This window comes from Triturus cristatus, chromosome 2_2 (assembly GCF_964204655.1).
Source record: "Triturus cristatus chromosome 2_2, aTriCri1.1, whole genome shotgun sequence".
NCBI classification, from domain to species: Eukaryota; Metazoa; Chordata; class Amphibia; order Caudata; family Salamandridae; genus Triturus; species Triturus cristatus.
The window spans coordinates 1,189,532,248-1,190,108,963 of record NC_140582.1 but is presented as its reverse complement, the minus strand read 5'-3'; the positions used below and the strand labels follow the sequence as shown (position 1 = coordinate 1,190,108,963).

Here is a 576,716-nt window from a genome sequence, read left to right as displayed (position 1 = left end):
AGTACAGGCGGCTACAGACTCTCCTTTCGTAGCCTCTCTCTTTGTTGCGGCCTTTAGCTCGACGTTCTTCGGGGCATTCAGAATAAGGTGAGTTTGTGGCTAGGTCCAAGTCTGATGAGTCTGGGGATGCTATAGGCAGACAGGACATACGGATATTAGGTGACACCTTAAGAATATTGGTGAAAAGATCAAAAACTGACCAAGCAGGGCGGGGGAAGATTCTCTTGCCACAACCCCTGTGGACACGAGGTACTGCCCTGTGGGTCTGGTTGCCGAATACTTAGCCCTACACCCCAACACGATACATTCGCCCACCGGTTGAAAATGGAGTAAAAGGGTAGCAGCATGTAGAACAGATGTCTTGAGAGATTAGATGATAATACAGTGTTAGTAGGATGCATAGTGTTAGTAGGAATGCAAAAGTTTGTTATTTGATTAGTGTTAGTAGGAATGCTAAAGTTTGTTATTTGATTTTGTGTTATGTGATTGCACGAGGTGTACAGTGGTTGCTAATTAAAAGGTGTTGGCAACTTCGTATTTCTTTATTTCACCAGGAGTCAAGGTGTGGGTGTGTGGCCATTCAGGCAGCGCTAGGGTGGCGCAATGGGCAGAAGCCAGGAGGTGGACGCACAACTTCTCCATCACCCAGATAGTTTGGTTGGGGTTCCCGGGCATGCGATGGCACAGTTTGCTCAGGAAGCTGCAAGAGAGACTAACAGGTGGTACGCCACCTCCGGACATTTTGGTCATTCACCTTGGGGGGCAATGACTTGTCATGCATGAGCAGAAGGGCGCTTCTACAGGCAATGAAGGCCTCTTTGGGTGAGATCAGTAACCGCATGGGTCACTGTGAGTTATGGTGGTTAGAGATCACTCCGAGGAGGGTCTGGCATGGGGCCAGGTCGGGGGATACCATTGAACTATCACGCAGAAGGGTAAACAGCGCCATGCGCAAGTTCACGGACCAGAAGGGTTTTAGCTTCACCAGACATTGGCTTTTACATGCTAACGCCACAGGGTATTTGGAGGATGACGGGGTCCACCTGTTCCAGGTAGGCATGGAACGGTTCTTGATGGACCTGGGCGAAGCCTTTGAGACAGCAGGTTGTAAGTGAGCTTGTTGCCTGCCTTGGTGGGGTGGCTCAGGATGTGACGGATGCCACATCTGGAGCTGTGGCGAGGTTACAGGGCGATCCCAAGGCTGAATGGTAAATAGGGGTACCTCTTCAGAAGCAAAATAGGGATGCATATGCCAAACAACCCCAGCAGTCTTTACAGCAGGGAGGAAAACGATGGCGCCCCGCTAGTTCTTTTGGCAGTTGTAAGCCTGTGCAACCAGGGGCTTGCCTGGACACGCCCGCCCCTAAAAAGGCATGAGTATAAAGATGGACTGGTCGTCCATGGTATATAAGGGGGATAATCCTAAGAAAAAGTGAGCACCGATTGGGTTGGCCACGGTGCAGTTGGCATCAGGCGGGCAGGGCAGCTTAGGTTAGCCACCGCTGCCTGCCCTTGGATCGCCCATGAGTTAACCCACCGCGTTGGCATAATTTTGTATGAAATAAACCTGCAGCAATATGTTTTCCCACAAACAAGTCTCATGTGGTTAATGTGGTTATTTATTGCTGTGCATGCTATATCTCTATATGGGGGGGGGGGAGGGGGAGTTGCCTATATTGGCACTATAAAAAACGTACCTTTTGTCCCGAATTTTTGTCCTGAATTTTGGCCTTCTATCTGAATTTTTGTCCTGAATGTTGACCCTTTGTCCTGAATTTTTTCACTCACCATCCTGAATTTGCACCCATGCCAGTTGGTCACCCTAATTAACAAAGGTAGGGAATGCAAAATTTCACCGCTCTTAACAGTCATAGTGATGCCCATTCACATATACACAGTAAGGATTATCACCTGCCCTCCTGCCTGCAGGCGTCCTTTCCTGTACCGTGGTCATGTTTCCGAAGTACTGTGTGTGACTGATAAAAGCTCGCGAGATTCGGCAATCGCGCTAGATCTGGCAGCCATCTTGCGCGTGGTATGGGCAAGCAGTATGGCGTACCTACCGTGCCCTGGCTCAAATCGGTGCGCTTGGCTTTGAGTCCCGTTCCCCGGAGAAGGCCTGCATCCCTCTCCCATCTAGAAGTTTCCTACTTACCTGCCTCTCGGTTCCCTGGAGCTACCCTCGTCAACTCCCTGAGCATCATTCCGGCCTCTTGTACTCGCTCCGCTTTCCAGGACATCATCCCGGTCTCCTGGATTCATGGCATCTTCGGAGAGTTGTTCTCCAGCACCACCCGAATGACAACCCAACAAAGAACAGGTCAGTGCACTGAATCTTGGTTCCAACAGTCACAAACAACGTTTGTAATACAACAATATTTTCTTTGTTTTACAATATGGGCAACTAGTGAGACTAGAAACTTTCGTTTTTCCCGCTAACTCTAAGTTCAGGAAATTGAACCTGCATGCAGCAAACAAACATTGGTAAAGAGATATTGGAAATCTCCTGTACTAAAAGTCGAACTTCTCAAGTGATAGGAATTTTTCTTACAGTAAAAACGTCATTGTCAACGGGTGAGTGCATCTTAAGGAGGGACAGGGAGTTATTGACTTATGCACATAAAATAAATTGATGGTAGCTACTTTGTACTAATTGGGCATCTGTCCTCTTTAGAGAAAGCCAATCAGAGAGAGAGATTGGGACTCTGGTATGCATCACGTTGCCATGCTGTGAAAACGAGGGTTTGTGCTCGGACGGATTGTTAGTATCATCTTCTCTCCTGAAGATCCTGGACTTTAGATGAGTGGAATCTTGACCGGCAGTAATAATAATAAGGCAGTTGCAGCATTACCTAATCGGGAGTGAGGAACAATTGGTTTACCTATAAAGGATGGACTCAGTGATTTTAAGTAATATGGAAGTCAGGTGCAAAGTTACAGATATATGGGCTGGATTGATTTACCAGCAAAGAGTATAATAAACAAGGTTACATTAGGAGGGTGATAGATATGGACAATTATTGGTTTGTCCTTTAAGACAGCAACCCACTCCTCTGATATTAGCATTATCTAAGCCTGATGGCACAGCGGAAGTATCACAAACAGGTATTAACCCCTTAACTGCTGGGTACAAAATATAGAGTGTAGAAACAGGAGATATTTGCTCATTTCCCGAAATTGGGAATACTCATACTAGCATGAGAATTATCTGTCATTTTTCTAAATGACTTATTTTTTACTCATTGTCTTTCATTTGGAAGGCAGAAATGCATCGAAAGTCAATAGGTAATAACAGTTGCTTTACAAATCTGAATTACCCTAAGTCTCTGTAGTGTGAATAATGAGGGAGGCGAGACAGAGATGTGGTAAACTCTCAGCCGTTTATTGATTATATCCACAGTTACGGCCCACGAGGAGCAGCGGGAGACACAACCGCCGGCTCGCGTCCTCGCGCTCTTTCTGGTCCCCCGAACCGCCCCCTGACGTCACAGCCATCCTCGACACCGGATTGGCCAGTGACGTCAGGCGGCGTCCAGATGGAAATAGGACTACGGGGTTTGTCCTGGCAGACTAGTACGTTACTTCACGTACAACATCTCCCTTTCTTAACAAAATAGAGAACTATACATAACAATCATCTCATAACAAAATCTTCGAACCTTTTCGGCGCCCTGATATGCCTGGTAGGCCTGCGGGGAGTGACATACAGGTTGGCCCCCCCGCCGCGGTTGCCCGTACCACCTTGGCTTGCACTCATCACATTATGACTGTCATTCCTCACTGACATGGGGCTGCAGTCACTATGGCCTTCGACATCCCCTAGGCCGTGGCACGTACTCACACCATCCTCAGTGGTCCCGCCATTGTCTTCTTGAACCTGCCACTCGTACATGCTATCATCGCTCTCGGTCTCATGCACCTGGCTGCCTCTCATGATGATTTCCGCTTGACCTGCCTTGAGCCTGACAATGTCGTCCTTGCTACGCCATCCCCCTCCTTCCAAACAGACAGCTCCCTTAGTCACTCCTTGCACACGTGCAGGGGTCTGGAAAACAGACTCTCCCTTCAACACTTTGGTTGGTTTCTTCACCAACACCCAATCCCCCTGCGCCACCTCTTTAACTTTGGCTCTATTCACCCTATCAGCATACCGCTTGTTGCTTTCCTGTTTAGCCACAATTCTGTCTTTGACCCTCAACCTCTCATCGGTCACATCTTCAGGTTCCTCCCTCATGTCATACCACCTATCAAGTTTGGGGGTAAGCTCACTCATACACCTTCTCCCTCTCATCAGGTAGAACGGAGTGTGGCCCGTGACTGCATTGGGCGTGTTGTGAAATGTGTGTACCTTGTCCGCCAGAAATGCTTTTACATCCAAGTTGGAGGCAATAGCCTGTTGCACACCCTCCTTCAGGAACCTATTCATTCGCTCGACCTGCCCATTGCTCTTAGGGCTGTAGAGCGGGGTCTTCTCCTGCTTGATTCCCAATCTGGACAGGAAGTCCTTCATCTGCCTGGAAACCAGTTGTGTGCCGTTGTCGGACATCAAAATCTTCGGCTGACCTTCACTAGCAAAGACCCTCTTCAGCTCCTTGATCACCCGTTCAGTGGTAACCTCCCTGACGAACTTGTAGTGGATCCATTTGGAAAAGTAATCCGTGAGGACAATGAGGTGTCTGCAGTCGTCAGGCAGCAGGGTAAACGGGCCCGCGAAGTCAATAGCGACCTTGATCCATGGGCCGGCAGGAATGTCCACCAGCTGCAGCGTACTTTTCGCCGTCTTCCAGTGCTTGTCGGCCCTCAGGCATGGTCCGCACCGGTCGATAAAACTGCCGACATCGCCGCACATCCCTGGCCACCAGTAGTATTGTTTGAGAAGGTTCCTTGTGGCAGTAGCACCCGGCTGGCCCTTGTGAGCTAACCTGATTAGTTTCTCTCTCAACCCTTCCGGCGGCACAAACAGCTCATGCCTTTTCACGAAGCCGCCCTCGATGGATAGTTCAGGGCTAACCTGCTGGAAACTCCTGAGCGCGCCGTTCAAGTTCCGGATCGGGGGCCACCGAGCCATTATATGATCCATCACCCTACGCATGGTCACGTCGTTCTCTTGGGCTGCCATCCACTCTTCCTCCGAAATGGTTCCGTCGCAAATGGCTGTAGCGTCCACCAGCGCCACTACGCACTCCGTGTCATCCATGGATCCGTCCCCTTCGCCGTTGACCGGCAAGCGCGACAAGCAATCGGCCCTGCAATTGAGGCCGCCCTTGATGTGTCTGATGACGAAATGATACTCCTGCAGCCTGGACATCAGCCGCAGAAGCCTCGAGCTGGCCTTCCCGTTGCCGCGGCCTTCGCCGTCCATCATGTAGATTAAGGGCTTGTGGTCGGTGACCAGTTCGAACTCCATGCCCCACAGATAGTTTCTCAGTTTCTCCACGGCCCATACGCATGCGAGCGTCTCCCTCTCGATGGTGCTGTAATGCTTCTCAGCGTCACTCAGTGACCGGGAAATGAAAGCGACCGTGTTCTCCGTCTTCCCGTGGAACTGGCAAAACACCGCACCGATACCCTTGGCGCTTGCGTCGACTGTGATCACATTCCGGAATGCCCTGTTGTACGGCTGTAGCACAGGAGCCGCCACGATGGCCTGCTTAACGGCATCAAAAGCAGCTTGCTGGGCATGCGCCCATGTGAATTTTTCGTTCTTCCTCAGAAGCTTCCTTAGGGGCTCCACCGGTCGCATATCCCTGCATGAATTTGGAGTAGTATTCGCTGAGCCCCAGGAACGATCGTAGGGCGTCTTTGTCTCCGGGACACGGGGCCTCACGTATGGCCTTCACCAAATCATCTTTAGGCGCAATGCCCTCCGCAGTCAGCACGTGCCCCAAGTAGTCGATCCTGCCCTCCATGAACTTGCACTTGTCTTTGGAGACTGTCATCCCTTTGTCTCGCAGTACCCCCAGCACTTCTCCCAGCAGCTCCAGGTGCTCCACTTCACCCGCCATGTGGACTAGAATGTCATCCTGGAAGGCTTCAACGCCCTTCATATCGCCGAAGAGCAGATCCATCAACCTTTGGAAGACACCGGAAGTTGAGGCGAGGCTGAACGGAAGACGGATGTACCTGTATGCTCCGAACGGGGTAACAAAGGTGGTAAGTGCCTTGGACTCCTCCGTGAGGCATACCTGGTGGTATGCGGACTTCAAGTCTATCAAGGTGAAAAACCGCGACCCAGATGTAGAAGACAGGATCTCCTGGATGTTGGGCAGAGGGTGGCAGTTCACCAGAATGTTCCTGTTCAAAGATCGCAGGTACACACACAGCCGAATGTCCCCTGTCCTCTTCTTCTTGGACACCACGATTGCGGACACCCACTCTGATGCGCCTGCTTCCTCTATCACTCCCTCTGACTTCAGCCTATCTAGAACAGCCTTTAGCTCCCCCCTGACAGAGAGGGGAACTGATCTGACCTTGTGTTTTACTGGCACTGCATCCTCCTTCAATCTAATGGCGTGCACGAATCCTCTCACACACCCAACTTTGTTTTCAAAAACAGACTCAAATTTGCCGATGACCTCAGCCAACCCCTCAGGCAAGTCATCCGGCTGCACGTAGCCGACCCAATCATCCCTCAAAACTATGGGGTCGTCCGCCCCCGGGACTAGCATCACACCCAGCTTGGCCAGATCCTTCCACCCCACCAGGCTCCTCCCTTTCTCAGCCACATAGATCTTTGTTCTCACTGTTCGCCCCCTGAAGGTGAGAGAGTCCCAGAAGTACCCCATCATCTCTATGTCTTGCTCCCCAAAAGCCTTCGGATTCACATCCGTCTCATGCAATTTCACACCTTGCCACTTCAACTCATACGTGGTGTCAGAAATCAGGGTAATGGGGGAACCCGAATCGGCCGTAAATGGCAGCTCAACTGTACCAATCAGGACAGAGCCAATAGGCCCCTTCACTCTACCATCTTCAGCATCAATGGACAATACAATGTCCGCATCTGTATCAGCATCGCAGTCGCTCACCGAGCTCACTTTCATGCCCCCACCAGGTCTCCTGGCTTTGCATACTGCCGCGAAGTGGCCCACTTTCCTGCACTTAGAACAACTTTTGGACAGAGCCGGGCATGCCTTGTTATCCGCCAGGTGGTCCCTCGACCCACATCTAAAACAAGCGAGTGGCTTCCTGCCCCCCCCTTTCTCGCTCGCCACCCTGTACGGGGCTTTAGATGCACCTCTATGTTTGTCCTGCACCAAGAACACATTAGAAGCCTGACTCGTGCTCGCAAGTTCTTTCGTGGACACCATGGAACGTTCAACGGCCTTCGCAATGGCCACGACATCCTTCAGCGACGGGTTCCTGCAAGAAAGTAACCGTTCCTGCACCTTCTTGGAATGGCAGTAGAATACCACCTGGTCTCTGAGGTAAGTATCAGTCATCTCCGCGAATTCACAGTCTTGTGCCAAAACTCGTAGACAGGCAATATACTCCTCGATAGTCTCACCCTCCTCCTGCTTCCGCAAAGCGAATTTATGGCGCCCCACCATGATATTGCCCTCCTCAGAGTATTGCAGTTCGAGCCGCTTAACCGCCTCCTGGTACACGTCCAGAGGGACAAGGGCCCCCGGAGGATCCGCATAGACGGGCAAGCTGTCAAAAACCTCCTGGCCTGCTTTCCCCAACAGTCCGAATAGAAGCGACTTCTTGCGTGCAGCGCTATACCCCTCGCCATCAATGGAGACGATGTAATTCTCAAATGCGCGCAGCCACCCCTTCCACTTCATACACGGCTTACCAGGGGAGTCCAGAAAGAGGGGCGGCACACATATGTTGATGGCAGACGATCAGGCACACGGGGAGCAGCGGCGCAGATCCTGGACAGTCCCCACCAAGCACGGAAGGACACCCCAGTCGCAGGGCGGTAGGAGCCAGATGCAGCAGCAAGCAACGCAGCCTCAGGAGATGGGAGCGTCGAGGACCAGCAGGGACAGCGCTCCCCCCACAGCAGCTCACCAGTGCGGCTCACGCGGTCGTCGGGACAGAACAGCACACCAATGCAGCAGGCAGCACCAATCAGCATATCACGTTCCACCAGCAGGGCTCCGCGTGCAGTAGGCAAGGCAGGCAGAAGTAACCACAGTAGGGAATCCGGAGCACAGGAACCAGCAAGGAGGGATCAGCGTGTCTTCCCAGCATACCGGGGCATCAGGCAGTAATGGGATCACTCGCGGGCCGTAACGACGTTTTTCACCCTCGTCGCCATTTGTAGTGTGAATAATGAGGGAGGCGAGACAGAGATGTGGTAAACTCTCAGCCGTTTATTGATTATATCCACAGTTACGGCCCACGAGGAGCAGCGGGAGACACAACCGCCGGCTCGCGTCCTCGCGCTCTTTCTGGTCCCCCGAACCGCCCCCTGACGTCACAGCCATCCTCGACACCGGATTGGCCAGTGACGTCAGGCGGCATCCAGATGGAAATAGGACTACGGGGTTTGTCCTGGCAGACTAGTACGTTACTTCACGTACAACAGTCTCCCGATAAAAATGGTACCTCACTTGTGTGGGTAGGCATAGTGCCCACAACAGGAAATGGCTCAAAACGCAACGTGAACACACCACATTTTCACAATGATAAAATTACTCTGTTTTTGCAAAGTGCCTAGCTGTAGTTTTTGAACCCTAGCTCTGCCGGCACCTAGGGAAACCTAGCAAACGTATACATTTTTGAAAACTAGACACCCAGTGGAATCCAGGGTGGGGTGGCTTGACTGGTTCCCACCAGGTTCTGTTACCCAGAATCCCTTGCAAACCTAAAAATTGTCAAAATAAACACATTTTCCTCACATTTCTGTGGTGGAATGGTCTGGAATCTGCATGGATCCACAAATTTCCACCCACACCGCGTTCCCCAAAGTCTTCCGAGAAAAATGGTATCTCACTTGTGTGGGTAGGCCAAGTGCCCGCGACAGGAAATGGCGCAAAACGCAACGTGGACACACCCAAATTTCACAATGATAAATTACCCTCTTTTTGCAAAGTGCCTAGCTGTAGTTTTCGAACCTTAGCTCTGCCAGCACCTAGGGAAACGTATCAAACCTATACATTTTTGAAAACTAGACACCTAGGGGAATCCAGGTTGGGGTGACTTGACTGCTTCCCACCAGGTTCTGTTACCCAGAATCCCTTGCAAACCTAAACAATGGTCAAAAAAACAGATTTTCCTCACATTTCTGTGATGGAAAGTTCTGGAATCTACATGGATCCACAAATTTCCACCCACCCCGCGTTTCCCAAAGTCTTCTGAGAAAAATGGTACCTCACTTGTGTGGGTAGGCCTAGTGCCCACGACAGGAACGGCACAAAACGCAACATGGACACACCCCAATTTCACAGTGAAAAATTACCCATTTATTTTGCAAATGCCTAGCTGTACTTTTTGAATCCTAGCTCTGCCGACACCTAGGGAAACCTAGCAAACCTATACATTTTTTAAAACTAAACACAGAGGGGAATCCAGGATGGGGTGAATTGGCTGGCCCCCACCAGGTTCTGTTACCCAGAATCACTTGCAAACCTAAAAAATTGTCAAGAAAAACACATTTTCCTCATATTTCTGTGGTGAAGAGTACTGGAATCTGCGTGGATCCACAAATTTCCACCCACCCCGCGTTCCCCAAAGTCTTCCGAGAAAAATGGTACCTCACTTGTGTGGGTAGGCCTAGTGCCCGCGACAGGAAATGACGCAAAACGCAACGTGGACACACCCCAATTTCACAGTGAAAAATGACCCTTTTTGGCAAAGTGCCTAGCTGTAGTTTTTGAACCCTAGCTCTGCCGGCACCTAGGGATGCCTAGCAAAACTAGACACCCAGGTGAATCCAGGATGGGGTGACTTGACTGCCTCTCACCAGGTTCTGTTACCCAGAATCCCTTGCAAACCTAAAAAATTGTCCAAAAAAACACATTTTCCTCACATTTCTGTGGTGGAAAATTTTGGAGTCTGCATGGATCCAAAAAATTCTACCCACACCGCGAATCTCAAAGTCTTCGGAGAGAAATGGTGCCTCACTTGTGTGGGAGGCCCAAGTACCCGCAACAGGAAACGGCCCAAAACGCAACGTGGATACACCACATTTTCGCATTGAAAACTGTCCCTTTTTGTATCGCCTACACAGCACGCCTGCGCTGCATAGGAAAGAGACCATTAGAAATCGCTCCAGGTTTGCAGGCAAAAACGTGCACGTGTTGCATTGCTTTAAATGGAAACGCGTGCACGTTTGGCGATTTCCTTGCGGGAGCGAGTGGCGCCAGGTGTTAGTAATTATCGCGTTTGCCCACGCAAGGGAAACGCTGCCTGCTCTCGGCGGCACTCCCCCCCACCCCCTACTTGCGCGAGGCGCGCGCACGGTTGTTTTGTGTTTGTAAAACGATTAATACGATCGCTCATGTTTCTTCTTTTTAGGCTGTTTAGCATTATACTGTGTGTTTGAGCTAGAACTAGTATTATCAGCATGGCGCTGCTTTCATGTTTCACCATCTCGCCTTTGATTATCAGCAAGGCGCTCCACAGCTGGTCATCGATACAGCAAGGACTGTGAAGTCTCGAGAGCGGGCTTCCCGGTTCGAGCCCATTCCCAATACCTCCTGATTCACTCCATGGATTCCCTGCACCACAGCTTCCGTCATGGGGTTCTGTGTCCGCAACCCCGGCATCTTCACCCCTTGCCCATTGTCATCCACGTACGGGTCAGCCCCCTCCCTGCTGTGCAATGGTTTTATGAATATTTGATCAGGAAAATAAATAAAAAAATCACAAGGCACCCGGTCTACGGTGCTTCTACATATTCATACATGGTGTCATAAAGAGGTGGGCGCGGTGCCTTTGCAGAAAAACGTGACTCCAAGTCAGGCTGTTTAACATCCTCCAAAAGGGCTTCTGACCTAGACAGAATAGAAGGACTCCCTTTTGACAAGATTGCAGAGCTAATTTTTAAGTGGGGAGGCGAAGTTTGCTGGCGCACCGCACGGATCTCCCGTGGATCATTTCTGTGGGGCAAAAACCTTGTTTTTCCTCATGTTGCCCCCTTGCCACCCGTACCTCTCCATTGCTTACTGATGCCTTCCCTCCTGCCATGCTTGTAGTTGCCCTGTCTCAAAGCTTGTTTGTTCACCGTTTCTGGAAATGCTGCTCACACACAAAGGACCAGTTCTCTTCGCCACCCCCACACTCCTCGAGTCTTTGTAACATGATACATTGGGCTCCTCTGGTGTCTAGGAAATATCCATATTGGGCAGCCGCATTCTCTAACCCTCGCCTGGCTTATCGAGTAACTATTTTAAACCTTTTATTGGGGCTGAAAGGAAAAATACATTAAGGAAAGCCACAGTCCAGTTGCCACTAGAGTGATATAGAGAATGTAATAGAGAGCAACTTTAGCGTGCATTAATCATGGAGTTCAATGGCAAACCGCAACTTCCGCAAGCAAAAGTTGGCCCAATAATTACCGCAATAGCAGACATTGGTGACAATCCAATTGTGCACAGAGAATGCATACAGTGAAATCTGCAACAGCCATGAACAGAGAAGCGTTTATTTTTCTTCATGGCGAAAGTACTTTTATAACTAGTGTAATCATTTAGCCCTGTTTAGTTCTTCATATCATGCTACTTTATGTGCTGCAAGACACACAGGAGACAGAAAATACTTTGCAGCTGATCTATTTATATGTATGGTGCCGAACTAACGCTAGGCTTGCAGCCTTGAGATAGATTCTGCGCGCTCTTGTAGCAGTCTTAAATGGCCACAGAGTGGAGAGGTGTCCTGCTCGTAAACAACGTTAGTATCTATGTCAAACAAAATGCCTTGGTAAAAGGTGGTGAGGAGCCAATAGTATTACATTTTAGCCAAGAACGATGGTGTAACTTCGTTTCTGTACTATCCTCACCAGTGGTTTATACACCATTTATTCCATATCAGTTGTTCCTATTTTCTCACTCTGACATTCCTCTTATCGGCTAGTGTGTCACTGTCCTCTCCCTCCCTGCAGAAAATGCGCCCCCAATGCTCACCCTTTTCTGTAGCTCCTCGTTATTATGTGCCCCTCTCTCAGTCCAGTAAGCTCGGTCTCCCTTCTACTTTTGTCAGTGTTTTTTCTTCTTGGCTCACTTCGGAGTATCTTCCATTTTCACGACCAGTTTGTGGTCTCTTTTTGAGTTGGAATTGCCCTTCTCACTTTCTAACTTCTCTTTTTTTACAGGAATAAATAGGGGACTGGAAGTAACAGAATGTCAGGAAATAAACAGACTACATCCTCATTGTTGAGAAAATGTTAATGAATTCCTAAATTCGAATTTTCCAAAGTCTTCTTTTTAATTAATGTATGGTCTCTCCTGTCTGGTAATATTTCAGAATATTTTTGACTCTGCACAATTATGCATCGCTTCAAAATATTAATAATAAATTAAAAGGAAGCATTGCTGGCGAGTGAAGCCCAAGCCATCTTTGTTAGCTGCGACTTCGAGTTGCAGAGGCAGAACCCCCGTTAATAATATTACGTTATCGCTCATTGTCAGTCTGTTCACTAACATACCTTTATGATGAATGGAAATGACTCACAGTGAAGATATGACATATCACACGGATCACCATAAAAAAAGTTGGTTGTTTCCGGCAGCCATGTTAAACATTTTTCCATAGGACCATATTATATCTATGGCCCTCTACCATCTTTTTGCCTGTTCCTCTCTCTGGGTCTGCCTTCTGTGTTATCCCTGTCCTGTCCCTCTGGCCATATATGTCCCTGTTTTTCTCCCAGCCCCTTCCTGCCTGTGCATTTATCTCTGTGGCACCCTCTACTTCTGCCTGTCTGTCCCACTTTGGCTTAGAGCGTATTTCTCTTTTTAACCCTGTGGTTCAGTGGACCTCTTTCCTTCAACCGTTCTTGGACCCTCTACCTTCTTTGTTCCTTTATCTGACTTTGTGACGCAGTCTGTCTCTTTCCTTTGATGTTGATTTTGTGGCCTCCCTCCCACTGTCTGTAACGCTTTTTGCTCTCGTTTGTCTCCCTTTCTTGATTTCCACACCACCTTGTTTGTCTTGCTTTATGCCCCCTGTATTTCTATCCTTAGGTCTGCCTTTGCTCCCCTGACCCTCTCTATGTGTCCCTCTGTTTGCACCCACTCTGTATACTCGCAGAACTTATGCCTTTTTCTCCTCTAGCACCCACCCAACATGAAGGAAATACAAATCCCAGAATCCTAGCCCCTTGAAGAAGCAGTGCACCCTGAAGCAACTTCACACTCTGGAGTAGGAGCTACCTCGGAGAACCCCCAGCAGCCAACAAAACTGGAGCACCCTTGGCAACTGGTGCACTTACCACCCTGGAGCTCCCACGGGCACGTATTTAAAGCTATCTTTTCAGTGAGCAAGAGTTCAGACTGTATTTGTAGAACTGCAGATCAGAGCCAACTTCACTCACTTCGAGAGCCAGGATTCAGCTGTTAAGACACATTCTTACCGATTTATTAGCTGATGTGTACAAAGTTAAACCAAAAAACCTGGACACTTTGTGGCTCCCTCGCTTAAATTGTGTTATCAAGCAAATTATTTATTTCACTAAAAAATCTTTTTTTTCTTCATTATTGCATATAAAAGTACTTTCAGATATGTAAATTCAGACTACCAGTTGTACAAAAATAAGAATTTAAGTACTTCTTAATGTACTTATTAGTGTCAAAGCTTCCATGTTAAAGAACAGTGTAGCACCAATTATAATGTGCTGCATGGCTAAACACTTATAAGGTCCCAAAGGCGAGACATATTGGCTATGCCAATGCTCGTTTTACAAAGTGCCTAGCTGTAGATTTTGAACCCTATCTCTGCCGGCACCTAGGGAAACCTAGCAAACCTATACATTTTTTAAAACTAGACACCCAGGGGAATCCAGGATGGGGTGACTTGACTGCCTCTAACCAGGTTCTGTTATACTCCAAATAGCTGAATCCCATAAAAGTAATGCAGGGTACACTGTTGTAAACAAGATGCTCCATAGTCTGTGAAAGGGAAAGTAAAGAAAGAGTGAACCTCTAACTTGGGAGGATCGTGGTGAGCGATCACGCAAAGCTGTCCAAAAATCTGCTCACCTGATAAAGGGAATATGTGTCAGAGATCGGCAGGCTAGCCGTTAGCGAAACGGTGGCTCCACACGTTAAGAGAGCGAAATAAAAGAGGGGCTTTAAATAGATAGCAGGTGACGGCATCGGCAAATAGCATCAAGGATCAGGTAGACAAAAAATACTATAAATAAATGTCAGGTGATTGCATTGGTGAATGGTTTCGAGGCTCAGGTACAAGTCTCCTCCTGCAACGCGAGCGGAGGATAGAAGTCACAAGAGTAACGGGATGAGAATAAATGCAGCATAGTGCTCAGCCAGTTCAAATTAGCTTAAATGCCGTCTTATGGCTTGCTTAAAATGAAAGACAAGACGGCAAAAGTGAAAGCAGGGGTGCGCACGCACGCGGCAAACACACGAGTGATGCGTGCGCAGCAGTGCCAAAAGTGAAAGTATTCACGCTCCAGATGGCGCCTCGGGTGCTGAAACCTGGCAGCTGTGCACGTTCACGCTCACGTGAATGCAAGCTTTAGGCCAGCAAAAGCCGGTTGGTAGCACTTCGAAAAGCCACTTACTAAATGTCTCGCCTGAGACAGTGCATGCGCTGGCTCAGGCGAGGCCTAAAAATGGTACCTCACTGCGTGGATCCACAAAATTCCACCCACCCTGCGTCCCCCAAAGTCGTCCGAGAAAAATGGTCCCTCACTTGTGTGGGAGGCCCAAGTACCCGCGACAGAAAACGTCCCAAAACGCAACGTGGGCACACCACATTTTCGCAGTGAAAACTGACCCTTTTTTTGCAAAGTGCCTAGCTGTAGATTTTGAACCCCAGCTTTGCTGGCACCTAGGGAAGCCTAGCAAACCTATACATTTTTGAAAACTAGACACCCAGGGGAACCTAGGATGGGGTAGCTTGGCTGGCTCTCACCAGGTTCTGTTACCCAGAATCCCTTGCAAACCTAAATATTGTCAAAAATACCACATTTTCCTCCCATTTCTGTGGTGGAAAGTTATGGAATCTGCGTGGATCCACAAAATTCCACCCATCCTGCGTTCCCCAAAGTCTTCAGAGAGAAATGGTACCTCACTTGTGTGGGAGGCCCAAGTACCCGCAACAGGAAACAGCCCAAAACGCAACGTGGATACACCACATTTCCGCATTGAAAACTGTCCCTTTTTGTCTCGCCTACACAGCGCGCCCGCGCTGCTTAGGAAAGAGACCTTTAGAAATCGCTCCAAAATGGTACCTCACTTGTGTGGGAGGCCCAAGTACCCGCGATAGTCTAGGGCCCAAAACGTATTGAGGCGACATCAAAATTGCCTATCACAAAACTAGGGAAACCTATCAAACCCACATATTTCTGAAAACTAGACACCCAGGGGGTTCCATGGAGGAGTTATGGCTTGCGTGGATCCCCCAACGTTTCTTACCCAGAATCCCCTGCAAACCTCAAATTTAGCTGAAAAAATCACTTTGTCCACACATTTTTGTGTGGGAAACTTGTGGCATCACCGGGCTGACATGAATTTCCTACCACCCAGTGTTCCCCAAGGTCTCCCTATAAAAATGGTGCCTCACTTGTGTGGGAGGCCCAAGTACTCGCGACAGGAAACGGCCCAAAACATTTTGTGATAGGCAATTTTGATGTTGCCTCAATAAGTTTTGGGCCCTAGCCTGTCGCGGGTACCCTGGCGAATCCCCTGCATTGTGATGCAGGGGATTCTGGGTAAGAAAACGTTGGGGGATCCACGCAAGCCGTACCTCCTTGGAACCCCCCAGGTGCCTAGTTTTCAGAAATATGTGGATTTGGTAGGTTTCCTTAGCTGGCTGCCGAGCATGGGGCCAAAAACCGAGGTGACCCACCTTACAAAACCAGGTTGTTTTGTGATAGGCAATTTTGATGTCGCTTCAATACGTTATGGGCCCTAGTCTGTCGCTGGTACTTGGGCCTCCCACAAGAGTGAGGCACCATTTTTATAGGGAGACCTGGGGGAAAGCTAGGTGGTAAGAAATTTTTCAGGCCAGTAATCCCACAAAGAGGTTTTTTTCAACTAAATGTGAGGCTAGCAGAGCATGTTGGGTATAAAGAAAAAGCAGTGTACGTCCCCCTTTGTCCACTACTCAAAAATGGGAAGGTTTGCCTTGGTGACGACTAAGCTAGGGCAGAAAGTCCCTGCTACCCATTTTGACAAAAAAAAATATTACAAAAGGCCATGAAACCGCCACAATTATATATCTAACACTAATTTGATAAAGCTAATCCACCACTTACACTGGTTGGTTTTAGCACCTCCATAAACTCTGGCTTCAAAGCACAAATACTTATCAAAGTATAAAAATATTGAAGCCAAGCCTTCTGAAGGTGAGCCATAAAGCCACGTCACGGCGCCAACTGCTTTATGGTCCATTCACACGCCATTCACACACCACACACAAGACTTGCATACCGCCAGCCGCGGGCCCAAATAACCAAATCACTTCCACTCACACAAATATACCGCCGCCATGCAAGGGCCCATCACATTCATATGCCACAAGACATAATGAGTTTGACTACATTTTACCAACTGTCAAGTCTCCCCCTCCTTCTTCCTGAAAGTTACGGAACGCATGCCGAGTGAGCTTTAGTACTGGCTTCCAAGACAGCCACATGAGGCTCAGGAAGACATGTCTTTCATGCGCCTTTGACGCACTCACAATGATAAATCCAACCCCTTCCAGTTAGTGGATGCAAGTTGGGGGGGTGTCCGAGTATCCTTATAGGCCATATCTCAAACTGAGCAAGCATATCTACCTTTGAAACTAAGGCAAACATGCTGGAATTTTTCAAAAGATAACATCATAAACTATGAAGAACGGATGAATGTGAAACACGGGTAGTCCGTGATAACGTAGAATATGTCCAATCCACCGTTATGTGCAGTGACTGTAATGCACTTATACAGCAAACTGACCATCTGCTAAGTTCTAACGGAGAATGAACATGACAAGCAGCATTGACCCATGAGTGCAACAGTAAATTCAGTGTGAGTGTGGCAGGAATGGATTTGAATCTATAGGTCAGGATGTGTATCTATACTACCTTTACTATCTGCCTTCTACCTTTGCAATATTCCTCGGAAAGCTCAGCAACCGTAAGCTGTTCTAACCCGTTTGTGTGTCTGTCCTCAGAGTCCTGACTAATCCTGTCCAATTGCAAAGAGACCCTAAACTAATGCCTTCCATCTCCAGCTACTTGAAGCTTGAGTGAACGTTGCTGCACGTGCTAACAATGCTCTCACAATGCTCTATCCAACTCCTTTCAGTTTGTGGATGCAAGTTGGGGGGTGCCAGAGAATGCCGCAAAAACATTTCTCGAGCTGAGCAAGCATATCTACCTTTGACACTAAGGGAAACATGCTGCCAATTTTCAAAAGCTTCCTAAAGAGAACAACATAAACCATGAAGAACGGTTGAATGTGAAACATGGGAACTCCATGACAACGTGGCATATGTTCTGTCCACCAGTATATGCAGCATGGGGACTATAATGCACTTGTCAATTGGCGAACAGAACAACTACCACGTTCTGAAAGCAGATAAAGGTGTTGAGAAGTCCATGAAGTAGAGGAAGAAATATTCTGCAGCTGCTTGCGTAGTGAAGAAGTGGCCCACAGACAGTAGGTATCCATTCACACCAATTGAAAGGTTTCCCTATTTGCAGCTCCACCTCAGTCAATTTCTCAATATTTTACTTTAGTGTGATACAACATAAAGCAAGTAGGAAAACAGAAGGCAGTCTCACTTGGGCACTGAGGACAGTAAATACGAGTCTCCTGCCCCTTTCCCTGCATCGAGCACACTTTACAACAACAACATGGTCGCTCCTTTTTGGGTGTTGCAGGAATTTTATCAGCAAAGTATCGCTCCTGCAGCCTTGCCACGTCCTCCAGAACACATGAACTGGAGGCTGCTGCTTCTTTAGCAGTGAGACTTTCAATCACGGACAACTGAAAGTCAAGGAAAGACATGAGTCTTCCTGTGGTGGTCTCACGATAAACAACATACGCATTGCATGTTGCCATCTGGATCAGGTGCGTAAACCGTTTCTTATACCAAGTGCGAGTTTTACGACTCGCATTCTATGGCAGAAGAACCTAGTCGTTCTTGTCCACTCCGCCCATGTACTTGTTGTAATCAAGTATACAAGTGGGCTTGTGGACTTCGGCCATCTGACCCCAAACCGTGACAGGGAAAGTGCTTGCAGCATGAATCGTAGTGAGCACGTACACGTCACGCCTATCTGAAAACTTGACTGCGAGCAGTTCGTTGGAACGCAACGCAGTGCTCTGGGATTTCTGGAGCTTCTTGCAAATAAGCTCCTTTGGGAATCCTTTGCGGCTACAACGAATTGTACTGCAAGCCACGGTGCCAGCTTTGTAGAGCTCACTGAACAGCTCTACTCCTGTATAGAAATTGTCCACCTAAAGGTTATAACCTTTGTGAAGAAGTGGCTGGACAAGCTCCCATACAATCTTTCCTGTGACCTCCAGCGTGGGAGGGCAACCTACAGGGTTAAGAGTTGTGTCCTTCCCTGTATACACTCTCAAGCTGTACACATAGCCAGTCAAGCTCTCTAACAGCATGTACAGCTTGATGCCATAGCGAGCGCGTTTGCTCGGAATGTACTGCCTAAACAGCAGCCGCCCTTTATACAAGATCAAGGACTCATCAATGGCTATATTCTTTCCTGGAGTATAAACCTCTGGAAACCTGGCATACAAATGTTCCACAACATGTCGAATTTTGAACAACCTGTCATGGTCTGGATGGTCCCGGGGCAATGCAGCAGAATTGTCATTGATATGCAGCAGGCGCTGCAATAGCAAAAAACGATCTCTGCTCATGTGTGATGCCAAGATGGGGGTTAACCATGCGTGCGAGTAGACCAGTAGAATAGCAAGGTTGGTTTATGCACTACCCCATTCGGCACACAAATTTTTTGTTTGCTGCACAATTTCGTAAAGGAAGTCAACATTCAAAAAGAGATGGAAGTAGTCAATTGGCAAAAAATTTGCCGTATTGACTTTTCATCCCGCGTCACCAGTGAAAGGCGGAATTTGGGGCTGAACTAAATTGGGAGGCTGCCAAGATAGCACTCCGTCTGAGCTTGCGGCCGCACGTGCCTGCACCCTGGGTTGCTCTAACCTGTTACTGGTGTCCTGCTGCACAGACTGTGCTGGCAAAGGGACAGCACGACTGACATCGTCTCCTTCAGAATCGCTGGACGATGAGTCACCGGATGGAACTGCGCCGACTGAAAAATCACTCCCAGATTCGGCTCCATTGTCCTCTCCCTCAGATGTTGTCTCAGTATCTGCTGTCTCAGTCTCTGATCCTGCCTCAGAGCTGGACTCCAGAACCAGATTAAGGGCCTGGGCAGCATTCATCCAGCGATAGGCCATCTCTGCTAGTGCCTCAAACTATCCTTTTAAAACACTATCCTACGTAGAAGGCAGATAGGTTGTTGGTTTTAAAGTGTAGGTGCGTGTGTGCGTGAATGAAGTGTTTAACAGTCAATAATGACGAAGTGACTTTACCTGTGCGAAATCCGTACGCTCGCCAAAAAGACTAAGAAAGAGAGAAAAAAGACACAGTATTAATTTACTTCGCCACATACTCATCATCGCAGCCTTTTAGCGCTGGTGGAGGGGAACAACCTTTACAACGCAACTTTTACAACGCACTACCATTACAATGAAATTGTTACAACGCAAGTGGATTTACAACGCATGCCATTACAACGCAAGTCTTTACATCGACTTGCGCTAGATGGCGTGCTAACATTACAAATAGTGTAGTTTACTATCCCAACACCTTCCCTACTGTTAAGTGGACTGGAGTTGGAATAGTAAATTACACTTTTCTAATGTTAGCACGCCATCTAGCGCAAGTCGATGGAAAGACTTGCGTTGTAATGGCAAGCGTTGTAAATCCACTTACGTTGTAACAGTTTCGTTGTAACAGCATGCGTTGTAACAGCACGCGTTGTAACGTCATACATCCGCTGGTGGATGCCAGTGCGGCCATTATTTTGGCCGTCAAGATGCCTACGGGTGAACGTGTGCATATATGTATATGTCAAGGTCGATGGAAGAATAAATGGGTATATAAGTGTCTAAATGGATGATTTGTTTTTGAAAAATTGATTATATAACTGACTGATTAAGTGTATCTTAGTGAATACATGGCTTAGTGAGTAATGTTTAAATATGTAAATATCTGTATCAGTCTCTCACTTTGTGTATAAGTGGCTGCATGGGTTGGTGAGTAGCTACATGAGTGTCTATATAGATTATTGGTTGGTTTTTTGAGTATCAGTATGAGTGTCTGAGTGTCTGTATGGTTCGGTGGGGGGTATTACGTAGTGCATAGGTGCATGAATGAGTGACTCACTGTTTGTATGTGTTGAAGACAGAATGTGTGCAGGACTGTATGAGTGGATGAGTCTGTGCATGGGTGTATTAGTGAGTGAATGACTGTCTCAATAGTGTCTTTATGAGTAACTACATATGTTTTAAACTAGTATATGTAACTATTAGTGTATATAAGTGAGTATATGTGAGAGTGAGAGATTGAAAGAGTTCCTGTATGAATAAGTATGTGTTTCTATAAATGATTGTTTAAAAGACTAAGTATGTGTAAGTTTCTGTGGAAGTAAGTGTGGTGGTGTGTATATAACTGTATATGCAAGTAAATGGATGTTTGGTTCTTTATTAGCATGAGTGACTATGTGTGTGAGTAACTCTATGGATGAGTGGCGTTGTGTAACAGGATGTATAGGTGTATGAGTACATATGATGAGTGAGTACATGTATGGGTGACTGTATAGGACTGTTGGTGAATGAGTGGATGTGTATGTGGATCTTAGAATTACTGAATAGGTTGTTGTAACTGGTATTGGTATGTCCATTGTTTTGAAAATTTTAGTCTCTATTTTTGAATGTGTGTATCAAAGGTTATATTAGGGGGAGAGGAGGTCTGCCACTCTATCACAAGGATGATGTAATCAGTGATGTCATCAGTGATGTCACTGACCATGTCATGAGTGATGTAATATGTGACGTCATCAGCAGTGCATTGCGGGCGCGCGAGTTATAGTTAGCTGAACTAACTATAACGGGGGAATTTCAATGGTTTTGTCCGAGTGAAAAGTCCAGCTAACTATAACGCCCCTGAAACCTATGGTTTTTTCAGTGAATTTCTAAGGTTTTTTTAAAAGCTAATTCCTAACTATGACGTGCCTGAAACCTATGGTTTTTTCAGTGAATTTCAAAGGTTTTTTAAATGCTAATTTCTAACTATGCCTACAGAGATAGGACATGTGAAGAAAAAAGAAAAAACACACAGAAAGAAAAAAAAGAAATGCAGAAAGAAGCAACAGAAGTCCTCAAAGACGAAGAAAAGTGCAGGAAGAAGGATAACGTGCAGAAAGAACAAACAGAAGAGCAGAAAGAAGCCTTGTTGCAAAATCATCCTGTACCCTCAACTTTTTCAGACAGATAGTGGTGGTAACTGAGTCTGACTAACCAGTCCTAGAGCCAGTGCTATGTTAAAAGACACTCAGAATACAGTGAAAACACCTACATACACTAGGGAACACTATGTGTTGGGGTCCCTCTGTGATTAGCATGACCTCCTCTGTAAGCCCCTAGTATATAATAGCGCAGGGGATTGAAACTACCTCTTAAAACGCGCCACAGGGGCTGTTTGCACACGTCACTTCAGGCCCTGTCCCCTCCCTTCCCCACTGTGTAAACACGGCCTGTGGCCGTTTTTAGTTGGGAGATTAAGTTAATTTGAATCCTGAGGGTCCCTAGGGTCCAACTTGCCCACTAAGTACCTCCAGTAAGCGCCACAGAGCTGTGTTGCAGAGAGGTGTAAAAAGTGGCACGGCTTGGACCACCTCTCTGCAACGCAGCTCAGTGGCGCTTACTGGAAGCACCTGGTGGGCTAATTAGCCCCCAGGGACCCTCAGGATTGAAGGGGAATTATTTCCCCAACTTAAAATGCACCATAGGGCGTGTTTGCACACGTCACCTCAGGCCCCATCCCCTCCCTTCACTACTGTGTAAACGTGCCCTGTGGCCGTTCTAAGTTGAGAGATTAAGTCCCCTTGAATCCTGAGGGTCCCTAAGGGCAAAATAGCCCACTAGGTACGTCCAGTAAGTGCCATTGCAGAGAGGTGTAAAAAGGGGCATGGCCTGCAACACCTCTCTGCAATGCAGAGCAGTGGCGCTTATTGGAAGCACCTGGTGGGCTAGTTGGCCCCCAGGGTCCCTCAGGATTGAAAGGGAATTAGTTCCCCAACTTAAAACGCACCACAGGGCGTGTTTGCACACGTCACCTCAGGCCCCGTCCCCTCCCTTCACCACTGTGTAAACGTGCCCTGTGGCCGTTCTAAGTTGAGAGATTAAGTCCCCTTGAATCCTAAGGGTCCCTAGGGTCAAACTAGCCCACTAGGTACCTCCAGTAAGCGCCACAGAGCTGCGTTGCATAGAGGTGTAAAAAGGGGCGTGGCCTAAGAACACCTGTCTGCAACGCAGCTCTCTGGCGCATACTGGAGATACCTGTTGGGCTAGTTGGCCCTCAGGGACCCTCAGTATTGAAGGGGAATTAATTCCCCAACTTACAACTGGCCAGGGGGCGCGTTTGTGGAGTGCTGCAAGAAGGGGGCGTGGCCTCCGGCGCGATGCCGGTCTTTTATTTATTTTATTTTTTTAAGAAGGAGGGCTGTGTGGCCCCCCTTCTTTTTCTAAATTAATTGGCACTGGGGACCCCATCGCCCAGGACCTGCACCCTAATTTTTTTTTGATGAAAAAAAAAATGTGGCCCTCCCAAGGCCCCGGGTATCCCAACCCCTGGGTCATGGCATTTTTTTTTATTATTCTTTTAGGAGGGGGGCTGTGTTGCCCCCCTCCTCAGTCCACTTATGGCCCCTGGGACCCCATCCCCTGGGGCCGGCCTTTGTTTTTTATTATTTAAAAAAAATATATAATTAATGGAAAAACCTAGGACATGCTGGACAAACCGTATGTACCTATCACCATGACGATTTGCGTGATATTCTTTAAAAGGCGACTATGCATACAATGAATCCACGTGGAATGTATTTACACCGCTTGTGAAGCTCTGACGTGTCGAACGCCCAACCGTGCCTAATCCCGGCGCCCCCACCGGTGGGTACTCTCCAAGTAGACACCCTTAGCGTTTATTTATACAAACATGTGTAGCTATTGATGGGCACATTTAATACACACGAACACCAAGCCATTCAAAGGGGATTGGACAAAAATTCGACCAAACTATGCAAATCCCCCCTCACAGTTAATAAAACACACATCCACCGCCGGATGTGTAATACTTTTTATTTCACTCTCTGGAAAGGAGACGAACCTCACTTGAGAGTCACAGCGTGCTCCTGGCTAAGCCCAATGCTGTGTTACACCCACCAGTGCCCGCCGAGTGCCACACACCTCTGTGTTGTATTCCACCAACTAGTGCGTATCCTATGACACTCTCTAGCCCATGTGCACTGTAACACCACCCCGTGAATATGTCATGCCACACTTGCCTTCGCACGGGTTATATTGCCCCATCTAACGTGCCTTCCTCGATGCCTATGTTATAACGCACAGCGCTATGCCATACATATTACAATCTGGGATCCATATCTGTGTCACAGTACATATGCAACGTTACACTCCCCAGCACATATTTTATATTACAACTTTAGAGACTAGTTAGGTTACACAACACTGCCCTGTGCATATTACACTCCAAGGCGCATATCACATAGCACGCTCTAGTGCCTCTGCTATCTCGCGCTCTCCAATGAATCTGTCATTGCGCACAATGTATTGCATATTATATTTCATGCCCCGGTACATCTTATATCACACTTTTTGGTGCATAATTCATACCATATACTATATCTAGTTTTCATTTTCAATCGTGCTCTCAGGACTATGTTCTATATAACACTGCGTCCACCTACCCTTTTCACGGGCATTACATTTTGCGATGGGGGGTGGATGGTCAGGGGGTGTTTCTGCTAAGTGAGCCCGGAGTCACAGTCACAAACGTCCTCTTCTTCCTGAATAAAAGTGAGATTATGCTGCATACTTGTTCATATTTTAAGAAGTTCGCACAGACACACATTTTAAAAACAATAAAGTTCCTAATGCCCACCTTCTCTGAACAGTTAGCTTGCTGCCCCATCCACCTCCTCTCTATCCTCTGCTGTCTGAATCCATGGACTAGCCTCCTCCCTCCTGCCATGCATGGTTTGATGTGCTGCTACTGCCCTCCATTTAGCATGATGTACCAGTCCACTCCTCCTGCCCTCCATTGCCCAATTCTATGGTCCATCATTGACCTCCTGCTTAGCCTCTGTGCTTAGCTTGCCGCCCCTATTCTCCTTCCCCCTGCCCTCGGATGTATTTGTGCATGCCCCTGCTCCATCCTTTTTGCCCACCATGTTCCATGGACCTGCCACTCCTATCTACTCTGAGTGTTCTGTTGAGCTGCCACTCCCCTCCCACCTGCCTAGCATTGTCAGATGACTGTAACCTGTCCCTGCCACCTCCACCCTGCCTGTCCACATGCCATTCCCCTATGCCCTTCCTCCTGTCCTCCATGGTCCATTTTACTGCCACACCCTTCTGCCCTCCCTGGTCTGTTGAGCTGCAACTGCTCCTCCTGCCTGCCCCGAGCGGTCTGTTGTGAGGCCCCTTCCCCTGAACTCTCTTGTCTGTGCCCAGGTCCTGACCCTCCCTTCTATCCTCCATGGTCCTTTGTGCATGCCCCTGCACCCTCCTTCTTGCCCATCATAGCCATTGTGCTGCCACTAACCCTCCCGCTTGCCATGCATGGTCTTTTGTGCTGCCATGGCCCCTCCCTCCTTCCCTGTGTGGTCAGCTAGCTGCCCCTGACTCCCTCCCACCTTCCCTCAATGGTCTGTGTGTATGCCATCACAGTCTCAGTGTTGCTCTTCATGGTGTGTCTTGCTTCTAGTGCCCATCCTGCCTGACCTCCATGGCTATCTTGCTGCTCCTGCCCTGCCCCCTTGCCCCCAGCCCTCTGTTTCCATGTGCAGACCCCTATTCCCTCCCTCCTGGCTTGTCTGTTCCATTGTAATGCCCCTGATCCGTCCCTCCTGCCCTTTATGGTCTGTTATGCTGCAGCTTTCTCTCCTGTCTGTCCATTATGGTCAGCTAGCTACCATTGCCTCTTTCCCCTCTGTTCTCTGTTGTCCATGTGCATGGTACTGTCCCCTCCCTATTGCTTTCTATACATTTGGGCGCTTTTGTCTCTGGTGGCCATCTTGGGAGATTTATTTGTTATGAAGTTTCCTAATTTCCTCATTTACTGCAGTCTCCTCAGTAGGAAATACTTTCAGTTTTTTACTTTGGTTCCATCAAGAAGGCATTCAGATGTGTCACACATTTGCCGTAAATTCTGAATGTTAGCACTCTAGTTGCTCATTAGATCACTGTAGTAAAGCTACTGCTCACCAGGGAAGTCTGCTGCTGGTATTCAAAGTGCATGTTTCACTCTGCATGTCAGAATTTCTTTATGAAACAGAAGAGGATTTGAGAAGTCAAAATGTGCCCTAATTTTTCTTTCTGCAGCACTAATCATAATTTCTATGGCAAAATGAACCCCCTCATTGTGCTCCTTTGTAAATTAAATGTTTTAAGTGTTACCACTTTATTCCAATCAAGATGGTTTCAGATGTGCCATACTTTTGTCATAAGTAAGACTGTTAGGGGCATATCAACAAGGGCTTTATCTCTGCTTTTTTGGCTTTAAAAGCCAAAAAAGGAGAGATAAAACTAGCGCCCTATCAACAACAGGGTGCTAACATGCAAATTTGAATGTTAGCACCCTTTTACTCTATGCTTCCCCTTGCATCTCTAATGAGATGCAAAGGGGGCGTTCCAGAGTAAAATAATAGGAGAAATGTCGCTAAGCGACATTTCTCCTATTATCAAGAATGTCGCTAACCCTGTTAGAGACAAAAAAAGCAGCGCTAACCGCGGTTAACGCTGCTTTTTTACATCTGGTATTTTTCTGACTTAGCCATGATATTCTATGGAAGGAGGATATCATGGCTAAGTTTGTCTGTCCCTATCAACAAGGTAACATGAGATTATCGCTGGGTTTCCAGCGATAATCTCACGTTAGCCTGTTAGCGTGAGGATTTTTATCGCTATTGAGATAAGCGTTGCTAATAGCACGCTATCTCAGCGATAAAAATTCACGCTAGCCGGCGATAATTATCCTAGCGCTAAGTGCGCTTAGAGATAATTATCGCCGGTTGTTGTTGATATGTCCCTTAGCGCTCTAGTTGTTCGTTAGAACACTCTGGGACATTCTGTCATTGGGCTATACTTGGGCTACGTCTGGGTGATATTTGTGCTACATTTGGGCTCGTTTGTCTCTGGTGGCCATTTTGGGAGACTTATTTGTTATGAAGTTTCCTAATTTCCTCATTTACTACAGTCTCCTCAGTAGGAAATACTTTCAGTTTTTTACTTTGATTCCATCAAGAAGGCATTCAGATGTGTCACACATTTGCCATAAATTCAGAATGTTAGCACTCTAGTTGCTTATTAGATCACTGTAGTAAAGCTACTGCTCACCAGGGAAGTCTGCTGCTGGTATTGAAAGTGCATGTTTCAGTCTTTCATGTCAGAATTTTTTAATGAAATAGAAGGGGATTTGAGAAGTCACTCAAAATGCGCCCTAATTTTTCTTTCCGCAGCACTAATCATACGTTCTATGGCAAAATTAACCCCCTCATTTTGTTCTTTTTTAAATTAAATGTTTTAAGAGTTACCACTTTATTCCAATCAAGATGGCTTCAGGTGTGCAATACGTTTGTCATAAGTAGGACTGTTAGCGCTCTAGCTGTTCTTTAGAACACTCTGGGAAGCTGCAGTAGAACACAAAGGAATCAACTGAAAGTCTCTGCCCTTGTTGGATGTACATGTTTTACTGAGAATGTCAGACTTCATTCTCACATGACTGAGAAAGATAATGTGAATTTACAGAAAATACGCTCTCAGTTTAGCTTATAGATCACCTTCCAAACCTCTGTGGGAAAAGCATGAGAAAATAGTTTTCTCTCAAACATGATTCATGATATCACAGCAGAAGGCTTTTTCACATGGTAAAATCACCTTAGAACACACCACAATTCCTAAAATGAGTATGGTACCATCAACAAATGATTTATCATGTAACTAAAGTTTTAAAACCTTCTATTAACTGCAATGCTTTTTAATGAGGTGCTATCATGTATATTGGTGCCAAGATGGCTGCCAACACTTCTTGGATGAAGTACTGACAGTCTATCAGATCTCACGATGAGATGTGTGGTTAGGCTACGCCCAGATATAGCTATCTTTTTAACTCTAATTTTCTCAGGAACTACTGAACGGATTTACACCATTTAAGCAAAAGGCATAAGTCTGAACTGAGGACTACCTCTTTGCCAAATTTGGTGTAATTCCGTTCAGCAGTTCGGGCTGTAGCTGCGTCAACAGGTCCTATGGGAAAACGCGTTTTGGGACCCCCCTTTTTTCTCAACCTCCGCTTGACGAACCACCGTGAATTTTCAGGATAGGAGCGGACCGGAGGTGGCCAAAAGTTTGGAATATTTCGCGAAGATTCGTCAATGTTGCCGATTTCCTATGGAAAATAGGTCCTAACTATAACTACCTACTGGCAGTTGCCAGTAGGTAATATATATATATATATATATATATATATATATATATATATATACACTTAAAAAACCATAAGTTTCACACATGTTATAGTTAGGTGGATATTTCACTTGTAAAAAAAACAATGAAATTCCCCCGTTATAGTTAGTTCAGATAACTATTACTCGCGCGCCCGCAATCCTCTGCTCATGACGTCACATATTACATCACTCATGACATGGTCAGTGGCATCACTCATGACATCACTGATGACATCATCCTTGTGATAGAGTGGCGGTCGTGCGAGTTATAGTTATCTGAACTAACTATAATGGGGGAATTTCATTGGTTTTTTACGAGTGAAATATCCACCTAACTATAACATGTGTGAAACCTATGGTTTTTTAAGTGAATTTGCAAGGTTTTTTAAATGCTAATTCCTAACTATAACGTGTGTGAAACCTATGGTTTTTTCAGTGAATTTGTACGGTTTTTTAAATGCTAATTTATTTATGTATTATTATTTTTTGTATATATTTATTTTACAATAAACTACGTATTTTTGGTTTTGCGCACGGTGCGCGCACCCCCGCGATTTAAAAAAAAAAAAAAAAAAAAAATTTCTGCCTTTGGGGTCCTTTTAGGGACCCCCTGACAAAGACTAGGGGGTCAGGAACTCTCTACCCTGCCCCCTATTCACGTTCGCCACCTTCCTTTTTCACTCTCGCACTGAAAACAAACAAACTGGCGGCTGACACTTCCTGATTTCGACCGATTCGAACGTTGACTAACATGTAACCACCAATCAGAATTACGCTCGCGCACGTTAGGGTGCTCGCACGGTGCGCGCACGGTGCGCGCTTATAGATATTTATATGCTTTTAAATGCTATTTTCTGAGGAACTGCTGAACAGATTGACACCAGACCTGCAAAAGGCACTTCCCTGACCTGAGCACATCTCTGCCAAATTTCAAGTAATTCTGTTCAGCGGTTCGGGCTGTACCTTCGACTAAAGATCCTATGGAAAAATGCATGGGGAAAACGCGTTTTGGGACCCCCCTTTTTTCTCGGTCCCCGCTTGACGAATCACCCCGACACTTTCAGGGTAGGAGCTGAACGGAGCGCCCCATTAATTTTGAAAATTTCGCGAGGATTCGTCAACCGGCGCCAAAGTTATTCAAAATAGAATTTTCAGATTTCCTATGGAAACTCGGTCCTAACTATAACTATCTACTGGCGACCGCCAGTAGATAATATATATATATATATATATTACCTACTGGCGGTCGCCAGTAGGTAGTTATAGTTAGGACCCCTTTTCCATAGGAAATCCGCAACATTCTATTTTGAATAACTTTGGCGCCGGTCGATGAATCCTCGCGAATTTCTCAAAATAGGTGGGGCGCTACGCTCCACTCCTACCCTGAAAGTCTCGGGGGGATTCGTCAAGCGGGGGCTGAGATAAAAGGGGGGTCCCAAAACGCGTTTTTCCCATGCATTTTTCCATAGGACCTTTAGAACGAGCTACAGCCCGAACGGCTGAACAGAATTACTAGAAATTTGGCAGAGAGGTAGTCCCTAGGTCAAGGAAGTGCCTTTTGTAGGTTTGGTGTAAATCTGTTCAGTAGATTCTGAGAAAATAGCCTTTAAATCAATATATATATCTGAGCCCGCTTACGGTACGCTTACCGTACGCTTACCGTAAGCGTACGGCGGCGTGCGCGAGCGCGATTCTGATTGGCTCTTAGATCTTAGTAAACATTCGAATCGGCCGAAAGCAGGAAGCGGCGTCCGCCATTTTGTCTCTCGCACTGAGTGTTATTTATCAAACATGATGGCCAAAAACATGTTACGGGGCTGTTTTGACAACTCCCTCCCACATAGTCATGTTGAGGGAGTCCCCAAACATCCCCCAAGAGCAAAAACGGTTTTATTTTTTTTTCGGCAATTTCGCCGAGTACGCTTACCGTACGCTTACCGTAAGCGTACGGTAAAAAAATAAAAATAAAAAAACACTATCCACACTTACCCCACCCCCTGTGCTTTTGGTGGCCGCAGGCCACCAAATGTGCAGTGCTTATGAATTTCGGAAAAAAAACGTAATTTTGGCAACATGAAATTATAAAATCGAAATAAAAAAAACACTATCCACATTGACCCCACCCCCTGTGCTTTTGGTGGCCGAAGGGCACCAAATGTACAGGGCTTATTAAAGTTGATAAAAACCGTGCACGGAACGAACTGCGTTAAGTGGGCGCGCACGCCTCGAATGGCGTAAAGTAACTTAGCATTTAAAAAACCGTACAAATTCACTGAAAAAACCATAGGTTTCACACACGTTATAGTTAGGAATTAGCATTTAAAAAACCTTGCAAATTCACTGAAAAAACCATAGGTTTCACACATGTTATAGTTAGCGGAAATTTTACTGATAAAAAACCTGTGAAATTGCCCCGTTATAGTTAGTGCTGGCAACTATAACTCACGCGACCGCAATCTTCTGCTGATGACATATGTGTCTTTATGAAAAAAAAATATTTGTAATATATGTATAGCTAAAAATGTATGGAAGAAGACATGGGCAAATAAGTGTCTAAATACAGTATTAGCATCAGCAGAGGATTGCGGTCGCGTGAGTTATAGTTGCCAGCACTAACTATAACGGGGCAATTTCACAGGTTTTTTATCAGTAAAATTTCCGCTAACTATAACATGTGTGAAACCTATGGTTTTTTCAGTGAATATATATATATATATATATCCATCTGAATCATGACGAGAAAAGGCGCCCTTCCAGGTGGGCCAGGGCTTCCTAGCGACGTCACCGCTTAACTATTCCAAATGAAAATCAAGCCCTCCAGTCGAGAAAGCAGGTATCAAACGTTGTTTTAATTAATGACCAGCGTCAAAGAGTACATGTATATATATCACTCCAGCTCCAGGGCCGGCATTAGCGCTGGTGGCACCCTGTGCGACAATGTCTGCTGGTGCCCCACCAATGACCACCTCTGCCACGGATTCCCTCACTAGCACTATTTAACAGTGCCCCTGAAGTCTCAATAACCACTGTCTCTCAGATTCATTTAGTTTTATAGCAACACTCATACCAGTGTACGGTGCCCCACCAATGAGCACCTCTGCCTGCCATGGATTCCCTCACTAGCACCATTTAACAGTGCCCCTCAAGTCTCAATAACCACTGTCTCTCAGATTCATTTAGTTTTATAGCAACACTCACACTAGTGTACGGTGTCAGAGCACTTTACACCACACACACACACATTGCACAGAGACTATCTTACATCAGTTAATAGGAAATGCTACATCAGACAGGACAAGGTGTAGTATAGGAGTAACATGTCATCTATACTGGCAGGCAATATAGTTTGAGTCCTTATTCTGGGAAAGCACAAATCCAGAATTTAAAACGTACCATCATAGTTAGGGGTTCTCTTTCATAATAAGAATAATTTTCTACCCAAATGAACCCTTTTCACAAGATTAGGCCACTGAGCAGAAGGACCGACCCCCTGCCAATATCGCCGCCATTTAAAAAAAAAAAAAGATTCAAAATGTTTTTTTTTTATTTCTGGGATGGGCGATCGTGCCCCCCAGGGATAGCCAGGTATTTAATTTATTAAATATGCTCCCGGGTGGGGGGGGGCCTACCCATTACCATGAGAGCCGACCCCCCCCCAAAGACATCCCTGGTGTCTAGTGGGGTTACCTGGCCGTGGATCGCAGCAGGAAACCCTTTCAGGAAGGCCTGGTTTGAAAGGGGAGACTCCCCTTTCAAACCAGTGTCTGTTCAAAGGAATGCACCTGTGTCTGTTCAAAGGAATGCACATACAGATTGGCTAGACTTGGAGCAAAAAATTGGGGAGCATTTTTGCTCCAAGTCTAGCCAATCCCTTCCTTGATTCCATCAGATTATGGAAGCGCTACATCGATGACATCTTTGTAGTTTGGCGTGGGGATTTGTCATCAATCTCTCCCTTTCTACACTGGCTGAACACCAGAAATGATTTTTTGAGGTTTACAGTGGAAGCACACAAAGAAAGATTGGCTTTTTTAGATCTATCCATCTTTAGCACTCCAACTGGATTAGAAAGTGAACTTTACAAAAAACCTATGTCTCGCAATTCCCTTCTTCGATATGATAGTCAACACCCGAAATCGCTCAGAGACAATCTCCCTTACGGACAATTTCTGCGTGTAAGACGCAACTGCTCCACATCCGATAAGTATCAGATACATGCAAAAAATCTTACAGAACAACTGATTGAGAAGAAATATCCGAAATCCTTGATTAAAAAAGCTTTCAAACGGGCCTCCAATAACAACAGAGAGGCACTAATTGAACCTCCTTATGCAAAACCACCGTTAGATCGGTTAACTTTTGTCCACACCTTCAGCACTCTGACCAACGGGATTCAGAAATGTGTGAAGAAACACTGGCGTCTCCTCAACTCATGCAAAGAAAAGATACAGCCACCCCTATTTTCTCTTAAGAGAGGAAGCAACTTCAGAGACAAATTGGTCCACACAAGACCTCAAGAAGAGAGACCACGTCCAATCGGCACTCTGTGGGACTTACCAGCGGTCCTGGGACACCACCCATGCGGTACATGCTCAGTATGCCCACAAACTAAACACTCTAAATCTTTAGACATAGGTACAAAAACACCGTGGGAACAAAGGATCTTCACTAATTGCAATAGTGAGAACTTAATTTACTTGATTGAGTGCCCTTGCAAACTCCGATATGTGGGTATGACCACTCGGAAAGTCAGACTACGCATGCTAGAGCACAAGAGCACCTTCAGGTGCAAATAAACTAACACGAGGCTTACACGCCACTTTGAAGAGGCCAATCATCAAGCAAGTGATTTTTGGTGGACTGTTCTAGAAAAACCTTGTATCCCATCTCATGTCAGTGATATATCTCGCTTCTTGTTTCTTAAAGAACAACGATGGGTTTTCAGAATTCACAGCGATCTAGAAGGTTTAAATGATGACATTCCTTGGGTTTCTCTGTGAGACATAACTGGGCTCTATAGTGTATGAGCCCTCTTTATTTTGTCTCTATCTCCATATAGATTGGTTAATCAACACACATAGCACATTGCCATACATCTCGATGGAGCTTCCCACCTGTACAAAAGTAGCTTTCGCGATGTCTAGCACACACCCTTGCGCGCTTTAGTCATTATGATCCACCAAGTAGCTGCAAGTACTTCATCTAGGGACGTCTGGTTACACACATGTAACATGTACACATAACGGCGATGTTGTCACTGTTGATCCCTGTGCTTATAATATATATATATTAATAATATATATATATTTTCTTTGCTTTTAATCTGGCATGCCTATTAGCTTTGTCATTGGCTCGTTTCATACGAACGAGATCAATAAAGTTAACGTTTTCTACTTGTGGAACTACAATTCCCTGGTGCGCTGATGTCATCCTGTAGTTTTTAGCGCAACCGGACGAGGATTGGAGGCTCCGAAAGCAGTAACAACGACACTGATTGGCCACCGGCCGCCCAATGATAATGCGATTTCACGCATCTCGATGGCTTTTTAACATCGAAGATCCGGTTCAATAGCTACCTCCCATACGGCTCAGATCCACTCCGAGGTACCGACGGAGAGGTAGGGTAACGGACCTTTCTTTTGTATCTAAATCGCTGCGTGTTCCGTTTTAACGCCAGGTTATTATTGGACTGGCTTGACTTCTTTCTATTTGTAAACCGCATATCGTATGTCACAACTATTAACTTGACAGCTGCACTGCTAGAGCGAGTGCGGTTTCAAAAAGTTTAATTACATACTTTCTGACATATGTTCGACGCTGCGCTAGTTGGTCTGTCATATCTGCTTGCTTGGGAATGCTACAACAGAGTTTTTAACAGAGCGTGCAACAGGACTAAGAAACACGGTCCTGTTTTTCTTGTTTTTGTCAAAAAGAGAGCTCACCACCGCTGTGTTTTAATAGTCTCTCTACTTCCCCCCATATTCTCTATAGGGCGGGGCCTCCTTTAAACCTGAGTCAGTACCGGGTGAGGTGAGGCTTACTTCTCGTGCTAACCAGGTAAGCACTTTGAAATAATGCTATGGGCCTGGCCTAAGACTTACTATTTCACCCTGAGAGAGTATGTTTAATGTTCAACCTTACACTGTGTTCTCTTTGGTTTTTTGTGTTTGCACAGATATATTCATATATACTGAGTGCTCGAAGAAGTTATACACCACAAAAGGTTGTATTATATACACTTATTGTTCTTTTTTACACTTCATTGTTGCAGTAGCAAATAATAGATTATAAGGTCCTGACGAAAGCCATTTGACCATGGGGTCAAGCAGGCTGAAACATGTTGACCATATTGTCATACAGCCTATTTGTTGAAAGCTGTTTCTGCACCATTTTTAACTAAGGATTAGTAGGAATATTCTGTATTAAACTACCTTCTTCCTCTAAATCCTTTTTTAACATTTTCACTTTTTTGCACTGCACTGTTTATATATCATTTTTCGGTATATACCTGCACATCCTGACTAAGCCAGTGACTTCGCTGTCTTCTTTTCTTCCCCCTTCCCGGGCTATATCCAGGTGCTCTGGTTGACACCGATACCACACATAATACTCCTGGTTGGAGTGGTTTATCGTGGTGGGAATGTTGGATATCCAGATGATGATACCTACCAATCACTGGTTATTGATGGAAATCCTTTACAACCAACTAGCACTCTAAGGTTTCTCTCTCACGCTTTACATTCATCTTTTTGTTGACCTTCTTCAACACATAGACCTACAGACCCTTTTTGTATTATTGATTACTGAATAGGGGATTGAGTCTGTTTAGGTCTTTAAACATTCCCTTGGACCCTTCCTTATTTGTGTTCTAAATATTTTATCAGCAAAAACCAAAGGAAATGATGGACGGAGTGTTGAACATTGCAAGCACTCACCCCCAGTCAACTGATCTGGGTTTAATCCATCAGCGTTCTTTAGCCCACTCTGCCACCCCAGTTAAGACATGGCCATATGCAAATCAGTCTGACCCTGTGCCTCATGGGAACAGTCCAGCCCGAACTGCCAAGCCATGTCTTCCCTGGACCGGAAACAAGCTTCCTAGGACCGGTTTCTGGCATTTCAGCCGTCTTCAGCCAGGCTTGCTTGAATCCAGTGGCAAAGTGAGCAAGGGACTCACGTCTGAGCATACCCTGCCAACTTATGGCAAACAAAGCAAAAACCAAAGGAAATAATGGACGGAGTGTTGAACATTGCAAGCACTCACCCCCAGTCAACTGATCTGGGTTTAATCCATCACCGTTCTTTAGCCCACTCTGCCACTCCAGTTCAGACATGGCCATATGCAAATCAGTCTGACCCTGTGCCTCATGGGAACAGTCCAGCCCAAACTGCCAAGCCATGTCTTCCCTGGACCGGAAACAAGCTTCCTAAGACCGGTTTCTGGCATTTCAGCCGCCTTCAGCCAGGCTTGCTTGAATCCAGTGGCAAAGTGAGCAAGGGACTCACGTCTGAGCATACCCTGCCAACTTATGGCGAACAAAGCAAAAACCAAAGGAAATGATGGACGGAGTGTTGAACATTGCAAGCACTCACCCCCAGTCAACTGACCTGGGTTTAATCCATCACCGTTCTTTAGCCCACTCTGCCACCCCAGTTCAGACATGGCCATATGCAAATCAGTCTGACCCTGTGCCTCATGGGAACAGTCCAGCCCGAACTGCCAAGCCATGTCTTCCCTGGACCGGAAACAAGCTTCCTAGGACCGGTTTCTGGCATTTCAGCCGACTTCAGCCAGGCTTGCTTGAATCCAGTGGCAAAGTGAGCAAGGGACTCACGTCTGAGCATACCCTGCCAACTTATGGCGAACAAAGCAAAAACCAAAGGAAATGATGGACGGAGTGTTGAACATTGCAAGCACTCACCCCCAGTCAACTGATCTGGGTTTAATCCATCACCGTTCTTTAGCCCACTCTGCCACCCCAGTTCAGACATGGCCATATGCAAATCAGTCTGACCCTGTGCCTCATGGGAACAGTCCAGCCCGAACTGCCAAGCCATGTCTTCCCTGGACCGGAAACAAGCTTCCTAGGACCGGTTTCTGGCATTTCAGCCGTCTTCAGCAAGGCTTGCTTGAATCCAGTGGCAAAGTGAGCAAGGGACTCACGTCTGAGCATACCCTGCCAACTTATGGCGAACAAAGCAAACACCAAAGGAAATGATGGACGGAGTGTTGAACATTGCAAGCACTCACCCCCAGTCAACTGATCTGGGTTTAATCCATCACCGTTCTTTAGCCCACTTTGCCACCCCAGTTCAGACATGGCCATATGCAAATCAGTCTGACCCTGTGCCTCATGGGAACAGTCCAGCCCAAACTGCCAAGCCATGTCTTCCCTGGACCGGAAACAAGCTTCCTAGGACCGGTTTCTGGCATTTCAGCCGTCTTCAGCCAGGCTTGCTTGAATCCAGTGGCAAAGTGAGCAAGGACTCACGTCTGAGCATACCCTGCCAACTTATGGCGAACAAAGCAAAAACCAAAGGAAATGATGGACGGAGTGTTGAACATTGCAAGCACTCACCCCCAGTCAACTGATCTGGGTTTAATCCATCACCGTTCTTAAGCCCACTCTGCCACCCCAGTTCAGACATGGCCATATGCAAATCAGTCTGACCCTGTACCTCATGGGAACAGTCCAGTCCGAACTGCCAAGCCATGTCTTCCCTGAACCGAAAACAAGCTTCCTAGGACCGGTTTCTGGCATTTCAGCCGTCTTCAGCCAGGCTTGCTTGAATCCAGTGGCAAAGTGAGCAAGGGACTCACGTCTGAGCATACCCTGCCAACTTATTGCGAACAAAGCAAAAACCAAAGGAAATGATGGACGGAGTGTTGAACATTGCAAGCACTCACCCCCAGTCAACTGATCTCGGTTTCATCCATCACCGTTTTTTAGCCCACTCTACCACCCCAGTTCAGACATGGCCATATGCAAATCAGTCTGACCCTGTGCCTCATGGGAACAGTCCAGCCCGAACTGCCAAGCCATGTCTTCCCTGGACCGGAAACAAGCTTCCTAGGACCGGGTTCTGGCATTTCAGCCGTCTTCAGCCAGGCTTGCTTGAATCCAGTGGCAAAGTGAGCAAGGCACTCACGTCTGAGCATACCCTGCCAACTTATGGCGAACAAAGCAAAAACCAAAGGAAATGATGGACGGAGTGTTGAACATTGCAAGCACTCACCCCCAGTCAACTGATCTGGGTTTAATCCATCACCGTTCTTTAGCCCACTCTGCCACCCCAGTTCAGACATGGCCATATGCAAATCAGTCTGACCCTGTGCCTCATGGGAACAGTCCAGCCCGAACTGCCAAGCCATATCTTCCCTGGACCGGAAACAAGCTTCCTAGGACCGGTTTCTGGCATTTCAGCCGTCTTCAGCCAGGCTTGCTTGAATCCAGTGGCAAAGTGAGTAAATATTGTATCATCAGTCCTCTTACATAGGGTTTACCCACCACCCACAAAGTTTGGGATGAGAGAACTGAGTGCTCATTCATTTTTAAGTTAACTTAGAGACAATGTGTAAAGTATTTATGCAGCAAACAAACAGCAATAAAGTGAAAACACAACACAAGAAAAATCCCACACCAATTTGAAAAAAATAGAGTAAACTTAAATAAATTGTTGACACCAAAACAACAAAAATCCAATCAGTAGCACCAGAGAAATGCAATTTCAGACACGTAAGGAAAGTATTTTGCCCAAAAGCACAAAGTGACACTCTCCATTATCTGGTTGTGCAAGACCGAGTGAAAGTCACAAGTTCAAGCTGACCACAGTGGAGCACGGGCTCAATACAACGACCAAGTTAGTTCCACTGAAAAAGTTACCTTCTAAAGACTAGAGCAAAGAGTTCCGTTCACGGTGGGGAAGGCTTGCAGGAGCAGGAAGAACATCACAGATGGTCATCGCTGCAGTGCAGGTGAATAGCACCAAAAAAAGTGTTAAGAGGCAACCATGATTTACTAATCGCAGTAGACCTGGACCTGGACCTGGGTATGATTTGAAACAGGCCACACAGTTCAGAAAAAGAAACCAAGTTTGACCCGATTGGAAGTTTTAACTTCGGTCTAAGGGCCGAATTACAATCCTGGTGGATTGGTTTCTCCATCATGATGGTGATGGATATCCCATCCCCCGAAATATAAATCCCAATATATTCTACGGGATTTGTATTTCCTTGTACGGGATATCTGTCACCGTTGTGATGGAGTAACTCATCCACCAAGATCGTAATCAGGCCCTATGTCGCTGAAATGGAAATCAGAAATCCTCGGAGGTGCAAGGCTGCAGTCTGTGGCCGTGGAGGGCTTCAGGTCATCAGTTGCTGAACTAGGTCTGGATGAAGCCATTGACTTTTGTGGGGGAAGTTCAAAGTGAGAAATATTTGGATTTCACTCCCAAGGAAGGTCTCTCGCAGTCGGAAAAGTTTGAAAACTGTGTCCAGTGAAGATTTCTACATTCCTACTCAGTCACTTCTTTTTTGTTGCCCAAATGTTTCCAGCCTGGCAAGGCTACAGGCTGTAGCCGTATAGGGTGCCATGAGGCTAAACACCTTCATGAGGTTCTACTGAATTAGATTTGCTGCTTTGGAAATGGTCCAAAATTGAGCACCCTGAATCTTCAGCACAGTGGCTAAAAAGTCAGAGGTTTCTTAAGATGTTTGGACACTATGACACAACCCAGGGTTCCAGGACCTCAAGAGTAGCACTTGGGAGATCAAACTCATTCCAGTAGGAGCCAGCAGCAGGTTCCAGGGCAGGTCTAGCTGGCATTGGCCAGCTGTATAGTTGCAGGAAAGGCCTATTGTAGTTTGTCGTGTCTGTAGTTTGAACATTTGGTCACCCTTATGACCCTTGTAGTTCACTTCGTTTGTCCAGAGTGCAAAAGAGGGGAGCAAGTCTAATCTTCTAGGCTCTTCTCAAGTCTCAGACAGCAGGTTAATTCCTCTACTGCTTTTTTGTGGGTCCCGTAGTGTCCTCTGGAGGGTACTGTGGATGCCACATGTATGCCTGGCACTAGCCTGTGGGCGGGGGTGACTCTTGGCTTCTCCCTAACTAATGGGGTAAAAGTTCCCAGGGGTTACCCTATTCACTTTTACAACACTTCCTGTGTGCCACAATCTCACAGTACCTCTTTCTGCCTAAAACCAAGATGGCACAGCCTTTCTTCCCCTGTGCAGAGCTTGTGTGGCCACCACAGAGGTGTGGCTAGGGAAATGAGAAACACTTCCTCTATGGTCACTCTAAACCAGCTCCAGGGGAGCTTCTCCCCCACTGGGTTTGGTGCCTGCCTGACTAGGAGAACAAAGGAATTAACTAACATTTGTTTGACAGAGCAGACCTCTTAGAAATTAATAGAGTTTCTGGGCACAGCCTAGATGGTCATCCAGCCAGAGAAACAGAAACACCTTTCCATACCTAAGCATTGTCCTGCTCGGAGGACAGTTTGTGCACCTCATCAAGGGGGCTATTCCGCAGCCAGATGATAGATCATGCTCACACAACTGGACCTCCAGAGGCGTTAGGCAGGGAAAAGGTAACATTTATAAAAGTACCTTTTCCTCAATAGTTATTAAAATTTTGATCTCACCATAAAATTGGGTTTTAAATAACTATTAAAATGTTTAAATTTTTGTAATTTTTATGTATTGAAATTAATAAATGTAATACTGTAAACAAATGTTCTCCTGTGGAAGAGCCAGCCTTGCTACGGTGAAAATATCTTGTTTGGTCTTTTTCACTGTAAGGACATGTTTAACATTACATTTCTATAGGTCTTATTTTTATGTGCCATGCATCCTGTCATATTGGCGATAATGACTACTAACGGGTAACTTATAAATATTTAAAAGGAATGTTTTGACCTTTCAAAAGGGGTTATTTTGATAGATTGGATTTACAGTTTAAAACTGCACAAGCCAGACAGTCATGCTTCTACTGTCACTGTAGTGGGTGGCTCAACCCTTGGAACACTTTATACCTTAATCTAGTGGCCTACAGGCAAGGTAAATATACCAATTGGGAGCATGCCAGCCTCATCAAGTTGAAAAGGGGATCACAGACACTTTACCACTAGTTAGCAGGAGAAAAAAAGCCAGAGTTCTACCACCAGCAAAAACAGTCAAGGCAAAAATATGGGGGTACACCACGCAAAACTCTCTCTCTCTCTCTCTCTCTATCTATCTATCTATATATATGAAATATATATATATATATATTTTTTTTTTTAAACAAGGGACGCCGCACTCTGGAACGATTTCAAGTTGTTTTGATTTATTAACAGAGCCCAGTCTGTCACACCGCCGCGTTTCGGCCGGGATGGCCTTTCACATGGCAGGTGGCACTACTTTCAGCAACTGTTTTATATCATTTCCTGTCCATTATACATTCCCACTGACTTCCGGGATTTGTAGCTTTTAACAATATTTCAAATCAGATCACCTCGTAACAGATACATTTTGTAAACAGTAAACACATTGTTATTGCTGTTAACAGATACCGGTATCTATTATTGTAAATAGATAAAATTATGTTGTACATAATTCCAAAAAGTTTTGGTGTGAAATAATAATCAGTATATCTTTTCACAAGTCGTTCTATTGGTATTCATGTATAGTACATAGTAAGCCAAACTTTATGTATACGTAAACATGTGGGCCTATTTGGATTATATAAGGGTATAGTACCCAAGAATTGCCAAGTCTGTTATATTCTATTTTTGATTGAGCGGATAGTACCATAGAGTTAGCAACAAATGTTCCAAATGGCAGATTGTGACAGTTTCTGGCAAGTCATTAGTATTGATTGTTTCGTGATTTTCAGTTTTTGACCAGAAAATATTCCAATTTTACCAAACAGCCTATGAGCTCGTTATATTTCTGTAGATGAACGTACAGTTCTTCATCGACGTTCATCCCTTTCGGAGTCTAATGATGTATTTAGATTCCAATTGCCTGAGTCTTTTTTCCGATCACCCATCCTTTCATTGCTCTCTACTGTGTCGATGCCAAAAAAGGACATGTTTCACCAGTTTACTTCTTGGCATGTAAGTAGATGTTTTGCGGTTGCATAGGTTTGATCTTTGTTTTTCACTGCCCTGATATGTTCGAGGATACGTTTTTTCAACATACAGATGGTACTACCTATATACATCATACCACAGTCACATTGAATGACATAGACTACATATGATGAGGATGTCTGTTCTTGTCATTTCTTTCACTTAACTTGATACTTTTATTAAGATCTCTCTCTCTGTATCCTCGTTGTTTTAATCTGCTTGCACTTTTGCGAATTACTTTTTCTGCATCCTCTTTTTTCAAAGAATGAATTCACCAAAAGGAATGTTGCTTAGTAGCGGTTTTGGGTGAAAACTTTCTGCATGAAGGATACTGTTTGTAGTGGTCTTTTTCCTGTAAAGTGTTGTTTGAATTTGTCCATTTTCAATATACACCGTGATATCCAGAAAGTTTATTTTATGACGACTCGTGGTACAAGTGAAAGAGAGTCCAATATCGTTGTCATTTAGTGTTATGAAATATTCCATTAACTCATCTTTGTTCCCATTCCAGATTAGGAACAAGTCAGCTATGTACCGCGACCAAAGTATAATTTTCTCAAGGGCCTTGTTGTTGTGAGGGCCCCAAGCAATTTCCTTCTCCCACCAGCCCATAGTGAGATTTGCATAATTGGGGGAGAAGGAAACGCCCATGGCACAACCGCATAGTTGGTGATATATTTCATGATTGAAGAAAAAAATGTTATTGTTTAGATACATTTGAATCATTGTAAGCAACATTGCCGAATGTTCACATTCTTTTATATTTCTTTGTTTCAGAAAATATGCACAAGCGTTGAGTCCAATTGAATGTTCAATAGATGTGTATAATGAGACCACGTCAATAGCTATCATAAGATATGATGGATTCCATGCCGTATTAGAGAGCACCCGAAGAAAATCTCCTGTGTCCTGAATGTATGAGGTTACATTTTTCACGATAGGCGCAAAGTAATGATCAATGTATGAAGAGATGTTTTCGTATAATGAATCGCATGATGACAAGATTGGTCTTCCAGGAGGATTTATCAATGTTTTGTGAACTTTCGGCAGAAAATAAATCATTGGAATTGTTGGATTTTCCTTTAAGAGGTATTTGTATTCCTCGATATCAATTAAATTGTGTTTATGCCACTCATCCAGATGGCTTTTGATGTCTTCAATCATTTTGTGTATTGGATTATTGGACAATTTTGTGTATTTGTCTTGATCATTTAGTTGGCGGTATGCCTCCTTTTTGTAATCACGTGTGTTTTGAATCACAATATTACAGTCCTTGTCTGCAGGCTTAATGATTATACTAGATTTTTTTGCCAGCATTTGAAGGGCCTGATTTTCACTTGGTGATGTATTTTTTCTTGTTTTATTGTTCCGTAATTTTTCCATTTTATCAATTTCAGTCATTATTGCTTCAGAGAAAGAATCAATTTTATTGCCTGGTGATAACTGTGGGCAATATTTGGATTTATTCTTCAGCCCACTGTGTTTATGTAATTTGGTGTCAATCTCACAATTTTGGAGTACTTCAATCTCTGTAGCTTCATTCTCCTCAAAATCATTTGCTAGATCATAAAGGGTTTTGAGATATGGTATTTCTTCTATTGTTAATGGTGAATCACTGTATATAGCTCCATTATTTATGTTATGGAAGCTTTCAAATTGATTATTGGCCACTTGTTTGTTAGCATGTAGCTTGGTTAGTTTGAGTTTGAGTTTAACAATATTTCAAAACAGATCACCTTGTGAGAGATTCATTTTGTAAAAAGTAAACACATTGTTATTGCTGTTAACAGATACCGGTATCTATTATAGTAAATAGATAAAATTATGGTGTACACAATTCCAAAAGGTTTTGGTGTGAAATAATAATCAGTATATCTTTTCACAAGTCGAGGTGATCTGTTTTGAAATATTGTTAAAAACTACAAATCCCAGAAGTCAATGGGAATGTATAATGGACAGGAAATTATATAAAACAGTTGCTGAAAGTAGTGCCACCTACCGTGAGAAAGGCCATCCCAGCCGAAATGCGTCGGTGTGACAGACTGGGCTCTGTTAATAAATCATAACAACTTGAAATTGTTACAGAGTGCGGCGTCCCTTGTTCAAAAATTGATGTCTGGCTGTTGGTTTGGCCCAACGCCTGCACCTGCTGCTGAGCGATCCGGCTTTCAAACCACATTGCGAGAAAACTGAATTCAGCCGGAAGCGCCAGATTGAGGACAAGCCGAAAGAAACACCGAAACCCACTGGGTCGAGCGCTGAAGGACGGGGCAGAGAGCACCACCTGCACAGGAGTCTCGCCACCGGGTGAGTGTCCAAGCAATGTGCGATTGATATTCGGTACTATTAACTTCAATCGAAGCGACTTGAAGGTTTGAGTATACGGGAGACCGGCATTGCGCGAAGAGCGTAAGCGTTCTACCGGTCTTCACCACCGAAGGGGGAACTTTACCTAATTTATTGTTCTTAACAAATTGGAGCCCACATATAAAAACACAGATTCTTTGAAAATATATAGTCTACTTACCAGCTACCGGAAACCAAAGTAAACATCGAAGGGCAACGATGGAAGAGCGAAAAGTCAAACGCGCACAGAAAGTTGCAACAATGTTTCACCTAGGGAGTCAGGAGGCAGCGACGGAACAATCAAGTACGAACAAACAAAGTGAATCAAATGTTACATTGAAACAACTATTCATTCAAGTGGAAAAACAATATAGAATAGAAATAAGCAAAAGTTGGGAGGCACTAGCATTACAAAAGTATCTGGATGTTAACAGGGTGCCGCGTGGACTAAGAATTTTCACGATGCCTACACATCCTGACACCAGAACAGATATGTTGGAAGAGTGGGGTGCCAACAACATGATGTGTAGTCAAAATATGATGCGGATTTTAATCAAATACGCAGAAATAAATCTTGAAGAGATACATGCACTAATTAAAGAATTGGAGGAAAAAAATTCTCAAAATGAGAAGGAAGAAACAGATAAATTACGAAAAGAAATGTATGACCGCTTAGAGAAATACGAGGACGAAATCCAACAGCGCAAACAAAGAACATTTTCACGGGATGAGGCAGATTATAAACAAGGCCGCATTCTAACATTTGCGAGGAGGTTTGATGCGCTCAAAGTTAATTATGCTAAGAAACCTTTGCAGCAAACTGGGGAAACAGGAAGTGAATCAGATATTAGTGGAAGCGAGAATGAAGCAATATCAAATAAAAGCACACCAAGCAATATCACTTTTTTAGAAGAGATGCGCCTTGTCAACCTGGATCAAAATCTATCACGAAACCAGGGACAGGGCAGAGGCAGAGGGGTTGGAAGAGGCAATACAAAGTCTTCAGAAGCCTCAGGAAAACAAGACGATCCAAACGCAAAAAGGCAATATCCACTCAGGAATCGCGCAAAGAAGAACTGAATGGCGATAACTTGATAATAAATCTATCTGATTATACACCAACAAAAATGGAATGCCAAATACTAAATAAAGGCCTGTCCTTTTGTCCACAAAAACATTTCAACTACACTGACACAAAAATTGATATGTATACGTTTGCGCGCAAACTCAAACTAACCAAGGTACATGCTAACAAACAAGTGGCCAATAATCAATTTGAAAGCTTCCAAGACATAAATAATGGATCTATATACAGTGATTCACCATTAACAATAGAAGAAATTCCATATCTCAAAACCCTTTATGATCTAGCAAATAATTTGAGGAGGATACAGCTGCGGAGATTGAAGTACTCCAAAATTGTGAGATTGACACCAAATTACAAAAACACAGTGGGCTGAAGGATAAATCCAAATATTGCCCACAGTTATCACCAGGCAATAAAATTGATTCTTTCTCCGAGGCGATAATGAGTGAAATTGATAAAATGGAACAGTTACTTAACAATAAAACAAGAGAAAATACATCAACAAATGCTGGCAAAAAATTCTAGTATAATCATTAAGCCTGCAGACAAGGGTGGTAATATCGTGATTCAAAACACATGTGATTACAAAAAGGAGGCATACTGCCAACTAAATGATCAAGACAAATACACACAATTGTCCAATAATCCAATACACAAAATGATTGAAGACGCCAAAAGCCATCTGGATGAGTGGCATAAACACAATTTAATCGATATAGAGGAATACAAAATACCTCTTAAAGAAAAATCCAACAATTCCAACGATTTATTTTCTGCCAAAAGTTCACAAAACATTGATAAATCATCCTGGAAGACCAATCGTGTCATCATGCGATTCATTATACGAAAACATCTCTTCATACATTGATCATTACCTTGCGCCTATGGTGAAAAATTGAACCTCATACATTCAGGACACAGGAGATTTTCTTCGGGTGCTCTCTAATACGGCATGGAATCCATCATATCTTATGATAACTATTGACGTGGTCTCATTATACACATCTATTGAACATTCAGTTGGACTCAACGCTTGCGCATATTTTCTGAAACAAAGAAATATAATAGAATGAGAACATTCGGCCATGTTGCTTACAATGATTCAAATGTATCTAAACAATAACATTTTTTTCTTCAATCATGAATTATATCACCAACTATGCAGTTGTTCCATGGGCGTTTCCTTCTCCCCCAATTATGCAAATCTCACTATGGGCTGGTGGGAGAAGGAAATTGCTTGGGGCCCTCACAACAACAAGGCCCTTGAGAAAATTATACTTTGGTCGCGGTACATAGACGACATGTTCCTAATCTGGAATGGGAACAAAGATGAGTTCATGGAATATTTCAAAACACTAAATGACAACAATATTGGACTCTCTTTCACTTGTACCACGAGTCGTCATAAAATAAACTTTCTGGATATCACGGTGTATATTGAAAATGGACAAATTCGAACAACACTTTACAGGAAAAAGACCGCTACAAACAGTATCCTTCATGCAGAAAGTTTTCACCCAAAACCACTACTAAACAGTGAATTCATTCGAATGCGAAGGAATTGTTCGAAAAATGAGGATGCAGAAAAAGAAATTCGCAAAAGTGCAAGCAGATTAAAACAACAAGGATACAGAGAAAGAGATCTTAACACTGGAACAACCAATGACCACTAATGAAAATAACAAACCGGAAGCTCCTAGACTAATTTTGACATTTAGTAAAGAAGCTCACAAAATAAGACAGAGCGTCCAGAAATATTGGCCATTGCTTCAAAAAGATCAAGATTTGGCAAAAATCATTCGCCCAAATCCGAAAATAACTTGCAGAAAGGCACCCTCCATCAAAGATGCGATAGTTCAGAGCCATTTCCAATCAAAAGGGAAAGAAAAAAACTGGCTAGAGAAACAGCAAGATGGCTTTAAAAGATGCAACAGTTGCAAAGCCTGCAAGATCGGGGCAAACAAGAAAAATATGAGAGACCCCGAAGGGAGGGTTATTACCATTAATCAAAGGATAACCTGTACAACTACATATGTAGTCTATGTCATTCAATGTGACTGTGGTATGATGTATATAGGTAGTACCATTTGTATGTTGAAAAAACATATCCTCAAACATATCAGGGCAGTGAAAAACAAAGATCAAACCTATGCAACCGCAAAACATCTACTTACATGCCAAGAAGGAAACTGGCGAAACGTCCTTTTTTGGCATCGACACAGTAGAGAGCAAGGAAAGGATGGGTGATCAGAAAATAAGACTCAGGCTATTGGAATATAAATACATCATTAGACTCCGAACCAAGAATCCGAAAGGGATGAACGTCGATGAAGAACTGTACGTTCATCTATAGAAATATAACGAGCCCATAGGCTGTTTGGTAAAATTGGAATATTTTCTGGTCAAAAACTGAAAATCACGAAACAATCAATACTAATGACTTGTCACAATCTGCCATTTGGAACATTTGTTGTTAACTCTATGGTACAATCAAAAATGGAATATAACAGACTTGGCAATTCTTGGGTACTATACCCTTATATAATCCAAATAGGCCCACATGTTTACGTATACATAAAGATTGGCTTACTATGTACTGTACATGAATACAAATAGAACGACTTGTGAGAAGATATACTGATTATTATTACACACCAAAACTTTTTACAACATCATTTTATCTATTTACTATAATAGATGTCGGTATCTGTTAACAGCAATAACAATGTGTTTACTGTTTACAAAATGAATCTGTCACGAGGTGATCTGTTTTGAAATATTGTTAAAAACTACAAATCCCAGAAGTCAATGGGAATGTATAATGGACAGGAAATGATATTAAACAGTTGCTGAAAGTAGTGCCACCTACCGTGAGAAAGGCCAACCCGGCCGAAACGCGTCGGTGTGACAGACTGGGCTCTGTAAATAAATCATAACAACTTGAAATCGTTCCAGAGTGCGGCGTCCCTTGTTCAAAAATTGATGTCTGGCCGTTGGTTTGGCCCAACGCCTGCACCCGCTGCTGAGCAATCTGGCTTTCAAACCACATTGCGAGAAAAAATATATATATATATTTTGTATATATTTATATATATATACATATATATATATATTACCTACTGGCGGTCGCCAGTAGGTAGTTATAGTTAGGACCTATTATCCTTAGGAAATCCGCAACATTCTATTTAGAATAACTTTGGCACCAGTTGACGAATCTTCACAAAATTTAAAAAACTTGTGGCCCGCTCCAGTCCGCTCCTATCCTGAAGTCTTGGGGTGAGTCATCAAGCGGGGACCGAGAAAAAAGGGGGCTCCCAAAACGTGTTTTCCCCATGCAATTTTCCATAGGGACCTTTAGTCGCAGCTACAGCCCGAAACTGCTGAACGGAATTACACCAAATTTGGCAGAAAGGTAGACCTAGGTTCAGAGTCGTGCCTTATACTTAAATGGTGTAAATCCGTTCCTTAGTTCCTGAGAAAATCAAAAGTACAATCACATGTATATCTGGGCGGAGCCTAACCACACATCTCATCGTGAGATCTGATTGGCTGTCAGCACTTCATCCAAGAAGTGTTGGCAGCCATCTTGGGACCAATCTACATGATAGCACCTCATTAAAAAGCATTGCAGTTAATAGAAGGTTTTAAGACTTTAGTTACATTATAAATCATTTGTTGATGGTACCATACTCATTTTAGGAATTGTGGTATGTTCGAAGGTGATTTTACCATGTGAAAAAGCCTTCTGCAAGGATATCATGAATGATGTTTGAGAGAAAACTATTTCCTCATGCTTTTCCCACAGAGGTTTGGAATCTGATCTATAAACTAAACTGAGAGCATATTTTCTGTAAATTCAAATTATCTTTCCCAGTCATGTGAGAATGAAGTCTGACATTGACAGTGAATGGTAGAAAGTAGTAGAGAGTAGTAGAGTGAGTAGTAGAGAGTGAATGGTAGAGAGTAGTAGAGTGAGTAGTAGAGAGTGGATGGTAGAGAGTAGTAGAGTGAGTAGTAGAGAGTAGTAGAGAGTAGTAGAGTAGTAGAGAGTAGTAGAGTAGTAGAGAGTGAATAGTAGAGAGTGAGTAGTAGAGAGTGAGTAGTAGAGAGAGTAGTAGAAAGTAGCAGAGTAGTAGAGAGTGAGTAGTAGAGAGTAGTAGAAAGCGAGTAGTAGAGAGTGAGTAGTGGAGCGTGAGTAGTAGAGAGTAGTAGAGAGTGAGTAGTAGAGAGTGAGTAGTAGAGAAAGAGTAGTAGAGAGTGAGTAGTAGAGAGTAGTAGAGTGAGTAGTAGAGCGGGAGTAGTAGAGAGAGAGTAGAAGAGAGTGAGTAGTACAGTAGTAGAGAGTAAGTGGTAGAGAGTAGTAGAGAGTAGTAGAGTGAGTAGTAGAGAGTAGTAGAGAGTGAGTAGTAGAGAGTAGTAGTAGAGAGTAGTAGAGAGTCAGTAGTAGAGAGTCAGTAGTAGAGACTAGTAGTGAGTGAGTAGTAGTGAGTGAGTAGTTTAATTTACAAGGAACACAATGAGGGGGTTCCTTTTGCCATAGAAATTATGATTACTGCTGAAAAAAGAAAATAAGGGCACATTTTGAGTGACTTCTTAAATCCTCTTCTATTTCATTAAAAAATTCTGACATGCAGATTGAAACATGCACTTTCAATACCAGCAGCAGACTTCCCTGGCGAGCAGTAGCTTTACTACAGTGATCTAATAAGCAACTAGAGTGCTAACATTCCGAATTTATGGCAAATGTGTGACACATCTGAATGCCTTCTTGATGGAATCAATGTAAAAAACTGAAAGTATTTCCTACTGAGGAGACTGTAGTAAATGAGGAAATTAGGAAACTGGATAGCAAATAAGTCTCCCAAGATGGCCACCAGAGACAAAAGACCCCAAATGTAGCACAAATATCACCCAGATGTAGCCCAAGTATAGCCCAATGACAGAATGTCCCAGAGTGTTCTAAAGAACAACTAGAGCGCTAACAGTCTTACTTATGACAAAAGTATGGCACACCTGAAGCCATCTTGATTGGAATTAAGTGGTAACACTTAAAACATTTAATTTGCAAAGGTACAAAATGAGGGGGTTCATTTTGCCATAGAAATTATGATCATTGCTGCAGAAAGAAAAATTGGGCACATTTTGACTTCTCAAATCCTCTTCTATTTCATTAACAAATTCTGACATGCAGACTGAAACATGCACTTTGAATACCAGCAGCACACTTCCCTGGTGAGCAGTAGCTTTACTACAGTGATCTAATGAGCAACTAGAGTGCTACCATTCAGAATTTATGGCAAATGTGTGACACATCTGAATATCTTCTTGTTGGAACCAAAGTAAACAAGCATTGAAAATGCAATAGGTCTCACCCTTGTTTAAGTTAAAGCAATTCTGTTTGTAATTAGATGGCTTTTTAGCTTTTCTTGTATAAGTGTTTTTCAAACTTTCATGTACATAACATGCATATGTATGCATATATGTATATGTATATGTATGCATGTATTTATATTTGTATTTATATAGATATGCAGATTATATATATGTTTATCTATGTATGTATATATATATATATATATATTCACTGAAAAAAAACATAGGTTTCAGGCACATTTTAGTTCGGAATTAGCATTTAAAAAAGCTTAGAAATTCACTTAAGAAACCATAGGTTTCAGGGGCGTTATAGTTAGCTGGACTTTTCACTCGTACAAAACCATTGAAATTCCCCTGTTATAGTTAGTTCAGCTAACTATAACTTGCGCGCCCGCAATGCACTGCTGATGACGTCACATATTACATCACTACATCACTCATGACTAGTTAGCCCCAGGGGCCCTCAGGATTGAAGGGAATTATTTCCCCAACTTAGAACGCGCCATAGGGCGTGTTTGCACACGTCACCTTAGGCCCCGTCCCCTCCCTTCCCCACTGTGTAAACACGCCCTGTGGCCGTTTTAAGTTGGGAGATTAAGTCCCCTTTAATCCTGAGGGTCCCTAGGGGCAAAATAGCCCACTAGGTACGTCCAGTAAGCACCATTGCAGAGAGGTGTAAAAAGGGGCACGGCCTGCACCGCCTCTCTGCAACGCAGAGCAGTGGCCCTTACTGGAAGCACCTGGTGGGCTAGTTGGCCCCCAGGGTCCCTCAGGATTGAAAGGGAATTATTTACCCAACTTAAAACACGCCAGAGGGCGCGTTTGCACACGTCACCACAGGCCCCGTCCCCTCCCTTCACCACTGTGTAAACGCACCCTGTGGCCGTTCTAAGTTGAGAGATTAAGTCCCCTTGAATCCTAAGGGTCCCTAGGGTCAAACTAGACCACTAGGTACCTCCAGTAAGCGCCACAGAGCTGCCTTGCATAGAGGTGTAAAAAGGGGCGTGGCCTGCACCACCTCTCTGCAACGCAGAGCAGTGGCCCTTACTGGAAGCACCTGGTGGGCTAGTTGACCCTCAGGGACCCTCAGTATTGAAGGGGAATTAATTCCCCAACTTACAACTGGCCAGGGGGCTCGTTTGCAAAGTGCTGCAAGGAGGGGGCGTGGCCTCCGGCCCGATGCCGGTCTTTTATTTATTTTATTTTTTTAAGAAGGAGGGCTGTGTGGCCCCCCTTCTTTTTCTAATTTGTTGGCCCTGGGGACCCCATCCCCCAGGGCCTGCACCCTAATTTGTTTTGTTGAAAAAAATACATTTGGAAGGGGGCTGCGTGGCCCCCCTCCCAAGGCCTTAATCGGCCCTGGGGAGCCCAACCCCCGGGTCATGGCCTTTTTTTTTTTTTTGATTCTTTAGGAGGGGGTCTGCGATGCCCCCCTCCTTAGGCCACTTATGGCCCCGGGGACCCCATCCCACGGGGCGGCCTTTGCTTTTTATTATTTTTAAAAAATATATATTTATAGAAACACCTAGGAGCAGATTTACAAGCCACTTGCGTCACTTTTGCACCGTTGTTGCATCACTTTTGTGACGCAGCGTAAAAGTTGCGGCCCATTTACAACGTGACGCATCTAGGGAGATGCGTCACGTTGTAAAGCCCTGCGCCACATTAAACCTGCGTCAGGTTTAATGTATGCAGGGTGGGGGTTCCGTCGCAGGAAGCCCCGTAAAAGTGACTCAGTGAAATCTACAAGATTTCACTGAGTCACTTTTACGTCCATGCTGCGTCAAAACCCTGCGCCTGCTTGAAGCAGGTGTAAGGAGTGACGCAGCATGTTAGGCATAGGGCACCCCTGGGCATTGCTGGAGTTGCATCGTGCTTGCGACACGACTCCAGCAATGCGTGACTTTTCCGTCAACAGATGCGTCAGAATTTCTGACGCATCTGTCAATCCTTGCACCATGGTGCGCCGTATTGTAAATACGGCGCATCCATGGTGATGCAAGGATTTGGAATGTTGGCGCAGGGAAAGTGACGCATCTGTAGAGATGAGGCACTTTCTTGTAAATCTGCCCCCTAGAACATGCTGGACAAACCGTACGCACCTATCATCATGACGATTTGCGTGATATTCATTAAAAGGCGACTATGCATACAATGAATCCACGTGGAATGTATTTACACCGCTAGTGAAGTTCTGATGTGTCTCACGCCCTACCGTGCCTAATCCCGTTGCCCCCGCCGGTGGGTACTCTCCAAGTAGACACCCTTGTTGTTTATTTATACAAACATGGGTAGCTATTGATGGGCACATTTAATACACACGCACACCAAGCCATTCAAAGGGGATTCGACAAAAATTCGACCAAACTATGCAAGAAACCCCCCTCACGGTTAATAAAACACACATCCACCGCCGGATGTGTAATACTTTTAATTTTATTCTCTGGAAAGGAGACAACCCTCACTGGAGAGTCACAGCGTGCTCCTGCCTGAGCCCAATGCTGTGTTACACCCATCAGTGCCAGCCGAGTTCCACGCACCTCTGTGTTGTATTCCACCAGCTAGTGCGTATGCTATGACACTCTCTAGCCCATGTGCACTGTAACACCACCCCGTGAATATGTCATGCCAGACTTGCCTTCGCACGGGTTATATTGCCCCATCTAACGTGCCTTCTTTGATGCCTATGTTATAACGCACAGCGCTATGCCATACATATTACAATCTGGGATCCATATCTTTGTCACGGTGCATATGCAACGTTACACTCCCCAGCACATATTTTATATTACAACTTTAGAGAATAGTTAGGTTACACAACACTGCCCTGTGCATATTACACTCCAAGGCGCATATAGCATAGCACGCGCTAGTGCCTGTGCTATCTCGCGCTCTCCAATGAATCTGTCATTGCGCACAATGTATTGCATATTATATTTCACGCCCGGTTCATCTTATATCACACTTTTTGGTGCATGGTTTATACCATATACTATATCTAGTTTTAATTTTCAATCGTGCTCTCAGGACTATATTCTATATAACACTGCGTCCACCTACCCTTTTCACGGGCATTACATTTTGCGATGGCGGGTGGAGGGTCAGGGGGTGTTTCTGCCAAGTGAGCCCGGAGTCACAGTCACAAACGTCCTCTTCTTCCTGAATAAAAGTGAGATTATGCTGCATACTTGTTCATATTTTAAGTAGTTCGCACAGACACACATTTTAAAAACAATATAGTTCCTAATACCTACCTTCTCTGAACAGTTAGCTTGCTGCCCCATCAACCGCCTCCCTATCCTCTGTTGTCTGAATCCATGGACTAGCCTCCTCCCTCCTGCCATGCATGGTCTGATGTGCTGCCACTGCCCTCCATTTAGCATGATGTACCAGTCCACTCCTCCTGCCCTCCATTGCCCAATTCTATGGCCCATCATTGACCTCATGCTTAGCCTCTGTGCTTAGCTTGCTGCCCATATTCTCTTTCCCCCTGCCCTCCAATGTCTTTGTGCATGCCCCTGCTCCATCCTTTTTGCCCACCATGTTCCATGGCCCTGCCACTCCTATCTTCTCTGGGTGTTCTGTTGAGCTGCCACTCCCCTCCAACCTACCTAGCATTGTCAGATGACTGTAACCTGTCCCTGCCACCTTCACCCTGCCTGTCCACATGCCATGCCCCTATCCCCTTCCTCCTGTCCTCCATGGTCCATTTTACTGCCACACCCTTCTGCCCTCCCTGGTCTGTTGTGCTGCAACTGCTCCTCCTGTCTGCCCCACGCGGTCTGTTGTGAGGCCCCTTTCCCTGAACTCTCTTGTCTGTGCCCAGGTCCTGACCCTCCCTTCTCTCTTTCATGGTCCTTTGTGCATGCCCCTGCACCCTCCTTCTTGCCCATCATAGCCATTGTGCTGCCACTAGCCCTCCCGCTTGCCATGCATGGTCTTCTGTGCTGCCATGGCCCCTCCCATCTTCCCTGTGTGGTCAGCTAGCAGCCCCTGACCCCTCCCACCTTCCCTCCATGGTCTGTGTGTATGCCATCATAGTCTCACTGTTGCTCTCCATGGTGTGTCTTGTTTCTAGTGCCCATCCTGCCTGACCTCCATGGTTATCTTGCTGATCCTGCCCTGCCCCCTTACCCCCAGCCCTCTGTTTCCATGTGCAGACCCCTATTCCCTCCCTCCTGGCTTGTCTGTTCCATTGTAATGCCCCTGATCCGTCCCGCCTGCCCTTTATGGTCTGTTATGCTGCAGCTTTCTCTCCTGTCTGTGCATTATGGTCAGCTAGCTACCATTGCCTCTTTCCCCTCTGTTCTCTGTTGTCCATGTGCATGGTCCTGTCCCCTCCCTATTGCTTTCTATGGATTGTTGTGCTGCACTCCCGTCCCGCATGCCCTGTGTGGTGTATTGTGCTGCTGCAAACCCTGATGCCTGCCCTGTAGGGTCAGTTTGGTGCACCTCTCCATGTCCCTCCTGTCCTCTGTTATCCGAGTCCATGTTCCTACCCCAATTCCTCCTGCCTACCATGATCCAATGTACCATACTTGCGAACATTTTGAACTTGGTAAGAGGGAGATTTTGAAAAAAAAACTGGGGTATTGATTTTCCCCTTTGAGTTACATTGAAAAAGAGGAGATTGTAGACAGGAGACAGATCAAATAAAGCCCATTTGAGCTTAAAAATATTGGACGTTTCCTGGCTGAAACGGGTCTGTTGGCATGTATGGTTGTACTACCACTGCGTCTTCCTTCTGCCCACAATGGTCTATTATATTGCCACAGCCTCTCTTGCCAGCCCTGTATTGTTGGTTTGTTGCCCCTGCCCCCCTTTCCACTGCCCTCTATAGTCTGTTGTGCTGCCACTGCCCTTCCTGCCTGCCCAGTGTGGTCAAATTGTTGCCTCTGCACTTTCCTACCTCCCTTCAATTTTCAGAGTCCGTGCCCCTGGCCTCTGCCACTCAACAGTATCCCAATGAACAACTAGATTGCTAACATTCTATATTTATTACAAAAGTGTGGAACGCCTGACGTTATCTTGATGTAATCAAAACTGTAATACCTAGAGCATTTCCTTTAGAAATTACATATATGAGAGGGTCTTATTTGCATCAAAATTATGGTTAGTGCTCTAAAAAACTAAAATGACGACATATTTTCTGAGTTTTCAAATAGCGACAAAGAACTTTTAAATTATTTGTAATCTTTTTGCTTTTTTATCCAGTTGACCACTTGATTAAATGTTGCACTTAGGGGAGAGGATGTGGTGTTACTTCCAGAGCTGCAGACTTTGTAACTGGGGAACCAGGTTGGAGTTTCTGCTTCAGCTCAACATTTTGGGATTCTGGTCAAATCACTTAATCTCCCCATGTCTACAACCAAAATGAATTTGATCTTGTGTGATGTAACCAATGCTCATGTAAAGCACTCCAATACCTGACAAGTCTGCACTATATAACACTGCAAATACACAAAAAAAAGTGTTTTGCACACTTCTGTCATTGGGCTACATGTGGGCTACATCTGGGTGATATTTGTGCTGCATTTGGGCTCTTTTGTCTCTGGTGGCCATCTTAGGAGATTTATTTGTTATGAAGTTTCCTAATTTCCTCATTTATTGCAGTCTCCTCAGTAGGATATGCTTTCAGTTTTTTACTTTGATTCCATCAAGAAGGTATTCAGATATGTCACACATTTGCCATAAATTCTGAATGTTAGCACTCTAGTTGCTCATTAGATCACTGTTGTAAAGCTACTGCTCACCAGGGAAGTCTGCTGCTGGTATTGAAAGAGCATGTTTCAGTCTGCATGTCAGAATTTTTTAATGAAATAGAAGAGGATTTGAGAAGTCACTCAAAATGTGCCCTCATTTTTCTTTCTGCAGCACTAATCATACTTTCTATGGCAAAATGAACCCTCTCATTTTGTTCCTTTTTAAATTAAATGTTTTAAGAGTTACCACTTTATTGCAATCAAGATGGCTTCAGGTGTGCAATACTTTTGTCATAAGTAGGACTATTAGCGCTCTAGTTGTTCTTTAGAACACTCCGGGAAGCTGCAGTAGAACACAAAGGAATCAACTGACAGTCTCTGCCCTTGTTGGATGTACATGTTATACTGAGAATGTCAGACTTCATTCTTACATGACTGAGAAAGATAATGTGAATTTACAGAAAATATGCTCTCAGTTTAGCTTATAGATCACCTTCCAAACCTCTGTGGGAAAAGCATGAGAAAATAGTTTTCTCTCAAACATGATTCATGATATCACAGCAGAAGGCTTTTTCACATGGTAAATCACCTTAGAACACACCACAATTCCTAAAATGAGTATGGTACCATCAACAAATGATTTATAATCTAACTAAAGCCTTAAAACCTTCTATTAACTGCAATGCTTTTTAATGAGGTGCTGTCATGTATATTGGTCCCAAGATGGCTGCCAACACTTCTTGTATGAAGTACTGACAGCCAATCAGATCTCACGATGAGATGTGTGGTTAGGCTCCGCCCAGATATATCTATCTTTTTGACTCTAATTTTCTCAGGAACTACTGAACGGATTTACACCATTTAAGCAAAAGGCACGAGTCTGAACTGAGGACTGCCTCTTTGCCAAATTTGGTGTAATTCCGTTCAGCAGTTCGGGCTGTAGCTGCGTCAACAGGTCCTATGGGAAAATGCATGGGGAAAACGCGTTTTGGGACCCCCCTTTTTTCTCGGCCTCCGCTTGACGAATCACCGTGAAATTTTCAGGATAGGAGCGGACCGGAGCTCGCCAAAAGTTTGGAAAATTTCACGAAGATTCGTCAATCGGCGCCAACGTTATTCCAAATAGAATGTTGCGGATTTCCTATGTTAAATAGGTCCTAACTATAACTACCTACTGGCGGCTGCCAGTAGGTACAACACATACATATATATCAATGCAAATACATATATATGCATATATATGTGCATATGTGTGCGTGTAGAGAGAGGTAGAGAGAGGTAGAGAGGTAGAGGTGTAGAGGTAGAGTGGTAGAGAGGTAGAGAGTAGTAGAGAGAGAGGTAGAGAGTAGAGAGTGAGTAATAGAGAGTGAGTAGTAGAGAGTAGCAGAGAGTGAGTAGTAGAGAGTAGTAGTGAGTAGTAGAGAGTGAGTATTAGAGAGTGAGTAGTAGAGTGAGTAGTAGAGAGTAGTAGATAGTGAGTAGTAGAGAGAGAGTAGTAGAGAGTAGTAGAGTGAGTAGTAGAGAGTAGTAGAGAGAGAGTAGTAGAGAGCGAGTAGTAGAGAGTGAGTAGTAGAGAGTGAATAGTAGAGAGTGAATAGTAGAGAGTGAGTAGTAGAGAGAAAGTAGTAGAGAGAGAGTAGTAGAGTGAGTAGTAGAGTGAGTAGTAGAGCAGTAGAGTGAGTGGTTGAGAGTAGTTCCTTTTTTCTACCAGCGCAAGCCACCGTAGCTGGTAGAGCAAAAGGTGGGCTTTTGTTACTTTTATCTTTGAATATACAGGGACCTATAAATAGGATTCCTACAGATTCAATTAATTGTATGGCAATTGAAATCTGTTCTACCACTCAACCTAAGATACTTTTGGTGAACTTTTATAACTCTGGGGAAATTGATCATAGGTACCAACATCTGATCAATCTGAATTCCTTTTTAGAAAAATATAGGGTTTCGCAAACTACCTCGTTTTATGTTTTACTCATGGGCGATTTTATTATTCATCCATGTCACCAAAATTGCTGTATTGATGATGGTTTTGGCCATAACTTTGCCTCATCACCCCATTTTGAACATACTGGGGAGGGGGAGGCCCTAGAGTCTCTCCTGGCCGATGCTGATCTTTTTGAACCCGCTTTTGCAAATAAGCTTGATCGGTGCTCGACATTTAAATCTAATATTAACGACACTATTATAGATTATATTTTTTTGTCTCTGGGGCTATTGGACAAAGTAGTTTTTTACAATGCTAGGGAATCGTCCTTTAGCGATCATAACCCTGTCATTTTGGAACTTGATATAAGCTGCAGCCTACTACCTAGTGGCAAGAGTCAGACTGCACCTTGTACCATCCATATCCACCTGTGACCAAGGGAGACGACTTAGGTGGCCTAAGGTGATTCCGAACATTTTTTTTTATGAACTTTGCATGAAATGCGAGGGGTATTTTTTAACCTGTGACAACCCCCAGAGCACAAAAGTTGAAATCCTTAGAGCTTTTGAGGGTATTTGTAAACAAATTGCCAGTGACCTCACAGTTAAGCATACCCCGAGAGTGGTATATGGCCCAAAGTGGTTTGATAGTAACTGCTCATTTGCCCATCGCCTCTTAAACGATGCCCTGAAAATCAAACCTCGAGATAGAGTCTTGATTGCGGATCTGCGTAAACAGTACAAGATGGCAATCTACAAGCGGAAATCTGAGATCAAGACCGAGGTGTGGCATGCGTTGCTATCAGTAGATGTAATCAGGGATAGTTCAAAATTTTGGGGAATCATTAATACCCCTTTTTTTTCGGTTTGGAAAATGAGACTCAGGATTGTCATATCACTGAGGCCCAATGGTTGTCTCACTTTGAGGCAATATATGCCTCACCTGAGAACCTGGACCTCATTCCTAGCTTTTCATTTGTTCAACCTCGAGTCCCACTTGTGTTCTGTGAAGAAGAAGTGGAGAAAGCTATAAAAGAAACCATTAGTGATAAGGCTCCTGCCCTGATTCAGTTCCGGCTGATCTATTCAAAAGTAAACCTAAATTTTGGTCGAAAATCCTGGCTAATGTTTTTAATGTCTCTGGCTCCCCTGGGTTCCCTGCATCATGGTCCTGTTCAACCATTATTCCAATCTTTAAGAAAGGACAGAGAGGGGACCCGCGGTGCTACAGACCTATATCCTTGATCGATTCTTCTGTGAAGATTTTAGGCAAAGTAATTTTAATGAAAATCTCAGATTGGGTTGCCGAGATGAATGTTATCTCTGATTTACAATATGGATTTAGAAAACATAGAAGGACCATTGATCAATGCCTTAATTTGTCATTATTAATCAGCAAATACACTGTGGCTAAGGAAGGCTGTATAAGGTTTGCATTTATGGACTTATCCTCAGCTTTTGAGCTGGTTAATAGGTCTAAGCTGTGGACCATTTTGTTAGAAAAAGGTCTTGATCCCTCCCTGGTGTACTTCCTGGCCGATCTTCATCATGATCTTTCTGCCTCGGTCAGAATTTCACGGGATGGTAAATGTACAAGTTCCTTTAGATCTGCTCGTGGTGTTCGGCAAGGGTGTGTCTTGGCACCTGTTCTTTTTACCCTATACATTAACGATATAGACAAATCCCTTTTAACAGCAACTTTGGGCATCCCGCGTGTAGGAGACTGTTCTATCCCGGTTCTCCTATACGTGGATGACGCAGTCCTTATAGCTCGCACAGCGGTTTCTCTACAGCGGCTTCTGGATGCTTTTGGGGCTTACATGCAATCGCTGGACCTAGTTGTGAATAATAGCAAGTCCCATATTCTGTCAATCGGTGGTAAAACAAGAAAACCCCACCTCTTTTATTGTAATGGTCAAGAAGTGACTTCGGTCTCCTCCTTTACCTATTTAGGGGTAGTCTTCGATGAGAAGTTTTCCTGGATCCCGCAGCAGAAAATTAAAAAGAATTCTATCACACGTTCTGCTATAGGACTAATGGGGTTTGTTAAACGCTTGGGGGCAAGACCAATTAAGAGCATATTGAAAATATATAGCGCTAAGTGTGTCGCGATCGCGACCTACGGCTCCTCTATATGGGGTTTCAAGGAACAACCAGGCATCCAAATAGCCGAAAATAAATTTCTACGTAGTCTTCTATCAGTACCACAATCAACGCCAGTCTTTTCCATACATCAGGAACTTGGGATTGGTTACATTTCAGACACCTTGAGCCTAGCTCCGTTGCTCTGCTGGCTCAAAGTGTGGTTAAATCCTGAATTGACTTTGAACCACAAAATCCTAAGCGACTGTGCACGGTTGGACAATTCCAACAAAATCAAGTGGTTGACCTATGTTAAAAATGGGCTAATTAAATTGGGGCGGCCAAAGCTATTTGAATCCCCTGAAAAGATACGGAAGGAGGATGTCCTTTGGGTAAAAAATAATTTTAAGAACTTGCTGTCTGCTGAACGGGAGGAACTAGAGTTGCAGAAACCCCTTGTAAGGGCTCATTTTTTAACAAAAACAAATATTTGTATTGAACCCTATTTGATAATAGTCAATATCCCATACCATCGTTGGCTTTTAACTAGGTTTCGCTTTAACTTAGTTCCACTTTTACTAGGTGATTTTCAGGAGTGGTGTAATCCAGAGTTTTCAACCCCCTGTAAGTGTGACAATTTTTCTACCCAGAATTCCCTTCATTTCATGTTGTTTTTCCCCTTTTATTCCATTATGCGGAATAAGTATTTAATTCCAATTCTGAAAGGGAAGAGTTTTATGCAGGCTAGACCAGCATTACTTTACCTGCAGTTATTAAGCTCACCATGGGATATTTTTAACATTGCCAGTTTTCTGGTCGCAGCTATGCGTTCCAAAAAGGTGAGAAACAGACTCCCGATATCTGACTGTCTAGATTTTTAAATGATATAATGTAAACATAGCCGTGCGCTCTTGTAAGCTTGGTATATTGCATGTAGCACTTCTTTGGATGTACTTCTGTTTGAAGTATTACCCTTAGCATATCCTATGACTGTATTGATTGATATGTTTGCACTTTATTCCGTAGGCGTCTTTTGCACTATGCATTATGCACTTTATGTTTCTCGTGAAAGGTAAATGTGTATACTTGCTTTTAGAACGTATTTATATTTTGCACTTTTATATATGCCCAGAAAATGTACTGTTTTTATTTTTGAAATCCTGTTTTAACCCGAATAGTAATTCACCATGAGTTGGTAGATGATATCCTGTATTTCTAATTTTTAATTGTAATATATGATTGATCGAATTGTTCACTTTTATGACATTAATTTGTCGAATAAAGTATTTGATTGATTGATTGATTGAGAGTAGTAGAGAGTAGTAGCAGAGCTGCTCTAGCTGACTGATTGACACTGACTGACACTGCCTGACACTGATTGACTGAAACTGACTGACTGACAATGACTGACACTGATTGACTGACACTGACTGACTGACACTGACTGACTGACACTGACTGACACTGATTGACTGACACTGACTGACTGACTGACACTGACTGACTACTCTCTGCTACTATACTACTCACTCTCTACTACTCTCTACTACTCTCGCTCTACTACTCTCTCTACTACTCTCTACTACTCACTCTCTACTACTCTACTTCTCTCTACTACTCTACTACTCACTCTCTACTACTCACTCTCTACTACTCTCTCTTTCCTACTCTTTACTACTCACTCTCTACTACTCACTACTCTACAACTGTCTACTACTCACTCTCTACTACTCTCTACTACTCACTCTGTACTAGCGAGTGAGTAGTAGAGAGTGAGTAGTAGAGAGCAGTAGAGTAGTAGAGAGTGAGTAGTAGACAGAGTAGTAGAGAGTGAGTAGTAGAGTAGTAGATAGTGAGTGGTAGAGAGTAGTAGAGTGAGTTGTACTCTCTACTACTCACTCTCTACTACTCTCTACTGCTCACTCTCCACTACTCATTCTCTACTACTCGCTCTCAACTACTCTCTACTACTCACTCTACTACTCACTCTCTACTACTCTACTACTCTCTCTAACTCTCTCTACTTCTCACTCTCTACTACTTTCTCTACTACTCACTCTCTACTACTCTCTACTACTCACTCTCTACTACACACTCTCTACTACTTGCTCTCTACTACTCGCTCTCTACTACTCTCTAGTACTCACTCTACTACTCACAACTGCTCCACTACTCTCTACTACTCACTCTCTACTACTCACTCTCTACTACTCTCTATTACTCTCTCTACTACTCACTCTCTACTACTCACTCACTAATACTCTCTCTCTACTACTCACTCTCTACTACTCTCTACTACTCTCTACTACTCACTCTCTACTACTCTCTACTACTTACTCTCTACTACTCTCTACTACTCACTCTCTACTACTCTCTCTCTACTACTCTCTACTACTCACTGAGTAGTACTATTTCTCTACTACTCACTCTCTACTTCTCTCCCTCTACTGACCTGGTTCTCTGCCTCTAGAGCGGCTCTGCTGACCTGGTTCTATGGCTCTAAAGCAGCTCTGCTGACCTGGTTCTCTGGGTCTAGAGCAGCTCTGCTAACCTGGTTCTCTGGCTCTAAAGCAGCTCTGCTGACCTGGTTCTCTCCCTCTAAAGCAGCTCTGCTGACCTGGTTTCTCTGGCTCTAGAGCAGCTCTGCTGACCTGGTTCTCTGGATCTAAAGCAGCTCTGATGACCTGGTTCTCTGGCTCTAAAGCAGCTCTGCTGACCTGGTTCTCCGCCTCTAGAGCAGCTCTGCTGACCTGGTTTTCTGGCTCTAAAGCAGCTCTGCTGACCTGGTACTCTGCCTCTAGAGCAGCTCTGCTGACCTGGTTCTATGGCTCTAAAGCAGCTCTGCTGACCTGGTTCTCTGGGTCTAGAGCAGCTCTGCTAACCTGGTTCTCTGGCTCTAAAGCAGCTCTGCTGACCTATTTCTCTCCCTCTAAAGCAGCTCTGCTGACCTGGTTTCTCTGGCTCTAGAGCAGCTCTGCTGACCTGGTTCTCTGGATCTAAAGCAGCTCTGATGACCTGGTTCTCTGGCTCTAAAGCAGCTCTGCTGACCTGGTTCTCCGCCTCTAGAGCAGCTCTGCTGACCTGGTTCTCTGGCTCTAAAGCAGCTCTGCTGACCTGGTTCTCTGCCTCTAGAGCAGCTCTGCTGACCTGGTTCTATGGCTCTAAAGCAGCTCTGCTGACCTGGTTCTCTGACTCTAGAGCAACTCTGCTGACCTGGTTCTCTTGCTCTAAAGCAGCTCTGCTGACCTGGGTCTCTGGCTCTAGAGCAGCTCTGCTGACATGGGTCTCTGGTTCTAGAGCAGCTCTGCTGACCTGCTTCTTAGGCTCTAGAGCAGCTCTGCTGACCTGGTTCTCTGGCTCTACAACGGCTCTGTTGACCTGGTTTCTCTGGCTCTACAGCAGCTCTGCTGACCTGTTTCTCTGCACTCACGATGCACGCACCTGACTTCGCGAAAATATATTTAAAAATAATATAAATTTATTATAAGTACAAATATATTATTTTTATGAACATCTTAGATAATCTCTTGCCCTAATGTGTATATTAAAGACACATACATATTATTTTGGAACATAATTTTTTTTTGCGGGCGTCGCGCACCCAGCACGCCCCAGCATGTATATGACATCATGCAGGAGCCACAACTGCACAAGCATCTCATACCGTAATGCGCATGTGTTGTGAATGCGTGGGAGCAGGAGTCGTGGACTGCTCGCATACCTATCGCGCACATCACGTAATATTAAATGTATATGATGCAACTGAAAAACACGCAGCCGTCGCACACCGTACGCGGATCCTTCACGACTTTTCTAAAATGGCGGCTAGAATGTGCGCACCCACCGTGATGTGTACGCTTTGAGTGCGCGACTCCGAAAAAAAAATTGGAATTATTTTTTTTAAAGAAAATAATAGAAATATTTTAAAATAAAAAATGAAAACAAGAAAATGAATCAATATTTCAGGTTTTTTTTTTGCAATTTTCAGAAAAATATATAATGTTATTTAAAGAATAAAATATTTATAAATAAACAGTTAAAAAACTGTAGAAAATCAGTACACAAAAATAGGTATAACTACTATCACACCTAAAAATTTGCATTTAAAAAACCTTTGAAATTCACTGAAAAAAGCATAGGTTTCAGAGATGTTATAGTTAGAAATTAGCGTTTAAAAAAGCTTTGAAATTCACTGAAAAAACCATAGATTTCAGAGACGTTATAGTTAGAAATTAGCATTTAAAAAACCTTAGAAATTCACAGAAAAAACAATAGGTTTCAGGGATGTTATAGTGAGCTGGCCATTTCACTCGTACAAAACCATGGAAATTCCTCCATTATAGTTAGTTCTGCTAACTATAACTCGCGCGCCCGCAATGCACTGCTGATGATGTCACATATTGCATGATTCATGACATGGTCAGTGACATCGCTGATGACATCACTGATAACATCTCAAATGACATCACTGATGACATCATCCATGTGACAATCTGATACACCTCATCATACACTAGTATAACCTTTCATCACTCACTGTAAAATACAGAGTACCATATTTGAAACCATTGACACACCAATACCAGTTACTACATACCCACTCACTGATTCCTAAGTCTACACACACAACTACCCATTCAACAACAGAATCATTTATACATGCAGTCACTAATTAATAGAACACTATCAAATACACGTATACACATATATAGACATTGACACATCAGCAGTCATCTTAGTCGGTTATTCAGTCATCCTACTCACTCATGAAAAAAATTAATCACACTTACATTTACTCACTTACACAATTATCCAACAACACCTCATTTATTCAAACACATAGTAACTCATAGTTAATATGTTAAAAAATCACCATTACAATTATACACTCATTCATATAGTTACTCTCACAATCACTGACTCTTACACATACTTATTTATATACACCAACTCTCACATACAATGCCTTTTATTTTTTTACTTTGTTGAAGATGTACAACTAAAACATATATTCGCTCACCAACACACAAATAAATACACTCAGTCACCCAAACAACTGTTTCCACATGCACTCTTAAACCTATACACCTAGTCAATCAACCATTCACACATCTATGCATAGTTACACACATCCCATCCAACCACGCACAAACTCAGTGTACCATACAAATGCTCACCCAACTAATCAATAACTAATATACACACTCATGTAGTTATGTGACCAACTAATACAGCATGTTATACAACAACAGAGACAGTGCTGCACACATTCACATAGTTTAGTTACTAATCCATGTATTAAGTAAGACACTTTTAAATTACTCACTTAAACAGACAGTCAGACAGCTACTAAATCCTCCATCCAGACAGTTATATATCCACTCAATCTTCAATACAGATTGAGATATATATAATACATATTTACATTTCAAACTAAACCACATTCACTGGATGATGTCATCAGTGATGTCATCAGTGATATCACTGACCATGTCATGAATGATGCAATATGTGACATCATCAGCAGTGCATTGCGGGCGCGCGAGTTATAGTTAGCAGAACTAACTATAACAGAGGAATTTCTATGGTTTTGTACGAGTGAAATGGCCAGCTAACTATAACACCCCTGAAACCTATGGTTTTTTCTGTGAAAAAATAAAAATAAAAAAAATAAAAAATACAAAAATAAATATATATATATATATATATATATATATATATATATTTATTTTTGTATTTTTTATTTTTATTTTTTCACAGAAAAAACCATAGGTTTCAGGGGTGTTATATATATATATACCCCTAAAGTCAGCTCTTTCAATGCATTGGCCCAAAATAAGGAACAATATTTAGTTTTCAATCCCCTCAGTTGTCAAGTATAATACATAATTCATATAAAATCTGTGCCATTATACTCATGAAAGTGTTTTGGAGGGTACACAGGACTAGGAGCCACATGACATCTGTTTATCAAATTTCCTATTTAAAAGTGCTGATCAGATAACTCATCATACTGTCACACTAAAACCTTTAAGTCAACAGTGTTTCTGTTTTCAGACTCAAGCAATATATACAGCATTGTATTAATTAAATGTATTAATTAAATTATTATTATTAATTATTAATAATAACATTTATAGAGTGCAAACTGTAACCATGCTGGTATCCTAGCAGTGATATCATAAGAGATAAGCACACCTGCTGCCAGACCTTCAAACAAAGCACTATCGTGGACAGTTACTTAGGAAAGAGCCAGATCTCTAAGGGCTTTCTAAACTTCAGCTGATCTGTAAATGATCTAAGAGAAGAAGGTATAGTGTTCCACAGCTGGGCAGCCCAAACTGTGAAAGAAGGACCCCCCTGTTGTTTCTTGTGAAATTTATTCACACAAACCAGATTTTCTGACATTGAACGGAGGAGTCTTCCCGGAGTATAGGCGTTAATCCTTTGTTGCAGCAGCACCTGACCTTTGCCATATATAGCCTCATGCACAATGTAAATGGCTTTGAACGTAATCCTCTGCCTGATTGGCAGCCAGTGCGATTCTCTCAAAGCACTCGATGCCGAGAATCTGCAAGATTTATTAGAGCAAGTTTAGCCGCCGGCACGTGAACTCCGTGCAGTCTGTTAATCAAATACTCCAGAGCTCCCAGTAATAGAGCGTTACAGTATTCCAATTTACTAAGTCTAAGACTATGTACGATGAGTGATGTGGCTTGGACAGGTAGCAAGGTGAGCACTTTCCTAAGACCCGTAGCAGTGGAAAGCAAGTGCCAGCAACTTTCAAAACATAGTTCTGTAGGGATAACTTGTCATCACAAATGACCACAAGAGTACAGATGGCACAAGTCAGACTAATTTCCTCTTCTGTAGGGAGAAGCCAAAGGTTTGTGGGAGATTCCATAAGATGTTTTGTAGCTGAACAGCACAAGAATTCAATGTTGTCCCCATTTAATTTAAGGGAGTTCAAGTTAATCCAGTTAACAGAGTCTACCATACACTTCTGAAAGGTCTCTAGTCATCATGTTGACAGCCCTCAGTAGACAGGGTCAGCTGGGAGTTGTCTGCATAGTTGACCAGAAACATTGAATAACGCAGTACTGAGCGCTGAGCCCTGAGGAACTCCCTGACCCAAGCTTTTAAATTCTGAGTGATAAGGGGGCAGTTCTACTGCCTGACACCTGCCAGTCAGGCAGAATTCCAACCACTTCTGCACTATACCATTCACTCCAATTGTGGCTAGTCTGGTTAGTAGGATTTTATGTTTGACCGTGTCAAAGGCTGCCAATAAATCAAGCATAACCAAGACTGTTGGCTGACCATTATCTAACAACAGCTCTGCCTGGCCACCACCTCCCCGACCCAGGAGAACAGGGTTCGAGACCTCTCTTTACCCGCTCTCTGTGCCGGAGTGCCTTGTAGCGTTATTCCTTTCCCTTGGTCTTGGCATTGGTAATCCTAGCATTTACTTCTGCTATCGCTGTGCCTCTCTCTGCCTCCGCATTTTTACAAATTTTTCCTAATTTTGCCCCAGTGGTGCCCTCTGCTTCTATACTGTTTTTCCCTCTGTCCTCTTGTCGTCGGCGCCCGCTAAGCCTCGCCCACCTCCCGTTCGCCGCTCTCCTGCCTTCCCGCCCCCTCGCCTCCCCTCTCCCCTACTTAATGGAGGCTGTTGCGCCGAAGGCCCCGCCGCTGGCCCCCGCGAGAGCCACGACACCCGATGATGCTACGATGCCTCCTTCCTCCTCAGACTCAACACCGGCCGATCATCAAACTGCTTCCAGACCACCCCGAAGCTCATCCACGGACCCGTCTCCTGCCGAAGCTGCAGTTTCACAAGCCACCGAACACCTGTACATCCTGCCCTACCCGCCAGGGCAGGACGCAACCATCTCAGATGCATACTACTCAACACCCGCTCCGTCCACAAGCACGCCATTGAACTCTGGGACCTACACAACTCAGCCTCCCCGGACGTCGCCTTCCTAACGGAGACCTGGATTAATTCCTCCTCGACACGCGACATTACCATAGCCATCCCGGACGGCTACAAAGTCGAAGGGACCGCACCAACAGACCAGGAGGAGGAATCACCATCGTCTACAGAAATACCCTCAGAATCTCGACCAGCACAGAAGACACCTCCAGCACCGCCGAACACCTGCACTTCCAGATCCACATCCACCCCAACACCACCCTCAGAGGAACCCTAGTTACAGACCCCCCCGGACCCCAGCCACAGTTCTGCAACTCCATCTCCGACATCGTCAGCATGCACGCCCCTTCCACAGACTACATCCTCCTTGGAGACCTGAATTTGCACCTTGAGAACGCCGACAACAGCAACTCTATCGCCCTGCTCGAAAACCTCACCAACCTCGGACTCAAACAGCTTGTCACGACTCCCACCCACTCCTCCGGACACACGCTCGACCCCATCTTCTGCGCCAGCAACAACGTCACCTTCAGCCACACCACCGAACTCCACTGGACCGGCCACCGCTGCGTCCACTTCACCTTCAAGAAACCCGCTGCCTATCAACACCCGCAACAGATCACCCACCACAGCTGGAACAAGGTCACCGAAGACCAGCTCATCACCACCCTCACCCAAAAGCCACCAGCTAACCCCACCGACACAGCCGCCCGCAACCTCAGGCAATGGATCAATGACTGCGCCAACACTCTCGCCCCGATCAAAAAACCAGACGCACCGACAGAAAGGCCAGCTGGTTCACCACCGACCTCCAGGAATCCAATCGGACTTGCCGAAGATTCGAGAAAAAGTGGCGCCACGATCAGACACCGGACAACCACCCAGCCCTCAAGAACGCCAGCTGCAAGCACCACCAACTCATTCGAGCCACCAAAAGGACCTCCTTCAAGGAACGCATCGACAACAACGCACACAATAGCAAAGAACTCTTCAACATCATGAAGGAACTCTCCAACCTCAGCTCCAACGACATCCGGCCGTCACAAGACCTATGCGACTCCCTAGCCACCTTCTTTCACTGCGAGATCGCAGACATCCATAACAGCTTCAACACCCAGACCCTCCCGAAAGCCGTCGACACCGCAGACTCACCACCCCCCAGCTTAACCAACCTCCTGGTCTCCTGGACCGACATGAACGACAACGATACCATCAAAACCATGAACACAATCCACTCCAGCTCACCATCCGACCCCTGCCCTCATCACATCTTCAACAAAGCAAACCGCATCATCGCACCCCAACTCCGGAAGATCTTCAACAGCTCCTTCGAGACCGCCACCTTCCCGGAAAGCTGAAAGCACACCAAGTTCAACACACTACTCAAGAAACCCACAGCAGACCCAAAGGACCTCAAGAACTTCCGGCCCATCTCCCTGCTCCCGTTCCCGGCGAAAGTCATCGGGAAGATCGTCAACAGGCAACTGACCCACTTCCTCCAGGAGAACAACATCCTGGACCCGTCCCAATCTGGATTCCGCAGCAATCACAGCACCAAAAGTGCCCTCATCGCTGCAACCGATGACATCAGGACTCTGCTGGACAACGGCAAAACCGCAGCCCTCATCCTCCTGGACCTCTCGGCCACCTTCGACACTGTCTGCCACCACACCCTACACACACGTCTCCACAACGCAGGAATCCGTGACAAAGCCCTGGACTGGATCACCTCCTTCCTCACCGACAGAACCCAGAGGGTCCACATCCCCCATTCCGTTCCGAAGCCACCAAGGTCACCTGCGGTGTGTCCCAAGGATCATCCCTCAGCCCCACCCTCTTCAATGTTGTTGGACTTGGCCCTTCTGGCAGGTTCACCCCTGAAACTTTTTGCTTTTTAACTGTGATTTTTGGTTTCTGCGCACTTTACCACTGTGTCCCAGGGTAAAGTGCGTGCGTGTAGTGAGGTTGGCCTGCCCTCCCATAGGAATGCATGGAGGAATGTATGTGTCCCTGGTAGTTCCTGATGCGTGGGGAGTGCAGGTGCGAGTTTGGTATGTACGGACTCCTGTGATAAAATGCTGCGCGATGATGTGTGCGGCGTGCATGTATCTAGTGTGGAAGTGCCACTTCTAGAAGTGGGCACTTCTGTGTGCAGTGTGAAATGAGTGCCTTGTCTGGTGATTGGCTGGCTGAGGTCAGGTGACGGGCTAGGGAATCCCCAGAGTCAGGAGGAGTCACCCAGTGGTGAATAGGGAGATCAGCAGCTAGATGGGTGGGAGGAGTACACCTGGGTCCTGATTAGGGCTGGGCTTTCACCACACAATGCTGGCTCCGCCCCCTGCGGTGCGACTGATGACCCTGGCCTGTGCTGTGAATAGGGAGAGGGGCTGAGCAAAACAAAGTGCTCAGGAACCAGTTGTATCTGGTTCGCCCCTTCCCTGCACCTTTGAGAACAAAGAATTTGGTGTATAAAAAGGGGCTTCGCCCCTTACAAAATGTTCTTGCTCTGACTCGAATCTACCAGGGGCGTGCTGCTGCTGGGGCCCAGGGGAAGGCTTGCCTCCCTGGGCCCTGCCCAGCCCCTGGATGCCTGGTGGACTTTTGGGACCATTCGCTGTTCTCTTTTTGGATCCTGACAGAGGGGGGCTTGCTGCTGGTGGGGGCCCAGGAGGGACCGCCATGGGGGCTACCTCCCTGCTGGAGGACCTTGTGTGCTGGCCCCTGGGCCCTACCTTGCCCCCTGGACGCCTTCAGGACCTTTTTGGACCTTTTTGCTGGTCCTCAACATAGCGCCTGGAGAGCGCTTTATTCTAATTTCCCCCAGAAGAGAGGAGCTGGGGCTGTGCAGCGTCACGCTGCTGAGAGCAGGAGAGAGGGAATCCCCAGCGTGGGGATTCCCCCATGATGCGTGCTTTTGCGGGTGCCCACCCCGCTTATTTCGCTATTTCGACGGCGGGTGCCCACCCTGCATTCTGGTGAGCTCGCGGGTGCCCACCACGCTCTATATTTTAATTTTGGAGGGAGCCTACCCCTCAATGCCCCCGAGAGCCGAGATCTCTGCTGCCGTCCGCGGCCCGCCTGGTTGTGGGCGGGGCCGCGGGACGGAAGCGGAAGTGCCGCCATTTCTGGGAGAGGAAGTCCCGGAGCCTCGCAGGCTCCATCTGCAGAGTCCCGGTCCCGAGAGGGGGGACCGGGTAAAGCGTGGTGTGACGAGTCGGACTCCTTCACGGAGGGCGGGAGCCCACCCCGCCTCCGCGAGCCGAGGAAGTGAAGTCCCGGGTGAAGACTGCAGCACGGGGCTCCCAGGAGTGAGGGAAGCCCCGCGCCGCGAGAGGAGTCCAGCCCAGCCTCCGCCCCTGCCGGTGAGTAACGAGGGCAGGGGGCGAAGGGGGGGGACCGAGGCACCAGTGCCGGTGCTTCCTGCCAGAGCGGCCCCCACATGGCAGTGGGCCGCTCCAACGATTGGGGCAGTGTTGCTTTTAGAGCGCGAGTGCGCTCCAACCGGGGGCATAATTGTTATAGAGCCCTGAGGCTCCAACGAGAGGGCCAGTGTTGGCAGTGGCGCCGCCGTAGCGGGCCACTGTAGTTCTTGGGGACATGATGTGTGTAGAGCCCAGAGATGGCTCCCACGTTTGGCGCAGATTGATTTTAGGAGCTCCGTGTGGCTCCACAGTACTGGGGGACATGTCCTTCTGAGCCCAGGTGGCTCCAACGTCTGTGACATCATTTCAAGGGCCATTGAGAGCCCATGCCTCATTTGCCTTCCCAGCTGCGCAGCACTTAGTGCCAGCTGAAGCATTTAGGCCCTGTCCTTGTCCCCAGCTGCCCAGCAAGTAGTGGGCAGCTGCTACGTTTAGGTTCTGGTGCGACCTGGACTCTAATGTGATTTTGGTGCTAAGAAATGTACAGTGTAGTATGTTTTGCGCACCCTGTGTTCATGCTTTTGGTGCTAGGAAATGTACTGTATATAGCATGTTTTGCGCACCCTGTGTCTTATACCTCTAAATGTGGTCTCTTCTGCCTAGGAGGTTGTTTTACCTTTTTAGGTTGATGGTAGGGAGAATGTACTTCCCTGTGTTATGTACGCCCCTAGAGTAGCTATACTTAGGTGGTTAGGTCTAATGCTAGACGGATGAGAAATTGCATAATGTGTTTATGCCCCTGTGATGGATGCAGGATAGGTTTTATACCTGATGCTAGTGTGATGACGCTGAGGTCATTATTGCGCCAGTAGTTACTGGTTGTGTTCTACAGTGCTAATTTGTGTTATGTTCTACATGTACACTTGGTGATTTGTGCTAATTCTGACAGTGGCCCATGTGGCCCTGTCCCGTGTAAATAGTCCCTTGTAAAATTCTGCCCAGTGCCAGTTGGCACAGTGTAAATTGTGTGAATATTATCTAATGTGTTTTGGTATAATACAAAGGCTATTTTTATATAATACCTTGTGTGGAGTTTCCTTTGTGGTGGGCCTTGGGTGTTGTTGCTGGGCGCGCGCGCAAACGTTTACACATTGCCTCCGGGATAAGCCTGACTGCTCGTGCCAAGCTACCAAGGGGGTGAGCAGGGGTTATCTTTGGCGTGTAACTCCCCAGCCCTGACTAGAGTGGTGGTTTCTGCCTGGCTTTGGCGCAAGCCCTAGCCAACCAGAAATCGCCATTTCTAACAAATGTCTACATGGCACCGCTCACCAACATCGTCCGCTTGCACAACCTCAACATCGTCTCCTGTGCCAACGACACCCAGTTGATCCTCTCACTCACCAAAGATCCCGCCACCGCCAAAACCAACCTCCACGAAGGAATGAAGGCCGTCCCCGACTGGATGAAGAAAAGTCGCCTGAAATTAAACTCAACAAGACAGAGGTCCTCATCCTCAGATCCATCCCCTCGCGCTGGGACGACTCTTAGTGGCCAGCCACTCTGGGAGACGCACCCACACCCACCAACCCCGCACGCAATCTGGAGTTCATCCTGGACTCATCGCTCTCAATGACCCGGCAAGTCAACGCCGTCTCCTCCTCCTGCTTCAACACCCGCAAGATCTACAGATGGATCCCCACCAGAACCAGAAGGACGGTCACCCAGGCCCTCGTCAGCAGCAGACTGGACTACGGCAACGCCCTCTATGTAGGAACCACGGCCAAACTCTGAAAAGGCTACAATGTATACAGAACGCCTCCGCACGCCTCATCCTCTACATCCCCTGCCACACCCACATCACAGCCCACCTGAAAGACCTGCACTGGCTCCCAGTCAACAAAAGGATCACCTTCAAGCTCCTCACCCACGCGCACATAGCACTCCACAATGCCAGACCAGCATACCTCAAAAAAGTCTCATCTTCTACACCCCAAACTGCCAGCTTCGCTACACCGACCTTGCCCTCGCCACCAACCCACGCATCTAGAGGATGACCATCGGCAGCTGATTCTTTTCCTACCTCGCCGCCAAAACATGGAACAACCTCCTCACCCATCTGCGACAGACCCAAGACCTGCACACCTTCAGGAGACGTCTCAAGACCTGGCTGTTCGAGCAGTAGCTGTACCCCCACCCCAGCACGTTGAGACCCTCACGGGTGATTAGTGCGCTCTACAAATAATTGATTGATTGATTGATTGATTGATTGATTATCGACACTCATCCGCAGCTCAATCATGGCAACGAGTAAGGCTGATACAGTGCGATGACCTGGCCTAAACCCAAATTGTTCGTCTTCTAGGAGAAAGTGATTCTCCAGGTATTGGGACAGCTTCCCACTCACACATCGCTCCTGTACCTTCCCTGGAAATGGAAGAAGAGATTTTGGCCTATACTTACTCAATACCATAAGGTCGGCTGCAGGCTTTTTTTAATAAATGGGTAACAATTGCCTTTTTCCACAAGCATGGTACAACACCACTTTCCAGTGATTGGTTGAAGAGTAGTAGGGAGTGGGGGGCTCGAGTTTATCTTCCTTCTCTTTCCACACCCTCAGGGGGAGGGAATCAAGTGGGGAACCTGATGAAATTGAACCCAAAAAAGAGCAGAAACCTTCTGTGATAGGTTCAAAAGTGTTCCAACTACTGTGCTGAACCTTTATAGGGTCTATCCAAATCTTCTTCTCCCTAATTGATACTATCTCGCCCGAAGAATTCGGGGTAGCCTGGTCGGGAGTTGACATGGGGGGAACTTAAAATTTCATCAAGGATTTTACTGATCTTCTTGTCAAAGAAATCAGAGATTATTACAGAGCTCTTGGGAGGGAATGGTTTCCTGTTTACCGCTATACGGGTTTGATAGATCCCTTAGGATATCAAAGACCCTCTTTGGATCATTTGTAGCATTAAGCATTGAGCAAGATGTAACAGGACGTCAGACATACGCCACAGCACAATCAACATATTAGCCAACAAAAACACAATACAGATCACATTGAAATCCTAGCAGGATGCAAAGTACCTGCAGAATATCCACATCATTCTTATCATACAGTTAGCCTACGTACACTACCTATTAACTTAATTCCACAGCTTCAACAAAAATGCCAGCTAACAAAACTTTTTCTGCAAAACGAATAGGTTGTTTGCATAATTCAGCTAGTCTCATATTTGTTGTAGATTGGATAATCCATAGATTCAGAGATAGATCATTTGGGTCAGTGTCAATGATCGAGGTCCACTGTGACACATGATCTGAGATCATATGCTTCTAGACCCTGGCAGATCTTGCATCCTGCGGGCAGAGGCTATGCTTCTTTTCTACATGAATGCCAGTGAACCCAGAATAAGCTGCTTTCTATTGAGGTGAGTGATGTTTTCTAAAGTATGTAACTGTGAGATTGTTATGAGTAGTGTTTCGGCTCAGGTCCCCGTCTGAATTTGTCTTCAGTTTCATCTGGTTGTACTCAAGTCCAAGATCTGGATAATGACTGTGATCTAGTAAAGACTTGTTGGACCTGGCCCTCTTCGCAGTGTCATCCCCCAGACCTTTTGCCTTCACTGTTGTTTTCTGAACCTGTTTTTCTTGGCTTTTGGGACTCTGTGCCCTTTGCCACTGCTACCAGTGCGGAAATGCTTTTGCACTCTCCTTTAAAAATTGTAAAATTGGTTTATACCCAATGGCATATTTAATTTACTTGTAAGTCTCTAGTAAGGTGCTACTACATGGATCCAGGGTATGTAAACTAAATGCTATTAGTGGGCTTGCAGCGTTTACTGCGCCACTTAAGTAAGTAGCCTTTTTAAACAAGTCCCAGGTCGGTGATTGCCGCCTTTGTGTACCATTTAAAACTGTCATTTTGACCCGGCAAAATAAACCTTTTGTCAGGCCCAAACCTTCCTTTCTGACACATATTGGGTACCCGTAGGGTAGACTCTGTACAGCCCAGAGGTCAGGGTGCAATGTATTTAAAAAGCAAGACATGTACATTTAAGTTTTGAAGTGAATGTCCATAAGAAATATGTTTGAATTAATTATGAAAGAAATGTAATTCACACACCATAAGCATATAAACCAAGTGGTCATTGTTTTTACCGCCTAGAATAAATAGCGGCAAAACAGACAACCAGGTACCCTTTCTTGTTTGTACTATTTAATATTCGTCCATACCTGGTTGGCTGAGGACGAGAACCCCCCCCCCCCCCCCTTCTGTATATGTAAGACTTTAAGAAAGTTGGCATTTTCTTGCCTTAAACATTGGGTGCCTGCAGCCTGTTTCTGGTCACATGACTGGATGTAGTTGGCAGTTGGACTTTATATGTTCCTCCTAGACAGCCACACAGAATGGGACCTTAGATGTGACTGGATGTGCCATCACTGGCAGAATGGGAGGGAGGGGCTTGGCTCAGTCTCACTTACATTTGAATAGGTTGTGTCCTGTCTCCACACAAAGGACTGCATATCTCATGTAGTTAGTCTGGAGTCAGAGCAGAGAAGGCAGGGAATCTGTGCACTTCAAAGGCATGCCTCTAGATCTTGCCCCCACTTCAAAGGCACAACTGTGAATAAAATAACGACCTCAGACACCACCACATCAGTACACTTCTGATCCTCTGGACACACTGCAAAGAAGAAGGACTGCTGTACTGCTGAAGGACAGCCACTCTGCTGGACTGCTGCTCTGAAGGACTTGCTACACCTGCTGATGTCATGCCTGGGTGAGAAGGACTGGACCTCCATCTCTTGAACTCATAACCCAGAATGACTCCAAGAACTAGTTGGCTAGCCTCCTGATCTGAAGTCTCAGGGACATAGACACCTAGACTCTGCCATCTGTAAATCTACCCTGCCATGTAGTACCACCCCAGGCCTTGACCCTTGGAAGTGGGCCTAAGGTGCTTGCCAGTGGAAATAATGCATCTCCTCTGCTGGTCGACCCATCCCTGAATAAAAGTGATGCATCTCCTCAGCTGAGAAGTGCATTTCTGATCAGAACCGATGCATTACTGCTGGCCCGTGCCATTGACCAGTTTCAAAGACCCGCATTGCCCACTGCAGCCCTTGGAACTAACTCATTGGCCCACCGGTATGGCGCGTCCACAGCCCATGTCCTCTCATCTCTCATCGGTGCCAGCCTCGACGCCGGACCCTGCATCAAAGTCTTGCAGCTCCTTCAGAACTGATGCATCGCCAGTTGCCCGCCACACCCCTGAAGCGGGACTTCTCATCCCAAGCCTCGTTGACGGAATCCTCTACGACGACCCAACAGGACCTCTCACCGCAGCCTCACTGCATCTCTGACCCGATACATCTCTCAGGCAGTGCGGAGCATCTTCAACACAGATCCACGCAACGCTCTACAACCAGGATTTAAGGTACTCTGTTTAGCAGGCCTAACAGGGTCCCAGTAGCCATCCGTGCTCCATCTGGGTTGCTTGAAATTGTGACTCTGTCCAGGTCCAGCGCGACCAGATATCTACAATTGTCACTTTTTGCTTTTTGGCTATATTTTCCCTATAAACTTTAAAATTCAATATCTCCAGTTCTACTAATTGGATTTTTGTTGTTTTGATCTTGTTTTATTTATTAACAATTACTATAATGGTCTAAATCTGTGGTGGGTCCCTTTTGTGGTGTGTTTTAACTGTTTTACTGTTTCTAGTGTTGCAGAAATACTTTACACATTGCCTCTGAGTAAAGCTTCACTGCTCTGTGCCTAGCTACCAAGAGGGTGAGCACAGGTTTTTTGCGGTTTGCTTATGCCTTTTCCACTAACAAGGATTGTGGTTGCTGCTTGACCAGGGCTTACACCCCAGTCAACCAACAACCCAATTTCTTACAGTGCCCCAGTGTCACCCTGGGTACCCAACAAATTTAAAAACATTGGGGGCTGAGAAGGGAGACCCATGACCCCTGGTGAAAATGGGAGCTACATTCACTGGCTTGCTCCTGCATGGCTGTGAGCAGCTTTTGTTTCTGTTCCAACAGGGTGGGAGCAATCCTGTGTTCCCTGCCCATAATAATACAAGCATTGGGTCCCAGTGGATGTGGTCCCAGAGCCATTATGTGGCTTGAAGAGGGTGGCACAGGCATGCCTCCTCCCCATATTTAAAAAGTATATATTCGTGCTGACCCCCTAGACCGGGCCCACAGGTTTTGGCTCCAGGAAAGCCCTATCGGGTCAGGTTATTTCTACCCTGCCCCCGATATTTGTTTGTACAACATGAGGTCTGAGTCCACAAGTCATAAAATGGCTGCCAAAAGTCTTTGTAGATGTTGATGGCAACCAGTCAGAGCTTATCTTTTGATTTGATTGCCTCGTGGTAATTCAGCGTCCTGAAATATCTATACATTTTTAACCTTAATTTCTCAAGACTACTAAATGGCATTCAAGGACCTGCCCTGAAATTGATCTGCTCCTTACAGGAAGAACACAAAATGTCAGTATGCCACCCTGCATGTCAGAAGCCAAGAATCCAGTCAGTGGAGTACCCCAAGAATATTCTCTCAGCCCAGCCCAGCGTGGTTTAACATTTACATGACCCCACTGGCCGACTTCATCAGATCACATGGCATCAACATACTTTCCTACGCAGACAACACCCAGCTGATACTCTCCTGGTGGACAAGATCCCGATGACAAAAACAGCTTTGCCACCTGCATGAGCACAATGGTCACCTGGATGAGATCCAACTGCCTTAAGCTCAACTCAGACAACACTGAAGTAGTGGTGTTCAGAAGGAAAATGTCTGCTTGAGATTCCACCTAGTGGTCGGCAGACCTTGACTCCGCACCAATCCCCACTGCCCACACCAGAAACTTAGGTATCATCTTACACAACAAGCTCAACATGACAGCCCAGGTAAATGTGGTGAACTCCACCTTTTTCTGTGTGATAAGGATGGTGTGAAAGAATTTCAAGTGGCTACCAGGAATAATAGAAAAAACAGTCAAATGGCCCTGATAACCAACAGACTTGACTACAGCGTCGCACTCTAGGCAGGAGTTACTAAACTACTCCTGAAAAGCTTCAAACCATCCAAAACACTGCAGCAAGACTAATACCCAGCCTGACTCGTCACAGCCACAATACCTGATGCCTCAAGGAACTTCCCTGGCTTCCCACACACAAACCCACCCAGTTCAAACTCCTCACACACATTCAAAGCACAAAGGTCAAAGGCCCGCCTACCTCAACAGCCACATTCACTTCCACCAACATACAAGGCACCTCCGCTCAGCCAGACTCTCACTAGTGCATGTACCCCACTTACAGAAAACAGCACCAGAAGTCGAGGCTTCTCATACATTTCCCACAAAGCATGGAATGACCTCACACATAACATCAGAATCTGCTTGTTGTTTCTTGAGTTCTGCAAAAAGCTGAAGACATGGGACCTGAGAGACAGCCTCCTACAAAACTGCAAAATGCCTAGATAACCTCACAGGAATTAGCACGCTATACAAATTAATATAACATAACAAAACATAACAATGCATAACAAATGCTTTCTTGATGAATATCTATCTTTCTGCCAAACATTCATGCATTTCCGTTCAGCTGTTTTGACTGTGGAGCTTAGGAAAACATGTTTCAGGAATCCCTGAAAAAATGGAGGAGGAAGGCAAAAAATCGGAGGAAAGACCACCCTAAGGCTGACGGGTTTAGCATGTGTCCCCATCAGCTGAAAGGGGGAGAACTGCCCAACCCCTTGGGAGTTCTCATCATTTAGGCAGAAGAACCTGGAGAGACCATCAGCACTGGCTTGGTAGGACACAGGACGGTGTTTCACCATAAAGTCCATTCCCTGTAGGGACATGGGCCGTCCCAACAGTTTGGGATTTTCACCCCTCATTTTCATGAGCCATCTGAGGTATCTGTGGTCTGTCCGAACCTGGAAGTGAGTCCCAAACAGGTATGGCCTCAGCTTCTTCAGTGCCCAGACCACAGCAAAGGCCTCCCTCTCAATCATACTCCATCTCCTGTGGAAGTAACCTCCTGATAATGAAGGCTACCGTTGGTATAGGCCCTTCTCATTTAACTGTGATAACACTGCCCCATGTCATGCTCTGAAGTGTCACTTTGCACTATAAACTCTTTAGAGAAGTCAGGACTCTTGCGTACAGGTGTTGTACACATGGCTTCCTTAAATGTATCAAAGGGGTTCTGGCTGGCGGCTCTCCAGACCACGTGTCTCGGCTGCTTCTTTGAAGTCAGCTTCGTTAAGGGGGCAACAATGGTGACATCTCTGTTAACAAACCCCCTATAGTATCCTGTGAGGCCCAGGAAGGCCCTCAATTCAGTTTGCGTTTTAGGGGGTTGCCTGGCCAAGACAGTCTCAATCTTGGCATGGAGTGGTTGCGCTTTGCCCTCGCTCATCATGTGGCCCAGATAAACCACGGACCCTGCCCCATCTGGCATTTACTGGCCTCGATAGTCAGGTCCGCCTGCTGGACTGAAGCACCTCCTGGAGGTGGTACATGGGTTCCTCCCAGCGGGAGCTGTAGACAGCTATGTCGTCAAGGTAGGCGGCACGGAATGAATCCTTCCCAGCAAAAACAACCCTGTTGGCCAACCTCAGAAACGTATTTTGAATAGACAATCAATCAATCAATCATGGAACTTATAGAGCGCGCTACTCACCCGTGAGGGTCTCAAGGCGCTAGGGGAAGGGGTGCTGCTACTGCTCGAAGAGCCAGGTCTTGAGGTGCTTCCTGAAGCTGTGGTGGTCCTGGGTCAGTCGAAGGTGAGTGGGGAGGGAGTTCCAGGTCTTTTCTGCGAGGTAGGAGAAGGATCTTCCTCCTGTGGTGGCTCTGCAGATCCGTGGGACGATGGCGAGGGCGAGGTTGGTGGACCGTAGCTGGGGGGTGGGGGTGTAGAACTAGAGTCGGTTGTTGAGGTATTCAGGGCCCATGTTGTGGAGGGCTTTGTGTGCGTGGGTGAGCAGTCTGAACGTGACCCTTTTGCTGACAGGGAGCCAGTGGAGGTTTCTCAGGTGCGTAGAGATGCGGTTGCAGTGGGGAATGTTGAGGATGAGTTGTGCGGAGGCGTTTTGTATGCGCTGGAGACGGTTCTGGAGTTTGGCGGTTGTTCCAGCGTAGAGGGCGTTCCTGTAGTGTAGTCGGCTGGTGACGAGGGCCTGGGTGACTGTTTTTCTGGTTTCGGTGGGGATCCAGCGGAAGATCTTCCGGAGCATGCAAAGGGTGTTGAAGCATGAGGATGAGACGGCATTGACTTGTTTGGTCATTGTGAGCGAGGAGTCTAGGATGAAGCCCAGGTTGCGTGCGTGGTCCGTGGGTGTCAGTGCGGTGCCCAGCGCCGGGGGCCACCAGGAGTTGTCCCAAGCCGAGGGGGATGGTCTGAGGATGAGGACCTCCGTCTTGTCTGAGTTGAGTTTGAGACGGCTGTGCTTCATCCAGTCTGCTACCTCTTTCATTCCTTCCTGAAAGTTTGGTTTGGCGGTGGCTGGGTCCTTGGTGAGGGAGAGAATCAGCTGGGTGTCGTCGGCGTAGGAGATGATGTTGATGTTGTGTTTCTGTGCGATGGTGGTGAGGGGGCTCATGTAGATATTGAAGAGAGTAGGGCTGAGCGAGGATCCTTGGGGTACGCCACAGATGATTTTGGTTGCCAATGAGCGGAAGGGGGGAAGGCGGACTCTCTGGGTTCTGCCAGTGAGGAATGAGGAGATCCATTCCAGGGCCTTCCCCTGGATGCCAGTGTTGTTGAGGCGGTGTACTAGAGTGCGGTGGCATACGGTGACAAAGGCAGCAGGGAGGTCCAGGAGGATGAGGGCGACTGTTTCCCCGTTGTCCATCAGGGTTCTGATGTTGTCTGTGGCTAGTATGAGGGCCGTCTCGGTGCTGTGGTTTGCCCGGAATCCGGACTGGGAGGGGTCGAGTGAGTTGTTGTCCTCGAGGAAGGTGGTCAGCTGTTTGTTGGCGGTCTTCTCGATGACTTTCGCCGGGAAGGGGAGGAGTGAGATGGGCCGGAAGTTCTTAAGGTCCCTGGGGTCTGCGTTGGGTTTTTTCAGGAGGGCGTTGATCTCGGCGTGCTTCCAGCTCTCAGGGAAGGTAGCTGATGCGAAGGAGCTGTTGATGATGTTACGTAGGTGGGGTGCGATGATGGTGTCGGCCTTGTTGAAGATGTGGTGGGGGCATGGGTCGGAGGGGGAGCCCGAGTGGATGGTGTTCATGGCGTGGATGGTGTCTTCGGTGCTGATGGGTGTCCAGGAGTTGATGGTTATGGTGGGGGTCGCTGGGCTGGTGTCCGGAGGTGCAAGTTGGGGTCCGAAGCTGTCGTGTATGTCTGCGATCTTGCGGTGGAAGAAGGTTGCGAGGGAGTTGCAGAGGTCTTGCGTAGGGGTGATGACGTTGTTGCTGGCGTTGGGGATGGAGAACTCTTTGACAATGCTGAAGAGTTCCTTGCTGTTGTGGGTGTTGTTGTCGAGTCGTTCCTTGAGTGATGTCCTCTTGGTGTTCCGGATCTGCTGATGATATTTGCGGGTGGCGGTTTTGAGGGCAGTCATGTTTTCCGTTGTCCGTTCTTTGCACCACGTCTTTTCGAGATTACGGCAGGATTTCTTTGCGGCTTTGAGGGCGTCTGTGAGCCATGAAGGTTTTCTGGTGGAGGTCTTGTTGTTGGTGTTTTTTAGTGGGGCGAGGTCGTCGGTGCAGTTGGTGATTCAGTATGTGAGGTTGAGTGCTGCGATGAGCGACAAGGGCACCCAAACTATTTGGAAGGGACCTTGGGTGTGAGTATTTGTTTAGAAACAGTGATCCCTCACAACATAGATTTTCTTTTGCTTTTAACACAATTAGGAAACACCAATAAAGGCCCTGCTCACACTGGGCACGTCGCAGCAGTCACCATCTGGAATTTCGGCGTAGCTCCTACCAGAACAGCAGGCAGACGAGCAGTGGAGGGGCCACATGGTCAGTGTGAGGAGGGTCTGCCACCTCAACTAAATTGTGCAATATCCTTAGTCAACATCCTTGGAGTCAAACATCGCTCTGTAAAAGAGAAGGATGTTTCCAACAACACGCACAACAACAAAAAATTAATACTGGGCCAACATCCAAGGAAACATGGCCGGTATCAGGAAGTAACCCCAAACTGGTGAAGCTTGTGCTTGTTTTAGAATGCACAGGTGCGCCACACTAAAAGCGCCTGACAACTCCTTTTGGAAGATACAGTTACAAATAAATTTTGCTAGTTGCATAATGTGGCGCAAGAAACTTTGGACATTTCCCTGTGAACAAGAATGTGTGCCAGCATGCCAGACAATGAGCGTGCAAGTGGTACATTAAAACAGCAAATGAAACCACCAGGAATCAGTGAAAAAAACACAACAGATGTGACAGCAGAAACTTGTTCAGTCGTATATGTGAATTATTCACACAGGTGAGCCACGGGCAGTCTAATGCATGAGATAAACTAATAAAGAAGAAACATAGGGGCATATCAACAAGGGCTTTATCTCTGCTTTTTTGGCTTTAAAAGCCAAAAAAGCAGAGATAAAACTAGCACCCTATCAACAACAGGGTGCTAACATGCAAATTGGCATGTTAGCACCCTTTTACTCTACGCTAAGCGACATTTCTCCTATTATCAAGAATATTGCTAACCCTATTAGAGACAAAAAAAGCAGTGGTAACCTCGGTTAACGCTGCTTTTTTACGTCTGATATTTTTCTGACTTAGCCATGATATCCTATGGAAGGAGGATATCATGGCTAAGTTTGTCTGTCCCTATCAACAATCTAACGTGAGATTATCGCTGGGTTTCCAGCGATAATCTCACATTAGCCATTTAGCGTGAGGATTTTTATCGCTATTGAGATAAGCGTTGCTAATAGCACGCTATCTCAGCGATAAAAATCCACGCTAGCCGGCGATAATTATCCTAGCGCTAAGTGCGCTTAGCGATAATTATCGCCGGTTGTTGTTGATATGCCCCTTAGTTAGTCCCGAGTGCATGAATGTATTTGAAAATGCTGTGTGGGCACCAGTTGCACGTTTCTGGTCTGGTTGCATGCGTTAATTTTGCTCAGTCACTTTTTGTTTATTACCAGCCCCATGAGCAGAGTGCTGCAGTGCAGCCCCCCTGCCCACACCTCCAGGATGGTGGCTGTGTACAGGGAGGGGGCGGGCCCGGCAGCAGCAGCCCAGTAATTTGTTTACATGCTCTTCAGCAATAGGGGACGCTACAGCTGGAAGCCAACGCAACCGCAGGGGAGCCAAAGCGTCATTGAACAACGCTCGCACGAGGCCCTGTGCAAAACATGGACTTGTGCTAACTTTTGTACAGCCCCTGGACACATCTGAGCTGGGGGAGGGTTGTGTGTACAAAGTCATGACACTTACAGTCCTTCTTGTAGGTAACCACGTTTGTGTTCTGGAACTTGTCGTTTTGTTTTTTTCATTATTGTTCTGGCTCACCAAGACCGAGCAATGCAAAGTGTTAGGACTCTAGCCCCACTTTGCACACGGTTGCTTGATGCACATGCACACATTCTGCGCAACACTGCCCTGGCCTAACCCTTTAATATTGTGGGCGTAAAAAGCTGTCGCAAATTTCACCAATAGTGAGAGGCCGACTTCTTCTGGGGACCTTTGATCGGGGTGCTGGGGAAAATGTAAAAAAATGGGACCAAAGGTATATTTTGCAGGGCAATTTTTAAATGAATTCACTAAACAGCTATAGGGTTTAGAAGCCATTCTGAAAAGGCACTCTTGAATATATTACAACACCTTCACTGTGTAACAACTAACCCTGAGCTTCCTCCATCTAAACGTTGCAACAAACTGTTATAAATAGGGAATTTTCCAGTCCCAATTCTCTGCATATTGGCCAAAAGTTTTAAGGTTTATATTAAATTCAAATAACTTGGGTAGTTAGTGTGACATGGCCTCAAATAGTTTTTCAAATATATAGCAACTATCTTTACTTACACCTTTTACCTCCTTTCATTTTTTCATCCTCTCCCTTCTAAGTAGAGTCATTTATTATATATATTTTGAATTATGAGTAAGATTCTATTTGTAGTGGGCAGGAAGGAAAAATCAAAAAGTTCCGTAGGTCTCATATTTTCAGGTGGTAGACAGTAGAGATATCGTTCTGATCAGACAGATCTCACAAGCTCAGATATTACGGCTTCAATCAGATTCAGGTCTAGCTCTCCCATGCTGCTGCACCACTCTGCTTCCTCCCCATTTTTTTGAGCGCTTTCTCCTGCTTTTCTCTTGTTTTTACTGCTTTCTCCTTCCTTTCCCCGTTTTTCTAAGAGCTTTCTCCTGCTCTTGTCTCGTTTTTTTTCTGCTTTCTCCTTCCTCTTCCCTTTTTTCTGTTAGCTTTCTCTTGCTTTTTGTATAATTTTCCAAGGCGTTCTCCTTGTTTTTTGCTTTATTTTCTGCTCCTGTCTGCTGCCCGTTTTCCCACCTAGCCCCACCCATTACGTCCAAGCTCCCTGCTTCCTCCCAGGACCTACTTAGTGGAGGCTGCACCACAACCCCATTGAGCAGGCCCCAGGCCCAGCTCTCCCATGCTACACCACTCTGCTTCATCCCCATTTTTATTTGTCGCCTAGGCAGCGCATGCGCTGTCTAGACATTTATAACTTTCTCTTCCCTTCTTTATCTTGTTCTCACACACTATTTCTCCTACTCGAGCTACAGGCCATTCGCCACTTCACACACAAACTACCTATCCCCTCAGTCATACTTTCTATCTATTTTATACAGCTCTCACCCATATACCTTTACCATACCAGATCATTCAACTATACAAATACACCACACAGCACACAATTCCACAACTAACAATTCCAATTCAAACCCCATAATTCCACTACAAACAACATATGTCCACTCCACTACAAACAAAAAAACAAAAGTAAAAAACAATATCATTTACAATGCCAATAGCTCCAACTTTCACAAATGCGAGACCGATTGCATTGTTCTAACAGTACAGTATTTTACTGTTTGAAGTGTTGCACAAATACTTTACATAAAGCCTCTAAAGTTAAGCCTGACTGCTCTTTGTCAAGCTACCAGAGGCTGAGCACAGCCTAAATTAGAGTTAGCCTGCCTCTTACCCTGACTAGGTCTGTGATTACTGCTTGACCTGGACTCATAACCCAGTCAGCCAACAACCCAATTTCTAAGAGAATGCTTGAATTCATCTCAGACACTGGTAATTACTCGAGACTGCATCCTAGCCCATCTTTATTTTGCACACCATCCAACCTCAGCTTGTACCCAACCATATGCAAAACAGTCTTGACTCTGTTCCAATGGGAATAGTCCATCCTGAACTGCTAGGCCAGGTCCTCTCTGAACTAGAACACAAGAAACCTAGGACTGGTTTTGCCCTGATTATTATTAAGGATTACAATGTGAGGATACATTAGATTATAGTTCTTGATAAATTATTTTGATTACTTTTTTACACAGCCAATAGGTCTGCTTTATATATACATATTGATATGCTGACCCTCCCAATGCATTTTCTATTTTGATGTTCTGAACCTTTAGAAAAGCCAGTAGATCTGCCGTTACATTGTTTCTTTTAAATAAAAAACGCTGAAATTTACTAAAAACAAAGGTAAAGTGATGTTATAGTTAGATCTGTTAATAATATCTTACTATTTTTTTTTAACTCAGAAATTTACTGAAACAACAAAGGTCTTTATAGTTTGGTGAAAATGTCAGTTAACTTTTTGTAACTCTTCAACCACTAGAATTCGCCATTTATAGTCAATCAGGGGGTTTATAAAGCTCGCTACTCACCCGTGAGGGTCCCAAGGCGCTGTTATACTCAAGTAACTATATCTTTACACTCCTGCCATACACTCATATTACAACTCTCATGACATGTTTTGTGACATCATTGATAACATCACTGGTGACATCTGAAATGACATCATTAATTTTTTTTTTTGAGTTTTATATGCGCACACTAGACCAGAAGATATCAGGTATCAGAGCGCTTTACATGAGCACCAGTTTCGTTACAGATGTACATATTCATTTTTGTTAGGCACGGGGAGATTAAGGTGCCGATTCCGATCCTGGAGAAACCGGGTACGAACCGTCGGACGGAGCATTTTCTCCGTCCGACGCGTACCCGGTCAAAAAACATTACAATATTGCAAGTACGATTCGTATGGAAAAACTATTTCCGTACGAATCGTACAAAACACCGACCGACGAAAATATCCATGCAAATGTGATCCGTTAAAGCGCCGACGTGACGTCGGGACGCATTCAGGCTGCGTTTCACGAACCAGGAAGTACGATCCGCACCGACGTCACCCCGCACGGATTATATTTTCTGACTGCCAAAAACTGCCGGGAAATCAGGACGACGCGCACAAGGAGCACCTGTACGTGACGGACAGCCATGGACCCGAACCTACGTGTCATCCCAGCCCTCATAGCAGTCCACCTGCTCTACAGGAACCAACGCAGATGCCGCAGAAGGTCAGAACAACACCCAGGGGCAAAGGGGGGGCAGGGCCAGGACACACGACCCCCACCCAAGTTACAAATCATACATGCCCTGGACATACCTGACCTTCAGGGCCTGATCACTTCAAGGGGGTGGGGGCGTGTCCAGCAATGCATGCGTCCGCCACAACGGAAGTGGGTGATGACGCGAACCAGCAACACAACAAGTCCGGTACGTACCGTACCCACGCCTCAAGAGCGTGGGTACGAGTCGTACAACGCCCACCCCTACGTCACCCCAACAATGGTGGTACGGCCCGTACCCACGTTCTAAAGGCCTGGGTACGGTGCGTACCCCCACCCGTGTATGTACGGCGCGTACCAACACCCCACCCGTGTATGTACGGTGCGTACCAAAAACCCCACCCGTGTATGAATGGAGCGTACCAACACCCCACCAGTGTATGTACGGCGCGTACCCCCACCCCCGTATGTACGGCGCGTCGTATCAAGACACACAGGCACTGCCCACCGTGAGTATGCACAAGCAAAATTGGGTCACACTGTAACGTGGACACATGTAGCACAGTTTACGCTAATACAGATGAGGCCAGGGTACAATGCCACAGAGCCCAACCTATGCCGAAGACACTGAGAATGTCCACATTGTTGGATGACACACATGATACCTAGGAAAAGGTGCCCCAGGGCACGGTAGTGGCCACACACCTCCATGGTCCTGGATGGATATGACTGCAACTGAAGCAACCGTCCCAGCACTATGCAATACTCCCACTCATGCACATCATGTCAGAGGGCACAACATTGGACATGCATGCTGTAAGGCAGTACACTTCTAAGACACACTCCTCTGTCGGGACTCAGCATCAGTGCCAACTGACATGGACCCCACAATGACTGACCTGGCCAGGGCACAGGCAAGGTCCCAAACCCACTTACACACCACCCCCACACATGATGCTGCAAGCATTGGGCACTTGGATTAACTGCCAGCCTAGATTACCTTGTGCAAGAGTGACTACCCACAGACCCAGGAACACATGGCAAGGAGGGGAAGGGAGGAAGAACAGCAGGTATTTACTTTGGGGAACTGGTTATGCACTGCACATTTAAACCCTGGCAGTGTATCCATGCAACTGCGCACTTCCAAAAGCTGGGGACACACGACAAACACACATGTACCTACCCCCTTCCTGCTGCTGCCTCTCCTGTAAGCGCCTATCCAAGTCGGGGAAGACCACCGCCAGCACACGCTTATGGATGTGGGTCAGATGCCGGCGCCCACGGTTCTTGTTGCTCACAGGTGAGTCCCCCAGCAGGACCCATGCAATCCTCCTCGTCCAGCACCGGATATCCTGCCAGCGTTTCCTCACCTTGGCTAGGCGCTGCTTCCGACCCTCCGTCTTCCGCACGGCACTGACGGCTCGCCTCCATATCTCCCCTTTGGCATGGACGCCTACATGTGAGGATGCAAAAGTGAGAATACTTTAATACACCTGAGCAATGACACAGAGACACACATATTAATAATTAGTCTGGTTTGAACAGGCCATGGTATGCAGAAAACTCATTGCACCTTTGTCATAGGGACATTATCCTCTGGGGAAGGCAAAATGCACTACGTGGCAGTGAAAGTACACAGGTGGCATGAGGGGTGCCACACAATTAATGATCCTGGATCACACTGTGCATCACAAGCTACACCAGGAATATGTACAGCACCTCAAAGCAGTCACATGCCCCAGCCCACTGACGCAACCTCAGCAGAGTACACAGACACACACAGGTACAGGACAATCACCTGCCATTGCCAACTGCGGGTACAAACCTCACTCTGCCCATGTGCCACTAGACTGGGGGTTGGCACAGGTGTGGGGCTGGCTCAGCACGGCAGTCACACAGCACTGCTCCCTGCACACATCACATGGCCAGAGTATATCCATCCCTCATGCAGCTGGTGTGCAACACTCCCCATATGCACTCACCCACATGACAGGGGACTTACACACACACACCAATGTCCAGGGGACGTACACATCATTTGGACACTCACAGCACAGGTACAGTAAACAAACACACATCTATGGGTACTGTCACCTATCACACTGGGGGGACCACAGAATCACATCAGGACTGTAGCAACAACATTCCCAGGAGGAGTAGCCAGGCAGAATGTGGCATGCACCATGCATTGTTTTTCACAGTAAGCACTATGCAAGTGAGGAGTGCACACAGGAACTACAGCATGCGCTGCATGGGAGACATGAGGCATTCTCCATCCTGGGACCCACTCCCAACAACATTGCATGTCTGTCACACAGGGACACGATGCCAGAAGTCACAGTCACAAAAAAGGGGCACAGTCTAAGCTAGTCGAGTCAGCCCTCACCTGCTCCCCTGGTCGACCAGACAGCATGGTGTACTGTGGGAGGATCACATCCAGCAGGGCAATGTTCTCCTCCTGTGTGAATGGCTGGGCCCTCTCCACAGACCTGGACATGGTGCCAGAGGAATCACGAGCAGCAGCAGTGTTGTGGAATGAAAGGATGTGCAGGCAAGTGCACTCTCATGGGACCTGGCTGCCTTATATCTGCCTTGCTGGACATTAACAGGAGTACTGAGAGATTGGTCAGTCACATTAGCATCCTACGTTTCCTCCGATCCCTTTAACCCCTTGAGTGCCCATGACGAGATGGTCTCGTCATGGGCCGCGGTTGCGCTGTGCCCATGACGAGACTATCTCGTCATGAGCCCCGCCCGCTAATGAAACGCCCGGCACAGGGCGTGGAAAAGGCGGGGCAGTCAAGGGGTTAAACCTACCCCAGTGAGGGGCTTTGCATGGTTTCAAAATTGAGCATGATGTAAAGTCAACAACCACTTTGCAACAAAGTATATTGTTTCCAACCGACTTCTGCTGCCCACCTGATGCAAAAATTCAAACTGTAAACTCGGTCTCCATGACAACCAGCATGCATTTAGGCCATTATACTTTTCCCTCATGTGTCCCCTATGTTATTTCAACATTTTCACACAGGTACGGTGCGTTCCACGGCCCTAGGGCACCCCACATGCAGTAATACGGACCGTACATACGTGTGTACGGTCGTATTACTATGGCGTACGCATACGCCAGCACACCCATAGTAATACGGGCCGTACACACGTGTGTAGGGTCCCTATCACTATGGGTGTGCTGGCGTATGCGTACGCCATAGTAATACGGACCGTACACGCGTATATACGGTCCGTATTACTATGGCGTACGCATACGCCAGCACACCCATAGCAATACGGGCCGTACACGCGTGTGTAGGGTCCCTATCACTATGGGTGAGCTGGCGTATGCGTACGCCATAGTAATACGGACCGGAAATGCGTTTGTACGGTCCGTATTACTATGGCGTATGCATACGCCAGCACACACATAGCAATACGGGCTGTACACACGTGTGTAGGGTCTCTATCACTAAGGGTGTGCTGGCGTATGCGTACGCCATAGTGATACGGACTGTACAAACGCGTGTATGGCCCGTATTGCTATGGGTGTGCTGGCGTATGCATACGCCATAGTAATACGGACCGTACAAACGCGTGTACGGTCCGTATTACTATGGCGTACGCATACGCCAGCACACCCTTAGTGATAGGGACCCTACACACGCATGTACGGCCCATACGCCATATTAATACGGACCGTACAAACGTGTGTACGGCCCGTATTGCTATGGGTGTGCTGGCGTATGCATACGCCATAGTAATCCGGACCGTACAAACATGTGTACGGTCCGTATTACTATGGCGTACGCATATGCCAGCACACCCATAGGGATAGGGACCCTACACACGCCCTCAGAGCGTATGTACGGTGCGTTTCACACCTGACAGTGGTGACATGCGGCACACAGACAGGAATAGAGCTGTCATACTTGGCTGTTGGAAGGCGGACCCCGAGGAGTCGGCGAGACCACCAAGGGGGGCCCTCACACTGTACGAAGTAGCCGAGCGCTGCCGAGAAGTCTCCTGAGAGATCCTTCTCCTATCACGTACTAGCACAGTAACACCACCACTCAGGACTCAAGGAGGTTGTCTTACGACAAGCAATTCTTTATCAGCAATAAAAAGGTTACGAGGTCAAGATTTACACGAAGGGATCGAGGGATCCACCACAAGTCTCAGTGTCTCTTTGGAAGGGTAGGGGTAGCGGGACAGTCTTTGGCAGGAGTGCGGTACGAGGGTACCTGGGGCCCAGTTCTTATCCTCAAGCTGGAGGACCTCCGGATCTCGGAGGGGTCGAGCCGCGACGGCGTCAGCAGGGCTCCGGCGTACAGTTCGTGGAGAGCCGCGATCCAATCAGCAGGGCTCTCAAGATGGTTTCTGCTCAGCTCGAGCCGCGACGTCGTCAGCAGGGCTCCGAGGGAGGTTTCAGCGAGGTTGGACCGCGACAGCGTCAGCAGGGCTCCGATGTTCCAGGTGGTTTAAAGTGTTCACAAGAAGGAGCCGCGACGCAGTCAGCAGGGCTCGTGATGGTTCCGACAAGAGTTCTTCTCCGTAGGGTCAGCCGCGATTCAATCAGCAGGGCTCTCGACTCCGGGATACAACTGCCGATCTGTGGCGGGGTCGCCCCAGATATAGGTCTGGAGCCCTTTGATGTCCGGACCCAGGCGCCCGGGGGGGGCGGAGAGGCCGGGTGGAGGTGGCCAGTTGCCCAGCAGGAGAGGCGCCAGGCCCAAGGGAGTTGCAGGGCGATCACTCCTCGAGAGGGGAGGACAGTTGGGGGTCCCATCGATACTGTCCTCCGCCGGGGGCGATGAATGGTTCCTGCGGCACCCCCTGGCCAGTTCGTGGTGCCTCGATGTCGGGGCTTCGCTGGGGTCGAGGCCGGGTTGAGCGGGGTCGCACTGGCTGGTGCACAGAGTCACGTGGATGCCAACAAGATGGCGGAGCCACGAGGGGTATGCGACTTCGTGCAGCTCTGGATGAAGGGCCTCGGTGCAGTTCAGAAGGGTGGCCCGTGAAGGCCGGGGCGGGGAACGGGCACAATCCACGGGGTTAAGGACCACGCCACGAGGCCGGGTCCAACAGGCGTCCCCCCCAGCCGAAGGCATGGAGAGTCACCCATCTCCTTGGGGATTCTCCTCGTCAAGGCGGAAGAAGCGGGACAGGCCGTCGGCGTTGGCGTGGTCATTGCCGGGCCGGTGTTCGACGTCAAAGTCCATCCCCTGTAGCGAGATGGACCACCGCAGCAGCTTGGGGTTCTCGCCCCGCATTTGCATTAACCACCGCAGGGGCCGGTAGTCGGTCTGGACCCGGAAGTGGGTACCAAAGAGGTAGGGCCGGAGCTTCTTGAGGGCCCACACTACAGCGAAGGCCTCACGCTCAATGGTGCTCCATCGTTGCCCTCGGGGCAGCAGCCGTCGGCTGATGAAGGCCACTGGTCGGTCGAGCCCCTTTTCATCGGCTTGGGACAGGACGGCCCCGATCCCATACTCGGAGGCGTCCGTCTGCACCACGAACTCCTTATTGTAGTCAGGGGCCTGCAGCACCGGGGCAGTACACATTGCTGTCTTTAGGGTGTCGAAGGCTGCTTGGCAGCGGGGTGTCCAGTGCACCTTCTTGGGCTGCTTTTTGGACGTTAGCTCTGTGAGGGGGCCAACAATGCTCCCATAGTCCCGGATAAACCGCCGGTAGTATCCGGTGAGACTCAGGAAGGCCCGGACAGCGGTCTGGGTAGTGGGGGGTTCCCAGGCCTGGATGGCATCTATTTTCGGTTGGAGAGGGGCCACCTGCCCGCTCCCCACTTGATGGCCCAGGTAGGTCACGGATCCGTGGCCGATCTGGCATTTGCTGGGCTTGATTGTGAGCCCGGCCCGCTGGAGGGCGGCCAGGACGGCTTTAATGTGAAGGAGGTGCTCTGCCCAGTGGTTGCTGTACACGGCAATGTCATCTAGGTAGGCCGCGCTGAAGGCCTCAAGCCCGGCCAAATCCTTGTTCACCAGTCTTTGGAAGGTGGCCGGGGCGTTCTTCATTCCGAAGGGCATCACCCGAAAGTGGTAATGCCCATCCGGGGTCAAAAAGGCGGATCTTTCTTGGGCGCCGGGGGTGAGCTGGATTTGCCAGTACCCGGCGGTGAGGTCCAGCGTGCTCAAGTAGCGAGCGGCCCCTAGGCGGTCGATGAGTTCGTCGGCCCGGGGTATAGGGTGGGCGTCTGTCTTGGTCACTGCATTCAGGGCTCGGTAGTCCACGCAGAATCGCAACTCTGGGGGGTGGCCGGGAGCTGCGGCCTTGGGCACCAGGACGACAGGGCTGGCCCACGGGCTGTCGGAGGGTTCGATGACCCCCAGGGCCAGCATCTTCGTTACTTCGGCCTGGATGCAGGCCCGCACTCGGTCGAGTACCCGGTAGGCTCTGTGTCACACGGGGGGTTCTCCCCGGTGTCGACGTCGTGGACGCACCAGTGGGTCACCCCCGGGGTGAGGGAGAAGAGGGCTGCGTAGTCCCGCAGCAGTTGCTGGCAGTCGTTGCGCTGTTCCGGAGTCAGGGAAGAGGCGAGTTGGACACCTTCGATTGATCCATCATGGACGTTGGACTGCAAGAGGTCGGGCAGGGGCTCGGAGTCGTCCTCGCCCCCCTCGTCGGTCGGCAGCAGCAGGCTCAGCTCGGTCCGGGCAAAGTGGGGTTTTAGCCTGTTAGCATGTAGGACCCGGAGGGGGTTCCGGGGGGACTCCAGGTCGACCAGGTAGGTGACGGGACTTTTCTTCTCCACTACCTTGAAGGGCCCGGTCCACTTGTCCTGGAGGGCGCCGGGTTCAACCGGGGCCATGACCCATACTTTCTGACCTGGCTCGAATTCTATGGTAGAGGAGTTCCGATCGTACCACCTCTTCATGTCCTCCTGGCTGGCCTCGAGGTTGGCTTCGGCCATGGCTCGGAACTTGCGGGTCTGGTTTCGGAGGGTCAGGAGGTATCGGTAGACGTCAGGAGGGGCGCCTTGGGGCTTCATCTCCCAGCCCTCCTTGACCAGGCTGAGAGGTCCGCGGACCGGGTGTCCATACAATAGTTCAAACGGGCTGAACCCCAGGGACTTCTGCGGGACCTCCCGATAGGCAAACAGGAGGCACGGCAGCAGGACATCCCATCTCCGCCTGAGGGGCTCTTCCAGGCCCTGGATCATTCCCTTTAATGTTCTGTTGAACCGCTCAACCAGTCCGTTCCCCTGAGGGTGATAGGGGGTCGTGAACTTGTATGTGACCCCGCACTGCTGCCACAGGGACCGCATGTATCTGGAAATAAAGTTTGTGCCGCGGTCGCTCACCACTTCGCGGGGAAATCCCACTCGGGAGAAGATCCCCATTAAGGCCCGGCCTACCACGGGGGCCGTTATAGTTCTTAGCGGGACCGCCTCCGGGTACCGGGTGGCGTGGTCCACGAGGACCAGGATGAAGCGGTGGCCCAGGGCGGTCTGGGGGTCCAGGGGCCCCACAATATCGATTCCGACCCGTTCGAACGGGGTGCTGACGGCTGGAAAGGGCTGGAGGGGGGCCTTGACCCGACCCCCCGTCTTCCCGCTGGCTTGGCAGGTCTGGCAGGACCGGCAGTGGTTGTCCACGTCTCTACGCATCCGGGGCCAGTAGAAGTGGGTCACCAGACGGCTGTACGTTTTGTCTTGCCCCAAGTGTCCGGCGAGGGGCACATCATGTGCCAGGTTGATCAGGAACTCCCGGAAGCGGAGGGGGACCACCAACACTCGGCTGGCCCCGAGTTCTGCCACTTGTTGCTCACTGTATAGCAGGCCCTCGGCCCAGTAGACCCAGTGGGTGCCGGTCTGGTCCCCGTTGGTTTGGGCGGACGCATGTTGGCGGACCCCTTCGAGAGTGGGGCAGGACTGCTGCTCTTGTTGGAACTGCTCCCGGGTGGGGCCCCCTTCGTGTCGCCATTGTGTCAGCTCTGGTAGGGCGCACGGGGAAGCCATCTCTTCGGGGGAGGATTCACTAAGTCCAGGGTCAGTGTCCGCCTCCTCCTCGCTGCTGGCGGGAGGGGGTGTGAGCCCCTCGGGCTGGGCGGCCCCGGGGGCCGAGGAAGAGCGGGGGGCCCGGGCGGTCATGGACCGGGTGATGGCGCAGGCCCAGTCAGCCAGTCCCAGCATTCGGAGGTGCTCTCGTCGCTCTACTTGAGCCCAGGGGGAACTCTCCAAGTCGTTCCCCAGGAGGCAGTCGACAGGGGCGTCGTCGCGTACCGTCACCTTCAGCAGGCCCGTCACCCCTCCCCACTCGAAGGGGACCAGGGCCATCTGGCAGAGGCTTTCACTGTTGTCGGCCGTCCGGACGGGGCACAGCACATTCGGTAGAATCTGTTCAGGGGTCACCAGGTGGCAGCGGACAGCGGTGACACTGGCGCCGGTGTCACGAAGGGCTTCAGCCCGTTGTCCATTGACCGTGACCTGCTGCCGGTACTTCTGGGTGTTGCTTGGGATGGGGGTGCAGGGTACCATTTCTTGGCTACCCAGGCAGACCAGGGACATGGCTGCCGGCTCCCACTCAGTGGTCCCTCGGTCGAGGGTCTCCTCTTCCTCTTCTCCTTCTCCCAGGGCGGCGGCCGCCAGCTGTCGGGGCGGGGGCCCGCCGGCCCCGTTTCTTCGGTTCAGGGGGCAGACCGGATCGCTGGCATAGTGTCCGGTTTGTTGGCAGCCGTAGCACGTTACTGGTGGCCGTGGTCCGGGTCTGGCCGGGGGCGCCCCCCTTCGGGCTAGGCTCGGGGAGAGTTGTTGCTGCGGTGGCCCTCGAGGGGGGCTCCTGGGGGCCCCGGCGGGAGGGTCTCGGTTCCTGTTCGGCCCTCCCCCCCCACCGCGCTGGCGGGGGGGTCCGGTGGGGTTCCTCTAGTACTCCCCCATTGCGTTCCGGGGGACCCGGGAGTTGACCCATCGATCGGCCTCGACGGCGAGTTTTCGCGGGTCGGTCATTTTGCTGTCGAGGAGGTGCTGTCTCAGTTCCACGAAGCAATTGTTGGAGAGATGTTCCCACACAATGAGGTCGACCAGCTGTCCGTAGGTGGTTACTTTGCTCCCTTTAATCCACCCTTCTAGGGCCCGACTGAAAAAGTCCACATATTCCACCCATGTGGTACCCGGGATTTTCTTGCAGTCTCTGAACCGCTGGCGGTACATTTCCGCGGTTAGCCCGTAGCGGGTGAGCAGGGCCTCCTTCATGTGATCGTAGGAGGTCATCACCTCCTCCGGCAGCTGGAGCAGCGTGTCTCGACCCTCACTCAGGAACCGCCCCCACAGGCCCGCGCCCCAGTCTTTTCGGGGCACCCGATGAGAGGTCATGGCCACCTCGTAGGCCTTGAACCATTGTTGGATGTCGTCATTCTTGTAATACTCCTTGACGACCTCTTTCGGGATATGTACCTTGGTCTCGGAAGGCGGTAGAGTGTCTCTAGTATTGGGGGTGTTGGTCCCTCCGTTCTTGGCCTTGATCTCGAGCTCCTTGAGACTGCGCTCGTGCTCAAGGGTCAGTTTCTTTTCCTCCAACTCCCGGTGTCGTCTCTTCTCCTCTATCTCCTCTTGAAGCCGTAGCTGCTCTAGGGCCAGTTTCTTTTCTGCCAGCTGGAGTTCGCCGTCCAGCCGCAGTCGTGCAAGCTCTAGCTCGTGGTTCCGGACCTTCTCCCGCTCTCGTATTTCTTCTTCGGAGAGGCCGGTTTCTAGGCTCTTTCTTCCTCCGGTTGCCGGAGTCAGTGCGGTTGATGTGGTCTCAGTCAGGGGCAAGGGACCTTCTTCCTGGGAGGGGCCTGCCCCAGCCTCCAGCCATGACCTCAGAGCTTTCTGCATCTCCTCTTTGGTACCTAGGCCGGTGGTTGCAATGCCTTTGTCTTTGCAGAACTGTTTTAACTCTTTGTGCGGACATTCCTCCAGCCGTTCGGGCTGGAACTCCATTGTCGCGTTGTTTTCCTGGCTGCTCATGATGCTGTTCGTTTGGATGGGTAGCTAGTGGGTACTGGCTGGTACGTACTGCGTTCGGCTTGGATCCCGTCGCTGGCCACCAAATGTTGGAAGGCGGACCCCGAGGAGTCGGCGAGACCACCAAGGGGGGCCCTCACACTGTACGAAGTAGCCGAGCGCTGCCGAGAAGTCTCCTGAGAGATCCTTCTCCTATCACGTACTAGCACAGTAACACCACCACACAGGACTCAAGGAGGTTGTCTTACGACAAGCAATTCTTTATCAGCAATAAAAAGGTTACGAGGCCAAGATTTACACGAAGGGATCGAGGGATCCACCACAAGTCTCAGTGTCTCTTTGGAAGGGTAGGGGTAGCGGGACAGTCTTTGGCAGGAGTGCGGTACGAGGGTACCTGGGGCCCAGTTCTTATCCTCAAGCTGGAGGACCTCCGGATCTCGGAGGGGTCGAGCCGCGACGGCGTCAGCAGGGCTCCGGCGTACAGTTCGTGGAGAGCCGCGATCCAATCAGCAGGGCTCTCAAGATGGTTTCTGCTCAGCTCGAGCCGTGACGTCGTCAGCAGGGCTCCGAGGGAGGTTTCAGCGAGGTTGGGCCGCGACAGCGTCAGCAGGGCTCCGATGTTCCAGGTGGTTCAAAGTGTTCACAAGAAGGAGCCGCGACGCAGTCAGCAGGGCTCGTGATGGTTCCGACAAGAGTTCTTCTCCGTAGGGTCAGCCGCGATTCAATCAGCAGGGCTCTCGACTCCGGGATACAACTGCCGATCTGTGGCGGGGTCGCCCCAGATATAGGTCTGGAGCCCTTTGATGTCCGGACCCAGGCGCCCGGGGGGGCGGAGAGGCCGGGTGGAGGTGGCCAGACGCCCAGCAGGAGAGGCGCCAGGCCCAAGGGAGTTGCAGGGCGATCACACCTCGAGAGGGGAGGACAGTTGGGGGTCCCATCGATACTGTCCTCCGCCGGGGGCGATGAATGGTTCCTGCGGCACCCCCTGGCCAGTTCGTGGTGCCTCGATGTCGGGGCTTCGCTGGGGTCGAGGCCGGGTTGAGCGGGGTCGCACTGGCTGGTGCACAGAGTCACGTGGATGCCAACAAGATGGCGGAGCCACGAGGGGTATGCGACTTCGTGCAGCTCTGGATGAAGGGCCTCGGTGCAGTTCAGAAGGGTGGCCCGTGAAGGCCGGGGCGGGGAACGGGCACAATCCACGGGGTTAAGGACCACGCCACGAGGCCGGGTCCAACATTGGCCAAGGCTGGACATCAAGGCATTGTCTGTGCAGTACTATGTGTGTCGGGCACAGGTGTGTCAGGCCGTGATGTGGCACATTACTCCTGAGGTGTGAAGCAAATATAAGTATGATGAGCTGTGTACACATGTCATGTGTGATGGTGCACTATGTGCCACACATCCCCTTCACTCCATTGACATGGGTGCATGTAGTACAGACTTGTTGAGCCATGCGTCACTGGCATGGCACAGTCACCGACACCCGCAACTGTCCCCTGATGCCAGGTACACAGAAAATTACCCCTGAGATGTGAATGCCCGCGTTGCACGCTGTAACTATGTCATGTGTGTGTCATGTGTTCCCATAGGTTTGCTGTAGGTGTTTGGTCAAATGCATCTGCAGTTGCTGCAACCAACATGTGTCTGTGTGTAGATGGGCATGGCACACTGTTACGCACACCAGCCCACATGTGTAATCCGACGTAAGGTGTGTATGTATGCATGGACGCGGAGTTTCATAACAAGGACATATCTGCATACTCTCAATGTACGTGTGATCAGTCTTGACATGTACTCCCTCATGGCAAGGTGTGTGGTCTGTCCTCTTTCTATGACATGTGACCTGTGCTTCTAGTGTTCCGCAACCTGTCTGTACAATAAACATCCTTCTTCTGCACATATGTGGATGTCTGTAACTCCTGTAATGCGTCTGCCTGTTCACTTACACTGGCCCACAGCTAGTTTCATGGCATGGCATATTGAGGTTGAGAATCAACTTCTGTAGCTGGCTCTTGGTAGGAGTGTCCCCTGCCTGACATACGTGTCCAGGGCTCATTGCACAGACCTGACTCTGTATGTAGCATATGTGTATTGCCTGTTGAACATGTGCTCAGTACATTGACATTGGTGGTGTACTGTACTCACTCTTCGTTGTCCCTTCAAATTCACTGCAGGGCTCCGCCTCTCCCTCGACCAATTCCGGACTTGGCTGACCTGAGGGAACATGACTGTATACGCCGCTACCGCTTCCCCCAACGTTTGATTGAGGACTTGACGACACGGCTGGCACCACACCTCCAACCGCTACACAGGTATCCTGGTGCACTGACACCCAAGATGAAGGTGATGGCAGCCCTACATTTCTTTGCCACGGGTACCTTTCAACATACCATTGCTCACGTTGGTGGCATGTCCCAAACCATGTTCAGCCGTGTGCTGCATGATTTTTTAGAGGTAATGTTGGTTCACCTAGATGAGTTCATTAAATTCCCAACTCCTGAGCAGTTGACAGGTGTCAAGCGTGAGTTCTATGCCCTGGGAGGGATGCCCCATGTCATTGGGTCCATAGATGGAACACATGTGGCTTTGGTACCACCACAGGCACAGGAGGTAGCGTATAGGAACCACAAGCATTACCACTCCATTAATGCCCTTGTGGTGTGTCTTGCCAACATGGTGATTTCCCATGTCTGTGCTCGTTTTCCAGGATCAGCACACGATGCCTACATCATGAGGCGTAGCAGGGTGCCTGAAATAATGCTGCCGCTGCGCAACGAACGGGCATGTCTTGTTGGTGGGTATACTCTGTCAGTCCTGTATTTAGCGTCATCTTCCTGTCTCACTGCTTCTCCTGACCCACTTTTGTCCATGATGTTTCCATGTAGGGGACGCTGGCTATCCCAACATGCCATGGCTGATCACGCCTCTCCGCAACCCCAGCACGGCTGCCCAGCACCGCTACAACAATGCCCATGGGCGGACCAGGTGAGTGATAGAGAGGATGTTTGGCCTCCTGAAGAGCCGATTTCGTTGCCGCCACAAGACCGGTGGCGCACTCCCATATGCACCGGTGAAGGTCTGCAAGATCTTCCTCGTGTGCTGCATGCTGCATAACATGGTAGTGGAGAAAGCTGTGCCACTCATCTTGGATCCGGATGAGCAGGACCATCCACCCGTGGAGGATGAAGGGCTTGGTCACGAGGCAAGTGATGTGGAGGAGGAGGAGGCAGAAGAGGACATCCGGAGTCGGCTCATACGCAACTTCTTTGCTTAGTGGTGAGTTCCAGTGTCTGAGTGTGTATGCATTGGGCCGTGTGTGGTATGTGTTGCAATGTGTGTGTCCATCTACATGTCTGCCAGGTGAGTCAGAGGTGTGTTTGGATGTGTCACTCGAGTGATGGTGCAATAGATGAATGTTTTTCCAGAGTCATCCTTGTCACCTAGCATGTTGACAACCTTATACGTGTCGAGTACATGCACATGCATGCGGATGTGCTTCTAATGGCTGACTTCTGGTGTGTCTCTCCTCCACAGGTACTTGCGCATGCTGTCTGCTGGTGGCATTGTTGTGCTCCTGCTATTCCTCATGAACACGGCAACATGTGCTGAATCAGCGTTACATGCACGGACACGTTTGGAAATCGCCTTAGAGTAAGGGATGCAGCATGGCTTTTTGGGTGTGGTATTTGTTTTGATTCTGTGTGCACTGCTCCTGTTCATGTTTGGATACTTAGCATACATGTAGATTCACCATGGGGCACATGACATGGAGCTGAATTCACCTGAATTGATGGTCAGACTTGCTGACAGTCATCTGTAATGGGATTGTGGATTGTGATGGAGCCATCAATGTGTCTAACACTGCCCTCGAAAACATACGGGTTGCACTGGGTTGACATGGTGTGTGAATTCCCCATTGGAGGCTCAATGGTGTATGGCAGCCTCTCCGTGAGCAGCAGGGGGTGTTTAGCTGTAACCCGTCACTTGTGTGCCAGTTCTATGGATTTCCAGCATATGTGGTGCAAAGGGGGGTGCCAATGTCGGTCCCACATGTTCATCCACATGACCTGTGTATGTGTTGACAGAGTTGCATTAGCATTCCGACACACATGACTAATAAAGGTGTCCCTCTGCCTCCAAGGTGCCTCATCTCTGTCAATGGTGGTCTGTTGCCACTGTGCATGCGGCATGTCTGGCATAGTTATCAGAGATGGTGCATATGGGTCTATGTGTAGAGTAGCAAGATGCCAGCTGTTTGTCAGGGATTAGAATCTGTATTGTGCATGATGTCCATGGCTGTATAGGTATTGTGGCATGTCAGTCTCCATGACGGCCACTGTGCTGCATGTGCATCCATTGTGTGTGTGTGTGGCATGTTGAACTAGACATTCCTTCCTTGACATACACCTTTTGCATAGTTCCTTCCTGAGATCCTTGTCTTTGTGTGCAACTTGGGGCATTGTTTTCTTGACATGGTGCATGCTGCTGCAGGGCCTGCAGCAAGGGCACCCAGTGTCAACAGAAACGAGCTGGTGTTCATCATGGATTGCTTGCTGACATGTGCTATGCTGATCAGCGGCATCTGTGCCTCATGCTGCAGCAGACTCTGCATTAAGCACAAGATCCCAGTTCCATCCACCTCAAGGCAAGAGAGACCATCCCCCAGGTCAACTACGACATCCATGTGTAATCCTACCCTGCACTCTACGGACATGTGCGTTACAACTCCCATGATACTTGTCCACATACAGGGTGCATCTGCACAGCTCTGCTTCTACATCGGGCGACCAGGCCACATCAACGTCCAACAGCGATGGGGGGAATGGATCACTGGCAGCTGCAGGATGACCTTCTCAATCCACGCACACACTCAGGATGCAGCCCACAACCACAACACAACCTTGTGGCACTGTGATCCAAGACCCCATTGTGCCATCTCCAGGCATCCAACCTTGTCCGGCCCACCATTCTCCACATCCACCTGACTCAAGCATGCAGGCCATGGTTCTGCCACCTGTCTACACATACCTGGGAGTAGCACCCCAGGACACTCCACATGATCCCTGACCTCTGTGCATGACTGTTGCTCTTCTAAATAGGTCTCTGGGCACAGTTGTGCGGGCACCCCCTCAGCTGGTTGGGCCTATCACGGGTGAGTATGGTGCTCCATGTCTGTATTGGATGCTACATTGTGACCCATGTGTGTCCTGTGCCAGACTCAGACCCCAGGGTATGCATGGTTGGAGTTACTTCAAAACTCAGGCATGGTTTGACTTTACAACACACACATGTAGTGGAATAATGCAAAATGACGGCATCATCTTGTGATTGTGAAGATATTTATTTGTGGTGGGGTACGTGTTTGGGGGGATGACAAGAGGTGCTTGGCGGGAGTGTAGAATCCAAAGTTCACTGGGGGAGTTGGTATCCTTGCCAATGGAAGTCATCAGAGTCTTTGCCACAGTCTTTGTCAACATTGGTCAGACAGTGACCAGCAAGTCCATGTGGTAGAGAATGTCATTTGCTGTAGTGCTGCTGTTGGGCCAGAGGGCCAGGTGCCAGGCCAGGTGACCTGGGAGAAGGTGATGTTCCGCTTACTCTCACGGTCTTTTGCGTGGACGACCCACCTTCCTGCGGGGACCCTCAGATGCAGGCCGTGACGATGCTTGGGATGCTCCGTCGGATGAATCCTCCTCCTGATCCCTCCCTGTGGGTGGTGATGTTCTTTGCCTGGTGGCACAGGGAGGGTTGCCCATGTTGTCGGCAATCCGACGGAGTACACGGGTCATTTCCGTTTGCACCGCCACGAGCTCAGCCTGTCTTGCCTCCATCCGTCCTTGGTGTCGCTGTTGACAGGCATGTTGCTCGGCCTGCAGGGTCTTGATCTCCTCGAGGGTCCCCTTGATGTCGGTGAGGGTGGACGCAATCTGGACCGTGCCACTGGTGTCACGCCGGTATGAGTCGAGGATGTTGCTGACGTGTGACATTCCGGTTCCTGAGCCAACTGGTCAGGTTCGCACCTCCGCCATCCTCCACTCCCACCACCCCTGCCCACTTGCCCCTGGATTGCCGTTGTGGGCACATCGGGTCTCCGGGACCCCTGAGGGATGGCATTTGCGGTGTCGCCTGCCTCCTCCTGGGTGCCCGGAGAACATGGCCCTCCTGGACAGACTGGCTGTGTTGTTGTGTGCGGGCAGGGCTCCTGGGTGTCTCCTGGGATGTGGCAGGAATGGGGGTGGTGGTTGGCACAGTTGTACCTGACGCAGGTGCTGCAGGTGGTTGGACACCAGAGGGGCCAGGTTGGTCTGGGTCGTCCACGGAGTGGTGAGAGTCGTCGCTGCCGGTGGGGTCCTCTTCACGCAGAGCCTGGTCCTGTGAGTCTTCCCCCCCAGTGTTGGGGGGAGAGCGACGACGTTGACCTGTGTGTGAGAGAGACAATGTTAATTGTGTTACATGCGACATCCATGTTTCATTCATTTTAGATTTGGCACAGTTCCTCTGGGTGGTTGGATATGGCTTGCATTCCTCTCGCAGTGCACTTGTGCATGGGTATGTCCCTTGGCCACAGCTTTCGACACTTTACCTATGTGTGACACAATCTTAGTTGATGCATCTTTTTGGAACGCAGTCAGCAGTGTAGTGAGCGGGCGTAGCAAGCCATGCAGAGCCGCCTTACGTGTTGCACTGTACTTTGCCATGCTATTTGAGAATGCAGGTTGGTAACTTGAGCATTTGTGACAGGGTTCTAACAAACACAGTGGGTAGGTTTACTGTGTGTAAGCAGGTTTGTGCCTGCAGCACGGATGTACTTGTGCACAGATTGACACATGGCCCAGTGTTTGTCACAGGAAAAAGGGGGGGTTAAGGCACTGGCAAACCTTGTCTACATGCAAACAGTCCACCTGCTGACGAGCGGACATGGCCACACCACCCAAGGGTGATTTGGTCTCCCTCTGTCTCCCTTTCTCCCTCCCTCTGTCAGCCTCCTCCCTCTGTCCGTCTCCCTCTGTCTCCCTTTCTCCCTCCTTCTGTCAGCCTCCTCCCTCTGTCCGTCTCCCTCTGTCACCCTCCTCCCTCTGTCTGTCTCCCTCTGTCTCCCTTTCTCCCTCCCTCTGTCAGCCTCCTCGCTCCCTCTGTGTGTCACCCTCTGTCACCTCAGCCCAGCTTCCTGGGCACACACAGTTTGCAGGTCTTTCAAAGTCCAATGGCTTGTTCATGTGGGTTGGTTTCTTATCTCCGGGCACCCATTGGGCAGAGTGTCTGAGTCTGCGCTGCTGCTGTGGCGGTGTGTGCTGACACTCTTCCAGAGTGATGCGTCTTGATTAGCTGCTGTTATGTGCAAATTGTGCCTTCATACCCATGTCATCCTGCTATGCGGCCACCATTTGCAGGCAACACAGTACTGTGTGGGGACACACTGTTTGTATGGCTGTGCCCTAGGCCATATGGGCTGAGGGCATTGTTGTGTGCTTCAGAGTTGCTACGTGTTAGTTTTGGGACCCACCCTCCCGTTATCGGGGACATCCTGTCTTGTGTTGGTGTTTTGTGTGGCTTGTGACTTGGCATGGCCTTGCCTGGTGCATGGGGCATGGAGGCGCTAGTGGCATGTGTGTGTTTTTGGAGTGTGGTTGTGTCCGGTGCTGGCTTTTGGGGGGTTGCGTGCATGATTGTGATTTTGGTTGTGGATGGCGTTCCCCCCATGTGAGGTGAGTTGTTTGTGTACTCACCAGGCTCTCAGACTCCTTGTACTCTGTCTACTCCCACCGGCGGCAGCGTGGCCATCACCTTCTCCTCCCAGGGATGGTACTGTGCCAGTCTGCGGGGCGGCCCTCCTCCAGTGATGTTCCCCTGGTTGTGATCGTCCGTCATTTTGCGGCGGACCGTCCTCCGCAGATCGTACCACCTGGCTTGGCACTCATGCCTGGTCCTTCTGGTGGCCCCAACAGCATTCACAGCATCGACAATCCTCTGCCACATGGCTGTTTTTTCGGATATGCTGGTCCGTCTGACCAATGTTCCAAAGAGCTGTGGCTCGACTCTGATGATTTCGTCGACAAGGACCTCCAGCTCGTCCTTTGTGAACTTTGGATTCTTGTTAGTGGGCATGGTGTGGGGTGTGGGTGTGGATGGTTGTGGGGGTTTGGGTGTGGATGGTTGTGGGTGTGTGAGTGTGATTGTGAAGGTGTGTGTGTGAATGTGATGAGGGGGTGTTTGTGATGGTTGTTGTGTGAAGGAGTGCAAGTGTAAGGTGTATTGATGGCTGTAGTATGGTGCAGTGCGTTGTCTCTGTGGTCTGGCAGTAGTGGATCTGTTACAAAGGATCATGGTTTGTGTGTGTTGTGCCTTTTTATTGGTCCATTTGTGGGTGTGGCTGTGTTTGAACTTTGGGTGGGTGTGTTATAAGGAGTGGTTGTGTTTTGGGCCTCTGTTTAGCTGTTTGGCAGTTGCAGGTCAGTGTATGGGGTGTATTTGTGCTTGTTGGACATGTTTTGTGGTGTTGTGTGAATCGAATTGACTCTACTTGTGTTGTTTGGGGTTGTCCTGGTTCAGTATGTGTGTTTTTGGCATCTGTACGGTACGTACATGCACTGGTGGGGTGTTGGTACGCGCCGTACATACACTGGTGGGGTGTTGGTTCACGCCGTACATACACGGGTGGGGGTTCGGCACGTACATGCACTGGTGGGGTGTTGGTACGCGCCGTACATGCACTGGTGGGGTGTTGGTACGCGCCGTACATACACTGGTGGGGTGTTGGTTCGCGCCGTACATACACGGGTGGGGTGTTGATACGCGCCGTACATACACGGGTGGGGGTTCGGCACGTACATGCACTGGTGGGGTGTTGGTTCGCGCCGTACATACACGGGTGGGGTGTTGGTACGCGGCGTACATACACGGGTGGGGGTTCGGCGCGTACATGCACTGGTGGGGTGTTGGTACATGCCGTACATACACTGGTGGGGTGTTGGTTCACGCCGTACATACATGGGTGGGGTTCGGCGCGTACATGCACTGGTGGGGTGTTGGTACGCGCCGTACATACACGGGTGGGGGTTCGGCGCGTACATGCACTGGTGGGGTGTTGGTACGCGCCATTCAGACACGGGTGGGGGTACGCTCCATACATACACGGGTGGGGGTTCGGCGCGTACATCCGCGGCGGGGGGGGGGCGTTTGGCGCGTACATACGGGGGCGGGGGGGGGTGTTTGGCGCGTATGCGGGCACATGTCTCGATGGTTGCTATGGGAGTTCGGTCCGTACGGTGTATTTTCCATACGGTTGTAAAATTGGAAGGACGAGGCGGATCGTACTTGCGCTGTCGGACTTCATTTTTCCGATTCGTAGGGTAAATCGTCCAAGGATGTGTCGGACACATTTTCCGACCCGAGGACTTGTAGGGAAATTTTCCCAATGCGACTTTTTCCCATACAAATCGTACTTGGCAGTTTGTACGCTACTTGTACGATTCGTACGGTAAAAATACCGGATACGATTCGTATGGGGAAATTTTTTCCAGGATCGGAATCGGCCCCTAAGTGATTTGCCCAGAATAACAGGATGTTGAGCGTCATCGCCAAGACTCTAACCCGGTTCCCCAGCTTCGAGGTTGACCGCTCTAGCCGTAAGGCTACATCCTCTCCCCACTTTGCATTGCGGGGTGCATATACTATAGTTACTTCAGTTAGCTATAGCTGGTGAACTTCAGTAGTATTTCTAGTTCAAATGTTATATTTTAACTCTTATTTTTACCTCACTGTGATGTCACATTAACCTTTTGTTTTATATACATATTTATATGTATATAAATTCACGGAAAAAAACAAAGATTACAGGGAAATTATAGTTAGGAAATATAATTTACAAAATTTAGGAAATGCACTGCAAAAAACAAAGGGGCAGATTTATGTTTCCTGGCGCATCCCTGCAAATCAGCAAGGATGTGCCAGGAATGATGCGTCACGCAAGTTTACCCTTGCGCCACACATGATGCGCCGCATTTACAATGCGGCGCATCATGGCGCAGGAATAAACAGATGCGTGACGCATCCGATGGCGTAAGGTTGGCGCAGTGCTTCAGTTGCGTCGCAAGCGCGATGCAACTCCAGCACTGTTCCAACCTACCCTATCCCTAACATGGTGCGTCAAGCCTTACGCCTGCTTCAAGCAGGCGCAGGGTTTTGGCGCATTAGCGTTGGGAAAGTGACTCAGTCAAATCTTATAGATTTGACTGAGTCACTTTTCAGGGGCGTTCCTGCGACGGAACACCCCCCCCTCTGTCGACACGCCCACGTGAAACCTGATGCAGGTTTTACGTGGCGCAGGGCTTTACATCGTGACGCATCTCCATAGATGCGTCATGATGTAAATATGGCGCAACGTGGCACAGGGTTTACACCGCCGCTGCGTCACAAAAATGACGCAACGGCGGCGTAAAAGTGGCGCATCTCCAATATAGATCTGCCCCAGTTTAGAGGGATGTTATTGCTAGATTCAGAATTTACACACAAAAAAACAGAAATTCAGCTGTTGTAGTTAGAGTTATTTCTAGAAACTATAACTCGTGCTCTAAGATATCTTTAGATCGCGCCCTCGCCATGCACAGTTTCATCATTAAAATGTTTAGAGCAAATATTGCACTGATATTATAAATTGTCATAGAAGATGCCATGAGTAATTTGATATATGGGATAATTAGCTGTGCATGGCAAGTGTGCGACTATAGTTACCTTAGGGCATGTATTTTTAGCAAAATTGAAAGAACATGTTTTTGGCCCCCGGCAGGGTCCCTGTGGGACACCACCACAAGGTCTAGGGGGTCAGGTATTCCTAACCTGCCCCATTTTGTTTAGTGTAGCATTTTCATTGGGACTCTGGCAGAGTCCTGAGTCCCAAAATGGCTACCAGCAGTTCCTGGGTGGTGTTGCCAGCCAATCAGATCTGAGCATGAGATCTGTCAGATCTACGGAGGATTTGTGTCCCCAGATATCTATATTTTTTTTATTTATTTACTCCAAAACTAATGAACAGATTTACACCAATATCACAAAAAGGGTTCTTTCTGAGCCAAGACCTATCTTTCTGACAAATTTGGTGTAATTCCGTCTAGCGGTTTGGACTGTAGTTGTGTCTAAAATCGCTATGGGAAATCGCATGGGGAAAATGCATTTTCGGAACCCCTCCCCTTTTTCTCAGTCCCAGCATGACGAATCGTCCCAAAACTTTCCAGGCTGCAGCTGAAGTGACTAGTACACTAGTTTTGAAATTTTAATGTGGATTTTGTCAACTGCGACAAAGATATTGGGAAAACAAAATATACTTGGCCAATGGAAAGTAGGTCCTAACTATAACTACCTATTGGTGACTGCCAGTAGGTGATACATACATATATCTGTATATTCAGCAGTTATAGTTATACTTATGTTAAGAAACTATACCCCGTGGCCTAAAATTAGTTAACAGCATGAGTTATAGTTTTTTAAGTATAACTATAATGCCACTCTGAAAAAAGGCCTCCTCCCATCGTGGTGTGAATCCCTGATAGTCCCAATTTTTAAAAAAGGCGACCGTGAAAATTGCAAGTGTTATCGCCCAATATCACTCCTGGATTCTACTATTAAAATTCTAGGAAGGGTAATCTTAGATAGGTTACATATATGGGCTAATGAAGCTAATATTTTAAGTGACCTGCAGTATGGTTTTAGGAAAGGTCTTGGTACTATTGAACAGTGTTTGAATTTGCATATTTTAATTGAAAAATATACCAAAGTGAAAGAGGGACGAATGTTTTTAACTTTTGTGGATCTTACCTCAGCATTCGACTCAGTAACACACTGCAAACTTTGGTTAGTAATGGACAAACTGGGTGTGGATAAGCAGATTATTGACTTCCTGAGAGATCTATATGCAGGAGCATCGGCCCGAGTAAGATATGGGAAAAATGGTGAATGCACTAGATCCTTTGCAATCAGAAGGGGTGTGAGACAGGGCTGTGTCCTGGCGCCGTTTCTTTTTACACTTTATATTAACAACGTGGAAAAGACACTGATAACAGAGTGTAGGGATGTACCAATGGTAGGAAATAGATCAATCCCGATTCTGTTATATGCAGATGACGCGGTACTGATGGCTAGAACACCGCAGGCCATGCAAAGAGTAGTTACTTCCTTTTCTGATTTTATGAATCAGCTTGATTTAAGCATAAACTGTTCTAAGACATTCACCATGCACTGTGGGTCGGGTGCACAGAGGAGGAAAAAAGCAATTTACATTGGAACTACCCCAGTAGAGGACACTCTAACATTTCCCTATCTAGGGGTCTTAATTGATAGCTCTGGGCTATGGAACAATACAATTAAGACAAGGAAACTGTTGTACTGTAAATCTATCATGGCTTTAAAAAATTTTAGCCGGAAAATAGGGAGGAAACCAATTAAGGAAATATTGACTGTCTACAAAGCAACTTGTGTAGCTATCGTCACTTATGGGGCAGGCCTATGGGGATATGCAAACGTCAGCATATTACAAGTTGTCGAAAACAATTTTATGAAATATCTCCTAGGCGTCCCACAGAGTGTTTCAACATATGCTAGCCATATAGAACTAGGGGAACCATACTTAGAAGATACAATAAAAACTGCACCAGTACTATTATGGCATAGAATATGGACCGCAGATGAATCTGGTTTAAACCGAAAGATTATGGAAAATGCAATGGGCCTAGAGAAGTGTGGGAAAATTAGATGGCTGAATTACATTAATAATTTTCTTATGCTATTAGGGCTAGGGGATTATTATACTGACCCGCCCTATCTTTGTAATATTTCTAGGAAATGTCTAAAAGATAGATGAATGACCTATTTGCAAGAGAGCAGAGCTAGAATAGAGTTTAAGAAATCTACGGTAGTAGCTCACGAGCAAATTGTAATTTGCAATAGTTTACAGCCATATTTAAAGTTACAAACGAGTGATTATGAAAGATTTTTATTGACACGTTTTAGATTTAATCTACTATTCAGATCACTCAGCTTTCCAGCTATGAATAATTGGTCAAAAATTATGAGCAAATGTCCCTGCGATGATTTATCAGTACAATCAGATATGCATATACTTTTCTTCTGTAAATTTTATACCAGACCAAGACAAATGTTTGTTGTTCCTTTGCTAAAAATGATGGAAATTAATCGGTGTCGCCCTGCTTTTTTAGCTGTACAGAAACTTGATAATATTTTAACTGTCGTATTTATTTCCTCATTCCTTAAAAATGTTTTTAAATTACGGAAAACAATTGAGATCTGAGCTTACTCGGTTTTTATTATATGTGGCACTATAAGTGTGATTTTTTTTATATATGTGTAATTTTGTCTTTGTACTTTTATGGTTATTTTGTACTAATAACCGAATAAAGATTAACTTGACTTGACTTGACTTGAAGTATAACTATAAGTCTAAATATAACTGCTCAATCTCTATAGTTTTGTGTCGGTAAAACATGATCCTAACTATAACGTAACCTTTGTTTTTTCAGTGAACTTCTATGGTTTGTTTGACGTAAAGTGTGAGATACCAAGACTGATTGCACTGTCCCCCCACTTTTCTGCCCCCAATTGTTAATAGATACTGCTAACCAGGCCCAGGGCCAGTGCTCTGTGAAAACATATTTAGTAATTAGCTGTAATACAATTGGTACTGACAACCTACCTGTGAGCCCCTAATATATGGTATGGCAGGACGGTTTAGAGGCCCAGCAGATTTATTGTGCTTAAGTGTGCACTACTGTGTTGCCTGCTGTCATTTTAAAGGTCACCCTTGCTTTGCAAGCTGCTTTTACTTTGAAATTATATGCAAATTTGACTTTGGAATTAAAGGTACTTCCAAAGTATTAAACTAACTTATTTTTACATATATGTCACCCCTGTGGTCTATCCTAGGTGCCCCCAGGGAAGAGTACATTTTAAAAAAGGTTTTATATGCCTTGGTGAAGAAAAAACTACAAATGTTATTTGTCCCCATTGTAGCATTTTAGCTCCATAGGCTAACACAGGAATACTTTAATAGAGTATAACTATTGACAGGAGCAAACTAAAATAATATTTTAAAGCCTTAAAAGATTAGTAATGCTAAATCCAACAACTTGCCACTTCAATTAATACATAAAAGAAGTTATAGAACTTTCTTTTCTGCATGCCAAATTCCAGCCTTTTACCAGACTCTCCTGATTAGCCAGCCTTTGACAGGCTGCGTCAATGTGCAATGATGAGGTGGGTAGTGGCCTGCATAGAGACAAAGTACATCTGGTGGGGGAAGAACTGCAGTTGCAGAGCAAACAGCAGGATGAGGGTGGAGTAGCCAAACTGGTCTTCAAAGAGAGAATGACAGTTAGGTCAGGACACAGGCTACCCCCACTTCCTGCTCTGCCAGCCAGATGGGAGCCCCAGTAGTTAGATTTGCCAAGGGCCTGGAAGGGGAGTGTTTGGCAAATTTAGCCACGCCAGTAGGTTGGCTTTTGCCAGATCTTAACCTCCAGGGGAATTTCTCAATTTTTCATTTTAAGGTACAGTGGTTTCTGGGACAAGAATATGCCACACTTTGGAGGAAGCTGTCATACTTGTCAGTGGCACCCTGTACCCCATTGGTCAGTGGTACCCCCCTGCTTGTCACCCAGCAACACTGGATAAATATGGGAGAGCTGCAGAGCAACTCAGATCCCTGCCTGAAACTACAAGAAGAAGAAGGACTGCCCTGCTGGAACCCTCGCCTGCACTTATAGTGCTGCACTCTGAATGACTACTCCTGCTGCACACCAAAAAGCTACAACCCTAAATACTTTGCCTTTGCTTTACCAAGTGAAAGAGTGGACTCCCTGAAAGCAACAGGTTAACAGAGATCCACCTGCACCATCTCCAGCAAGAAGAACCCAGCCAACCACCTTCACCTGGAGTGTGAAGGTTTTAACCAGGTGCATTGTCAGAAGGTTTGTCCCAAAATCCCAAGGAGCAACTAAGATTCTGTAATCTTGGATTTTTGTTGTGAACACTTTAAACCCCCCAAGGAACTTCACATAGCACATCCATAAGTTTTGGAGAACATTTGAGAACTTTTGTGACAAAGATCTATTAGTGGTCCAACACGTCGATGAGAGTCAAGCCGCCAACATCAAGCTGCAACCCAGAGCACAAGACTTCCAGGATTTCACTGGGGACTCGCGCACAACCAAGTCATCGTGTTGATCCTAATCCTGACGACGTGCCCCGCTCAACGACGAGAGAAAAAGCTCCAGGAGAATGACTGCATACGAAGGTAAAAACTAGACCAGGCCTTACAGCTCAATGTTTCCGACCCACTCTCCATCGCAGTTGGCCTCAAACTTTGACTCTGTTCCAGTCAGGCGCGACCAGCTATCCCAAGTTGGAGCATTTCATTTTTAGGCACTAGAAAGTATTTCATCTTTAATAATTCTTATGTCCGATTCCCTACATTGGATTTTTGTCATTTTTGTGTCATTTTGATCATAAAAATATTTTCCCTTGGTGTTGGATTTTTATTGTGCGTTTTGTCTTACTTATTTAATATTTTGGTATTTTTAACTGCTTTACACACCTGTCTCCTAAGTTAAGCCTGCCTGCTCAAAACCATTTACTTAGGGGGTCATTAGGATGGCGGAAGGACCGCCATCTTCCGCCATCGGCCAGTGATTTTCCCCTCGCCACATCACGATGGCAGAGGGAATCGTGCTCGGACCGTGGCTGACGCAAAGACCGTCCACCACAGGACCGTGTGGTGCTTGCCACTTAGTGAAGCGAAATGAAAAACATGGCTTTTTCACTTCACAGCGGGTGCTGCTGTCAGCAGCACCCGCCGCAACGGTAAAAAGCAAAATGTGACTGCCATGGTGGCAGTCACATCCTGTTCCGGTATGCAGGACCATCGCATGCATGGCAGACGGTCCCGGTTTACACCATCCTATTGACCCCCTAAGTGTGGAGCAAGGCAAAAAATTATTGAGACCTTGACTGGGCCTTATATTGTGATTGTGAACTTATTTTATAGTGTCAAATACCTACATACTGCTACTAACTGGATTGTTGAGAGGTCTTCGGGAGGCCATGCCCCCTTTCTCCACCACTCTGCAAATGTGCCTCCTGGCACTCTAATGGTTGGGGAATGAAGTCCACTTGGATGTTGATGGTCTTGAGGCCAAGAACCCATCCTGTTACCTCCAGTAATTCCCACACAGCAGGATTGCTGAGAGATGATTGGAGGCCCACACCTCTTTTTCACCACCACTCTGCAAACGCAACTACCAGTTCAAAAATAATAGAAATTCACTTAAAGAAACAAAGGTTACAGGGACATTATATTTGAAAATACATTTAAAAAAACCTCAGAAATTCACTTTAAAATACCAAGGTTAGAGGGGCGTTATACTTAGTAAATCAAACTTTTTAAAAACTTAGAAATTCACAGAAAAATACACTGGTTACAGAGATATCATGAGTGATGTAATTTGTAAGGTCATAAGCAGTGCATTGCAGGAGGTAAATTATAGTTAGCTCAGGTAACTATAACTGCTGAATTTCTATAGTTTTGTACAAGTGAAATCTGAGCCTAAGTATAATGTCCCTGTTACCTTTGGTTTTAGTTATAGTTAGGACCATGTTTTCATGGAAAAAGTGTTTTTTGACATGCCTATATCTTTGGTCGTTTGACGAATCTACACAAAATGTTCAAAAACAAAGGGGGAGATTTACAAACATTTTGCGCTGGGTTAGCATCCTAAAAGTGACTCTAATCAGCACAAAATGATTTTTTGCTATTTACTTCCTGGCCCAAAACTTGTTTTGCCCTGGAAAGCACCCTCCAAGTAGCACAAAGCGGCGCGAAGCACTGTTTTGTGTTACTTTGCGTCATAGGGGTGTTATATGGGTGGTACATGGGCGTTCCAATGCAAAAACCCATGCCTCTTGATGCAAACCCATATTTACAAAGATTTGTAAACATGGTTTGTGCCAAAAGTTAACGCCCCTTCAAAGGACGCGCTAACAGGAGAAATGCTTTCATTTGTCTGTACTTTTCCGACTTTGCATGCGTGCGGCACTGTGCAGCACATATGCAAAGTGGGAAAAGCTTTGCATCATGCCTAGCATTGTATTTTGTTTAGGAAGGGTACTCTTCCTGTACAAATCCTATGCTACACTCATGCACACACTCTAGTGCTACGGCACTAAGGTGTGTGCAAGGTGCACAGCAGCTAAAATCAGTGCCAGCGCATGGGGAAGGGGAGGAGAGAGCCATATCGATGAAGATATGGTGCTCTCCTGCTCCCCATTGTCACGCAGCCTCGCTGGGGGCTACACTGCATTGCGGAAATGTTTGGAAAATCTCCCCCAAAGTGTCATAGTGAGTCTTGTGCATAGTAAAGTTCCATCAAGCAGGGGCCGAGAAAAAGGGGGGATGAATAAAAAAAGATTTCCCATGTTCATTCCCATAGGAGTTTGAACATGGGTACAGTCCAAACCGTTGGATGGAATTACACCGAATTTGGAAGAAAGGTAGATTTTGGTTTCGCAAATCACACGTTCAGTAGTTGTTTAGAAATTTAAGGAAAAGCAAATAAATATATCTGGGCTGAGTCTACGCACAGATCTCATGGTGAAGTCTCCTTGGCTGCTGAGGTTTGTTAGGGGCCAAGAACCCCTATTGTTGTCACAAGTATAGGGGACTCCTCATACCTCCTCGTATGTCCTGCCCCCTTTTACAACCACTCTGCAAATGCACCTCCTGGTGGACTACTGGTTGGGGGATGAATTCCCTTGACTGCTGAGGGTCGTTGGGGACCAATAGCCCCGATTGTTGCAACAAGTAAGTCACCCAAAGTGGAATTGCTCAGACCCCGTCGGAGGCACCAGGGCCTTTCTCAACCACTCTGCTAATGTGCCTCCTGGTGCACTACTGGTTGGGGGATGAAGTGCCATTGGTTGCTGAGGGTCATTGGGGGCTAAGAACTCCTATTGTTGCCACAATTCCCCCAAAGTGGAATTGTCCAGACCTCATCGGAGGCCCCGCCCCCTTTCTTAATGATTTTGCAAAGAACCCCCTGATGCACTACTGGTTTTGGGATGAAGTCCCCTTGGCTACTGAGGGTCTTTGGGGGCCAGGGTCCCTATTGTTGCCACAAGTACATCCCCCAAAGGGGATTATTCAGACCTCGTTGGAGGCCCCCGCCCTTTCTCAAATGCTAATGCACCTCCTGGTGCACTACTGGTTGGGGGATGAAGTCGCCTTGGCAGCTGAGGGTCGTTGGGGGCTAAGAACCCATATTGTTGTCACAAGTCCCCCGAAGTGAAATTGTCCAGACCTCATCGGAGGCCCTGCCCCCTTTCTCAATGATTTTGCAAACGACCCTCCTGGCGCACTACTAGTTTGGGAATGAAGCTCCCTCAGCAGCTGAGGGTCGTTGTGGGCTAGCAACCCCTACTGTAGTCTAGTCACAAGTAAGTCCCCCACAGCGGGATTGCTCAGGCCTCATCAGAGGTCCCGTCCCCTTTCTCAACCACTCTGCAAACGCACCTCCTGGTGCACAACTGGTTAGGGGATGAAGTCCCCTTGGCTGCTGAGCGATGTTGGGGGCCAAGAACCCCTATTGTTGCCACAAGTAAGTTACCCATAGCAGGATTCATCATACCTCATTGGAGGACCCACCCCCTTTCTCAACCACTCTGCAAATGTCCCTCCTGGTGCACTACTGGTCTAGGAGTGAAGTCCCCTTGGCTGCTGAGGGTCATTGGGGCGAAGAACCCCTATTGTTGCCTCAAGTAAATTCCCCACAGTGGAATTGCTCAGAAGTAAGGGTGGGCGTAGTTCGCGAAGTAGCACTTCACGAAGCTACGCAAAGTGAAGTTCGCACTACGCGAGCTACGCGTAGCACTTCGCGAACTGCGAAGTAACATGTTCGCACTGTGCAAGATGTTGTTTTCAATGATTGCACAGTGCGGACAAGCAACCGGCACTGTGCAATCATTGAAAATGGCATCTTGCACAGTGCGAGCTGTAGTTTTCTGCTGCTCGAGTAGATTTTTCCTCGAGCTGCAGCTTTCTCAACGCGAACTGGTAGTTTCTCATCGCGAGCGGTCGCGAGCATACGCGACCCCTCGCAATGAGAAACCTGACCTTCTCGCGTTGGGAATCTCGCCAGGAGGTTTATTTTCCATGCTCGCGATCGCGAACAAGGAAAAAGTCTCGCCAGGATGTCATTTTGCTTGCTCGCGGTCGCCAACTTGACGTTGAGGACCGCGAGCAAGCAAAAAATGACCGCAGCACTACGCAACACTACGCTACGCGTGTTCGCACTGTGCTACGTGCAGTTCGCGTAGTGCGAAGTAGCGCGAACTTCGCAAACTACGCGAGCGTAGCGTAGTGCTTCGCCCAGGCCTACTCAGAAGGCATCATAGGCACCACCCCCTTTCTCACCCACTCTGCAAATGCACCTCCTGGTGCACTACTGGTTGGGGGATGAAGTCCCTTGGCTAATGAGGGTCATTGTGCGCCAAGAACCCCTATTGTTGTCACAAGCAAATTCCCCACAGCGGATTTGCTCAGACCTCATCGGAGGCCCCGCCCCTTTCTCAACCACTCTGCAAATGCACCTCCTCGTTCACTGATGGTTGGCTGCTGAGGGTCGTTGGGGGCCAAGAACCCCTATTGTTGTCACAAGTAAATCTGCAACAGCAGGATTGCTCAGATCTCGTCGGAGGCCATGTTCCCTTTCTCAACCACTCTACAAAAGAGCCTTTTGGCAATCTACTGGTTGTTGGATGAAGTCCCCTAGGCTGCTGAGAGTCATTAGGGGCCACTAGACCCTATTGTTGCCACAAGTAAGTCACCCAAAGTGGAATTGCTCAGATCTCGTTGGAGGCCCTGTGCCCTTTCTCAACCACTCTGCTAATGCGGCTCCTGGTGCACTACTGGTTAGGAGATTAAGTCTCCTTGTCTGTTGAGGGATGTTGGGGGTCAAGAACCCATATTTTTGCCACAAATAAGTTCCACACAGCAGGATTGCTCAATCCCCGTTACAGGCGCCACACCCTTTCTCAACAATTCTGCAAATGAGCCACCTGGTGCACTACTGGTTGGGGGATGTAGTCCCCTTGGATTTGATGGTCATTGGGGGCAAATAACCCCTATTGTTGCCACAAGTAATTACCCCATAGCAGGAATGGTCATACCTCATCATAGATCCTGCCCTCAGTTTCAACCGCTCTGCAAATGCATCTCCTGATGCACTACTGATTGGGGGCTGACGTCCCCTTGACTGCTTAGGGTCATTGGGAGCCAAGATCCCCTATTGATGCCAAAAGTAAGACCCCCACAACGAGATTGCTCACACCTTCTTGGAGGCCCTGCCCCCTTTCTCAGCCCCTCTGCAAATGCACCTCCTGGTACACTACTGGTTAGGGAGTAAAGTCAACTTGGCAGGGCCAAGAACTCCTATTGTTGCCACAAGTAAGTCCCCCACAGTGGTATTGCTCAGACTTCAAAGGCTCGCCCCCTTTCTCAACCACTCTGCAAATGTACCTCCTGGTGCACTACTGGTTGTGGGATGAAGTCCCCTTGGCTAATGAAGGTCATTGGGGCCAAGAACTCTGATTGTTACCACAAGTAAGTGCCCCGCAGTGGGATTGCTCAGACCTTGTTGGAGGCCCCACTCCTTTCTCAACCACTCTGCAAATGCACCTCTTGGTGCATTACTGGTTGGGAGATGAAATCCCCTTCGCTGCTGAGGGTCACTGAGGGCAAAGAACCCCTATTGTTGCCAAAAGTAAGACCCCCACAGCGAGATTGCTCACACCTTGTTGGAGGCCCTGCCCCCTTTCTCAACCCCTCTGCAAATGTGCCTCCTGGTACACTACTGGTTAGGGAGTAAAGTCAACTTGGCAGGGCCAAGAACTCCTATTATTGCCACAAGTCCCCCACAGCGGAAATGCTCATACCTAGTTGGAGGTCCTTCCCCCTTTCTCAATAGGTCTACAAATGCACCTCCTGGTGCACTACTGTGTGGGGGATGAAGTCCTGTTGGCTGCTGAGGGTTGTTGGGGACCAAGATCCCCTATTGTTGCCACAAGAAAGTCCCCCACAGTGGGATTGCTCACACCTCATTGGAGGCCCTGCCCTGTTTCTCCGCCACTCCGCAAATGCTCCTCCTGGTACACTACTAGTTCAGTGATGAAGTCACCTTGGCCGGGCCCAGAACCTCTATTGTTCTCACAAGTAAGTCCCCCACAGTGGTATTGCTCAGATCTCGTTGGAGGCCCTGTGCCCTTTCTCAACCACTCTGCTAATGCGGCTCCTGGTGCACTACTGGTTAGGAGATTAAATCTCCTTGTCTGTTGAGGGATGTTGGGGGTCAAGAACCCCTATTGTTGCCACAAATAAGTTCCCCACAGCAGGATTGCTCAATCTCCGTTAGAGGCGCCACACCCTTTCTCAACTATTCTGCAAATGAGCCACCTGGTGCACTACTGGTTGGGGGATGTAGTCCCCTTGGATTCTGATGGTCATTGGGGCAAATAACCCCTATTGTTGCCACAAGTAAGTACCCCATAGCAGGAATGGTCATACCTCATCATAGATCCTGCCCTCAGTTTCAACCGCTCTGAAAATGCATCTCCTGTTGCACTACTGATTGGGGGCTGACGTCCCCTTGACTGCTTAGGGTCATTGGGAGCCAAGATCCCCTATTGTTGCCAAAAGTAAGACCCTCACAACGAGATTGCTCACACCTTGTTGGAGGCCCTGCCCCCTTTCTCAGCCCCTCTGCAAATGCACCTCCTGGTACACTACTGGTTAGGGAGTAAAATCAACTTGGCAGGGCCAAGAACTCCTATTGTTGCCACAAGTAAGTCCCCCACAGTGGTATTGCTCAGACCTCAAAGGCTCGCCCCCTTTCTCAACCACTCTGCAAATGTACCTCCTGGTGCACTACTGGTTGTGGGATGTAGTCTCTGTGGCTAATGAGGGTCATTGGGGGCCAAGAACTCTGATTGTTACCACAAGTAAGTGCCCCGCAGTGGGATTGCTCAGACCTTGTTGGAGGCCCCGCTCCTTTCTCAACCACTCTGCAAATGCACCTCTTGGTGCATTACTGGTTGGGAGATGAAATCCCCTTCGCTGCTGAGGGTCACTGGGGGCAAAGAACCCCTATTGTTGCCAAAAGTAAGACCCCCACAGCGAGATTGCTCACACCTTGTTGGAGGCCCTGCCCCCTTTCTCAACCCCTCTGCAAATGCGCCTCCTGGTACACTACTGGTTAGGGAGTAAAGACAACTTGGCAGGGCCAAGAACTCCTATTGTTGCCACAAGTCCCCCACAGCGGAAATGCTCATACCTAGTTGGAGGTCCTTCCCCCTTTCTCAACCGGTCTACAAATGCACCTCCTGGTGCACTACTGTGTGGGGGATGAAGTCCTGTTGGCTGCTGAGGGTTGTTGGGGACCAAGATCCCCTATTGTTGCCACAAGAAAGTCCCCCACAGTGGGATTGCTCAGACCTCATTGGAGGCCCTGCCCTGTTTCTCCGCCACTACGCAAATGCTCCTCCTGGTACACTACTAGTTCAGTGATGAAGTCACCTTGGCCGGGCCCAGAACCTCTATTGTTGTCACAAGTAAGTCCCCCACAGTGGTATTGCTCAGACCTCCCACCCGCTTTCTCAACCATTCTGCAAATGCACCTTCCTGTGCACTGTTGATTGGGGATAAAGTCCCCTTGGCTAATGAGGGTCGTTGGGGGCCAAGAACCCCTATTGTTGCCACAAATAAATTCCCCACAGAGGGATTGTTCGTACCTCATCGGAGGCCCCGCCCCTTTCTCAACCACTCAGAAAATGCACCTTCTGGTGCACTACTGGTTGGGCGATGAAGTCCCCTTGGCTGCTGAAGGTCTTTGGGGGCCAAGAACCTCTATTGTTGCCACAAGTAAGTCCTCCACGGAGGGATAGCTCAGACTTCGTTGGAGGCTCTGCCCTCTTTCTCAACCACTCTGCAAACACACCTCCTTGTACACTGATGGTTGGGGGATGAGTTCCCCTGGGCTGCTGAGTGTTGTTGGGGTCCAAGAACACCTATTGTTGTCACAAGTAAATCCTCCACAGCGTGATTGCTCAGATCTCGTCGGAGTCCCTGTCCCCTTTCTCAACCACTCTGCAAATGTGCCTCCCGGTGCACTACTGGTTGGGGCATAAAGTCCTATTGGCTGCTGAGGGTTGTTGGGGGCCAAGAACTCATATTGTTGCAACAAGTAAGTATTGCTCAGACCTCATCGGAGGCTCTGCCCCCTTTCTCAACCACCCTGCAAATGCGCCTCCTGGTTCGCTGATGGTGAGAGGATGAGATCCTCTTGGCTGCTAAGATTCGTTGGGGCCAAGAAAAAAAACAAAGGTTATATGGACGTTATAGTTAGGAAATAGAATTTTAAAAACCTTAGAAATTCACTGAAAAAAACAAAGGTTACAGAGACATTATAGTTAGGCTCAGAATTCACTCATACAAAACCAGTGAAATTCAGCAGTTATAATTACATGAGCAATATAAGTTACGACCCAGCAATGCACTGCCTATGACCTCACATATTACATCACTCATTACATGGTAAGTGACATCACTGATAACACCATCCACACAACCACTCTTATACCCACTCCACACCCCCATACAGCCTCTCATGCACCCACTCACACATCCACACAACCACTCAAATAACCTTTCACAGACGAATACAAGTACCTACACAACTACTCACTTATCCATTGAGCCACTCACACACCCACTCACTCATGCATAGAGCTTATCATACAACCATTCACTCACCCATACAGCGACTCACACAGCCACACACTCACCTATACAGCTACTAACACATCCAGTTATTCACCTATACAGACACTCACACACCCACTCACCCATTCAGATTCTCAACTGAGCCACTCACTCACCCATACAATCCCTCACACACTCACACAACCACTTACATACCCATTCACTCATCCATACAACCACTCACACAGCCTCTCACTCACACATACAACCAATCCCACAGGCACTCACTCTTTCATACAGCCATTCACAAAGTAACTCACTTAACCAAACACTCACTCAAAGAGCCACTCACTCAACCATACAGCCACTTACACACCCAGCCACTTACTCATACAACCATTCAGACACCCACTCACTCACCCATACAGTCACTGACACATCCATACATACAGCCACTCATACAGGCACTCACTCACCAACCCATACAACTACTGACACACCCACCCACTCTCCAGTACAGCAACTAACACAGCCACTAAGTCACCCACACAGCTACTCTGGCACCCACTTATACACCCATACAGCCACTCTTACACTTGTTCAGTCACTAAGACACCCACTCACACATGGATACACACAGTCACACAGCAACTCTCATACACTTATGTTAAAAAAGGAATCAGTCATTAGTAGTACACAAAGTATACTAATTGTATCTTTGTGGTACCTTAGTATATACGTTTAACAGACAAAAACCTTTAGCAAACACTCACAATCACTGGATGATGTCATCAGTGATGTCATTTAAGATGTCATGTCATCTGTGGCATCATCAATGATTTCACTGATTATGTCACGAGTGATGTAATATGTTAGGTCATAAGCAGTGCATTGCGGGGGTGTAAGTTATAGTTAGATCAAGTAACTATAACTGCCAAATTTCTATGGTTTTCTATGAGTGAAATGTGAGCCTAAATATAATGTCCCTGTAACCTTTTAGTTTTTCAGTGAATTTCCAGTTTTAAAAAAAGGTATTTCCTAACTAATATGTACCTGTAACCTTTGTTTTGTTCTTTGATTATATATATGTATGTATATATATTACCTACTGGCGGTTGCCAGTAGGTAGTTATAGTTAGGACCCCTTTTCCATAGGAAATCCGCAACATTCTATTTTGAATAACTTTGGCGCCGGTCGACGAATCCTCGCGAATTTTTCAAAATAGGTGGGGCGCTATGCTCCGCTCCTACCCTGAAAGGCTCGGGGGGATTCGTCAAGCGGTGGCTGAGATAAAAGGGGGGTCCCAAAACGCGTTTTTCCCATGCATTTTTCCATAGGACCTTTAGACAGGGCTACAGCCCGAACGGCTGAACAAATTTACTTGAAATTTGGCAGAGAGGTAGTCCTCAGGTCAAGGAAGTGCCTTATGTAGGTTTGGTGTAAATCTGTTCGGTAGAATCTGAGAAAATAGCCTTTAAATCAATATATATATCTGAGCCAGCTTACGGTGCGCTTACGGTACGCTTACCGTACGCGTACGGTGGCGTGCGCGAGCGCGATTCTGATTGGCTCTTAGATCTTAGTAAACATTCGAATCGGCCGAAACCAGGAAGCGGCGTCCGCCATTTTGTCTCTCGCACTGAGAGTGATTTTTAAAATATGAAGCCCAAAAACATGTAAAGGGGCTGTTTTGACAACTCCCACCCACATAGCCATCTTGAGGGAGTCCCCAAAGATCCCCCAAGAGCAAAAACGGAATTTTTATTTTTTCGGTAATTTCGCCGATTACGCTTACCGTACGCGTACGGTAAAAAAATTGAAATAAAAAAAACACTATCCACACTCACCCCACCCCCTGTGCTTTTGGTGGTCGAAGGCCACCAAATTTACAGGGCATATTACAGGTGTGAAAAACTAAATATTGTAAACATGGAATTATAAACTAGAACTAAAAAAAACACTATCCACACTCACCCCACCCCCTGTGCTTTTGGTGGGCGAAGGCCACCAAATGTACAGGGCTTATCACAGGTGTTAAAAACCGTGCACGGAACGAACTGCGTTAAGTGGGCGCGCACGCCACGAATGGCGTAAAGTAACTTAGCATTTAAAAAACCGTACAAATTCACTGAAAAAACCATAGGGTTCACACACGTTATAGTTAGGAATTAGCATTTAAAAAACCTTGCAAATTCACTGAAAAAACCATAGGTTTCACACGTGTTATAGTTAGCGGAAATTTTACTGATAAAAAACCAGTGAAATTGCCCCGTTATAGTTAGTGCTGGCAACTATAACTCACGCGACCGCAATCTTCTGCTGATGACATATGTGTCTTTATGAAAAAAAAATATTTGTAATATATGTATAGCTAAAAATGTATGGAAGAAGACATGGGCAAATAAGTGTCTAAATACAGTATTAGCATCAGCAGAGGATTGCGGTCGCGTGAGTTATAGTTGCCAGCACTAACTATAACGGGGCAATTTCACTGGTTTTTTTTCAGTAAAATTTCCGCTAACTATAACATGTGTGAAACCTATGGTTTTTTCAGTGAATTTTATATAGATAGATAGATAGATAGATAGATAGATAGATAGATAGATAGATAGATAGATAGATAGATAGATAGATAGATAGATAGATAGATGTGTGTAACGCTATTAGTTATTAATAATGTACTAATGCAGGGTTACTCATAGTACGGCCCGCGGGCCGCCAGCGGCCCGCAAGCCTTCCTCGGCGGCCCGCGGACCTTGCAGACATCCTACATGTGTTTTAAAAAAAAATTAAATAGTGTAAACACTGCCAGTTGCAGCAGCCCGGACTCTGAGACTCTGCTCTATGGGGGCCGGGGGATTCCAGTTATTGTCAAAGTGGAGATGCAGGGGCCTAAGAGGGGAAATACAACAAAGCTTTATTAACATGTAAATGGTCTTTTAAAGACCTGTGAAGTACTTAGGTGCGGCTGTGTGTGAGTGCTGGGAAGCTGTCTCAGGGCGGCTGTGTGTGCGCGCTGGGAAGCTGTCTCAGCCCAGGCTGAGGGCTGACACACACACGGGTGAGATGACAGAGGGTGACGGAGAGAGGGAGAGGGAGACAGAGGGAGGGGAGGGAGACAGAGGGAGGAAGAGAGACAGTGAGAGAGACAGGGAGAGATAGAGGGAGACAGAGAGAGAGAAACCTAGGGAGGGAGACAGAGGGAGGGAGACGGAGGGAGATGGAGAGGGAGGGGGAGGGAGAGGGAGGGAGAGAGAGGGAGGGAGACGGAGGGAGACAGGGAGGGAGGGAGATGGAGGGAGACAAAGGGAGACAGAGGGAGAGGGAGACAGATGGAGGGAGACAGAGGGAGACAGGGAGGGAGGGAGATGGAGGGAGACAGATGGAGGGAGACAGAGGGAGACAGGGAGGGAGGGAGACGGAGGGAGACAGATGGAGGGAGACAGAGGGAGACAGGGAGGTAGAGAGACAGGGAGGGAGACGGAGGGAGGGAGACGGAGGGAGGGAGACCGAGGCAGGGAGCCGTACGGAGGGAGAGGGAGACAGAGGGAGAGAGACAGAGGGAGAGGGAGGGAGACAGAGGGAGAGAGACAGAGGGAGGGAGGTAGACAGAGGGAGAGAGACAGAGGGAGAGGGTGGGAGGGAGAGGGAGGGAGACGGAGGGAGAGGGGGACATAGGGAGAGAGACAGAGGAAGACGGAGGGAGGGAGAGGGAGGGAGATGGAGGGAGACAGAGGGAGGAAGACGGAGGGAGGGAGAGAGAGGGAGGGAGATGGAGGGAGACAGAGGGAGGGAGACGGAGGGAGGGAGGGAGAGGGAGGGAGAGAGAGGGAGGGAGGGAGATGGAGGGAGACAGGGAGGGAGGGAGACGGAGGGAGACAAAGGGAGAGGGAGGGAGACGGAGGGAGACAGGGAGGGAGGGAGGGAGACAGAGGGAGACAGAGGGAGGGAGGGAGGGAGACAGAGGGAGACAGGGAGGGAGATGGAGGGAGGGAGGGAGACGGAGGGAGGGAGATGTACGGAGGAAGACGTACGGAGGGAGAGGGAGGGAGAGGGAGACTGAGGGAGTGAATCAGATGGAGGGAGACGTACGGAGGGAGACGTACGGAGGGAGAGGGAGACAGAGGGAGGGAGACAGAGGGAGAGAGACAGAGGAAGAGAGACAGAGGGAGACGGAGGGAGGGAGATGGAGGGAGGGAGATGGAGGGAGGGAGAGGGAAGGAGGGAGAGGGAGGGAGACAGAGGGAGGGAGACGGAGGGAGGGAGAGGGAGACAGAGGGAGAGAGGCAGAGGGAGAGAGACAGAGGGAAAGGGAGGGAGACGGAGGGAGGGCGAAGGAGGGAGATGGAGGGAGGGAGAGGGAGGGATGGAGAGGGAGCGAGAGGGAGGGAGGGAGACGGAGGGAGGGAGATGGAAGGAGGGAGACGGAGAGAGACGAAGGGAGAGAGACAGAGGGAGAGGGAGGGAGACAGGCAGGGAGACGGAGGGAGGGGGACATACAGAGGGAGAGAGAGGGAGACAGAGGGAGAGAGAGGGAGAGGGAGGGAGACAGAGGGAGAGAGACAGAGGGAGGGAGACAGAGGGAGACAGAGAGGGAGACAGAGAGGGAGACAGAGAGGGAGACAGAGGGAGGGCAAATGAGGAAGGGTGACAGAGGGAGGAGGGCGACAGAGGGAAGAGGGCGACGAAGGGAAGGTGACGGAGGGAGGGAGACAGGGGGAGAGACAGGGGGAGAGAGACAGGGGAGAGAGACAGGGGGAGGGAGGGAGAGGGAGGGAGAGAAAGGGAGGGGGAGAGGGAGAGAGAGAGAGAGAGAGAGAGAGAGAGAGAGAGAGATGTGTGTATGCCGGGTCTGGTGGCTCAGTGGACGAAGGCGTCTGCTGCAGGGACCTGTGTTCAACCTCACGGTCACAATTTTCTTTTGCTTTAGCTCCGCCCCTTCCCCTCTGACCCCACCCCCACCAGTGCGGCCCTCGGCCACAAACCACACTGTAAATTTGGCCCCCGAGAGAAAGTTTGTGAGTACCAATGTACTAATGTATTTCAGTTTTAATTTACTCTTTTGATTCTTGAACATTTCTTCATTGACCTTATGGTTCTCCCCCACCCAGGACTCCAGAGGGGAGGCAATGCTCCCTCTGTCTTGTCTTGGGATCTCAGAGTCACATCTCCCAAACTTACAAGCAACATGATGCGTTTCTGTAACAAATCCCGAATACGGTGTGTACTGCGTTGAGATAACCTGGCGGGAGTGAACAGGTGTGCAGCCCTGCTGATAACTGAGAATTGAGTGATGATGGACAGTGGCTTAATTTGTCTCGTTGAATGTTCATGGCCTTAGAGCTCCCCCTGCTGTTGAAAAGTGGATGTCTGTTTGACTCTCAAACCTCCTTGCTTACAAGTTCTTAGATCACACTATCTCTCCCAACCCCTAACAGTATCCCTCTTCAGGTCAAATAACCCACTCATTTGCAATCAGCAGAAATTGCTTGGAAACCTTAAAGTGCCTGTAAATTGTAGGGTCACTGCACGATCTTTCCTCTCCCCACCATTATGAAACAATTTCGGCAAGAGACTTTTGTGAGCAGGAGTCCAAAGGAGAGATACAGGGCGAGAGTTGAGGTGCAAAAGGGAATTAACTAATTAAAAAAAAAAAGTAAATGTGTCTTCATATAATGTCTAGCTGGCCGATATCACACCTTGCAGGTGGAAATCTTCTTTTAATGTTGATGCATTCTTTAATTTTTGTATCTATATTAAAAACATGAAATCAAAATGTATAGAACAGTTTTGGCCCTTTCCTTCCCCCTGCAAATTCGGCTTTTCTGAAAAGTAATGTAGAAATGATAGCTGAAACTCATGTGCTAAGAGAAGAGTCATGCAGCATCCTGTCTCAGCAGCTAGATTGCCCATGAAATTAACAAGTGGGGCACAAAAACCATCAGAATTGGCATGCCAGGAGGCTACACTCCTCTAAAGTAGCACGCCATAGAATAGTGCAATAGGAATGACGCTAAAGTCGTTATCCTGGGGCAGCCTGCACTTCTTTTACTGTGTTGGGTCATAAATTACCACACCGCCAATTTAGCGCCTTCCAGTGGCGGCTCTACAGATTGCCCACCTGCGACGTACCCGGGATCACCTCGCCTTCAGGAAACAGCTCAAGACCTGGCTGTTCGAGCAGTAGCAGACCCCTCTCCCCAAGCGCCTTGAGACCCGTCCGGGTGAGTAGTGCGCGATATAAATGCCTGATTGATTGATTGATTGATTGATTGATTGATTGATTGATTGATTGATTGCCACACCCATTAGTATATGTACCACAGATTAACCCTCCATTGGTTCTATGCAGCGACTACCTGCCTATGAGTTCCTATGCCACAAAGAGCTGTCTGTTGGATCCTATGAAGAGAACACCTGCCTATGAGTTCCTATGCCACAAACAGCTGTATATTGGTTCCTATGAAGAGAATACCTGCCTATGATTTCCTAAGTCACATAGAGCTGTCTGATGGTTCCTATGAAGAGAACACCTGCCTATGAGTTCCTATGCCACAAACAGCTGTATATTGGTTCCTATGAAGAGAACACCTGCCTATGAGTTCCTATGTCACATAGAGCTGTCTGTTGGTTCCTATGAAGAGAACGCCTGCCTATGAGTTCCTAAGTCACATATAGCTGTCTGTTGGTTCCTATGAAGAGAACACCTGGCTATGAGTTCCTATGCCACAAACAGCTGTATATTGGTTCCTATGAAGAGAACACCTGCCTATGAGTTCCTATGTCACATAGAGCTGTCTGTTGGTTCCTATGAAGAGAACGCCTGCCTATGAGTTCCTAAGTCACATAGAGCTGTCTGTTGGTTCCTATGAAGAGAACACCTGGCTATGATTTCCTATGCCACAAACAGCTATATATTCGTTCCTATGCAGCGAATACCTGCCTATGAGTTCCTATGCCACAAAGAGCTGTCTGTTGGATCCTATGAAGAGAACACCTGCCTATGAGTTCCTATGCCACAAACAGCTGTATATTGGTTCCTATGAAGAGAATACCTGCCTATGATTTCCTATGCCACAAACAGTTGTATATTGGTTCCTATACAGCGGTGTGAGAAGTTGGCCTGGCATATGCTGGTCACTAGTTAAAGTGGCCACCTTGCACCAGTCCATTTCGGCTCTTATGGTGGATAGGTTTAAGACAACCTTTTAAAGAAAGCTATCCTAGTGGTAGCTGTGGGGAGCAGCCTTCAGGCTAAGTCTCTGAGGAATATAAAGCAGCTTGTTTTACCTTATAATCTCTTGAATTACCATATGAAAAGACACCACACAGGTATATATATAAAATATATATGTATTTATTTCTAGACACACTCTACTAATCTCTTTATGAGATTAGAAGTCAGGAACATATGCACAAATCAATGTTTCACAACAAATTAAGCGCTTATATGGCTAGGGCCCTAGGGGCGTACCAGACCATATATTAAAAAAAATGATGTATAAGAAGAACGACTTGAGAAGGGAGAAGGCCTAAGGTCTTCAGAAGTGCTGGGGCCTCACTAATCCACCCAAGGCAGGTAAGTAGAGGACCCACGGGAGACGCATGCAGTGTGAGAACACAGCTGCGGATCCCAATAGACTTTAATGGAGCAAGTCGCGGTTGGAATTTTAAAGTTTTAGGATACTTCAGGAGAGTCTACAAGCAAGCCACTTACAGAGTAAGTAGTTCTAGAGCCAACACACACTGGAGCACCGGAGTGCATGAGTTACCTCACCCAGGGAAGCTGGGTGCATAGGTGTCTTTTGGTGTTGGGTTGCGGCGGCGTTTTCAATGGGAGCCAAAGAAGACTTGCTGCTTGTGAAGACAGAAGAAGTGTCCGGTGGAATCCAAGGATGGATTCTGAAGAAAGAAGACCTGAAAGCAGAGGAGACAGTGTTCAAAGTCACTTGCCAGTGACCTGGGCTCAGGAAGATGGATGCCCACAGTCGTCTGGAGATTTCAGGTGATCACGGGTGTCTTGACTCTTCAGCCACGAGGTCGACGACAACCAGGAGCTGGATTCAGAGTGTTCCACAAAGTCTGCAGCTTACTGAGGTGTGTCAGCAACTGGATTGGAGCCAACAAGTCTTGGCAACAGCAAGTCTTGTGGAAAGTGAAGAAAGTCAGCGGTGCAGACCAGCAAGGTCTGAGGGACTCACCCAGCAAGGGTAAGTCAGGGCAGGTCTGGAGCAACGAGGGGAGCCCTTTGGTTTGATAGAAAAGTCTTCAGAGGACCCATAAGCCAATGGGCAAGGATCGTGAAGACGCCTCAGGAGGATTCACTTCACAGGAGCCCACTGTCACTTGGGACAAGGTAGGCCTCCGATCTTCGTGGAAATCCTGCTGGGGGCTTGGACCACACGTGGTCCAATGCACAAGTTTGTAGAATGTCGTGAAGGGATTGCACTCAAAAATAGTGCACGGTACCCGGGTATTGCTGTTCCTCGTCACTAGTGGGGTCCACTTGCCTCAGCTCTGGTGGGGACTCACGATGGCCATCAAGAAGTCAGGAAATCCACTTCCAGAGCTGCAGGGACTTCGGACTCCGGCGGGAGCGGGAAAGTTTGCGACCGTTCATTCAAAGTTTTGGTGCCTGCCAAGCGGAGGAGTCACTCCTTGACTCCAAGGGAGATTCTTCAGTCTTCCAAAGGTAGTGGAACATCGAAGGTCCAGGATTCTTCTTCAGAGCAACGTCCAGGGATATCTAGTTTGCAATGGCAAGGGTTCCCTATCTTATACTAAAAGAAAGGGAGGGACTAGCTCTATGACCACTCCTATGGGAGGGTCAGGGGAGTGGGTGGTTACACCCACTTCCCTTTGTCCAGTTTCACGCCAGGGCAGGGGCAGGTAGCCCCTGAACCGGTTTGAGCTAGCATATGCACAGAGGAGCCTACTGCTCCCTCAGTGCAGGACTTCAAAGCACTCTAGGAGTGCACCCACCCGGCCCCAATACACTAAATCCTGTCTGGAAGGTGGTAACACCTCCCTGTGACAGGATGCCTATTGTTGGGCCTCCTCCACTGTGAGTTTCGGTCAGCAGCAGGAGGGCAGCCCAGTGTCTGTGCTGGTGGCATCCATTTTGTGATGCCAGGGCTCTTTCAGGATTCTACCGTGTTTCCACAGTAGGTACATGCCTACCCCTGTAGAAGGGTGGGATCATACTCCCACACCAGTTATTGTGTGAGGGTATGATTCCAAAGCGTTTGACACCAAACACGCCATGTTTTGATGCAGTCATCCCAGAGTTAGCATTTACCGCGAGGTTATAATGCACTTAAGAGTATATGGTTTAACCGCATCCACAAACAGCCACAGAGAATAGACTCTGAGGGCTGCAGAGGGGCCCTGCTCAGGCAGAGGCACCCCCTCACATGGAAACCCTGCACTCAGGATTGAAAAGGCCTGCCTTAGGGGTGACTGATAGGTTTATATGTGTGTGTAAGGTGAGATATAGGGAACCTATACCTCAGTGAGGAGTGCTAACACTACCTCACCCAGGCTGCAGTAGCAGGCCTGTGGTGTCAGATTTAGTCTGCTTCCCAGGGGTGGCATAATACATGCTTCAGCCCCTGGTAGGCCTGTGAAGTACCTATGCCCTTGGTACCTAAGGTACCATATACTAGGGGCTCATAGGGTACTGCAGTATCCAATCACTAGTGCATCTAATATGCACTCCAAGTTGTTTAGAGAGAACAGAGAGGCTGGGGCCCTGATTAGCAGGGACCCAGCCAGACTATAGCCAGAAACCAGTGTAAACATCAGAAAAAAGTGGGGGCAACATAAGTGGCAGATCCTACTCTCCTACAAGCGGATACCAATCAATCGGTTCAGACACCGCAAGTACCTGTCCATATGTTTTTCTGGCAGAATGTACCTCCACTTTTGCCCCTCTCTTTCTAACGCCAACTCCGCGTCTCCAAACTTTCCAGACCTATGCTCAAACTCACTCTTCGTTTCTTATTAAAAGTGACCTGTAGATTCTGATGGGCCAGGTAACAGAAATTACCAGGCGCTTCGTAATTATACATTTTATGTGCTTCTTACTGAGATTTCAGGTGCTTGAAGCAGCAGAAATCTGCTTTCAACTTACCTCTCTTTTACACTGACTTTCCCTCTAGCTGTCACAGTAGCTCACTCTGCCTGTCTGTCTGTCATTCTCTGTTGATCAATCACTCACTCAGTCTCTCTGACGCTACCTCTGCCTCTCAAGCTGGCTCTTTAGTTTCTTCACTCTCTCGCTCCCGCCATTTCTCTGACAAGATCACACCAGGGTCACTGCAATGACGTGATTTTGCGGGTGCAGCGGATTTTTACATAAATTATAGATTTGCTCCATTTGCCACTTAATCCATCATCTGCTGCATAATCTGCGGGTTTTAACAACAAAGGTTTTTCTTCCTCAAATGGATCAAAAGTTACTAAAAACTTGGTGACACGTGTTCATGCAATGGAATTCCCTTGCAAAGACTCGTTGTTTTTTAGCTGTCTTTTGGTGTTACATTGGTATTAATAAAGAGAACTACATTTCCAGGCAGTGTTACTAGTTTAAACATGGCAAAATATTGAAGTAATACTATTACAAAATGTGCTGATTTCACTGCATATTTGTCATTTTTGCCACATAATTTAGTCAAACCGTGCCGCATAATTTGGTCCTCTTCAGCCACATAGTTTATCACCCCTTTCTCGCTTAGCACCCAGGTAGGACTTCATGTAGCGCCAGGACACCTTCGGGAAACAGTTTGCGCTTTAGAAATGTCAATAACATTAACATTAACATAATTCCAATGGCCATGGCTTATACCCACACACACCTACTCACACCTTCACAAGTTCTCTCTCTCTCACTTACAAGTGATGAGAAATACATGCTGCAGCAGTGAGTGAGGGCATGTATGAATGTGACTTTACAGCAGAGTGCACGGTACAGTCACACAACACACCAGCTAGCACAGACACTGAAACGTCAGAGACCAGTAGTGCAGGCAATTTGTTGAAAGCTGGTCTGGTGCACTGCAGAATAATTCAGTGGGGCAGAACCTCCCCTGTAGATTGAAATACCAAATGCTATGTGCGCTGAGATCGCCATATTAATGAAGGGTCCGATTCTCAAAGTTGTTTGGCCGTGAATGGAATTTAGGTGAATTCGAAACTGATGTGAGGCGAGATATGTCACCTGTGGACATGATCCACCCAGTAAACACTCTCATTTATTCTGGTAAAAACCAGAGAAATATGGCCTGCATGGCAAAGAATGGGTACAGCGCTGTTTTATTCGCTAGAATGCACACTGCAACAACACTGCAGGTTTATTTCTAGGGCTGGTGCTAGGCAAGACCTTTTGATTTTACTAAGATTATATAAATACATATAGCTACAAATAGGGTCTTTTGCCAGCCCTCTCCACTCATTGGTCTGTTGTTCCTTCCCCCACTACAGCATGGGGCAAAGGGCCAACCCACTTCAGCCATTGGCTAACTTCAGTGGGAGTAAGACCAGTCTGCGGTGCGCAGCCAATTACAAAGCAGTTAGCCCATCACTAGGTGCACTTTTGGAGACCGGAAACTATTTTTCATTTTAGCCAATGTTTTTTTTCCCTTCCTTTAAATTGGCAAGAGCCCGGTAACTCTCCATTTACAAGCTGGCGCTAAAAAATTATCGCCGCTTTTGCGGCCGTTTTCGCCCGAAAAGCGGCGATAATTTTATCGCCTAATTAGCAAGGCCACGCTAACGCGTGAAAGCTTGCTTTAGCGTGGGGATTCCTAACACCCAGCTTTGCATCTCTAATGAGATGCAAAGTGGGCGTTCCTGACCTAACATGACAGGAGAAATAGCGACATTTCTCCTATCATCAAGCCCCACGCTATGAAGAATAGCATCAGGAAAAATAGCGATAACCCCGTTTATCGCTACTTTCCTTACGCCTGCTTCAAGACTGACTTAGCCATGATATCCTATGTAAGGTGGATATCATGGCTAAGTTTGTGGGGCCCTATCAGCAAGCTAACGCCACACTCCATGAGATTATCGCTGGGTTTCCAGCGATAATCTCACGTTAGGCAGTTAGCGCTAGGATTTTTATCGCTAAGGAGATAAGCGTTGCTAATAGCACGCTATCTCAGTGATAAAAATCCACGCTAGCCGGCGATAATTAGCCTCATGCTAAGAGCGCTGAGCGACAATTATCGCCGGTTGTTGCTGATATACCCCACAGTTTTCCAAAAACTATGACAATGCAAGCATTGGTGAAGTTAAAATGGTGGCAGCTAATGTCACTCCTGTTAGCGCTGCCATGTTTTTTCAATCTTTGTCACATTTTGTTACTATGGCCCTGAATTACTCATTTTCAGACCCATTCAGAGGCGCACTGGAAAGAGCTGGAGTGACACCCAGTGGCGGAAGCCTACAGTCCACAGTGATTTGGCGCATATTAGGATCCAACCACAAGCGTCTGCCCTCGGGCTGTGGGCTGTTCAGCTCATGTTATTGACATTTTACTATATGGATTATTTGCACAGGCTCAGCTAATTCTTCTTAAATACAGCCTCCCCGGTCTAATCAGCACCGTTCCTCCTCGGTGCCTCCTCTCGGTAACTGCCCTGCGCCTGCCTGGAAAGAAAGGTCTGAGAAAGAAGCCCACCAGCTCCACGCGCAACATGGCAAGACAAGGTAAACTTATACATTCACCGTGTCTTTTCTGCTTTTTGCTTCTTTGTCATGAACCCTTGCAAACTAAAGTTCACTTTGTGTTGTAGACTGCTTCATGTTCCACGAAAGCCAACCAAAACATTGCCTATTAAACATCGGGTTCCATCGTTTTACTGATCAATTCCCCCTTCCTAAACCTCATAAAACAAGTTTACAAGAATTGTCGAAATCTGACATTTTTACTCTTTCTGATCTGCAAGGACATTTGTGCAAAAGTCAGCATTCGAATTTGGAAATCTTTTTAGGAAAAATATTTGTTTTGTAGTGGGAGATATTAAGTGCGCTCACGACGTGCAGGTCGCTGACACCCACAAATCAGACCACAACCAGTGCATAAAATGGAAAACTAGAAGTGCAGGCACTCAGTCGCAGAGTGCCTGCTTGTTTCTGAGAAGTGCCGGTACTCACCAATTACAAATAATACGCTACTCCTGAGAAGAACAGGTACTCTCTCTCCCTCTCAAAATTAACAAGTGCCGTACTCAGTACCGGGAAGGCCCGGCCCACTTCAAGTACTGACCACAACCTATACGTCCACTCAGAGGCGCAACTAGAGCCAAATTTCGGGGGAGTGGGGCTGGCTGAGCAAAAATTTCGGGGGGGGGGGGCTGAACTTTAAGCAATAGGCAGAGTGTTGCTCCAGGGGCTCTTAGAAGGGGTGAAACAACAGCGAGGCCTCATTAACATGCAAATGGTCTTTTAAAGACCTGTGAAGTGCTCGGGCGCGGCTGCTTTTTTGCCCGGGAAGGTGTCTCATCCCGGGCTGCCACACACGACGGGGGGGGGGGGGGGGCTGAAGCCCTTTGAGTCCAATGGGTGTTGCGCGCCTGCGTCCACTCCACATATTCAGGGTCAACCCCGAGCGAGAGTCAGACTCCAGAGGTGTGGTCAAACCAGACGGAGCTATTTCATCAAATGAAAGATCAAAGCACGGCAGAGCAGTTACACACTCACGAGATATGAAGGCATTCCACACAACTGCACAGCATGTGGCCATTTTCAAAGGTTGCAGCATAGAGACATACAGGAGTGATTCAGTGGTGGCTAAACAGCTGGAGATTCAGGACCCACATTCTCCATTTCACATGCTCCTCGGGGCTGCCAAGTTTTGCGTTTATATATGTGTGACATTTTCATACTTTTAGTGCTGGGACTTATGGGTGACATTTCAGGACCTCATGTGTGCCACATTATAGCCAGCAGAACAAAGCAGTAGTAATCACAAAAATATCTGAAATGACCCGTTCTGCGGATTGTAAAGTCAAATCCTCACATCTCTGCAGGTAGCGCTAAAACCGGAGCATAATCCGTCATTGGTATTTCCTTCAGCGCTCCGCCTGCTCAAGTTTTGGAAGCAGATTATTTTTCTGTTTAGAAAACATCTGAAAACGAGGCTCTTCTCTCTGTAGACTGCGCCTGTAGTGCTTCTCTGGTTTCCGTTGGGATTGCTACCTTTTTGGCCAAGCCTTTGGATTTACGGCGCTTTATATATTTGTTTTCATTTCATCAGTCGCGGCTGCTGCCCATTCTACGTGGGCAGCATTGCGGAAAAGAAATAATATATATATATATACACACACACACTTACCTTATGCTCCCGCGCCTTGCTGCACTGCAGTTCCTGTGAGCACAGCTCACCACGTAATCCCAGCACTTCTCTCATTCTATTACTCCCAACATGAGAGAAGCGCTGGGGTTGGGCAGAGCGGGCCGGTTTCATGCTCCAGCAAGGACTGGGAGCCTGTGCTCTTGAGCCCTGCAGATATCTCCAATGAATAGCCTGGAGATATCCGAATGTGCATGTTGGTTTGGCCAGCCGTGGACTGCTGGCCAAACCGACATGGGCATTTAGTGTCAATATCGACAACACACCCCGCACACAAATACAGCAATACCATAATAAAGAACACACAAGACACATTGTTTGTTGGAGAAAACATTGCTGCAGGTTTATTGTGCATGAGAAATATGCCAACATGGTGGATCAATTTATGGGCGATCCAAGGGCAGGCTTCCCCTATGCTGCCCTGCCCACCCGAAGAGCCAAATTGCACCGTGGCCCTAACCAATCAGTGCTCCATTTTGGGGGGTTACCCTTTACAACCTGAGGGCTGCCAGTCATCCCATATACTCACGCCACTTGAGGGGGCGAAGCGTATCCAGGCAAGTCTCCTGTTGCTCGCAGGACTAGCGAGGCGTTGTCGTTCCTCCAGGGTCCTGCCGTAAGAACTACCTGGGGCTATTTGGCATTTGCACCCTTGTTGTGCTCCTGAAGAGGGTACCCCTATTTACCATTCAGCCTCTGGATCGTCCGGTAAATTCGCCACAGCTCTGGGTTTGGCCCCCCGTCACACCCAAGGCCCCCTACCAAAGCAGGCATTCCTACTTACACCCAGCTGATTCTAGGGCGTCGCCCAGGTCCAACAAAGACAGGTCCATGCCCGCACTTGACAAATGGACCCTATCCCCATTGACACCTCCTGTGGTCTTGGCATGCAAGGATCCATGTCTCATGAAGCCAAAAAACACCTCTCAATTAACAAGGTATTGATTGTGGCCAACATCATATCCTTATCTTTGCCAGCTGGCCTCCTCCTGTCTAGGAGTACCACGCCGACCCAAATTCTTACCCAAACGGGGATCCAAAACTACTGCTCATCATAACCCTTGAATGTCTGATTTGATCCAATGAGCACTGCGTGCAATGTGCTTACGTTTAGTGTTTACTCAGCCTTTACCTCTGTGCTTCAAATAACCCAAAAAAGAGGGGTTTGAAATGATAACTGTGTAAAGCACCAGCAGATGAAATTAAAATGACTCCTTACTCCGCCTTATTGGAGTTGCAGCACACACTTCATTAGAACTGCAAACTTATGCAGCCCCTTACTAAAGACCCACTCAATCTGCGGGTTTGTGACACTGTACCCTGCTGCCAGTGCATAGCCATTGTAATGCCTATGGCATCTGCCTTTCCATGGTTCCTGAACATGACAAATGTTCTTAATAAATTGCAGTCTTTAGTGTCTTCCCCGTTGTTCCCCCAACTTTGGGACAGCAGCACACTAGTTAGATGACAGCTTCCACAACCTGCCCAGCTACCAAGGCAGGTAAGTTCTTTGTGCACCTGTTGCATTCACTGCACCCTTTAAAGAATCACCACTTACGCAGCCTGCCAGGCTTGATTAGCTGCGGGATCCTGTTATACATCCTCACACTTTACAGGGTGCACATCTTATATGGACCGAAGTAAGACCTATTGAAAACCCTCTCTATTGCTGCTTCCTGCCATTGGACCCATCTGCCCATATGTGGGCACCTGAAAACGCCTATCGCATTGCAGGTCCACTGCCCTACCCTCTAATTCACTATGGAGAGGGGAGGGGGAGCCCTGCACCCCCAGTATTCTGCGTATTCCATGCCATATTAGATGCGGGCCCCTCACCGTTTGACTGCGAATTGGGTGCTGTGACGCCATGCTGATGCCCTACCCTAGCATCAGTTGTCCAATTACAAACTTCTGCTAAAGTATACTAGAAGCCAGCAAATGGGTGGGACAGGAGGAGAACTGAATGTCCATTTCCCTGCCCTTTCTCGGATAAATGGAGCCGATCTTTACTACCCAGTAGCCTTGTTGTGCTCTACACCAGCGCTTCCCCTATTTTTGGAACCACAGCACCTTGGTTAGAAGACAACTTCCAAAACCCGCCTAGCTGTAGGTAAGTAATTGACGCCTGCAGCTCGGTGCAGAGGGATTCTTAGCCAAGCATACCCAGTCTGTGTTTTCAGCATTTTTTCTTTATAGAGGCTCTAGAACGTATGAAGTGTGTCTTTATGTCATGGTGAGTCATTCCCAATCGGGATTGGTACCAACATATAACTCTCCCCCTGTGCTTGCGAGTGTGCCCTGTCCTTTCACAGATCACACTACTTGCTAACCAGCTGTGACCCTTGTTGTTAACCAGCACAAGCCTAGTTCACTTGGTTTATCCCAGATTGGATACCCTCCACCGGAATCAAAGCCGCAATTAGGCTTACCTTCTGGTTACTTTTGTCATTAATGTGCGAACATTTTTACTCAGCCTAGCCAAACAGTCTTGCTTATTATCATTCCCCACAATATCGGGATCTAAGATTCCCAGTTTCAAGTTTTGCGCAGCCGGCCTATTGTGGGTCTGCTGTAACCCGTCTGCCTCCCGGCCAGTAACCAGATTACTTAATACAGCTCCCTTAATGCTCTTGCTTGTTACTAAAAACACCTACCAACAACATGATGCACTGCAGCTTGGAGTAGGGGATATTCACGGCCAAACGCAGCGAAGTCTGTGTTTTCAGTATGGTACTTTCTAGGGGATTCAGTTTGTATAAAGTGTGTCCCTGTCATTCCAAGGCAGACCCAATGGTCCGGTCTACCCTGGTAATTATCCCACTTTGACGTGTGCCTTCTCCACTATCAGATGAGTTTAAAATAGCCACGTGTCCCTCCTTTCGTACTGGAATTTATGCCTGTCCCGTTGAATCTGTGGTGTTTAGCCTCAAATCTTACCAAGCTGCTAAACTGCTTCCAATGTGAGCGGATGCGGACATTAATGATTGCGGCTTGAAATGTGTACGCCGGAGAGCACAAGACACCGGCAGTGTGCAAAATGAGAATGGCTCTCTCGGCCAGTAAGACCCACAGACCCATCACACCCACAGAGACACCTTTGAGGTATGCCAACATGCACCGAAATCTGCCTCCCCTGCTCCCAAACTGGGAACGTTCCGCATGGAAGTAACAACCTCTCATGCCTCTGAAACTCACAATGAGATCAGCTGGCTGCAGCTATGACTAAATTGTATTACAATTGTTTGGCCAGGCTTGTTGAAAGCAACTTTATTCCATTGTTCAGGGCCTGGATGAGTTTAAGGTGGGGGGGGGGGGGGGGGGAGCTAATATGAGCTTTGAAAACAGACTTATTGGTTTAATCTAATTTTCTGGGACATAAACTGCAGAAAATGCCCCTTCTCCTAGCTGGTTCTAGCCAATTGACGCACACACTTATGTGGCATTGCCTAAAGAAACCTCCAGATTTTTAAAGCATGAAGCCATATTAACTTAGTAACGCTGTTTAATATCGCTTGATGATGCTGTAACTTGATATTAACATAAGGGTCTGCAACCAGTCCTACCACAAATCCTAATCCTGCTTCCCATCAGCAAACCTCCCGTCTCTCTAGGGCGGACCGAATTCACTAGGGTTATCTTGCCCTATACGGCACGACTGACACCTTGGATGTTTGCCCCGTCAAGCGACATTGCAAAATCCATTCGAAGAGGCGCCCTTCAATGTGTCCCCTGACACCCGCTGATAGAAAGGTTTTTTTGTCCTCTGGAGCTGCTGCTCTAGGGCACTGGGCTTGTAAATGAGCCCCTCAGAGATCTTGGGTGCTACAAGGAAGCACAAGGGCCTGAACTTGCAGGGAGCCCCTCTTTCTTGTATTGCAACCAGGCAGCTTTTTTGTCAAACATCCTGTGATTCTGGGCAAATCACTTAACCACTGCGTGCCTAAAAATGAATGTGTCCTTCTGTAACGCAACTGGTGCGCATGTAAAGCGCTCTGATACCTTCAGGCCAAGTTCGTGCTATATACAACTGCAAAAGGAAATCATCTCTCTGGAGAAAGGATTGCAGACCAGAAACCCATCTTGAACTTCTCGTGCCCTATATTTATCTGTCTCTGATTCCAAGTTAATGATAAAAGAAAGGCTATTAGCATTAGTCCAGGAAAGGCTCAGGTCAGCGAGGAGCTTTACCATGGGCACAGCCCCGGCTCTAGGGCAGTGCGACCGGTGCCACCACACCGGGCACTGACTTGGGGTGGGAGCGCAATGTTTGCAAGTATATTAGCGTTTTAAAAGCAACTGCTGCTGCATTCCTGGCCTCCAGCAATTTTCAGGCATCAATAATAATGTTCTTCCTGGAGAGAGATGGAGTTTTGTCTAGTGGAAGTTTTGACTCATCCTAAGGCAGCGCAGATGGTTAATATGCCTGCTGCAAAGAACGTGTACCATGCAGATCACAAAGTGCATATAATGTAAATAGTCAGTGGGTTACTGTTTTTATCAGAGAGATCCTCTTGTTACTTGCAGTTTTTAAGTAAAAATCCTGATATAGAACAGTGAGCTATTAACTGTCATCAAAGAGCTGCATGCAAACTGCAAGGTATATATTAGAGCTAAATATTTGTTTGCCCAGTATTTTATTATCCTATTCTTGGAAAAAGGGTTCATTTGGGTAGAAATCAATTCATATTGTTTAAAAAGAAGCCTTAACAATGGTGTTTTGTTTTAAATTCTGAATTTGTGCTTTGCCTGGCCATGCACTCTTAAACTATACTGCCTACTAGTATGTATGAGATGTGACTCCTACACCTTTAAGTCCTCTGTCTAATGTAACATTTCCTATACACTGATTTACACACATATGATTGTCTCTGTGCAATGTGTGTCTGATGTAAAGTGGTCTGACACCTTACACTGGTATAAAACTAAATGAATCTGAGAGAGAGTGGTTATGGAGAGTCGAGGGGCACTATTTAAGGGTGGTAGTGAGGTACACATACCGCTAACCGACATTTCTCCAATTATCAAGGGAATCGCTAACAGGCATAGCGATAAGAAAAGTAGCGCTAACAACAGTTAACGCTACTTTCCTTACAACTGCTTTCGCCCTGACTTATTCAAAAACAACAGTTGATGGACAGAATGCAGAACAATGTCATACATTCACCCCAGTACCGAGATCTGGGCCTAAATCCATCGTTTTTTTACTCACCATGCCATTCCAGTTTGAACCCAGCCATATGCAAATCAGTCTTGACCCTGTGCCTCATGGGAACAGTCCAGCCCGAACTGCCAAGCCAGGTCCTCCCTGGACTGGAAACAAGCATCCTAGGACCGGTTTCAGGGTTTCACCCCTCTTCAGCCAAGATAGCTTGTTTCCAGTGGCATGGAGAGCACGGGACTCACGTCTGAGCATACCCGTACCACTCGGGGTGACAAATTAAAAAACAACAGTTGATGGACAGAATGCAGAACAATGTCATACATTCACCCCAGTACAGAGATCTGGGCCTAAATCCATTGTTTTTTTACTCACCATGCCATTCCAGTTTGAACCCAGCCATATGCAAATCAGTCTTCGCCCTGATTTAGCCATTATATCCAATGTAAGGTGGATATAATGGCTAAGTATGCCCTGCCTTATCAGCAAGCTAACGCCAAAATGTGTGAGATTATCGCTGGATTTCCAGTGATAATCTCACTTTTGGGTGTTAGCGCGAGGAATTTATCGCTTTTGAGATAAGCGTTGCTGATAGCACGCTATCTCAGCGATAAAATTCCACGATAGCCGGCGATAATTATCCTAGCGCCAAGTGCTCTTAGAGATAATTATCGCCGGCCCTTGCTGATATGCCCATTAATCGGAAGCTTCTTTCTCCATGATGCTTCAAAGCTTCCTGAGGCATCTGTGGATGATGTAACCATCTGAATGCGGGCGCTTGGATTTGAGCTGGCCCCTAACAACTGGCTGAGGCAGGCAAGTAACTTACCCTCCCTCCATTCCTCCAAGATTGCTTGCTCTTGTTGGCAAATAGGAGTTTGGTCCAGCAAACCCTGTGTTTTCCAGAGCCCACGTGTTGACAGGTTACCTATAGAGTTGGAAAAAGCAAAACAAGCATTGGTAAATGCATTGGGTTTCGCCTATGTGATTAATAATGAGCTGTTTTTTGTTGTAAGTTGTAGCTTGCTCAGTAGTTGTACAATATAAGTTACCGAAAGTATGATAAAGTGTTATGAAATGTTTATGTACAAAAAGGCAATATATTGTGCTTTTGCTAGTGGTATAGTGCGGGTAAGTAATAGTAACATTTAAAAAAATAAAATAAAAGAGGGAAATAAAATTAATTGATGTAAAAGCAATATTATGTGTTTAGAGGAGTTAGTTAAATATAGCTATATGTGGTGTTTAGAGGAATTCTGACAACTTTTGACCCCGGTGCCACTGCACCTGCAACACCATTGAAATCATGGCCCTAGTGCCTACTAGGTAACTGCACTTGTGGTTGCCTGTTTAAGTATAAAAAATAGTAATATTGGGTATTTAGTGGGGTGCCCGGAGCTTTTGGTCCCGGTGCCACTGCACCTGCTGCACAATTGAAATCATGAACGTAGTGCTTGTTAGATAACTGCACTTGTGAATGCCTGTTTAGTAGTAAAATATAACATTTAGGTGTTTAGTGGGGTGCCTAGAGCTTTTGGTCGTGGTGTCACTGCATCTGCTGCACTATTGAAATCTTGACCCTGTTTGTTGCAAGGTGACTGCACTTGTGACTGCCTGTTTAGTTTTTAATTGTAGCAATAATCTGAGATTAGTGGGGTTCTTAGAACTTTCGGCCCCTGTGTCACTGCACCTGCTGCACCACTCAAATCATGACCCTGTTGTCTACAGTGTAACTGCGATCGCGGCTGCCTGTTTAGTAGTAAAATATAGCATAGCTCTTGTATATTAACTTTATTGTTAACATGAAATGTTTATTACAAAAATGTTGAGTTTGATCATAATGAACAAATAGATTAGGTTGAAAAATCAATCCAATAATGCCTCCAAAATGCAAAGAAAGTAACTGAGGCAAGAATAGGAAAGGCTACACATATTCTAAACCTAAACCATCTGCTTTACAGAAGTAAGTAATACAAAGCAAGCATTCCAGCATACTGTTAGAAGCTGTGTGCCTTTTAGGGAAGAGCTCTTATCTTGACAGGGAATGGGGTTTAAACAGTGTGAACAGCTTTAGTAGAAGTATTGTAAATGCATGCAGCAGGGGGGAGTTTAAAAAAAATTCCAAACAAAAGCGAATGAACACAGTAATTCAGCAACGGGAACTGATAAAAGCTCCCTATTAAGATATATTAAATACAAGAGATTTCACAAGCACAGCGCAAGCGCTGTGCAGAGGATACCGAAAAAACATCAAGGATCAGGGAGTGGATTTCAAAAGATGTCTCTTTGGAGCAAGCAGCACAACATACGGACTGTCTGCTGGTAAAATATGCATAACTGGCCTTCTGCCAGTGTTCTCCAGAATAAGACCTCCAGAGGGACAGCTGGGAAAGACAGTAGGAGACATGCTTGTTGGTGGAAGAAGGTAACCTCAAACAAAAACAACCACATGTGACAGCTGATACAACATGGTGGCTGCAGTAGGGGGACAAGGAACAGGGACGACTGTGAATAGGTCTTGGGATAGTGGGTGACAGATAAGTAGAGGCCTCTTTGTTACTCCAGCATCTGAACAATGTTTATTATGCATAGCTAGGGGCCATAAGTTTTTTACTCTTTTGTGTTGCATTTGTTAATATATTGTGTTTTGTGTGATTTGTATTATTTTATATATTAGTCCAACTGGCTATTAGCATTATTAATTTGATTTAGTATTAGTAATTCACATTAATCACCTTCAGATAAGGCTTTTATTTGATTCCCATGTGGAACAACAAATATGTTTATATATTTATAGAAGTTATTAAAAACTGTTTTGTGCTCATAACACTAGTTGGATGTTCAAATCTTTAAGTCTATATATTATGTTGTACTAAATCTAGACTTCAATCTAAGCCAGGCCCTCTAGATAGAGCTTGACTGCTCACTCATGCCTATCGCAAGAGCCATGGAGGCGTAGGAGGCTTGCCTTCTACTATAGACTATGTACCACAGCAGCTGGCAAGTTGGAAGCACAGAAACCTCTAGTTGTCCCTGTGAATGCATGGGAGGGGGAATAAGTCTGACCTAAGCAGCTAGCAATGTGGAATCTGGGCATTGAGAATAGTTCACTGTAGCAAACGTTGCGTTATCCTTACATACACATAGGGGCTTATTTTTGAGAAGCTTGCGCTGCAGGAGCATCACTTTTTTTGGCTCTCCGGCAGTGTCAGCCTCCCAATCATATCTATGAAGCAACGCAAAGCCGCTCTGTGTGACTTTGCATGGCCTCATAGATATGGAATAAGACAAAGCAGAGCAAGTCGCTGCCTTGTCTTACTCTGCGTTAAGGAGGAATTCCATGGGCATTGCGAAGGGATTTCCCACGCATCACCCATGGATTTTGACGCTGCCCCAAATATACTTAGGGGCATATGTATCAACCGATTTTGTATTCGCAAACGCCGCGAATCGCAAAAAAACAGCATTTGCGAATACAAAATCGCAAAAGGAGATGTATGAGGCATTTCAGCCTCGCAATCTTAAGGAATCGCTAAATTTGCGATTTCTTAAGTTTGCGTAAGCATGTAAGAAATCGCAAATTGCGATTTCTTAAATGCAATGTAACACGCACCCAAGTTGTGCGATTTCACCTTAAGAAATCGCAAATTACCACCAACTTCCAGTTGGTGGTAAATTGCGATTTCTTTGAAATATGCACTTTTTTGCATATTTCAAAGTGCCATGTGGTGCACATACATGCCCTTAGGGCATGTATGTGCGCCATATGTGCACAGATGCTGATTTCAGGGGTGCATCAGGGTGTCATCATGACACCCTTGCACCTTTGAAATTATTCTCAATTTGCGATTAGCAAATAGCGAATCGCAAATTGAGAAGGACTTCCCATTCATTGCTATGGGCCTCCTGGCCCATAGGAATGAATGGGAAGGTATTCCTTAATTGCGATTTCGCAATTTGCTAATCGCAATTAAGGAATTTTAAGTAATCGCAAAAGTTTTGCAATTTTTTAAATACATCCCGTTTTGCAATTCTCAAATAGCGATTCTCAAAAAATCGCTATTTGAGAATCGCAAATGGAGATGATGATACATATGCCCCTTAATCATGTAAACCTTTGGCAGCACCAAAACCTTATGCCTCCCCAGAGCAGGCGTAACCAGGAGAAATATTCTTATTTCTCCTAGTGTTTTCCTCTTTCCATGTGTGCTGCATTCTGCAGCACACATGGAAAGAGGAAAACGCCTCTCAGGATTATTTTTATGCCGGACTGTGCCCCTTCCTGCACAAAAACAATCCGGTCTGCAATGGAGCCACGCTTGCACCATGGGGCAAGGGTGCCTATGTTGGCTCTAGGCAGCAAATTGTGTGCCAGCGCATGGGGAAAGGACAGCAATGCACCGTATTTCATAAATATGGTGCATTCCAGCTCTTTCACATTGGCGTAGGGCAACGCAGCAAGAAGACTTGTGGGGCTGCCCTACGCCAATGAGGCCCCTACTGTGGGAGCATCAGAATAGACTACAATCTTTACAGGACTGTAAAAAAGGCTTGTGCACACATTGTAAACACAACTCGTGTGCTGAGAAGATGAATGGTATGAAATGAAAAGGTGCATATAGAATACTTGGAAATGATGTTCTCCCATCAGATTGCACTTACCTTATAATCCCAAGGAAGCAATCTGTGCTTCCACACTTCCCTGAACCCACAGCCAGCCATACAGCACACAATATATGGATTACAAGGAGACCGGGGGAGGGGAATTGGATTACAAAAAAAACATACACTGGAAATTGTCACTGTGCCTTGCTTATTTTGTGGTGGAGTCAAGAGATCTGCGTAGTCATCCTGGATCTTTTACATCTATGGGAACAACTGGCTAGGTTGATAACAGTTTCTTGGTTCTGCATCTAGTGTTCTCCAGTATTTGGGGTGTCTTTCATAGATTCACATGCCTGAATCATTCCCCGTCGTCAGAGTGGGAGTCCCACGGTACATAAAAAAGCAATAATTATGCATATAACAACCAAAAAACCCTGGTAACCTGAACCAGGAAGTAAAGTAGCCTAAGCTACAAGGGAAAAAACTTCCACAGCTATGACTATCACTGTCATTATATCCAGTCCAAACTGCAGCCAATCAGGCGACAGCACCCACCAGAATGTTCTCCTCAGAGGCTCAGGCTGTCAGATTTTCTACCGCACGTCGTGTGAAGGGAGTCTCCCTGAGCTCTGCTCAGTACTTCAAGTTTTTCTGCTATTTCTACAACTTCTAGGATGTCAACTACAAAGAGATCCCTCTTCAGACCTTGTGAGTCCTGCGGAAAGCTTCGGCTTTTTTCTGAAGACCCTCACAAAAAATGCATCTATTGCCTCTATCCTGATCATGAGGTGAAGGAGTGCAAGATTTGCCGGACTTTCCCTCAGAAAACCCTAAGGGATAGGGAAGGACGCCTTCTTCTGTGGCTACAGAAGCTCAAGGATAAAGATGCTCCTTTGTCAGAGATAGAAAGTGCCTCTGGATCCTCTATCTCTTCCAGAAAAAGGGTGGCTGAAGAAGAGTTTTCTTCTACTGGGGCGAAGGTGTTGAGCAGAGCCCAGTCTGTTAAGGGCTCGGGTCAGTCTTCGTCTTCATCTAAGAAGACGTCTCCACCTTCAGGATCCAAGCCCTCTACGCCCCCGAAGAAATCAGGAAAAACTCTGCCAGCGAAAAGTTTTCCTGACAGGAATTTACCTCAAGTGACGGCAGTGGCGTCGACGATTATTATCGTCGACGCGGTTTCAACGTCGACGATTACATTCTCGTCGCCGAGACCTGAAATGATAATGTCATCAGCTTCATCGCCGTCGACGCTGGTCTCGGTGAGTGTTAAACCCATCTCGTCGACGAAGGAGGTGTCATCGCTCGTCTCCGTTCCGCAAGAAAGTTGCTCCGTCTACGAAGACTTCCTCGTCGACGACTACTCCGTCGACGAAGATTGTGGTACCGTCGACAGTTGCCCCGTCGACGAAGAGTGGCTCGTCAACTAAGATTCATGCGTCGACGAAGACGCCCTCGTCGACGAAGACGCCCTCGTCGACGAAGATTGCCTCGTCGTCGACGCCCTCGTCGACGAAGATTGCCTCGTCATCGGCGCCCTCGTCGACGAAGATTGCCTCGTCGTCGACGGCTACCATCTCGTCGACGAAAACAGCCTCGTCGTCGAAAATGGCTTCTACGTCAGGATTACCACCGTTGTCGGTTCCGTCGACGCGATTGTCACCACCTCCTTTATCTACCTGCATGGATATGCAGGTATGTGCTGCGACTCCGTCGTCTGCCGTGTCTGATCAAAGGGCAACAGCGCCTACGCTTCTTCAGCGCCGAGGATCGTCTTTAGGAGCTATTTCCCCTCTAAAATTGCCGGCGCAACTTTTACAATCGGAGGATAACGACTCCAAAGAAGATGAGAGGTTTCGGACTGCAAGGAGTCCATCGGAGCTTCTCATCAAATATCAAGATGATGAAGATGATGATGACCAGTACGAAGATCCTAATATGGAACCACAGCCGACACCTCCTGCACCAGTGCCGTCTGGTCAAATGCCATTGGAACTGCTTGATATTCTGCAGTATATGTTGCAGGATTACTATAGACATTTCCCTCCTTCGGAAACGGCGGAATCTCTTCCATCGACACCCAGGCCAAGAGTGCAGTTGTCGTCTTTACAGTCTCCAAGACCACCTTCTCCGTTGACATCTCGTCAATCGCAGGTTACAGATGATGAAAGGGAGGAAGGAGAGGTAGATGATCAATCTATCATGTCGGAGTGGGATAATTATCAGGTACAAACTCCTTCTCCAAGTGCTCCGGCTCCGGTGGACTCTCCCCTGGTGGACATTGGGAATTTCCATTCACTTATGGAAAGAGCGACCAAGAGATTCCTGATCCCCATGGAAGCAAAGGAGGATGACTGCTTCCTGTATGATTTTAAGGACCAACCAAGGAAGCAGGTTCGGGCGATCCCAATCATTGATTCTATTTGGAAGGAGGGATTGAGACTGATGGCTACCCCAAATTCTCTTCCAGCAGTGTTACCACGGCTGGACAAGAAATATAAAGCCCCAAGTAACTCGCCAGCATGCCTAACTGGTCAACCTAAGGCGGACTCTATTATAGCACAAGCGGCTCAGAGACGGGCTAGAAATCCATCAACGCCCATATCAGCTCCACCTGATAGAGATGGTAGAAGATTGGACGCAATAGGAAAGAAGGTTTCCACGATGGCAGCAACCACAGTTCGAGCTGCAAACTCCCTGGCGATTTTAAGGAGATACGACCACCAGATGTGGTCCGACATCTCTCCTTTCCTCGACATGTTATCGGAGCCTTCAAAATCTGAGGCCATAAAGATCTTGTAGGAAGGAGAGTATGCTTCAGTGGATGTGACATCAACTGGGTTTAGGCAGTTGGCAGGAGCTGCAGTGCTGAGGAGGCAGGGTTGGCTGAAGTCAACATCTTTTCGCCAGGAGGTGCAGTCAAAAATCATAGACATGCCATTTGATGGTGAGTCCTTGTTCGGTGCACATGTGGATGAAGCACTACAGGCGATTAAGAAGGATACGGAGACGGCAAGGTCCCTGGGTAGTTTGCAATTTCGAAAGTCTACCTTCCGTGGAGCCAGAGGACGTGGATCCTTCTCTAGCAGGGGAGGTTATAATCAGCAGCGTTTCTTCCAGACCTCCCAATCTGGCCAAAGATTTCAGAATTATCGCCAGCAATATTACGGACCGCGAAATCAACCATATTTGCAGTCTCGTAGGAAACAGTCCTTTCGTGGACGAGAGTCCGGTAAGAAGCAATGAGTTCTGCCACCTGCCACCATCTCTACCGTTACCGCATACAAAGATTGGAGGTCAAATATCCCACTTCTATTCAAATTGGTCCAAGATTACCACAGACAAGTGGGTATTAGACATAGTATCCAGAGGCCATGCTCTGGAATTCACAAAAATTCTGCCAAATTCTCCTCCCAAGGGCCTACCCCCTGCTCATCTCAAGGAGCTTTTTTCCCAAATAAATTTGATGATTCAAAAAGGAGCAATCGAAAAAGTCCCTCTCCTACAGAAGGGAACGGGCTTTTATTCAAGGTTTTTCCTCATCCGGAAAAAGTCAGGAGAGTGGCGTCCAATTCTCGACCTTCGCGCTCTCAACAAATTTTTAAAGAAAATGTCTTTCCGGATGTTAACGCTCCAAGAAATTCTGCAGTTACTTTCGATGGGAGATTACATGGCCACCCTCGACCTGCAGGACGCTTATTTTCATGTACCAATCCTACCCAGGCACAGAAAATTTCTACGGTTCAGAGTGGCTGGCAGGGATTTTCAATTCAGAGTCCTCCCATTTGGACTCCGTTCTGCACCCAGAGTCTTCTCAAAGGTCATAGCGCCAGTGACTGCGCATCTCCGTCTGCAAGGAGTTCAAATATTCCCGTACCTGGACGACTGCCTTATCAAGGCGAGTTCCGCCAAGGTAGCATCCGAGCATGTTCAAAAATGCCTCTTACTCTTCCAGTCCCTGGGTCTGTCAACAAATCTGGAGAAATCACATCTAGCTCCTTCGCAAAGAAGAACGTTCCTAGGAGCGACATTGGACACGGATCTGTCCAAAGCCTTTGTGTCAAAAGAAAGGCAAATCAAGATATGCAACCTTGCGCGCTCACTACTATCAAAAGAGTGCGTTTCAGTCTGTGTGTACAAATCCTTCATAGGGATGATTTCGTCCTGCATTCATCTCATTCCCAACTGTCGGTACAGAATGAGACCGTTGCAAGAGGAGCTCAATCTGCAATGGCTTTAGACCACAGGGTCATTCGAGGATATCATTTACATCACCTCACGAATGCGGGAAGCCTTTCAATGGTGGGGTCAGATGATCCACTTGAAAGAGGGTTGTCCATTTCTGGTCGAAATGCCGGATTTCACAGTCACCACAGATGCATCCCTTGAGGGTTGGGGAGCGCACCTACAAGGAATGACAGTCAATGGCAGGTGGACTCTAGAACAAGGAAAGTGGCATATCAACCTGCTAGAACTGCGAGCCATATTCTTGGCTCTAAAATCCTTCCAAACCATCATCCGAGGAGCATGCATACTTGTAAGAACAGACAATACAACAAGTATGCATTACTTGAACAAACAAGGCGGGACAGGTCAGCCCTCCTATCTCAGCAAGCGCAAGAGATTTGGGATTGGGCGATTCGCCACAGGATCAACCTCAAAGCCATTCACGTCCCAGGAATCATGAATGTTTTGGCGGATTCCCTCAGCAGAACCACAACGTTGAATCACGAATGGGAGTTTCACCAACCATTCCTAGACGGAGTATTTCACGAATTGGGGCATCCCGATCTAGACCTCTTTGCAACCAGCCAGAACCGCAAATGCCCATTCTTTGCAAGTTGGGCTCCCCACAAGGACTCGCTGGGAAATGCCTTTTCGATGAATTGGTCGCAGATATATGCCTACGCCTTTCCACTGATCCCGTTGGTCCCACGAGTTCTGCGCAAGATCAAACAACAGCCTTGCCGCATGATTTTAATTGCTCCCAGGTGGCCCCGCCAGTACTGGTTCACAGAACTTCTCCTCCTCTCGGAGGCCGAGCCCATACAGTTTCGACCAATTCCACATCTTCTGACCCTTCAGAACGGTAAAATTTGTCATCCGGACCTAGCATCGCTGAGATTAGCGGCATGGCTCCTCAACAGCTTCAATTTGCACACCTAGATATCCCTCCAGACTGCCAAGAGGTTTTGGCCAATGCTCGAGCACCCGCAACTGTTAAAACTTACAAACTAAAGTGGAAGAGGTTTTGCATGTGGTGTCAATCCGTTAATCTCCATCCGATCCACGCAAGACCGGAACAAATTCTGCCTTTCTTTCTACAGTTGGCGAGGTCCGGTCTTTCCCACTCTACTTTGAAAGTGTTCTTGGCTGCAATTTCAAGGTTTCGGCAGGATGGTGTTAACTCTCTCTATTCCAATAGAGTCATCCAACAATTTTTTAAGGGTTTATTTAGGAGGTTCCCGCCTATTCGGCGTCCACCTCCTTCTTGGCACCTTAATATAGTGCTTTCACAACTAATGCGGCATCCTTTCGAGCCCATCCACAAGGTGGATCTCAAGTTCCTTTCTTGGAAGGTTTCTTTGTTATTGGCTCTAACTTCAACAAGAAGGGTTAGTGATCTCCAAGCGTTCACTGTTCATCCACCCTTTCTGCAATTCACATCTGAATCTGTGGTGCTGCGCACTAATCCAAAATTTATGCCAAAGGTCCCGACGGATTTCCATCTTAATGAACCCATAGTTTTGAAAACATTGTTCCCAAATCCGATAACAGCTGCAGAAAGGGCCTTGCACTCCCTAGACATCAAAAGATGCCTGAAGTTTTACTTACAGTGGACAGCATCACTGCGCAAATCGGACCAGCTCTTGATAGCATATGGTAAACCATGTCAAGGCCATTCAGTATCAGAGACAACCATAGTTCGTTGGATCTCGGTTGCAATTTGTTTATGCCATGATCAAGCTGGAAGACCATTGCAAGCGACCCCAAGAGCACACTCTACGAGAGCAATCTCTTCATCTACAGCTCTTTTCGCCGGTGTGCCTCTTCACCAGATCTGTAAAGCGGCAACATGGTCCAGCAGGCATACCTTTACCAGACACTACTGTTTGGAAGCTGCAAGTGATGCGGATGGATCAGTGGGACAAGCTGTTCTACGTAATCTTTTCAGATAAGGTGAGCCTCTGTTCTCCCCCCTCCACTATGCTTTTATAAGACGCTTTTTTCCATATTATTTCTGTCTTTAAATTGTTTTGCATATGTTGAAGCACACATGTATTTCTCTATGGTTATACTGTTTCATAATGTATATGGTCTATGATACAAAGTGGCGTCTTATGAGCATAAGGTTAAGTACTGCTATCTACTCTGATTCAGGCATGTGAATCTATGAAAGACACCCCAAATACTGGAGAAGAACAATAGTTACTTACCTGTAATCTGTGGTTCTCCAGTTTTGGTGTCTTTCATAGATTAACATGCAACCCGCCCGCCTCCCCTCAGAGGCTTTTTAGGCTATTATGTATTGCTTCACTCCTGAGCGAGAAAATCTGACAGCCTGAGCCTCTGAGGAGAACATTCTGGTGGGTGCTGTCGCCTGATTGGCTGCAGTTTGGACTGGATATAATGACAGTGATAGTCATAGCTGTGGAAGTTTTTTCCCTTGTAGCTTAGGCTACTTTACTTCCTGGTTCAGGTTACCAGGGTTTATTGGTTGTTATATGCATAATTATTGCTTTTTTATGTACCATGGGACTCCCACTCCGACGACGGGGAATGATTCAGGCATGTGAATCTATGAAAGACACCAATACTGGAGAACCACAGATTACAGGTAAGTAACTATTGTTCTTTCCCAACAACACCCGATTCGTCCTGCTCATTGGTGACAACCAGGAAAAATGGGTGGCAAAGTTCTGCATACATAAGGATGAGGTCAGCAGTTGACCTATCACTAATTGTTTGAAACAAAACTGAGCCCATCCTAAGTTCAGGGCCTATCCACAAACCTAGTTGCAAGTGACTGAAGGGTGTATTTGACCACGTGCAGCAAGAATGAGATTCTGGTAGAGGGTTGGGTGCAGGCCCCACCCAGAGGTCAGACCCTGAGTCCAAACTCCTCTATGAATATGCAATGGCCTTGCACAGTGGATTTGTGCTGCTGGCAGAGGTTTGGGAGGAGGCCATGTCCAACCTTGGCTGCTTACAAGTGAAGACCATGTGCTGCGGGGATGGACAGCCAGGTAGGCACATGGTCTGCAACAGAATGCTGCTCCAGAGAGCATATGTTCTGTAAACTCACACTATCCTCCTCAGCCGAGTGATAATAAATTCTAACATTCTGGGTAAAACATGTACTTCCAACAACAGCAACAGCCTGTCATTCTATATTGCAGTGTTGTAATTCAGCTTCCTGCAGTGTTCTATTGAACCAGAGAGCTAATATCCTTATTTATGTCAAATGTGTGGCACATCTGAAGCCATCTTAATTGAATCAAAGATGATAAACTTAAAACACTTAAATCATGGTTAGTGCTTTAGAAAGCAACATTGGGATACACTTTGTACAAGTTCTCATCCATTTCTTTGAAACATTCTGATTTGAAGAGTGGAGAATTTACTTTCTAGCCCAGCAGCAGACTGCCAATTTACTCCCTGGTGGTCAACTGCAGCTTTACCACATTGCTGTAGTGAACAACTAGAGTGCTCACACTCTATATTTAAGACAAAAGTGGGCCATACCTGAATGGCATATTGATTGAACTAATTCTGTAAAATTGAAAGCATTTCGTACAGAGGATACTGTAGTAAAGGAAGAAACAAGGAGCTTGATAAAACAAAGGTTGCCGCCTGAGGAAAAAAAGAGCCAAGTGTAGCTCAAATGTTACCCAAATGCAGCCTAATTATAGAAGTGTGCAATATTCCTAAGTAGCAGGCCCGATTCAGATGGAGACTCGCAATTTTGTAACCCAAAAAGGGCTTGGCTTCACTTTAATGTATGTCAGTGGGAAAATTAAGTCCCCCACTTTGTTTTTTCAAAACTGCCCTCTTCCTAGTTTAAAAATGCAGACATATGTACATGTCGCTAATTATCAAGTCATGAATTGGATAAAAAACAAAAAAATAGGAACTAGTTTGAAAATCATTTATCAGTATGTGAGTATTCTGAAAATGTGTCATCGCTTTTCCTTTGTAGAGCACTAACCATATTTTGTACGGAAAAACCCTCTTTCATTTATGTATAAAAGGAATGCTTTACAGTTTTGATTCCATCATGATGACTTCAGGTGTGCCACACTAACAGCTCCAAAGTTTCCAGAACTATGTGTGATGCACTGATACAGTCCAGATTATATACATGTGATTTCTGGGGCTTGTAGTCTTGCTTTATAATGGAATAAACAAAACTACATGTCCCAGAATTCGAAGAAATATCCCGGACCGGAGCAGCACATCAACCTGGCAGAGCTACACACTTTTGTCGTAAACACAAAAATGCTAACTCTGGGCCCTTAACCAATGACTTTCTTTTCTTAAACGTTTGAGTGCTTTATAGAGTAATGATTTAAGGAGCAGTAGCTTGGATTATGTCATCAATGATGTCATTTGAGATGTCATCAGTTATGTTATCAATGATGTCATTTAACATGTCATGAGTAATGACAAGTAATGTAATAGGTGAAGTTATAAGTGGTGCATTGAGGCGGTGCAAGTTGCAGTTAGCTCACTGAACTATAACTGCTGAACTTGGCAGCTGAATATGCTAATTATGTGTCTAAAATGGCATCTAATTCAACTTCCTAATTAATTTGACGTTTATTAGGCATGTTCTAATTTGCAATCAGCATGCATTGAGCCGTACCTGTGAGATCGCTCACTACATGTTGTCAGAACATCCAGGAGAGTAATTTTGATCTATTATTGTGGTGCAAAAGCAGTTAAGTGACTGTTTTTAACATTGCCCCTAGCCCAATAGACCAGGTTGTTCAGTCACACTAATTGCGGTATAATCGGCCACTACATAGCCTGCAAGAGATTGTAAAAGTTATATCTACACTAGTTTGCCTAGAGATTAATCTGTTAATCATCCCAAATTTCATTTCTGCAGCCCATGCAATCAATCTAAACTGACCAGTATTAATTTTTTTAATGTAAAGTCTGTTCTGCATTTGCTCACATACATGATATTTTTTGTCCTCCTCACAGAACCTTTAACCGGACATTTAGTTTTTAATTGAAACTTGTTTTTCACCCCATACAGGCCCTTTCAATTCTGAATCAATTCCTGATGGGTTTAAAATGCTGTGTAAACATTGTACTTCTAAGCGGGGAGGTGGGGTTGGGTAATATCCCATGGAAATCTAGATTTAAAATAAGATGGTTTTCACTTTAATGCTTTGGCTGACCACTTAGCTTCCTCATACAAAATGCGCAACACAGTATGTCATTTTCTTCTTGTATACGCTCCTCCCAAACTGATGCTTTAATCGAGGCTATAAGTTGCTACTGACCAAGCATAACATAACGTTATACTGCTCAGTAAGTTAAACTTGTGGTTAGAGGAGCCTCAATTCTAAGAAGCATTAGAAGCAGAAAACAAAAACTAAAGCTGATCTCCAAAGAATGTAATCACACAAAGGGCCACCAATAGAAGCTACTATTACTAGTTAAGAAGCTCTTCAACTCCGGGAGGTAAAACTGCTTCTATGAGCAGATCACTTGTTAATAGTATTGAGTCTAATTCTCTCTAAGCAAGTCGGTATGACTTCTACTGAGCTAGCATCTTAAACTATGTCTTAATCAGAAAAATAAAATAGATATTAATGATACTTCATCCTCATTTCTTCGTATATTACAAATGCTTCTGGATATGTCTGCACAGCCCCTACATAAAACTAGAAAAACATCCTTGTTTTTCTCCAAGATAAATTAAATTGAACCTCGAAATTAGAATAAGCAAGTAGACACTGGAGAAAATCTTACAAGACTAAAAATTGTGTTATCTATCTACTAAAAGCCAAGATTAAAGAAACCAAATTGTTATACTATGACATCCGCATAGGTGAAGCCCCTAACTTTGCCAAATAACTTTTTCATATAACTAAACAGCTTCTTTCCCCTAACGCGGTGTCTTTTAAAACTTCATCTACACTTTGCAACGGATTTGCCTCCTTTTTCTCTAACCAAATATCAAGTAACAGGCACAACTGGGTGTTTTTGACATCCCAGCTATTACACCCTCGCCCACTAGTCCTACTTAGACCTCTTTTGACCTTGTCACCAAGGTCCTCCTGACAACTCGAATTAGTCCAAGCCAGCTTCTGTTTCAGAACTCAACTTCGATGCTGCAAATTTGCTTTGAGACCTCAGTTTTCTTTTGGTGGATGAATTAGCAATGCTTTTTTAATATTTCATTTACCTCAGGAGCCTCCGACCCAAATGATTGCAAATTTCTACTGGAAACGCTCTGCTAAAGAAATCTAGCTTGGATCCTTCCAACTTACGTAATTTCTGGTCTATTTCTCTTCTCACTTGCTGGTCCAAACTACTAGAGAAGATAGTCTTTCAGCAGCTCCATAGCTACACAGAATCACTTACCCTATTGCAACCTCTCAGGTGGGCTTTTGTATTGTTAGAAGGCAGTTGCGGCTGCTCCTACGAAGCAGTAGTGGGGCAGGGAGGGGGGAACGGGAGGAGAGTGGGAGAAAAAATAAATAAATAAAGTTCACTAATCACTTGGCTTGCCGACCGCCGTCTCTCTTCCGTCCTCTACATCCTCTTCCTGGCTTCTGTTTCAATGGGAAGCAAGATAGGCTCCCCTAAGCCAATCAAAATGCTGCAATGCAGTGTTATGATTGGTCTGAGCGCTGTGGTTCGGCGTTCAGATGGGGAATGGGTGCTTGCGTATGTTCTCCACCCAGGCTGCAATGCAGCCTGGTTTGAGAACCTGCAAAGTGCGCATGAATCTTTGACTGGCCCCAGAGGGCGGACCAAACATTCATGCACACTTAGGAGGGTGCCACCACCTCCTCCTCCCTGCGTAGCCCTACCCCTCCCCACAAAACTGTCCCAGCACAGACAAATAAAATGATAATAACATTCCGTTATTATTTTATTTTTCCTTTTTAGCTGTGCTGAAAGGCAGTCCCGCGACATATTTCCGCCTTAACGGAGGAGCCGCCCCTGTTAGAAGGACAAAATTTGTGTTGTTGTCTATGGTTGATGATCTACAAAGATTAGTGGACAGTGAAGAAGCCCCGGCTTTAGTCCACTTGGATCTTTCTGCAGCATTTGACACCACCTACCATTATATTTTAGTCTCTAGACTCAAGGCCATTGGTATTTCCGGGCTAGCTCTGAATTGGTTGTCTTTCTATCTAACTGACCAGTGCCAATTTGTAGCTCTTCCCCCATATAAGTCGAGTCCCAAAGCTCTCAACTGTGGTGTCCTCAAGGACTCTATACTCTCCACCCTTTTAGTGAAAATTTACAAGTGACCCCTTGCACAACTCCTAACATGGGCTGAGGCGTGTTTGTGGGAACATGGCGGCCGCGAGGTAAACGGTTCTGGACTGCCAGAGAGATGCGGAGAGCGGGTGAGTAGGCAATAGGCATGCGGCTTCCCCCCTCCTGCCGCCGCGCTATCATGCATGCCAGGTAGCGGAACAATCCCTTACCGTATACAAGCGGAATCGTGAATTGCAGCCAAATTGCAGATGACACGAAGTTTAATGCAGCTCCGACTGGAGAACGGCGAAGGTTCGTGGAGCCGCCCGGAGGCAGGGAGAGCGGCTCTGGCGTGGGAGAGAGCTGCAGTACAGCTGCGCCGCTTACGGACGGACAAGTTGTCTGGAGGATGAAGGAGGTGGAAAAGGCAGTACAAAAGGGACGCTGGGTATTAGCGTCTTTTCCGCCTCTCAGCATGTGAATAAAGACCAGTGGAGCAGTAAAAGAGGTCAAGCAGGCCCACAAGTGCAGCAGAGTTCTTCTATGGAGAAAGCAGGTGTTATACTAGACAAGATTTCCAGGTACACCTTGCGCACCCAAGCAGCTGGAAAATTGGCTTGGGTAAGTTTGGAGTTTCAAATACCCTTAGCCTCAGAGGCCCCCTGTGATACAGATGTCAATAAAGCAAACGGCTTAGCCCCAATGAAACCGGTGAGAGCAGGGAAGTCAGCAAGGCAAATTCACTTCCCCACCTTAGGGTTACCCCCACCCTGAAAACATCTTACAAGGTTCTAACCCATCTAACCCATATAACAACATTAGGGACAGAGGGCGGGAAACTAGCAATCATGTCTCAGAAGGAGTCGGAAACGGAGGGGGTTAACTTTGCCTCAGCAGAGCTTATTACAGGTCAGGAGGGGTGTTGAGGCGACCAGTGGATGCGGAGCTGCGGCCGGGTGGGGTGGGGGGGGGACATTCTAGATTCCAACACAGAATAGGTTCAGTGCTCTGGAAGAAAGAGATGAGCAGGACGGTAAGGGAAGGCCGAGAGATGAAGATCATCCGGCAGCGGAGACAGGGAGACTGAATCTACACTCTGATACCCCGTTGGCCTCCTTTCTTCTGGACTTAAAAGAGGAAATCAGAAGCAGGTTTAAGACATCGGAAGCCAACCAAGCAGACATACAAGCCTCCTATGCGGCTCTGGCAAATAAACGAGACAACATTGCGGTACGGACAGGAGCATTGGAGGAAGACGTAGAGCTGATGAGGAAGGACATTGCTAAAAATACTTATGGGCTGGGAGCGTTGGTTAAGGAAAACGTAGGACTCAGGGAAGCTCTGCAAAGAATTGAGAACCACTCCAGGAGGAACAATTTGAGAGTCTTAAACATTTCGGAAGCTAAAGAAGGGACCAACATTAAGGCTTTTATAATTAAATTGTTAAAAGAGACCGTCTTGAAAGATAGGCCAGATCTCAACTTGGACTATGAGATACAACGAGTCCATCGGGATCCATTTAAACGAAATATGCAGAGACAGAAGCCGAGGAAAATTCTTGTAAACTTTCTTTCGTACACGGCCAAAGAAACAATTTTGACAGTAGCTTTGAGGAATGGACCATATACAGCCCAAAATTTCACTTTCTGTATCAGGTCGGATGTGTGTCGCGTAACAGCCCAGAAACAGTGGGAGCTGGGCAAAAGGATGGAGGAGTTAATCAAACTTGGAGCCAGAGCCCAACTGAAATCCCTGATGAAGCTTTGTGTCATGTGGGACAATCAAGTGCATAATTTTCAGACAGTTGAAGAAGCAGATTGTTTAGACGACACTACAAAAAGGGTGGAGTATCTTGAGGGGTACATTCCCTGAGTTAATAAATGAAGATTAAGGTTATAGGTTAAGGAATCTCCAGAAATATAGAGATGTCGAATGAGCGGTGAGGGGGGCAAGGGAAAGCACTGTTATTCTTATAGCTTAGGGAGAGTTCTCTGCCTCACCGGCGGTTTTGCAGGCATGTATGTGCCTGAAAGTCAAGCAGGGGTTCCCATGAAAGGGAAAGGGTGGACAGGGGAGGGGGGTAGGCCATAGGGTGGGGAGCAGTGGGGAAAAAAATAAAAAAAATAAGTCCCCAGTATTCGCATTAATATTTTCTTGGTCCTGGGCCTTTACTGGAAAAAAGCCCTATAGACACCCAGAGGATATAGAACATGCTTAACTCAAAGTAGATGGGAGGAGATGATAACAAGTTACAAGTTCTGACTTGGAACGTAAATGGCCTTAGAGCAAAATACAGACAGAGCTTGGTGATGAAATATCTAGATGACTCTAAAGCCCAGGTAGTCATCCTACAAGAAACACTGCTAGCGAAAGTAGAGGGTTCTACACAAAATTAAAAGTAGTGGGTTCTACACAAAATTAAGATGAGTTGAGAGCTACGTCGCCTCCGACCAAGTAGAATACTGTAAAGGAGTGGCAGTATTGATCAGGAGGGAATCGGGAGTCAAGCTGATTTCTTCTAAAACAGATAGCTCTGGTATGTGGGTTTTAGCGACTCTCAGGTGCTCCAGTACTGAGTTTGTCTGTGTGGCTTTTTACGGCCCCAATGTGGACAAACCCCAGTATATTGTAGATCTGCAATTGACACTTTTAGGGGTAACCAACCCCATAATTATCAGGGCGATTTCAACACCCTATTAGACCCCATATTAGATAGATATACTAGCAGGAGGGGAGGCCAAGCGCAAGCACCAAAGACAAGGCAGGCATTGAAACACATGTTATATGAATTGGGCCTAGTCGACACAAAAGCGGGGATACACCTTCCACAGCAAAAAATATAACCATTTGTCAAGGTTAGATTACCTGTTAGTAGATAAAAGAGATTAAAAGAGGTCAATATACTGCCGGGGCATATTTCACATCATGCTGCGGTTTGTGTAAAGTTGACAGGGGTAGGAGCAAGCCAAACCGCGAGATGAACATTGAAAAGGTCCATCATATTAGATCCAGATGTGTCCACCCTCCTGAAAAAAAAAGAACAATGGAGTTCTTCCTGGATAATGTCCACTCAGCCCCCATTGGAGTAATCTGGGATACCTTTAAGGCATACACACGAGGCGTTCCACAAAGCCAGGCCACCCATAAGAACAAGTTCTATAGAGCTGAGTTGAGAAGCTTGGAGGAAAAAGTGGGGATGTTAGAGGTCAAATTACTGCAAATGACAGGATTTACTCAGGATATAGAGAATATCACGAAACAGCTAAAGGAAGCAAAATTAAATTATAAAATCAACTCAGAGGCAAAGTGGTGTGAGAGGTGGGCAGCAGGACGTATGCAACAATTTAAAAATGGAGAAAAAGCTGTAGCATTGTTAGCATGGAAGTCGAGGGCCAAAAGGTCACAAAACTATATCGGGGAATTGGTCATTAACCCCCAGGGGGATATTTCGAATAAGGATGAGGAGATGGAGGATAGCCTGGTCTCACTTTTCTCTGAGTTATATGTGGAGGAAGTGCGACCAGATGAGGGGAGCTTGAAGATAAGGTTAGATAATTTGGGACTCCCTGAGCTCACAATGGAGGGTAGGAAGATTATGGACGCCCCAATTACCGAGGAAGAAATAGGAGAGCAGTTGCTGCATCTAAAGAATGGTAAGGCAGCGGTCCCAGACTCATTGCCGGTTGAGGTATATAAATTAATCACTGACAAAATAGGTCCGTAAATGAAGCTGTTGTTCAATTTAGTCTGAAAGGGGGGGAAGAGCAGATTCCAACTTCATGGAGGGAGGCCACAATAGCGTTGATCCTAAAACCCGCAAAGGATCCAAGGAGAGCCGGCACATATCGCCCAATCTCCCTGTTAAATGTAGACTATAAAATCTATACTGGGATTTTGGCAGGGAGAATGGCAAAGGTGGCCCCCCAATTGATATACACAGATCAGAAGGGGTTTGTCCCAAGAAGACAAATTCAAGAACTAACACTATCACTAATCGGGACTATAGTTCCAGCAGTTGCATGCTCGATTCCCTTGGCGGTGATAACCATCGACGCCGCCAAGACATTCGATCGTGTTAGTTGGGCATCCCCCTGGGCAGGTTTGGAATCAATGGGCTTTGGTACAGGTTATATCATGGCACTTAAAAAATAATACAAATTCCCTATGCCTAAAATTCTTTTAAATGGTTCCCTGCCGAAGAGCTTTAACATCTACAGAGGTACGGGCCAGGGATGCCCCCTGTTTCCCCTCCTGTTTGACATTCATATCGAACCTCTGGCGCATATTTTAAGGAAAGACGATCAGATAATTCCTATACACTCACTCCCCTCTTGTAGTAAAAAAGCATTATATGCAGATGATTTAATAATCTGCACTTCCGAACCGGCAGGAACACTCTCAAGGATGGAGCAACTGATGAAAGAATTCGTGGAGTTATCCGGATAGCTAGTGAATATTTCCAAGACAGAGGTGATGTGTTAGAATGTGGAAAGTTGGAGACGCAGAGGGTGTGCAGAGATAAAATATCTAGGGATTATTATAATCAACCAAATGACAAGATTCCATTACAGAACCTAAAGAGGGTGGCCAAGGAGGTTGATTGTTCATTATCCAGTTGGAAGAACCTTCCGTTAACCATCTATGGGAGGGTTAATCTAGTAAAAATGTCTATCCTCCCAAAGCTGACATATTTATTTAATTGTATCCCACTTAAATTTCCCAAGGAAACAATTAATAATAATAATAACCTTGAATTTGAAAAACGCACAACTATCTCCGAAGTGGTTTCCCGGCGCTGGGGGCCCTCAGGAAGATTAAGCAAGCTATTGCCCAGAGTCACATGGTGTTGGGCTGACCTGCTGCCGGCACCAGTGACCGAACCATGAACCCTGTGGTCTAGAGTCTGGCACCCTGGCCGCTGCGCCACACCTCTTCCACATAGGATACAATAAGATACAGGGGAAAATAACTAGCTACTGCTTGCCTGGAAAAAGCTAAGGTGTCGTCTTAAGAAGGGTGGTTTGGCTCTGCCGGATCTTAACCTCTACTGTATGGCATTTCAATTCAAAAACCTCCATATGCTCATTGGGTAGCCCGATTCTTCCACTTGGGGAGTTCTATTAGGGAAAATGACAAATGAGTTTGCACCACCAGCCTTTTTATATAAATTCGGAGCTCAAACGTACTTTAAAAAAGTAGGATTGAAGGTCCTAAAATCAGCATTAACGCTTTGGAGTGCAGCAAGGAAGATGTTAAATATCAGGAATTACTCAGAATATGCACCAATATGGGATTCCCCAGGGACACCAGAATGTCTGAAGGATGGATTGAGCCTTCCTTTGAAGCAAGCAGGGGTGTCAAAGTAGGGCAATCTGATATCAGCAGGTGGATTGCTGCATTGGGAGGTGCGGAGTGTGAAAACTGGCAATAGATTGTCGAGATTTAAATATATTCAGCTCATGTCATGGTTTTCAACAGCCTCCCTCCCCCCCGCCCCCAACTACTGTGTTTCATAATTTAGCCATTTATTTTGGTCAAACTTGATATTTGGCCCACCTGTAAATAAAATCGACAGTACCTATTTTACCATTCAAACACAACCAATTGGTTCAAAATCCTGCTCATCTTTTAGTCTATGGGGCATCCAAATGGCATCACATTTCATCTGTACTAAAGCAGCTGCACTAGTTTCCTATTCATCAAAGGATAACATTGTAATCTTTGATCATTGTTCAGCTGGAAATCTTTTCTCAGTTTCCTAACTTCATAGTCATTACGTTCAGCTGGTATACAGCCTCTCACAATCTGAGATCCAGTGATCAGTTTCTTCTGAATACTACCAGAACCAGAATTGCTACATTGGGCCATTGGTCCTGGTCAGTTGCCGAAGCAAAAATGTGGAGTTCGCAACCATTATCCATCTACCCTGAACCATTGACTATGCAATTTAGACAACAGCCAAAATCTCTCTTGTTTCTGATATAACTAGAGCGAGCAGTCTCTGCAGTAACAACTCCCTTCTTCAATCATGACTGTTCTGGCTTGAATCCTCTGACAAGCTTGTACTTGTGATGGGGTGTTTGTGTGGGGGGGGGGCACCATCACTATTCAGGAAAAAACAGGTACTTTAAATAGTGAGTACTTGCACTTCTATATTTCCATTTAAAGCACTGCGTGGGAGAGCCTGATGGGTTTTCACCACTTAAAATCTTAAAGTTAAATCAACTGGCTAAAATCATGCTTCACAAATCACCACCCTCCTCTGATCCTCACCACTCCACACTGAGCCCTCTAACAAGCATGGACTTTTTGATGAGCCGTGTTAGACCTGGTACAATTGGCTTAAGTCTCCCTTCCATTTTTTCTGATTGCCTCCTCTGTTTTTGATATGTTTTGTTGGTTTAGATGCTTTGGGCACTGTGCCACTGCTATTCAGTGCCACAGTGCAAGTGCTCCCTATGTTAAATTGATGTACTGCTTAGTGACTCCATGATTGGGTTATTTGATTTATTTGTCAGATCCTAGTACTGTGCACCATGTGTGCCCAGGGCTTGTAAATCAAATGCTGCTGGTGGGCATGCAGCACTGGTTGTGCCACCCACAGAAGCAGCTTGTAAAGTGTTTCTCGGGTCTGCCATTGCAGAGCCTATGTGCAGTCTGGTCCTGCCATGCTGACTGACCAAGTGCACCCACTTGCCAGTCCCTAAACCTTCCCTTATCTTCATATCAGATACCCTTATTGTAGTGCATTGTAAGTATAAGGTAGGACATGCCCTTGTGTGTGTGGCATGTCCTAATAGTGAATTACAGCCATTTTCGTTTTATACTATTGCAAGGCTACCTGTTCCCCATAGGCTAGAATGGGCAGTTTGATTATTACATCTTATAATCCTAACTGACTCAGGGAACATGGTAGAAATTCGAATTTAGTATGCCTGCACTCAGAATGATAAAATACATCTTTTAGTGAAGTTGGTTTTAACATTCTGTGTTTGAAAATACCACTTTTAGAAAGTAGGTATTTTCTTGCTTAACTGTCCAAGCCTGCCTCTGCAAGGTTGTGTATTTTGTGTCTGGTTCTGTGAGTGACAGGGGCTGGGGATTCCAAGGGAGAGGGTGAGTCAGCACAGGGCTAAATAGGAAGATCTGCATGTAGATGGGTGGGAGGAGTTGCACCTGGGACCTGAATAAGGCCGTGCCTTCCATCCACAATGCTGGTTCCACCTCCTGTGGTTGGTCTGATGTCTCTGCCCTGCACTCTGAAAGGAAAGAAGGAGTCAGATAAACAAAGTGCTCCTGGACTGACCAGAACTGGTTTGGACTAGGCAATGGCCTCTCTGCCTTCAGAGAACAAAGATAAAAGTAGTATAAATATGGGGACCCAAACCCCAAGACTTTAGATCCCTTCTGGAACAACAAGAAGAAACCTCTGCCAAGGAGAAGAACTGGAGAAGAAGGAGAAGAAGCTGTAGGAGTTGGACTGCCCCCCTGCCAGTGTGCTGTGTTGTTGGGTTGGCCTGCAGTGGTGTCTTCATTGCCAAGGAGAGGAGAAGGAACTTTTACAGAACTTTCATCATCTTGCAGAATATTTCTCCAAGGGTTAGAACTTGTGCTTGCCTCCTGCTGAAGTCTCAGGGACAACAGACTTCACCACCAGCTCCCCTCTGAATTTCCTTGCTGGGAATTCTATCTGCAGAAGCCTGTGTGTCGCTGGGAGCTGGAAGCACGACGCAACGAGAAGAAGCTTGTCGCCGCCGCAGCTGTAGTCATCGCATCACCGCAGAAGCATGCCGCCACCGCATCTCCCAGAAGCGTGCCTTCGCCGCAGCTGTCTGCTGTCGTATCACTGGAAAAGCGCGTTGCAACTGTGAGGGTCGCCATCGCATCATCAGAGAAGCGTGTCACAGGGCCTGTTGTGGCTCCAAAGTACTGAGTCGCTGCAAGGCTGCCAGGGCGTGTTGCATCGTCTCAACGTCGTTGCATCAAGGGCGCCATCTTATCGCATCGCACCGGATTGTCGCATTGCATCGAGGCGCCATCTTGCCGCATCGCAACCGGGCTGCAGCACGAGAATCTACGCATCACCTCCTCTCCGGTAAGGATCAAGACGCATTCCCTACTCTGTGCAAGCATTGAGGCGCAACGCATCGTTTCTCCCGAAGCAAGGAACCAACGCATCTCCAAAGCTGCGAGCCTTTTGTTTATTTTGCGTTACGCATCCAGGTACTTTTGTGAGAACTGTGTCGCATTTACCATCAACTTGAACTAAGCTACTTCTACTATCTTTAAGTCAATTTTGAGTACAGTATTGTGAAGTTTTGTCGTTTGTGGTCTTGTGTTAAGTCTATATAAAGAATACTTAGTTTTATAAAACCTGTGTTGTGTCCATCTGTAGTGTTCTCTCTGTATAACTGTATGTGTTCACAAATGCTTAACACACTGCCTCTCAGATAAGCCTGTCTGCTCATTCCAAGCTACCAAGGGGGTGAGCAGGGGTTATCCAGTAGTGTAATCCCCTTTCCCTGACCTAGAAGCAAGGGTCCCTATTTGGTCAAAGGTACCTACCTCTGCCAACTAGAGACCCCCTGATCTAACATTGGTTGTCAGCGGTGAGGATTTGAACCTGCATTTGTGACTCATATACAGTGATTGGTGTACACTACTAGTGAGTGCAGACCAAACGCGACCACATACTTTGTTTTGTAGAACTTTTTTTTCCTTGGATTGTTATTTTTTCCTGAGAACTGCCAATTCTTACTGCCATGAGTACACCAGCGTCTGTTGCATCTATGGATCTTGATTTTGAGGAAGATAGATTGGAAACCTACACTTTGAAACAGCTCAAGCATTTCTGCAAGAAATTGAAAGTTGCTACACAAGGCATTTCTAAAAAGGATGACTACCAAAAGGCGCTGAGGGTCTGGGTAGAAGCAAGAAATGCCCCTGAGTCAGTGGTGGAGCCAGCTGGGGATGCAGATGGGCAACTGGACAGGCCAGTGTTTGCAGCCAGGGAAGTGGTGCCGTCCCCACCTGGCAGTAGTGTCTCTTCCAAAGACCTTTCCCCCAGAGAGTTGGAAGACAGGGAGAGAAATAGGGCACACAAGCTGGAGTTGGCTAAGCTTAAGATGGAGGGTCAGAGGGAAAAGGAGAATAACAAGTTGTCCTTGGAGGGAGAGAGAATGAGAATGGAGCATGAGAGAATGTTGAGGGAGTTAGAGATCAAGGCAAAGGGCTTAGAGATCAATCCCTCTGGTGACAGCGCACCATCTGTGCCTTTAGAAAGCAGAGTGTATATTCCCAAGGATGTCATCAAAGATTTCCACAAGCATGAGGATATTGGGCAGTGGTTTGCAGCCTATGAGATAGCAATATTGACCCACCGGGTCCCTGAGAAGGATTGGGGAGCTGGGTTGTGGGGCCGCTTTGTGAGTGAGGGGAGGGATACTTTGTCAGACCTGCCCAGTGAACATAGGATGTCTTATGCCCACATGAAGGAAGCCCTGATGACAAGGTTTGGTTTGACCCCAGAACTCTATAGACAGAGATTCAGGAATTGTAAGAAACTGGAGGGAACCACTTGGGTAGAATATGTGTCTTTCTTTTGCACAGCTTTGGATGGTTGGGTAAAGAGTAGTAAAGTGGATTATTTTGAAGCGCTCTATGATTTGTTTGCAAGGGAGCACTTGTCTGCTAATTGTTTTCCAGAGCTACGCCAGCACCTTATTGATAGCAAGCTAACTAACCCTAGGAAGCTTGCTGAGGAGGCGGACCGCTGGGCCAGTACCAGGGTCCACAAGGGTCATGTGGGAGACTCAGCCAAAGGTGTGAAGGGTCCCCACTAGAAGAGTAGAGGGGACACGGGTAAACAGAAGGAGTTCCATAAAGGGCCCCAAAGTAATTCCCAAGGGAACCAAGGGAAGGGTTCCCAGCCTCCCCCTGAGAAGAAGTCAGAGCCCCCGACAGGCAAACCTGTTCATAGGGGGGCAATTACCTGCTTTCAGTGTAAACAGGTGGTACACCGTTGGTATGATCCCCAGTGTTCCCAAAAGGGTCAGTATGTGCCACCCAGTGAACCCCCCGTCAGATGGTCAGTGTAGCCCTGGGAGTGCAGGAGAAGTGTGCCCAAGGTGGGTGGGGTCCCACAGAAATGTCCCTTGTCTCATTAGGAGACTTTGAGATGGTCCCTCAAGCTCCGCTGCCTGATAACACTAAGAAATACATGTAGTGGATGACCATCCATGGCTATAGAGTGGAGGCTCTTAGAGACACATGAGCCAGTGTGAAAGCTGTCAAGTGTCACCTGGTGTCTCAAGAGCAGGTTGTCCCCAATGCCTTTTACCCAGTTGTTGCTGCTGACAACACAGAGAGCCAGTGCAAGGTGGCTCAGGTTCCCTTTGAGTGGGGTGGGGTCTCTGGTACTCTTCAGGTAGCTGTGAGGCCAGCCATGCCTGTGGATTGTCTGTTGGGCAATGATTTGGAGAGCTCCCCTTGGGCTAAGGTGGAGAAGAAGGCTCATTCGGAGATGTTGGGTCTGCCTGAGTGGGCGTGTGTTACCACTCGGTCTATGTCAGCCAGTAAGGGTGTTGAAGAGGTCCTGGAGCTTGAAAGTATGGCCCAGGGACCTGCCTTAAAGAGAAGAGGCAGGGGGCACTGGAAACCAGCCCCCATTGTTCCCACGGTCCAGGAGGAAGCAGACCTTGAGGGGGATGCCCTGGAACCTACAGGGGAGCAAGTTGCTGAACTGGAGGGCCTGCCTGAGCTGACCCATTGGCAGCAAGAAGGAGGACCCTCCAGGGAGGAATTTTGTACAGAACAGAAGAAGTGCCCTTCTCTTGTGGGTCTGCGGCAACAAGCCACAGACCAGGCAGCAAGTGATCAGTCTGGATCACATTGGATCTACTGGGAGAACGACCTCCTGTATACAGAACCTAAGGTTGCTGAGCCTGGGTCAACCCCCGTGCTGATGGTACCTCAGCGCTTCAGAGCCTTCCTACTGGGGTTGGCTCATGATGTACCTTTAGCTGGACATCTGGGGCAGGACAAGACCTTTGAGAGGCTTGTCACCCACTTTTATTGGCCCCAGATGCGTAAGAGTTCAGATACTCATTGTAGGACCTGTCAAACTTGCCAGGCAAGTGGGAAAAGTGGAAGGAAGCAAAATGCTCCTCTCTAACCTTTCCCTGTAGTCAGTACCCCCTTTGAACGGGTGGGAATTGACATTGTGGGGCCACTGGACCCCAAGACCGCCATGGGCAACAGGTTTATCCTGGTCTTGGTGGACCATGCTACCCGGTACCCAGAAGCCATCTCTCTCAGGACAGTGACGGCCCCTGTGGTGGGACGTGCACTGATGGGGATTTTCTCCTGTGTGGGGTTCCCCAGAGAGGTGGTGTCAGACCGTGATACCAATTTCATATCCAGTTATATGAAGTCCCTGTGGAAGGAGTGTGGTGTTACCTACAAGTTCACTACTCCTTACCACCCCCAAGGTAATGGGCTAGTTGAAAGAATCAACCGAACCCTTAAAGGCATAATCATGGGTCTTGAAGAACCAATGAGGCGTAATTGGGACGTCCTCTTGCCATGTCTTCTGTTTGCTTACCGTGAGGTGCCACAAAAGTCCCTAGGGTTCAGTCCCTTTGAACTGTAGTATGGTCACCCGGTAAGTGGACCTTTGAGTCTGGTCAAAGAAGGCTGGGAGCAAACTCCCAGGAAACCTCCCCACGAAATATATATAGTTACATGCTGGCCTTCCGGAACCAGACTCGGCGATTCAGAGAGCTCGCTCAGGCGAATCTGGAAGCCAGCCAGGAAGAGATGAAGCAGTGGTACGATCAGAATGCCACTCTGATTGAGCTTCAACCTGGACAGAAAGTTTGGGTCATGGCCCCTGTAGAGTCTTGTGCGCTCCAGGACAGGTGGACCAGTCCATTTGAGTTGGTGGAGCGCAAGAGTGATGTCACCTACTTAGTGAACTTGCGGTCTCCAAGGAAACCTTTGCGGGTCCTACATGTTAACCGCCTGAAGCCCCACTTAGAAAGGTCCGAAGTGAGCATGCTCCTAGCAATGGATGATGGAATGGAGGAGGAGACAGAGCCTCTTCCTGACCTACTGTCTGCAACAGAGCAAGTTGGGTCAGTGGATGGTGTCAGCCTCTCCATAACACTGGCCCCTGATCAGCAGCAAGATTGTCGCCAACTGTTGGGACAATTCTCTGATTTGTTTTCCTTGGTTCCTGGTGTCACTGAGTGGTGCGTCCATGATGTGGACACTGGGAACAGTCCTCCTGTGAAGCACAAGGCTTACAGAGTGACTGACAAGGTCAGGACTTACAACAAGGAGGAAGTCTCCAAGATATTTGACTTGGGGTGATTGAGTCCTCCAACAGCCCTTGGGCCAGCCCAGTGGTCTTGGTCCCAAAGGCTGCCTCGTCTGGTGCCACACCTGAACTCAGATTCTGTGTGTACTTCCGATGACTCAATTCAGTCACCAGGACTGACGCGCACCCCATCCCCAGAGCTGATGAGCTCATTGATCGGTTAGGGGCTGTACGGTACCTCAGCACGTTTGATTTGACGTCTGGGTACTGGCAGATCGCCTTAGCTGATGGGGCCTAAGAGAGGTCAGCATTCTCCACACCAGATGGGCACTACCAATTCCGTGTTATGCCCTTTGGGATGAAGAATGCCCCTGCCACCTTTCAGAGGTGGGTCAACCAGGTGTTGGCTGGACTGGAAGATTTCAGTGCCACCTACCTGGATGACATTGCAGTGTTCAGTGCCAGTTGGGAAGAACATCTGCACCACCTCTGGGAAGTGTTGATGGCACTGCGCAAGGCAGGCCTCACGATCAAGGCGAGTAAGTGCCAGATCGGGCAGGGTTCCGTATTGTACTTGGGGCACCAGGTAGGGAGCGGCCAGGTGGCGCCCCTGCAACCCAAGATTGATCCCATCCTGGCATGGGAACCCCCAAAGACTCAGACACAGGTGAGAGCCTTTTTGGGACTCACAGGGTACTACAGGAGGTTTGTCAAGGGGTATGGCAGCATTGTGGCACCCTTGACTGAGCTGACTTTCAGGAAGCAGCCCAAGAAAGTGAACTGGACTTTGACGCCCTGAAGACTGCCATGTGCACAGCACCCGTGCTTCAGGCAACCAACTTCTCAAAATAATTCATTGTTCAAACGGACGCTTCAGAGCATGGTGTGGGGGCTGTTCTATCACAGATTAATGAAGAGGGCCTAGACCAACCTGTAGCCTTCATCAGTAGGAGGTTACTTCCACGGGAATAGAGGTGGAGTGCAATTGAGCGTGAGGCATTTGCTGTGGTTTGGCCACTGAAGAAGTTGAGACCATACCTGCTTGGGACTCACTTTCAGGTTCAGATAGACCACATGCCCCTCAGATGGTTGATGCAGATGAGGGGTGAGAACCCAAAGTTGTTGAGGTGATCCATTTCCCTACAGGGGATGGACTTTACGGTGGAACACCGCCCTGGTACAGAACACGTCAATGCTGATGGTCTGTCCAGATTTTTCCGCCTTAGTGAAGAGAACTCCCAAGGGGAAGGGTAGTTCTCCCCACATTTCAGCTGGAGGGGACACGCGTTAGACCTGGTACATTGGCGTGAGTCTCCCTTCCATTTTTTCTGATTGCCTCATCTGTTTTTGATATGTTTTGTTGGTTTAGATGCTTTGGGCACTGTGCCACTGCTATTCAGTGCCACAGTGCAAGTGCTCCCTATGTTAAACTGATGTACTGATTAGTGACTCCATGATTGGATTACTTGTCAGACCCTAGTACAGTGCACCATGTGTGCCCAGGGCTTGTAAATCAAATGCTGCTGGTGGGCATGCAGCACTGGTTGTGCCACCCACAGAAGCAGCTTGTAAAGTGTGTCTCAGGTCTGCCATTGCAGAGCCTATGTGCAGTCTGGTCCTGCCATGCTGACTGACCAAGTGCACCCACTTGCCAGTCCCTAAACCTTCCCTTATTTTCATATCAGACACCCCTATGGTAGGCCAAGGGCAGGGTGCATTGTAAGTATAAGGTAGGACATGCCCTGGTGTGTGTAGAATGTCCTAATAGAGAATGACAGCCATTTTTGTTTTTTACTATTCCAAGGCTACCTGTTCCTCATAGGCTAGAATGGGCAGTTTGATTATTACATCTTATAATCCTAACTGACTCAAGGAACATGGTAGAAATTCGAATTTAGTATGCCTACCCTCAGAATGATAAAATACATCTTTTAGTGAAGTTGGTTTTAACATTCTGTGTTTGAAAATACCACTTTTAGAAAGTAGGTATTTTCTTGCTTAACTGTCCAAGCCTGCCTCTGCTAGGTTGTGCATTGTGTGTCTGGTTCTGTGAGTGACAGGGGCTGGGGATTTCAGGGGAGAGGGCGAGTCAGCACAGGGCTGAATAGGAAGATCTGCATGTAGATGGGTGTGAGGAGTTGCACCTGGGACCTGAATAGGGCTGTGCCTTCCTTCCATAATGCTGGCTCCACCTCCTGTGGTGTGTCTGATGTCTCTGCCCTGCACTCTGAAAGGAAAGAAGGAGTCAGGTAAACAAAGTGCTCCAGGACTGACCAGAACTGGTTTGGACTAGGCAAAGACCTCGCTGCCTTCAGAGAACAAAGAGAAAAGTAGTATAAATAGAGGGACCCAAACACCAAGACTATAGATCACTTCTGGAACAACAAGAAGAAACCTCTGCCAAGGAGAAGAACCAAAGGGAGCTGTAGGAGTTGGACTGCCCCCCTGCCAGTGTGCTGTGTTGTTCAGTTAGCCTGCAGTGGTGTCTTCATTACCAAGGAGAGGAGAAGGAACTTTTACAGAACTTTCATCATCATGCAGAATTTGTCTCCAAGGGCTTGAACTTGTGCTTGCCTCCTGCTGAAGTTTCAGGGACAACAGACTTCACCACCATCTCCCCTCTGAATTTCCTTGCTGGGAATTCTATCTGCAGAAGCCTGCGTGTCGCTGGGAACTGGAAGCACGACGCAACGAGAAGAAGCGTGTTGCCGTCGCAGCTGTAGTCATCGCCGGAGAAGCGTGCCGCCGCCGCATCTCCCAGAAGCGTGCCTTTGCCGCAGCTGTCTGCTGTCGCATCACCGGAGAAGTACGTCGCAACCATGAGGGTCGCCTTCGCATCATTGTAGAAGCGTGTCGCAGGGCCTGTCGTGGCTCCAAAGTACAGAGTCGCCGCAAGGCTGCCAGGGCGTGTCGCATCGTCTCAAAGCCGTCACATCAAGGGCGCCATCTTATCGCATCGCACCAGATTGTCGCATCGCAACCGGGCTGCAGCACGAGAATCTACGCATCACCTCCTCTCCGGTAAGTATCAAGACGCATCCCCTACTCTGTGCAAGCATTGAGGCCCGACGCATCGTCTCCCCCGATGCAAGGCACCAATGCATCTCCAACGCTACGAGCCTTTTGTTTATTTTGCGTTACGCATCCAGGAACTTTTGTGAGAACTGCGTCGCATTTACCATCAACTTGAACTAAGCTACTTCTACCATCTTTAAGTCAATTTTGAGTACAGTATTGTGGATTTTTGTCGTTTGTGGTCTTGTGTGAAGTCTATATAAAGAATACTTATTTTTATAAAACCTGTGTGGTGCCCATCTGTAGTGTTTTCACTGTATTACTGTATGTGTTCACAAATGCTTAACATACTGCCTCTGAGATAAGCCTGTCTGCTCGTGCCAAGCTACCAAGGGGGTGAGCAGGGGTTATCAAGTAGTGTAATCCCCTTTCCCTGACTTAGAAGGAAGGGTCCCTATTTGGTGAAAGGTACCTACCTCTGCCAACTAGAGACCCCCAGTTCTAACAAGCCTGGAGACAGGCGCCACTTAAAAAGCGTAATCAAGGGAAGCCATCTATCTAAAACAAGACTTTGTAAATCATTGCTTAGGGAACAATCTTAACACCATCAAAAGTGAATTTGCATATTTCATCTACAGTATCAGTAATCAATGAAAATTGATCATTAATGGATGGAATCTAACTTTCAGATAACAAAATTATGCAACACCACCAAACAATATCCAAAAGTTGTCATGGACTGACATATAAGAAGTACCTAATAACCTATGATAAAACCTCTGAGTCCTGACCATACCATCAAACTTGAAAAATATCTCTTCAATGATAGATGCTTTCAGGAGAAGCCAATACTTTCTAATACATCTTCAAGCAATTGCTCAATTAATTTGAAATTCATTCTCGTGAAGCCACTGACTGATTGATGCAGGCAAACTCACACAGCCTCTCGTCGGATCATTGATGAAATATTGTGATCATAAATATTGAGTAACAGGAATATCGTTTTGAAAATATCACTAGCAAAAATATTGTGGTCCTATATTTATAATTTAATTGACATTAATATGAATATTGACCCAAAATACTTTATTCTTTAAATGTAATATATTGTTAATTTAATAATTTTAAGTGTAATTTATAAATTATAATTCAGAAATTATATCATATATGTGTGTGTGTATATATATATATATTTTGAAGCAATTTACCGACTCTTCCCACTTCCCGGCCGGTAAAGAGAGAAGAGAGAGTCACGGACACCAGTTACTTCGTGGCAGAAATCAGGTCTTTATTTCTTGTTCACAGCTCTGACGCGTTTCGGATAACAACGTATCCTTGTTCACATGCGGAAACGCAGTCCGCCTACTGTTTTTATACCAATGTTCATTTGTGTGATGGTATTTTACCAATGGTGCTCTCGTGTCATGTGATAATAAACATAGAAAACACACTTCTAGCGCTGATGTTCTTTCTTTGTTTAAGCTTATTGCTTTTTGCCCAGAATAGGGAATCATATATTCTTTTATATATTGTTGGTGGCCACATTATTGTTTTTTATCTAAAAAACAATTGTTGCTATCATAAAGAGATTAGCACGAATATAAATACCTGCATGAATGCATGAAACATTGCACATTGTTCCACAAATAAACTCAAATGTTCACATTATATCATGATGTGAAAAACAGAGGGAATAATTCCTATATCATCTGTTATGTCCATTTCATCATACAATAAATATGGCAATGATTACAAGTATATTGAGGTTCACTAAGAGTAAGAACACTGATGCAATTGCTGGTAAGATCATCTAAAAATAAGATTCATAAATATTGGTGCATTTATCCATAGAATTTGAACATATACTAACCACCATAATTCTTGTGCAAAACTAAGCATTTATGTAAACAATTAGAAGCACCCATATCATTTGTATGTTGTGCTTGAGAGTGCAAAAGCGCTGTGTTTAAAGTGCCAAAATTGTGTGCAAATAGTGCAAGATATTTATCCATCTATAAATAAGTGTTTCAAGAATTTAAAAACAGGGAAGGGGGATTGTCAGCTGAGGATAATTAGGTTAATTACTGGTATGTATATTGTAACTGTGGGATGCATTATAAAAAGTTATGAAGATCTTCAGTATTGTTTAACCCGTTAGGATGTTTGCTGTCAAGTTCGACGATCATTTTTGACTCCAATTGCCGTAAGGATCTTTCCCGGTTACCCCCTCTAGGGGGATTTGGGACGGCTGCAATTACATAGTATTTCAGACATTTAAGGTCGTTACCATGCACTGCTTTGAAATGTCGTGCAACTGGGTCCGCCGTGTCATTGTTGACAATTGCACGCGGATGTTGCAAGATATATATATATATATATATATACATATACACATACATAAATACACACCCACTGGAAAAAATCAAGGGTTACAGGGACGTTATAGCTAGGTAATAGAATTAAAAAGAAAGCTTAGAAATTCACTGAAAAATCAACCATTACAGGAACATTGTAGTTAGGCTCAGATTTCACTTGTACAAAACCATAAAATTCAGTAGTTATAGTTACCTGAGATAACTATAACTTACGCCCCCTCAATGCACTGCTTATGACCTCACATATTACATCACTCATGCCTTCGTCAGTGACATCACTAATGACATCTCAACTGAAATCACTGATGACATCATCTAGGGAGTGTAAGAGTTTCGTAAGACTTAAAGGTATGCACTAAGCTACACCATAAGTTAAATTACTATTCTTTCTGTACTACTGAGTGATATTGTTTCTAACATACGTCATCTAAGTGGCCTTGTGACTCTCTGTATCAGTGCGTGATTGGTGTGTGAGTGGCAGTATGGCTGTGTAAGTTGGTGTTTGAATGGCAGTATGGGTGAATAAGTGGGGGATGTACGTAGCTGTATGTATGAATAAATGGGTTAGTGAGTAGCTGTATTGGTGAGTGGGTGGCTGTGTTAGTGATTGGCTGCATGAGTGACCGTATGAGTGGGTGAGTGGGTGTGTGAGTAGCTGTGTGAGTAACTGTACGGGTGAGTAAATGGGTGTGTACATGGTTGTATAGGTGGCTATTTGAGTGAGTGTTTGGTTAACCAAGTGGGTTTGTGAGTGGCTGTATTGGAGAGTGAGTGTTTGAGTGAGTGGCTGCATGGGTGAGTGAGTGGTCATTTGAGTGCGTGTGAGTGTTTGTAGGGATGAAGGAATGGATATCTAAGTAGTTGTGAGAGTGCGTGATTGGGTGTGTGAGTATTTGTATGCATGTGTCAAATTGGTCTGTTTAGATACTGTATGGATGAGTGACTAGCTTTCTGAGTGATTGTATAATTGATTAAGTGGGTGTACGAGTAGCTGTATGAGTGAGTGACTGTGTGAGTGGCTGTATGGGTGAGTGAGTGGATATCCGAGTAATTGCATGGATGAATGAGTGGATGTGTGACACCGTTTTATGGATCTGTGAATAGGTATGTGAATGGTTCTGTGGGTGTGTGATAGTGAGTGTATGACAGACTTAATGGTGGTGTGAGTGGGTGTGTGAGTGGTTCTGTGGATGATGTCATCAGTGATGTCATCAGTAATGTCATTTGAGATGTCATCAGTGATGCCATCAGTGATGTCACTAACCATGTCATGAGTGATATAATATCGTGAGGTCATAAGCAGTGCATTGTGGAGCATTAGTTATAGTTAGCTAAGGTATATATAATTGCTGACTTTCTGTTGTTTTGTACGCGTGAAATCTGAGCCTAATTACCATGTCCCTGTAACCTTTGTTTTTTTCAGTGACTTCCTAAAGTTTTCTTTAGTCTATTTCCTAACTATAACTTTCATGTAACCTTTATTTTTTCAGTGATTTTTGAAGGTTTTTTTAATGTTAATTCCTAATTATAACGTCCCTGAAATTTTTTTTTTTTTGTGAATTTAGATTTTTTTAGTGTTTATTTACTAACTGTAACCTGAAGTCTTTAAAAGTGCGAGTGGCTATATAGGTCAGTGAGAGGGTATGTGAGTGGCTGTATGGCACTGTGACTCGGTGTGTGAGTTGTTTTGTGGGTGTGAGTGTCTGTATGGGTCTGTGAGTAGCTGTGTGAGTGGTTGTATGGGTCTATGAGTAGGTGCATGAGTGTTTAAGTGGGTTTGTGAGTTGGTGCATAAGTCTGTATCTGAGTGGGTGTCTGGGTGAGTGCGCAAGTGTCCAGGTGTCTGAGCGGGTCTGTGAGTGGGTGTGAGAGTGTCTGAGTGGGTTGTGAGTGCTTCCATGAGTGTGTGAGTCAGTCTATGAGTAAGTGCATGGGTTTTTGAATGAGTCTGTGAGTGGGTGCATGAGTCTCTGAGTGGGAGCTGTCACTGCTCCCGCCAAGCAAAAGCAACCTCTTAACTCCCGTGGTTGTGCTTAGCAGGAGCGGCCCTGAGGGGTGGCGGTACCAAGGGCAATTTTTGGCACCAGGAGGGTGGCGGCACACCCCTCCCTCCTTTAATTGCCACTGGCTCTCCCTAGAGGGGTGATGGTCCCCCGAGCCGTATATGTCCTGGAAGGCGGGCCACATAGCCCCTTCCCAGTTTCTAAAGTTAATTGGCCCTGGGAGGTTTTGGCCCTGAGGACTACAAACAGCCCCAGGTGGGGATTCCATGTCTCCACCCTCCATCAATTAAATAAAGCACCAAGGAGGTGGTGGTCAAAACTCAAAATGCCTAAAACACAGGTAAAAGAGCAGTCAATAGGTAGGCCTGATTCTAATCTTGACTTCACTATCTCTTAATGATTCCACTGCTGTTATGGCCCTGATTAATAGTTATAGGGTATCCCGGTGTGCAACAACTCTGAAAGGATGCTATGTCTGACCGGTAAATTCAAGAATGTAACCTGTGGTGTTGGATTTACCAACCAGAAACTCTGCATGCTGTCTGTTTGCATGGAGTTCTTTTTTGTGTGGCAATAGCTGGCAGTATCATTTATGTGCATGTACAGAACATGCCCATCACTAGGCAATGACATTGAAAAACAGGATATTTACAATTTTCAGTTTCAACTGCCATCTAGATCCATTATAAAAAATATAAGTGTGGATTGTGTAGCTTTCTGGACACATTGGGGCAGATCTACAAGAAAGTGACGCATCTGCATAAATGCGTCACTTTCCCTGTGACACCATTAGAAACCCTTACGCCACTATGGATGCGCCGTATTTACAATACGGTGCACCCGAGCACAAGGATTGACAGATGCGTCAGAAATTCTGACGCATCTGTTGACGCAAATGTCATGCATTTCTGGAGTCATGTCGCAAGCACGACGCAACTCCAGCAATGCAGGGGGAGGCCTATCCTCATTGTGCTGCATCACTCCTTATGCCTGCTTCAAGCAGGCGTAAGAATTTGATGCAGTGGCGTCCTAGAAGCGGCACAGTGAAATCTTGTATATTTCACTGCGCCACTTCTCCGAGTCTTTTTTGCATTGGAACGCCCACCCTGCATACAATACCCCTGAAGCAGATATAATGTGACGCAGGGCTTTACAACGTGATGCATCTCCCTAGATGCGTCACATTGTAAATGGGCCGCATTTTTACATTGCTGCTGCGTCACAAAAAGTGAGCCCAGAAATGTCACAAGGGGCTTGTAAATCTGCCCCATTATCACTGCAGAAAGTTTGCTTCTACTTCTTTGGCATCTATGTCTGAATTTATAATTCAATACTATCCTCTGTCTATTATAGTCATACTTACTAGGAAACCAGACTTTCTTCAAACATGGCCCCTGAGTGAATCAGAAGGTTTACGTTTAGCGCTAGTTCTTGCAGAAGAAGATGTCATAAAAGGAAAGATGAGCTGGGGTGCATAGGGCATTTGGTGCACAAACTAGTAATCAAGTGGGAGCTAGGATATGTCAGCTTGTTACCCAAAATATCAAAGCAGCCTCTTTACCCCCTAGGCAGCGGATGACAGTAATAACAATAATCAATCAATCTGGATTTATAAAGCGTGGCAAATCACCCATGAGGGTCTCAAGCCGCTGGAGTTGCTAGCTGTTTCGCGTAGAAAGCAGCGACAAATTAGGAGAAAGCACTCAGAAAAACGGGGAGAAAGGAAGGAGAAAGCAGTAACAAAAAAAGAGGAAAAAACAGGGAAAAGTGTGAGAAGCAGAGCGGTGCAGCAGCACAGAAGATCTTGGCCTGGGACAGATTCCAAAACCTTAAACGTCATGTCCAGTAACTTCTGTCAAAAACACAGATGTGACAGTCTTGTCACTAGATGTCGCCCGGCACCGCGGCTCAGCCTGAGTCCACGAGAAGAGCAGATCAGGAGTTTCATTCACCTCATAAGCACAGAGGTGGAGCAGGTGATGCAGTCCCACTTATGCATTAGGCAAAGACAAAATGATGTGACATGTGTCAATGCATGAGGAATACATGTCACATAAATTCACCATTGGATATATGTAATAAATGATTGAGGGACATTACATGTAGATTAACAAACGGTAAACTATTGCCCCAATTACAAGTTGTGAGGAGCAAAATTCCTTTGTGCCACTCTGCTCTGCATAATTATAACTCAATTAGTGCTCCCATATCTGGGTTTAACAGGTGCGGCAACACTGGGCCCCATTTCAACAGCTGGAGATTTCTGCCACTAAAATAGCCTTAGGTATTGGACTTCAGCCCATTCCTTAAGCTCCATTCCATCCACAACCCTGCTTCAAGGCACGGGGGAGCATGTAATGCACATCCCAGACAGGCAACGTTTTTCCCTTGTATCCCCTTATAGTTCCATCTCTCTCACTCCACCACAAATAGGGGAATATGTACAAGGAAATGTTGGAGTGTGCAGCTGTACCAAATTTGGCAGAGCTGTGCTCTGACGTTTCCAAATCTCAGGGATGTGCCCTATTTATAACAATGCAGCGCACCCCTGTGTTTTCCCTAGTGACGGTGCTAAAATTAACTGCCTAGCGCCAACGCAAGCACCCTAGCACAATAGTGCAAGGGTGCCTGCATTGCAGGAAATGATTGTGTATTTACATATAGGTGTCCCTTCCTGCACGTAAACCATCAATAATAGCGTTTTGCTCCTTCTATGTGTGCTACAGAATTCAGCACGCATAGAAAAAGCAAAAACGAGGAGAACTAAAAGTACTTCTCCTCGTGTCACCATTCTAACACCTCCTGTATGGCTTAGTTTTTGGCGCTGCCTCAGATTTACAGATCTTTGTAATTTTATGCAGCGTCAAAAAGCAATGGGTGTGGTGGTGGAATGCCCAGAGCAACACCCATTGCATGCCCCTTTCACGCAGATATCTACGTGAAATGGTACCATATTTACAAAACAGCGTTAAGCCACGAAAAGTGGCTCAATGTCATTTTGTAAATATGGAGCAGGGCATTGCACCACAGGAACATTATTGAGAGAGACCCCTTGTAAATATGCCCCATAGGATCACAGCAGACATTTACTATCTGCCCAGAATGGGTTGTATATTTCTGTGTTAAATCCCAAGGAAATTGGAAGTTCCTCGATATTTCCTTGTCTACACTGTTATTCCAGATTCCTTGAGTCAGTTACAAGAATTGTTTGCAGAGATTCTGGACAGTTTTAATTATTCCAGCCAACCAAAATCCTGCATACAATTTCTCAATACTCACAATCAATGCCTGTGTTATATTATGTAGATACATACGAATGTGATCCGGGACAGCGCATACGCGACATTAAGCAGCTTTTTACGTACCAGCAAGTACGATTCGTACCGACAGCACTCCGGACGGCAATATTTTTACGGCACCCAAAAAATGCCGGAAAAGCTAAGTACGTACCGAATACCCCCCCCAGCCCCCGTATGTACAGGCCGTACCCCCCAGCCCCCCGCGGATGGATGCGCCGTACCCCCAGCCCCCCGTAGCACTGGGGGTCCGCACCGTACATACGGGGGTGGGGGTACGCACCGTACATACATGGGTGGGGTGGGGGTACGCTCCGTACATACACGGGTGGGGTGGGGGTCCGCACCGTACATACGGGGGTGGGGGTACGCACCATACATACACGGGTGGGGTGGGGGTACGCTCCGTACATACATGGGTGGGGTAGGGGTACGCTCCGTTCATACACGGGTGGGGGTACACACCGTACATACACGGGTGGGGTGGGGGTACGCTCCGTACATACACGGGTGGGGTGGGGGTATGCTCCGTACATACACGGGTGGGGGTACGCACCGTACACTCACGGGTGGGGTGGGGGTACGCTCCGTACATCCACGGGGGGCTGGGGGTACGGCGCGTCCATCCGTGGGGGGCTGCCTGCCTTTGTTGCTTTGGCCATTGCAGCTCCCACACATGCAAGTACAACAACAGAGAAGGACATAACGTCTACAACGATAGCCACACCTGTTGTGACCCAACAAGCCCTTGCAACAGAATGCAGAATTCTAATGACAGACACTATAGCCCTTACATTGTCAATTATGTCAGCTTTTCTCCCACTACCATCTGCACATAAAACCATAGAGCAATGGGATGATGTGGAAGAAGAGGATACATCAATGTCAGGCCTCAGCCTGATACATCTGTCTGGATCCCACAAGCAGAGGAAGAGGCTCAACCCCAACAGCATCACACACAGACCTTAGATCACTTTTCTTTTCCTACAGGATCACTGCATTGTAATCTGGTCATGAGCACCTGTTGATCAGCTCCTGAGAGTGCATGGACATCGTTTTGGAGATGGGAAATTATCTGCATACTCTGTCCTACAACATTGGACAGTTGGTCACAGCCAGCAAAGAGAATTTATGTCTGCCATGTGCCACTGGATCCAAATATGCTGCTGCTTGCACTCTTCCCAAAGGCAACATGATGGACTTAGTAGAACATAGACCATATGGAAGGGCCCGACGTTATGTGATTTATGGTAATTTTTTATGTTAACTGTGATTTTGAATGCGCTCACCTGAAGCTCTCATGGTCCTGGGGCAGTTAGTAGGGAAAAGTCAGGGCGGAATAAATTAAAAAATATAAACAGTTGAACTAGTCCTAAATTCAATAGAGGAAGTATGTGTTTTAGATTTAATGTGCAGATATGTGCAGATGTGCAGATATTTATATAGCGCAAATCACCAACCGGTCTCTAAGCGCTTGCTTAGGGAATAGGCCATCCCATGGTAGGGACAGTAGGCCAAAAAAATAAGCCACTTCCTGAAGGAGTTTATCAGAAATAAAGAGCCTGAGGAAGAGAAAGATGAGAGGAGAGTAGTGAGTGATCTTGGACACGTCTAGAGATCCAGTGACCAGAAAGTCAAGTACTGATATAAAAATACATGAAATACTCTATTACAGATGAGGAGGCAGTGGAGCTGAGCTAGAAGTTGCTAATCTCTTCCAAAGCCATGTGCTGAAGTAACTAGTCTGGCTGCTTGGATTTCTACAGATTGTAGATAATGAATGAGTGTTTTGCTTATACCCATTTATAGCAAGTTCACCGGTATTGTATCTTTTATAGATTCACATGCTTGAATCTTCCCCGTCATCATAGTGGGAGTCCCACGGTAACAGTAAAATAGCAGGACTAAGCGTTAAACTTAATTTCCCTTTGAAATTCAATAGTATTTAGTAACCATTTATCATCATTTTAGAACATCCAAACTTCAGCTAATCAGAGCGGTTCACTGACAGAATATCGACCTCAAAAATATAGATAAAAAAATATTGAGGTAAAAATATAGAATGCAAAAATATCGACTCCCTATACTTAAACAGGTAAGTACAAAAATATCGAAAAGAAAATCAATGTCAAAAATATAGTTGCACAGAATTTAGATTTTTATATATATAAAATAAAATAGTAAATATTACAAATATTAAATGATAAAAGTAATGATTTATTTTAGATTTAATATATATTTTAAGAAATATAACAAATAAACTTTATTAAAAAAGTTAAACACACACATACTAATTAATATATATGTATATTTATTTTAAAACAATTAATAAACTATTCATTCAAATTTATTTTATCATTTTAATGTTATATAAAAAGTTACAAATGAATAAATATATATACCAATAACATAAAATCTAATTAAAAAACATCCAATTATAAATTAATGCATTAAACTATTTAAAAATCTTTAAACTTAAATTTCCCATTACAGTCAATGCAACAGTAGGGAAAGTGTTGGATAGCCGAAGGATAAAAATTACTATTCCCAATCCAGTCAGTGCAACACTAGGGAAAGTGTTGAATAGCGGATGGGTAAAAATTACTGTTCCCACTCCAATGAGTGCAACAGAAAGGAAAGTGTTGGATAGCGGGCAGTAAAAAATTGCTATCCCCACTCCAGTGAGTGTAACAGTAGGAAAGTGTTGAAAATCGAAGGGGTAAAAATTACTATTCCTACTCCAGTGAGTGCAACAGTAGGGAAAGTATTGAATTGCAGAGTGGTAACTATTAATATTCCCACTCCAGTCAGTTCAAAATAATTAAAAACAAACAAAATATTAAAAACAACAAAACAATGTTTAAAAAACAAAATAAATATAAAAATATATAAATATGTAAAACAAAATACAAATGTATTTAATATTAAAAATTAAAAACATAAAAACATATTATGTTAAATGCATATAACATAAACCTACAAATGTTCTATTAAATACACACAAAAATAATTTTCAAACAAATACATATTTATAAGAAAATATTTAGAAACAAAAACATTATTACATAAGTTATTTTTTTTTATTTCCTACCCTGGAACACCACACAATTCACAACCCACATCTAAATAAAAAAATGTACTTCCATAATTAACATAATTAATTACCAATTAAAGAAATATTATTAATTAAAAAACAAATTAAAACTCACAAAAAGTAATTACCTTCCCACACTTTGCCCCTATAATCCCCACAACCCACAGCTAAAATAAACTGTAAACAAATTAATTACACAATTAAAACTTATTTTCAATGAAACAACTGATAGTACTTAACAACTAAATATAAAGTACGTAAAATTAATTTACTCCCTACCCTCTACCACTTTAAAAGTAAAACGCAAACACACAAAAATAAACAATTACCCTAATTAAATATCAATGAATTAATTAAGATTAATGATCAACTAATTAATAATTAATTAAACATACATCAATTCCAACCCTTTACCCCATAAACCCCACAACCTGCACCTAAAAGTAATTACAGACTTAACCCCTTCCCCGCTCATGACGGAACCGCTCCGTCATGAGCCACGGTTGAGCTGTGCTCATGACGGAACGGTTCCGTCATGACACGACCGTTGGCGGCCGCTCCGCCCACGCGGTGCTGTTTCCCCGCCTGTGCGGGGGGACAATGCAACTGGGCGGAGTCATGACGGAACCGCTCCGTCATGATCACAGCTCAACCGTGGCTCATGACGGAGTGGCTCCGTCATGAGCACAGCGCCATCGCGCTGCCCCCCGCACCTCCCAGCGCTGCGGCGGAATTCCCGCCGCAGCGAAAGGGTTAACATAAGTAATTGTCAATTAATAAATTAATGTTAATTAACAACTAATAATTAATTAATTTTAAAATAAATTACTTTCCACCCTTTACCCCTATAAACCCCACAACCCGCATCTAAAATTTACCCCTAAAAATTAAAAACACAATTAACATTATAAAATCTCAATTAAATAATTATTATTACATTACAAATATTCATTAATTTATTATAATTAAATTACTTCCCACCCAATTCCTCTATAAACCCGCAACCCGATATGGAACTAAAAAGTACAAAACTTAATTAAAATAAAATTAATAACTGCTAAATATTTCACAAATATATTAAAAAATATAAACAATACTTATACAAAAAATACATCACATACATTTAAAATATATACTAAAATACATAACACTAATTAAAAAAATCGATATTTTAAACTATATTTTTGCAAACAATTTTAACTTCTTTATTTTCAAAATCGATATTACTTATCTTCAAATCGATATTCTTCACAATGATATTCTTGCACTCGATGGTTCCGTTCCGGAATATTTTTAACTCGATATTATTGTAGGTCGAATTTTTTATCTTTGATATTCTGTCTCATTACCAATCAGCGCATAAACCCAGAGTACCCCTCTCCTGCAGGGCCATGATACCTCAGATTTCTTACCGCACATCGTGTGTTAGGGAGTCTCTTCAAAATGCCTGAGTCTAAAAAAGGGTTGTTTAGGCTCTGCAAGACTTTTGGAAAGTCCATACTTTAATCTGAGGACCCACATAAGGAATGCCTGTATTGTCTGTATCCGGACCATAAGCCCACAGACTGCAAGTACTTTCACCTCTAAAACCCTCTAAGACCATGAGGCAAGGCTGCTTCTCTGGCTACAAAAGAGAAAGGTTTCTAAGGAATCAGACTCTGAGAGTGAGGAGAAGCCACATACCTCCTCCAACAGAGAAAGGAAGAAGGATCTTCTTTTTCCCCCAAAGAGATCCTAAAAAATCCAGATCTCAGAGTAAGGAAAGATCTGAAGAAAAGAGGGCTAAAAAAGAGCAGCCTGGTCCCGCTCACGCATAGCAGAGAGCTGGCTCTGCGCCTCCATGTGCGCCGCATACTCCATTCAAAGAGACTTCTTCAGGTAAAAGCCGCCCGTCGTTGGCATCGTCGACGAGACACTCTCCGTCTATGACCTCCGTCTACACCGGATCAGGCACGCCGTTGATGGTTTCATCAGGGATTTCTACAACGTCAATGGTAAGGATGACGACAGCCGTAGCGTCATCGAAGACGTAAGTGGTGGTGTCATTGTTGTCAGTAGCTGTAAGGCCAGCTCCGTCGACGAAGGGAAAAGACATTGCTATTCCAAAGGTAATCCCATCTCTTTTATAGGATTTCTCTAAGATTTCTCCAGGGCCCCCCTACTCATCTCTTGGACTTCCAGGAATCAGAGGATGAGGGTCCTTATGGCTCTGCATATAGCCCCTCAGAGTCAAGTGCCAGGAATCTGAGGACGATAAAGCACTGGATGGCCCTCCTACATAACTAAAGGGTGAATATTCCTTCTCTGACACAGGACGTCCCAGCGTTCAATGCTTGGACACATTTAAGAACATTATCCATATAAGGAACATATAAGGAACAAGTTGATGGGCGTCAGCAGAAGCCTCCATCAGCATCCCTATTTTGTTGGTCACTGACCTATGTTTGATGCTCAGTGATTATTACAAGCATTTTCCTGAGGCTAACGCTAGTCAGCGGCCACCTTCCACACAGGAAGTACCTGTCGTCATGTCTTCATTTCGGATCCACAGGCCGCGCCTACGCTACCAAAACACAAATATCTACTGCCTTTGGAGATGCCTGCGCAGGCTCATGACAGTGGTGACCAGCAGCTATAAAAGGGGCGAGCTACAGTTGGACCGGGATGTCTGGGATGCATGGGACGATTATGTGGCACAGACACTACCTTCTACTACTCTGCCAATGGCCGATTCTCCGCATGCAGATATCGGCGGTTTTCGTGATCTCTTAGAGCGGGCATCAAAGTGTTTTCATCTTCCTATTTCCGCCAAGCAGACGGGTGTTGTTTATATGATTGTCAGGCTACTACACAGTGCCTCACCCGAGCCATTCCCATAGTGGATTACCTGTGGCAGGAGGGCCTGAAGCTAATGAAAAAGTCAGCCTCCGTTTCTGCTGTTATGCCGAAAAAGTATAAGAAATACAGTGTACCTGAAGATTCTCCTGCATGCCTTATTGGTCATCCCCGACCTGACTCCGTTTTTATGCAGGATGCTCAAAGAAGATCCAAAAATCCTGCCTCGCTATGTGCAGCCTCACTGGACAAGGAAGGGCACAGGTTGGATAATATTGGCAAAAGATTCTCCACAGTGGCAGCAGCCGCCATCAGGGCCTCCAACGCCATGGCTATCCTCGGGAGATATGACCGACAAATGTGGTCTCACCCTTGTTGGAATATCTTCCAGAGGATAAGAAGAAAGAGGTAAAGGATGTTGTATTAGAAGGAGAGTCTCTTCTGAGATTATTGATGTGGCGCTTTACATTTCATTTACTGCCTTTAGGCAAACAGCGGGGGCAGAGGTGTTGATGGCTTAGTGAAGACGTCTTCAAACTTTCTTAGGTTGAGCCCCCCCAGCTGAATTTCTGGCCCCCCACCACCTGACAGAAATTTCTTGAATCTGGTAAACTACATAATCGACTGCCATCCGCATATCCCAGTTGGGGTTTAGGACACATGTCAGGCTTATGTTTAAAAAGTAGAACTAATAACAAGCATTGGCATAGCCAATAGGTCTCGCTTTTGAGAACTTGTAAGTATTTAGTTATGCAGCACAATATGCTTGGTACAACAACATCAACTGTTGTATGGCTAAACACTTATAAGGTCCCAAAGGCAAGACCTATTGGCTATGCCAATGCTTAATGTTTAACTCTCGGTGAATGAGAAAATACACTGTTCCAAGAGCTTATCTCCCTCCTTCCGTCCGGAATGTCACCTTCTAATCAATAGGTGCTGGACAGACCCAAGTAGCTTTATGAAGAGCTGCGGCGGGCGTCATTAGTGCCTATAGGGGCATCCACTGAGAAACACAGACCGCAACCAGTGAGGCGTCTAATGCACAGCCTGCAGAGTTCCAGGCTCGCCAGCCAACATCCCGCTACATAAGAATCACAGGTTTAACCCCTTGAGTGCCCATGACGAGCTGGTCTCGTCATGGGCCGCAGTTGCGCTGTGCCCATGACGAGACCAGCTCGTCATGAACCCCGCCCGGTAATGAAAGGCCTGGCACAGGGCGGGGAAAGGGCGGGGCACTCAAGGGGTTAAAGGCCATGTTGGCACTGCCTACACTCATAATCAGTGGTGTTTTCTACCTTCTATCCGTGGTGCTTTGACGTTTAAGAGCAAGCACTGACACAAATGACAGCAAGTGTGAGGGTCTATGGGAGATGTCTGTGGTATAAAGCACCAGCCAGATGTCACCAGCTCCCCCCCACTGCAGCATTACTTCTACTGTGCGTGTGAGGTGGCGCGAGGCATACGCTGGGACTCTGGCGCGTCACATCTAGAGTAGCATCTTTATGACAGCCACTGCCCTGCACGTTTACCAGGGAACTGCAGGCGTCCCTCTCAAGTAATGGAAGCACACTTGAAGAAAGCAGTATGGGCTCTGCACAGTAAAGGAGAGCCGGAGCCTCGTGGTACCTGCTGCGAGCAGACAGACTCCCAACCTTCCTGGGCAAAGTACCCGTGCGAAACGCCAAGCCCTCCATGGTTGTAACTGAAGTGTGCCATATGTCATGTGCGACTGCATCATCCACGCCTGGCAATTCATGTATTGTAGTATAATCAGATAAACAGTAACCAAAATCAAATAAATGCCTGAAGTCCGGCAATACACATCTTAGTAACATTGTTACTTGCACGCCTTGCTCTATTTCACAATAATCGTTTGCGCTGCACACATCCTCTTACAGTGACGATACCAGGATAACATACAGCCTTGAGGTAACCAGGTGTACAGTACGTACCCGTCATATGGTCAGCGCGACAGCACCACCTTGCAAAGGGGCTAGAGGAAGGCATCTTCGGCTGGAAGCACGCTGTGGCGGGCTCCTGGCCTCCGTGGAGGAGCGCTCTCTTCCGGATGGGCAAGAGTCCTTTAGAAGTCCTGTGCCTCTGCAGTGTAACAGTCTCCAGACACCCAGCCAGCTGGGCTGCGCTGTGTAGGCTGTGGAAGCCCACCCGGGCACTGGTGTGCTCTGCGGGTGCTTTCCATGCGGCAGTGGCAGCTATTCAAGGTGGGCACCATGTTCCGGGAGGGAGGAGGGCTGCCTGCAGAGTGCAGGGCCTTCTCAATGCTATATCTGACACCACCGTTGGAGAGGTAACAAAGCCGCACTGTCAAGGAAAGAGGCCTGCACAGAATGCCCCTGTTCAATCTTCAGGGGCTGGGAGACATATTTAGGCAGAGAAAGGCATTCCTCTACTCTCCCGGGAGTTGTTGCTTTAGTCTGAATATGATCAACTGGGAAAAGGCTGCGACTGCCTTACAGCGGGCCACATCCAACCTCTTATAGCTTAAAAAAAACAACAGATTAATTTTTTTCTATCCTGAAGGTTGCGCCTAGCTTGCAAGACATGAAACAACAATCGCGGCCGCGAAAGTGAAAGCGACTGCGCTGTGTTTAATTAGTCACATGATCCACAGCAACAAGGGAGGAATGCAGCTGCCAGCCTGCACGCCGCTGCTCGCTCCCGACACCAAAACTCTATGGGAGTGAACATTTCAAGAAGAGGTGGGACATGCACCTGCCTCTGGCCATTTGCGTGATTTCATTACTGAAAGACACACGCAAAGGCCAATCAGATGTGTGGGAGGAGTCTGACACACACAGAGAAGTTTTGAGAGATTACATGAAGCCTCCCATAGGGCAGCACATGCGCGCTGCGCTAGGCTTGACCTAAAAATTGTATGATGCTGCCTATTTTACTTCAGAGCAATGTTGTCTGACAGACTTTGTGGTGATCAAATAGACCTCGGTCCAGCTGCACAGTAAACTGGCAGCATTGCAATGCATGTAAATACAGTATTGACCGGCGCAGGTAAGCTCGGTGGGGCAGCGGCAGGGAAGTCGACAGACGATGGAATAGGTCAAATAAAATAAATACATAAATAAAACCTTTTCGGTACCCCCACCCCCACCCTACTGCCCCACCGCGCTTGCCTGCACCAGCCACAGAGAGTAGAAAAGACTGTTAGGGGCTGAAAGGGTTTATGGTGGATGCCCAAAGGCAGTGCTTAATTAATAATAATTAAAAAAGTACAGGTGCCAAAGCTTTTATTACGTCACTTCTGCCAGCACTGGCTCTTGCCAGGGTGGCTGTATACCACTACTGCCGAACCAACACACGCCTCCTTCTTCCTCCAATCACTTATTTCTGCCTCTGTCTCATTCTTGCAGGTTGTTTTTCATCTCTGCTTTATCCCATTGTCTCTGCTTTCACAGCTTTCTTGTCCTTTTTCTTTCCCCCTATTCTGCTTTGCTCTCTCTTGCTCTTGGTCAAAGTTGGGTGTTGAAAAATAATTCTTGGTTCCTAAAAATGAGTACTGGAGGCCACCACCTGCCACCTCCCATAAATATGAAGCGCTGCCCACATGTGGAGTCAGGTCTGCTATGGACTAGTTGGAAGCACTGTTCATGAGATCGCCCTTTGCCCTAGAACCACCCTTGGCCCATTCGCCTCAGCCGCCTATGCGCTGCAACATTAATCATGTTGTCATTTGTGTTCATTGCCTTTATGCTTCTGATTGCATTACTATATAATTATATGCCGCATAAAGTGCAGACATTATTCAGTCAGTCAACAAGTGACGCTTTACAGAGGTGCTAAAGTAAGAAATGAATATAAGGCGTGAGTTACGTACATTACTAGAAATCCTTCCATTCGAAACAGGCGTGGAAAGGCTGATGAAATTTCCCATCATTGAGCGCTGTCTTCTGCCTTTCCGCAAGACTGGAGAAACCCTACTTTTCAAGCACCTTGTTGCGGGATCACGATGAAGCATTTATTTGTGAGCAAAATGCGACAGCTGCAAATTGTGTGAACTAGCCACGCTTGCAATTCACATAGCTGCCCATTTGCTTCTGGCACAAAATGAGCATGGTACAATCAGTGCTTGTAAATGTAAAAAAATATATATTGAATATTTAGGTTCAGGGCCGCATGCTCAAAGGATGTCAACCTTGTCACCGAGAAGAAGGGCCTTCTTCATAGTTCTCACTTTCTTTTATTTGCCTTCTGAGGCTCCCAGCACCATTTCCACTTGAATTCCATTCATTTAGTACAAATAAAATGGTAGTTGCCTAATTGATTACACTGTCTCATGTGAGTGAACCTCACCTGCCAAACCCCACAGTAGCATGAGCCAACTGCCATTCATTTGTCCCGTAAGCCATTTGTTTTCAGCCTATTATAAAGAAAGATCTGTCTTAAAAGTGTGCTCTTTGAGCAAAATGTATTAAACAAGCATGAAAATGGCTACATTATATGTGCACTTTTGTAATTTTGAAAGAAAACCCTGAGTGTATGGCATGCACATACTTACGTAATTTAAAGAGAAACTTTGCTTCCTTCCTGTGAAAGGCTGACCATCCCGGCACAGTTAATTCCCAGAGCTGAAATGTTTCGTTTTCGGTTTCACATCAGAGGAGACTCCCTGCCTCCCATTGCAGCTGAAGCATTTCAGCTCTTGGAATTAGCTTGTTTTCGAAATCACAAAAGTATGGACATGTTGTGCCCCATCGATTGGGAAACAGTGAAAGGTTAGATGTTATGGTGGAGTTTGTGCCTCCCCTGAGATGGTGTTGCGCCCCCCTGGGGGGGGGGGGGGGGGGGGTCGCCCCACAGATTGAGAACTTTGGCTTAGAGCAACAACATTCCGCCCTGAGACTCAGGTTAAGGTGCTGGATATGCCTTTTGACAGTGAATAACTCTTCGGCAAGCTCATAGATGAGGTGCTGCAGTTGATAAAGTCGGACACCGACACGGCCAAACCCCTAACTAATTTACAACAAAAGAAATTTTCTTCTTTCAGCGGAAGAGGTAGAGGTCAGTTTCTCTCTCTGCCTCAATTCAAGCAGTGTTTTTAACCCCACTACAAGCAGGGGTTTTGGCCACAATATTCTACGCAGCCTTTTTGTCAAACCTCGACGCTGGCATATATTAGAGCACCAGCACGCAGACACCCCACGTCAGGAGGGAAATCTCATGATGCCATCAGGAGACAATGAGGATTCACAGGCCCCTGTCACCGTAGTCCCACTTCAATTGGCCCCGACTTGCTCCAAATTCTTCGCTCAACGGAATATAATTTCTTCCTACAAATGGGTGTTAGATGTATTCCATCACGGTCACACCCTGGAATTTCTTCACCAGCCTCCAAATTTTCCTCCGTAAAAGACTGCACATCGTCATCTTGCAGTTCCCAAAAAAGAAATCAGTTTGCTCCTCTTCAAACAACCATTCCAGGGTTGCCAGGCAGTCAACGCAATCTGGGCTTCTACTCTCATTTCTTTTTAATCAAGAAAAAGAAAGGAAAATGGAGGCAAATTAGGGAACTCAGGTTGTTGATCAAGTTTATTAAAATTCAACCTTTCAGGATGTTGTCGCTTCAGGAGATTTTCTTACTCATGAATACGGAGATTATATGACCTCCCTCGATCTTCCAATTGCATACTTTCACATTTCCCATACACCCGAAGCATCGACGCTTCCTCAGGTTCAAGGTGGCGGGGTGCCATTACCAATTCAAGTGCTGCCTTTCTGGCTAAAGTCAACACCAAGTGCTTAGCACCAGTGGCATCTTTTTTGTGGCGATCTGATCACCAGGTATTTCCCTACCTGGATGACTGGTTGGCAAGGCCCCACCCTTCCAGGGCGCCAGAAAATCTACAAAGACCTGTCTTCGGCTTTTTTGTTCTCTAGGCCTCAATCTCAGCAGGGAAAAGTCCTCTCTCATTCCTTCTAGGTCACTGGTGTTCCTGGGAACGATCCTGGATACCCGATAACCACTGTTCAAAGGCATTTCCCACAGAAGAAAGGATTTCGCGTCTACAAAAGATGGTGCAGTCCCTCTCCTCAAAAAATTAGGTTTCTGTAAGGACTTACAAATCAATGCTGGGGATGATGTCATCCTGCATCCCGTTGATCCCACAATGCCGCTTACAGATGAGACATCTCCAGTAGCAACTCGAAGCTGAGTGGATTCAATCTCGAGGCTCCTTCGATGACATAATTTCAGTCACACCAGAATTGAACTTAGCAATGTCCTGGTAGGCAATCAGGGACAATTTCTCTCAAGGTCTGTCCTTCCTCTCAGTGAAGCCAGATATGGTGATGACGTTGGACGTTTCCATGGAGAGAGGGGGAGCTCATCTTCAGGAATTACAGAAAGTGGTCAGACCAAGAAGCATTGTGTCATATAAATCCGTTGGAATTGAAAGCAGTATTTCTGGGCCTCCAATCATTTCTGCCAAGGATCAGAGGATCATCGATACTCGTCCACATGGACAACACCACCTCCATGTTCTACCTACAGTAGCAAGGTGGGACGAAGTCTCATGCCCTGTGAATCCTAGCGCAGCAGATCTGGGAATGGCTAATAGCCCAAAACTTATCGATGCAAGTACAACACGTACCAGGAATCCAAAACGAATGGGCCAATTTTTACACCAGTAGATTTCGTCTACCAGGCTCTCTGAGGAACGTCTTTCACTTTTCCTGGGAAGGAACCTTTGCTTAGGCATTCCCTCCATTTCTGCTTAAACCAAGAGTTCTACAGTAACTCATGAGGGACCCCTGCCGCATAACCTCATTGCCCCAGCGTGGGCAAGGCAGTACTGTATACCTAGCTGTATCGCCTATCCGTTTCCGGCCAATGGAGAATCTGCTTTCTATGAACCAAGGCCAAGTGGTTCATCCACAGATTCGCACACTTCAATTGCCAGCTTGGCTCCTCACCACACATAATTTGGAGCGTTAACACTCTCTGACGAATGCCAATCCTTATTTCAGAGAGCCTGAGCTCCTTCAACGCTCAAGTGCTACTCTGCTAAATGAAAGCGGATCTGTTCATGGTGTATCGAACACTCTTGTCATCCTCTCTCTTCTTCACCAGAGGACATTCTACTGTATCTTTTATATCTCGCCAAGGCTGGCCTTTCCAATTCGTCAATTAGGGTACACCTGGCGGCAATTTCCAGATACAGGCGACATTCTGGTCACTTGTCCTGGTGGTCTAACAGGCTGATGATGGAGTTTATGAAGGGTCTATTTAGGGCCTACCCACTTAAAAGACCTCCTACAGTTCTCTGCCAGCGGAACATTGTCTTGTCATAACTTATGAGGTCCCCTTTTGAGCCAATTCACAAATGCGATTTGAAATACCTTTCATGGAAGGTGGCTTTCCTTTGGGTCATCAGGTCTGCTAGACGCATTAGTGAGATTCAAGCCTTCACTGCGACGGAGCCTTATCTGCAGTTTCGGCAAGACAGAGTGGTACTTTGCACCAATCCTTCTTTTATTCCCAAAGTGCCTTCCACGTTTCATCTCAATGAGCCAGTGGCTTTACCTTCCTTTTTCCCCTCTCCATCTTCGCCTGCAGAGAGGGCCCTCCTTACTCTGGACATTAAACTTTATTTAAAATGTTACTTGCAAAGAACAAAGGTTTTCTGTAAATCAACCTAGCTGCTCATCGCCTTTTCTGCTCCTAGAAAGGGTCAGGCCTTGAACGACTATAATCTTCTGCCATGAGAAAGCGGGACGCCGGCTTACGGCAAAGGCATAGCTCAATCTACATGGAAAGCGGCAGCGTTCTCGGCCCTGTTTGCCAGAGTGTCTTTAAACGACATATGCAGGGCAGCATCATGGGCAATCATCCATATATTTACAAGGCATTATTGTCTGGATACATGGCGGAAGGCAGATATAGCGGTTGAACAAGCGGCCCTGCGACGACTATTTGCATAAGGTATGCCTTTTTTCGCTAATGTCTATTCATTTTCCTATAGTACTGTTTTGTGGTTGTCTCGTTTTCTACATTTACATAGTCTGCCTTTGATTATTATTCTCAGTATTAGGTCGCATGGTTCACCTTTTCCCGCCTCCTTTGTTACTTGGAAACTACTCACTATTCTGGTTCAAGCATGTGAATCTATAAAAGAAACAATACTGGAGAAAAAACAAGTGACTTACCTGTACACTGTGGTTCTCCAATATTGATCTCTTTTATAGATTCACATGCGGCCCACCGTCCTCCCCTTTCAGGTTCACCAATCCAGTCCTCTATTGTTCTTCTATTTGCACTTGTGCTCGAAATCTGAGGTATGGTGGCCCTGCATGGGCTGGATACTCTGGGTCTATTCTCTAATTGGCTGAAGTTTGGATATTCTAAAATAATAACTGGTTCCTGAATACTATTGCATTTCAAGGGAATTTAAGTTTAAAGCTTAGTACTGCTATTTTACTGTTACCGTGGGACGGCCACCATGACAACGGGGAAGTTTCAAGCATGTAACTCTATAACAGATATCAATACTGGAGAACCACAATGTACAGGTAAGTAACTTGTTTCAAGTTGTGGCTCTATTAATGCAGAGATGGTGATTCTCCTGCCTTAAGGCGTGAGGAGGGAGAGGACAGGTCTGAGCTTGTGCATGCCAAAAACGCAACATTAGACAACAGTGGGCATCTAGCTTTAATTTAGCAGCCCCCCTCCACCCAGGGCACAAACACTTTGTTATGTTATGTTATGTTACCTGTTTTGTAGAGCGCAACAGCTGCCCCAGCGACGGGGCGTCCCGGCGCTAGAACCGTAACACAATCTACTGGATGCGAAAGAGGGACCTACGGGGCGGGAAATAGATGGGTTTTAATCGCTCTTCGGAAGGCTAGCAAATCATCCATGCAGCGGATGTGGAGAGGGAGGGAGTTCCACAGTTTGGCCCCCAGTAGCTTGAAAGAGCGACCTCCGATGCGACAGAATTTCGTCTGGGGTATCAGAGCTAGATGTTGCCCCATAGACCGGAGGTTCCGTTTGGGTTTATAGGGGGTCAGCAGAGGACGGGGAAGCTCTGGGCCTTCATTTTTCAAGATCTTAAAGGAAAATATGAGGGCCTTGAACTGGATACGGGCTTCTATGGGCAGCCAGTGAAGTCTGTACATAGTTGCTCTCACTGAGCACCTTCTTGGAAGGCCTACTATCGCTCTAGCCGCCGAGTTCTGGATTCGTTGGAATCTTTTTATCTCAGCTTTATTAGCTCCCAGCAACAGGACGCTCGCATAGTCCAGTCTTGACAAGATAGTAGACTGCACTATGAGTTGTCGTGTCTTGGGGTCGAAATAGCCTAGGATGGGGTATAGGCTTCTCAGAAGTCCAATGCAGGTTGCGGCAACTTTTTTAGTGTGTGATTGGAAGCTCAGGGTCGAGTCCAGCCATACCCCTAGATTTTTTACTAAGTTTTTTGGAGGGGGTGCTGGGCCCAGGGACTGAGGCCACCATGAATCGTTCCAGTTATTGCTGTTTTTTCCCATTATCAGTACCTCGGTTTTGCCACCGTTCAGTTGGAGGCAATTTGCTGTCATCCACTTGGCGACAGCAGACAGACCATCCCTGAAGTTGGTGGCTTCCGGGGAGGGGGCCTCACTAAGGCTGATGACTAACTGAGTGTCGTCAGCGTACGACACCATTGTGAGGCCCCATATCTTAGCAACCTCCGCCAAAGGTTGCATATATAGATTAAACAGGGAGGGACTGAGAGCCGAGCCCTGTGGGACACCTTGTCCTATGTCTTGGGGTTTGGAGATAAACGGGGGGGCAGAAACCCTGAATGATCTGCTGGTTAGGAATGACCGAAACCATTGGAGCGCTGAGTCCACGATTCCTATATTTTCCAGGCGTTTTAGCAGAATGGCATGGGACACCGTGTCAAAGGCCGCGCTGAGATCGAGCAGTATCAGCGCGGCACTTTTACCGGTGTCCATGATTTCCCGCAGGCTCTCAGTGGAGGTGAGGAGCGCGGATTCCGTACTATGGCCCGGCCTGAAGCCATGTTGGGAGGGGTCCAGGATATTATTTTTCGCCATATACTCACTGAGTATTTTATGTGCGTGGGCTTCCGCTAATTTAGCGACCTAAGGTAACAGTGAGACAGGCCGGTAATTCTCTGGTTTAGCGGGGTCTAGGGAGGGTTTTTTTATAATCGGAGTTACCCAGGCCTGTTTCCAACAGATGGGTACCGTGGCCGTAGCAAATGATAGATTCAGAATCACGGTTAGGGGTGGGAGGAAGAATTCCAAGGCTCCTAGAAAGTGACTAGGTCTCATTGGGTCTGTGGGTGCACCCGACTTCACCTTCCTACAGAGTTTGGTAAGTTCTTCACTGGAGATGGCGGGTAGGCACGTGAGCCTTGCGTCTCCGAAGGTGGCGTTAGGAGAGTCGACGTCTCCTGGGATGTCCTGGGTGAAGGTGTTGTAAATTTTCTTCACCTTGTCTGTGAAGAAGGTAGCTAGGTCTTCACATTGTTGCGTGGAGGTGATATGATTGACCGGTTTGGCTCCGTTTTGTATTTTTTGCACAATTTGAAAGATAGTTTTCGTGGGGTTTGAGCTGGATTCTATTTCAGAAGCGTAGAAGGCAGCACGGGCTGTCCGAATTGCCTTGTGGTATGATTTCAGCGAAGCCAAGTATAAGATTTTATCATCCTGCTTATATTCCTTCCTCCATTGCCGTTCCATTTTCTTGCAGGCTTTCCTCATTTTTTTCAGGCTATCGTCAAACCAAGGGTTGGAAGGAGTACTACGTCCTTTAGTCCACTTGGCTGGTATGATAGTATCCAGCCCTTTGGTGATCCAATCCTGGAAAGACGCGTAAGCTTTTTCTATGTCGTCTGTGCTCTCCAGGATAGGTTGCCCCAGGCTGGCCGCAAGGTCCCCTTGTCGGAGTTTATGCCAGGGTCTTTTTAAACAGGAGGTGGGTAATTTTTTCTTAGGAGGGGAGTTATTCAGAATGGAGAGGGTTACTAATGAGTGATCAGTCCATGCCATAGGTTTAGGGTCATCCGTTCTGGCCTCGGGAATGTTAGTAAATACTGGATCAAGTAAGTGTCCTGCTACATGCGTGGGAGATTTGACCAGCTGGGTTAGTTGCAAGGCGGCTAAGTCCGCGACAAAGTTGCTAATTTTAGCGTCCGTTCCGTTGTCTAAGTGGAGATTGAGATCTCCTAAAATCGTGAAATTAGCCGAGCCAGTGATCAAGGTATGTGTAACATCGATGACCTCTTCCGTGAATTTAGTAGAAGGCCCCGGGGGTCTATAGATAAAAAGGCCCGAGAAAGTGCAGTGGGGGCTCGTGGAGATTTTAAAGCGGGCACATTCGCAGTCTGCAATACTTTCCTTTTGGAAGGAGCAGGTAAAGGGAGTTCTGTAGATGGCAGCAATACCGCCTCCTCTTGAGTCTCTATTGATGCATGTCATAGAGAACCCGTCTGGTATTGTTAAATTAGGGATGCTAGTAAGGTCGTCTTTGAGCCATGTTTCACTTAGAAACATTATGTCTGGGTTCTCGTCCATAAGGAGAGTTCTTACCTCTGCATGGTGTTTAACCAGAGATCTGACGTTCAGCTGCATGATGGTGAGTGAGGTATCGTTCCTTTTAATCTCTTTATGGCTTGTCAGGCATGGTTCCGGTATGGCCAGATTACAAAGCTTGCAGTAGAGGGAGGTACGACCAATGCAACCTTCTATATTGTTGCATCTGGGGCCGATGTTAAGCGACCGCAGAGTGTTACTGTCGTAGACGATTTTTTGGGCAGGGGGTCTGGCGAGAGGCGAGGACTTGGCGAGGACGGGCGAAGACGGGCTTGCCTTGGGCGCGCCTTCGGCGCGCTGACGGCGCGCCCGCTGCGCCCGTCCGCTGCGCGTACGGTAATTGCACATCCCTAAGAAGGGGAAAAGGGGGGGGGTGGGTGTGGCCTAGAGGTAGGCGTGGCCTCTACTCCTCGCCGTCAATGGCGGCAAAACATTTGTTTTGAAGTGGGTCGTTGCAGCGAAGGAGTCGCTGTTTAAGCGTATCACTGGCCCGCTATGAAGGTGGCAACCAGGTGAGTGCGCGTTTTAAAAAGAACAAAGTATTTACAAGTGACACAAGAATGATTCAAATTTTAAAAAGATTCCGTCGTCTCCCGGCTTCCGCCTCAGGAGATAGCAGGGTTCTGGTAATGTAGCGCTAGAGGCAGCGTTTATATAGTGCGGCGGGTGGGCGTGGCCTAGAGGTAGGCGTGGCCTCTACTCCTCGCCGTCAATGGCGGCAAAACATTTGTTTTGAAGTGGGTCGTTGCAGCGAAGGAGTCGCTGTTTAAGCGTATCACTGGCCCGCTATGAAGGTGGCAACCAGGTGAGTGCGCGTTTTAAAAAGAACAAAGTATTTACAAGTGACACAAGAATGATTCAAATTTTAAAAAGATTCCGTCGTCTCCCGGCTTCCGCCTCAGGAGATAGCAGGGTTTGCAGATAAGGGGTGCTTGCTCTCAGTCTTTTCTCCCTGGAGAGGGGGAGAAAGCTATGGCCCATCAAGGCATCGGCCCATGCTCCCACCCCAGCATGAGCCCAGCATCAGATTGGGATGTTTATACTGAACCTGCCCCTGAGTGGGGAAGAAGGTGTACTAAACAACAGAGGAAGAGGTAAAAAAAAGAAAGAGCAGGGTCTGCCCACCCAAAACGGGGCTTGCCCCAGTAGAAGAAAGATTCGGAGGTTTATTATCCATTTACACCTCCCTAGAAGGCAAAAAGCCTCATGGACACCAAGGTAAGAGGTAAAATAAAGGGTGAAGGTGAAAGGTCCACCGAGGCACCGGCAGTGTCCCTCCCCATAGAGGGTCCACCGGTTTTCTGCCCTCCCAGGGTTTACCCCCTAGTCTGAACCCTGGAGAGGGGCCAGAAGGCCCACTAGATACAAGGCAAAAAAGATCAGAAAAAGGAAGGGCTAGGGGTGACACTAAGGGCCATGTCCCCAGACGGGACCCAGAAAGTCTTTCTGCCCTCCCTAGGGAAGATTGTTGGATTTGCCATCACGTCTTCCCCTGGTGGGAGCAGTGATCCCAAAGGATCCTGATGATATTATCTATTAAAAATAATAGGATGAGGTCCGGACACTTCTGGCATTGGGTCACACCCTCACCCTAAAGCCCCAACATCTTTCTTTCACCCTAGGGTCTAGTGTATTCCCATCCCTTTTCAAGCAAGACAAAAATTGGATTCTTTGAGGTATAGTTTTGACAAATAGGTGGCAGAGAGCAGGTAAATCCCAATTTTCTCCCACTTGCCATGGTAAATGGCTACACTACTTTAGCTCTGCATCAGGCAGCAACCAGGGAATCACACGAAACCCATTTGTAGAAAACAGTTCAGGAGTCCACAGTGGGGTGATATTTATGGAACCCACTACATTTCTGACCTAGAATGCTGCGAAAACCTCATTCTTTGTCTAAAATGACTAATTTTCCTCACATTTCTGTGAGAGAACGTTCCGGAATCTGCAGTGATCTACAAAACTCGTGACATCCAGCATTTTCTCATATATACTATACAAACGTGTGTGGTAGTGTGGCTGGGCAGTATTTATGGGGAAAAGTGTAGGAACACAGAATAATTAACCAATTGGTATTATCAGTGGAATTGTTCTTCATTTTTGGCTGTCAAATGTGAGCCAGTGTGCAAGAAAGAGCACATTTTATAAAATGCACTCTGAATCACATAATAGTGTCTCAACCTAGTATAGACTGCATAGGTTTTCTTTTTGCCCACTGCATGCATGGCCAGTAAACAATAAAAAATCATTATAAGCTGCAGTTCAGGTATTGTCCTGCATGTTTTTCAGCAACACCTGTATATCCCTGTGTCCAGAACAGTCTGACAGATGTGACGGTGTATTGCTTTTATAAATTAGACATCAGGGCAAAAAAACTTACAGCTATTTAAATGTTTTTCTAGTTTTATATTATTATTATTTCAACAATTAGTCGCTTTTGAAAAACTGTTAGAGACCTACACAAAGGACCCCTTGTTGAATTCTGAAGTTTGTCTCGTTTTCAGACATGTATAGCTTTCTGTGTTCATCCAGGAGTTTCACACCTGTGTACATCCTAAACTGCAAGTAGGTTGAAATCACAATAAATAGGAAAAATGGATCATCACTTACAAAAATGCAACAACTGTGGTTCAAATATATATGTTTTACAACTTTGCTTGTTCCTGAAAGCTGGGAGGATGGTGATGTTAGCACAACAGATCTTTAAATGAAAATATAGAGTCATATGTACAAACCCCTATTGCCACCACAACGTCACTTTTATCGACGTTGTGGGGGCGATAGGGTCTGCGCCTTATTTACAAGGCAGCGTTAAGCCACTTAACGTGGATTAACATTGCTTTGTAAATAAGGACCCTTTCATGCGATGGTTAGCGTGAAGGGGCATGCAGTGGGTGTTGCGGAGTGGGTTCCACCGCAACACCCATTGTATTTGATGCTGCCCCTTATGTATTAGGGTGGCGTACAGAGGAGGCAGCGCCAAAGTTAAGATCAGGAAAACGCTGGTCTTAAGTTGGCAAAACGAGGAGAAATGCATTATTTCTCTTCGTTTTTGCTTTTTCAATATGTGCTGCCTTGTGCAGCACACAGGGAAAAAGCAGGAATATGTTCCTTCCTGTACATAAACAATCCTTGAAAAAAAATCAATTTTGTGACTTTTATGTGTTATGCATTAAGCAGCACACATTACAGTGACAGAATGGCATTTTAGGATCATTTATGTGCAGGAAGGGACACCTTCCTACACATCAACAATCCTCCCCTGCACGCAGGTACCCTTGCACTATGGTGCAAGGGTGCCTGCGTTGGCGCTAAGCTGCTAAACTTAGCGCCATCGCAGGGGGAAACGCAGGGCTGCACCATATACTTGTAAATATGGTGCAGCTTTGTGTTTCAGAAGTGGCGGAGAGAGGCGTTAAGCTAGGAAGGCTAACGCTTTTCTTCGCCACTTCCTTGTACATATCCCCCATAGTTTCTTGCACAGCACTTAAGAACCACAAAATGTTGTTAGATTTAGGCTATTTTCTCAGTTGCCTCTAGGAGACAAACCCTGGACTTGATAACTTTTGTGGAAAACTGTTATGAAGGGTTAAGCGTGAAGCGCTCCGATCATCACAAAGGAGCACAGCACTGGGAATGGAAACCTCTCCACAACTAGGGGGTTACCGGACATGTCCATGCCAGGTCCAACTCAGTCAAGCGAAGAGTCAGTATGCTGCCTTCTATAGCCTTAAATGTCGCTGAGCAAAATCATCAACATAACAGTGTTGTACTCCTCTGTCATAGGGAGTTTATTCATTGCAGCAATAATGGCTGACTCATTGACTCAATGCTTCTACAGAGTTAGAAGCCTCGTTAGTGTTTTCTAGCAGAGAATGAACTTCTAAGTATGGACAAATGTGTTTGAAAGACGTTTTGCCAATGTAGGGAGAAGAGAGATGAGAGATGGTCTATTAACCTCACCCTTCAGAATTGATCAATTCACCCTTGTTTATGGTCAGATCATTGTACAATTAGCTTCACTTTGAGTGATATTACTCTGCCCAAAACGATGCCACATCAATAAGGCACATCAAGAAACTGGAATCACATGAACATGGAATCCTTATGTGATACCCTGAACCTTGAGCTGCCTACAAGTCTGGACAATATAGACAACTTTGAGAGAAAAATTGCCAACTGGCAACTGAATGCCATTAACACTCATGCTCCTCTACAGACTCAAAGCTCTCGTATTAGGCGGCATGAAGCATCTAAATGGTTTACTGCCAACCTAAAATTTGCTAAACTTAGAGCACACCAGGCCGAAAGGAAATAGCGAAACACCTATTCGACAGAATCTAGAGAACAATATAATATGAGCCTAACAGCCTACAAAAAAAGCCATCTTGGAGGCTAAAAATTGTTTTTTACTAACAAAGTATTACACTCAAATAATAAGACAAAAGACATCATCAATACAGTAAAGGAGCTATCAAACCCGATTGTGTGACCCTCCCCCCCCATCACTGCTACACAGAAACTATGTAATGACTTAAACTTCTTTTTTGTAGATAAAATCAAGAAAATTCAGGAATCCATAGATTCCAACCACAAGCATGTGGAAGAATTATCAGGAAACATCAACCCCAACTATATGACTACTTTTCCATGCCTAAATAAAGAACATCTCATTGAACTATTAAATAAAGTAAAATCAGGCTCCCCTAAAGATGCCTTTCCACCTCATATACAAAAATCCATTTTTACAGCAATCCCGGAGATTATCCTCTGTCTACTGAGTTTATCCTTGACTCAATGGACTGTGCCGTTAGCCTTTAAAGAAGCAGTGATTATTACGCTCCAAAAAAAAACAGGTTGCTAACCCTCAGAAGCTGGACAATTATAGGCCTATATCCCTTCTTCCTTTCCCGGCCAAACTACTAGAGACACATGAAGCTAAACTTTTTTGCACCTTCATACAAAGAACAAATGTCTTAAATTCCCTTCAGGCAAGCTTTCGATCTCCCACTCCACCGAATATATTCTACTATCCGTCATGGATGACCTAAAAGGAAAGGTTGACAAAGACTGCCCTCAGGCCTTGATTCTCTTGGACCTGTCTGCAGCCTTCGATACCGTCAACCATGACATTTTGATGGAATGTATTGCTGCAGCAGGTCTCAGAGGTGCTGCCCTAAATTGGTTTAAATCCTTTACAGAGGACCGGAAGCAATCGGTGTGGCTTTCGCCCTACAAATTGGCATCATCAGCATGAACTGTGGAGTACCGCAGAGTCCCTCTATGTCCCTGTACATATTCAATGTCCATATCCGCCTCCTCATATTCATGCTTCGTCAGATGGGGGTAAAGATCTATAACTATGCTGACGATATGCAGCTGATCTTTTCCATCGATGATTCAACATACTCCAAGGAGTTTCTCAGGAACACCATGTTGTTCATCAGGAATTGAATGAACAGAAATAAATTAAAACAAAACTTCGTAAACACTGAAATCATCATCCCTAACAACAAATTAACATACTGGACTCCTGCACACTGGCCCCTGGAGCTAGGCCCTGCACCTATTGCTAAGAACACAATTAAGAGCCTAGGCATACAAATCGACTTGGATCTTTCCACGAGCTCGCAGATCGGCTCGGTTACCTCTGCTTTCTTTTTTCAACTACGAAAATTGCGAAAAATCAGAAGGTTTTTCAGCAGAGAGGCCAGCATTCAAATCATTTTTGCCTTGATCTTATCAAAAATTGACTATGCAAATGCAATTTATTCAGGCCTCCCGTGCAACCAGAAATACCGTCTGCAGCTGATACAAAATCAAGCCGCCAGAATCATCTATCAACAAGGCAGACGATGCCATGTCAGGCCGCTGTTGAAGGAGCTCCACTGGCTCCCAGTGGAGTAGTGTTCCATGTTCAAAACAGGTTGCATCCTGCTCAAAGCTATACATGGCACATGTCCCAAGTACATATCCTCTAGAATTCACAGATACTCCCCTCAGTGCACCCTAAGATCTCTGCACATGAATCTATTGGTGGTTCCCAGATTCAGACACAAACGGACAGGAGGGTCGCGTTTCTCAATACCGGGACCCCAATTCTGGAACTCTCTGCCCACATCTTTGAGACTAGAAACAGACCATTTGTGATTTAGAAAAAAGGTGAAGACCTGGCTTTTCACCCAAGCTTATAGTTAGACACAGACTTTCTAAACCGGTGACTCCAAAATAAAACTCTGTGCCATGAGGCCTGTTGGTGAACGTGCGCTTAAAAAATGTTCAATAACATAACTTAAGAGATGGATGCAGTAAGAGAATTTACTAGACTGGTAGTGGGTGGACATCTGGAGATGTTAAGTACACTGGAGGCCCTACCCATTGCCACAAATGGAATAAATCCAACAGTTAAAGGCATCTAACAGCCATCAGTAGTAGAAGCCATCCTTCCCATGCACCTCTTCTCCTATCTCACTCTTCCCAATAAGTGTCCCTGATCAGTCCTCGGGGGTGGTTAGCCCATACAGTACATGTCCGTGATCCAACCATAGACGTTTTAAGGCATGGGCAAAGTGGGCTCTGGCCCAGGGCCCCAGCCTTTTAGGGGGCCCCCTGAGAGAGTCTTACTCTGATGACCTTGAACAATTATTTAACAGATTGTTTTAAATACTATTTTCCTTTAATTTATTTCTAACGTGGGTGATACGTATGAGTCTAATACATATTACAGACATTTTGTAAAGAAATGTTGTGTTTATGTAACATGCAACATCCATAAAAAAAAGTTCTTTTAGATCAAAAGAGGATCTCACATATGAGAAGTGGGAGGTTGTCACAGAGATTATTTGCAGTAATATTAGTGAGCTGCTGCTGTGTTATAAAATATTGAAAACGCAAGTCTCTATCCCTGAAGATCAGATGTAAACACATTTAGAATCTGGACGAGTGTACCTGTGTGCTGTCAGTGAGCTGGCCAAAGAGGGCATCAAAGAGTTGAAATTGGGTCATAAATCCATAGTTGTTCCGAACAGTGGCACCCCAAACGTGTTTGACCCAGGGACCCCAAAATCCTTAGGATGTCGCTGAATCCAGCACCCTCTCCAGCCAAACAAAATGCACCATAGGCGCCCTGATAATCATTGTAGGTTGTTTAAGTGGCTAAGTTAGAAAGTGTAGCTCCATATGAAGCGTAAGTTTTGTTTACAAATTTAGTGGGGTTGTTTTAGGGAGGTCCAAAACGCTGATGCCAGGGATTAGGTTACATTAAAGATTGTGTGAAAGTCAGGTATTGTAGTTGTATCAAAGTTAGAATCCATGTTTGTATGGCCTGAGCACGGGAACAGTGGTGTGTGATGGGGGTGGGGTGTGCTCTGGGTGTTACTTTTGTGGGTTAGTCTTCATTGTATTGTATGGGGTATTTGGTAAGTGCTTTGTTGTTCGTGGAGTATGTGAGAAGAAAACACTGTTCAATTACGTGAAATGGTGCTTATTACGTGACACGCGTTGTTCAATTATTGTTTTATTTTATCTGTTTTTGTGTTTTGTTTTTTTAAATGAATGCTCATTGAATTTTCTTCAAGGTGCATGGATGCTTTGTCAATCACATTTGTTGTTTTTTGGGATTTTACAGCTGGTTGGTGCCCATTCCTTCTTGTGGGCTAGGCTACTGTGCACTGTTTGACACTGCTCCAATGTTTCTGTGTAAGATTTGCACCCACACACATTTAACACACACAATATCCACGTGGGAAAACCACATACGGAAAAGGTGTTACCACACAGAGCGAAAATAACCCAGTGAAGTTTGCAAAAACTCGTCTTTGGGATGTCAGTGTCAATAGATTTGATATGTGGAGGCCTCCTGGTCTTGCCAATAAATCTGATGGGTTTGAATGTCCTCGTGAGCTTCGGGTGCAACTGTGACTGCTTTTGATTTAACAAAGAGTCGATGATTTATGAAATGATGATGATCCTAATGCAAATTCCTGCTTCCTCCTAAAACGAATGAAGTTTCTGTCATTCCTATATGAATGTTTTTCATCTTTGAGGGACAAGGAATTAAGGTGTCTTTTCTCTTGCACTTTAGAAACACTCCTGTTCACTATTGACAGTGGCAACAACTGCAAGATTGGCTTGCCTCCAGCAGCTGCTCCAGATAACTACTCGGCAAGAGCCTTGTCCTTGGGCAAGCTGGAGAACGCCAGGCACGTCTTTTTCAACCCAAAAGGAGACATGTTTGTTGTGCGGGGGGCGGATCTGTACAAAGGACCCACCCCTTCGTCCCCCTGGAAGGATTGGTTTGCAAGTGCGACGTGTGTAGGGAGGGTGGACTGGGACAAGTTCCAGTTCCTTTATTTCAGTCTCTCCGGTAAGTTGTTTGCTGTGACCAAGGAGGGTGCATGGTACAGAGGCCCAGAACCATTCAATGACCAAGTGCCATGGCTCTACAAGCAAGCTAGAAAGATCGGCGGCAGCGACTGGAATGCCTTTCAGGCTTTGTTTTTTGACCCTAATAATATAATGCACGGGGTTATTCAAGGCAAGCTGGTGAGAGGCCACCCTTTCTCCACAACCGATGGATCTTGGTATATCAACAGCAGAGTAATCGGAGAATCGCAGTGGGATACACTGTCCTACTTCATCGCTTTCAGTCATAACGGTGACCTGTGGTGTGTCAGGCGCGAGGACGGAACCATCTTCACAGCACCACCGCCCACCAACAAGTCGGATGCTTGGATATTAAGAGCCAGGAACATGGGCCGCAGCTACAATATATATAAGTGCCTGGCATTCACCCATGATAAGACCATCAAGAAGATAAAGAGCATCGAATTCCTGGTTGACATTGGCAAGATTCTCTCCATGGAGCCCTACTTTGTGAGCGAGAAAGTCTACGACAACAAGGACAGCTCCACTCCACTGAAATCCACCTTTGAGTAAGTATCTCGCTACACCTGTCAATATCATTGGCCATCAAAATGGCATCCATCTGCAAGGGAATGCTGCTTTCTTCTGCAGATGGTCCAATGTCATCACACACCAGCTGTCTGTTCTAGCACTCCCCACAAGTATCCGTAAGATCTCTCACGCTGTTCCTTATGGCCGACTCACCACTTTCTATTGTCCTACACACTCACCAGTCACAGCTCCATGGGGCTGATCCTTTGCACCAACATACTTCCCCTTCCATTTCCTTCATTATTGAGCACACCCATGGGACTCTTATACTGAGGGTTTTGGACATCATACACCACATAATCTTCCTTTAACCCTCTTCTTTACCCTTAAAGTTCTTAGCTGTCTGAATTATTAATTTGCATATGCATAGCAGGCTTTCTGCACCTGTTGGGCAGATTCACACAGACATTTCACATGCATGCCATAATCACTGCTCAAACCTTTTCATAATTGTAGGCATCCTACAGCAAATAAGTTAGAAGCAGTACCATTTTCAAACCCCTTTACTCTACACCACTCTATTGGGTTTTTTTTGCTTTAAATTTCTTTGCCCACCCCTTTTGCTCATTTCTCTTCAGAAGGTGCACGGAACCTCATACATGTATAGATCTTGACCAAGTTTGATAAATAATATATCTGGAGATCTATGGGACAGTAATCGAGTAGGAAGAAAATATGTCAGTGTTGCTGGTAAAGAGCACTCGAGAAATCTTTAAAGAGAGGCATCTGGTTGAATGGAAGTATTCCAGGCCTTTGGGTACACTGCCTGCAGATAGTGTGCATGGAATAATATGTCCTGAACTGATGAAGTGTAATCCTACTTCCAGCATCTCAAGAATGCCTTTGGAAATTGACACCAGGCAAACTTTCTCAGTGAGGAAGGCTTTAAGCCCTCCCCACTGAGACAGTCCAGTGGGACAAGGTTTTTTTAAAAAAAAGTTAAGGAGTTTTATATAGTGCGAACTTGACCCGAAGGTATCGGGTATCAGAGCGCTTTGCATGAGCACCAGTTGCATTACATGAGGACACATTCATATTTGTTAGGCACGCGGAGATTAAGTGATTTACCCAGAATCACAGGATGTTGCGTGTCCTTGCTGAGACTCGAACCAGGTTCCCCAGATTTTAGGTCGACCGCCCTAGATGTTAGGCCACATCCTCTCCCTTTTCTTTACAGGTTTGACTACCCACTCATCCCTGACTCTCTTTACCTCACACTGAGCCCAGATGCCTCTGCTCAGACCCTAGGCCCCTCCCCCCCCACTCCCACACCACAGACAACTTGCAGGAGAACAGGTGCCACGATAGCCCGGTCCCTTGCCTCCACACGCTCTCCTGCCTCTGCTTTCTCTGGTCCAATCACTTCGGGACCTGGCAAACTCGTGAACATCATGGTTAGATCCAGCCCCATATCCAGATCTCCTTACAGTTGTATTGACTTGGATAGAAACTGCAACAAACTCATCTATATTCCCCCTTCATTGAAAGCCCTTTTGAACGCTTAGGGCCTGAATTAGAGTTTAGTGAGTGGGTTACTCTGTCACAAACATAGTGAATATTCTGCCCACCTTATTACAAGTGCCATATAAGAGCCAGGTCTGGTAGCTTAGTGGAATAATGGGTTCACTGTAGGGACCTGTGTTTGGCATTATGGTCACAGGTTGAAATTCCCGGGGTCCACTCAGCCTTTCATCCCTCTGAGGTCGATAAAATGAGAGGATGTAGCCCAATGGCTAGAGCGGTCGACCTCGAATCTGGGGAACCAGGTTTGAGTCTCGGCAAGGGACGATCAACATCCTGTGATTCTGGGCAAATCACGTAACCTCCCCGTGCCTAACAAAATGAATGTGTCCATCTGTAATGAAACTGGTGCCAATGTAAAGCGCTCTGATACCTTCTGGTCATGTTCGCGCTATAAAAAAACCGGAATTTAAAATGAGTACCATTGAGTTGGGAAGCAATAAACATCTGTTATTCAGCGCCAGGATACCCTTGGGTGAAATACACATTATGTTATATACTCCAAGGCGCGGAGGCTCTCCTCCTTGTCTGTGATGCACTAACCTGTCCCACAAACTCTAAATCAGCGCCTCAGTCACAAGTCCTTTTGAGAAGGTTCTTACACATGAACCTTGCATCTTAGAATGTTTGTTTTGTTCTGAAAGATGGAGTTTAAGCCATCTTCCAGTGCTTGGGATGCTGTCATGAAGGTTCTGCAACTTAACAGAACAAGCATTGGCAAAGCCAATAGATCTGACTTAGGCTCTCAACTTTCTAACTTTACCAGTGCTCGTTGTCTTTGTGAATGGTTGCTGTATAAAGACTTGTGAGGCACAGGTGTCCTGGTAGTAATGTTTGGGGTCTAAGGTTTGAGGTTGGAGAGAGCTGCTGGTTCCTCACCTAAGTAAAACTAGCATTGTCTAAAAGCCAATGAACCTTTTGCTGTAAAAGCACACATTGCACCAATAGCACTGAAGGGATCTGTTTATTTTAAGGATGTGTGCATTGTGAAAGAGTGAAATGCCATCACTCAGAATCAGGTGTGCCAATGGCAGAAATGGACCGATCTTATTCCCTACCTTGTATCATGTGGTGGACAGAAGCATAATGTGAATGGCAGCACAGCAGACCAATGGATAAAGAGAGATTAGTGAAAGCCAATGTATGTAAAATGGCCCCGGTTAATGCGGTAAGGCAGGGCAGGGCACGGCAGGGGGGAAGCCAATGGATGACAGGTATTATTTATTTATTTAATTATACCTATTCCGTCGTCCAACAGCTTCCCCCATGCCGCGCCCTGCCCCGTCCCACCGGGCTTACCTGAGCCACTGTGTAAAACAGTTATATTTGTATTAAAAATAACACATCTGAGCTAACACCAGATCAAAAAGGATTTTACCTGGAAAAAAACAGTTATATAACCTGCTGTATGAAACATAATAAAATTGACTTAAGTGTAAGGGAAACATGATGTCGCTGATCTTATAAGTAGTGAGTGAGGCAAAAATAAAAAACGAGGCGTTCCATGTTGTAACAGAATAATGGGCACCCTATTGAAAGGGCATTTCACCACAAGGCTGGCAGAGAAAAGGCCAAAGTGATCAAATATAGATTCAGTAAACAACATGAAAATTAAACGTAGCGGGCAGGTTACTAACGAAATAAGTATATTTTGGACAAAACAAAGAATGCTTGTCAGAATAAACTGTTATGTTATTTACTGTTAAACCCGTCAAACAGTGGTCAATTTTACATGTGATAATGGGCAATACATGAGCGCTTGTGCTTTTGATTAAAGTAATGGCTCAATGACAAGAAATATAACAGTAGAAGCGGATGGGGATTTAAATAAGTAAATCAGTGGCTATATTGAGATTCTATAGCGAACAAACTTGCGTTAATGTTCTCCATCATACAGCACTGAACATTTAAAAACACAGAGGGCCTGACTCACAAGGGTAAACGTACACTTTTGTGTAGGTTAAGTTTTTTGGGGTACTCACAAACTACGAGTTATTAAACATACCATAGATCTCCCACAATAGTCTGTTATTCTCACATCTTTCGGTTGGCTTAGATGTGTCCTTTTGTTTATTGTGGAATGCATGAGGAGCTATTTTTATATCTGAAAAAGCAGATGCTGTCATCACACGTTTGTTTTTCTTATTCATTGATTGCATATACAAAGGGGTGTTTGTTGTACTCTGCGGCCTGAAGGAACAGCAAAGCCCATAATCCCTCTTTGCCTCCTCTGGAGATTGGACCACATCGCACTTCAAATGTGCTTCACCTGTCCCGCAGCACAGGGGTGTTAAAAGCGCTTTGCCTGTCCCACAGGACGCGGGTGCTAAAAGGGCTTTGTCTGTCCCACAGCATGGAGCTGTTTGCTGGACTCTGGGGGCTTATGTCAACCTTGAATCTGCGTATTACTTGTCGCGTACAGCGCTCTGATAACTTTGGGTCTGGCGAATGCTATATACAGCGCTCCAATGAATAAATGAATAAATAATCCAGACTTTCCTTCTCTGGAGGTGGGGCAACATCGCACTTGAAATGCCCCTTGGTTCGGCCCCCCACTCCCCAGGGGGAGGGGGATAGTGGCTGGACCGGGGGCCTCAGTGGAGGCCACCCCCGGGGAGCAGAGCCCGAACACCAAGGACCGGATTGGGTAGAGATAAGGGATGGGAGAGAAGGAAGCGGGACCACCAGAGGATCGGGCTGGTAGTAGGGCTGGGCCAGATCAGCCGTAAATCTAGGGTAGGAATGTGTTTGGAAGGCAGGGGTATTTAAAGGTGGGCACCGGGCAAAAGGACCTCTTTCTCCTGGGAAATTTGTAAAGAGAAGACCCAGAGAAGAGAGGCGCTGCTGCTACATGCTTTGAGATTTGAGCAAGGAATAAGTACATCAAACTACGAAGGGGCTGAGTGAACGGAGCAAAGTGGTGTCAGTGGCGGCGTGGGTCACGGAATAGGCAAAGGGAGCCAGAACAAACATAAGGGGTTGTGACCGGACCTCAAGGTCAGCCCGGGAAAAGGAGTGCTCCTGTACGCGCCAGAGCATGACGGGAGAGGAGGGACTGTCTCAAGGCAGCATCCTGGAGCTAGCGGCGAATGAAGAAGCAGGATCTAGCGGGGTGATCCCAGGAATGGAGTACCGCGGTGGCCAGGAAGTTCAGCAGCTTTGGGCCCGCTTTGCAGCAACAGCAAAGGCCAAGAATTGGGAAGGGTGGGAGCTGGCAATGGCTCAAATACAATCATCCGCCCCTGAAGGAGATGGACGATGCAAGGACATGGAAGAGTTGCAAGGGGAAGGCTTTACAATTAATGGCCATACTTATGCAGCAACACGTGGTGAAAAGCGGGGTGTGGAAAAGAAGGCGAGGGGGAAAGGCGGTTCTGTCGCAGGAGCAAAAAAGGCAAGGATGCCACCAGAGGACTTAACAAAGGAAATAACGGGGGAACACGCACAGGTAGCGGGAGCAGTGTTGCGGGCATTTGTGCCAAGTAGGCTAATGGGAGAGGACAAAGCCCAGTCAAGCAAAGAAGTGGCTTTAACAGCAGAAGTTGGTTCCTTGGGTGTGTCGCCGGAAGTCATTAAAAAACTCGTCAATAATTGGCATAAACACAATGGCGAAAACAATGGGAAGGCGGTGAGGGGAGATAAAGGGATGAAGTTGGACGTTACACAGGAGGGGTCCCCAGTACAAGTCTGGGAAGGGGGGTGTAGAGAGAAAGGGGCCCAAGAGGGGGCGGGAAGGAAAGCTTCGGCTCAGTCGGGGAAAGGTGACGCTATTGCTTATGAAAAAGCACCCTTGCCAAAGGTAACCCAAGCTAGTGATACAAATACAACACTGTCCAGTAGGGTAGGGGCAGAGGGGCTGAATGCGACACGGTCAGAAGCATGGCATATCCCACTGGAGCTGAAAGAGAGAGTTTGGAGGAGGGAATTCCTGGATAGAAAGAGGATCAGGCCCGAGGAAAATATTAACAACTGGTTGGACGCCTTTGCATTACTGGCAGCCATAATGTTGGAGAAATTTCCAGAGCAAGGTCCGGCATTGAATGGGTACAACCAAGTTATCCTGGACAGGTTCAGGCGCTACGGGGGAATGGGGTGGCTGCAATATGATCGAAGCTTCTGCCAACGCATGGAAGAGTCACCTACAATGTCTTGGGATCAAAGGGAGGCGAGTGAATGGATGGACCAGATGGGGTCTAAGGCAAGTTTTGGGTTAGGATTAGTGGGGGCAGGGAGTGCGGTACAGCAGTGGAGCGCACCACCGACAGGGCAAGGTTGGCAGGGAAACACACAGGCACATCCTGGGGTGAATGCGCAAACGAGGGTGAACCAACAATTGGTGGCAAGTTTCCCTCAGCAGCAAGTGGGACAGTTGCCATTTCAACCTGGGATCACCGATGCGGGGAATGGGATGATGGGGGGGTCACAGCATCAAGGAGCGGGCGATGGGTCGGGACAGCAGTCCTCTCTGGTTGGTGGGGGGCATCAGCAGACTTGGATAGGTCACATGCAGCAACAGGCAAGTGGAGGACAAACGCTACACCAGCAATTGGGAACAGCAGTACCACAGTTCACACAGGTGGGTCATGGCCAGCAGTCAGGCACGGTTTTTCCAAATCCCAACATGCAGGCCGGGGGGCAGCTACCACAGGGCAGCAATGGGCTGTCAAGTGCACAATTCAACAGGGGCAGGGGTCATCAGCCCTTGACTGCGGTGGGGTTCCCAACGGGTGTGGTGCAGATGACAACAGGGCAACAAGGTCAGGGCGGCATGGCAACAACCCACACTCCTCCAGGATCAGCTCTGGGCTAGGGACAGATCATGGGGAGGCATCAGCAGCCGCTCCAGGACCTACTGCAGGCATTTCGTGCGCCAAAAGTGGTAGACGAATTCAAGCAGCTGCTGCAGCGGAAACCGAGGCACAATACCTGTCGCCTGTTCAATGCAGGCAGTTGCTCCTGGGAGGTTCAGTGCAGGTTCCGACATGGGTGCTCAAGGTGTGGTGGAGACCATCCCGTTGTGGCATACAAAGCCCTCGTTAGAAGTACACCAGGAGCCACCTTCACGGGTCAGCCATAGTCTGGGCCGGGTAACCAAAGGCCCATCCCCAATAAACTTTGAATTACTAGCAACACTTTTGAATCATTACCCAAAAGAAGAGGAAAGGGAACTACTTTTTTGGGGTTTCAAAGAAGGGTTTAAAATACCTTACTGTGGCCCTTTAGCAGGCAGATCATCTAAGAACCTTCGCTCAGCGGAGGAATTGCTGGAAATAGTTGCGGAAAAGATACAAAAAGAGCTGCAGCTACGAAGAAAAGCAGGACCGTTTGACACCCCCTCCCCCCATTAGGCGAAGATTCCGAGCAGAATGGCCAAAGGCGCAGCAGGAAATGACGCCCTTCAAAGAGGAATATTGGAAGCTAATGCATTAGAATGTCAACTACAGCATATGGCTGAAGAGGCTCTAGCGGTGGGAACAAGACAGCGGTATCGGCGTTGTGTGGACACGTTTCTGAATTTTACAGCGTATGTTTCCGAGCTTCCAGACAATATCCAACAACTGGGATGGAGGGTCAAACAGTTCGTGGTGTGGGCCAGGGGAGCCGGTAAATCTAGGTCATGGGTTATAGAGCACCTTTCAGCTATAGCATACCATGCTAAGCTAAAGGGTTTAGACGATCCCACTAAAGGTTTTGTTCTTAGGGAAGCCTTGAAAGGTTGGGCCAAAGTTGAAAGCAAAAAACAGGATCACAGGTCCCCAATCGATTTTAACACACTAAAAATTCTAATGGACCATCTCCCTTTGGTTTGCCACTCGGAATTTGAAAGTATGCTGTTTCGAGTGACCTTTTCCTTGGCCTTCTTTAGGGCCTTTCGTATTAGCGAACTAGTAGCGAGAGCAAAAGGGGACAAAAGCAGCAGGGCCCTGCTGTAAAGATCTATCCCTGGGCACACACCAGGCATCTTTACGGGTGCGACACTCTAAGACAGATCAAGTGGGAAGGGGACAGTACATTACACTGAAGAGGATGGGGGGGCACAGCTCATATTGCCCAGTTAAGCTTTTAGCAGGGTACATTCAGGAACGGGAGGGTGTCAACGGCAACAACTACCTTCTCACCCACAAAGACGGGAGCCCAGTAACGCTTTATCAGTTTAAAAGGGTGTTAGCAGCAACGGTCCAAATGGCTGGGCTCCAGGGGCATCTCTACACTACACATTCCTTCCGCATTGGGGCAGCCACAACAGAGTTCCAGGAGGGTATGTCGGCAAACGCAATAAAACGAATAGGAAGATGGGAATCAGACAAGTTCCGGGTTTACATTCGCCCAACACCCAGCAGTTAAAGGATTAAACAGGCAGGGGGTTGCGGGGGTTCAGGTCTGGATCTTTTATACACTTATGTACACCAGGTTACACGTATAATAAAAGGCTTGTTGAAGACTGAACTCAACATTTCTGTCCTTCTGTTCTACTCCACAGAACGCAAAACAGTGTGGGTCATCGGGCACTCTTACGTATCCATGGCTTCTGGGTGGGATGCAACGTTCCCCTTTCAACGAACAATGGTGCGATGGTTTGGGAAGCCAGGGTTGCACTGGAGAGACTTGGGGAGCGTCATTCCAGATTTCCGCTCCCGCTCAAAGGACCCTTATTCATCTAGGGGGAAATGACCTTCCGGTGATAGGGAGGAAAACACTACTTCACATGTTACAGAAGGAGCTCACCAATTTAGCCAGGAGCATGAATAACACGGAAGTGGTGTGGTCCGAGGTCATTCCCAGAAGGGTATGGGCTGGTGCGCGCTCCCAAAAGGGCATGGAGTTGTCAAGGAAGAGGCTTAACAGCCTCATGGCCAAATTTCTAGGGGGTGCAGGTTTAGGCAGCATTAGGCACACCCTGATTAACTTGCGGCAGCTGCACTATTACAGGGCAGATGGGGTGTACCTGTCAGACACTGGAACAGATGTCCTGCTACGGAATATGCTAGCGGCATTGAATGCAAGGGGCTGTTGGTAGTTCTCAAGAATTGGGTCGCAGGATGGCATGGGGGGGCCTCTCTGGCAGCGATAGCTCCCAGCGAGGCATGGCGGTACTTACAAAGCGATCCAAGAGGAATACAAGAAACAGGTTGGGAAGGGGGCACAGACCGCAAACGGGGCAGTCAGGACCCAGTGGGCACTGGCAAGCTCCTCAAGCCCCTTTGTTCTGGTGAACCGGAAGTAAACAATTAATTACGCAACGGAGGGCAGAGCCTGTGGCATGGAAGAAGTGGGGTAACGGTTACCGGGTCACCTTCGCAAAGAGGGGTATGTGAACAGTCAACCAGGTTGGCGAGCGTGAAGCACATTGGCTTGCCCAGGTAACAAAGAGGGTACGCACCGGGACTGAAGAAGCACAGGGTTGGGCTGGTAACAAACACTTACCCGGAAGAAAACGTGTGGACACCGGAAGTGAAAGGTCACCCAGCCGGGTGGGAACCGGCTGGTTACCCGGGAGTGTGTGGGCACCGGAAGGCAAAGGGTCATCCGGTTGGGTTGGAAGCAGACGCTTACCCAAGGAGTGTATGGCAACCGAAAGTAAAAGGTTACCCGGTCGGGCTGGAAGCAGAGGCATGCCCGGAGTGAAAGGAAAGGGTTGCATTCCCAGGGGAGATAGGTCACCAGGGGCAAGTTGAGCTGCACTGAAGGCAAGGCACAGTGCAGAGCTCTCCGGACAAAAATAATGATGTGTAAAGGATCGCTTGTAAGTTGAAAATGCCTAATAAACTGCGGCCTCAATTCTTCCATAAAAAACACAAACATGTGGTGGTCTGAAGTTATTGGGATTCGGGTGGAGCGACCAGGTGGTGGTGCCTCTGCTGAGCACTTGGCCTGTACTGCAGCGCGGCGGTGATTTTTGGACTCTGCCTGTTGCGGGACCTGCGAGGCCCATAATCCCATATTGCCTTCTCTGGAGGTTGGGCCAACTCACGCTTCAAAAGCTCTGTGCATGCCAGACGTGCAAGGGCGTGCCCAGGTGCGTGCCAATGCTAAGACCAGATCAAGAATGAGCCCGTCTGCACCCGTTCGCAGCCGTGCAAGGATGGTCTGACCCATCTGTAGAATCGTCATGCATGGTACACTAGCGCAGCGCTAGGACCATGTAGGATGGGTCAGGAACGGAAGAGGGAGGTGGGCGGAAGGAAGTAGGAGAAAGGAAGAGGAGGGACAAAAAGGGAATGAAGGATGATTGTGGAAAAGAGAGGAAGGAAGGTGAGGCAGGAAAAATGGCGATAAGAAAATAAAGAATATTAACCACATAAATCTTCTTGCGACATGACAACTGGCGACAAGGGTGGTCGATCCCTGTGACCTGCCTTCGCTTACTGTACTGCTGCCGCTGCAGGTCCTGCCTGCTCTGTACCACCTCATCGCCCACCGCGACTCCAGCACAGTGGCTGCCACCCTACACCACTGCACTTCTGCACACTGCCCCGCAAGGTGCCCCACCCACCTATCACTCGGGCAGCAACCTCCCTTAATGGTGGCTACCGCACTGGCTGGGACTGGAGCACCACCTGTATCGTTGCTTCCTGACGTGTTTGCTGAAGCGAGTGAACGCCCTACCTTGCACCGGCCGCACTGCTGCATCCTCTGCACTGTGGTCGAGTTTTTCCTGCCTACGTCCCCACCGCTGCATCTGTTTAAGCCTGCTTTCCGCCGCTCCTGCTTCCAGGCTTTCACTGCCCTCCTGCAGCTTCATGCACGTTTGTCTCCCTGGGTGGCCATTTTGAAGTCAGGCCGCCCAGCCAGAATCCTTGTGTTGAGTTAGGCACCATAATTTCTGGCAGCATACGCATGCTCTTGGGGACAATTGCAGCACGATCTACGCTCAACTACACAAGACTCATACCATATGATGTCTAGTTGACCTCTGCTCTCCCACACCACTAACTGGAAAGGAGCTTCCTCTACACTGTCGTGTTGCACCCCTGTGGCTCATCCTGGGTGCTCCTAGCGCTACCACAGCTTACCGGAACATTCACCTTGCCACATATTGCTGGAACAGCCATACAGCACCATGTCGTCCCTTTCACTCTGATCCTGCAGATGTAGACCTAGCACTTTGCAATTTTAATAGGGCTTTGAATTCTGTATTTGATCAAATAGCCCCTCTTAGACACTTTAAAAAGAGTTCACACAGACCTCACGCACCCTAGGACTCATTAGATTTAAAGTCAGAGAAAGCTTCCTGCAAATGATTAGAAAGGAGAGGGCATTTGATCAAACTTCCTGCAGACAAAAATACCTATAAATTGGCTTTAACAACGTACAATCATAACATCAAGACTGCTCGTAAGGCTCACCTAGGGAAGAAAAATTGATAAGGCCAGGAACTCATCCCAAACTCATTTAAAAATACTCGAATCCTTCTCAAATCCAGCGGCTTGCTCCCTGAGTACCTAACCCGTCGCAATCACTGTGCGACGCTTTGGTCGATCACTTTGAAGGAAAAATCTAAGCGATTTACTAAAACTTCCCCACCGTCGCTGTCCAGTCCCATGAGAGCCTGGAAGCCCCTGCTCCTTTCCCTAATGCCACTATCAATCTGTGCAAATTTGAAGCAATTTCTCCAGAAATCACTCACAATCTTCTGCTCTGTGCAAAATCGGTAGAAAAAAGTGGGAAACCCAATATACTCTTGGAGTCTTAGGCAGAACAACGAATACTAAATAACTGTGCCTACAAGGAATTTTGTTCGAAACACTGAGTTAGGTTATTCCAATCTATTACTTATTTGTCAAGCCCCAAATGAGCAATCAAAACATCAATACATTCATTTAGAAATGTGAATAATCTATGATGAACAATTTCGCAACACAGGCATGTACTTTTCAAGATATACGCAGTTTTAATGTGAACAAATCAGAAGGGGATATAAAGGGTTATAACAAAACACCATGAAAGAGGTTATTCAATGTTATACAGAAAGTAAAACCTTCAAATCATAAGTGTAAACATCTATTCCAAAGAACATAACAAATAGGAAATGAATCTAAAACAGCAGAAAACAATTCCTAAACGCAAACAAATGCTGGGGAAATAGATGGATGCAATGGAGATGGAGAGGGAGATGGACATGGAAAGCAGCAGTAGCTCTATACTACCAATGGAGGCTGTCACAGAAGAGCACAATGGAGTAAGAAAGCTGCAGTTGTGCTATCCTACCAATGGAGGCTGTCACAGAAGAGCACAATGGAAATCGTAAGCTGCAGTTGTGCTCTACTACCAATAGAGGTCCCCACAGAAGAGCACAATAAAGCTTGAAAGCTGCAGTTGTGCTATCCTACCAATAGAGGTCCTCACAGAAGTGCACAATGGAAATCGAAAGCTGCAGTTGTGCTCTACTACCAATGGTGGTCTTCAGAGAAGACTGCAATGAAAGCTTGTGGCACAAATCTGCCAGCAGATGTCCTCATTCAAGAGTACAAAGTAAATAGAAAGGTTGTTATACTCTACTACCAACAGAGGCCCTCACTGAAAACTACAATGGAGATGGAAAGCTGTAGTTGTGCTATGTGCCTAAAAAGATTGTCACAGAAGAGTGCCATAGCGATGGAAAGCTGAGGGGTTGTAGCTGCAACCTAGAAATTTGCATATAGAATCTTGCTACTCTAATGCCTTGTGCTTGTTTTAAAAAAAGGTTAAATAGATATTACAAAGCTGGTTGACACGGATGAGTCAACATTGAAGCTTACAATAAATGTTTTGAGTGTTATGGAAATAGTTGATAACACCGTACTTCACAATAGGACTAGCAGTCACGGAAGTATACAAGTGTCTAAAAAGTTGAATTTGTGGTCAACCATTTGTCAATCAGAAGGTGAGGGACATGGCTTCAAATTAGACTAGCATTCACTGAGGAGTATAAGTGTCTAAAATATTTTATTCATGGGTACCTATTTTTTAGGTTTATGTAGACATGTGCAAGGGCAAAATGCAGCCCCTCAAAGTGAGGATATTCAATGGCTGAAGTAGGCTGGTCCATTGACCTTCATTTTATGCCCTGTTGGAAGGGACCTTTTTGTGTAAGAATGTAAAGACTAATGGTGAAAGACTGTAGACTGAGAGCCCCATATATGTATGTATTTTTGCATGTTTTGTTTTGGGAAAACATGGGACTGGCAATATTTTTGGGAAATATGAGACTGGCAGACAGATAACTCTGTCTTTAGGCCATACCTAAAAAGAAGCTTGTGCATAGAAAAGGGTGATGCCTTACCCAGTGACTTTTTGGAATCAGAAATTGAGACCTATCTAAATGTTGAAGGAGTATCACAACCCTTATTTTTGTTCCATGATGCCAACACAAATCTAATCCTCAGTCATTCAGCAATCTTATATGTTTGCTACTGAGTGGCTTGGGGATAGAAGTGGGAACTACAGGAGTTTACCAAGGGCTCCAAGAATCCAGTACTCTTTTATATCTAGATCAGTATGAAAAGCCATGGTGATTGTATAGGTGCATCCTGCTCCAGACCCCTTGCCTGACCTTGCCTTACTGTGATAGCCTAACCTTAATGCCGCTCTTTTGTAGATCAGTTATTCACATATTGTATAAGCTTTCACAGAGCCTGAGACCACCTTGATAAACCAGCTAGTGTCAATTGCAGGACTCTGGTTATGAGGCTCAACTGGCTGCCGTTTTTGTCTGATGGAAAGGATTCATCAGGCATGAGTAGAATTTGATTAGTTATTTACTTGTGTTTTTGCATTGTATATTTTATATTTTCTAAAGTTCTCGCTTACCCAATGGACATCAAATTAAACGTAAAATTATATCTTGCCCTATGCCTTCCAATACGTACATCTGATATTCTGAATCGCCCTCCGTACATCAACTAAAAGTTCATGCTTCCCTTTGACTTTTTAGGGTTAACAAGGTAGAAAGTGTGGAGAACTCATTTACCCATGAACATGGTTTTGAGTTCAGTGTTGAAGCTGAAACAACTTTTGAATCTGGTCTCCCTCTTGTGGGCAAAGGAGGCATCCGTTTGGCTGCAACCACCAGCACAACAAATAATTGGAGTTTTACTAAGGTTAATAAAACTGAGGTAAGATATTTGTCTCTTTGTGTATTACTTTTGCTTGTTGTCACTTACTGATATACTTTGTTTCAGTCAACTCATGCCATTATCTAGTTGTTTCTCCATTCTGCCACCTACTAAGTATTTGCATTGCAATGTGTGAGTGACAATTTCACATCTCAAAATTACACTGAATCAATACACATTGTTTTGTTATGTTAGGTCAATTTGTATGGCATAACTTAGCACCCGTGAGGATATCCAGGTGCTGGAGCTGGAACTTAGGCAACGCAGAGCTCCTAGTTGAACAGCCAGGTTTTCAATTTCTTGCATAACTTGAGTAGCGAAGGAGTTGTCTTGGTGTGCCTCGGAAGTTCCTTCCAGGTCTTGGTGGCGATGAAGGAGAAGGAGCCCCTCCTGACTTGCTTCTGCAGATGCAGGGGACCTGTGGAAGGGTGAGAGAGGTTGAGCGTATTTTTCTAGATGAATGGTACATTTGAAGTTGGTCGTTAAGCTATGGAGGTCCTGTACTGTGGAGGGCTTTGTAGGTGTGGGCAAGTAGTTTGAATTGGCAACGATTCTGGATAGGTGGCCAGTGTAGCTTAGCTGAGTATAGCTCAGTGAGGTAGGGAGTTGAGTGCTCCTAGGGACATCTAAGAAGAGTCTAACAGTCATGTTTTGGATGGTCTGGAGTTTTTGCATGAGCTAGTTGGAGATGCCAACATAGAGTGTGTTGCCATAGTCAAGTCTGCTAGTTATAAGGGCCTGGGTGAACGAGTGTCTCATGTGCATGACAAGTCCGTTGAAAATCTTGCGAAGCATTCTAAGAATGAGGCAGTTACAGAATTAATCTGTTTATTCCTCGTGAGTTTGTCGTCTAGGAAGATGCTGAAGTTTCTGGTGTGGTCTGTGGGGCGGTGTGAGTTCTAGTTTGCATGGCCACCCAGAGAAGGCCCATGTGGACCTCCCGTTTACAAAGATCAGGGTCTCCATTTTGTGCGTTTCGGGTTTTAGGCAGTTCTCCTTCATCCATTTTGCCATGCAGAAAGGGAAGTTAGTTCTGGTGGTGTTCTCGTCAGTGGGGAAGAGGATGAGCAGTGTGTCATTAGCGCCCCATACTTTGGCAGTGTACTTAGGCCTATTCTGGCCTACCCTGAGAAGCCCTGAAGTCTAGTCATCCATCTCAGTCTAATACCCTTCCAGAGGGGCGTACCTGGTGTGAGTCTCTTGTCCCACTTCATCTCTCTACAGAGGCTGATCCATGTGTCCAACACCGTAATTGAAGCCGGACATGCTCGCTCATGTAGACGGCCACCATACAACACAGGCATATGGCTATGATCTCCCATTCCCCATCTCTTTTCAAATACATTTGCTGCCTCATAGTATTTCTGCATGTTCAGTAATGCAATACCTCTGTCATATTTTGCTTGTTGCAGGGTCTGGAGTGCAATACAGAGTTGTCCCCTGCCCAACAGCAGTGTCCTCAGTAAGTTATCAATGCGCAGGAAACGTGTCTTCGGTAATATATTAGTGCAATTCTGCAGAACATACAGCAACAGCAGTGCCCATAAGCGACTAGGGCAGAGTACACCAATGTCTGACGTCCCATTCAGGACTTTGAAGCAGCAGTTTAAGATTAGCTCGAACATGAGAATCTGCGTTTTTAGCTATCTGTATTCCCAGGTACTTACAACTATGGCGTTCCACCCATACTGGTAGAGGCATGGGGCCCTTGCGTCTCCATCCACACATGGGAAACAGGAGTGACTTTTCCCAATTAATGGCAAAGCCTGAAATCTCTCCAAATATTTGGAATATTTCACTGACTCAGGCGAGCTATTGATCTGTGCGGGTCAGGTAAAGTAGGATGTCATCTGCATATAGGGATATCAATTCTTCCCATCCTGAGGTTCCCGTCTAGCACAGATTTTGCCATCTATCTTCATTTTTTTTAAAACAAAGTTTATTGAATTTTGCAGGCCTACACAATTATATTCTACGAAAAGTACATATTAAAAAGACATACAGTGGGATGAGAAATGACGCTACTGTGGATGACACATTTATATTAACTAACTCATATATAATAACGCCCTCCCCCACCCACCGCCCTGGAGTCTCACATTGTGTCATAATCGTTTGGGACCCACTTCGATACTGTTACATGTTTTAAATCAATTCTACCCCCCCACAACAACCTCCGCCCAAACCTCCCCCCAGGCATGTCACATATAAGCAACATTGTAAGCTGCAGTTTGGGTCTAATGTAGATTAGTTTCACAAATGCATCAAGAGTAATACTTTGATAGCTATTCCGCAGTGGAGGCGGGGTCGCTTTGCATGTTGTACCTAGGACCTCCATGACATATAGATCATGGGGGTTTCCTGCCTAGTCTGCCACTTCAGGAGTGGCAATCACTGGAGTTTCGTCACTATCACTGTCTGGGATCTTGAGGAGCACCACTAACGTTTCCCATGCCTTTGCCGCGTCCAACGCCCTCTCACTTCCCGCTCCTTTCGCTAATTGCAGCCTAACTATTCCATCACATTCCACCCATCTAATGAATTCCTTCTTCCATCTGGTTATGTAAGGACCCCTCTGCGCTTTGCAATTCATAGTGATTTCTCGCTCAGCCAGCAGGAGACACGAGTCTAGGAATTTACTTGTAATCTTATTTTTGGCCGTGTGGGGGAACCAATGCAGGAGACAGGGCCCTATGGCCGGTTCTAACTCCCTATCAGTGATTTCAGTTAGTAAGGCCACCACGTTAGCCCAATAGGTATCTAAGTGTGTTAGACCTGTCAGCCCTAGGGTGGTCTCCCCATCTATTTTTGATTGTGCCTCATTTTTTTCCACCCTCATTTTTATGTTGGACTTAGGTCTCCGGGCGCCTTTTCATTGCCAATCAGTGTTAAGGTGCAGGTGCTCCCTTCTCCCAAGATGGCTGCCACAGGCCCCTGCTAATGTAGAGTGGTCTTCATTAGTAGCACCCTAGCTGCCAGGAGCTGGCTGGAACCCCACAACAATGTTGCGACACCAGCCCGCCTTTTTGTCCCATAGGTAGAATGGGGAAGCTCCTGGAATGTGCTGGAACCTTCTAGAAGGGAGGTGTGGTTTTTACTTTTTCCGCCTTGGATAGAGGTCACCTGACCTAGGGCTACTTAAGTGAGGGAGGGAACTTTTTCTAGTTAGTTGGCCAGTTGGGGTAAAGCAGAGCTGGAGAATCCACGCAGGAGTTTTAGGCGGTAGGGCCTAGCCAGGGACTTATGCCTCTGAAAGTGAGTGAGGGATCCTGTAAAGCCCACTGATCTTGCCCAGCAGTAGGAGGGCCCAGGGAACCTCTGCCCAGCCTGACTAGGAAGGACCTAGTCACCAACTCAATCCCTACCCCCCAGGAACAGAACCCCCCAAGGGCGCCAGAGACATCTGCGCCATCAGGACTTCATGTCGCAACTGAATGCAGAAACTGAATGCTGAAACCTCATGTCACAACTGCATGCTGAAACTGAATGCTGAAACCTCATGTCACGACTGCATGCTGAAACTGAATGCTGAGACTTCATGTCAAACCTGAACACTGAAACTTTATGCCAAAGCTGATTGCGGAATTGCTGGGGATCAACCAGGTACTAGCGCTGAGACTCCTGCGTTCCCTGACCTGGCCTGGGATCCCCTGCATCAATCCCCGTTGAGCGCGGAGCTCTCCCACTTAATTTGACCCCCCCCCCGGCGCAGGGACCAGAGCGCGCTCACCGCCGTGACCTGGAAGCCTGAAGTGTGCCCCCTCATCGCGTCGAGGCCCGCGGAGAAGCCCGGGGCCCCGTCGCTGCCGTCGCAGCTGCTGGCAGAGGTGTGTGAGGCCGTGGCCTGCCCCCGTCGCGGAAGGACAGACTGCGGAGTCCGGAGCTGGGTCGGACGCCTCAGGACGTCGAGATCAAGGTAAGCCCCGGGAGGCTTGGGACGGACCCGGTGCGCCCCCTACAGACCGGGAGCAGCACCGCACCCTGAGACCCTGGTTCCCCTCTGTGGGAGTTCCCCCAGTTCACCCAAGACTTTGACACCCCTCCGAGGGATTGCCCTCTTCCTCCAAGACTGTCGCGTAGCAGTGGACCGCCTACTTGAGGCTTGCTTATTACGAGTAGCGCTGTGCCCCACGAACCGCACAGAAGTGCCGGATGCTTGCCTATTACGAGTGGCGCTGTGTTTGTAGGCTCTGCTTAGAAGTGGTTCATGCTGGCTTATTACGAGTAGCGCTGTGTTTGTAGGCTCTGCTCAGAAGTGCTTCATGCTGGCTTATTACGAGTAGCGCTATGTTCGCAGGCTCTGCTCCGAAGTGTTCAATGCTTAGTTATTATGAGTAGCGCTGTATTCCTAGGCTCTGCTCACAAGGATTCAATGCGCAATTATTACGAGTAACGCTATGCTCGTAGGCTCTGCTCAGAAGTGTTCAAGGCTTAATTATTACGAGTAGCGCTGTTGTTCATAGGCACTGCTCAATGGTGTTCAGCGCCTGATTATCACGAGTAGCGCTGTGTTCTTAAGCTCTGTTCAAAGGTGTACAAGGCCTGATTGGTGCGTTAGTGCGGTAATCGCCCCCACTGAGGCGCTAAGGGTACCAGGGGTGGCGGTAAGCCCGCGAAGTCTGCCCTGAGTCCCTACTAGTCCCCAGGTGTGGCACTACGATTCCCCGTCCTTACAACGGATGTTAAAGTATACAAGTGTGGCCCAGGGCCTCAGGGGGAATTGCTGGTGAATATAACGCTGAGGTCATCAGGTACTGTCTACAGCACCGTTATGAAATATTGGTGAAACAGATGCTAATCTATGTGAATAATGCCATTGCCATCCCATGAACTGCATTTTCATCTAATGCACTGCATTTACATCTAACTGCTTAGATAAACTTGAGTTATTTGCATAAATTCTACAGTGTGGCATCCCTTATTGTGTGCATTCCCAGCTTCAGAGGATGTGTGTGTTGTATGGTCGCTTTACACATAAGCCTTTGGGTGCCCAGCCGCTCAAATCACGTTACCCCCTTAGGGCCTGGTGACCCCAGGTCTTACAAAGTGGGAACAATCCCAAAACATATGGCGGAAGTCTGTCCCCTCCTTATTACGGCGCGGACATGCTGCCATGTGGTTGACAAAGTATTTATTAATTTTCGCTGGGGTGAGATAGGCTCTGTGTAATACGTAAAAGTGCACTAATTGAAATTGGGCATTGCTGGAGCTTTTCCACGGCCTCTCCACAAGATCAGATCAGGTCTTTTCAGAGATCTCCACCCCCACATCTTCCTCCCATTTGAGTCTCAGTACATTTAGGAGAACCAACATCTCCTGTGTCATTTGCCTATATAGGTATGTGCCCGCTTTAAAAGTTCCTGCCGCCGTCACTATGTATTGACATCCCATTGATGTTTGCAGTTCAATGAGTCCCGCCTTCCAATGTTTAGGAATAGTCGCAGTGAGTGCAGAGTGAAGTAAAAAGTCTGTCCCCCCCGAGTAAGTCATAATGGTCCTGCTGGTCGTTAAAGGGGAGCATAGTGCCATCTTCATATAAATCCCCCACAGTGGTCAGGCCCATCTCTCTCTAGCTCGCCAGTCTCCTCCAGGTACCCCCATGAGGTAGTGCCTCACACATGAATAGAGGGATGTCAGGCGCATATGCAATTTCAATCCGTGCTCATTTCAGACTCCTATTCCAACACTGCCTCACTACTTTGAGTCCTCTGGGAGATCAAGGGTTCTAACAGGCAGCTTCAGGACAATTTGGGAGAGAACTTGCTGGGTTGGGGCTCTATCTCTCACCTCTACCGTCCCTCTAAGCCTAGCCGTGACCACCTGCGTGAGCCATTGTAACTGAGCTGCCAGGTAATAGGCCTCGAAATCAGGGACTGCCAGACCCCCCTCTGATCGCAATCTCATTAGGACTCCCAGCGCTACCCTCCTTCTACTGGTGCCCCATAGGAATCCCGTGACCATGGTCTTAAGTTGAATAAAACATCGTGCCGGTATCCAAACTGGTATGGTCCCAAAATAGTATAATAGTCGTGGGAGGGTCACCATTTTAAGTAAGGCCACTCGTTCAGCTACTGACAGAGGGAACGCCCCCCAAAAGTCGAAGTTGCTCTTCATTCCTTTTATTGCTCTGCCAATATTGCCCTCCAACAGATCTCCCTGAGCATGATATATTTGCGTCCCTAAATATATCAGACACCTACACTCCAATTTCACCCCGGCAGTCTCTTGCAGGCCGTCTTTATTACCTACGGTCAGGAATAGACAGTAGTTTGGCCAGTTGACCCTAAGCCCTGCCAAGGTCACAGAGCAAGTCCTGCACATGAATTTGCCAGGAGCATTAGCAAGTCGTCAGCACATAAGGCAATATAGTGAATCTGTCCGTGTACCTGAAGGCCTTGATAATGTTGTCCTGTCCAGGCCTTAGCCGCTAGTGGCTCCACATCCAAAGCAAACAGGAAGGGGGACAGTGGACATCCCTGCCTGTTCCTCGTCTTATGTCACAAGTATCAGATATCAGACCACCCGTTTTGACCCTTGCCATAGAGTTTTTGTATATTAGGGCCGTCCATTCTATACATTTATCCCCAAGTCCAAATGCATGTATTACCTGGAACAAGTAACGCCCTTCAAGACTATCGAATACTTTTTCAATGTCCACTGCAAAGACAGTGGCCCTGTCCTTCGAATAGGAATCAGCCTCCAGGATAAGTAATAAACTTCGAAAATTAGTAGCCGTATTCCTGGTCGGGATGAACCCAGATTGGTCTCTACGTACTAGTGTTGTCATATAGGGAAGGAGACAGGTGACTAAGATACGGCTCAGGATCTTGTAATCCATATTAAGCATAGAGAGTGGGCGATATGCGGATCTGTCCCAGGATGGTTTTCCAGGCTTTAACAGTGGGATAATAACAGCCAATGCAAAACAACGAAAGAGTGTGATAATGGACAGAAAATCAACCTAAGGTGATTATCCTAAATTCCAGACTTGATGCCAGAAAGACCAAATCTATCTGACTTTTATTTAAAAGTCAGATAGATTTGGTCTTTCTGGCATCAAGTCTGGAATTTAGGATAATCACCTTAGGTTGATTTTCTGTCCATTATCACACTCTTTCGTTGTTTTGCATTGACTTTGGGGGATTAAGAGTGTAGCTCAACCCTCTCTCTCTTGTTGTTCCTAGGGATAATAACAGCCTCCCGAGTCGTCGCGGGGAGCTGTCCTTTCTGTTTCACATCATTATATAGCGTTACTAATCTAGGGGCCAATTGTTCAGTGTACGTAAGATAAAATTTAATCAGTGGCCCATCTGTCCCTGGCGTCTTGTTCCTAGCCATGAGTTTAATAGCTCCCCTAACTTCTCCGAGTTCGATATCCCACCCCAATGCATCCGTCTGGTCTCTATCCAGACGTGGGAGTTCGACTGCATGTACGAACCTATCCATGTCGTCCTCTATCAGAGTTGTTTTACTTTCATACAAGTCTGCATAAGACGCGAGGAATAACTCATTAATACCCTGTTGAGTACAGCAAGCTACTCCATGTTGGTCTCTGAGCTCTAAAATCATCATACCCCTTCTAACCGGTTTAGCTAGCCATGCCAGGAGACCTCCAGACTTGTCTCTTTCTGCATGGGCACGTATGATGTATTTTTTGTAATCAAAGGAGCGTAGTCGTTCTATTTGCGCCGCTACAGCCTCCTTTGCTTCTAGAAGCTCCCCTTGCTTATCAGGCCTCTCAGGACGTTCCCGCTCTACATCCCGGAGATGCTGGTCTGCCTCCTGCACGTCCCTTAAGAGCACTTTACGTACTCCTGTTACCTCGGAGATGTAGCCACCCCTAAGGACTACTTTAAAAGCGTCCCATTCCACTGAGGAAGACGTTGCTGTGCCAGTGTTTTCTTGGAAATATTGAGCTATGCCGGTGCTCACTGTTTCACAAAAGACTTGATCTTCTAAAGATTCAGGATGTAGGCGCCAGGTAGATATTCTTAGGCCTTGTACGAGACCACTGTATTCGCAGTAGGATTGGATTATGATGATCTATAGTGTTCTAGTGAGGTATTCACTACTCTGCACTACAGTATGCACATCCAGTGAACATAAAATCGCATCTAGACGAACATGGAGATCATGCAGAGCAGAGAAAAATGAATAGTCCCGGTCCCCAGGATGTTGAGTCCTCCAGGAGTCCACCAACCCCCATCGTTCCTGCCAGTTGCGCCTTGCTTCCGCTAATTTATGAACGGGTGCGTTGGGGAGTGGAGGGTGAGAACAATCCAGGACAATATCAGAGATGCAATTAAAATCCCCTCCAAGAAGAACCGACCCCGTGAAAATGGGTGCCAACTTCCCAGAGAGTTGTGACAAAAACGCAGGTTGCTCTGTATTAGGAACGTATGTGTTTCCCAAGACTGTGCCATCTAGTTTCCCAGTGACCACCACATACCTACCTTCTGGGTCTGAAATTTGATTAGTGCATTGAAAAGGCACACCCGTCCGTATCAAAATCAGTACCCCCTGGCGAATGCTGAATAATTAGTATAAAACGCTTGACCTCGCCATCGGCGCTGTAAGGCTGCTCCTTCATGTGCCTGTATGTGAGTCTCCTGAAGTAGTGCAATCTGAACCCCCCTGCAGACTAAGTATGCATGTACTTTATGGCGCTGCAACATTGTATGCATTCCCCACACATTCCATGAGATGCATTTTAAATCACTTGAGGTACCCATCTAGGCAATCCAAACAGTCGTCCAGTTAGATTTTCTCTAGTGACATGCCTGTTCCCAACAAACCCTTTAAGTAAACTAAACCCCCAACTCCCACTCCCCAGGGCAGTTAACTAGCACCCATCCAAACTATAGTAAGATACACAAAATCCTCTGGCAGTTACAGAGATGCAAGGGAGCGCAGCTGTCTCAAGGTGTTTTCACTTATCATAGTGCATCAGGCTCAAATGGAAACAGATAACCCATGGCCTATAACAGTTACTGAAAACCCAGCGCCTTTCTAAGCATCACCACCCTAGCTTACCACATAAGTTCAAATAATATCGTCCGCAATATTAGGAGTCACCACTGACATCTTGACACTATCGCTATGGGAAGTGTCAGTTTCATTGTCTGCTGACTCTCTGGAAGAGCCGGCCTCCTCTTCCGGAGTGGGGCTGCCACTGCTTGCAAAGCCTCGGCCCTCTCCTTACCTCCGTCTGACATGAGTACTGTTTTTTCGGGGTCCTCCTGCGAGGTCATCACCATGGACGTTTCCCAGGGTCCCTGGACTGCCGCCCGGTGGCTCCAAGACCAATTTCCCGTGGTGTCCAATGCATCTCTGGGAGAGTCAAAGTAGTGAGTGTTCCTTCCAGACATATACGCAGGGGAGCCGGGAACATCAGAGAGTATTGGAGTCCCTCTTCTCTCAATGCTTTGTTGTCCTCCAAGTAGGAGGCCATCTTCCTCTGCACCTCTAACGTGTAATCCGGAAAAAGGGTGACCCTGCTTTTGTCTACAGTGAAGAGGCCCACAGCTCTCGCTCTGTGCAGGATTAAGTCTCTATCACGGAAGTGAAGTAGGCGGGCCACCACAGGCCTCGGAGGCCTCCCCAGGGCCAACGGTCTGGCAGGTATCCTATGAGCTCTCGCCAGTGTATAGAAGGAGGACAGGCCCTCGGGTGCTACGACCGTTCTGAAACAGTTTTCCAAGAAAGTCACCATGTTGCTCCCTTCCGTTCCCTCTGATAAGCCCATGACAATGACATTGTTTCTTCGATTGCATCCTTACGCATCTTCAGCCCTTCATTCCAAGAAACACACTCTGTCGTAAGGGCCTCCATCCGCTGCTCCAAACCCTTTTGCGCCGGCACCAAGTCTGCAACACTAGTCTCAGTCTCTTTGACCCTCTCCACTAGTTTTTTGTGTTCTTACCGCAGCAGGCCAAGCCCAACTGCGACAGTACTGATGTCCTGATGGCGGGTAGCTTTTGTGTCCGCTATGGCCTCAAGTATTTTACTACATTGCTGCTGCACCGGATCTTCCGGGGTAGTTTACGGCTGTTCCTGGGCACTTCCTTCTAGATCCTGGAGGGCGCTGGCCCCTTTGTTTGCCCATGATGACGAAATTTCACAAGGCCAAAACGTTGCAGTCCCAGCACAGCCTCTGCCAGTTCATGGCCCAGCTTCACCTAGATAGCACTTCACAGTGTCCATGTGCTCCTCCAGGCAAGGCACTAAAACCCCTCTCACGTTGTGCTACTCCATCGAGAAGGCCCCCGCAACTCTTCGGCCGGTGCTGGTGTTCCGCAATCCTAGCTCACTGCTCAGCTCGTGGGTGGTCTTCCATTCCTCCCCCTGAGGGTCCATCAATCATGCCACGTGACGCAGCGGCCGCCACCCGCCACAGCACATGCACTTAGGTCACGCAGCAACCATGGGCCTTTCTGTAAATCACCGGCAGCAATTACTCACCGCGGGTCCCCAGCTCTAAACTCCCTCCAGAGGTTAATCCACTTTTTTCCAAGGGCCCCAGGCCCGGCAGTCGCCGTCCGTCGCCAATTCTCTCCCGCGGTACAGCCATAGGCAGCCACTATCGGGCCCCCTCGTTTCCCTGTCCTTGCGAAGGCTTTCACTCCAGACAAGGGCCAGGGAGGTGTCGCTACGTCCGTTGGGTCACACAGGTCCGCTCCGGCAGTGCACCACTCGCCACAGAGCCCAGCCGTGCACTTCGGGCAATGTCAATCTACCTCCAGGCAGAGGCCCGGGTATGACCGCCCCACCTCTTGGCCAGCAGCACAAATCAGGGGAGCCTTCCAGTCTCAGGTGAGGTCATGAGCTCTGCCGTTCAACCAGGTGACACCCGATGGCTCCTCACGGCACTCCCCGGCTACACCCTCCTGTTAGGGGATGGGCCCCGCTTAGCTCGCTCCACTCACCCCTGGGCTCGCTCCATGTCACGGTTTCAGCGTCGCAGGCGCCTTCTGTGAGGATCCTCATCGCTTCTCGCGCCTCCTCACCACCCAGCACTCTGCGGACCGCAGAAGCAGCAGCCATCGCCCTCTCAGCGTTCATCCCCACTGGCAGACTGGGTCTCAGGCTTTGTGAAAATTGGCCAGCCGCCATTGTTGCGGCCTCCGTTACACACTCCACACCGCAGGTCACAGCTCCTGGCCTTCACCACCGGTAGTGTTCAAATTGCACCTGGCCACACTCCGCAGCACACGGGCTCCTCTGAGGGTTCGATAGTGTGCAAATCAACCCCGGCTGCACGATTTCAGATGATAAATTGCGGGCTGATGCTGAGCTCTCGGCTCAGGCGTCGGCCATTATCCTCGGCCAAGCCACGCCCCCATCTATCTTCATGAGGTTCACCAATCACTATATTGCGAGGGCGAAGAGCATTGGGAAGAGACAGCATCCCTGTCTCGTTCCCCTCCCAATAGGGAAATTCTCAGACATGCAGACGTTAATCTTTATTCTGGCAGAAGAGTTCTGGTATAATAGTCTAATCCAATTAATGTAACAGGGCCCAAATCCCATTCTTTCAAGGAGAAATAGATAAGGCCATTCGACTGCATCAAATGCCCTATTGACCTCCAGGGATAATGCTTCCCAGGTTTCACCCCAAGTATCTGCTTGCACTATAACATTATGAAGGTGCCCTAAGTTTAGCCTGGTCGAGCGGCAGGGCAAAAAACCTGTCTGGTCGAAATGGACCAGATCAGTCACCACTGTACAAAAACCAGCACTTTTACCAGAATTTTTGTATCCGCATTAAGCAGCAAAATTGGCCTATAGGAATCACATGTGGGGGCTTCCCCATTTTGGGTATGAGCATGGTAGTAGCTGTTCACAAATCTTCCTGCAAGAATCTTTGCCGGAGAGCATCCTGAAACATAAGGAGCATTGGCTTAACCACTCTACCTTCCATTTTACGGTAGAAATCTATGGGTAGTCCGCTGGGGCCTGGGGCCTTCCCCTGGGTCAATGCCTCTGCTATTTCCGTCTCTGAGAGGTTTGCTCCCAGGCTCTTTCTCTATTCCAGGGTCAGGGTCCTGACTGGGCAGTCTCTAACGAATCCCGTTATCGTCTCCATTGAACCCCCATACCCTAGGTGTGGAGAAATGGCATTTACAATACGGGCTAAATCACATGTGCGGTTACAACGCAAACGGAACAGCGGTTGCCTTAACCACACATATGCCTTTACCACGCATATGACTTAACCACGCATGCAAAGTAAAGACAGTCAGCGGTCTAGCATAGGAGCGAGTGGGCGGGGGTGTTGGAGACTTCCTGCAGACGACATTCGAAGGAATGATGGTTTGGTGAGTAGTTTTTTTATTTTTATTTAGGTTTCACTTTAGGGGGCAGGGTGGTTTGCGGGACTGGTGGCCGGTTTTGAGGGCTCAGGGGCTAAGTGCTGATCTTTACCACGCACATGCCTTTACTAATCATGACTCTACAATTCATTGTAAAGGCATGGGTGATAAGGGCATGTATGGTAAAGTCCCGGTCGTGGTTGAAACCGCGTTCATTAGGCATGCGTTGTTCTGTCATGCAACCTTGGGTGTGCAAAAAGCGGCCATATACGTTGCAAATCCTTCCGCGATCTGTCTAAGACCCCTAATCACCCTTCCAGCTTCCAACTGCAGCCCCCTAACATGCATGAGTTCCCTTTCCCTGCTGCCTATCCAGGCCAACAGTTTACCCACTTTGTCACCGGCCTCATAAATAAGATTTTGCTTGACCAATAAAGATGTTTTTACTTCATGTCATGCAACTTCCTTGTATTCCAAGTGCTTATTTTCTAGCTTCGGAACCAGTGATGCAGTCAGGTGGGAGACGCATTGATTGTCAAGGTGCCAGATCTCCTGTTCTAATGGTTGAAGGTGCTGCACTCGTACCCTCTTGTTCCTTACTTCACCCGCAATCAACATTCCCCTAAGTGTGGCTTTGTATGGCTCCAACACTACACTGGCACTAACCACTGTGCCCTAATTTTCCTGAAATATAACTTGGTAGCCTTATCAAGTTCCTTCACTACCTGCTTGTTGGCTAGCCTCCAGTTGGCTCTCCACTCCTCCCAGTGGCTATGTTGACCTGTAGAGGAGCGTAATCCGAAATCCCCCTCACCAAATATTTGGTGCCGTGGAACCTACCCATGGTGTCTCTAGGTGTCAGCACATAGCCTAGTCTAGAAGATATATTATGGGAATGTGAGTTAAAAAAGAAGGCCCTCTCCTATCCATGGTGGGCCCTGCGGATATTTGTTGGTCCAAAGGCCTGCACAAAACATTCTAATTTCCCTATTTTGGCCTCCCCCTCGATGCTCATTCTGTCTAGATGTGTATCATGTTCTAAACACAAGAGGGTCCCTGAAGCTTAATATTAGGAGAAGATAACACCAGAGGAAAATAATAATCAAAGCACATGAAAAACAATGCTTCTGAACTTACTTTCAGATATTTATAATTCAATGAATAATCAATCTTGTGAATCAGACATATTCACATATTCGAAATACATTTTATTGCTTAGTACATATGTATTTTCTACTATACATCAATTTAGCTTCTATTTATCTCCGGCTCCGTTTCATGCTACAAAAATCTAAAAACCAATCATATGATTCAACTAAACCAAACACATTCATTAAAAAAAACATACATCCAATCTATTCACTAAAAAACAGTGCTTAGTGTCCCATATTGGCATTGGTGTTGATTCATTGACATATTAGCCTAGATATCGATTGACATTTCACACAATAGATACAATATATGTCTGAACCAATAATAATTTAATACATATAATTCGCTTGCATCAATAACATCAATGATTAGTTTTTAAAAATCATACACAAAAGAATTTGCGCTGACACATGTTTCGGTGAAGAAAAAATCATGATCTGTTATGGCACCTTCATCAGGGCGCTGGACATAGTAAATGGGTGGTGGCAAGGGTCATCCAAGTAAGAAAAACAAAGAAGAGAAGCCTGTTTCAATTGGAATAATGTCTATGAACATAAAAATACAGCAACTTGTGTAAATATATTTAAAAAAACACTTCATGGTAATAACACTGCATTCTGACAACAATGGACTTAGAGTATTCATATCACAAAATATACCCAGTGGAAAAACGGAAGGAAAAGGAAAAAAGAAAAGACTCCTGTGCAAAAAATAGAAAGATGGAGATGGAGATCCTCTCTTATGAATACCAACCTGTGTGCAATACCCGGAGAGGTGTGGTGCAGCAACCAGAGCGGCTGACTTCAGAGCACACGGTTCATGGTTCGATCCCCGGTGGTAGCTCAGCATCATGTGATTCTAGGCAATAGCTCACTTCATCTCCCCAATGGCCTCCAGTGCATGGATACCCTTAGGGGTGATAAGTCGCGCTTTGCAAATCTGGAATTTATTTAATTTAATATCTTAAAATGTAAGAAAAAAAAGTGCACAACAATCATGCATGTGCATTCTATAGATACCTTAGATCTCACAATAGGATCTCATCAAATACTGTCATTTGTCAAACACCTACTGTGTCTGTCGCTCGACTCTCCTTCAGGGGAGTATTAGTTGCAGATAGGGCAATATACTTTGGCCAGAGTATATTGCAAATTCACATCAAAATACCCAATCGAAGTTGATGTTTTCTGAATAAGGTATAAAGATAAAAAGAATTATAGATGATGTAGAAGGGGGCATATAGGTCAGCATTTACACATAACATCCAAGGCGGAAGCTTCCTGCATCTTAAATACTTGCCATTGCCGGTTGTCCAGATAGAGGAAATAAGAAGAGGAGATCAAGTAGGCTTAGGTGCTTCAAGGTGTCTATATCCTCAAGGCCATAGGAAGGTAAATCTTTCTCCTTTGCTATATAAAGTAGGAGTCCTTCCAAGAAAAATATACTATAAGAGCTACATCGATATAATCAAGATTACAAACAATGGAATATTAACAGATATATAGTGACTTTGCTGGGGCAGCTGTGCGCTCTACAAATCCGGATAACATAACATAACATAACATAACTTATGAGTCAATGTCTGTCGCAATGAAGGAGATTTCTATAGATGTATATCTCAGAACTAGGGGTGGGCGGAATTTGCGTAATTTCGTTACGCAAATCTCCGCGAAACGGTATAAAATCTCCACGAACACGCAGAAATTCCGTGAACACGTGGAATTGCTTGTTCGCGATGCTTTTTTCCTGTTCACAATTGCTGTTTGCGTGCTAGGGGAGAAATATCTCGCGAACACGCATTTTGAGAAAGCGAACAAGCAAAAAATGTTGCGAATTCGCAGAAAGCAGAATTTTGGGCAATTTTGCGTTCTCCGCGGAACGCGAAATTACCCAAATTCCGCAAATTCCGCAAATTCCGCAAATTCCGCAAATTCCGCGAGCGGAAAGGAATTTACCGCCCAGGCCTACTCAGAAAACAGGTATCCTACTCAGTAAAATAAAATTAACAACATTGATATTGAGAGGATCATACACAGATTCTCTCAAAGAGGCAATCCCACACTCATTATCATATGCGTAGAGGGTTAGAAACAGAATCCATACCAGGGCGGAGGAGAAAGTTTATGCGGTGGAGCTAATGTATTTCGCTGGCAGGACATCATATATTGGGCAACCAGAAGCATCTCACAATATGTAAAATTCATGTCCACACTATATGCAGATTATTAACGTTACAATGTTACCTCCGTCGCTATGCAGATAGTCACAACGTATCAGAGGATTTTAGGAGGCTAACTATAGTGTAAGACGGGAGGGAAAAAAGTGCACAGATAAAAAGATATATATAGCGTATTTCCCAAAACAATATGCTAAAATCATATAATTAAAGTTGGATAAGCCATGGTACAGCGTGTCCACTCTCACAAGTTCTAATGCAGGCCCTCTAACTGCCCAAGTTCTGCGCAACCAATCCTAGATGAAAATTACCTAATGTGACAAACGGAGATTCCTGCTTCAATTACATGAACAAAGGTAAAGAACGCCACCAAAAAAGTGGCTCTAAATATAGCTATATTTCCCTCGTCTTTGGAATGCACTTCACCCGTGTCTACCAAACAGGGAAGGAAAAAGGAAGACCTTGATAGCTAGTCTGCTAACTTCCATGGGCGCCATATTGGAAGAATATCTACAGTTCAAATTTTCAAAAAGAAGGAAATAGAAAGAGGTCTTAGTGCGAATCAGTCATATAAGAATCTGAAAGGCTTCATGACAACGAACGCACAATGCTAAAAGGATATATCGATTAATCATCTATAGATCTAAAATTAAAAAAATATGTATCTATACTGCCGTATCATTATGACCAGAGGGCCAAAGATGTATAGTAAGAGGCCCTGCTGAATCTATGTTCCAAAGGATACAGAAATCTTGCAGATCCTTTTACATACTTCTAAGGTGGAAAATAGGGACAGTCACATAAAGATATAGAGAAGGCTCATATGAGTAAGTTTATCCAGTGGGTGATATAATTACTGCCTCTTGAGTAAGTAACAGATCCTACTATATAGATATCCAAGAGACCTCAACGGTATAATACAGGGGATAACCATATGTCCTTGGTTCAGGGGAACCCTATTAGATTTAAGTAGAGTTTACCCAATTCTTTGATGTCAACGGTGCTTTAATTGGTCGATAACTGTAAATATTGAGATGGTAGACCCATCCTACAGGTATCATAAGGGGATCAAATAATTGTTTTCCCATGGTATCACTTCATTCAATCCCTGTTCAAATGTTCCCAGGGAGAAAATCCAGTACACTTCCCTCTTTCTTCGTTGTGCATCGCCATCTGTGGTACTAATAGTCTTAATCTTCTCCAAGATGATCCAGGTTAAATCTCCCTCTGTATATTTTATGGCAGACCAATGTTCAACTAAGGGGGCTCCTATTCTGTTATTTATTATGGCAGATTTGTGTTCGCTAAAACGTGTCCTAAATTGCCAGCTAGTTTTACCAATATACACCACGGAGCATGGGCATAGAATAAAATACACGACATTGGACGTCCTACAGTTTGTCATTTCAGAGAGTTAAATTTTCCTTTTTCTCCAGTTCAGAGTATCAGTCACAATAGCATTGGCACAGGCATGGCAGCCATCACACTTGTAATTTCCAGAGACTGGCTTTCATCCCGTAATGGATTTATGAATTAAGTTTGTTTCTTCCTCAAATACAGGTTTGACCAAAAAGTCCCTCAGATTGCGATTGCGTCTAAACGCATATAAAGGTTTGGGGAGATTTTTGGTATGGTCTCCATTATTTAGAATATGCCAATGAGATCCAATGATCTCTCTGATTTTATTGTTGAGGTTCGAGTGTCAAGTGACAAAGACAATCAATCAATCAATCAATCAATCAATCATTTGTAAAGCGCACTACATACCCGCAATGGTCTCAAGGCGCGGGGGGGGGTCGCTACTGATCGAACAGCCAGGTCTTGAGTATCCTCCTGAGGGTCAGCAGGTCTTGGGTCTGTCGTAGGCTTAGTGGGAGGGTGTTTCATGTCTTGGCGGCGAGGTGGGAGAAGGATCTCTCGCCGGTGGTTGTTCTTCGGATGCGCGGGACGGTGGCGAGTGAGAGGTCGGCGGAGCGTAGCTGGCGGTTGGGGATGTAGAAGGAGAGCCGTCTGCTTAGGTAGCTGGGCCGGTCTTGTGGAGTGCTTTGTGTGCGTGGATGAGGAGCTTAAAGGATATCCTCTTGTTGACGGGGAGCCAGTGCCGGGTTCTGAAGTGGGGAGTGATGTGGCCGTATCATGGTACGATCAATCGCGCTGAGGCGTTTTGGATGTGTTGTCGTTTGATGAGCTTGGTCGGGGCTCCCGCGTAGAGGGCGTTTCCATAGTCGAGTCTGCTGCTGACGAGGGCCTGGGTGACTGTCTTTCTTGTATCTGTCGGGATCCATCTGTAGATCTTGCGGACCATGCGGAGGATGTTGAAGCAGGAGGAGGAGACGGCGTTGACTTGCTTGGTCATTGAGAGCGTTGAGTCGAGGATGATTCCCAGGTTGCGTGCGTGGTCGGTGGGTGTCGTCCCAGGCTGAGGGGTTGGAGCCGAGGATGAAGACCTCCGTCTTGTCCGAGTTCAGCTTCAGGCGGCTGATCTTTATCCAGTCGGCTACGGTCTTCATTCCTTCGTGGAGGTTGGCTTTCGCGGTGATGGGGTCCTTGGTGAAGGAGAGGATCAGTTGAGTGTCGTCTGCATAGGAGATTATGTTGAGGTCGTGCTGTCGGGCGACGTGTGCGAGCGGGCCATGTAAATGTTGAACAGTGTCGGGCTGTGGGAGGATCGCTGGGGTACGCCGCAGATGATCTCGGAGGCTTTGAAATGGAATGGGGGGAGGCGGACGCTCTGGGTTCTGCCGGAGAGTAAGGAGGTGGGCCATTCCAGAGCCTTGTCTCGCATCCCTGCGGCGTGGAGGCGTGCGCGTAGTGTGCGGTGGCAGACGGTGTCGAAGGCGGCGGAGAGGTCTAGGAGGATGAGTGCTGCGGTCTCACTGTTGTCCAGCAGGGTCCTGATGTCGTTGGTGGCGGCGATGAGGGCAGTCTCTGTGCTGTGGTTGCTGGGGGACCCTGACTGGGAAGGGTCCAAGTTTCTGTTTTCTTCGAGGTATCGGGTTAGCTGCCTGTTGACGATTTTCTCGATGACCTTGGCCGGGAAGGGGAGCAGAGAGATGGGCCGAAAGTTCTTGAGGTCTCTTGTGTCTGCCTTAGGTTTTTTGAGTAGGGCGTTTATCTCTGCATGTTTCCAGCTCTCTGGGAAGGTTGTGGTCTCGAGGTAGAGGTTGATGACTTGTGCAAGTGGGGTGCGAAGGAGCTGCTTGCTTTGTTGAAGACGTGGTATGGGAATGGGTCTGACGGAGAGCCGGAGTGGATTGTGCTCATGGTCTTGATGGTGTCATCGACGCTCACGCTGGCCCAGGCTAGCAGGGGGTCGTGGTCGATGGTGTGCGGAGGGTCTGTTGTGTTGCTGTCTGTTGGGGCTGTCTGGGTGTTGAAGCTGTCGTGGATGTCTGCTATCTTGTGGTGGAAGAAGGTGGCGAGGGAGTCGCACAGGGCTTGCGACGGCGGGATGTCGTTGGTGTTGTAACTGGGGTACGAGAGTTCCTTCACGATGTTGAAGAGCTCCTTGCTATTGTGTGCGTTGTTGTCGAGGCAGTCTTTAAAGGAGGTCCACTTGGCCGCCCTGATGAGGTGGTGGTGGTTGCAGATGGCATCCTTGTGTGCGGCGTGGCTGTCCGGAGTTTGTTCACTGTGCCATTCCATCTCTAGTTTCTGGCAGGCTTGCTTGGAGGCAAGGAGTTCTGGGGTGAACCAGCTGGCCCTCTTGCTGGTGTCTCTGTGGGGGGGATTCTTCAGTGGGGCGAGGGTGTTGGCGCAGTCCTCGATCCAGCGTCTGAGGCTGTGGGCAGCGTCGCCGGCATTGGAGGGTTCGGTAGGTGGGCTGAGAGCGAGGTTTGCATGTAGTTGGTCTTCAGTGATTTTGCTCCAGCAGCGGCGGGGGATCTGTTGGGTGCGGTGGTGTGTGGTGGGTTTCTGGAAGGCGAAGTGGATGCAGCGGTGGTCGGTCCACAGGAGTTCGGTGGTGTGGCTGACGGAGACCTGCGGGCTTGAGGAGAATACGGGGTCGAGCGTGTGGCCGGCAGAGTGGGTGGGCGTTGTGACGAGTTGATTCAGTCCGAGGTTGGCGAGGTTATCGACCAGCTTATCTTCACTAGTCCTGGGTTTATCTTGGAACAAGGTTTCCCCGTTATGGTACTTTGCCCTCTTAAACAAATCAATAACAAATCGCCGAGGGTAGCCTCTGGCCAGAAGCTTGTTTTTGAGGAATTCAGCATTGTTGTCAAGGTCATGAATATTTGTGCAGTTCTTGCACAATCGCAGGAACTGACTGAAGGGAATGCACTGTTTCTGACATTGTGGATCGCAGCTATCGAAATGAAGTAGAGTATTACTTGCCATGGGTTTGGTGAACAAGTAAACCTGAATAGAGTTAATGTGATGTAGGATACAGATGTCTAAAAATTCTACTTTTATTTTGCTGGTTTTAGGAGTAAACTTCATGTGGGGGGATCACATAAGTTAATCTGCATAAGGAATTCTTGTAGTTGTCCCTCCTCACCTTTTCATATAAAAAATATATCATCAATATATCTTGCCCACTGCTGTATTTTTTCCAAGAACAGGGCAATCTCATTATATATAAATCTTGCTTCAAAAATCCCTATATAAAGATTGGCCACATTTGGGGCACACACCGACCCCATGTTAACTCCCTTTATCTGTTGATAACAGCTATTGTTTAACTCAAAGAAATTTTCTTTGAGTAAAATGGCTAAACATTGTAGGATAAAACCATGATGACCATTGATTCCTATTCTGTCTCGTGTGATCTTCACTGCTTCGAGAGCTTTTTATTGCGGTATATTGGTGTATAATGATTCAGTGTTCATAGTGACTAGAATTTCAGTCACTGGATCAAAAGGAATACCTTCAAGTTTAGCAATCATTTGGCCAGTATCTTTGACATATGCTGAAAGGGCATAGACCAATGGTTTAAAGGAAAAGCATTTGCAATGTAACAGGTCTTGTGTTACTGAAAGTTTGAGCTATTGATGTTGCATTATTATTTGCAATTCCAACAGGTCAAACCTCAACCTCCTTCCCAGAACCCGCAGAATCCATTCCGCCCTCCCCATCCCACAGTGGAAGGACCCTCCATCTATTTTTGTAAAGGACATCAATGCAGTATTTAACGGCAGTCACCGCTTGGGCCTGCTCCTCCTTCATCTGTGTCTTTGCTGGGGAAGATCTGCCCTTCCGCAGCTGCCAATCCATGTGGTTCCCTGAGGGGCCCGTCGGAACAGGCCAGAGCCCCCAGGACTCCAGCCACCACCATGCTTCCTGTGTGGCTACTAAGAAATGCATCTTTCCTTTATACTCTACTCTAAGCTTCGCCGGGAGGATAAGGCCATATTTGAGTTCATGTTGGTGCAGTATTTTCTTGATGTTTATTAAGTCTCCTCATTGGTGTTGGACTAGGGAGATGTATTCCCGGTAGATATTAACTTCCTACCCCTCTAAGTTCCACGGGCCATGATTACGGGCAATCTGTAGGATGTCATCCCACTCTCTGTAGTTCATCAACCTTGCGATTATTGGGTGAGGTGGTATTCCCAGGCCAGGGCTCTTGTGGGGATCCTGTGTGCACTCTCCAACGAGAGGAAACAAGAGGTCTTCTCCTGTAGTACAGTTTCCTCCAGCCAACCTTCAATGAAAACGTCAACACTCTGCCCTTCCACCCCCTCAGGGACTCCTACGATGTGGACGTTTTGTCTTCTGCTCTTCAAGGTGGTCTGTGAGCACCACCAGTCTCTTCTCCAAAGTTGGCCAGTGCTTTGCGAGGTCCGTCATCGCCTGATCGCATTAAGTTGAATTTTTATTTCTCTGACCCTTTCGACAATTTGTATGGTCTGCACAGAGTATGACCCCACCCCTGTTGACGGCCACTGTGTTATCTGTGCTTCCAACGTAAGCTTGGTATCTTTAATGGCCGCCGCAATAGTTGCAGTATTTGTGGCTAGAGGGTCCTCGGCTGCATGCATAGGCAGACTACTACTCCTATCTTCCTCCAACGGCACCTTCAATGTCTTATTCTTTGCCTTCTTAGTCTTCACCACTACTCTGCAGTCATAAGTGTAGTAGAATCTGGGGGAGGGGCCCTTATCCTCAGGTCAAAGAATTGTCTATTTTCACTAGGGGCCCTCCCCCGCAGCACCCCCCTGGGTTTAAGCATCAACCACGCTGGTTCTCCACCGCACTCCGGCGATGTCTTGGGTGCTTTACAGCAGTAAGTCTGAGGTGTAGGGGGGGCTGGAGCCCAGGCCTGTGGACCCCATCAGTCCGATCAACACACTAGAGGCAGATTTCCAGTCCTGGCCAAAGCACCAGGGCACCCCCAGCACAGTGCTTCAGCCAGCCCCTAGGCTCGTCACAGGTCTGGTGTGGCAGTCAATCACCCCTCTAGATCAACAGTGGTCTGTCCAGCTCTTTGCTCCAGTTATCGCCTTCCGCAGGGATTGCACTGCCCCTGTCTGGCACATTCCACTGTGGGCCCACAGAGGCCCATGCAGCTCCAACCACAGCCCGCTTGGTACCACTGGAGAACCAGGCCCAAACAAGTCCAGGCCATAAACCTGAGGTGGGCCGGTCCACGGCCTCCAATCCGTCTGCATTGCACCCCCCCCTAAACTCCCCCTGGTGACAGAGGGGAAGAGATCACCGGGGAACCAGCTGCAGTTAATCCGGATCCAAACACCGGTCCGTGGCTTTCATGGCCTCCCGCGTGGAGAGCTGAGCCGATACTCGGTGTCGTCACCCGCGACCCCGCCAGTCCGAATTTACCTCAGCTACGATGGCGGGTGTCGGGCTGTCCTCCCCTGGACTCCTAACTGTTCGCCTATGGTGCGGCAGTGACCACCATCCTTCTGGGGTGTCACCCTTTACTCCCTGCTCCGGACACCATTCAATATGGGGGGCTCAGTCGTACCGATGCAGGGCGTCTACAAATATGGGCGACGCCAGATCCGCAGGACCTAAGCGGGGTTTTGTCATGGTCCCATTCACCATACCATAGACAGGTCCCACTGCGGAGCCGATTTATTTTTTGCTAGGCACAGGATAATTGATTCCGCAGCCCGACGGATGGCAGGAGCTCAGCTGAGCATGCCCGCCACCATTGCCTGCAAGGCCACGCCCCCACAGCACATAGTGTTTTGATGGTTACACTCAATCACCAAGTAAATCCCACCCACCGTGCATGAAAGACTAAGTTCAAAGATCATTGTTCCAGGGCCTAGGGGAGGGGATGCACCAGATAGTTGACCAAACAGTGAAAATATGACCATCTTGTATTCTTAAATACAGCGCCTATAAGCGTAATGGGCACAAATGGAAATATTTTGCTTGGATGTGCAGTGAAGGGTGCATTTTGCTATGAAAGATCATTATGCATAAGTATCAGGATGAGTAGAGACTAGGAAACATGTGACAAGGTATCAAGAAGAATGGACCATGATTCCTTCTGATAAGCCTGAGGTGCTGAAAAAGAGTAAAGAGTAAAGTAAAGGTTGCGGATGAGTTTAAAACTATAGTACAGTTGCCAGAAGAAGATCCCCTAAAAGACACTGCTTATAATAACCTTCCCCAATCATTATGGAGAAATATAAATAAACATTTGAAAACAAAGCTTTCCCAGGAACAAGTTAATTGGCAAAAATTCATGACAGCGATATAAAATCCAGATGAGTAGGTTCATGCATATTATGGGAGGTTGATAAAGGTCTACAGATAGTATTGTGGAGTTAAAAACTCCATGATAGAGGGCATTTCAGGATTTGTATCTGCTTTTGTGCTGGGTTTGTATCCAGAGACAAATACACATATTTAGCAAAGTGTTGTGTGTTGGCAAGCAAAGTCATTTAATGAGATGTGCATTATAGTGACTGTTCCAATGTTAAAAAGAAAATGTCAAAGAAGAAGTTGAGGGTGTCTCAATTAAAGTTCTTTCAAAATCGTGGTTAAGGTGGTTTTCAAGCGGGGGGGCGTGGCCAAGCAAGTCACGATAGCGGAGGCAGTCTGCTAGGGCTCCGCGACCGGGCAGCCCACAGGCCGACACATAGCGTCGTCCTGGCGGGATAGGCGCAGATATTAGCGCCGGAGCAGAGGCGGACGACGGGGAGCCGCCCTGGACGCTCACTACTCCCGAGAGAGATGCTCCAGCGGCGCCAAACACCTCCGAGATAATGGAGGCCATCAAGGCAAGATGGTGGCGATCGTCAGATAGTGCCTAGCGGAGCGTAAGAATTTAGCCGACAGCGCCGGTCACCCCTAGAGGCGACCAGCACGGGGGGAGTGGCGGATGCCACCCAGACCGACCTGACCGTGCCCCGGCGGAGGATCCCTTCAGCACCCGAGACCGGCGACGCCCCCAGGTGACCCCGGAGGAGGTACGAGGGGTGAGTGGAAGTGTCGACACCCTGGCCGGGCAGCCCACAGGCCGGCACGCTGCGTTGCCCTCGTGGGGTGAGCGTGGATAACAGCACCGGAGCAGCGGCGGACGACGGGGAGCCACCCTGGGCGCTCACTACTCCCGGGAAAGGTGCTCCAGCGGCGCCAATCACCCCTGAGACAGCAGAGGCCATCGAGGCAAGATAGTGGCGGCCGTCAGGTAGTGCCCGGCAGAGCGTTAGAATTAAGCCGACAGCGCCGGCCATCCCTGGAGACGACCACGGAAGGCACGGACACGGGGAAGGACGCCCCCCCAGCCCGGGAAGAGCGGCGGATGCCACCCAGACCGACCTGATCATGCCACGGCGGGGGATCCCTTCAGCGCCCCAGACCAGCGACGCCCCCAGGCGACCCCGGAGGAGGTACGAGGGGTGAGTGGAAGTATCGGCCCCCCCGGGGCTACAACGGGCACAGGGGGCCACGTGACATCGGGCCATGGGAGGACCGTGGAGAAGTCCGGACACTGCGAGACCCCCCGCCTGACCCTAACATGGCCGCCGCACAGCACCAACGGCGCCGTGCCTAAGGCCACAATCAAGCACAGAGAAGGGCAAGAGACCGGGACAGCGCCGACCCCTGCCAGGCATCCACACGCATCATCCGGGGAGGCGGGGGCAGGGGGGGCCCACCCCCGCCGCCGGACGTCATCATCGGATTGCCCCCTCTGGGGGCCGGCGAGCCGAGGACCCGCAACCAGAGCCCATGGAAGCGCCGGAGAAGACAGGCCGTGGCGGTGCCCCCACAGGGACACACTGGACGGTAGCCGCACAGCTCTCGGAGTCTGGGGCCATTACACCAGAATACTTGGAGGGGCACCCTACAGTCAGGATCGCCCCCCCGCGCCTAGGACCAGCGCTCCCCAGGACCCGGTAAAGAGGCATTACTGAGGTGGGGACGGAAGCAGGAAGAGATCGGCAGACGCCGTGAGGCCCTACGGCCCTTGGGCGGGCACCCGCTTCCCCATTGAATAACTCCCATGGGGAGAGTCGCCGGCGGGGCGACTGGCGACCCGGCGAGGTGGCCCCGGCCGGGGCAGAGGAGGGGATATACGCACACATTGTATCCCATACGCGAAACGAACGCCCAGCAGACCGCCGGGGACGGTGGTGGCCCCCGGGGAGGACTCGCGACCGCACCCCGATACGCCCTTACAGCGAGAGATCACTGGGTGCCGATTGGACATGGGGAAAACACGATCGACGAAGCAGACCACGATACCAGAGACGGCGCCGGAACGCCAACCACAAGCCAGTGTGATGGAGATACCTACGGCTACGCAATCGGACCCAGTCATCACAGCCAAGCTCGACAAGGTGCTAGCGGCCATCGAGCTATCCCGGATCTCTATGGAGGAACGCCTCGGGTCCATCACCACAGACATTAGCCTGTTACCCGATGACCATCGGAAGTTGGCGGACCGGGTGAAGGATGGGGAGACCTCGATCTCGGAACTCACACCAGTGGTGACAGCCCACAAGACTATGGTACGGACACTGCAGGATCGACAGGCCACCATAGAGGAACGCCTCGACGATTTGGAGGGACGCTCCCGCAGATGCAACATCCGGGTGATAGGTATTCCTGAAGGAATTGAAGGGGCGACACCACTGGACTATATGGAGACCTGGATCAAATCCTTCACCCCTCAGACGGAACGAACGGCCTTCTTCACCATAGAGAGGGCTCACCGGGTACCATCGGGCAGACCGCGCCCCGGGGCTCCGCTGAGGAAGCCGCCGACTGGGTGGACCACCACTGCCGGCTAGAACCACGGGAGGCCCCAGCCAGACTCCACCCTCGGACCAGGTTACGCCCCGGCAGACGCAAGACACGAAGAACACGGTCCCAGCGATGGCAGAGCGGCCGAGATCTACGTGACCAACGTACAGAGCATTCTACGAGCCCGGATCGGATCCTCAGGGAGAGAAACAGGGCCGTGCAGGCGGTGGCGGCGTTGGGGCATGATGCTACCGGTGAGGTACTGGACAGAGCACCTCATATCTTTACCTCGGAGGAGGAAGAAGAGGCCCCCCCTGCCCGATCCCCCGCGAACTCCATCCTAACAGTCCCGGACACTATGCTACAGTCGGACACGGGCTGAAGAAACACCTATAACAAAGAGTCACGGACCCACAGGTACCCGCACGACATACATTTTGCACCCAAACGAGCTGACCGGTTCACACTTCTCCAGCGCCTCTACACCTGGGCTGGCCACTCAGCCAGGCGATGAATAACACTCCTACGAATGCCCGGCGTGCTCCACCCTCATTGTTTTTGTTCCGATGGTTACGATCCCTAGATTGGGGAGAAACTGTTTGGACGCATTAGCTCTGCTGATGGGTCCCACATATTGGGACGGTTTCCCGAACATGGTTTTGGTTACTTATTGGTTTACCCCCACCCATAACAGCTACTTCCCTAAGGAAATCACGTATGAGGAACACGCTCGCCACCGCGGCGCCTGCGCCACCCCACACCACCCTCTCAGTCGGGGCAAGGACACCCGAGGACCGTCACATTCCCTGCGATCGTCGCCACTAGACTGCTATGCATTCACCAGAACCCCATCCAATGCCCAACACGGAACTTAGCATCCTCACACTAAACACCAGGGGCCTACATACACCGCGTAAACGCTATGCCATTTACTCATACATCAAACGGCAACATGCGCACATAGCGTTTCTCCAAGAGACTCACCACACGGCCACAGAAGCGGGTAAATTACAGGCGAAATGGTGGGGAACCTTATGTGCTACCACGTTTTCTGCTTACGCGCGGGGGGGTGCTCATTTGGCTGCGCCCGGGTACCCCATTTCAGGAAATTCAAAGGATGGCACTACTACATGGGGTGTTGGATGGGCAGGCGATACTATTAGGCAGCATCCATGCTGATAGATCTCACCCGCCTCCACGCCATTCCCCGGCTTCAAAACACACAGAGCAAGTCCGCAGGTGGGTGGCGCATTGGGCGTTGGAAGATGCATGGAGAGCACACCACCCTCACACCAAGCTGTACTCCTTCCACTCAATTCCCCATAATTTACGGGTCCGACTGGACCGGTTTTTATGCTCCCCGATGCTCATTCCAAAAATACATGAGACAGATTATCTAGGTAGAGTAGTGTACGACCACGATGCGCATGTCATACGGTTACACTGGAGACCGCCGCTCCCTCCGGTTCCCACGCGGCGCCTCCCACGGGATTGCCTTACTGATCCGGCTTTTAAACATGACCATGCACGCACAATCCACAACTACTTTACCAATAATACCGACATGGCTTCGTCACGGCTAGCCGAGTGGGATGCGTTCAAGGTGGTGGTGCGAGGCGCGTGTATCACACAAATAGCAGGGGTAAGGCGCACACTGGAGCGATCGCTCACGGACACGGAGCGACACCTGGCAACACTCACACAGCGCGAAGATAGGGATGCGGCGTCGGCACGACAGGTAGCTACGGCACGGTCCCGATACACAGAGGCGCTAACCAACCTGCGGAATTATAACTTCAGAGCTTACGCAGCCAGAGTGCACCGAGATAGAGATAAAGCGGGAACACTCCTGGCCTGGCTGGTGAAGCAGGATGCGGGCATACACCCCATCACGGAGATAACTAACCCCTCGGGAGACGTAGTGAGGACCCAGGTAGATATCCTCCAGGTTTTTTATCAGTACTACAGTACCGTCTACCGGGCCCCACAATCGACCGACCCGGAAGCCATTCCCCGTTTTTTAGACCCCTTGCAGGTTCCACGCATCCCCAGAGCTGACAACGCAAGCCTGGAAGCGAAGATTTCGACATCTGACGTCTCGCAGGCTCTCCGGGCCATGGCCCGGCGTAAAGCACCAGGGATGGACGGTCTACCCCTGGAGTACTTTAGCGCCTTCTCCTCCCTCCTGACCCCGCGCCTTGTTGCGATGTACGCAACGGCATTTGAGAAAGGAGAACTACCTAGCGCTCTCCGCGAGTCAATCATTGAGTTCTATGTGAAGCCGCATAGGGACCCGCAATCGCTATCATCCTATTGCCCAATTACGCTCCTTTCGGCTGACTGCAAGATACTGGGGAAAATTCAGGCAGAACGCTATGAAGGGATCCTTAGACCCCTGATTCACATGGATCAATGTGGGTTTGTCCCCGGCCGCTGTACCTCCCAAAAACTGCGGCGTCTTTTTCATGTCCAGGATCAGGTGACTACCAGATATCCTAACGCAGCGTGCCTGATCTTGGACCTTGAAAAGGCATTTGACACTCTCACATGGCCATATCTATTCGCAGTCCTTCGAAAAGCGGGGATAGGTCCCAATTTACTTAGATATACTCAACTTCTCTATACTAATCTTACCTCCCGCGTCAGGATAGGGCAATATATATCCGCGCCACTACAAGTCGAGCGTGGGACCAGACAGGGCTGCCCCCTTTCCCCCCTAGTTTTGGCGATGGCGATGGGACCTCTTGCCATACGCCTGCGGGAGGGCGGAGTTGACTGGGGCATACCAATAGCGGACACGATACACAGTGTCTCCCTGTACGCAGATGATTTGCTCCTTTACATCCGAGATGCCACAGCGGACCTTGTGGCGGTTTGGATGCCGCTACGGGACTTTGCGGCGGCATCGGGGCTGCGGGTGAACTGGGACAAGTCCATCGTGTACCCCCTTCACCCGGGGTCCCAGCTGCGGGAGGTCTGCCTCGGCGAGAAGACGCTATCGGTGGGTTCCGCAGCCCCTCGATGCCTGGGAGTACGGCTATATCACTCCCCAGCTGACCTGTTTGATGGTACTCATCGTGCGCTGTTGGCTGGGATTAGATCGGCGGTGCGATTCTGGACAGCCCTCCCTCTGGCGCCCATAGGTAGAGTGGCGCTTGCAAAGATGATACTGGTCCCCCGCCTTTTCTACTACTTGCCAACCTGCAGGTGATCCCACCTCAAACCTTTTTTCGGGACCTGGACACACTCCTGCGCTCCCTTATCTGGGGGGCTGGCAGGCCTAGGATCACCTTGCGCACACAGCAGCTGCCCACCACGGAGGGTGGCCTGGGGGCCCCGGCCTTTGAATCCTACTTTCTGGCGGCGCAGCTTCAATGGCTGTCGTACTGAACAGCTACCCGCCACATGGGAGAAACCTATACGCAGCAGGGCCAAGTCCCCGTACCGGAATTGTGTCGACTGCTACGCCCTGGCTCCAACCCGCGACGCACCTACCCCCTTCAGGTCTCCGTGGCCAGACGCTGCATCTTGCGGATTCATCAAAAGGCGCCCGACACGCCGGCCTACTCTCCCAAGCTGCCCCTGGTTGGCTGGCCATGTCAGGAGCACTATTTCCAGGCGGCCCAGCTCGGCCCTTGGACTGCACGCGACATCACAGAGGCCAAGGCGCTATTTACCGAAAACCAGCTTGTGCCCTTTACTCACCTCACGTATTTGTATGGTCTGCCGCCGGGGCAATTCCTACTCCACAGGCAGTTGATAGCACACTTCCAGCTCTATGCGGACCTCTCCAAAGGGGAGCCGGAGACGCACCCGGTCATCCACGCGCTTCTCCACATGGGCTCCGGTCGCCACCTCGTTCGATGGTTGTACAAGGCTATTAGACAACTTCATAATCAACCACTGGTCACCCATCGATCCCAATGGGAGGAGGACATCGGGAGACCATTGCATGATACAGAATGGGAGAGGGCCCTCGAGTTCCCCAAGAAGGTATCTCGTAACGCGCGCTTCAAAAATGTCCAGTATAACATCTTACATAGGGCGTATCAAACCCCGGTGCGCCTGCAACGTATTTATCCGAATGTACCTATCTTGTGCCCCCGCTGCCGATCCCCGGATGCCCGGCTCCAGCATATGCTCTGGAGCTGCCCGTCACTGGGTCAGTTTTGGACGGCCGTCCTCACATCTATCGCTGCGATAAGACCTGCAGTCCTGGGAGGCGGTGGCCCTAGGATTGTTCCGCAAACCTTAACCACTCAAGGCCCGCACCCGCTTTGCTTCCCTCACACTGTTGCTAGCTAAACGGGCCATCGCCATGAAATGGCGAGACCCCCCAAGGGCCAACTAGAGAGGCGTGGGCGGGAGCGGTGAGGAAATGGGCAGCAGCGGAGGAGGAAGCAATCAGGGAGGAGGAGGCGCGGGGGTGCAGAAAGTACCCACTAGCAATGGAATGGACCCAACTACTCTTTCAATTCACCCAAGCCTGGCCTCCCACAGGAACGCACGTGACGCCACTGTCGCCGCTCAGGGAGCCCCCCCCCATCCACCCCATCCACCCCCTCCAACCCGGTTTTGGAAGGTAATGGCTCCCACGAACTCTGATACCCTGACCACAACACCCAATGGATCACATTTATCCTTTCGCACTGGCCGGGTGCGCCCCTAAACCCACCATGTTAGACACAACGTGATCGCACAAGCAACAACGTCCCCGGCCCGCCCCCAGCCTTCATCTCCGCGGCGTACACTAACACGGTTTATTTTGGCGCACGTACCCTAGCACACACTTCAAGGATAGTGGTTTCCCTTCCCTTGTTCTGTCTCTGTTATATATTTTTTTGTTTCAGAAGGAAAACTAACAAAACAAGCATTTGCAATGCAATAGGTCTCGCATTTACTTGAGTTTGAGCTATTGGCATTATAAATGACAATGCCTTTTATTTATGTTTTGGTTTTTAAAACAAATAAATAAAAGGGATTGTTATTTACAATGCCAATAGCTGAAACTCACATAATTGCGAGACCTATTGCATTGCAAATGCTTGTTAAACTGAGCAATGGTTTTGTCTTTGCTTTAGGGACAAGGGAAGATAAAAACACTGTGTGCGCCACAGAAAGACAGTGAGATAAGTAATGCTGTGGAGACGAAAATGAAAGAGAGAGCCAAGGAAGAGTGGAAAGGGAGAAAACAGAAGACAAAAAAAGAGGATAAGTAAGAAAAGGAAAAGAGGACAAAAATAACAGAGAGAAAGAGAGAGTGAGATGGAGAGAGAGAGAGAGAAAGAAGATGAGAGGGGTAGTAACGGATGTGGCAAGTGTAATTGTTATGCAGCCAGTCAGTGTATATATGTCATAGTAGAACGAGCGGAGAGAGTTTTACATACATGTTAGCACTGTAACCGAAACTACACACTTTTACTTTCGTGATCATTTGAAACAAGGCCCAAATTTTTTTTTTTTCACACAGTGCAGCATCCAAATGAATTTGTGCAAGGAGAAAAATACAGTTCATCCCCTGCACTGTCACACAAACAGGGCTGCCCTGTGAGGCAGGTAGCTTCACACCAGGGTGCACAGGGGAGTGTAAGCTTCTAGCATAGCATTGTACTTGAGGCACAAATTTCCACCACAAAATTCTATGCGTAGACAAACTCAAAAGGTTGCCACACATTGGATGTGTGCTGTGCACTGTAGCACACATACACTGTCATTTTTCGGAGAAATTAACACATTCCCCGTTGTTTGCACTTGCTTTAAGTAGACATTGCTAATATAAAGCCTGGTCTGGCTATTTTCGTAGTCGGGCCTGGAGTCAAAATCTGTCACTGTTTGCCCCTTGACACAAAGCAGGGCCTTCCATTTTTTACTCTGTGAAATGTGCCCCTTTCCAATGCAAAAGAGCTGAATAGTAAATAGAATGCCCTGCTGTGCATCAAGCTACCACTGTTACCAGTGCTTAATTTGCAAAACAATATGTGCCAGGGCTCTCTTAATGAGACTACCATAGCTCGCACTACCCCTGCCAGTGCTGCCAATAATAGTAACAACACAACTTCTAGCAATCACACTCCTACAAGTGTGACAAATCAGACTCTTACATGCCCCAAAGCTACAAGAATAGCCGGGACGCAAGGTATTAGTAATTTATAATGTCTTTTGAATTAATAAACAATTGTTGTTGTGCTCATCTCTGAATCACACACACAGTGCCACCATGTAGCAGACAGCTATTATCACAATTAAGTGGGGGTGCTGAGCACCGGAAACCTAACCGGCACAAATTAAGCACTGACTGGCACACTAAAAATGGGCTCAAGTGTACTTTTCTGTAGATTGCTGTTGTTTTAAACGTGATAAACAATACATTTTACGGTGTGCGCAAACTTGTTTCCTCTTATGTAATTCACCAAACACGCACTGTGGTTTACATACTTTATAAACGCCGGCGCTCCCCCCTCTTCCCCACTGTGCATGCCTACTCTCTTTCATGCTAAGCTTGTGTCTAACTGTAATGCAATTGGTGCTGATTTAAAGCGCTCTGATACCTTTGGGTAAAGTTTGCGCTATACAAAAGTGAAAACGAATAAATAAGTAAATAAAAGCCTACCTGTACCACGTCCATTCTGCGATGCCACATGCCTTTGGGTCCCTGTACTTATTAACTGCACCCGGCTGTGGGAAACCCCCATGGCGGGAACAACGTGTTGTGGAGCAGATGCAGGGAATGTAGCCACTGTCCTGTGGCAGCACCATGGGGTAACAGTGCGTGGACAGGAAGGCAGGCAGTCGGTAGTGCTGTGCCTGGCAGTGTAGTCCTGTGTGCACGCCAGGCATGGGGGTTGCTGTTGGCTGACGGGAACTGGTGAGGAGGTGCCGGTTCGGTATGCCTGCTTCCTGATTTTAGGCAGGCGACAGTCTCCCATAAAGCTCCGCTGTGTAGCTAACATTTTATAAAGGCATATTACAACTTGTGGCTTCAGAGTTGGGATAAACAAATCTTTTTGTAAGGAGGCTAGGCTGCTGCAAAGGATGACAAGAGATTTCAACGTTGTGGGCCTTTGCATGGTGTGTATTGTGTGTGCAGTTTGTAATGCAGTGATGTTTGTAGATATGTTTAGGTGGGAATATATTGTTTGGAAGCAAACATTTAGAATAGAATAAGTCTGTTATCGTTCCTGTGAAGTAGGTGGACACTTAGGGGTACAGCCTTCAGTGGAGACAACGAGGACAAGACAAGACAATATCAAAACACGGCAGGTTGACAAATCCAACAAGCTTTGGCAACGTGGCCGAAAGTGAAAGTGATCACAATCGCGATTACGATCGCGTGCAACGGAGGGCGCGCGTGCTCGTTCATGTGCACTGTAGCTTTAGGCCACGGCAGCACTTTGAAAAAGCCTGTTTACAAAATGAGTGGACTGTTGTATAAGACTAAGTTAGAGATTGACAACACTACCCAGCCATGGTTTGTGATTAAAATATGGACGGAAGAGAAGAAGGACAAGGGGTGAGAAAAAGAGAAAAGTGGAGCTCAAAGACTCAGTAAAACGGCAACGATCCAAATACAGAGGGAATTGTAATTTGTCAATGGTTTATCGAAAATCCAGTTGGCTCCTGCGATGTATGTATTCGCCATTTATTTTAAGGTGTTCGCCACCCGTGCATTGAATTGAAAACCCATCCATCATGGCGCAAGTTTGTTGGTAAATTAAAGGTTCCCGTTCTGAAATGGCTGCTGTTACGCTAACGAATACAACGTCAACTGTTCCAATATGGACGCGTTCATGTATCAAGAGTGAAAAGTCGGCAATATATGAAGGTCGCCATGGCTAGCCCGGTTGCGACTGAAAGCGAGCCTCGCAGGTTGTCCCTTAGTAAATGTTGGAGCTGTCGATGGTTGGGAGCCGCAGGGCTGTATGCGGCAGCGGGGTACGTCTTCCAGGCGGCGCGCCGGACCGTGGCGAAGGGGGCGGCCGTGGGACCAGGCACAGTCACGCAGATCGTGTTTAGTCTCTGTGAGTAGGAGCGGACTGCTAAAATGGGAAAGCGGGAGGATGGGAGGGACCTATCTGTCAATCTGATAGCTGTAATGAGGGTGAAACTCGATGTTCAAGAAGAAGCCCCATAAAAGCAAACAGAGAAACACTTTTTGGTGGTTGGCGCAGGTTTGCAAAGGGGGTGCTCTTATTGAAGTCTACGGAGTCATGTTAATATTTCGGCGGGTTAATGTAAGTTGATAATAGGATGACACCCACCAAATGAAAGTGAGTGGACCTGTATGGGGGACCCGGACACCCGAAAATAGAAGGTGAATCAACTAATCGCGTGTAGGTGGGAGAGTCAGTCACCTCGTATATAAAGATCAGAAGAGAAAGGTCTAGCCACGCCACTCCATACACAGGTGATGGTTATTATAAGCAAGCACACAAACAGCTCAACTCATGCAGTGTCAATGAGAACAAGCATTGGCCGCACGCGCGCCTCGCGCTTTAAGTTACAAAAAAAAAGAAAAGCTCGGCGGAGCGTGGCGCGCGCGCGCTTGGGGGCGGGGGAGCGGACCCTTTGAAGTGCTCCCAAAAGGCGGATTGCATGGCGGCACGATGCACGTGATTGTGCGCGTGCTAGCCATGCAATCCGCTTTTTGGGAGCACTTTTGAAACCCGTATTCTATAGTCTCGCTTTGCGATTGCTCACGCGATAGCAAGGCGAGACCTAAAAACGAGATCTAAGTCACCTTGTGTCGTTACCGCTGCCCCCCTGACGCGGCCGGCCCCTTATGGGGTTGTAGGCGGCTTGCTGTGTATTTTGCCCCCCCCCCCACATACCACCTAGCACTGTTACTTTGGCCCTGCCGGCCCGAAGGGATGTAGGCAGTGGTTGAGCTGTATGACCAACGATAACAATAAAGATCTTGTTTGTTCAAAAAAAAAAAAAGTGGTTTTCAAGCAACTTGTTATGATGTAGGTGCTTGTGTCTACATACAAGGAAAGGGTGTGCAATTTGTACAAGGTAATAATTGTGGACCTCAGGGTAGTAGTAAAGTATTTACTACAACATGCCTAACCAACATGGGATTAACAATGTACAGATGAAAAATGGCCCTTGCCACATCTGTGGTAAAAACAGGAGATCAGATTTAATCCAAATAGATTTCAAAATGAGTCACTAATGATTCCCTAAATACAGCAGAATATGATTCTTAGGGCACAGATTGGGATGGTACAGTCAGTTGCTCCAGCCCTACCGGCCTCTGTGCAGAATACGCAGAATCCAAATTACTGCACTGCAACTCACGGACACTTCTGTTTGCATGTTGGCTGTCCTCTGGACTTTCTCCGGCTTCCTCCATGTTGCTCAGCAGTTGACTCTTTTATGCATGTGTTTTCTGTTTCCGTTGCACTGGTGTCTAATGTTCAAGTGGTTGCCAGCACCAGACATTCCGTGCGGAATGTCTTACACCCACCCCACACACATCCAGCACAGGCGTCACTGTACATGTGGCCCTGCAGCTGCCCTTCCCAGGTAAATGTAGGTAATTGAAACAACTTCTTTTGTAGTAGGTCAAAGTGAAGCAATTGGAATGGAAGATTCTGTAAAGATATTGCTCACTCATACACACACTCAGCACCCCACAAACAGCTGTTCACCAAGTTAATGCATGTTATACTGGCAACAGAGCACATTTCACTCAAACATTGCAATACCTGAATCCTGCCACACTTCTACCTTTGCCAAGGTAGGACCTTGAGGATGAAATAAATGACAGTGATCATGGGGAGACGCAGCGCCAGCACCGGGGGACTCAGCGGAGGCTACAGTGCAAAACTACATGCCCCAGACTGCCGAGGGCCAGCACCAGCAGCAGAGGTCCCGCCCCTTGTGAACGGGGTCTGTATTTAACCACCTCGCGCCTCCCGCTTCGCGGGAGACGCAGCGCCAGCACCGGGGGACTCAGCGGAGGCTACAGTGCAAAACTACATGCCCCAGACTGCCGAGGGCCAGCACCAGCAGCAGAGGTCCCGTCCCTTGTGAACGGGGTCTGTATTTAACCACCTCCCGCCTCCCGCTTCGCGGGAGACGCAGCGCCAGCACCGGGGGACTCAGCGGAGGCTACAGTGCAAAACTACATGCCCCAGACTGCCGAGGGCCAGCACCAGCAGCAGAGGTCCCGCCCCTTGTGAACGGGGTCTGTATTTAACCACCTCGCGCCTCCCGCTTCGCGGGAGACGCAGCGCCAGCACCGGGGGACTCAGCGGAGGCTACAGTGCAAAACTACATGCCCCAGACTGCCGAGGGCCAGCACCAGCAGCAGAGGTCCCGCCCCTTGTGAACGGGGTCTGTATTTAACCACCTCGCGCCTCCCGCTTCGCGGGAGACGCAGCGCCAGCACCGGGGGACTCAGCGGAGGCTACAGTGCAAAACTACATGCCCCAGACTGCCGAGGGCCAGCACCAGCAGCAGAGGTCCCGCCCCTTGTGAACGGGGTCTGTATTTAACCACCTCGCGCCTCCCGCTTCGCGGGAGACGCAGCGCCAGCACCGGGGGACTCAGCGGAGGCTACAGTGCAAAACTACATGCCCCAGACTGCCGAGGGCCAGCACCAGCAGCAGAGGTCCCGCCCCTTGTGAACGGGGTCTGTATTTAACCACCTCGCGCCTCCCGCTTCGCGGGAGACGCAGCGCCAGCACCGGGGGACTCAGCGGAGGCTACAGTGCAAAACTACATGCCCCAGACTGCCGAGGGCCAGCAGCAGAGGTCCCGCCCCTTGTGAACGGGGTCTGTAGTTAACCACCTCGCACCTCCGCTTCGCGGGAGACGCAGCGCCAGCACCGGGGGACTCAGCGGAGGCTACAGTGCAAAACTACATGCCCCAGACTGCCGAGGGCCAGCACCAGCAGCAGAGGTCCCGCCCCTTGTGAACGGGGTCTGTATTTAACCACTTCGTGCCTCCCGCCACGCGGGACGCGCGCGGGCGGCGCCGGGCTAAGCCCGGGCAAAGGGCGGGCCGTCTGTGGCCGTCCGGGGCAGGAGGAGGCAGGGCTGGGCCCTCCCTCTGAAATTTGACACCAGGGCATCTGCCCCATATCAGGTACTGCTGTTGTTTCTTACACTCTGCTCCATGTGTGATGCTGTGGAGGCGGTTAGTGATAGTGTACATTGGCTGTAATCTGGATTCTGTTTGCGGTGCCCGCAATACACCTTCTTGCTTGCTTGTGACTTTCTGAGCTCTGAAAATTGCAATGCAAGAGTAGAGATATTAACTGCTCCGAGATCCCGTGAGAGTTAAACCGCGCCTTATTACCTGGAGCAGGCTGGGTTTAAGGCTGTGAGACCTTGCAGGCAGTAAGACAGTAGTTAAAGCTGACATTTTACCACGTTCCATTTCCTATTATGTCTGGCTCTAAGAAAGACAAGGTGGTCACGGGGGCTGGTTCCATGAATAACTTCCTCGTTAAAATGGTGAACAAAATTAACGATGATAGAAGGGCTTCTTTGGGTAAAGTAGACGCTCTAGATTACGACCCCCCCCCCCAGCTAGAGCCGCTACACCGGAGGATTCCCAAGAGGGCGAAAATAGCGTGGACTGCACGTTAGGAGATCAAAACGCTACCAAGCCAGCCAGCATTAGAGTAGCTTCCATCCACCGGGAGCCTGATTCTGTAACGATGGACCCTACAATGCTTGATAAGGTATGCTCTGACTCTGAGGAAGAGGCGGAATTACTGGAAGAAATTAAGGGAAAGAGACCTTTTAGATCATGCAGAAAGCAGCAAAGCAAGAGGGGGGGTAAGACCATCCATAGGAGAAGAGGGGAAAACCACCTGCCAGATAGCTACATCTCCCCTAAATCCAAATCAAATGTAGAGATCACAAAGGAACCCAGTATTACACTGAATCCTGAGCAGTTTGGTTTGCTAATAAAACGTATAGAGGCTGCTGTTGACCTAAAACTTAAGGCTTCCATTGACTGCCTTACAGTCAAATTGGACACCGCGAACGCGGAGCTTAAAAGACTAGGAGGTCTATTGGACCAACAGTTGGCTAAACTATCCCAGGTGAACCCCTTACCCCCTCAAACTAGTTTAGTGAGCCCCGAAGTCATAGGAAAAAGTGCCACAATAGCCTCCAACCCACCCTCTTTGACCCCTCAGGTCAATTGTACGGTTAACAATCTTACTGTTCCCCCATCCATCCATCCCCCACCAGTAGACCCGGATGTTGATCAGGCTGGGCGCTTTCAGAGATCTGGTCCCTTATACAACACTAATGCCGTACAAGGCAGGCGCATCAATACCATTAATCTGCCCCCGGATTGCGCCCCTTATGTCATTGTACTTGCCAATGTTCCGACGTTTTGCTCAGGTAATTCTGAGCCTCAAGAGGAAGCGCATGATTCTCTTAAAAACAAAGTAGTGGCTTGGTTAGGTGCTAAATGTGGTTTCCCTTCTAAACATGCTGGAGATATCATCACGACGAGGAGAGTGAACTGGATTGGCCCATCGAGGAAAACATGTAGAGGGGATTGCGTGGTCGTGAACTTTAAATACCCACAACATGTGGCCACAGTCCTCCTACGGGCAGTATCCCTGTTGGAGGACAGTGATGGTATCCGAGTGCGCCCGCTTGGGTATTTCTACAACCAGGCCAATTTTCCCTCCTTGCCCAGACTAAGACTAAATCCATTTACCCCGGTGGGGCCCAGTTTGGCTCATCAAAGTTCGTTGCAGGGCCGAGATAACCCCTGTACATTTGGTCCCCCCATTACAACCTATAATAGATTTAATGCGCTCTCAGGCCTCGACCTCTGTGATTGACGGGGTGAGGGAGAGGGTACAGTGGACGACGCTGTAGCGGTTCCAACTCCAGCGGTCCTTGTACCTTCTTCTGAGGCGGTCAAGAACAGTTCATCAGAGATCATTACCGATAAAGGGGACACGGTTAGACTGTTATCTTGGAACATTGCTGGGTTGCGGTCCAAGAAGGGAGACCCCAATTGGGAAAATTTTGTAAAGCGCTACGATATTATCGCTTTGCAAGAGACTTGGGATTTGGAGTGTGATTACTGGTTAGACGGTTTCACATCCTATTTTGTACCTGCTTTGCCTTCTCCTGCAGGACGGAACAAAGGAGGTCTTATGATGCTGGTTTCGGTGAATATAAAAGGCAAACTGATCCCGATAGATTGTGCCTCCCATTGTTTCATTATTCTGGAGTTAACTTTAGAGGATGGTTGTAAACTACTTTTGGTTAACTGTTATAATGCTCCAAGTAGCAATCCAGAATCTATGCATTTTAAATGGTTATCAGAATTTTTAATTCTCTACGGAGACAAGCAATCCACTCTGTGTCGATTCATTTTAATGGGTGATTTTAATGTTCATTTGTGCTCACATTGTGTTCTGGTGGAATCAGATGGGCCAGACAGCGTGTCCCCCCCTCATTTAGAACACACACAGAAGGGTCGGGCACTTGAACATGTATTGCAGGAAAATGAGCTATTTGAACCTGAATTTTATGATAATAGTACACGGGTTGCCACCTACACGGGAAGGGCTAGCGATTCGATAATTGATTTTATTTTTGTCTCAAGATGTTTCCTTAATTATGTGATTTCATATAATGCAATCGCTATGCCTATGAGTGATCATAACCCTGTGGGATTGGTGTTAAGGAACAGTTCCTTCTTGTCAAAATCTGTTGTTCTCCATCGGACTATATTGCCTGTAAAGGAAAAGGATCAGGGGAGAAGAATTAAATGGGAGACGGTTGTACCGGACAATTTTTTCTTAACTTTATCCAACTCAGTCGCGGAAAATTTAATTGTGTGCGCCAATCCGTCAGCTGGGCACAAGGACATCATATCTTCCTTTGAAGATATTTGCCGGTTTGTGTCTAGCAGTCTCTCAGCCAAAGGGCAGGGGGCCAAACAAAATCCGGCTAAAGGCTGGTTTGATAAAAATTGCAGCAAAGCCCATAACCGCCTTAAAAAAGCCCTCAATACTCGCCCAAGGGACAAGGCGCTTGTGGCGCGATTAAGAAAAGATTATAACACGGCCACTACTTTGCGTAAAAATGAATTAAAAAGCAAAGCTTGGGAGGATTTAAGGGATAAAGCCACTATAAAAAACAGTGCTGAGTTTTGGACAATAATAAATTCCCCATTACTTACAGGCGTTCAAAACTCAGTACAGGAATTAAATATTCCAGAGGAGGACTGGCTTGGACATTTCGAAAAAATTTATGACAGTGACAGGGAGCCGGAACCTTTTACAATCCCCGCTAATGAGAGCCCCCTGGAGCCCGTGAGATTTGAAACCAGTGAGATACTTAGAGCCATAGAGGAGACAGCAGGTCGCAAGGCCCCGGGCCCCGATGGAGTGCCAGCGGACATGTTCAGGGCAAATCCGCTGTTTTGGGCTAATATTCTGACTAGAGTTTTTAACGCTGCTGCAGTAGTGGGTTTCCCTCAGACCTGGTCTTTAGCTACAATTGTCCCAATATTTAAAAAAGGGCAGAGAGGAGATCCAAAATGCTATAGACCAATATCGCTTTTGGACTCCTCGGTAAAAATTTTAGGCAAGGCTGTCCTGGCGAGGATCTCTGCGTGGGCTAAGGGGAATAACATCCTGTCCGAGGCACAATTTGGCTTTAGGTCAGGGAGGAGTACTGAGGACCAATGCCTCAACCTCCACCTCATACCCTCTAAATACACCAGAGCAAAAGGGGGCAGTTTATTCCTTGGTTTCATGGACCTGTCCACAGCCTTTGATCTTGTTAATAGATCTAAGCTGTGGGCAATGCTCCTGAAGATGGGCCTCGACAGTTCCTTGGTACACTTTCTGGCGGAGCTCCACAAAGATCTGAGGGCCCGCATCAGAATGACCACCGACGGAAAATGTACCGAGAGTTTTAGATCCACTAGAGGGGTCCGCCAGGGCTGCATCCTGGCGCCAATGTTGTTCACGCTTTACGTGAACTCTTTGGAGGGCTACCTAACGTCTGCCACAAAGGATTTCCCGAGCATGGGGGGTGCACCAATTCCGGTGCTCCTCTATGCCGACGATGCGGTACTTATAGCTGGGACCCCAGTCGCCTTACAAAAGCTACTTGATGCCTTTAGTAATTTCATGTCTAGTCTTGACCTGGTGATCAACAAAAACAAATCGCATACCATGTCAGTAGGATGTGGTAAGCGTAAGGAAAAAACTTTTTTTTGTGATGGAGAGGTGATCACAAGTGTCAAAGTCTTTACCTATTTGGGTGTGATTTTTGACCAAAGGGGAACCTGGACACCGCAGGTAACATCTAAAATGAATGCGGTAAGACGTTCATATGCTGCAATTCTGGGGTTTGCTAAGAGATTGGGGGGGAAACCTATGGAGGCTATTATGGCCGTCTACAAAGCCAAGACAGTCGCAATTGCTAGATATGGTGCAGCTGTCTGGGGTTATGTTAATTCAAAAGACATCCAGACTGAGGAAAATAAATTTCTTCGCTCATTGCTGGGTTTACCCCAGTCAACTGCTACCCACTCAGTACACCTTGAGCTGGGGATGGGCTACATCCTAGACACAATCAATCTAGCTCCACTCTTGATGTGGATTAAGGTCTGGCTTAACCCGAACCTTAGCCTTAATCATCGGATCATTAAAGATTGCCTCGCACTTGATCACAGGAGGGATATTCAGTGGCTGTCTTACATTGAATCTATGGCAGCACTTCTGGGACGCCCTGAAATTTTTAGTAGACCAGAAGCCCTGTGTAAAGGTGATTTGCCGTGGGTGAAAACAAATTTTTTTAGAATACGCATGGCCGAGCGCGAAGCTTACGATTTATGTAAACCCTCTGTGAGGGCCCATGTATTGATAACTCCATCTTGTGTGCTGGCTCCTTATTTAACAGTGGTAACCAATTCTTTTCATAGATGGCTTTTATCCAAATTTCGGTTTAATCAAATTTATACGGTACTGTGGGATGAGAAAGACTGGTGCAAGCTCGAAGAATCGTCTCCATGCAAATGCGATGGTTTCTCTCTTCAGTATAATGCCCATTTTCTGTTCTTTTGTTCCTTCTATCATGAACCTCGCACTAGACATTTAAAATCCATTCTGAAGGAGCTGGGCTTTATCCAGTATAAGCCTGCATTGTTATATTTACAGATGTTGCTTTCTCCATTAATTATGTACTGCACTGCTAGTTTTTTGGCCGCATCCGTCAGATGCAAGAGATCAAGGCTAAGATTGGAAGAACAATTGATGATAGATTCTTGAATCCATGTTTATCGTATAGTTGAGTGCATTTGTAATGTATTTTATGTAAATAATGCCTTTTTAATCTGCTTTTTAAATTTATCAATTGTTTAATACTGTTTTATATGAATTGTAAGATATTTGTTGTAGAATACTTTTATGATTTTAATTAATCGAATAAAGTGGATCTTGACTTGACTTGACAGTGATCATGACTATATTGATGCAACAGAATTGTGTACCAAACTTAAACCAGAGATTCAAGAAGCACCCATCGAATTGGCTGAAGTGAAGTATTTGTGGATGGTTCTTGCCTGAAAGACCATCACAGACCCCTAAGAGCAGCATATGCAGTCTGAATGCTAATGTATTTTGTGGAAGCATCATACTTGCAATGTAACTTCAGCACAGGGGCAGAATTGATTGCAATTGCAAGACCATGCTGTGTGGTCAATGGAGGAGTGCTCCAATCTACATGGATAGTCAGTAATATTTTAGAGAGGTTATTAATGGTCACAAACAGGTTTCATGGCATCATCTGGAACACCTATTAGAAATGGACAACAACTTTTGGATTTACTAGAGACCATAGAGTTCCCCCCCCAAAAAATTGCAGTTTTAAAATGTGCTGCAAATAGAAGTGGGGATAATTGTGCCAATGAAACGGAAAAGTACTGTACATTAGAATCAAATGAAAAAACCTGAAACTGAATGCAAAATGGAACCTTCAAAAAGTTTCTTGTCAACTTAAGTTGAAAGTTTGGAAAAGCTTAGTGACTTGCAAAATGATGTAACAGAAGATGAAATAAAAGGTTGGGAAAAAGCAGGATGTTTTCAGGGTAAGGATGAACTTTGAGGGTCATCTGATGGGAGACGTGTGTTACCCGACCCAATGCTACTGACGTCACTTAACACCTGCACTGCATCGGGTCTGGAACACCTGTGTAACTTTATTATTTTTAGATTGAATTAAAGAAATTTTCAAGATTCATATGATTTGACTGTGAATTGTTTAGCCTAGGGAGTCTAGGCTTGTGTCATCCCCCGCAGGGAACCCTTGTTTTGTTATACTTTCTTCTCTGCAGCAGCAAATCTTGTTAAGTGGTACTTCGCTAAACAGATATCCGGTCTCCTGGAACTCTCATCAGCTACGGCTCCTGCCTCGTCCCGCTGGAGATTTTTTACTTCCAAAATAGTGACTAAATCCAAACATAGAAATCTTCTCCGCAACTTTGTCCAGTGGCTCCCCAAAGATGACGCCCCCTCCTCTGACACTGCCTGCACTCTTGTCCTGTTGAACTTTACCTTCTCAGAACAATTTTCAGGAAAATTCTTCTAAATTCAAAGGTAAGCGCCAACCGAGTTCAATCCACTTCTTGTATCCGACCTGCACTCCATCGCGATCGGCAATAATTTGCTACACAATACAAGAAAAATCCCACTCCCATGTAGAAAAATAGAGTACCATTTAATAAATAAAATTACATAAAAACATATTAAATCCAATCAAAACCAGAGGTATGAATTTTTCAAAGTTTTTTGAGAAAATTAGTGTTTAAAAGTTTTAAGTACCAACTGCGTACATCTAGAACACAAGACTGGGGAAAAGTCGAAAGATATGGCCAACCACGATCGAGCGCAGTTCAGATACACAAGGTGGATTGGGCCCGGTCTTGGCTTAATTTAGGACTTGGAAGAATTTTCAGAAAAGTTCCCGAGAATGTAAAGTTCAGCGGGGCAAGGCAGCCAGCGGTGTCCAGCGGGACGAGGCAGGAGTCCATAGTCAATGAGAGTTCCAGGAACTGGATAGCCATTTGGTGAAGTACTGCTGAACAAGATTTTCTGCTGCAGAGAAGAACGTAGCGAGAGCTACCACGAAGTCAGGCGAGGCACCTTGGGTGAATCAGCTAGCAGGTAGGTCCCAGGCTTATGTTGGTTATCAGGCGACTTTTTGATGAAAACATTTCTAAGTGCCAACTTTCAGGGTTAGTCAGGAGCGACACCTTTCACACCACAACAAAGGGTCCAGGACTGGTTGGACAGCACTTGGGTGGCAGGACTCACTCTAGCAGGGGCCAGGAGCAGGTTTCAAAATCTCTGGAGCTTGTTATGTTCCTGTAGCTCACACAGAAAGCTGGCAAACTAGCCCTTTGAGTTCCTCTGATTGTTCTGGGATCAAGCAGAAAGCCAGGCCTCAAGCAGCAGGTCAGTCCTCTGAGGTGCAAGTCCGGCTTCAAGAAGCAGGACAGTCGTCTGGTGGCAGCAGGACAGTCCTCTGAACTACAAAGCTGTCCTCAAGCAGCAGAGCAGTCCTCTGGAGTACAAGGCAGTCCGTCTGATTGTTCTCTGCAGGTCTAAGAGTGTCCTGAAGAGTTGCTCTGAGGGTCCAATATTTATAAAGCTGGTGCCAGCCTTTGAGGTGGGTAAAACTTCTATGCTACCACCACATCTAGTTCAGGCAAATTTGTCTGGAGAAGCACAGACTTGTGTCAAGTTTCTTTGTTTCCTTTGTGTGTGCGTGCTGTAGGCAGCTCTTATAAATATAAGTGGGCAAGAGAACAGCTCTGTCCCCCCTTCAATCCTGGCAGAATGGCCCATCTTGACCACATTTAGACCCTTATTGTCCACTGTCTGGGCCCAATACTCATTATTAATGGGTGAGCCAGTGACAGGCCCAGGCAGCTGGAAACTCCAAGAAGGCCTTAGAAGCTTTTGTGCAGGAAAATTTCAACGTTCTGAAAAGAGGCATTTTCGAAAGTGCAATCTGAAATCCTACTTTACCATTAAAGAGGATTTTAAATTACAATTCATTTAAGTCCAAACATAACATTTCAACCTGCTCCTAATCAAACGTTAGCACTTATTAAATGCAATGACCTAACCCAATGTTATCCTAAGGGAGAAGTTGGCCTTATAGTAGTTAAAAACGAATTTGAAATATTTAACTACCAGGACATGTAAAACTTAAAAACACGTCCTACTTTTTAAATACAATGCACCATGCCCTATGTCAACCTAAGACCTACCTTACCAGTGAGTTATATGTTTTAAAAAGGGAGGTTTGGGCCTGGCAAAAGGGTTGTTTTGCCAGGTGGAATTGGCAGATTTAAAACTGGACTTTAGACTGCAGTGGCAGGCATGATACTTATTTTAAAAGGCTACTTTAGTGGGTGACACAATGAGTGCTGCAGTCTGTTAGCATTTAATTTAAAGACCATGAGTACATGTAGTACCATATATTAAGGATTTATAAGTAAATTAAATATAAAAATCAGGTGTAGGCCAATTTTGCCATATTTTAGGGAGAGAGCACAAGTACTTTAGCACTGGTTAGCAGTGGTAAAGTTCACAGAGTCCCAATGCAAACTAAAACGAATTCTAAAAACAGGAGTAGTAAAGGCAAAATGTTTGGGGGTGACCCTGCAGAGAGGGCCAGGTCAAACATCCTGAATGGGCATATTTGGCAAAGATTAAACCAGAAGAAAAAGACATTGAACATCGATTTCTTTTGCAAGAGCCTTAATGAACTGATATGGGCAATGGAAGAAGCTGCCTGAAAAGGAATAATTTCCGGATGGAGTATCAGAAATAAATTTTTGAGAAGAAAAATTATGAATTTTTCACAGTGTGCCTGCATAACTAACTAGGACTAGAGATTAGATTTTAAAAAAAATTATAAATTCCCACATTGAATGCTAATGCCTGTATTTTTTACTCACACATGAAGACTGTGGCTTCGTTCACTCTCAAGAGAACCAAGAATTGAATGCCCACATTAAAAGAAGATTGTTTTGGCAACGTAGAAGATTAAGTTAGGCTTACATAATTTTTGGAAGCATTTTAACTGAGAATGTACATGCCTATCTATGAGACCGTTAGAGGTAACCTGAATGTTGCTGGAATCCAGGTGGCCGTGATCTGTATTTAATCATAGTGCTTCAGATGCAGCCCCATCACTCGAGGAGGAAGACGATAATGGTAGGGGCTGCATCTGAAGCACTCTCTATAAATACAGACCACGGCCACCTCGATACCAGCAACATTCAGGTTACCTCTAATGGTCTCCCAGATTTGTCAGGACTGAGGTTTTAACTATCCATTTGTGTTTGACCGAGTCTTAAATACTTTGCCATGGGCTATGTTTACCTTACCTGCCACATCTATATATTATTTTGTTAACTTCTTTCTTCTCTGACGCTGGAGCCTTTGGGTCCTACTATTTTAAAATTGACCGCCTGAAGTTGCAAGACGGACTCAAATAGTATCTCCCTTCACCCCTTGTCCTGATGAAGACCCCACGTTAGGATTAACATACCTACAAGTTTTAGGGGGGTCGAAACGTCGACAGTCCTTTCGGAGTGGACAAGTACTGACAAAAGAGAGATTAAATATCCATGTCTTGATTTTAGTATGTCCATGTATTAATTTCGCCTTCATGTGGCTGGATTGGTTTCCAACAGTATTCTGATGTGTATCACTTGCACATAACCTTTCCCACCCTCACGAGTGCACACCTTCCCTTTTGAGCACATTTTCACCTCCACCTGGAGCACCTGTATTATATATAGTGATGTACGGACTACCCATGCTGTTTTCATTGAATAAATCAGAATGTTTTGAACTTAATAATTTGTAAGATTTGATTATATGGTGATGTGTTCTACATTTTAAAGTGTGTACCACTGCGACCATTGTTTTCTTGTAACGTCCTTGGTGCTGAAGCAGGAGCTGCTGAGGAGAAGGTTTTAGTGCTGAGATGGTTCTAGGGGAAAAACTAGTGCAAAACGTCGACAACGGAGACACTGCTGACGTCGGTCGAAGATGCTGTTTACTTCCTTCTTGGTGCAGCTTTGAGGAAAGGTAGTGGTAGCTGTGTTAACCACCATCAAGCCTTGGTAGCGGTTAGGCCAGCAGAAGGTTATTATGACATCCGGAGGTCCGGGGTAAACCACCTGAAACTAACTGGAGGGCAAGACCAGATTTCCAATAATGCACTGGACCATTTACTTTTGGGTGATCCCTCGGAGGGCCCGATGACCAGCAATTCTTTGGTTTCGGGTCACTGCTTTTACCTGCGGCTTCAGGGGACTAGTCGTAGATTCTGGCCTCTTCTTTGTCCTCTTTGATGCAGGTCGAATCAGAACTGAGGTTCTGGTGTCAGGGGTGTCCCTTGCATCCTAGATTTAGGGACGTTAGGGATGTGTGCAAGTAGCTAATGGGCTACAAACCCCTTCAGTTAGTCTGCCCCGGTGGTGACCTCATCCACGGGTGAGAGTAACCTTTTCTACCCAAAGCCCTCTATTCTCCTACTTCTAGAAATGGCAGAAACCTTCTTTGGCTGCACAGACCAGGCAGCCCACCCTAGGGGTGTGGTTAGCCTTCTGGGGGTGTACACCTCCTGATTATCTAATTTTCCCACCTGCAAGGGTGCAAATGTGCCTTGGGGTAGGAGTAGGGCTGTTTCCTCCTTTGTGAGGCAGCCTGCTTGCAAATCAGAGGTGGTGCATGCCTTGAAGCTCACCGCTTTGATGTGCCAACTCACTAGTCATTCTGTCAGGAAGGGAGGAGTCACCTCCTTCTCATCCAGGTCATTGTTTCTGACTTTTGGGAGAGTTCACACCTCCTGGTAGGGGGTCAAATTCCTGTCTTGGCGGCAGCAGTTGTGGGATGCCAGCCAGACCATAGGAAAAGCTGGGGCAACCAGGTGGGCAACCCCTAAGGTAGCTACCTGGGTGCATGCCACATCAAACTTGGCATGAGAATCATGTCAGGGGTGATGAGTCAAGTTGTTTGATACCAAACATAGCATATTTCGGCCGTACCATAGTGGAGCTGTCAATCTCGAGATTGCCTGAGTACCAGCCCATGTTAACCTTTGGACCGCTGAACACTTATCGTAGCTTTCAATGGCAAAGGCTACTATAGGGACAAGTAAGCTGGCATTCATATGTCTTCACTTTTAATGTAATGCACCCTGCCTCCTGGAGCTCAGGAGGTTCTCCTTAGGAGTGACTGGTATATTTAAAAATAGCTCATTGACCTTGCCGCACATGGTGAAAGCAAAGTCAAGTTCGAGCAGTTTGCACTGCTCCTGAAGTCTGCAATGTCAGGACTGCTGTCATCTTTTTACTTGGGTCACTCAGGTTGGTACAAACAGTGCTTCAGGCCCTGGTGACCCCTTTAACTCCTGTGTCCTAGGTTCACATGTGTCAGTTTTAGGGAGAGAGCACAGGCCCTGGGGCCTAGTTAGCAGGCTTCAATGCACGGTCAAAGTCGAAAACCAGCAGCTAGTAGTCCAAATGGGGGCAAAAAGTGGGGGGACGCCTGCAAACAGGCCTGTTTTCTCACACCGCCGATAAAGCTTGTGAATAGTTCCTTATTTAGATATTGCAAGCATTACAAAAATCAATATTTTGCACATATATATTTATATATATATATATATATATATATATATATATATATATATATATATATATATTCGAAAGCCAGCACTCGTTATTCTGGGGGTTTTCTCGTTTATTGCATTGGTTAGAGCAGGGGTACTCACAAACTTTCTCTCGGGGCCAAATTTACAGTGTGGTTTGTGGCCGAGGGCCGCACCGGTGGGGGCGGGGTCAGTGGGGAAGGGGGTGGGGCTAGAGCAAACCATGAGGTTCAACACAGGCCCCTGCAGCAGACGCCTTCGTCCACTGAGCCACCAGACCCGGCATTCACACATATCTATCTATCTATCTATCTATCTATCTATCTATCTATCTATCTATCTATCTATCTATCTATCTATCTATCTATCTATCTATCTATCTATCTATCTATCTATCTATCTATCTATCTATCTATCTATCTATCTATCTAGCTCTGTCTCCCTCCCTCCCTCTATCACTCTCCCTCTATCACTCTCACTCTCCCTCTCCCTGTCTCCCTCCCTCTCCCTCTCTCTCTTCATCTATCTCTCTCTCTCCCTCTGCCTCACTCACTGCGTTTGTCTACCTCCCTCTCTGTCTCCCTCCCTCTCTGTCTCCCTCCCCCTGTCTCCCTCCTTCCCTCTCTCTCTCTCCCTCCCTCTCTCTCTCTCCCTCCCTCCCTCTCTCTCCTTCCCTCTCTCTCTCCCTGTCTCCCTCCCTCTCTCTCTCTCCCGCAGTCCTCCGGCTGTCTCGAGGGACGGTGGTGTCTCGGTCTCCTGGCCGTCAAGCACAGACGCGAGGCAGCCAATTAGCCGGCAGTCGAGTGCCATGGCTTGCTGCTTAGCCCCAGACTCGTTAGAAGGCTCCCCCCCCCTGTCCGTCACCTCACCCCGCACTGAGTCAGCTTCCCTGGAACGCACACAGCCGCCACACCGAAGTAATTCACAGGTCTTTTAAAGACCATTCACTTGTTAATGAGGCTTTGTTGTATTTCATCTCTTCTTAGCGCCCCTGCATCTCCTCTCATTCAGAGGGGAGATGCAGAGGCGCAAAGAAGAGGTGAAATACAACAAAGCCTTATTAACAAGTGAATGGCTTTTAAAAGAATCACCCGGCCCAGCCCCCATAGCTCCACGCTGCTGCAACCGGCGGTGCTTGCACAGGTACGATGTCTGCAAGGTCCGCGGGCCGCCAAGGAAGGCTTGCCGGGCCGCTGGCGACCTGCGGGCCGTACTATGAGTACCCGTGGGTTAGAGCATACACACGAACATTACAGGGACGCGTTTCGGCAGTCAAGCTGCCTTTCTCAACCTGAAATGCGATTTATTAGTGCTTCTTTTGAAGCATACTTTAAAATTGAAGCTGCACTACCCTTCACAGTGCTTGGGTGGATACAAGCATGTGGGCAGATTACAATTCATTCATGCTAAAGAATAACAGCCTAAATCTTGTAAACCAAATTGCTTTAAAGGTTATTTTACTGTCTGTGTTACTGAGCGTTATGCTCTACAGTTCGTCCTGTTTCGAAACAGATCCCACAATGCCTCGTTATGTATCAAGTAAAACCCGGACTGGATCCTTACAAGTCCTCCAACTGCAATCAAAGGCATCCTACTAATGTCTTACTTTATAATTAAAATCCAAAGCCATGCATGTTGCCAGTTTATACAATTTTATTTCTAACATAGTCGCCAACAGTATTCAGTCAGTTCCTTCGAGGTACACGTGTCTCCGAGGTCTATAGGTTTGCAACTCACATTTTTCAAGTCTGTAATTTTTGTGAACGCCTTATCGTACCTTTGGGCATTTGTCCTTGCCAGGTTCAGGTATAGGTATCTGCCAGGCATCAAGGATTACATTGTGACTTGACAGTTGGAAATTCCATTTCCCGAATGTGATGCCATTTGGATATGGTACCCATGCAGCTCAGTAGGTGGGAATCTTTGAAATATGAAGAAATGCACCAGGGATTTATGTAGAGTTTTGGTCAAGTGACTTATGTGCAAGAGAAGTGAGACCCTGTGGGCTCCTTGCTGGACTCATCCAGAAGAGTAGGTTGGATTGTTCTCTGGTAGAACGAATGAAAACTGTCTAAACTAATGCACAGTCTCCAAGATAAAGCAAGACGCCTAATGTCTACCTCCCTGAGTCTGAGGAAGAAAGAAAGTAAAAAACAAAGAACCAAAGGAAGAAACAAACAAACAAACAAACAAAGAAACAAAGAAAGAAAGGAAAAACTGCAAGGAAGAAAATAAGGAAGTCTGCAAGGAAGGCAGCAAGGAAGGAAGCAAGGAAGAAAGAACTAGAATGGAAAGGAAGGATAATTCAAATATTAATTTACCAAAGTATTCTTGCAAGAACTTTACATCACATTTCCGACGATTTATAAAAGGCAATAGATGTTTTTACAATAACGTATCTATAGAAAGACAAAATGCTGTTTGTGCACCAGTACAAAAATAGCATTTGGTTCAAACAATAATAATAATAACAGACAATAGCTTTGTAATATGATTGAAATTTCTCGATTTCACTTTGGTCAGATTAGCATTTTGGCTGTGTAACAATGCTCTTCGGGTACCTAGGAAAGGGGTGCATTGAGCAGTTTCTGCCTGCACTGCATTGGCCTTGATGTGAAATGTGCTGTGTTTAAGTCCTTCCACTGAAGGTCACTTTTGTTCCATCACTTTGTTTTGCAGACAACTTTCGTTATCACATCCGAGTTTGAAGTAGAGCCTGGAAAAGCTGTCCGTCAAATCGCCAAGGCCACGAGAGCCACAGTTGATGTTCCATACCGTGCCAAGGTCCTCACTATCTTCGGCTATGAGACCGTGATATCGGGCACCTGGAAGGGGGCCTCTTTGTTTGACCTCAAAATTAAGCAAGAAGATGCCTAGATGCACCAATAACTTCCATGTGCATGCAGCATGCCATGTAACCATGGATACAGATGGCCACACGTCACCTTGAAGTGAAGCCCTTCCAATGGAAACTAGATTGTCAAAAGGAGATGGTGGAAAGAGAAATTAACTGCTTACAACAAATATGTAACCAGAGTAACTGATGCAAAATAAAAATGCACTCAAATGCTCATCATGTTTTACTGTTGTCTTAACATTTATTTGAGATAAGCATCTATGTAAAATAATGCCAGTTTTATGATGCCATTGTTTTAATGCATTAACTTCCGGAAGGTTAAACCTTCAAGAAATTGTGAATAATATTTAAGCAATGCAGCCTGCTGGGGAGGGCAATAATGGTTGTTAAAAGTCCAGAGCCTGAGTTATAGCCCTGAGCCCCAGGCAAGGACCTATAACGAGGGTCGGGGCCTTTAACAACAGTTGTGGCATGAGGCAGGTGGGCTATAATGCTATGAGAAGATCACAGCCACTGGGGCAACCACTGCAGTGTTGAGCAGGAGGTCTGCTCCAGCCATTACTGCCCTGAGCCACTTCAATGTCTTCAATAAAGCTCTCAACATGTTCTAATTCACATTATTGCGCAAGCTCAAAGGTGCTCAGTTTATCAATGTGAGAAAGAGTATCTACTAATTGGTAAATAGGCTTCTCTCGTAACTACACGGGAGTGACTTAGAGCTTCAAGTAGAATGTGTTTGGGAGGAGGTTGGGTAGGGAGAGGCTCCGCAGACAGAAATACAGAAATAGGTGCCGGCTGGTTGCAGGTTGGGAGGTGTGGGCACATAGTGGTGTGGGCAGTGCTTTAAATGGGAAAAAATAAGTGCAGGTACTCATTAAAATGAGTTAGAGGTGTGGCAAATGGGCGGGGCTAGAGGCGGGGCTAAGGGCAAGATATGATGATAGATAATGACTTCTGTACCAGTTGCAGCACATATCAAACGCATGAGAAATGCGTTTATGTAAACAAATCAGGTGAACTCAGTGCACAAAATGAAAGCCAAACAGGATTTCGTGGTTTTGCAATATTTGCTGCTTCTTAATGCCATATGTTATTTGTTGTTGTTTGGCACAATACTATATATTCTCAAGCGTGTACACACACAGAGAGCGAAACAAGCTGAGATGAACACAAACGCATTCCACCCATCCCTTTAAAATACCTCCTGAGAGTGTCTTGATTCTCTCCCTCTTTCTCTCACACAAAAATAGGCACACACAGGCCGGCAAGCACACAGACATATATATATGTATGTATGTATAAACGATTATTAAAGTTAACAAGAAATGCACAGGATTTTTGACTGTACAAAAATTTGTGTTAAAATACCATTTCAAAGCCCATTCATGATTTCAGAACTCAACAAATATATAGTATTTTTATGTGCAAAAAGTGGCAATCCTAACTTCACCTGTCACCTCACTTCTATACAGTCATCCCTCCCCCTTCCTTCTATGTCCATTTGCCAGTTGTGCTGGAGCTCATACCTGGAGTGCTGCAGCGTTCCCTGCTGTTCATTTCTCTCTGGGAAGGGCTAACTTTACACCCATGGAGCCAGTACCCAGGTCAGTCATGTTATCATGCAAAGGCAGTAATTAGTGTTGGAGGGGCACACAAAAGACAACAGCCTCCATGCTGAACAAAGCTTTGGGAAAGGTAGAGGATTGCGTGGCGCTGCCGCACACTTTAGCACGGCTAGTGCATTTCCCTAAATGAGACAGGATTACTGACTGGCAGCCCCAGCCCATTTCACACGCCTGATGGAGGAAAGGGGTGGGGGCCTTAACACTTTAAGCCTAATACCCGTTGCGGACCTGATCGACAGTGCAGGGTCTGTCTAGACCCTGTCCTGTTGATCACATCATGACTCAAGGCAAGCCCTCTCAGACCCCTGCAGTCTGGGCCCATTCAAGTGAGCGCTGCTGGAATCTCCAGCAGCGACTCTGCAAAAGGCCACTGAGGGGCTCAGTGACTTGCAAACTCCTCGGAAGCTGTTTTGAATGTGGCTTCTCACCAATAAGCCACACCCAATCCCTGCACTCCCACCTGGGAGGCAAATATACCACTGCACCTTTGAATAATATACACTTTTGAGCATGTCATACCACTCCTGGCACAGCAAGACTTCAACACAAAACAAACAGCACCTTTTGAAAAGGGGTTTTATTTAACAAAATGCAAAGATTATCACTTTTAAAATAAGGCTTGGGGTTTATTACATAATGCTCTCTAAACAAAGGCTAGCTCAGATACCAAATGCATAAGATTCAAATATATGTAGCAAACTTATAATCTAAAGGCACGAAACAATAACTGAGCAAACTATAATACTGATTAATAAACAAGCAATAACTGATATAAGATAAGATACACTGGACGTCCTGAAAGATATCAGAAAGATATATATATATACACAGTAGAGGATCACTCTGGATGTGCACCTCCCACACCACAAAGAAAACACCTCAAACGATCACAGCCACTGGCTCACATCACAATGGCAATAACCAAAAAACTCAATACATCACCTGGTGCATACACTGCCCACTTCTGACCGGGGGAATCACAGCCGGAGTTCAGAGCTCAGCACCAGGGTTCATTGTCCGAGATAGACACTTCCGCCCTCGCTCGGAATCCAAACTCTCAGTTTCTCAGCTTTAGACACACTAAAAGATTTCTGAAAGACCTCCTCCCACCGCCAGAGGAATTTTACCAGAACTGGCCAAGTTCCAAGCAAGCATCTCCATGGCAGTAAGGAGTTCTCAAGTCTCTTCCTCCATTCGCACTTCTTCCAGCCTCTGTCTTGACGAAGCTCTCACAAGGCCTTCCACAGTACACTAAACAAAAACAATCGCTCAGGAAAACACCAAGATCTTGAATGTGAATAACCCAAACAACTTGCAAGCACTTCTGTGCACGCATCAGCAAGGCAGAGTCAGACATGAGGCCCTGTCAAAGGCAATAGTCAGCACCTATAATTCTCATCCACACAACTTACAAGCACCACTGTGCACACAGAAAAGTTTGAAGCAAGGTAAAGTCAGAAGGCAGGTTGACATGAGGCCATGTCAAAGAAAGACAGCAAGATTACAGGATGGAAGAGAAGCAAGTATATGCAGGACCATCCTACATTAAGGCTAGGGTAAAATAACACACTAAAATCAGTTAAAATGGTGGCAGTCGGAGGTCATCATAGGGTGCCAGACTACAAAAGTGACTCTTTCACTACATTCCACCCCATGACCTTCGACTATCACCATTCACATATATCAAAAACTGAACCTCTTAACTAAAGACACCACCACTAGTGAAAGCACAAAAACTGCATTCCTTAATTGGAGACACAACTGTAAGTGAAAAACCTCATTTCATAACTGAAAGTCACAAATGTAAAAATGCATGTGATAAGCATTACTGGAAAGCAAGTTGTAACTGAAAACATAGCCATGATTGAAGAACTGCATTTCTCAAATACATGTAAAAGCAATAACTTTGGTGCTAAACTGAAAAGCACAAAAATAACTCATACATATCTGGATACATATTGAATGAATACACAAAATAAATGATGCATCAAGCTTTTAAATGCTCTTAATATCACTAATCGTTAAACTGGAACCTCTACTTGCAAAACAGACAAACTCATATAGTGTAGCAACAGGTTTTTCTCTTCAGGCTCTAGCTCAGAAAATATATACTCTAATTGCAGTATAGTGTCTCTGTTGGTCTCCTTCCCTAAAAAAATGGGGAAAAAAACCAGTTCTTCGGTGTGAAAAACACACAGCCCTGATGCATTGAAAGTCAACCTCATGTGAAGAAAACAGTTCCAATTGTAACACATTCAGTTGTTCCCTCTTCGCTAGAAAAAGCAGTCGTTCTGTGTAGGACACAGCTTTCTGGCATCTATCTTCATCTCCATCGCAACAGTTCATTCGGCTCAACAAAGGAGGACCCTATTCGGTCCGGTCAGCAAAGGAGGACCCCATCCGGTCTGGTCAGCAAAGGAGGAACCCATCCAGTCCGGTCAGTCACAGGACTTCAGCTTCCACTGTCCAGCGATTACTCCAGGCTTGGGGGGGGGGAGGGAAGGGGAAGGGGAAGGAGGGGAAAGGGGGGATCCCACTCATACAGGGTGTGGGCACCACGCACAACAAGGCGCCGCAGTACGATGATCTGAAAAAAGAAACAAGCATCACTTTTCTTGCAAAAAACATTTTTCAAAAGCACACGTTTTTTCCTGTCCCCATCTTGAAAGTAAAATATTTTCATTCTTGTCTGCATAGCTCTCCGCTGGCTTTGGAGAATTGTCTGAGAATTCTACCCACGCTTTAGCCTCTGAATCCTTGGTATTGGAATTAAACTCACTTTTTCCCTGCACAGCAAGAAGGGCTGGGGCAGTATCCTTCCTGACTATTTCTCCACTCACTGCTGGATACGTGCCCCTTTATTGGCAGAAACACAAGACACTTCATCTGCTCCGGTAATTTTCCTTTCCTCAACCAGCATTTCACCTCCTATGAGCGTTGTCTGGCTTGTGTATTCTGACACATAAGAATCACAAATCTGAGAAAATCTAGGGGGATATGCATCCCTTCATTGTCTGCCCACCTGTGTGTATGGTCTTTATCTCCTAGGTGCTCAAATGTAATCATGCACTCCAAATTTGAATCCTGTAGCACCACCTCTGTTAGCCTTTTCATCTGTAAGGAAATGAAATGCTCTGTCATGCACAGTAGCTGTGCTCTGGGGAATCCTATATCTCAATTTCCACCACTGGACTTTTCATTAGGACCTGAGAAATCACATTGTATATTTTACTTTCCCTGTTCATTACAAAAACTATTAAGAACACACTGCACATTCCTGAATTGACTACATTTCAGTTTCTAAAATAACATTCCTCCCTGTAAAGCAAAATGTATTATTCACCAACATGTGTAAGTTATACCTACGAACAGCGTTCGTTTAATCTAACATAATTTTTGTAATTTTTTTAAAATAAATAAATAATAAACTGGTCTGTTCATTTTCTCACGTTTTCTAAACTCACAATTTTTCACATCTGACTCATCCTAGCTGGTCAAAACAAATGGCTTGAGTATATGTTTAATTCTCTCTTAAAAAAAAAAAACTAACTTGTTTTCAAATTGCTTTAAAAATACATCTCTTCATCTAATGTTCAAATCTGTGACAAGGATGGCAAAAGGACACCTTTTAACTCCTATTCTCTGTACCTTTTTCCTACTTCATTTTTTCAAACTATCCGAAGCTGCTCTTTGTGTGTCTCTCAATCCCCCTTAAGCGGTGCCCCACCGTACACAGGCTACCGTGGAACCTGCTGGGTTCCTTGCCAAAAATAACAAGCAGAGCCTTCTTCCTCTGCTGCCTCTAGCTCCCACCTTATCTCCTCCAAGGCCGAAGTGCCATGCACTCCTGCTAACTTTCGTCTGCTCCTATCTTCTCTGCGACTCTCCTCATGGGGGGGGGAGGAAACCTGCGCCTTTGCAAGCCTCCCAAACATCTATCTCAAAGAAGCTGTCTCTGTCTACTTGGGCGAGGAGCTGGGATGACCCCTCCCATAGGAATTCCTCCTCGGTCTTCACGGAAAGCCTGACCTCTTCTCAGCGCTGCTGGATCATCTCACTGCAAGCCTCCCAAACATCTATCTCAAAGAGGCAAGCACTTCACCATCACTGACTGTGTATTTCATTTCTCCTGCTGCACCAGATTTTTACATGCCACCCACTCCCAGGACGAATTTCATGTCTGAGAGGGAAAACAGCCTCATATTTTTTCTCAACCCTTACACCTCTTGTCAGCAACACTAATACACCATTGTCTCCCTTTCTTCTGTTCTTATCTCAAAGCTATAAACTGCCCCCTATCAGACCATGAGTCTGTATCCTAGTGCACATTTAAAATGGTGTCTGTGCAGCACAAATTCACACTGGCCTGAGCAGTCATAGAACTGCCTTTGATTTAAACGCACATTTCTTTTTCCTAACATTTCTCTCATGTTAAATCACTTCCTATGGAAAATAATGTATACATTCTAATACTTCTAATCAAATCATATTTTTTACATTTTTTAAATTTTTCAAATTAAGAACAACCAGGACAACAAGAAACTCATTCGAGGCATTTTCAGAAAAGGACCAAATTAATTAGTTTGCCTGGGAAAGCAATTGCAAATGGTCCTTTTATTTTATAATGTTCTCAAAGAAGCCAAACAATTTCAAGCGACGTTAAACAAAGAACATCCCACATTTCAGGGTTCCAATCAATTCCAACATTTAAACGCACTGTTCTCCTAGTAACCCTTCCTCTGGTTTTCCTATATTTATTTTGCATGATATAAAATATTGAAACCATATCCTTTTTCTACCACAGTCTGGTCGGTTTCCCACTTATATTTGCAATAATTTATTCTGAAAGGTTAACTTTGCAGAGGTATATTTGGCTCCACAAACCGTGTCTCTCCTGTCTCAAATTCACACTGCAGCTGAACATATTTTGTATGCATTTCTTAATAAACACTTGAAAGGGATCCAACCCTTTCTGCTTAACGTATCAAATTATGTATAAGCACTTTTTACAAAACACACTTAAACACACACTCCAATTCCCACTCAGCCCAGCACAATTAGCTCACTCTCGGGCTAGCACACCATATGAGCTAACTCCCATCCAAATATATACATATATCAATTGGTATCTGAGAGTCCGCTTTTAATTTCTAGAAAACATGTTTCTTCCCCTTTTAAATCAACGTTCACATCCTGCAACTGACTACGCCAAAATGTTTTGAATGTGGCCTCTCACCAATAAGCCACACCCAATCCCTGCACTCCCACCTGGGAGGCAAATATACCACTGCACCTTTGAATAATATACACTTTTGAGCATGTCTTGCCACTCCTGGCACAGCAAGACTTCAACACAAAACAAACAGCACATTTTGAAAAGGGGTTTTATTTAACAAAATGCAAAGACTATCACTTTTAGAATAAGGCTTGGGGTTTATTACATAATCCTCTCTAAACAAAGGCTAGCTCAGATACCAAATGCATAAGATTCAAATATATGTAGCAAACTTATAATCTAAAGGCACGAAACAATAACTGAGCAAACTATAATACTGATTAATAAACAAGCAATAACTGATATAAGATAAGATACACTGGACGTCCTGAAAGATATCAGAAAGATATATATATATATATATATATATATATATATATGTATGTATGTATGTATGTATTTGTTTCTTGTTAAGCGCAGCTGTCACCCCAAGGGTATCCTTGCGCTGAGACCCTACTAAACCATCGGAAGAATATTTTACATTGCTCTTGGGAACAGATAGGTCTTAAGATCCCTTTTAAAGGAGAGCAGATCTTGACTACCCCTCAACGCCAGAGGTAGGGAGTTCCATAGTGTGGCGGCCGTATAGCTAAAAGCACGGCCACCTATCCTTGCTCTAATAATCCTGGGAATCCGCACCAGGAACGCCGATGAAGATCTCAGAGGTCGGACAGCTTGATACCATGAAAACAGATCCTGAAGTGGAATTGGTCCGAGTCCATGCAACGCTCTAAATACAAGGCATAACGCTTTGAAGGCGATCCTCTGCTGTACCGGCAACCAATGTAGATCAGCTAGAGCTGCGGAAGAAGAGGCAGAGCGTGGTCGCGACAGAGCCAGTTTCGCAGCCATGTTCTGGATCCTCTGCAACTTATGGATCAATTTTTTAGGAGCTCCCAGAAGTAGTGTGTTGCAGTAGTCTGACCTACTGAGTATGATACTACGCACTACCTCTGCTCTGGCACCTAGAGGGAGTATTGGCAAAATTTTGAGCAGGGCACGAAGCAGGCCCATGCAAGTCGCTGCAGTCTTATTTACTGAAACATCCAGCTGTAGGCCAGGTTCAAACACCACTCCTAAATTACGAACCGATTTAGCAGCTTCCACAGAACCCGGTATAGAAGTTGGCCAAAAGTCGTCAGGTAGCGCACGAGGAAAGCGATCAGGAGAACAATGGAGAACCTCCGTTTTTGACCCATTGAACTGAAGTGAGTTAGCTCGCAACCATTCTGCTGTGTCCGACATACAGCGGTGAAAAGTGTCTTTCGAAACCGACTCACTGCCCTCAAATGAGAAAATCAATTGAGTGTCATCGGCATAGTTGATGACTGATATGCCAAATGACTTGATGAGTACTATGAGGGGTCGGAGATATAGATTAAACAGGATCGGACTGATCGCAGACCCTTGAGGGACACCCTGGTTCACCTGTCGAGTGGCTGATCGAAATGGTGGTAAAGCCACAGCTTGCTGTCTGTCACTGAGATAGGACATTAACCAGCTTAAGGCTAGATCGGTTACTCCCACACTTTGGAGACGCTCCAAGAGAACCTCATGGTCAACCGTGTCGAACGCGGCCGACATGTCGAGCAGCACTAAAAAAGCTGACCTGCCCTGTCGACTCGCGTTCGTAGATCGTCTAACACGGTGACCAATGCGGTCTCAGTACCGTGGGCCGGTCTAAAGCCAAATTGAGCTGTATCCAGGCAGGAGTTTGTTTCCAGGAAGTTGGACAAGGCTCTCGTGACCCATCTCTCAAGGACTTTTATCACAAATGGTAACAACGAGATGGGTCTGTAGTTGGCCGAATATGATGGATCTAAAGAAGCCTTTTTTAATAGTGGAGTTACTATTGCCAACTTCCAACTATCTGGGACTGTCGCCGTCGTCAGTGACTGACAGCAGATAGAGTAGAGTGGAGGAAACACCTCATCTTGGAATGCCTTCCAGATCTTATGAGGCATTGGATCAAGTGGTGAACCTGAGGATACTCCATTGGCCAAAACACCAAATTCTTCTAGCGAGAAAATGGGAAAACAAGGCAAATACAAAGTATCTACCCTGTTACTATCCCATATAGGCGCCGAATAGGAGAGGGATTCCAGGGGGGGAGGTAGTGATGGCGCCAACTGTCCAGGCACTGAGAGTCCACTCAAAATGGTCCTAATTTTCTCCTCAAATGCAAGGGCCAGAGAGTCACACAGATCCTGAGAAGCCGGAATAGCTGGAACTGTACAAGATGGATTAGATAGGTTGTTAACCATCTTAAATAGGGTTTGCGATTTATTGGTGGCCTTCCCCAAGGTATCTTCTAAGAACTTTGCTTTAGCGCTTCTTAGCTGAGTCTTATATACCTGCAGGGCCACTTTATATGCTACCCTGTCCGACTCCTTGTATCCTCTCCTCCAGGTACGCTCAGCCTGTTTGCAGCGGGTCTTATGCCGTCTGAGATCATCATTAAACCAGGCGTTAGTCACTCTAGGTCTGTCCCTCACCCTCCGCAGAGGTACCAGCTCATCTAGAGATGTCAGAATTTGCTGACAAAGGGCAGCATAGCTCTTATCTACACTATCCTCCACCAGGAAACCCCTAGGCAATAGAGTAGGGCGGATTGGCTCTCTAAGAAGACTAGCCCATTGGCGATTAAATTTAAAGCCACTTGAATTAGTTGATTTTAGCGGAGCGGGCAGAACAATGGACATATTAATCAATGAGTGATCTGTCCAACACTGCTCCAAGACCTCTTTCACTACAACCAGGTCCCTCTCGGTGAAGATCAGGTCTAACGTGTGTCCCTTAACATGCGTAGGTGATAAAACCAGCTGAGTGAGTTGAATATTACTACCTGTCCACCTTAAATCAATTGCAAAAATACTTTTGCTAAAATTTCAGAAGAGAAAAATTGTGTCTGGTCCTTACATATAACTTTTAATTTGGCAGGGTTAAGCAAGAAGACCTGCGCCCCTTTGCCTGAAATAATGGGATCAATTGCCGCAACTGCCACCTTTTATCCACTGTTGCCTGACAAAAATCGGGCCTCACAAAAAATTCACAGCCCTTTCCCGCCCTTTTCCTATCCGGTCTGGCCAGATAATATATTGCTTCTCGAGCCAGAAAGTTGTTAAGACAGATCAGGATAGCCCTAGGCCTATCAATAGATTGCCCCATTTTTTAAAGTTGATTAAAAGGAAATCTATGGGCCTTTCCAGTCCCATTGTGTGAGTTCGGGAAATGATTCCAAAAAACAGCTCCACCACAAATTGCCAGACATCTGCACCTTCCGTGCCTTCTGGAACACCCAGAACCCGCAGATTGTTCCTTCTTGAACGATTCTCCAGATCAGTCAGCTTCCATATTGTGTCTTCCTTCTGAGCTTTCAGGGAATCAGTAAGAGTTTTTTGTACAGCTAGCTAGTCCTCAAGCGTTGATATTCGGGCTTCAGCCTCTCCAATCCTGGCTGCAAACTCTGAGCATGTCTTTGCAACCCTACGTACTGAGTTCTGTAACTTACGACATGCACCTTGGGTCCGTGAGCTCTCTACCCGGGTCTCTTCCCGATGGGCTATTATACTCTGATAAATGGCAGAGATTGTAATTTCATCTGGATCTCCTGAAATTAAACTAGGAGCAGCAGTGGGCGGAATTTGTGAAATTGCCTTTCGCAAAAGTTCCCGAAACGGCAAAAAAGTTCAGCGAACACGCGAAATTTTGCGTGCTTGCGGAGATTTTGGGCTGATTAATGAGTTACTGAATTTGAGCTTCAACTCGGGCACCTGCTTTATTTATATCTGTAAGTGCTTCCTGTTGAGGTTTAATTTTTGCGACAGGAGCATCGTGCCAGAATGAATCCTTCCCTGCATGTTTATCCAAGAAGATGCCACAGTTTTGTGCAATACCTCTACTCAACTGGAGTACTTTCTACTGGCTAATCAGTAAATGCTACCTCGTTGGGTAAATGCATAGTCCGTTTCCTACACTACAGCTGCGTAAAGGGCCAGAAGAGTTGTCTCCAGTGACCATGTGTGCCTGTAACTTTGCCACCGCGCCGATGGGCGCCGGGGCCCTTGAGTGAGCTGTCCATCATAGTGAGGAAAGGGCGGGAAGACGTTGCACACCGCTAAGCGCGGGGCTTCTAGGCCAGTTCACATGCCTCTGTTTATAAAGGATCAGAGCAGGGTCCCTGAGGCAGACAAGGAGAAGGAACTGCCTTGTCACAGGAAGTACACGAGGATTGCGCTCGAGTAAATCAAGGATGCAAAGACCACCGGCAAGTATTACAGCTAACATTTCAAGGTGGAAATGGGGAGAACTGACATCTGCTTAACCATGCTCACGAATTCTGCATGAGGATTGCCCTCGAGAAAATGAAGGATGCACACCCCACCGTCAAGGATTACAGCTAACATTTCAGAGTGGAAATGGGGAGAACTGACATCTGCTTAGCCACCACCACGCTCACGAATGGCAGATTAATGCGTTCCAGAATTTTGAGCTTCAACTCGGGCACCTGCTTTATTTATATCTGTAAGTGCTTCCTGTTGAGGTTTAGTGACAGGAGCATCGTGCCAGAATGAATCCTGCCCTGCATATTTCTGTTCCGCCGCGGATCGCGGAAGTTTCGACATTTTCGCGTTACGAGCGGAACGCGAAAATGCCGAAATTTCGCAAGTTCCGTGAGTGGAACGGAATTTGTCGCCCACCCTTAACTAGAAGGTCCCGTGGGCACTCCTCCAACAACTGCTTCATTGCCATTCAATTTTGGAGAAAAGGAGTAGTCTCATACCAAGGAGCCAGCTGGGTCTGAAGCCCTATTTACCAGGGTTTCACCTTGCTCCCTGTGTTTATGAACAGTTCCGGGGGTATATGAAGAATTATTTCCTGTCTCCTCCTCTTCCAAGCGCAAGCTGCTTTCATCTTCAGAAAGAACACGGTCCACCATCACCTGAAGCAGGCTCCCCACAGAAACTGGAGCAAGATCACGCAGTGGCTGACCTCCTGTGCCGACGACCTCGCCCCACTGAAGAACCCCCTCACCAGGCCCAGAAGCAAGAAGGCCCCCTGGTTCACCGACGAACTTAAGGACTCCAAGAAGGCCTGCCGCACCCTCGAGAAGGCCTGGCTCCTCAACAAGACTGCCGACAACAGAACAGCACTCAAACTCGCCACTCGCAGACATCACCAGCTCATCCGCACCACCAAGAAGAAATCTCTGCGGGAACGACTGGACAAGAACGCCCATGACAGCAAGGAGCTCTTCAACATCGTCAAGGAGTTCTCCAACCCCAGCACCGGCAACAACGACATCACTCCCTCACAGGACCTCTGCGACTCCCTCGCCTCGTACTTCCACCGCAAGATCGCCGACATCCACAACAGCTTCGACATTTCACCCCCGCACCCATCGGTCGTACCTTCGCACCCCGCCGCCACCCTCCAGACATGGACCGAGGTGACCCCCGAAGACACGTCACGCATGATGAACACCATCCACTCCGGATCTCCGACCGACCCGTGCCCCCATCATGTCTTCAACAGGGCAGCCTCTACCATCGCACCCCACCTCCGAGACATCATCAACACCTCCTTCAACACAGCAACCTTCCCGGAGAGCTGGAAGCACGCCGAACTCAGCGCTCTGCTGAAGAAACCAACAGCGGACCCGACCGACCTCAAGAACTTCCGCCCCATCTCGCTCCTTCCTTTCCCCGCCAAAGTCATCGAGAAGGTCGTCAACAAGCAACTGGCAGCCTTCCTCAAGACGAACGGATCCCTCGACCCATCACAGTCCGGATTCAGAGCCAACCACAGCACCGAGACCGCCCTCATCGCAGCCACCGACGACATCCGAGCCCTGCTCGACAGCGGCGAAACAGCGGCACTCATCCTCCTAGACCTCTCCGCAGCATTTGACACTGTCTGCCACCGCACACTAGTCCAACGCCTCAACGACACCGGCATCCAAGGGAAGGCTCTGGAATGGATCATCTCATACCTCTCCGGCAGAACACAGAGAGTACGCCTCCCTCCGTTCCGCTCCGAGGCCACCGAAGTCATCTGCGGCGTCCCGCAAGGATCGTCGCTCAGCCCCACTCTCTTCAACATCTACATGAAACCCCTCGCTGCCATCGCATGCCAACACAACCTCAACATCATTTCCTACGCCGATGACACCCAGCTAATTCTCTCCCTCTCCAGAGACCCCGACACCGCCAAAGCCAGCCTGCACGAAGGGATGACAGACGTCGCTGAATGGATGAACATCAGCCGCCTGAAACTGAACACGGACAAGACAGAAGTCCTCATCCTGGGACCATCACCCTCCGCATGGGACGACTCCTGGTGGCCCCCGGCACTAGGCACCGCACCTGAACCGACGGACCACGCATGCAACTTGGGCGTCATACTGGACTCCTCCCTATCGATGACCAGACAAGTCAACGCCATCTCCTCAGCTTGCTTCCACAACCTCCGCATGCTCCGAAAGATCTTCCGATGGATCCCGACCGAGACCAGGAAGACGGTCACCCACGCTCTCGTCACCAGCAGACTAGACTACGGAAACACCCTCTACGCCGGTACTACAGCCAAGCTTCAGAAAAGACTTCAGCGTATCCAGAACGCCTCCGCCCGACTCATCCTGGACGTCCCCCGACGCAGCCACATCTCGTGCCACCTGAGAGACCTGCACTGGCTCCCTGTCAACAAGAGGATCACGTTCCGACTCCTCACCCACGCACACAAGTCCCTCCACGACCTAGGCCCAGGGTACCTCAACAGCCGCCTCACCTTCTACACGCCCACCCGCCGGCTACGTTCCGCTAACCTCGCCCTCGCCATCATCCCTCGCATCCAGAGAGCCACCGCTGGAGGAAGGTCATTCTCCTACCTGGCAGCTAAGACTTGGAACTCCCTACCCGTCCACCTGCGGATGACCCAGGACCACCTGGCCTTCAGGAAACAGCTCAAGACCTGGCTGTTCGAGCAGTAGCAGACCCCCTTCCCCAAGCGCCTTGAGACCCTTACGGGTGAGTAGTGCGCGATATAAGTTCCATGATTGATTGATTGATTGATCTTCTGCCCAATCCCTTCCGGGGCTTTCATCCCCCGAGGAATTGGAGGGATCTGACATAGAGTAGAACTTTTCCCCTGAGTCCCCCTCCTTTGCAAGACCCATAGCTGAATGATCTTCATTTTGAGGCCCCTGCTGGGGGTCTACATCCTCTACTTCCCCCTTTTCAATAGGGCTACTTCCATGCTTCTGGCCTGTCATCCTTTTTTCCAGGCCAATATTTTGGCAGATTCCAGTACCCCCTATAGTACATGGCACTGCAGCATTATTCAAAATATTTTAGTTTCCCTCAGAACCGATGAAACCAACAGATTCCCTTGAACCTTCCTGTATCACCCCCTTTCCAGCACTCTCCTCACTCAACCCACTCCTATTAGAAAGAGAAGTAGATGCAGTACCTTGAGTGAGTGCTTCCTGAGGCAATGCAGAAATCTTTCCCGCAGCATTGTCTCCAGTTGCCGTATCCGCCGTATTTTTTACTCTTCCCCCTTGAACTTTGAAGAGAGCAGGGACCGTCTGACGACCGCGAGCAGGAACACCTCCTTTCCCCGCTGACTCGCCAGATCCTGGAGACAGACCACCAGCCAGCCGGCGTACTCTCGCATACCCGCCATTCACGCCAGTAGGAGCCTTCACGGGACTCCCAGAACCTGCGAGCGGCCCCGGATCCTAGTGCCTTTAACAGTCGTCTTTGGAGGCATTGAAAAGATCGAGCGGGTGAGAGGAGCTGTGATCGCTGTAGAGAAGAAAGGACCTGCGTGGACCAGCCTAGAGGGTGCAGGCAGCTTCCATCGCCATAACCAAAATTGCCAAATCATGCCCGAAGCCCGATACAATTATTTCCCTACTGCATCGCATGGAGACCAGGTAGGAAGAGGGTGGAGATATTAGCCAGGAGAGCGCTGGTGAGCCAGCTCACTCAGCCAAACGCAAAGCCGCCATCTTGCCTCTCGCGCTAATCTTTATCCTAATTTCTATACATCTTTTACCTTTCCTTCCTTGTCTTTCCTTCTAATTTCTTTTCTTCTACTCTTTTCCTGTCTCTTCTTTCTTTTTTTTTCTTGTATAAAATATAAAAATTGATTATAGTTAGACATGTACTATGCTCATCTTTGTACATTTCAATATTTGATCACATTATATAGCTTTTTTATCTTACTATTATTGTTTTATCCATTTAACATCTAAGCTATGTATTTTGATACATTGTCTTCCTTCTTTTATTGATAACTGTAATCTTTATTTTTCTTTTTGATTCTAATAAAAAGTATTTAACAAAAAAAAGAGCTTGTGCTATAGGGTGAAGTATATCCTATATGACAGCAATGGGAAATGAGGTTGAGTGCTCCTGCAATGCTGCATACGCCATCCAGTGTCTATGGGTTGAGTGTTTAACTGGCAGTCCATATGTTTGCGCTTAGCAGGGTGTACTGGACCAGTGTGCTTGGCAGAGTGCCTAGCACTAAAATGTGCAGCAAAGTATCCCATTATTGCAGTGGTCTTCAAAATTTTTAATTCCGCGGCCCCCCAAGTGTTGAAAAAAAAATCGCCGCCCCCCCCCTCAACATTTTTCACAATTATGCTATTAAACTTGCCGGGCCCGATTCACAGAACTAACTTAAGACAAAATCCTAAACTTACTACTTTTGGTATTCACAGAAGTTAGGATTTTGTCTTAAGTTTGTCTTAAAACAAACTTAAGACAGACTTAAGACAGACTTAAGACAGACTTAAGACAGACTTAAGACAAACTTAAGACAGACTTAAGACAAACTTAAGACAGACTCAAGACAGACTTAAGACAGATTTAAGACAGACTTAAGTTAGGATTTTGTCTTAAGTCTGTCTTAAGTCTGTCTTAAGTCTGTCTTAAGTCTGTCTTAAGATTGTCTTAAGTTTGTCTTACGTCTGTCTTAAGTCTGTCTTAAGTCTGTCTTAAGTCTGTCTTAAGTCTGTCTTAAGTCGGTCTTAAGTTTGTCTTAAGACAAAATCCTAACTTCTGTGAATACCAAAAGTAGTAAGTTTAGGATTTTGTCTTAAGTTAGTTCTGTGAATCGGCCCCCATATGTTTAAATATGTCTAGACTTATTTAAACACTGCAGATAAGTTCTGCCACTGTTTTAGAAATGCAAACAATACATGTTTTCCAAACATACTATTCTGGTGAGGCAGGCCTTACTAATGTGTAAAAGTATCCACAGTGTGATTATTTGAAATGGTAGTGGGGGTTTTGGAGAATACCTGGAGTCCTTTCCCTTTTGACACCTTCTCCCAGCCAGGATTTAAATGACAAAGGATAGTACTGATGGCCCATTACAGACCTGCTTACTTCATCTCATTTTCTTTGGCTGAAAACAAATCATAATGTTTCTTCTGGCCAGAGCTTGGCGCCCCCCCTGGGATCACTTGAGGCCCCCCTAGGGGGGCCCGCCCCCCAGTTTGAAGACCTCTGCATTATTGTATGTGCAGCAGGATGTACCTGGGTGGTGTGCTCAGCAGGGAGTTCCTAGGTTGTTGTATTCTCACCATGGCATAGCGTGAGTGGTGTGTGACACAATGTCCTGTGGTGTGTGCAGCAGGATGCACCTCTGTGGCATGCTCAGTCTGGTATCCCTTGGTGGTGTACAGCAGACGTCTGGCGGTGTCCTCTGCTGGTGGTGGCCCAGTATCAGTTTTTATGGGTGGTGGGTGCTGCAAGGTGTCCCTGGGTGGTGTGTACAGCTGGGTTTATCTGGGTGGCCAGATCATCCAGGTGAACCTGGGTGGTGTGCTCATCATGGAGTCCCTTAGTGGTGTGCTTAGCAGTGTGTCCATGTGTGGGATGCTCAGCAGTGTTTCCATACGTAGTGTGCTCAGCATGTGATAGGGTGTTCTGAGTGGCAGGGTCTTATACGGAGCTGTGTGCAGCAATTAGTTCGCGGGGAGGGGATACACCATAGGACCCTTTGGGTGTGTGGAGGAGAGGGGCACTTCTTGATGCTTGGAGCAGGGAGTGTTTGTGTGATGTTTTCGGGTCAACAGTGGTCTCTTTGTGTTGTACAGAAGAGAGGTCCCAATGTAGCCTCATTACTAGACGGATGGGGGCTGGGTGACGTGTACAGCAGATTTCACTAGAGTGACATTAACAGTAGGAGTGTGTAGTGTACAGTGAGGGGTCACTAGTTGATGCCCGCAGCACCGAATGCCTTTGATTCATGCAGTAGTGAGCCCATGCGAGAAAGGTAACAGGTTGGAAATCTGAGGGACATGTGCTGCAACGAGCTCCTGCATGACGTGTGAAGTAGGGATTGGTTGGCTGTGTTTACAGCAGTGAGCTCTGACTGGTGTGTGCATAAGGGATTCTGTGGGTATATGTGCATAGCAGTGGGTGAAGGATGAGAGCTCTGTGGTGTGTGTAGCAACAGATCCTTCAATGGTGTATAGTTCTCACAGAGGTCTCTGCAGTATGTGTTCAGCAGCGAGCATCTAGGTCTGTGCGTGCAGCAGGGGTGCCTGTATTTGTGGAAGTATCAACTAGGTCAAACATGGGTTTTGCAGCTGGAGTACCTACATGTGTGCAGAAGCACATCCCAGTGTAGTATGAAAGTAAGGGGTCTTGTATGTTGTGTACAGTGAGGATTCTCTGGGTAATTATATGCACAGCAGTGAGACCCTCATGCTGTGTGCAACAGTAGTTCCTCTGCAGTGCATGCTGCTAGGGTCCCTTTGCTGTGTGTGAAAACCTCAGGCCACATTGGCTTTGTAGCATTGGGTAGCTATAAGGGTGATGAGTGTATCAGGGTATTACTTTACAATGTATGCAATAGGGAGTCCTTATGTGGTGCACACAGTGAGCAAACACTAATCAGACCCCCCAAGATATTGTGGCTTGGATTAGCAAATTTAGCGGCACAAATATGGAAATTTAGCGGCACAAATATGGAAATTTAGCGGCACAAATATGGAAATTTAGCGGCATTTTTGCTGCCCTTTATTTTACTAATAATCATTCATTTTCAGCTTTAAAACAATGGAAACTGTTTTAGCAGAGTATTCCACTTTGAAAAAGGCCCTTATGTGATGTAATTTCCTGTGATGTCCCTTCCACTACCCCTAGCATTTTAGTGAAATGACGCACATGCTCTAGTTGGCCATGTTACCCCCTCAACTTCCATGTCCAATGTGCCTGTATTTAAAATATATCTTGATGCGTTGAGACAACCCATACTTTAATATATTAAAGTAACTTCTGAATTTGAAAGGTTTATTAAAAAGGGCTTTCTATTTTAGCTTTTACGTATATTGCTAGCAAGAAATAAATATACTTGAAAAAATAAAACAGCCTATTTCCGTGATTTATTGCAGTACAACTTTGCTATAACGTGAAGTTTGAGTATATGGGCTGACGGTGAATGTTTGCTTTGCCCATGTTAGCAGCTCATAATTCATAAATCTCTTGAGTTCATTTTATAACTGCTACAGAAGTTTTTTGATGCACGGATTGATGGTGTACCTGTTATCTCCCTGTAAAAAGAGCCAGGTAGAATGCTTTTAAAGACTCTTTAGTACAGGATTCAAATTTCCGAATTGAACAGCATTCAGAATAAGGCAGAAGGAGAGACATCTAACAACTTAGTAAATACACCAATATTCCGATAATAAGACCTTTTTTGCACAATTATAAACACGGGGAAGATTTACAACAAAGGGAGTAGTCCTTTTCACTTTTAGTCACACACTTTAATTCATTTGTGACACTTCTCCACATCTAATAAGGTTCTTAAATTGACACATAGCCTAATACAGACTCTCTATATTATGTTTATGATCTGGAACACAAATGTAAATATCAATTTTGGCACAAAGGTGAGCTAAGGCGGTCATTCATTTGAATTAATATGGGAATTATTGTGCTTTTGGTGATGGAAGAATCAACAGTATGCATATGCTCATTCAAAAGTCAACACAGAATTTATTGTACAACTTGTATGTATTTTTCTTAGCCATGAAAAACGTCAATTATCATAGAAATGTCAAAACCTTTTCCCGGCATTCCTTCGTTTTCACAGGCACTTATGTAAAATTCGCGGCATTTTTACAAAAGTGCCGATTTTGCGGGCACTTTTGTAAAAATTGCTGCATTTTTACAAAAGTGCCGATTTCGCGGCAAATCGCGAAATCCTGGCGGGTTTGACTAATGTGGTTCTATTTGTGTGATGTGAGCAGCAGCTGGTATCTAGTCTATAAGAGTGCTGTGTGCAGCAATGCAGTTCTGCATGGTGTGTTCAGCAGGGAGCTTCTGTGTGGTGTGTGCTGCATATGTTTGGCAGTGTCTGTTCTACCTGGTGGTGTCTGCAACAGGGCATTCTTGGGTGATATGCACAGTAATGACTCCTTCTGTAGTGTGCACAGGTTAAATGTCTGCTCGCTGGGGTGTAAAGCTAACACAGACAGGAGAAAGGATGAGCGAAAGACAATGTGGACAGCTTGAGGGAAGGGGAAAAAGACAACACATTCAGCTGGAGGGGGAATGGGAGCAACGCCAATGCAGATAGCGGGATGAAAGAGGATGGATGGGGCAAGCCAACACAGACTGGAGAGGAACACCAAGGGAGAGAAGTACAGAAGGGAGCTAGCTGAAAAATACACACTATGGTAGTGTGATTAAACACAAAGAGAAATGTAATGCCTAAAAAAGTGAGCAGTGGAAGAACACAAGTAATATGTCGCTGCCCCATGGGAGGGAAAACACACAAAGGGAAAGGAAACCTACTGTCACGATTCACTCCCTGTGCTCTTGTGCCCACCACCAGGGGGCCGAATTGTGGGGCTTTCCAGTGTTCTAATATGCCTCCAGACACTCCCCTGTATGCATATCCTGACTTCCAGGCATTTGTACATCATTTAGAAATTGACATCCATTCCCAATCCATGCTCGGTTTTGTGAAAGCCAGCATGCTGATACTTGAAGCCAGCCTGCTCATGTTTGGAACTCCACTACCTAGAATTCCCTGCTCACTGCTTTGTCTCCACCCCTGCAGGCCAAGGATGGGTGGAGGAATTCAGCTCACCTGTGGCTGGCTGCTGCTGGCCTGCTCACACCTGATGCATGTAATTACTGTGAGCTCTTTTAAGCCCCAGCTCCCTTCAGGCCAAGGCTGGTCATTGTAGCTGTATAACGGTGAGCCTGATCCTTGTTTCCAGTGTTTCATGAGCCTTTGATGTCCTTATTGCCAGTGATTCCTGAGATTTAGTTAATCCTTGTTCCTTGATTTCTGAGCGATAGCTATTCCTTGTGCCTGAAGTAGTACTGCCTGCTGTGCTACCTTGTTTCCTGAGTTCCAAAGCTATAGTTATTATTTGCTCCAGTTCCTGACCTTCAGCTATTTCTTGTTCCTGATTTGCAGTGCTCTCTTGAGTCCTTTTTTTCCTTAACTGTATCTATTTCCTGTTTCCTTAAACTAGCACTGTCTGCAGTGCTACCTTTGCTCCTGAGATATAGTAATTTCCCTGTTCCTGAACTAGCACTGCCTGCAGTGCTACCTTGACTCCTGAACTTTAGCTCAATTCTTGTTCCTGCCCCAACTCTGCCTTCTTTGCTAATTTCGTTTTCTTAATTCCTTAACCTGTACTATTCTAGTATACCCTTGTAGCCTCCCCTTCTGTATACCCTTCTCCAGTCCCCACCTTTCTTCCCATTTCCTTGGTTCCAGTTTCTAGTTTGCTGTCTTTCTATTCTGCTGCCTTGCTTCTGTTGCCTTGTATGTTTGTTACCTACTTTCTGCCAAGTGTGCACTGTGATTTCCTTCCTTTCCTCCTTGCTAGCTCCTTGTCTATTGTGCTTGTGCTTGGTTCTACCCCCTTGCTGTTACTGCCTTGCGTGTTCCAGTTTGATCGCCAGGATCCGTGGGCACAGCTGACTACCTAGGTGGTGTTTCTTGTTCACCTTGAGTATTGTCTTTGAGTTGCATTTATAACATCACCATTGGTATCAGCTCCACAGACCCTGCCTTTGCATGCATATCCTATATGTGAGTATTTGCAGTCAATATCTGTAACAGCAATTGTGGGTGAGAAACTTACTGAGCTTCAGTCTTACCGTGTGGAGCTCCTGAGTGCTTTACCCACACTCCCCTTTATTGTAAATGTTGTTTCATATATATGTCTTGCACAATCGCCCTGGGTGTAAGTATTCTGTATGCTAAATTGCCTCGTGAGTGCCCTTCCTTTCTGAGTCTTACCCATCTTGTTCACTCGTACAGGCTTCCCCTTTGGATCCCTTTTTCTTCTGACTCCCTGTATGATCCTGGGCAGCGCTGTACTCCTCTTTCTGTGTACGTTTTCCACCCAGTTCCCAGTCCTTGCCCAAGTCCCTGACTGTGTTCCCCACATAGTCCCGGACAGTCCCTGACACCTATAGCAGCTGACTAATAAGAAGAAACTAAATGAGAGTGACAACGAAGCAAACCAATAGTAAGTAATGGCTCGGCTCTAAGCCCATACTATTGATAACAAAAGATCTTGCATGCGCTGTCTTAGGCGAGATCTAAAAAAAACTGCTGCCTGAAACTATTTTAAATCTTCAAGCTTCACTTGTTATTTACACTAAAAGTAAACAACTGAAATGTTTGATATTTCCTTTCCCAAAATGATAAACTAACTTTACTTTTAAAGTGTTCTTGTCTGTGCTGCTGTCTCCTATTTAAGTTTTGTTGGTAAGCAAATAATGTTAATCCAATACTCCACCTAGTCCCTTCTTCACCTTAACTTCCACAATTGACGGTTGATGGCAGCTTTAATTAATCTGTTGAAGGAACCTGAGTGAAACTTTCAGGAATTTGCCTCCAAGAACCTGAGCTCACAAGACTAATCCCAGTAACCAACAATAGCAATAACACTAGACTAACCACTAACCTTGGGTTCTGAGGCACAGTGCTACTTGCATGATGCACTTCAATGCTTCGTCATGGGTAGTAAGAGCTATATAAATGCAATTACAAAAGCAACTTCTCAGCTTTCCATCCTGCAGTAGGTAATAGGAGTGCCAGGGACTTTGGTAATGTTAGTCCATTCTTGTGAAAATCATTTGTTAGTCTGTTTTTGCCCACTGACTTGTGTTATGATTGCGTTTTCCCACCTTGCTGCTGATGGCATACTTTATTGCTCTCCCTGGCTAAATTTACCGCTTTTGCTGAACCCGCTCACCATCCTAGAGCTCCTCCCACTTTCCAAGGCCCTACGTAATGGAGGCCGCAGTACGGCTGCCAGTTGTCATGGCAAAGGCAAACCTGTCTGCTCCAGGACCACACCAGCACTAGGAACCAAATGCCTTCTGCAGTTACACTGCCAACAAACGCCACCTGCTCAACCCTGGTTGCTGCACAAACACTGCTGCACAGCTGCACTTCAGTCCAGAGTGGGCCCCTTTTCTTGCTTGCATTGCCACTTGACATACCTCCACCCACCCGCTCCCAGACCCCACACACACACTGCACGCCTCACCAAGTCAGACCCACACAGTATCACACCCCCACCCTGCACAAACACTCACTCGCATACATGCTCCTTTACACTGGCTTACTGGTCAAGCGCTCCACCGAGATTTGAGACCTCAACGACTCTACCGCACCGGAACTCCTCCGCCTCACCAATCCTGGCTCAACCCCACATCGGCGCTGGACATACCCCCAGCCATCCCTACTGGTTACAAAATCCTGCACCAGGACCGATACTATAAACCAGGAGGACTCGTCATTATCCACAGAGACAGCATCAAGTGTACTTTTTACACTGACCCAGAAGCCACTTTTATGGAAAACATGCACTTCAAGCTTCAGACAGACAGTAAAACCACTATCAAAGGCACCTTCACCTACCAGACCCCAGCCTCGCACCAACTTCAGCAACCTCTTCACCAACCTCACAGCACCCCTTGCTATGGGCATCAGAGACTTCATACTCCTAGGCGATCTCAACTTTCATCTTGACGACCCCATGGACTCCAACACCACGGACTTGCTTGAAAGTCTACAAAACACTGACATCCCCCAGCTCGTACAAGCCCCAACCACATCACCAGACACACCCTAGACCCCATCTTCTCCTCCAATGACAGGGTTAAAGTCATCCACATCACTCCAGTCACATGGACAGACTACTCCATTGTCTTCTTCCACATAAGAGGGCCACTATCCACCTTATGAGTCTAGCAATACCCCAAACCATTGCTGGATGAAAGTTGTAGAAATGGAATGGCTCAATATCCACCAACTAAACTACTATGACCTCATCAACGACACAAATTATTGCAACTATTGAATCACCACCTGCACCAATATCCTGGCGCCCCTGAAAAACACCAAAGCCAAAAGATCCAACATACAATCTAATACAACGCTGACCTCAGAGAAACCACCTGAGAAACCACTTGAAGAAACACCTACAAGGCCACACTTAGACACTGTCACCATAATGTGAAAGAGACAAAGACCCTGACTCTGAAAATCAAATCTAGCGCCAACAACTACGAGGAATGTTTTGCCATCGACAAGGAATTTGCCATCCCAACAGCCCCAACCAAGACCATTACCCCTACACAAGAACTCTGTAACAACCTCTCTGACTTCTTCCACAAAACAGTAACCAAGATCTACAGCAACTTCGAACCCTAGCCATCCCCATCGACCTTCCCAGCCTATTAACCACATCAACCGAAGACTATCAACTGATAGCATGGTACCTTCTATCCATCAAGGACACCAGCAATAATTGAAGACAGTCCACTCAAGGGCGCGCACAGATCGCTATCCCAACCATGTCTCTGACCTAGGAAAAGCCCAATCAGATCTCCACTCACTTCCATCATGGAAACCTCCCTCAATACAGCCACCTTCCCAGATAGCTGGAAACATGCCAAAGTCACCGCCCTCCTCAAAAAACCTTTAGCAAACTCCAAAGTACTCAGCAACTACTGACTAATCTTGTTGCTCCCCTTCCCAGTCAGTCATTTGAGAACACCATCAACAGATAACTCTCTGACCACCTAGAACACCACAAACACCTGGGTGACTAGCAATCACCAAAACAACACCACCACTGAAACAGCTGGCACCACTGCCTCAGACAACATACACACCATCCTCAACATTGGACAGACTGCCGCCCTCATCCTTCTCGACTTCTCTGCTGCTTTAGACACAGTCTCCTACCACACACTCATCACCAGAGTACATTCAATGGGAATACAAGGACCAGTACTCAAATGGATTGCTGACCTCCTCTCTGGAAGAAGACAATAAGTCAAGCTCACGCCGTTCCCATCAGAACCCATGGACCTCATCTGTGGAGTCCCACAGGGATTATCACTCAGCCCCACACTTTTCAACATGTAAATGACTTCTCTGGGTAACATCAGATCCCACGGAATCATCTCCCACACTGATGGCACCCAGCTCATTTTTTCCCTCTCAGACGACCAAGACAAACTTCAAAAAATGCATGACCAGCATGGCCAATTTGATGAAAGAAAACGGTCTCAAGCTTAACCCTGGCATAACTGCTGATCTTCAGGAATATGTGTTCACCTTAGGATGCCACCTGGTGGCTCGTCAAACTCAAACCCACACCCACCCCAACCAACAACGCTGGTAACCTAGGTCTCATCCTGGACCCCAACCTCACCATGAAGTCCCAGGGCAAAGCCATCCCCTCCTCATGCTTCCACATCCTCTGCATGTTACCTAAATTCTTCAGTTGGCTCCTACTGGTCACCAGACGTAGCATCATGCAGGCACTAACCACAAGCAGATTAGATTATGGCAATGCACTCTATGCCGGCATCCTAACCCATCTTCTTCACAGGCTTCAAACCATCAAAAATGCCTCAGCCAGAGTTGTCCTCGACCTCCCTCGCCAAACCCAAACCACACCACTCCTCAGAGACCTCCACTGCCCCCCCTTACAGATGTGCTGCCAGTTCAAACTTCTCACACACGCATTTAAGTCCCTGCACAACATGAGACCCGCATACCTCAATCACCAGCTTCACTTCCACAAACCCACCAGACAACTTAACTTAGCATCACTCTCACTCCACAAACTGCAAGCATCCACAGAAGTAGAATGGGAGGTCAATCATTCTCCTGCCAAGCCGCCAAGTCCTGGAACAACCTCCCCCAACACATCGGGCCTCCTACTCACTTCTTGAATTCCGCAAGAACCTGAAGACCTGGCTTTTCAATTAGTCTTCTTGCGGAAACATCAAGAAGGACTGTACTCAGGTCAAGACTCACCACATGCTTGCACTCACCCACTTAGTGGCAGTATACCTTCACAGGTGACAAGCAGTGCTCTACAAATCCATCTTACATTACAGTGACAAGATGTCTCAGAGGTTGTTCTGGATACAATCCACATTGGTTAATGTACTAGAGTTATGAGTGTGACAGCACAGCCTTGCTAGCAGTGGCCAAGCATTTCAAGACCTGAGCATTATATAGATGTTTGAGAGTGGGTACCAGAAGCAATATACCAGTTGTCACTAGTCCATGAAAAAGAATGTCTTGTCAGTTATTTACTTTTTAAGATAAATGAAGACTGATGCAAGGAAAACAGATTTCTTCCCTAACAGTTACCCAATTTTTACCCTGCACTGGTCTCATAAAGCTAGAGACTAAGGGGCAGATTAGAAGTGGCCTTAGTCGGGTAGGATGCAATTGTTATCACATATGATAAAATCCAACACAGAATGTACCTGCTATGATATCTTTCGCCTACTGTGTCTTTTTGGGGAATAACATGGATTTTGGAGCTTGCTGCACCAAAATCAACATGTTCGGGTAAATATTGGGTCTTGCCCTGCCAAAGTTCAACAAAGGATACAATGTAATTGCAAACAGATGCTTACACAGGACTCACATTTTTAACAGATCACATGTTCAACAGGTCACTTCAATTCAGACTCTATGGACCTCATTATGATGCCAGGCGGAAAGCCACCCGACAGCTCGTCTAAGGCTCTCTGTCCAACATAGAAGTTTCCGTCCAACCGCCGTATTGCAATACTGGCGATCGGAGGGAAACCCGTGGGGGAATACCACTCCTCTTCAGAAGAGTTCATGGAGACCGTCGGGGCGGCGGTTGGATATGTAATCCACAGATGCCAGGGGAGCCAGCCTCGGCTTCGCCGTGCAGATTGCAATTTTGCTTTCTGCCTGCCCTTTAATGGCGGTCCACCCGCCATCGAAAAGCAGGTGGAAAGTGACTTTGGGGGCCCCTAGCAGGGCCCTCTTTCCCCCTTCCTCCGCTATGGAGCCTAAACAATCCTGCATGGTGCCTGACACAAGGTGCAGGGATGTTTAGACCCTGCATTTTTTCCATTCCGGCTTGTGCTGCGAGCGGAAGCACAAGCCTCAATGGGCAAAATATAGGATCCGACCGCCAACATGGCAGTCGGATCGTAATCTGGGAAGTGGGATCTCCGACTCCTTGTCGGGCGGTCCCACTTCAGTTACAATGCCAGTAAGATGCACGCATTGTAATCGCCCCCTATAAGCCTTGTGAAATAAGTCACTGTCATCCACTTCAACGATTTACCAGAAAGACAGAGCCATTCTGATTAGTGAATTTGCTCCACAAAATACTGCAATAAATGTAGTTGTGTGCCACAAAATTCATTTTCTTATGCCGCAGAACTATCAAATCAATTCCACTATACCCTTAGGGGTCTGATTTTAAGTCTGCATTTGCTTTCTCTGTAATGGGGGGGTGTGTGGGCTAAAGTGATCTTCTTTAGGGACAAATCTGTACGTAAAACAGATTTGAATGAACCAAAAATGTTGTTTTACACTGTTATGATAAATTGGTAAACCTGATAGTTAAGCGGAAGTGGAATAAAAAAAGGTGTTTTCTTCGTCTTTGAATTATATTCTTGTCAATAACCAAGTAGGAACGCTGAACATAAGTGTAAAATAACATCATTTCTTACTATGTGGGTTTTTGTGGCATTTCTTGTTTTGTAAAGTGAGCAAATGTAGAGTGGCAGTTTAGGGCCAACAATGCCTGTGGTATTAACCACACTGATCTGTCTCTCACTTAATCTCGTACAAACACTCGTTTTAGCAGTTTTTGCTGGCCTTCTGTATCACGCTATACTACACCACTCTCTCATGCTTTCTTCCTGTCAAAGAAATCGTCTTGTATAGTTGCAAAGAGTCTGAAAGGGTTTATTTACAGAAGAAAAGTTAATTAATATTCTGTGAATTACGGTAAATTAGCCAGGACTCAAATGTATATCCTAACACAGGAGTCTCCAACTTTTTCACTAACAAGAGCTACATATGTTCAGTGAAAATCATCCAGAGAAAGTTAGATTATTGGTGTTTCACACAGACAAGATTACATTAGTGGCCACCCTATGCAAGATTACCAGCCGTGGTCACCTCAGTGCAAGATTGCCAGTAGTAATGTAAAAAAGGCTCAGCCAATTTGAAATGCCTCTACAAGGATTAAACATAACGGCTACAGCTGCACTGTTGTATGATTCACCTTTTAAATATCACCTTTAAATATATTTTGGAAATTATGGGCTCTGAAAATATACACATTTCCATATCAAATACACACTTCAATTTTGGTATACATCTACATTAATTCAAACAACAACTTTTAATTTAATGGGCTGAGCTGTACACAGTAGAGCTTCTCATAGGTAATAGGAGAGCTACCAGTAGCTTATGAGCTACTCGTTGTAGAAGCCTGCCCTAATACATATCAGTCTCTAATGTTCACATTGTGATATTTCACACAGAGAATACAACAGGCGCCTGATTATGATCTTGAAAATGGGGGAATGGCCTTTACTTGTAACAAAAATGTAATTTAGCTGCGGATACTATTAACTTATTTTAGGTCTTGAGAACCAAAATGTAAGGTGCTATGTCACAGACAAATCATAAAATGCCATTTAAAAATCATATATATATATAGGATTCGCCACAAACAGCTGCTTCACGCAGAAAAAAGACGAAGAGCGGACCCAAGGTTACTTGTGCAAATCAAGTGGCTTTAATTTTGTGCCCAGCAAGTCCGCCATTACGCGTTTCAACCCCCACTAGGGTCTTGATCACATGACACGTTGCCTATGGTTTGGTTGACATTTAAAGTGATACGTGCAGGAAATGACATCAACAGTTCAAAGTGCAAATGCATAGTAACTGAAGAGTTACTATGAGCAGCAAGGCTTGTCTGTACATGTGAAAAACTTTACGCATTCAAGACATGACTATAAATATATAATAATAATCACAAATACTATGGTTAATACACAAATGTATATAAAATTAATTTGATAAATAATGCGTAAAAGCAAATGGAAGTCGTATTTGATCAAAACCAATGTTAATACTCAGGATGACAAATGGCATTTAAAATCTAATTAAAAAAAACAATGGAATTATGCAAAGCTAAAAATGCCTACTCTCATTTAGTAAATTTGCCAGCCTGGTATAGACTCCATTGTATCAGACAGTTTATAATTTGCACATAAATTCATGTAATTATACTCTTTGCCGCAAAATGTAATTGCAATCAAGCCCAAGTGGGCCATCGTGAAGTATACTCCAGTCTATAAATACTGTGCATTAAATCACTCAGACGATCATTAATCAGTGCAAAATAGTGCTAAAAAAAAGGTGTGAAATGCAAAAACTATTTCTAAAAAGCAGTTATTTTCTTAATTTCATATGTATACGAGGAGATGTGCCCTACATAGCACATTTATGTACAAAAAACTAATTTTTTATAAACACATTAGCTGATTATTCCACAAAGTACAATTCCTAGCAGAATATCCAAAATTCATTTAATCAGAGACCAGTGTAAAAATCTTCGCTAGCGTTCAACCCTGATGGAAACTTGGTGTCCAACTCCAATATGTAACGTGTTTCCAGGAGGCACAATTTTGCCTCCTGGTTTCCTCCTCTTTTGAGTGGTAAGATTGTGTCTATTACAAAATACTGGAGATGTATATGGTTGCTCTCATGTTTTTCCTCAAAATGCCTAGCAACTGGATAGGCTTGATCTCTACCATTGATTGCTCTTATGTGCTGGAGTATCCGTTTGTGGGCCGGCAGCTTAGTACTGCCAATATATCTCAGCCCACAAGGACACTCCAGCACATACACCGCAAAATCAGTTTTGCAGGTAAATTTTTTGTTGATTGGAATGGGTTTGCTTTGAATGGGCTGCTATAGTGGGTTTTATTGCACCCAAACTTGCAAGCTTTGCAGCTAGGACACTTTCTAAACCCCTTGCATAGTGCCATCCATGTAGTCGATGAAAGCACTTCCGGGCTACTCCTAACTAGGGCATTGCTCATTGATTTAGATTTCCTAAAAGTCAAGGCAGGCTTAGTTGGTACAAGGCTACCAAGAACTGGATCACCCTGTACCAGGTTCCAATTACGATTTTCTACGTGCCTGGTGTTGACTATTGTAGGTAAGCATGATCCTAGGTTGGAGGTCTGTAGTAGGTATGCTATCTGAGATCTGCCTCGGTTTTGGTATAAGTGCCTCCCTTCTAGAAAGGTTCCTAGTCTTTCTAATCGCACTGTCTATGATACTGGGAGCATATCCTCTTGCTATGAATCTCAGCCTACTTGACTCCTGCGCAGCCTCACAGTCAGAGTCTGTACTACAGATACGCAGCATCTCCCCGTAGGGGATGCTGCGTATCAGGTGATGCGGATGATGACTACTCGCATGCAGAACTGTGTTGCCTGAGGTAGGCTTTCTGAATAGTCTAGTAGCAAGGATACCATGGTCCACAAAAACCTCCACATCTAGAAAATAGACTGACGTTGCACTTATGGTCGATGTAAAGTGGAGTTTAAAACAATTGTTGTTGATTAGACCCACAAATTCCTTTGCACTGGTTTCTGATCCTCTCCAAATTAAAAACAGATCATCTATGTATCGTAAATAGATTACTGCATGTTGGTCCATTATCTCCTGTGCTGCCCCATAAGAACCTGCTCCTCCCACAGCCCCATATGCAAACATGCATAGCTGGGGGAGAAGCAGGTCCCCATTGCCACACCCCTGATCTTCTGATAGATCTGGTTGTCAAATGAGAAAAAGTTTTGATCCAAACATGATGATATCATTGAGATCAACATTTTGTTGTGCATGGAGAGGTTCATTGGTCTTAGATTCAGATAATATTCAACAGCTTTAAGGCCATCACAGTGCCGAATGGAGGTACAGAGCGATGTTACATCTAGAGTTATTAAAAGCATATCAGAGCTCCATACAACATGATCAATTTTGCGCAGGAAGTCAGATGTGTCCTGTATATAGGATGCCATCCCTTTAACCCAATCCTGCAAAAAATAATCCACATATTTGGACGTGTTTTCCATTATGCCGTCGATCGCAGAGATTATTGGTTTGCCAGGAGGTTTGCTAGCACATTTATGGATTTTTGGGATGAGATACAAAGTGGGGATGACGGATGCTCCTTTTTCAGGAATCGATACTCTATGGGCCCGATTCACAGAACTAACTTAAGACAAAATCCTAAACTTACTACCATTTTGGTATTCACAGAAGGCACTTACTCATTTTGGTATTCACAGAAGGCACTTACTCATTTCGGTATTCCTAAAGTTAGGAGTCCTAACTTTAGGACTCCTAAATGCCTTCTGTGTATACCGAAAGTCTTAAAGTTAGGATTTTTCTCAGTTTAGGAGTAGTAAAGTTAGGACTCCTAACTTTAATACTCCTAAATTCTCCCCCTCACAGAATTGTTTGCCGGTTTGTTTCCCTTCTTTTGTGGCACTGTGATATATATAGTGAATGGCACAAATATTAAATCAAAAATATCGTGCCACTTAGATATTGTGTCAAAAATATAGTCACTACAAAAATATAAGAGTATACTTTTTATGTATAATAATTTTTTTAAAATATTGTATATTATATTGTTCTATTTGATATATTTGTTAATTAATTTAATATTTATGGGTTGTTATATTATAGTAATAATATATGTTTCATTTTTTATTGCAGTTTGTAATTTTTAATGTGTAATTACAATTTCTTTACATTAAATTCTTAATGTATAATTTTGTACCAGGTTGTTGGGTTTGTAGGGTGGAAGATAGATACATTATTGTTTTTTATTTTCACCTATTTGTTTTATTTTTTGTTAATGAAATATTTAATTGGTAAATAACTATGTACATTGTTTGTATGATTAATTATAATTTTAATTATGTAAGTGTATTTTGAAATTTTAATGTATATTTTATTTTTGGGTTACTAGGGGAGTAGTTTGTGAAGGTATTTCAGTTATATTTGACAGATGGATGTTTATGAATGATATATTTAATTGTTACCTAATTGTGCAATTAATTGTGTAAAAGGTTTAATATGTTATTTGTTAAGTAACGTATTTGCAAAATTTGTATTAATTGTTTATTCATTAAGTGTATTTAATATTAAACTATTTATTTTTGGTTATAGTTTATTTGTTTTATTTAATTACTATTTTATTATTATTGTTTTCTTTGTAATTTATCTTAATTTGTTTGAGGGACAAATTGTCTTTTGGATAGTTGGGAGAAAAGTATTTATTTCAATGTATTTATTTACTTTTTAATTATTTTGTATTTATTTCACATTTTAATAACTTATTATAGTGTACATATTTTTTTATTTTGATTATGTTGTAGTAATTTAATGTTGTTAGCTCGTTAAATAGTTGTTTAATAATAATATTTGGGCATCCAGCACTTTCCCTATTGTTTAGACTTGAGTGTGACTAGTATACCTACCCCAGCAGCACCTAACCTCTCCAGCACTTTTGCTGATTTTGTTTATGTTGAAGTGAGAATAGTAAATATAACCCCTTTTATGTCCATCACTTTGACTACTGTTGCTTAAATTGGACTGGAAATAGTCAGTCTTACCCCTCCACAATGCAAGACTTTCTCTGCTTTTGCTAACGTTGGAGTGGGTATAATAAATCTAACTCCTTTCAAAATCCAGCACTTTCCCTAGTGTCTTTAGTTTAGAGTCCGAATAGTAAATCTTACCCATCCACAGTCAAACACTTTCCTTCCTTTTGATTATGTTGGAGTGGCAATAGTAAATCTAACCTCTCCAAAGTCCAACAGTTTCCCTGCTTTTGCTTTAGTCGGATTGGGACTAGTACATCTACTCCCTCCGGAGTCCTACACTTGATATACTGTCACAAACATTGGAGTAAGACTAGTAAATGTAACCCCTTCAAAGTCCAAAACATTTCCTACTTTTACTTAAATTGGAGTTAGATCAGTTAATCTGACTCTTTTGAATTTAACACTTTTGCTAGTGTTTATTTTAGATCATTTTTTTAAAGTTTTTCTTTTTTATTTCTTTTTTAGATTACTTTGCAAAAAGTAATTTTTAATTTACATTTTATTTTATTGTTAATATATGTTTGATAATTTTATTTTGTAAGTTATTGTTAAAATTATTAATGTCATTTTTGTAAATTGTTTAACAGTTTTTTTCAAGTACTTGCATTTGTGGAACCCCAAAAATTCTCACTACTGGATTGCTAGTGTTGCTAATTTTTCATTGTGCCAAGCAACAACACGTTGCAGCCTAACACCCTTTATCAAGATACATGAGCCCTCAGTGCCTCAGCAAGTAGTGTCAGAGCATAACTGTGAAAACCTGGAGATCAGATTATCGTTTATTACTCACCATCTAGGAGTTCTCACTCACCAATATATCGAAATACTGTACATTTATGGCACTATCATATTTCATAGGATAAGAGCATCAAATTACATATGTCTTCTTACCATGTGTAACATCTTATAATGTAAATACTGGAATTAATTTCCATGGTCCTCAATACAGACAGTCATTTCAGTGCGCGTTCCGACGTTGAATTATACATTATATAACAGGAACATTTTTGCCCCTGGAAGTTCACAAAGTAATTGGATATCTATCCATGTCATCAATACAAGTCATAGATCTCCCATACCATTTGATTTGCCTGGGTTTATTATACCAATAGTGTACATTCAAGATGCCATGGATCTCTTAGTCCTGCCCAAGGGGGCAGTGGGTGCTTAATTCTCCTTTCTTCTCTTGTTGTTCTCTCATTTTTCTACTCACTTGTTATGTTGTCTTATAAATCTCCTAAAATCAATTAAAACAATCAATTGGAATCAAAGGTTCTTACAGTTTCATTGCATTCACATTTGAAAACAAAAGCACAAGTATAATTTTACTATTACAGATGCAACTTCATCTTCTCCTCCGTATTCAACCTTCCTGGCTGTTTACTTTCTAAATGTATTACATACTTGGATTCCAGTCTTCTTAGGGCTTGTTCTCTATACCTCCCTTGTTGTTGTATGGGTAAAGTGTCCACACCAAAGATTCTCAATACTTTTAGGTTCTCCCTATTCTCCTGAGAGTGGGGTGCAACTGGGTACTACCTGTCATTCTTTTTCACAACCGGCATATGTTCCAGTATGTGTTTTTAACATGGTGGATGTTGCCCCACACGTATTTCTTCTCACTGGGGCATTTCAGGACATATACCGTGTATAGTCCAAGGTACATGTTATACATTTCTTAATATAGTTTTATGTTATAAATGCCTTAATTATTTTTTTCTTTTTCATGCATGGGACTTCAGATTAGTACTGCATTTGCATGCCTTACATTTCCCACATGTATATAATCCTGCTAATCTTAGGTCTCTTCTCACACTGTCACTCTCTAGTGTGCTTCTGACCAGTTTGTTCCCCCATGGACTTACTTCTCCTGTATGCTATTTTGGGGTGAGTTTATATATTTCTACCAATGATTGCGTCAATGTATGGACATTTCCAATGTCTGTGTAATATATTGCTGCTTGTAAGATTGCCAAAATACTAGCATTGCACATTGAAAAGTTTACACCAGATTTAATAGTATCTGGTTTTGTTAAGGGTCGAGTGATCTGTGATGACTCTAGATTTTTCCTGAATATTATACCTGTGTCTTCTTAGAGGTAAACAGTCAATAGAAGCTATTACACTCGATGCCGAAAAGGCATACGATCGGGTCAATTGGAACTTCATTTATAAGGATATGCATTGGCTTGGCTTCGGGTTTAATATTATTGGTTCCGTATCATTATACTCAAATTTCAGACTACTGTTTGTGTGAAAGGGATGATGCCTTCATGTTTTCATGACAAAGAGGTACACATCAGGGTTTTCCCTTATCTCGTATATTATTTATTCTTAAACTGGAACCCTTTCTTGAATACATAGGGCAGTCTAGTTTTGCATATTCCTGTCAAATTAATCAGATTAAATTAAAAAGCCATGACAATCCATCAATAAATCAACATTTGTATAGTGCAGCACTGTCACCCCTAGCAGCATCTGGGCACTCAGGGTGCCATGTCTCTGTCCAAAAGCCAGGTCTTGAGTTTCTTTCTGAAATCCGCCTGGGAGGATCGTGTAGAGCTTTATAGACATGCGTGAGGACCTTGAACTGGCATCTCTTCTGGATGGGGAGCCAGTGGAGGTTTCTGAGGTGGAGGGTTTTGTGGGTCCATTTGGGGAGATTCGGGATGAGTCAGGCTGCAGCGTTCTGTATGGTCTGGAGTCTTCTGGGAGCTGGGTGGAAATTCCGGTGTAGAGAGAATTGCCGTAGGTGAGGTGGCTGGTGAGAATAATGTTTTATTGTGCATTTTATATTTCTCAATGAGAAAAATCCCTAGCAACCTTTCTTAATGGAATTATTCTCCCTTGTATCTAGTTACAAACTGAATATTGATAAGTCGAAGATTTCACCTCTTAGCAAGTATTGTTTTAAACATAACTTACAACAAGTTGTTCTAAGCTGGAAAGTGTCTAAAATATGATGTTGTGGTATTTGGTTCTCCAGTTCTATTCATAGCATTTTAAAGTTTCATTTGGAAGAATTAAAATCTAAAAGGAATGGTTTTCTGGAGAGATAGCAATCTTTTTAGATCTCTTGGCAGTGTTGTCATTAGCTGGACACCGGCTGTACAAAATTGCTGGGACATAGAATTCCTTTGGACGGTAGTCTCAGGCTCCAACTACGGTACTCCCCAGGTAGAGGGAGCCCTTGATGAGCTAACAGCTTTGACAAGGTGGAATATCCACCTCCTGGTCACACTGGCACCACCAGGCACGGTTAGTGTTGGGACACAGAGTCCCTTTGTGCAGTAGTCCCAGGCTCCAACTACAGTGCTTCCCCCTGTATCCGTATACTGATAGACGCCCACCACAACGTAAACTATAAAAACAATCTAACATACTCATTAGATGTCATCAATGATGTAATTTGAGATGTCATCAGTGATGTCATAAACTGTCACAGAACGTCCTGAGTGATGTAATATGTGAGGTCTTAAGCAGTGCATGGCTGGGCACATGTTATAGTTAGCTCTGCTAACGATAACTGGTGAATTTCTGTGTTTTGAAATTTTTTTAAACGTTAATTTTGTCACTGACATTTACCTAACTACAACGTTACTTTAATGTTCGTTTTTGTCAGTGGATTTCTCCGTTTTCTTAAAACAAAAACAGATCTTTTTATCACACCTAACTATAATGTTACTTTGACCTTTGGATATTTTCTTTGAATTTCTAGCGCTTTTTAAAATACCGTTTTAAAAAAAATATATATATATATATTTTTTATTGCCACATTACATTGCATACCATACCCTCAGATATACTGTCTACACATCCTCATGGAAGAAGGAGTCAGTTTTTTTTAATTTTTTTTTATGTAAAGTAATATTTTATTACCATATGTAGAGCCAATAACCTCCCCCCCCCCCCACCATCTCGCTGAAGGCCCTGCAGCAAAGCCCCATAGGCAACCAACCCCACACTGCACATGGCCTTTGGCAATGCAAAGCAGGAGCTTGACAACAGGGCCTGACATGTGGCCAGGCCCTGTGGCCAACCCACCCGGAGGCAGTCAACCCCCTTCCCCCCCCCACAGGCAGCCAACCCTACAATTCCTATGACTTTCCTTTGCATGTGGCATGGGGTTGGCCACAGGCCATATCTTGCAGCCAGGCCCTGCTTCCAACTCCCCACAGGCTGCCAACCCATGCTGTGCGCAGCGGCATATTGGCCAAACGGTTTGGTCTGCTGCCATGCCCTGTGGCCAAACCCTGCGCAGCGTAGGGTTGGTCTGCGGGCCCCAGGGACCGCTTACCCTGGGTCAAAACATACATATTAAGAGGGGGGTGAAGCCCCATCCCCGGCTATTAATTGTATCCTGGACCCCCATACCCCGGGACTAGTTCCAATAAAAAGGGAAGAGCACCCTATTCCCCAGGGCCAAATGCAATTTAACAGGAGAGGAGGGCATGCAGCTCCCCGCCCTGAGCCTAACTAGACCCTGGGGACCACATCCCATGTGGCCAAATACAATATAAAAGGGGAGGGGGTCTGAGCAAGCCTTCTTGGGCCCCGGGGGTTAAAATCTAAGGGGAGGAGGGTTATACAGATTACCTTCTCAGCCTTATTAGGCCCTGACGACCCCATCCCCTAGGACCAAATATAATAAAAAGGGGGAGTGGGGCTGCAAGGCAAGCCTCAGTTTTGGTATTTTTCCTATACCTATTACCACTTTAGTAAAGTGGTAATAGCTAGGGAAAAATATGTATACGTTTCTATGGATTTTAAAAATACATATAGAGAGTACTGCAGAGTTGTTACAAAATGTGAACTATGCGGTAATACACTACATTTAATAAATATAGTGTGCTAAAGTGCATTTTCTATTTTTGTACATTTAAATATGCACAAGAAAGTGTACCGAGTTGCACGTTAATTAGTCAAAATTACTGCGCTACTTGAAAAAAGCAGTTCACCACAGACTGCTATAGAAATATATAGAACATGATAAAGAAAAATGGTAACCTATTACCACTTAAATAAAGTGAAAAACAATAAAACCTAATACAGAGGAACCTGACCACAACGCAGCGAAAGTCACAGTGCAGAGCAGTACAAAATTGTCATAAAGCTACATGGCTACCTTTTATCTTTGGTAAACAGAGCCATTAACCAATCACATAATCACTTTTTACCCTTATGTACCGTAGTATACTGTGACCATACCATGGTACACCGAGGCACAATATATCACTGTTTTATACAACTTATAACTTTAACATTGTCTACACTATTTACAAATACTACCAAAAAGTAATATTTGCACATTATAATATATATTTAGGTCGCATAACATTGACATATTTTAACACACTTTACCAGTATGTCTTATTGAATTTACACACTCCACTGTATGCCAATCCACTCTATAACAGTTCACATTACGCCACGCCACTCTACCCTATTTACTGTAAGCCTCTCCACTTTACACCACTTCACTCTATGCTAATCCACTGTACGTCACTCTAATGTACTCCATGCCATTTCACTTTATCCCACTCCTTTCTACACCACTCTGCTCTATGCTAATATACTGTTAACCATTCTATTCTATTACACTCCAGTGTAATACACTTTACTCTACACCTGTATACTGTAATGTTCTCAACTGTACACTATTCCACTGTACACAACTTAACTGTACGCTTCTGTACTATATGCTATTGCACTCTGTCCCACTTTATGGTACACTAGCGCAGTTTACACTATACTGTACGCCACTCCACTGTACACCTCTCCATAGTACTGAAATGTACAATATGCCACTCCACTCTATCACAAACTACTGTATGCCATTACACATTACAACAATAAATTCTACGTCACTTCACTAAACACCACTCCTCTGTACGTCACCACAGTGCATGCTTCTACAGTTAACCCTATTCCACTGTATGACACTGTACTCTACGCTACTGCACTATATGCCACTTGCCCGTATGTCACTAGACTTAACACCTCTAAACTAAACTTTAGTCCACTCAACAGTACTGCAGTATGCGCTACTCCACAGTACGCCACTCCATTGTATGCTTCTCCACCATACACTACTGCACTGTCCCCTAGTACACTGTAACCCCTACAGTGAACGCTATTCCACTGTATGTCACTCCATTGTACGCCCCTCCACTACAAGAAATTTCACTTTAACACATGACAGTGTACCTCATTCCACTCAAGTCCACTGACTGTACGCCACTCAACTGTAGGTCACTCCACTTTACCCTACTCCAGTCTATGCCATTTTACTTTACGCCACTCCAGTGACCACAATCCACTCAACGCAACTGCACTGTATGCTATTCCACTATACGATATTCAAATTTATGCTGCTACACTCTACAACACTGCAACATATGCCATTCCACTTTAAGCCACTACACTGTACGACAATCTACTCCAAAATATTCCACTGTATGTAACTCCACTCTACGCTATTCCATTGTTAGCCTCTACACTCTATGACCCTCCATTCTACTGAACTGCAGTATACACCAGTAAACTCTACCACAATCCACTGTAAGCTATCACAATTTACAACACTACATTGTGCCCCACTCCATTAAACGCCACTCCACTGTACATTACTATACTCTGTTTCTACAGTTAAACCCATTCCACTGTAAGACACTGTATGCTATTCCTCTATATACCACTCCACTGTACATCTTAAGACTTTATGCCACTACACTAAACTTTATTTGACTCTACACTACTCCACTATACGCTACTGCACTGTATGCCAGCCACTCTGTTACTCCACTATACACCACTCCACTGTAACCTATTAAACTCTACCCCACTCCATTGTCCACTATTCCGTTGTGTGCAACTCCACTTTACGCCACATCCAATCTCCGCCACTCTAGTTTACACTATTTATTTTTACACCAGTACACTGTACCAAACTCCACTCTACTCTACGCAACTCCACTGTACACCTCTCAACTGGGTGCCACGTCACTGTATATCACTCCACCGTATGCTTCTCCAGTATACGGTGTTCCACTTTACACCACTCCACTTCACTGTATGCCACTGCACTATATGATATTTTATTATACTATATTCAAAAATATACCCCTAAACTATACAAGACTGAAGTCTATGCCACTCCAATGTACGCCAATAAACTGCATGCAAATACACTCTATAATATTGAGAGGATGTAACTGTACTGTACCACACTGTAATGTATGCTATCCCACTCTCTAACACACCAGTGTACTGTACTCCAGTTTACACCACTACACTTTACGCTCTGCCTTTATAACTCACTTCAGTATATGCCACTCTACTGTACGACACTGCTCTATCCGAATTCACTGTACGGCAGTCCCCTAACTGCAGCTCCACTCTACACCACTCCGCTGTATGCCATTCCAGTCAACACCACTACAGTCTTCCTCATTCTACTCCACTGTATGACACTGTACTGTACCACAGTACACTTACAACACTATCCTCCACTATATTCTACCACACTCCACTTAATAACACTCCACACAACAACAGTACTGTACGAATATTATTACCATCATAAAACCATTGAAATAAAAAACAAAGATTAAAGATAAGTTATAGTTAACTTATTTATGTTTGGTATACAAACCAAACTTAAACTACACAAACGTTAGAATTTTTTTTGTTATAGTTATCTTTTAAATGTATGATTTACGCACCACTTATTTATTTCTTATTTGTGAGAAACCGAACTTAAACTACACAAACATTAGAAATTCTAAATTCATAGTTATCTGTTACATTTACACAACACTTGCTCCTTATAATAAGTCATACTTATAATCACATTTATACTTACACACTACCTTCAGATTAATATAACTCGCAAACCTCCATACACAGCTTGTCACCTCCTTTGCCACACTTCATTAACTATAACTCGCCACTGTACCATACACTGTGTTCTGGCAAATCAGGTAATTTCAAAAGTCATAAGTTGTTATTAATTCAATAATTTCATATCCTATAAATGATATAATATGCAAGGGTATAGCTAGTGCCTCTTTAGTCTATGCCACTCCACGGGATGCTATTGCACTCTACGCCATTCTACTATATGCCACTCCACTATTCCACTGTTTACCAATCCACTCCACACTATTCCACTGTATGTTGCTCCATTCTACACCACTCCAGTATATGGCACTTCACTCTATACCACTTCATTCTATGCTATTCGACTAGACCCCACTCCAATGTATGCCACTCCACTTTAGGCTACTACACGCTATCCTACGCCACTGTACTCCACTCCAATATACACTATTACACTCTACGACACTACTGTACAACACTCTACACCTCTCCAATCTACGCCATTACACTGTACACAACTCCACTCTACACTAGTCCACTCTACACTATTACAGTATGCAACTCCACTCTATGGGGTCGATTCCGATCATGGAAAAATATTCCCCGTACGAATCGTATCCGGATTTTTTTACGTACGAATCGTACAAGTCCCGTACAAACTGGCAAGTACGATTCGTATGTAAAAAACACCATACGAATCGCATTGGGAATATACCCCGACACGTCCTCGGTTCGGAAAAAGTGTCCGAAACATCCCCGGACGTTTTTACGTACGACTCGGTAAACCGACGTCCGAACTAGCAAGTACGATCCGTCCCGTCCGTCCGAATCCACAACCGTATGGTAAAAACACCGTACGGAGCGAACCTCCACAGCAACCATGGAGACGTCCAAACCTGTGCCTGCATACGTGCCGAACACCCCCCCATGTCCGCGATGTCCCCCCAGCCCCCCCATGTCCGTGACGTCCCCCCAGCCACCCCGTATGTCCGCGACGTCCCCCCAGCCCCCCCGCATGACCGCGACGTCCCCCCAGCACACACGTATGTCCGTGACGTCCCCCCACCCCACCCCCGTATGTCCGCGACATCCCCCCACCCCACCCCGATATGTACGGTGCGGACCCCCACCCCCGTATGTACGGTGCGGACCCCCACCCCACCCCCTGTATGTACGGTGCGGACCCCCACCCCACCCCACCCTCCCGTATGTACGGTGCAGACCCCCACCCCCATATGTACGGTGCGGACCCCCACCCCATGCCCCGTATGTACGGTGCGGACCCCCACCCCCCGTATGTACGGTGCGGACCCCCACCCCCGTATGTACGGTGTGGACCCCCACTCCACCCCCCGTATGTACGGTGCGGACCCCCACCCCAACCCCGTATGTACGGTGCGGACCCCCACCCCACCCCCCGTATGTACGGTGCGGACCCCCACCCCCGTATGTACGGTGCGGACCCCCACCCCCACCCGTATGTACGGTGCGGACCCCCACCTCCCCCGTATGTACGGTACGGACCCCCACCCCACCCCCTGTGTGTACGGTACGGACCCCCACCCCACCCCCCGTATGTACGGTGCAGACCCCCACCCCACCCCCATATGTACCGTGCGGACCCCCAGCGCTAAGCGCTGGGGGTCCGCACCGTACATACGGGGGGTGGGGTGGGAGTGAGGTTCTGTAGCAATCCGAACCCGTGAATTCGGTATCATAGTACTGACACGATTTTGGTACCAATGAACCTCAAATGATCCATTGTATACGTGACAGTGTTTTCGCTGCGCAACTAGCATGAATTCACTGGAAAATAGGGCATTCTCTCGTAAAACGCCATGGCATCCATTTTAGTTATGGCATCCATCTTGTTTCTTGCCCTCACATAGTCAATGAACGGACGATGACCCCGGCAAGATCACCTTGTTAAAGACACGTAAGCTCGAGCCCGAGAAAGGCTGACGCTACATGACTCGGCAGAATCAAGCTGCCTCCCTTGCCTGAGGCCAGTCCTGCTATACTGGTTCTCGTGTCCGTTGTCCTGACTGAAAGGCCGAAGACGATTGCCCTGCCCGTTTATGATCCATAAACGCCTCTTATCCTACATTTCAATCCTTTGCACCTGGCACTGCTCCTTTCCTTCTGGGCCTTTACAATGGGGAGGTTACGATTTTTATGGTGGGGAGGATCGGGTGAAGAATGAAAAACTGTCGAGAGGACCTGATCGAATACCGAAAACCTACAACTAATCATTGTTTGATATTTATTTATTGTCTGTTTGGGATACCGGGTTGGGCATGAGAAATATTCGTGTAATGTTGCCCCGAGACATTTTTCTTGTATTTAAGAAACGACCCACTTGATGCAAATTGAACAGTTTCCTAGATTCTACCTCTGTGTGGTTCCTATGACTTCTGTGTCCCTGCAGTAATAAACCTTGGTCTTTGACGCCGCCATCGAGAAGCCCGTGTCTCTGTTTATTTGTGCACCGAGACAGGAGGAACTCAGGGGTCTTCGGGTGTTGTTTCCCTGACACCTCTGGACTCTTAAAAGTCCAGAACCTCAAATTGGCGCCCAACGTGGGGCGACGTCATCCGGTACCGGTCCAAAGCCTGAAAAGTTCGAGGAGCTTCGTGTGAAGATTCCGGAGGGAGGTACCCCGCTTCATCGATCCCTGCATGTCGTAAAAGTGGCCCGACGATCTCTTCCACGAGGGTTCCCGTTCCCAGACGGCTACAGAGGACCGCTGCCTTGACTGTCGCCCTGTCTTGGACCCGAGGTGCAGACCTTAGTACGGCGAGACGTAGACGGGTTCTCCTTGGCGACGTCTTCCACATTTCAGTTAAGTATTAAGTGGGTCGTGCTCAGTCTGGTTATTTGGATACGTTTGTTTTGGATTTGTAGATTATCATTGGTTGCTCTTGTTAGATAATCTTTGTTTTGGTATTGGTTCATTTTGGTAGGCCTAAGTTCTTTGCGCATATTTGTTGGAATTTGTTTTTGTTGTCATGACCACCAGTAGTAATTGTTTCTTGTCCTGGTTACGTTGCAACGGGGATTCCCGGTTGGAGGATTCGTGTTCGGTTCCTCCGATTGGAACTCCTACATATGAGCTCTATTGTAAACATGGTGTGGGTCCTATTACGTACAATGAAGTATGGGTCCGTTATACCAAGAAAGATGGTGTCCTTAGTTGGCCACCGCATGGTAGTTTCGAAACAGAAATTCTAGATAATTTAGAAATGAAGTTGTTCAAGAAAAAAGTCCGGCCGGCAATGTTTGATTCTTTTCGCGTATGGCGCAAAGAAGCCAAACAGAGAGAAATTAGGAAAACGAAGAAAGAACAGAAAGAGAAAGGGTTGACCTTAATGGAGTCTGCTAGGCAGCTGCATGTCAACGAGACCAAAAAAGCAATAGAAATAGCGAATAGAAAACATAATTTGGCGATTGATAAATGCTACCCTGTCTTGCCATCTTGTCCTGTTAAGCCAATAGAGGACCCTGAAAAGGATCCTCTGTTGTCTTACCTGTTAAGTTCACCTCCGCCGTACGCACAGGGTATTACAGCACCACAGTTACTACCTGTTGTACAGCCAGCTGCTGGTCAGCCTGGAATAGGTGCTCCACTTCCTTTGAATCCAGCTCCTGTCTTTCCCGTGATCAATGATCCTACGGCACCCCCTCTTCCTGGGTCGCCTGTTCCGCCTTTGCCTGTCGTTTCACAAACTGCTTTGCCTGCTACACCCACCCTTACTATATCATCTGCTCCAGCTGCTCTGTTTCCGAACCCTGTAAACATTCTGACTCCGCTTTCCGTTCGTCGGAAGATAACCGACTCTGTAACTAATATCTTAACGCCTCTCTACAGGTCTTTAATTGGGACCCCCGTTTCTGACTCTATACAGAGACGTAGCCAGTTTCCTGGTCCCGAAGAACGAGACACGTTAGATTCGACAGCTCTTAGGTGGATGTCGAAAGCTGCGAAGTACGATGCACGAAGAGTGTTAGACACATTTATGCAGTGGAATGAACCAACTCAACGTTACGTTTTTGACGTGATGTGTACTCTTGTGCGTGAAGAATGGGAAGATGATGACTTAGATACAGTCCCCTCTGATTTAATAAATATTCAGCAGAAATTCGCCACAGGAATGGTGATAGGTTCAGAAGTAGGGAGAGCGATAGAATTGGTTTTAGCTTATAGGGATGAGTCCCCTTTCAGGGCAACAAGAGACCCTGATGGTACACCGGTAACTAGAAAAAGACGAGGTCAGTATCCGATGAGGGAAGTTCCGCCCATATGGCGCGAAGCAGTTGCCGCTGACGGGAACTTGGGTATTGCAGCTGCTCCAGCACAATTCCAGAGAGTGTGGATACACATCCCTTGGAAGCGAGCTGAAGTACTAGCAGTAAAACAAGCATTGCCAGATCCTCGTAAAAATCCTGCTGGCTATTACAAAGAATTAACGCAGACAGTCCAAGCGTGTATTATGAATTTGGCAGACATTGAAATGCTATTTGGTAATGTAGTGCCACAGCCTATATGGGCCAAGATTCGGCAAGAGAACCACCCAGTCGCCTTAGGAGGCGATTGGCCAGCTATTGTAGCAGCAGACGCACAGCAGGTTGGCGGAGCTAAACCCGAACCCCTGATTGCTGCCTTACCTGGCAGAATAATTACTCTGATGAAAACGCTGATGCCAGCGTTACGAGTAAATTGGGATAAACTATCAGCATGTAAGCAAAAGAAGGACGAAAGCGTCTCTGACTTTTTCACTAGATTTGAAGAGACTTTCGTAGATCACAGTGGGCAAGATATGAGTACCGAGGGAGGTCAGAGGTTGTTTGTTAAGTTTGTGTTTAATTTATTACCTAAGCTTAGTAACAAGTTAAAGGATTCAGAAAGTGCATGGGCAGTGTCGACGACAGCACAGATACTTGCAACTGCACAGTACTACGAGAATAGAGAGAAAGAAGAGAAGGAAAAATCAGAAAAGAAAACGAAAGATTTAAAAACTAAAGTTCTTCCCCGACAACAGTTAGCATGGAATCAGTGTGCCTATTGTAAAAAGGAGGGTCATTATAAGAACGAGTGTCCAGTACTACACCCACAAACTAGTGGTATCCCAGCTCAGAGAGGAAATGTTGGGTTTATGCAAGTTCCTAGAGGTAGAGGGCGTGGTACGATGACACCACAGGCTGATCGCCAATCGAATTATTTCGATCAGCGCAATATACAACCTACACAACCAGGTAGATCTCCACAGTATCATGTTGAAAATTACTACGATCATAATGAAGAGATTCATAGAAGCGAGCAATAGGACAGCCGAAGGCAGAGAGAGGGAGTAGTATCAGTTCCAGTTGATCAGAGTGGACCTTATGTCACAGTAGTTACATCAGGCGTGGTCGAACCGTTTCTGTTGGATACTGGTGCGGCAAAAAGTTCAATCATGCATGCGAAACTCCCTGGCGCACCTTTGTCCGGCTTAACGAACATTTCAGTAGGTTTTTCAGGCGCCCCTGTTCACAATCCTGTGTCTAGTCCTTTATCTATCTCTGTTGGGCCATGCGAGCTAGAAGCACCCCTTATCCTAACTACTGGTTGTAATGAGAATCTGCTTGGTTTAGACCTATTGAAACGCCTGCATGCGACACTGTACTGTTCTCCTTCGGGAGTACAGCTCACATTAGGCAAAAGAGTCATCTCTCCGATGTACATGTCGATGGACAAGCTCCCACCGGAGCTGCGTTCTCTCCCTGATACTCTTTGGGCAACTGGTCCTGACGATGTAGGTCTCTTGGAAATTCCCCCTTACGTGGTAAGTCTAAAAGCGAATGTTAAATTTCCACGAATCCCTTAGTATCGGATTTCAAATGAAGGTGAACAAGCACTTTTACTGATTGTAAAAGACTTGATACAAAAGGATGTGATAGAAGAAACGAGAGGAAATGTCTGCAATAGTCCTGTCCTGCCGATTTTGAAACGCACTGATCCTTCCAAACCTCCAATCTACAGATTTGTGATTGACCTCAGAGAGGTTAACAAAATTGTGATTCCACAGTTTCCAGTGGTACCAGATATCACTGCATTACTGACGTTGATTCCTGCATCGGCATCCTGGTTCACGGTGATCGACTTGAAAAATGCATTTTTCAGCATTCCAATAGCAGAAGAAAGTAGAGACATTTTTGGTTTCTCCTTAGGAGGACGCAGTTTCAGATTCAAACGCGCTCCACAAGGGTATTGTGAAAGCCCTTCAATTTACAGCCAAGCATTAAAAAGTCAATTAGATACTCTTGTACTTCCTAATGGTGTTGCTCTGATCCAGTACGTAGACGATCTTTTACTAGCCGCTGACGACAAGGAAACTTACAAAACAGCCACTATTTCTTTATTACGTCATTTGTCCGACTTACATCACAAGGTGTCACCTTCTAAACTGCAATATTGTTGCCAAGAAGTGACCTACTTAGGTCATCTTTTGTCAAAGGAGGGAAGAAGGTTGACCACAGAGAGAATCAAAGCAATTTCGCAGATGACTGTACCAAGCACACAGAGAGAAGTGCGTGCGTTTTTGGGTATTACGTCATACTGTAGGCAATGGATTCCAAATTTTTCTCTCATAGCGAAACCATTGGTAGCCCTGACTGGAAAAGGTGTTCCGAGCCCTTTGCCATGGTCTGATGAATGTCAACAGAGTTTCTCTGACTTACGTGATGCGCTGTGTTCAGCTCCTGTGTTGGGTACTCCTGACTACAGTAAGCCGTTTACACTATATGTCCATGAAAGAGAAGGTTGTGCATTGAGCGTATTAACACAACAATTTGGCGACAAACAGCGGCCTTGTGCATATTTTTCATCCACGCTAGATCCGGTAGCCAGAGCATTGCCAAGTTGTTTGAGAGCCACAGCAGCAGCCGCAGTGTCTATTCGACAGTCTGCTGGATTAGTCATGAACAACATGCTAGTAGTCATGGTTCCACATGCTGTGGATACACTCATGAATCGAACGAAAACTCAGCACCTCACCAGTGCTAGATTATCAGGCTACGAGCTGACACTTTTGGCAAGTCACATTCAGATCAAGCGATGCAACATATTGAATCCAGCAACGCTGTTGCCGATTGCCCAGGAGTCGAGTGATTCAGAGCCCCATGATTGTTGTTTCAGAATTGAGGAAGAGACAAAAGGTAGAATCGATTTAAAAGATACTCCGTTATCAGACCCAGACGGCACGTTATATGTCGATGGGTCCTGCTTCAAACTCCAGAATGGGGATGTGACGGCCGCGTATGCAGTTACGACTTTGAGTACGATTGTTGAGACTGCAAGAGTGAGTCAGAATTCTGCCCAAGCAGCAGAATTAATTGCATTGACAAGAGCGTGTGTTTTAGCTGAGGGAAAGAGAGTGAATGTGTTTACCGATAGCCAGTACGCCTTCGGCGTTGCACATAGCTTTGGACGTCTCTGGAAAGAAAGAGGTTTTCTCACGTCCCATGGAACTAAGATCCAACATGGACAGTTAGTCAGCAATCTATTGGAATCCCTGACTCTACCGAATGAAGTTGCGATTGTGAAGTGCAGTGCACATCGAAAGATTACGGATTATGTTGGCCGAGGGAATGCGTTTGCTGATGAGGTCGCTAAAGAAACGGCCAAGAACATGATGAGCCGAATGTACGTTGCAACTTCTGCAAGATGGATTGCTGAATCAGGAATGTGTGAGAATACGATTGACAGTGTGAAAGCAATCCAAAATGAGGCAACTGAAGATGAGAAGAATGAATGGAAGGAGAAAACGGGTAAAAAGGATTCGAGTGGATGTTGGGTTGATCTGTCTGAGCAGCAACATTGGATGTTACCCAATGCGTATGTACTTGCAGTAGTCACGATGGCGCATGGAGCGGCGCACATCAGTTCGAAAGGGATCTGTAAAATGTTAGCTCCAGTATGGAAGAACGATGGAATTACTAAGTGTGCGGAGATAGTGGTGAAAAATTGCATGGTATGCCTGATGCATAATCCTGGCAAGGGAACCCCAACTGGTCATTTTGCTCCCCCTTCTTGTCCTTTTGAAGTGATTCAGTTGGATTATATCCACATGGACAGGTGTAACAATCTTAAGTATGTCCTAGTGGTAGTATGTGCCTTTTCGAGATGGGTCGAGGCATACCCATTAAAGGATAACACTGCCATGTCCACTGCCAAAATCCTCCTCAAAGAATACTTCCCTAGGTATGGTATGCCACGGATTGTTTGGTCAGACAACGGAAGTGAGTTTGTAGGGAAAGTTATGAAGAGTGTGTGTGCAGGCCTAGGAATTGTACAGAAATTCCACAGTGCGAATCATCCACAGTCAGCAGGTTTGGTGGAAGGGTACAATGGCACCCTGAAATTGAAACTTGCGAAAATTCAAGCCTCCACTGGTCTCTCTTGGCCAGACGCACTGCCTCTAGCTTTACTGTCCACCAGAGCGACTGTACACTCTCGAGTAGGGCTTAGCCCATATGAGATTATGTTCGGCCGCCCTGCAAATGTTTGGGGAGTCCCTAGGCCAAAGGAATTTAGACAAATAGAATACCCAATGTTGATTGATTACCTTTATGATCTGACTGCTAAACTGAGCCTTATTCATCAACAGGTATTCGAATCTTTGCCTAAACTGCCGGAGAGTCCAGGCCATACGTTGAAACCCGGGGACCAGGTGGTGGTGCGGAACTTTGAACGCACCCGAAACCTTCAGCCAAGATTCGTAGGCCCGTTCCAGGTCCTCCTTGTAACCAGAACTGCAGTACGCCTGGCCGGCAAGAAAAATTGGGTGCACGCCAGCCACACAAAGCGTGTCCCTCTTCCACTTCCCTATGACAACTGGGTTAGACGAGGAATTGGTGTATCCAAGACAGAACCTGTTCCTAGGCACATCCCTTTCAGTGATGCAGAGTGCCTAACGGACCCTCCACGAACTGAAACTCAGAACTTTGACACCTCAGCAGAAACCATTCCTTTGAATCCTGAACCAAGTATTGCACAAAGTGAACACTTGTCATCTGTGGAGTCGAACACTTCTGCACCTGTGGACCAGCTATTTCAAGACCAAACAAGACCTGGAAAATACAGATACAATCTACGTTCTCATGTGATAAACTGATGACATTGCATTATTACACTTTTTGTTTGAAAACTGTAAAACTGTTTTGATCGCATTGCATCCCGTACAATCAGGAAGTTTGCTTTTATTTTTTTTTGCTATCCTTTTACCTTGCCGTCTGGGTTACCGTAGGGTCGTAACGTGTGTCTTGTTTTAATTTACAGGGAATCAGACATTAGGTCGGTTTCTTCTGTTTGTCTTGGGAACTCCCAGGATAGGCAGAGGTAAGTTTTTAACAGGTACAAACCATCCGTTGCGAACGGTTGTAGAAGATGGAGCTTCCTGAATTACGACGGGTTAAAGTCATAAATGTGCACAAGACAAAATTATATGACATACTGTATAGTAAATGTTTCCTAATGCAATGTGCCCTGACACTTCTGATTATTTTTATAACTCTGGTAGGCGGAATTATTTTTGGTATTCAATTGATCTTTGCACCTGTTACATCCACAGTACCTCCCCATATTTCTGTTTCCCCGACTATTGGTACTATTCATTCTTTCCACCCTTTTCCTGCTCACGAGCAAGCTCGATGCTCTGAGTTTATAAATAACACTTGCATTCAGCTCTTGCACCAACATCAACTAGTGGTTAACACAACAAACTGCTGGGTATGTGGTCTGATACCACATACCATGGACAAGGGCATCCCTTATTTGGTTCTGCCTTTCAGTTATAATGGATCATTCTGGGCATTTCAGACCATGTTCGCCTATGCTCTAGAGACCTACCCTCCACGACCTCCGCGTTCCACCCGGTATAACTCTGCTAATAGAGCCTTGGTAAAAGGAATCACTGACATGGTAAGAGATGTCAATTATACTCCGTACATTCCCAAGGATGAGTTGCGAGTTTACATGGGGTGGAACATTACAGAATATGGCATTACTCTGGGCGAGAACAAACGTAAGAGCTCAACTCCGATCTGGGTCGTACCCCACCAAGGTCAGGTCTGTTTGCAAGGGAATGGGAGGAATCAGAAAGCTCAACTGGGGAAGAGTGACTGTATTGAAACCTACGTGTTCCCGTCACAATCTTCCCCTGCATTCTTAGCCGCTAAGGGTACCTATTTTGTTTGTCAAGACAGAGCGTATACATGGCTGCCCGCTGACTTCTCAGGCTCATGTTATATCGCTCGACTGTTACCTCCGACATACACTGCTGCACCGGACTATCACAAAACGAGAGTTGTGAGAGGTGTATTCAGTAAAGAAGATACTGCTGGCCAAGAAGCAGGAGACTTTTTCAAAGGTTACCTTCCGTTCTGGGGGCCTATGGTCAACAGTAGAAACCTGCGTCAACTAACACGAGTAGTTGAATCCACCATTACCGAAACTGCGGGTGCCCTTAGTAACCTAACGGCTGAGCTTCAAGCGGATCGCCTCATGACGTTACAGAACCGTATGGTTCTTGATGTGTTACTTGCAGATCGAGGTGGGGTATGCAAAATGATCCAATCAAGTTGCTGCGTTTTTATCCCAGATAATGCGCCAACAGTATACAAGGCCATCTCTAAGTTGCACACAATTTCCGACTCCATTCATGTAGAGGAAGGAGACTGGTCACTTATGGGATGGTTCTGGAATCTGTTATCTGCATGGGGGTGGAAGATTCTAATGGTCATTGGCGTTGCGTTGGTATTTCTATTCTCGTGCTGTCTTATTATTCAGTGTGGCCCTGCCTTATGTAGCGTTTGTGTTTCATCATGCGCAAGAAGACCACCTGTTTTCAGAGATACGCCACGGGATAGAGTAATGCTACAACAACATATCAGTGACCTGATGAACATAGAACTGGACTCTGACATAGAGTGAGTAATTGCCGATGTAAGGGCAAAAGGACGGTCTGAGGTTCTGTAGCAATCCGAACCCGTGAATTCGGTATCATAGTACTGACACGATTTTGGTACCAATGAACCTCAAATGATCCATTGTATACGTGACAGTGTTTTCGCTGCGCAACTAGCATGAATTCACTGGAAAATAGGGCATTCTCTCGTAAAACGCCATGGCATCCATTTTAGTTATGACATCCATCTTGTTTCTTGCCCTCACATAGTCAATGAACGGACGATGACCCCGGCAAGATCACCTTGTTAAAGACACGTAAGCTCGAGCCCGAGAAAGGCTGACGCTACATGACTCGGCAGAATCAAGCTGCCTCCCTTGCCTGAGGCCAGTCCTGCTATACTGGTTTTCGTGTCCGTTGTCCTGACTGAAAGGCCGAAGACGATTGCCCTGCCCGTTTATGATCCATAAACGCCTCTTATCCTACATTTCAATCCTTTGCACCTGGCACTGCTCCTTTCCTTCTGGGCCTTTACAATGGGGAGGTTACGATTTTTATGGTGGGGAGGATCGGGTGAAGAATGAAAAACTGTCGAGAGGACCTGATCGAATACCGAAAACCTACAACTAATCATTGTTTGATATTTATTTATTGTCTGTTTGGGATACCGGGTTGGGCATGAGAAATATTCGTGTAATGTTGCCCCGAGACATTTTTCTTGTATTTAAGAAACGACCCACTTGATGCAAATTGAACAGTTTCCTAGATTCTACCTCTGTGTGGTTCCTATGACTTCTGTGTCCCTGCAGTAATAAACCTTGGTCTTTGACGCCGCCATCGAGAAGCCCGTGTCTCTGTTTATTTGTGCACCGAGACAGGAGGAACTCAGGGGTCTTCGGGAGTTGTTTCCCTGACACCTCTGGACTCTTAAAAGTCCAGAACCTCAGGGGTCCGCACCGTACATACGGGGGGGCTTAGGGGGACGTCTCGGACATACGGGGGGGCTGGGGGGACATCGCAGACATACGGGGGGTCTAGGGGGACGTCGCGGACATACGGGGGGCTGGGGGGACATCACGGACATACGGGGGGCTGGGGGGACGTCGCGGACATGGGGGGGCTGGGGGGACGTCGCGGACATGGGGGGGGCAGGAGGGGTGTCCGGTGCGTACCGGGCCCCCTTTTCCTCACGCTTCGTGGCGTACTTAGCTTTACCGGCACTTTTTGTGTGCCGGAAAAATATAGCCGTCCGGAGTGCTGTCGGTACGAATCGTACTTGCTGGTACGTAAAAAGGTGCCTAACTCCGTCCGCATGTCGCGTACGCGCTGTCCCGGATCCCATTTGTATGTGTTTTTGTGTCGGTCGGTGTTTTGTACGAATCGTACTTGCATGTTTGTATGGTGTTTTTACCGGGTACGAGTCGGACGGAGAAAACGCTCCGACCGACGGTTCGTACCCGGTTTCTCCAGGATCGGAATCGACCCCTATATGTCTTCAGTGTATGCCACTCCACTGCATGCCACTCTGCTATACGCTACTCCAGTATATGCTATTCCACTGTACGCCACTCCACTCTATGCTATTCCACTGTATGCCACTCCACTGTACGCTACTCCACTGTACATCATTCCATTGTATGGCACTCCACTCTACGCTACTTCATTCTACGCTATTCCAGTGGACGCCACTCTATGCTATAACTGTGCTTGACCTCAGCTCTGGAACGACCCTGGTATTATTGGCAGATTTGCTATGGCAAATTTTAAGGAAGAATATGTAGATAATGATACAACTCTGGTTCTGGCCAAGTCAGTATTGCGCTCTCCGCCCTAATCTATTGGCAAGGAAAACATTCTTAGGACTTAGAAACTCACCTTTTAAAATGTGCTCATATTTGTGACTTCACCTTATGCTATGTTTACATTGTTTTGTACATACTAACCCGAGCTTGAGGTTAGTAGTGGGACAGTGGGGTAAGTACTCCCTTGGCATAGGTTTTCTTACTTTTCGGTTCTGTGCATTGGGGACATATTCTTATTTTTTTTTTTTTTTTGTAGCCCTTCTCTGCAGAATTTACTCGTATTGAAAACAATCTGGGGGGCTCAGTAAAGGAAGGTAATCCCACTCGTTTAGCTATACTCTCTTGTGTACCAGTTTCTGAGCAGGGCATGAAACTTGAAGGTACATTGGGTTGCTAATGAAGCATCCACCAGTCTTAACTAGCGAGGTGACCATCTGCCATTTTACCACTTTGTTTAGTTTTGGTTTTAATGTAAACTTAACTTGTTATGTGACAGTATTTCTTAATTTCTCAGATAAAAGGCACAACCTATAATTTGCAATGGTGCCAGTTGGAGCAACCAGGAGCATAAATTGTGGAAGTGTGTTCTGTGTCTGAACACGTGCCATGAAAAATAGAGAGGGTTGTGAACCAAAAATAGTGCAGGAAGTGATCTTTCGAAATGACAACGGTACGTCTGTGGAAGAAATCTGTATGGTTTTGATACCCTCTGAATCATATAACACGTCCTCACAATCGACGCCTTTCTCTAGTAACAACCCACATCAATAGTTTAAAGATGGGCAAAGAACGCTCAAGTAAAGCGCTTGACTGTAACAAATGCATCAAATAAAGTTACGGGTGTAATTACATAATCATAAAAGGGAGATGGTATCTGCTACTTGCATACAATTGCGAGTGAAATAATCATTTAATAAAGCAAGTTTTTACAATTTGTAGAAATTGCAGTTTAGGGCATGGTGTCATCACATCCGCCAGCCTTAAATCTGCTTTCAGGGACTTTAATGTATTGACAAAGGTCGTCTTTTTATTACGAGTTAGATAGTCACATGCATGAATTGTGATACTATTTCTGTCGTAATTTCAGGAAAGCTTATTTATTTCACCATTTTAAATGTGCAAAGTAGCATTTGAGATCGATTTTTTTTTCCTGGTTTTCCTTAACTGGGAAATTCTCACTCAGTTTTTACAATTAGTTATATTCTCATACAACGTCATTCTCCAGTGTATAGTTAGTTCTATTCTATTCATTCTATTCTTTTCCACCGTCAAATCCTTTAATATTTTTCTATGATTCAAAATCTGATAACATCATGTAGCCAGGCCCAAAGCGTTTGCACCTCTTTAAAACATGCAAAGAGTCCAAGGTTTAAGAACATTGCCTTTGAATAACAATCTCTACTTTAAAAAAACATCCTTAATGCATTTCACTTTAGGACAATAAAACATTTGTAAAACTCCAAATATAGTTTCAACTTTCTACTAATAATCATAATGATTGAAAACGCATAAGTAGTATGTTTAACATTTTAAGTGACAATTCTTTTTAACTGCAGGAAGTGATTACTGAACTCTAACTATACTATACAAGTTGAAACAGAGACTCGCCAAATTGTTTACAACTAAACTGTGGGCTTCTTGCGCCTTTGCGAATGGTCTTCGGTCACTGCTCGACGCTTTTGTAGATTATATGAAACATCTAAGTTTGGAGACAATTTACTCAAAAACTTTCATCTTGGTGTATGGTCCCAAAAATGTGAAAACCAGTAGCATGAGTATTAAGATTAGGACTATCGAGAGTAAATCAGTTCCCTTATTTGGGGTTAAGGTTTGATAACCCCTCTACATGCGCCCCATGCATTGTGAATAGGAACAATCGGTTCTTGCAAGCAGTGGCCACCATTTTTTTCCCTTATGTCCTCTATAGGGAAAAAGCCTACAAGCCCCTTGTTGGAGGTTTATTAGAGAAAGTGCATCCTTAAACTAATTTATGGAGCAGGTATATGGGATTACAAGGATGTGGGTAGTATCCCCCAAAATGAAGAGAACAGAGTGCCAGTGCATCCCATGAGTTCCTTTGACAATTTCGTATTTTGTAATCCGCCAAGACCTAGGACTGGAATATGCTGAGGACCTGATTAAATTAGTCCTCTTGCACCTTGTGGTGCTCGATTTGGTGCAATGAGCAGGCTTCTTTTAATAAAGAGATAATACTAGATTGTCTCTCATTCGATTATGGGAACAGAAAACCTTGGCTCAACTATATCAAAGTCTCCCCCACTACCCTTGGTTGTCCTTTTATTTTTGAGAGCCCCAGTGATCTAAGTAAGCAGAATAAAGTGTGGCTCAGAGAGAATTTTATGTCTGATAGGAGGGCTCAGAGGGAGGGTAAAGAAATATTGAAGCCCTCTGTGAGAGAATATAGTGTGGTGCAAACAACGCTGGGGTGGCGCCCTAATTGTCCTGGGTCTCGGGTACACGGGTGCGGATGCTGTTGACCCAGTTCAGGTTGGGATCCATCAGGTGGATACTTTATTTTCCTCAAGGACAATACGAGGCATCTAGTATATGTACTAGCCCATGTGACGCGGTTGCCCCTTTGACATGTTGCAGTTTATCTTTTTTTTGTACATTTTATCAACATTTTATGTTGCCTTCTATTTGGAAGTGCAAAATCACTAAGTTAAGAGGCTTTGATAAATCTGCAACAACATAATTGTCCTCAACTCTGTTTATCTGTGGATCTACTTTAAAAATCGTCTGTATGTGAGACCCCATCCCTTAGGGCCGCATATATTACTGAAGGCCCCCCCCCTCGCTGAGTCTTGAAAAGGCCATGGTGGCCCCATCCCTACGGCCGTTAGTTTTAAACAAGAGTCAGAGGAAGAGGTCCCCGGGGCCTATAAAGCCTTGGAAGTGGTGCTGCTTGGCCCCCTCCCCTTTTTTATTGTATTTGGCCCAGATATAGGGTGCCCAGGAGACTCGGGGAGGGGGTCAGCATGGCCTCCTCTCCTTCTTTTTAAAGGGTTTGGCCCAGAGGATGTGGTCAGTAATGTCGTCAATGATGTCATTTGAGATCTCAATAATGATGACAAAAATGATGTCTTAGAACATGTCATGAGAGATGTAATATGTGAGGTCATAAGCGGTGCATGGCGGGGGCACAAATTATAGTTAGGTCTGTCACAGACATATTCACCTAACTATCATGTTACTTTAAACTTTGAGGGTTTTTTTTCATTTGAAGAGATATATATTTCTTTTCACTGAAAAAAGCAAAGGTAAAAGTAACGTTATAATTAAATGTGATAAAAAGATCTGTTTGTGTTTAAAAAGAAAAAAAAAAAAAAATTAGACATTCACTGAAAAAAACAAGTTAAAGTAACTTTATAGTTAGTTGAATTTGGCAGTGACAACATTCATGTTTTAAACAAAAAGAAAACACTGAAATTGCCCAGTTATAGTTAGTAGAGCTAACTAACTTGTGCCCCCACCATGCACTTTTTTATGACCTCATATATTACATCACTTATGACATGTTCTATGACATCATTTATGACATCACTGATGACATATCAAATGAAACTGATGACATCATCCAATGAGTATGCTAGTTTGTTTTATAATTTACATAGTGGTGCGTAACTACCATATTAATTTTCTATATATTTCTACAATGACAAAACCTTGCTGGTGTGGAATGAAAGGCGGTAGGATGTTTTCTTCTTACACAAAACAAGGTTTAAATGCTTATAAATCAACTGTACAAATATTTCAAATTAAATTAGCAGGAAGTCACCAATGAAGCGTTTTTTCTTATTCTAAAGAGTGTGCAAATTTAGTGGTCTTTACAATGGAAAATGTGACAAATGACTGAGGCCATCACACCATGCCTGATGAATATATTTGCAAGCCTGCTCACACCCTTACAACTCTCTTGCTGCAGGGGCCTGGCTCAATTGAAATGTGTGTTCTATGTGTGCTGCTTGGATTTTTCACAATCCCTATGACTTCAATGATGAACAGTTGATGGCAGAACTACCAGTCTGAAAATTGTTCTAGCACCACTGCCTACAGGAGCTCTAACAGCACTGGGACCTTGCTGTCAGTTCTGTTTGATTCAATCCGCTGCAGGAGCCAGACTCCAAGCAGCAGATTCTACTGATGCACCTGTTGGGGCACTGCGGAGGCCTCATTGTGTGCACGCTGAATGGCCAGTGCTCATGCTTGCTTTTGTAAATGCAGAGTGCCCCTTTCTGGGCTGGCTGCCTGACACCATCACAGGTCAAATAAGAAGTTATACCAATGCTGCTAGGTGGCTTCTGAAGACAAGATGGTCACAGTAATCACTGCATTCAACCCTACGGGTTCAGGGAAGACACTGGCGGTCGATGTAAGATTGCTTACTAGGACAGAGTGCTGGAACTAGAAGGATTTGAGGGGTTTTTGTTTCATTTTATACAAAAGATAATGGACAGGTAACATTAAACAACTTCTTGGGTTGTTAATGTTATACCTTTGTGTGCATTTTGGCTTTCATAATGCATTTTAGGGTAATGGCTTTCAATTGCAAAAACACCATCTAGGAAGTGGAAATACAATAATGTGGATATGAGAATGGTCGTGAGATTTGATATGACAGATGCAGACTCTGTCAAAGGAGGCTGAGGAGTGTTGGGGCAGCTGACAGACTGAATTGTCACCCTACTGAGGGTGCCCCGTTACTTTGTCTGAACTAAGGCCAATTTCAGCCTAGTAACACCACTGTTGTCATGTTCATGATCATTGTCGAAACCCTCTTGGACTGATCTGTCTCTTCTGTCTGTCCAGCCTGGCATTCTAGAGCAATGGATGTCGATGCCTGTGTTGTGATCCCAGTCTCCTCTCTTTCAGCCTGGCACCCAGCTTTTTGGGACTGCTTTGCTCCCTTCTCTCTTGCAAAGCATCGGCTAAGAGTCTCTTATCCTCTGATCTCTCATGCCTCTGGCATGTAGAGAAAGAAAGCTTTTGATTGTTATATGCCTTTCAGTTTGGATAGAAATAGGTGCATGTAGGTCAGAGTTTCCTTACTGCATTTCTCTTGACCTTTGTGACATTCTCTGGTTTCTTGGCAGCTAGATTGACCTGTTTCACTCAGTGTTTCCTGGGCGTCCTCTTTGTCAGCCGTATTTTGCTTCTTCAGAGGCCCTATTTGAGCTCTGTCGTCTTATGATGTGTGTGTGCTTGGCCCCTGTCATGCTCTTGGCATTGTAGGTGCTCCCCTTAGCCTCTCACATCATTGGTCCCATCACCTCTCTCACCCTTGATTCACTTGTTACTCTCATTTTGCCAGGTTCTGTTCACAGCCATGGAGACACTCCTGTCCTCTGTATCTACCACTGGATTCTCAGCCCAGCTTCTCCCTCTGGGTCTGCAGGCCTTTGGGCAGGTTGACCCTCAGGTCTTCGCCAGGTTTGTGGTCTACTTTCTCAAGTTGAGCAGTGGCTAGTCTCCCTTCTGGTTTCACCTGGTTCTCGGCCCGCATTTTATCAGGGGGCACTGCCAGCTCTGGCTCATCATGTCTAATGCTTAGGGTTGAGGGGGCAGAGACAGAGCGTATTCTTCTCCTGCATACCCTGCCGCTCTCTTCCATATGCTGCTACAGACCACCTCACCGTGTTGTCCCCTCTGCGGTTTCTGACTAAACCTCCGCTTCCCCTCCAGCCTATCTGGTTTCACCATGTAAGCAAGTAACATTTTATTGTATGATTAATTCAAATCTTACAATTAGAACTGCTTTTAATACACACCCAATAAAACATTTCAAAGAAGTCTAAAATTCTTAATAATCAATTTTGAAAAACTTTATTCGACAATTGAGTCATGAAAGTATTGTACATCAAGCAGAATCATTAACATAATTTATAAAGAAAATATGACAAAATAACCTCAACACATGATTTCCCACTTGAAACTCCCTAGATTGCGAATTGTTCCATGATTACAAATTGATGATAATTCCTACACATACAATTTAAATAAAGTAATTCATTTTTAAACAGCAATATGACTATATTAGTTCATCCTCAGCAAAAAAATGGGCAAAGCCACAAAAACACTAAAACTAAAAAATTTTTGCATGTGAGGATGGACAAGCAAAATTAACATAAAATCGTTAAAACATGACTACTTTAGGGTGCCTTATCGTTAGTCACATTCATATTAGAGTGTCTATATCGTATGATCCAGGCCCACTTGATATATTTAGCCATTGCTATTGCGATTGTCGGGTTTGGGTCTGAGCGCAAGATTCTTAGCGCCTCCTCATACCTTCGAATGCCTATGAGACGACAGACGGGTAATACCCATTTTTTACGGGGATGCTCATAGAGGGGGCAGAAAAAGATAAAGTGACTAAGAGACTCAATCGTGTCTCTGCATTTGGGACATTTGTCCTGGGATCCATTAGCCCACTTGCACGTAAATGTGCAAATAGGTAGGGTTCCTATCCTAAACTGGAAATACAGTTTACGATCAATTGGTTCTTCGATCATGCCCCAAAATTGTTCCTGACCAGGATTGGCCTTAATCTCCAGATACCTAGATGTTAACTGGGATGCACTCCCCCTGGAAGCAGACTCCGTAGCTACGAATTCCCAATACTTAGTTTTAACAATATCTTTTGAAGGGAAAACCGCATTTAGTGGATCATCCCATAAGTTGCTCCACCCCAGTCTGTAAAGTAATGTTTTCATGGATTTCAGCCATTCTATTTTATGAAAGTGGTCTTTCTCCATTATTTCTTTTAGTCCCAAAGCATAATGCCTGAGCTCCTCAGTTGACCATACCCTACGCCAATATAGCAATGGTCGCAAATTAGCAGTATCCTGTAGGGTTTTCAGGCCAAGGTCCCAAAATAGGGGTAACAGGGGGGTACTTTGTGGCACTCCGACAATTTTCCGTATGAACTCACTCTCCAATGTATTCAAGCGTTTGGGATTGTTACCATAGCCCCATAGTTCTGAGCCATATAATGACGAGCTACGAATCTTCATTGAATAAATTTCTAAGAGTGGGCTTATAGGTTGTGAGTGCGAAGCTTTATATCTTTTCATAAGAAAGCCTGTCTGCTGCCGGAATTTCAGAATTGACATGTCAAGTTGGCTTTTCCAACACATATTTTTCTGTATCGTCACTCCCAAATATGTGAACGCATCAACTTGTTCCAGGGGCAAACCACCCATTACAATTTTGCCGCCAAACGGTTTGTTAGATCTACACGGGTTAGGGCCGTTAAGAACCATAAACTTGGTTTTGGAAACATTTATTTCCAAACCACGAAGCAAGCAAAACTCTTCAAAGCGACGGAGGGTAAGCTGTAGGCCACTCGGAGTTTTGGAAATCAGCAATGTGTCGTCCGCGAACATGAGAACTGGAATACGGATGCCATTCATAGCCGGTGCATCCGTGGGGACCCGGGAGAGGAATTCGGCCACGCCGTTCACGAAGAGCGAGAACAAGGTTGGTGCCATAACACAGCCCTGCCGAACTCCACGCTCCACGGGGAATGACTCAGTTACCTGTCCCGGCCGTCCCCAACGGACCCGTGCAAAGTTGTTCTCATGTAAACGGACCACCAAAGCCAACCACTCCGGCGCCATCCCCAACTCCTCCAGTACTTTCCACAGCTTACCTCGTGGAACCAAGTCAAACGCCGCCCGCAGATCAACAAACACGGCATATAAAACCCCTTTCCCTAGGACAACTGTCCGCCAGTATAGGACGACAAACCTGAAGACCTGATCTATAGTACTTGTTTTTGGACGAAACCCAGCCTGCAAGGGACTTAGTATGCTGTTATCTTCTATCCAGGTCTGAATTTTGCCCAAAACCAATCTGCCCAGGATTTTTTGCATAGCGTCTATTAGGCTTATGGGACTATAGTTACAAGCCAGCGATTTGTCCCTTTTTTATATATCGGGACAATTTCGGCACCCTTCCAAGAATGGGGGATGCTCATTCCCTGGGCTATGGCATTAGCCATATGGGTGATGTATAGACACCATCTTTTTCTATTGTGCAAAAATACATCGGCCGGGATACAATCCATGCCTGGCGCACCATGTCAAGCGCTAGGTCAACGTCCTCCGAGGTAAACACAGGACTATTATAGAACGGCCACTCCCGTTGGGGTATTCTGGTATCCTCAATACCTTTAGAGTACTGTGACTTAAAAAAGTCTACCCAAGCATTCTGGGGAACATGATTATGGGGACTATCAGTGATTTCGCCCCTCTTCCATTTAAAAATGTCCCAGAATTTTTTCTGATTTTTGTCAGCACATGCTGTTTTTAAGTCTTGCCACTCGCCCTCGTCCCAGTCTTTTTTTGCTTTCCATAAGGTCTTTTTGTGTGCATGTCGAGCTATTTTGATCTCGCTCATATTCTTAGTTTTAAGAGCGAGACTCAGTTTGCTGCGTGCGTATTTACAGGAGGCGTTATACCAATCCTCCTGTTTGCGTTTAGGTGCTTGATTTGCTTTGGAAGGTCTACAAAAACATGATTTCAAGTTGGCTACTAGTTTTTCATATATAATCTCTTGTTCGGCTAATGGTTGGCAGTTGTTATCTATTGCCATTACTGCTAACAACGCCTCTTCTAGATAGGACTCGATACTACCTAAAAGATCAGGGTGCTCAGCTACAATACGCCATTTGAGGTGGCGTTCGTCGTTTGATAAAACAGCAGCTGGGCCATCCATTTTTTCCAAACCTTGTGCCTCTGCGTCGGCCAATCCTAATTTGAAAGTTGCAACTAGCTGATTATGATCGCTTTCTAACCGTGCCTCGACCACCATATCCGCAAGGGTATGCCACATCCTCAAGTGGACCAAAAGGTAATCTATGGTACTTGCCCTAATGCCATTATCATACGTTTTATTGCATATCCTGTCTGATATGGTTCTGCCATTAGCTGCCCTCAGTTGGTTGCTCAGACAAAACCCATTCAGGTAGAGGGCCGCCTCAGTCCATTTGCTCACTGCCTTTGTCTCAAGCAGAGGAACACCCCACTTCTGATCTTCTTCCTCTACTAAGAGCATATCTTGAGACCCTAGAGGCTCAAAATTTGTGTTAAAGTCACCCGCAATAAGTGGGAGCACATCGATGGGATTGGATTCGACGAGACTACTTAGTGCAGGCATTACCTCAGAAATTTTCCCACCAGGTAAGCCCCTTACGTATACGTTGTAAACGCCAATTTTGAGGTTTGGCATAAAGGTCAATCTGACTCCCAGTATATCATTGTTCTGTGTTGGGATGGATTGAGTCTTACACCATAGACTTTGTTTAATCCAAATTACCAAGCCTCCTGATGGCCGTCCCTTAGATTTTTTGACTGCAGGGATATAAAAATTCAGATAGCCCAGCATAAATACAGGTTCTGTTGACCAAGTCTCCTGGAAAAGACAGATGTCATGCTTGTTAATGAAGTCTGCCCACATAGGAGAAAAAAGTTTAGAACCAATACCGCAACATTCCAGGATAGAAACAGCACATGACCGACAGGGTTGGTTCCGCCTTTGGCACACCCATTTTTTATTGTGAGTAAAGGTGAAGGGACTACGCCTTGTGAAAAGCTAGGGGTACCTTCAATGCTTAGATTTTCATTTGGGGATTCGCCTTGCGAGTCTCCCTTACCGGCTCCCCCTACGATAGTTTGGTCATGAAACCTACTATCATTGGTTCCTTCGGCTAATCTAGGGAGATCCCAATAACATGTGCCCTCTGCTTCCTCTGTGACTGTGGAGAGGTGTGGCTCACTGGTTAGAGGCGGCAGATCCGCAAGCAGAGAATCGGCCAGGGACCAGGGTTCAATTCCCGACGCGGCAGGGTCGTGGACCAGGGTCAAAACGGACTTGATAATTCTCGCCTCGGTACCTACTCTAACCAGGAACACACTCGGCAACTCTGGGCATTAGCTTGCCTCATCTCCACAACGGCCCCCCACATTCGCCGGGGATGCCTGGTTTCACCTTGGAGATACCCAGGAGGGACCATCTCACAGGGATAGCCAGGACGGGTTCCCCAGCGGTCTACAGCGCCACGACGCCTCAGGGCAGCAGTGCGCTTTACAAGACACATACATTTACTGCATTTACTTTTCCGTGACTGTCCAATGACGTCTGGGCCACGTATGACAATTTATGTTTAGAAAATACTCTTCCCACATGAAGTCAATCGCAGTCCGCTAGCCCAGAGAGCACTTCGAATCTATTGATTGATCTTATATCCGCATATGCGTTACCCCTCCACAGAGAGCCCCCACTCATAATCCCACCTAAGGGCAAGGTCGTGGGTGCATAGAAAAATGACAATGGCATTGTACATATTAGGGGTGAGGGGTCAGTTTGGGGCCAGGAACAAATATGTTGCACACACCGTCTGTCCCTAAAGTTAATTACGACACAATCCCCCTTTAATGACTTAGGACCCCTGCTCACCCAGTTCACTCGCCTGGCATACAAAATTTCAGCTCGCATGTGGGTCGGCAATGGTCGCTTATCATTAAGCCAAAAAGTACATTTATTCTTTAAATCCCCATATGATTCTCTTGCTCCATCGGTCAAAGGTGGGACCCCCGTTAAAATCACCACATAGGGGGCGGCTTCCGGTGGGAGATGTAAGTCAATTAAACCCGATGAAGCTTGCACAAGAGGTTGGGCAGGTGGGGGTGGCTTGTCCCTTTTATCTCTACCTGTCCCAGGGCTATTTGAAACCACAGGTGGAAGAGAATGATCAACTCTGGATTGTTTACCAGCTGCTGGAATAGGTTGGGATCCATGAAGGTTAGTGGGATTATTCTTTACAATTATATTATTGTCAGTAGGATTGGCCCCAGTGCTATGACCTACTGCACTAGGACGTTCGTTTGTCAATCCCAAGCCAACCCTGCCACCTCGAGGTTGTGCCGATACGAGTGAAAGCTCCATGCATGTAAGTCTGCTTTCAATCGAACCAAGCCTTTCATAAATCGGGTCACACAGATTCTTTATGGTTCTTTCTAGTCTTTTCCAAAATAGCGTTGAGTCTAAGTCCACCCCGCACATGGACCCCTTAGATGGTGATGCAGTTGTCCGCGTTTTATTCGGTAGGGGTTTCGGGCATGGGGGTAAATCCCTCCTTGTGGCGGGGGAAGAAACATGATCAGTATTAGGCTTCTTCCCCGCTGCAGTTTTTTGATTTCCCTTTCGAGTTTTTTTCAGCATGGGGGCCGGTTGTTGGTGATCAGATTGCGCTGTTTTATTACTAGTTGAGCGGGTCTTAATATTTGATGAAGATTTAGTGGTTGGACCCAAATTTGCATAGTTCGCAACATCAGCGTTATCCTCCACTGTTTCTACCGGGGGGGTGGGACACAACAAGAGATCATCATTTTGCTCTTCCTCCAGAGGAGATATACAGGTCATAGAATCCGACCTAGCGGGCTGTCGACAAGGTGGTGAACTTAAGTTGGCCATACTTCCTAGGGAGGACCTCTTGTCGCACAGGATATCTAAGGATAATCTTTTTTCAGTTAGTTCGATATCCTTAGCAAGAACTGATTGCACCCAAACCAAAAAGTTGTCCAATGTTCCCATTAATGCTCCCCCAGTCAACTGTGTGGTAAAACCATCCCTTTTAGTTGACTTTTCCATCTTCCGATAATACTAGCAGCCACTTGACACAAAATCCCACAGTGTTACACACAGAGTGCTAGTGCTTACCCTATTCCGAATCTCCTTAGGCAATGCTTGTTAGAGGAAGGTCCCGTTCCGTTCTCGGTCGATCTCGGACGGGCTCAGACGGGCCCGCCCTTGGCCCGGGCTTCGCCCGGCGCGCGCCCGCGCGCGTCCCGCGAAGCGGGGGCCGTGAGGAGTTTTATGGCGTCAGGGCGGGAGGGCGGGAGTACGGGAAGAGGGCACAGCTGTGAAAAATTACGGGGCTGCTGGTCCTCGCAGTCCCGTGTCAGTTGCTCTGCATCAGCAACCCGTCACCTTTGCCTGTTCTTTGCAGCTCCCTCCATATGGCAGCACTCTCCAGGTCCTTAAAAACAGTTCAGATAAAATAACACGCAGTGACTCCAAACACGAATCTTAATCTGAATTTTTTTTCCAGATACCACAATTATTAATTCAATCCATCATTTTGAAGGCATATAGAAAAGACTTGATATAGATAATAGCAGTAATAATGTCATTACTAATGAGCATATTTACTTACAGAATTCCTCCCTAGTTATCCATAAGTTCCAGATTTACTAGACTCAATTCTGACATCCAGTTTCTTTTTTGCAGGTATCAAAAATTTGGTAAAATTAGAGTTCATTATAATGTCCTTTGGACTAAAACAAACCACCATAGCACGTCTACATGTGCGAACACCTTTTTTGATGAAGAAGTTTTCCAGGTATTTCTTTCTTTCAGCTGCTTGCTGCACATATGCAAACCAGATGTGTGATATTTTCTTCCCACAGATAGCATAGTCTGCAGGGAGTCGATGTAGCTGGTCTCAGCCAAGGCATCGCATGCTTTAAGCCTGGCAGGTTACCAAATCTTGCTTTCATACATATATTTTTGGTTTTACCGTGTAGTTTTGTTTGTTTTTTGCAGTTTTATATGGCGCAAACTCGACCCGAAGGTATTGGAGTGATTTACATGAGCAGCAGTTACATTGCACAAGGATATATTCATTTTTTGGCAGGCACAAGGAGATTAAGTGATTTGTCCAGAATCACAGGATGTTGAGCCCACGCCAAGACTCAAACATACAGCCTCATTACGATGCCAGTCGGTGGAAGCAGGACCGCCTGACTGTAGTTGGCGGACCCGCTGTCTGCATTACAATACGACCACCTTCAAGGCGGTTGCAATGTGCATACTTTATATCGCGGCATCTGCTTTGGGCTGCAGCACACCCCACAGTACAAAACATGCACATCTGACATATCCCTGCAGTATGTGGCAGGCACAGGTGCCCCCCCCCCAGGGCCCAGAGGGCCGGGGGCCCACTAAGGGCCCCCAAGTCACTTTCCGCCTGCCTTTTCATGGTGGGTTAACTGCCATGAAACGACTGGCAGAAAGGGACATTGTAATCCCTACAGCATTGCTTGAGCAGGCACCGCCACTGTTGTAGGGATGCAGTCCCTCCGATGGGCTCCTTGAGTCTGTCGGATGCGTGACGGTCGGTCTCTCCACCCACCCTCCATCCGCCCGCGATCATAATGCAGCGGGCTGTCCTGCACGGTCCGATGGCAGAGGGACCACCACTGACGGCCTGATGGTGGCGGTCCCACCGCCATCGTAATGAGGCTCCTGGTTCCCCAGTCCCAAAGTTGGCAGCTCTGACCGCTACACCACATCCTCTCACGCTGTGGTTGTTTGCCACTTTTCCCCAGGCTGTAACTTCTGAAGTCACATGTTCACCTGGAATGCTCTTCCTGTTTGTCGGTGCTGCATTCTTATATTGAGCAGGGTCTCTCTTTTTCTGGGTGGGTGCCATTCCAATGTAAAAGTTAAGCACCCGTTTAACAGGACGGTCCGATGGACTGCAGCGGGGCACATCTGCCATCTGGCTTGGCTAGGCCATGCCCCCATTTGCTTACAGAGTTCTATTATTAACTCACTGGTGATCTATTGGAAGATTCTGAAGATGTTTAGCCTTAAACTAGGTTAAAATCATTGGCAAAAAATAAAATGCTGTATTTCCAAGTTAACCTCTTACAGAGAGATGAAAGCAAACACACAGTAGAAGGCTGCCAGAGAAAGTACATGAAAAATGAAACCAGAATCATTCTGTGCCTGGTTTAGGCTTGAATGATTATCTAATGTATGACTATTGGGCTGCAAACTGTGTAATTTATTCCACGTTTGTCTCCCTGCGTGCGGTGTTGAGGGTGTGTGCTTATAAGTGCATGTGTGATGGTAAACGGTTCAGTTGCCGAGTTATGACGCGCTAAACCTGTGTTTGTGTGCGTAAAAGGCGCTGCTGCAGGTTTGTGCTGTGTCTGTGTTGTTCGTTCTTAAATCTTCTGATATCTAATGCAGGGTAAATAAATGAATGTGACATGCTGTTTGAAATCCGTTCCAGGGTAATATGGAGTGAGTGCCTATAATCCAGTAATGGATACAATAATTGGACTCATTTTATGTAATCGAACACAGGGTGAAGTAATGAGAGATAGCTCCTTTAACCCAGTGCAAGAAACGGGCAATCGGAAAAGAACCCTTATAGTAGCAATCACGCGACAAAGGATGCAGGATCATTCCATTCGGCAATTTAATGCTGTGTCCGTAATCAAAGTCAACTCGTCTGTAATCCAGTAAAGGCAACGTAAATTGAGCTCTCCTCCCACACCCCGGTGCAGCATACCTAAACAGAGAAATACCCGAATGGTTGGAGTGAAGAACAATCCATAGTACAGCAGGGGAAACAACAGGAATCATTTTCCGGATTCTAGTATAGAATAAAATAACCCTCCTAATCAGGGCGCGAGCCTTCTGTAATCTAAAGCAATCGAAGTCATTTTCTGTAATCCAGGAAAGGACCATGCAAGTAGAGTACACGCCTCAGTATCTAATGCAGAAATCAAGTGTTCAGATTAGGGTGATGTGATCTAATGCAGGGTACATGAATTGGAAAATATTTGGGGGAATGTAGAAAGTTAGCATTGTACTTTCCTGCAATCTAGTAATTTGAGTAATCTTCTTGCATTAAATAACGCCAAAAAGCAACGATAATTTTGTTCTGGGTGGAATGAAGGCCACAGTAATCAGTCCTCTCTTTTTGGGATCTAATGTAGGGTGAAGGACTAAGAGCAGCGTGCTTTTGGGATCTGAATGCAGCGCAAAGCAATGACTGACTGCTTCTCTTTTCTAAAGCCAGGAATAGTTACCAAAGTAGTCGTCAGATCTCTAATGCAGGGTAAACGAATCAGTGCGCGGCCCTTCTGTAATGTTAGGTATGACACGGCAATCACTACAACTTTCCACTAGAATATAATTCACCGTAAATCAGTTTCAGTCATTTGCTGAACTCAAATTCAGATAATGTAATCTTGAGATCCCATTCTTTTATCTAAAAATTATAAGGTATTTGCACAGTTTCCTTCTGGTGTCATTCAGGATAAGGCAATCAGAGTAACATGCCTTGGTAATGTATTACAAGGTGATTTGATGCTGGTGAACCATTCACACTTCTGCTATGATGTAATATAAAATATAGTGAAGTGATAGGAGTAATAATCTAATAAGTAGCATCATGTTCTTAAATGTAGGGGGAAGTACTCGGTGTATTAACTTCTTTAATTGTATGTACTGTACCAGTTCTGAGTGTGCATTGCGAGGCAGTCGCACACTCTGTACTTATTCTATATGTGGATCTGCTCTGTGTATGAGGGAAGCTTGCACTGCAGATCCATGTGCTGTACCAGTTGTGAGGCTGATGAAGCTTCCAGGGGTTTTTAGAGATGCATCCTGCTGACGGCCACCTTCTGGACAGCCACTACTCATGCTCCAACCGTTTAGCTGCCTTCATGGGGGCCAAAAATAAGAAATGCGCCTGGAATATTGTATTTCGCTTGGGATGCCAAAATACATAGAGTTCTGGAAGCTTGCACTACTGCTGCCCGTGCTGCAGCTGTTCTGTTTCTTTTGGTGATGTTTGATATAACTTCTGGTTATACAAAAGCCAAAAGTGGGTTCTATTTTATATAGATCTGCGATGAGATAATTGTAGAATTTGATGGAAACATTTTCTGCAGCCCAAATGTGTCCTTAGGTTTTGCGTTTTTCCGAAGGTAAAGAACTTAAATTCTTTCCCTGTCTTATAAATCACCCATTCATTCATTCAGAAAAACTTTATTCGGTTTTTGCTTTAAAACCATAAAAGTTGCATTGAGATAAAACAATTTAAATAAAAATGTATAAGTTAAGTTATAAATCACCCGATGCTAACTTTCCTCTAATTAGCATTGATTTTTAACACTCACCATAAATCTCAACCTTATGTAAGCTCTTAAGATAGCTCAGTGGGCTAATGTATCTACTGCAGCGGAGTGACTAAAATTCTGCCGATCACTGCACTGGCTCCAAAGATGATGACATCAGCCTGTGAGAATTGCAGTGCGCATCCTTCCAAGGTTGATAAAATGAGCTGAATTAATTTGGCCTCGCTTAACACCCGTCATATACTGTTCCACAGATTGAGAGGTTGTTGCAGCAAATGCCACAACTAATTTTTATTTTCTTTTAATTGGTACAATCTGCTTTTTTAGAGTATGCTTCTCTGCTCCAGACATTGTTATAAGTAAAAAGCTAACTGAACGCCCGACTCTCTGGCAACAAAGAGTAAACTCTGTGGTCTAAGCGCCCTTTTTAAATATGAAAACAACGACAAGCACACACTAAAAATAGCCTTGACAAGGAAAAAAAATCACCATGAAAATCTGCGGGTAAAGAACGGGTCGCCCCTCCTTTCAACCCAACACCCAGTGACAAGAGGATGTGCCAACTGAAGATGATTTTCAGAACAAAGTCATGCCGCTTTAAAAGGAGAAGTCGGTTGTCACCAAGTACACATGAAAGCTGCTATCGGATTCCTTTCGCTCACAATGGAGGAAAGCCACTCTCCGCTGTATTGGGCCGGTGACATCACTTCTCACAACCCTGATGAAGACATCTCATACTATGAGAACAGCATCATGTGGGACTGCCAAGATGTGAAATTGCCCCATGGGTATATTTACCTGCCGATCCTCTACTCAGTTTCCTTCTTTTTTGGTTTTCTTGGCAACATTTTTGTGATTGTCTTGATGGTCAGGAAACAAGGACCTAGGAGACTGGTGGACACCTTTGTGATCAACCTGGCGTTGGCTGACCTGGTCTTCGTCTGCACCCTGCCCTTGTGGTCTGCGACGGCAGCATTAGACAATCAGTGGTACTTTGGCAATGCCCTGTGCAAGGTGAGCAGCTTTGTTATCATGGTCAACCGCTGCTCCAGTATCCTGTTCCTGACCGGCATGAGTGTTGACCGCTATCTGGCCATTGTTAAGCTGCTGGACTCGCGATGTGTCCGCACGAGGAAGTGTGTGCTCACCACGTGCATCGCTGTCTGGACCATATCGTTTGTGATGGGAATCCCTTCCTTGATCTACAGGAAGGTTTGGACCAATGAAGATACCGGTAGCACCTTCTGCATGGAGGACATGTCAACCGAGGCTTGTATCATTAAGTTGATCTCGCTTCTCTTCACCTTTGTGCTGCCCTTGTCCACCATATTGTTCTGCTACTGCTCCATCTTGGTTCGCCTGAGCACCCACGTCTATCCGGGCAAGCGCACAAAGAACTCGCTGAAGATCATCTTCACCATCATCGGTGCATTCGTTTGCTCCTGGCTGCCCTTTAACCTCTTGAGTGTCATCTTCCTTTTCTCCAAGCTCGAGTGGATTGCTCTGTCTTGCTCCACCACCACTTCCTTGAAATGGTCTTTGACCATCACAGCGGGCTTTGCCTTCATGAACAGCTGTGTAAACCCAATCATTTACATCTTTCTGGATCGTTACTTCCGGTACCAGGTCTTGCAGAAAACTTTTGCCTTGTTTCCAGGGGCAGCGTTTAAAGGCAGAAGGCCCAGCATAGGATCCTCATCCTCCCTGCCAAGTGACAGCTTCAGCATCTTTTCTAACAAGAGTAAGTCAACTGGGATCTAAACAAACTGGACTAGCATCAAAGAGGACGCGGATGGCCTGTCTTTAATGGATCGATTTTAAAATTGACCACTGTCTTTTGCTTTAAAGTCAACATGAACAATTTTTCAATCAAAGCGTGACTTATATTATGGAGGGTTTGTTTATGAGATTTTTTTTCTTGCACTGCTTGCCCTGACCCAGAACATCTCAGAGCCTCTCTAAGCAACTCTTAGCTCTACTGTAGCCAGCCCTCTGCCAAAGCGTGTCCTCGTGGGAGGTCACTATTTTAGAAAACGCCAGTGAGGCTTAGGAAACTATGAGTTGGCAGCTGGGTAATTTCTGACTGACATTAATGAGAAAGATAACATCTCAAAAGCTAAGAGCTTGGCAACCACTTCTAAGATCTCTCCAGACACATCTTCTTGTTTTTGCTGACAGCAAGTTATTGCTTTATTTTACTTCATGTTTAAACAATATATCACACATTGCACGCCCAGACAATATTTTAAGGGGTTATAGGAAATGCATCTTCTCTCTTAGAGACTCTGACAATGGTCAATGGTGTATTTGGTGGCTGGTAAAAGTTGTAATGACTCTGGTCAACATGCAGATCACCCCTAAAAAAGTTTAGACAGTATGGTCCCGATTACCAACAGTGGAAAGTGCTGAACTCTTTTAGTACCATTACCAGATGATGATTCTGCTGTATTTTAAGCTCTTATGGGAAGTAATTAGTGGTTTTACCAGGAGCATCAAGGCACAACATCTAAATAAAACAAGGAAAGCTCAGTATCATCACTGCATTCCACGGCAATATTGAAGATATTTCTTAAATGTGCAGGGTGGAAAAACAGCTGGTGACCGGATTACTGAACATTTTTACAGCTCCACACCATTTGCTCTTACATCTGGTAAATACAGACAGGCAACCCTATGATATAGCCAACAGCGTATTCTTCTAAGAAGAGTAAGCTTAGATAAGAACCTCACATGAAGAATGCTCAAAGAGCCCATGCTTGGAAAACTGGTTTAGAGTAAACAACGGTAAAATAAGATTATTTACCTATTCCAAAAGATTGTATTAATATTTGGGATCATTTGCGAGAAGGCGTGTTTTTGTTTTTTTTTGTTTTTTTGTTACGTCGATCTTTTCTTTTATATTTAGCCCAGTGAGATGCTGAGTAACTGTAGACATTTGAGAAGTTATCGAGTGTTTAAATATGTAGTTGGCTGTATTTCAAGAAAATCGAGCTGGTTTAGTCATATTGTTTGAGTTTTGTGTTAATTTCCGTTTTTTATTGGTGTGTATTTTTGTAAGAGTTTTCGTGATAACCCCCTTTAAAAGCATTATTCACTTAAATGTGTATTGACATGTATATTGGGAATCTCGGGTGACTGGATCCATTCTAGGGTGGATGTCGCTTTAAATCTCTTTTCCCTGACTAAATATTTCAGGAAGATTTGAGGTGATGCCATATTAGGGACGTTTGAAGACATTTTGTAAAATTTATAAATATTTTTGAGAGGTTTCTGGAATTACATCCATTTTATGAAGCAGGAAGAATCTTTCTATTTCTATTTGTAGCTATTAGGGTTATTTGTAATCAATTTTAAGAAGTTTTGGTTTAATTTCTGTGTTTTAGTGTGATCTGTTGAATTTAAGGGTACTTGAAACTAAAATGCTGATTGCTAATTAATCAAAAGGGAAACTTCCAGCTGAGGGGCACTTGGTGAGCGGTCAGCAAATGTAGCTTTGTATAAGCATTGCCACCTCCTAAAATCCTTGTGCATACCTTTTTGTTATATTTTTAAATAAATGCAACCAAGTAATTTCTTTGTGTGCGCCGCTTGACAAAGCATAGCATACATTGTGTGGTGGGTCGTTATGTGAATGTGTGCATTTCTGCCTCTGTATCTGGCTTTTACCTCATTTGAAAGAAAGTTCCAAAGAGTATCAGCCCTGCATCCATATTGTGGGAGCATGTGTTTATTAGTGCACGTGTTGACATGTACGTGTGCATGTTGTGTACGTGAGGATCCTCCTATTGGAGAAGAATATTTTTCCCCATGCATGACTTGACATGCACTGGCGGAGCTGTGTGTTTATATTACATCTGTGGAGTAGCAATGGTTTCCACCTCCCACGCAGAGGTTTACCATCAGAGCTGTGTGGGGGTACTGCATGTTAGGTGGAAGAGATACCCACATGCAACGATGAGGGTACATTGACGTTGCTGTTAACTCATATTACATGTTTGGAGTGGCTGCGACTTCTGCATGCCAGGTGAGGTCCTCTGACACAGCTGTGAGTTGATGTTACATGTTTAGGGTGACAGATTTCCAAATGCTAGGCTGAGGTGCAGATACCGTGTTGCGTCTTAGCAGAACATTTTTTGACCAGCAGAGACTTCCTTATGCCTGGCTAAGGAGCACTGATGGAGACGTACTCTGAAAATACATGTCTAGAGCGCCAAGAAGTGGCTGAAGGTTCTACGTGCAAGGATTGAGGTGTGCCAAATGACCTGTGGTCGTTGGCCCAATGTTAGAGGAGTAGAGGCTGCTGCTAAGCAAGAATCATTAATGTTCACTCAACTTTGTGCACCTGTGCTCGTGTGGGGCTCATACTACCGGAGTGTTTCTGAATGGTGCACTGATGGCTCAAGACCCCCAGCCATCCCCCGCTATTGGGGCATCATTGGTCGATTCATGGTGCAGGATGGAGGGCCATCTGTTTTGCATGAGCTGGGCTAATGCCCCCTCGCATGCGGGGTTTCCCAACATCCTTTGCTTCCCCATAAGACTTGCAGCTGGGAGGACCAGCCAACCACAAGTGGTCTTTGGAACGGGATGGTGAGGGACGGTTGCCTTCTTTGTCCCTCGAAGCCAGTGATGTACATATTGGTGAATCACACCTGCCCACTCCCAAGGTTGATTTGGATCGAGAAACGCTAAAGATTGGTACTCAAATGCCACAGTGCCCTTGAGTTCAACCAGAGCCTGTTCCAGAGAGGTATGGGGCTAGTTAGAGGGGAACCGACTTGCTGGTGGTCAGGAAATTCTAACACTGCCTCTGGCGCCCATGATGTTTCTTAAAGCCTGCCCAAATCGGGACGGTGTGCCCGGCAGCGAAAATGCACTAAAGGTTTCCCTGGTGTGTGCCTTATAAAGATTGAATGTGCCATTCCTGTGAACGTTGCCTTAATATTTAATAACATTTCTCTTGTTTTCATGTAATCCTTGTTGACCACGCCCTTCGACCCTGCCTGCCTCAAGGGGATGTGGAAATGTGTGTACATTCAATTTTCGAAGCTGATACCTGTCTAAAGATGTTCATACTGAGCAAGGATTAATGTGATGTGTTATTGTGCCTGCATTATGTTCTCCAGAAGTAAACTTTGGTACCTACATCCTAATACAACCGAAGTGCTCTTGACTCTCATTCCTCGCCCAAGTGAGCGCACTAAGGGGCATATTTACAACGAGGCGATAATAAATCGCTATATTAGCAAGGTCACGCTAACGCTTGAAACCTTGCTTTAGCGTAGGGATTTCTAACGCCCAGCTTTGCATCTCTAATGAGATGCAAAGTGGGTGTTCCTGACCTGACATGATAGGAGAAATGTCGCTAAGCGACATTTCTCCTATCATCAAGCCCCACGCTATGAAGCATAGCGTCAGGAAAAGTAGCTATAGCACCTGTTATCGCTACTTTCCTAACACCTGCTTCAGGACTGACTTAGCCATGGTATCCTATGGAAGGAGGATATCATGGCTAAGTTTGTGAGTCCCTATCAACAAGCTAACGTGAGATTATCGCTGGGTTTCCAGCGATAATCTCACGTTAGCCAGTTAGCGCTAGGATTTTTATCGCCGATGAGATAAGCGTTGCTAATAGCACGCTATCTCAGCGATAAAAATCGGCGCTAGCCGGCGATAATTACCAGAGCACTAAGTGCGCTCAGCGATAATTATCGCCGGTTGTTGTTGATATGCCCCCAAGTGCACTGCCGGAGCTGCGGGTGGCATCACACTTTCCATTCAGCAGAGATGTCTTTGTGCCTTTGTGATTGAAGCACAGACCGACATGGAGAGAGCTCTTTCGCTCTCTAATAGTATGAGATGCTGTTGTTGCCAAGGGCCATCCATTAAAAACAAAGATATCACCCATACCTATTCTGGCTACAGCATCAGTCACTCACTAGCAACAAGAATTGACCAGCAAGCACCTCGCACACCTGCTACATTAGACCTTGTGTAGTATGAGGATTAAATAAAACATCATTCGTGTTTTCGATCTCACTTTACAGTGATACCCTAGCACTTATATTGTCATTGAAATCGCCTTACTTAAAAAGTCCTTTTCTAGTTTATATGATTTTCTAACAAAATGTATCTAATAATCAAGCATTTGTTTTTTGAAATAATTTTTGAAAGGAAATGTTTTTTTGTTGTATTACAAATGACACCAATAAAGCATTACAATTCTAACATCCGCTTACTCTGATTATTCCAAAATAAGAAAAGTTAAAAGACATATGAAAGTAAACAAAACCGATGTTTGTACACTGCATTGGTGCAAGACTGCAATTTGAATTGAATGTTATTTCTTGTATTTGAATGTTTTAATGTACTTCTCCTGTGTTATTACATACTAACAGGGAGTCTTACTGCCGATCCCTCCTCTTAACAGTTTTCTCGTCCTGTGCTTTTAGGGAATGTGCCTTGGGATTTCTTTTATCTCATTCACGTGGTCACACCTCCTTGAAATCAGTTGTATGTGCATATTTGCACTTGATTGTGGATCTCGTCCATTGTGGCCAGTTTTGGATATTGAGCACACTCTAAGATACAATAGTCTAGTTTCTGCTTTTTGAGATAATGTGCCTCCGAGCACACTATTTAAGCTTCAGCACATCGGGCACATGCAGAGGGCACAATGGTGGAGCGCACATCCGCTCCAGTACCAGCCAGTGGGCAGACACTTCCCTCATATTAGCTCAGGACAAGTCAATGACAGTAAGATCTCGTTAGAATATTTATTTGATCCTGTGATGGCAATTCTCCACATGGTGAGCATGTCTACCATCCGAATCCAATGAAGAAAGGAGAATCCAATATACAACAAGTGAGCTCAAATCAACCCAACATAAATGCGGGATCTCTGAATGGCAGGTGAGTAGTTGAAAACTAGCATTTGGTTAATGCTCTGAAGACTGACCTCTTCTTGCTCAGACAAACTCAATGGTCAAGTGACTACCATTGGTTTGAGAATCTGGCTCCTACAAATCTTAACATTTCCAGATGTGTCCATGAGCATGAAGAAGGTAGTGTGGTTGCAATCATTTATCATAAAGTCCTAAATATATTGAACAAAAGCTGTGAACAAATCTCGAGTTGTGAAACTGTATTGCTGTCTGTTGGATGCATGAAAGGCAACCGTATTGGTTGAATAATTTTATCGTACTAACGTCCTTCAACATCATTGGATTATTTTGACTCTTTCGATTTGGTCATTCATGTCCAGACTTTTTTTCCCCGAGCAGATTGTTGCTCTCGATTTCAATACGTGAAGTGATGGCTTGGACAACAAACCAGCGCATACTTTGCTTGTGAGTGTGAAATCCTGAAATCATGTAATGCAAATGTAGGTTTAAACAGGATCGACTCATTTAGATGGCCTTACTCTAAATTCAGTTTTTAGCTTCCCAGATTTCACAAAAGTGATCAGTGGGTTCTTTTCCCATTGACTGACCATGTTTTTAAATTGATTTTAAAATTATTTTGAAAGTTACTGCAAATGAGGATGACACATGGTGTACCACTTAGGGGTCGATTACGATGTCATTAGGAAAGGCTCCAAACTGGATTCGGATTAAGCGAATCAGATTCGTAGCCTATGTGTCCGAAAGAATCGTCCACCTTTCTGGATGACCAAGTACGATGCGAGGAAGCTGTCTGTGCTGACCGAATCAATACCGAACGCGATACAGGCAGTCCAACTCGTTCGCAGCCGAATCGTGCAGCTCAATGGGGGCGGTTTCTGCACGAGCGAGTACGATGACCGATTCGAACAGCTTTACCGACTCTGTTTTGCTGAGATGAAACGGATGTTGGAATCTGACTTTGGGGGCCCATAGCAGGCCCCCCTTCAGCCGGGGTCCTCAGAATCAGTCGCGGCAGGGTACCCATGGGTCCCCCCTTTCCATGCATGCACAGTGTGTCACAGGGTGCACGTTTTTCCCCAGCAACCCCTTTTTTCAATGGAAGCCTGTGTTCCCATTGGGTATACAGTCTCCCATTGGGTATACAGGCTCCCATTGAATTCAATGGGAGTCCGACCGACCCATTCCATAGACATACAGACACATCGTAATCGGTTGGTGAATGAGTCCGTTGATATACGGACACATCGTAATTGTCGGTGGGTCTCCGGAGTGCGATTCATACGGAAAGCTTTCCGGAACAGAGTAGTCTAGAAGGCTTTACTAACTACATCGTAATCGGCCCCTTAGTTGGAACCTGGAAAAGAAATCTAGTTACTCCAGAAGAGCTGGGCTACTACCTGACAATGTTCAAGTGCTCCTGGGCAGTACTTTCATGATAGACTAAAGAGGTTGAGCATAGTGAAGAAGTTTGAACATTTTCATAAAGTTATCACCACTCTTTCAGGTGATTAGGCACCTCACATCCCTATTTGTAATAAACCTACATAGGTCACCTGTAAATGTTTTACTGCTAGTTTAAAATCAGACAGGTATTTTTGAGAATTCTAGAAAAAGCTTGGAGACAGAAAAATACCCCCAGGCCCAAATTTAAATTAACTTCTTGAAGCAGATAAGAAAATACATTTACAATTATTTCTCTAAGCTGGGCTTTTCGTGATTTCTTAGCCGTACTTATGTTACCCTTTTAAATGGGTCCTTTGTGGGGGACCTGAATTGTATCATTACATTAGCGTTTGATGCATGTTTTCAAAGTCAATGCTTAATTCAATAGTGTTCAAGAAACAACTCAATTGTACTCTTCTTTGGCTCAAAACTGTTTCAAAATGGTATTTTTCTAACTTGAGCTATTTAAAAAGATTCTCAAAAATGTCAGTGGTTTGGGAAATAAAAAAAGGAAATTGGCACTCATATTATTTTGTAGGCATGCACATGTGTGGTGAGCGTGTGCTTGCCTACAGAATGACATGACAGGCAGCAGCAGAGTAGCAGACACGTTTTTGTGCTGTTTTGCCAATGCTGTGGAATAAGACACTAGTTTCATTATTAATATTTAGATGCCTACACCTGAAATAAACAATCCACAAATTATCTGTGCTGATTGTCTCCTAAGGGTGCACTGCACCTTCCATCTACCATTTGCTTACAGCACTAGACAGAACTATGTTGAGTTAGAGCTGTCAAAGACAGCGCCTACATTGTTATTATTTGTGACACCTAAATGTACTGTCAAATATCTGCACAGAGAATATACCTTCTGAAAGCACTACTAGTCTGTATTAGTTCTAATTTCATATGCATTTCAGGCTATTTTTTTATTTGGATGATCCCATATTATCTACAATTTATGTTGATTTTCTCAAATTAAATACACAATTTCTTGATCATGAGAGCTATATTCTCCCACGTAAGTACATAATTGAACCTCAGGTAAGAAAAAGACATACTTTTTATATATATATATGTATATGTATATTCAGCATACGGTTCAAGTTGTTTTCAGCAAAAACCACACTGCACTCCCAGGGGAATTGTTTCATTCGGCTTTTTATTGATGAGTTCACATCAACGCGTTTCGATGGCCTCTCGCCACCTTGTTCACGATAATGAAAAAAACATTTGTTCCTCTTTTTAAAACAGACATGTGACATACAAAACATAAAAGAGGGGCTATCAGATTATTTTATCAACCATGGTAAACGGTAGGTCAAAAGCTCCCGCCATTTTGGAACGTCTTTCCATTTCAATGCCTTGCACTCAATCATTACAATGACATTATGAATAGTTATTCCAACATAACATTTTCATTGGCGTAAATTGCTTGCAATTATTTCTACATGCAATTTCTTAATCCTCAATTGATTTCTATATACAAAAGTCAAAACCTTGAAATTTTTCAATTTCTCAACCTTTTTTTAAAAGACTAATCGCAAGTACTGACGATTATCTTGATTTGTTTATAAAGTGCTAGTGCTTGTTGATGTAAACATTTACACTTGATTTCAAATAAAGTGCCAGTGCATATACCTTCTCTGTTTACAAAGTGCTAGTGCTTTCCATGTAAACAAATTATCTCTATTAATCTAATTTAATAAAGTGCTAGTGCTTCAAGTAAATCAGTGTAAACTTTTAAAAGGTTAAAAAAAGGTTTTTGATGTATATACAATCTCCTACCTGACTACCATAAAATTTGTATAGCATCCTCTCAAAAACGAATAATTCATTGAATAAACGGCATCTCTTATTTTGATATTAATTCAAGTCGGAGTTTCATTGAACTTTTTCAGTTACTTTGACTATACATTTTTATTAGCAACTATTTCATTTCTTAATACAGACACGTGTGTAGATCTTCATCCACATTCAAACCCTGTGGTTCTTTGCAGTCGAACTCCAAAATATAATAAGTTTCTAATTTGCGGAGTTCCTTCTCTCGATCCCCTCCTCGTTTTTTCTTTGGGATTTCTGCAATACAACTGTATTGTAGGCCTATTGGATCACTCTGATGGCACCTTTCAAAATGTCTTACGATTGGATACGTTCTATCCTTATTTACAATCGCTCTTCTGTGTTGCAGTACTCGTTGGAACACTGGTAAGGTGGTACTCCCTATATACATCTTTTGGCAGGGGCACTGTAAGGCATAAACCACAAAACTGGATCTATACGTTAAAAAGCCTCTGATTTTAATGGTTTTATTAAAAGATGTTTTAAAATGCGTCCAATTCACTCCATGCTGGCACGCCTTACATTTAAAACATTTCCTAAAACCCATTTTCCGTGTCAACCAAGTAGGCGGTCCCAATTTCTTACTTTCAATGTATTCACTGTTTACAATTCGATCCTTCAATGATTTAGATTTGCGAAAGGTAATCTCAGGATGCTTTTTCATATTCAGACCTAGTATTGGATCGTTCTTCACAAGATGCCAGTGTTTGTTTAAAATCATTCTGACTTCTTTGTGATTCCTATTGAATGTAGTAATAAATCTACAATCACTTTGTCCTTGTCCCAGATTCCTCTTTTTCTTTTTCTGTTCAGTTTTCGAGGGTTCAAATAAAACCTTTTTCCTATCTAGTTTTCTTGCTTTTGAGGCTGCCCCTTCTATTATATCCTGTGGGTAGCCTCTCTGTAGGAATCTTTCGCTCATTTCCTCCTCAATTCTTATGTATTCCTCAAGGCTGCTACATGTTCTTCTGGCTCTATAAAACTCACCAAAGGGAATACTTCTAATTAACGGGGCTGGATGAGCGCTCTCCGCATGTAAAATTGTATTGCCTGAGGTGGGCTTCCTAAAAACAGTAGTTTCTAGTTTTCCCTCAGCAGCCTTTACTCTTATGTCCAAAAAATCTATACAGGATTTACTGTGTTGTCCAGTGAATTTCAAGTTGAGGGTGTTACAATTTATCTCGTTAATAAATACCTCAATTGATGCTTCCGTGCCCTCCCACAGCACAAAAACATCATCGATAAATCGCACCCACAAAAGTATGTTATTACTCCAATGTTCTAAGTGTGGGCCTCTGAGCACCTGCTCCTCCCACCAGCCCAGATGTAGACTGGCATAGCTGGGGGCGAAGCAGGTGCCCATCGCTGTTCCTTGTTCCTGTTGGAACATTTCTTCCACGAACAAAAACATATTTTTGGTTAAACACCATTGCATCATTTCTAAAATCATTTCATTTTGTTTAAAAAACCTCAGAGGCCTCCTGTTTAGATAAAATTCAGTTGCTCTCAAACCCTCAGTATGTCGTATACTCGTATACAGAGTAGCAATGTCAAGCGTTAATAACACCATACTGTTTTCATCCCATCTTATATCGTAAATACATTTTAAAAAATCAGTAGAATCCTTAATATAAGAGGTCAAGGTCTTAACTATAGGGTTTAAAAAGTAATCTATATATTTTGAGGTATTTTCAAAGAGGCTTCCAAAAGAGGAAATGATGGGTCTTCCTGGTGGTGAAGCCACACTCTTGTGGACTTTGGGGAGCATATAAAAAACTGGGAGAATTGGATTATTTTGTCTTATAAATTTGTACTCATCCCAGTTCAATAAATCCTCTGCCTTCCAAACATCTAATCTAGCATGGTATTTTTCTTTCACCAAAGTAAACTCTCGCATGTCAATCCTTTTATAACATTCAGTATTATTTAATTGAGTAAGGGCTTCTTTCTTATATAATTCTCGTCCCCATAATACAACATTTCCTCCTTTATCGGAGGGTTTCACCAACACACCATCATCTTTAATCAATTTCTCCACCGTTTGCTGTATGATTTCTTTTTGAGGGTCTCTTTTCTTTTTCTGATCCGCTAAGTTACTATACAGTAATTTCAGATCCCTCGTCACGTTTTCAGAGAAAATGTCCAAATTATCTTGCGCTGTTTGTGGCAAGAATTTAGATCGTGGTCGAAACGGTGTGTGGTCACTACTCAATAATCCGAATGTGTCTCCTTCATTCAGAGTTCCTGTCTGCGAAGAGTCTATGGAAGGACAGTCATTTACATTACACAGTTCCATTAAATCGCCAAGAATTGCAGCATCCAAGGTATTTAAGCCACTCGAATTCGTAGTTTGAATAGTTTGTGACTGATCTGTAGGGGTTCTGTCAGGTCGTTTATTCGCAAACATTTTGGCAAGTTTTAATTTTCGCACGTACTGGTACAAGTCCATTCTACTATGGGGATAATTGAATTCATTATCATCACAGTATGATAACCCTAATTCCAACACAGATTGCTCTTCTGTTGTTAGATTAATGGTGCTCAGATTTATAATGGTCTTGTTTGAGGTTACTTTGTTGATTTTTTCATGTTCGAGCGCATTGAGCGTTTTGCTTGCCAATCTGGTGCTCCTCCTGTATCCTTCTCCTCCCCTTCTCTGTTTCCTCTTCCTGTACCTCTTCCCCTTCCGCGGCCCCTCGAAGGTCGGTGTTCTGTCTGCAGTTCCATTTGTAAAAAACGGAATTCATCTGTCACCGCCAGACGAATATCACTTTGCCCCTTCCTTCTATCAGGTTCCTGCTCCTGTTCCGAGCCTGTATCGGAGCTCAATTCACTGCATGAGGCCTCTTGTAGTGTTGCAGTCCCACTTTGAATTTGCTTCCGTCTAACGGAATCAAATTTTTTGGCAAAAGTGTATATTCTTCCTGCCTCATAATCGAGTCGGTCACGCGTGAATTTTGTGGCTTTTATGTATATGTATATATATAATTCACTGAAAAAACCATAGGTTTCACACATGTTATAGTTAGCGGAAATTTTACTGATAAAAAACCAATGAAATTCCCCCGTTATAGTTACTGCAGGCAACTATAACTCACGCGACCGTAATCCACTGCTGATGCTAATACTGTATTTAGACACTTATTTGCCCATGTCTTCTTCCATACATTTTTAGCTATACATATATTACAAATATTTTTTTTTCATAAAGACACATATGTCATCAGCAGAAGATTGCGGTCGCGTGAGTTATAGTTGCCTGCAGTAACTATAACGGGGGAATTTCATTGGTTTTTTATCAGTAAAATTTCCGCTAACTATAACATGTGTGAAACCTATGGTTTTTTCAGTGAATTTGCAAGGTTTTTTAAATGCTAATTCCTAACTATAACGTGTGTGAAACCTATGGTTTTTTCAGTGAATTTGTACGTTTTTTTAAATGCTAAGTTACTTTACGCCATTTGTGGCGTGCGCGTCCACTTAACGCAGTTCGTTCCGCACGCACGGTGGGCACGCGGTGCGCTACGCGCACCGCGTGCCCACGTTACGCTAGATGGGCCATGTACGCACGATGCGCTTCGCGCACCGTGCGCACATGGAGGACATATGATGCACTTCGTTTTGAAAGGTAATATTTTAATTTTTCGTATATATTATAAGCCATGCACAAATGGTGCCCTTCGGGCACCATTTGCACACGGGGTGGAGAGAGTGTGGATAATTTTTTTTAAAATTATTTTTGGGTTAAATATTTTAGTTTATCTCAGGTGTAAAAAGCTATGCACAATTGGTGCCCTTCGGGCACCAATTGCACACGGGGTGGAGAGAGTGTGGATATTTTAATTTTTTTATAATTTTTTACCGTACGCGTACGGTAAGCGTAATCGGTGAAATTACCGAAAAAATTAAAATTGCGTTTTTGGCCTTGGGGGGTCTTTTGGAACTCCTTCATCATGGCTGTGTGTGTGGGAGTTGTCTAGACAGCCCCTTTACATGTTTTTGGACTGTATATATTAGAAATCACTCTCAGTGCGAGAGAGAAAATGGCGGCCGCCGCTTCCTGGTTTCGGCCGATTCGAATGTTTACTAAGATCTAAGAGCCAATCAGAATCGCGCTCGCGCACGCCACCGTACGCGTACGGTAAGCGTACCGTAAGCGCACCGTAAGCTGGCTCAGATATATATATTGATTTAAAGGCTATTTTCTCAGAATCTACTGAACAGATTTACACCAAACCTACAAAAGGCACTTCCTTGACCTGAGGACTACCTCTCTGCCAAATTTCTAGTAATTCTGTTCAGCCGTTCGGGCTGTAGCCCTGTCTAAAGGTCCTATGGAAAAATGCAAGGGAAAAAAGCGTTTTGGGACCCCCCTTTTATCTCAGCCCCCGCTTGACGAATCCCCCCGAGACTTTCAGGGAAGGAGCGGAGCGTAGCGCCCCACCTATTTTGAAAAATTCGCGAGGATTCGTCGACCGGCGCCAAAGTTATTCAAAATAGAATGTTGCGGATTTCCTATGGAAACGTGGTCCTAACTATGCCAGTAGATAATATATAACAATTATTTCCAACTTCACAGCTCCTTCATATACGGAAACTTCAAAGAAGAGAAAACGGACTCCAGTTTCTTTGGTAAAAAATGCGTGTAGAACAATAATCTAGACCAGAGATTGATGAAGATCTACTGCAAGCTGTCTACACAGAAGGCAACCAGATGTCCCCTAAATGAACAGCATTTGTGACATACTTTAGGTTCAGGTGATTGATTAGACTATTAATAACTGTATATATATGGCACCCAAGAACAAAGGTTCCTTGGAGTTTGAAGTTCTGTAGGAATTCAAACATCCCCATTGCACTGCACGCAGGACTTGACAGTGGGTGCATAAAGCATTAAGAAACTTTACCAAGACTGGAACTTCTCACCTTCAGCTCACACATTTATCTCTACAACAATTAAGCTGCTTTACTAGGATTCAAACGTGATTACATGTTCTGCATAAGACTCATTGACCACGTGAGCCAATTCTCAGTTCTGGGGTCTCACCTACTTGGCTAGTAGATATAGGCGCCCATTACGAGCGGCCCAGTGTTTGGTGTGATAGTTATCACACTAGATAAATATACTGGGTGCGATAATTACAGATTAGTAGCCCAGTATTTACTAGATGTTTTTCCATCTTTAAATTCTGCCTGGTTCAACCTGGTGAAATTTAAAAAAGTTTGCAATCTTTTTCCCGCCCAGTAATTACCAGATGTGCTAAGCATCGCAACACTTATAATTGCAATTCCTGCACAAACAGGTCTAGAAAGAAATGGGTCTACTACTTTTTTAAATGCAGCCATTTGCTCCTCCTCCCTCGCTTACTAGAAGAATCTACATTCTTGTTTTATTTTTCCGTTTTTTTCCCCCTCAACTTCTTTGACGAGGACTTACTTACACATATGTAAGATGACACTCACCCACCTGCTCCTTTACAAAATACACTTGTGCATTCGTTTATGCTTTGCAGTGGCTCACACAGGAAGTTTTACACCAAAAATCACAACAATAAAATATGATATACATTTTGTAACTATCCGCGCATTTACCCATAACTGTGTTAGCAATTATCCTCATTGACACTCTCGAAATCTCCAAGGTTGCATGTCATAGGCTGGCGAAACGTGTCGGCTGTGCTCTGAACATAAGTAAAGAGGTAATAATAATGTGTAACTAACGGAACCAAGCAGAAAAAATTGGAAAAATAAAAATTATTTTCTCATTCTCAACTGGAATTCCTTTTGTAAAAAAAATATATAATGAATGTTGATTTATATATTTTCATGTACTACACTTTCAGTCCTGTGAAAAGAGGTATGTTCAGGGATCTCAATTTACCAGGCTATGTTCTTATTTTATTTAAGAAGATGTATATAGCGCTGGCCTGACCTGAGGGTATCGGAGCGCTTTACCACAGATACATTGCAGAATGAATGAATGAATGAAGTTGGATTTATATAGCGCATAGCTACCCTGAGGCCTCCTAGCGCTTTGCGGGGCCGAGAACTGTGAGCGAGGGGCTTGCACTATTGGGCTGAGAGGAAAAGATGGGCTTTGTGAAGTTTCCGGAATGTCAGCAGATCGGGTTCTCCCCAAAGAATAGAGGGTAGGGTGTTCCAAAGGTTGGAGGCATTTAGAGGGAATGAGCGCCCGCCCCATCTAGATCTTCGGACTTTTCTGGGGGTGGCAAGGAAGGCAGAACTGGAGCGGAGGGTTCTGGCGGGATGATAGGGAGTAATCAAGGATTGAAGTATGGGGGGTCCTGATTTACATAGGGCCTTGTGAGCCAGACATAAGGCCTTAAAGTGGATCCTGGCTTGTATGGGCAGCCAGTGGAGGTGTCTCAGGGCAGGTCTAGCGGTGTGTCTACATTGGATCTGGAGCAGTAGTCGCGCCGCACAGTTTTGGATCACTTGGAGTTTGTGAAGAGTGGACTAGGGGGCACCTAAATAGAGAGCATTCCCGTAGTCCAGGCGCGATAGAATCAAGGCCTGCACCATGATTCTCCTAGCTTGGAAAGGTAGCAAGGGAAGAATCTTCCTAAGCATCCGCATTAGTCCAAAGCAGGTGGCAGAAAGCTTAGTGGCTTGATGGTTAAAGCAGAGAGTGTTATCCAGCCACACCCCAAGACTTTTAATCTGAGGCTTCGGAATGGGCATGGGGCCAAGACAGGGTGGCCAAGTGAGAGATGAGGGGGATGAGGAATTTTTGCCCAGGAACATAAGTGCCGTCTTGTCTCCGTTTAGTTTAAGGTAGGAGTGGTCTATCCAGTGGGCGACCTCTTGTAAACAGACACCCAGCGTGCTGGAGGAACCTTCGGGGTGATTTAGTGCCACCACCAGTTGGGTGTCGTCCGCGTAGGTAATGATTTTTATACCATAAGGGACGACTATCTCGGCGAGCGGGCCATGTAAGCATTGAAAAGTGTAGGGCTTAAGGAGGAGCCCTGCGGAACCCCACAGCTGAGAGGCCAGCAGTTGGATGACATGGACCCTTCGAACACTTGGAATGTACGGTCTTTGAGAAAAGACTGGAACCAGGTGAAGGCCCCATTTCTTACACCCAGGTTTGCCAGACGCTCCAGCAAGGTGTCGAAGGCGGCACTGAGGTCCAGCAAGATGATGGCTGCCGAGCCGCCTAGGTCCAGAAGTCTTCTGGCTTCTTCGGTAACCGCAAGCAGGGCCGTCTCGGTTCCCAGCTGGGGGCGGAACCCTGTTTGGGACACATGAAGCAGGCCGTTGGTTTCCAGATAGTTAGTTACAGTGGAGTTGATGTGTTTTTCAATTAGCTTACTCAGCCACGGGAGAAGAGAGATGGGGCGGTAGTTAGCCAAGTTAGAATGATCCAGATTGGTTTTTTTCAGAAGGGCTCTAACTTGGGCACATTTCCATGCAATGGGTACAGTGCCTGACATGATGGAGAAGTTTAGTGTGTCTTGAATGACTGGGCCAATTATATTGAAAACATGTGAGAGATGTTGAGGGGGGGCGGGATCAGTAGCGGAGCCAGAGATTACTATAGACATAAGAGAGTCCAAGGATTTAGCATTGATTAGGGGGAATTCTTCTAGAGAGCACTTGGTGTTGGCCAGTGTGCGGAAAGCCAGAGAATCACAAAGCATTAACAGTGCAGGTTGATGGTGGGGAGATCTGATTCGAAGTCTTGGACAAGGAGTCGAAGCAGTGCGAGGTATCTGCTTCCCCTCTCCGACTGCTCCTAACGGTTCCCTATGAAGCGGTCAAGGAACAGGATTTTGAGTTGGCTTTTGAATTTTACAAGAGGGAATAGTTCTGATGTGAGGGGGAATAGAGTTCCAGATTTTAGGCGCGCTTCCGGCGAAGGATCGTGCAGCAGTTTTTTGTTTTCGAGTTTTCAGCGGGATGAGTAGGAGGGAGTTTGAGCTTCTGAGGTTCCTGGCCTGACCAGCTTTTTTGAGTTTGGCCACCAAATATTCGGGTTTGCCGGTGTGCGGGCTTTGTGTGTGAGGCAGGCTGTTCTGAAGCTAACCTGCATTTCGACTGGGAGCCACTTAAGTTCTCTGAGTGCAGGAGAAATATGATCGAATTTCTTGATTCCGGTGACCATTCTGGCTGCCGAGTTGAGAGTTGTTTTGAGGAGAGCCAGATGTGATTTTGCTATTCCTGAGAGGACTGCATTCCCATAGTCCAGTCTTGACAACACCAATGCTTAGGTGGCCTGTTTGAGATCACTTGGCGGAATGAAAGGTTTTCTTTTGTTCAGTAGCTTTAGGTTAAGGAAAGCGCTCTTAGCTGAGTTCTTGATGTGTATGGTTATGTCCAGTTTCGGTTATAGCGTGATGCCTAGTGATTTGACAGAGTTGGCCAGGGTGAGGTTCCCGTTGACCGCATCGACTGCTTTTAGCCATTCAGCAATTTGGGGGTTCTCCTCTTTGTTCGAGATGAGTATTTCGGTTTTTTCGGGGTTTAGTTTAAGGTGGTTACATGACAGCCAGTGTTGAACATCTCTCAGTATGTCATTGAGTCTTTGAATGTCTCTGATGGAGGTGGTTTCCAAGTACATCTGGGTATCGTCAGCATAAAGATGGAAGCAGATGTTTGCTTTTTTGAGTAGTTTGGTGAGAGGTTCCATGTAGATGTTGAAGAGTTGCAGGGAGAGCATCGAGCTTTGAGGGTCCCTTGTTGACTGGGTGAAGGCCGGATGCAAAGTTTTTGATTTTGATTTTTTTGAGTGATTGTGTAGGAAGGAAGAGAACCATTGGAGGACCACCTCGCTAAGTCCGGCTCTTGGAGAGCCCTAATGAGGAGTTTGTGGTCTACCGTGTTGAATGCTGCCGATAGGTCTAGGAGAATGAGCCAGCATTGGTCAGAGTCTAGTGATTTGTGGATATCGTCGATGATGTTAAGGATCGCGGTTTCAGTGCTACAGCCTTTTCTGAAGCCAGACTGATGGAAGTCCAGGAGGTTGATGTTGTCCAAGTGTTGAGTTAGTTGTTGGAGTACGCACCTTTCTAGAATTTTGGGCAGAAGAGGAAGGTTAGAGACCGGTCTAAAGTTATTGAGATCCTTTATGTCGAGGTCAGGTTTTTTCAGCAAAGGCGTGACTTGTCCCACTTTAAGGCAGTGTAGAACTACTCCGTTTTTCATGGAGCTGTTTATGATCGTGCACCAGAGCGGTGCTAGGGAGCGCTTCAGCTTTTAGGTCAGTATATGTGCAATGAGGGCCATCCTCATTGGGAGAGAGCCATTTAGATAGCTTAATGGCAATCCGTAGTAATTCTATGTTCATCTTTAAGGTCACAGGGTCACATTTTAAATGTTTATATCTCTAGGAATGATAAAATGCAGGCACCTATAGATCAATGCATTGTGTGCCAGTGAAAATAGATGCTTCAAAAGGCTCTCAACTTTTCACATGTTCAGTTCTTATGGTCTACATTTTGCCTGCAATGACTGTAGTAACACTACCGACAGCCCTTCGCAGACCACTAGCCCCTTCCTCTGCCTGAGGTCTGTCTTAGCCAATGGGGTAGGAATGGGGAAGTGGTGTAGTGCGTGGCTGGCAGGAAGGCTGGTCCATGTTCATAGGGCTGGTAGTTCCCCAGGCGACTGACGTATGTTACCTCCTAAGGAGCTGAGTTTAAGTATTCCTTGTCAAATGTTTTTATTGTCAAAAGCTAAGGACATGTTCAGCAGTAAATGTATACGTTAAATAAATGACTTCTTGGTTTGCTCATTTCAGCCATCATCTGCATAGGTTCTATTTAATTATACATTTTGTCATACAAAACTTTTTACGACAATCTTTGAAAAGCCATCCGCTTCCTGAATCTCGTTTAGCCTCTGCTCCCTCGTTCATGGGTTACACACCCTGTACCATGCTTTGTAGACCCTCAGTTATGCTTAGGGGCATAGCATTGTGAGTGTTAGTGCAGCAGGTGTGGTGGCACCAGGGCCCAGCATTGTGAGGTGCCCACTAAAGCCAAATAATGACTGCTTTAACTACCCAGCTGAGTTAGGTGCCCAGATGCCTTTGATCCAAAGCACCATAGCTACGCTACGGGCACTACAGTAGCGCCCCTCAAAACTGGAATAATACAAGTCCCCCCATTACCTTTAATCAGAAAGACCAAACCAATACAAAACTACAGCGCCTTTATCAATAACAATAATCAATTAACTTTCCTCTAGATTAAAAACTGCATACAAGTAAGTAATCGGCATACAAACTCTAATAATGTTGCATAATAAACAACTAAGTACAACCCTTACAGCTAACATTAGAAGCTAACTAGCTTCCATGGAGCAGCATACCTCCATCCGCAATCCAGTGCCTCATCAGGGGCAGGAAGCGCTATATAAATCTACAATACAATAAATACAAGACTTGTCATGCCGTACACTCCCTTGTGGTCACACTGGTAGGCTGTTCTCTGCACCCTTAAGGACCAACTACCCTGTCCTCACTAACCAATTTTAGGAAAAAAATTGCAATTCGCAAATATGTTAACCTTTTTTAGCACCTGGGTCAATTTTAGGCCCAGCCCCACCGTCCCTGGCAGGCGGTGGAAGCGTTTATCGTACAGTAGAGTTGTTTTCTGGCAACTTGAGGTTTTCTCCGTTTTTTTTTTTCCACATTTGCTGACTTGGGCCTCGAGCAGGCGAGCGTCAGACGCGTCGCTACATCGATATGGTAATGCCCACATCCTTCCTGCAGCTAGTTCACGCGGGCAGAAGGGCGACGGTCCTCTTCTGGTCTGCCCGCAGGAGGTTCTGAATTATCGTCAGAAAACTCTTTTGGACGTATTCGTTTTTCGCAAACTGCTTCACATTGGAGGGTCTGATTTTTTTTTTAAGCACTTTAATTGCAGTCATTGCCACCAACTGTGCCTGACACTAATGTACGACTTTAGAAGGAAGGAACGGTGCAGCCCATTGCACGCAGATCACCGTGGCACGAAGTTCGTTAACCTACTGAGCTTTCTTAAAAGCTTATTCTGAAATTATCAAAAGGTACTTTTTACAATATCTGTGGGTGTTCGGTACCATGCAATTTAAAGGCTTCCCCCCCTTATACAGTTGCGCAATCATTCTGAATAATATTTGATTCTTAGAGTCGCAAACCTCCAGTTATAAGTAGTTCTACCTTTTAACATCCAGCTGGACCTGAAACAAAGGCCTCATTTAGAGGGCCTTCAGCCCTCCTTTTGTTCAGGTATCATCCTGGCAGGGAGTCTAACACCTAGACGCCAATCCTATGGAGAAAACAAAGTTGCACAGCTTGTTATCACTTTACAAGAAGTTAAGAGTAACTATTGGAGGCAGGTTTTTAACATTGGTCAACTCCCTATGTAAGATGTGCTTGCACTGTAAGATTTATCTGTATGAGTAATGAAACAAATATTGTTTTTATTTATTTTATACTACTACTCATCCCAGAGTAGACTGTCAGAACTTTACATCACACACAGGAGCAATAAATCACACGAGTGTAAATGTACAGGAAACGTTACATGAGACAATTAAGCTTATAAGGTGTAGGAATCACATATCATCCATAGTGGTAGAAATTATATGTTCAGAGTGAATGGTCATAAGAAACACAAAGTCAGGATATATAAAACATAATGCGGTGATTGTGGTTAGTTGTACAAACAGGACTTTATTATTTTCCAAAGGAACTCTTCTTTGCAATCTTAGAATAACTACATATTGAAAGAAAAACATAAATTCCTAAACCCAGGGCCACTGGAATTATAAAAGTGTGCGTTGCGAAGCTTGACTGTTCCCCTTTGTGTTGCTTAGTGCTATATTTTTATGTTAAACTCCTATTAATGAGGTGCAACCTATGCCGAGCAAGTGTTAACAAGTGTAAAAATGTCAAAATAGTGAAGTAATTTTCTTATCAGATGTGCCGCATTACATCGCATACTTTGCCTTTTCTTGCTGCATAATTTACTCATGTCTGCCACATAATTTGGCCCTTGCCTACCGTATAATTCCAGTGCCCCTGCCCATGACTTACACTTTGCATGCTGCTCCTTGATACCTGTCAATAGATCACTGTGCTACACTAGAAGACTTGCACCATATGAACTGGAAGTAACAAAGTGATCTCAGTGTCAAAAGCAGTAACCCACTTGCCTCTCTAAATAAAATAGAAATGTTTGATCTGCATCTTACACAAAGTGCAGCCACATTTACCCTTTATGTTACTTTATGAGTCAAAACTCTGATTGGATGTTAACCACTAGAGTTATCTCACCGCTATTATAAACCCTTCAACATTGCTGGACGCATAGTGATCTCTGCAGCAGGTGTGTTAACCTTGTAAGATATTTTAAATTGCAGCCTCTTTGTGACCAGTTAAGTAATCTACACCAGGTTTGCTGTCATATGTCCTTGTTGCCACTTTCTTTGGATCTGATTTTAAAATGTTTTCTAGAAGTTGATTGTCAGACTCTGCATTCCAAGCTGTGCCCCTCATGACTCCTCCCCCTTTCCTCTGCCACACTTTGACCCCTAATTTATGGGTTCCTGGAGTAATTTCTTTTCCAATTCCAACACTGATCACCACCACCTAAAATTGGGCACGGTGCAACTGTGCTGTTTCAACAACGAAGCTGCATGATTTGTTACCCTAATTCAGCTGAAGAGTCAAAGGCACACAAACCCGCAGGACTGTTCCTGCATGTTCAAAAATATGTTTAACTTGTCAGAGGTTCCCAAAGGATTCCATGAATTCCCCTGAGAGCCACAAAGCTTAATAAAAATGACTCCTGCAGATTTTCCAAAAGAAAGAAAATTCTATGTAAGTGAATGCGTTGTAAATGAAACTTCTCACCTGTTTACCTTTCCCTACAGATGGAACATATTTGGCCCTACGGCGAACCACCATGCACTTGACATCTAAGCGACCCTCACATAAACCCGAAAGAACTTAGTCTAGGTGATATAGAACATTAAGTATCAGTTTCTCCTACATCTCGCATCACTCCAGCAGACTATCAATTAGCCATCATAGAGTGTCCTACAGAGGCTTCCATAGTTGCCAATAGAAACTCATATATTCCACAACTAACCCTCACATAATGCCCAGTAGTCACCTAGACCCCAATCGCAGCTGTCCCAGTGTGCCAAATGGTAAGGATAATGTCACAGAGAATAAATGAAATTATAGACTTTATTGTCCCTGATACCCTTAGAAGGCCAACATGGGTGGATGGCTACTTCGAGCACATGTCTGCTCTCTTGTTTCTTTTTCTTAGTCCCTCTTGAGCTCACTTAATTTTGCCTCTCCCAATGTGCTGACTGGATCGCTCAGAACAAGGCTCACGCTCCCAAGAAAGGGCAGAGCGTGACAAAAGCCACCACACATTGCCCGTTGGACAACAGGCACTCTGTACCCCTCTACTGTCTTCATAACTGGCATTTTCCTACTACCTGTCTCCCAAAATTCCCTCACATAACTCCCTCCCTTACATATGCGAACCACAGTGTCCACAGATCCTCAACTTGCCACCAACAGACTCTCACATAGCGCACAGCTGACCTTAATATTGACCACTGAAAACCCTTGAATAGACACAAACTAGCTCACACAGAGCACCACACAAATTTTCAGATAGCCCCAAGTGCTGTGTGGTCCTCATCAGACTCTAGCTGATCATCCAAATGTTCTCGGACTCTTTTCTATTCTCAGTTTATACTGGTCATGTAGTCTATACCAGGCTTCTCCAACAAATAGCTCATTAGCTACATGTAGCTCTCCAGCTACCTGTTCGTAGCTCTCCTGTGTGCAGCCCAAACTAAATTAGGAACTTTTGCATGGTTGAATTAATATATGTATACCAAAATTGAAAAGTGTGTATTCAGGACACAAATAGGTTATGTGTGGAGAAAAATGGTTTAATTTCCGAAATATATTTAAAGTAATTGGAGTGATAAATGAAGTGTCATTGAGAAGACTCGTTACTAATATTACCTTGGCACCATGTGCATTGCAGCTATGGCTGTTGCGTACTAACCATGAAGAGACATTGACACAGCATTGTTTACATTAATGCTGGAAACCTTGCATCATGCATGGAGGTGATTACTGCTGGGAACTGTAAAGGTTGTGGCCACTAATGTAATCTTGTCTGATGTGGTCACTAGTTCAACTCTAATAATATTAGTAGCTGGGATGCTTTTCATTGAGCATAAATAGATCTTTTTACTGAAAAAGTTGGAGACCCTGCTCTATACTGACAAAACCAAGCTAATACAAGAATGTCTTCTGCTAGGGGTTTCTTTCTGCTCTAAATGGCAAGCTTGAATGCTTTGAAGCAACACCAAAGGGTTGCTTTCTGTATGGTAATTAGTAAATCAGCTAACCTCATCACTCAGCAACTCCACCCCAACCATAGCGGAAAACGACGACAACACCGCAGCCCAAAACATGCACAGATGGATCTTCGACAGCGCCAACACCTTAGCCCCCCTCAAGAAAAACAACAACACCCACGCCAAGATGGGTTCACCACTGAACTTCGAGAGTTCAGACGCACTTGCCGCCGCCTCAAAGGCCTGGAGGAACACCAAATCCACAGAAGCCCACAACAACTTCAGAGCCGCCACCAACACCCACCACCAACTCATCAGACAAAATGAGGAAAAAAGCAATTGAAGACAGAATCTTCACTCATCTGCACACAACAGCAAAGAACTCTTCAACATCATCAAGGAGTTCGCCCAACCCACCAGCGAGTCCACCGGCATCCCTCCCTCACAAGACTTCTGCGACAAACTCAGCACCTTTTTCCACCACCAAATCAAGAGCATCTACAACAACTTCGAAGAAGACAACCAACACACGGAACCCTCACCAACCCCCCCCCGACACCCTGAAGCCAGCGATCGACAACTGGACAGCCCTCACCACCGAAGACACACTGAAGACTATAAAGTCAATCCACTCCGGGGCCCCCACGGACCCCCGCCCCCACCACATTTTCAACAGAGCCGCCGACACCATCGCACCCATGCTCTGCCACACCATCAACCGCTCCCTGGCAACCGCCTCATTCACTGACGACTGGAAACACGCTGAGATCAACCCCCTCCTGAAGATACCCTCGGCGGACCCCACCGACCTAAAAAACTACAGACCCATCTCCCTGCTCCCTTTCCCTGCGAAAGTCATGGAGAAAGCCATCAACAGCCAACTCGCTGCATTCATCGAAGAGCACAACCTCCTTGACTCCTCCCAATTCAGCTTCAGAAAAAAAACACAGTACGGAAACCGCCCTCCTAGCCGCAACAGACGACATCCATACCTTACTGTACAAAGGAAAAACAGCAGCCCTCATCCTCCTCAACCTCTCTGCAGCATTCGACAGTCTCTCACCACACCCTAATACGCAGACTCCATGACGCAGGGATCCAAGACCAGGCCCTTGACTGGATCCGCTCCTTCCTCTCCGGCAGAACGCAGCGGGTCAGACTCCCCCCTTTCCTCTTGGACCCTACACCTACCACCTATGGAGTCCCCCAGGGGTCCTCCCTCAGCCCTACACTTGTCAACGTCTACATGGCTTCGCTCGCCTCCATCGTCAGAGCCTACGGACTCAACATTGTGTCATACGCAAACGACACCCAACTCATCCTCTCCTTATTCAACGAACCCAACACTGCCAGACACAACTTTCGAGAAGACATGGAAGTCATCGCCAAATGGATGAAAAACAGCTGCCTACAACTAAACACCAACAAAACGGAAGTACTCCTCATGGGCCCAAACCCAGACGCCTGGAACGACACCTGGTGGCCCCCCGCCATCGGGAGCCCGCCCACCCCCACGGACCATGCACGCAACCTGGGAATAATCCTGGACTCAGTGCTCAAAATGGACCGCCAGATCAATTCCGTCTCGCCCTCCTGCTTCCACACCCTCCGCCTCCTACATAAGACCTTCAAATAGATCCCCCTCGGATACAGAAAGACCGTCACTCCATCCCTGGTCACCAGCAGGCTCGACTACGGCAACGCACTCTATGCTGGAATAAACAAAAACCTCTCCCGCAAGCTACAGAACATCCAAAACGCTGCCGCAAGACTGGTCCTCAACCTGCCAAGACACTGCCACATCTCCCTTCACTTGCGCACACTCCACTGGCTCCCCATCGAAGCTAGAGTCACCTTCAAGATGCTAACCCACACTCACAAGGCCCTCCACGATACCTGAATAGCTGACTCAAATTCCACGCACCTCAAAGGACCCTACAATCAGCCCAGCTCTCCTACACTGTGGTCCCCCACACCAGAAGGACCAGATCGGGAGGCCGCTCCTTCTCCTTCCTCACGGCCAGAGCCTGGAACGACCTCCCGCTCCATCTCAGACAGATAACATCGCTTCCCATCTTCGCAAGAAACCTCAAAACCTGGCTCTTCAACAGACCCCCTCCTTGATGGACTGGAACCTGCGAACCCCCCCCACCCCCACAACCCACAGCGCCTTGAGACCCTTACGGGTCAGTAGTCGCGCTTAACAAACACCTGATTTGTAATTATTGAATTAGAGGAGGCACAGAGACGGGCCCAAATGGAAACAAAGTAATGACTGAGTGCTGAAGACAAACCCACATGTGCCTTCTAGGCATAATCTAACTGTTCTAAGGAAAGTTTTTCATGGACTGTACAATACACGTTATGTGGTATTTGTATTTTGTTCTTATGAACAGAAACATTTATGAAAAATTGTTTTGCCAATTTCAAGTACAGCAACAATAACATAATTTGCAGTTACATCAGCAAATCAGCTTTACAAGGGAGTTTTGTTACATCCTCATAGAGACTGAAATCACAACCTCCACAAATACTCATTTGTCACAGACACTATGGGATCTATTTACAAACTGCATTTAGTAGTACTACTCATGTGCTGCAAAATGCTATTCACAAACCTTCTGTGCATCTGCCTCTTCTATCTTTTCTTTGTGGATATTTCAACCCCGAATGCGGAGATCTCTGCACACGTTCGCATATGTTTTCGTAGTAAATGGAGTAATGAGAGAGTGGCTGGAAAATGGGGAATACTTTCTACATGGGATGGGTTTAGGGAGGGCTAATGAGGGGGTTTGGGAGGGACAAAGACCCACCTACAAAAGGTAAGACCATTGATTTTCATAGATTGCACTTCTAAAGTTACTAAAGCCAAAAGGTTACTAAAGCCAAAAGGGCACAAAACAGTATTAAATTAAAAGGATTTCGGAGTCTCCCTGTGGTGAAGTATGGGGAGAAGTAAAACAGTCTACAAAAATAGTAAAAATATTGTATGTTAAATATTAATGCAAATTATTTTCATATATTTATTTTAAATGTAGAACAAAATAAAGTTACAGCACTATTAATTGAATGTTTAATTAAATATTTATTTAATTTGAATATATTCAATTAAATACAAATATTTTTCCAAACTTTAAATCAAAAAACATAATTCGCACCATAAGTAAAACAAGCATTGGCATAGCCAATAGGTCTCACTTTTGGGACCTCATAAGTATTTAGTTTTGCAGCACAATATCCTTGGTGCAACAACATCAGCTGTTGCATGGCTAAACCGTGTACCTTATAAGTGTTTAGCCATGCAACAGTTGATGTTGTTGCACCAAGGATATTGTGATGGATAACTAAACACTTAATTCCCCAAAGGCGAGACCTATTGGCTATGCCAATGCTTGTTTAGCGATGTTGTGCAGCATGGATAGAGAGGAACCCCCCATTAAAAAAAAAGATGCTGTTATGCAGTCGCAGCAGCTGTGTCACTTTGTAGGTAAAAGCACAACACATGAACGCACCTACAGCGTGCATGTGAAGTTTTCTTTTTTTTTTTATTTACTGATCCAAGTTGTACTGGTAATTAAAGAGATATAAAGCAGTGGCAAAGCTTTTTATTTTAAAAAAAAAATATTTTTTTTAAAGGCGGGTGGAGGGAAATAACGAAAGCAGGGCTCAGAAGCAACACAGAGTACTGATGCGGGAAAGATTACAGAGGATGGAGTATGCGTGTGTGTGTGTGTGCGAGAGAGCGTGCATATGTGTGGGTGAGAAAGAGAGAGCGTGCATGTGTGTGCGTGAGAGAGGGGAGAGAGAGAGAGAGAGAGAGAGAGAGAGAGAGCGAGAGCGTGCATGTGTGCGTGCAAGTGTGTGAGAGAGGGGGAGAGAGAGAGCTTGTGTGCATGAAAGAGAGAGAGGTGTAGGGAGAGCGGGTATATCCAATCAATGAGAGAAAAGGCGCCCCGCGGCACCAGTTCTCATGCAATCTTTTCGTGTTTTTAAGTATTTCAAATGCTGTGTTTTTCAGACCTCTGTAATATACACACGAGGGACAAGAGGGGAGCATGGAGTAGAGCAGGAAAAGGTGTGACGGAACGCACACACACCACCCTAGCCTTTCACAACCGCGCCCACTGCTGACTCCGCAGCTGCAGGAGAATCCTTAACAGGCACCAGCCCTGAGCAGCTGGAATGAATGATGCACCACCATGGCTGGAGACTTGACAGGGAGCAGAGGCCTGCCTGCTGTCAAGCCATGGCCCTATTGAAAGCAGTGAACACCAATGAATGCCTTACCATGCATAGCAGAAGTCAAAAGTGCTTTGGCACTGCACACTGCCACACCACGCCACCAGTGCTGGAGGCCTAAAAGGGAGCAAAGGGGTCCTTGTATCATACCACAGTCAAGCTAAAAGCACCAGTGAAAGTATTACTGTAACTACCCCCACCACGCCACCAGTGCTGGAGGCCTGGCAGGGAGCAAGCGGTCCTTGTATCATAATGAAAGCACCAATGAATGACTTACCGTGCGTAGCAGGAATCAATGGTGCTTCGGCACTACACACCAAAGAAAGAGAGAGAATGGATGTGTGTGTGAGTGCCTGTGTGTGTGTGTGTGTGTGTGGTTGTGTGTGTGTGCGTGTGTGTGTGTGTGTGTGTGTGTGTGTGTGCATGTGTGTGTGTGCGCGAGAGAGAGTGAGAGAGAAAGAGTGGGCACGTGTGTGTGTGTGTGAGAGGGAGAGAGCGTGTGCATGTGTGCGAGAGCGCGCATGTGTCCGTGCGTGGGTGTGTGTGTGAGAGAGGGAGAGAGAGAGCTTGTGTGCATGAAAGAGAGAGAGAGAGAGAGAGTTGATGCTGCATGGCAGAGCATGTTGGGGATCCCACAGCAACCCTCGAACCCCTGTAGGCTTGTGTTTCGTGGAAAACATGAATGACTCCAACTCGAGGTTTGTAGGCATGTGTAGGGCACCCTGCCATCCCAGAACAGTAGACTGGGTGTTAACTCTGCTAATTACAAACACAATTAGTACAATGCACACATTGAAGCACGGAGGTTTCGAATCGGATGAAGGTCTACGTTGGTTTTGATTAGATGAATCGGGTGGCTCTGTATCATAGGTTATTAGACTTGGATTCCTGTACTGGCTTGATGTATTGAACTTTTATGAAGCTGTCTTGTTACGCATGATTTAATTACGAGATGTAAATATGCACACTAGTTAATTACAATCTTAACTTTAGTAATATTAAACTGTTTAGCACATTGGGGGTTGTCATGGCTTGACAAAGGGATTGGTTTCCGAGAAGAATCCGATCTGCACATAGTTATTGTAAAATGTTTATTATTGCATAATATCAATGTTTATTATTGCATAATATCACTGAATTACACAACCGGTACCTGAAAGCCTTTAAATACAGGAGATGCCATTGCAATTTAAGGCCACGGGGTGGCAGTGATAGTCTCTCGAGTGGTGCGCGCGCGGACATCGCGAAAGTGATCGCAATCGCGATCAAGCGCGCGGCGAGCGAGCATGAGGAATGCCATATAGCGCCTCTGCTCAAGCGCGCGCCCGCGCACATGGACTGCAAGCTGTAGCATTTTTTGAAGCCCTTACTTAAAGTCTCGCCAGACTAGCGCAAGCACTGGGTCAGGCGAGATCTAAAAAGGTTACATTTTTTGTGCATTAGTATTTATTAAACATGGTGTTTATTATTGATTAAAATTAATTTTATTATATTGGGGTGAAAATTGATGTTACATTAATTTATAAATTCAAAAATTGTTACAATATTTTATAATGAAATAATACCTATGTTTTCTTTTTAGATTTTTTAACATTTATCTATTTTTTAATAGTTATTAATATTTAAACTATTTTAAATAATTTAATTTAATTTTACATTCTTTTCTATGGAGGTATTATTTAAAGTCGCTTCCTCCATTATTTTCTATGAGAGGGTAGGTCAGTACTAGTTGTTGGCCAAGTGTGGTGTATGAGTTACTACAACTATGAGCTTGAGTAATTTACTACTGTTTTGGGTCCCTTTCTAGCTGTAATAACTTTAGAAGTGCAGTTTGTGAATAGCAATGGACTTGCTCGTTTGTGGATAGGTGAATATCCCTCCCTAAACCCCTCCCAATTATCAGTAAAAAAATGTCCAGCCATTCCCCCGGTCCCTCATACATCCACTACTAAGTGGTTACTAAGCATGTAAGGCTACGTAAAGGAGAACACAAAAGGGTTCTGCTTTCTATAGTAAAAAAAAAATCTTTTTGTGAATTGGCTCAGATGAATTTAATGCTAATAACTTATGTAATTGCATTCTGTTCTACGAAATTAATACACTAGTTACCCCTGGGAAAAGTTAGTACACGTGAAAAGAGGTAAAAGATGTACAAATGTGCGGATCTGAGCTAGGAAAAGATAGGGGAGGTGGAGGTAGAGATTTATACTTGTGGGTTTGTGAAAGCATTTGTTGGTGCTTTAGTAGTACTAATGTAGTAAGTGCTACCAAATGCAGTTTGTGAATAGCCCCCCATGTTTTATTTCTAGAGGAAAGGGTAGTTTTGCATCTATTGAGGATGCTGAACCTTTTCTATTTTGTCTCCTTTCTAAGATTGTTTAACTCTCTGGATACCAAAATTGTACTAGAACTGAAGTTAAATGAAGTGAATCTTTCCATTAATTTCCTAAATCTTGAGTTTAATGCACTTCCCGCATTGTAAGTAGCATGATACTGGTGCATATCGATTACCTGTGCTTAATAGGCATTGATGTGTTCCTTCATTTTCCAGAACAGCAACATATACCATGTAAGAGCAGAAACTCAAAACGTATAATGGTAAATTATAATGCTAGTTCATGATAAAAGAGGGAGAACCCTTTACCCAAAGAAATGACATCTTCATGTAAACCAAACCGGTCCTAAAGTCAAAGACACAAGAACGGTTATGAGATGCTTCAAAGTGAAACATACCCCCCACTGAAGGAAAAGGTTTTGACAATGTTAATTCCTGGAATACAATTTTGAGTAGTCAAAAGATATAAAGCTGGGAATCCACAATTGTTATATTAATGACATAAGAATAACTTTCATGGCTGTATTGCCAAGCCGAAAAGGATTTTTATTGGGTAGTGAGTTCTCAAACATTCGTCTTCACAAGACATTGTCTACAGATATTAAGGTCTAATTGCAAAGCACGTTGGAATATGTAAAGTAGTATTTGTGTAGTGTTCTTTTACAAACTTTTACATGCCTCTGTGTATTGGCTCCGAAAAAATCTAACGTGGGAATAAAATTGAAATATTTGGGTAATTTTGATAGACAATTAGGACAAGTAGACAGGACTGTGACCTCTTTGCACTTTTACTAATAGAGAGTTGGATATGTCTAGGCCGATTCAAAAAGCATATAAGGCTACGTAAAGGAGTACACCTGTGGTGCTGCTTTCTATACTAAAAAAAAACCTTTTTGTGAATTGGCTCAGATGAATTTAATGCTAATAACTGCTGTGTAATTGCATTCTGTTGTACGAAATTAATACACTAGTTACCCCTGGGAAAAGTTAGTAATTTTATTGAATAAAAAGTCGTACGAAAATTTCAAAAACTGTTTATGGCTTGTATGTATGTCTTTGGAGTCTAAATCTGTACCCACATTGTAAGAAGTAATTTTGCAAGTCCAATTCTTTTCTATCTCTGGGGGCAACACATGATGTGGTACTAAATTTTATATTGCAAAAAATGAATGATGCCTGTCAAAACAAAAGTTTTGTAATGCGATAATGTTTGATGATTTTCATACAAATATTTCAAAGTGCAAAGTCACAATATTTGCAGCACAGAGGAAGGATTGAACCAGATATACAAATGGGAAAGCCGCCAGCTAATAAAAAGGTTGAACAATTATAATGCAGGCTGCTAAAAGCTCTTTGTGATTTTGAATGAGTGGTTATAGGAAGATATTCCTTGTAATTGTACGGAAAGAGGCCTCCACAACAACTCCATTATTGACTATGCAGTCTCAACTTATTAATTGTTGATTATAAAAAGCCCTAAGATGGTGTTGCCTACTTGTAGTGACTAGTGCAAACACTAAATCTTCCCATCACTGCCACTAAATCTTCCCAAACATCTTTTTCAACTTGCGACGAGTACTCGATAGTTTATATGTATGACCTATATGCAGCAGTTCCGGAGTCTTGCATGGAACAATGTGGCAATCTTAAATGACTCATTTCATTATACAACCCCCTCTTCTGAGGAGATTTGAGCTTATGTGAAAAATAATACGCTCTAAAGTGTGTAATGTCTGGATGGATTACCTCTTTTGAAGTAAAAAACCAACAAGTTTACCGAAGGTTTTTGGGAGCTTTTTATCACTGTGGCTCAATTACAAGCTGTAGGAAGGATAGCATTCTGGTCCCAATATCTAAACGAAAAAAACAACTTTCCAAAATGGTCTGCAGAATTATAGACAGATAGTCCTTCATGATGGTAAATGGAAAATATTTTGTAAATCGATCCTGGATCATCTTCAAATTTGATTAAAGGAAAAAAAATCTGACCTCTTGAGAAGGTCGGCTTCAGAGTCAACTCTTTAGGGCAAGATAACATTACGGCACTCCAAATTGTACACCTAAAAGATCATCCTGTAGACACTTCTTTATTTACTTGGAAAACTTATATGGTAGGGCTTACAGTTAGTTAAGTTCGCCTCTTTAAATAGAGTTGAAATAAAATTCTAAAGTCTTTACTGCTAATACAAAGGCAGATTTCTGTGCAGGCTTGGTGAATTGAACCAGTTTCAACAGGAATATTTTTGAAGCTTTTTGAGCAAATGTCCAGTGAGGTTTTAAAATATACTATGCAGTGTCTAATACTTTACAAAGGGAAATAAGAAGTGCAATAATGAAAGATACCATCTTATTTTTAACTATTACATTGTGTTGTAGATGAGAACAAAAATCTTGATTTATCACATACTGATTTTAAGTCATGTCATATCACATACTAAACGAAAACTGTTATCAAGAAAACGGTAATGGAAACATGTTTTAGCAAGGAAATAAGTTAGTGTGTAAAGATTTCCATATTGGAACAAATAAGTGATCAAACTAAAGTTTAAAAAATATAAGTTATCTTGCAATGGGAGTAGAATGGGACGTACCCGGGATCAGCAATTTATTTGCCCTCACATGCTTTGGGAATTCTGTATCTTGAACTTGAAATAATAATCTGTCCCTAATTGGTATTGATTCAGCAAAGTTATTCCATCTTATGTTTCTGAGAAATAGTGTTGGAGACCCTAAGCAGGTACTGGACTTCTTATTCAGTCCTGCAACAGTTTTGCATATTTATAGAATTTTTAACCTTCTTAAAAAATGTAGAACTGCTTTGGATGTAACGAAAATTTTAATAAATGATTTTGTAACTGTAATGTATCATGTTTTATTTGGTCGTATCTTCCTTTGGAGATCATTAACAAAATTTTAATAAACTTTAACTAATTGTCTGATTTGGTTGTGTGATGCCTTTTAACCAGTTATTTAAAGAAGGAACTGTTCCAGTCACTCCAAAAGACATTGCAATCTTTTTTTTTTTTTTTTTTTGTTTTTTTTTTAAACCGTTTATTGCAGTTCGTAAAAGTTACAGGTATGGGCCTACAACCATCCGGCCGGCCGCTAGAATGACAAAAAACATATTGCACACATACAGTAAAAGTCTCTAGGCAGTGCAGAGCAGTGAAACAGGAGTAATCAATGGTGCAGGCCACACAGCTCCAAGCCCACAGTACGGTTCCCTTTTCTTGAAACAAAACAACACCAAAAAACCACACCCGCAGGGCAACCCGCGATCCAAAATAACAGCACGTGCTCCATAAGTGGGGGATCCAAACCAGCAGCAGAACTCTGGAGAGGGGAATGGGAATAGATCAGGGACTGGGGGACCGCGCGCCCGCGGCTGAGGGAGGGGGGCCATCTAGGGAGACGGAGCAGGCGAGGCAGCCGGTAGCAGTGGTGGCTCACAAATACCCCCGCGGTAGGCGTTCCAGGGGCCCCAGAGTTTCACCCACGCCCCAGGCTTACCTCTCGCCACATACACCACCTTTTCACGAAACATACACCAATCCATATGCTCTTTCCAGGCCGACACCGCAGGGGGCCTCTGGGATCCCCACAATTGAGCAATGTCGCGCTTGGCTATCATGTATCCCAGAGTCACCCACCGCGTCTGCGGGACCGAATAGTCATTCGGTTCCCATACATTCAGCAAGCATCTCCTCGCTTCAGGCAGCAGCGCAACACGCGTCACCACACGCAGGACCTCATGCACACCACGCCAGAATCGCTCCACCTTCGGGCACTCCCACAGTATATGCATGAAAGTCGCCAACGCACCACAGCCACGCTTACACATTCCGTCACCAGCAAAACCCATACGCAGAAGCCTTGGCCCCGTCACGTAAACCCGGTGAAGGATCTTGAGCTGGACGAAACGAAGGCGAGCCGGGATGGCCACCTCTTTCGGAGAGGCCACCGCGGAAATCCAATCCTCATCGTCCAGCTCCAGCCCGTCGGCAACCCAAGCCTCGCGGAGACTAGTAAGCAGGCACGATCTATCGTTGACCAGTTTTTTGTATATGAGGGAGATCGTGCTGTCCGGGACATGGCCATCTAGGACTCTGTCCTCCAGGGGGGAAGACTCCGGAATGGATGCGACATCCGGGAAGACGGAGCCCAGCGCATGGCGGACCTGTAGGTACCGAAAGTACTCACTGCCCTGCAGCTGGAACTCCGCCTGCAGCGTCTCAAAAGTTTTGAATCCCCCCCTCGTCCAGAGATCTCCCACCGTGCTGATTCCGATCGTGTCCCACTTCTCGAAGCCCTTCGACGTCCACAGGGAGCCCAACCTCTCAGACGCATACAGCGGTGACGCCCGGGTCAAACGGTCCTTCCACCCCATAGCTGCATTAGCCGCGTGCCAGACACGCACCATGACACGCGTCGGTCCCGTCAAACGGGAGTCGGGCGCGCCAGCGTAGAGCGCTCGATTGTAATCGCCACCGGGCAGGAGCATCTTATCCATCTCAAATGCCGGGTTCAAGGCGGGCCCGTAAAGGCCATGATTAATTGCAGCTAGTTGGGAGGCCCAGTAATACCGTTTAATGTCAGGGAGGGCGACCCCCCCAGCGCACCACGGGAGCGTCAATTTGACATTGCAATCTTAATCAGGAAAAGCACATACAGACCAATTGCCAGCCCGACAACAGACAGAATAGTTTCAAAAAATTGTTGAGTCCCATTGCAGACTCACTTTCGGTCTCAAGACCTGGATTTGGATCTTATATTGCCCAGTTCATAATGAGACAACACTCTCATGGACAGACATGCTTGCTAGTATTAGTATATGCCTAATGCTTTGTTAGACACTATGCAGACGACACTCAAATCCTTATCACCCTGGGACCCAACCCCACTAAAACTAAACTGAAGTTCCAAAAATGTATGCTTGCAGTAAAGGACTGGATGTCAACCAACTATCTTTTACTCAATGCGGCCAAAACAGAGATCTTGCTTTTCGGAAACGCTCATAGGCATTGGTCAGACGAATGGTGGCCAGCATCGCTGGGAGCTTGCCCTCTTCCCAAGGCAGCAGCCCGCAACTTAGGGATCATGCTTGATAATAAACTCACCTTGGCTGACCATATCAACAACATCTCTCATACCAGCTTTGGGCTCATGCGTAACTTAAAGAAAATCTTCAAGTGGATTCCTCTTTCCTCTCGGTTGCCTCTAATCCAGGGACTTATTATTAGTCGCCTGGACTACGGCAATGCCCTTTTCGCCTCTATAAATGAGAATCTCTTGAACAAACTCCAGGTCCTTCAAAATACTGTAGCCAGGATGGCTCTTGATCTCCCCCCTCGTACCCCTTCCGCCCCTTGTCTGAAGTCGCTTCACTGGCTCCCCATCAAAAAGCGCATTAAGTTCAAAATGTGCTGCTTAGTCCATAAATCTCTGAACGGCAAAGGCCCAGTCTATCTAGCAAATAAACTGACAGACTACCGCCCGACCAGAGCACTCAGATCCTCCAGCATGCACCTTCTTGCGGTCCCTAAAATACGAACTGTCAGAAATGGAGACAGATCCTTCTCCAAAATTGCCCCCGAAAGCTGGAATGCCCTCCCATTACACATCAGACTTGAACCCAGCCACCAGAAATTTCGCAAACTCTTGAAAACATGGCTATTCTAATTCTGCGTGACCTATGCCTAAAGTTTATTGGGCAGGTAACATTGTTGTAACTAGAAGCACTGCATTTTGGTGGAGCGGACGAGGAGAAATAAAATGGCCAGAGGGCCACAACAACTGATCTGGCTAGGGTTGACACCTCAGCGTTTGTTTAGGCATGACTGGTATTTTAATGTCCAGGATGGTATGAAACTGAAGAAAACCACCCAAAGCCATTCATTTGAACTCTGACCTGTATGTACAGTGAACGTAAGGCAAAAGCACTTTGAAATGGGCTCCAGAGCAGCTTTCATGATCCCTGACTGATAGTTTAACTAAACAAATGCAGAAAAGCTTTGTTAAAAAGGAATAGAGACTTTATATATTGAGTCCTCTTTAATGCTCCTGTTCTGGCCTCTTCAGAATCTGGATGGTTATTTTTTGTTATTATTTTTTGTTTGTTTTATATAGTGTGAACTCGGCCCAAAGGCATTGGAACAGTTTACACGAGCACCAGTTATATTACACAAGATCAAGCTCATTTTAATTTTAGGTGGGAGGTTAAGTGATTTGTCCAGAATCCCATGATGTTTAGCTGATGCCAGAACTCGGACCTAGTTCTCCAGTTTCATCGTCGGCAGCTCTGACCATAACGCACCATCCTGTGTTTTTTCCTCTCAGGCCTAAAAGACACTGGGTCTGAGGTAACAACGCCAGGCCCCTTGCGAGGCCGCTTCTCTTACTCACATCTCACCCCCACCCACTTTAACCTCAGTGCGATAACCTGACAGGGAAGTGTCAAGAAAGCACACAGCTGCCGCTTCTGCCCAAGGGCGACTTAGGTGAGAATGGCACACTGGGCACAAAAGCACCTGCCCCCACCCTGCAAGGCCCCTATGGCCTGAACGTAATGGCCCAGTGGGGGATGTCATCGCTTCTGGGCAGTGCTGGCCAGATGAGGCAAGGGGCTGAGGTAAGAATGGCTCTAGTGCCAGAGCAACATTTGGGGCCCAGCCTCAGAATGACAGCACGGCAGGGTAGTTCCCATGATGCTGGCACCACATTACAGTAGCCTCGCAGTGAGTTAAACAGTAAGTCCATGTGGATCTTTCTACAGAGGCCCTTAAAAAACGAACCAAAGGTAATGCCCATCGCCCGAATGCCCGCCTTCCAAATCAGACCCTAGATTGGGGCAGTTTAGTGGTCCTTCCCTTTGGGTTGTCAAGGTTCGCAGTGAGTCCTCCCCTTCACATGCCAGTGAGTCTCTGCACTGAAGCCGCTTATAGAACAGGACCAGACATAGTGGACCTTGTTATCCGTGGTATTTCCCTTCCTGCCAGCATAAGCTGTGGATGAGATTGGGCTTCATTTAATTGGAATGTGAAGCATATATCAGTCAATGATCCAATCTCCCACTGCAGGCAATGGAACTGCTAAGGTGCTTATGGTATCAGCAGAATTATTCTTTTCTCTAATGACTGTGATCATCCAGCCATTATAAATCCATGCAACGTTCAGCTCTCAGCGTCAGGTAATGGTCCTGATGCGTATCGGGGTGCAATCCCTTCTTCAGGGAACTCGCATGATCAAATATTAATTTATAAACCCATCCTACATTTCGAGTCCATGCATGGCAGATAGTGTGTTGGGTTGGTCTGCCTGTTGCTCATCACTTTGAAATGTGAACTGCAAATGAGTTGCGTAAGACGTCTGTTTCGCAGTGGTGGCCGGCATTATTCGCGGGTGGTGAGACAGGTGCGCACGGTGGGTCGCAGGGGGGGGGGGCGCGAGGGAGGGGTGGGGGGGAAACGGTATAAATAAAAGCAACACTTACCTTGCCGCGCCAGTCCCGCGTCTCTGCTACTGCTCTCCTCATCAGACCGAGGCACAGGAAACACAGAAAAGGCTCCCCTGACCAATCACAACACTGCAATGCAGAGCGGTGATTGGTAAGCACCCAGGCTCCCCTGACCAATCACAACGCAGCATTGTGATTGGTTTTGAGTGTCCTGGTTCGACGCTCAACCAGGGAATGGAGGCCTGGGCGTGTTCTCCACGCAGGCTGTAATGCAGCCTGCATGTAGAATGGGGAAGTGCGCATGACTGGTTTGGATGGCCCAAGGGGGCCACCCAAACAGTTCTTGCGCACTTAGGAGTGGGCATACCATTCCTCCCCTGCCCTGCTCTGAGAGCAGAGCAGCCCTGCCCACCCACCCACCAAGGAAACATAAAATTATAATAACTAAAAGTTATTATGATTTTATATTTCCTTTGCGTCACTGCTGACAGGCTGAAAGCATCAAACCTCACAATCAGCTGTCAAACTGCTGAAGAGCATGAGTGATTTTAATTCTGCATTCAGAATCCTATTCACTCGCCTTGAGAGGCAGGAGATGGCATCATCTCAGATGACTAGATTCTGTATACGGGACATCACTATCCCACCCGTTGTTTCCTTTATCTCCTCGCCATGGTCCTCCCATGTGCCCTTTCAGGTCCAGGAGGCAATTTTCTCAGACTGCTCAACACTCTCTCACACATGTGGAACCATACTCCAATAGAACTATAGCTGCGTGCCATGACGCACCAATTAAGGCATGGGGGTCTGTAGGGCGTTCTGGTGAGGGTCGATTCGCGCTACAGGGGATAAAGGTATGGTGGGGTTAGTCGTACTCAAATCTGCAAATGATGTTAATAATTTGTTGAAAGGAGCCCTAAAGTACAGTATGTTTTACTTTAAAACAACGCCTGTTTCCATACAGACAGACAGTGGCGTAACGAAAGTTGAGGGGGCTCCCCTGCAAAGTACACGGAGGGGCCCCCCTCCCCGGGCCACCACCTACCACTTTTGCAGAGGAGGTTGGCAGATTCTGTGCCTGTGGAGGTCTGTGGGACTGGCAGGTGTCTGTGCTTGGGGGATGTCTGTGGGGCTGGCAGGTATCTGTGCCCAGAGAGGTCTGTGGGACTGGCAGGTTTCTGTGCCCGGAGAGGTCTGTGGGACTGGCAGGTTTCTCTGCCTGGGGAGGTCTGTGGGACTGGCAGGTTTCTGTGCCCAGAGAGGTCTGTGAGACTGGCATGTTTCTGTGCCCGGGGAGGTTTGTGGGACTGGCAGGTATCTGTGCCCAGAGAGGTCTGTGGGACTGGCAGGTTTCTGTGCCCGGAGAGGTCTGTGGGACTGGCAGGTTTCTCTGCCTGGGGAGGTCTGTGGGTCTAGCAGGTTTCTTTGCCTGGGGAGGTCTGTGGGGCTGGCAGGTTTCTCTGCCTGGGGAGGTATGTGGGACTGGCAGGTTTCTGTGCCCTGGGAGGTCTGTGGGGCTAACAGGTTTCTCTACCTGGAGAGGTCAGTGGGACTGGCAGGATTCTGTGCTTGGGGAGGTCAGTGGTACTGGCTGGTTTCTGTGCCCGGGGAGGTCTGTGGGGACTGGCAGGTTTCTCTGCCTGGGGAGGTCTTTGGGACTGGCAGGTTTCTGTGCCCAGAGAGGTCTGCGAGACTGGCATGTTTCTGTGCCCGGGGAGGTTTGTGGGACTGGCAGGTTTCTGTGCCCGGTGAGGTCTGTGGGACTGGCAGGTTTCTCTGCCTGGGGAGGTCTGTGGGGCTGGCAGGTTTCTCTGCCTGGGGAGGTCTGTGGAACTGGCAGGTTTCTGTGCCCGGTGAGGTCTGTGGGACTGGCAGGTTTCTCTGCCTGGGGAGGTCTGTGGGGCTGGCAGGTTTCTCTGCCTGGGGAGGTCTGTGGAACTGGCAGGTTTATGTGCTTGGGGAGGTCTGTGGGGTTGGCAGGTTTCTGTGCCCGGGGAGGTCTGTGGGGCTGGCAGGTTTCTGTGCCTGGGGAGGTCAATGGAACTGGCAGGTTTCTGTGCTTGGGTAGGTCTGTGGGACTGGCAGGATTCTGTGCCTGGGGAGGTCTGTGTGTCTGGCAGGTTTCTCTGCCTGTGGAGGTCTGTGGGACTGGCAGGTTTCTCTGCCTGGGGAGGTCTGTGGGGCTGGCAGGTTTCTATGCCCGGGGAGGTCTGTGAGACTGGCAGGTTTCTGTGCCCGGGGAGGTCTGTGGGGCAAGCAAGTTTCTGTGCCTGGGGAGATCTGTGGGACTGGCTGGATTCTGTCTCCGGGGAGGTCTGTGGTGCTGGCAGGTTTCTCTGCCTAGAGTGGTCTGTGGGGATGGCAGATTCTGTGCCTGGAGAGGTCAGTGGGGCTGGCAGGTTTCTCTGCCCGGGGAGGTTTGTGGGTCTGGCAGGATTCTATGCCTGTAGAGGTATGTGGGACTGGCAGGATTCTCTGCCTGGGGAGGTCTGTGGGACTGGCATGTTTCTCTGCTTGAGTTCTGTGGGACTGGCAGGTTTCTCTGCTTGGGGAGGTCTGTGAAGCTGGCAGGTTTCTGTGCCTGGAGAGGTCAGTGGGGCTGGCAGGTTTCTGTGCCCGGAGAAGTCTGTGGGACTGGCAGGTCTCTGTGCCTGGGGAGGTCTGTGGGGCTGGCTGGCTGGTTGCTCTGCTTGGGGAGGTCTGTGAGTCTGGCAGGTTTCTGTGCCCGGAGAGGTCTGTGGGGCTGGCAGGTTTCTCTGCCTGGAGAGGTCTGTGGGGCTGGCAGGTGTTTGGGGCAGGATGCTGGGTGATCTTGTCACACCCACAGAGTCTGGGATTTGGAGCCATTTATGGACCAGAAACATTGATCCTTTTACTGCTACTGAGTGGAGTACGACGGCTTCAGGGCGGGAAAGTGCATGGAGCGCCCCACAGTTCAAAGGTCGCAAGTGAGGTAGGTTGTATATAACTTTTCATAACTAAGAAATCGAGGTGCTGAGCCTTTGGTCAGCCGCACGTTGTTCTTCTCTTTTCAGTGAGGTAGGTTGTGCTGGTGTTAAAAAAAAAAAGTCCAGAAAGAGAAGAGAGTTACACACGCTGGTGCCTGTTTCCACGAAAGTCACGTGCAACCTCTGGTAGAACATGCTTCGTAACATAGAAAGGCTGTAAATGTTATTTTCTTCCTTTCATATCAAAGGGGTAGGATTGGTGGCTGTTTGCGACAGCAGTAAACAGAGGGGAAGTACATGGTATGCAGTGCCATGAGAATTATGCTGCAGGTACTCAATTATGCAGCAGGAAAAGGCAAATTATGCGGTCTAATGCCGCACATTTTGTGATACTTATACTTAATTTTTTGTAATTTTTGCACCTTTTAAGACTGTTCTGGCAAATGTTTCACCTCAGTCTCAGTTTAACAACCAAACAACAAAGAGTAACTGAAAGATGGCCTGTCAATTTTAGCGAAGGGCATTCGACTGTGCAGCAATGCATGTTGCTGTATTTTAGTAACTTTTAACTGTTTCAGCTAGAAACCATTTTATCTGCAAGCTGCAATTTATGTAGCACCACTGCCACCACAGCCCCAATCCTCCCCCTCTCTGCCCCACTCACACCCTGATGTCTAGTTCAGCTGGACCTGCCCCTTCAGAACCGACATCACTTGACAACTAGAAATCAGCGACAAGAAATCGGGTCAGTTTTGGGGGGAAGTGGGTATCACTTTGCCTTGACAAAGTCGGGCGAAACCGGGAAACTTCTCCCAAAGTCACAGACTAAGGAGTAAATTCATAGGTGAAGGGTATATTTTCTTGCGCCCACAAGCTTCAATGACGATTTTTGTGTTTTCTGTAAAATCCGCAAATCAATATAAATCGCAGGTGAAACTGATGACACGCACTTTTAATCTTTAATGTGTAACATAACCCCCCCCATATTTTCCAAACAACCTTCATGTACCAAAGGCGCCTTTCTTTGACTAAATGCCTTCACACTAAACTGGAGACCTTACGCACACAAGTGGTCGTCGCAATTAATTTTGGGTGGGGTGCACTTTTCTGCGGGGGGGTGGCATAGACTGGGCGAACAGACAGACTCACCTGCGCGAGCCGCAGAAGACAGTGCAAACAAGGCTAGCCAGAGAAATAATTAAATTATGGCAGGTAGTCGCCGCCGCACGTTACCTCTCAATTGTCTCCACTCTGGCCTCTGGGATGCCTCCTCGCTTCACCAGTCAGCAATGCGCATGACAATTGGTCACCAGCCCCACCCTAAGGGTGAAGAGTAAGACCGCGCAGACGCGGCGACGGAGACATCTGCACGCTGCGCAGTGTGCACCATTACCATTTTTTAAATGTTATCATTTAATTTATAAAGAAAAGTCTAGAGCAAGCGTAAGTTACATAACCTACCTATATTAATTAATTACCTATCCCAGACAGTCACGGATTTGTGGTTCTTGCTGGCACCGCTGAGGGGGCCTCTGGAGCGCTGGCCCACCCCCGCAACACGGGAGCTAATTCAACTATAAATAATTTAACCCTACAACATTCCATACCACATAATTACAATCCAAAAAATACACATATTTCCACTTCACTCCATACCACATAATTCCACATCACAGAATCACATTCCACAAAACTTAATACCACTCCCAACCACATAATTACACTCCACACAACATATTTACACTCAACTCTAAAACACATAATTACCCTCCACAAAATACAACTCTGCAACATGTTGCATAATTCCACTGCGCATAATTATACACCACACCATGCCACATAATTCCACACGTCACACAATTCCACAATTCATCCCCACACAATTTATCACACAGCATAATAACACTCCACATAATACCACTCAGCTCCACATAATTAACCTCCACATAATTATGCTCTACTCCATACTGCATACATACACTCCACATAAATCCAGTCTATGCCACGTAGCAACACTCCACATAACTACACTTCACACCATGCCTCATAATACCACTCAACATAATTTCACTCAACACCGCAACTTCCACGTCACACAATTCAACTCTACATATTTCCATTCCACACCACATAATTCACAACAAACTACATAATTCAGACTAACACCACAAATGCACAACACACCACATACATACAATCTACACCACAAATTCCACATCATGCTATAATATTTAACAGCACACCACATAAGGAAACTCCACTACATACCACTCCACAACACAAAATACCATTCCAGATAATCCCACTGCAAGACACACAATCCCACTCCACTCAATACCACATAATTGCACTGCACACCATGCCACATTATTTCACTACACAGATCCAATCCACGCAACACAATTCCACAACCAACAATTCCAATCCAAACCATATATGTCCAATTGACACCACACACATTCCCTCCACTCCAAACAGAAAACGCATAGGTAAAATACATTGTCCATTACAACATCAATAGCTCTAACTCTCACCTTCTGATGTGTCCCAGCAGATCCTGTTTCTGGAGCTGCAAACTAGCTGGCTGAAGTCAGCTCTGTTCTGCCTCAGAGGAGCAGTGCCCTGTGGTGAATGCTGTCTCTGGGGCCCCCAACCCCATCCATTCCCCTGTCAGCTCTCCTCTGTGCTGCCTCCTGCCTGCTGTCTCTGGGGCCCCCACCCCCATCCTTGTCCTCTCCCTTCTCAGAGGCAGTGCCCTGTGGGGAATGCTGTGCTGCCTCCTGCTCTCTCTGGGGCCCCCACCCCCATCCTTGTTCCGGGACTGGGGACTGGCTGGTGGCTCTGACTGAAGAGAAACAATGTAACTTGTTTCTCTTCAGTCCTGGGTCAGCGCAGGAGCTCCGTGCAGGCTGCTTTAGAGTGAGAGAGGCTTGATTTAGAGCAAGCCTCTCTGTCACAGCTCTCTACCAAAGAGCTGAGGGGGCCCCCTTCATTTACTGAAGAGTGGGGGCCCCCCCGCACCGCGGGGGCTGCGGGGGTGTTTGTTACGCCCCTGCAGACAGATGATGGAATGCAGGTTAGAGTCCAGTGGGCGACTGCACAGAGCTCTATGAAAGCACCTAGAATCCATATTCAGGTGTGAACACCGAACTTTGGCTCTGGTTGGCATCTGTGGTGTCCGCGCTGTATGAAAAGGCAGTCTTGGTACACGTGCTCGCGTTTCTCGTGTGACTCATCAACGTGCGCTGGTATGATTTCGCCCTGCATGGTCTCGGTGACCGAGAAAGGGGCCTTTGTGAAAGTGACAGACTGACTGGTCTGTGGAGTTCAGGAGCTTCAGACATTGTGAGAGCCAGAGGGCACAAGGGCGGCTGTGCTGGCACCACTGTAGAAGTTACTCATCTCTGGAGGTCGGGGGAGGTGGTGAGATGCTAGCGATGACTGGTCTCTAGAGTTCGGGAGGTGACAGACGGCGAGAACAAGAACAAATGTCGAGGACAGATATTTTGCTGGTAGCATAGTGAGAGTGAGTGGTCTCCAGACTTGGGGAAAGGGCAGACTAGTCATTTGATTGGCAAGAGGAGGATGCACCACTCATAACTGAGGTCTGCGTTGAGGCGATGTTAGCTGGGCCTGCCGGTTTGTGCAGACAGAGTCGGAGCCTTCCTGTAAGAAGTGGCAAGCTTCATTTTTAATATAAACAAAAAGATAAGCCATTATTGATGCAATTTAATGTACTGATTATGCTTTTAGTCTTCATATGTTTTGTGTCTTTGCTTATGTTGATTATTTGAATTAGTCCCATGTATGTCTCTCATGCTTGGCTCTGTCTTCCAGTTTTCTTGAGGCAATCTTCGAACTAGTTTCAGGGCGACAAACCTCTGGAGTTTAGTCAGTGAGAATAGTAAACTAGATGGCATTGCATGGGTTCAAATCAAGGGTGACGTCTCTGGCATGAAATGAAGCTAGTCCCCTCGGTTCTGGAAGAAAGCCCAAACTAGTGTTGAGCTCAGAGTGGGTGTGAGTTCTGTATGAGTTCTTTTGAGGTCTGGGGATCAAAGTAGCTACAAATAAACCATTATAACAGACGCTGGGGCCTATTCACAAATGTACATTTACACCTGAGTAAATCTACACACACAAATGTAGTCCGACGTTGTAGTAAATTGACTACTTTTTGATTTACAACTGGAGTATGTCCAACACCACACATGGCCAAACAATGGTACTGCAGCGCCCTTTCATAGATTACGAATGCAGTTTGGAAATCATCAAGCAGTAAATCAATAAATCTTTAGAGCGCATGGCTACTCTAAAAGAGTGGTAGTTCTTTTTCTATTTCCCTTCATAGCTGTTCCTAGCTGTTGGAGTTTTGAAAACTGCTAAAAACCTGGTTGTTTTGAGTTTATTTTGTTGTCTTTATGGATAGCGCAGAATAGTTTAAGAAAATTGTTTAGTCCAATTGCAGACTCATTTTCGGTCTCAAGACCTGGATTTGGATCTGACATTGCCCTGTTCATAATCCGAGACAACACTCTCATGGATGGACATGCCTGCTAGTATCACAGTATTACTATATGTCATTGCGTTGTTAGACATACCAAAAACGAAGAGGGTGGGGACCAAGGAGCCAATTATGGTCCAGTGTCCATGCTCCCTAAGATCAACATCTAAACCAAATAAGGACACTGTTCCTAAGGCGGGGTACAAACATTACCCAAAGCCTTCCAAAAAGGAAGAAAGGTAAAAAGAGAAAAAGGAACCTAGGTAAAGTGAGTATCCAAAGACTTGCTCTTCCTCCTCTCTTGTGGATACTCGCATTACCTGGGTTCCTTTTTCTCTTTTTACCTTTCTTCTTTTTTGGAAGGCTTTGGGTAATGTTTGTACCCCGCTTTAGGAACAGTGTCATTATTTGGTTTTGATTGCGTTGTTAGACACCAGAGAAAACAGGATTCCACTTTGTTACCATCCAGAAGCAGCAAGAGCCTCACAATTCTCCATCCACTGTTCCACGCACTTCCTTCTCTGCTGATCTGAAGGGGAAGATGACTCCTACTGGTCAACTTCCCCTTCAGATAACCACAAGGTCTCGTGGACACATTAGGATCTCAGTGTCACCGTGCTCTTCAAAACTTAAACAAGCCTCCTTCTGAAGACCATTGGCACCAGCAAACTCCTAAGTGTGTAGGAGCAGCAGGTAAAGCCACTGAAAGGCCCCATAAACCTTCCTGTCTGTCATACTAAATTCTGATTGCATTCAGTTTCCTATATCCTAATTGAATCAAGGCGCAACAACTGTTTCTCAATGTAAAATGCACCACCACCTGCCACCCATCCAAACTCCACTACTTACTTTAGGTCACTCAATCACTTACATCACCAGGTTCAAAATGCCTGAATGACTCTTTGTACCCAGGTGGGAACTGTGGTCAGCAAGCCACCATTACCTTTACCCTTCCTGACACATCACCTGTGAAATCCTTGCAACGGGCTGTCCTGAGTAGGTGCACCACTATCAAATTATATCTTAAATACACCAACTCACTGTGTATCAGCTTACAAAACAACAAGGTCAGAATTACAAAACAAAATACCTATTGCAGTGGGGGGCACTTTCGTACAGCTGGCAGAAAATCCAAATGGCAAAGGTTACTTTTTTTTTAAATGTCCTGGCAGGTATGAAACTGAAGAAAACCACCCAAAGCCGGTATTTTTAACTCTGACCCGTATATACCTTAAACCATAAACGTGAGGCAAAAGCACTTTAAAAAGTTGCTGTATTGATCCATGACTGTTAAATTAAACAAAGGCAGAAATGCCTTGTTAAAAAGGAATAAAGACTTTTATCCTATGAATTTTTTTCTCTGGGAAAGGTGGCCTCACAGCTAGGCCTATGCAAACACAACCCCACCCTCCTCCACCAAGGCCAAAAAGACACAGACTGAAGTGACACAACCTGCCCCTAGCAAGGCTGCTTCTACTACTCACTTCCCCTTCCCAGCCCACTATAGCCTCCGTGCGATGACCTGGCAGGGAAGGGGTCAAGAAAAGCACACCGCTGTTGCTCCAGGGTGGCTTAGATGAGAATGGCCCAATGGCCACAAAATCACCAGCCCTTCCTGCGAGGCCCATGCATAGTTCCACCCTCTCACATGCACACTGTGGCTTGAACTTGATGGCCCTGTGGTAGATAACACTACTTGTGGGCCGAGCTGGCCACACGAGGTGAGAATGCCCTAAAGGCCAGAGCAACACTTGGGCCCCAGCCTCAGTTTGACCGCATGGTAGAGAGGTGCCCATGATACTGGGGCCACATTACAGGGGCTGAAGAACCAGGGCTTTATGGACCTGGCGGCGCAGGGCACGCCTTAATCTCCTGAGTTCACCTGCTTTGTTGAACAGAGACACAGGACATTCTGTTGAGCGTAGAAGATCAGGTTTATTAGCTGCAGCTAAGTACAGTTGTCCCAGAAGTACACTCAGTATGTTCTTAGGAGACTGCCACTTTACTCCGTGGCGCACAATCTTTTATAGCGCATAGATTCACCAAGAACACTCCCAATGCACACATGGTTATCCAATGAGAAGAGTTTGAAAACAAGATATAACCAATGAGAAAAGTTTGAAAACAAGATATCAAGTAACCCAAATAAACCTCTCTTCCAACTGTTTTTGTCACCCCTCCCCACAAGTTAATCAGTGGTAGTGTCTTCAACTCAACTTGCAGGAGGCAGAACATATTTGTATGCTTTGGAGGACAGTTGTGAAATGAGAGAATACAAGTAGAGCATAGCGAAGGCCAGAAGATAAGATAAAGTCAGGAAAGAATGGTGTAAACCGACAGACAGTTGAGACAGGGTTTAGTCAAACCAGACGAGGATTAGTGGACTCAGCCAGTCCCTGACATCAGTCTCGTAAACAGAGGCAGAAGGTTATTGGACACGTCGCAGTAAGATCAGCAGAAAAACTTCGTTCATTGTGCTGCCTGAGTGAGGGCAAAACAAAATGGCAGTGGAACACAACTGAATACAAGCGAGATCGAAAATCGAATTTCCTCAGACCCTCCTTTTGCCATAACTCAGGCAAAACACACAGATTCACGTTAATCTGAGTCAATGTCAATAGCCATGAGGTCGTCAAACTGTTGCTGCAACATCATTTTAATGTTCTCTGTTTTCTGTGACTCAGGTCTTGGGACACATAGAGTGGCACAAAGACCGCAGACACTGCATACAGAGACAACAGGAAAAAATGATGGCAAAAACCACTCCAAGGAAGGTTAGTACCTTCCATCCCCATTTAGTAATCCCCAAAACCATCCTAATAAAGACCAATCTCCTTCGTCTTGATGAATCGATTCAGAGATCATGTGTAATTTGGAGATGGCTTGGTATACCGTAGGGGCGCCGTCAGGTATATAAATACAACTGCTAGATCCGATCAATTTACAGACTCCACCACGATCTGCAAGAATAACATCTAGTGCAATCCGGTTCTGCAAAGTCATGAGACGATCCGCCTGAAGTTCAGCTGTGAGATTACTCAAGGCTCCCACAGTGACATCTATGGTAGTCTCAACAACACGAACCAGCTGTCTCATGTTTCTGCTGTTGGCCATTGGGCCCCAAAAAGGAAGAAATCCTTTGAGGAAATCACTTCCCTCTTGTCCTGCCGTGTCTTTAGAATCAATAATCCCTCTGCCATATCTGTTTCTATGATGGCCTGAAGGAGCAGTGTATGTAGGAGAGAGAAGAAAAGCCATATAACATGTTCCTGAAAAATCAGTTGGTAGCCACGTGTAAGCTCTATCGTGGCAGACAAAATATGTGCCCTGGGATGGCACTAACGGCGGTGAATTCTGAGACATGTAGATGTATGTATGGGAACAAAAGCTTTTTCTTTGGCCAGTGTCAGTAGTCTGGCCATTTATTTGTAAACCGAAATTACCTTGATGAGGGACAGTCCAAATTGGTGGAGATTTTCCCTGTTTAGTTTTATCTGTAAGGCTAGTAATGTAACGAGTCACGTTCCAAGTAGTATATGTTTGTCTCTCGTCAACAGGAACCTTATTATTCTCCACAATTTTAGTCATAGCCACCATTCCCTTTATCAGAGAATTATGACTAAAATCTGGCTTACTACCATAGGAACCAACTGGATGTCTAAATCGGCTCTGATATGCATTTGAAAATATTACAAAATAGGCCCAAGCGGAACCTTCGTAAGAAAATGGAATGACTAAATATGGCATCCCTTTATCTGTGGTATGAGGCATAAGTTCACACACCCAACAGTTGGTTGTGTTGACTACCAATTGGTGTTGGTGCAACAATTGGATAAATGAATTATTAAAATATTCTGTTCTCCTGATTAGTTCATGTTGGGGAAGTGTATATAATTGATGTGGGGAGATAGTAGAATGAAGAGGCAAGGAGATAGAATTAGGGACAACTTTTTGCTGCATAGCATGAATAACCCAACCTACACAAGCCAATAAGATACACAAAAATATAGAAACACACAATGTTACGCCACATCGACTGTACAATATTTTACAATATTTCTTTCTCATCTCTTCCTTATTATCCTTCTTTCCTAATTTAACATCCATCCTCTAAAATTGTTGCTCACGGCAATCTTCCTTACTCACTTGGCTGTGATTATTAGCCGTCCTATGACACTGCAAGTCCTGGGGCCTAGCCATTATACAGGTCACAAACCAAGACTCCTACCGTGACCCTGCAACCTGGACAGATGATAAATGTAGCTGAAGAGATGGAAATCTCAGGTGTCCATGACCAATCTAGGTCTTAAATTGTATCTAGTCCTTGTTGGTACAGTTTGGTCTTGAAATAGGGTCTGTGGCTCTGTAGTGTTTAATCGGAGATGGGAAGGTACGGCTTCTTGTAGAATGTCGTCATCTTCTTTCTCCGATCGAGTTCCATCCAGGTGTGCACTACTGAAAGGTATGAATCGGGGGACTTTTTCTCTTTCAGAATCACCTATACCCTTACGAACCCACTGATCAAAAGGCAAGGGCAAGGGCACTTTCTTGCAGTGCACGCCGTGGATTAAGTTATTTTTCCGTTCGACTTTTACTGCTGTGCGAGTTGTTAGGAGAACTTGTCGAGGCGCCTTCCAGCGAGGTTCCAAATTCTTTGTCCTCTGAAAATTTTTCACACAGACCCAGTCTCCAGGTTGGATAGAATGACCTGGGTCTGTGGAGGCTTCTGGTAAAGCGTTTTGAACCTGTTGGTGAAGAACACGTAATTTAGTGGTGAGGTCATGTAAATAGTCAATCAGCATTGGATACTGTATATCAGAATACGTTCTAGGGCGAGGGACTCCCCATACATTAGCTGGGCGCCCGAAAACAATCTCGTAAGGGCTGAGTCCCAAACGAGAATGTACAGCTGTTATAGTGGACAGGAGAGCCAAAGGTAAAGCATCGGGCCGATTAAGACCTGTGCTGGCTTGTACTTTTGCAAGCTTAAGTTTGAGAGTGCCATTATAGCACTCTACCAAACCCGCGGACTGAGGACGATTTGCCGCATGAAACTTCTGCCTTATACCAAGACCGGTACACACCTTTTGCATAATTTGGCCTACAAATTCACTTCCATTGTCACTCCAGACAATGCGCGGCAAACCAAACCTAGGGAAGAACTCTTTTAGAAGAACCTTGGCAGTGGACAAAGCAGTGTTGTCTTTCAGGGGGTAAGCCTCTATCCATCTGGAAAAGGCACATACCACTACCAGAACATATTTAAGATTGTTACATCGATCCATGTGAATGTAGTCGATTTGTAACACCTCAAAAGGATATGTTGGGGGCGCAAAATGACCTGCCGGAGTTGGGGTTCCCTTTCCCGGATTGTACATCAAGCAAATGATACAATGCTTCACCACATTATCTGCACATTTTGGAATCCCTTCGTTCAGCCACACTGGAGCCAGAAGTTTACATATTCCTTTTGCACTGATGTGGGCTGGACCATGCACCATAGTAACTACAGGCAGTACGTAAGCGTCTGGTAACAGCCCGCTGGTGTTCTGACAATTCTATCCAACATCCTGTTGCGTCTAACATTCCTGTACTCTCTTTCCACTTCCTCAACTCTTTCTCTGTAGCATCTTCCTGAATCGATCTCATACTTTCTATTGTGTCCTCACACATCCCTCTTTCCCTGACCCAATTCGCAGGGCCCGCAACATACATGCGACTTGTAGCATCTCTGGCTGTCCTTTTTGCTACCTCATCCGCAAAAGCATTCCTGCGACCAACATCATCAGTAATCTTCTTATGCGCACTACATTTCACAATTGCTATCTGGGTAGGCAAAACAAGTGACTCAAGAAGATCAGTTACCAATTGACCATGCTGTATTTTAGTACCGTGGGAGGTAAGGAATCCTCTTTCCTTCCACAAACGACCGAAGCTGTGCGCCACACCGAACGCATACTGGCTGTCGGTATACACATTCACTCTTTTTCCTTTAGATAACACACACGCTCTGGTCAGAGCTATCAGTTCAGCTGCCTGAGCTGAATTATGTCTGATGCGTGCTGTCTCCACGATTGTATACAAGGTGGTAACAGCATAAGCTGAAGTTGTCTCACCATTTGGGAGTTTGAAACAAGACCCATCCACCCATAGGATCCCATCTGGATCCGCTAACGGCGTATCTTTCAAATCAATCCTGCCTTTTGTCTCCTCCTCAGTACGGAGAAAACAATCATGTTGTTCCTGAATACCTTTCTCTTCTGGACGAGGTAACAGTGTGGCTGGATTTAAAATATTACATCGTTTGATGTGCACATGACTAGCCAAGAGCGTCAGCTCATATCCAGACAATCGAGCACTTGTAAGATGTTGTGTTTTCGTCCTATTTAGCAAGGTATCCACTGCATGTGGTACCATAAAAATGAGAGTATTATCTAGCACCACTCCAGCAGACTGACGAATAGAAATCGCTGCTGCTGCTGTAGCTTTGAGACAACTAGGCAATGCCTTGGCTACTGGGTCTAACGTAGCTGAAAAATAGGCACATGGCCGCTGTTTGTCTCCAAATCGTTGTGTTAAGACTGACAATACACAACCCTCTCTTTCATGGACATAGAGCGTGAAGGGCTTACCGTAATCTGAAGTACTCAACACAGGAGCAGAACACAGAGCAGTACGTAAATCAGAAAAACTCTCTGACATTCGTCAGTCCAAGGAAGGGGTTGGGGTGTGTCTTGCAAAGTGAGTGCTAACAAAGGTTTGGCCAACAAAGAAAAATTCGGAATCCATTGTCTACAATAAGAAGTGATGCTCAGAAAGGCGCGCACCTCTCGGGTTAATCGCCTTCCCTCCTTTGATAAGAGATGACCCAAATAGGTAACCTCTCGAAGGACATATTGTAGTTTAAGTGACGTAACAGTGCAACAGTCACATTCTTGCAGACATCCTCTGAATCAGCAGCAATCAACAAATCATCCATATATTGAATAAGAGTAGCACCTGGGGGCAAAGGAAAAACATCGAGCTGACATTTTAAAGCTTGACTATAAATGGAGGGGCTTTCACAATAGCCTTGGGATGCGCGCTTGAACCGGAAACTTCGGCCTCCTAGAGAGAAACCAAAAATATCCCTACTCTCTACTCTCTTTGGCAATGGGAATGCTAAAGAAAGCATTTTTCAGATCAATAACAGAAAACCAAGCCGCTGAGGCAGGTATCATAGTTAACAGGGCAGTGATATCTGGAACAGGAAACTGTGGTACAACAATTTTATTGACCTCCCGAAGATCAATCACAAAACGATAAACAGGAGGCTTAGAAGGATCAGTGCGTTTAAGAACAGGAAGAATAGGACTATTACATACATTTCCTCTCGTTTCCTCAATCACACCCTTCTGAACCAAATCATAAATGAAATCCAAAAGCGCTCTTTCACCTTCATTGGAAATTCTGTATTGAGGAATGCGTGGCAATTTAGCATTGGGCTTGAGAGTAACAACATAAGGCGGGATCTCAAGACAACCAACATCGTTTGGACCCGTAGCCCAGAGCGTTGCAGGAAGAGCGAGCAAATCAGGTGGGAATTGATCTTTAGACAAATACATTGAAGAAGTCAATTTCTGCCCTAAAGTAAGATGCACACCAGAAGGAGAACAATATATCGTTGCATGCATTCTTTTCAATAGATCCAAACCCAACAGATTCTCGCCGCAACCAGTCGTTAAAAGAAGAGGAGCTTCCATATCATAAGGGCCAATTGAAATAGACAAAGGACAGGAGACCGGGTTACGAACTGGGGCGCCAGAAAATCCTACCGATACATTTGTTAAGCCAGACAAAGGTGCCCCAGGGAGTTTAGAATGAATGATAGAACTTCTCATCGCACCAGTATCTAAAAGAAATGGCTCTGAAACACCCAGTGTAGTGACATTGACATAAGACCCATCCTGATTTACTGGGATCGATACAACTCCCTCACTTTGTCTATGGCTGTGCTAGTTAGTGTGAAGGCTTTCATTTTCACCTTCAACATGATAATCATCATTGTAATACTGTGTAGACTGAGTATTCTGCTGATCGAAGTAGTTCGTAGAATTTGGAGGGGGTAAGGAACGCTGTTCTTGAGGCATCACACCTCGACCTCTACCCCTGTATTATCTGGAAACCACCACGGCCTCGTGGAGCAGATAGTTCTCCCTTTCGTTGTAATAAAACCGAGCAGCTATTCTTAAAATGACCTTCCTCTCTACAATAGGCACATTGGTTAGGACCTAATAAAGGCCGCGGAATAAAGGGCTCAGGCTTTTGATACACCCTCTGAAACTGTGGAGGCTGTTGAAACTGGCGCGGAGTATAACGAGGAGGATAAGCTTGTTACAGAAGAACCTTCGTTTTTAATTCTTTTGTCTTCTTCTCTTGCTTATCTTTCTCCTCTTTATCCCTGTTCTCATAATATTGAGCAGTAGCCAATATCTGGGCAGAAGAAGAAACAGCCCATGAACTCTCGGAGTCTTTCAACTTATGTGACAGTTCGGGAAGCAAATTAAATACGAATTTATCTACAAATAATCGCTGTCCACCCTCCGTAGTCGTATCCTGACCACTGTGATCAATAAACGTCTCCTCAAAACGAGTGAAGAAATCGGAGTCACTCATCTTTCTTCTGCTTACACGCAGCTAATTTATCCCAATTAACTCGCAAGGCGGGCATCATCGTTTTCATTAAAGTAATAATCCTACCAGGGAGTTCTGAAATCAAAACATCAGGCCTAGCACCACCCACTTGGGCTGCATCCGCGGCAGTTATAGCAGCCCAATCGCCACCCAATGCTTGGGCGTGATCCTCTCTACGAATCCGAGCCCATAATGCTTGTGGGACTACATTTCCCATCAATATCGGCTAAATTCATAATACAGGCATCAACAGTCTGGGACAACTCCTTATAATAGCCAGCAGGGTTTTTACGGGAATCCGGTAGAGACTGTTTAAGAGCCAAAACTTCAGATCTCTTCCAGGGGACATGTACCCATATACGCTGGAAGTGCGCGGGAACAGCTGGATTAGCACCTGCTTGTGCAACCGCTTCTCTCCACACTGGAGGAACCTCTCTCATGGGATAATGTTTGGATGTCAGCCTAACAGCAGGATCGGAATCAAAAAAAGTCTATGAGGAAAATAAAGACCTAAAAGTGACAAGTGTCCTTATGGCATCCTCAACCTTAGAACCCACAATGAGTCCCTTATTTATCGAAATTAGCCTGAACATCTAACAAACCCTGAGGAAGTAAACCCAAATCCATATCCTCCCATTCTTTAGCGAGAGTGTCACACATAACATTAAATACATATCTCTGCGTGGGCGCCTCCCACTGATGAAAGGTGGTCATGATATCTTTCACACTATACTGGGGACCCTTCTCGATCCATTTGCGAGTGAGAGAGTCCAATACCACCCGTTCGTCGGAACCTGGGAGTTGACTACGAGACTGTCTTTGAGAAAAAGCCGGAGACATATTCAAAGTCTCAAAGAAAGGAGACAGAAACCCAGAGACAGTATCTGTGATTCGTTTGCGCACAGTAGGAGAATTAGACATAAGAACAGGGGACAAGGTATTAGGTGAACTAACAGAAGAATTAACAGTTATAAGGGGAGCCGAAGGCAAAGGAGATTGATGCTCAGGAAATGGAGGCAAAGAAGTCAGTGGCGGAAGAGGTGGGGGTGGCACTACCGGAAGGGGCAAATGTGGAAGAGCCGGAGCAGGCGGAGGCGCAACTAATGGCTGAACTGGTTGTAACAATGGGGGTGCATTAGCACCTTGTACATAGGGAGGAGGCAATCTCAATAAGTGAGACATTAAAGGGTCTTCCTCCGGATCCTTACTTTTATGAGAAGGGGAAATAGGCAACACCGGATAGCATTTATCTATCGCCATACGATGCTGTCTCTCTGAAATTTCCATTTCATGATTGATCTCATTATCTTTAAACTGCTGGGCAGCCTGTATAATCATCGTACTTTGTGTTTTCTTATCTCGTTTTGCCTGTTTAATTTCTCTCTGTTTGGCTTCCTTACGCCAGAGGCGGAAAGAGTCAAACATTGCCGGCCGGGCTTTTCTCTTAAACAAAATTGCTTCCAAATTATCTAATATGTCAGGCTCAAAGCTACCATTCTGTGGCCACTGTAGAACACCATCGTTCTTTGTGTATCGGATCCATGCCTCATTAAAGGCAATGGGGCCAACACCATGTTTAGAATAAAGCTCATAAGAGGGAGTTCCAACCGGAGGAATTGGACAAGAGTCCTCCAGCCGGGAATCCCTATCACAACCAAAACAACAAAACTTTCTAAACTTACTCAGACCAGGCATCGTTATTTCACTGGACTGTTCACAAACATCAAGGGGTTAAATCAAATAATATAGCACAAACGTACTCACCCCTCGGCTTCGGCTTTTGCAATAGCCGAATCAAAGACCCAAATCAAAACAAAAATAATGGGAGCTACCCACCAATACTTAACTAAGTATCTTCTTACGCCAACAGAGGCCCATCTAACGTCTCGCGATACCATACATCACCAAAAGGGGCCAAAGCCCCGGGAGTCTCCTGAGGCGGAAGCCGGGAGTGAATCTTAGCATTTTAAAATCTTTGTTGTGTGATACTTTGCCTTAACTTCACTCACCTGTGCACTTTAAACAGCGCTCCTAGCGCTGCAACGAACGCCATCTATCGCCATCACTGAGGGCGAGGCGCCACGGCGGACACGCCCACCTCAGCTGGCCACGCCCCCTCCCCTGACACACTATAAAGTGCGCGCGGCTGGAAAGCGCGTCACTTTAATTCGGGAGTCTCCTGAGGCGGAAGCCGGGAGTGAATCTTAGCATTTTAAAATCTTTGTTGTGTGATACTTTGCCTTAACTTCACTCACCTGTGCACTTTAAACAGCGCTCCTAGCGCTGCAACGAACGCCATCTATCGCCATCACTGAGGGCGAGGCGCCACGGCGGACACGCCCACCTCAGCTGGCCACGCCCCCTCCCCTGACACACTATAAAGTGCGCGCGGCTGGAAAGCGCGTCACTTTAATTCGGGAGTCTCCTGAGGCGGAAGCCGGGAGTGAATCTTAGCATTTTAAAATCTTTGTTGTGTGATACTTTGCCTTAACTTCACTCACCTGTGCACTTTAAACAGCGCTCCTAGCGCTGCAACGAACGCCATCTATCGCCATCACTGAGGGCGAGGCGCCACGGCGGACACGCCCACCTCAGCTGGCCACGCCCCCTCCCCTGACACACTATAAAGTGCGCGCGGCTGGAAAGCGCGTCACTTTAATTCGGGAGTCTCCTGAGGCGGAAGCCGGGAGTGAATCTTAGTATTTTAAAATCTTTGTTGTGTGATACTTTGCCTTAACTTCACTCACCTGTGCACTTTAAACAGCGCTCCTAGCGCTGCAACGAACGCCATCTATCGCCATCACTGAGGGCGAGGCGCCACGGCGGACACGCCCACCTCAGCTGGCCACGCCCCCTCCCCTGACACACTATAAAGTGCGCGCGGCTGGAAAGCGCGTCACTTTAATTCGGGAGTCTCCTGAGGCGGAAGCCGGGAGTGAATCTTAGCATTTTAAAATCTTTGTTGTGTGATACTTTGCCTTAACTTCACTCACCTGTGCACTTTAAACAGCGCTCCTAGCGCTGCAACGAACGCCATCTATCGCCATCACTGAGGGCGAGGCGCCACGGCGGACACGCCCACCTCAGCTGGCCACGCCCCCTCCCCTGACACACTATAAAGTGCGCGCGGCTGGAAAGCGCGTCACTTTAATTCGGGAGTCTCCTGAGGCGGAAGCCGGGAGTGAATCTTAGCATTTTAAAATCTTTGTTGTGTGATACTTTGCCTTAACTTCACTCACCTGTGCACTTTAAACAGCGCTCCTAGCGCTGCAACGAACGCCATCTATCGCCATCACTGAGGGCGAGGCGCCACGGCGGACACGCCCACCTCAGCTGGCCACGCCCCCTCCCCTGACACACTATAAAGTGCGCGCGGCTGGAAAGCGCGTCACTTTAATTCGGGAGTCTCCTGAGGCGGAAGCCGGGAGTGAATCTTAGCATTTTAAAATCTTTGTTGTGTGATACTTTGCCTTAACTTCACTCACCTGTGCACTTTAAACAGCGCTCCTAGCGCTGCAACGAACGCCATCTATCGCCATCACTGAGGGCGAGGCGCCACGGCGGACACGCCCACCTCAGCTGGCCACACCCCCATGTTCCTTCTCACACGGACATAAAGGATGTGCCTCGCCAGGAAGCGCAGCGGACGGGCGCAGCGGGCGCGCCGTCAGCGCGCCGAAGGCGCGCCAAAGGCAAGCCCGTCTGGGCCCGTCCGGGCCTGGATCGGGCCTAGGGCCAGTCCCCCTGCCTCTTCAACCAGCCCCACCCGCATCTGCTGGACTTCTGCCCAACTACACCTACTTAATTCACATCTATGCCCGACCGGCCCCCGCTGCATCCCGAGTCATCTGGAAGCCGCTCATTATCTCTGCCCACAATGCAGCTTTACACTCCCGCCCTGTCAACCCCGTCTCTCCCCTTGCTCACCACCGCATCCCTCTTCCCCTAATCAGTACACCTTACGTGCAGGTCTGATTAATTGCCGATCTTTACCCCGTCACGCCAACGACATCTGGATGTCCATTTCGTCTGAGGAATGGGATATTCTTTTCCTAACCGAGTCCTGGATCACTGACTCTTCCTCACCTGATATCTATCTGGCCATCCCCCCAGGTTATGACATCAAATGCCTGAATCGGACCGGAGGTAAGTCTGGTGGTGGTCTTGCCGTCATACTTAAATCCTCTTTCCAGTTGACTTTCACTAGACTCAGTGCAATAGGCACAATCGAAGCTATGTACTTCTCCATCTCCGACAATGCATCAGCAATCTTAGCTGGCACACTAGTCTACTGTCCCCCTCCTGTCTCCACGCCCTCCCTCAATGCCCTTGTCCACTTATTGGCTGATCTTTCTATTAAACATCAAAATTTCATTGTCCTGGGCGATTTTAACCTCCACATCGACAACCCGCTATGCGCTAAGGCTACTAACCTGGTCGACACCATGGAAAGCCTCAATCTTAAACAATTGGTTGCAGGTCCCACCCATGTGGCAGGCCACACCCTGGACCTTATCTTTGCAAATTCCTCGCTCATCACTGCCCTTCAGCCTCTCCCTCTAACCTGGACCGATCACTTCCTCGTCCCTTTTCTTCTTACTTTAGGACGCAAACCTGCCCAACTGGCCCATAGAAAGGAATTGGGAAGAAAGTGGCATAAGGTCACCTGCGCTACCCTGGATCCCATATTCCACTACCATTCGGAGTACCTCTCCCCGGACATTGATGAAAATGTCTCCAGGTTAAATTCTACTCTCCTTAAGGCTATTGATTCTATTTCCCCCCAGATAACCATCTCCTCCACCAGGTCGCGGCCCTCTGCTCCCTGGTTCTCCACCTCCCTTCGGGAGGAGAAAAGCAAATGTAAGGCCCTTGAGCGCAAGTGGAGGCTCAACTACGACTCTGAAGCCAAACATCTTTACAGAACGGCACTTAAACAATTTCTCAAACTTAAAAAAGGCGCGATGAAAGACCACTTTGCCGCTCAAATTAATAAAGCCAAAAACTCTTCAAAAACGCTCTTTAGCGTCGTCAAAGACTTTATTAACCCTCCGGCTAGAGCCCCCCAGAACACCGCCAGTCAGGCCCTTTGTGAGGGACTCTCAGATTTTTTTCTAGAAAAAATAAACAAACTGTGTGTCTCCTTCCCCACTGAGTCAGTCACTCCATCTCCTACTTCTAGCCCCCCTGAGTCTCCATCTTTCCTTGCATTCAACAAACTAAACATGGAAGAGGCTATTAGACTGCTCATCGCCTGCAAATCTGGCGCCCCCTCTGATCCTGTTCCCGCCAAAATCATGGGAGAACTGGCACCCTCACTGGCCTGCCCTTTCCTTACCGTCTGGAATGCCTCCCTTCACCATGGCTTCTTCCCCTCCACCTGGAAGGAGGCACTGGTGATCCCTATTTTGAAAAAGGCAGACGCAGACCCCACTGTCTTCTCTAACTACCGTCCCATCTCCCTCCTTCCCAAACCTGCCAAAGTCCTGGAAAAAGCAGTACAGCTCCAACTTACGGACTATCTGGAAAACCACTCTCTGCTTCATGGATCCCAATCCGGTTTCAGAGCAGGATTCAGTACCGAAACGGCCCTGCTGGAGGTATCTGAGACCATTCGGGAGTGTGTGGACAGGGGCAAGGAGGCCATGCTGGTTCTCCTCGACCTGTCCGCAGCTTTCGATACGGTCTCTCACCCCATCCTCCTGGACCGCCTCAGGCAGATAGGCATCGGTGGCTCTGCCCTCGGATGGATCAAGTCCTTTCTCTCATCCAGAAGCCAAAGAGTACTACTACGCCCCTTCAAGTCAGAGGAAAAACCTCTGTCATGTGGGGTGCCACAGGGCTCCGCCCTTAGCCCCCTATTCTTCAACGTCTATCTGGCCCCCCTGGCTGACGTCGTTGAGTCCTACGGAGTCAGGGTGGTATCCTACGCCGACGACACACAGTTGGTGTTTTCTTTCCGGGACCACTCGGACTCCGCATTCCTCAACTTTCGCCAATGCCTGAATAACATCAGCGGCTGGATGACTACGAACCACTTGAGATTAAATGCAGATAAAACGGAGGTCCTGTTTTTCAATCAGAACACCTCTATTCCCTCTTCTTGGTGGTGGCCGACAGCTCTCGATCCTGCCCCTACCCCGGTTCGCTCGGCGCGGAATCTGGGCTTCCAATTCGATGACTCCTTGTCATGTAAAACCCAGATCAATAAGGTCACCTCCGCCTGCTTCATGAAACTACGGATGATAAAAAAGATCCTCCCGTACCTTCCCACGGATTCCCGCCGCACAGTCACCCAGGCCCTCATTACGTCCCACCTGGACTATGCTAATAGCCTCTATGCAGGGGCTCCGCAGTACCTGATTGGTCGACTGCAGATTGTCCAGAATGCTGCAGCCAGACTGATCGGTAACATCCCTTACCGTCAATCTGTCTCTGCATATCGAAGGCAACTCCACTGGCTCCCTGTGGCTAGCCGCATCCAGTTTAAGGTTCTCACCCTTACATATCGAGCCGTCAACAACTTCGGCCCTACTTACCTGAAAAATCGGGCTTCGATATCCTGCTCCACCAGATCCTTGAGGTCCAATGACCTCCGCCTCCTGATCTCGCCCCGTTTTAGACTGTCCAGAACCGGAGGCAGAGGTTTCGGTGTCATTGCTGCCAGACTTTGGAACTCCCTTCCACTTGAGCTGAGGTTCTGCCCCTCTGAAACCATCTTCCGAGCCAAACTCAAAACCTGGCTCTTCTCCGGACTTTAGATTCCCTTGCATCACATTTTCTTCTCTCCCCTTTTCCACTCAGTAACCCCTGGATTTTAGCGCCGGGACACCCCTTCGGGGGTAGCTGCGCGCTCTACAAATTCCATAAAAATAAAAAGCAAGGCGGCAGTCAGGGCAGCAGTCGTCAGCAGCCGTCAGGAAGGAGAAACCGCGCTGAAAAAGACCTTCGGACCACTTCGGCATACAGGGGTCGCTTGACGTGGTTCGCGATTCCTCCAGAATTTTCTTGCGGGGTTCCTCACGACCCTCAGGCAAAATCGCTACCTCTGAAGCCGCCTCACAGAGGGCACCAATTGAAGAACCAGGGCCTTATGGGCCTGGCGGCGCAGGGCACGCCTTAATCTCCTGAGTTCACCTGCTTTGTTGAACAGAGACACAGGACATTCTGTTGAGCGTAGAAGATCAGGTTTATTAACTGCAGCTAAGTACAGTTGTCCCAGAAGTACACTCAGTAGGTTCTTAGGAGACTGCCACTTTGCTCCGTGGCGCACAATCTTTTATAGCGCATAGATTCACCAAGAACACTCCCAATGCATACATGGTTATCCAATGAGAAGAATTTGAAAACAAGATATAACCAATGAGAAAAGTTTGAAAACAAGATATCAAGTAACCCAAATAAACCTCTCTTCCAACTGTTTTTGTCACCCCTCCCCACAAGTTAATCAGTGGTAGTGTCTACAACTCAACTTGCAGGTGGCAGAACATATTTGTATGCTTTGGAGGACAGTTGTGAAATGAGAGAATACAAGTAGAGAATAGCGAAGGCCAGAAGATAAGATAAAGTCAGGAAAGAATGGTGTGAACCGACAGACAGTTGAGACAGGGTTTAGTCAAACCAGATGAGGATTAGTGGACTCAGCCAGTCCCTGACATCAGTCTCGTAAACAGAGGCAGAAGGTTATTTGACACGTCGCAGTAAGATCAGCAGAAAAACTTTGTTCATTGTGCTGCCTGAGTGAGGGCAACACAAAATGGCGGTGGAACACAACTGAATACAAGCGAGATCGAAAATCGAATTTCCTCAGGGCCTGGCAGGTACTGAGGAAGACCGAGGCCTGAAGAAGATGGCTCAAAGGTGACCATGAGATACTGGCCCATCGCCCTATACCTGACTGCCCGCCCTCCCAATCCAAACCCAGAAGGGATGCCGTTCGGTAGTTCTTCCCTTTGGGTTTTCAAGGTTCACATGGACTCCTCCCCTCCACACTCCAGTGAATCTGGGCAGATTCAGAGTTTTTCCACCGAAGTGGCTTATAGGACAGGACCAGACATAGTTGACCTTGTTATCAGTGGTATTTCCCTTCTTGCCAGCATACGCTGTGGATGGGTTTGGGATTGGGCTTCATTTAAATAGAATGTGAAGCACATGCAGTCAATGATCCCTGTCTCTCACTGCACTCCAATAGCACTGTTATGGTCCTTAGAGTATCAGCAGATTTCTTCTTTTCTCCAATGATTATGTGATCATACAGCCATTTAATATAAATCCACCCAGTGTATGATTAAACTCAGAGTGTCATGTAATAGTCCCGATGCATATTGAGATGAAAGCTCTTCTTCAGGGAACTCATATGATCAAATGTTCATTTACATTTCACGTCAATGCGAGCCAGATGGTGTGTTGGGTTGGTCTGCCTGGAACTCATCACTTTGAAATGTGAAGTGCAAGTGAGTTGCGTAAGACCTCTTTGTTGTGCTGCTAGTACCAGCAGGCATGTCCATTCATGAGGGTGTAATCTCTGATTATGAACAGGGCAAATTCAGATCCAGGTATTGAGACAGAAAGTAAGTCTGCAATGGGACAAAACTATTTTCTTAAACTATTCTGCTCTATCCATAAAGACGGGCAAAAGAAACTCAAAACAACTAGGTTTTCAGCAGTTTTCAAAACTCCAACAGCAAGGAACACCTACAAACAGAAACAGACCAGAACAGAAAAACACCTACCACCTTCCTAACCTGTTGATTACGGGGCACAGTGGCAATGTACTGGTATCCAGAGTTAAGGTTATGCCCAGGGGAGTAAGAATACACCAATCACCATATAAGGCCTTATGCATAATGCATAGTGTTTTAAAATGAATGAGTTTCTCCATCATCAGCCAATGCAGAGGACGGAGGTGGATAGAAACGGAAGATTGTCTAGACATGGTGCAGAATTTTGCCATTTTGCACAAACTTTAGATTTTTCAACGTTTTTTTAGGTTCACACAAAGCACATAACCATAGTGCAACCTGGATATGATCAAGGCTTGGACCACCATTGTTTGTGTCGACAATGGAAGGAGCCAGATAATTTTCTTGAGGCACTTAAGTAGCCAGAAATGGTAAGCAGCAATTTTAGAGATTTTGAGATCCATGGAAAGTTTACGATCCAGCTACATACCCACATTTTTAGCAGCTTTACATGGGGTGGGTGGTGGACCAAGATAAGGAGGCCAGCACTGATAACCCCCGAGCTGTGGTTGATTTCCGACTATCAGTCTTATTTCCGTTTAGCTTCAGAGAGTTAAGCCTCATCCAACCAGCTACCTCAGACAAAGAAAGACAAAAATTCGTGGACCCATCTTCCTTCTCATCGCTAAGCGTGACAATGATCTGGTCCTGTAGAAAAGAGGGGAGCCAGGAAAGAGCAGAATCCTGAAGGCCAATGTCTCTCAGCCTCTGACACAGAACCATATGAGATACCCTGTCAAACGCTGTGCTCAGATCTAGGTTGAAAAGAGGAACAGTGTCACTAAGATCCAATTGTTTCCTGAGTTGTTCAACTGCACCTAGAAGAACAGTCTCTGTTTTAAAGCCAAACAAAAGCCCCACTGAGAAGTGCAGAAGGCCAGAATTTTCAAGGCACCTTGAGAGTTCACTATTAACATGCTTTTTCACTTCCTAGGCACAGACTGGTAGAAGAGAAATGGGGTGAAAATTTGCCCAAACTTTAGGATCTAGAGTAGGTTTTTAAAGTATGCTGGCACTATGTCGAAACACAGGTCAACAGTCCTTCTTGAAGCAAGAGCCAACTATATTGCAGAAGGGTTATTGTAACATTTAGAAATGTTTTTGGAGGGAAGCAGTAGCCAACAAGCAGTCAACATACAGCACTGGCCTTGCTAAATTGGCCTATCTTTCACTTAAACATGCAGGTAAGCACAGACACTGCTATTTTATTTAAATTTTGGCCACTTGCCATATTGGAGGCAAACCTATAATCAAACGTACAAAATAGTTGGTTTTATGCCATGCACAAATTTTAAACAAACTTCAGGCACACATAAATGTAAAACACACTGCTCAGTTCTAGATGAAACTTTTGAAGGGTATCAGACCATTTATACCTGTGTTGCACTGCAAAACAGTATTGCAGCTACTGGTCCTATGAAGACTTCATTACGTAAAGGACCCGCTCACCTGGCTCCTCTGAAAATTAATAATTTTGAGCGCACCACTCAAGTTCTTATGGCTCTTAACTAGCTTCTCATAGATTCAAGAAGCATTTTCACAGGCTGAAAATATGGACCGTATGTGTCCCTCCTATTCTAAGCTTTAAACAATAGTTTGCAGAGGAATTGGAATTTAGTCCTTAACGTGTAATGAATGTTTTAGTGATTATGTTTTCTATTTTTGTAAAAATCGGGACTATCTAATGTAGGTCAATGAGGGCCAGACTCATGCTGAATATTTGGGATAATCACTGATCATGTAAATTATTCTCGTTTTGATTCATTGTATGTCAGTAAGTTTCAATTGGATCACCTTACTAGCTAGGTAAGTTTGTAAGGTACCTCCATATCTTTAAAGGTGCAATATCAGTCTTGAGTTTTTTAAATTAAATCTCCCTCCAACACTCCTGCTTACCCCATAGCCTTCCCACTGAAAGTACTCCCTCTATTTCACTCTCTTGATACACTCCCACTTGGCGTACACCAGGGCCTATCTCCCAGTCTGTTCCCCATGCACCTATATTGTTCCGTTATGCCCCTCCCTCCTTCTATGAGCCCCAATGGGGGAGGAGCAGCCAAGCTTGTAGAACTAGCAGGAGTTGGGAAGGCATCCCGGCACCAGAAAGTGGCAGCATTTGTGAATATTGTTCCAATGACAATCCAAACACTGTAGCTTTGCCTGTACTAATGAGAAGGTTTCAGGTAGAACCAAATACCAGAGCGAAGGGGGAATGGGATTGAGAGAGAGACACACACAACCAGCATGCCAAGGTCTTCACTCTTTTATCACAGCAAGGTTATAAATTAATATTCCCCTGTAAGCGAGAGACTCACTAAGTAGGAAGAGAGCATAAAGAACTTTTGTATCAGTTGCAATCACGAGAAGCTGCAATGATTGTATAACAATATAATTATGGGCTTTGAGATGGTGGGACTCTGTGGACATGAGTCACGTTTTAGGGAAGCTGGTAAGTAAGCAATCATGTGATGATCCAGGGATCCACACGGATTCACAGCAAGGAGAATGGGAAAGGAAAAGAACAGAGCAATATGACAAAGCCAAAGCAAAGTCCAATAAGCAAGGTCCGTCAAGCAGGTAAAGAGCTGGTAATCAAGAGAACCGTAGAAAGAGAAAAGAAATGTGGGAAGAAAACAGTGAATTAACTCAAAGGCAATGGAAACACCAATGCAACAACGAGAGTTGCCAGGCAACTTCCGCTTGCCTTTAGGATGTTTAACTAGTACAACTGCCCATCGTGACCTATACGTATTTTCTATTGATGTGAGCTGGCTTGCTGGTCATGGCACCTTGGCCTGCAAAGGCTGGCCCACCATAGAGAAGTGTTTTTCTTAAAACAGTCCTCAAACTCCTAATATCCTGCCAATTCCTGACAGAAGGTGTGTTAAATCATGTTGGTGCTGTATGTGTGTGTTTGTATGTACGCTCATCTGTGTGTGCATGCGGTTGCTTGTTTGTATATTTGTGTGTGCAACTGGTTGCATGTTTGTGCATTTGTATATGCATTATCCTTTCTGTATCTGTGATTGTGTGTATCACCAATGCCCACCCTCATGAAATGAATGTTGGACTTGCACAATACTGCTCATTTTAGCCAGCTTATGGATATTTATGTGATGATGCAAACTGCCCTTATTGGTAAAATGTTGGCTCTCCCACAATGGTAGTAATCCTTGGGAACTTGTGAGCATTCATGGGATATAACTTATTACCCACCACTGGTAGGGTGCCAGTCTTTGCACAGTGAAGACAGCCTGTCAGCATCCAATGGATAATGTTCATTGCCCAAAAGCTATCTGTTGCATAATGTTGGCATTTCTTAGCAACTTATGGGCGTCCATGGCTTGATGCCCCACCAGCATAAATACAGACCATGGCACAATGGTGACAATTCTTGGCAATTTGTGGGCATCAATTACATTTTCATGCCCCTGGTACAATACTGGTCCTTGCATAATGGTGATTTTAGCCATTGTTGGACTTGGCCCTTTTTGGCTAAAGTTCCCTAAACTTTTTGCTTTCCCCCTAGACATGGTGTTGCCAACTTATATGTTTTGGGCACTTTGCCACTGCTGATCAGTGTCAAAGTGCAAGCGCTCCCTGTATAAAGTGTAATGGTAATTGCTTGTCCATGATTGGTATGTTTGCCTTACTAGTAAAGTCCCTAGTAAAGTGCACTATGTGTGCCAGGGCTGGTAATGCAACTGCTACTAGTGGGCCTGCAGCACTAATTGTGTCACCCACACAAGTAGCCTTAAAGAGAGAACTCAGGCCTGCCATTGCAGTGCTTGCGCGTAGTTTGTTAAACTGCCATGTTGTTCTGACAAGTGCACCCACTTGCCAGATCATACCCTTCTCTTTTATGCACATCAGACACCCCTATGGTAGGCCTAAGGTACCCACTGGGCAGGGTGCAGTGCATGTGAAAGGTAGGACATGTACTAAGGTGTGTAACATGTCCAGACAGTGAAATAATCTCCATTTCGTTTTTCACTGTTGAAAATGACATCTTGCCCATAGGACAGAATGGGGAAGCTGTGTAAGCCTATCTCCCCAAAGGCTTAAAATGGAGAGGTGAAGTTTAGTATGCCTGAACTCACAATTCAATAACACATCGTTTTATGAAGGTGGTTTTTGCATTGTGTGTTTAGAAACCATTCTTTCAGAAGTGGCTGGGTTTTTATATTCTATCATTTCTGTGTGTCTATGCCTGGTTGTGGATTGACTGTCTGGATTTGAAAGTGATAGGATCTGGGGAATGTGTTGACCCAGGGGAAGAGGTGAGACAGCAACAGGCTGACCTGCATCTGGAGTGTAGGGGGAGGAGTAGCCCTTAGAGGTGAAGAGACCTGGGTTGCTGCCATAAAACAATGGTCCCATCTCCTGCTGAGTGACTGAGAATCCAGAGCTGAAGCCCCTGAACCTTGGAGAATGGATTGATCAAGTTTGAACAAGACTGAAGCTACTTCTTGGCTTATTTTGAACAATCAGCCTGCCAAAGGAAAAGATAGGCAGTCGTTGCAGTATGGTAATAATGCTTAGCATATTATAGGCATCCAGTTCACAATAAAGCACAGGCCTAGAATAATGTTTACTCTGGCACCATATTGGCAATCCCTGATATAGTGTGGGTACACGTGGCACACAGACGGTTCTGACTGTATTTATTGCCATACTGTGAGCATCTATTGAACCCTGGTGGTAAATCTTGACATACTGTGGGTTTCCATGGCACCCACACGTGCTATATGCAAAGAGTATCTAAAGTGTACATATTATGAGCATGCATGGTATGATGAAGCCTAATGCTGGCCTGTATTAGTGATGATAATTTCTAGCACATTGCGGGTGACTTTGTATGATGGCACCAAAGCATGAATATAAATAATTTGGACTTCATTAAAGTTAAAATGGGCTCATAGCAGAGAGGAGCTAGTGCAAATTGACATATGTCACATGTATGCTATTGTACAAGCTTCTGGGTCCCTAATTAGAAATCGCATTGGAAAGTGATAGCATAATAAAGGTTTATTCATTAAATATCATGAAAGAAATAACATTTAAGTGAACTTAAAGTTCGTTTGGAAAAGTGTAATTAAGGACAAATGTTCCCTGTGCTCAGAAAATGTGCCAAAGACTGCCTAATAGAACCTACGGTACATCCACAACCACAGCTGGCGCTTCAAGGGCAGGTGCTGGCTCCACAGCAGCACAGCATTACAGACTTTTTTACCATGATCCCTCTATCTGATACCAATGGTGCAATGATCAGCCACAAGGAACAAATACCTAAACAAGTTGATTTTGATAGTGCCGGGGGGCCGGAGATTGCACCATTTACAGGTAACGCTTTAAGCAACAAAGCACTAGATGATGAGGCGATAGCCCAAGCCGATGTTATCCATGGTGAGATTACCACTGAAAGACTTGAGGGTGCCAACAGTCATAGACCCGCTTTGCCTTTTGTACCTGGGCAGTCTGTCTTAACTATGGCTGACAGTCTTCTTGACGCAACCCATTCCTCCCTGGCACAGGAGCAAGCCACGGGTTTTGCAGCCCTCCTGGACACCAGTGTGCTAGTCGAGGAGGCAACAGGTCTCAAGGGGTTGGAAAATACTTTGGACCTCGGGGATACATTTTTCTCTGTGACCGATGGCTCTGAAGCCAGCTCCTCTGACGTAGAAGATAGCAGCAATGTGCAGCTCTCCAGTTCAAGTCTTAGCACCCAACAGAAGGGTACGGTGGTAAGGAAGAAGAGACTTCAGAAGAAGCATAGATACTCTCACCCATTGGAATGGGAGGCAGAAGACTCAGAGTTAACCAAGAGCTCTCGGGACAGGAGGAGGACGCTACCAATTAGAGGATGACACAAGCTGAAGAGCCCTCCTTGAAAATGATCTACGAATCTATCAAACAACTGCAAGAAGACACTCGAATGGATGGAAAGAAAAATCAACTGGCAACAAAGAAGCTCCAGGGTGCTTTAAGGAAAATGGCTAAAGCCTGCACGGATATGAACTAGAGACTGATGCTGGTTGAAGAGCAAACTAGCACACTAGAAGATGGCTTGACCAGAACTCAGGCACAGACTGAAACCCACGCAACGCAGTTCACAGACCTGCAATGGAAGATGGAAGGTTTCGAGAACAGGTAAAGACATAATCATTTACGGATACTTGGCATAGAAGGAAATGACAGACTGGCCTATGTACTGAGGCTAATGAAGGGAGTCTTTCCTGAACTCCAGCACTGGAATTGGGAGGTAGAGGTACAGCGGGTCCACCGCTTCCCTATTACCTTGAAAAGACCAATACAACCTGGCAGAGAAGGAACTGCAACGCCCAGGGCAATATTAATTTATTTCTGAAACTTTTTGCTTCGGGAGGAAGTGTTTGCAAAGACCCGCCCGCATGCCAGACGGACCTATGAAAATCAGACCTTCTTTGCAAAACCAGAGTTCTGCCATGTTACCGTAGAACGACGATGGAAGTTAAGACAACTGATTCAGCCCCGTCAAACCTTAGGGGCACAAGCTTTTTTGGTGAACCCAACTTTGACTGAAGATTATACACAAGGACACTGCAAGAGTCTTCACCTCGGAGATTCAAGCGAAAGATTATATTGAAAAACTAAAAACTTAACGGCAGGGACTGATCTTCATCTCTTTAGCTAGTTAGTTTGAAGTAGCGAAGGGGTGTATTTCTTTCTTTTCTCTTTTCACCTTTCCCTATTTCTTCTTCTTGTTTCTTTTGGTGGGTAGCTTCTATGGAAGAAATACCGGGATGAAATAATTCTTTGGGAGAAGATTACAGGGGGGCAGCACTTTAAAGGGTAAAATAGCATTTAAAAGAGGGGGTCGAAAGACAAAAGCGAAGCCTAGCAGACTGGCAGCATGGGGGGCTGACTCTCAGGCTCCATCACAGAGACCTTAGGTCTGCTTGTCTCAAAATGTAGGTGGGGGGAGGGGGTGGGTCTCGAGGGCAGGGAGGTGGCAGGCGGAGGGTCACCGGGGAAGTGGGACTGGGGCAAAAAACACCATTGTGTGAGGAAGCCAGCGAGGGGTGACAAGAAAAAGAAGAAATGTGGGAACAGGGTGGCAATACATATTCTACATGCGGGTAGCAACGATATATATATGGGGGTTGAATGACGCTGTAAAATGAAGGACAGTTAAGGAACAGCTCAAGATGCTACATGCTGACATAGTCTGTACACAGGAAACACACATTCAGGGGACACGGAAAACCCTCTTAGAGCAGCTGGGATTTCAACTGATAGTACATACCACACAGGGGACCAGGACGCGAGGGGTAGCGATATTGGCGCAGAAGGGGGGGTTGTGTTCAAAACTTGTTTAACTGATAGGCTAGGTTGATGGGCCATTGTTGAAGGCCAAGAGCAGGGATTTAACTTTACGCTATGCTCAATTAATAGGTCGACGGGGGATGACCCTGAAAGTATCTCAACTCTGAATTGGCTAAGTGGCCTCTACTGATTATTGTATGTGGCGATCTTAATATAAATGGCATGGGGGGGTTATGGAAGGGGAACCCCAGTAATTATACAGGTCGGAAAAAAAAGTCCACAGGGTCCTTATTCAAATGATGGAAGATAATGGGTTTACGGATGCCTGGGCGCAAATAAAACCACAGGAGGGGGGTAGCACATACTCCTCGGCACCGCATAGAACCGTAGCATGACTAGACTATTTCCTGGTCTCATCCTGCCTCCTTCCCACTTGCATTATTAAGAAATTTCCCCGGGTCATGTCCGACCGCAATCCCTTGGTTCTGGAGGTTCAAAACATTGTGGGGGTTGTGCCGAAGCGCATCTGGACATTTGAGCAGGCCCTGCTACAAGATCCGAACTATGTTCAACATATGAACAAGTGGCTTGGGGAATTCTTGGAGGTTAACAGGGGCATTGCTAGGTATGGGATGGTATGAGATGCTCTTAAGGCTGGGATAAGAGGGGAAGCCCTGAGCTACTCACTGAACCGGAACAAAAAAAACAAGCAAGATTTAAAGACCATGTATAGTACAATGTAATATATAGAAGAAGAACTGGTTGGGGCTATTGCCAATGGCTTGAACACAGAAGAGATCCTCCAGAAGTTGGCGCTAGTGCTGGGGTGGGGTTTTCTTTAAAAATTGTATACCCTCTCCATTTTGCATGTTTAGATTAATAAGATTAATTAATTAACAGTAATTGTACTAATTGTTTGCTGTGTGAATTGACCAACATTACTAATACAAGAAATACATGTGGGAATTGCATTTAATAGCCTAGTTAATACGTAAACTAATTTCATACGCATATTAATGATAGACAATTAGAAATTGCATGATTATATGTTGCTTTCGTGATGTATTTGTGATTTATGCTTTATATGATAAGTTTAACCTGCATTAAGTGTTGCTTTCTGCTAGATAAATGCACACACATAAAGGGTTTAGTGAGGGAATAACATTTTATTAGTCATTTCTATGTATTAATTACGGTTTTGTGTTTATTTGCTTAAGTTGACCATTCGGAGTGGCCACAAAATGGCTGCCCTCCCTATTTGACGGACTGACGTTATGATGAGGTTTCTGGGTGAAGTGCGCATGCGTCACCATCAGCTGCAGTAGCCTTTGCATGACCCTAACTCAACTGTGCCACCCAAGGACGCACCGGGCTGAGAGCCAGATGCCCTGAACGAACAATTTAAGGATACATTTTTCATGAACTATACCTAAAAAAACATTATGCGGATGGGAATCAGGAAGGATGATCCTGGTTCGACCAATCAGAACTGTTTAGAACTCATATTTGCAACACTTTGGAATGTAATTTTACTATAAAAATGGTAGAATAGAGAGGTTGGTACGGCGAGACCCTCCAGAAGATTTTCGATTTCCTGACGTTATGCTGACGGAGAGGACGGTGACAACTGCTGGACAGATGTTCCTTTTTCTTTGACAGACAACTGATGACCAAACTCTGACTTAGAAGACGACATTTAGCTAGAATAGGTAAATATGATGGTCAAGCTGCTTAATTATTCAATGATTTCAATTTCATTATTTAGATAAAATTTTAATGAAGTATTACAGAACCGTGTCGAGTCATCTCATTATTGGAAAATTGTATTGATCTAAAGAAATGATAGAGTTAGAATTTGCCTTAAACCAACAGATAAGCTGATTCATGGCCTATCCATGGAAGGGATACTAATGGTGATGTACAGGTCTTAATGAGAGAAAGGAGGTTAGGTGGATTTATTGCTCATTGGAGACAAACAGGTATTTCCTTCCATTACAGCGAATGGAATAATCACCTCCCTGGTAACGCAGACCAATTGAGAATGAATGTTGGTGTTATGGGCCCCACCAGTGAAAGTAGTGAATGAGTGCCTCTATGTGATTTATGGTCTGTGACGGTAGGAGGGATTTTTGCATTCCACGCTGCATCAGTTTTTCTTGGTAGCAGAGATATGGTTAGCTACTGTTTGGTTTGGTGATCATTGCTTGTAAATAGCTTATTGATTATTGATTGGTATTGGTTTATGTACTAACATTTAATGTTGAGTTACGTAGAGTTATATGTTTGCATGGCTTCTGGGATGTAGGAAGTCGGAAGTTTGTAACAGTTCCGTAGCAGAGCAGAGGTAAGCGCTGCTCTCGGGAAAGACGGAATTGTGGTTGCCCATAGGTACACGGGAAAGAAACGTGTGACAAGTGAAGTTGCACGGCGCATTGTCTTGGTTCGATTCGGTAGCATTGTTGTGTGTTACCATTAGAAATATTCTCTGTGTGAGAGAAGTGTGTATGATAGCAAATGGTTACCTGTGAAATTTTGGTCTTAGGTACCAGAAAACCAATTGGCATACCGATAACGCTTATCACTGAAAAGGTAGCAGGTGTTCTCTGAGCTTATTATAAGGACAAAGGAGAGGTAAGCGCTGCTTTGTTAACGTGTGTTATAATTCTGTAGTAGGACAGACTGTTCGCTGTTCTCGGGAAAGACAGGATTCTGTGCGTATGTACTACATTTTCTTGTGTGAACGAGTGTGAATGTAAAGGCATTCGGGTTGATTGCGAAACTCTAGGTTTATTTCTAAAAATGCCAGAGAAACAATTAGCTAATGCTTGATAGAAGGATGAAGTGTGGCCAAACAAAATAAAGAGATTGAGATATCGGCTGGCACAAGTAAATTCACCAAGGGCAGAGCAGGTGAATGAAGTGACAAGCCAAGAAAAATCAAAGGAAAAAGAAACAATACAGAGTAAAGAAGAGAAAAGAACAAGGAAACCTAACCAGAAGTATAAGTCACCGGAATGGAGGTACGTGGCCCTGCCTGAAGAACAAGAGGCAGATAGTCAAGGAAATCCAGAGGAGGCTGTACTGAAAGTGGTTGGAGAGGAAGAAGAAGCAGGAATCCTGAGAGTTATCTTGTCCGACATCGGAGAAGAAGAAACGGAAATTCAGGAAATTCTGTATCCAGATTACGAGAGAGGCAAAAGACGATGAATCGCCAAGCTGAATAGAGCAAAGAAGCTGTTGATGTGGAAAACAATAATTTAAGTAGAAAATAGAACACTGGTAGTTTTACGTAGGTGCTTAGAAGCCTTGGGCTAGAAATTAGTCGTAAAAGTAAAAGAGGCTAAGTCAAAAGACACGGTCCATTTTGGAAAGGATGGCTAACATAGATAGTAGTAAAAGTAGATGTACATTCATGAAAAAATGGTGGAAAATATGTCGCTGTTGTACAGGATTTTTAATGCTTTTATGGAGCATACTTGCTCGTGTGATCTCTTTTAAAGTTACTATAGATACATTAGAAGGACATAGTGAAAACAAAACTAATATAGTAAAAGGTTCAAAGGTGATTCAGACTGTAACAGATAGAAATCATTTACATAAAGATAGGTCTATAACAGATTTTTCTAACAATGTATTTTCAAAATTGCTGTATGAATATGTAAAGACAATGGATGTAAGGGACTGCTACGTCTGCATGCAGTTACCTGCCTCTGTGGCAGAGGGAGTGACTTTTCATCACCTTCCAGCTACTTACGCAATAACATGTAGTGTAATAGCTAGTTTGTTTTATCAGACAGGGAAATTAGAGTATTATTTTTCAGATGTAGATAAAATTTTTGCACAAGTACCAGCTAATAACAAACTTAACAAAGTAAAGCCTGCTAAAGTATTAGGTGAATTTTTCTTAGAGACTAGTGAACTAACTTTAGAATATATTTTTAAAAATAATTTGACTTGCAGTTTGAAGAAAGAAGAAAAGACATTCTTAGACATGGTCGAGGAAAGGAGATTGAAAATGCAAAGAAAGACATCTGAAGGAAAAGGGGAGAAAACCGTCTGGGATGTAGAAATGGAAAAACATATGAAGGGAGAGTCTAACCCAACACTGGCTTTAGATTGGCCTCAGAAAGGAAAATTGTGTATAAGAAGGAATCAAACGGCGTATGACAATTATTTTCTAGGGAATAGTGAGTGCCATGATACATACCGAATCATGGGTGGATGGGGATTTAAAGGTGGAAGAGATCCAGTTTTCCCTGGACTTTATTTTATCTGTAGGAACAAGGCATATTATCGTTTGCCAGACCATTGGTATGGCACATGTTACGTAGGCCTGGCATTTCCAAAAATCTTTCACATGGACAGAGGAGCAGATGGTGTACATAGCTTAACTAATCATTTAGTACGTAGTAAGAGAGAATCTTGGGCAGAAATTGTGGGTGATATCTTTGGAGCATTGATACCAGCAGTGGGAATATCTCTAAATGCGAACAAAATTAGAAAATTGTCAACAGTAGTGGATCGCTTGTCAACAAGCATCGCAAGAGGATTCTTTTTGGTTAATACTGAAATGGTTGCCATGCGTGCTATGGTAAGGCAAAATCGACTTGCCCTTGATATATTATTGGCAGAAGAGGGTGGAGTCTGTGGAATGCTGAAAGTTCTACATTGTTGCACTTACATTCCAGACGAAAGTAAAGATCTGAAAGTTTACATTAAAAATATTACTGATTTGCATGATGAAATTGTACCACTGGAGGTTGAAGGTGTTTGGGAACGAATTGGAAAGAAAATAGCTGCTATTAAGGATTACTTAATCAAAATAGATAGTACATTTATAGGTAAAATATTATTTCCATTAACATGCGTGATTTTTGTGTTATTAATAATAAGATTAGGGTGTATGTGTTGTAAAAACAAGAAAACAAAGAATAGAATAAAAAGAGAAAAACAAAAAAGAAAAGAAAAGGATCCAGACAGAGACTTAACAGAAATAACTTTAGAAGAATGGAAAGAAAGTTTGTATAAAAAAGGCAAAAAGAGATGAAGAAGAAACTGAATTATAAAAAAGAGCAAGAATACATTTCAAATTTTCCGTAAAAGGGTAAAGAAATTTAGTGATGTGGTGGTGATAAAATCACCAAAGGGGGGATTGCTGGAGAGGGGTTTTCTTTAAAAATTGTATACCCTCTCCATTTTGCATGTTTAGATTAATAAGATTAATTAATTAACAGTAATTGTACTAATTGTTTGCTGTGTGAATTGACCAACATTACTAATACAAGAAATACACGTGGGAATTGCATTTGTATGGCTTAGTTAATACGTAAACTAATTTCGTACGCATATTGATGATAGACAATTAGAAATTGCATGATTATATGTTGCTTTCGTGATGTATTTGTGATTTATGCTTTATATCATAAGTTTAACCTGCATTAAGTGTTGCTTTCTGCTAGATAAATACACACACATAAAGGGTTTAGAGAGGGAATAACATTTTATTAGTCATTTCGCCTTTAAGGCTTTGACCCTGACATATAAGGCCCTCCATGCGATGGGGGCAAAGTACCTCCAAAGGAGACTTGCCTTCTACCGACCGGCTCGTTCTCTGAGATCAGAATCCCTGTTTTTGGCGTCCGTCCCGCGAGTAAAGAGCGCGCGTGGGTGGTCGCTCTTTTGGACTACTGGCGCCACAGCTGTGGAACTCTCTGCCTCTTACACTTCGGGGAGCCACCAGCTTATTAGCTTTTAGAAAGGATCTCAAATCCTGGTTGTTTAATCAGTAGGCCTTGTCTCGTTGGTTGTCTTTCTTTCTGTCTGTGTCACTTTCTTTCTTTTTTAAAAGTGTTATGTTAACATACTGTAGTCTACCTTATATAAAAGCGCCGGGACACTCTTTTTGAGTAGCCGTGCGCTCTATAAAAGCCATTTTAACATAACATAACATTTCTATGTATTAATTATGGTTTTGTGTTTCTGTGCTTAAGTTGACCATTCGGAGTGGCCACAAAATAGCTGCCCTCCCTATTTGACGGACTGACGTTATGATGAGGTTTCTGGGTGAAGTGCGCATGCGTCACCATCAGCTGCAGTAGCCTTTGCACGACCCTAACTCAACTGTGCCACCCAAGGTCGCACCGGGCTGAGAGCCAGATGCCCTGAACGAACAATTTAAGGATACATTTTTCATGAACTATACCCAAAGAAACATTATGCGGATGGGAATCAGGAAGGATGATCCTGGTTCGACCAATCAGAACTGTTTAGAACTCATATTTGCAACACTTTGGAATGTAATTTTACTATAAAAATAGTAGAATAGAGAGGTTGGTACTGCGAGACCCTCCGGAAGATTTTCGATTTCCTGACGTTATGCTGACGGAGAGGACGGTGACAACTGCTGGACAAATGTTCCTTTTTCTTTGAAAGACTGAACTGATGACCAAACTCTGACTTAGAAGATGACATTTAGCTAGAATAGGTAAATATGATGGTCAAGCTGCTTAATTAATCAATGATTTCAATTTCATTATTTAGATAAAATTTTAATGAAGTATTACAGAACCTTGTCGAGTCATCTCATTATTGGAAAATTGTATTGATGTAAAGAAATGATAGAGTTAGAATTCGCCTTAAACCAACAGCTAAGCTGATTCATGGCCTATCCATGGAAGGGATACTAATGGTGATGTTCAGGACTTAATGAGTGTAAAGAAGGATAGGTGGATTTATTGCTCATTGGAGACAAACAGGTATTTCCTTCCATTACAGCGAATGGAATAATCACCTCCCTGGTAACGCAGACCAATTGAGAATGAATGTTGGTGTTATGGGCCCCACCAGTGAAAGTAGTGAATGAGTGTGTCTATGTGATTTATGGTCTGTGACGGTAGGAGGGATTTTTGCATTCCACGCTGCATCACTAGCAAAGGCTGCAACAGGAGAAATCATGGCAACAAGAGCAGCGGAAGCTTTTTTTGGCCTGGAGACAACCCTGCTACGAATATAGTGAACAAGTTAGACACATGCTTGCTACTAGGACAAGACAGAAAACCACTGGGGGAGACATCTTAGAGATCAAAATTCAAAAGGGGGAAGCAGTCACAGTGCCTAGTGAAATACGCATGGTATTTCAAAGTTACTATGAGAATTTATACAGGGAAAACGGGCATATGGAGGCCAAGAACATAAAGGAATATTTAGCATCGCTCACCACCGAGACATTCTCACAAGAAGACTCAGTGGCTTTGGAGGACATATTCTCAGATAAGGAAATTCAAAAAAGCCCTCAGGGAACTTCCATCTGACAAGGCTGTAGGTCCTGACCATATTCCATTAGAATTTTATAACTTTTTTTTTCTCCAATTTTGGGGGGTGATTTAAGTTTTGTAATGCGCCAGGCACAGAAAGGTGAAGTACCTCTAGAGTCATGGGCAGAAGCTAGCATGATTATTTTCCTAAAGAAAGGGAAGCCTTTTTAAAATCTTAGCAAATCGCTTTAGCAGCATGATAGGGAAGGTGATCTCTCCCTGTCAGCATGGGTTCTTCCCAGGCAGAGGTACAGCCGAACATATTCGTAGCGTTATCACTATGTTTGATGGTACCTCTGCCACACGAGACCCTATGGTGCTTATCCTGCTTGACACAGAGAAGGCGTTCAATGGGGTTCTGTGGGGTTATCTCTGGGCTGTACTTGAGAATGTGGGGGTAGGAAAGGGGTGTATTAAAGTCATACAGACATTATATAGAACTCCTACAATTCGACTCCGGTTAATGGGTGGGCAAAGCGACATGATTACTATCACACGAGGGACAAGACGGGTGTCCATGCTCTACCCTCCTATTTGCATTCTATATCGACCCTTTGAGGCGAATAAGGGAATCATTCCTAAACGATTAAATGGATTTGAAACTAAGATTTTGGGATATACGCAGAGGACCTGGCAATAACTGCTGCAAATCCGCTTGTGGCTTTAATGAAAATAGAGCATGAGGCTGAACGCTTTGGGGTGATCACAGGTTATCGGCTCAACCAGGAAAAGACGCAAATTGTAGCTAATAGTAGGCTGTCTTTGTCGGATCCACGGGTGACTGAATCCGCCACTTATCTTGGTGTTCTTATAACCTCAGAATTAGGTAAAGTTGTTGAAACAAATCTTGTCCCTGTAATTCAAAAGTATAAAAAAGACTTTTGATAGGTTCAATAATTTGCATCTCTCGATCGTGAGACGATGTAATATTATTAAAATGATATTTCTTCCAAAAATTTTGTATCTCTTTAGGACGATATCTATAGAATTTGAGAATCATTGGTTTTAGGAAAAGGAGAGGTTGATTAATCGATTTATTTGGGCGCAAGGAAAGACCAGAAGAGCTCTTAGCTATATGTCCCTATCCAGGGAAGGGGGGGGCTGGGCGGTCCTGGGCCTAAAAATGAATTACTGGGCCACGGCAATCCAATTCTTCTGAGGGTTACTGGTCGCGCATGTCACAGATCGGTGGAGGAACGATGCTCCTCCGGGTGTATACGAACTTTTTCTAGAAAGAGAGGCCCTCAACTGGCTTTTGAGATTCAGCGAAGCCAGCTACTAAATAAGTTGGGGTTAGAAAGAATTAAATACTATACCACTTTGTTTGGGAACCCGTCGCTCCCCGAGATATTCCACGATGGCGTTATGCTGCGCTGGGATGCTCTGGGGGTGAAGAAGATGGGGGATCTTTTTGACTCAGATGGAATAATTTCATTTGAGAAAGCTCAAATCCTTTTCAACCTCGATCGTAGGGAATTTTTTAAATACCTCCAGAGTCGCTCCTCCATCTCAAGAAAGAAGGGGGAGGGAAAGCTTTCTATAAAGATCTAGTTATGGAAGCAGCCAGAAACCCAGATAGGTGCGCTATCACCCAGATCTATGGCGAGCTGAGGTAACTACTGGCTAATGATTTAGACAAGCATTGTGAGAAATGGCAGCGGAAATTGAATATCGAAGGGGGTGAGTTTATGGCGTCACCCAAGATCGGCTACTCGGTTTTGAGAGTAGCTAGCCTTCAAGCACAACATTTAAAACAATCTTCTCACTCTACTATACGCCAGCTAAGATTGCTCAGTGGGGTGGGACGGATGGTATTCTTTGTCCCTGCTGTCAGGGTGATGATGCAGATATAGTTCACATGTTTGCCTCCTGCCTGGTTTTGGATGCTCTAAAGGGGGCCATAGAAGAATTTCTGGGGCAAACTCTGAGGATTCAAATAAAGCTTACAGCCGAGCTGATGGTAGTAGACGTGGCTCGGAATGGAACACCGTTGGCTCAGCGCGAATTTGTATTTCTAGCCATGGCTGTGGTTCGAATCTGCATATCACCCCCTTGGGTGGACCCTAAGCTCCCCGCATTTCAACAATGGCTTACACGACTCTTAGCTTTGTATAATCTGGAAAAGGGTTTATATGAGAAGAAAGGGTGGAAGGCTAGAAAACTTGGGAAGCTTATTTGGGCCCCTATAATCGATTGGAAAACTAGAGCTGAACTCACTCTAGGCACAACTTAATGATCTAAGTGCATTGGGGCAGTACTTTGATCCTGTGTATTTTTTGTGGCGCTGTTATACTTTGTAAGCTATCCATATGGTACTGTACTGTGCTCCTGTTTGTATTTTTTTTATATTGTTTCTGATTAAGAATGCTTCTTTGTGTATTTATTTATCTATGGATGCTTTTGTATAAATGTACTTTACCGATGGTGGAATTAAAACAAAGGAAAGAAAAAAAACATTGTTGGAGTATTCGCAACATAAAATATGCCAATCTTCCATGAAGTTGAGGCCAGAATTCACAGTCTCGCATCTAAAAATACATTTAACCTCCTCCTCAAAGAAATCAACTTTAAGTTCTCTCAAATGTTATTTCTTTTGTGATATTTTGTGATGAAACCTCTGTTATACTAACACTTTCTGATATGATCTCTGATTACGAACCACGAGCTTGTAGACTAGCATACATGTAACTAACATATTTTTCATTTGTACTAGTTCTTCTCTGCTATCTCCTCGATAAAATACATTTTTCCATAGGCCCATACTGATTTTAAGGTAACCCTTGCTTTTTTATAACCGTGTACAAGCTCAGCCAACCATCTCTCTTAATTCCAGGACAGATAGTTTTTTGCCAATACATCTATGCTTTTTGGGAGAGAAATGGGCAAGTTCAAACCTGATACATTTGTAAATACTTGTTAATATAAACGGATTACAGTTTTCATCGCACGGATGCAATAGTGATTTAATGTGTTATCCTCATATTCAAAAGCAATCAAAAAAGTGGATCACTCATAAGAATATGGAAGTATTTTAAGTTGATGTTTCTGACAGATACTATCGTTGGTTTACTGCTGGCTTAAATTGAGACCTTGTAAAGCATTATACTTATTAATGGCGTGTTTTTGACCCCGTGGTTAAACATATTAAGCTTTGCTGAGATTTTCCTAGTAATATGCACATACATGGACACCATTGCTTTCTGCCATCGATTAATAAGTAATGCCAATCGCCTCTTCTTGGATTGTTTGAGTTTTGAATCAATCATGTTTTCTCTAACGCTGTTTTCTTGAATCTACTTTCAACTATTGTACTGCTAAATTGTTACTGTTCTCAAATTCACTGGCAAGAACTGTTCATATAAAGCCCGGTCAGGGACCTATATATGCATGTGACAAACTCTGTGCGCTGAGGCCCATTACTGTTTCATTCGCTGTCCTCTTTCCTAGACTGAGGGGACTCCTTCCGGCAGCAGACTGCTGCAAAAATTACCCATAAGACTACATAAACTCTAGTCCCTTCCTAGGAGACCTGCCATTGAGAATAACGGTCTGTTCTTTCACAACTTTGTATTCGTGTAAGATGTTTCGAAGAAGGCCAACCTTCTTAAACTGCTGGGCTTGACAGAATATAAAGTTATTACTTTTGAAAAAAAATTTAGTAAGCAAGTTGCTAACTCCCCTCTTGGGCATTCTGAGCTCCTGAGGGTTCCTATAAAGCAGACAGCACTACCCGACAGGAGCTCGTCTTCATTTTTCATTCCTCCTTTACTTGTTTCTCACTTTATTGTTGTTTCGTTTGTTTAGACCACAAGGAGTTTTTTTTCTACTTCTTTGTTCTCCATTGATTTTTTTGCTTTAATGCTTCAGCTTATTTAGCCACCGGTGTGTTTATCGGTTTCCTGTGCTATTTCCATCAACATTTGCTTGAGAGGACAACATTTTTTTTTTACTTGAAAATCAACATGTTGCTCGCCAGAGACTATCATTCCTAGACAGATCAGCAATAAGCGATCGTGGTTCAGTTTCTATTTACAGTGGATCTGAAATAATATCAGTACATTAAAGCCACGAATAGAAAATATACCAGTGTATTTGATAGAAGATCGTCTGCTATACTATTTTTGCACTTGAGAACCCACATTTTCTTGTACGCACATACCATTAGAGAAGCAGATGTTTCAGTTCCTATATTTGAAAATAACAAAATGTTGTTTGCGTGAGATGCAGGTGGACAAAGGTGCCACATGTTTGTGACACTTCCTAAAAATGCTGTATATGGTACATTTTTTCTTGCACTGAGCTTGTTAGCAAAGTGCTCTCCCCTCAGGTGATTTATTGCTTTTGCCAGCTATTTTTGGTTGCAGTAATATGACCAGTGAACCTGTATCTCCAGCAAGAAGACAAACTCCGATCTAATCCACCCGCCACAATACCACCACTTGTACCCTTCATATATTGCAACCAATGGACTTAAGCTACACTAGGAGAACCCTACATGACCTATACTGTACATCAGCTGCTCCAGTATCTTACAAACTACACTTACAGCAAGATCTACTTCCTAATACTAGATCACCTTTTAGAACCTACACCACAACCTACATCCCCCATACATCCTAGGTCACAATCTGTCGCAGAGACGTGCCGCCTTCAAATCACACGTTCTACACCACCTGTTGCAACAAAGCACTCTCCTACATCCTCACTCTACAGCACCAGCTTCACCCAACACTATTTGCATACTACATCCTGCACCACCTACACTCAACACCTCCAGTGTTAGCACAGATGTACAGCCTTCACCACATGCTCTACATCACCTGCTGCATTAGGGCACACTCCAGCATCTGCATTCCTCAATCAGTAACACCACCTACACACAACACTACATACATGCTACATCCTACACCACCATATACAATCAATTAACCAACATCCTGCTCACTGCTAGACCCTACACACCTCATGCACAAATATTTACACTAACTTTAGGCTACAACCCCACCTACACCACATGCCTTTTCTTACACTCACCCGACCAGCTACTCCCTGCACCTATACTGCCACATATTCCCTGCACCCACTCCATCAACTGTAGCATACAGTATGCGAACTGCATCTGGAGTTATCTACGCACACACACCACCTGAACCCTGCACCACCATATACACTTTACGTTTTAATCAACACTATATGGCCTCACCTAAATCCCATCACAACTTGCACTGTACTCTAATTTGCTTCCTACTTAACCACCTACATGCTACATTGAAACCATATACACATCATACATACTGCCTAAACTACAACTTGCACTGTATAAATCTATATCCTATACTCCTACTCATAGGCTCAGTCTTACTCCTCACATCACTATTTAACACCATAATGTACCCCCTACAACGCATCGAAACCTTACACCACGACCTACAACACGATACACTTCTTCACCTATCTCACAATCTGATATCTACACATCACCATGTCACACCCTCACAACCACTTGCACCCTACACCGTCTATAACCTACACAACCACACAAACCTCTCACACGTAATCACCAACTACACCCCACTCGACAACCTATACCAACAGTTACACCTCTGCCTGAACTGTACACCATCATCAACACCCAAAACCACCATCTACTCCTTACACCTCTATGTCCACCCTACTCTATGCATACCATCAACTACACCACTTGCACCGCCACTTCGTCACCTACACTATACACCCACGGCGACCAACCACAGCCTCCATCACCTATGCTACCACACCCTACTCTATCCATACCATCAACTATACCACTTGCACCTCCACATCATCACCTACACTAAACACCTGTGATGACCAACCACAAACTCTATCACCTACGCCACCACACCCTACAGTATCCACACCATCAACTACACCACTTGCACCTCCACATCATCTACACTATACAACCACAACCTCCATCACCACAGCCCATCAACACAATACATCTTGAACATCATCACAAACTCTAATGTGCTAAAACCCTAAACCTCATACCAGATTTACATATAGTGCACATGCTACACCCCACACATATGTCCACAAATACAAATTGCTGCGCTTGCACTGCTACATTCACCTCAAGCATCCCAACAAACACCAACACAAATATATCCACACAAACAGCCATTTGTATAAAAATTACAGAAGCAAAGCATAGTTTCCACAACATAATAAAAGCCAAGTGATTTATGTTTACATTTATTTTGATAGTGTTTTCAAAGAAACACGAGCCTCACAACAGTTGCCGAGGTTCTCCGTGAATCGCAGTGGGAGGATGGTTGTTACAGATCAGTGTCACCTAGGTGAGTGTTAATGGACCACAGCTGCCGCGCAGGCGCGTAATCTGTCACCGCTGCAACGAGCTTATCTGCCCTGAAGTTGTGGATGAAGAATGTGCGGATGGCAGCATCCAAGACCGTGTGGTCAGCCGGCCAGTCTGACTGAGGGCAAGGCATGGCAGGCATTTTAGGAGGTTGATCGTTCGCAGGAGGAATCTGTTCTAGAATAAAAATATATAAATGTTGTGGAGGGGAGTAACTCGACAATTACCAATGCGCAGCATCATAAGACCCTTATGGTATGTCCCACTCGCAGGCATTGATTCCTTCACAGTGGAGAGACAAAGGGTCCTGAACACATCATCCAATGAGACCCACCTGTGGCCAAAACTACTAAGTCGGAGGAGAAGTTTTCATATTTCTAGTACTGTCGGTTGCACACCTGACCCCGGTAGACATTTCTATAGTGCAAACCTGGCCTTCTGACTAGGTTCACGCTATAGAAATACCACATACATACAGATATACATACAAAGAGTTTGCTGGGAGTAGGTGCCACTTACTCTTGCAGTATTTCTGGCTTACTCTTAAATTTCAGTAGTAAACCAAGAGTACTCTTGCTTAGTCCTAGAATTCGATAGTAGGCCATGAGTACTAGAAGAGGAAGGGTTGTCAGAGTTTGGCGGGCAGGGTACAAATGCGACAGCGTATCCTGTCCACTGAACTGTCGGTCTCCCTGCACTATTTAGAGCCAGGTGGACCATCCTGTTTCTGGTTGCGGATGTCCCAGCGGGCTCTGCCAATGGGTGAGGGATATCAGGGTGGGAACATCAGACCGTCCGCCCTATTAAGAGAAGATGGTCTTATTGATTGATATTTAATTGATTGGCCATTTGAAAAACGTGCAAGACTAGAATAAATAAACTAGATGAGGCCAAACAATTTTTTCTTTTCTGGACTGCACGGAAGTCTGGCAGTCCAGAACAGGATAAAAAGAAAGTGACCCCTGTGCCATAGGAGGAAACTCCCAGGGTGTCAAGGTCATTAGTATTATCTTTTTACAAAAAACAAACTCTCCCGTTGGAAATTGACAGCTGCTCAGCAAAATGTTGGAGCCTTAAGAGGAGCCGCCATGGTGGTGGCTCCTTTGAAGTCACAGAAGTCTCCACCAGGGTGTGGGAGTTCCCTACATATGGCCGGGGGTTGTCTGACAGGAGAGTGGAGGTTGCCAGGGGGGCAGTCCTCTGGCAGACAGCACTCCACCCACAAAACTCTAAGTAGGGCCCTAAGTCTTTGGGAATTGAGACCTTAGTTTTGTTCTTTTGAATTCACCCATGAAAAATCTTCATGTCCCAGTTCAAAATCTCCCCTGGGGCAGCTGGCCGACTAGAATGTGGTGGCTAGAGCCACATCGCTTCCCACTGTCGTCACTGTAACGGAATCAGTGAGTTTAGGCCATTGACTTTACTACTGACTCCTACTTGAAAGATGAGCATGTGTGGGTGAAAGGAACACACTGCGAAACTGACAAGAATGAAGGAGCCTCCGTGGCTCCAGCTAAAAACGAATCTCCCTTCCCACAGTGGATGCAGTTGGAAGGGGTGTAGGGGTGGTAGCCCTCAGGAGGGGAACAACCTTTACAACGCAACTTTTACAACGCACTACACTTACAACGCATTTTTTACAACGCACAATCCATTACAACGCATGACATTACAACGCAGGACACTACAACGCATTTTTAAAAACTACCTTTACAACGCATTCCATTACAACGCATACTACCATTACAACGCATACCATTACAACGCATAATATAGTAATATACTATCCAACACTTACCCTACTGTTGCACCCCCTGGAGTTAGAATAGTAATTTTTACCCCTATACTATCCAACACTTACCCTACTGTTGCACCCCCTGGAGTTAGAATAGTAATTTTTACCCCTATACTATCCAACACTTACCCTACTGTTGCACCCCCTGGAGTTAGAATAGTAATTTTTACCCCTTTTACTATCCAACACTTACCCTACTGTTGCACCCCCTGGAGTTAGAATAGTAATTTTTACCCCTATACTATCCAACACTTACCCTACTGTTGCACCCCCTGGAGTTAGAATAGTAATTTTTACCCCTATACTATCCAACACTTTCCCTACTGTTGCACCCCCTGGAGTTAGAATAGTAATTTTTACCCCTATACTATCCAACACTTACCCTACTGTTGCACCCCCTGGAGTTAGAATAGTAATTTTTACCCCTATACTATCCAACACTTACCCTACTGTTGCACCCCCTGGAGTTAGAATAGTAATTTTTACCCCTATACTATCCAACACTTACCCTACTGTTGCACCCCCTGGAGTTAGAATAGTAATTTTTACCCCTATACTATCCAACACTTACCCTACTGTTGCACCCCCTGGAGTTAGAATAGTAATTTTTACCCCTATACTATCCAACACTTACCCTACTGTTGCACCCCCTGGAGTTAGAATAGTAATTTTTACCCCTATACTATCCAACATTTACCCTACTGTTGCACCCCCTGGAGTTAGAATAGTAATTTTTACCCCTATACTATCCAACATTTACCCTACTGTTGCACCCCCTGGAGTTAGAATAGTAATTTTTAACCCTATACTATCTAATACTTACCTTAAATGCAATGTAATATTATGCGTTGTAATGGTATGCGTTGTAAAGGTAGTATGCGTTGTAATGGATATGCGTTGTAAAGGTAGTTTTTAAAAATGCGTTGTAGTGTCCTGCGTTGTAATGTCATGCGTTGTAATGGATTGTGCGTTGTAAAAAATGCGTTGTAAAGGTATGCGTTGTAATAGTATGCGTTGTAACGTCATACATCCCCCTCAGGAATGCGGGACATCTCCTGGGCCAACATCAGGAGGGAAGGATGTGTATTCTGCCATACTGACAGGGACCAGCTACACTAAGCTATGATGCCCGCAGCCAAGTTGTCTCACTGTCTGTGACGAGGACAGGAATTCAAGAGGAGGGGATGCCACTTCCCCTGGACAGCTTCTTATGGATGCAGGATGGAATAGGAAGCCGCCCTCGGCTCAGAGAAAGCCTTCTCTCTGTGTCCCAGCCTCATGCCGTCCTCTCCGTCTGATTCATCCAATGACGGAAGACGGTATGAAGATAGACTGGACAGTCAGAGCTTCTTGTTCTTGCCTGCCCTAAATCCTCCCCTTCTCTCTCCCAACTTCGACCCAAAGCACAGGAGCAGCTCCCACTCCAGTGAGAAGTTCAGAATTGGCACTTGCTGCTTACCCACTGCCTGGATCCCGCAGTGTTTGAGGTCAAGCCACCCAGGGGTGCGCTTCACACAATCAGGCATTCAAAGCGTATTTTGAGATTTCGCCCACAGACCGCTTTAGCTGCTTGTGTCGATGAACACCCACTGTCCTTAATACATTTAAATACATATATATAGTGAGATTTGGATTAGCTCCTTTATTTTGATTGAATGCCTTTCTTGTCTATCTCATGTCCCTGCTTCTTATTTGAGGACTTTCTTCCCTATCCTTTTATTGTCTCACCTCTGGTGCATTTCTTGTTCCTTGTGTTCTGAGTGGACGGCTTTTGTGCTTCCACTGTTTGCATTCAGGTAACTACTTTTCTCTTTTTCTCCTAGCACTCCATGGAAGTGCATGTGTTTACTTGCTCTCTTCCTTGTGTGCTTCTTCTCCCCTCTCACATCCCTCCAGCTCTGTTTTCAAAGCCTTCCTTCACTGGCTTTTTTATTTTTAAAACCCCCCAGGCCTACTCCTTGATTGTTCTTCTGTCCCCCACTGATGCTTTTGCTACTCTGTGGCATTGACTTCCCTCCCCTACCCCAGCCACTGTTGGTCCCAGCTGCAATTTGATACTGGGCTGCTATTTCCTTGTGAGTCTCTTTTAAAGTGTCCGCTCCATGATTGCTAGTGCTGTACAGCAAATTATAGAAACATGGCTACTGCATCATGAGTCTCTGCACATGCATGTGTGGTGATGCATATGCAAGTATACCTCATCATGCAGCAGCCACCGGTCCGTAGCGTCATGACACATACATGCACATGTGTGAAGACACATGCTCGTGCATGCATCATTGTGACCTTTTCTTTGCCGATGTTGTTCAGCATTGATAAAAAACTTTACTTTCTTGTTTTGCCGATGCTTCACAGTGGCAAAAAACCATTGGCAAAGTCAATAGGGCTGCATCTGCAAAGCTAAAAGTTCAGACCGGTTGGGTGGGCCAATGTTTGTTTATCATCTGACTTTAACTGAGAGCAAGAGAAAGAGAGAAAGTTGGGAAGGGAGAATGAATGAGGAAGAAACATATAGGAAAACAGTGACATGGGGGAAAGAGGGGTAGCGAAAGAACATACAACTGTGGGGAAAAAGAGACAGGAATTGTAGGGTGGTGACTAGGCAGCCTTGGTGTTTTGCAACCCTTGCATTTGACAGCTCCATTGCGGGTTCCTCTGAAAAACCTTCGGATTTGCACTTTTTTTTTACACAAATTAATCCGAGGTGGTGCAAATAGCAGCCAGCAACTGTTGCATCAACAGACAAATGCCTGCTTGGGCCCCCACAGGGCAAAGGGCAGTATAGGCGAGGAGATCCGTATCTGAGCTTGGCGTGAGCGGGGCCCTTGTAGACCTGGTAGAAGAACAGCTGCATCCTATACTTCTGTTCCAGGGTGCCCAGGAAGGCGCCAAGCTGCGCTGTGGGCACTTGACCTGATAATCCCCAGACACCTCAATGCCACCAGAAACGAGCCTTGGAGCACAACACTGCGGAGGACCAGGAAATGATAAGGGATGTGCTAATGCGCACCATGAAAGCCAAAGAAGGGAGCTTGCAAAAGTCCCTCTGCCGGCTATACCCGAAAAAATACAGGAAACAGCACATTACTGCAGCTCAGACCATCAAAAGAATATGCCCATAAAAGAAATGTCATGATGCAAGTAACTCCACCATTCAACTTTTGAGAACTTTGAAAAAACTACTAGTCCATAATGCGACCGAAAGATGCCCCTCCCTTGGATGAATGGGGCAGCGCCCTTCGAAATTCTGTGAAACTATCACAAATAGCAGAAAAAGGCCAAAGACACTGAGCCATAGCTGCCAGCATGAGGACTTTTACTTATGTGACTTCACTTTGGGAGAATTAAGCAGCAAGCACCACTATCTACTTGGATCAGTGACTGACTATCTGAAACACAAAGATCATGTGGACAGAATATCGTGTCAAAACTGTCGAGGAGGTAAGTGCAAGAAGGGAAGTATAAATGTACTATTCTTAACCCCTTGAAGATATATTTATTCTCAAGGTACATATATGTGGAGTTATATACAGTAAACCTTTATTTACCCATAGAAAAGGACCTATAAGATATTTCTGTCCTTGATATTTTTGACAGGATATTCTGTTCTGCGATATTTGTGTTTCGAATACCGTATTATCAATGGGTGCAGTGAGGAAATGTCTCTGCTAAATGCCTAAAATGTCATTTTGATTGGTTATATCACTCACTCTCCTTTGTTGCCAAGTTGCAGAGAGAAGAGGCCCATCAAGAACTTCACTCCCAGTGTAGTAGCTCAAGTTGGAGGTTCATGACACATCCTTTTTCCTCATCCATCCATCCTTTTGCGTATCCATCTATCCACCCTTTCACTTTGTCCATCCATTCACCCTGTTACTGTACCCATCCATCCACACTTTCACTCTGCCATCCATACCTTTACTCATCTATTCGCCCTTTCATCCATCCATCTACCCTCTCTTTCATTCATCCATCCATTCTTTCACTCGTCCATCTTTACACTCACTCATCCATCCATCTACCCATCCAGCCAATGTCTCACCCATTTATTCTCCCTTTAACTCACACACACATCCATCCAGCCATACTTTGACTCACTCATGCACCCACCTATCCTTTCACTTTATGAGCCTTTGTCTGGTGAGTAGCAGACAGAAGAGGCCCATCAAGAGCTCCACCCTTCTGTAGCTGCTAAAGCAGGGGGTTAACGACGCCCCTGTCCAGAGGTATAAGTGCCTAAAGAAAATAAATACACAGATTGAATAATCTGTGTCACCACATTCTATCGTGCCAGGGATTAGGCGATGAACTGTATAAAAACATTAGAATGTCTGAGTAGTGGTGGCTTTGCACCTCACTCTCCAATATTAACTTCAAATGTCGCAAAAACATCAGATGCCACATAGTACAGGCAGGTAACATTAGTTCTCCCAAGTCCACTCTCTCAAACACCTGAGGTCTTGAACCCCATAACAGAAACTATAAATACGGACATCACATGGTGTGGTCTTTCACCATGAACACCCAAGGAATTCATATATGCTAACATCGGTCAAAAGCCTACGCCAATTTTCCAATTCTAATTCCACCAATGTGATTTATGCCTTCTGGTGCCCTCACAAATTTTATATAGGCTAAACCTGCCAAAACATCAACATCTGTATATGTAATCATATGTCATCCTCTTAGCCCGATCAGATGCAAGGTCTCTACTGACTTGGATCATTTTTTGGATGCTTATCATAGTGAAGAAGACAGACATCACCAGAAGTAAAGTTATCAAAACCCCTTCACCTACCATACAGAGGGGGACACCCTGCGCAGATGCTGTTGAAATGCGAGCGCAAATGGAGTCAAGGTTGTCACTCGATCCAGAAAGGCCCCAACAGTATGTCGACTGGAGCAGAATGGGTTGAAAATTAAATTTACATGTATTCGGGTTCCACCAAGAATTGACATCATTGTGTCACCACATATTCAGGTTTCATGGATTGCATGCTTCGCCCATCCCCTCAACCGCGATTCTCCTGACAAGTAACCTATGGGCAATTTCATACTCCCTTGAAGTTTCCCCTGTTGGGTGTGATCGTATTATTTCATTGCATGAAGTTCCCTCAGATGGTTTTACTTTTACGCAGCTGGCTAGGATCACTTCCATCCAGTGCCAACTTACCTGCAGGCATTCATGCTGCCAGGCAAGCACGGGCCTCCCTTGGCAGGGACACAAACACAAGCGCTTCTTTGGTTTTCTGCCATGAGTAATTACATCTGGGCCCTCTTCTATGGCGCATCTGATCTGAAAATGCTCTTCAATTTGCCCTCCATAGCCTTTCTAAATCATCTTGCCTTCCCAAATCATTTTGCCTTCCGAAGGCCCTGAATTTTCCCAGTCATGACCTCCGTTTCCACCACAGGCCATCTTTTATGTAGGTTTTCTATTCCTAAATTCTAACTTCAGTGAGCCACATGTCTATCACAACCCAAAAATATTTCCCACCTTCTATTTGAGGCAAATTATTCCCTCCTTGGCTCACGTGTAAGTATCTTCACATGCGGTATGGAATTTCCTTTCCAAGTTATAGGATGGCACACTCCCTGTTTAGTATTCCCTCTTTACTTTTCCCCGGCACAGGTTTTTCTCTTCATGTATGTCTCATGTGCGCTCTGCCACTTCTGCATAATTCCTAAGGTTTCCTTTCCTAATGTCTGAACTGCCATTATTCCTAGGCCTAGTGTGATCACCTGGCATGGTCTAGTATGATCACCTGGCTTGACCTAGTGTGATCACCTGGCATGACCTAGTGTGATCACCTGGCATGACCTAGTGTGATCACCTGGCATGACCTAGTGTGATCACCTGGCATGGCCTAGTGTGATCACCTGGCATGGCCTAGTGTGATCACCTGGCATGACCTAGTGTGATCACCTGGCATGGCCTAGTGTGATCACCTGGCATGGCCTAGTGTGATCACCTGGCATGACCTAGTGTGATCACCTGGCATGACCTAGTGTGATCACCTGGCATGGCCTAGTGTGATCACCTGGCATGGCCTAGTGTGATCACCTGGCATGGCCTAGTGTGATCACCTGGCATGGCCTAGTGTGATCACCTGGCATGACCTAGTGTGATCACCTGGCATGACCTAGTGTGATCACCTGGCATGGCCTAGTGTGATCACCTGGCATGGCCTAGTGTGATCACCTGGCATGACCTAGTGTGATCACCTGGCATGGCCTAGTGTGATCACCTGGCATGGCCTAGTGTGATCACCTGGCATGGCCTAGTGTGATCACCTGGCATGACTTAGTGTGATCACCTGGCATGACCTAGTGTGATCACCTGGCATGACCTCAACTGAGCAATTCCTTCTCAGTGCTTTAATGTGTGTTGTGCCTTTTCTTAAATAAATCTCTAAATCTTTAGGTCCTCTTCCTTTTTCACATTTTTGCATTTTAGCCCCATGATTAATATGTTTTTGTGAGAATGCTGTCATGATGGACTTCACCTTCTCACTGATATACCCCTTTTCAGCAACCAATTAAGTCCACCGTTTCTGATACTACTTGGACTCTTACCCTCTCTGCCTTCCATTCTTTTATATTTCTGTCCCCAATTTTAGGCCGCAGGGCTTACATTCTTTAACATTGTATGCCCTGATGTTGGCCCTAAAAGATTTTCAGTGAGATCAAAATGCTGTTGACATGTAGAGTTGATGAGGACTAAAACAATAATTTACATTAAACATGTACATTAATATTTATATTAAAATTATTTTTACACAGCCTGGATCCTTCAGTTTACCTAGACTGATTATACTTGGAGATAAACCAAAAATATCTTATTTTTTTAACTTGGTTTAAATTAAACTTTTGATTCTCTCCCAGGACTATGAGGGAAATGTGCATTGCTGCTTCTCTGCTGTGCAGGTTCCACATGTGAAGGACGCTTGCACTGCTGCCATGTGTGTTCTACCTGTTCTAGGTTATGTGTAACTTACCTTGCTGCTGTGAACACAATACCTGTTTGGGATTTCCGTGTGGAAGGCATCTGTACTGCTGCTCAGACTGGACCAGGCCTGTGTATGTCCGTGAAGCTTCAGATCAACTTTTTCACTGGACTGTAGTCCAGCCTGTTACCTTTGTCAATTCTTGCTTAATTAATGGTGGTGTTTTTTTATTTATTACACAAGAGTCCCCATCTCCTATTGTTTGGCCACATGTGTTCTCTCTCTGCCAGGCTAAGTCGCCAACCCCCGCTACACCAGCCCTTTGGGCCCGCGCACCAGAGATGTCCCTCAGAGCTTGGCTTCCAGCTAGGACCGTCATTCAAACCTCCATGAGACCAACTCCCACGAGTGGTTTCCATGACATCTAAACTTATGTCCAGATCTATCAAATGGTGCCAAATGTTTAGCAATTCAAAGGTTATAGAACCCTACCTTTCACATTGCCTCTTCCCCTTTTCTTGAGCCTCTTCCCCTTTTCTTGAGCTGCATGAAACATGAGACCCCCCCACCCCGCAGCAGGCTTTCCTTTCTAAGCGCTTGTCACATTTCATGCAGACTTACCAAACAGTGCCACAGTTATTGGCAAGTTCACCGGTTCTTGCGCCCTATAACATTGCAATCCTATGGCCTGCACAGAAAACTGAGCATCTAAATGTTTGCAGAATTTCATATGCATTTTTTAAAAGGCACATCATTTATTAACAAATAAATGTTGTTTTAGCTTTTAACTTTGCCCTCACCCATTTACAGATTTGTACTAAACTCAACACGCTACGAGTAAGTTAAGCAAAATAAGTGTCTGCCAAATTTCATGCAGATCCATCAAAGAGGCCAAAGTTATTAACAAATTAAAACTTTTGACCCCCCTTTTAACTTTTTCCCCCATGCCTGATCTACAGCCTATAATCTGAGACCTGACTTGGCTTGACTTGCCAGCAGTCAATCTAATTTCATGCGTCATCATTAAATAATGCCAAAGGGAACGGCACGTGGATCTACCCTGATGCATTTGTATGAATCTCGACTTCCTAACAGAAAAGCAAACATGCTGATAATCTGCTACATTTTGTGTGAATTCATCAGAGGGTGACAGTCACCATCAAGTTTTTAACCCCCACTGTGCCCTCCGTGACTGATTGAAAATAGCAAGAATGAGCTAAACCTGCTGAGTAGTTTTATATTCATGGATCACCTGCTGCTAATGGTGTAGAATAATCAGAAAACACCTTTTTCATTAGTGAAGGTCTCCATCATCGTAACCCTTCGAAGCCCGCTTAACATATTTTTCAAATGCATATGTCTCAAATGCTAAATAATGGATTGATATCAGGCTGTAACAAGCATTGGCAAAGACAATTAGTCTGACGTCTATTTGAGTCCTGAAAAATATTATTAAAACATCAAAAACAAAAAACTGTTGCTTTCTGTGTCCGATGCATCTATGATATTAAGAATTCAATGTGTGATGATTCTGTGTACTTTTGGGGTGCGAAATAGTCCTCTGTTCATTCGAACGCATGGAGTCCATAGGCGCAGAATGATCCAACAACCAGCCCAATGGCATGATATGAGAGAGGACTACTGATCTGGGTGAAGCCAAAGCACACAGGTGGTATATTTTAAAGAATTGGTAGCAATGTGTCTGTTGACAGCTGCGCTGTTAGGGGGGGGGCTAAAAACATGCATCCTAAGAGAAGTTCTACTTTCATGCAAAGTTTGGTGTAAATCCGCGCAGCAGTTATTGCTTTAGTCCTGAGCAAAATTACCTACCAGAGCTTGAATAGAAAACTATTCTTTAGGTCTCGCCTACGCAGCGCGCATGCGCTGGATAGGCAAAAGGACCTTTTGGAATGGCTTCGGCTTTTCAGCCAAAACTCCCCCCACCCCTCCCACTTTCAGGGCGAGGCGCGCGCTGGTTGTTCATGGGTCACTCCAGTGCTTCAGAATCGCTCTTTTCACTTCCTATAAAGGCCTTCAATTCTGTGGAGGCGCTGTAGTTAGTTTTGCTAAACATCTGCTTCCTAAACATTTGTAAAAATGTTTACCTGTTATTCTGTTCTGTTTGCACTGAATTTTACGTGGGGGGTTGTCTTTGGGAGACTTTATTTGAACTTGTATTTGCACTAACTTGCAGAACTTGGGGGTTGTTGCATTAACTTGGGAGTTGTTGCAATTTCACTATATGTCTGATACAATTTTATATTAATATTTTGGCAGTCCTTCGTGTCAGACTGCTTTAATCTTATCCAGCGGCGCGTTGCTCCCGCTCTCACTACCGGTTTCTAATTAACGTTTCCACTGTGAGCCTCATTGTTTTTCCTTGGTGCGCTCCAGTTTTTACAGAATCGCTCTCTTTATTTCCTATAAATACCTTAAATGCAGAGAATGCTCAGTGGTTAATTTGCTAAAAATCTCCTTTTTATTCATTTAAAAAAACATTTACCTATTATTCTGCTCTGATTGCACTGAATTTTACGTGGGGGGGCTGAATTTGGGGGACTTATATTTGCACTAATTTGGGGGTTGTTGCATTAACTTGGGGGTTAATTATACAATTATAAATTAACATTTTGGCAGTCCTTAGTGTCAGTATCCTTTAATCCTTTCCAGTGCAGCGTTGCTGTCGCTCTCACTTCTACATTCCAATTAGTGATCTTACTGTGAGCCCCATTTGTTTTCCAAGGTGCGCTCCAGTTTTCAGATTCACTTTCCTCACTTCCTATAAATGCCTTCAATGCTGAGGACGAGCAGAGGTTAGTTCTGCTAAAAATCTGCTCTTTAATTGTTTTAAAATGTTTTTACCTGTTATTCTGTTCTCATTGCAATGAATTTTATGAGGGGGGGCTAATTTGGGGGGACTTAATAGGAACTTGTATTTGCACTAACTTGGGGGTTGTTGCATTAACTTGGGGGTTGTTGCACTTTGACTATACAACTGTTACAATTTTAGATTAACATTTTGGCAGTCCTTAGTGTCAGACTGCGTTAATTCATTCCAGTGCAGCATTGCTCCCGCTCTCATTTCTGCATTCCAATTAGTCTTCCCACTGTGATCTTTCGTTTTAGGTCTCCCCTGAGCCAGCGCGCATGCGCTGCTCTGCGAGGCTTCTAGTACGGACTTTCAACTCAGACCACACGCACGTGCCCTTTTTTTATTCCATCACACGCTATTGGCCTTTGCCTGCGTCTTTCTAAGAAAGACAGCACGCAATTGGCCAAAGCCGGGTGCATGTCCTGCTTTCTCTCTCCCCTGGTCTAGGGAGCGAGCAACAGAGCGGCCGTATGCCAGCTGCATTCCTGACATTCCTTCGCGGCCGCGGCTGTTTAACCCCTCCCCTGCTCATGACGGAACCACTCCGTCATGAGCCACGGTCGCCGTGTGCTCATGACGGAGTGGTTCCGTCATGACGCGGCCGTTGGCGGCCGCTCCTCCCACGCTGCGCTGATTCCCCGCCTGTGCGGGCGATTAGCGCAGTGGGCGGAGTCATGACGGAACCACTCCATCATGAGCACAGCTCAACCGTGGCTCATGACGGAGTGGCTCCGTCATGAGCACAGCGCCACCGCGCTGCCCCCAAACCCCCCCCCCCCCAGCGCTGCGGCGGAATTCCCGCCGCAGCGAAGGGGTTAATTAGCAGCTTGTTTTGCGTTTATTTTACACTCTTTGATTTACCGTGCAGCGACCACTGGAGGGCAGCAGAGCAACGTGCTGACTTCTAGCTGCCAGTCTTCCACTGATGCACGGGCTTCCTGCCAGCTGCCAGCTAATCGACAAGCAGAAAATCTGATGTTTTCCAACCATTATTGATGGGGCATTGTATGTTTTGACACTCTATGATGGCTCTAACCATGCTGGCCTTGCCGTCACTGGCATATACAGAGTTATTCACTCGTGACCGCTCACCTCCATAAACTTGTAGGACGTGATGCTTCCGCGTTAGTTTGACTGGGGTGTGGAATCGGGCTGCCTCACGTGCGTTTTTGGCGTTCGAGGCTAGACGGGTAAGTGATGGGCTCTGTGCCACATTGTATGGTTTTTAGGACTCGTAACTATAGCTATCTTTTGCAAGGACTCGTAAACATAACCAGCATATGTTGCACATATGCGCGGTGTCTGTTGGGGCCTGTTTTTATTCTTCGTGTGCTTTTGGAACATATTCCACATCTTTGTATTTTTACAAATACAGGCTGCACAAGATGTTTTCCAGGACCTGGTTCCGATTTAATTATGGGTGCAAGATGAAGACTTGTAGCACGGGAATTACATGCTTATACCAATTATTTAGTTGCATTCAAATATACACCCAACATTGGATTTTATACGGTGCCATGGTGGCAGAAAAAACAGTCTTTATTAATTAAAGGCTGTCCTCAACAAGCATTTGCAATGCAATCGGTCTTGCCTTTGGGACCTTATAAGTGTGTAGCTATTCAGCACAATTTCCTGGATGTTTTGCCGCCAGGGATTGAATAGCTAGACAATTATTACACATTGGGTGATGCAGTGTGATTTACAACTGCAATTAATATTTAAGAAAAGAAAGTTGTATCCTTTTTTATTTTTGTGAAAAAGTAAAATGGAGATCACCTCCGGATGAGAGGAAACATTCCCATTTTCATCTTTGGCCCTGCATTAAGATAAATGTGCACCTAGCAAACTGCAAAATTACCAGTGCTGTTTATGCAGTGGTCACAGAGCAAGCTAATAAGGGTAAACAGAGCTGTTTTTACCTGCACACCCTATAAGCAAGATGAATACAAAATAACATTTTTAATGTTGGATCAATGCAGACCAATAGACATTTCTGAAGTTGTAAGCCATCATACAGATTCAGGCTCATGTTGTTTTCTGTGGAGTGGCTTTAAATGTTTAAGAGTGCGTCAGACATTCTTTAAAGAAACAGAAGGAAATGCAATTAATATCACTGGAGTCGCAAGATTGTCTTTAACGGTACTGTCAGCACTCTTTAGCTTCAGAAGCAGTGGAGAGTGCAGAGCAGACAGTTTAACTTTGGTAATAATACCCTGGCTCAGTGGCTCTCCTATTAAACCCTTAATGCAGTGATTAAACCAGCGTAGATGTGAAATATGTCCTGGACCTTGCTGCTTCTGTCAGTCGGGAGATGAATGAAGCAATTTCTGGTGACGCCCTTTGAGGCACCGGAGCCAATTAAGCTCCAGTGTTCCTTTTGTAATTAAAGGTTGTGTTGAGTCCCACATTCTGCAGATTTACAAGTTAGGTACAGCCTAGAATGGAATGACCCGACTCCGTCAGGGTCCAGGCGATGCGATCCCACCACACCTGTCTGCAGACCTCCACTGCGGTCCTGACTCACAGGTTTGAGAAACGTGCACTCTTCTGCCGTTACAAGACCTCCAACAGTTGTGGAAGAAGTTATAGTGTTCGGCTACAATAATAAACTGAAGAAAGCATAAAACACTCACTTCTGAGAGCCTTTATCACTTGTGGGACACCCCCGCGCCGCACGGCCACCAGCTGCTGCGTGTGCCCCTTGCCTGCCCTCTGCCTCGTTGCCGGCTGCCGGCTGCCTCCGTTGTTGTTGCTTTGCATTGTTTTTACTGTAATTTGTGCCTGTTTTTATTTATTTCGTTGTGCCTGTGTTTTGGTTTTCCTTCCTTGTTGTCCGCCTACCTCGCCGCCCTCCGCTCTCCCTTCCCGCCACCGCCGCTTTTCCCCGCCCCTTTTTCTATTCTGTACCCTCCCCGCTCCCGCCTCCCAGCTGCTCCGCCCACCCGCGCACTTGGCCTTAAATGGCGACCGTGCGACGCAGGTGAGTGTGACCCACTTGTGGGACACCCCCGCGCCGCACGGCCACCAGCTGCTGCGTGTGCCCCTTGCCTGCCCTCTGCCTCGCTGCCTGCCTCGTTGCCGGCTGCCGGCTGCCTCCGTTGTTGTTGCTTTTGCCTTGTTTTTACTGTAAATTGTGCCTGTTTTTATTTATTTCGTTGTGCCTGTGTTTTGGTTTTCCTTCCTTGTTGTCCGCCTACCTCGCCGCCCTCCGCTCTCCCTTCCCGCCACCGCCGCTTTTCCCCGCCCCTTTTTCTATTCTGTACCTTCCCCGCTCCCGCCTCCCAGCTGCTCCGCCCACCCGCGCACGTCGCCTTAAATGGCGACCGTGCGAACGCACAGCGGCCACGCGCAGCGGGCGCGCCGATTGTGCGCCGAAGGCGCGCCAAAGGTAAGCCCGTCTGCGCCTGGACCGCGCCCAGTGCCAGGACCCCTGGCCCACGAGGACCCCGACCGACCCGCCTGACGTACTCCGCCGCCACCCTCACCGCACTCAACACCGGCCGACTCCCAGAATGCCATCAAGCCACTCCACGACGTACCCACGGACCTTTCAGCTGCCACGCCTGCAAGTTCTCCTGCATCCGGACCAGCCTCGCACCAGCACCCGCCAAGTCGAACACCAGCAGCACCCACCTCAAGTGCATCCTGCTCAACACCCGCTCCGTCCACAGACACGCCATCGAACTCTGGAACCTTCTAGACGCCACAGCCCCTGACGTTGCCTTCCTCACGGAGACCTGGATGAACGCCTCTTCAGCTCCCGACATCGCCATCGCTATCCCAGAGGGCTACAAGATCGTCCGGAGGGACCGAAACGCCAACCAGATGGGAGGAGGCATCGCCATCATCCACAGGAACACCATCCGTCTCACGACGACCAGCACCGACAACACCCTGACCAGCGCCGAATACCTGCATTTCCAGATCCACACCAACCCGAACACCACCCTCAGAGGCACCCTGATCTACCGACCCCCTGGACCACGCACACAATTCAGCGAGGACATCGCCGACTTCGTCAGCCCGCATGCCCTCCCCTCCGCTGACTACATCCTCCTGGGAGACCTCAACTTCCATCTGGAGAACAACAACGACCGCAACACCAGCACCCTGCTCGACAACCTCGCCAACCTTGGACTCAAGCAACTGGTGTCCACCCCCACCCACCTCGCCGGACACACACTCGACGCAGTCTTCTCTTCCTGCACAGACATCGACTTCAGCCACGCCACAGAGCTTCAATGGACGGACCACAGCTGCGTCCACTTCACCTTCAAGAGAACGACGACCCACCAACACCAGCAACAGGCCGCCCGCAGAAGCTGGAACAAGATCACAGCAGACCAGCTCGCCACCTCCCTGAGCCAGCACCCTCCTGCCAGCTCAGCGAACCCCAGCCAGGCCGCCGACAACCTCACGAAGTGGATCAGCAACTGCGCGGACGAACTCGCCCCACTGAGGACCCCGCCTAGCAGACCCGGCAGCAAGAAGGCCCCATGGTTCACCGACGAACTCAAGAGCTCCAAGAAAAACTGCAGAGCCCTCGAGAAAGTCTGGAGAAGGGAACCGACACCGGACAACAGGACCTCCTTCAAACTTGCCACCCGGAAACACCACCAGCTGATCCGCGCCGCCAAGAAAACAGCATTCAAGGACCGGTTGGACAACAACGCACACAACTGCAAGGAACTCTTCAACATCGTGAAAGAGCTTTCCAACCCCAGCGCAGGAAACAACGACATCACCCCATCGCAAGACCTCTGCAACTCCCTCGCTTCATACTTCCACAACAAGATCGCGGACATACACAACAGCTTCAACAACCAACCAACGCACACCATGACCGAACAACCACCCCCCACCACCACCCTCCACGCCTGGACCCCGATCAGCACCGAAGACACTATCCGCACGATGAACTCCATCCACTCCGGATCACCGACCGACCCCTGCCCTCACCACGTCTTCAACAAGGCCGACGCTGTCATCGCACCCCACTTGCGAGACATCATCAACACATCCTTCGACACCACCATCTTCCCTGAGAGCTGGAAACACGCCGAACTCAGCGCTCTACTCAAGAAACAAACAGCGGACCCCACCGACCTCAAGAACTACCGCCCCATCTCGCTCCTCCCGTTTCCAGCCAAAGTCATCGAGAAGACCGTCAACAAGCAGATGGCCGCCTTCCTCGAGACGAACGGATCCCTCGACCCCTCACAGTCCGGCTTCCGAGCCAATCACAGCACCGAGACCGCCCTCATCGCCGCCACCGATGACATCCGAGCCCTGATGGACAATGGAGAAACAGCGGCCCTCATCCTCCTAGACCTCTCCGCGGCATTCAACACGGTCTGCCACCGCACCCTAGTACGGCGCCTCAGCAACATCGGAATCCAGGACAAGGCGCTGGAATGGATCATCTCCTTCCTCGACGGAAGAACACAGAGAGTCCGCCAACCACCGTACAAGTCAGAGGCCTCCGAAGTCATCTGCGGCGTCCCTCAAGGATCATCTCTGAGCCCCACCCTCTTCAACATCTACATGAGCCCCCTCGCGGCCATCGTACGCAAACACAACCTCAGCATAATCTCCTACGCCGACGACACCCAGCTGATCCTCTCCCTGACCAACGACCCCGCCGCCGCCAGAGCCAACCTGCACGAAGGGATGAAAGAGGTAGCCGAGTGGACGACGACCAGCCGCTTGAAACTGAACTCGGACAAGACGGAGGTCCTCATCCTGGGCTCCTCACCCTCCGCCTGGGATGACTCCTGGTGGCCTCCCGCCCTGGGCACCGCACCCAAACCGACAGACCATGCACGCAACCTGGGCTTCATCCTGGACTCCTCCCTCTCCATGACCAGGCAAGTCAACAACGTCTCCTCGGCGTGCTTCAACATCCTACGCATGCTACGGAAGATCTTCTGGTGGATCCCCACCGAGACCAGGAAGACCGTCACCCAGGCCCTCGTCACCAGCCGACTGGACTACGGCAACGCCCTCTACGCCGGTACCACCGCCAAGCTCCAGAAGAGACTCCAGCGGATCCAGAACGCCTCAGCCAGACTCATCCTCGACCTCCCACGAACCAGCCACATCTCCGGACATCTGAGAGACCTTCACTGGCTCCCCGTCAACAAAAGAATCACCTTCCGCCTCCTCACCCACGCACACAAAGCCCTACACGACCAAGGCCCGAGCTACCTCAACAGCCGAGTCAACTTCTACGCTCCCAAACGCCACCTCCGATCAGCCAACCACGCCCTCGCCGCCGTCCCCCGCATCCGAAGAGCGACTACAGGAGGAAGGTCCTTCTCCTACCTGGCCGCCAAGACCTGGAACTCCCTCCCGACCGACCTGCGCCTGACCCAAGACCACCTCTCCTTCAGGAAGAAGCTGAAGACCTGGCTGTTCGAGCAGTAGCGGCACCCCCCCCCCCCCCCCCAGCGCCTTGAGACCCTACGGGTAGGTAGCGCGCTTTATAAGTGTCACTGATTGATTGATTGATTGATATCTGTTGTCTACTATTTATAATGTGACTGATTCTCAGCCCTCACTCCAACACCTCTAGTCTCCCTCCATTCTCTCTAAAGTACATCACTGCAAGCATCCAGCACCCAGTATGCCCACTGTGCAGTGTACCTCGGGCATGGCATTCCCTCCAGGCCCTGCATACTCTCCACTGATGGCCGTTTTTCCCACCCTCAGCCCAGACTCAGGTGTTCTGCATCGCTGCCCCATGCATCATATGCCATGTTCCTAATACTGCATACCCTCAGCCGTGTCCTAAATGCACACCTTCCCCCTACCCTGCATTCCCACGGTCTGCCACACATACCCCCAAGTGCTGACAACACAAACTCTTGCAGCCCTGCATGCCTCGAATCCCTGTGCACAGTGGTAAGGTAGCCTTCACATGAATGATACAGCTGTTTCCCACACTGTATCCATCCTGGCCAATGGAATGTGCACGTTGAACCAGCATTTCAACGTCGCTGGCGCTGTGGAGTCCAAGACCACTCCATAGAGTCGCGCTATAAAAGTGCTTCAGTATTTGCATACAAGTTAAGAGCTGTGTCCAGGCATACATACATACCCACCCCGCCCCGCGTAATCTCACTCACCCCATCCCCACTCCCTCTTACTCGAACTGTCGGTCCCGCAGGCGCCTTTCTGCAGCAGCACCAGAAGCAGAACCAGCAGCGGCAGTACTGCCAGGGGACGGGTGGGGGGTGGGGTTGGGGGGTGGCAAGGGGGTTGCCTTGGCTGCATTTTGGGGATTGTTGCTCTGGACAGAAGTTGGTTGTAGGCGGTTCACAATCAATCTCTGGCCTGGGTGGCGAGGGGGAGCTTCAGTGCCATACGAGCATCCTCTACAGGAAGAACCTATGAATCTCTCAAAACATAACCATTTTAGTTTGTGCATATTAAATAAGAATAGGCAAAATCACGGGTTAAAATGGCATGGAGACATGCACCAATGCCAACGTAATCTTGGGAGATAAATTGATTATTTATTTCAAACACATAGAACATCTGCAGTCTATAAGACAAAGAAACAAAAGAAAAAAAAGAAACAGAAAAAAAAGGGAAAAAAAAGTGATACTAAAAAACGTCCGGGCTTAAAACAAACTCTTTTGTTTGAGGGAAAATCTGGGGCAAAGAGAATAGTCTCTGAAGTCAGGTTACGTTTGTTGAAAATAGCAGGGAGCGGCCGGTGATGATGAAACATGAAATGGCGTTAAACTAGCCCAGTGACCGATGGCGGGCACTGTAGATACAGCGGCTGAAAGAAAGTGGTGTCCCTTGCACTAGGATGCACACAAGGCGCAAAACAAAAAAGTCCATGGGGCATATCAACAACAACCGGCGATAATTATCGCTCAGCGCTCTTAGCGTGAGGATAATTATCGCCGGCTAGCGTGAATTTTTATCGCTGAGATAGCGTGCTATTAGCAACGCTTATCTCAATAGAGATAAAAATCTACACGCTAACAGGCTAACGTGTGATTATCGCTGGAAACCCAGCGATAATCACACGTTACCTTGTTGATAGGGACAGGAAAACTTAGCCATGATATCCTCCTTCCATAGGATATCATGGCTAAGTCTGAAAATTAGCAGACGTAAAAAAGCAGCGTTAACCGCGGTTAGCGCTGCTTTTTTTGTCTCTAACAGGGTTAGCGACATTCTTGATAATAGGAGAAATGTCGCTTAGCGACATTTCTCCTATTATTTTACTCTGGAACGCCCCCTTTGCATCTCATTAGAGATGCAAGGGGAAGCGTAGAGTAAAAGGGTGCTAACATGCAAATTTGCGTGTTAGCACCCTGTTGTTGATAGGGTGCTAGTTTTATCTCTGCTTTTTTGGCTTTTAAAGCCAAAAAAGCAGAGATAAATCCCTTGTTGATATGCCCCCATGTTCGGATTAATTGGATTAAATACCTGTCTAATGCACATCTTCTCAGAGGATGAGATTTTAAAAGACACGTGATTCTAGACCCCGATGCCACTTTTTTATCAATATATCTTTAAAAATGCAAGAAGAGAAGGATGTAAACACTATTCTTGAAATACAAAAAGCAGATAGTTACATGCGGAATTGTGGACTGGGTATTTGTGTTCTTAGATTTTTTACAAAAAGATACATGGTCACTGCAGTTCGACATACCGATATCTCTGTAAAATCAATATACGAAGACGCACGTATCTTGATATCCAAGCATACAATATATACAACGGCTTGGCCACTATTATACGCAGCGATAAATACGGGTGAAAAACTGAGAACCTGCAAGTGTAAGAGCCTTCTCACATCTCTCCGGCGAGGGCAGTGACCCACTAAGCTATCTAGCCAGCCCGCCTGCCTATTTGTTGCTGCTTCACTGGCCTCACTTCTCAGAACAGGATGAGTAATACAACCGAGTGCTGGATTACTTTCTTATTTTGCTTCCAAAACACCCAGCAGCTATTAGTTAGCCGTCCATAAATACATGGTAATAATTATGCACCCCACAGCAACATTTGTCAAAAAACAGAAGGCACCACGGCAAGTGAAGGGACGGCTGGGGGAGGGGGCGGGGCAAAGAAGGCACAGACAACGGGAGGGGATGGGTAAAAAAAGCACGGACAGGGGTGGGGGGTTTAAGATCATGGATTTTCGGCCACATCCTCAGAGAACAAAGAGTTGCAAAAGAGCAGACAAGTTCCTGTCTCAAGGGCTCAGGATAAAACCAGTCCTGGGAAAATTACCTCTCAGCCCACAAAAGATGTGTGCAGGGGTACAAGGAACCACTGCACTCTGAAGCATACAATACTCACACACACATATGGCTATATTTAGAAAAGTACTCTCATGCATGGTATGCATCAAACCACTTTCGTGCAGCCAAAGTGAGCGTAGCCTCGGCTTCGTCCCTCGGCTGCACCGCTCCCGCGTTGAAGCTCTTGGAAACTTTTTTTTTTGCATCTTTTATATAGCGCGAACTCGACCCGAATGTATTGGAGCGCTGTAAATGAGCACCGTATTTACATGACATAGTCAGGCACGGGGAGATTAAGGGCCATATGTAGGAAGCCCAATACCGGCCGGTAACGGCCGATTTTCGGTAAATATCCAGTTACCGACCGGTATTCAGGCTTTTGGTATGTAGGGGGCACATTTCAGGATTCGGTAATTTACCGAATCGGTAAAATTACCGAATCCTGAAATGATATGTAGGGGAAGTGTGTGGTTGTTGTGGGGATTCGTTATTTACCACCAACTAAAAGTTGGTGGTAAATGACGAATAGCTGGAAAAAAGCATTTTTTTGCACTTTGAAGTGTGCAATGTGGCAGACATACATGCCCTTAGGGCATGTATGTGTGCCACATGTGCACACATGCAGGAATCAGGGGTGCAACAGGGTGTCACTGTGCCACCCTGCCACCCTTGATTGTGCTCCCCCCATTACCGAATCGGTATTTACCGATTCGGTAATGGTAACTGGCTTCCCATTGATTGTTACCATTACCGAATCGGTAAATACCGATTCTAAATTACCGACCCATTCCGAATCGGTAAATATTACCGATGGATTACCTACATATCATTTACCACTTCATAAATACCGAATCGGTAAAATTCGGTATTTATGAAGTGGTAAATGTTAGGCTACCTACATATGGCCCTAAGTGTTTTGCCCAGAATCACAGGATGTGGCCGCGACCCCGAGGCTCGAACCCTAGTTTCCAGCACCAAAATCGGCAGTCTAGCCGATGGATGGAGGAGGGGTGGGGGCAGTTTGATTAAGAATGAACAAACAGTGGGTTTGTGGATGTCACAGGCTGTGAGGGACTCGGGATCTCAGAGACAGGATGGGTCCCGCGAGTGGTGTGTGCGGCGGCCGCCATTGTGAAACAGCAATGGAAGTGAAAGCACGCACGGTGCACAGACAATAACAAGCATTGGCAAAGGTGCAACTTAGCGCAAACATGAAAGAGGCATCTATGGCTCTGGACACCTCTGCGTATTTCCGAAAGCCAACCAGTCTCCCGATGCGAGCTGCCCTGATCGATTTTTCTTGGCCACAGGCGGGCTGATCCAGGTGCATCTGGGAGGCCCGCCCAGTTTTGCTTTCCTCCTTGCACTTCGAGTGTCAGCTGCAAGTTTTTTCTGCCGCTGCTCCTGGGCACCTCTCTCCCTAGAGTACCGGTGGTGAGTGGGCAGGAAGGGGGGCGGGGGTCCGAGATGTTAACTGCGGGTGTGGGGGGTGGGGGGGGAGATAGGGAAGAAAATAGTGCAGGAGTAAAGGGGCTGATAGCTGTGGAAGGCTACAAATGACAACATGCTCGTCAGGAGGAGGGACTAATAATGGCAAAACCCAATAGAAAGGCAGCATTTAGCACCTAAGCCACTGAAAAAGATAGGCTGGAGAGTGGGCGGAGCTTCCAGGAAGCTTCCACACTATAGTGTATACTGCATGCCTCGCAAAGCGATGGCAGCGCATGAGAGGTGACATACTGCAGTATTTGCATAAATAATTTGATTTGAGGATGTAGAAACATGGTTCTTCTATCCACTTAATGATGGCAAGTGGATTGAATATAGACAGGTTTACAGGTCTTAAAACCTATATTATGGGGTTGTCACATCTTTGACACAACTTTACCATCATTATTGCTATACTTTTAACGGAACTTCGTTTGCCTACGCTTTGCAGCATTGGAGCTTATCATGGACTCTTGCTCAGAAACCTAACTGGGCGCCAGTTTGATTTCCCACGCCAAGTGATATCTACGGACCCAGCTATTTTCTGGTAACATGCTTATGTCCGTGATGCACTCTTTTGACATGACTCTCATACCTTCCACAATGGCACTGCATGTGTGCATTTCACGTGTAACATATAGATGAATGTACTCACCAGCTGAACTTCCACTTCTGTAGACTAGCTGGTTTTCTTTTCTTCCTGTTTTGGGGGGTGGGAGGGGGGAGGAATATCTTGCTTTAAAACAGTTGTAGGTAGTTTTAATATTTTGTACAACTTGTACTGTATTTTGAGAATTAAGGTTCTTGACATGCACTTTACTTTGTTTATTAACTCTTGAGTGTTGGTGACCTGAGGAGCACCACATTTAGATACCAATCACAAGACCACATACAGACCGTTTTTTTTCTAACTTTAGTAAGCACTTTTTATGTTAGCAGACTAGATTATACTGTCCAAGGTCAGTATGACTCTTTTGCATTACAGAGTTAGTTTTGCTTATCCATTACTGCAGGTTTGTGGTAAATGCCCCTCGTTTCAACTTTACGTCTGATACTATTACAAGTGCACTGCATGTTCCATCCGCCTTTCTATAGTGTAGTACCTGACCCTCGCAGCTTCTTAAGTCTCTTGTGGCCTGTAAAAATCCCGCCTGGCTTGATTGGAGGCTCTGCCCCCCCCCCCCATTCACCAGTGGCACATGAAGTATTAGTAGATGTTGTAGCACCCAGAATAATGTGCTGCATGGCTAAATACTTACAAGGTCCCAAAGGCGAGACCTATTGGCTATGCCAATGCTTGTTTTTTAAAGCCCCCTTATCATTTCCTCTCCCCAAACAGATCTGAGCTAAACTTGCCATGCCAAATCTTAGCTGATAACAAATGATGGACAAGCATACATGTGTAGTTCTATACCGTGTTTGTCTTAGATGGCTGTATTTGGACTGTTCTTCTTTCATGTTTTATACATTGTGCCCTTTGTAGTCTGGGAAGCGGTGGCGACTGCTTGGCTCGGTCATTGTGCCCCTGAAGGTGACCTTGGTCAGTCTTCCTGCTGAGCCACTATCACTTTGTACAGAAGGACTCTTGCTTCTCACGCACATAACACTCTCCCTTGCTCGCTTAGGCTGCCCGTACCTCGTGGGCATTTATCACAACCAGATTTTTTACAAACTCTGTCCCAAAATAACATGTGTGTCTCTGACTTCTTTGAATAGGAAACGCCATTGCGGCAGCAATGTGTCCTTTTACCGCAGACGTACTACTTCTGCCTGTATACATTCGCATTGCATCAACGTAGATTGTAACTTGGATATTAAGATTCACCAGGCATCACAAAGACTTCTGGTCTGGACACTGCCGCAGCACGTGGGAACAGCAGAAGGTGAGACTTTGAAGCTAAACTACAGAGATCGGAAGATGGGAAAAACAAACCAGCAGTAAAGTACCCGCTTTAAATGGGCCGGTACTGTCCGGTACTGTCCGGTACTGAGTACCCGCACTTCTCAAGAGAAAGAGAATACTTTTAATTGGAGAGTACCGGCAGTTCTCAGAAACAAGCAGATACTCTGGTGCAGAGTACCTGCACTTCCATTTTTCCATTTCAAGCACTGATAAAGCAAGTTATTAATTATAAATTAGTTGGGGGTTTGTGGGCTTACTGCACATTTTGGAAACATGCCAACTGGCCATGAGGCGTTTCTCTCTAATGTGCTGTGTTGAAGTGGTGCCATGAGTAAGCTGCTCTCCACTTCAACCACTCCCTCCTCTTTCACTACTGCCAACACTCTGCTCCCCATCTGACACTGTTGTACTCGAATGACGCATTATTTACGCTGCGGGTGTGGGCGCTGCTGTTCCAAGCAAGTTCAAGGAAGCGCTTGCACTTCTGCTCTGGAGGAAACCATTGGAACACCTGGCAGGGTGGCATCAGTGCGTCTACAAGCATGCATTGGAGAGAATGCTACTCGAGGTAGGATTCGGGCCAGGGAGAGGGTTTTAGTCTGTCGTCATCTTGGTCCCCGAGCGCCATCGCAGAGAGCCTGATCTTGGCACTGCTATGACTGCTATCCGGTCCCGCAACCACGAAGCCGCGCTGTCCCACGTAGCCCTTCTCCGCGCTGAGAGCGATCCGACCGCCGCCTGTCCCACTAAACTCTTCACCACGATGAGAGCCCTCCGACCGCCAATGACACCGCTGCAACCAAAGCCTCCACGAAGCTGCAGCACCCAACTCCACCATGATCTGAAAAGATAAAACACAAATTTAGGGGCCCACTGGTGTCCCGGGTACCGACTGGATGCAGCGGGAGGAAACAAGAGACTGCTCTTCCGTGTGTCTTGTTTTCGTCTGTCAGATGCCATCTGACAGTGGTGAGTTTTTGGATACCGAGGCGATAGCCTCATTACTCCACATTAATTTTGAGTTTTTTAGTCGCTGTTTAGGTTGTCTTATTGATGTGTGACGCTTTGTCACAGTTGAGGTTGGATCACAGGGTCAGCGCTGTGATAGGCCGTGGGTTACGGTCAATAGGGTTTGCAGGAGTGTCAGCAAGTTTTAACACAGAGTCTTGTTTTCGGCTGTCAAATGTCTTCTGGCGGTGATGAGCTTTTGATGGCTGCCGCGGCGGTTGCCTTCTGACAGTGATGAGTTTTGGGTACCTGTCGGGGCGATTTGCCCTCAGGCAGTGATGAGTTTTTGGATTCTGTTTTGCTGTTTCAGTTTCACAAGGTTAGCGCTTCGATGGGCCGCGGGTAGCGGTCAAATAGGTTTGTAGAAATGTCTGCAAGTTTCCTGATCAGTGGGTTTTCTTTTTGATCCAATCCTTTGTAGAATGTCCTGTTGAGTTTGCGGAGATGGTCGTCCAACATCTCAATGCCTAGGTCTCTGTGGGGTCTGCTGTCCTTGTGAAGATAGGAGCACCTGCTGCAATCCGTCAGGCCCTGCTCTGTAGTCTCCGTAGGTCTATCCGATGCTGCGTGCGGCAGCCACTCCAAACTGGTGAAGCGTACGTCATAGTTGGTCGAATTATTGCGGTGATTACTCGCACCTTGCTCTGTAAGGGCATCAACTTGGTATTCAGGAGTGGGTATAATGCAGACAGTTTTGTTGCTACTTTCTGGCAGGTCTTCTCTATGTGGTTTCTCCATGTGAGCTTAGAGTCCAGAGTCACCCCCAGGTAGGAGCTGCTGGTTTCCCATTTGATCTCATCCCCATTGAGGAGGATCGGTGGGTGTTTCCTATTCAGCTTCCTGGTGAATAATGTTGCTGTGGTTTTGCTTGTGTTCAGGGTGATCTGCCAGTCGCTGTACCATTCGGAGAGTCTGCTGAGTGATGTCTCAAGGTTCTTAGCCACTTCCTTATCGCTGAAGGTTTGGGAGAGGACTGCAACATCATCAGCGTATAGAGCAAGATCAGTCTTCTTTAGGTCCGTGGGGATGTCGTTTGTGAATATATTAAAGAGGAATGGTCCTAGGATTGATCCCTGAGGCACTCCAGCAAGGATTGGGCGTGATGTTGAGTATTCGTCTCGTACCGCCACATGAAAGGTCCGTTTTGACAAGTAGCTAGACAGCAGTTTAAGCAGGTAGCTTGGAAACTTGAGCTTGATAAGTTTGTAAAGCAGTCCCTCATGCCATACTCGGTCGAATGCTTTGGCTACATCCAGAAAGACTACTCTAGTAGACTTATTGATGTTGAATCCATGACTAATGATGTCCACAACTCTGAGGAGTCGGTGATTGGTTGAATGGTCTTTCCGGAACCCAAACTGTTCTTTGGCGAGGAGGTTTTTGCTTTTCGCAAAGTCCACGAGACGGGCAAGGATAACTTTTTCGAAGAGCTTTCATAGGCCAGATAGCAGACTTAAAGGGCTTTAATTTGCAGGATCTCGTAGTGATTTCCCAGCCTTGGGGAATACGATGACTCTTGCTTCTTTCCAGGCATTAGGGAAATACTGGTGCTGTTGCTCCCGCTGCCCCCTTTTAATGTGGGTGCCAGGGGCGAGCCGGTCTAAACCGGCCTGCCCCCCGTTTGGCAAACGCATGAACCGGAAGCACTAGAAGTGCTCCCGGTTCTCGCCTCGCCGGTGCCTGATTGGATGCAGGTAGGGGGCGGGTAGGGCCGCGTCATCCAGTGGCGCGCGACCCCCCCTACTTTGTGGGGGACTGGCGGGACCGCCATAGTGCCGGCTCTCGCTAGCCAGCGCTTGCCTGGTCCATTGGATGGATCGCACCGTCACGAGCGATCACTGGTTCCAATGTGTGATCCGCTGGACAGCACTGGAGTAGCACATTCGTCTTTTACCATCACCTATGCCAACAATTTACACGCCCCCTGTTCCCTTTCTCTTAACCTGTGGTGTTCAGCAGTGTTCGCTCTTCTCTTTGATGTGCACCCCCCCGCGTGTGGCCCTTACTGCATCATTGGCTCCGCAGTGGGTAGCTGTGTGCGCGCGCGCCAGCCATCCATCACTCTTTTTCTAGGAGATGTGGTTAAGCATGAATAGTTAGTTGCCTTTCTGACTGCTGGCACCAGGTGACTCTACTATAAAACAAAGCCTTAGGGGGAGTCATGGATATGGGCATCTGCAGGTAAGGACCTAAGACCCCACCCAGCTGATTTACCGTATTGTTTGTTGTATAATATTGATGCCAACTCATGTAGCACCCCATAGCCATGAGGCCTGAAGTCGGAGAAGCTGTGGCGACTGCTTGGCTCTGTCATTGCCCCCTGAACTGACATTGGTTCGTCAGCCTTTGCTGTTCAGCCACAATCACTGTACATTACGCCTTATGCTTCTCAGGAAGATAACACATAACCTGGGTGCTCTCAGCGTCCATCTACTTTGCACCGCTCCAGTTACCAGTGCCTTTTATACCTGTTTTTTTCATGGTAGCCTGAAGCAATCAGAGGTCTGCTGATGTTCCGCGTTTGATTCAGTTACACCTAATGACGAACATTACTTTCCCCCAGATCTCAGGAATGGCATGGAAGCCGCCGCCATTGCATCTGTCACTTTCTCTGATACAGACAGGATCAAGGCCGTTTACATTTGCTGAACCACTGTGAAAGCTAAGAGCTGCAGAGAGGGGAAATCATCTGCCTTGCTAACATCAGATGCTGAAAAGTAAATAAAAAATTACAGTTAAGCACACTTTAAACTGAAAAGCTAACAGGCCTGCGTTCTGGAGTGACCCTAATATTATCAAAGAAGCCTGCCTTCCTGGCCCAAAACTACGGCAATGGACTCTAATAAATTATGAGCCCAAGCAAGAGTCACAGTGACATGCAGCAAGGTCTGGGCCTCATCTTATACCCAGGGCTCGAGTCGGGGTACCACGAGGGTGGAAGGCGTCCCCCCACTTATTTTACCGAGAGCTCGATAACTGGAGCAAACGGAGCCACACATTCACTCAGGCCCGGCTCCAGGAATTTTTAGTTGGGTGGGCCAAAGGTGCATTTGGGTGGGCCACTGCGGGCTCGATTTGTCGCATATATGTCTTGGCAGGCCTGCTTCAGGGCCCTCCTTTATCTCTTCTTAGTCTTACAAGGACCAGTAAAACACACTCTTTTCCAAATCTCTTTCTAAATATTATCACTCTCAAAAAGTGTTTTTTCCATGTAATGTTCCTTTGATGGGAAGAGGAGGTTTCTGAGGTGGGAGTATCAGGCAAGCGACACTTCACGGGCTCCCTCTGTGCGAGCCTTCAGAGAGAATCCCTCTTCACTACTACCTCCACCTGACCCCGGACTCTGCAACGCACTCCCTTACAGGCTTGATTATCCACTACTCCTCTCCAGTGCACCTTATCTCACAGCTGACCTTGGGCCCCAGCCCCATATCAGGCACCATCGGGCTCCACTTTCCCGGTAAAAACATTAGTAAAATCACCTTCAAACTTAAAACATTGAATATAGCAGTAACTATAATTAGCATGCACTTTAAATTATGTTCCACAGTAGCCCTTATGACCCGACTGCTAATTAAATAAACAAAAACAGAAAGGCCATGACAGGGCGGCTTTATCGCTGATGTGAAAGTCTTTTTTGGCGCTGCACCAATAACCTCTTTCTCCGTAAATACCTTTACTCCCACCAGTGCCCCTCCTCCCTCCATGGCCCCCTATTGACCTACTCCACGGATTCCCTCACTGCCACATGCCCCTCATCTCCCCATAGCCCTTCCCCCTCATGACCTCACCCTCGTATTTCCTCAATGCCACCCTCCACCAGAGCCCCTCATCTCTCTGTAGCCCCTCCCCCTCATGACCTCCTCCTCAGACTCCCTCACTACCACCCTCCACCAGTGACCATTTAAAAACTACTAACAGACAAAATTGCTGTCCAGCAGGATCATTTATCACCAGCGTTATCTGGGCATTTTTTATTGTCTTATTGTAGTCCTCCATTGGCCATGATAATGATAAAAACTGTTTAAATGAAGCTCACACAAGGTATGTGTCCTGCTGGGCCTGCGCAGATTTTAAAAAGAAAAACAAATAGTAAACACATTCTCTTACCTACTCCATTAGTCAAACTTTGTGTCACAGCCTGATGTGATAAGCAGCTGCAGGGGTTTGGAAAGTTGAATCGGAATAAACAAACTTCTTTTCTCCTGCGCTGCACAGAAAAAGAAAAATCCACGCAGCAGGACAGTAGGCAAAGGTTACCATTGTCAAAGAAAGGATTTGACGCCTTTCGCCATGTCCCTAGTGGAGATGAAGGGGTGAAAAAATAAACAAAGCCTTATTAACATGTAAATGGTCTTTTAAAGACCTGTGAAGTACTCTGGTGCGACTGTGATAATCTAAAAAACTGTCTGTGTGTGTGTGCGCGCCCGGGAAGCTGTCTCAGCCAGGCTGTGTCAGCCTTGCTGAGGCAGCTTCCCGACCGGGGGTTTGAAGCCCTTTGAGCGAAATGGCGTTGCGCGCCTGCCTTCAAGCCCTCACTGCGAGGGCCAAGGCTCATGTTTGGGTGGGCCAGGCTGATGTTTGGGTGGGCCTGGCCCACCCGCTAGAACCGGGCCTGCATTCACTCATTGGCCTCTCTGGGGCGAGATCGGAGCTCATTCAGAACGCTGCTCACGCGCTGGCTTCTCTGTAGCAATCGCATCTAAGGGGTGAGCGAGGGCAGGCAACGAGTCTGATGGGGCAAGCCACCTTTCATGACGTCACTTCCTGTCGTGACATCAGCGCCCCCCACTTCTTTTTTTTTAGGACTTGTGCCATGCTTATACCGTTTACAAATACTAAATATGAGTCACATATCTTCAACCTCTAGAACAAAATAAATGAGATGTTTCCCCGGAACCGACCCAGACAGCTCGTCTCCGTGAACTTTCCTGAAATACAATTCCGATCCTTCTCTTGAAAGCTAAGACACTCAATGGGTCAAAGAAAAAAACAGAAATGTGTCTTTCATCATAGCGAACTGCTCTGAATTTTGGCCGAAAATCTATTTTACTCTGCGATATATTTCAAAAATGTCCACAAGAGGGCACTATTGACACATGATGCAGAGCTCTGTGGGTGAGTGCGTATTTGTATGCGCAGGGTCTTGTAAAAATGAGTGTTTCTGTTGTTGTCTGCAGTTATTTTTACATTGATATGCTTAGACCGTTGTTCTCAATCTCCTTGTGGAAGTGCTTGTAGTAGTGTGAACACATATGACCAGAGGGCCATGCGCTCTTGAGTGGATCTGTGCTGGAGGCTTTATGTATATGTGCAACTATACATGCATGTTTCAGGAGTCTCTGTTGAAAACTGCAAACAAGTGTCAATAGGCCCATGTGTCTGCGTGAGTCTGAGGAGTTGTCTGTTACCGTGTACACATATATATGCACAGGTCAAGGCCTTCTTGCGTCTGTCTGTTGCGGTAATTGTAGGTGGGTGTATACAAATGATGATGATACGTCCGGACGTCGCGTACAAGCAGTTCCGGATTAGAACCGTAGTTTTTTTTTACCCGTATGGTCTTTTGTACTATTCGTACGGAAAAAGGGTTTCTGTACGCATCGTACTTCCTAGGTTGTAAGATGAGTTTACCTGGTACGAGTCGTACGGAGAAAACGCTCCGTACAACTATTCGTACTGCTTTTTAACAGGATCGGAATCGGCCCCTAAATCTACTTTATTTTTTATATTAATTTTATGATTTAACATATTTAATATTTTATAAATATATATATATAAAAATCGATATTTTGTACAACTATATTTTGTACATAAATGTTTTTTTTTCTCAATATTTTTGTACTTACATGTTTAAGTATAGGGAGTCGATATTTTTGCTTTCTATATTTTTTCATCGATATTTTTAATAACTATAGGCCCGATTCTGATCTCGCTAGGAAAGCCCCCCGTATGACTCAGATTCGGAGGGCTTTATGAGCGAAACATGCTCCGGGAGTCCGAACGAGCGAGTACAATACAGCTGTATGCTATGGACTCGGTTCTCTCGGACTCCCATTGAACTCTATGGGAGCCTGTGTACAGATTCGTACATCGGCTCCCATAGCAAAAAGGGGTGGGTGGGGAAAAGCCTACACCCTGTGGTGGGCACCGCGGCCACTGTGCATGCCTCGATCGGGGGTACCCATGGGCACATCCCCGTGACAGATTCAGAGGGCCCAGGGTGAAGGGGGGCCTGCTACGGCCCCCGAAGTATGATTCCGACAGCCTTTTCATCTCGCTGAGACCGAGGCGAGGTGGCTGTCTGAATCGTGCATCGTGCTCGCTCGGTCAGAATTCGGCTCCATAGCGTGGCACGATTCGGCTACGAACGAGTCGTACGGACAGGTTTGGGTCCCAGAAACGATTTGGCCAATGCGTACGTGATCTTCGCTTAGTACTTGGTCGTTCAGACCTGTGTACGTTTCGGTCATAAACAAGGGCTTCGAATCCGATCTGGGAAAGCCAAATCAGATTCGTAAGTCTTCCGAATGACATTGGAATCGGGCCCTATATTTTGTACATCGATATTCTGTCAGTGAACCTTAAATATTATAGCCTGTATGGGCCATTATTTTTGGTATCCCCAAAGGAACCTTATGTGAATGTTTGTGGAAGGAAATCAAAAATACGGAAAGATACAGTAATTGGCTATCAATTACAAGCCAATTTCAGTTGGTCAATAGCTAAAGGGTAACCCATTAAAAGTAGGGAATACAAAATATTATAGCCTTGCATAAGCCGTAATATTTGGCATCCTCATAGTAAGAGAAGTTAGAAAACTCAAGGAAGTGTGCCAGTTGGCAGAAAAATACTTTGCTCACCCAGCCAAAATAAGAACATGTCAAATTGAATCCTGATAAAATCTAACCAGAGAAACATAGAGGATAACAAATATTATAGGCGGTAGAGTCCATTATATATGATAACCCCTAAAGTAAACAGATCTGAAGTTTTGGGGAATTACATAAAAAATGTGAAAAGATACTGTAGTCTGCTATCAAATACATGGCAACTTCAACTGGGGAATGGCTATTTGGCATAAAAATACTGTGCTCACCCATCCAACATAAGGCCATGTCAAATTGAATCCTGGCCAGTTCTAACTTGAGAAACATAGGGGATACCAAATATTACAGATGGTATAGGCCATTATGTTTGGTATCCATATGGGAACCGGATGTAAAATCTTATGGAATGGTATACAAAGAATGAAAAAATAGTGTAGTCTGCTATCAAATAAAAGACAACTCCAAGTGGTCAATAGCTAAAGGGTAACCATGGAACGTAGGGGATACGAGATAATACAGAAATGCGTGAGCCATAATTTTTTTGTATTCCCATAGTAAATGATGTTGGAAAGGAAAAGGAAGGGTGCTTTTTGGCATAGGAATACTATGTTCACCCATCCAACATTAGACCATATCAAACTGAATCCTGGTAAGTTCTTACCTGAGAAACATAAGCGATATCAAATATTATAGGCGGTGGAGTCCATTATATATGGTATTCCTTAAAGGAAAGAGATGTGAAGTCTTGCGGAATTATATAAAAAATGTGAAAAGATACTGTAGTCTGCTATCAAATACATGGCAACTTCAACTGGTTAATGGCTGAAGGGTAACTCGAGAAACGTAGGGGATACGAGATATTACAGTAATGCATGAGCCATAATATTTGGTATCCCCATAGTAAATAATGTTGAAAAGCAAAAGGAAGGGTGTTATTTTGCATAGATATACTATGATCGCCCATCCAACATAAGGCAATGTCAAATTGAATCCTGGTAAGTTCTAACCCGAGAAGCGCTGGGGATACCAAATATTTTAGGCCGAATAGGCTATTATTTTGTGTATCTCCTAAGGGTATCGGATGCAAAATCTTGCGGAATGATGTACAAAATGTGAAAAGATACTGTAGTCTGCTATCAAATAAAAGGAAATTTCAATTGGTTAATGGCTAAAAAGTAACCCATGAAAAATAGGGGATACAGATATTATGGCGATGCGTGAGCCATAATATTTGGTATCCCCTTAGTAAATGATGTTGGAAAGCAAAGGGAAGGGTGCTATTTGCTATAGAAATAATGTGCTCCCGCATCCAACATAAGGCAAAGTTAAATTGAATCCCGGTAAGTTCTAACCCGAGAAACACTGGGGATACCAAATATTGTACGCCTTATAGGCTATTATAGTTGGTATCCCCTAAGGGTACCGGATGCGAAATCTTGTGGAATGATGTACAAAATGGGAAAAGATACTGTAGTCTGCTATCAAACAAAAGGCAATTTCAACTGGTCAATGGCTAAAGGGTAACCCATGACACATAGAGGATACAAGATATTACTACAATGCGTGAGCCATAATACTTGGTATCCCCATAGTAAATGATGTTGTAAAGCAAAAGGAAGGGTGCTTTTCAGGATAGAAATACTGTGCTCCTCCATCTAACATAAGGCGATGTCAAATTGAATCCTGGTAACTTCTAACGTGAGAAACGCTGGGGATACCAAATATTATAGGCCGTATATGCTATTATAGTTGGTATCCACTAAGGGTACGGAAGCAAAATCTTGTGTAATGATGTACAAAATGTGAGAAGGTACTGTAGTCTGCTACCAAATAAAAGGCAATTTCAACTATTCAATGGCTCAAGGGTAACCCATGAAACAAAGGCGAATCTAGATATTACAGCAATGCGTGAGCCATAATATTTGGTATCCCTATAGTAAACTGAAACTGACACCCTCTGAGGCGGAAGCCGGAGGTTTGACGCTCTTTTTAAAAATAAACACTTACTTGTTATTGTTTATCTGTTTTAAACGACCTGAACTTGATCAAAAAGGACAGGCTACCACTCCACTTACAGCGGACATAGCGCTGTCTGGTGCCAGAGTCGGAGCACGAACGCCTCACCCTCGCGACACGAGGCCACGCCCCCAGCCAGGCCACGCCCTCTTTTCCCGCCTATAAGACTGCGCAGACCAATAGCGCGTCTTATTGAAACTGACACCCTCTGAGGCGGAAGCCGGAGGTTTGACGCTCTTTTTAAAAATAAACACTTACTTGTTATTGTTTATCTGTTTTAAACGACCTGAACTTGATCAAAAAGGACAGGCTACCACTCCACTTACAGCGGACATAGCGCTGTCTGGTGCCAGAGTCGGAGCACGAACGCCTCACCCTCGCGACACGAGGCCACGCCCCCAGCCAGGCCACGCCCTTAACCTTTCTCCCTAAATGTACCTCCAGCACAAGCGCAGCGGACGAGCGCAGCGGGAGCGCCGTTTGCGCGCCGAAGGCGCGCTTAAGGCAAGCCCGTCTGCGCCCGTCCGCGATCGCACGCGGTCTAGGGCTATACCCCATGTCCCTCGTGTGAACCATACACGGTGGGGTAAGTTAGAACTGCTAGCGCTTTGCCCTAGCACTACTGAGCTGTGCAAGCACAAACTAAAAGCAGAGGACAACATAGGTTGCGAACATTGTCACTTCTCCTATGATCCTGGTAGGAGTATGGCCACTACGGATAACACCCTAGAATGCGGACTGATTAATGTCCGCTCTTTACGCAAACACAAGCTAGATCTATACGATCTACTTACTGAAACACAATGGGACCTGACATTTCTAACCGAAACTTGGCTGGATGAGGAATCCACGCCTGACGCCCTAGAGGCACTCCCAGAGGGATATACAATATACAGACAAGACAGACCCATAGGCAGAGGAGGGGGCATTGCAATAGTTGCACAGGAAAGTCTACGCTGCCAACTTAATCATGTGCCTATCTTGGACAGTGAGGCAGGGAGCTTCACAATAAAAGTGAATAACAACCACACACTGGAAGGAATGTTAATTTACAGACCCCCCGGCCCCTCAACTAGGTTCGAGGAGAGTCTAGCTGAATGCATTATAGAGACCTCGATATGCAAAAATAAATTCATGGTACTTGGTGACCTTAACCTCCATTTCAACAATCCATCCGACAACACCAGTAAAAACCTCTGCCAAGTATTAGAAGCTTTACAACTAAATCAAATTGTAAGCGGGCCCACCCACCAGTTAGGGAACTTACTAGATCCCATATTTGTTAACTGGGGGGAAGTAGAAGCGAAGACTCCCATCCCTATCCCCTGGTCGGATCATCATCTGGTACCTTTCACCATTCAAATTCCTGAAGGTAGAGCCCGACAACCCACAGCATTATACCACCTAAGGCGAAAATGGGCCTCCTTCTCCCAGTCTAAGTTCTGCGAGGAACTAACAAAAGGAGGCGACCCAGGGGGAGATGATGCAGACACAGCTAACTCCAACCTCTGCAAACGCATCAACGATGCACTAGATCTCACAGCCCCGCTATCCGAAACTAATCCCAGTGACCGTGCTCAAAAAACCGCACCCTGGTTTACTACTGAACTGCGGAATGCTAAAACCTTATTGAAGAGAGCTGAAAGGCAATGGCGTCGGGCTTTCTCCAAAGATACTAGAGAGGTCTACCTGTCAGAGAGGCGAGTCTACCATGGACTGATTAGAAAGGCGAAAACTACACACTATGAGACTAAGATCAACGAAGCAGGTAACTCGACGAAGGAGTTATTTCTACTTTACAAAACTCTCTCTAGTGGAAAATCCGCCACTGTCCCTGATGACTGTTCGCCTGAATCTTGTGACAGAATCACAGACTTCTTTGCTGAGAAAATATCTAAAATTTACTCGGCTTTCCCAACTCAACCCACGAATGGGATAGAGTTTGTAGAAAACTCTAGGGATAGGGGAAACTCACCCACCCTTACCAACTTTGTTACCCCACCCACAGAAACTCTCCTAAAAATCTGCAGATCTGTAAAGTCAGGTTCCCCACGGGACCCTACCACTCCCAAACGCCTAAAAGACAGCCTGGGGGCCTTGGAGCCCTACATTAGGCATCTACTGGATGTGTCTTTTACGACAAAGACGGTGCCTAAAGAATGGAAAAAAGCGGTGGTCCTTCCTCTCAGGAAAAAACGTACCATCAGCTTTGATAAATTAGACAATTTGCGGCCCATCTCTCTCTTACCATATCTGGCCAAGGTAGCAGAAAAAACGGTCAATATCCAACTTATGGATTTCATAGACAAAGCTGCCTTACTGCACGACACCCAATTTGGCTTCCGCCCCCGCCATTCTACGGAATCGGCACTACTGACGGCTGTGGAATCCCTAAGACAGGGGGTGGATGAAGGTCACACTATGGCCCTTATCCTACTGGACCTGAGTGCGGCATTCGACACTGTAGCTCACTCCACCTTGCTACAGTGTCTGAATGATGGAGGTATAACTGGAGCCGCACTCCAATGGATCCAATCCTTCCTGACGGGGAGAAGTTTCCAGGTCCGTCAAGGGGACCACTATTCCCGAGACATGGAATTGGGTCAGGGCGTTCCTCAGGGTTCGTCCCTGAGCCCAACTCTTTTTAATCTCTATGTCTCCCAAGTGGCTCCAATTGTATTGTTACCTATGCCGACGACACACAGTTAGTTGTATCCCTCTCGCGTACACCCGGCCTTGCTATGGACAGTTTCAGGGCTTGCATGCAAGATCTTGCAACCTGGATGTCCACCAATTGCCTGAAATTAAATGGCAACAAGACCGAGGTGCTCGTGGTGGGAGGCAGCCCATCTGTCTGGACGTCGGCATGGTGGCCACCTTGTCTAGGTGAGGCCCCCACACCTCGGAAAGAAGTCAGAAATCTCGGGGTCTGGCTAGATACTGACCTGTCTTTCGGACCACAGATCAACAGGGTGACGGGCATTTGCTTCAGCATTCTAAAAACTCTCTCGGAAGGTCCTAATTCTCCTTCCTACGGCCGCCCCCAGAACACTGGTGCACGCCCTTGTCACCTCACGCCTAGACTTTGGCAACCTACTTTATTTGGGAGCTACCTGTAAAGCGATAAATCGACTTCAGGTGCTACAGAATGCTGCAGCCCGCCTTATCTTAAACCTCCCTAAAAGATCGAACTCCAAGGCCGCCCTCCAGTCACTCCATTGGCTGCCGGTGAGGAGCAGAGCTGAATTTAAGTCCCTCTGCACCTGCCACCGTATCCTCGCTAAGAAGGCGCCAGCACCACTCCAGAACCTCATTACAAGGTATGCACCAACTCGTGCATTGCGCTCCTCGCAAGGAGGCTTGCTTAAGGTCCCTAGGGTGAAAAAGGCCCGTGTGGGAGGTAGATCCTTCCGATACCTGGCGGCAAAAAGCTGGAATAATTTACCTCTCAACCTCCGACTGGACCCCTCCGAATCTAGTTTCCGGAGGAAATTAAAAACTTACCTCTTCTCAAAATAGTGGGCTCCTCCCCTACTTCTCTTTCAGAGTGCTTCAGTTCAGCGCGGGGACACGCATTCTGCGTAACCAGGCGCTCTATAAATGCCCCTTAATAATAATAATAATAATAATAATAATAATAAATGGTGTTGGAAAGCAAAAAGAAGGGTGCTCCTTGGTATCAGTACACTGTGCTCCCCCATCCAACAAAAGGCAAAGTCAAATTGAATCCTGGTAACTTCAAAGCCGAGAAACACTGGGGATACCAAATATTATAGGCCGTATAGGATATTAAATTTGGTATCCCCTAAGGGTATGGATGCAAAATCTTGTGGAATGATGTACAAAATGTGAAAAGATACTGTAGTCTGCTATCAAACAAAAGGCAATTTCAACTATTCAATGGCTCAAGGGTAACCCATGAAACATAGGGTATACGAGATATTACAGCAATGGGTGAGCCATAATATTTGGTATCCCCATAGAAAATGATATTGTAAAGTAAAAGGAAGGGTGTTATTTGGTATAGGAATACTGTGCTTCCCCATCCAATATAAGGCGAAGTCAAATTGAATCCTAGTAACTTCTAATGCGAGAAACACTGGGGATACCAAATATTATAGTCCGTATATGCTATTATAATTGGTATCCCCTAAGGGTACGGATGCAAAATCTTGTGGAATGATATACAAAATGTGAAAACATACTGTAGTCTGCTATCAAACAAAAGGTAATATCAACTATTCAATGGCTCAAGGGTAACCTATGAAACATAGGGTATGTGAGATATTACAACAATGCGTGAGCCATAATATTTGGTAACCCCAAGGTAAATTATGTTGGAAATCAAAAGGAAGGGTGCTATTTGGTATAGAAATACTGTGCTCCCGCATCCAACATAAGGCAAAGTCAAATTGAATCCTGGTAACTTCTAACCCGAGATACACTGAGGATATCAAACATTGTAGAACGTATAGGCTATTAAATTTGGTATCCCCTAAGGGTACGGATGCAATATCTTGTGGAATGATGTACAAAATTTGAAAAGATACTGTAGTCTGCTACCAAATAAAAGGCAATTTCAACTATTCAATGGCTCAAGGGTAACCCATGAAACAAAGGCGATACTAGATATTACAGCAATGCGTGCGCCATAATATTTGGTATCCCCATAGTAAATGGTGTTGGAAAGCAAAAAGAAGGGTGCTCCTTGGTATCAGTACACTGTGCTCCCCCATCCAACAATAGGCGAAGTCAAATTGAATCCTGGTAACTTCCAACCCGAGAAACACTGGGGACACCAAATACTATAGGCCGTTTAGGCTAATAAATTTGGTATCCCCTAAGGGTATGGATGCAAAATCTTGTGGAATGATGTACAAATGTGAAAATATACTGTAGTCTGCTATCAAATAAAAGGCTAATTCAATTGGTCAATGGCTAATGGGTAACCCATGAAACATAGGGGATATGATATATTACAGTAATGGGTGAGCCATAATATTTGGTATCCCCATAGAAAATGATGTTGGAAAGCAAAAGGAAGGGTGCTATTTGGTATGGAAATACTGTGCCCCTCCATCCAACATAAGGCGAGGTCAAATTGAATCCTGGTAACTTCCAACACGAGAAACACTGGGGATACCAAATATTATAGGCCGTATAGGATATTAAATTTGGTAACCCCTAAGGGTATGGATGCAAAATCTTGTGGAATGATGTACAAAATGTGAAAAGATACTGTAGTCTGCTATCAAACAAAAGGCAATTTCAACTATTCAATGGCTCAAGGGTAACCCATGAAACATAGGGTATACGAGATAATATGGCAATGTGTGAGCCATAATATTTGGTATCCCCTTAGTAAATGATATTGGAAAGCAAAAGAAATGGTGCTATTTGGTACAGGAATACTGTGCCCCTCCATCCAACATAAGGCGAGGTCAAATTGAATCCTGGTAACTTCCAACACGAGAAACACTGGGGATACCAAATATTATAGGCCGTATAGGATATTAAATTTGGTATCCCCTAAGGGTATAGATGCAAAATCTTGTGGAATGATGTACAAAATGTGAAAAGATACTGTAGTCTGCTATCAAATAAAAGGCAAATTCAATTGATCAATGGATTAAGGGTAACCAATGAAACATAGGGGATACGAGATATTATGGCAATGTGTGAGCCATAATATTTGGTATTCCCTTAGTAAATGATATTGGAAAGCAAAAGAAATGGTGCTATTTGGTACAGGAATACTGTGCTCCCCCATCCAACATAAGGCGAAGTCCAATTGAATCCTGGTAACTTCTAACTTGAGAAACACTGGGGATACCAAATATCATAGGTCGTATATGCTATTATAGTTGGTATCCCCTAAGGGTAGGGAAGCAAAATCTTGTGTAATGTACAAAATGTGAAAAGATACTGTAGTCTGCTACCAAAAAAAGGCAATTTCAACTATTAAATGGCTCAAGGGTAACCCATGAAACAAAGGTGATACCAGATATTACATCAATGCGTGAGCCATAATATTTGGTATCCCCATAGTAAATGGTGTTGGAAAGCAAAAAGAAGGGTGCTTCTTGGTATCAGTACACTGTGCTCCCCCATCCAACAAAAGGCGAAGTCAAATTGAATCCTGGTAACTTGCAACCCGAGACACACTGGGGACACCAAATATTATAGGCCGTATAGGCTAATACATTTGGTATCCCATAAGGGTATGGATGCAAAATCTTGTGGAATGATGTACAAATGTGAAAAGATACTCTAGTCTGCTATCAAATAAAAGGCTAATTCAATTGGTCAATGGCTAAAGGGTAACCCATGAAACATAGAGGATACGATATATTACAGCAATGGGTGAGCCATAATATTTGGTATCCCCATAGAAAATGATGTTGGAAAGCAAAAGTAAGGGTGCTATTTGGTATGGAAATACTGTGCCCCTCCATCCAACATAGGGCGAGGTCAAATTGAATCCTGGTAACTTCCAACACGAGAAACACTGGGGATACCAAATATTATAGGCCGTATAGGATATTAAATTTGGTATCCCCTAAGGGTATGGATGCAAAATCTTGTGGAATGATGTACAAAATGTGAAAAGATACTGTAGTCTGCTATCAAACAAAAGGCAATTTCAACTATTCAATGGCTCAAGGGTAACCCATGAAACATAGGGTATACGAGATATTACAGCAATGGGTGAGCCATAATATTTGGTATCCCCATAGAAAATGATATTGGAAAGCAAAAGGAAGGGTGATATTTGGTATAGGAATACTGTGCTGCCCCATCCAACATAAGGCGAAGTCAAATTGAATCCTACTAACTTCTAACGCGAGAAACACTGGGGATACCAAATATTATAGGGCGTATATGCTATTATAGTTGGTATCCCCTAAGGGTACGGATGCAAAATCTTGTGGAATGATATACAAAATGTGAAAACATACTGTAGTCTGCTATCAAGCAAAAGGTAATTTCAACTATTCAATGGCTCAAGGGTAACCCATGAAACATAGGGTATACGAGATATTACAACAATGCGTGAGCCATATTATTTGGTATCCCCAAGGTAAATTATGTTGGACATCAAAAGGAAGGGTGCTATTTGGTATAGAAATACTGTGCTCCAGCATCCAACATAAGGCAAAGTCAAATTGAATCCTGGTAACTTCTAACCCGAGATACACTGGGGATACCAAATATTGTATGCCGTATAGGCTATTAAATTTGGTATCCCCTAAGGGTACGGATGCAAAATCTTGTGGAATGATGTACAAAATTTGAAAAGATACTGTAGTCTGCTATCAAATAAAAGGCAAATTCAATTGATCAATCGATTAAGGGTAACCAATGAAACATAGGGGATACGAGATATTATGGCAATATGTGAGCCATAATATTTGGTACCCCTTTAGTAAATGATATTGGAAAGCAAAAGGAAGGGTGCTATTTGGTATAGGAATACTTTGCTCCCCCATCCAACATAAGGCGAAGTCAAATTGAATCCTGGTAACTTCTACCCCGAGAAACACTGGGATACCAAATATCATAGGCCGTATATGCTATTATAGTTGGCATCCCCTAAGGGTTCGAAGGCAATATCTTGTGTAATGATGTACAAAATGTGAAAAGATACTGTAGTCTGCTACCAAATAAAAGGCAATTTCAACTATTCAATGGCTCAAGGGTAACCCATGAAACAAAGGCGATACTAGATATTACAGCAATGCGTGAGCCATAATATTTGGTATCCTCATAGTAAATGGTTTGGAAAGCAAAAAGAAGGGTGCTCCTTGGTATCAGTACACTGTGCTCCCCCATCTAACTATAGGCAAAGTCAAATTGAATCCTGGTAACTTCCAACCCGAGAAACACTGGGGACACCAAATATTATAGGCCGTATAGGCTAATACATTTGGTATCCCTAAGGGTATGGATGCAAAATCTTGTGGAATGATGTACAAATGTGAAAAGATACTGTAGTCTGCTATCAAATAAAAGGCTAATTCAATTGGTCAATGGCTAATGGGTAACCCATGAAACATAGGGGATATGATATTTTACAGCAATGGGTGAGCCATAATATTTGGTATCCCCATAGAAAATGATGTTGGAAAGCAAAAGGAAGGGTGCTATTTGGTATGGAAATACTGTGCCCCTCCATCCAACATAAGGCGAGGTCAAATTGAATCCTGGTAACTTCCAACCCGAGAAACACTGGGGATACCAAATATTATAGCCCGTATAGGATGTTAAATTTGGTATCCCCTAAGGGTATAGATGCAAAATCTTGTGCAATGATGTACAAAATGTGAAAAGATACTGTAGTCTGCTATCAAACAAAAGGCAATTTCAACTATTCAATGGCTCAAGGGTAACCCATGAAACATAGGGTATACGAGATATTACAGCAATGGGTGAGCCATAATATTTGGTATCCCCATAGAAAATAATATTGGAAAGCAAAAGGAAGGGTGTTATTTGGTATAGGAATACTGTGCTCCCCCATCCAACATAAGGCAAAGTCAAATTGAATCCTAGTAACTTCTAACGCGAGAAACACTGGCGATACAAAATATTATATGCCGTATATGCTATTATAATTGGTATCCCCTAAGGGTACGGATGCAAAATCTTGTGGAATGATATACAAAATGTGAAAACATACTGTAGTCTGCTATCAAACAAAAGGTAATTTCAACTATTCAATGGCTCAAGGGTAACCCATGAAACATAGGGTATACGAGATATTACAACAATGCGTCAGCCATAATATTTGATATCCCCGAGGTAAATAATGTTGGAAATCAACAGGAAGGGTACTATTTGGTATAGAAATACTGTGCTCCCACATCCAACATAAGGCAAAGTCAAATTGAATCCTGGTAACTTCTAACCCGAGATACACTGGGGATACCAAATATCGTAGGCCGTATAGGCTATTAAATTTGGTATCCCCCAAGGGTACGGAAGCAAAATCTTGTGTAATGATGTACACAATTTGAAAAGATACTGTAGTCTGCTATCAAATAAAAGGCAAATTCAATTGATCTATGGATTAAGGGTAACCCATGAAACATAGGGTATACGAGATATTACAACAATGCGTGAGCCATAATATTTGGTATTCCCATAGTAAATGGTGTTGGAAAGCAAAAAGAAGGGTGCTCCTTGGTATCAGTACACTGTGCTCCCCCATCCAACAAAAGGTGAAGTCAAATTGAATCCTGGTAACTTCCAACCCGAGAAACACTGGGGACACCAAATATTATAGGCCGTATAGGCTAATAAATTTGGTATCCCCTAAGGGTATGGATGCAAATTTTGTGGAATGATGTACAAATGTGAAAAGATACTGTAGTCTGCTATCAAATAAAAGGCAAATTCAATTGATCTGGTATGGAAATACTGTGCCCCTCCATCCAACATAAGGCGAGGTCAAATTGAATCCTGGTAACTTCCAACCCAAGAAACACTGGGGATACCAATTATAGGCCGTATAGGATGTTAAATTTGGTATCCCCTAAGGGTATAGATGCAAAATCTTGTGGAATGATGTACAAAATGTGAAAAGATACTGTAGTCTGCTATCAAACAAAAGGCAATTTCAACTATTCAATGGATTAAGGGTAACCCATGAAACATAGGGGATACGAGATATTATGGCAATGTGTGAGCCATAATATTTGGTATCCCCTTAGTAAATGATATTGGAAAGCAAAAGGAAGGGTGCTATTTGGTATAGGAATACTGTGCTCCCCCATCCAACATAAGGCAAAGTCAAATTGAATCCTGGTAACTTCTAACCCGAGAAACACTGGGGATACCAAATATTGTAGGCCGTATATCCTATTATAGTTGGTATCCCCAAAGGGTACGGAAGCAAAATCTTGTGTAATGATGTACAAAATGTGAAAAGATACTGTAGTCTGCTACCAAACAAAAGGCAATTTTAACTATTCAATGGCTCAAGGGTAACCTATGAAACAAAGGCGATACTAGATATTACAGCAATGCGTGAGCCATAATATTTGGTATCCCCATAGTAAATGGTGTTGGAAAACAAAAAGAAGGGTGCTCCTTTGTATCAGTACACTGTGCTCCCCCATCCATCAAAAGGCGAAGTCAAATTGAATCCTGGTAACTTCTAACCCTAGAAACGCTGGGGATACCAAATATTATAGGCCGTATGAGCTATTATAATTGGTATCCCCTAAGGGTACGGATGCAAAATCTTGTGGAATGATGTACAAAATGTGAAAAGATACTGTAGTCTTCTATCAAATAAAAGGGAAATTCAATTGGTCAATGGCTAAAGGGTAACCCATGAAAGAGGGGATACGAGATATTACAGCAATGCGTGAGCCATAATATTTGGTATCCCCCTAGTAAATGATGTTGGAAAGCAAAAGGAAGGGTCCCATTTGGTATAGAAATACTGTGCTCCTCCATCCAACTTAAAGCAATGTCAAATTGAATTCTGGTAACTTCTAACCCGAGAAACGCTGGGGATACCAAATATTATAGGCTGTATAGGCTATTATGAGTGGTATCCCCTAAGCGTACTGGATGTAAATTCCTATGGAATGATGTACAAAATGTGAAAAGATACTGTAATCTGCTATCAAATAAAAGGCAACTTCAAGTGGTCTATGGCTAAAGGGTAACCCATGGAACGTAGAGGATACAAGATATTACAGCATGGCGTGAGCACAAATATTTTGTAAAGCAAATGGAAGGGTGCTTATTGGCAAATTAATCCAACATTAGACCACGTCAAAGTGAATCTTTGTACGTTCTTACCCGCGAAACACAAGGGATACCAAATTTCATAGGCGGTAGAGTCCATTATATATTGTACCAGATATTACAGCAATGTAGAAGCTGTAATATGTGGTATCCCCATAGTACAATTATATGGAAAACGGAGCGAAGGATGCCATTTGGCAGGAAAATACTTTGTTTACCCAGACAATAAAGCTTATCAAGACATAAATGATTCTTTTATGTTAGTCATTAGGTGCCTTTTAGTGAAGATTATTTTTCATTTTTAAAATTATGACAGATCACTTTTGAGTGTGAGAATTTTCGAGCTCCGCAATGTAATGTTAAAGTAACAAACAGTTGACTGTTCTACATGTTTAGATTGTCTTTATGTTTTATAGGTAGATAACTGAAAACTGCGCCTTTAAAATTATATTGCCTGATATAATTTTAATAATTTACAATGGTTTGAAAACAATAAGAATCGCATTAGATGTTTGGCGCTCTAGACGCTGTACCTCCTATGCCAACCCAGCTGCGGCCTCCAACCAAATTGAAATATTACCGCCAAGCAAAAGAGAAAAGGCGTTAAACAGTATTTACATGAAATATGTTTGTGTATTTGGTTGTGTATACAAGGCGGGATCTACCTAAGAGCATCAGGACCTGTGGAGCTAATATTTGCAATATCTGGTGCCTCTGTGAAACATTTCTGTCCCACACCATGGTTGCAGCCTGTAATAAGTGCTGGAAATGTGTAATTGGTTACTTTTTAGCATACTGACGGTCTTGACGAGGCACTGCGATAAGAGTGAGGCAGGAGGGCCGGCCTTTCAATGGGGTGATGCATGATTCACTCCTAATGTCGCTGAATGCCATTGTACAGTAAACGGGGCAGTGTTTCTCACGTTTTAACAGTGTTTGACAGATGCACATAGTTTATATAAGCAACAACTTGTTTATTTTTCTGTAACTTAAATGACCGTAGTACGGTTCTGCTCACGGTAATTCAGCCATCAGCAATCCCACTGAAGGCAGATTTGCCCCATCCGAGCAGAACTTGCGCATTTTATACTACCCATCATCTGTAAATCACGCCCAGTTATCCTACAATAGATATTACTTTAACCGCATTCAGCAAGTGGATGCAGTCTGTGAAGGAGCATGCAGTACCGATGGTTTCAAATGGTCGACTGGCGCCCCCCTTGAGATGTCTCCACGCCCCCCCAGGGGGGTGCGCCCCACAGTTTGAAGACCACTGCTCCAAGGGTCTTGAGATTAGCAGTATTGCTTTCTTTAATATGCACAGACTCTCTGAATGAGATGCTTGACTACACCTCTGAGAGCTACTCTGAGGGTGCTGGTGAGCTACCAGTAGCTCCCGAGCTACTCGTTGGAGACCCCTGCAATAGAATGTCATGTCCAATTGAATCCTGGTGAGGTCTATCCCGAGAAACATAGGGGATACCAAATATTATAGCCCTTATGGGACATTATATTTGGTATCCTCCAAAGGAACTAGATGTGAAAGCTTGCGCAATGAAATCAAAAATGTGAAAAGATATAGCAGTCTGATAGCAAATAAAATGCAACTTAAGTTGATATGTGGCTAAAAGGTAACGCTTGAAAAGTTGGGGATTCTAAATATTACAGCACTGCAGACGCCATAATATGTGGTATCCCCACAGTAAAATATTATGGAAAGCACAGGGAATGGTGCTATTTGGCAGGAAAATACTTTGTCCACAGAATGCCATGCCAAATTGAATCCTGGTAAGCTCTAACCCAAGAACTATAAGGGATACCAAATATTATAGACCAAACAAGGTGTTATATTTGGTATCCCCGAAAAGAACCAGATGTGAAAGCTTGTGGAATCAAATGAAAAATGCAAAGAATTAGTGAAATCTAATATCATAGAAAAGGTAACTTGAATTGGTCAGTGGCTAAAAGCTAACCGTTGAAAAGTAGGGGATGTCAGAAATTACAGCAATGCAGGAGCAGTAATATGTGATATCCACATAGTAACAGATGTTGGAAAACACAGTAAAGGGTGCTATTTGGCAGGAATATACTGTCATCTAGCCCAAAGTATGCCATGTCAAATTGAATCCTGGTAAGCTCTAACCTGAGAAACATAGGGAACACCAAATATTACAGTCCTTGTAAAGCATTATATTTAATATCCCTAGAAGGACCCTGATGTGAAAGCTTGTGGAATGAAATCACAAATATGAAAAGATACTGCAGTCTGCTATCAAATAAATGGCATCTTGAGTTGAAAAGTAGGGGGAATCAGAATTTACAGAAATGCATGATCTGTAATATGTGGTATCACTTTAGGAAAAGATGTTGGAAAACTCAAGCAAGGATTCTATTTTGTAAACCAATTTTATTCAATTACATCTCATCAAATTGGTACCATACAAAGGGATGAAATAGTGCCATCTTGTTGTTGGGAGTAATTAGTGACAATCATGTTAACGGTAGTACCCCATTATGCGCCGCTTTTCATCTAGAGTCTCCGCCTCTTGAAGTGCACCTGTGTTCATGGAAGGAAGAGGTGTGGCGCCGCGGCCAGGGCGACTGACTCCGGAATCTGGGGATCACGGTTCGATCCCCGGCACCGGTGGCAGATTAGCCCAGCACCATGTGACTCTGGGCAATAGCTTGCTTAATCTTCCTGACGGCCCCCAGCGCCTAGAGACCCTTACAGGTGATTGGTCGCACTTTTTCAAATGTGGATTATTATAATTATATTATATTCATCCATCTTATCAGCATCCCCAGGAGAGCCATGCTCTGTATCTCTACAAAGGGAACCGACCCCATAAGTGTCTGTACTAGTCCTCACTCATATCTATCACAACAATCAACGAATTATCAAAATACCCCCTCCCACCCTACTCATCCCCCTCCCCCCCTCAGGCATGTCGCTCCATCATCTAGTTCTCAGTGTGAAGTAGTATTTAATCATGTAGGGCATCTGGCATCATATTTCAAGAAAGTAGGTATCTACATAGAGGGGAGCTAATATATAGTACATGCTTGTCAACTCCTAAGCTACCAGCTCAGATAGGGCACTGTTTCAATCCTTATATACAAGTCTTTTCACTCAAGAGGTGGTTCGGTGTCATCAGTCAGGTGCTTAAGTAAGTCCACTAACGCCTCCCATGCTCACGCCGTGTCCAACAATTTTTCATTACCGGTTCTCTGGGCCTCAAGCAAGGATTCTATCTGGTAGAAAAAGTAATGTGTTCGTGGAGCCAACATAAGGCCATGTCAAATTGTATCCTGGCAAGTTCAATCTTCAGAAATATAGGGGCTACCAAATATTATAGGCTGTACAGGCCATTATATTTGGGATACTCCAAAGGAACCAGATGTGAAAGCTGTGAAATGATATCAAAAATGCAAAACAAGACTAGGCGTCTAACAAATAAGAGGTCCTTTAAACTGGTCAGTGGCTAAAAGGAAACCTTTGAAAAGTGGGGACAAAGATATATTAATGCATGAGCAATTTTGTTTGCTACCCCATACAAAAAGATATTGGAAAACACAAAGATCGGTACACATTGTTAGAAAAAAATATTGTGTTCACTTAACCAATATGGAAATGTCTTGTTACTTAACCATTTCATATGTTTTCTAAATGTGAAATACAAAATGCTAGAGAGCAAAGAGAGAATGTGCTGTAACCAGTAGCACCCACGATTGGCTGCCAGTCACTAACCAGACCAAGTAAAAGGAGTATCCACCACCTAAAACCAAATAACATATTGAGGCTAAGGATATTTTTTTGCTTTCATTTTTTTTAAATTTGCTATGCTTCCCCTTGAATTTGGCATGCCCTTCACTTTGCACCTGAAACAACTGCCTAGTACACCTATAAACTCTGACCGTAACTTTTATGTGTTAAAGTGAAGCTTGCGCTACAGGTATTTGAATGTCTGGATTCTCTTTGGGTTGTTGACCATTACACTGTTCATTGCCACACAGCACTTTTAGTGTTCCCAAGCCAGTCAGTCTTCTCTTTTGAACTACAAGAGCGCTTTGCATGCTGCAATTTTCCAGCCATACTGTCAATCTTAAAAGAGAAACTAAAAGTCCCAGAATGCTCAATGTAGACTAAAAAGTGAAGATTTACATCTCTCGTAATAAACAGAAACTTGACACTGGGGCTGCACCAGAAACGAATATCATTTGGTTATGTTTACTATTCCGAAACAGTGTCGGCACATGAAAAGGTATTTGTGTAAGATGTCCTCTATTCATTTGTAACAATTATGCTTTCTTTTAATAATCATTGTGGAAAATTACCATATTTGTGTGGCGTCCCTCCAGATTTTTCCCATATCTGCTTTGCTGGCTTTACAACCCTGTGCAATTCACCCCTGCTAGTAGAGTGCCTGTGCGCCCTCTTAGATATGGTTAATTTGGCTTATTCCTCATTGGAATATTTAACTTGCTGTCCTTACTATATGATGTAGAAAGTGAACACAGGATCCGGAAATGTAATGGCACTAGAGGACTTCAGTGACTATAGTGCCATCAACTACAGCGGCAGGGCAAACATGGCTTCAGGCCTACCCTGTGTATTCCTGGCTGCTTCACTGTAAAAATCTACTGTGCATTCATTCAACAAAACGTTTTTTGTCAGATAAAATTGTTTCTTTTAAATATCAAAAAGTCACTCCTGTGTTGGCCGTATGGCCCACAAGGCAGTGTGCTTGGTCAATGAAAGTATAACAGTAGAAATATACAGTCAACAGTAGAAATGTACAGTTAACATGCCCTTATAGTGACTAGCACCCAAAAGCAATTTTAACTGTGAGAAGACTCTTGCTATCCCAAAGGGAAACACTGGGAAGCGATTGTAAAAATAAATGTTGGTATCTCCAGTTAGGGTCCAGCTGCAAAAATGATGAAACAACTATTTTCTATTAGTTATTAAAATCCCAACTCAATGGTGAGAAGTCGTATTTTTAATGAATATTAGGGAAAGGTATATTTTAGAAAGTAAAATGTTCCCTGCTTGAAGCTGCTCGGGCTAATTTGCATTCTCTCATAAGCAGTGGCCCCGCAAGAAAAAGCCATGATGAATGGTATGAAAAATGATCATAGGGCAGGTACAATGACTTGGGAATCAGGAGTTGTTTTTCTCTTCCCCAGGCAGAAAGACCAGTGGGGTTGGCCCAGGAACTTAATTTACTTCTAAGGGGTGTCCCCTGTAACAGGCAAATGTTTGGTAACACCTGGAGAGGTCCGGGCTTATGTCCTTCTTATTAGGCTGGCACCAAATGCTACCTCCAGAACTGGTGTAGGGTAGCCGCAGAGAAGGAGAGTGTTGATTTCCCTGGTCATACATCTGGGAGGGCAGTGCACACATGCTCTGCATAAAGAGAAAAGGATTTCTCCATCTTGGTTTTTGAGAGTGAGGGGACACTGTGGGATTGCTTACAGAAGGGCAAACAGGAACAGTTTCAAAAGCGGGTAGGGTTACCCCTAGAAACCATTACCCATTCACTTTGGACGCCATTAGGAGCAGTACACTAGTTGGTACAAAGCATTAATATGGAACCTCAAAACACCCTTTTTAATCACACTTTATGGACCTGTGGAAGAAGAGATGAGGACCGGACCTGATTTCTGTAATTAGAGCAGAGCCTTAAAGGATTGCACTTGCTTCCCCTTGTAACCGGGACAAAAAAGTAGACACCTATTGACTTGTGTAGCTATACGGCCACAACAAGCTGCAATAGGACTTTTCCATGAAGTGCCCTGCTGACCAGTAACAACTGGACCTGACTTGCAACCTGCTGATGGCCTCTCCTGGAGTGAGTCTTGACTCCCAACTGTTGTTTCTCAGGTCCCGGAAGCCTGAGCTGTGTCTAACTGCACTTGTCATACCACCTCTGAAAAGTTGCTACCTACAAGGTTTTAGATTTCCAGTTCTCAAGAGGACCGGAACACACAAACCCATTCTACCCACCCACGGCATAGCCACGCTGGTTTGAAGAAAGTGGTTTCTCCCACTTGGAGCTTCGCCGCAGCAGCAAATCAGTGGGCCCTGATCGATAAGGTACCGGGCCTCATGGAACTCACCGTGGGATAGAGCCTGGGGGCTTGACCCACTGAAGGATTTTGACTTCAATTTCAGAGACTGAGTCCCAAGGAAAAACTCTACTGTGGCCATTGACTATCAATGGTGTGTAATCCTTTTCAGTGCTATTATCACCAGAGGCGTAGCTAGAGCTTGTGGCGCCCGGGGCTATGCCTTAGATTGCCGCCCATGGCATCCGCAGCCATGTGATTGTGTGAGCTTAAGTCTAGGACTTGAATTTTGAATCTCACCTCACTGTCAAATTTTGGGCACAAATACTTCTCACATGGATCATTGGAATGCTAGTTTAACATTGGTCTATAGTGCAAAACGCCGCCACACGTCTCCCTACTTCACACCCTTAAATTTACTTCCACAGCCAGTCTGCTGCATGACAACCACTGGCTGACAATTGTACCCTGCGTACAATTTAAAACTTTATGCTACATGCATATATGCCTATCCAACTCTGGGCCTTTATATCTGAGTTCGTAGGTGTCTTTGTACTCACCCAAGCACTCTCTGCGCTCAAGCAATCTCAAGTTGGCCGTGATTACCAAGTGAGGAAATCCCGCCAAGGAGGTCGAGGTTTGAGCCTGTCATTCCTTCTCAGCCTTCCGTAAATTGTTAAAAACTTGAACGTTCTAAATCTTCGGATAGCAAATTTGATGTGATACGTTACCATGATGAGGAACCTGCACAGGAAACCTTCTTTAGGCAGCCATGCGCTTTATTTATCGTGTATAATAGTATGTTGGGCAATGAATCATCTGCTCTGGATGGGGAAGGGATGGCAGCGTATAATAGCATAAATGAAGTTTATTTATTTTTTAAAGGATATAATTATTAGAAAAAGAAAAGTCATGAAGTAAATGCCACAGTTCTTAGTTACTTAGAAGCCTGATATATCCACACATGCGTGGCAGAGTTATTTCTTGTGCATCGAAAATAAATATTTGTAACTTTAAAAGAATGGCACATTAGTGGAGTTTGCATATTCTTGCTCATTCGTTTTGGAGGTGCTGGGATCACATTTATATTTAGCATTCTGTAGCCCTAATAATTTACAAGTGTGAAAATGTGAATGTAATGCGCTCCGTTTCCGTTGAATGAAGCGCCACCTAGTTCCAGTACGGACTCTCCTGTTGTGAATGCTTAATGTTTTCAGCTGCAACAATAGCTTTCCAGCCACGCTAAATAACATTTTAAGTACTTGAAAAAAAATATTTGCGTGACTTTTTCTCCTTGTGTTTGCTTTTTTTTTAAGTATAGACCCTCTTTTTCTTGTATCCCGGATAGAATGGTTGACTTTAAGGCATGCTCTGAAGAATTGTGTGGACTAGCAGTTTTGAATTCTTTGCTTCACACCTGTTGCTTCACAGGGTCGCCCCACTCACTGCTGCCGCTCCTGCCTGCCTTTGCCGCCTCCTGCCTGCAGATTCCTTCGCTCGCTGCCCGCTGCTCCTGGGAATTTCCCGCTGCCCGCTGCTTCTTGGAATTTCCCGCCACTGCCTCCCTGCGGCCCGGCCCCCCTGTGACTCCATTCGCCGCCCGCTCCCGCCACCCAGCTGCTCCTCCCTCCCGGCTCCTTACTTATGACGCCCCCAGAGCGACCGCGCAGCGGACGCGCGCAGCGGGAGCGCCGATTGAGCGCCGAAGGTGCACCAAAGGTAAGCCCGTCTGCGCCCGTCCGCGCCTGGACCGCGCCCAGCGCCAGACCACCTGGTCCTCGCCCTCGCCAGCACACCCTGCACATCTACGACGCCAAAACCCTCCACGCACTCAACGCCGGCCGAAACACCGCCTGCTACCGAGCCACCCCAAGACGCACCCACGGACCCTTCACCTGCCTGACCTGCCGCTTCACCGGCCTCCGACCCAACACCGCACCTGCTAAACCGAGCCCCAGCAACAAACACCTGATGTGCATCCTGCTCAACACCCGCTCCGTTCACAGGCATGCCGTCGAACTCTGGAACCTCCTCGACTCGACAGCACCAGACATCGCCTTCCTGACGGAAACCTGGATGAACGCCTCCTCAGCGCCCGACGTCGCCATCGCCGTCCCGGAAGGCTACAAAATCACCAGGAAGGACCGCGTCAACCAGACAGGAGGAGGCATCGCCATCATCCACAAGAACACCATCCGCATCACGACCAACTCCGATGACACCTTCACCTCCGCCGAACACCTCCACTTCCAGATACACACCGACCCCAAGACCACGCTCAGAGGCACCCTCGTCTACAGACCACCGGGACCACGCACACAGTTCAGCGAAGACATCACAGACTTCGTCAGCCTGCACGCCATCAATTCCACCGACTACATCCTCCTGGGGGACCTCAACTTCCACCTGGAGGACAACAAGGACCGCAACACCACTGCTCTGCTGGACAACCTGGCCAACCTCGGACTCAAGCAACTGGTAACCACCCCCACCCACTATGCCGGCCACACGCTTGACCCAGTCTTCTCATCCAGCAAATACGTCACCTTCAGCCACTCCACCAATCTCCAGTGGACTGACCACAGCTGCGTCCACTTCAGCTTCAGTAAAACGACGACCCCCCACCACCCTCAACAAGCCCCCCGCAGGAGCTGGAACAAGATCACCGGCGACCAGCTCACCACCTTCCTCAGCCAGAACCCCCCCACCAGCTCAACGGACCCCAACGAAGCCGCCAACAACCTCACACAGTGGATCACCAACTGCGCAGACGCCCTCGCACCACTGAAGAAGAACCCCCCCAGCAGACGCGGCAGCAAGAAAGCCTCCTCGTTCACCGACGAGCTCATCACCTCCAAGAAGAACTGCCGCTCCCTGGAGAACACCTGGCGCACCAACCAGACCACAGACAACATGACGGCCCTCAAACACGCCACCCGCAAACACGACCAACTGATCCGCGCCACAAAGAAGACAGCCTTCGAGGAACGACTGGAAAACAACACCCACAACAGCAAGGAACTCTTCAGCATCGTCAAAGAGCTCTCCAACCCCAACGCCGGAAACCATGACATCACTCCCTCACAAGACCTCTGCGACTCCCTCGCAGCCTTCTTCCACGACAAGATCGCCAACATTCACAACAGCTTCGGCCCACCAACCACGAACCCCACCACCGAACCGATGCCCCCCACCGCCACCCTCCGCACCTGGACCCCAGTCAGCACCGAAGACACAACACGCACAATGAACACCATCCACTCCGGATCCCCTACGGACCCCTGCCCACACCACATCTTCAACACGGCCGACCACATCATCGCACCCCACCTCCGCGACATCATCAACACCTCCTTCAACACCGCCACCTTCCCGGAGTGCTGGAAACACGCCGAGATCAGTGCCCTGCTGAAGAAACCAACTGCAGACCCCTCCGACCTCAAGAACTACCGCCCCTTCTCGCTCCTCCCGTTTCCTGCCAAAGTCATCGAGAAGACCGTCAACAGACAGCTAGCCGCCTTCCTCGAGACCAACGGATCCCTCGACCACTCGCAATCCGGCTTCCGAGCCAACCACAGCACGGAGACCGCCCTCATCGCAGCCACAGACGACATCAGATCCCTAATGGACAACGGGGAAACTGCAGCCCTCATCCTCCTGGACCTCTCCGCAGCGTTCGACACTGTCTGCCACCGCACCCTGGTACAGCGCCTGAACAACACCGGCATCCAGGAGAAGGCCCTGGAGTGGATCACCTCATTCCTCGCCGGAAGAACCCAGAGAGTCCGCCTCCCCCCGTTCCGGTCAGCGGCCACCGAAGTCATCTGCGGCGTTCCACAAGGGTCATCGCTCAGCCCCACCCTCTTCAACGTCTACATGAGCCCCCTCGCAACCATCGCACGTCAACACAACCTCAAGATCATCACCTACACCGACAACACCCAGCTGATCCTCTCCCTCACCAGCGACCCGGACGCCGCCAGAGCCAGCCTACACGAAAGAATGAAAGACGTCACCGAATGGATGAAGAACAGCCGCCTGAAACTGAACTCAGACAAGACGGAGGTCCTCATCCTGGGATCATCACCCTCCGCCTGGGACGACTCCAGGTGGCCCCCCGCCCTGGGAGCCACCCCCAAGCCAACGGACCACGCACGCAACCTAGGCTTCATCCTGGACTCCTCCCTCTCGATGACCAGACAAGTCAACGCCGTCTCGTCTTCATGCTTCAACACCCTGCGCATGCTTCGAAAGATCTTCCGGTGGATCCCCACCGAGACCAGGAAGACGGTCACCCAGGCCTTCGTCACCAGTCGGCTGGACTACGGGAACGCCCTCTACGCCGGCACCGCCGTCAAACTCCAGAAGAAACTCCAACGGATCCAGAACGCCTCAGCACGACTCATCCTGGACATCCCCCGACACAGCCACATCTCCGGACACCTGAGAGACCTGCACTGGCTCCCCGTCAACAAAAGAATCACGTTCCGACTCCTCACCCACGCACACAAGGCCCTCCACGACCTGGGCCCCAAGTTCCTCAACAGCCGCCTGACCTTCCACAAGCCCACCCGCCAGCTCCGCTTCGCCTGCCTCGCTCTCGCCACCGTCCCCCGCATCCGCAGAGCCACTGCCGGAGGAAGATGCTTCTCCTACCTGGCAGCCAAGACATGGAACTCCCTCCCCATCCACCTCCGGACAACGCAAGACCATCTCGCCTTCAGGAAGCAACTCAAGACCTAGCTGTTCGAGCAGTAGCGTCCCCCCCCCCCAGCGCCTTGAGACCCTCCGGGTGAGCAGTGCGCTATGCAAATGCCTATGATTGATTGATTGATTGATTGCTTTAGGAATTGGTTTTGGCAGCAGTAAGTAGTGAGAAATGAGCGCGAGGGCTGGCCAAATATACCCAGGGCCGTCATTGGTAGCGCCTTCGCATGCTACAAGATTGACGGCCCTGGGACAGGAACCACAAACAGGGTACGTCGCTTAACAAGCAGGTGCACTTGCTGTTCACACAGGGGCCGCGCGGCACTGGCGGCCCGTGGCGGTGACCTTTATAATTTATTTGGGGACACTACTGTAGTGACTGACAGTAGTGTCAGCAAGTGTCCAAATAAATTATAAAGGCCGCCGCGTAGGCCGCCGCCCCAAAATAGTGCCGCCTGGGGCGAACCACTGCTCACCCTAGCTACGCCACTGATTATCACTTTAATCTTTAAAATTCATATCTGATGTATCCCTTAATGGATTAGTCTTGTTTTGGTGTCATTTGGCTTATTACATTTTACTCTATTTTTATAATTCGGTTTGGTATTTTTATTGCTTGGTGTTTTTTACTTTATTTCTGTTCTGACAGTGGACATTGCCCTAAATTAAGCCTGTCTTATCTACACCATTCCTATCAGCGGGTGGAGCTTAGGTTAATTAGTGACTTTGAAGGTCCACGCTATCTCGAATTGTGAATATTTCTTGAGATGTATAGTTGTCCACCCCAAATATGAATCCAATTTCTTGCAATCATAGAAGAAATGCATATTTTTAAAGGACTGGTTTGGGTGCTTCTTGTTTTAGGTGTAAATGTCAAAAGGAAAAAAAAATACATAGTTGTATTGCTTTTTAGGTTGAGACTAGGGAACACACATGTGCTGTCTGGAAGACCTGTTATATTAATAAAGGAGTTTGCTTCTGCCTGCTGCTTAACATTGGTTCAGTCCAGTGTCACTCTTCTTTGTTGCCTCCTAAGTGGCTCATGCAGTGATAACTCACTTCAGTATTTCGCAGAGGAGCACCGCCTAAATACAGTTTCTTTCCGTTTGCATTCTTTATCTGTTGTTGGGGAGAACTATTTTTTCTTATTGTTGCAGCGCGGCATGCCATGCTTTATCACTGTGCAACAAAGGTAAAGCCCAGCTCATATGTTCAGCCGCCCATCCCTGCATTTCTCTCATTACCAGCCCACAAACCCCCATTTCTATCATCAGTCAGTGGTGAGAATAAAATAGTGGTGGCTCGCCTGGATGCTGTGAACTTAAATGCATGAAGTCTGCCCTCTGTGTGACAGTACCTCTGCTAAGAGCCGTCTCGCTACTTTCACTAGTACTTGTTTTGTGTTGCTGCCGCTGTATTAGGTTCGCGAGGCGTCAGCCATGATTACGCAGTTTGCGATCCCTTAACCAAGATGGCGCATCCTAAACAGATTATCTTCAGCGTTGAAAGTACCTTACCTAATATGGCGCCCTTAGGGTGACAAAGTAAGGGTGCTGCGCTGGTCAAAATAATCCAGTTTTTGCCTTCCTTCTGCCTCCGGTGCTGGCTGAGCTGCTGGAGGCCCTGGAAGACAGCAACGAGACCATGGGGTCCACACTACTGCAGCAGCAGCAGGTGAAACTGGGCCTGGCGAAGCTGGAGCAGGCAACGCGCATGGCCTTGGAGCTCCATTTGTTCAGGTAGGGCAGGGTGGTGGGCTGTCTGGGCAGGTACAGCATCACAAGTTCGGCAGGAGTGCTTTTTAATACAATACATGCTGAACACCTGAAACTGTTATCTGCAACTTTGCAAGGCATACAAAATGTTTCTAGACGCGTGCTTTGGGTATAGTTATACTTCTGATTTGTGAGGCTAGACTATTGTGTTTTCAGAGCGCAGTGCAGCCTTATTTCTTCTTCGTGGTGCTTCTGTGAATGTATGGGTCAGGTGTTTGGTGAGAGAATAAGGACTTTCACCTAGCCCATCAACTAAAGCAGTATATTAAACAATCTGGGGCCGTACTGCAGATGAGTGCGCCAGCGCTAATTGTCGCTGTGCGCTGTACTGCAGATGAGTGCGCCAGCGCTAATTGTCGCTGTGCGCCAGAGTATGTCTGTGCTTAGGCGCATTGGCGTCTGTGTGCTAATACAATATGCACACAGACACAAACGCTTATAAACACAGAGTTCAAAGTCTTCACCAACATCACGGCGCATTACAGACTGATCCTCTGTAATGCCGTTGGGCGCACAATCTGGCGCACAGTGACAATTAGCGCTGGCGCAGTCATCGGTAAAACGGCACCAGAATATGATATCTTCTGTTTGGTCTTCCAATTAAGTAAGCAACAGAGATACTGGGAGCTGCTGCTGTGAAGGCTCACTCAGAAATGTTGCAGTCCTCAGAACAAAAAGACGGTAATGCTGCCCCTGCTGTGCCAGTCATGCCATCCCTTCCTTGCCCCCACACGGTTAAAAGTTGCAAGGCTCCGGAAACATGTAGCATGCCCTTTGTGTGCATGTCATGCACCAGAGAGTTTACAAATAGGCCTATATTTGGCAGTCTCAATGCCACAGACTGGCATAATTGTGTTCATCAACAGGGCATTGTCAACGTGTCCTTGCAACGTGCAGAACACCACATGCAAGTGCTATAAATGGGACCAGTCATCAGACTTTTCCTTCATCAGTCATAATTAGTAACTGTCTCTTGTAAGGTTTGATGGAACACAGCATTTAAGATTTGAATGGGTTATACCAGCGTCCAAGTGTAATACTGTGTTGGAAGACTGCAGATTAGGCAGGCATCCAAGCAGCTGACAATGAAGCTTAGTTTCGGGGTAAGGGCACAAAACGACCACCAACTTCTGAATTGTAAATGGGATTTTATGTTTATTGAGATCTGGGCCACCGTGTAGCCTGATATATCATCCAGTCTTGATCAAAGGTCCAATAAAGTACAAAACTTTCCTTTTTATAAATATTTTCCCTATGTGTCCATCTTTTTCTTTCCATACCAACCATCTGTAACTTTCCTACCCATGCATCACCTACCATCTTTTCATTCAACTGATCACCCAGACATCCATGCATGTACAGCCAGCCATCCATTCAAGCATTCATACAATAAGCTATCATTCCACCAACCCATCCATCCTAACTGCACCTCTGCTTCTTAACTGCTCACATTATCTGGATGGTAGCCACATAATTCCACTACACACGACATACACCGACTCTACTCTATAGCACATAAATATTTACATTTACTACGCCAATAGCTTTAACTTTCGTTTTCTAACTGATCACTCCACTGAAAACAAAAACAAGCATTAGCAATGCAATAGGTCTCGCATTTGCGAGAGTTTAAGCTATCGGCATTGTAAATGACAATGCCTTTTATTGATCTGTTTTGTAATTAACACATAAATAAAAAAACATTGTCATTTACAATGCTAATAGCTCAAACTCTTGTAAATACGAGACCTATTTCCTTTCAAAGAAGTAGCCGCCATTGTCCCGGGCTGCTTGGAAAGTGAAAGCACGAATGGTGCGCTGAATGTTGCAGGAAAGCCTGTTCTGCCTGCAGTAGGAGAAACTCATTTGAAAACCTTTAGATTAGATTGTGCTGTGCAGCATGAGGCAGAAGCGTGCACCAGGTTCTGTGAGTGAAATCCAGCCATGTGGGCAACCAGCATTAAAGTGTGCTGACAGTGTGAGACACAAGTGTGCACAAGGACCTGTGCCTTAAAAACAGTATTATGGAAAACCAGCCTTAGAGTGTGCTGTGCCACATGAGACACGAGCGTGCACCAGGGTCCATATATGAAAACTATCATTAGTGTGTGCTTTACAACGTGAGGCATGAGAGTGCACCAGGATCCGTGTGCGAAAGCCAGCCATGTGGGAAACCTGCATTAGAGTGTGCTGTGCAGTGTGAGGCATGAGCGTGCACCAGGGTCCATGCACGAAAAACAGCTGTGTGGGAAACCAGCATTAGAGTTTGCTGTGCAGCGTGAGGCATGAGCATGCAACAGTATCCGTGTGCGAAAAACAGCCATGTGGGACACTAGCATTAGAGTTTGCTGTGCAGCACGAGACATGAGCGTTCAGAAGGACCCGTGCATTAAAACCAGCCCTGTGAAAAACCAGCATTAGTGTGTGCTGTGCAACGTGAGACAAGAGCGTGCACCAGGATCTGTGCGCGAAAGCCAGCCATGTGGGAAACCAGCATTAGAATGTGCTGTGATGCGTGAGACACAAGGATGCACCAGGATCCGTGTATGAAAACCAGCATCAAAATGGGTGCAGTGAGACACGAGCGTACACCAGGATAAGTGCATGAAAAATACCCCTGTGGAAAACCAGCATTAGTGTGTACTGTGCAGCATGAGACATGAGCGTGCACCAGAATCTGTGCATAAAAACCAGACATGTGGAAAAGTACATTAGAGTGTGCTGTGCAGCATGCGACACAAGTGCGCACCAGGATTTGTGTAGGAAAACCTGCCCTGCTATGTGGAAAACCAGCATTAGAGTGTGTTGTGCAGTGAGTGACATGAGCGAGAACCAGAATTCCTGTTAAAAAACCTGCCACGTAAGAAGCTGGCACCAGAATGTATGCCGTGAGCCACGAGCATGCACCAGGATACGTGTACGAACAAAGGCAGTAAGGGAACTAGTCCCAGAATGTGTGTTGTGTAGCCTGAGACACGAGCGTGCACCAGTATCTGCGTACGAAAACCAGCAATGTGAGAAACGAACATCAGAATGTGTGCCACCAGTGTGCACCAGGAGCCATGTATGACAAGCATGTGCAATGCAATAGGTGTCGTATTTGCCAGAGTTTAAGCTATTGGCATTGTAAATGACAATGACTTTTATTTATCAGTTTTGCTAATTAACACATAAATAAAAGGAATTGTAATTTACAATGCCAATAGTTCAAACTCTTGTAAATGCGAGACCTATTCAAAGAAGCGGCCGCCGTTATTCTGGCTGCTCGGAAAGTGAAAGCACGCATGGCACACTGAATGTTGCAGTAAAGCATGTTGTGCCTGCAGTAGAAGGAACTCAAAGAAAATAGTGCTTACAGACTAAAAAAGACGTACCGTGTAACAACTGAAGTAAAAGGGCCAGTCCTCATGGGAGGTTACAAATGAAGACAAGGCGGTACTAAGGAGGAACTTACAAGCCTATTAACGAATCAGAAGCCAGCATTTACGAAGGACAATGATACAAGCCAATAGCAAATATGGGAGGAGAGTGTACGGAGCTTCTATTCCATGCTTCAATACATCATGCCACAGAGTAGCGCATGCGCTGCCCAGGCTTGACCTAGAAAATAAGTAAAAAACATTGTCATTTACATCGCCAATATGCTCTAACTTTCACAAAAGTATGAGACCGATTGCGTTGCCAATGCTTGTTTAATTAGCATGGACACAAAAAGATAGGGCAGCTGGTAAAATGCCAAGTATGTTAAATGAGTCAAACTAAACATGCACTGTTATTCAACTTATTGTGCAAGTTATATGTTTGTCATTAACACCTTGTAACATATTCATTATATGACAATCAAAACACTTTCTTTCCCCATTTTAATACTTTGCTTTTTTCATTGCCTTTTTTTTTTCCTCCACCCCCTAATCTTCCACTCGTTTTGATATTATTTTTCCCCTTATTTGAACCCCCTGTTGTTTATATTCTCTTCCCCTCATGTTATTTCGGTACGATTCGATATGCTTCAGAAATAGTTTCTTTGCTTTCGCATTGTTTATTCCCTTAATTGCTATTTCCATTACGATTCATTTTCTCCATTTATTTCTGTCTGTCTCTCTTCTTGCAAAAGTTTCAGGTGATTTATCGCTGTTGAATCGTGTATCCCCTAACTCGGCCCGAGCAGTGATCAGCTGCTTCTGTCTGAATCTGCCCGGGCTGAGTTTCGTTTCCGAAAAGTCCCGAAGTGCAGGGGATACACGATACCGTGGGGATACCAGATATTACACAACACCGGCACTGCCAGGGGCTCGGCAATGCAATTACTTGAATGGTAATTGCATTAAGGTAATTAGGCCTCCGGGCGCCTCACAGTTCATGAAAGTAAGTTCCCGGGCAGGGGAGCCTGTGTGGAGGGTCACCTGCTACAGTGCTGGGGGGACCCGGCAGGCAAGCGCCACACACAGGTTTCTCCTGAGATAGTTACTTTCAAGAGAACTGTGAAGGGTACTACAATTGCCATAAAGTTAATTACATTACACAACCCCGCACGGTGCTTCTATAAGCATTAAGCAACTACGTTAGGCTCAATGAAAAGGATTACAACTAAAAAACACTTACCTGGCTACTGCCGGCTGCCACCTCTCCTCCGTCCTCTTCGTCTTCTTGTCTTCTTCCTGTCTCGGCCGGCAGCAGGAAGCACCCGGGCTCCCAAGCCCCCAGCCAATCACAACGCTGCAATGCAGCGCTGTGATTGGTCTGAGCACCTTGGTTCGGCGCTCAGGCAGGGACAGTGAGCCTGAGCATGCTCTCCACCCAGGCTGTAATTAAGCCTGGGAGGAGAACATGCCAAGTGCGCATGACTGTTTGGCCAGCCTGAGACGACTTGCCAAACTGTCACGCACACTTGGAGAGAGCCACCACTCCTCCCCCCAGTGCTCTGACATCCCCGAGCCCAGCCCCACCCACAAGAAGCAAACGAGACACTTCAGTGTGTTACTGGAGGAGCCCCCTGCAATATTTCTGTACCCAGAGAGGTCCAAAGTGGTTACCAAGCAGGATAATATTGGCTTCAAGGAAAGAGTTGCTAGTCTTCAGTGTGCCAGTGGAGAAAAACAGTACACATCATGTCCCTCCCCCTACCATACGACATTAGATTCACTGACCGAGTCGTTTCCGGGTCCGAACCGCTCCGTACGCCCCGGTCGAAAGCTAACTGTGGCGTGCAATGGATGCGATTTACAACCGAGCCAGTACCATGCACACGTTGGACAGCCTGTGCGAGCCAGAGTGTCCGGCTCGCAAAAGCTCCCGGAGTCGGACTTTGGGGGTCCGCGTCGGACCCCCTGACACCCGCAGCCCTATGACTCGGACACAGGGGGAGACCTATGGGTCTCCCCAACACAGGCATGTACGGTGCGGGTGGCATCAACGCGTACCCACTGTAGGGGGCGCACTTGTTCGAGACGTACCCATTCAGTCAATGGGAGCCCATGTACGCGTCGTACGACCGGCTCCCATTGACTTCTATGGGAGTCCGACCGAACCGAGTCCGACAGCATACGTGCGCATCGTACTCACTCGGTCGCACTGTAGGGGTCCGGCTCGGTCAGAAAACACTCCGGATCCGACTCTGTCGGAGTGCTTTCTGACCCGGATCGGAATCGGCCCCTATGTGTGATGAGGGCACAACAAAGGAATGAATTTATCATATCGGAGTCTGGAAGAGCCTTTTGTTGAGACTGGAACATCTTACACCAGGACAGAGACATCACAACGTGGCAGAGGTTGCTGCATCTCACAGCATGACCACACAAAGGCAAGTGCAATAAAAATATTACTCTTCTTAGAGACATTCAAATGGGCCACCAGTATCCTATCAATATATAATGATACTGGTGGCCCACTTGAATGTCTCTAAGAAGAGTGCTACGGAGCAGTAAGTGATTGACCTATAGAAACTCTGAATGGATAAAACTGATGGAAAAGGAAGTCAAGTGACTCAAGCACTGGAATTTTGAAATCAAGCTGAAGGAAAGAAGGAAAGGGGCCGATTTGAGGGCAGAAAGAGGAGAAGGAGCACGGGCACCGGGTTCCATGGAATAGGATCCTAGCTTTAGGGTATGAATTGCTTTGGCAAAGACCACAGCGGTGTGGCCCTGGTGGTCAAAGAACACAGCTGGCCTAATTAATAAACATAGGGGCATATCAGCAAGGGCCGGCGATAATTATCGCTAAGCGCACTTAGCGCTAGGATAATTATCGCCGGCTAGCGTGGATTTTTATCGCTGAGATAGCGTGCTATTAGCAACGCTTATCTCATCAGCGATAAAAATCCTAGCGCTAACTGCCTAACGTGAGATTATCACTGGAAACCTAGCGATAATCTCACGAAGTGTGGCGTTAGCTTGTTGATAGGGCCTCACAAACTTAGCCATGATGTTCACCTTCCATAGGATATCATGGCTAAGTCAGTCCTGAAGCAGGTGTAAGGAAAGTAGCGATAACAGGGGTTATCGCTACTTTTCCTTACGCTATGCTTCATAGCGTGGGGCTTGATGATAGGAGAAATGTCGCTTAGTGACATTTCTCATGTCATGTCATGTCAGGAACGCCCACTTTGCATCTCATTAGAGATGCAAACATGGGCGTTAAGAATTTGAGCGCTAATGCAAGGTTTCGGCCGAAAACGGCCGCAATAGCGGTGATAATTTTCTATCGCCAGCTTGATGATATGCCCCGTAGCTTACACTTTTGAGTTTTTCAATTTTCCCTTTTCTTTACCATGAGGGGACTCCATAGTTGGTGTGGGGATCTCAACATGCTTAAGTATAGGGCAAACGAATAAAAGAATATTTAACTCAAAAATAAATATAAAAAATATGTCTGTAAAATATTAATGACAATTAATTTATACATCTATTTTAAATGTAGATCACAATTAAAAATACTACAGCACTGTTAAATTACCTTTGAATTAAAACTTTCATTAATGGAACTATATTAAATGAAATTAAAATTCATTTTCTGAAGTTTGAATTAAAAATAAATTCATACCTAAAAATAATATTTTTTTAATGTGCATTAATAAATTCTTAAAAGTGATGTATGGAATTGATAAAACTCAATCTAATTAATTGTAATAACATCGATTGTTATATCTTTTTTATTCAAAATAGGTATATACATTATTATAAAAATATTTTACAATTGAATCATAAATATTTTCCTTTTTTATATAAAGTTTAACATTGGTTTATATTTTGACTATTTTAAATAATTTATTGTAATTTAACATTATTTCCTATGAGGTTTTATTTTCAATCCCTACCTTCATTATTTGCTATGTGAGTGTGTTGCAGTATCAGTAGTTGGCCATGTGTAATGCTGGACTTGCTACTGTTTTTACTACTGTTTTTTTTCGTAGCAACTTACACTCAGTGTTTGTTATACTACAAAGTAGGCTACTTACTAAAAAGTGTAAACTTACTCATTCGTGAAAGTTAGCTTTGTGAAGCTGGCCCAAAGAGAGGAACAAGAACAATAAAAAGCATCAGGGAACGTGGGGGCGTTCCCAGGGTATATGAGCAACTTTCTAGAATACAGTGACCATCCTGACGGCCTCCGCCCATGGAGTGTGAAGAGGGGCCGGTCTAGCCTGCTGGAGTACTATGGTGTTAGAAGGTGGTTCTGACCATCTGAGCCGCCCGGATTTTACACTTTTTGAACACCTAATTGTTGAGCTTTTACTGTGGGGGAGCCTCATAAGTTGGGACTCACCCACAGTGAACTCATGATGAAAGGGACTGCATGTGGATTTTACGGGTGTCCCCTGGCGCGAGTAGTCCGTCGCACTGCATCCAGAGTAAGGGGCACCGGGCTGGTTACATGCAGACATGTGTGTACATGCGTGTGCACAAGTGTAAGGACTGCGCAGGGGAGATTCCTGGCTTGCACAGCCCCGGAGTAGCTACAAATTGAATGGTGTGGCAGGAATTATGCAGAGCTGGGTGGTGCCATGGAATAGGCTTTATACAATGGGAGGAAACATGTAAGGGAAAGTCAGTGTGCTTCACTGTTTCCACTGAAAGACCACTTCATTATTCCCATATGAGGATGGGGATCACATAGGCTAGTTTCACTTCCCTAGGGCTTACAAATTCCAGACACGCACTAAAGTCCACTATGACATAGGTGAGAAGAAGTATTCTGCTGAATTCAAAACCATAAATGTACTGCTTATGGGTCATCCAGAAATGTCATATTCCTCTGACTTAGCTCATAACCAGAGCCTGGCTGGGGCTGACCCTGCCAGGCTGGATTAATGACCTTCGTCCCCATGCTGTAGCGCCAGAGGCTTAACCCTTCACGACCAGCATTCCAAGGGCGAAGGTCTCCTCTCCAAGAAGAGCAGACGGGTGGAGCTACAGGTTAATCCATCAGCAGCTGTCACCTGGTGCCAGGCACCAAGCTGCTCTGGAGAGAAGGCAGCAAAGGGGGGAAGGGGCTTTCAGAGACCATGTGGCATGAGACCCCTGGACGACGACATTTTGAACTGACTCAGAGGCCTGGGCAGGAAGGAGGGAGCAGGGGCAGAGAGGTGATGTGTCTCTGCTTGATAGGGCAAGAAAAGACTTCCGACCAGCCCCTCCAAATTCCCTTAAAAGAGTTTGCATAGGAAGAGGAGCTCTCTCTGGGGTGTGGTCTGCTGAGAACGACTAGTGCTGGAGCCTGGCACCATGGGCAGCTGGAAGGAAGAACCTCCAGACTGGCCCAGGACCTTGACTTGCACCATAAGGGAAGACCAGGACCAGGGAGCAGAAGCCTGGGCCTCGGTACAAGGAGAAGAGGGGCCAGGAAGAGAGCCAGGTGGAAGGCTGGCGCAGGGAGGCAGTGAAGACCGCTCCCTGCTGAATTCACCCTCCTGGAGACCACGAGGGTGAAAGAAATTGCTCCCAGTGGCTAGGGAGCGCCTCCAGGAGCAAGAAGAGGCCAAAATGGTGCAGATCTGTACCCTGGGGCTGAGATATGCCCCCCAGAAGGTAGGCGACCTTTGACCTCTACTGGGACGAATGGTGAAGCGTGTGGGGCTTCGCCGCTGGTCTTATCTGTGCCCCCGGGGTGGGTCAGGTCCAGGGGGCTGCCCCCAGCAGAAATAAAGTCTGGGAGCGCTGTTGCGCTCCCCGTGAAGAGCCCCAACAGAGGGGCCAGGAGTCCACTCTGGCCCCCGATGACAAAGGAAGCCGGGGAGCGCCGTTGCGCCCCTCGCATAGGTTCCCAAGGGCCTGGGATTCCAACTCTGGGCCCCAATCATGGTGGCAGAGAGGAGGGGGACGTGCCGTCGCGCATCCCCGCTCGTGAGGAAGTCAAATCCAGGGCGCGCCATTGTGCTCCCCGTGAAGATGGCCCCCCCTGGGACCCCATCTCCGAGCCCCGACATGAGGGAAGAGGAGGGGGTAGTGCCGCCACACTCCCCTGCAGCTGGAGGAAGTTGGGGGGGAGTGCCGTCACATTCCCCCGAAGACCCGCCGGTCAAGCTGCAGCCTCCGTGTCTGCCCGCAGGAGCGGGCAGACCAAAAGAGCAGAGGAGGAGAGACATGGCAGAGGCAGCTGGGGGTGGGCTCCCCGAGCTGCCAGCAACTCGCCTGCTGAGAGGGGGGTCTGGGTGGGACCCGGCCCCCACCAAGGATCCAATGCAGCGTGAGGCCACCAGCATAGCAGCATTACTCTCCCGGAGCAGCGGGAGAGCCACTGCTACAATATGCATGGGCCGGAGAAAGAGTGCCGCATAATGCCTAGCGGGGCAGGTGAAAACCGGATTGTTGGTGGCGTGTGGTGACCCCACGAGGATGGGGTCACCACCAAATGAGTGAAATGGTGCTGGGGGAGCTGCAGGAGCAACGCAGTCCTCCCAGCATGAAGAGTCAAGTCCCCCCCTGAGTCTCTGGGAACTCCAAGGAAATAACCCATCAAGGGCTCAGCCAGCAATCAACTTTCACCCAGGCTGGAACTTTTGTTCTACAGCTGAGGGGTGCCTAGGGATTGCCTCAATGTGTGGAAGGCTGTGCTGGGGATGTCTGGAGAAGGGCATCCTCTGGAGGTGAAGAGGTGCAATTGTACGAGAAGTGCAGTCACCAACAGTTATTTCTATGGTGGGACTGCAAGTCACATGTGTAATGTGAATTCATAAGCAAAGTGGGTTATGTTGCCAGACATTCCTGCTTGGGTGTCTGGCTGTACATGCTTAATCCTGTGATTATAACTGTGATGCATTTTAAGGGCTGTGATTGCAATGCATTACAACTGTTATCAGCTATGATAAGTACCTCATTTAAAGTGATGCCCAAACATATATTCTTGCTACTGCTTTAGGAGAAGAACAACTCAGACTGTTAGCCACTAAGATTTAGAGGTGCATACTCTATGGTCAGTATGGTCAGTATGAGATGCTCAGACAGGGTTATGTTACTGCAGGGCAGGTGTGCCTATTTGTAATTCTTGTTGAGATGATGGGGTGGGTCGCCACTGGGATGGTGCCAGTGGGCCAGGCCCTCGCTCCAGGTTGTGTCAACCCACTGCATTAGGGGGCAAGATGAGGTGCATACATGGGAGCGGTGGTACTAGACCCCACCCCCCCCTGCGGGAGTATAGTACCACCCTCCAAGATGGCCGCTGTAGTTCCTACCACAACCACGGCATCAGACGTGCATACGATCGGTGTCATTCCACTACACGGGAACTCCAGTCCTTCACGCTCACCGGGTGCGCTCCGACGACTACATCTCTGTGGAGCTGCCGCTGCAATTCCTGAGAATATGCACACCGTTGCGGTAAGTTTCCCACTCACCCTGTGTCACCTTCCCCTACCTCCGCCCACCGCATGACCTCCTAACATTGAGCTCATTCCGTTTAGCAGGTTTTGTCGCTCTCGCCACCCATTCACAGATGGGACACACTTTTTAACCTCCGCTGGGCATGTATTCACGGTGTGGTTGCCCTTCCAAAATGGACGCATCACCATCTCCGTACTGCCACGAACATTAAGCTGCGCATAGGACCTTAATTGCCAGGTTCGTGCATTGCTTCTTACCACCAGATTTTCTGCCTCGGTCAGGTTATCCTACCACATCCTCATTCCTCTGCTTCCTTTTTTTTTCCAGCTGACTATCATTGCTGCCAACTCTATCCTACGGAGCTCTCTTACTACCAGGAAACCACTGTCCCATCCCACCGTATCCTTGACTAGGTCAGTCCTTAACTGGTCTATTCCTCCTGCAGTCCAGTCAGGCACTGCCACACGCTGCATATTTTTTGATACTTAATTGTGTATTGAAATGCGCGAAACTTCTTCATGTTTGTGCATGGTTTGAGAGTGTTCCATTCTGTGAATCTACTTCAGATCTTCTTGATTACCGTAACCTTCCCTTAATATTTCCTACCCCTTCTTCCCTTTTCCTTTTTTTTGCAGACAATAGATACTCTCAGGCATAATCTAAGTCCTGATGATGATCCCTTTATCATGTAATGGAATCGAAACGTCATCGACCCACATTACCATGTGTAGGAAGGCGGAATCCGACTACATGGTTGACCTAAACTTTTTTCCTGGTGTTTTGAGGGTTTTCGACTAGTCTGGCTGGGATCCTGCTATTCAGGACCCCAGCCTATCTGCTTACTCCCTAAATGACATGGTGTGCACATTAGGTGCACTAGTGATTGGATACTGTGGTCCCTTGTGAGCCCCTAGTATATGGTACCTTAGGTACCAAGGGCATAGGTACTTCACAGGCCTACCAGGGGCTGAAGCATGTATTATGCCATCCCTGGAAAGGAGACTAAATCTGACACCACAGGCCTGCTACTGCAACCTGGGTGAGGTGGTGCTAGCACTCCTCACTGAGATAGGTTCACTATATCTCTCCCTACACACACATTTAAACCTATCAGACACCCCTAAGGCAGGCCCTATCAATCCTGAGGGCAGGGTGCTTGGTTTCCATGTGAGGGGGTGCCTCTGCCTGAGCAGGGCCCCTCTGCCGCTCTCAGAGTCCATTCTCTGGGGCTGTTTGTGAATGCGGTCAAACCATATACTCTTAAGTGCATTATAACTTCGCGGTTAATGCTAACTTTGGAATAGCTGCATCCAAACATGTAGTGTTTGGTGTCAAACGCTTTGGAATCATACCCCCACACCAGTAACTGGTGTGGGAGTATGATCCCACCCTTCTAGACGGATAGACATGTACCTACTGTGGAAACCAGGACCTTCGACATTCCTTTACTTACCTGCCTTGGGTGGATTAGTGAGGCCCCATCGCTTCTGAAGGCCCTAGGCCTTGTCCCTTCTCAAGTCGTTGGGCCCGATTCACAGAACTAACTTCAGACAAAATCCTAAACTTACTACCATTTTCGTATTCACAGAAGGCACTTACTCATTTTGGTATTCACAGAAGTTAGGAGTCCTAACTTTAGGACTCCTAAATGCCTTCTGTGAATACCGAAAGTCTTAAAATTAGGATTTTTCTCAGTTTAGGAGTCCTAAAGTTAGGACTCCTAACTTTACTACTACTAAACTGAGAAAAATCCTAATTTTAAGGCTTTCGGGAGTCACAGAAGGTATTTAGGAGTCCTAAAGTTAGGAGTCCTAACTTTAGGTCTACTAAATTGAGAAAAATCCTTATTTTAAGACTTTCGGTATTCACAGAAGGCATTTAAGAGTCCTAAAGTTAGGAGTCCTAATTTTACTACTACTAAACTGAGAAAAAATCCTAATTTTAAGGCTTTCGGGAGTCACAGAAGGCATTTAGGAGTCCTAAAGTTAGGACTCCTAACTTCTGTGAATACCGAAATGAGTAAGTGCCTTCTGTGAATACCAAAATGAGTAAGTGCCTTCTGTGAATACCAAAATGGTAGTAACTTTAGGATTTTGTCTTAAGTTAGTTCTTTGAATCGGGCCCCTAGTTCCTAAGTCTCTTTTTTAGTATATGGTCTGGTACGCCCCTAGGGCCCCAGCCATATGTGTGCTTAATTTATTGTGAAACGTTGTTTTGTGCATATGTTCCTGACTTCTAATCTCATAAAGATATTACTGGAGTGTGTCTAGTAATAAATACATATATATTTGATATATATACCTGTGTGGTGTCCTTTCATTTAGTAATTCGAGAGATTATAAGGTAAAACAAGCTGCTTTACATTCCTCTAAAGACTTAACCTGAAGGCTGCTCTCCACAGCTAGCACTAGGATAGCTTTCTTTAAAAGGTTGTCTTAAACCTATCTACCATAAGAGTGGAATTGTACTGGTGCAAGGTGGCCACTTTAACTAGTGACCAGCATATACCAGGCCAACTTCTCACACCATGACTATTGCACATTATTCAGACCCCCCCCAGGATATTGCGGCATGGATTAGCAAATTTAGCAGCACAAATATGGAAATTTAGCGGCACAAGTATGGAAATTTAGCAGCATTTTTGTGGCACTTTATTTACTCATAATCATTAATTTTCAGCCTAAAATCAATGGAAACTGTTTTAGCAGAGTATTCCACTTTGAAATATACATGTTTAAAGTGTCTGCAGCTCTACAGAAGCACAGCTCCAGTCCTAACCTCGTGGAGGGGAGCTTTATTTCTCCCTGGGATGTTTTAGTGCCCATGTATGCACCCTTCCCCACGCAAATAGAAGAGATACTGTATGAACATCAGAAGTGCACGCTTCCTGCACACACAAGAATGAGTACCACACAGACATCAGCAATGCAAACTTCTCTTAGACATACACATGCACCCAAAAACACAAAGTGTGTGTTGGTGAGTTTTCATCATTCGTGAGTGCTGTATGTGTTGGTCTCTGTGTGACCATGGAAGCCAGTACGTCATACTCTGTCTGAACATGTATGTGTCCTTCTACATGCATGTCCTATACAGAAGGCAAACCTATTGAATTGTAAATTACTTTTTAATGCATGGCAGTACCTGTTCTTAAGGACATCCAGTGATCTCTAAACAGCCCTACTGGGCCTTCAGAGGTGCATGCACGCCACTCTGCCCCTGCCATGCCTATTTGTCAAGGGAAGTCTGACATGTGCCTGAGTCTGTGGGAGCTCTGTCTGCCCACCAGTAGTGTTCCTTAGATGGTACAGACATTTCCCAAATTCTACTGGATTATCATATGCACCCACAGCAGGTGCCTGATTCTACCCCAGCCCTCCTGATCTTTCACAAACACACCTGATGTGACCAAATCTGGCAGCACTCTGTCATTTACAAAGTGAAGTTTGTATGCAACTGACTATACCCCAACCCTACATCCGCAACCTCTGTGCTACTCACCGATGAGAGATGTAACTAGCTTGTGACTGGCCCTTCTTCAGGCCCATCTGCCTCGAGACTGAACATGTAACACGTAACGCCATTACAAGTTCTGCCTGCGGTTTCCAGCCCTGCTTCAGCCATACTTCCCTTTCAGAGAGGCACTGGCATCTCGTTGAGGTTAGTACCCATGCTATACCAGCTTGACAGATGCGCCTCTCGCACGTGAAGGAATATGTTTCAGCTGTACTGCCCTTTCAGATGTGCCCTTCAGACTCTATATGCAATCTGAATTTCCTCAAAGCTGAACATTATGCATGCATAAATTGGACGAAAATGTGCATTGGCCACTTAGCGTTTTTTGTTTCTTTACCAGGAGAATAGTTTCCAAATGGAGAAACCACCTCTTCCCGTATGTCATGGCGGTGCTCCCTCTCTGTACAACTCTGGTAACAAATGAACACCTGCACCAGCCAGGGCTGACATGGTGTTTGCCTGCCCCCAGGTGCCAGACAGAGGACTCTGGTACGCCTTAACCTGCTGCTCTGAAATCAGCCTGTGGCTTGGTTCAATCAGAGCAGACAGAGGAGTGAGGGGTCGACAGCTCTGTTCAGCATCAACTTCTCTGCAAAATAGTTTTGCATTCCTAAGTATTGGCGAATATTTGCCACCATTACCTTGCTCATCGTACATAATTTCAACATCTATAGTCCGGAAAAAAAATTGATGACATTTTTCCAGATTTCGCAGGCAGTTTTATAGAAATCGCGGCATTTTTACCAAACTGACGATTTTGCGATTTTTTTGCAAATCGCAAAATCCTGGAATGTCTAATTATTGATTCGTAAACACAGTAGCATTGGTACCAAAAATCGTGACATGGTCTTTGTAACATTGTTAATCGTCACTCCCCTTTAAATGTCTGAGATTTTTACAGTTCTTCCCTTGTAAATTTTCTAGTGTATGTTGTTTTTTGTTTCCCACTTTTATTACCGTCCTTTCTTTTATGTGATTGAATAAATATTCAGATATTATTTCTTGTGAGTTTGTGACATGGAACATATTCATTTTCTATGCATATTGTTTTATGCATTCTTAAACCTGGGGACCACCTGTTCCTCAATAAGCATAATTAAAGAAGGAAACATGTTCCTGGAAATAAAATGTTCCAGCAGATTGGCTTTTCTACAAGTGAATGATGGTCTGGAGTGTGAGTCAATTGACGAGGAGATTTTTTTGGTTGATGAAGTCGATAAGATTATAGAGCGGCAAATTCATCATGAAGAATGGGTAGCAGCTATGCAGGAGAGTAAGGTGCTGCCGGAAGTGAAGAAGAACAAGTAGGAAGGGTCATCTGTGAAGGGTAGTTCTTCAGATAGTAGAGTCTTTCCATCATGTGAGAATGGAACTTTGGTATTCTGGAGGTGTTATGTTGAGAGGATAACTGTTGCTTGTGCCGGAAGCTTAGAGAGAATGTACTTTGATGTTAATCCAAGAGGAATCAAAATATAAAGAAGGTATGCGGTCCCTAGTGAAAGCTAGTAAAGAAGGACTAGGTTGGATGGTTCAAAGGTAAGGAACATGCTCCAGTAGAAGCCCGAAAGGGTGTCATGCTTCATCATTGGGCTGCTCCTCATAGGGCTGACCCTGCAATGCCCGACGGGCACCCACGACGAGCAACTTTGCCAGAGATCTTTTTAGAATAGCTATTTTATGAAGTTGGGGTGTGTGAGCTAAAAATGTAGAGTAGATTGGTGATAAAAGTGAAAAAGGTTCATATACGGATGAGCTCCTCCACCAAGCTTCATATTGGCCTAAGCGTGACGCGTTAGGGATTGGGTACTGTGGTTTGATAAATTGCAGAAGACTGTACACTGTCTCCCGCCAGTAACAGAGAAGGCATGCTCCATGGAAGAAACTGCTTTGGATATCTTTAAACAATATAATATGTTAAGAAACCCGAAGCATGCTGCTGAAGTCCTAGGAGATCCTTCTCTGCAGCTCTAGGTTCATTCACTGACCAGGTCACTGCAGAGGTGGGAATCAAACTGCTGGAAGACTTGCGGCAAATGCAGGACATGCTTGAAAACATAGCAACTCACAATGGTGTTCAGTTGAGTTGCACATCAGGAGAGATGTTCTAGCTGTGAGAGATGTTCCAACATCTCTATATTATTCCCAGGGTAATGGTTTGGTTGGGAGGTGGAACAAAACCCTTAACAAAGGTTTGCAGGTGGCTTTGTGCAATGCAGCTTTATGGAGGAGGGCTGTAAACAAATCAGTATGGTGATGTCAGATCACACCTAATAGCATAAGACCCCCGATTGAGACTATGAGGGGCAGGAAGCCCAGAGTGGACTGTTGTGTTGAATGATGAAAATGTATGGAACCAGAAGAAAGTGGTGAAAGTGCCTCAGTGTCTGATGCAACGAGAAAGTCATAGCAAGATGGTAACATCATATATGGCTCCAAAAAGAGCAAGGAGGCACCTTAGTGTGGTCTGAGGATTTTGAAATATATTCACTTTTGCAAATGTGCTACAGATGAATTCACTTTGTGGAATATATACAGATTGTTTGTATTTTTCTTAGAGGAATAAAGAAGTGTAACATTCTGCTGTGCTGGATTAAATAATGTTAGGGAAGCATTTGCGTTCCACTGAGACTGGAATGTGGCAGAGATTCTATGCTCTGCAGCTGGCTGGCAGGCTCCCTCTCTGATGGTCAATAAATAGAGCTCTGTGGTACCCACTGCACCTTTCCTACTTTGTTTCACCAGCCTGTCAATGATTATGTCATATCACACCTGGTGACGTCATCTGGGTGGCGTGGTGAGCAAAAGAACAATGGATTAAACCCAGATCCTTGTGACTGGGGGTGAATGTTTGCTTTGTTTGGCATTCCTTCCATCATTTGTTCCTTTCGCTTTTGTCAGCCTAAGTGGGAAGGGTCTGCCCGTCCGTGGGGCCCTTGCTCACTGTGCCACTGGATTCAAGCTAGCTTGGCTGATATGGGGTGATGCCCCGAAACTGGTCCCGGGATGCTTGTTACCGGTCCAGGCAGGACGTGGCTTGGCAGTTCGGGCTGGACTGTTCCCATGAAGAACTGGGTCAAGACTGATTTGCATGTGGCTGGGTCCAAACTCGGGTGGCATGATGAGCAAAAGAATGATAGATTAAACCCCTCGTGACTGGGTGTGAGTCTTTGCACTGGTCAACATTCTATCCATCGTCTGTTCCTTTCGCATCTGGGGGGTTTATGGCATATGTGCATCTTCCGCCACCAGTGACATTCTGGGGATTCGTCGTTCATGTGCTTACGCTTCGTCTGTAACTCTCTGTCTACATGGGTGTTGACTGTGCCTGACTACTCCCCCTCATGTCACGGACACTGCGCCCAGCGCTCCGTTTTTAACCACAAATGTTTGCCATCAGGTTGGTCTGGTTACTTCAATGGACACACACAAAGCGTACAATACACGGAATACAAGAGTCTGTCACGCAGAATACCAGGACTGGCAGCAGGGGCCATGGTGACATGGAGTGAGGTGGGCACCCTCTCTGGTTGTGTTTGTAAATGTGTCTGTGTATCTGTTAGGTTTTTTTTGCAGTGGTACCTGCACATATGTTGGTCAGTGACTGTAAGGGTATTGGTCTCTGCAGGACGAATTTAGGTGTGTGTGTGTGTGCGCGTGCGTCCACTAAACATTATGGGGCAGATTTATGAGCCCCTTGCGCCTCATTTATGCCGCCGTTGCGTCACTTTTGTGACGCAGCGGCGGCGCAAATCCTGCGCCATGCTGCGGGGTATATACAACGTGACGCATCTGGCAGATGCGTCACGTTGTAAAGCCCTGCGCCACATGTAGGCGTTCTGGAGCAAGGGGGGGCGTTCCGGCGCAGGAACGCCTCCTAAAAGTGGCTGAGTACATCAAAACCCTGCGCCTGCTTGAAGCAGGCGTAAGGATTGACGCAGCATGTAAGGGATAGGGCACCCCGAGCCTTGCTGGAGCTGCGTCGCGCTTGTGACGCAACTCCAGCAATGCGCTGCCTTTCCGACAGGAGATGCGTCACGCATCTGCCCATCCGAGTGCCACGGTGCGCCGCATTGTAAATGCGGCGCATCAATGGTGGCGCACGGGTGGGCAGATGCGTCGCAACTCTTCTGGCGCATCTCTGCTGATTAGCAGAGATGCGCCAGACGTCATAAATCTGCCCCTATGGGGCTTATTTACAAGCCCCTTGCGCCGCCGGTGAGTCACTTTTTCCCATATTAAAAATGACGCACCAGCGGCGCAGGGGCTTGTAAATCTGCCCCTATGTGTGTAGCCTAGTGTGACTACCTGACTCCATTGGTACAGCGCACAACCCCCGGCTGGGTGTCTTGGCGCTGCATGCTCTGAAGTGAAGGATATATTGACTTGATTAATAATTGCTGACAATATTTCAGCATTTTTAACACGGGCAGTTCTCATCAGTAACAGTAGATGGCAGCAATGGATTTGGAAACGAAGGTCACGCAACGGAGACAAAGGGTTGTTGCATCTGCGGCAGTGATGCCTGGCCAGCGGTGAAACCTGTCGGGGCTTCTGAAGAAAACATCCCTCCGCCCGCGGACCCTTCTCCTCACGGAGGCCTCACCACCGCAGCGGGCGCTGAACCCGAGCAGCCTCCTTCCCAGGTAGGGAACGCCCTTAGTGCTCGCTTCAATCCATCAATAGTGGCGTGGAAGCAGGGTACACCTGGACCCATCTGGACCAGTCCCTGATTCGGAAAAAGGATGGAGCTGCCTGCGTAAAGAGACACCGTTTGCCTCTCGTTGGCTGCTGTCAGCATCAGAAATGATGAAGGGGGGGGGGGGGGGGGGGGAGTCTGTGACCAGCCATCGGCGCTCTTGGGGCGTCACCCCCTCACACATTCAGAAGCTCTGGTTTTGAGGCACGTGATATTTCATATGGTCCACCGTGCTCAGTGGGTGTTAGTGGACTGGAGGAACAAGAGCCCCCCACCCCCTTTCCCCATCTTGAATGTATAGTCCGGGGCTAAAAAGGACAGCTCGCCAGGCTTCAATAAATCCGATTTTCAAAGAGACAACTCAGCGGGCCTTGCACCTGCTCTGCCATCACCCATGCAGGAAGTGCTGCTCCAGTCCAGGTTTTCTCCTTCGAATTCTGGGATTTGTAGTCTTGTCTTATAATGAAATGAATACGAGTACAAATCCCAGAGAATCAAAGAAAAACAACCTGGAACGGAGCACCGCATCACACACGGACCTGGTAAACTAGGCAGGGCTGCGCCTGGCGCCCGCGCCCGCAGTTTCGAACCCCGGATGTTGCATAAAGCCTTTCATCCGTCCAGTGAGCTGCACGTCCTTGGGGTGACACTCACACTTATTAATTACAGCGCTTTGAAGATCCCGCACTACGGTGGTGAGCGCTTTGTAATCACTATAGTGCCCCACCTTCATGGAAGAGGCAGCTGACGCCGGTCTGGACACTTTCACCCGCTCCATGGTCTGCCCCCCCCCCCCCCCTTGCTGGTCTGCAATCTTCCCGATACTCCTTTGTATCTAAGGTTTATATGAACAGAGATGTTCAAGCCTTCCTCAAAGGGTTCACGTTATTGAACCGGTATTCCATTATACCTTCTTTATAGCGCTCTGTGTTTTAAAACGTTGTATAATACATTTTCTAACGGAAACCAACGTGCATTGCCCTTAAGTTAGAATATCACAAAGTGTAATCAGCTTTCCATGCTTGCGGGCATATTGTGTTCTAATTTATTGGGGAATGCTAATGTTTGTGATTTACAGCGCGTAGAAACAGCAGAAGCGCTGTAAATGGGGCTATATAACAAGTTATTAAAGGAGGCTTGCCAACAACTTCCGTGTTCCTACATTTCACGTTTGAATACTGTGCATCTTAGCCGTGCCACAAAGAATGAAAGCTGTCACTGTTATACTCATACTGGATCCAGTCCCGACATATTACTTTTATTGACCTGGGTAGGATGAAAGGCTGAGTCTACCCTACTGAGACAAAGAGGAATAAGCACCAATGAAAAGATGATCGCACATCCTCTCTTTTACTCACAGTTTTTTGCCAAACTTGTGGGGGTATTTATGAGAGCTTTGTGTCACTTTTGCACCACGTGAAGTGGTACATACGCGACGCAGGGACTGAATCAGATTTATGAAGCCACGCAAAGCCATGCTGTATTTGCCCCAATCTACCCCCTAGAGGGGCTGAAAGACTGTCTGGAGCCAGGGGGTGGGGCAGTGTGGCCTGATTCCAAGATGGACCTGCCCCCTCCACCTTATTACTTGGCTTCACCCCCTCACCCCCCAGGCATTGGCAGACTGGTGGTAAATGCCCCATTTTGCACCCCTGGGGGCAGAAAGATTGTCTAGGGCACTGGGTGGGAGTTGGTCCAATAACACAATAGGCTGATTCCCCACCCCCTTTATCAAGAATTAAAAATAGTCCCTTGTGTCTAGTGGTGTTTTATGCCCTCTCATTGTAATATTAGGGGTAAACCCACCAATCCCAGGGGGGCAGGAAGACTTACAGAGTCTTTTGTGAGGAAAAAGCAATGTGCCATGCCTGGGATGCCACTCCCTGCCCTACTAATTCCTGGGGTCTAGTGGGCAGATCCCTGCTCAGGAATCACCCTCCTGTTGAAATTCGTGAGCAGAGATCCGATAGGGAGAGGGGCCTCCCCCTTTCAGCAATATCTCGTCCATTGGTACCAGTAATCGGGGGCTGACCTGTGTCTACGAGCGCTGCATAGAAGGCCTTTTACTTTCAGCTGCTACAGGGATAATGTCAATGCACAATGCACGTCATTCATCAAAAAGTGAAAACATTTCAGGCTGTGGGGGAAGCTCTTCTTCAGGGCTTCTGCGAAAATCCAGTTCTTCCATCCTCCCGGGGCAGTGAGGCGGACATGAATGTCACATCCACACCTTTATGGGGCTTCTCACTCTTTGGTTTATCTAGTCGCCATGTTCTGGCTCCTCTTTGGCATCATCATCAAACACATTGAACGTTCTTCCCTTGCAGTAGAAACAGCATTTGTGCATGGCTGGGTTTGCATGCACGAGCACATTAAAGGCCGGTCTCTTGGCTTTGCTAATGCTTGTGTACACACTGTTTGTTATTCAGTTAGTTACCATTTTTAGTGCTGTGTTACCCCCATATTATCGAGTCACACCCTATAGATGCTCAGAGTCCCAAAAGGGGCCTGCTTCCTCTCACTTGACTATGCTAATAGTTAACCCTCTCACACCATGTGCTCGAGCAGAGCCGGCCACCACAATAACTGGCACGGTCGATGCATGGTGCCAGATGGCAAAACACCTGAATATACCTTTCATATACTCTCCTGGGTTGCCCCTCACGTATCATCCCGACCTCTCTCTGCTGCAGGAGAAGGGATTTCGTGATCTCTGTCAAAGAGCCCATATCAGTACGTGGGGAGATCTGTTTCATGAAGGACAACTGCGCACACTGGAACATTTCATGCAGGAAATGACATATTCATCTCTAGATATGTTTTTATATGTGCGACTGCGGCAGGGAATGCGGTCGCTCCTCCCTAACTTCCCACGGGAACCGCAGTGTCTGGGGCCATTACATCAGATGTTAGGATCCAAAGATGGAAAACACCTTGTGTCTGGATTATATCACAAGATACACGCGCATGGAGGGCAGCTTGCTGGCTGAGCTAGGCAGCATTCGGAGGAGGACATAGGACAGAACATTACGGATGAACAGTGGAGATATTGTTGCCTCCAAACAGCGCAGATTTCGGCTAGTTGTAGGCTGCGAATAATACACTATAAATACTTGCACAGATTATACTATACGCCAGTGAAAAAACTCAGATTTAAATTAACGGATAGTGATCGGTGTGAAAGGTGTAAGCAGCCGGGGGCAGGATTTCTACACTTAGCATGGGAATGTGCGAGTATACAGGAATACTGGGACCAGGTGTTCACAGCATTGGGGAAGATGGTTGATATCAGCATGGTCAGAGACCCGCTTATTGCGTTATTAGGATATACCAAACAGATGCCTCACAAATATAGAAAATTCATAGCAGTATCCTTATTGTTGGCAAAGCGGAGGGTGGCATGCAGATGGGGGAGAGGCCGCGCACCGAAGTTTAAGGAATGGTTGGCAGATTTATTGTATTGTCAAGAGCAGAACACCACGTATGCCGAACTGCTGCCCCACGCCTCTAAGCCTAAGGACATCTGGGGGCCGCTACAAGGCTATCTCCGAGCCCAAGATTCTGTGAGCACATCTACCTAATGGGTAGCACCATCATTGAAGGTGATACGCAGTTGTTTGTGGTACGTGTGATTCTGGACTGAGGTACATGTAGAACTGTGATACTGCTCATGAAGCCCATGGGACATCTCCACTTACAGAAGTATGTGTATTTGGATATGTTATTAGACATAGCGTGGAGCATTGGAAACTGATTACTCATGTAGGAAACTGATTATGAGGCCTGATATAAGCCTGCCTTGTTATGTATTGTTAAAAATCAAAAAAGAAAGTTTATAAAAACCCTCTCACACCTGGCTGCACAAACTCTTCACAGCATTTGTCCCTCAAAGTGGGCGCAGAATCTTACTGCTATATATTTCTGCCTTCTTCCTACGAGGCGCAGCACACAAGGTCATCTGATGAACAGGGCAGGTGCCAGAGGAGAAACTTAGAATTCCTTCTCTTGTCAGTGTGAATCAAGAAAGACATGGTACTCCAGGCACACATCTGCTAGCTGCACAAACACACAGTTATCCTGCTTTCGAGGACCGCTTGCACCACACACTGCAGTCATGTAAATGCACAAACTACCCTCATGCTATCATGCAACCAGCCTGCATTGCAGCATGAATAATGCATATGAAAGCCTTGCCCACGCGTCAGTAGCACTGAAAATACCACAACACTGGGAGGGATGAAAGGCTGAGTCGGGTCTGTGAACTGCAGGTTTCTTAAAGGTCTCCAAGGTAAACACTTAGTTCACTATACGATGGTATTGTGCTCATGATCGAGGCTCTGTTTTACATCTCTCCTGTGAGGGTCATTGTGTCTTTCTTCTGTCTTCACAGTGTTTGTTTGCTGTAAGCGCCACTTTCTGAGAAGAAACCGCCTCAGCACAGGTGAGTCACTAAAGGGGGACCATTGTGGATTTAATCGGATTTTTATATGTTGTTCTTGAGTTTAAAAGTGTCTGTCCACTTCACTGATTTGTTTCTGGCTCTTCTGTTTATTGCTGTTTGACCTGCATTCATCTGCCATTGAAGAGGCAGCCCCCTGGGTCCTGCTGCCCCTCAGTTGTAGTTCAGTTCAGCTGCTGTCTATATGAACATGGAACTGTGGACATGTGGTCCGAGGAATGATCGGGTGACAGACATTTCTCATCAGGCGCGCAACGCCCATTGGGCTGAAGGGGCTTCAGCCCCTCCCCCCCCGTGGCAGTCCGGGCTGAGACAGCTTCCTGGGCACACACACAGCCGCACCCCAGTACTTCACCGGTCTTTAGCAGACCATTTACTTGCTAACGAGGCTTTGTTGTTTTTTCACCTCTTCTAAGAGCCCCTGCAGCTCCACTCTGACTATCGCTGGAAGGATCAGCCCCCCAGGCCCGGCTCTAGGATTTGTTCTTTGGGAGGGCCGTAAAGAAGCTTGGGTGGGCCATGAAGGTGAATGGGTACTAGCCCCAAAAAAATAACTCTGGGGCATATCAGCAACAACCGGCGATAATTATCGCTAAGCGCACTTAGCGCTAGGATAATTATCGCCGGCTAGCGTGGATTTTTATCACTGAGATAGCGTGCTATTAACAACGGTCATCTCAAAAGTGATAAAAATCCTAGCGCTAACTGCCTAATGTGAGATTATCGCTAGAAACCCAGCGATAATCCCACGAAGTTTGGCGATAGCTTGCTGATAGGGCCTCACATACTTAGCCATGATATCCACCTTCCATAGGATATCATGGCTAAGTCAGTTTCAAAGCAGGCGTAAGGAAAGTAGCGATAACAGAGGTTATCGCTACTTTTCTTGTCGCTATGCTGCTTTGCGTGAGGCTTGATAATAGGAGAAATGTCGCTTAGCGACATTTCTCCCGTTATTCTGGGGAGGAACGCCCACTTTGCATCTCATTAGAGATGCAAAGATGGGCGTTAGGAATTCAGGCGCTAAGGCAAGCTTTCATGCGATAGCGTGACCTTGCTGATATAGCGATAAAATTCTCGCCTCTTTTCGGCCGAAAACGGCCGCAAAATCAGCGATAATTTTTTATCACTGCCTCGTAGATATGCCCCTCTGTATTTAATCGATCTGATATTTGAAGTATCGAACCTGTCTGCTTTTGTCATTTTTAACAGAATAATCAGCGCCCAAAGTGCTAAATACTTCGCTTTCTCTGGTGTGCTTCCGGCTTTGGGTAGGGGAGGAATGCTGCTTGTCTGATCTTTAAGACTGCATCATGCTCCCGGTCAAGTGCAGTAACAAAAGTGCTTCTGATGACATACATGGCCACATTGCAGCTTTTCATGTTTAAAAAAACTTTGGCAGCTTTTCACTTTGCAAAGCATTGCGATTTAAAAATACGATGCAATCTGCCGAGAATCCTAATTCAGTTTTCAGGATATCAGTGCTGGTCATTTGAGCAACATAGCAGCTACTAAACCCCGGTGACTTAAGACCTCTCCCCAGGCCTGAAAGTGCCCTATATCAATAGTGTCAGTCATTAAAACCAACGATAAGGGAGAGTCCACAGGGCTGCAAACCCCTGAAAAACATTAAGGAGGAAAATGCTTGCTTTTCAGTTCTGAATGCCATTGGGTGGGCCTGGCCCACCCTCTAGAACTGGGCCTGAGCCCTCCCCCCCTGACATTTTTAGTAGCCCCTCCCGAAATGTGTCTCTAGTTGCGCCTGTTTCTCATACACTGCAGTGCATCAACCCATTAGCTATGGAGTATTTTCTGCTGTTGAACTATCACTTGGTCTTGACGTAGAGCCCCTCCCATGACTCTCGGCCCCTCACGGTGATTTTAGCACTGCTGTGATCAACTCTACATCCTTGGCCCCACGTTACCTCTTCCTGGCCCTCCTACCTCTCACACACACAAACTTGTTGAGTCCCCACAGTCTGTGTTGGAAACAGCCACACACGCATGCAGCTCCAGTATTTTCTGAGCATTGTCACCTAGTAAATGTCTACAGGTTTGAAATACTAAAATGTACTTGGTGAAAATGGCAGGGGTGCGGATGTTACCGATGCAGTAAATACCGCAGAGCTCATAACTCCCACCTCTGAAAGTAGGGATTTTTGTTTGAGTCAGAATTTTCTGGCCCACCTGTAAAGAGAGCCACAGGTGAGCATCTCACTGTGAGCGACAAGCGGGCTGCAGCCTCTCTGAGATGCTAAACTGTTATTGTACATATTAGTTACACTCCATTAATGAAGAGCGACAACACAATGTTATGGTGTTTGATGGCCACAATCATTTTTAACGCTATCCTGGAATATTAATCCACAGGGAGGAAAAACACCAATAACTGTTCATAACAGTTGTAATTCTCTGAGCAGCTCATCCATAGATCAGCCAGGGCAATCTTATTGTAGTCAAACAACAAACCTACTCTTCCCAAGATGGAAGGGGTCTCCAGGCATGGTTCTTATCCAAGGGTATTGCACCTCGCACCCAATGGTAGCATCACTACCCTTATATCAAGGAGGTGACACAGGCACCGGTGCCATCATTCTCCATTGGTACCAACAGATGCCGCAGCACAAGCACACCGCAGACCTGCACCTGCCGACACCTACAACCACAGCACAGACCTGCACCTGCCGACACCTACAACCACACCGCAGACCTGCACCTGCCAACACCTACAACCACACCGCAGACCTGCACCTGCCGACACCTACAACCACACCGCAGACCTGCACCTGCCGACACCTACAACCACACCACAGACCTGCACCTGCCAACACCTACAACCACACCACAGACCTGCACCTGCCGACACCTACAACCACACCCCAAACCTGCACCTGCCGACACCTCCAACCACACCCCAGACCTGCACCTGCCGACACCTACAACCACACCACAGACCTGCACCTGCCGACACCTACAACCACACCCCAGACCTGCACCTGCCAACACCTACAATCACACCGCAGACCTGCACCTGCCGACACCTACAATCACACCGCAGACCTGCACCTGCCGATACCTACAACCACACCGCAGACCTGCACCTGCCGACACCTACAACCACACCCCAGACCTGCACCTGCCGACACCTACAATCACACCGCAGACCTGCACCTGCCGACACCTACAATCACACCACAGACCTGCACCTGCCGACACCTACAACCACACCGCAGACTTGCACCTGCCGACACCTACAATCACACCACAGACCTGCACCTGCCGACACCTACAACCACACCGCAGACCTGCAGACACCTTTACCTATATCACCCGCTTGTAGAGGCTATCTATAGCTGCATAATAATGAAAGGTTTGCAGCAGGATGTACAACGCAGAATCTCAGCTGATGCTACCGAGCCTTGCAATAACCAGACTTCCTTACACCGTCTAAACATTGCTGTATCTTGGCCACATTATCTGGGGTGATGAAAGGGCCCCATAACCCGAAATCACTTATTGGATGAGGGCAAAATCTGATTGAGGTCCACTTATGAGCAATTCAATTACCCACTTAGCGAGGTAAAGACGCCTTTGGCTATCAGCAGGTGTTCCTTCAAACCAGCATATGCCCCCCTGCACCCACCACAGGGAGCTCTCTCTGGCCCCTCCCAGGTCTAGGCAGGAGGCTCTATGAAGTATTCTTATGGTGGGGCAGCTTTAAGGGCAGAATGTGCTTGGGCGCTCCATATGGAATGTGGAGCTCCAGGCGAGGCAGCTGATGCCGTCGCACCGTGGGGTTCAGTTCTAGGTGACGTGCCTCGTCACAATAAATGCTAATTTAAACAGCATCTCTTGTGGATGGATTCCTTCACTGGAGACAAGTGGTTTAAACACTGAACCCTGTCTACTGGCAAAACAGTGTGGGACCAAAAATACCAGAATCTCTGAGGTTGATATAGATGCGACAAGTTTAAAGGAAAACAGCGAGCTGTGACTTTATTAGCTATTACAAAGGCTGGGTCGGTGCTGGGACGAAGCTAAAGTGAAGATTTATTGAGCGTAACTCATAATAACACGATCATTGTCATGACGCGCTCAAGCGCTCACATGAACCGCCATTACAGCGTGGAATGTGAGGATAGCGCCTCGTGTCGCTGGATTGTCTCTTCTGTTACTGTGCACGAGGGAAAATAACTGCACCCCATACTAAAGAAGTAGAAGGAAGAGGAACAGGCGCAGCAAAATGATTCTACACTATTACAAAGCAATGCCATTCATCCAGCTGCGGTGCCTACGTTTATTATTTTCATTATTTGTATTGGACTTGTGTTTGAGGGTCTGTGTATTATGGAATCTGTGAGAGCACCACCAATGTTTCTGCAAAACCCTGGGCAACTGGTAATGTTGTTGGAAGATTGGAAGGATGCTTCTGAAGCATAATCAGAGGCAGTCGGTGGCGACATGTTTGTCCCCAAACGTAAATTGGCATTACTCAAACATCATTTAGGGGTAGAGGGTAGAACATTTCAAGAATCTTACCATCTCCTGATATTTAGGATGATGACGATGATGAGGAGGAAAAAACTTAATGTGATGGTAGAACGGCATGAATTGGCCACGAGTCAAAACCCAGGTGAAAATATAGAACAGTATGTAGGATGTTTGTGGGTGTTAGCGGCATCATGCAAGCTTAAGGATTTGCATGTAGTCTGAAAATTCATTAAAAATTACTAAGTATAGGTGAACATACTCTGGAAAAGACCATGGCTGTTGCAAAGAACTGGAAGAGGCCTCCTCCTACATCTCAGTTTTAAAATCATAGAGTAAGTCTGTACTGAAATCTGAAAGTAAAGAGTCGCAAGTCAATTGTTGTGAAGTAGGTTTTCAAGCGGTGAATGTTGTGAATAAAAAAAAAGATTTGTGCAAATCTAAGTCTTCTGTTGACTACATAAGAAGGAAAAAACACTGGGGCATATCAGCAACAACCGGCGATAATTATCGCTAAGCGTACTTAGCGCTAGGATAATTATCGCCGGCTAGCGTGGATTTTTATCGCTGAGATAGCGTGCTATTAGCAACGCTTATCTCAAAAGCGATAAGAATCCTAGCGCTAACTGCCAAAAGTGAAATTATCGCTGGAAACCCAGCGATAATCCCACGAAGTTGGGCGATAGCTTGTTGATAGGGCGTCACATACTTAGCCATGATATCCACCTTACATAGGATATCATGGCTAAGTTAGTTTCAAAGCAGGCGTAAAGAAAGTAGCAATAACAGAGGTTATCGCTACTTTTCTTGTCGCTATGCTGCTTTGCGTGAGGCTTGATAATAGGAGAAATGTCGCTTAGCGACATTTCTCCTGTTATCCTGCGGAGGAACGCCCACTTTGCATCTCATTAGAGATGCAAAGATGGGCGTTAGGAATTCAGGCGCTATGGCAAGGTTTCACGCGATAGCATGACCTTGCTAATATAGCGATAAAATTATTGCCGCTTTTCGTCTGAAAACGGCCGCAAAACCGGCGATAATTTTATATCGCCGCCTTGTAGATATGCCCCAAAGTGTTTTAGGTGTGGGAGTTTTAAGCATGTGGCTACATGTCAAACATGTCCAGCTGCAATGGCCAAGTGTTCTCGATGTAAAAGGTCTGGGCATTTCTCTGGAGTACACAAGGCTAACATCGATGGTCTGCAGGGGGAGATAGAAGAGGCAACATTTTGATTCAAATGACTGGGGAGGACTCATCAGAGAATGACTGTGGGGCATATCAGCAACAACCGGCGATAATTATCGCTCAGCGCTCTTAGCGTGAGGATAATTATCGCCGGGTAACATGGATTTTTATCACTGAGATAGCGTGCTATTAGCAACGCTTATCTCCTCAGTGATAAAAATCCTCACGCTAACTGCCTAACGTGAGATTATCGCTGGAAACCCAGCGATAATCTCACGTTAGCTTGTTCATAGGGACTCACAACCTTAGCCATGATATCCACCCTCCATAGGATATCATGGCTAAGTCAGTCCTGGAGCAGGCGTAAGGAAAGTAGCGATAACAGGGGTTATCACTACTTTTCCTGACGCTATGCTTCATAGCGTGGGGCTTGATGATAGGAGAAATGTCACTTAGCGACATTTCTCCTGTCATGTTAGGTCAGGAACGCCCACTTTGCATCTCATTAGAGAAGCAAAGCTGCGCGTTAGGAATCCCCACGCTAAAGCAAGGTTTCACGCGATAGCGTGACCTTGCTAATTAGGCGATCAAATTATCGCCGCTTTTCAGCAGAAAACGGCCGCTAAAGCGGCGATAATTTATTATCGCCTCCTTGTAAATATGCCCCAAAGTTTTTTGTTGTGAGTGAGTTGGATTCACTTAGTAGAATTTTACACACTGAAATGGATGAACAAAAGGTACTGAATGTTCAGGAAGCTTACAATCCTCCCAAATGCAGAGTAATGATTGCTGGAGTAAGCGTGGAGATGTGGGCCTAATGTGGGCCTACTCCTGCTCACCCTACATTATAATTGAAATAGATACCTACCTTAAATTACCTGATTTGACTTTGGAAAATACCCATGCAACTCCTGTAGGTTATTGTGGTGCAAGGTTACCCACGTAGGGTTGCTTTGATCTCAATTACATTTCAAGAACAAATCTATTATAGACAAAGTGTATGTGGTAGGAAAAGGTAAAATGCTGTTGAGATGTACAGAGCAAAAGAAGTTTGGAATAGTGCTTAATCAAAAACATCCTGTGATAGTGATAGTGATCAATATAACCGAGACAGATGAATGGAAGAGTGCATTCCCAGAGGTGTTTCCGAATAAGCTAAGCAAACTAAAGGGTTTACACATCAGGTTATTCCTAAGAAGGGTTCAACTCCTAAAGTCCATTAAGTGAGGGGAGTTCCCTTGGCCATGAAGTAAGCATTGACTACATAACCAGTAAAGAGCGGCATGGCTCATGGTTCGCGGCGCAGGCGTAGGGGGGGTGGAGGGGTTGCGCAGCAAGGAGTTGTTGCGCATGCTGCAAATTAAAAAAACATTAAAAAAAGAAACGTACCTTGCCGCTGGGTCCAGCGTCTCTGCTCCTGCTCTCCTTGCAGAACTCGAGGGACAGGAAGCAGCCCCCACTGACCAATCACAATGCTGCAATGCAGCGTTGTGATTGGTAAGCACCCAGGCTCCCTGACCAATCACAACGCTGCAGTGCAGCGTTATGAGTGGTCTGAGTGTCCTGGCTGGACGATCAACCAGGGAATGGGGGCCTGGGCATGTTCTCCACTCAGGCTGTAATGCAGCCCGCATGGAGAATGGGGAAGTGCGCATGACTGGTTTGGGTGGCCCGAGAGGGCCGACCAAACAGTCATTGAGCACTTAGGAGTGGGCAAACCACTCCTCCCCTGCCCTGCTCCAAGAGCAAAGCAGCCGTGCCCACCCGCCCGCCCTCAAAGGAAACATAAAATCATGATAAGTCACAGTTATTATCATTTTATATTTCCTTTACTTTGCACTGCTCAAAAGCAGTGGGGCGACACTACTCCGCCATAGCGGCAGATCTGCCACTGTGCATAAGTAGAGAAATTGTGCTCTGAAGGGATTATCGAGCCGATAGTGACATGAGAATGGCCGAGTCCCATTGTATTAGCAAGGAAGGCCAATGGCAAGGCCCACGTGTGTTGATTTTCACGACCTCAGCGATAGTATATGGGTGGATCGCAGCCCGTTACCGAATATAAACCGCATAGTGAGCACTTTAGAAGAGGGAAGGTGGTTTACAAAACTGGATCTGTCAAAAGATTACTACCAGATTGTTTTGCAGCCCTGTTAAGAGACATCTGACTTCATTTGTAACACCACAAGGGGCATTTCGATATTCAAGGATGCCCTTTGGTTTGGCCTCTGCAGTATTCCAGCGTGTCCTGCAGAGATTTCTGGAAAGGATAGATCATGTCACTGGGTTCCAGGATGACATTTAATTTCAGGGAAGAACAAGGAAGACCATGATGGTATCAGAATCAGAATAACTTTATTGATGTGCCAAAAGTTCTCAAAAATAGCAATAAAAACAGGCAGAGCTTACACGGTCATTTCAATGCGATTTCAGTTGACATGACACAAATCTTATATGAAAATACATTGCAATAGTACAACTCCTATATAAATACAAATATGTAAAAACAAAGAGATATAACATTATTCAAAGTGCATTGTACGATGTGACCGCACAGTGGCTCGCAGGAAGGAGCTGACATAAAACAGGCCTCCTAATCAGACAATTTTTCCAAAAAATAAAAAGCTTGGGCTCACTCTCTAATATTCAGAGATTTCATAAAAGGAATTAAGAGCAGATTGGTAAATCTTTTATAAAAAACACAAAAAAGGTGAAATGCATCATCGATTGCCCAGACCTATCATCGCAGGGGCACAAGCTATATTCACAATTCCTAGGAAGCCCAGCGGAAAACAAAGTAGGTACTTAATTGTATCTGTGGTAACAATAGAGATGGTGGTATAGGTGATAGGTTACTGGTGCCTAAAGGTAAATTCACCAAATATTATCAATAATAACTATTAGTTTATATTGGTGCTTAAAGGTTAGAGAGAGCCACCCGCCTCTCTAAAGTTTGTGGCAAAAAGCAACAAAGAAATGTGCATTAAACACCCAAGCACACATAGAAATTGTTATTGAAATGTCTTCATATGACATAGTATCATGCAATGTACAAAGAATCAATCCATTTCTTTCTGTTTTTTTCTTTGTTTTTCCTTATATTTAATAGTTCTTCATGTTTTCAGTCAATATGCAGTTCCCAAGCCAACACGTGTTTTGTCGCCTCAGTAGGTTGTACATGCGACTTGATCACGGCTAGGTAGAGAATAATATATATTTCATTTAGTTACATTAGTTGTTGCTCGCGATTATTTATTACTACTCATAAGAAAAGGGAAAACATACATGTATCGATAGGCAAGTACTAAGCGTAAAAGTTAAAATCCAATGATTACAAAAACACCTACTTGAAGTGAGGCGATAATTCCAAGCCACACTGGTTCTGTGGCGTGAGGAGAGAACCCAGTAAGGACTGTAGGGCCGTAATCCATTAAGTGTTCTTGACTTTTTAAACAATTTTCATATCTATTGGGGTAATGGTCAAGACAAAAGGGGAAAAGTACCTCCATGTACAACCAACTGAGGCGACGAAACACGTGTTGGCTTGGGAACTGCATATTGACTGAAAACATGAAGAACTATTAAATATAAGGAAAAACAAAGAAAACAAGCATTGGCATAGCCAATAGGTCTCGCATTTATACGAGTTTGAGCTATTGGCATTGTAAGTGACTATGCCTTTTATTTATGTTTTGGTTTTAAAAATATAAATAAAAGGCATTGTCATTTTCAATGCAAATAGCTTAAACTCTTGCAAAAGTCCAGGTGCAAGTAAGGACTGGGGAGGAGGGGAGACGACTTGCTAGAACATGCACTCTCATGGAGCACAACATCAATAAAATGTAAATTATCTCCCAAAGCCTTCACTGTGCTGTATAATGGCTATCACTTGTAGATGGGAGAATATTATTACTAGCGATCACTTGAGCTGAATCCTTTCTTGTACATATGACTGCAGAGTGGCCCAAGTAAACCTGCTTATATACTCTAGTTTGGGAAGAAGAGAAATAGATCGACCCCCTCCACTTGTCTCTTTGACACCGATTGCAACTTAATAAGGCACTTGCCACCTGTGCTGTTGTAAAAAATTATGTAACACACTTGGAAAAGCAAACCGTGTGCTGGAAGCAGTACAAACCTGGAGTTCTTATCAGAGAGGGCAGGTAGGTACCTGTCTGAATAACATGCTTGTCCATGAATTCGGACACAACAGATGCCCAGAGGATTGCGGTCCTTCCTGTACAAAGAATTCAAGTTTTTACTCGCGACATGGAGGCACCTATTTCAAAATACTCACATTTTCTTTACTTAGTAGAAACACACACCGTAATAAAGACCGATGCGGCACAATGACTTGCAGTGTCAGGTGTAAAAACCCATACATGTGGCGATATAAACGAGCAATAGACTATGCAAAAAAGATTAATGCACTCTTATAGCGATATAACAAATGGAAAACACCTATAACGTGAAAAAGAAAAGATGAATGACTAATTAATACGGGCGTATATTACTAACAGCCACACACACCTGTAAAATGCACACAAAAAAACAGTCCAAACAATTTGGCAAGTACAGGATATCGCAGAACTTCAAGGATGTGAGGATTAAGGGGAGTTACCTGCTGTTACTGTGCAATAAAGAAGCAAACAATAGGCAGCTCAGTGTGATGTTGTATAAGCACACATCACACCGCTGTGCTATCTTTGAAAGTCTATGGCTCCGAGTGTGCCGATACGGTTATTTGGGTTAAGGCTTTGGGAAGGTGTACCGCTCCCCGCTCTCGAGGCAGTTCACCTGTGATGTCCGTGCCCAGAGGTAGGTTTCTGTGCCTTCCTGCCTTTGCTGCACTCTGCCATTGCTAGAGTGAAGGCTCGCATTCCGAGTGGGGGGAGGGAGGGCTCCTAATGCGAAGCGGGAGGGGGGGAGTAAATTAACTTCAAGACGTATACCACGGTGTGCAAAAGAAATAGAGAGGGGGCTCTTAATGCGAAGCGGGGGGAGAAAAAACTTCAAGGAGCACGCCATGGCCTGCTAAAGTTTGTTGCACTCTGCCATTTCTAAAGTGAAAGCGTGCATACAGAGTGGAGGGGAGATAAAAATGTACTGATCCCGAGGACGTTTACCTGCGATAACCGTGCCCAGGGGTAGGTTTCCACGCCGTCCTGCCTTTGTTGCACTCTGCCATTTGTACAGTGAAAGCACACATATGGGGGGCTCTTAATGCTAAGCCGGAGGTGAGGAAGCAAAAGAGCTCCAAGGAGCATGAGTGAGTACTACTCATGACAGATATAGGAGCACCACTCCTGAGCCATGGGCAGTGAGTACTACTATTGAGACTGGGGCAGTGAATACCACTTCTGGGAGGGGCGCAGTGACAACCAACCCTGAGAGAAATAGGCAGTGACTACCACTCCTGAGAGAGACAGATGCAGTGGGTACCACTCATGAGAGAGAGAGAGACAGGGCAGTGAGTACCTCCTCTGACAGGGACACAGCAGCGGCGAGGACCACACGAGAGAAGGGCACGCGGGCAGTGGGTTTCACATCCGAAGAGAAGATGGCGTTTGCGTACCAAGCCAGAGGGAGATACAGCATCTATGAGTGCCACACCTGAAGGGACCCGGCGTGGGCAGTACCAGACTAGAGGTGAACACAGGCGCACTGATTTCCACACGAGAGGCACGCGGCTGTGAGCATCACATCTGAGAGGTGCGGTCGGTGAGAGCCAAGCCGGAGAGGAACACGGGGACAGAAAGCACCATACCAGTGAGGGAAAGAGAGACAGTCACACCAAACGAAGGAAGGGGGTGACCACTCCAGGAAGGGACGCAAGGTCAGTGAAAACCACTCTTGTGAGAGACACAGGGGCACTGAGTTACATGCCGAGTACCTCACATCAAAGGATGCAATTTAGTAAGAGACAGCACCCGAGAGAGGCACAGGGGAAGTGAATATCAAAATTTAAGGTAGATACGGGGGCACTGAGTACCACACTTGAGAGAGACACGGGGACAGTGAGTGCCACTCATGAGAGAGACACAGAGGCAGTGAGTATCAGAAAAGGAAGTGAGAGAGACAGAGGCGGAGAGAATACAGATAAGAGCAGAGAGAAAGAGACAGGAAGAAGACATTCGCAGAGACAAAAGAAATAGAGAGGGAAAGTAAAAGAGGACGAGAGTGAGAGGGGTGAAACTGAAGCTCAGAGAGACAAGCGCGCGCGCCTCGCGCTGAAAGTTTAAACAAGCTAATTAAAACAAGTAGCAGGCGGCAGCGAAAGCGATTTTGCGATCGCTATTGTTGGTACTGGGGAGCCATGGACCAATCTCGGCGTCAGCTCAAAAGCCTGTGATTCTGGGCGAATCCCTTAATCTCCCAATGCCTAGAAATAACAAACACACGAAAAGAACAAGCGCGCACTGAAGCTGACGAAGTGGGAGGGGGAGTGGGGGCGGGCACGCAGGCTGCCAAATGGTGCGATGAATCACGGCTAAAGTGAAAGCAAACAAGTGGTTGCAGGACTCCAAATGGTGCGCGCGCCCGGACGGGTCACATGCACTGTAGTTGGAGGCCTGCAAAGCCACTGTTTGCACTTCCAAAACGCGCTTACTATAAGTCTCGCCAGAACAGCGCTAAAGCGCTGGTCAGGCGAGACCTAAAAACAGAAAGAAATGGATTGATTCTTTGTACATTGCATGATACTATGTCATATGAAGAAATTTCGATAACAATTTTTATGTGTGCTTGGGTGTTTAATGCACTTAATTGTATCTGCCCTTAAACTAAAAAGTAAGCATCATTCTCATGCCCAATTGGTTGGGATGTATCAGGGATCAAATGCAAGTAAACTGCAACAGTGGGCTTTAGCACTTCCATATTTAACCTATTAAACCAGGGCTAAGCAAATTAAAACCCTTGCATATGCTTTCCATTTAGGTTGCCACTCAGGCGGGTTTGAGGACGGCATGGCTTAACACAGTCTCTTGGAAGGTTTTCTTTACATAGGCTAACCATGGGATAGAGAAATCTCTCTCATATTTGACACACTCACTTATAATGTCTCTTAAAGGGTCTCCTCCTCGGTTCTCCAAATGGGTAGCTACAACAGTGGTGGACGTGTTCTGACACGATCACTCAGATAATTTTGACCCAGCTCCGTATGACAAATACAATGGGAAGAGGATCAAGGAACAGACAGAATTTTCTTCAGAAGGTTTTCCTCCACCTGTATAGCTGCACGATCTGACATACCCCTAATCTCAGTCTCATAGGTTGCCTCAGGGACACATTGGGGGGTGCATATCTGAGCATTGCAGAGAGTGCCCTTTCCCAGGAGGTTGGGGAGACTGAGGAGTGAACCAACTGCCCCGGATAGCTTCATCCTACAGTGGGTAATGTTTGGTGCCCATGAGCCCGCGGCATCAAAAGTTACCCCTAGGTAAGAACAAGAGCTAGTGCTTTGTAAACGGTATGTGCCGATTGCAAAACTTGAGAGCTGAGTACACTTAGGGCTGCACACCATAACATAGGATTTGGAGAAATGAGTCTGTAAATCTAGGGCGGCAATAAATTGTATGAAGGAGTGCACCAGCAGACGCAGTGCTTTTGGGGTACGGTCCATCAGCACGGCATCATCGTCGTATAACAGTATTGGGAGTGAGGCACCATTTACCTTTGGGACGTCAGGGGTACAAGAGGATAAATATGGACTGAGCTTGTTAATGTACAGGATGAACAAAAAAGGGGAAAGCACACAGCTTTGCCGCATACCACGTCCAATCTTGATTTCATTGGAGACCTCATCATTTGGGCCAGATCTTATCCTGGCCCTCACATTCTCATGCAAAGATGCTAAAAAGTGTACAACTGCCTCAGGCATCCCCAATGAGAGAAGGAGTCGCCACAGCTTTAGGCGATTAACACAGTCAAACGCAGAGGACAAGTCCATAAATGCAAGATATAGAGACGTTTACTTCGATTCTGTGTACCTGCCTGTGGTTACTTTTAAATTCAGACATTGCTCAGTGGTGCCTATGTAGTTTCTAAAGCCATACTGACAAGAATATATTATTGCGTTTCCGCTGACCGTTCAACGATCCTGTTATATAAAACTCTTCCCAGGATTTTAACAGCAGTATCGATCAGTGAAATAGCAATTTGGCAATGACCGGTTCCCTTTCTTAAAGATTGTAATAATAGTGGATGTAGCCCAAGAACCCGGTACTGGCGAATGTTTGAGATTATTAAAAACATGAGTCCGCAATGGGGCCCAGAGTTCAGTGTTGCATTTAATCAAATCGATTGGGACTCCATCCGGGCTGGGGGCCTTTCCACCAGCACTCTGTTGAATAGAGGCAACAACTTTGCATATGGTGGCCTGTATATCTGGGTAGATGCTAACCTTCGGCTTAAACTGTGTTGTTGTTATTGAAGTACAAAAAACACATAGGAACTAACTTTTCCCCTATTCTCTCCCTCATCTCTCAAGCAAGACAAAACCAACCCCAGGTTCTCATTTAATACTTCACAGAGGAATTGGGTTGGATTCTGAAGTTTCCATACCACTCCAAGGTTGTCAGTGGATGAATGTATTTTGCCAACCTCAGCGCCAAAATTAAATTTCACCCTGGATGGTACAGCCAGTGCTACATTGATGGGTTTATGGTCTCTGAAATATGAGAAAATTATGTCACCACGCACTAGTGAGTTACTTAGACTATTGACAGTAAAAATGTACTCGATTACAGATTAACTGCCCCTACCTCTTAATGTGGGTAACCCCAGGTCACTAATGCTGACCTCATCCATCCCATTATACAGGTCAAATGATGAGAGGAAGGTCTCTAACTCCTTACCACTCTGATCCAATCCCTCTGGAGCATAATTATTATTCTGTAAAATAGAATGAGGGGACAGCCTAACATTAAAATCCCCAGCTAAACACAAGTACACCTGGTGCCCTTTTTCAGTTGCTTTACCCAAAAGAAAGCCAATGTATTTAAACAAACCAGGGAACCTTGAATTTGGAATATTATCAAAGTCATCATTATAGAAGCTAATCAGATACGAGGTCAGGTCCCCCTTAAAAAGCACAGCTTGAAAATCACTACCTGGGGTATCCAGACCCGTAGCATGGCCACCAGTCAACAAATGTATCCAAACAGACAGGCTCCCAGAAGCACGCCAGAACGAGAGACACTGAAACCCATCAGACACAAGAGGCTGGAGAGCCCAGCGTTCCTGCAGCATCGAGATATCCTAATGTCTTACGAAAAGCTGCCAGTCCAGAAGATGTATCTTAGAGCGAAGCCCTGCGATATTCCAGCTTAAAATTCATGGAAGGAACACATACATTTGGAGTGACTCTTGGGGGGCTTGTGGTGAGGGATTGAGGTATAGCCGCAACCTGATTAGACGTGATCTTATTCGTAATAGGCCTATCCCCCCCCCCCCAAAGTCAATCAATTTTGGTAAGACCTGATAGGGCTGCCTACATGTTGGTACATTCCAGGACTGGAATGGGCTGGGAGGAATGACACATAGATGTAGACATTATCCACATAAAATGCTTACAGAAAACCCCCAGTGGTAATGAGGCTATCTTTAAATTAGCAAAGTTGCCCTCCATATTAGACCTTAATACATTCCTGACACAGGATGGATCTAAAGTTTTTCATGATGCAATCTCCCTCTATATATTTGACTGAGTGCCCCCACCCAGCTCACCCTGCACAGCATTAGTATCTCATTGCACCCTGTGAAATTAAAATGGACAACCCTGTTATGCAGCTGTTCCCATGATTCAAATTGATTGCGCTTTAAAGGGTGCACTCCGCTGAGAAACAGCACATTAGGGCACGCTACAGGGGGTAGTGAATGAGTTGAATGAATTTTATTATTAATTGTTCAATTAATTAAAATCATTACAGTAAAAGCGAACGCTGTATAGAAGAATAGAGAATATAAAAAGAAAGACTCGTGTTTATAATTGGTAAGAATGCCTCCCTCCCCCCGGCACCCTCTCGATCAACCGGCACCTGAGTTTGTAATCATAGTCATGTGCCCTTGCGCAAATTTGTGCATCCCCCAATATTCTGTAAAAGTCATTCTACTAAAAACACATCATTAGAAACTTTTAAAAAAGCGCAATCTTGATAGGGCTAATAAAAGGGGGGCAAGTTCCACAGTGCTCATCGGGGACCAGTCTGCTTGCTTCCGCAGGGTTTGACGTACCCATTGCTGCAAGTCTTTATTCCGTTGACAATACAGATCGGGCGCAGGAGCCGCCGACGTTCGTTGTGAAGGTTTGGGGCAGCAGCATAGGAGATGGAACCAAGATTCCCTCATGTAGGAGCACAGCCTGCAATTTGTGGTTTCCGCCCTGCGGGCCCATACAGGGTTAAAATCAGCGATTCCTAGTGTGATTAGTCTCATTTAGAATATTTTGCTGCAGGCTTGTGGTGTGAGAGCCTCGCTTAGGTAGGGTTAGGCTTTTCTTGCCATGTAAGAGTTGTTCAATGGATCAAGGTGGGAGCTTGAGCGGAGAGACTTAGTGTCTTGATCAAAAGATATTTTGTGCACTTGTCTATTTATTGCTTTTTTCCAAGAATTCAGTGGGATTTTCGAGGACTGTAGACTTGCTTCCTCTACCTTCAGTATATTGATGGCTTTGCCAAGGCCTGTGTGCCAGGCCGAGCCTGTCTCCTCAAAAATGTATCTCAGTTGGTGTCTTAAGGAGTCGACTGCAGCCCTTAGAATCCTTAGATGTAACTTTATGCGCTCCCCCTGACACGTCAGGTCTGGCAACGTGAGTCCTAGCTCCAATCTCAGCCTTGATTTCCTGGCTGACCTCGGTATGAGGAGCACTGATTTATATGCTTTGGCTTGGGCTGACTTTAAGAAGGCGTCCAGTGACCCTGGGAAGGCCTGATGGCCGTAGCTGATGGCTGGGAGCAATTTCGCTTTAAGGACAGTCAGTATTGGTGCGGCAGAAGGGCTTATCAAGTGTTGGCTCCGTTGTTTTATCAAGTGCGTAACATTGTTGGCCTTGGAGGTCTGATGTTTCTGATGGACGTTCGCCTTGGCCCGTTCTGAAAGCCAGACCCCCAGGTAGTTGTATGAAGCCACTGTGCTGCTTTGAAAGTTTCCCAGTAACCACAGTGCTTTCCTTTTAAGATGGTAGCTCCCAAAGATGATTACCGTGGTCCTCCTCTGGTTGACTGTCAGGAAGTTGTCCTTATTAAAACGATCCAGCGCATTTATGGCTCTTTGTAGGCCCACTTTAGTGTGGTCCATTATAGCTGTATCATCAGCATATTGTAACACCGGCAGCCTCACACTTCGTAGCTTAGGTGCTACTAAATTGGCACCTTTCAGAGCATCCCCCAGATCCGCGGTATACAGTTTAAAAAGGATGGGGGCCAGCACACAATCCTGTTTGAGCCCAATATTTGTTGCCATTTTGGGGGACACTGTGCCTGCGCTTGTTTTAACCCGCACCCAAGTGTCTTCATATAAGGATCTAATTGCCTTCAGGAGTTTGGATGGAATGCCCCAGTTTTCTAATTTCCACCAAAACCTTCTGTAGTCGACAAAAAAAGTTTTTGTTTTTTCTTCTTTGCTGCCTGGGATGATAGATAAGCTAACGCAAGCACATTGTCCAGGGTCGACGACTGTGACCTAAAATAGAAAGGAATAATACCTTTTTCTTCAGCTCAAGTCTCTAGATCCTTCAGTAGGAGGTGAGCATAGGTCTTAGCTTCGAGATCAAGAAGGGCGATGAGCCTGTAGTTTGATGGCTTTGAACGATCGCCCTTTTTAAAAATGGGGACCAATAAAGAGCCCCTCCAGGAATCTGGGGTCTTGGCTGACGAGAGGGTGTGGTTGTAAAGGAGAGTTAAGATTGCTGGCCAAAAATCTGGGGCAGTTTTAAAAACAGGTGCAGGTATCCCTTTTGGCCCAGAGGCCCCATCGTTCCTCGTACTCTTGAGTGTCTTGATGACCATGTGAGGATTTATCAGGCCTGACGGCATGTGCTGCTCCTCTACCCGGGCGCTCTTTTCCATGGGGGAGTTGCCAGGAATGGGAGTTACTTCTCCTGACTTTGTATTATTTTGCTGGTTTTGTCTCTCCCCCCAGATGTTTTTTTCTGAGCAGCCTTTATGTAAAGGGGCGTTTGAATATAATTGCTTCACATGTTTCAGCCAGTCTTGCTCTGCTACTCCATTTTCTCTTGTGGCTCCTCGGCTACTCAGCTTATATATGTGTCTCCATAGTCCAGATAGGTTCTTTTCCTTAAGCAGAGAGAAAACTTTAAGCCATTCCCTCTCTGTGTGGGCTTTTTTGCATTCCCACAATTTCTTTCTTAAGGCAGCCCTCAGTGTTGCGACCGATGGTCCCTCCGTTGATCTAACCCCCTCTTTTTTTTGTTGCTAGGGCCTTGCGCATGGCTCGTTTACTTTCAAGTATGTCTTTTGTTAGGCATGAGCTTCCTACAGTTGGTGGGACTTTAGAACTGGGGCCTTTTGGCTGAGGGTTTCCCAACTTCGATTGTAGGTCCTCTACAATGTTCTCTCAATCCTTTATGGAAGATAGCTGCATTGTTGAAATACCTTCCTGTTTCTGATCCAACCAAATTTGCAACTTCTTACCTATCTTTTCTGACCATCTGATCCTCTTCAAGACCTTATGTTTTTCATCCCCTCTCGACTCTGCAATGGCTTGGAAGATGGTAGCTGTCGGTACTTCCAACGGAATCACCTCTCTTAATGGTCTGTGGTCGCTTTCCGTCCTGTAGTCGACTACAAAGTCTTCCAATCTGGCCGCGATTGCTTCGCTGACCATGATATAGTCGATTCTTGAGAGATGTCCCGAAAGGTAGGTTATGCCGTACGTGCTTCTTTCAATGCATGGGTTGTGGACAACTTATGATTTTTGAGGCGATCATAAAGGGGTTCTGCCCGGCCCATCCCCCGAGAGGGGGATTTAGCTTTATGGAGATCCTTCAGATTGAAGTCTCCAACTAGGATTACCTGATGAGATTTGTATTTATTTAGAAGATCATCTAGTTTCCTTGACAGTGTCTCCATACAATCTTTCATGGTGGTCTGTAACGGGTTGATATCCCCCTCCCCCCTCACATAGGCACTGCATTTTAGGGAAACTAGTGGTGGTGGTGCACAACCCCTTTTTTCCCCATCCTCGTATTTCAAGAACAGCTGACTTCAAGCTTTTTTTTTTTTTTTCTCCTTTCCCTGCCCCTTCACCTGGAGACATTCGGCCAGAAGAGACAGACCGGGACCCCGACGTAGAAAGGAAGAAACCCCAGCGAAAAACCCAGGAGCCTGATTCACAGAAGAGAAAGACCTTAATTTCGTTTGGTTTTGTTCCCTGTTCACCTGCATTACCCGGAGATTCTGTTTGACGCGAATAAAAGGAAATCCCTTATACTAAAACCTAGTGTCACGGCCTCATCTCAGTAAAGAACGTAGGAGGCAGAGGACTTCCCTTCGGGGCAAAACATGACAGGGGCTATTGCGGCAGATGACATCATTACATAAGTTAGTCAGGCTAGCCAGTTGGTTGTCTATGATGACCAAGCGATCGGTAATCAGGCCTAGCTGTTTTCGTAGTATAATCAAAAGTTTCTTACATAGCTCTTCGATGCTCAGTAATCCCAAATTATATGGAGCTGCCCCTTTGCCAGGTTTGGCCGGGTGTAATTGTGGCTGTAGCCAGTTTACACAATGACTATTCTTGGGGTGAATTAGTACTCGTTGGCTGGGCACCTCCGGACAATTGTCCAAATTAACTGTGGAGCAACTATGAACATTCTTACAAATGGAAAGTTGCAGTTCGCCACATGACCCAGATGCCCCTATAGGCACATCTGAGTCACTATTAATCATGCTAGTACTATTGCTTGCATTAGCGTGTCCCAGCCCTCTGCTCTGTAGATAATCAGCATTCAGTTAGTACGATCTCATTTGTAATCACCCCCACGGCTCTCTCAAATATGCTGTAAGTGCTGGTCATTCTACGAGTAGCGGTAGCACAACCAGTGGCCTTGATTTTACCCATGATATGTTATGTGAAGAAAAAAGCACTCACCCGGGAGTGCTAAGGGTGGAATGGCAGGTAAGAAGACCATGAAAGAGGATGGGCCCATTCCATCCTCTGCCAGTGGCAGACGGGTGCAGATGGGCCTGGTCTCCCCTGGTGCAGGACCAAACACTACGCTATTATTATTATTAGTTCTTATATAGCGCTCAACTCACCCTTGGGCATCTTGGCACTTGCATTGGGAACCCGTCCTGGTTTTTCCCTGTGAGATAACCCGTACTGGGCATCCCCAAGGTGAAAGCCAGGCATCCCGCCACGGGGGGGCCGTTGTGGAGATTAAGCAAGCTTGTTGCCCAGAGCTGCATAGTGTGAACTCGTGCTTAGAGTGGGCACCGAAGCGAGAATTATCGAGTCCGTGGACAATTGGGCTCCGGACCCTGCCGCGTCGGGAATTGAACCCTGGTCCCGGGTCTGACCTCTGCTTCAGGGTATGCCTCCTCTAACCAGTGAGCTACACTTCTCCACTATATAGTGCTGGTGGCTGGGGCTGAAGGCAGCAAGTGGCAGCAGGTACGGGTGATGAACAAAGGCCGCCTCCAAGGCCTCACAGACTCCTGGGATGCATAGTCAAAACAGGAACACTCTATACTGATGGTATATTAGAGCAGATTTTGGAGAAATTACAGATGTTAGGGCTAACTATAGTGTAGTGTAGTTCCTGTATCCCTGATAGGCTCTGCTCATTGGAATAACATACACTATAGATTTGACATAGGACTAAGGTCAGTATGTCTCTATCGAGTATATTAAACTTAATTACTTGTGTGTGCCAGCTAACTCAGAGGTCACTAGAAACTTCTCGAATATACAAGAAGGGATTAGTCTCTGACAACCGCATAAACATGACAACTTTGTTTCCCTTTAGAATCGGAACAGTCTCAGAATCGTGTAAACAACAGATAACAGTTTCACTCAATCGTGCATGCTTCGTTTCTACAGAGTTGCACAGAAATAGATAGACGGGCGTTTCAATAAAAGGGTTAATTGAACAGTCTTATTTCTCATGCAAGAGATATGAATTGCTACAATCGTAATACAGGCTGCGAAGTAGAATATGTACGAAGTTAGCAGTAAGATAAAATAATGCTGCAATAGCATGGTTTGTAGCTATGACATATATTAATCAAAATACATACATAAATAACATAAGCTAAAATGTGATACTCATCTGATGCTTCTAAATTGTTCTACCCCAGTGTACCTAACCTAAGTGCAGTACGAGGTTTGAAGTAGGTGCCATTTCTAAAGTATAGCTAGCTATATTTTAGTTTAGCCAAGAGTTGCCAAAAGTTTCTCTAAGTTCTAGTCAGCTCCATACCTTAGAATGAGAGAGGTTGGAATCTCTTTTATAGACTCGATAGTCTAACCCCCGCAAGGGAAGTCAGAGAGCACTGGAGCTGGATTCTCTGCGAGGAGGATGGCAGCGTCAGGTCAGTGCATCAGGCTGGAACTCGATCTCCTTCCAAACTTGCTGTGGCGAACCGCGTAATCTGGGTTGGATCGAATCCTCCGGGAACCGCAATTTGCCAGGGCAAGTGCTTGTATATCTATACCTTGAAGGTGTCTAGGAATGCCAGTATTGCTGAAAAGCCGGGCAGAGGAATGTCATGAATGAACCCCTAAGGAATAGATGTTCATGCATACTTAATTAGGTCTTGGAGAAATCAATATTCAAGCTGAGGGAAATTCCTAAAGGCTTAAGGGTCTGGTTTTCCAAGAATTCGTTGCGATGTGGATGGACGGATGTAGGTGGCCATGCCTGTATTTGGTTTGTACGGACAATGTCTAAATAAGGGCCGAATTTCTATGTCCAAATAAGGGCAATGTGAATTGTACCTATATAAGGGCATAAATCGGGAAACTTATATACGGAATCTAAATCTGCACACGACAATAGGGATTGACAAATGCAAGTTTGCAGTGCCAGAGGTTGAGTACTTGGGCCAAGTGATTATGGTGGAAGACATCAAACACAAACTGAAATTTTTAGAAGGTATTCAACTTGCTCCCAGTCTGAAAAACAAAGACCAACTCAAATAATTTCTCGACTGGCTGAGTACTATGCAAAGTTTCTTAACCATTTTGCTGATATAACAAGAGCGATGAGGTTGCTTCTAAAAAAAAGAGGAGAGATGTGCATGTCCTGACGAACCTGAAAAATAATGTTGTGCTGTCAAGGAATGTATAGTCAAAGCTCCTATATTTAAGTTGTGCAGTCCTGGGTATAAAACTGTGCTGAGCACTGATGCAAGCACATATGGACTAGAGGCGGTACTGTTACAATTACATCAAGTAAACATAAGGGTCATTGCATTTGCCTCGAGAACTTTGGGGGGAGCTGAGGAAAGCTACTCAGTGATCAAAAAGGAGGCATTATTTTGTTGGTGAGGGGTGCAACATTATAGGACAAATTTATGGGAACCGAATTTGAAAATAAGAACAGACCACAATCCAAGTGAATGTCCTTTCAACAAAAGGAGGCGGGAGAGCCACGCCTTGGATAGCGAAGTGGCTATTTAGGCTCCTAGAGTTTTCCCTCAAGATGAGATATGTCCCACGTTCAAGAAATGGTAAGGCAGATTGCCTGTCACGGTTACCAATTGATCCATTGATTGACGGGGCATGGAGCAACAGGAGGCGGATGATTGGGAAGGTGGCCACAGTGGAATTGCTATTAGAGGGAGCTCTGGCCTAAACTGTTTAATAGAAACTTGCTGTATGAATGGGATTTACCATTTCATAGAAACCAACTCATAGAACGTGTTTTGTTTTGATACTGTCCTATGCATGCTTATTTTTAAGGTGAAATATTAGGTCTTACTTTCAGAAACATTTTTGTTTGGGGTATTTATTTCGGTGTTGACATTACTTCAGTTTTATATCTTTTATGTTGTCAGTTACTTTTCGCACTATAAATTTACTGACCCCCTAACCTCCTCTAAACACAATCCATCCCCTAACAACCCCGAAACATGATCCATTCTTCCCCTCTAAATGCCCCTCACCATGCCTAAATCCCCACCATTCTAAGCCCTTGAACTCTTTCTGCACGTGAAGTTTGCCCAACTCTGACCCCTAAAACTCTTCACCACCATTAAACTCTGTCCGTAAACCCTACAAAACACTCATCATTCCTGAATTCTATCATGATTTGGTTTCCTCCAATGTGGTTTCTCAGTTTATGAATTACGATTAATTCACATACATCACTCTAAAGGACTGGCCATTGTTGGCATTCAATTGACTGAAATGTTTGAATCCTCCATTGATTATTATACTAAGGCACAGTATTACTTGTTATGTTATTTTATGTTAGATTGAGTTGTAAAGCGCTACTAATCACGCAAGGTTATCCAGGCGCTGGAGCAGGTGCGAAGGTTGTCCTCAGGGTTATTTGTTGAAGCGACAGGCCTTCAGCTTCTTACAGAATTCCAGAGATCTGTTCTGTGAGGACAGGAGGTTTTCTGAAAATCCCACCCTGGTGTTCTCCAATCAGTGGTGTGTTCCCATTCCAGAAATGGTTCTCACCGCTCGTTACTTTATAGATGCTGTTCATGTTGTTCATGGATTTAAGTATGTACAGTTTCAAGCCAATCTTTGAAATAGGGAACCTATTTTGAAAATTACACACGGTTGGACGGCTAAACTGTTTTGACCAGTAGCTGTGCCTGTTGTGTATTATACATGCATCAGCCACTTACATTTCTTTTAACTTTTGGACAATGCTCGATAGCTTAGCACTTTCAGCTTTTCTCTAGCTAGTTTACTCACTTAGGGGCATATCAGCAACAACCGGCGATAATTATCGCTAAGCGCACTTTGCGCTACGATAATTATCGCCGGCTTGCGTGGATTTTTATCGCTGAGATAGCATGCTATTAGCAACACTTATCTCAAAAGCGATAAAAATCCTCACGCTAACTGCCTAATGTGAGATTATCGCTGGAAACCCAGCGATAATCTCACGCAATGTGGCGTTAGCTTGATGATAGGGCCTCACAAACTTAGCCATGATATCCACCTTCCATAGGATATCATGGCTAAGTCAGTCCTGAAGCAGGCGTAAGGAAAGTAGCGATAACAGGGGTTATCGCTACTTTTCTTGCCACCATGCTTCATAGCGTGGGGCTTGATGATAGGAGAAATGTCGCTTAGCGACATTTCTCCTGTCATGTTAGGTCAGGAACGCCCACTTTGCATCTCATTAGAGATGCAAAGCTGGGCGTTAGGAATTCCTATGCTAACGCAAGTTTTCACGCGTTAGCGTGAGCTTGCTAATTAGGCGATAAAATTATTGCCGCTTTTTGGCCGAAAACGGCCGCAAAAGCAGCGATAATTCTATCGCCTCACCTTGCTGAAATGCCCCTTACTTTGTGTATGAAGTTTATTAATAATAACAGGGCGATGAGTGGAACTCGAGGCTGGTGCCCCCCCACAGTGATACTCAAAGTACGGACCGGGGCAGCTTGCGGCCCTCTTGACCTTAACATGTGGCCCCCGGTGTCCAGCAGCACAGGCTGCTGTTCACTTGCTGAGCTCTAATATTCAGAAGAAAATGTTTAAAAACGCAGGCAAGCAGTATTTGCAGGTTAACGAGTTATGACGTAACTAAGGTGGTGTCCTGCAGCACTTAACTTTAGGAACAGCTTAATTTCTAAAGACATCTTTCAGAAATTGCGTAAAAATAGGATTATGTTTCTTTAAATTAAAAAAATTGTATTTCATTAACATAAGGAAGCGTTTTACCATACCACTGCATTGAGAATTCTTTTTTTTAAGTGATAGTTTTGAAACAAGAATTTTGAAACATTTATGCTTTCCCACCCCACACTGAACAACAATGCCAATAGTGAACTAAGAGGCAGGTCACCTGTTATTTGCACCCTTTGGGTGGCCTGGGTTGCTAATGTACGTTACCAGTGTTCTCTTTCCTGCCAAGCCTATTCACCTAGTGGCTTTCTTCCAGGCCTCTAATGCCACCTGTGTCGCTGGCAACGGCTGTTGAGTGCCCTTCCCACCATACATGTAATGCAGATGCAACCGCCTCGCAAACTGTGCTTTCTCCAGCCTGTAAGTGGAGTGGTCCTGTGGTGCAAACAACCAGTCAATTATGGCCACCATTTGGACCACCCAGTAGTAGGCCCTAACATCTGGGAGAGTGATCCCACCCTCATATGGGTCGCAAGCGCTATCCTAGGGTGTCCACCACTCCACAATAGAGTTCTTAGTTCACCCTCTAGCTGGACAAATATTGCCTCTGGAATTGGGTAATATGTGCTTTGGAGGGCATAGAGCAGCTTGGGGAGTGTGATAATATTAAAGACGGCCGCCCTCCCCAACAGGGTCAGGGCTAGTGCAAGCCTGTTGGAATTACAATACTACCCATCCCAAATTCCTGGACAGACACATTTCCCTGTGGGGAGTTACATAAATGCCCAAGTATTGGAAACCATCATCTATATCTGAAGCATCCGAGGTAGAATGGTGAGATCCAGTGGGCCATAGGAGTGGCAAAGCACCGACTTGCCCCAGTTAATATAGTAGCCACACTGAACCACATACATTTCGAACAGCTGGAGGACAGCCAGAATCATGGTCCCTGGCTCGGTGGCTTAGAGCAATATATCATCTGCATAAAGCAAGACTTTTTTTTCTTTCTCCTTTTTCTCCTTGTCAGTGGCAGAGACTTTGAATCCTCCAATATTGGGACAGGCATGGATCATAGAGGCCAAGGGCTCGATGGCAAAATGCAGGGGGCATCACTGTCAGGTGTGCCATCCAATCGGGAATTTCGGTGAGAGAATGACATTCACCCTAACCACCACAGTGGGGGCCTGATAGAGTTGCTCAATCCATTGTGTGTATTTTGGGCCAATCCAAACTTTCTCAGTGTCTGATGAAGGAAGGGCTAATGGATTGCATAAAAAGGCTTTTTGGCATCTAACGCTAAAAGGACATGAGGTTCTTCGCTATGGCTAGCCTCCGGCATCCAGTTTTGTAAGCGACGAAGGTTAAGTCTGGTAGACCGGCCGGGAATAAAGCCAGACTGGTCTCTGTGTATAAGTGGGACTATCACCATTAAGAACCTGGTGGCCAGTACCTTTTTTTCGATGTTTAGTAGGGAGATAGGGTGGTAGGAGCCACAGCTGGTCTCCGGCTTGTTCTTCTTGTGGATCACGGCAATGGTAGCACATTGTAGGTCCAGAGGGAGTTCACCCTTGTCTCAGGCATCTTTGTAAAGGCCCAGCATATATGGACCCAGCTGCCCTGAGTATCTCTTGAAGAATTCTTCCAGGAGGCTGTTAGGCCCCGTAGTCTTCCCTGGTTTCAATTTCGCAATGGCCGCCTGGACCTCCTCAAGTGTGATTTCCTCCTTCAGCGCCAATTGGCCCTCAGCGGGCACCACTGGCATGTCTACCAAGTTCAAGCAGTTCATTATGCACTTTGTGCATGCCAGCAGCCGAGCCCTATAGAACGAGGCATAAAACAGTGCAAAGGCCTCCGCGATTGCCTTGTCCATCGAGTGCGGAGCCCTGGTAACATTGATGACACACTGCACCTAGCCTTCTACTCAGCCAGGCAAACAACTTGCCTGGCTTGTCCCCAGATTCATAAAGGTGGTGTTGCATGGCCAACATCTGCTTTTTAACCTCCCGAGCCAGGTCTCGGTATCCCCTCCAGAGTACCTCTAGTTTGCAGAAGATTTGCAGATCCGTCTGGGCCCTGGAGGACTCCTCAAGGTCCTTGAGCTGACGCTCAATCTCCTTTATCTCTGCTGTTGTTACTTTACTCTTCTTAAGTGCCATTAATTCTTTGCCTTATACCGCAGGACTGTCTTATAGGCTTCCCAGAGTTCTATTACCAAATGTACTTTTCTCTTGTTTTCTTTTAAGCAAAGTTCTGAGTCACTCTGTAGCTCCCAGGCAACCTCAGCATTCCTCAGGTAAAGTTTCCAGCCCGCACCCCAAGGAGATCACCTCCCACCTACTGTGATCCAGAGAGAAGAGTGTTCTGATAGGCCTCATGCCAAGTAGTCTGCCCTGTCTACCCCTTCTACCTCATCTGCAAGAGCGAATATTTAATCGATCCTAGAAAAGACCATGTGTATCCTGGAAAAATAGGAATAGTCCCTGTTCCTCAGATGATGTTGCTGCCACACATCAGAGAGACCCAGTGAGTCCACGAATCATGTAACAGGCGTGTTCCACACGGGGCCATAGCCACACCTGAGAGGTCCAGATTGGGGTCCATGACATTGTTGCAGTCACCTTCCATGACATGTAAGGCGGAGTTGGCCTTTATGAGTATGGCTGCCATGGTGCTTGGAGACAAAGGGTGCATCAGTGGTCAAAGTGGGGGAAAACAAAAAAAGTAGGGGAACTGTGGGCCGAGAATCAGAGGGCGGGAATAACCAGAGAATTGGATCAGTGGGTGGAGTCGGACGTGTGGCCAGAATACAGAAAACATCCAAATTTTGAGAATTTGTTTGGCATTTCACTGACCAGTTACAGCCGGTTATGTTATTTATTTAAACCAATGGATACACATGATTATGTAAGGTTAAATTTGAATTATTGACATTAAAATACATTCACAATGTGCAATAAGTTTCCAATCTCAGAATGTACCAAATATGCTTAAAAGTGGAATCGCAAGCTATTTGTAAGTGAGCCATGGAGTTTTTGTCATCTGCACTTCTCCCTTTTTCCACATGATCAATGGTAAAATATCCTAGTTTGCAAATATTTTCTATATAATTATGACTCTGCCATATTTGCCACATAATACAACATCTGCTCAATGGTAAAATATCCTATTTTGCAAATATGTTCTATATAATTATGGCTCTGCCATATTTGCCACATAATACAACATCTGCTACATAATCCAACAATCTTAACTAATTAATTGTTTGTAGCTCAAACGGATCAAAAGTTACTTTAAAATATGACTTGTGTTGCTGCGAGGTGGACGGCCCTTTACAAAGGTTTACTGATCACCTTTCTCACTGCTGCATTGAATGTTACACTGGTACTAATAAGGCAAAATCTTTCCAGAGACTCTTAGCATGTGTCAAAATAATTAAGTATCAGAAAATATACAGTTTTTTTGCTACTTAATTTAGTCAGCACTGCGGCATCATTTTGTCCTCCTTTGCGGCATAAGTCAATTGGCCCCAAAACAGGTAGCACATGTTAAAAGTGCTTATGCATGAAGCAGAGAGACTAAGAAGTTTGCAAACTTAGGGGCATATTATCAATCCAGGCGATAAAAATATCACCGCTTTAGCGGGAGAAAATTGCCGCTAAAACAGCGATAATGGGCTTGATAATATGCTCTATGGAATTCCAATTGAAGCCCATGTTAGATTCCAAACCTGGGCTTCTATGGGAATTCACAAGGGCACATTATCAAGCCCGTTATTGCTGCTTTAGCTGCAGTTTCCTGCCGCTAAAGCGGCGATAATGTTATCGCCGTTCCTTGACAATATGGCCCTAAATCCTCTTTTGCCAGAAAGGAGCAATGAGGAACACCTTGATTGATTCTTTCTGCAGCCCCACAAGCACACTCTGGAGAAGGGGAAACGGAGGGAGGGCATACAATGTTTCCTGGAAGGCATCCACCCGATGTTTCCAGACAAGAGGTCTCCATGCAGATGGGAGGTAGAAGAGCATTTACTGGGGATGCAAAGAGATCCAGAGTCAGAAGACCCATATTGTCTATCCCTAACTGAAAAGCCTACAGACTGAGATGGAAGTCTGTAGAAGAAGGAATGCCCCTACATGGACTGTCTGCTTGGATATTGGTCTCTGCCTGGACATTGGTCACCTCGGAATGTGCATAGCTTTTATAGAGAATAGATTGTTCTCCGCCCAATTCAGAATGTCCAATGCTTACAGAGCCAGAGTTGCCACCCTGCCTTATGATACTTGATTTTGCAACCTTATTGTCTGTTTTGATTATAACAGCTTTCCCGAACAAACAGGTTGCAAAATGTCGAAGTGCTCTCCTTATCACAGCCAGCTCCCACTAAATCAAAGACTGCTTGTATTCCGTCTCCGACCAACTTCCCTGTGCCTCCTGGTTCTCCGGAACTGAACCCCAACCACAATGACTGGAATCCGTTGTCAGAACTAGTGGGATAGGATCCAACATGTGAACACAGCAATCCAAGTATGGAGGGGTCAGCCACCACTGAAGATCTGGGACAAGGTGTGGGGAGATCAGATTCAACTGGTCGTAATTCCTGAAGTCCAGAGACCAGTGTTGTAGGACATGTTGATCTAAGGGTTTCCGATGGAATCGGGACCCGGGGATTACTGCCGTGCAGGAAGCCATCAACCTCTGAACTCTCAACCAGTCGCCAGCTGATCCTGCCGGCTGCTGCAACAGATGGGAGAAGGCTGACTGAAGGGAGAGCTTCCTGTCCTGAGGGAGAAATACCATCACCAAACCTGTGTCGAACAAGGCCCCTATGAATTGCTTCTGGCAGAGTGGCAGCAGGTTGGACTTTTCTTCTTTTAAGATGAACTCCAATGACAGCAGTGTCTTGCGTATTTACCGAACATATTGATGCGCCTCAGAAAGAGAAGGTGCCACAATTAGCCAGTAGTATATGGATATATATGCATACCTGTAAATAAAAATGGGTGACAATTGTACCTATTTAAAGACTCTTAGTGAAGAAGAAAGGGTGAACGGTACAACCCTGAACTGATAATAGGTGTCTTCCACCACAAGATGAAGAAACCGCTGGTAATCAGGATAAACTGGAACGTGACAATAAGCACCCTGTAAATCCAGGAGGGATTGAATTCCTTCCAAACGAGTTGCCCTCTTCAACACATCTTTAAGGCACTGGAGTAGACCTGAAATGTGGCACTATTGATGAGAATGGAAATCTATACTGTATCAACATTTATCAATACCTAGTGGCATTTTCTTCCACCCTCCATAAGTAATTGATTGTTATTTACTTTGCTGTTGAGATTGTTGTGACTGCGACAACAGAGGTCTGTATTTTCTACCTGCCGTAGCTCCCCAACCTCGAGCCCGGCCTCAAAAGGGCTGCTTTGAACATACTTATTGTGCGTACTATTTCTGGATAAAGGATTTTTTCCACATTAAAAGGTTGAAAAGGCTTTAGGACCTTCTTCTCCTCTGCTGTTTTCCTAATCAACCCAACCAATTGAGAGGAGAACAGTTTGCTGATGGAAAAGGCAGTCCGAGATTTTGGGCTTTCTGAGCTTGTTCCACTTTCCACAATTTAAGCCATAAGTGCCACCTAGCTTCAACTGATGCCCCTCAGCAGTGGCAGAAGACCACAGGAGATCAAAGGATACAACACCCAAAACATTGCGTCAAAATTTCCATATTTGCCAATATTTAAGTTGAATCTTTCTGTTCCTGAAGACAGTCATACAATAGCTGAAAGTTTTTGAGCCTTGTTTGGGAAGAATATCCAGCATAGTTTGTGGCACGAAAGGCAAAATTATACGCTGCATATAATCTCTTTAGATACGCCTCCACTTTTTTATCAACAGTGTCAGACAATGACGCCTCCTCAGAAGTCAAGAAAGGATTCTCCATGCTTGTCCATATGGAATTGATTTTAGGCAGTTGAGGAAACCTCTCTTCAGATAAATGCAATGAATAACGTTAATCCGAGAAATCGCGGAAAGTTGCTTGTACCTGTCTTTCAATTCCTTCAAATAAAGGGATTCAATTGCATCATGCACTAGCAGATCCTGCATTTCTTTGGGTTTATATTGGGCAAGGAACTCATCAGGTTGTGAGTCCTAATGCTCAAAACCCACCATCGCTCTAATATGCTTTCGCATATTCTTGAAATGTTATGTTATGTTATGTTATGCGATTTATAGAGCGCATGGCTGTCCCAGCAAAGGGACGTCCCAGCGCTATGTACACCTTGTACATATCTACTCCATTGGGTCGAGTCAGGGTCATCATCACCATCATCCTGTAACCCTTTAGCATACTTAGAAGGAGGTTTTGCTAAAGCTTAGACAGCAGCTTCATCAGTCATGGCTTGAAGATCAGTCCTTCAAGCTGAAATAAGTTTCTCCTTAGCTGCTACAAAGCTTTCTGATGTACCTGGCTGTTCCTCCATGATTGCACTTAAGTCAAAAAGCAGCAAATTCCAAATATGGGAACCTAGCTACCGGCTGTTATCTCGCAAGATGAAAGAGAGTGCCAAAAATCCCTTGTGAATGCCTACCCCCTAGCTCCCGTGGGCACTACAAGGAAGAGAGACAGGATACAACTGAATACACTTCTTCGCACAACAATACATGTTTGGCAGTCCCCTCCCCAGCTGGAGCACCTGAACAGGGAAGCATGTACTGTTCTAAGCATAACTCTGCGGCTGCTGAAGCAGACCCCCACATTGTAAGTAACAATCAAAGGTTTGAGTGGATTCAGGTCTTACCTTTGTGACTGCATAGGTTTTTCAACCTCTGCTGTCCCTGGGTAAATAACAAAGGTTTGAGTGGACTCAGGTCTTACCTTCGTGACTGCATTGTTTTTTCAGCCTCCGCTGCCCCTGGGTAGAACGTCGTTGATAGAGAAAAGACAGGAAGAGCGGAAGGAGGGAGGGACCTTTAGTAATACATCATGATGAGGAGGACAAGTGGTGGTAATGTTGCGTTTTGTATATGCTTTTAGAGTGTTAACAAGCTTCCACAAGAAACTTTGCAACATTCTCTTTTGTTTTTTCTGTTGGTTTTATAGTCATAGCTGCTTTGCAAAAAACATTTTGTCTAAATTAGATATATAAGTGGCATCTTCTTATTGCAGTGTACAAATTCTTGTCATACGAAAATATTTCTTAAAGTGTCAATAGTTTCTAAATACTTTCAGATGATAAGTGCATAAAGAATCACAATTTGTGCATTGGATTTTCAATGATTCTCACAATGCGGTATATGCATATATTCTATAATGACATTCTACATCTACAAGTACAATATTAGTTGCATTTAAATTCAGTTAGAAGTTCATCATAGTTATTAGCTTTCAGATAATGGTAGTATTGCATTAATAATTCAACAAAGTAATTCCAAAAGAAAATAATATCTATCATTTTCACTAATTTGTAAATTGCTAATTGTACCTCTCCAATGCGTGCCACCTTTTATTGCAAGAGATGGAAAGGATGACATGGGAGTTGTAAAACAAACAAATAAGAAAGTTGCCAAAGTATGTTTGCTTTACTTGTTGACCCAAAACATGCGTGTTCCTGACAATACAGAGAATTAAAACCAGTTTCTTATTACTAGCTAATAGGCTGTTTCATGAAAATTTGGGACATTTTACAAATGGTTTTGGAGACCATTTCAATATTAAAAAGTAATTTGCTCAAAACATTTCCTTCTTAACGAGACAAAAAGAAAATAAACAAACTGGCTTACTCAACATCCAACCAATGCATTATACATTCTGATAACATAAGGGCTATCAGCATAATGGAAAACTAATGAAATTAGGATTTTCATTAATTAGATAATTTTTTCTAAGTGTTGAAAATTAGCTGTTTTATTTGAGAATACTGGATAATTGCATACACAGTTCACTGGGAAAACCTTAGATAGATCTAATGTACACCATTGACTGAACCTGAGTAAGCAAATTTAGTGGTAAATGACATATTTGCACCATACAATATATAATTCAATATCTTATGAGCTCCTGAATTAACACTTGTGTTTTTTCTCAGTTAACAGATATGCCACCCAGGATCAACTACAAGATGAGGGATTCTGAAAAGTGTTCTGGCAAACTGGAGCCATATCATCATACATCCTCGAGAAGAGTAAAATATTCACAAGGCCGCAATCATATAAAACCTGCAAGGAATGGATTAGCTGATGTTGCTCCTAAACCAACATCATCTGATAGAACAAAATCCTGTATATGTAGTGACTGTGGCAAGGCTTTCAGTAACACCTCCTGGCTTATCATTCATCAGAGAGTGCACACAGGGGAAAAACCATTTTCATGTAAGGAGTGTGGCAAGCGTTTTGGGGTGGCATCAAGCCTTAAACTACACCTGCGAACACATACAGGAGAAAAACCTTATTCCTGTAATATATGCAAAAAAACATTCAGCCGGCAAGCACATTTTACAACACACCAGTTAACACATACAGGAGAGAAACCATACTCATGCAGTGAATGTGGAAAAAGTTTCAGACAGCAAGCACACCTTATTTCCCATCAGCGAATACACACCGGAGAAAAGCCATATGCATGTACAGAATGTGGTAAGCGTTTCAGCCAGAAATCACACCTTCATTCACACCAGCAAGTACACACTGGAGAGAGACCACATACATGTATTGAATGTGGGAAGAGTTTTGCACAAAATTCATCACTTATTACCCACCGAAGGATACACACTGGAATAAATCCATACACATGTAATGAATGTGGAAAATGTTTTAAGCAATCATCAAACCTTGCCACGCACAAACATACACACAGTGTTGAGAAACCATATGAATGTAATGATTGTGGAAAAAAATTTAAAATGTCTTCATTCCTTATCACTCATCAACAAATACACTCTGGAGACAGGCCATATAGATGCAACGTATGTGGCAAAACGTTCCGGCGATCCCATCACCTTAAATCACACAATTTAACACACACCGGAGCAAAACCTTTTACATGTAGTGAATGTGGGAAGAGCTTTAGCCAGTCAACAAACCTGGTCATACATCAGAGAACACACACAGGAGAAAAACCATTTACATGCAAAGAATGTGGGAAGAGATTTACCCTGTCTGGGGACCTTCTCAAACACAGTACAATACATAACTCGAATAAACCATATAGCTGCAATACATGTGGGAAAGGATTTAGCCGGCCCACATACCTGATCGTTCACCAACGGGTTCACTCTGGAGAAAAGCTGTATGTATGTAAGGAATGTGGGAAGAGTTTCAGTTGGCTAAGTAGTCTGAACAGTCACCAGTTAATACACACAGGAGTAAAACTTAATGCGTGTGATGAATGTGGTAAGAAATTCAGCTCATTATCAAACTTTAAAAAACATAAGGGGACACATTTACAAGAGAAGCCATTCACATGTAAGATTTGTGGAAAGTGCTTTAGCCATTCTTCGTACTTAAAGCAACATCAAATAACACACACTAAAGATAAACCATATAAATGTAGTGAATGTGGGAAATGTTTTAAAAGGACAACAGAACTCATTAAACATGAAGGAATACACACAGGTGAAAAGCCCTATAAATGTAATAAATGTAATAAGAGTTTTCGCCTAGCAAGCTCACTCACCAGTCACTTAAAAATACACACAAAGGAAAAACCATACACATGTAGTGAATGTGGCAAGAGTTTTCGTTGGTCTTCTTACTTAGTGACTCATCAACTAGTACACACTGGAGAAAAACCAAATACTTGCAATGTATGTGGAAAGGCATTTAGAGCATTAACAAATCTAATTAGGCATAGAAGAATACACACAGGTGTGAGACAATATCCATGCAAAGTGTGTTCAAGAAGTTTTACTCGACTATCAAACTTGATAAAACACATGGAAACACATACAGAAAACTCACCTTGACCTTGAAATCAATTTCACCTCTATCACAAGCATGAAGACACTAAATCTGTGAGTTGCCACATCCATTCTGGAGTTTTACAAGTGTATCAAACTCAGTAAAACATTAATAAATATTGAAATGAATTAACTATGACTTATTAATGATATTAATGTATATAAATGCAGTCTTGCTAAAACAAATAAAGCACTACGTTAGGGAAAACCACATCCATGCAAAGAAGATATATTGTGTTATCAGAATTAAAATAATTAAAAGAAATACCTGAAAATACACTCACAAGACATAACATGACTCAAGAGCAACGTTTTGCCATTTTGTAGGAGAATAACCCATAATTTAGACTTTAAGATGGAAAGAACCAATAGAATGTGGCAAATAAAAAAGAAAATAATAAACAAATTCAATGATATGTGCTGCATCATGTGTAAAGTAAATGAAAGTAAGAAAACCTCTCATGCAACTCTCTTTCATTTCTGACTGTGTTATGCCTTTGCTTGCTATGCTTCTCTGAATATTATTTGCCTTCTTTAGAGACTTTCCATGCTCACAGGATTATAGGATGTGATATGCTTCATAATAAAACAAGCGTTACCAAATCAATAGGTCTGGCATGGGCAGCTAGTGCAAAGTTGATTATTTCATTTTTATAAAAAGATATATGTATAGGAAATCTGCCTTTCTGCTTGGCCACCTCCGATTTTTGGCCTTTTGCTAGGCCTCATATTTTTGCTAATTGGTATATTTACCTTTCCTATAAGTCCATAGTATATGATGCAAAATGTATACAGGGCCTGAAAATTCCAGGTGACTAGTGGACTGCAGTGCCTATTGTGTGATCCACTACAATGGCAGTATAAACATTGCTTCAGGTCTACCATGGTAGCTTGACCTTAGCAGTGTAAAAACTGTGATTCGGCCTATCAATATAAACCCTTTTGACAGATCAAAAATCTCCCTTTCAAATATTAATAAGCAACCCTATGTAGGCATTGTACCATACTAGTCAGGGTGTTTAGTATGTGAAGGTAGGACAAGTAAAAATTAAATTTTAACATGTCTTTACAGTGAATAGCAGCCAGAAGCTATTTTTCACCACAGAAGGTTTATCTGTCTTATGTGGAAAAACAGAGTACAGATTAGAATCCTAATACTGTATCTCAGGAATGGGACTAGCTAGAAAAATAATTGAACTATTTTAATAGAGTTATTAAAAATCTAATTCATGGAGTCAGGTGTTGAATAAATATTAAGGAAAAGTAACATTTAGAAAGTTACCTTTTACCTGCCGGAACTGGCAGAAGGCTAATTGGTATAACCATCTGCCACCTCCCAACCAATGATTAGCCTTACAATAGGTGTGAATAAATGTGAAATCATACTTCCCAGGCACATTTGGTGTCCCTGTGCATAGTCCAGCTCAAACCGGTTCAGGGGCTTCCAGCCCCTGCTCTGGTGCTACACTGGACAAAGGAAATGGGTGTAGCCACCCCTCTTTCCAAACCCTCCCATAGGTGAGTCCCCAGAGTATGTCCAACCCCCTACCTTAGTATAAGTATGGGACCCCTGTCCTTAGGACTTTAGATTACCCTGGACGAAACTCTAAAGCTGAATCCTGGACCTTCAATGTTCGGCTCAAGACCAGAGGACTGAAGAAATCTCCCTTGGGGTCAAGGAGTGACTCCCCTGCTTGGCAGGAACCATCGAAGTAATTTGCCGGTCTGCATTATCGAAGCTCCCGCCGGACTCCGAAGTATTTGCAGCCCAGGAAGAGGATTTTCAGACATCTCAGAGGCCGATCCGAGTCCCCAGCAAAGCTAAGGCCCGTAACTCGTGAGTAGTATAGAACCGGAAACTCCTGGTCACCGTGCATTTCTGCAAGTGCATTGACTTCTCGATGTCTCTTGAAGTTTTGCTTGGGCTGACTTGTTGCCCCCCCCTCGAACACTGAATCTACTGAAGATTGTCAGCCTGGTCATTCCGAGTGACCCGTGGGCCTCCATTTTGTGTTTCCTCTTGAGGTCCTTTTACGATCCCTGTTCCATTGACTGGTAGGTCCCTGAGAGTGTAAATTTGTATTTCCTTGGGCTTTCCTGGTTGCTCCAGATGTGCCCTGACTCCCAACCAAGTGGTGAGTCCCACAGGCCTTGTTGGTCTGCACCGAAGCATCTTTCTTGTTTCTGCGTGGGTTGCTGTTACCAAGGCTTGTTGTGTCCAATCCAGGCACCAATGCTGCAGCACTCGACATCCTTTATGGGACAGCTCGAATCCAGCTCCTGGTTGTCCTCAACACCTCCTGGTCCTCGTGGCTGAAGAGTCAAGCTTCACCTCTTTCACCTGAAATCACCCGACATCGGTGGGCATCTGCTCATCGCCTTCCTGGTCACTGGCTAGTGACCCAGACTCTGTCCCCTCTGCTTTCAGGTTCTTCTCATCCTCGACCCAGGCTTGGATCTCTTCGGACACTTCGCATCTTCACGGCAGCAGCACTTCTTCGCCAGCTCCCATTGAAATCGACGCCGCAACCCGACACCAAAAGACACCTATGTACCCGGCTTCCCTGGGTGAGGTAACACGAGTACTCTGGTGTTCCCATGGGTGCTAGCCCTAGAACTTCCTAAGTCCAAAAGGGTTTGGTCCTGACTCATTTCTAAATGTCCCTAATCTTTAAAAATCTAACCGCGACTTTCCCCATAGAAGCTAACGGGAGCATGCGGCTGTGTTCACACACTGCACACGGCCCCCGTGGGTCCCCTGTGTCACTACCTTGGGTGGTTCCTTGGGCTCCCAGCAATTCTACATGCTCTAGGCCTTGTGTCTAGTTAAGTCGTGGTTCTTATAACACTATTTTAGTATATGGTTTGGCTCGCCCCTAGGGCCTGACGTGTATTTGTGCTATTTTACTGTGATTATTGAAGTGTAACTTATGTGTTTTGACCTCTAGTCTCATAAAGAGACTAGGAGGGTGTGTTTAGTAATAAATACATATATGTTATATATATACCTGGTGTGGATATCTTTCATTTAGTGATTCAAGAGATTATAGACTGGTAAAACTAGCTGCTTTACATTCCTTCAAGACTTAGCCTGAATGCTGCTCTCCATAGCTACCACTAGGATAGCTTTCAATAAAGGTTGTCTTTAACCTATAACCAATAAGGGTTTTTTTGGAATGATGCAAGGTGCCCACTATAACTAGTGGACAGCATATATCAGGCCAACTTCTCACACCCTTCACCTAAGATGGGCCAAACCTGTTTCCAGGGTGGTACTACCTTCCTCAACCAGGGACCCTAAAGATCCCGGCTAGGCCTGCACTACCCCTTTGGGGAAACACAGGGTCCCTTCACTTAAGATGAGCCCCACCTGTGTCCAGGCAGGGTGGTACTACCTTGCAGAAGTCCACCTCCTACCTCGAGCTGGAAACACCCTCCTGCTTCCAGTCCTGGGATACAAGTCCCCTAGGACCTACCTGACTGGTCACCTGGCCAGGCATCGTCCCAACGACCACCACAGGCTCACCACACTAGCTCCAGGGTGACATCCTAGCTCGAAAACTACCCCTCCTTTGGGCCACTCATCACCATGGTCCAACCCGGGGTAACCACTTACCGGACCCTGACACCTCAGGGTCCGCCACTAACCCTTCACCTGGAAAGCACGGAGTACATCACCCCCACTCAGATCTCCACTGGGTCAGTTACCTAGCCCACCTAGTGTACCTCGGGGCTACCACTACACACCATCACTCAAGAACTACCCTCCTTTGGGGCCACCCTCTACCAGGGGCCACCCCTGGGTGCTCACCTACCCACCAGTTATCCTGGGGGCCTGCCGGACAAACAACTCTACCACACTCTCCTCCCACCATGGGAAAAGTGTCTTGGGGTCCCCCACCATGGCAACCCCTGGGGCGTTACTACCCGGGGTTAAGAAACCTCCTGCCCCACCCTTCCAGTGGTTTTGGCCTGCGCCAATAGCAAGAAACTTTCAGCGGGGGAAGGATATCTGGGGCCCCCTCTGTGGACACCCTCCCTGCCCTTAAAAAGCGCGGGAATCTCCCAGGACTCCTACTTCTCCTGTCCCCCCAAAGGTCAATCCACCCCTACACCTCCACCTGTGATGTAGGTATCAGTTGCTGTCCCTATCTCTTGAGGAGACACCCTCCTCATGCAGGTGTAGTGTGTGTAGTGTTAGGGTTCAAAGGTGTACAATATGGCTTAGAACATTTGTATGCAATCATTTCCTGGAAAGCACCATCTCGCTAGCACATGATAATCAACTGAACTCAGTCGCATCAATACAGTATACATTTAAACCATAATATATTCACATGACATATGTGTGCGGGGCTTTCCTTTCCCATACTTTTAGTCGACATAACCAAAACTTTGAACCCTTTTCAGAACCTTGCGCTCTTCTATTTGCTGATTACTGCATTGGTAAAGTGTGGCAAAACTGGACTTATCAAATGCTATAAATGCGCACCAGAATGGGATACTATGTTTCCCGCCGCTAGACACCAATGTTGGAAAACGAGGCAGCATCTGTGAGGCCTGCACAAATAACATGACTACATTTGTCTTTTACTGGGAACTAAACAACCAATTGTTGCGCCTAACTCTCAGAGGGTAGCGTTGCAGAGCAGTCTGAGGCTTACTCAAGGGAGGTGGTGTGGGCTAGTAATCGCCATTACAGGTGCGCAGCAATAACACTCAATAATTGATTGTCCAGTCTGTACTTTGCTTTATAAAAGTAAGAGTACATTTATTAAACACACACACTACTCAATACTATGCACCAATTTACAAATATACACACGCTGTTGGAATTACTTTGTGACATTGCATAACATCTCCATCCCTCCCATAGGGGCGTGAGGTCTAGTACCACCACTATGCACATCATCTTGCCCCCAAATGCAGTTAGTTGATCATAACCTGAACTTGGGCCCTGCGCACTGGCACCAGCCCAGTGGCAACCCACCCCATTATCTCAACAGGCATTTACAATAGGTACACCTGCCTTGGTGACACACAACCCTGACTGAGCATTTACTACTGACCATAAAGTATGCACCTCTATATCTTAAGAGCTGGCAGTCTGGGTTCTTCACCTAAGCGCAGCAGCAAGAATACATGTTAAAGCATCACTTTAGAATGACAGTACTTATCACATTTGTGGGTCATTAGAATGCCTTGCAATTACAGCCCCTAAAGGCATCACAGATGAAATCACAGGATTACGCACATACAGCCAGACACCCTAGCAGCACTGTCTGGCAACATAACCCCTCTTTGCTTATGACATCACCCTACAGAGGTACTTCACATTACACATGTGCCTTTCAGTCTCTCTAAAAGAAATAACGTTAGTAAATGCATTTCTGGTGCAATTACACCTTTTCACCTCCAGGGGATGCCCTTCTCCAGACATCCCCAGCTCAGCTTTTGACTCCTTGATGCACTGCTCAGTAAAGGAGGTGTTAATACTGGTGCTGAGCCCTTGAGGGGTTATTCTTTTAGGTCCCCTAGAAACTTAGGGAGGGACTTCTCTTCATGCTGGGGGGAGACTGCGCTTCTCCAGCAGGCCCCCCGCACCTTTGCATGCATGTGGTGCTGACCCCGTTCTCCTGGGGCCACCACAAGCAGAGAAAACGCCGTTTTACCCTTGCAGGCTGGTCCAGGCCTGCAAGGCATTATGGGACCTTCTAAATTTCAGAGCAGCAGCTGTCCCGCTGCTTCGGGGAGAGCCGCGAAGTGGGCCTCCGGCCACGTCCATGCAGCGCTGGAGGGTCTGGTCCTACCCAGACCCCCAGGTGAGTCATTCAGCTCGGGGAGCCAACCCCCGGCCGATCTGCTGAGTTTCGGGGGCCCGGTCCCACCCGGGCCCCTCGCCGTACTCTCTCTTTGTTCGTGGCCCCGGTCCCACCCGGGACCACCGCATGCCTTCCTTATTGGAGGGCAGCCCGGAGAGCCCACACCCGGCTGCCCCGCCGGCTCCCCGCCCGGCCAGCACCCTTGTGTGCTGCCGTGGGAGCCGGCAAGGCAGTTCTGGTCTGCCCGCTCCGGTGGGCAGACGCGTCTTCTCCCGTCGGCAAGCCTGACCTCGGGGGGAGTGTGGCTCCTCCTTCTCTTCAGGGCCCGGGGATGGGCCCCCAGCCCCCAGACATCTTTGGGGGGGCACGACAGCGCTCCCCTCCAACCCAGTCACTTCAGGGCCCGGAGATGGGGTCCCAGGCCCCTCCTCCTCGTCAAGGGGGGCGCGACTGCGCTCCCCAGCTGCTCTTCGTCGACGGGGGCGGGGTGGGCTCCTGGCTGGGATAACTTCACGGGGAGCACAACGGCGCTCCCCAACTTGGCTTCGGGGCCCAGGGATGGGGTTCCGGGCCCCCAAAGACCTCTCTGCGGGGGGCGAGATGGCGCTCCCCGCCTCCACTTCACCACATGGGGCCCAAAGTTGAGATCCCAGGCAACCGATCCTCCTCAAGGGGAGGCGCGGCGGCACTCCCCTCCATGCACAATCCGCGGGTGCCAGGGTAGGCTCCTGGCACCCCGCTTGGGTCATTTTCACAGGGAGCGCGACAGCGCTCCCCGGCTTTCTTCTCTTGTTGGGGGCAGCCCCCAGGACCTGACCCACCTTGGGGGCATATCCAAGACCGGCAGCGGAGCCCCACTTGCTTCATCGTCAGTCTGCCAGAGGCCAAAGGTCACCTACCTTCTGGGGGCCATTTGTCAGCCCCCAGGAGTCCGATCTTCATGATCTGGACCTCTTCTTACTCCTGGTGGCGCTCCCCAGCCACTGGGAGCACTCTCCTTCACCCTCGGTGTCTCTGAGAGGGGGGATTCAGCAGGGAGCTGTCTTCACTGGCTCCCTGCGTCAGTCTTTCACCTGCTCTCCTCCTGAGCCTCTCTTCTCCCTGCACAGAGGCCCCTGCTTCTGCGCACTGGTCCTGGACTCTTCTCCTGGCGCTATTCAGGATCCTGGGGGCAGTCAGGGGGTTCCTCCTTCCAACTGCCCATTGCGCCAGGCTCCAGCACCTTCTACCTCAGCAGGCCACACCCCAGAGAGAGCTTCTCTTCCTGTGCAAGCACTTTTTAAAAGTTGAGGAGGAGGCTGGCAGGTAGTCTCTATTTTTCCTATCAAACAGCGACACATCACTTCACTGCCCCAGCTCCCTCGTTCCCGCCCAGCCTCTGGGTTTGTTCAAAATGGCGTTGTCCGAGGTCTCCTGCCACATGGTCTCTGAAAGCCCCTTCCCCCCACGCTGCCTTCCCTCCCTGGTGCAGCCTGGTGCCTGGCACCCAGTGATAGCTGCTGGTGGATGAGCCTGTAGCTCCACCCATCTTCTCTTCCTTGGAGAGGTGGCCTTAGCTCGTGGAAGAAAGGTTATCAATCCAGCCTGATGAGGTCAGCCCTCAGCCAGGTCCTGGTTATGGCTGACTCAGAGAAATATGAAATTTCTGGATGACCCAAAAGCAGTACAAATATGACTTTGGACTCTGCAGAATACTTCTTCTCACACCCGTGGACTTTAGTGCGTGTCTGGAATCTGTAGGCCTTAGGAAAGTTAATCTAGCCCATGGGCTCCACATCCCCATAGGGGAATTATGAAGTGTAAAACCGATTCTGTTGTGGCATAGGGTTTGGACAATAGAAGAGATGAAACTTAACCGCCTGATTATCAATGACTGTATGGGTCTAGATGGAGTGAAACAAGTTAAATGGTTGCTTTATGTTAAAACATTCTTATATAATTTGGGTCACAAAGAATTTTATGATGATCCTATTACTAGGCTTAGGATAACCAGGAAGGACCTTAAGAGAGAGTCCTTAGGTTTTCTCAGCGACCAGAGGCTCTGCACAGAAATGAACAAAAAAACGGTCCAGGCGCATAATCTTACCTTAATATCTTTAAAATTGCAACCATACCTAGACCTGACAGTATCTGATTATGATAAATTCCTTTTAATCCGTTTTCGTTTAGGTATTTTACATAGATTAACAAGCTTCCCTACAGCCAATGATTGGTCAAAAGCACTGTGTAAATGTCCGTGCGATGATACGTCAGATCAATCGACCATTCATGTGGTATTCTTTTGTAAATTCTATTCAGTGCAGAGGAACCTATGGATTATTCCTCTGTTAAAATTACTTGGTCTAAGGCAATGTCGACCAGCCCTTATAGCTTTACAACAGTTAGAGACACCTTATGTGATAGCCTCTATAACAACCTTTTTAAAAAAAGTTTTTAGGTGTAGGATATCGATCCAAATGTAAGATGTCCTTTTAATTGGTTAATTGTTTTAACTATAATGTAAATATATGAATTTTAAGATTTTTTTTTTTTTTTTTTTTTACTGTAATTTTGAGATGTAATGTTTTGCACTACTTTGATCCAACTCTGCACATCCTAGCATTTGCACTTTCCCCCCCAAAAGATAAATGTATTGTTCCTTGGACAAATCTTATACGGTATACTGCACCCTGTGACAATATGGGATACCTTGACTTCCCTATTTTATCTTTTACGTATTTTTAAAATTCATTTAATGTATTCACATGAATTAACGATGTATTTGCATATGTATAAATATTCTGTGAGTGTATTCTTTTATGGTGAGATTTTTTCACACCGAATAAAGATTATTTGATTTGATTTGTGTAAAACACACTGACTGTCTCTGGCATGTTTCTTCCCAGTGTATAAAGCCTATTCCAAGTCACCACCCAATTCTGCATAAGTCCTGCCACACCAGTCTATCTGCACCTGCTCCTTGGCTGCGCACGCTAGGAATCTCCCATGCGCAGCCCCTACACGTGTGCACACGCATGTACACATGTGTCTGCATGTAACCAGCCCGGTTTCCCTTACTCCAGCTGCTGAGCAGTGGCCTGGTCAAGCTAGGGGAACACTAGTAAAATCCCCATGCAGTCTCTTTCATGGTGAGTTCACTGTGGGTGAGTCCCAACTTATGAGGCTCCCCCACAGTAAAAGCTCAACAATTAGGTGCTCAAAAAGCAAAAAATCCAGGCGGCCCATAGTGTTAGAACCACCTCCTAACACAGGGATACCTGTGCCAGCTAGACGACGGTAGTAGGAAGGCTGCTTGCCCCAGATCAGCATCTGCCAGGACAAGTCCATAGGGTAGCACAAGCACTGGGGCAGGACTTTTTTCTACTCAATAGCCCTGTTTTCCCAAGAATGTGATTGGGTCTTTCCTACTGTAAGGGTTTTGTCAGTCACTTGGATCCACCAGCAAAAAAACGCTGGGAAGGGAGTGACCTAGGTGCCTTACAAACACAGATTTCTAGATTTACTGTCCCTGAACGGAGGGTGTAGGGGCCCAAATGAAGAATATAGGGTAGAAGGTGGAATCTATTCACAGTGGGACAAGTGGTGGGAATGGAGATAGCTAACATTGGTAAGGCCACTTCTAATCTGGGGCTGCAGACTGCACTGTCACACTGACAGATGATGAGACCTGTACCATTCAGGTCTCTGCATGACAAAGACAAGCGTGCCACCCTTGAGGGGGACTGTGTGTCTGCCCAGCAAGTCCTGGACAATCACACAAATATTAAGTGTCAGGGTACAGACCCTGAACTGAAATTCCAGTCTCAGGGTATCGTCCTTGAGATGGCAGAAGAAAGAGGGTGTCTGTCACCTAAGGGTGCAGGCCCTCACTGTAAAAATTATAATTACCCAAAGGGACCTCTGGAGCAAGTAGGAGACACCTTGATAGCCCATGGCTAGAGGTGAGGCCTACCCAAGGCCCTACATTGGAGCTGCCACCTGGCAGGAGATGGCCATGGGCCTGGTTCCTGACAATTACAGCTGTCAATGGCCTATTTTGGTTGTTTACTTTTTGGGCAGAAGTTGCCTGGGTTGGTGATAGAAATCTGACCTAGGAATGGACTAGACTGCATAACCTTGTTGGCCATGGTAGTACTGTCTGCCACCAGGATACATCTGTGAGCAAGCTATGGTTAGTTACCTCACAGGTGATGTCAGCAGGTGAGGAGAAAGGTTCCCCATGGACAAGGTTCGTAGCTATGGAAGATGTTGGCAGAGGGGTACAGGTATGTCTAGAGGGACTTAGAACAGACAAGTGCCACTGTAAGGCATCAAATTGTTCATGTGCTATGATCTGAGCAGGAAAGTCCATCAAGGGATTAATTAGTCTGCCTTTCCTTGTCATCCCAGATTTTTCGAATTTTGCTGAACCATATACTTTTGCCAGCTTTAGAACTCCCCCCTGCTGACCAGTGGTAAAGTGCCTGTGATCCTGCTTTAAACATGGGTGAATTGGTGTATTTACTTGCCTATAGGGCCTCAGTATATGGCACCAAATGTACATAGGGCCTGGAAGCTAAATGCCTCTAGTGGACTGTAGCACCTATTTTTCTATCCACTGCAGTGGCAATGCAAACATAGATTCAGGCCTACCATTGTAGCCCAACTGTAGCAGTATAAAGACCGCAATTTAACCTGTCAAAATAAAACCTTTTTACAGGTCAAAACCTTCCTTTTAAATATTAATAGGTCACCCCTATGTAGGCCTTGTAGCCCAAAAAGCACGGTGCATGGTATTCAAAAATAGGCCATATAGTTAACATGTTCTTACCATGACTAACACCAAACTCTATTTTTCACTCTTTCTGGGATAGCTGTCCTGTGTATAAAACCAAGGATCAGATTAATATTGACACACTATATCTCAGGAATGGGACTAGCTAGACAAATAATCCAAGAATTAGTTTAAATAGTTATTAAAAATCCAATTCAATGAAAAAATCTGATTTTTTATAAATATTAAGGAAATTAACTTTAAACAGATTATCTTTCAACTGCCTGAACTGTCAGAAGGCCAGCTAGCATAATCATCTGTCAGCTCTCAGGCAGTGATTAGCATTTAAATAGATGTGAAGAGGTATGAAGTCGCTCCCAGTAGCATACTATAGGCTGACCTACATGAGCAGAGATGACTCGTTGTAATATGCAAGGTGGGACTGTCGAGCCCCTTTTGGCAGCATTGTTTCAAATCCTGTTTCATAGGCTTGTTGAGCCACATGTGACACTTAAGAAGAAGCAGGGAAGGAAAAGGAGGTCCAGACAATACTTGTGTATCCACTGTCTGATTGCTGAAGAAAACTACCTTTGCCCTACTAGATGTCTTTGTATGGGTTTTACGTATAACACTTGGGGTACACTTGAAGGGAAGGGAACAGGATGCCAAGACAATTCTTGTGTATTCATTGTCTGGTTGCCAATAAACCTTGCCTTTGTCCTACCAGGCTTCTGTCGCTGGGATTATTATGGCTACAGTGGCTGCTTCAAACTGAATTTTGGTGTTAGATGTGGTCGTACATTTGGACTACCCTAATACACTCCCTACACACACACACCTGCAAATTTAGAGTGGCCGAAGATTTTCGCCATTTTCAAGGTTCTCAAAAATGGGTAAAGGTGGCACTGAAAACATTTACTGATTTGGTTAGGGCATTCCCAGGAGTCATTCCCACCCACTAGCTTGCATCAGGCATAAATGTGGCACCTCTGTGCACCCACTTCAGAACATATTTGAGACTTCGGAAGAACAGAAAGGTCTGGACTTGCTGTCTGTGACCTGAAAGGAGCTCTAAAGGACTGGACCTGCTTCCTCTTGTACACAGGCCAAAGAATTGGACTCCAAGGGTCATAAGACTGACTTCCTATTCCAGCTACAGGGATACACAAGCTATAACAGCACTTTTCTACAACTGCCTAGCTGACCAGTTCCATTTGGACTTAGACAGGACCCTACTGTTTGCCTCTGTCTGAAACAATGTGAGTCTCTTAGTGCCAGCCAGGTGTACTTAGAACAAGTATAGAAACCATTTTTGGGTGACTGCACATCACATCAAAATATGATCCTTACTGGTGCAAAGAAAATGTACAATCAACTTCTAAATGCTGTAAGCTGGAGACAAAGGATACAACTAACAAAGGCATCTTTAGCCTTAACCATACATTTATAGCTGAAAATGCCTCCATTTACACCTGTATGAATAAAGAAAAGGATTCCTGGCAATTGTAAATTGATTTACTGCTACTAATTTCCTCTTCACAAGAGAAGAGAAATCTACAGTTGTAAATCCCATGCAAGGGATAGCAAGTAGTTTGCCTTATAAGTTTGTAAACGCCCAAAACGTGTACATTGATGGGCATTCCCAAACTAGCATTCAAACCCTCTCCACCCCGGAAATGGTCAGAAATATGCTCCAGACAAGGGTGGTGAGAGGGTCAGGAAGGTGCTTTAAAAAATATGTGCATTTTCAAAGCACGCTCCATTTTTCATGTGTTTAAATCTATTGTAAAAGAAGGAAAGGCCTGCGTATGTCAGAGAACTCAACCGCTGTAATATAACGTGGCCATGCAAAATAGCTGGTGGTTAATAAAAATGAAAGTTGTCTTTGTGATATGGAATTGTTACAAAATGGCAATGTGGTTTCACACAACAGTGTGAAGATTTCTGCACAAAGAAAATATGAGCCCACAGCAGATATCACATTATATTCTGGTGGTCCCTCACAAGAAGGATGAAGGAGAAGCAATAAATATAGAGATACAATTAAATCTATATCGCGTTGTCCAGCCGGACAAGAATACTTTTAATATTTTGTGAATTAAAACAAAGTGGAAATACAAACTCTGCAACAATAAGAACACAAAAAAGCAGAAGGGCTTAGGCAAAGCTTAATGCTTGGAAAAGGAATCTTCAAATTAGCTAGCACGAATAAAGGAAAACCCCATAGCACATTAAAATAATACATATGATTGTGTTTAAGGTGCGAAGAAGTCAACGACGTTTCGATCCCATACGTGGAATAATGGGATCATCATCAGGACATAGAGTTACATGCCTGATATGGATGCCAAAACAACAGTTGATGGACAGAATGCAGAACAATGTCATACATTCACCCCAGTACAGAGATCTGGGCATAAATCCATCGTTTTTTTGCTCACCGTGCCGTTCCAGTTTAAACCCAGCCATATGCAAATCAGTCTTGACTCTGTGCCTCATGGGTAGAGTCCAGCCCGAACTGCCAAGCCAGGTCCTCCCTTGACTGGAAACAAACATCCTAGGACCGGTTTCGGGGTTTCACCCCTCTTCAGCCAGGTTAGCTTGATTCCAGTGGCATGGAGAGCACGGGACCCACGTGTGGGCATACCCTTCCCACTCAGGGTGACAAATGCAAAAACAACAGTTGATGGACAGAATGCAGAACAATGTCATACATTCGCCCCAGTACAGAGATCTGGGCCTAAATCCATTGTTTTTTTCCTCACCATGCCGTTCCACTTTAAACCCAGCCATATGCAAATCAGTCTTGACCCTGTGCCTCATGGGTACAGTCCAGCCCGAACTGCCAAGCCAGGTCCTCCCTGGACTGGAAACAAGCATCCTAGGACCGGTTTCGGGGTTTCACCCCTCTTCAGCCAGGATAGCTTGATTCCAGTGGCATGGAGAGCACGGGACCCTCGTCTGGGCATACCCTACCCACTCAGTGTCACGTTCTTCTATTGTTCCGTTGAGTCGAGTGAAGCACAAGGGGTCCACCTCCCGACGTCCCCGACTCTGAATAGGTAAACAGAGTACCAGGGCAATCAGGCGAGGGAAAGGGATTTAGGATGGGAACAGCAGGGATAGGGATACCTGTAACATAACATAAATCATAACACACTGTACGGTACACATAAAGCAACCTACTCTCATTCGGTCTCACTAGGTATGCCTCAACAGTGTGTCTCTCCAAAACATACTCAGGCAACAATAACCATGCCTTCAAAACCAATGTGATTCAACAGAGGATCGCTCCCCCTCCAAGCAATTTACAACCGGTAGGACATTGCTACTTGAAAGCCCCCTTATGTTCCCTGCAAAGCAAAGGTGAAGAGCCAGGGACTTCTTCTCGTTATGAGCCCTGAACCTACTCAACTCTAAGGTCCTCGAGAGGAAGTCCTAACTGATAGCGTGAAGTGCGCGGGGAGTAAGTTAAAGTCACGCTCTCCCCTCGAACCCTACACTCGTGGTATCTTCCAACCACTGACTATTGTCCCTCACAGTGCAGCCCCTCCTTCCAGCTGAGCTACCTGAACGTTGCTGCGGCAGTGTCTCCGGTGGTCCCACCGCACAGGTCCAACATCAGAGTAGGGAGCGTCCGCTCCTACTTCTTCCAGTGGTTCGGGGTTTTGACAACGCGGCAACGCTCATCCAGCGTTCCGCGAGTAGGGAGTGATCTCCTCCCTTTTTGCTGCACCCAGAACCTTCAACCGCGGTGACGCTTACGTCAGCGTCCCGTGAACCAAGTCGTGTGGAGACCGATACTCGGGCCTCTTGTACCCCCCGACGAATTCTGTGTCCAGCGGGGCACACTGCTGTTTCTCTCATGCTCGTGCTCCGGCGTTTGCTTTCCTCTCCGCTTTCCGCCTCCACCAAAACAAATCCAACTAGGCAGTATTACGCGCACCGATTGGTCCTCGGTGCCCGTACTTAACAGTTGTGGCCACGCCTCCTTCCCGCCGAGATGTCTGGGAGTTGTGGTCCAACTGTAATTTCGGTAGGCGCCTTGCTCAGCGCCTGACACTCAGGGTGACAAATGCAAAAACAACAGTTGATGGACAGAATGCAGAACAATGTCATACATTCAGCCCAGTACAGAGATCTGGGCCTAAATCCATCGTTTTTTTGCTCACCATGCCATTCCAGTTTAAACCCAGCCATATGCAAATCAGTCTTGACCCTGTGCCTCATGGGTACAGTCCAGCCCGAACTGCCAAGCAAGGTCCTCCCTGGACTGGAAACAAGCATCCTAGGACCGGTTTCGGGGTTTCACCCCTCTTCAGCCAGGTTAGCTTGATTCCAGTGGGATGGAGAGCACGGGACCCACGTCTGGGCATACCCTTCCCACTCAGGGTGACAAATGCAAAAACAACAGTTGATGGACAGAATGCAGAACAATGTCATACATTCGCCCCAGTACAGAGATCTGGACCTAAATCCATTGTTTTTTTCCTCACCATGCCGTTCCACTTTAAACCCAGCCATATGCAAATCAGTCTTGACCCTGTGCCTCATGGGTACAGTCCAGCCCGAACTGCCAAGCCAGGTCCTCCCTGGACTAGAAACAAGCATCCTAGGACCGGTTTCGAGGTTTCACCCCTCTTCAGCCAGGTTAGCTTGATTCCAGTGGCATGGAGAGCACGGGACCCACGTCTGAGCATACCCTTCCCACTCAGAGTGACAAATGCAAAAACAACAGTTGATGGACAGAATGCAGAACAATGTCATATATTCACCCCAGTACAGAGATCTGGGCCTAAATCCATTGTTCTTTTGCTCACCATGCCATTTCAGTTTAAACCCAGCCATATGTAAATCAGTCTTGACCCTATGCCTCATGGGTATAGTCCAGCCCGAACTGCCAAGCCTGGTCCTCCCTGGACTGGAAACAAGCATCCTAGAACCGGTTTCAGGGTTTCACCCCTCTTCAGCCAAGATAGCTTGATTCCAGTGGCATGGAGAGCACGGGACCCACGTCTGGGCATACCCTTTCCACTCAGGGTGACCAATGCAAAAACAACTGTTTATGGACAGAATGCAGAACATTGTCATATATTGACCCCAGTACAGAGATCTGGGCCTAAATCCATCATTTTTTTCCTCACCATGCCGTTCCACTTTAAACCCAGCCATATGCAAATCAGTCTTGGCCCTGTGCCTCATGGGTACAGTCCAGCCCGAACTGCCAAGCCAGGTCCTCCCTGGACTGGAAACAAGCATCCTAGGACCGGTTTCGGGGTTTCACCCCTCTTCAGCCAGGATAGCTTGATTCCAGTGGCATGGAGAGCACGGGACCCACGTCTGGGCATACCCTACCCACTCAGGGTGACAAATGCAAAAACAACAGTTGATGGACAGAATGCAGAACAATGTCATACATTCAGCCCAGTACAGAGATCTGGGCCTAAATCCATCGTTTTTTTGCTCACCATGCCATTCCAGTTTAAACCCAGCCATATGCAAATCAGTCTTGACCCTGTGCCTCATGGGTACAGTCCAGCCCGAACTGCCAAGCAAGGTCCTCCCTGGACTGGAAACAAGCATCCTAGGACCGGTTTCGGGGTTTCACCCCTCTTCAGCCAGGTTAGCTTGATTCCAGTGGCATGGAGGGGCACGGGACCCATGTCTGGGCATACCCTTCCCACTCAGGGTGACAAATGCAAAAACAACAGTTGATGGACAGAATGCAGAACTATGTCATACATTCGCCCCAGTACAGAGATCTGGACCTAAATCCATTGTTTTTTTCCTCACCATGCCGTTCCACTTTAAACCCAGCCATATGCAAATCAGTCTTGACCCTGTGTCTCATGGGTACAGTCCAGCCCGAACTGCCAAGCCAGGTCCTCCCTGGACTGGAAATAAGCATCCTAGGACCGGTTTCGAGGTTTCACCCCTCTTCAGCCAGGTTAGCTTGATTCCAGTGGCATGGAGAGCACGGGACCCACGTCTGGGCATACCCTTCCCACTCAGAGTGACAAATGCAAAAACAACAGTTGATGGACAGAATGCAGAACAATGTCATACATTCGCCCCAGTACAGAGATCTGGGCCTAAATCCATTGTTCTTTTGCTCACCATGCCATTTCAGTTTAAACCCAGCCATATGCAAATCAGTCTTGACCCTATGCCTCATGGGTACAGTCCAGCCCGAACTGCCAAGCCAGGTCCTCCCTGGACTGGAAACAAGCATCCTAGAACCGGTTTCAGGGTTTCACCCCTCTTCAGCCAGGATAGCTTGATTCCAGTGGCATGGAGAGCACGGGACCCACGTCTGGGCATACCCTTCCCACTCGGGGTGACAAATGCAAAAACAACGGTTGATGGACAGAATGCAGAACAATGTCACACATTCACCCCAGTACAGAGATCTGGGACTAAATCCATCATTTTTTTGCTCACCATGCCATTCCAGTTTAAACCCAGCCATATGCAAATCAGTCTTGACCCTGTGCCTCATGGGTACAGTCCAGCCCGAACTGCCAAGCCAGGTCCTCCCTGGACTGGAAACAAGCATCCTAGGACCGGTTTCGGGGTTTCACCCCTCTTCAGCCAGGATAGCTTGATTCCAGTGGCATGGAGAGCACGGGACCCTCGTCTGGGCACACCATACCCACTCAGTGTCACGTTCTACTATTGTTCCGTTGAGTCGAGTGAAGCACAAGGGGTCCACCTCCCGACGTCCCCGGCTCTGAATAGGTAAACAGAGTACCAGGGCAATCAGGCGAGGGAAAGGGATTTAGGATGGGAACAGCAGGGATAGGGATACCTGTAACATAACATAAATCATAACACACTGTACGGTACACATAAAGCAACCTACTCTCATTCGGTCTCACTAGGTATGCCTCAACAGTGTGTCTCTCCAAAACATACTCAGGCAACAATAACCATGCCTTCAAAACCAATGTGATTCAACAGAGGATCGCTCCCCCTCCAAGCAATTTACAACCGGTAGGACATTGCTACTTGAAAGCCCCCTTATGTTCCCTGCAAAGCAAAGGTGAAGAGCCAGGGACTTCTTCTCGTTATGAGCCCTGAACCTACTCAACTCTAAGGTCCTCGAGAGGAAGTCCTAACTGATAGCGTGAAGTGCGCGGGGAGTAAGTTAAAGTCACGCTCTCCCCTCGAACCCTACACTCGTGGTATCTTCCAACCACTGACTATTGTCCCTCACAGTGCAGCCCCTCCTTCCAGCTGAGCTACCTGAACGTTGCTGCGGCAGTGTCTCCGGTGGTCCCACCGCACAGGTCCAACATCAGAGTAGGGAGCGTCCGCTCCTACTTCTTCCAGTGGTTCGGGGTTTTGACAACGCGGCAACGCTCATCCAGCGTTCCGCGAGTAGGGAGTGATCTCCTCCCTTTTTGCTGCACCCAGAACCTTCAACTGCGGTGACGCTTACGTCAGCGTCCCGTGAACCAAGTCGTGTGGAGACCGATACTCGGGCCTCTTGTACCCCCCCGACGAATTCTGTGTCCAGCGGGGCACACTGCTGTTTCTCTCATGCTCGTGCTCCGGCGTTTGCTTTCCTCTCCGCTTTCCGCCTCCACCAAAACAAATCCAACTAGGCAGTATTACGCGCACCGATTGGTCCTCGGTGCCCGTAATTAACAGTTGTGGCCACGCCTCCTTCCCGCCGAGATGTCTGGGAGTTGTGGTCCAACTGTAATTTCGGTAGGCGCCTTGCTCAGCGCCTGACACTCAGGGTGACAAATGCAAAAACAACAGTTGATGGACAGAATGCAGAACAATGTCATACATTCAGCCCAGTACAGAGATCTGGGCCTAAATCCATCGTTTTTTTGCTCACCATGCCATTCCAGTTTAAACCCAGCCATATGCAAATCAGTCTTGACCCTGTGCCTCATGGGTACAGTCCAGCCCGAACTGCCAAGCAAGGTCCTCCCTGGACTGGAAACAAGCATCCTAGGACCGGTTTCGGGGTTTCACCCCTCTTCAGCCAGGTTAGCTTGATTCCAGTGGGATGGAGAGCACGGGACCCACGTCTGGGCATACCCTTCCCACTCAGGGTGACAAATGCAAAAACAACAGTTGATGGACAGAATGCAGAACAATGTCATACATTCGCCCCAGTACAGAGATCTGGACCTAAATCCATTGTTTTTTTCCTCACCATGCCGTTCCACTTTAAACCCAGCCATATGCAAATCAGTCTTGACCCTGTGCCTCATGGGTACAGTCCAGCCCGAACTGCCAAGCCAGGTCCTCCCTGGACTGGAAACAAGCATCCTAGGACCGGTTTCGAGGTTTCACCCCTCTTCAGCCAGGTTAGCTTGATTCCAGTGGCATGGAGAGCACGGGACCCACGTCTGAGCATACCCTTCCCACTCAGAGTGACAAATGCAAAAACAACAGTTGATGGACAGAATGCAGAACAATGTCATATATTCACCCCAGTACAGAGATCTGGGCCTAAATCCATTGTTCTTTTGCTCACCATGCCATTTCAGTTTAAACCCAGCCATATGCAAATCAGTCTTGACCCTATGCCTCATGGGTACAGTCCAGCCCGAACTGCCAAGCCTGGTCCTCCCTGGACTGGAAACAAGCATCCTAGAACCGGTTTCAGGGTTTCACCCCTCTTCAGCCAGGATAGCTTGATTCCAGTGGCATGGAGAGAACGGGACCCACGTCTGGGCATACCCTTTCCACTCAGGGTGACCAATGCAAAAACAACTGTTTATGGACAGAATGCAGAACATTGTCATATATTGACCCCAGTACAGAGATCTGGGCCTAAATCCATCATTTTTTTCCTCACCATGCCGTTCCACTTTAAACCCAGCCATATGCAAATCAGTCTTGGCCCTGTGCCTCATGGGTACAGTCCAGCCCGAACTGCCAAGCCAGGTCCTCCCTGGACTGGAAACAAGCATCCTAGGACCGGTTTCGGGGTTTCACCCCTCTTCAGCCAGGATAGCTTGATTCCAGTGGCATGGAAAGCACGGGACCCACGTCTGGGCATACCCTACCCACTCAGGGTGACAAATGCAAAAACAACAGTTGATGGACAGAATGCAGAACAATGTCATACATTCAGCCCAGTACAGAGATCTGGGCCTAAATCCATCGTTTTTTTGCTCACCATGCCATTCCAGTTTAAACCCAGCCATATGCAAATCAGTCTTGACCCTGTGCCTCATGGGTACAGTCCAGCCCGAACTGCCAAGCAAGGTCCTCCCTGGACTGGAAACAAGCATCCTAGGACCGGTTTCGGGGTTTCACCCCTCTTCAGCCAGGTTAGCTTGATTCCAGTGGCATGGAGGGGCACGGGACCCACGTCTGGGCATACCCTTCCCACTCAGGGTGACAAATGCAAAAACAACAGTTGATGGACAGAATGCAGAACAATGTCATACATTCGCCCCAGTACAGAGATCTGGACCTAAATCCATTGTTTTTTTCCTCACCATGCCGTTCCACTTTAAACCCAGCCATATGCAAATCAGTCTTGACCCTGTGCCTCATGGGTACAGTCCAGCCCGAACTGCCAAGCCAGGTCCTCCCTGGACTGGAAATAAGCATCCTAGGACCGGTTTCGAGGTTTCACCCCTCTTCAGCAAGGTTAGCTTGATTCCAGTGGCATGGAGAGCACGGGACCCACGTCTGGGTATACCCTTCCCACTCAGAGTGACAAATGCAAAAACAACAGTTGATGGACAGAATGCAGAACAATGTCATACATTCGCCCCAGTACAGAGATCTGGGCCTAAATCCATTGTTCTTTTGCTCACCATGCCATTTCAGTTTAAACCCAGCCATATGCAAATCAGTCTTGACCCTATGCCTCATGGGTACAGTCCAGCCCGAACTGCCAAGCCAGGTCCTCCCTGGACTGGAAACAAGCATCCTAGAACCGGTTTCAGGGTTTCACCCCTCTTCAGCCAGGATAGCTTGATTCCAGTGGCATGGAGAGCACGGGACCCACGTCTGGGCATACCCTTCCCACTCGGGGTGACAAATGCAAAAACAACGGTTGATGGACAGAATGCAGAACAATGTCACACATTCACCCCAGTACAGAGATCTGGGCCTAAATCCATCATTTTTTTGCTCACCATGCCATTCCAGTTTAAACCCAGCCATATGCAAATCAGTCTTGACCCTGTGCTTCATGGGTACAGTCCAGCCTGAACTGCCAAGCCAGGTCCTCCCTGGACTGGAAATATGCATCCTTGGACCGGTTTCGGGGTTTCACCCCTCTTCAGCCAGGATAGCGTGATTCCAGTGGCATGGAGAGCACGGGACCCACGTCTGGGCATACCCTTCCCACTCGGGTGACAAATGCAAAAACAACAGTTGATGGACAGAATGCAGAATAATGGCATTCGTTGACCCCAGTACAGAGATATGGGCCTAAATCCATAGTTTTTTTGCTCACCATACCATTCCAGTTTAAACCCAGCCATATGCAAATCAGTCTTGACCCTATGCCTCATGGGTACAGTCCAGCCCGAACTGCCAAGCCTGGTAACCCTGGACTGGAAACAAGCATCCTAGAACCGGTTTCAGGGTTTCACCCCTCTTCAGCCAAGATAGCTTGATTCCAGTGGCATGGAGAGCACGGGACCCACGTCTGGGCATACCCTTCCCACTTGGGGTGACAAATGCAAAAACAACAGTTGATGGACAGAATGCAGAACAATGTCATACATTCAGCCCAGTACAGAGATCTGGGCCTAAATCCATCGTTTTTTTGCTCACTGTTAGAAATGGGATTTCTGGTTGGCTGAGGCTTGCGCCAAAGCCAGGGAGAAACAACCACTCTAGTCAGGGCTGGGGAGTTACACGCCAAAGATAACCCCTGCTCACCCCCTTGGTAGCTTGGCACGAGTAGTCAGGCTTATCCTGGAGGCAATGTGTAAAGCGTTTGCGCGCGCACCCAGCAACAACACCCAAGGCCCACCACAAAAGAAACTCCACACAAGGTATTATATAAAAATAGCCTTTGTATTATACCAAAACACATTAGATAAAAACACACACTTTACAATGTGCCAACCGGCACGGGCAGAAATTACAGGGGATATGTACAAGACAGGGCCACCTGGACCACTGTCAGGAATAAGCACTTTTGGAACTAGCACCTTGTAGAAATAACACTTTGTAGGAATAATACTCTAGAACATAGCACATACAATCACTGTAGCACCAATTATAAAATGTAGCGCACAACCAGTAATCACTGGTAACAGGTAAGTACCACCTACGCAACCCTAACCACCTTAGGAGAATATTGCGCAGGGAACCAGGACCTCACTAGCACCACCTGTACTAGGAGAAAAACAACCACCTAAGTATCACAATACCTGTAGGGGTCTAAGCACATTACACATGATGCATCACAACACATTCAGAGGTGTAGGGAAGGAAAACACATGATGCATAACATACATTCAGCGGTGTAAAAACAAGGCACATGACGCATAAAAACACCTGCGACAATAACCATGCACCCTAGGTGAGGGCACACACAGCAAAACTGTCCCCAGGCCAACTTGGCCTCTCAGGGGCTCAAACGCCCTTCGTTCAGCAGAGTCAGGGCAAGACTGCGCACGCAGTCTAGGCAAAACACCAAGCGCCAAGGGCACAACCTGAACGTTGCAGCTGCCCACTAAGTGCTGGGCAGCTGGGAAAAGGCTTGGGCACAACGGTGCCTTAGGAGCCCTCTCTGGGCTCTGGAATGGGGTATGCCACACGTTGGAGCCTCTCTAGGAAATTATGGGGCCAACCGTTGGAGCCTTCTAGGCTCTTTAAACCATATGCCCCGCCGTGGGAGCCTCACTAGGCTCTTAAACAACAATATGTCCAAGACGTTGGAGCCTCACTGGGCTCTAAAGGAACACTGCCCCCAATGTTGGAGCGCACCAGCGCTCTAAAATACACCATGCCCAGCATGGGACAACGTTGGTGCGGCCCGCTGCCTTCCAGGGCCGCTCTTCCCACCAAACCACAGAATATCCCCCTATGCTGGAGCGCACTAGCGCTCTAAACCACTATGATGGCCCCGTCGTTGGAGCGGCCCGAACAAAGTACACAACCTCCCCACCCAGCCGCCTCAACTCACCGGCTCGCAGCGGGGGGGAAGGTTCCTTGTGGTGAAGGCGGCGGCAGTCCTTCTCCAGCGGCGCGGGCAGGATGGTGTATTCTAGCGAGGAGCCTTCAGGGCTCCGTACATCTCGTTACTCGCAGGACCCCTCCCAACCACACTGTGGTAAATATTTCATTACCTGTACTATTTTTTTATGCGGTAAAGTCTAGTAAGAATAACTCAGTAAAAATAAGAGGCAGAATCCGTGGTATTAGAGGTTCTGAAAGGCTTTATTCCTCTACAAAGGAATTATGGTTCGAACCATAGGCATCAAATTCCATCACCACGAGGGTTCAGGAAGGGAAGGCAATACATTATTGACAAGTAAAGATATTTATATGAAAAGCATTACATTAGGACAGATGTAGGAGGCGTAACAGCTGATAATACAGATTATAATACACATACGTAATGAAAAAAGGCGTACATATAGGCGTAACTAGAAACGTCATTAAACATGATGTCACAAGTGGGTGGATCCATAAGAGAATCCTGCAATGTCAGCAGAAATATTTGGCAGAGATGCGCGCGCAGCCGCATGACGTGTGATTGACGTGCAACTAGAGGGTGAAGGGAACTTGACATTTAGCTCTACATGTGGAGACAGAAGTCTGGGGGGTCATGTCAACCTAATCCCAAATCATATCTAATATCTTATGTTTAAAGAACTGTATTATCCAAAAGGAAAGGTCTCTAGGATGGAATCTATTCTATACTGACTGTTAGTGCGTGTACAAGCGTCTAAGTGTCTACATGAGATGCGAGGGGGCAGGAATCTTCCATGGTAACAGGGGCTATGAATTACTTGCATGAGGACAGTGAGGCCTGGCCCTTTGCTCGGTAGCTGGAAGAATGTTTACCTAAACTACTAGACAGGAATGCATCGGATGAGGAGCGGAGCAGATAATCTTGAAGGTGAAATACAGTTTTTTTGGCAGGCAATAGGCCGGATCAGGCACCGTTAGCCGCGCAGGGAGTAGGACAAAGTTCATGGATACAGATGCGGGCTCAGACTGGAGCTTTCAGAGGCAGAAGGCAGGAAAAGGCTTGATGGCAGAATTCAGGGCCTACTCGCCTGAATCTGTAAAATGTGGAAAGTGAACCACATAAAGTCGGTGGCCTTTCATACTTGGGAATGGAATATCTGACCCATTCATGGCGGATCTGAAAGAGGACATGTTGACGGTGGACGCACATGTATTTGCATCTTCATAACTGGAACTGGAGGGAACATACATGTACTTGTAGCATGCACATGGAGCCGTTGGGGTCTAAGATAGGGGACATAACTGATCATAAAATTCATATTTCCTCATTCCCTCCTTGTCCCCTACGGACCCTCAGGAGATATCGATCTTCATCAATCCATCGATCTGTTCATATAGCATCATTTGTTCTTCTTTCTTCTTCCGGGATCTTGAACGAAAACTTGGATGCGGGATACACGATGTGGCACACAAACCACAAATCGCTGGCCCACATTGTAGACATAAGCAGCAACTGAATAGTATGAGAAAGCCAATACCTAGGAAGGATAGGATCCTCCATCCCCAGGCTGACAACACGTTCCAGAACCAACCGGACCAAGTCCAGGTGCCTGGACTCTGGTGTATCTGGCTTATAATCTTATGAAGGCGAGTTATGGCTTTATATACTGACGGCGAATTTTCTGGTATGAAAACACAGCAACTTGATCCGATGACCCTACAAGCTCCGCCCCTATCGGCCAGGATGACGTCAAGAACAAGACGATTTTGAAGCACAACAATCCGCATCGCAGACTGCTCCTCTGTTAAGTTGCCTAGGGCGGAAGTAGTCTCGTTCACTACTGCTTCAAGGGTTCTAGTTAATCTACGTATCAGCTTACTATTAGTGACCGTACCTATATAGGGAAAGAAACCTTTATTGAAATCTGTGTATTGCTCCCATGCCGTTTCAGTGTAATCGACAATCGGGAGATCTCTCTGTTGTCTATTGTGTACTAAATGAGTATTTCTGTGATAATCAGGAGGGGCTAGGAAAACAGGTGGCAGAAGGAATGCTATGTAACAGGTACCATCCCAATCTAGAGGTAAACGTATATATGCAGTCTGGCCACATATGAAGTAGGAATGACGAGAGGCTCTGAATGTAGACTTGCCTTGATCACTGAATTTTATTACAGTGGTACATTTACTATGGCCCATGTGTATGGAACCATTCTTTTTTACACATAATTCACCTTTAACTGGAAATACTGACATAGCGGGCAAGATTGGTGTAGCTTCGGATTCAACATTCAGAATCATGAGGTTAAGTGTAAAATTACCTAATCCATATACTTCATTTTCTAGATCAGTTCCTGTTCTTTTTGGAAGTCCCTCCTTGTTAGGGTAGCAGACTTTAAGCAAAACTAGGTTCAGGTTTCCCCATACCCAGTTGTCTTGATAAACTATGGAATTTGAATCTAGGGAATTAATTAAACTAAACCATGCTCCACAGGAGCCATTGTGTGTGAACGGATACGGAAAGAGAGGCAAAACTCCCTTATAGTTCTGATAGGGAGGGAGTCGGCCACATATCCAACAATTGGTAGCATTGCTGGTCTGATGGGAATGATGTAACATACTAATAAAAGTGTTGTTGCGCAGCGCAAATCTATAAGACAACTCATGCGGAGGTAATTCGCTAAAAGAATGTTCAGCAGTAGCATTGTAAGTACGTTTAGAAATAGGGTAATACATATGTAGCAATACACTAGAAATGATGATCAGAAGACTTAGAAAAAACAAAATTAATAATGTCACTATGCAATGACTACGAAGCGATTTACAGTACGCATGTTTTTTAAGCTGTATCTGTCTATTTCTCTCTCTATTTCGGTCTAGAGGATACATGTCAGAGACAAATTCAACCGATTCACCTTGGAGAGGACTTAAACAATCAAATTGTCTGACTTGCTAGACCTTAGTTTCAGTTTATAGAGTTCGTTCTTCGTCTGTTCAACCAAGGGGAGATTTGAGTCTGTCTGTGAGGGAATGCAGGGCTGAGTGTTCACATCGGACGGTAGTCCATAAAATATCTTGATATGGCTCGAGTGCAACCACCCTTTACGTCCCTCAATCTTCACGGCTGTCCTTGTTGTCAGCAAGACGAGTTTGGGCGACTTCCACCTGGGCTCCAGCTGGGTCTTCCGGTCGAAATTCCTCACAAGAACCAGGTCACCTGGAACCACGTCATGGGGCTTTACCTCAGTGTTATCGGGAAAAGCTGCAGCTACCTGTGAACGACAAGATTGTAGTGCAGACATCAAGGAAGCCAGGTAATCTGTCAGCATATTACAGTCAACATCAGTGATTTTACGAGGTATAGGCGTCCCCCACATATTTGGTGGTCTACCGAAGATCACCTCATACGGGGATAGCCCTGTTCGAGAATGTGCTACCATTCTCATGTAAAAGAGCGCAACTGGTAAGGCTACTATCCAATCGACACCTTTTTCTCTACATATTTTGGACAATCTAATTTTCAGAGTTTGATTATGACGTTCCACGAGACCTGCTGCCTCGGGATGTCGGACACAGTGGAATTTCCATTGGTAACCTAACAGAAGTGAAACGTGTTTCATTAGTTCGGATGAGAATGGTTGGCCGTTATCTGAGTACACGACACGAGGCACACCGTACCGTGGGAAGAATTCTCGAACTAGCTGTTTGGCAGTAGTCGGGGCAGTGTAATCTGAAACCGGGTAGGCTTCTGTCCAACGGGAAAGAGCACAGACAACTACGAGAACATATTTGAATCCTCGACATCGTTCCATCTGGATATAATCCATCTGGAGGACTTCAAAAGGGTGATCGGGAGGTTGAAATCCACCCTGCTCTACGGGGATGCTTTTACCTGGATTAAACTGACAACATATCATACAGGTACGTACTTTCTGTTTGGCTGCTGCTCGCAAGTGTTTGTTGAACCAAATGTGTTGAATGCTGTCTAGCATAGCTTTTTCTCCTAGGTGCGCTGGACTATGTATTGTGTTAATGATGACTTGAACCATGGAGTCGGGAAGAAACCATATAGATTTTCCCTTCGTCATCCATCCTTGATCTGTTTGGATCCCTCCTAATTCAGTCCATTTCTTTATTTCTTCTGGTGTAGCATGTGTCTGTATGTCAATTACATCAAGGGCGGGATCCTTAACTGTCATGCAATGTGTTGGTGTCGGAACTATTGTCTTTGTCGTGTCAGTTGTATGAGTCTGATTCTGAGCAGTCTGTTTAGCTGTTCTGTCAGCTAGGTCGTTACCCTGAGAAATGATATCGGTAACTTTTGTATGGGCTTTGCATTTCATAATCGATATTGCAGTAGGTAGATGAATCGCGTCTAATAGAGCTTGAATGAGGGGTCCGTGTTGGATGTGGGCACCGTGAGAAGTTAAATAACCTCTCTCTCGCCACAGTACGCCGAAGTCATAGACGACTCCGAATGCATAACGTGAATCTGTGTATATGTTGACTTTCTTATTTTTGGCTTGAATACAGGCTTGTGTCAGAGCGATGAGCTCTGCTGCTTGAGCTGACAGAGTGTTAATACAATTTGTTTCAATGACTTCAGTGTCTGTTGTGACTGCGTAAGCGGCCACTAACTCTCCTGTACTTGTTCTCATACATGAACCATCTACATACAATGTCAGGTCCGAATCTGATAAAGGAATATCTGTCAAGTCTTGTCTGGGTTTCGTCGTGATAGTAATGACTTCAATACAATCATGTGCTAATGGATCTGTTCCGTTTACTGGCAAAAGTGTGGCAGGATTTAATGTATTACAGCGTCTGATTTCTATGTGTGGCTGAAACAATGTTAATTCATAACCGGTGAGTCTTGCTATAGTCAAGTGTTGTGTTTGTGTGCGGTTCAAGAGAACCTCTACTGCGTGTGGTACTTGTACTGTCAATTGATGTCCTAACACTATGGCATCGCTTTGTCTGATTGCTAAAGCTGTTGCTGCCACTGATTTCAGGCACGCAGGAAGAGCCTGAGCTACGGGATCTAATGTACTAGAAAAATAAGCACATGGTTTGTGTGATCCTGCTTGTTCCTGAGTGAGTACTGACAAGGCAGTACCTTCGCGTTCTGTAACAAAGAGTGTAAAAGGCTTACTGTAACATGGTGTTGCTAAAACAGGTGCTTGGCATAAAGCTTTCTTTAAGCTTTCAAAGGCATGTGTATGTTCTTGAGTCCAAGGGAGGACAGTCGATGTGGCTGCCTCCTGTGTTGTCAACTGGATGAGTGGTTTTGCTAGAAATGCATATTGAGGGATCCACTGCCTACAGTATGAAGTGAGACCTATAAAAGCCCGCACCTCCTTTTGTGTCTTAGGTGGTGGCATGTTAGCAATTAACTGGATGCGATCAGGTGTAAGCTGTCTTCCCTCCTTGGACAGCAAGTGCCCAAGGTAAACAACTTGCTGGACACAGAATTGCAGCTTAGAAGGGGACACCTTGTGCCCCTTGTCGGCCAGAAATTGTAAAACCGTCAGTGACGCTTTTTCACATTCAGGTTCGCTTCGGGCGGTGATCAGCAGATCATCGACATATTGAAGCAGGGCAGTGTTAACTGGCATGTGGATACTGTCAAGTTCTCGTTTCAGTGCTTGGCTATAGATGCTGGGGCTTTCTGTGAATCCTTGAGGAGCGCGTGTGAATTTAAAACTTCGTCCATTTAAACTGAATCCGAACAAATATTGACTTTCCAGATCTATTGGGACGCTAAAGAAGGCATTCTTGAGATCAATTACAGTAAAGAACGTTGCTTCTGAATCAATAGCTGTTAGTAATGAAGAGATATCTGGGACCACAGGGTATTGTGGTACAATACATTTATTTAATTCGCGCAGATCAATAACTAATCGATATACTGGTGGTGCTTTTGGATCCGTTCTTTTAAGAATCGGAATTATCGGTGAATTACATACATTGGAGTCGGTTTCCACAACCACTCCTTGTGCAATGAGCTCGTCAATGATTTGCAGCAAAGCCACAACAGCATCTGGTGGTAACTTGTATTGTCGCATTCGTGGTAGTACTACTCCTGTTTTTAGTGTGACTCGATATGGTGTAATGTTCATGCAACCAACATCAGTGGGGCCTTGTGCCCATAAATGTGTAGGTAAATTCTGCAGCCGGTGATCCATGTCTCTGGACACGTAGTGACCTTTGAAGTCACGTAAAAATAATCGTACTCCTTCCGGAGAACAACATATTATAGCTCCTAGAGCTTTCAATGTTTTTATACCTAGCAAGTTTTCTGGACATGATTTAGTAAGCAGTAAATCTGTAGTTCGTGTCAATGGACCAACCGTAAGTGGAAGGGGTTGTGATACTTCATTAATGATAGGCTTTCCTGAGAATCCAAGGGAAATATTCTGTGAGCCTGAGAGGGGTGCCCCTGGAACTTCACTGCGTCGTATAGTTGTTCTGCTTGCCCCTGTATCAAGTAAAAACTTTCTGTCTTCCCCTAATAGTTCACTATGTACATAAGGTCCCTCTTGATCTACAGGAACCTCGATAAGGGGTAAGCCAACTTCCCTCTCTAGGCTATTTCATGTGTATCGCTGATAATCGGGATAATCAGTTTGCGCATACTGGTACATCTGTTGCGTTGTTGCTTGTGTGGCAGCAATAGGCTGCTGCTGTGATGTGGCTACTGTCTGTTGTGGAGCTGCCTGTTGCGGAGCTGGCCTAGATTGTGCATGCTGAGGGATTTGTGGTTGGTTCTGATCCTGTCTAGGTGGACGTGGTCTTTCCTGAGTTTTACCCGTGGCGATATTATGTTTCAGAACTGCACAATCGTGTATATAATGACCTTGTTGTTTACAATAGTTGCATGTCCCTTTCACCGGACCTGCGGAATCACCCTTTTTATGACCATCAGCTGGAACTGACTGAGCCACAAGCATTTTCATTTTCGTGTCTTTCATACGTCTTTGTTCATGTTCTTGTTCTTCTCTAATTCTATTGTGGTGATATTGTAACATCTGTAACATCTGTGACGGGGTGTTACCTTGCCAGGTACTCTCGAATTTCAATACTCTGTTCTTAACTTACGGTAGAGAATTTTCAACTAATTTTGTCACAAACAGATGTGGATATGACTCGCTACTTGCTTTTATGCCACTATTAATACCAAAACATTTTTCAAATCGGGCATAGAAATCACTAGTGTCTTCATCTTGCTTTTGTTTACAGGCTGAGATTGCACCCCAGTCCTCTTTTTTCGTAGTTAATAAACGTGGCAGTACCTGCACTAGTAATCCTGGTAGTGCTGTAGTCTTTTCCCCAAGTCCTGATCCTGCAGCTCGGGCCTTTTCTTCGTTTTCTAATGCTGTCCAATCTATCTTTTGGTCTCCCACCTCCCATTCCTTTTCTTTGAGTTTCTCGTAAATACCGGCAGGCATTAATACTTTTAATATTTTCATAATGTCGGGGTAGGTATACTCTCCCATGAGTAACATGTCTTTTATCTCACGGTGGAAACCTGCTGGATCCTTGTCATGGCTGGGTACTACTTTCTTCATTTCTAATAATTCAATTTTAGTTATAGGCGTGTACACAAACACGCGTTTAAAGGTATTATCTTCACCTCTGATTGGGTGTACTTCGCGTAAAGGATTCTGTCTATCTATGTGATACATTTTTCTTCCCATAGTGGGAACTGGAACATGTTCTGGGCATACGAAAACTATATACTGGTTTCGAAATTCTAGAATTTCTTTAATTAAATCAGTACCTGACCCTCTCCATTTATTCGTGAGTAATTCTGTCAATATGTCAGGTAGGGGTCCAGGATCGGAGTGTTGGCTTTTATACAATATAAGGAGGTGTTGAATCATGTATATACCAGCTAAACGCTGTTCGTCTGGGGCAAGGTTCAGAAACGTGTGTGCTAGTGCATCATCACTGTATTTGCCGGGACTGTCAGCCCATTGTACTGCTGACCTGGCTAATTCTTGTTCATCCATGGAATCGAGCATATGGTACCCCCTTCGGTCTCGGAGTAATTTATCAGCAGCTTGGAATAGGTGTTCAGGGGACCTTGTATTTAACATAGGGGCTTGAAAATGTCTGTTACATTCTGGACGTATCGGACGTATCGGATCATTAAAGCATCTGGTATTATTAAAAGGTCTTCCTTTACCTACATAAGCCATTGTCTCTAATTGTCCTGTAGGCATTTCTGATTCCTCGTCCTCCTCTCCCTCTGATTCATGTTGATCTGTCTCTAGTCTTTCTTTATGCATTCGTTCTACTTCTTTACGAATCTTTCGGCACATAACTACTATACATGTCTGTTTATCATGTTTCCCTTCTGATATATTCTGACCCCATCTGGTAAGTACTTGCATTTCCTTCTGCTCTACCTCAGGCCTGTCTTGGTTTCTGATCACACAGTTTATGAAGAAGCGTAACAGTTGTCTCTGTACATCCACTTTCTGGTATTCCATGGCTTCGTCAATACTTTCAGGGCCTCGCCCTGATTGGACAAAGTGATATATATTGTCTAAATGTGCCACCATTCCTGGTAGCGTCGCTAAATACCTTGAAGCTCGTCGTATACGTAGTGATGACAGCAGCATACCGTCCCGTCTACCGGGCACAGGATCATATCTACCATCCACTAGATGCTCTTTAAACATGTCTGAAGTTGCTAGTTGGGGTGTACGTTCGTATGCTAAATCTCTAAGGGATAATTTATTTCCTCGGGGTGGCGTGGCAAAAATGTCTGTCGTACCTCCTGTCGCACCGTCTGAGGTGCTAGGCACGAAAGGATTTGTTGGATGTAAGATAGAAACTGTAGATGTAGGAAAAGCGGTAGAAACAGATGGACCTGTGGGAATGTGGGTGGGAGTTTGTTGTTGCGGGGATACAGACGGATGATCTTGGCGTTGAGCACCATCGGTGGGCGGTGTGTGTGGCGGAACATTAGCATATTCAGGAGCTACATCATCTAAATAGGAAGAAAGGAAAACATCTTTTGCTGTTTTGGGATGTGCTTTTATCGGGAGTAATGGAGGTGTCAAGTCTTTCGGTATTTCCGGGGTGGCCTGAGGTAACCCTTCGGCCAGAAGAGGATACATACCATTCATAAGAGTGTTTCGTTGTCTGTCTACTTGTTCTGCTTTTACTCGGGTACCTTCCTCAATTAATATATTTTCTCGGGCTTTATTCGAATTCTCCCTACTTTTCTCTTCCTGTCTGAGCGCTTTTTCTGTACGTCTATATGATTCTTTACGCCATAATTCAATGGCATCTTTCTGTGACTGTCTGGCTTTCTTTTTCCATAATTCTTCTTCTACTCTCATGATGCAATCTGCATCCCAGGTCCCCGCTGCGGGCCACCTCTGACTCTCTGGTAAATCCTTGGTGTAGTCCACCCATAAATCAAGAAATAATACGGCATCTAGGCCATGCTTATGATACATAAAGTACCCTGGAGTGTCCCTAGGTGGAATGGGAACAGCTTCTTCGAGTACCCCTTTTCTGGTTTTGATCTGTCTTAATTTTGAAAAGAGCGGCATTTTTAGACCTTATTACTTGAACACACTTAATACAATAAACACAATAATGAACAATCATTCACACCACAATATGTAGAACGTATTAAAACATTTAACATTTAACATTTAACGAACGATGATAACTAATAGGAAACTAGTTACTGACATAATACTAACACTAGATAATACTGAATTATATGCGAGACATACTAGATATACTGCTAAACAGTACAGATACACTGCTGAAACAGTGCAGACCGAATTTGTGTACCCAAACCCGTCTTGACCGGCACAAACCAATGTGCACGTCTAACTGCCTCCCCGGCAACGGTACTCACCGGGTAGCACGGAACGGAAGGCCTCGGAACTGAACTGAACTGGACCGGACTGGACTCGACTCGACTGGACTCGGAACTTCGGAACCTGGTGGGCCTCTGTATACCTCGGATCTTGCTCTCTCAGCTAGGCTCTGGTCGGGATACTTCGCACTTCTCACCGCCTCGTCTGGGTGTTGATCGCAGCCTCAGTCACCCCCGCTTGACCGGAGGGAGATACAGGAAATCCTGCGGGTACGCGTTGTTGTCCGTCCAGCTGTGGCAGGAGACCGGGCCTGCAACGCACCTCCGGCGCGTGAGATGAGAAAGTGTCCCTGTTCGTGCGCCAATTTATGTGGTAAATATTTCATTACCTGTACTATTTTTTTATGTGGTAAAGTCTAGTAAGAATAACTCAGTAAAAATAAGAGGCAGAATCCGTGGTATTAGAGGTTCTGAAAGGCTTTATTCCTCTACAAAGGAATTATGGTTCGAACCATAGGCATCAAATTCCATCACCACGAGGGTTCAGGAAGGGAAGGCAATACATTATTGACAAGTAAAGATATTTATATGAAAAGCATTACATTAGGACAGATGTAGGAGGCGTAACAGCTGATAATACAGATTATAATACACATACGTAATGAAAAAAGGCGTACATATAGGCGTAACTAGAAACGTCATTAAACATGATGTCACAAGTGGGTGGATCCATAAGAGAATCCTGCAATGTCAGCAGAAATATTTGGCAGAGATGCGCGCGCAGCCGCATGACGTGTGATTGACGTGCAACTAGAGGGTGAAGGGAACTTGACATTTAGCTCTACATGTGGAGACAGAAGTCTGGGGGGTCATGTCAACCTAATCCCAAATCATATCTAATATCTTATGTTTAAAGAACTGTATTATCCAAAAGGAAAGGTCTCTAGGATGGAATCTATTCTATACTGACTGTTAGTGCATGTACAAGCGTCTAAGTGTCTACATGAGATGCGAGGGGGCAGGAATCTTCCATGGTAACAGGGGCTATGAATTACTTGCATGAGGACAGTGAGGCCTGGCCCTTTGCTCGGTAGCTGGAAGAATGTTTACCTAAACTACTAGACAGGAATGCATCGGATGAGGAGCGGAGCAGATAATCTTGAAGGTGAAATACAGTTTTTTTGGCAGGCAATAGGCCGGATCAGGCACCGTTAGCCGCGCAGGGAGTAGGACAAAGTTCATGGATACAGATGCGGGCTCAGACTGGAGCTTTCAGAGGCAGAAGGCAGGAAAAGGCTTGATGGCAGAATTCAGGGCCTACTCGCCTGAATCTGTAAAATGTGGAAAGTGAACCACATAAAGTCGGTGGCCTTTCATACTTGGGAATGGAATATCTGACCCATTCATGGCGGATCTGAAAGAGGACATGTTGACGGTGGACGCACATGTATTTGCGTCTTCATAACTGGAACTGGAGGGAACATACATGTACTTGTAGCATGCACATGGAGCCGTTGGGGTCTAAGATAGGGGACATAACTGATCATAAAATTCATATTTCCTCAACACGGGAGGGGCTCTTCACCTGACAGCGGCTGCCGGCTCTTCCTCTGTAAGGGAGCGCGGGGTAGGCTCCCGTCCGCTCTCTCTCTCTCAGCACCGCGGGGCTCCGTCACGCTCACGGGAGCCCCGCTTGGACCTCCGGGTTGCGGTCTCGCGCCCCGCCCCCTTCCGGGGCTTGCACCACTCGACTTCCGGGTCCCCGCGGGCAGCGCGGCAGCCCTTAGGATTCTTCCTCGCTCCCTCTCCTGGCAGCAGCACGGGGTAGGCTCCTGTTGACAGCGCGAAGTCCCTGGCGGGGTGGGCACCCGCCAAGGGTATAAGTCAGCGCAAAGTCCCTGGCGGGGTGGGCACCCGCTAAAGGCGACAAGAATGCGGTTTGGGCACCCGCTCCAAATCTCGGCAACCAGCGGGGGAATCCCTACGCCGGGGATTCCCTGACACAGACGACTGGAGCCTCGCGTTGCTGTCGGAATCGCCGGCCTGCTTCTAATTGGCGCCAATAATTAGCGCGCTCACCAGGAAATAAATGTACGTCGCTCCCCAGGCTCTGCAACACCCAGTCCCAGGGAAAAAAGGGGACAGCTCTCCAGGCACAGTCCAGGGAAAGTATTCAGATGCGGGGGGGGGGGCAAGACTGGGCCCAGGGGCCAGATCACAGGGCCCTCCAGCAGGGAGGCAGTCCCCTGTGGCGGTCTCTCCTGGCGCCCAGCAGCAGCAGGCCCCCCTCAAGTTAGGATCAGAAGATAACATTTTACTTGGGGTCACAGCCCCATTTCATACACAGGTTCACCTTTGTCTCAAGGTGCAGGGAAGGGGCGAACCAGTTACAACTGGTTCCTGAGCACTTTGTTTTGCCCAGCCCCTCTCCCTATTCAGAGAACAGGCCAGTGTCATCAGTCGTACCACAGGGGGCGGAGCCAGCATTGTGTGGGGAAAGCCCGGCCCTATTCAGGTCCTAGGTGTACTCCTCCCACCCATCTAGCTGCTGATCTCCCCATTCACCACTGGATGACTCCTCCTGACTCTGGGGTTTCTCTAGGCCATCACATGACCTCAGCCAGCCAATCACGGGACAGGCAGTCACTGCACATTCATGCCAGCGTCTAGAAGTGGCACTTCCATACTAGCTACATGGACACCACACACATCATCGCGCAGCATTTCATCACACGAGTCCGCACATACCAAACTTGCACCTGCACTCCCCACGCATCAGGAACTACCAGGGACACATACATTCCCCCATGCATTCCTATGGGAGGGCAGGCCAACCTCACTACAAGCAGCACTTTACCCTGGGACACAGTGGTAAAGTGCGCAGAAACCAAAAATCACTAACACCAGGTCACAATAAAAAGCAAAAAGTTTCAGGGGTGAACCTGCCAGAAGGGCCAAGTCCAACACTCACCATGCCGTTTCAGTTTAAACCCAGCCATATGCAAATCAGTCTTGACCCTGTGCCTCATGGGTACAGTCCAGCCCGAACTGCCAAGCCAGGTCCTCCCTGGACTGGAAAAAAGCATCTTTGGACCGGTTTCGAGGTTTCACCCCTCCTCAGCCAGGATAGCTTGATTCCAGTGGCATGGAGAGCACGGGGCCCACGTCTGGGCATACCTTCCCACTCGGGTCACAAATGCAAAAACAACAGTTGATGGACAGAATGCAGAACAATGTCACACATTCACCCCAGTACAGAGATCTGGGCCTAAATCCATAGTTTTTTTGCTCACCATGCCGTTCCAGTTTAAACCCAGCCATATGCAAATCAGTCTTGACCCTCTGCCTCATGGGTACAGTCCAGCCCGAACTCCCAAGCCAGGTCCTCCCTGGACTAGAAACAAGGATCCTAGGACCGGTTTCGGGGTTTCACCCCTCTTCAGCCAGGATAGCTTGATTCCAGTGGCATGGAGAGCACGGGACCCACGTCTGGCCATACCCTTCCCACTCAGGGTAACCAATGCAAAAACAACTGTTGATGGACAGAATGCAGAAATATGTCATACATTGACCCCAGTACAGAGATCTGGGCCTAAATCCATCATTTGTTTGCTCACCATGCCATTCCAGTTTAAACCCAGCCATATGCAAATCAGTCTTGACCCTGTGCTTCATGGGTACAGTCCAGCCCGAACTGCCAAGCCAGGTCCTCCCTGGACTGGAAATATGCATCCTTGGAACGGTTTCGGGGTTTCACCCCTCTTCAGCCAGGATAGCGTGATTCCAGTGGCATGGAGAGCATGGGACCCACGTCTGGGCATACCCTTCCCACTCGGGTGACAAATGCAAAAACAACAGTTGATGGACAGAATGCAGAATAATGTCCTTCATTGACCCCAGTACAGAGATCTGGGCCTAAATCCATCGTTTTTTTTGCTCACCATGCCGTTCCAATTTAAAACCAGCCATATGCAAATCAGTCTTGACCCTGTGCCTCATGGGTACAGTCCAGCCTGAACCGCCAAGCCAGGTCCTCCCTGGACTGGAAACAAGCATCCTAGGACCGGTTTCAGGGTTTCACCCCTCTTCAGCCAGGATAGCTTGATTCCAGTGGCATGGAGAGCATGGGACCCACGTCTGGGCATACCCTTACCACTCGGGGTGACAAATGCAAAAACAACAGTTGGATGCCAGCTGCTGTGAACGGTTTTGACTGCAGTGGATCTGTAGACAATGGGAGGCAAGCATATGTTGCCTGTATAACCAGGAATGCGGTCCTAGGAGCCCTGAGTTAATGTAACTCGGATAAAGGGGTCGGAATTTGTGCCCGGTGGAGACAATCGTGCCTCGGCGCTTATGCAATGAAAACAATGTGACCGTTCGGAAGTCTATGCTGGGACCGCCCCCAGCAACACCCATTGCACGCCCCTTTAGCACAGAAAACTGCGTTAAAGGGGACAATATTTACAAGGCAGCATTAAGCCAAAAAAGTGGCTTAGTGCGGCTTCTTAAATATGGAGCAGGCTCCTGCGCCACAGAACATCACAAAAAGTGACTTTCGGACGTCGCAAGGGGCGTCATAAATGAGGCCCATATGTGTGTACTTTTCTGGCTAAAGGCGTGATTTAGACTTTTGGGGATAGGTTACAGCAGTGGTTCTTAACCTGTGGTCCGAGGACCCTTGGGAGAACGAGAGGCCTACTCAGGGGGCCCATGAGTCTTTTACCAAACTAAATAATATTAAAATTCATCAATTAAAAATAATAAAGTACATACAAATAAACGAGCAACGTTTGAAATTTGGTAACTTTTTCCATATTTGATTGTTAATTACACAAAATATTTCAGAGGGCGCTAGGTGGCGCACAGCGGAATGGCTGCCTTCGGGTGAAGCTCCCGCAGCCCAGCGAAGAAATCCTTAATAATCCTTCCTGAAAGTCGCATTTGATAGCCCACGCGGGCCTGTGTGGGTGGACCAACATCCCCACCGCAGTTGGAGCGCTGTCTCATCCCTGGCGACCCGGAGATATCGGACTGCGAAGCCGCCACAAGTTGTGCCGGCTGTGGAGGACGTCTTGCTGGAGCTGAGCCCGGGAGGCTGCTGCGACGCGAGTCCGGTGCGTCTCACGTGGGTGACAGGCCCCACCTCCGGATCCACGGCTGCGGGCGGCGGCCCTGCGACGTGTCAGCTGGGGGCTCGCTGGGACCCGCGTTAGATCCCCCCGGCCGGGGGCAAGAGGACGGACTGGACCACGGCGTAATGCACAACAGGCGCGGGCGTTGGTGAGCGGCGCGCCCGGCTGAATCCCCGGCTGGGGTCGCCGCCTTCCCTGCCCGCGCCGGATCCTTACTGCGGCGCGGTGCCGTCCCGCTCGTACCGGCCTGCGCGGACCCCCCCCCGGCTGCTGCCCTACTGCTAGCCCACTGGGGGCGATTACACGTCCACCGGAGGGACAGATCGGAAGAGGTGCGAGGCCCGGAGAGACTGTTACCTGCTGCGCTGACCGCTGACCCTCCTGCGCTGGGGCCTTCGAGGTGGTGCCTACGCTGGGGAGAGACGACACAGAGGAGGTAGCCATCGAACAGAGGGGGCTAGACGGCGGAGTGTGCCTCACGATCGCGAGGCCGGCGTGTGGGGCCCCGACTTGGATCCTCTTTGCCCCCATATACCGGACTCTCTTCTGCTGACGCTCCGCGCGGAGCTCATCCCGTTCACTCACGGAGAGTCGCTACTGGCCGTGGAGGGGAGCGGTGTGCTTGTGGGGTCGCGGTTGGCCCTGGGGGGGGCGGTTGGTCCCCAGC

General features: G+C 46.1%; 3 protein-coding genes across 4 annotated transcripts; all 3 read left to right on the top strand.

The window, feature by feature from the left end:
* The first annotated feature begins 132,693 nt into the window (after positions 1-132,693).
* Positions 132,694-270,343, top strand: LOC146863356 (uncharacterized). The gene is made up of 4 exons (XM_085642793.1): positions 132,694-132,848; positions 204,299-205,148; positions 218,606-218,786; positions 269,952-270,343. Exons 1-4 carry the CDS (start codon positions 132,836-132,838, stop codon positions 270,147-270,149), a joined length of 1,242 nt encoding a protein of 413 aa, XP_085498919.1. The 5' UTR covers positions 132,694-132,835; the 3' UTR covers positions 270,150-270,343.
* Positions 270,344-303,903: 33,560 nt separating this feature from the next.
* Positions 303,904-541,236, top strand: LOC146863354 (uncharacterized). Of its 2 annotated transcripts, none has more exons than XM_085642787.1 (3): positions 303,904-303,923; positions 503,886-503,936; positions 536,486-541,236. In XM_085642787.1, the coding sequence occupies exon 3, from the start codon at positions 536,495-536,497 to the stop codon at positions 538,358-538,360; it is 1,866 nt and encodes a 621-aa protein (XP_085498913.1). In that variant the 5' UTR covers positions 303,904-303,923; positions 503,886-503,936; positions 536,486-536,494; the 3' UTR covers positions 538,361-541,236. The 2 variants fall into 2 exon arrangements, with proteins under 2 accessions (XP_085498913.1, XP_085498912.1); XM_085642786.1 differs by lacking the exon at positions 303,904-303,923 and adding an exon at positions 499,307-499,442.
* Positions 339,277-343,960, top strand: LOC146863355 (C-X-C chemokine receptor GPR25-like). Its single transcript, XM_085643359.1, has one exon. It carries the CDS (start codon positions 339,288-339,290, stop codon positions 340,383-340,385), a length of 1,098 nt encoding a protein of 365 aa, XP_085499485.1. The 5' UTR covers positions 339,277-339,287; the 3' UTR covers positions 340,386-343,960.
* Positions 541,237-576,716: the final 35,480 nt, after the last annotated feature.

Coding starts and splice junctions, on each gene's coding strand:
- LOC146863355 (XM_085643359.1), top strand. CDS start 339,288: ATGGAGGAAAGCCACTCTCCGCTGTATTGGGCCGGTGACATCACTTCT.
- LOC146863354 (XM_085642787.1), top strand. CDS start 536,495: ATGCCACCCAGGATCAACTACAAGATGAGGGATTCTGAAAAGTGTTCT.
- LOC146863356 (XM_085642793.1), top strand. Junction 205,149..218,605: donor CCACTGAAATCCACCTTTGA/GTAAGTATCTCG, acceptor TTGACTTTTTAG/GGTTAACAAGGTAGAAAGTG. Junction 218,787..269,951: donor CTAAGGTTAATAAAACTGAG/GTAAGATATTTG, acceptor TTTGTTTTGCAG/ACAACTTTCGTTATCACATC.